The sequence below is a fragment of the Lissotriton helveticus genome, chromosome 6 (assembly GCF_964261635.1).
Source record: "Lissotriton helveticus chromosome 6, aLisHel1.1, whole genome shotgun sequence".
Lineage (NCBI taxonomy): Eukaryota > Metazoa > Chordata > Amphibia > Caudata > Salamandridae > Lissotriton > Lissotriton helveticus.
In genome coordinates, this window is record NC_136067.1 from 1,646,125,834 (window position 1) to 1,646,702,549 (window position 576,716).

A 576,716-nucleotide genomic window follows, 5' to 3' on the forward strand; every position below is an offset into this window, starting at 1 on the left:
ATGTGAATTCTGTTGCTGACCTCAGCGGGGGCAGTGGTAACTCAAAGCAGTTAACTCTCTCAGTGTGTACCTCGGGAGTGACGATTGAGACTCCGGTCCTGCTGCAGAAACAGGGCGTTATGGTGGATGGAGTCTCTCTCAGCCATAGTCAGTCAAAGGATATAACAGATGTGATTCTTAGAAACTGCCTGCCTGGAACCTACTTCTTTATCGTCTAAAGAAGAGGAGATTGCTGACTATTTTTTCTCACTATCAGACCATTCCAGCCTCTCCAGTGAAGACAGTAATGGCAAAGACTGGGTCGGGAAAGAGAACGACACTAGTAGCTTGCAATGGGAGGACGAAGGCAGTGATAAGGGTCAAATGAATACAAATACAGGAACAGTTTGCAAATTAAAAGAGCAAGGCACTTTCCCAGAGCAAGGGACAGCTGGGTCATTCACATGGGATTATTCTTTCTCAACCCAGCTGAATGGTAACGAGGCGGCTTCAGGGGATATATTGACAACTATTAGGAATGACAAACTTAATGGCCCTGAGGAAGTCACATTGTCAACGATATATTAGAGCATCATGGCTCATCGTGAGGAAACCAGAGCAGAGAGCTCGCAGACACAATGGGCGTGGCGTAATCTGCAGAATTTGATGGGGAAGACCTGCTCTGATTTCGCAATAAGAATCAGCGAGGCTGAGAATAAGATTTCACAACTGGAGGATGAGCTGGTTGTACTGAAAAATCTGACGGAATGTATTAAAGCTGTGAAAGATGATACAGTGTGGAAACTAACGGATTTGGAAAACAGGTCAAGGAGGAATAATTTGCAGGTCCTGGGCATCCCTGAAGGCAAAGAGACCGATGATGCCCAGCAGTTCGTGATTGAACTTTTTGAAGAGACATTCCCTGAACTTCAACAATGGGATTGGAAAGTGCAAATACAGAGGGCTCATCAATTCCCTTTTAACCAAAAAGACCGGTCAGGCGGATAACAGACCACGTGCCATTCTTATATGCCTTAATAATTTTCTTGCTAGGGAGGATCTGTACGACCTGGCTAGGCCGGATCGGAAACGAGTCGGAAAAGGCTGTGATTTTTTTGTAAGGCCGGACTTTTGTCAGGTGATTGTTGAAAAGAGGTGGTTATTGCGCCAATTAATACCAGCCTTTCAGGCAAAGGGGGCCCAGGCCTTCCTCCTTAATTATGCCAAATTGAAGGTGGTTCATCAGGGGCAGACCCATTTCTTCCAGTCTGAGATCCAAGCAAAAGAATTCTCGCTCTCATCATAATTCTGGGAGGATTTATATACATGTGATTTAAGTGGTTATCTCACAGCTTGTATTGTTTTGGGGTCTGTGGAAAATGACTAAAGTTAGGTATATATAAGCGGCGTTCATTATGTACACCCCAGCCACTGTTGAAAGTAAAGTGAAAATCGTGAAACAGTGGCCACGCCATCTTTTCCCTTTTAGGCCCCATCATGCACGTAAGTGGCAGCCATTTTGTGTGTCGTGGCCTCTCTGCCCACTGCCAATAGCCTGCGCGTCTCTCCCCCCCACTCCCCGGCCTCGCAAGCATTCCCCCGCGCCCGACAGCCCCCGGTCTCTCCTGCTTGGGCCATAAACACACCTCTAGCGCGACCCTGTCTCCGAGCCACATCCCGTGCTGAACCCCCCCGCTCTTTCATCTCATTCAAAGAACAGACCCTTTTGATAACCTCTTCCTCCCTGCCCGATTGTCCGGCCTGATCCCAGGCCATCACCTAGCCCCGCAGATGTAGTTTATTGCCCCCTACAGTAGGACCTCGCCTCACATCAAAGGAGCGGGGATTAATCAATGCCTTCACACCCCTAGATCCGACCGATCGCCCGCATTCCTGTTCCCAGCGGAATGTCCAGCTGCGCGATAGCCATCATGCTGAGATTTGGGTGGGGACCCCTACTGTAGATATGTGTGAGAACGGGCCTGAACCGGGGATTCCAAAGATGCCTTTTTTCGTACTTCAAAGCAATACCACGGATGTCATAAATGTAATAAAGAAAATGAGAATTGGATAGATGCACAGCAGTTTAGGAAAAGTTTCATCAAAGTATAGTACTTATTTGAAGAGATTTTAAGGTGCTCCGCCAGGTGGGGCCGAGGGCCCAATGGCGTCAATGAATATACGAAAGACGTGAAATTAGAGAGTCTCTAGTTTCATCCCTTCGCAGGCACACTTGTCAATGTCTTGTCTTGTGAAAGAAAGACTTCCAATCAAAGGATTTTTTTGAACATTGTTTTATATTTCATTTCATATTAAACTTGAGTTCCCAAATATATTGTATGGTAAATTCAAACTCATGATATGCAATTTTCGCTTCAGGCAATGTCTTTATAGACGTATCCAATGCATTTTGGGCATTGTTTTCATGCCCTTCGTCAGGGAGTAGACAGTGCCTGTCATGGAAAAGTATATCGGGTTCTGAAAATAGGTGTAACGTTGTTGTGGTACGATTGTTCTTCTTCATGAAACGCCGGTGCAGCCGTGACAGGCACTGTCTATTCCCTGACGAAGGGCATGAAAACAATGCCCGAAATGCATTGGATACGTCTATAAAGACATTGCCTGAAGGGAAAATTGCATATCATGAGTTTGAATTTACCATACAATATATTTGGGAACTCAAGTTTAATATGAAATGAAATATAAAACAATGTTCAAAAAAATCCTTTGATTGGAAGTCTTTCTTTCACAAGACAAGACATTGACAAGTGTGCCTGCGCAGGGATGAAACTAGAGACTCTCTAATTTCACGTCTTTCGTATAAATGTAATAAAGCCATAAACTTGTGTATAAGAGGCCAGGCCTCAGAGATGCGGTTAGAGCACCTCGAGAAGATACCCTGTTGTCTGATTTGACGTGTTCTGCTCCGTCGGAATAAACTCCTGTTTCCTGCCTTCCGTCTCCAGCGCCTGCCTCTTTGTTTGGTAATCTCGAATGGTATGAGAGGCGGCTAACGCCGGGCAAATACTGAAGGGTTCTTGGTCGAATTTGGCCCTACCTTTTCACAATTGGCGTCCCAAACGTGGGGCCCATCAGTGACACGTGGATCCAGTGGGAGAGGTCCCAACGACAGAGTGAACGACTGCAATGATCGGGAAATGAACCTGCCCGATAGACCCTCGCCTGGCAGCCGATCATCCGAACTTCACTGGTTCCGAGCAGACCTCTCTCGAGTGATCTACGGTCCTGACTGGGAACCATCAGGAGTGCCACAGCAATTACGCAGAATAGAGGACGATCAGGTGCTGGAAGCGGAAGACGAGAAACTGTCCATGCGGTCCGGGTAAGGTCGTGTAACACGACAAATTGCGAATTGATTGTTTGATTGTTTGAAAATACTGAGAGATTCTCTATTTGCAAACAAGCACAGAGTCGCAATACTCTGTTTAGTCTTTGCAGATAGTGAAGGATAGGTAACGCAGGCTTTTGCCCCCGTTGTAATCCGTCGTGCCTATTTTTATCCCTCATTTGATTGATTGTTTATCCGAACATTGATCGTTCGGAATTGGTTCTCTTTGGGTTATTCTCTATTCACAAATAAGCACAGAGTCGCAATACTCTGTTTAGTCTTTGCGGATAGTGAAGGATAGGTAGTGCAGACTTTGGTCCCCTTTGTAACCCATCATGCCTATCTTCTCCCCATTGTTCAGTAGTTAGTTCAGCCCGGACCGTTAATAGAGGTAGATCATCCGGCTCCACCGGAGGACACCCCTAATAAAAAGGACATATATATAAAAATACGGATTAGCCGCTGTATCATGCTAGCAAACTATAACATAAAAATCGTTAGGAAAAACAAAAGGAATCGAGCAAAATCAGTAGGCCACTGATGGGATCTTTTTGACCCCGCTAAAATAGAAACATTAGGAACAACCCCTCATGAGAAATATGAAACTAGTGAGAAGAGCCGAGCTCGACGCCATGATGGCCGCAAGACAGCTCGGCTCCGCCGCCCACCCCGCCCAAATAACGACAAACCCTATGCAAATATTATAAATATATACAACACTCCAGCAAAGTAACATGTTAAAACGTTTTATTATACAACTATTTACATGGCAGCCGGCTGCAACATCAATCCCAAATGCATTCGCCGTCTGCTTGACGCTGTTCCTGTTGGGCTACTTTGGGCTACTTTCTAGTTGGCTTTGGGCTATAGAAAGTCTACAAAAGCCATCAGCCGGCGAGGTAGCGTCGGTGGCGGCCCGTTGTGCGAATAGGCCGGAGGCAACCCAACGCGCCGAGGCCCGTCCCCGGATCATCCAGAGGTGATGTCCAGCAAATTGTGTGCGGGGGATGCCTTGCTGATGGCTCCCCCCTTTGTTGCCTGGTCCAGCCATTTTTTATACCTGCGCCAGGAGATGGCGTGGGGCGCCCGCAGATGGCGTGGGGCGCCCGCGGAGAGGTGGCGCGGACGGCCCCCTCTCCCCCGCCCCCCCCAGGCGGAGGTTCCTCTCCCGCACTAAGACTGCCATTAGCGTTCCACTCAACGAGCCCCCGCGGTTGACTGGCCGGGGGACCCGCTCCGGTGGCCATGGTGAAGGGCAGCTGCTGGGGGGCTCTCAAGATGGCGGCCGGCACCCTGGATTTGGGCCTGGTCCACTAGGATGGCTCTGGGCTACCATGGAACTCGGATGCTTGCCTGCTCGGGCATGAGCCCCACTCTTGAAGACGTCCTCTCAGGTTTGAAGATTCTACGAGAGTCGTTGGCCCTCGACTCCCGCGGGCTTCCGGTGGGGGCAACCGCCACTGTTGCTCGACTATCCCCCATGGATATGCCGCTGCCCCGGGCGACCGCCGCCTTATCCACATCTGGTGCCGTAGGAAAGACTGATTCAACGCATCTGTGGAGGGATACGCCTGCTGTCCCGCTCTCCGGAGTGGCCACAACGTTGTCACAAGATGGTGGTGCTCTCATGCTGACACTAGCCTTTGTCCGAATTACTAAGAGACACTGTAGACTGCCAACTCGATCAGTTCCGGTGGGACCTCAGCGTGACCCGGTAGGGAAGATTTTGCCTTCCTCGCCTTTAAGTCGCGGTTCATGCCGCCTGTCCCTTCTGCTGGCGTTAACGGAATTTTTGAACTGCCGAAAGGGATTCTGGTCCGGTCGCTAGTTTTTGGAGGCATTCGAACTATACTCTGGACCCGCCTGGCCCCGACCAAAATGGCGCCAGTATGGGCGGGACTTGCAACTCCTTATGACGATTCTAGTTACTTAGACTTGATGTTATGGGGGATGTATGCGGTCTTTGTGCACATGGCGGGCGGGGAAGTGTACTGACTGGGCATGCGGACAACCCTATTGATGTCGGGTTTTTTACTATTGATTATTGTATTATTAAAAGCTCCGAAGTAATGTTACTCATGATACTCGCCCATGGTATGCGTATGAACGATTTTATTGTAACTGATCCTGTTATACTTTCAATTATAAAATCAACCTTCACTGATCCTGCAACCGTTTGTCACGTTTAGTTTTTTTCCAACTAAATGGCTCGCTCGTTACGTACTCCTATACTACAGTGTAATCTCTCCTTACCTCATGCGTTTCCCGCCTGCCCCGTGGCCGGCCTGTATGGTTGGAGGCCCGTATTTGAATGCTGTCATTTTTACAATCAAGGTTTTAAAAGAAAATATATATGGAACTAGCATCATAACAGTCATTTAGATTGATAGGGTTGTTTTTTTAAATACCATGCTCTGCGAACAGGAACGACCCTATACGACCGTAAACCATTTCTTTTCCTCGAATGAAAACATGAATCCGTCACCCCCCACCTTATACTGAATACCCCTGGCCTTTGACCCTCTCCTACACGCGGTCTGTACTACCGCCCTCGGGCGATCTATGTAATGAACAGACTACCATTGGCTATCTTTGCCGCACTACCAGTTCCTCTGGGCTTCAATGCCGAGACATAAGGGACTGCATCCCAGAGAGATAAGTCAAGTACGTGGTAGGTAAAAACATTTTCGTGTTTATGCGCGCTGATGTGCTTTGAACGCTGCCCCCCCCCCTTTTTCTTTTTGCAGGTTACATCGGAATTTCAGCTGAAGTATGGAGAAGACCTAAAACCGCACCGTGTTCCACGCGAGGAAAATAGGCTAGCTCTGTGAGACGGTACATTATATGTAGGAGCTATCTCTGGGAGTGTGAAAAATTGTATGGTATGAATGTGCGCATGGGCCCTGATTTGTACGATATGAATGCGTATGTGTGGCACACGTCTGGGTCAATAAAAGAATGCTTTTTGTATGATTGAGGCGTTGATCGAACGGTTAATGGGATAGGAAAATTAAGCCTGAACATGGTACCTGCATGTGAAAAAAAAAACGAATAAAAATATAGCACTTTCCTTACTTAGGAACTACTCTCTCTGGAGCTAGCGAATGGGAGAGTGGCCTACACCAGAAACTTGAAGGCTTATTTCAGTACGACGAACCCAACCCCAACCGATATCCCAAAAGAACACCCAAAATAATACGCACCAGTGAGTCAATTTATGTGCTGACTAAATAAGAAAAGTTAAGAGTACCCCGGGTTGGGGTTCATCCAAAATCCCCCTCAGCCCAGATATTAAGGATATTGTTATTTTTTAGATTTACCCCTTCTCCTTCCACCCTCATAGAAAAGTCAGAATTGTACCATCGCACGTCCGACTGACACCCCTCCTTTACCTCAGCTTGGATCACCATTTGCTAGATGTTGGAAGACCCCACCGTGAGTATAAGCGCCACTGGGCTAGTGTCCGACCAATTAAAAAGGAGTAAGTATTTTTGAAGCGAGGTTACCAACAAAAAATTGTCTACTATTAGGAAGGAAGGAGAATAAAGAGCTCGACCCCCAAAATGAATTAAAGGGAATACTGAGAATACGCAACATGCATGACAAAGTCCTTTTGGCCAAAATAGCTCTGTGTTCTGTCTTAGGTTTCCGTACTTAGGGGTCGATCAGGATGGCGGACGGAAGAGCCACCGCGGCCCTGGAGTAGGCGGAAAAAGCCTTTTCCGTGTCCGCCTGCCGCGGATACTCCGTCCGCCATATCAGGATAGGAAAACGTGTCAAATTTCCGTCCGCGACGGAAAAACACGCTCCGCCGGCCAACTACACACGACCACGCGGCGGACGGAACACATCCAAACGCTCCGCCGTACGCACTGACGTCGAAGACCGTCCCCCAAATCAAGATGGCGGAAAACACACATAAAACCGCTGCGGAAAAACAACCTGTCTTAACACGGCGGAATCCCCACAGCGAACATAGGTGACACAGCCGAGATACCCACCGCAAGCTGACCACCACCATGGACCCGGCGCTACACGCTTTCCCGATGCTCTTCGCGATCCACCACGTCCTAGTCATGGCCTACTATGGACGACGACGCAGGTAAGGTACAAACCATTGGCTGTCTGGAGGGGAATACCAGCAAGGGACGTGACGTAGGGAGGGGGAGTGTCATGTTACCGAAACCACTGATGAGAAGCATATACGAATACACATTAGCAGTACGCAAGCAGGAATGACAACGACAGACCACGAGACTTGATAGACTACCTTTATTGTCAAATAATAGGGGTCAAATCACAGTGTATGCGTGAACATGGGCAAAGTGGGCACCAGAGCAGGTACAACATAGCAGGTAACGAGAGGGCAGCATGCAGTATCAGAGCATCAACAGGGCATTGTGCATTACAGAGCAGGTACATCAGAGGCAGGTAACGAGAGGCCAGTATGCAGTATCAGAGCATCAACAGGGCATTGTGCATTACAGAGCAGGTACATCAGAGGCAGGTAACGAGAGGCCAGTATGCAGTATCAGAGCATCAACAGGGCATTGTGCATTACAGAGCAGGTACATCAGAGGCAGGTAACGAGAGGCCAGTATCAGAGCATCAACAGGGCATTGTGCATTACAGAGCAGGTACATCAGAGGCAGGTAACGAGAGGCCAGTATCAGAGCATCAACAGGGCATTGTGCATTACAGAGCAGGTACATCAGAGGCAGGTAACGAGAGGGCAGCATGCAGTATCAGAGCATCAACAGGGCATTGTAGAGTACAGAGCAGGTACATCATAGGCAGCACGTGAGAGGGGCAAAGTGCATCAACAGTCCATTGCACAGAACAGGCCCATCAGAGGCAGCACGTGAGAGGGGCAAAGTGCATCAACAGTCCATTGCACAGAACAGGCCCATCAGAGGCAGCACGTGAGAGGGGCAAAGTGCATCAACAGTCCATTGCACAGAACAGGCCCATCAGAGGCAGCACGTGAGAGGGGCAGTATGCAGTATCAGAGCATCAACAGGGCATTGTGCATTACAGAGCAGGTACATCAGAGGCAGGTAACGAGAGGGCAGCATGCAGTATCAGAGCATCAACAGGGCATTGTGCATTACAGAGCAGGTACATCAGAGGCAGGTAACGAGAGGGCAGCATGCAGTATCAGAGCATCAACAGGGCATTGTAGAGTACAGAGCAGGTACATCATAGGCAGCACGTGAGAGGGGCAAAGTGCATCAACAGTCCATTGCACAGAACAGGCCCATCAGAGGCAGCACGTGAGAGGGGCAAAGTGCATCAACAGTCCATTGCACAGAACAGGCCCATCAGAGGCAGCACGTGAGAGGGGCAGTATGCAGTATCAGAGCATCAACAGGGCATTGTGCATTACAGAGCAGGTACATCAGAGGCAGGTAACGAGAGGCCAGTATGCAGTATCAGAGCATCAACAGGGCATTGTGCATTACAGAGCAGGTACATCAGAGGCAGGTAACGAGAGGGCAGGTTGCAGTATCAGAGCATCAACAGGGCATTGTAGAGTACAGAGCAGGTACATCAGAGGCAGCACAACTACGTATCCCTACCAACCCGTCACAGGGACCACAAGAGTGCCACGCAGTTCTCAATGGACACACCATGTGAATTAACATTTGAGTGAAGTGTACAGCACGTCACATCACAGAATCAGGGGGGACTGCGTGAACTACCTGCCTCGGACACACTGGCAGCACCAGCAACAGGAGTGTGAGACACAGCCACAGCCCGAGTGACACACACATGGGCCACGGACCCAGACACACTGGCAGCACCAGCAACAGGAGTGTGAGACACAGCCACAGCCCGAGTGACACACACATGTGCCACGGACCCAGACACACTGGCAGCACCAGCAACAGGAGTGTGAGACACAGCCACAGCCCGAGTGACACACACATGTGCCACGGACCCAGACACACTGGCAGCACCAGCAACAGGAGTGTGAGACACAGCCACAGCCCGAGTGACACACACATGGGCCACGGACCCAGACACACTGGCAGCACCAGCAACAGGAGTGTGAGACACAGCCACAGATGTAGTCACTGACACGTGAGCCACTGACCCAGACAGACTGCCAGCACCAGAAACAGGAGTGTGCAACACAGCCACAGATCTTCTAACTGACACGTGAGCCATAGACCCAGATACACTGCCAGGACCTGCAACAGGAGAGGGCACAACTGACACTGTGCCACCATCTGATACATGAGAGTCAACTGCACCGGCGCCACTGGGACAACTGAAATGATGAGCCACAGGGCTGTATGGGCCAGGAGGCAGGGTGGGCCTGGGAGCTGGGGATAGCTCACCTAGAGCCAAATCGGGGTTTGCAGGTGTCAATGGTGTGTGTCTGCGTTTCTTAGGGAGGTGTGAGTGCACCCTGGACAGGACAGGACTGCCAAGTGGTGGGGACTCCAAAGAATCACCACCCAGTATAGGTGGAGCAACTGCTGCCGGGGATCTGGTTTCGGGGGACGTGCTGGAGCCTGCTTGTCGTTTGCTCTGTGCCTGCCGCCTGGACTCGGAATGATGTGTAATGGGGGATGCAACAACAGGGGACACCCTCCTCTGCTTCTGACTGGCCTGGATGGGAGTGGAGGTATGGGGGGACTCCGCCGCGGAGACATCAGTTTGGCGTTTAGTAGAAAACATCAGCCTCAGTGCAGCCAGGGGTGAAGTATGCCTGTCCTTGATTGCGCCATTGTCCATGCTAGATGCCTTGTCCGTAGGATGTGCCTTATCCTTAGGTGGAGTGTTGTCTCTGGATGTAGCCTGTGCCCTGCTCGCCGCCCTGTTCCTGCCAGCAGACTTGTCGTCTGTGGTGCACCTGCCTCCAGCAGACACCTGCTCCCTGTGTGTGTCGCTGCCCTTGGGAGTGTTCCTATCCACTGCTGTGGGCCTGCTCTTGGGAGTCTCCCTGCTCTTAGTAGGTGCCTTAGTCTTCTCACTGTCCTTGGGAGTGTTCCTATCCACTGCTGTGGGCCTGCTCTTGGGGGTCTCCCTGCTCTCAGTAGGTGCCTTAGTCTTCTCACTGTCCTTGGGAGTGTTCCTATCCACTGATGTGGGCCTGCTCTTGGGAGTCTCCCTGCTCTTAGTAGGTGCCTTAGTCTTCTCACTGTCCTTGGGAGTGTTCCTATCCACTGCTGTGGGCCTGCTCTTGGGAGTCTCCCTGCTCTTAGTAGGTGCCTTAGTCTTCTCACTGTCCTTGGGAGTGTTCCTATCCACTGCTGTGGGCCTGCTCTTGGGGGTCTCCCTGCTCTCAGTAGGTGCCTTAGTCTTCTCACTGTCCTTGGGAGTGTTCCTATCCACTGATGTGGGCCTGCTCTTGGGAGTCTCCCTGCTCTCAGTAGGTGCCTTTGTCTTCTGACTGTCCTTGGGAGTGTTCCTATCCACTGATGTGGGCCTGCTCTTGGGAGTCTCCCTGCTCTCAGTAGGTGCCTTTGTCTTCTGACTGGCCTTGTCCAAGGAACAGTCCATGGACATGTGAGTATCCCTTGCCTTCGGAGTACCTTTCGTGTTGAATGCCTGTGTAGCTCCGGAAGGCATGTCCCCCAACAACACTTGTGGATCCTGTGTGTGTACTCCAGTGCATCTGACGTCGTCTACGTGAACAGATTTAGCTGATCTAGGGGATGGGGTCTGTGCCCTGCGTGCCCTGACGTGCTGTCTGACGCTGCTTCTAGTGCAATAACCTGTATTTGAGTCCTGCTCTGAATAATCACTACCCCCTGAGACATCCAGCGGTGTAGATGGGGAAACAGAAGTAGCACCCTGTTCATTCGACTGTACTATTGCAGACGACACACTGCTTGCCAATGACTGCACTGTCCTGTGTAGACCTGCAAGTTCACCATGCATCCCTTCCATGAATGCCACCACCTGCCCCAACTTCCTATCATGATCCTGGAAAGCATTTGTCATATTGGTCTGACCCACACACAGCTGTCGCAGCAGATCAACGGCCTCAGCACACAGTGCATTTTGGCTCACCGTGGCAGGGGCAGCGGTGCCTGCACCGAACGCCACTCTGCTCCCCCTACTCCTTCGGCCACGAACAATACATGGTGCAGTTGGCGGAAGTGTGGGCCCTGTGTGCTGTCTTCCGACAGAAGGTGATGAGTGCCCACTCCCAGTCTGTGACAACAGTGCAGGCTCACCAAGAGTGTCCGACGAGGAGGACGATGGTGTCTCCACATGCGAGTCCTCAGGGACGGTCCTGTCCCCCTCTCCGGCGCTGGCCTCCTCCGTGTCAGTCTGCGTGTGTGCGAAGTCTGAGCCGGACTCATTTCCTCGGCTACTCTCCACCGTCTGTGGCTGAGTGTCCTCTGTCAAAGCTGAAATGCACAGAAAAGATGTGTGAGTCATGGGCACACTCACGTACAGAAGGAACAGGATAGCCAAATCACATAGCAGACAAAGGTTCATGAGCCCTCAGCCTGCACATGGCCCACCCCTACCAGTCATCCTCACATTTTCTGCCATGGGGACATGGACCACTAGGGGATGTGCTTTAACACTCAACTACTAAGCAAGTGGCGTGTCAACATGGCGGACCTGGATGTCAAATGAGTACCACCCAATGGGACCAAAATGCCATCACAGGCATACATACGCAACACGGAACTCAATAGTGTGTCTGTGCACCAATACATGCATAGCACTCACAAGTTTCCTACACAGACAGTATGCTCACCGCTAGTTTGCTGTTGATCGGCACTCAGACGTTCGGCCAGTTCAGGATGCGTCACTGCAATGATACGGTGCATGAGAGGGGTCATGGAGCGTCGGGCCAGACGGGGCGTCCTTGGAATCAGGCCCAGTGTTACTTCCGCTACATTCTTGCTCAGCCTGGAAATGTCGTCCCAGCGTTTGTGGCAGTGTGTATGTCGTCTGTTGCACACCCCCAATGCCCGTACTTCCCGTGCTATGGTCCTCCACAGGTCCTTGCGAAGGTGCAGCTTGACCTACCATGATGGGAGACAAAAGGGTTTAAGTCAGTGGACAGGTGGCCTGTCACACACATAGGGGCAAGACGTTACTGTCAGCAGCCATGCACAATCAGGAACATATGTCTAGCCCACACTACACAGCTAAGATATAAATAGGCCTGATCATTTGGCCCCCTCATGCACACCAACATGTCCCACACTGCACTTACCACCCGTCCCGGTGCGCCGTAGAGGCGTCCATAGTTGCGGAGTACACCGTCCACGAGGACATCAAGCTCCGCGGCGGTGAAGGGTCGAGACCGGATCTCTTTGCCTCTCAACATGGCAAGATCACGGAGTATGGCACTAGAGCAGCAGTCGGTGGTCAGCTCAGCAGCAGCAGCAGCAGGTCGAGGTGATGGTCACAGGCAGCAGTCGGTGGTCAGCTCAGCAGCAGCAGCAGCAGGTCGAGGTGATGGTCACAGGCAGCAGTCGGTGGTCAGCTCAGCAGCAGCAGCAGCAGGTCGAGGTGATGGTCACAGGCAGCACTGGTCCCCAGGGTAGGAAGTTTCATGTTGGCCAAGACACATATATAGGGCCCTCAGCACGTGTCAGTGGCATACGTCGCCAGCAATTGGTCAGCCCTGGGAGCGTGATCGTGAAATGGGCCAATGACTGGCCCTGTTGTTGCGGTGCACAGCTTCCGCTACTTGCGATTGGCCGTATGCGGCCAGCGTCCCTCTTCCCATTGGCTGCATGTGCAGGGACCGTGACGGGCACACATCGGCAACCGCACGTGCAAGCTTCAGGCACGGATGCTTCAGTTGCAACAATGTACTATCACTGGCGCCTCCATGGCGGGGCACGTACACAGCGGGGGAGGTGCAGGCCTATACACCCTGCAGATGTACTCAATGGACATGCCAGTTCATGACCCCCCTTACAGTCACCTTGCATCATCCACCGTACACCGGCCGGAGCGGCCGGCCCATGAACATCCGCCGTGCCCGGCCATGAACACAACCGCCATGGCCGGGACCGGCGGTTGTTCATGGCCGGGCACGGCCATGGCGGTTGTGTTCATGGCCGGGCACGGCGGTTGTTCATGGCCGGGCACGGCCATGGCGGTTGTGTTCATGGCCGGGCACGGCGGTTGTTCATGGCCGGGCACGGCGGTTGTTCATGGCCGGGCACGGCGGTTGTTCATGGCCGGGCACGGCCATGGCGGTTGTGTTCATGGCCGGGACCGGCGGTTGTTCATGGCCGTGCCCGGCCATGGCGGTTGTGTTCATGGCCGGGCACGGCGGTTGTTCATGGCCGGGCACGGCCATGGCGGTTGTGTTCATGGCCGGGACCGGCGGTTGTTCATGGCCGTGCCCGGCCATGGCGGTTGTGTTCATGGCCGGGCACGGCGGTTGTTCATGGGCCGGCCGCTCCGGCCGGTGTACGGTGGATGATGCAAGGTGACTGTAAGGGGGGTCATGAACTGGCATGTCCATTGAGTACATCTGCAGGGTGTATAGGCCTGCACCTCCCCCGCTGTGTACGTGCCCCGCCATGGAGGCGCCAGTGATAGTACATTGTTGCAACTGAAGCATCCGTGCCTGAAGCTTGCACGTGCGGTTGCCGATGTGTGCCCGTCACGGTCCCTGCACATGCAGCCAATGGGAAGAGGGACGCAGGCCGCATTCTGCCTTTGGGAAGTAGCGGAAGTTGAGCACCGCCATGGCGGCGCCAAATATGTGATCTTGTCAGACGCTGCACCGTGATGTGTTGTGTGCAGTTGCGTCATGAGGGATGTGAGCGTGATTGTGAAAGGTCATATGTCATACAATATAGCATGTGTGTCCATACAATGGACATCGGTCGGCACACAATGGCCAACAGATGTGCATTCGTACGTGTTGACGTCGGGTTTGACCCTACAGACGTTGTTACATCTTCACAACTACACAGTACATCACGGCTGTGTGGCCAATTCATGCATCTGTTGTCGGTTTATTGTTGTGTCGAGGTGACTACAGTGGTGGTGGTACACATGCATTCCGTGTATGTGATTTATACGTTCTGTCACCATGCATGTCATTACCGTATGCACATCATCATTGGTGGTGGCATTTGTGCTTGATGACATGGCGTGTGTAAACTTATCGTTTGTGTGCATGCAGTTGCATGAGTGTCTGTGATGTGTCTACGATACATTAGGGTGACGACTGGAGTTATGTCAGTAAGGTACACATGTGATGGAGTTGTACACGTATGCGTCGTTTGTACGTTGACCTAAGTTACATCTCTCTCCCACACAGGAGGGCTCCAAATGTGCATCGCCCATACACTCAGCTGGAGGATATGGTAGACGAGGAGGTGATTCGGAAATTCAGGCTGGATCGACGTCGGTTGCTGGAGCTTGTGGCTCAATTGGCTCCTCATCTGCAGCCACGTAGAACGTATCCTGGCTCGTTTACACCCACTGCAAAGGTCATGGCGGTACTACATTTCTTCGCTACTGGCACATTTCAGTATACAGTTGGAGGTGCCGGGGGTATGTCACAGGCAATGTTCAGCACGGTTCTTCGGGATGTGTTAACAGCTATGATGCTGTACAAGGATGAGTACATACATTTCCCACGTCCGGAAGAGTTGCCAGCTGTCAAAGCTGGTTTCTATGCACTGGGCCACATACCTCACGTTGTGGGCTCAATTGATGGCACGCACATCGCGCTCATTCCACCACGGGCACGCGAACAAGTGTTCAGGAATCGCAAACACTTTCATTCGCTGAACGTGCAGGTGGTGTGCCTGGCGAGCAACATCATCTCCCATGTGTGTGCAAGATTTCCTGGATCCGCACATGACGCCCACATCATGCGAACCAGCAATGTCCCACGACTCATGGCAAATCTGCCACCCGGTCAAGCGTGGCTTGTTGGTGAGTGTGCAGTGGGGACTCTTGTGATCTCTGTGTTGCATGGGGTACCCACCATATCTTGTTCTGATGTTTGTCTCTGTCATCCCCCTACATAGGCGACTCGGCTTACCCAAACCGGCCCTGGCTCCTCAGTCCCCTACGTAATCCGAGGACGGCGGGTGAAATGCGGTACAATGAGGCACATGGAAGGACACGGAGAGTCATCGAACGTACCTTTGGACTGCTGAAGTCTAGGTTTCGGTGCCTCGATAAGACCGGAGGGGCACTGCCTTACTCACCAGGAAAAGTATGCAAGATCATGATTGCCTGCTGCATGCTCCACAACCTGGCAGTACGCAATGACATTGAACTGCTGTTGGACCCTGAAGACGAAGGAGTTCCTCGGCCTCCCATCCCACCCATGTCGACTGATGAGGATAGTGGTGAGGAGGAAGGTGTGGACCAGAGGCGCCAGCTCATTGATCGCTACTTCCCTTGAATGTGAGTATCTACCTCTAGTGGCGGTTGACAATGCCTCATGTATGTTTTCTGGTGTTGTGTGGATATGGGGTTATTCAGCTGGGTGTGGTTTGTGATGGTTGCACATGTGTGTATTCATGTCTTTGGACATAGGAGTGTCCATGATGTGTGTGCTCCCATCCCATGCTTGTGTGATGGTTGTCGTTTGTGTAATGTTGCTGTGCATTGTGTTGTGATGTGTGTGAATCTCTTTACTGACGTGTGTTTGCTGTCTCTGGTTTTCTCTAGGTCACTCCCGCAGCGCCATGATCATGTGCGACTATGATCCCTGTACCTGTTTACGTCTGTATCTGATGGCAATCATGTGAATAAACATGGAGGCAAAACATCATTGTGTGAGTAAATGCAATTTATTGACAGGTTGTGCTTTTGTGCTGGTGAATATTTACAAGTAAGTGGGAGGGAGGGAGTTGGAGTTGTAGGTAATGGCAGATGAAATGTCCGTGCTGACACCACATTGGGGGGTGTCAGGCTAGTCCAGCAGACCAGTGGCAATGATTGTCTATGTGGGACAGGATGGTTTGCAGGGTGAATGTCTGGCACAGGCAGTGGCATTGTCAAGGTCGTCCCCTCTTGGAGCGTGTGCCTGGCGCTCCAACACTGCTCTCAGCAACTTCCTGCCTCGGCCGCCCCCTCCGTCTCGGAGGTGGTACAGAGGCAGCTGGGAGGGCAGGTTGGTGATGGGCCACATCCGTCGCCAGGGGCTCAGGTGGTGGTGGCGGCGGTGGAGGCGGAGGCGGAGGCGACGGGGGAGGCGGAGGTGACGGTGGCGGTGGCGCTGACACACATGGTGGAGGGGGGGGGGGTTGTTCCGGGCAACCCATTCCCTCCACATCGTTGCCTGCTGGCCCATGATCACCAACATCTGGCCAAGGATGCCAGAGATCTCGCGCAGGCTGTTGGTGTTGTCCACTGAGTCCTCGTGAACACGATCAGCGTTTGCCTGGGACCGGTCGTATGAGGCCTGGCACCTGGCAAGAGCTTGTAGGGACTGTGCCACTGGCTCGGGTAGCTGTCCCTCCTCTGACCGGCGGTGTGTGGGTCGCCTGATTGGCAGTTGTCCCGTTGCCTGTGTTTGTGGCCCACTCACCCTGCTTGTGTGTGGGGCCGTTGGACCAGCGTTGCGCGCTGGGTCATGCTGGGTGGCACCGGCAGGAGTCGTGGTGCTCGTGGTAGTGGTGGTAGTGGTGGTAGTGGTGGTACTGGTGGTACTGGTGGTGGTGGGGACTGTGCAGATCACAGAGACGGGTGCCGCGGGAGTCACACATGCGACGTTGGTCGGTCCCGGGAGTCCCTGTGAGCCAGATGGCCCTGGCTGCGTGCTTGGTCCCGCTCCATCCTCCGCCCCGGAGCTGCCTGTGTCGTCGTCGGCAGAGAGTCCTGTAGGTGTGGGAGGCGAGGCTGGCGGCCGGGTACTGCTTTCCCCAGTCAGTTGACGATCACCTGAGGGACAAGATCGAGCAGGTCAGTAATGTGGACAGTACATGGTTACATTGATTTGTAGACATTTCTGTTTCCTGTCGCACACACCCCACCCTCCACCACCACCGCCACCCTCCCCGTGCACATGGGGGCCTGTTGGGAGTTGTAGTTTGGGCCTCTCACACACCCCACCCTCCACCACCGCCACCACCACCACCACCCTCCCCGTGAACATGGGGGCCTGTTGGGAGTTGTAGTTTGGGCCTCTCACACACCCCACCCTCCACCACCGCCACCCTCCCCGTGCACATGGGGGCCTGTTGGGAGTTGTAGTTTGGGCCTCTCACACACCCCACCCTCCACCACCGCCACCCTCCCCGTGCACATGGGGGCCTGTTGGGAGTTGTAGTTTGGGCCTCTCACACACCCCACCCTCCACCACCGCCACCACCACCACCACCCTCCCCGTGAACATGGGGGCCTGTTGGGAGTTGTAGTTTGGGCCTCTCACACACCCCACCCTCCACCACCGCCACCCTCCCCGTGCACATGGGGGCCTGTTGGGAGTTGTAGTTTGGGCCTCTCACACACCCCACCCTCCACCACCGCCACCCTCCCCGTGCACATGGGGGCCTGTTGGGAGTTGTAGTTTGGGCCTCTCACACACCCCACCCTCCACCACCGCCACCACCACCACCACCCTCCCCGTGAACATGGGGGCCTGTTGGGAGTTGTAGTTTGGGCCTCTCACACACCCCACCCTCCACCACCGCCACCCTCCCCGTGCACATGGGGGCCTGTTGGGAGTTGTAGTTTGGGCCTCTCACACACCCCACCCTCCACCACCGCCACCCTCCCCGTGCACATGGGGGCCTGTTGGGAGTTGTAGTTTGGGCCTCTCACACACCCCACCCTCCACCACCGCCACCCTCCCCGTGCACATGGGGGCCTGTTGGGAGTTGTAGTTTGGGCCTCTCACACACCCCACCCTCCACCACCGCCACCCTCCCCGTGCACATGGGGGCCTGTTGGGAGTTGTAGTTTGGGCCTCTCACACACCCCACCCTCCACCACCGCCACCCTCCCCGTGCACATGGGGGCCTGTTGGGAGTTGTAGTTTGGGCCTCTCACACACCCCACCCTCCACCACCGCCACCCTCCCCGTGCACATGGGGGCCTGTTGGGAGTTGTAGTTTGGGCCTCTCACACACCCCACCCTCCACCACTGCCACCACCGCCACCACCACCCTCCCCGTGAACATGGGGGCCTGTTGGGAGTTGTAGTTTGGGCCTCTCACACACCCCACCCTCCACCACCGCCACCCTCCCCGTGCACATGGGGGCCTGTTGGGAGTTGTAGTTTGGGCCTCTCACACACCCCACCCTCCACCACCGCCACCACCACCACCACCACCACCCTCCCCGTGAACATGGGGGCCTGTTGGGCGCCATGGACATGTTAGTGTGTTGGTGTCCGACGTGCATGGGTTGGGGCGTGGGGGATGTTTCTTCTCAGTTGTGTGAGCCTGACCATGTCGTGCTGATCGTGGTGCTTGGTTTGTACTCACCAGTCTCTTCTCCTTCGTCAAGGCCGTCTAGGCTCTCTGGGTGTAGTATCACCAGCACCTTCTCCTCCCAATCGGTGTAGGGTATGGGCTCCGGGGGTGTGCCACCGCCAGTAAGATTGGCTCTGGCGTGGTTTTTCGCTCGGATGCCCTTGACCCTGGTCTTAAGGTCATGCCACCGCCTCTGAATGTCGTGCTTGGTCCTCGGCACAGTCCCCGACGCATTCACACGAGTGACGATCCTGTCCCACATGTGGTTCTTTTGCGCCACGGTCGTCTGCTGGACTTGGGCCCCGAAGATGTTGGGCTCCACACGGATAATTTCATCTACCATTACCCGCAACTCTGTCTCCGTGAATTTGGTTTTTTTTTTGGGTGCCATGGTGTGTGGTGCTCAGTGTGTGAGTTGAGTGAGTTGGGAGGTGCAGGTGTGTGGTGTGTGATGTGTAGGATTTGTGTGGTGGGTGTTTGTGTGGTAGGGTGGTGGGTGGGTGTCTTCTATGTGATTTTATGTGAGTTAGCAGTGTCTCGAATGGCCCTCTTGCTGGCAGCAATGCTGTGGTGCAAGGGATTGTGGTTGTGTGGGGGTGTCTTTTTATAGTCGTGTCTCGATGGTTGTTGGCAGTCAGGTGGTAGGTGGGCGTGTTGACTTGTGTGCATTATTGGATAATTGGGACGTGTCATGGTGGCTTGTGCTGGGGGGGGGGGCCTTGTCAATGTTCGTATGTTTGCTTAGGACTTGCGGTGCACTTTCATACATTTGTTAGGCGCTAGGGATGTTGTGCGTGTTGGCCTTCCGCCCTGATGCTGTGGTTCTCGTTGCATTGTTTCCGCCGCGGACGTGGATGGCTGTGAGTTCCGTTGTACGGGCGGATTTATCCTAATTGCGGCCACGGAGTATTCTCAGGGATGGCGGTACATGTTTTATTTTCCGCGGTCATTTCCGTCCGCGGCAGTGGTTGTTCATTGGACTCCGTCCGCCGCGGACGGACTTGGTTGTGTTCCGTCCACCGCGGACGGTGTTGGTTGTGTTCCGTCCGCCGCGGTCGGAGTTTCGTGACATGAATATCCTAATCCCAACCGCGGTTTCTCCGCGGCGCAGCCGGGAGTAAAATTTCCCCCACCATGGCGGACAGTACCCATTTCCGTCCGCCATCCTAATCGGCCCCTTAATGTATGTACTGTCGCACCCTATCTGGTATTTGTGTGTACGTAAACTATGAATTTATGTTTTCCCTCAGCTTGTGTTTTATACGTGAAACCGACTTGTACTGTTCTATGTGTGTGTGCACTGAATAACCTATTATTATACACGTCTCTCTCTCTCTCTCTCTCTTTATGTTGTACGTGTACTAATAGCCTATTTGGTGCACACGACACTCTCTCCCTCTGAGGGCTCCCTTGCTCCCTTTTGAATAAATGACGACACTGTACCTCGCTGGGACAGGTATAATTGGCTTTAGACACGACAGTGTTTGAACAAATTGACAGAAACAAAGCGATCGTATTTTGCCATATTACTACCTCTCCTTTCTGTAAAATGATGGAACTTAATTGGCTGAGAAAGAAAGGACAGGTAAGACGACTAATGTCCCCTAATCTGACCCTTAAAAGGGAACTATATGTCAGTGGCTTTTGTTTTAGTGCTTTAGTAACACCACCCTCATCAATCGGATTACCACCGCCCATTGCACTAAAGTAGAATGTCCGAAACGTCCCCGTTTTTCCAGAATGGTCCCAGTTCTGTAACCAGCCGTCCCAGAAAATCTTAAAGACTGTAGCTGATGACCTTGTTTTTAAAGATAAATTGTCCAAAAACTGATAAAAGTTAACTGTTGCTGTCAGAAAAGAAAAAAATGCTTAACGTATGTCCTTCCCTGGAAAAAGTAGCTGTTAGCCCATGATAATATGCACTTCACACTTTTTTATGAATTAACAGACCTTGAAGAAAAATATAGCCCAACAGGATTTGTTTTAGAAAAACACGAGTCTCTACTGGAGGAGCCGGTTTGAATTCGATGAACCATGTAATTGTTGGATATCAGACTTCTTGCCACGCTCGCGAATATAACAGAAATAGACACCAGACAGACATGATGTTTGAAAATAGAAAGATACTTGCAGACCTGCACCATAGCCATGATGCATGAGTTAACAGCATACACCGATGTAAGGGTTACTAAGCATCCACCCTATCGTGACCAATAAACGTTTCCCCAACTACTTGGGGTTGGGAGAGAAATTAAAGTGTGTAAACATCTTCCCCTGCCAGTTCTCTAAGACTTGTTTTTTTGTACTCATTTAAAGATAACGTGCGGTCGTCGGAGGAGAGGGGCAGGACGTGACGCACAGCCTGGCTGCAGATCGGGGAATATCTATGACCTCGACCAAGGTGGAGCCACAGAGCAAAGAGTTGTGGGACAAGGCACCATTCTCAACGTGGAAAGTGAAGGAAAGAAGGGCTGTCCAGAAGCCCCTACATGTTGATGAGCTCATGCCGAAAGTCCCAGCTCATTGTGCCCGATTGATGGGCCCACTTGCTTGAAATTTCTGCCCTCCTTGGTCCGTTTCAGACCTGATCCCACTCCACCCTCTTTACCCTCGGCCTCCTAAAGCACGCCCCCATCCCCCCTTTTTCCATATGGAGTTTTTGAACTTGACTTAAAGAAGAAACACAGCACAAAAGATAGAATAGGGTTTGTCCCGAAAGAAGAACGGAATACGGGTACCCCGACTAAAGTACCTATGGTAGATTAGTTAGGTAACAGGACAAACAGGACTGTGGTCCGAGAGCAAAGAGTGGCCACACCCTGCAACGCGAAATCTGAATCCGAGCTGGACGCATAGCTCCACCGCCGGTGCTCAACAGTGCCAACAAAAGAAGAAAAACAATGAGAGCCTACCAGTGATGGCTCGCTGTAATAAGACACTGGAAAGACGAACCCTTTTTTGAACATTGCCACCCCTTGACTGTCCCTTGTATTAAGTTGAATTCCTCTCCCAACCGCTTTGTATTGACTACCACCCAATTGAGCTTTCGAAACCTTACATCGGTCACTTTCAACTGTACATGGATAACTAAGAAGGCGTTAACTCTGTATCTTGATGATTGTAGCACACCAGTTATGCACATGAACATGCTGTCTAGTTTTGACCCCCATGGGGTCCAGACCTCAAGTGATAATAGCCCTTATCCTGCCAGAACATTTTTTGTATGACATCATGTTTGTATTCGAACGAATCTCCTACATCGTCTAATGTAATGTCCCTGCCTCCAAGGTCTAACATATGACGCAGCTAATGTAATTTTGTATGCACTGTCTCCCCGCCCACCACATTGACTACATATGGTTATGTACGATTCTGTCTGCATTGATAGCGGAATTATTTCCATCTGCCTGTAATGCATATGGGCTACCAAAGCGAATTGTATAACTAATGTCAGCTTGTACATCCTCCCCTGTGACGTGAACAGGAATGAACTAACTTATGATAAAAACTGGGGACTGTGGAAAATGACTAAAGTTAGGTATATATAAGCGGCGTTCATTATGTTCACCCCAGCCACTGTTGAAAGTAAAGTGAAAATCGTGAAACAGTGGCCACGCCATCTTGTCCCTTTTAGGCCCCATCATGCACGTAAGTGGCAACCATTTTGTGTGTCTTGGCCTCTCTGCTCACTGCCAATAGCCTGCGCGTCTCTCCCCCTCACTCCCCGGCCTCGCAAGCATTCCCCCGCGCCCCGACAGCCCCCGGTCTCTCCTGCTTGGGCCATAAACACACCTCTAGCGCGACCCTGTCTCCGAGCCACATCCCGTGCTGAACCCCCTCGCTCTTTCATCTCATTCAAAGAACAGACCCTTTTGATAACCTCTTCCTCCCTGCCCGATTGTCCGGCCTGATCCCAGGCCATCACCTAGCCCCGCAGATGTAGTTTATTGCCCCCTACAGTAGGACCTCGCCTCACATCAAAGGAGCGGGATTAATCAATGCCTTCACACCCCTAGATCCGACCGATCGCCCTTCTTGGCCGCTGGGGTCTTGCCTCCAATCTTTCAAGTTCAAGCCATACACAGATGGAGCAACCTTGGGATCAGCAGCGTGAGGGATCTGGGTCATGAAGGCCAATTAGCCTCTTTTTCTTTTCTACAAGAGAAATATGGCCTGGACAAACAGGATTTCTTTAAATACAGATTCGTAGTTTTTTAGATAGTAAAACACAAGGTTCGGTTGGGGAATATGGGAAGGTATTAGTAATTGAATTAATTCAAAAGAAATCATGGATAGGGGGTATTTATCAGATTTTGTTGGAATCCCTTCCTGATAATTTAGTCAATCAGAATGATAATTGGGAGCGGAAACTTGGGAAGGAAGGTATTAATATTGAAGATTCACTTGAAGTAGCTAACCAGACTTTATTATCAGGTAGAATTCGGAACCAACATTTTATGTCCATTTTTGATCTTTATTATACGCTGGTAAAAATAGCCAAATGGGGAAGGAGTGCGGGCGGCTCCTGTAGTAGATGCGGGACGTTTTCAGCAGATACAGTGCATATGTTTTTTCTAGCCCTATACTAATGACATTCTTTCAGGATGTGGGACATTTTCTGACCAAGGTTTTAGGGCTTCCTATATCTATCTCTCCAGACATGGTCATTCTGGGTTTGGTGAGGAATGGGAGCTGGTCGCGCGCTGTTACTGGGCTTGTCTTTATGGCAATGGCCATAGCTCGATTATGTATTACTTCTAATTGGATCAGCCCTGACCCCCCTAATTTTTGTAACTGGCATTCTAGGCTCTTAGCTGTATATAATATAGACCATTCAGTTTATTGCCTTAAAGGACGAAGGAGATGGGAAAAGGGACAAAAACTGTGGGCCCCTAAAACAGACTGGCTTCAGTAACATGAGTACTGACGGATATCAATTGTTGGTAGTCCCCTTAGGTGTAAACTTGTAAATATGTAAATGTGCTAGAACTCTGAGTCTGGGGGTTAATGCTTTGTATGATTATGATTATGATTTGATTTTTAGATATTCAATCTGTTATCAACTATATCTATTTTTGGGATCAAATGCTGGTGTATTTAAGATGATTTAAGGGCAGAATCTCCCTTCTTGCACATATTAAGGAATTAGGCACAATGTGCTAATATGTAATGAAATGTGGATTTGCTTATCGTTTTTTTTTTGTATATAATCAGGAACCAGGCATAATGTGCCAACTTGAAATGTGTTTTTCTTCCTATGTTTCCCATGTTTCCTTTTACTCTTTTTCCCGGTATTTCTTATTTCCTATGTGTGTAAACAAAAAAAAAATAAAACAAAAAAAAAATTGTGCAAGGGTATGTAGCATCTAGGGGTCTCACTGCAGGAACCCCATGGTCCCGAGCGATGGTTAAATCTCCCCCTTCTGGCAGCTTATCAGGCAATACGTATTTAGAAATCAGTTCCAACACTCATTTCACTGTGGATTGTCCTTCCTCACGACCCTCTGGTATGCCTACAAGTCTTAGATTGGCGTGCCTGGCTCTGTTTTCGATATTGTATATCTTGAACCAAAGATCTTCTAGTTCTACTTGCATTCTTAAAAGGGCCTCGTCCTGTTTGACGTTGCTGTCCACCATCTCCAATACCTTTAATTCTACCTGTGATATCTGAGATGAAAGTTGTTGCATGTTTTCATTTATCTGCCCCAACTGCTCATTGGTAGTTGTATGGGCATCTTCCTGAGATAACTTCATCTCTTACAATTCTTGAAGTATTTGATTTAATGTCATCTCATACTGATTTATGAGAACTTTGGATCCGAGATCGAAGACTCTCAAGTAGGTCAGACATGCATAACTGATGTTTGTTCTATATTTACTTTCTCCACTGTCGGACCTGCCCCGTATTACTATTAGGTTACACCATTTTTATTAGGGCCATAATCGCCAATGTAGCGGTACTGTCTTGTGTTCCTCCCTTTACTCCTTCCAACGTAAAGAGGGGATATGACAGTTTGTCCGTTACCCACCGAACTTCTGAAGTGCTCGATCCTGTGGCTGTGGCAGTGACAGTATGGGGGAAGTGTCGGAACTGGAGGTAGACTCGTTTGTATCCCCTGTTTTATGTATTAAACCCCCAGGTAATATATCCTGTTGGACCCCCTTCGTTTGAGTTTTGATGCTTTGGCTCCTTATTTGTAGGTTTTGCCCCTTGTCCCCTTTAAGTTACTTATTGTGCGCACGTTTTTTCATCAAAGGATCCCTGGATAGGTGTTTTATTTACAGGGCCAGTGGCTAGTGGGGATGTACTCTGATATGCTGCTATCCGAAAGACCGCTATCGGGGGCAAGGGAGGAGAGACAGTTCCTGGGCCCTGGGGGGGGGGAGTCGGATGCCGCAAAGGTAGAGGGTTTGCAAGGAAGGAGTTTTTAATGTAAAAATGCCAGAGTAGGATGCAGATGTGCTGCATGCCACATCAGCACTACACTGACTGCTTCCGCCACACTTCCACTACCCCTCCGTCTGGACGAGACCACCTCAGGCTGCTTACACTCACAGTCGCCTTGGTGCTTGGACAAGATTTTAACCTGCTTCTTATTTCCACTTTTTCAGAGATCCTGAGGTCTGTTTGGCCCACACTGACCCCCACACGTCACAGTTTGGCACCTGGCCCTTACCTCTTGTTGATGGCCCCTCTCCTTTTTTCCCCCCTTTGCATATTTGCTTTTCTTCCTTCCTCATTTTTTCCTTATCTCCTCTCCTTTTTCCCCCTCTCCTCTTCCCCCTTCTCTCCTCAACCCCTCTTTCTTCACCTCTAAGTGACCTTGTTTCCAAAAAGCTGTAGGACCTCAGGGGTGGCGTAACACCACTCACTACTTAGTTACGGGGAGGTGAGACCCCAGAAGGCTTAACTTTGTTCGTCCTTCTCCCTTGAGCAGCCAGCAAACCTGTGTTATGCAAGGAGTGTCCTCCTCTGTGTCTAGTCTCAAGCAGGTGCCTCCAATACCCTCGAGAGATGGCTATGGAGTTGTTATGCTGGGTGCGTTGGCTGCATCTACTCGTTCACCACGCCTCGGCTCGCCTCGGCTCGCCTCACTCACCATACTCAGGCAGTCTCATTTGCCTTGCCTCCACTTCCTCAATCCGCCTCCACGTGGTAAACAGTATTCAGGTGCAAATCTACAGAAAGTGAAGAGAGACGCTTCTCATTTCCTCAATTCCACAGCTGATACAGTGTATTTCTTTCTTTGTGGTGGTCTTGTCTGCATCAGTGTTGGTTGGTTTCGCTACACCCACAGCGAATCCTAGCTGCTAGCACTGATCGCCGTCCATCCTGCAGCCTCTGTCCCTGGGACAGGCTTCAGCCATGGAGCAGGGTGGGAGCTCACATGACCTCAATGGCCTGACATTCTTGTCATGGTTCCTCTCCGGACGGGACCTCTTTAAAGTGTCAGTAATCATATGTGTACTTTGAGACACCTAGGCATAGTTTAATATGAAGTCTTTCACCTATACTGCAAGTTATGTACATATTTAGAAAAGCAGAGTTACTCACCTAACCTGTGAGAGAGAGACAGAGGCATGTAGATATTCAGTGACGTGCTAACGCAGTACTTATGAATGCTGCAGTAACAGAGGCAGTTGCATACACATTTGTAAATGCCAACACTCAGTGATAGAGGCAGTGAGTAATATATACAGTCAGTGACATAGACATAAATAGATTGTGACTTAGGGCCTGATTACGAGTTTCGTGGTAAGGGAGGGACAGGAAATGCCACCACCCCAAACCGCCAAACTCGACCATCGGATGCCCGCCAGATACAAGTTTCCTCGTTGTCTGGGGGGAGGTCCTTTGGCGTTCCCATGGCGGTGCTTTTAAAAAAATGTCTGCAATGGGATCATCAAAGCAAGTTCCTGCATGGCATAGACTGTTAAGTTCATGCCGTGCAGGAACTGGTTATGCATGCCAACAAGGGGGCACACAATGTGCACGCCTGCATGCATCTCCATTGCCTGAGGTACTGAGGGCCCTGGAGGGCCCCTTTGGTTTCTTCACCGTCAGCAGTTATATGGTGAGAACACCACCATGGGACCACTGGCAGTGAGGAAACTTGTAAGATGCTGTTCGGGGATGCAGCGGCCCGCCAAGCATATTGCGTCTTCACACAGCCATGCCACCACCCGGGATTGCAGATCCCTGGCAGTCAAAATGGTCCCGAGGCGGTCTGACGACCGAAGTTGTAACACGGCCGTCAGACCTCCGGTGCGGCAGTGACCGCCGCACCACAGCTGACTTGGTGGTCCTAAGGACTACAAAACTCATTATCTAGCCCTCAGTTAACTTCACATCCAGTGACACAGCAAGAAAGGGACCAATACACTTATTTAAATGTATACTGAAGGAATGATACTCCTAGTAACTCATCCAGACTAGTAAGCTTTTAATCATGTGGTGTGGCTGCTACTGCAGATGCTTTGTGTACAGTTTTACTGGCAGGTTGAGATGGCATGTAAAACTCCTTACCAAGGTTTAAATTCCCCTACTTCTATATATAAGTCATCCAGCAATAAACAGAGTCAGTTGCATGCACAATTATAAACCGGAACACTTAGTAATAGAGCTAGTAAGTGATATATACAGTCAGTTATGGACACTTATTGAGATCTATAGAGAAACTAAGACAGATATTCATATTACATTATAGTATAGAGACCCTTACCCAGCCAGTCAGAAAGAGACAGAGGCACTTACACATTCAGTCACATGCCCGTAGAGAAAGTTATGTATCCAGTAGTGATAGAGCCAGTTGCACACACAATTATAAACCCCAATACTCACGAAGGCAACCAGCAAGTAATCCATACAGCCAGTTCCATACATATCTAGAGCTCCAAAGAGATACTGAGACAGCGAGTCATATAGCGACACACTCAGAGAAAGACTGATACAGATATTTAGATATGTATTGAAGTACTGATACTCATATTCATGGATGCAGACAAAGTAACCCTTTAAAGTTTTTTGGGGCCTGGTACTGCACAGTCTATGTGTGCAATTTTACTGCTAGGTTGAGTAGACATTTAAAATCCCTTGCTAAGCAATTAAGTCCCGTTTATTTTATTTTTAACTTGAAATCTTTTTATTGAGAGGAGTTTCCCACAGAGCAAGAAAGCGGTCAAAACATAAGACTGTTCAGATGTAATGATAGCAATCTCGGTGTAAAGAGAGAAATAATAGAATATAGTGACTCTAAAATACTGAAGGAATACACAGCGATATATTCCACGTAGATAACAAGATGATTGTAAGATAGCCAAACAGTCTCAAAGTCTCTGCATGTATTTCATGTAGAACAATAAAACTCAAACAACAAAATACAGAAGGTCGAAAAGGATGAATGTGTGAAAGCCTGTTATCAGAGAAGTCCCATGTCACCAGGGAGAGGTAGAGGTGTGTAAAATAGAGTTGGCTGATGGGGAGGGGGTGCGCAGGGAGGGAGAGCAAAGAGCACACCTGACACACCAGAGTCATCCCTCAACCACCTGAGCACAGTTCAATCGAAGAGTTGGAGCAAGTGTACTCTAGGCGCATGAAGTAATCATGCAAAGGTTGCCACATGCGAGCAAATTTGGTATCGGAGCACGCAATTCTATGGGAAAGAAGAAGTTCCATGGCCAGAATGTGCCAAAACAGTGTGAACTATTAAGACAAAGGAGGAGGGTTGCTTCTAATGAAGAGAAATAAGTTTCTTAGCAGCACCCAGAATGTGTCTGGCGAGGCGACAATCTGCATGCTTCATAGCTTCGAGTTCTGTGGGGCATATGCTCAGAATAACTGTGACAAAAAATGCAAGTAGGGGGAAGCCCAGCACACCCTTAATGTAGCCTAGGAATATTTTCCAATAGATAGATATGACCGAGCATGGCCATCATATGGGTTGGAAATAACCAGGGGACGCATTACAGTGGCAACACAGATTAGATGTGGTGTGGTAAATAGTATGAAGGCTTCTCGGTGTGTAATACCACTGCGTCATCATTTTATATTCTGTCTCGCACTGTGGTATGCTGCTATAGATTATGGGGATGTTTAGCCAGAGCGTCTCCCACTGCTTCTGGGAGATACCCTCAGTGGTGTCAGCATGCTACTGTGATTGGTATGTGTGCAGACTTGCCGGGCTAAAGTGTTGTAGAACCTCATAGTTACGAGATATCAAATCTCTAGAGCCATCATAAATCCAAACCAATGTTTCAAATAGGGTTAACTGTCTTGTTGCTCCCTGACCGTTTCAGTGTTACAGCGCCCAATGGCACAACTGACAATATCAAAAACCAAATTTAAAGAGGATCAAGGGAATATATTTAACGACCTATCATTTCATTTCCCTAAATCATAGACATTATACAAAAATTGTAGAAATGACCGGACTTCTATGTGTTGCTGTACTAGTGACTGAAAAAACAGGACTCATGCGAATAGTGAAAGAGTTACAGCTGGCTGAGATATTCCCATCAGACCACCCTTCTGGCGGAGTCTCATCATATGGGATATTTGTTAATCCATCCAACCAGCCGCCCAAACCATCAGGTGATGGTGCGGATATGGATATGGAATAGAAAACTCTAGCCAGACTGTTACTCAAAGGATGGTGCTCAAGGTGTGTAGTGGTGTGCTGTAGTGAAAAATTTAAAATTAACGGCTCAGACAGGAAATATATTTAATAGAAAGTGTCTAAGTGTCAAAGTTAAAACCACGCCCGGTAGCCTGAATATATAACTACACTGTGGCGCTGTGCAGGACGGTCAACATGTTTCAGCCAAATTGGAATCTATCCGGCTTTCATCAGGACCTAGATTTTAAGCTACTGCAACATGATAAACGTGAGTGCGAAAAACAATTATTAATGTGAATTTTAGGAATACATATATCTACCAGGAACTTGGAGCCCCAATGTTCACAAGGAAGATGTACATTGTGTCTTAATCCTGTTGAAAAGAAGCACAAGAACAAACACATATTCACATGTATATCCATGTATTCACAAGAGACTGTACAGACAACACAAAAGCATAAGAAATTTGTACTGTGCTTATTAATGAGTATACTAGCTCTTACACAGAAAAAATATTAATAAATAATCTATCTGTGGGTACTCACCGCGCTATGCGTGGGAAATGACGTCACCTCGCCCGGCAACCGCTCGGGAATATGAGGCCCCGCTCTAAGGTGCAAAGGGAAAAAAAGGGGGAGGGGGGCATAAATCTCAAGGTTGTATGCCCTAGCTAGTGGCTACTGCATCCTATCTTTAACTTTCTAAATATGGACTGAGTCAATCTAAACCACAGTCATGAAAAAACAGGAGTATGGCAAAGAAAAAGCACATTAATGTCTCGCTGGAGGTGTACTATATCATCACGTGGAATGGAGGTGGGTAGTGTTTGGAATAGATAGAGGATCTTAGGTGGAATGGACATCTTAACCGCGATAAACCGTCCCAGCCTGGATACATGTAGTGGGACACCATCAACAAAGGTCATCTAAGATAGATTTTCAATATGATGCCCAATTAGCTCTCTTCCAGGTTGATAAGGTAGAGTTAAGGGCAAGACTCAAATAGCGGATTTCGTGTGGGGCCCACTGAAAGGGGGCAAGAGCCTGTATAGGGGGGAGATCCAGCTTGGATATGGTGAGATTTAGGGCTTGAGACTGAGACATGTTAAGCTTAAAGCTGGAGACTTGTTCAAAGGCCATTAGAGCATGAGCCATTACAGGGAAAATTGTTGCGAGTTGAGTGAGTGTAATCAAAAGATAAACTGTGGACATACTCAATTTGTGAGCACGGCCACCAAAGGGAATGCTAACAATGGACTCTGTCTGCCGAATAGTAATGGCAAAGGGAAAACAGTAGGGGTACCCTGTCAAGTGCCCCTCATTAAATGAATTGGCTGCATGTCTAGACTATTAAGCCAGATGGTAGCAGGAGGGGCTAGAAAAGAGGCCAAGATTCAGGATATCATTCCCTGCCCAAGGCCAATTTTCCCAAGGACCGCTTTGAGAAAAGGCCAGCTAACCGTATCAAATGCCTTGTCCGCATTAAGCGAGAGAAGACAGGCAGGAATATTATGGCAGTGGGATTTCTCCACCAGATGAGCAACACAGCAGATGTTATCCGCCCCTTGTTGTTTACAGATGGAGCCCACCTGGTTAGGGTCAATCAGACTAGAGAGATATGGTTTCAGGTGGTTCGCCAGTATCTTGGTGTAGATTTTGGCATTTGTGTTTTGAAGTGTAATGGGGCGATAGGAGGTGCACAGAGAGGGATGCTTGCCAGGTTTGGGGATAAGGGCGATCTCTAGAACTGCCATTGTCAGGGTGAGGCCAGTTTCTGAGAAGAATGAATTAAGGAGTCCTAGAAGGCAGTCTTGGATAAGAGGGAGAAAGTCTGGATAAAAAGAAACCAGCAGCCCATCAGGGACAGGTGTTTTACCTAAAGGTAGATCCTTTTGGGCCTGCTGCAGTCCAGCAAGAGTAATAGGGCCTCCAAAAGTTTAGTGTGGGTCCGGACAATAGGGTCCCATGCACAAGAGTTAATATAGGAATCTATAAGCATGGTGAGAGTGTTGTCCTCAGAATAGAGGGTTTGATAAAAGTCATAAAATTACCGCTGTTTCACGTGTTCAGTAGTGGCGCAGCTACTATTGTCGGTCTCAATCTTAGCTACATGTGTATAAGCATGCTGCTGGTGTAATTTATGGGAAAGGAGTGATCCCACCTAGACCCTCTCCATAATAACTCTGCTTTAAAGCAAGCTAAGACCTTTCTGCTTTATTCATTCTAAGGGTGCGTAACTGACCTCGTAACAAGGCCAGATATTGCTTATTGCAGTGGGAGGGTGGCAAACTGATCGAGGTGTTCAAGAGCTTTAATCTCTGTGGTTAACCTTGCCTCTACCAATGTGGCTTCCCGCTTGCGGGCAATTGCAATGGAAGAGATGACCCCCCTGATAGGGGCTTTAAAGCTATCCCAGAGGATTTGTCCCGAAATTTCCAGGAGATTGTTGAGTTTGAAATAATTGGTGTTCCCTTTTTGGAACTTAGCAATATCCACCGGGTCCCGGAAGAAGTGCGGAGGGAATCACCAATACAGGCGGTCCTGATATGAATGTCCACCCCAGTTTCATATATTTCAACATGAGCATGATCTGATATGGAGCTTTCTGAGATGGAGATAGTTTCCAGCAGGGAGTGAGTGAGAAAAAGGTGATCTATTCTGGAGTAGGATACATTGTAGTGTGAATAAAACAAATAGTCATGCGTGCCAGGGTGACGATACATCCAAGCATCCACCAAGCCCATGTCGATAAGATCTTTCTTGAGCGCTGCAGATATCACCCCTGCACCCAGGAAGGAGGTGGCAGTATGGCCTAATTGTGGGTTTCATCCCAAGTTCAAGCCCCCACCCATAACTATGTCACCACTCACGATCACCAGCTGTTCTCGCAGTAATTCTCTATGGAAAGAGTCTTGTGGCTGGTTATGGGCATAGACATTTAAAAGTATGATTAGGCAAGAACCACATCGCATGGTAAGTTTCACATAGTGACCATTGACGTCACACACTGCCTTCCCTCTTTTAGTACAAAAATTTGCCTTACAGAGCATAATCACTCCGGCTGTCTCAGTAGCGCTGTGTGCTCTCAAGTGGTGAGGATATTTCAGGTGGCACATGCAAGAAGCATCCTCCTTCAGGAGGTAGGTCTCCTGGAGGAAGATAACGTTGGGGTCTTGTAGAAGGAGATATCACCAAGTTTGCCTTCCTTTATTAGGGGAGTTTAAACCCCTCATGTTAAGTGAGAGTAATTTGGTGTGTCGTGTGGTGGTCATTAAATATAGGAGGGGGTTCAGTGGCGATAAAATTGGATACATGTACACAAGTGGGCTGAAAAATAATGTGAATATGAGTACAGCTCAATCGAGAATCAAAGGATGCCCCCTTGAGCATAGGTCCCAGGACAGAGTTAGGAACGGTGCCATATCCACAACTCGGGTGGATGGAGGGTCTGGGGGATAGTGGGACCATTAATAGTCAGGTACTTGTTGGGCATGTACAGGGACAGTGATGGTGTTTCTCCTGCAAGATAGTCAACCTAAAACAAAGAAAAACTACAATAAAACCATAAACATCCTGAGGCCAACGGGGCCCAACAGCTCCATTCGAGTCCTGTCATGGTCAGCATGTAAATACGCCAGGCACAACGGAGAAATCACTCTCCAAAAGTGTGAATTGAGGAGGGGTGTCCGTTGGTAATGTGCAACCATTGGACAGAAGGGAGCACATTAAACCGTGAAGTTAATAGGATAATGTGTCTGTGATGCCCCCCCCCCCCAAACCCCAGGTCTCAGCGGCCCACTGGAAAAAGGAGCAAGACCAAAGGTGAAACATGTGTGGGCTAGTTGACTATTTATGGTCCAACATAGCCAAAGAGGCACTCAGAGGAGAGCCCACAGAATATCTGAAAACAGGACGGTCCAGTGCACTAGAATTATTCCACCCCGTAGGCCGCAGAAAGAGAGCCCATATGTATGTTCCTCTAGTGCACGGCCCGGGGAGCCCCAAGGCATGTGCTTGAAGGGTAGGGCTCTCTAGCCTAGCAAGTTTCAGGGGGAGCTGCATTAACATGAGAGACAAAGTCCTAAAGAGCCTGTGGTCGAAGGACCTTGAGAAGGTGCCTTGTCCATATCACAGAGGTGTTGGAATAATGTCTCTTTTCGTTTCTTGACATGCTATGATCTTATGATTTTTTTCGGTGCAGCGGGGTGTTACAAGAGACGAGATAGGCTATAAGGATTCTCTGCAGGGTGTCTGAGAAGGTTAGGCTGTGTCCTCAGGTGGATCCGCCTGGAGCCTGGGAAGTTGTTTGGCTTCAGCCAGGGAGTGGATAACTCGTCTTTTTCCCTCCCAAGTGAACATGATGGCAAAGAGATGTTCTCCCATTTTGTCTGTGATTGGCTTGAAGTCCCTGCGGCAGCGAAGAGTGACAGGTGTTTAGAGATGTTGAAATAGCTGGATAGTGTGGCCTTGGAAGACCAGATCTGCCTTGCTCTGTGACTTTATCAGGATGGCCTCTTTCTCCACAAAGATGTGGACCTGAGTTAGAATGTCTGGATCCACCTCGGATTGACCCTGGGAAGGTGTCACTCTATTGTTGTCGCCACAAACAGTGTGGAGGAGCTCACCAGTAAAGGTCATGAAGTTGCTGCCCTCTGCCCCCTTTGGTACCCCCGATGCGCATGTTGTTGCTCCAGATTCTGTTTTCAAGGTCTTCCTGCTTCATTTGGAGGCCAATTTGTTGTTCCTCCAGTGTTGCCACCTTCCACCACAACATTTTGTGATCCTCAGCGCGGGCATCCACTGTGCATTCCAGATTGTCCACTCATCCTCCTATGTCCATGACCTCGCAATAAATATCCATTAAGAAAGATTTACAGTCCGTTTTGAGGGAGCGAATTTCCATATGGATTTCTTGCAGCAAGAGATCAATGTAGGCCTGAGTGATAGGTATTGACTTTGTGACTCCCTTCATACCAAAGAGTGGGGGAGCTATGGATTTTGTGGCTGGTGCGGGTGCTTTGTTCCAAAGTGAAGTGACTGGATTGTCCCTGGCAGACCTACTGGATGTATCTCTTGCTGTCTTGCCACTAGGCATGGTATCTGCCAGCAGAGGGGCCAGGGGTGTAATTTCTGGCAAAAGGTATCACAGGATTGAGGAAGGGATCGGAATCCAGCTAGTCCACAGCGATTGTATGGTGGGAGTTCTGGATGGCTTCACCGAGATTTTAGCAATCATATCAGACAGTCGAGAGCTCCCAGATGACACTCTTGTGCAAGGGCCATATAGACATGTAAAGAGTTGATGCTTAGAGTCTGGGGGTTATGTAGAAAAGCTCCAAGCTCAGGGCCGTCCCTGAGAAGTCTTGATCACACACTTGCATTGTAGAGAGATCCAAGAGTAGCTGAGCAAAAATGTAGGGGAAATCCCCAGAGCCACACTGGTTCTCCTAACTCTCACATTGAAGGATGCCCCCGCATAAAAACAGTACATAGAGACCCTCCTGGACCTCCTATATCAGGAAAGGATGCAAGAGTTTAAGTGAACACAGCAAATAGTTGGAAGGTGGATGACTCAGGCTGTGAGCATGGTCCCACCCCAGAGATTACCCCAGGTATAAGGCAACAGCCCAGGGGTGTAGTGGGGCTGTGAAGGTAAAAGAGTAAGAGTCACAAAAAGCCAATCACTGGGGCCCCACCCAGTCCCAAGGCCCCAATGTGCGTCTCTGCCCCTGTCACTCCAGGCAAAACAAACTCCAGGGATCTGCAAGATTCACATGTGGTGATTGCTGCGCCTCAATGCCAGTGAGACCAGGAAGTCACCAGGGAGACCCGATGAGGTGGTGCAAGTAGGCCGGCACCAGGCAGATGGGCGACCACCAATGCCAGTGGGTGTGAGGGAGGAGCAAGGGCCACAAGCAGGTGTTCATGTGCCCCAGTGCCAAGCACAGGCCAACAGCAAACACAGCCTTGGGGAGGGACACTCACAATGGGAAAGGCTGGCAGCCATAGAGAGCAGAGAGGCTACTGACCTGCGGTCCGATGCCCACTTTCCTCCAGGCCCGAGCAACCATGTCTGTAGGCTCCAGGCAGATCTCAGGCAGTCCACCGATCAGGGGCAGCAGGGTCCACGTCTAACCCACCCATGCAAACAGGCAACTCACCAGGGGAGGTACAGGCAATGAATCCACACGGGGAACATCCTTTACAACGCGGATGTTACACCGCAGTTCCCTTACGACGCAACTTTTACAACGCAAGTTGTAACAACGAATTGCGCTGGGGTGCGCTCCAGGATAGTAAATATTTTAATTTACTGTCCAACTCCTTCCCTACTATCCATGGGGACTGGAGTTGGAATAGTAAATTAAACTATTCATTATCCAGCCCCCAACAACGCAAGTCGTGGTAAAGACTTGCGTTGTAAAACATGCGTCGTAAAGTACTGCGATGTAAAACATCGCGTTGTAACGACGCACATCCAATCCACACTGTTCACAGCCCTCCACAGCGATGGGAAGCTATGGGCCACGGTCCCCCCTCACTGGTCACAAAGCAGGTAGGTGATATGAAGCAAGGGTCCCTCAGGCAGCAGCATGCCCCAGCTCACCTGATGGTATCAGGAGGTTCTTGGTTTTGGGGAAGCAGGTTAACACCCTTGGAGACGATAGCTGGATCAACAATCATAATATGTTGGCCACTCGAGATCCCCGCCTCCGGAGGAGAGAAAAACTGCTACACTTCCCGGGCACTGGAGGTGGTGGAGGTGCCAGTGCTGGTGGGCTATCTCCACTGCAGATAGATAGTTCATATGAGCCTGATCCGGTAGTGACACTTAGCAAGGTATTTAGCACCCCAGAGAAGACAAGATGGCACGATTGTCAGCTCAGTCAGGGCTGCTGCCTTCGACCCAGCGTACCACGGTCTAGGCATTATCCTAAGTGTCTGTTTATCCTCCCTCAGTGCCAGGAATGCTGGTGCCCCCACAGTTTCTGGGGCATGCAATCGAGGTTTTGGTGCAATTAAAAACTGTTGCAGGCCGCGGTGATCCAGAACTGCAGCTGAGCATATCTTACCACATGTCCTCCCACACCATGCACCTAAATCCCCTTTTTTTACCATATACGTCACCCCTAAGGTAGGCCATAGATAGACATACACTGATGCATACACTGGCACACCGAGATATACTATAATACATATAGTAGCTCTTCCAGGCACACACTGATGCAAGTGTGCAGTAAGAAATGTACGAATACACTTATACATACTCTGACACATCCAAGCACACACTGATGCATCCACTGAGACACACAGCCACAGACTCATGCATATGCTAACACACCCAGGTACAGACTTGAGAATACACTGTCACACCCTGGAACACACTTATGCATATACCGACACAATCAGGTAACTCTGATGCATATAGTGTCATGACCACACATACACTAATATATACACTGACGCACCCAGGCACAAACTGATACACACGATAACACACACAGTCACACACTGACCCATACAATAAGACCAGGCACACACTGATATGTACACTGACACGCCTAAACGGACACTCATGTATACACTAACACACTGAGGCACACACTTATGCACACACTGACACAACCAGACATACACTGACACATCACTGATACACCTAGGCACAAACATGCATGCACTAAGACACCCAGGTACACTCTGGTACATATAGTGACATAGCTAAACATACACTAATGGATACACTGACACATCTAGGCACACACTAACACACCCAGTCACATACTGACCCATACTCTAACACATTCGGGCACGCACTGCTGAATACACTGGCACACCCAGGCAGACAGTGATACATATGCTAACACACCCATGTACATTCCGATGGATAGAGTAGCACACCAATACAGCCACTCACACCCACATAACCTCTCACACCACTCACAGACCCATACAATCAAACACACACCTACTCACCAACTGATACAGCCATTCACACACACTCCCAAAGGTTACAGGTTACAATTCAGAAATACAATTAAAAGAAATCTTTAAAATTTACTAAATAAACTCAATGTTACAGGGACATTATTGTTAGGAAATAACATTAAAAAACCTTAGAAATTCACTTAAAAAAGCAAAGGTTTTAGGGATGTTAAAGTTAGAGAAAAAATAAAAACGCTTAGAAATTCACAAAAAAATCCAAAAGTTGCAGGGACATTATAGTTAGGAAATAGAATTTAAACAATTTTAGAAATGTACTGATAAAAAAATATTGCGGGAACGTAATAGTTAGGTTCACAAACATGCCACAAAATTGTCAACAGGCTCTGCTGTGCCATCTGCAATCTGCATATATGGCTCACTCACAAAACATTCCTTTGTTATTTTAACTTTTGTATAAAGATGTTAGCATAGTTGCATGTTTATCAATCACTACCGCTAAATCTCCCTCTTCACTAGCACAATTTACACTTACTGAACTGACAACGTTTTCAAAATATCCCTGTTTTGAGAGCTCAAATTTTCTTTTAATAAGGCCCATTTTGGCAGTGAATATGTTCCTATTTGTTGCATATAGTTACGTTTCAAATGCCTCATTCCACAGCTGCTATCTCAGAGGTGGCATACCTAGGACCGCCAGGAATGATGCAGATGAAAATACACCTCCCATACTTTTTATTGTGCCATACGGATTAAGGGGATACATGAGCTGTAATCTCTTGTCACAGGAATCACACATAGTCTTTTCTCCCTTTTTTCCTGTACACCTTCTTTCATTGTTGAACTAAAATATTCTTTTACAATTACCCTTTAGGCTGAAGTAATATTACACCTGCATGTAATGTGTGAGGTGCTGTTGCTTATACATGCAGAAGTTCCTTGTGCTGTTGTCCCAGGAAGAAATCTTCCCATATAACATTATCTTTTCTTTTAATTCCTTCAACATATGCACCCCAAGTAAAAGTAGTGAATAGCACATTACATATTCTCACATTCGCTTGGCTTAGAGATATTGCTGTGTGTAGCATGCAGACGAGACCACAGCCAACAAAAACCAAAAATGGAAATGCTGACTTGATGGAGTACTTGAGTAGACATCAGTGAAGTCGGTAGCTGACACCTCCAATATGGTCGCCGTGACATTATGACTTGAACGTGTTCAGGCGTCAGCACATCCATGAACTGCTCTCAGCACCAGATGACTGGTTGCAGGTCACAGCTCCAATATCATCACCTTAACTTTATAACATGGAGGTATTCAAGTGCCAGCACGTGTGTGGGTGGCTTACAGTGGCAAGTGCCTGGTTGTGTGATCTTGGAGGTTGAGGGCACCCTGGCAAGAACATTTAATAGGGGACTGTTGCCAGTCTGTGGGTCCTTCAACAAATGCATGAGGCACGGCCCAACTGCACTGCAGGGAATTCTCAGTTTCAGCTGCAGTAATGCGTTATCACTACAGGGGCAACAATGGCAGGTGGGGACAGGTTGGGGGATCAGCCAGAGTATAACAACCACTGGTAAAATTAAGACAACCTATCCAGTGCTAAAGATTTATTGGTATCAGAAAATGATACCACTATCTCTTCACCTCAAGCACCAACTGTCAGTGCACAGAATCTTGATGTGCAAACCAGAATACAGAATACAGTAATTGAATGGCATGATGTAATTAGAGAAGAACATCACACAAACTCATTGATAGCGCGTTCAAGGTTAATGAATGCTCTATTTAATAATAATCTCATCCACATATAGAGCTATCTTTCTGCTTCATTTATTAAAACTCAAGAGGAAGACTTATTGTTGTATACCCCGTACAGTTAGTTTAAAGTATAAATCCAAAAGGGCAGGGCATAAAGGGCAACTCTGTTGTGCAATTCTCTGCATTCTAAATGTGTTGCTGGCTTTCAGCCTCTAGATCAATACTGGAACCAATATTTAATTGATATGTCTGAGCGAGATTGGGCGTTTAGGCCTCCACTTTATGGCATGATTCTCAAGCATATTGAATGATCAGAAACCTTAGGTTTTTTTTGTATATTAGAAAGACAATAACAAAATATTGTCTGGCATAAATATTGTGGCGTAAATAATGTTTACAAAAATACTCATCCATTGGGTGTAGATTGTCTGTTAATAATTCCAATAGGAAGGTACCTGTGGGGAAGAGAAGGACTCCTTAATCCTGTCAGCCATATCTAGCCCATCTCACCTATCTGTGTGTCCACAAATTTGGTCCCCTGGGTAACACTTGCCTGCTGAGAATAGAAGGACTCAGCAATACTGATACAAAGCACACCCATATTTGAGGACTTAAAGAACTCCCTTCTATACTCTGTGAACTGTTAACTATTCGCTGCCAACCTGAGAAAAGCTGAAAGAACTCTCCTCTGCATGCTCCCATGAGACAACTTGGTTTTGTAGAAAAGTCAGGTATGTTTGATCCTCAACCACATCATAGCACATACATCCGACATTTCAATCCCTACTAACAGTAGCACAGTTGTAAAAACGTGCAGGAGGATAATTACACAATAATTATGTTAACTTAATACTTTCTAAATATCACCTCAGATTAATTGTTTTGGAATCCTGCTATGTTCCACCAGAGTATGGAACCTCCTTCTTCGTTTTTTGGGATTACGACACACTGTACTGCATCACCTTGAAATGTATGGTCCAGATAACTAAGCTATCCTCTACTTCTACATGTACCTCACCATGAGCAGTTATTATAGACTGTGTCCAACCCCTGGTCCCTCATTGGCCCAGAAAGATTTTGTATCACAGCTAGCATAATGCAAAGTGACAAAGTGTTGCAAAACAGCAGCTATGATTTACTATCCAGGGAGAAAGATATTTTTGTGCTGCAAAAGTGCAAAAACAGATTTGTGCCACTGTACACCAAGTGGACATTTTTGGGTGTGATTCAGTACCAACAACTAAAGATTAAGATATAACGCCCGATCAAATAAGGTAGCCAAAATGGGCTTTGTGTAAAACAAAAACACTAGGGAATGTATTGATTCTACCCAGAAAATCGATGCATTGCATATGTGATGCAGCAGATAGCACACTTCAAATACATCCAAACCTTCTGCATTTCTCAAGACATATACGTTTATGCTAGTGGTTTATGCTTCCAATACAAATAATATGCTGAACAGTGCACACTGCTATCTGCGCCACAATACAAGGTTGTGCATCCCTCCGGGTAACCTGTTTGTGTACCAGCGTAGTGGATGACACCAGTAGTGCTGCACTGTGATTTCCCTTTCACACGACACAGTAAAGCAAAGTTTGATGCTGAGCTATGTTGCATGAAATCTCAGTAAATCTGAGCACTTGTTTTAATCCTGGTAGAAAAGAACACATTTGTTCTCTTCATGCCAACCAGTCTTCACTATCAAATAATGCAAGATGGTTATATGATTCAGGGGCTGATTTAGTGTTTGGCGGACAGATAAAACGCAGTAAGGGTGGAAGAGGACTTTACATCTGCCACTCTGCCTTTACTTCACCCACCATATTTTAAGTTCACCACCAAGTCTGCAGAGGACTCAATGAGTTTGAATGAACAGTCATCACAGCTGTTCATACAAAGAAATTTGGAGTTTTGTGTACTTTAGTAATTGGTGACGGACACTTACGCCAAATATTTAAGATTTTTTCCTTTCCAAAAACAAATTCCTAAATGGCCTAAAACCATGGAACTCTTCACTCATGGTGTGTGAGTCATTTTTTTATTTGTACTGTCCCTCACCACCTGGACATTTCTGGCAGTAGCAAATAGTAAAAGAAAAAGCCACCCACTGGTGCCTCAGTGGACTAATGCATCCACTGCAGGGTCCTGTGTTTGACCTCATGCCACAGGTTAAAATCCTGGTGGGTCCACTTCAGTCTTTCGTGCATCTGAGGCCGATAAAATGAGTAACGTTGGGTAACAATAAAACATCTGTCATTCAGCGTCAAGATACCCCGTTAGGAGTGAACGTGCGCTTTACAAATACACATGTTATGTTATAAGGTTGGATTGCTCACTTCCAACGGCCTAAACACCCTTGGGTTGTCGGGGGTAGGGTTACACAAACAGAGTAAAATGCACTCTGTGGGAGTAAACATAGCAGTCCATATAGTTCAAAATAGGGCTGGTGGACCGAAACTTTGGTAAACTGCCTACAATATAGCCTATATGACCGAGTACCTTGTCCACCAAACTCTAAATTAGGTCCAAATTCGTATTGGCCATGCTCTAAATTCACCAACTCTCTGTCTAACAAAAAAACATGTGACTTCTTATCAGTTTCCTGATTTGCTTGCAGAAAGTTGAGAAATTATACACAATGGATCATTAAATTTAACTAATTGAATATTCCAGTTGGCAGCATGCCCATTTAAATGAGACTCAACAAAAGCGACTTTGGTTTGGGAATCAGGGAAAGTGGTGGGTTTGCATCGGAAGTGCAATTGATGTTGATTAAGGTATGATGCAGGAATCATCAGAAAATCTCTCTGGAGGTGCTAAAGATAGTAAGGATTTTACTACTAAGTATAAATGGACAATAAGACTAAGGTACTACTGCCCAGGGGTTGGTGGTCTTGGATTCTGAGGGCAAAGGAACTTGATGTGCAACTTAATTTTTTGTTTTCAACAATGAACCTAATTCTGTCTTGACCTGTGTGGAAAAGTAAATTTTGCCATGTTCTGTGTCCCTACGTGTTCCCCATCCTATGTTATATGTGCATGATCGATATGCATATGTATCCCTTATGATTGATTAAATACGCAATTCCAGTTGTGTCCAACTCTAGTATGCCAGTTTCCAGTTCTCGTGAAAGCTACGAGTGTTAGGCCTATGTAAAGCTACGTTGCCACGTTTCACAGTGTGCACGTTAATTCAGTAAAAGTCCCCGTTTCTAGGCCTCAAAAGGGCCCGGACACCAGATTCAGCTCCTGTCTCCTGAACCCTCGCTGAGGAGCGATACAGCCCCCACCTGTATCCCTGACCCTTCACTTACTTCCTGCCTCACAGTGCCCGGCTCGGCCTGGCTCTGCCTGCCAGTCTGCCAAGAGTATGTTATGATTCTAGTTATCAGTCCAGCCCTCCTTCTATGCATTCCTAAGCTACTGAATCGCATCAATAGTTTCAGTCATCGTCTAGCCTTTATGTCTCCATGTAGGAGAAATACTGTATTAATGGTCATCGAATATTCCTTGCCACGCACTACATGTAGAATAATGCATGCACCAGTCTTAGAGTCTGTTAGCCTTTGCCCTGATAACTTTTGGATTCTATCAACATGTCCTCTAAACATCAGATACTAGATAGTGTTTAGGTACATGTCGCTCTGACTCTCCAGACTTTAGTCTCCTCTTCTAGCGCAGAAGTCATAGCCCCCAGTTCTCCTAGTAACACGTCATTGCCAGTTTGCGCGCACCACTAGGTCAGAGGTCCCGGCTCCTTAGGTAGCCCCCTCCATGTTTCCGCCCCATTTATGACATATTCTGTTACGTTTACATCACATGTCTATGTATACGCCCTGTACACGCCTCTTGTTACACCTACTTTATGCCTTATCTTTCGCGACTGCTACAAACTCCGCCCACTGCTACGCCTACTGTACCGACTGTAATGCAATTGTTTTAGTATATATATGTTATGCACTGTTATTAAAGTTAGCGCGCTCATCCCAGATCCTGCCCCGGCAGCAGCCGGGCCCTGCCATCCTATTCCCGTGCAGGTTGTCCTGTTGCTGTCCTTTATGCTGTATTAAAACCTGCAAACTCAAGATACCTCGAATCTTGGCTCTTATTTATTGAGCTATCTGTTATTGTATATCTAGTCAAAAATAGAACAGGTATTTAATTATTTATTTACCACATAATGGCGCCCGAATAGGGACTTGCCCTTTCCCCACGCGCCGGAGAAGCCACGCAAGCCCCCTGACCCTCTGCAGTCGTGACGGAACCATCCTGCGCAGTGGCAGATATTTCTGCTTCAAGTATCCCTCAGGCCCACGGAGGAGACGGAGGTTGCGGTCCAGCATCCAGACGAGGCGGTGGAGGAATGCGGCGAGTCCCGACCAGAGCCCAAGCCGAGAGTCCAAGGTCCGAGGTATCCGGAGGCCCACCCGTAACTGAAGTCCGAAGTTCGTAGTCCGTCGTCGTAGCAGTCCAGTCCAGTCCGAGGCCTTCCGTTCTTGCTGCCCGGTGAGTACCGTTGCTGGGGTAGTATCTAGACAGGGTCAATTAATTTGTCTCTGGTCCGTGGGTTTGGGTACGCAAATCCAACACGAAGTGTCCACCTAGGTGGATGCGGGTCCTGACGTGTCTCTTTATGAGACCGGTATGTTTCGTACTGTTTCAGCAGTGCATCTAGTAATTCTAGTAAGTTCTGTTCTCGAGAAATTCATGTGTTTCTGTTCTCAGTGTTCCAGGTAATTTTTCTGTCCGAACTGTTATTTTAAATGTCATTTCAATGTGTTTTCAATGTTGTGGTATGAATGAGTTGTTTCCTCAGTCATTATTGTGTTCATTGTGTATTGTATTGTGTCCAGATCCCAGTTTACGTCATGCCTCTATTCTCCAAGTTACGTCAGTTAAGAACTAGAAAAGGTCTGCTCGAGGAAGCAGTTCCTGTCCCGCCTAGGGACAGTCCAGGTCATTTTATGTATCACAAGCATGGCATAAGTGCCATATTATATCTAGACTTATGGGTCGAGTATACTAAGGAATTAGAAGAGAAGTATAGATGGCCTGTATCAGGCACATGGGATGCCGAGTGCATCATGCGAGTAGAAGAAGTATTATGGAAAAAGAAAGCCAGACAGTCACAGAAAGATGCCATCGAGTTATGGCGCAAAGAATCTCATAAAAGAACCGAAAAAGAAATCAGAAAGTCAGAATTAAGTAGAGAATCCACAGAAAGAGCCCAAGAAAGGGAATTAATCGAAATAGGTGAACGAGTTAAAGCCGAACAGTCAGACAGACAGAGGAATGCCCTTATTAAGGGTATGTACCCTCTTCTTGCCGAGGGCTTGCCAAAAGCAACCCCGGAGGCATCCAGTAATTTTCCGCCACCATTAGTTCCGACCAAGCTACGTCATAAACCGACCGCAGCTGATATTTTTCTCTCGTCCTATTTGGACGACACAGTCCCGGAATATGCAAATCCTGTTCTGCCAGCTCCTGTAAATAATGTAATTCCTGCTCCTCCAGCCACCGGGGCACCTGTTACGGTACCCCCGGTTCAGCCTACAGTACAAGTACCCGCTGCATCGGTCACTCTGCCAGCATGAAGAGTATCAGTCGACGATTCCAGTTTAGGGGCCGCGGGGGGAGGTCCTCCTGGTACCCCGCCGCCACAGAAACGTGTAATGATAGTCGAGTTACATGAACGTGCGTTACAGCGTACGCCCTAACATCAGTCCGTTGCAGATATCAGGCGAGCTCTTACCGAATGCCGTTATGATCCAGTCCCAGGTGATGATAGTATGGTTATATATTCATTGCGTGTAAGACGGGTGACCGAGTATTTGGACACCCTACCAAATATGAAAGAAGATCTAGACAGAATATATCGTTTCATTCGTACAGGAACAGATCCAGAAAGTATTGGCGAAGCTATGTCTTTAAGGAAAGCTGAGATCCAGCTCATGCTATTAAAGTTTCTAATTAATTGTTTAATAAGGGAACAAGATTATCCGACTAAAGATCCGACCGAAATGAGAGTTCTGACAAAATGGAGTGATCATATAGCCGAGGGAAGACACAAGACACTCAGTAGTATAGAAAGTATGTACAAGAAAATTCGTAAGGAAATAATAAGGTTACACGAGAAACGTAAAGCAGCACAAGTAAGCGAGAAAGAAGACGACTCTCCTACCGAAGAGGTAGACGACGAGAATCCTTCCAGAATAGCGTATGTAGGTAGAACTAGACTTTCCGACCGACATTCACGTCTAGAACACAAGAAAGTTTTCTCTCTTCCAGCACCAGAACAAGGTTCTCTTGAGCAAGTATTTCAAGCTACCGATCACATTCTGAAATCACGAATCGGTTATAGTGAACTTAGTACCATGCATGAACAAGAACTAGCCCGATCAGCAGTCCGATGGGCTACTGATTCTACCACTTTTCCAGACGAAATAGTGGCACAAATGTTTCTGAAACTGCCCCCAGCCGAGCAGCGACTGGTGGGTATGTATATGATCCAGCACCTCATTACACTGTATGAGGGTCAGCATTCTGATCCAGGTCCGTTACATGATGTTCTGAACGAGTTACTCCAGTATAGATGGAAAGGTCTAGGTACCGATTTAATTAGTATCATTCTAGAACAGCGCCACAAATACCAAACGTTTCTCAATCCGCATTTTGTTCATGTCTCACCTCCAGAAAGTAAACCATTTTACATAGATAGACAGCATCCGTTACGAGAAGTACACCCAGTTAGGACAGCGGGTGGTGAAATGCAACGAGTATTTGTTTACACCCCGATTACAAAGATGGAACTCTTAGAGATGAAAAAGTTAATTCCCTGTCACGACAAAGATCCAGCAGGGTTCCACCGTGAATTAAAAGACATGCTCCGTATGGGAGAATACACGTATCCAGATATAATTAAAATGTTAAAGGTCCTGTTGCCTGCGGGCATATATGAAAAACTCAAAGAAAAAGAATGGGAGGTGGGAGAGAAAAAGATAGATTGGACAGCTCTAGAAGCTGAAGAAAATACACGTGTACCAGGTACCGGTCTAAGAGATAAATGTAAAGAATTGCCCGAACTGTTAATACAAGTCTTGCCAAGATTACTAGCCACGAAAAAGGAAGACTGGGATGCAATCTCAGCCTGTAAACAGAAACCAGACGAAGATACTAGTGATTTTTATTCTAGATTCGAGAAATGTTTCAGTATTAACAGTGGTTTGAAGACGAGTAGTGAGTCATACCCTCATCTTTTTGTTACTAAACTAGTCGAGAATTCAAGTCCACAAGTTAAAAATCGAGTTTTGAAAGTCGAAAGTACCTGGCAAGCTAATACTCCGTCCCAAATGCTTCAGATGCTTCAATATCACCAGAATAGAATCAGAGAAGAGCAAGATCATGAAAGGAAACGTATGAAAGACACGAAAATGAAAGTATTAGTTGCACAATCTGTTCCTCAAGACAGTCAGAAGAGGGGTCTGAATCAAGCAAGTCATCCTGCAGTTCCTGTTAAAGGAACCTGCAATTATTGTAAACAGCCAGGTCATTTTATAAACGAGTGTGCAGTTCTGAAACACAACATAGCTACCGGTAAGACTAAAGAGAGACCACGTCCGTCTAGACAAGAACAAGTTTCACAGACTTCTCAGTTACCACAGAATGCACCACAGACAGTTACAGTACCGCAGCCTATAGCTGCAACACAGCATGTTACACAGCAGATGTACCAGTATGCACAGTCCGAGTATCCAGAGTACCAGCAGTATTCATGAAACAGCCTAGAGAGGGAGGTAGGCTTGCCTCTCATCGAGATACCTGTAGATCAAGAGGGTCCCTATGTTCACAGTCAAGTATTAGGGAAAGACAGAAAGTTTCTGATTGATACAGGGGCAAGTAGGACTACTATCAGTCATGACGAGGTTCCAGGGGCTCCGCTCTCAGGCTCAAGAAATGTTTCCCTTGGATTTTCAGGAAAGCCAATAGTTAACGAGATTTCCAAACCAGTTACTCTAGAAGTAGGTCCATTGTCCCGAACTACTGATTTATTACTTACGAAATCATGTCCAGAAAATTTGTTAGGTATTAAGACATTAAAAGAATTAGGTGCAGTTATTTGTTGCTCCCCAGAAGGAATACGTTTGTTTTTACGCGACTTTAAGGGTCACTATGTATTACGTGATTTTGATCCAAGATTACTGAATGTCCCCCAGCATCTATGGGCACAAGGTCCAACTGATGTTGGCTGTATGCAAATCACACCCCATCGTGTGACTCTGAAACCAGGTGTAGTGTTACCACGAATCAGACAGTACAGATTGCCACCTGAGGCTGTAGCAGCCTTATCCAGAATTATTGACGAGCTTATTGCTCAAGGAGTGGTTGTAGAAACTGACTCCAATGTATGTAATTCTCCTATCATTCCAGTCATGAAACGTACTGATCCAAATGCACCTCCAGTATATCGATTAGTGATTGATCTTCGAGAGCTTAATAAATGTATCATTCCCCAGTACCCAGTTGTTCCAGATATTTCTTCCCTATTGACAGCCATTGATTCTGAAGCTACGTTTTTCACTGTCATAGACCTCAAAAACGCATTTTTCAGTGTCCCCATTCATCCAGACAGCCAGTTCCTTTTCGGATTCTGTTTAAATGGAAGGAGCTATAAATTTACACGAGCTCCTCAAGGTTTCACAGAAAGTCCTAGCATTTACAGTCAAGCACTTAAAAGACAACTAGACAATATTCACATGCCAACTGACACTGCCCTGCTCCAGTATGTCGATGATCTACTGATCACAGCCCGTTCTGAACGTGACTGCGAGCGAGCGTCACTTACAGTTTTGTATTTTCTAGCCGAGATGGGGCACAAGGTGTCCCCTTCGAAGCTTCAATTCTGTGTCCAGCAAGTGATCTATTTAGGCCACTTACTGTCCAAGAGGGGTAGGCAGTTGACACCTGACCGTATCCAGTTAATAGCGAGTCTCCCTCAGCCCAAGACCCAGAAAGAGGTACGAGCTTTTATCGGCCTCACTTCCTATTGCAGACAATGGATTCCTCAGTATGCATTTCTAGCCAAGCCACTGATACAGTTAACGACACAGGAGGCAGCCGTATCGACTGTCCTCCCTTGGACATCTGAACATACACTTGCTTTTAATGAATTAAAGAAAGCCTTATGCCAAGCACCTGTTCTAGCAACACCGAACTACAGTAAGCCTTTTACACTTTTTGTCACAGAACGTGAAGGTACAGCATTATCTGTTCTCACACAAGATCAAGCAGGACAATACAAGCCTTGTGCTTATTTTTCGAGCACACTAGATCCAGTAGCCCAGGCTCTGCCTGCGTGCCTCAAGTTAGTTGCAGCCACAGCACTAGCTATCAGACAAAGTGATTCCATAGTATTAGGACATTCCCTGACAGTACACGTTCCACACTCCGTGGAAGTTCTTTTAAACCGAACACAGACTCAGCACTTGACAATTGCACGTTTAACAGGTTATGAATTGACACTGTTCCAGCCACACATAGAAATCAGACGCTGCAACGTTTTAAATCCTGCTACACTGTTACCGTCAGTTACTTCAAATCCTGCCACACATGACTGTGTGGAAGTTGTTAACACCATGACAAAACCAAGACAAGACCTGACAGATATTCCGTTACCAGATCCCGACCTGACACTTTATGTGGATGGTTCATGTATGTGAACAAGTACAGGAGAACTAGTAGCCGCGTATGCAGTGACTACTGACACTGAAGTTATAGAGACACACCGTATTGACACCCTGTCCGCTCAAGCAGCAGAGCTAGTCGCTCTGACCCAAGCCTGCATACGTGCCAAGAACCTGAAAGTTAACATATACACAGATTCACGTTATGCATTCGGAGTCGTACACGACTTTGGAGTGCTCTGGCAAGAAAGAGGTTTTATGACTTCACATGGAACCAAGATTCAGCATGGTCTCCTCATTCAAGCTCTGTTAGATGCAATACATTTACCGACAGCTATCGCTATCATGAAGTGCAAAGCACATACGAAAGTCACTGACATCATTTCCCAAGGTAACGATCTAGCAGACCAAACAGCCAAGCTTACAGCCCAGACTCCAGTTAACATGACACTGACACACACTCCAGATCCGACTACATGTATGACAGTTAAGGACCCCACTCAAGATGTCATAGATATCCAGTCACATGCTACTCCCGATGAAATCAAGAAATGGTCCGAACAAGGAGGGGTCCAGACAGATCAGGGATGGTTGACGAAGGGAAAAGCCACATGGTTTCTCCCCGACTCAATGGTTCAAGTCATTATTAATACCGCACATAGTCCTGCACATTTAGGAGAAAAAGCCATGTTAGACAGTATCCAGAACATTTGGTTCAACAAGCATTTACGAGCTGCAGCCAAGCAGAAAGTCCGTACCTGTATGATATGTTGCCAGTTCAATCCAGGTAAAAGTGTCCCGGTGGAACAAGGGGGATTCCAGCCTCCTGACCACCCTTTTGAAGTCCTCCAGATGGATTATATCCAGATGGAGCGATGTCGAGGTTTCAAGTATGTCCTTGTAGTTGTATGTGCTTTGTCCAGGTGGACAGAGGCATATCCAGTTCCAGATTACACAGCCGCGACCACTGCCAAGCAGCTGGTTCGTGAATTTTTCCCTCGTTATGGACTCCCTAGGGTCGTGTATTCAGACAACGGCCAGCCATTCTCATCTGAACTCATGAAGCATGTGTCCCTTCTGTTAGGGTACCAGTGGAAGTTTAATTGTGTACGCCATCCTGAAGCAGCAGGTCTCGTAGAGAGACATAACCAGACATTGAAAATCCGCATTGCCAAAGTCTGTAAAGAGAAAGGTGTAGACTGGCTAGTAGCTCTGCCAGTCGCCCTATTTTATATGCGCATGGTCGCACATTCCAGATCAGGTCTGTCCCCCTATGAGGTCGTATTCGGCCGCCCCCCGAACATGTGGGGTACACCTAGACCCCGAAGTATTACAGATGTTTCCAGTAATATGCTGACAGATTACCTAGCTTCCTTGATGTCTGCCCTCCATTCTTGTCGTTCACAGGTTGCCGCCGCATTTCCAGACAATACCGAGGTGAAACCGCATGAAATCATTCCAGGAAGTCTTGTATTAATCCGGAACTTTGATCGTTCAAGTCCGCTGGAGCCCCGCTGGAAACAACCTCTACTTGTCCTTCTGACCACCCGCACGGCCGTGAAGCTAGAAGGCCGCAAGGGTTGGGTCCATCTGTCACACGTCAAGAAATGTCATGGAATCCGGAAAAAGACTTTTAATGACAATTCCAAAGACTGTTCCATTTCTAAAGACTGCCCTCTTCTCAAGGACTGTCCCGCTACAAACTTTGATTCCAAGCCTCCCCTGTTAGAGGAAACTCCGCAGCAGGAGTATAAAAGTAAGCTCCGGTCTAGTAAAATAAGTCAGCCAGTTTAATTGTCTAAGTCCCCCTCGGGTGAAGCGGTTAGACAGGTTTCTGACATGTATGAGATAGACCCCCATAGTGAGAGAGTTAGTCAAAACTCTATCAGATGTATCATTATTCTATGTTTTCTTATGTTTTTGAGTTTGATGGTTACCTGCACAAGTTATGCATTGCATTTATGTTTTCCAATTTCTCATGTAAATAAGTTTTCTAATGCTACAGTAGAGCACACATTTAGTGATTTGCCTCCTCACGAGCTATCCTATCGTCTTGCTATGCGAAACAATACATTTATCAGAATGTTGCACTATTCACACCAGACCAGCAATGCCACTAATTGTTGGGTGTGTGGTCGACTCCCCCCTTTCCAGACACCGAAGGGAGTTCTGCCACTCTTTCCTTATCCATTTTCACATAATGGTTCGTGTGGAGCATGGTCCACGTTAACGTCATCTTCAACTGATATGTCCCTTCTGAATAGTACATGTTTTCCAGACAAGCAAGGTCTCACCCATAGAACAGGGTTAGATCTAGAAAATGAAGTTTATAATTTAGGTAACTATTCTTCGAATTTTATGGTCCTGAATGTTCAGTCCGATACTACTCCAGATCTGCCTGCTATTTCAGTACTACCAGTCAAAGGCGAATTATGTGTCCGAAAGAATGGTTCCGCACATGTAGGACATAGTGATTGTACTACTATTGTCAAGTATAGTGACAGTGGGAAATTTATTTTCAAAGCCTCACGTCATTCTTATTTTGTTTGTGGTCAGACCGCATATGTTCGTCTGCCCCTCGATTGGGATGGAACATGTTACATTGCCTTCCTACTGCCACCAGTTTTTCTAGCCCCATCCGATTATCATAGAAACACACATCTAGTACACATTAGACATAGAAGGGAGATCGAGTCCCCAATTGTCGATCAAACTGAAACTACTCTAGAACAGTATCAAGATTTTAATAAAGGTTTCTTCTTCTTTATAGGCCCCGTCCAGAATAGTAAGTTAATTCGTAGATTAACCAGAACCCTTGAAGCAGTAGTGAATGAGACTACTTCTGCTCTAGGTAACTTAACCGAAGAGCAATCTGCTATGAGATTTGTTGTGCTCCAAAATCGTCTCGTTCTTGACGTCATACTGGCCGATAGAGGAGGAGCATGTAGAGTCATCGGATCTAGTTGCTGCATTTTCATTCCTAATAACGCGCCGTCTGTTTATTCAGCTATAACCAGACTTCATAAAATTGCCCATCAGTTACACCAGAATCCAGGCACCTGGACATGGTCTGGTTGGCTCTGGAGTATAATTTCTGCCTGGGGATGGAAAGTCTTGTCATTCCTAGGTATAGCAGTAATGATCATTTTCAGTTGCTGCCTCTGTTTACAATGTGGCCCTGCGATTTGCGGCATTTGTGCTACATCCTGTATTCCAAGTCCTAGCCCTAAGTCCCGTTCCAAGACAATTCGAGACGAGCAAATGATACTGTATGAAATGATAGATGGTATCATGAATATTAATGTTTCCTGATGGAAACGTAGTGACAAGGAGGGAATGTGGAAAAGTAAATTTTGCCATGTTCTGTGTCCCTACGTGTTCCCCATCCTATGTTATATGTGCATGATCGATATGCATATGTATCCCTTATGATTGATTAAAGACGCAATTCCAGTTGTGTCCAACTCTAGTATGCCAGTTTCCAGTTCTCGTGAAAGCTACGAGTGTTAGGCCTATGTAAAGCTACGTTGCCACGTTTCACAGTGTGCACGTTAATTCAGTAAAAGTCCCCGTTTCTAGGCCTCAAAAGGGCCCGGACACCAGATTCAGCTCCTGTCTCCTGAACCCTCGCTGAGGAGCGATACAGCCCCCACCTGTATCCCTGACCCTTCACTTACTTCCTGCCTCACAGTGCCCGGCTCGGCCTGGCTCTGCCTGCCAGTCTGCCAAGAGTATGTTATGATTCTAGTTATCAGTCCAGCCCTCCTTCTATGCATTCCTAAGCTACTGAATCGCATCAATAGTTTCAGTCATCGTCTAGCCTTTATGTCTCCATGTAGGAGAAATACTGTATTAATGGTCATCGAATATTCCTTGCCACGCACTACATGTAGAATAATGCATGCACCAGTCTTAGAGTCTGTTAGCCTTTGCCCTGATAACTTTTGGATTCTATCAACATGTCCTCTAAACATCAGATACTAGATAGTGTTTAGGTACATGTCGCTCTGACTCTCCAGACTTTAGTCTCCTCTTCTAGCGCAGAAGTCATAGCCCCCAGTTCTCCTAGTAACACGTCATTGCCAGTTTGCGCGCACCACTAGGTCAGAGGTCCCGGCTCCTTAGGTAGCCCCCTCCATGTTTCCGCCCCATTTATGACATATTCTGTTACGTTTACATCACATGTCTATGTATACGCCCTGTACACGCCTCTTGTTACACCTACTTTATGCCTTATCTTTCGCGACTGCTACAAACTCCGCCCACTGCTACGCCTACTGTACCGACTGTAATGCAATTGTTTTAGTATATATATGTTATGCACTGTTATTAAAGTTAGCGCGCTCATCCCAGATCCTGCCCCGGCAGCTGCCGGGCCCTGCCATCCTATTCCCGTGCAGGTTGTCCTGTTGCTGTCCTTTATGCTGTATTAAAACCTGCAAACTCAAGATACCTCGAATCTTGACTCTTATTTATTGAGCTATCTGTTATTGTATATCTAGTCAAAAATAGAACAGGTATTTAATTATTTATTTACCACACCTGAAACAAATCAGGTTGTACAGTCTTATTTTCTGATCTCATTAAACTTTCTGTTGTTATAATTTAGTCACCTCATATAGATTCTGAGACTCTGTAATTTCAGAATCCATCGCTTAATTCGGAGCGATACTATGGGAACAGCAGTCTGCTAGATTTGCACAAACCTGGCCATCAAATCCTACAAGAGTAATGGCAATCTCATCGTTTTCTCAAACAAACTGATTACCATACAACAGCAAATATGCTGGTTAGCCTGAGACCCAAGGAAAGGACAGTGTGATGAGAGGGAACAAGTCAATGGATACCTTCATTCTGCCTGTTCATACAACTGGGCTCACCCTGCTCTGCAACAGCATTGGTATCTACATCCAGGAATACCTCTTTAGGTAATGCACTCATTAAGTTATTATTCACTAATGCTAATATGACATAGCTTATACCTGATAACAATCAATGTATTTGTGACTCTGTAAGAACAGAGCTGTGAGACTTCCTAGAGCTGAAACGTAAATGGAATCTCTATTATTGATGCAAGAGAATACTTGAACTAGAATATTTCTATGTCGATAACAACCTCAGTCATTAGTAAAAATATATTGGGGCACGGAATGTAACAAGTTCATCAGCTGTAACATAAGGAACACACATTAGTTTGGACCCTTCCTTTTAGTAACAGCAAGCAATCACTTCTCCCCACTGGGCATACCATAATACCATACCATGACTAAAGAAAACATAAACAAGTTTATACAAATGAGGATCCTTCTTGCATATGTGGTAGAGCAACTGTGTATTTTAGAGTTAATCTCTTAGGAAAGGATAATTCATAAAAAATCAATGTTCTAAATATCAAAGTCTAAATCATTTAATACAGTGTTGTTTCAGGACACCTCCCTAAATGCAAAAGACTATGATAATGCATTGTATTGGTGTTCCACAACTGGCGAAATACAGCAACCGATTATCTAGACTGCCTAGCAAACAAAGCTCTGAAACAAGGGGAACTTATACTCCACGAATCCAAGTTGACTGCCACTAAACCTTGTGAGAGCCCTGTGGCACCCTGTGACTTGTAGACTGTTCTGACCCTATCCATATTTCTCAAGTGGTGCGCACATTGAAGATACAAAGCCTCACACCAAACAGCTCCCACACTTTGTGCCTATTGGTGAACTCTTCTGCTTTGGAAGAAAAGAACATCTATTCATTTAGTCAGAGTGCAAAACAATTGTCGTCCCCAGTCCTTTTATCACAGGTGAATGTAGTCCGTGGTTCACGACAAGACCAGCAAACGCCCTGAGTTTGGGGCATGCGCAAATGCTTACAGTACAGCAGAGGGCAGCCATGCTCCAATGAGAGCGACACCATGGCTGTGGTTGTGAATGCAAGGTCCAAACCCGTACCTGACGGGTACACCAGAGCAACTCTGGAAGGAAACCATAAAGTAATGCCTTTCTGGTAACTTACCCAGCTTCTTCTTTGTTGGATATACATTTGGTAGTTGTGCTTGAATACAACTGCTCTGTGCATCTTCATTACTATTTCTTGCACATATAGTTTTCCACTTGAATGGTTTGACACAGTCTCACAGTGAGCACTTCCTTTGTATCAGAGAAGGAAAGACAACATCCTACAAGAAAATGTATTAGAGGTGCAAAGATCTCTCAAAAAAGGTAAATCCACCTATAAGAAACCTATTGACTGAGACAACTATCTCCTTCTCAAGTGATTGACACATTTTTAGGTCGAGCATTCAAGACCTCTTGTATATACTTTAGTATATACTTATTATATACTTATATGTGTATGTACTATGTGGGGTCTGGAGATCAGCCCTAGGATTTGTCTTCTTCCGCTTAGGGACTTTTGTTTTCTGTTCAACTGCCTCTATTTAACTGTCTTGATAGAAAACGACCAGCAGAGGTCAGTAAAATACCAGAATTGCTTTCTGCTGAGAGACTTTCTTTTTTTTCTTTTTCTGGCAACTGCCTCTATTTAACTTTCTTGATAGAAAACGACCAGCAGAGGTCAGTAAAATACCAAATTCACTTTAGCATTCTCTATATTCAGGTCCATAGAAATGGTCTTCCAAGAGCACCCGTAGACAATAATATATTTTTCAAATCTTATATTTTTAGTGATATGACCACCGAAGACCCTGCTTTTATATTAAAAATAGAGCTTTGGACTATACCACTTCCCAATGAAAGGCACTATTTCTCTCCATGTGTTCCCATACCTGGCATGTCATGCAGTTTGGTGCTTACTTTCCCTCAATGTTAAAGAACAGTAGATGTTTCAAAACCCAGGCTAATGTGCTGCATAGCTAAATACATATAAGGTCCCAAAGGCAAGACCGATTGCATTGTAAATGCTTGTTTATACAAGCTCTCAGCTGTGCGCATCTGAGAGTTTTCCTGACATGTGGAAATAGTATTTTCTAAGAGAGTAACACCACTTTTCAAAATCATGAAAGTTGTTTTTGCAATGTAAGGAAGAATTACTCATACAAAGAGGTTTTTGGGAGTAAAACTACTACCAATGGTCATGGTGGTGGTGGGGAGGAGGAGGTGTTGAAGAACCGGGTTTTAGAACCCAGCGGCGCCAGGGGCACGCCCAAAGTCTTCGGGTTCTCCTGTCTTGGTATACAGAGACACGGAATACTTCTGGATGGCGTCAAAGATCAAATTTATTAGCTGCAGCTAGTAACAGTAATCCCAGCAATACAACACGGTGTACAACTCAGGAAACTGCTCAACTTTCGTAGAGCAAGACATCTCTTTTTATCTACATTTTGCTAATTATAAATGCACACCCACTGCGAAAAATACTGACAAATGAAATACATTTTCCCACGCATTATCACATCATAAAAGTTCGATTTACATTGTACCAACCCACAAGTTAATTATTAGGAATGTCCCAAATTCAGTTTCTACAAACCGGACAAACCCATAATTGAAAGCACTATCCATGTCATGAAAAGTCATAAGAAAAGGAAATAGTTCAGATGCTGAATAGGATAAGATATGTACAAGGGCACTAAAGTTAACGATATCCTGAACATTGATTCACAATCTCAGACAACGATCAGCCAGGAAAATTGGCTTCGCAAAGTGTCAGTTTCAGGTGACGGGGTCAGCGTCCTGCAGTTCACTCACGAGTCAGAAAAGCCCTAGTTAATACGTACATGAACAACGAAGCCCATGCAACTTGTTCGTTCGGTTACCTCCAAAGGCCTACGTGAGGGCAACACAAAAAGGCGTCACGAACAACTCAAACAAAATGGAGTCTAGTTCGAGAATCACAGAACCTCAGACCCTCCTTTTGCATTACGTAGGCAATAACCTAAACTCATGTCAATCTGAATCCAGGTCTATATCTATTCTCATCAGGTCATCAATGTGTTGCTGTAGCATCATCTTATTATCCTTCACTTCTCTCGGGACAGGTCTTCTCACACCGATCGTAGCACAAAGACTACAAATGGCGGGACCCCACTCGATGCACAAACATTACGAGAAAAGGATAGCTAAAGCCATACCAAGAAACATCAGAATCTTCCATCCCCATTTAGACAAAAGTCCCCAAATCCATCCAGTCAATGACCAGTTCCCTTTGTCTACATGTATAGACTCAGCGGACTTATATAACTTCATGATGGCTTGGTACACTTTCGGGGCATTATCTGGTATGAAAACGCAGCAACTAGACCCGATCAATTTACATACCCCACCCCTATCTGCTAATATGATATCTAAAAGCATACGGTTTTGTAACGTCATAAGACGATCCGCCTGAAGCTCAGCTGTAATATTGCTAAGAGCACCTGCAGTTTCATTTATAGTGGCCTCAACCACTCTCGTAAGCTGTCGAATATTCCCACTATTGGCCATAGGACCCCAAAAGGGCACGAAACCCTTGAAGAAGTCTCCAGCTTCTTGTGCGACAGTATCTTTCACATCGATAACACCTCTACCATATCTTGTCTTATGGTAATTGAAAACAGCAGTGTATGTAGGGGGAAGCAAAAATGCCACATAACATGTACCTGAAAAATCAGGTGGCAACCATGTATAGGCTCTGTCGTGACAAACAAAATATGTGCCTTTAGCTGGCACAAACGGTGGAGAACTCTGGGATGCATAGACATAGGTGTGAACACACACACTCTTACCAAGCTGAGCTCTCTGATTCTGACCATTACCTTGCAGACAAAAGTGACCTCGGTGGGGTACAATCCAAATAGGCGGAGACCTTTTTCGTCTCTCCTTCTCTGTCAGACTAATGCTATATCCAGTCTTGTTCCAACCAGTATATGCTCGTACTTCATCCTCAGGAATAGCATTATACGTATCGATATCTCTGATCATATCTACTATTCCCTGTATCAAGGCATTATTACTCGCATTATCATTGACAGAACGTAAAGGAGATGCTTCATTCGCATAAATAAACATTGCTTGGAGTGCCCACACTGATCCATTAGGCGAAAAAGGCAAAACCAAATATGGCATTCCCTTATCTGTCGTATGCTGCATAAGACCACATACCCAACAGTTAGTTGTATTTACTACTAGCTGATGCTGATGCAACAACTGTATAAATGAATTGTTAACAAATTCTGATCTTCGTGTCTGCTCATGTTCAGGCAAAGTGTGAAACTTATACGAAGAAACAGTAGGAAAAGAAAGAGTAGGTCGGGTCTTAGGTACAGGCGTCTGTTGTGCAATATAGACAATCCAACCCACACAAGCCAATGTAATATTCAAAAGCATCAAGAAACACAATATTAAAAAACATTTGTTATGAACCAATGTACACATTTTCATTTTAAAATCAATTCTCTCAACACTTTTCTCAGATACAAAAGACTCCATCCTCTAACGTGCTGCTCACGGCTATTACCTTCTTCACTTAAGTGTGCGTCAAGATCGTACTAACGACCAAGAACCACAGACCTTTCATCAATTCGCGGCTCACCCCTTAAGGCTGTACCGCGACCCTGCAGCTGAGTCCGGATGGTGACTCGAAAAAGAAAAAGAAAAATAGTCTCTTGTCTGAAAAGGTGTAACTCAGAACAAAAATTCTAATGTTATTTGTCCATTTATTTGTCCTTTCTCGGCCTTAGGTTGTAGCGCTCTCTACCAGGCACAGTTTGCTCTTGAAAGAGTGTGTCCGGATCCGTTGTGTCCAGTCTTAGATGTGGAGGCACAGAAGCTTGCAGAATATCATCGTCTGCACGTTCTGACTGAGTCCATTCCAAATGTGCGTCGCTAAAAGGTACAAATCTAGGAATTCTTTCACATTCAGAATCAGCTATACCTCCCCGCACCCACTTGTCATAAGGTAAGGGGAATGGAACCTTTTTACAATGGGTACCATGTACCCAATTCTTTTTACCAGCTACTCTAACTGTAGTCCGAGTTGACAATAGAACTAAATACGGTCCAGTCCACCTTGGCTCCAAGTTCTTAGTTCGTTGGAAGTTTTTCGTAAGAACAAAGTCACCTGGTTGAATTGTGTGGCCTGGATCCGCAGTCGCTGTCGGTAAGCTGTCATAGACCTGTTGGTGGAGAACACGTAATTTAGCAGTCAAGTCATGTAAGTAATCCACCAACATAGGGTACTCAATGTCGCTATACTTCTTAGGCCTTGGCACACCCCAAACATTGGCCGGACGACCAAAAACAATTTCATATGGGCTAAGTCCCACACTAGAATGTACTGTCGTCCCTGTTGACAAAAGGGCCAATGGCAAGGCATCTGGCCATGTAAGACCAGTGCTCGCTTGTATTTTAGCTAACTTGAATTTCAGAGTGCCATTATAGCATTCAACAAGTCCAGCGGACTGGGGGTGATTCGCAGCATGAAATTTCTGATTGATACCCAAACCCGCACACACTTTCTTCATGATCTGGCCCACAAATTCACTCCCATTGTCGCTCCATACAATTCTCGGCAAACCATACCTAGGGAAGTACTCTTTGAGCAAAACCTTGGCTGTAGACAAGGCAGTATTATCCTTTAGGGGGTAGGCCTCTATCCATCTAGAAAAGGCACAAACGACCACCAGGACATACTTTAAGTTATTGCATCGCTCCATGTGAATGTAATCTAGCTGTATCACTTCAAACGGATACGTTGGGGGAGCAAAATGACCAGCTGGAGTTGGGGTTCCCTTTCCAGGATTATGCATCAAGCAAATCATACAATGCTTCACCAAATTCTCAGCACATTTAGGAATTCCAGCATTCTGCCATACTGGAGCCAACAACTTGCATATCCCTTTTGAGCTAATGTGAGCCATTCCATGAGCCATAGTAACCACTGGGAGCACATACGCATCAGGCAACAACCATCGCTGGTGCTCCGACAACTCAACCCAACAACCTGTCGAATCCAACATACCCGTAGTTTCTCTCCACACACTCACTTCTTTTCCCGTAGCTTCAGCCTGAATCAAGTTCACACTTTCTATTGTGTCTTCACATATTCCACCAGCCATAACCCATCTAGCAGTGCCCGCAACATACATTCGACTCATCACATCCTTCGCTGTTTCTTTCGCAACTTCATTCGCAAACACATTACCTCGACCCACATCATCTGTAACTTTTCTATGCGCACTACACTTCACAATTGCAATCTGCTTCGGCAGAGTTAGTGATTCAAGAAGTTCATTCACCAATTGTCCATGCTGAATTTTCGTACCATGAGAAGTAAGAAATCCTCTCTCTCTCCACAAACGGCCAAAACTATGGGCCACACCAAACGAATACTGGCTATCAGTATAAACATTCACTCGCTTTCCTTCTGACAATGCACACGCTCTAGTCAATGCTATTAACTCTGCTGCTTGCGCTGAATTCTGTGCTATACGTGCTGTTTCAACAACTGTATGTAAAGTTGTGACAGCATATGCTGCAGTCGTCTCTCAATTCGAAAGCTTAAAACACGAACCATCTACCCATAAAGTACCATCAACATTCGAAAGAGGAGTATCTTTTAAATCAACTCTAGCCTTTGTTTCCTCCTCTGTCCGGAGAAGACAATCATGCTGTTCCTGAACATCTGTCTCTACAGAAATCGGTAACAACGTAGCTGGATTCAACACATTGCACCTTTTGATGTGCACATGGCTAGCCAAAAGCGTCAACTCATATCCTGACAGACGTGCACTAGTAAGGTGCTGAGTCTTTGTCCTATTCAGTAGAGTATCCACTGCATGTGGGACCATCACAATCAATGTATTATCCAATACCAAACCATCAGACTGTCGAATAGAAACAGCCTCTGCCGCTGTAGCTCTCAGGCAACTCGGCAACGCTCTAGCTACTGGATCTAACGTCGCTGAAAAATACGCACATGGGCGTTGCTTATCTCCAAATTGTTGTGTCAACACTTACAATGCACAACCTTCTCTCTCGTGTACATACAATGTAAAAGGTTTACTGTAGTCCGGAGTACCCAATACCGGAGCAGAACACAATGCATCACGTAATTCAGAAAAACTTTTCTGACAATCATCAGACCAAGGGAGAGGATACGGAGTATCTTTAAGAGTCAGTGCCAACAGAGGTTTTGCTAACGACGAAAAATTGGGGATCCATTGCCTATAATACGAGGTGATACCTAAGAAAGCACGCACTTCTCTCTGTGTGGATGGTACAGTCATTTGGGCAATCGCTTGAATTCGTTCTGGGGTCAATCGTCTTCCCTCCTTCGACAAGAGATGACCTAAATAGGTTACTTCTTGTCAGCAATACTGTAACTTTGAAGGTGACATTTTATGATGAAGGTCAGACAAATGTCGTAACAAAGAAAGAGTAGCTTCTTTACAAATCTCTTCATCATCAGCAGCAACCAGCAGATCATCAACATACTGGATAAGAGTAGCACCAGAAGGCAACACAAAACTATCAAGCTGAGTTTTCAACGCCTGACTATAGATGGAGGGACTTTCACAATAACCTTGAGGAGCTCTCTTGAACCGGAAGCTGCGGCCTCCTAAAGAGAAGCCAAAAATATCTCTACTTTCCTCAGCGATCGGAATGCTAAAGAAAGCATTCTTCAAATCGATAACTGAAAACCAAGCAGCTGAAGCAGGGATCAGAGTCAACAAAGCAGTGATATCCGGGACAACAGGAAACTGTGGCACCACAATCTTATTCACTTCTCGAAGATCGATCACAAACCGATACACAGGTGGCTGAGAAGCATCAGTACGCTTAAGGACAGGCAGAACAGGACTGTTACACACCAGTATCTAAAAGAAAAGGTTCTGCCACACCTAATGTAATCACTTCAACATAAGGTCCACTCAGGTCTACTGGAACTGACACTACTCCCTCTCTTTGCCCATGGCTGTCCTAACTATCAATTTAACCAGCACTCTCACTCTCGACATAATAATCATCAACGTAGTACTGTGCAGACTGAACAGTCGGAACATTCTGTCCATCAAAACAATTCGTAGAATTCTGAGGGGGAAAGGAACGCTCATTCCGGGAAAACACACCACATCCCCTACCCCTAGGAACTTGGTGGAAACCACCACGACCTCTCTGACCAGATACACCATTCGCACGCTGTAACAAAATCGGACAACTACTCTTGAAGTGACCTTCTTCTCTGCAATAAGCACACTGATTAGGTGCTAGCGGCAATCGCGGAGCGAAAAACTCAGGTTTCTGTAATAATCTCTGAAACTGTGGGGGTTGCTGAAACTGAGGCTGATTCGAACGAGGCGGATAAGCTTGCTGCAAAAGAACTTTCATCTTTAATTCTTTAGTCTTTTTCTCTACTTTATCCTTCTCATCTTTATCCCTATTCTCATAATATTGTGCAGTAGCCAATATCTGGGCTGACGAAGAAACAGCCCATGAACTCTCAGAGTCCTTTAACTTATTAGAAAGTTCGGGAAGTAAATTAAAGACAAATTTGTCCACGAACAACCGTTGACCACCTTCAGTGCTCATGTCCTGACCACTATGATCAATAAACGTTTCCTCAAACCTGGCGAAGAAATCACTCACACTCTCGTCTTTCTTTTGTTTGCATGCTGCTAACTTGTCCCAATTCACTCGCAAAGGAGGCATTATAGTTTTCATTAAATTAATAATTCTACCAGGTAATTCTGCAACCAAGGGCTCAGGTTTGGCAGCTCCTATCTGCCGACCATCTGCAGCATCAATATTAGTCCACGTATCTCCTTATTCTTGCGCATGATTCTCATGACGAATCTTCGCCCACAGAGGTTGAGGAACTACATTACCCATCAACATATCTATGTCAGCTAAATTCATAACACACGCATCAACTGTCTGGGACAACTCCTTGTAATAACCAGCAGGATTCTTACGGGGGTCAGGCAAGGTCTGCTTAAGAGACAAAACCTCTGCTCTTTTCCAAGGAACATGTACCCATACTCGCTGAAAATGAGCAGGCTCAGCCTGAATACCCTGATTACCATTAGCAACAACTGCTTCTCTCCATACAGGAGGAACGTCTCTCATAGGATACTGCTTCACTTTCCTCCTAACAGAAGAATCAGGTTCGTACAATGTCTGAGGCGATAGTCTAGACCTAAAAACAAGTATCGTCTCTACGGCTTCCTCAACATCAGACTCCACTATCGTCCCTTTAGCAAATTCGGACTGAAAATCAAGCACTTCCTGCGGAATCGGACCCAACTCATTATCTTACCATTGCTGACGGAGAAACGTACACATTACATCAAAAACATACCTTTGCTTAGGCGGCTCCCACTGTAAGAAAACATCCATAACCGCTTGTAAATTATACCTCGAAGCATTTAAAATCCATCTACGAGCCAGAAGATCCAACATTGCCCACTCTTCGGGACCAGGAAAACTGACTACGACTCTGCTTACGTTCCAAAACAGGGGTCATATTCAATGACCCAAAGAGTGGAGACAAAAGACCAGCAACAGTCTCAGTCATTCGTTGTCTAACAGAAGGAGAAGAATTTATCATAAGGACAGGAGAAAGAGTGTTTTGAGGTGACGAAAGCATAGGGACAGAAGTAGCAGGGATCGGAGATACAGGAATGTGAGGTACAAGAGCTTGAGGCAAAGCTGATAGCAAAGCTGGCGACCCTGGAGGGGGCTGCTCCGTAGGAGGGAGAACTATCTGTGCAAAGGGTGGCTGAACAACAGCAGGGAGCTGAACAACAAAGGGTGCAACAACTGGGGGAATGAGGGCGCAGTAGCACCTTGCACATAAGGGGGTGGTAATCTCAGTAAATGAGACATCGAAGGATCTTTTTCAGAGTCTTCAGTCACTTTTGAAAGGGAAGGTGGTAAGGCCGGATAACATTTATCAATGGCCATGCAACGTTGTCTATCTGAGACTTCACTCACTCGATCTTCTTCATCTACTTTAAACTTCCTAGCAGCTTGTAGTACTGACATATTCTTATCTTTCCTATCTCTCTTTGCTTGCTTAATTTCTCGCTGTTTGGCTACTTTACGCCAGAGGCGGAAAGAGTCAAACATTGCCTGCCGGGCTTTCTTCTTAAATAGCGCAACTTCCAAATTATCTAAAATATTTAATTTGAAACTACCATGTTGGGGCCATCGTAAAACACCATCTTTCTTCGTATAGAGAACCCATACTTCATTATAAGTAATAGGACCCACTCCGTGTTTTGAATAGAGCTCATAAGTCGGAGTTCCAACCGGAGGTATCGGACACGAATGCTGCAATCGGGAATCCCTATTGCAACCACAACTAAACCATTTCCCAAATCTGCTAAGACCAGGCATCTTATAGCTCACTAATCTAGCTTCAAACTTCAAGGGGTTATCAACTATCGATACACTCGTAAATATACGAGCCCCTCGGCTTCGACTATTGCAATAACCAAATCAAAACCAAGAAACAAAACAAAGTCATGGGAGCGACCCACTTATACTTAACCAAAATATCTGTCATGCCACCAGAAGACCGTCTATTGTCTCGCTCTACAAAGCATCAATCGAGGGTCCAAGACAGGGCGACAGTCAGGGCAGCAGTCCTTCGTAGCCGTCGGAAAGCGGGAGGACTCGTAGTAAAGACTTTCGGTCCACGTCGACATACAGGGGTCGATGAAGTGGTTGGCCTTCCACCAGAATTTCCTCACGGTGCTCCTCACGATCCTCGGGCTTGGACCGGTACCGCTGAAGTCGCCCCGACGTTGGGCGCCAACTGAAGAACCTGGTTTTAGAACCCAGCGGCGAAAGGGGCACGCCCAAAGTCTTCGGGTTCTCCTGTCTTCGTATACAGAGACACGGAATACTTCTGGATGGCGTCAAAGATCAAATTTATTAGCTGCAGCTAGTAACAGTAATCCCAGCAATACAACACGGTGTACAAATCAGGAAACTGCTCAACTTTCGTAGAGCAAGACATCTCTTTTTATCTACATTTTGCTCATTATAAATGCACACCCACTGCGACAAATACTGACGAATGAAATATATTTTCCCACGCATTATCACATCATAAAAGTTCGATTTACATTGTACCAACCCACAAGTTATTTATTAGGAATGTCCCAAATTCAGTTTCTACAAGCCGGACAAACCCATAATTGAAAGCACTATCCATGTAATGAAAAGTCATAAGAAAAGGAAATAGTTCAGATGCTGAATAGGATAAGATATGTACAAGGGCACTAAAGTTAACGATATCCTGAACATTGATTGGCAATCTCAGACAACGATCAGCCAGGAAAATTGGCTTCACAAAGGGTCAGTTTCAGGTGACGGGGTCAGCGTCCTGCAGTTCACTCACAAGTCAGAAAAGGCCTAGTTAATACGTACATGAACAACGAATTCCATGCAACTTGTTCGTTAAGTTACCTCCATAGGCCTACGTGAGGGCAACACAAAATGGCGTCACGAACAACTCAAACAAAATGGAGTCTAGTTCGAGAATCACAGAACCTCAGAGTGGAAGGAATTCAACTGCTGGAATGCTGTAACGCCAGGGTAATTCCTAGCCTATTCTTAGACTAATAGTGACTATAATCTACTACCATTTCAGTCTTAGTAACATTCTCATTTAGTTATAGGGCTTAACTATGTACTTTGACAGGGCCTAGTGCCTTTTTCCCATTAGTTAGGCCTGTAGGCCCGAAAACCATAGGGCAGCCATCTTGGATAGCTGCCTTGTTCATTTTAGAGAGCTGCCTCGTCTGTCCGAGGTGCTTGCAGAGCAAAGGTAATGTTTAGAATATAACTTATTATTCGCTAGTGGAGAACCGGTCAAGACCGGCCCTTATCGAAGGAATGTATTTTGCTCTTCGGCGGTGGACGCTACGCACAGGTGGCCACTGTGAGTGGTGTGAACGGCCGGAGACTGGTACAGGAATACGGTGGGAGTCGGCCTAAGGCTGGAAATTTCCATAGAGAAAGGGAGAGATATATTATCAAAGAGCACGTAGCAGACAGTGAGAGAGCAACGTGTGGAGCAGACAGATGAAGTTGGTCCAAGAGCTAGTGACCGACTGTTAACATCAATGAAGAGAGGAAGAGATCAAGAATCCTGTAAGGCTGAAACCCAGGAGTGGTAGAAACAGAGACGTAGTCCAGAAGAGGGTTTGAGTTCCGGAACCAAGGCAGCGTAGACGAGGTGTAGCGGTGCAGACGTGTACTTCTGAGCCATAGTGGGAGAGCAGAGTCCCGAGCGAGTGAAGACCCAAGAGAGAGGGATCAGCTCCGCTGCTGAGATGAAAAGACACACGTTTAAGGTGAGGCGTTCTGAGTTAGTGTAGGAAATAACTAATCATTCCTTCTCCTCCCTTTTTAGGTTGTAGACGGAGAATAATTTCAATCATGTCTAGATTGCTAATGCTATTATGTTTAAATGTAGAATAAAGATATAATGTCCAATACATATATTTGAGTGTTGTTTCCATGATAGGACTAACTTTTCTTTTCAGCCAGATGCTGTCGTATAGAAGGATGAGGAGTTCCCTTCTAACAGGTAACTGAGAAATGGAGGACTGGGTGGTTTTTACCAGGAGAGAACTCCCAAATAGGATAATTAGATAATTCTTCTAAATTAGGAATAGTACACATCGTCGGTGCACCCTAAGTGTACCGCCGACCCCTATAGAACGCCCTACTGGGAGACAACAGGTCCACCAGCGGGAAGTATAGATAATATCGATCCTAAGAGTTAGGGAATAAGTCGCCGGACGTTAACCGAGAAGTCGCCGGACGTTAACCGAGAAGTCGCCGGACGTTAACCGAGAAGTCGCCGGACGTTAACCAAGAAGTCGCCGGACGTTAATCGAGAAGTCGCCGGACGTTAACCGAGAAGTCGCCGGACATTAATCGAGAAGTCGCCGGACGTTAATCGAGAAGTCGCCGGACGTTAAGCGAGAAATAGTCGGGAGGCTCGAATCCAATAAGTCGCCGGACGTTAAGCGAGAAATAGTCGGGAGGCTCGAATCCAATAAGATGAGGTAAATATAGGACAAGATATGAGAGTATTGTTAATTGTATAGGCTTGTAAATAGCTAATAATCACCTTCTCAGGCAAGTCCTCCAAATATCTTGTAAATAGCAACCTGAGAAGAGTGTGTTTGCGTGACGACTGGGTTGGCCACCATTGGTGGGCATCCTGTTCTAAAAATCCGGTCGTTACAAATGCTCTTTAAGTTTGTTCATCAACAATCTTACATGTTTGTGGGTCCTCACAAATATCTCTCTGACCCATTGCTACTCTTTGCTAGGTCAGAAATGTACCACAGACAAGATGTGCCATGAATTCATTTCTAGGGGGTTTAATGGTAGGGATTTTTCTTTTTTTTAACAGCCTTAAAATACTTTTTTATAATTTATCTGCAGGTGAAGCGTGTCTACGAAAAACATTGTACACAGTAACAGCGGTATGGGTGACCTTCATATCTATTAGACTATAAGGTGTAGAATGTATACATAGATCAATAGTTGTGGAAATTCAATTTCATGTGCCCACAATCACAAAATGTTTGCTCATGTGCCAAGAAGCAAGGTCTCCATGATCCAAAGCAGGAAACCAAGGGCCACATGTATCAACTTTTGAAATGGCGAGTACCTAAATGCGATTTTCAGCAAATCACGATTAGGCAATCGCTATTTGTTTTTAGTACTTTTCCAACTTGTGAACATAAACACGGGCAATCTGCAGCTTTCAACAGTCATATTTGTGGACACATGCCATGTTGCCCACCTTGCACTGGCAAAGTGACACCAGTTATATTTAATGCAGCATGTGATGCAAGGAAAAAAGTGGTTTTGGTAACTTCCTCAACTGTTCCAGGTCTTCCAAGATCATGGGTCTCCTTGGCCCTCTCCAAAAACTTGGTGTACTGTTCTTCAGCTATGCCTGCACACCTGTGCATATCTGTAATGATCACTCTGGGCACACAGTGTTCATACGTACTTGCTTGGAGGCTAGTTCCAGAGCTGCACGACTTGTCAGTTAATGTATGGATGATTTTGACATGCAGTATGCCAACACTCCAGGAAACAATCTCTGGTCTTTAACACTGGAGACATTGACAATCTTTCCCTTAGTCTATATGATGTGGGGTACTACTAGATGGGTTAGATAAAAAATAGAACTAACATTTATGGTCATAACCTTATTGAAATCTCGAAGGGAAGTGGTTTCAATCGTTCCCATTGACAGGATAACTGCACTGTTTACCAGCACATCCAGCTAGCTGTATGGTAAGGGTTCCTCCAGGGAAAGAAATATTTCCATTGTTGAGGAAAACAAATGTTAGCAGTTCAGTTGCACATGCGTTTAAGATTTCCTCATTAACCCCTACATACCTCTATATCTGATCGTGCAAAAATGGAGTTCAAGAAGGATTTCCAGGAGAACGTCTGTAAAAGTTTGTGAATTGCTCATAACTCTACATCCATGTGTGGTCATAAACCTGCAGGTGCAGATTTACAACTTTCTTTAAGAATAAGGCCTACATTGTCCTAGAAATAGCATTTCTCTCTATACTGTGCTTTTGCCACATAACCAAGGTCCTTGATCATAAGACCTGACAGCTTTATGGTGGTTTTCCCCCAAATATTTTGCCTTCTTCCCTCCTGTTTGGCTGAAAATGATTTTTTGTTGGCTTTAGGACTCTGTGCACTTTATTACTGCCAACTAGTGCTAAGGTGCTTGGCTCACTCCTCTAAACATGGTAAAATTGGCATACACATTAATTTACTTATAAGTCCCTAGTAAAGTGGTACAACTTGTACCTAGGGCCTGTAAATGAAATGCTACCAGCGGGCCTGCAGCACTTACTGTGCCACCCACTTAAATAACCCTTTAATTTATGTCTCAGGACTGCCATTTCAGCCTGGGTACAGTTTTAAATTAACATTTTGACCTGGCAAACTAAAACTTTTGCTAGGCCTAAACCTTCCTTTTTAATACATCTCTCCAATTGGAAATCATCGGGTGACCTTATTCCATTTAATAAGCAATAACGTTTGATTGGGAGCAGGTAGGAATGACATTACAACACTCAAATGAACTGAAATTTAAAACCCTCTTTAATGGTAGAGTCAGATTCACAATTTTGAAAATGCCAATTTTAGAGAGTTAGCAAACAAAGAGGAGTTAGGTCCGTAGCGGGGCTGAGGGAGGGCTGGACCCTATATATTGTGAACCAACAAAATGTGCCCCCTCACTCAATCACTTAAATATTATTTCAGGACCAAATAAACATATACATTAAATCTGGTCTGGTATCTTTATTTATACCTTTTATGACTGATTTTTTCAAAAATTATTATTTCATATGGCAACAGTAGAATACAACATACATAATTATTTACCAAATAAAGCAAAACTACATTGACACAATACTACTAACCCACTCTGTGAACATTATTTAAATGTGACATTCCAATGACAATACAATACTTAAATCATAACCATCATCACAAAACAGTTTCATAAAGCCAAATCAAAAAATTCAGATTAATCAAAACACATATAAAGAGCCAATTCAGGGCTCTTGTGATTTTTCTGCACGTTAATGATCGGTTGGCCTCAGACCTCTCTGGTAGCTAGCTGAGAGTGAGAAGCGCCGGTTGCATGGTGAGCAGAGAGCAGAGAGGTCTGAGATCACGACGGGACGCGAGTGCGAGATAAGGAGTAGAATCGGGTCACTGTTCCCCGCGAGTGCCCCGGCTGGGGCCCTGACATTTAAAGCGGTGAACAGACAATAACGAGAAATAAAGATACAGGGTGGAATTTCCTGCCGCCTTTTTTCAGAAAATCGTGTAAGGATTAAAAGAAGAGATAATCCTCTGCTTCCCGAAAAAATCCCTACTTTTTGTGGCTACAAAGTTGAACCACTTAAGGTTGGTGCTGCCACTGAAGTCATCCTGGTTGTGTCCTGAATATAGGATTTGGTCCATCCACAGAAACCCATACACAGGCCAACCGATCATTAACGTGCAGAAAAATCACAAGAGCCCTGATGACAGTTTGGAAACTTCACGCCCAAACTTGAAACGCGTCGGCAATCCAGCAAGAGTTAATGATATACATTCATTGTGTATTACGAATTATACGTGCTTCACGCTATTTCTCTTGTTTTTGAATTGGCTCTTTATATGTGTTTTGATTAATCTGAATTTTTTGATTTGGCTTTATGAAACTGTTTTGTGATGATGGTTATGATTTAAGTATTGTATTGTCATTGGAATGTCACATTTAAATAATGTTCACAGAGTGGGTTAGTAGTATTGTGTCAATGTAGTTTTGCTTTATTTGGTAAATAATTATGTATGTTGTATTCTACTGTTGCCATATGAAATAATAATTTTTGAAAAAATCAGTCATAAAAGGTATAAATAAAGATACCAGACCAGATTTAATGTATATGTTTATTTGGTCCTGAAATAATATTTAAGTGATTGAGTGAGGGGGCACATTTTGTTGGTTCACAAATTTTAGAGAGTTGGCATTTTCTTGTCTTAACCATTTAGTGCCTGCAGACTGTGTCCTTACATGATTAGGTGTAGTTGACAGTTGGCCTTATCTGTACCTCCCAGACAGTGTCACAAAGTAGGACTGGGTGTTGGCAGGATGGGACATCCTGATAAGATTGGTGGGGTGGAACTGTCCCCTACCACACGTGCTTCAATAGGGGCTGCCTCCTACACTCACAAAGAACTTCAAACTAGCCTTTTGCCACCCCAGACATCATGGGACCAGGGCAGGGAGGAAAGGACATTCCAAAACAATCAGTGAGGGGAACTCTAGAAGATTCTCCCATTTCAAAGCTGCCACCAGGTATGACATAGGATCCTCAGACTCACTCTTCAGTATACTCCTGGACCTGCGGATACTACAGAAGAATGACTGCACTGTTGCCACAGAACTGCAATGCTGTTTACGGCCTTCCCTGCTCTCTGAGAAGGAAAACTGGACCTGCCCTCTTCATCCCTAGCAGGGTGCCTCCAAGGGTCAGATAGCTGAATTCCTGCCTGTGCTACAGGGACACAAGCTTCAGAAGCCTCTTTACAACTTCCCAGCTGACCTGTTGCACTAGACCTGACTGGACGGCCTCTGCTGGTGTGCATTTCTAATCCCCAAGAGGTGCCTCTACAGGAGGTCCTGGACCCTTGGCTGGGATCAGAATGATTTCCTGTTTGCCTAACTGAGGGTTCCATCAAATCCGACATGAAGCCCCGCTAAGGCTCATTACACAGCTGCACAGCTTTATCAGAACAGATGCTGGGCGTTGCAAAGCCCCACCAAGGTTTGCCGCACACCATCATCTGCACCGATGACCGATGCCAGTTGACAAAAAGCCTTGCAAAGCAACGCAATGCAGGCAGACCATGCATGAAGGACATAAGGTACAATCCTCAAAGCCTCACTTGGTCCTGTGCCCAGCCTCTGCTCCATCGCGTTTGGTCTCAACTTGTGACTTTGTCCTAGTCCAGCGCAACCAGATACCCTCAGTTGGCGCTTTGCCAATTGCATATCTCCAGCTCTACTGATTGGATTCTTTTACTTTGGTCTCAAATAATTTATGAAATCACAAACTATTCTTCTAAATTGGTTTGGGATTTTTCCTGTGTTGTGTTTTCACTTTATTACTGCTATTGGGCTGCATAAATACTTTTTTTATTTTTTTTATTTATTTATCATTTTCAAACATAAACACAGTGCAGTGGTTCTCTGTGTCCCCAACCCACTCCCCAAACAATACATCAGCGAAGTTACATGTCACCATACTTTGATCAGTTTCATACAAATAGATGGAGTACATTAATCAGTAGGTTAAGGCAATACATTCATAGTGGGGTCTACATTCAATATGTGGCTAGTCATCCACTGATTGTGCAAGCATATAGATAGTGTACGGCCCCCATATATCCCGGGGTCTAGACGCCCTCGGCAATTCCTCTGCATAGCAAGTAAGCTGGTCATGACAATATGCAATGTCTTGTAACCATTGTTTGAGAATGGGTGCCGGCCGTCCATCCCAACAGATAGCAATCCTGTGTTTTGCCAGCTGCAGAGATAAGACCACCAACTTACGAACACTAGTCGGAACCTTAGATGCAACTCCCAGTAAGCATAATCTAACGTCCCGTGGAATTTGCACACCTGCCATAGCCGTCAGCTGTTATCTGGGCCCAAAATGCAGATGTCCTCGGACAGCCCCACGCCAGGTGTATAAAGTCAGCCTCGTCCGCTCCACATCTCCTACAACAGTGAGACTCCCGCAGCCCATATTTATGTAATTGCGAAGAGGTATAATACAGCTGATTAATATATTTATAATGAATCAGTTTGAAATTATCATTGACTGCAAAGCTCCCAGTCATATGGCAGCTTCTTCCCACTCCTCGTCTGTTAGTGGCTGTGGTAAGCATTTATCCCATTTGGCCCTTGAGTTGTTATGAGCCACCCCCTCATCTAGTTGAGATGCATAGTAAAGCCATGAGATCAGTTTAGTCTTACTCTGGGTTGTATATAGCAGCTGCAAAGCCCCCAATATGGGAGGTTCTTCTGGGAAGACGGGATGCAGGCTGTGTAATGCAGACCGGAGCCTAGTGTATATAAACGTGGCCATAGTCTCATTTGTCCCCTCCTTCAAAAACTCCTGCAGCGAGAGGAACTTCCCATCTGCAAAAGCGTCACCCATGACAGACACCCCAGCGGTATGTAGAACCTTAAGAGCTCCAACCTCCCCTGTCACTGAGATCGCAAAGTGGTGCATCAGAGGCATTGCCGGTGCGTACAGGGGCAGACGCCGTGCCCGCCTTCCTAACTCCTCCCAAGCCAGCGTCATGCACCTCACCGTATCCACTTCACCGTGCTCAAACACTGAGTGCGTATTGACAATCATGGCCATCAGAGGTAGTGGATGTACAGCACCCGCCTCGACCGCGACATGCGGCGTGAATGGCGGTGCATGTTGCCAGTAATATGCAAATTGCGCCAGGGCACATAAATAATACAATTCCATGTCCGGTACCGAGAAGCCACCCAGCGCATATGTTTTTGTCAGAGTGTCCCAACAAAGTCGGGGTTTCTTGCCCCCCCACGTGAGCGTGATTAACAATGAGCGCAATGTGCTAAAAAAATGCTATTTTAGAGGAATCAGTACATTGACAAATAAATATAAACACTTTGGGAGCACCACCATTTTGAGCAGTGCAACCCTGTCTGCAAAAGACAACGGTAGACGAACCCACAGGCCACCTGATCCTCAAGCTTTGAGATCGCCACACCATAATTAGCCCTGATGACTTCTTGCGGGTCCTGATCTATCCATATTACAAGATACTGGACAGGATCAGTAGCCCACTCCAAGGGGTAATTCAACATGAAGGGCACAGTACACTGTAATACTATAGATTTACTCAAATTAATTGCTAACCCCGAATACCATTCAAAACAAATATATTCTCGGATAACCTGCTCTAAATATTGCACAGGTTCCCTTACATATAGGACCATGTCGCCAGCGTACATGGACACTGCCATCGGTCTTTAATAAAATCACAGCGCAGAGCTGGCGTGCCTTTGACGTAGTATACATGCAAGCAGCTCCAGCACAAGCGCAAATATCAAGGGGGACAGCGGACAACCCTGTCTGGTGCCGCGCCCGATCCCGAACGCCTCCGAGACATGCCCATTCACACGCACCCGAGCCACCGGGTCAGTGTACAGTAATTTTATCCAACTGGTGAAGAAAAACTGTACCCACATTCTATGTAAGACGGCAAACATGTAAGGCCATGCAATTGAATCGAACGCCTTTGCAGCATCGAGAAGAACCGCAACTGCTTGGGGGTTTGGTTTTAAAAGATGCATGACCGCAAATAATGCTCTTAGATTGTGGGCCGTGGACCGCGTGGGAATAAATCCCGATTGGTCTGGAAGTACCATGACATTGAGTAGCAAACGCAGCCTCGTTGCCAACACTTTCACAAGTATTTTGACATTGGTGTTCATGAGTGACAATGGTCTATACGAGTCACACCTATTAGGCGGCTTGCCCGGTTTCAGCAACAATCAATACCTGTCTGAGTGAGTCAGGCAGTAGCTGCTGTTCGAACGCCTCTGCATACATGGCCGTTAAGTGAGGTAGTAATTCATCGGCATACTCCTTATAAAATTCAGAAAGGAGACCATCCATGCCCGCTGCTTTCCCATTCGGCAAGGCAGATATAACGTCCCTGATTTCCTCGGCGGTCAAAGAGTGCATCAGAAAGTCTTGCTGACCTTTAGACAGCCACACCAGGGCCACATCATTCAGATAGTGTGCTATTTCTTCCTCATTGGCAGGTTCATCTACAGTCATTCATCTACTTTTAGTGATGGACAAATTGTTCCAATATACCAGCAGTGTCTGATACTAAGACTTCACCCTCTGTAATTCCCTGCACGTTGCAATACTTTGCCCATGATTCAGAAATTTTTCCGGCCAACGCACGCCCCGGCCTACCGCCCTCTCCATAATATCGTGCCTTACATCTTCGCGCCAAATGTCTTACTTCTTAGTCAGCCAGATCATTATATTCAGACTCATGCGATTTTATGGCCGCCAAAGTAGCCCCATCAGGAACTTCTTCATATTGCCTCTCCAACCTCTCCAATTCACGTTCCACCTTCCTCATTGAGGTGCGCAGAGACTTGAGCACCCCTGCCTGTGGTCCTATGCATGTCCCCCGGATAGTCACTTTAAACGCCTCCCAGACGGTGCCCATATTTTGCACCGACCCAATATTGTCAACAAAATAATTTTGGATTGCCTCTCGTATTCCTTCTTTAAATAGATTATCTAGCACGGCCTATGGTTGCAGTTTCCATTTAAACGGAGCCGAAGCGTAAGTAGGCAGTTGCATTTCAAGTAGAACAGGCGCATGATCCGACAGTGTGCGGGGTAGGTGCAACACTCGCAAGACCCAAGCGTTGATATCATATGTTGCCAGCCAAAAATCTAAGCGGGACCATGTGTTATGTGTGTATGAGTAGCATGTCCCCTCCCGCACCCCTGGATGTCGCAACCTCCATAGATCGGTAAGCCCCAGCTCGCACATACCATCCCGCACTGCTTGCGCAGCCTTCCTAACACCAGCACTAACTGTCGAATGCCGATCCATTGCGTGATCCAGCACTACATTAAAATCCCCCCCACAGATGATAGCAGATGCCGGCAGCTTGTACACTTTGTTCCATAGCATTTTATAAAACTCCGGGTCATCTATGTTAGGGCCACAGACATTTATCAATGTTATCAAGGTGCCACATAATCTCCCCTGTAGTATAATATACTGGCCTTCTTTATCAACCTCCTCGTGCGTGCTGATAAATGGAATATTCCGTTTAACTAACACCATCACACCCCTTACATACGTGGAATATGAAGATGCAAGACGGACATCCGCCCATTTTTTGGCCACTGAGGATGCAGTGTGGTCCGTAAGATGAGTCTCCTGCAGTAGTGCAATTTGGATATTGTGTCGGTCCAAATACACCAGCACCTGCCTAGCCTTTTTTGGGTTATTTAACCCCCTGACGTTCCAAGTTATCCAAGTTATCCAAGTAAATTTACCCGCCCTTCCTTCTGTCATCTGCCTGAAGCAAAACATCCTGCATTGATCAAAGTTCACCTTACCAAAGTTGGAAGACAGTAGATTGTTAACACATTTTACACAGCTGCACAAGAAAAACAACTGTAAAACAAGCCCCTTTCTCTTATCCCGAAACCAAGAATCCATCCAGAACATCCTCATTATCCCCACCACCACCCCACTCCTGCAGTCCCAATCCCCCCAACCCAAACTCCCCCTTCCCCCCTCCCACTTCAGCACCCCAACCATGCCAAAGCCATCCCAACACCCGACTACCCAACTCCCTCCACCCTTGTATAGCAAAACAAACTTGGGGTGCACCCATAAGTAGGGGGCGTAGAGCCAATACCCTCCCACATGGTGGGAGGTGACAGAGCGCTATGTACGTAGGAATGCATCACAAAATCAAAAATCACATATACATTTGTAACACAGGGCCTGATATGCCTTCAAAGTATACAGCCTAATCTATGGCATTGTTACATCACTGTTTACAGGCCCAACGTAGCTTTAGTAACCTTCACACCATACCCACAGGATGTGGAACTCTAAATGTGTCACCAATCCACCCGCCACGCAAGGCCCACGTAATTCAGTAGCTGTCCTCTTGTACCAACAGACATTGATCTTCAGCAGAGTAATCATCCATCACGTTAACACCGTAAGCATTGGAGCAGTAAGTGTCATTGCCAACAGCCCTCGCGAACGAAAATATAAAGTCTTCACAGTACAACATACATAATCCCTGCCAGGATGTCCCAGTCCCTGTTATATTAGGTTACTAGTTGCTCTTTTGCAAGTCAGTTTTCACTGAAAATAAACATTGACAGTCAAGAGTAATGTAACCCTGACAGATACTAGCTAGCCATAGCCCATGCTCCCATTATATCACGAACCATACACAGACGAGGAACCAAATACCATTACAAGAAGGCAGAAAACTGATACAGCATGGAGTTCATGTCTCCCAGCCCATGACTTCACTATTCTTCCTCATCTGGCAGAGCCGCGGAGTCTCTCTTCTTACGCTTCAGGTGCTTGGCATGCTCCATAGCGGCCTTCGGTGAGGACATTTGTTTACCATCATTAACCGTACCAACCCCAAGTCGGGCCGGGTATAACATTGCATATGGGACCCCTTCAGATCTCAAAAACTGTTTCACAGGGTTAAACTCTCTCCTGGCTGCCTGCACTGTGACCGTGAAGTCAGGGAAGAAGGCTATCGTGTTGCCCTGATGAACAATTGTACCCTTCTCTCTAGCCAGGCGCAAGATAGTGTCCCTGTCCCTATAATATAAAACCCTGGATATGATTGGCCAAGGGGGGGTCCCTGGAACTGTCCTGGCCGCCAGAGAGCGGTGAGCTCATTCTACAATGAACATGGTGGACAGTTGTTCGGTACCAAAAATGTCCGCGACCAAGCGCTCCACGTATGCCTCCATTTTGCCCACATTGGTTGATTCTGGCACGCCAGTAATTCGTAGATTATTGCGCCGAGAGCGCCCTCCAAATCCTCATTTTTGCTTGAATTACAGCGAGGACCTTTTCCATATTGAGGGTTTTATCTACGACTGTGCTTAGGCCATTCTCAGCAGCTGACACCCTCTGCTCCACCTCCCACACACGTGCCGTTCTCTAGCTGCGATGCCATATGGTCCAGTCTATTATTTACTGCAGCCATTGTGCCCTCAATGGACTGCAGCATGCGTTGCATGGCCAATAGCGTAGTTTCCAGTGTGGGGGGGCCATCTGCCTGCACATCTGCCTCAGAGTCAGACACCGCCCGCTGTGGGATCTTAAGGGTCTTGTGCGATTCAAAGGTGAGGCGCGGTTGTGATTTATCTGTCCTCCCCATGTTGTGCAGGGAATGCTAGCAGTGTAGTGTACTTGGGAGGGCGGAAACGAATGCTGTGGAACACCCAAACCAGTGTGTGCCCACTGTCGCAAACAAGTCTCGGTGGCAAAATAGGACAGTATCACTCTAGCAATAGCCCCAGTTACGTAGAACTTTTTCAAGCAGGCCCTCCCATTTGGTCATGCAACAGGAACAGGCTTACAATAGGCAGTGGTCACACTCCAGCCATCCAGCCCTAGACCAAGGACACTGGGCTAAAAGACGATAAACTGTCCAAATGATCTCAGTGCAGTCCTGCATTGACCCAGCCCCCGGACAGCCAGCAACACCGGGCTCCAAGGCGATTCAAATTTTCCCCGAGCCCAACAGGTTTCCACAGAGAGCAGTGTCTTGCCTCCTCAGAAATGCAATGTTTAAGGATGTCTTACACAACCTAAGCGATCCAGTTAGGGCTAGTACCAGGGCCACAGCGATATATTCCTAGGGGAGCCCAGCTTCTGCCACGTGGTAGACGAGACGCAAGGATCCCACCGCTTCAGCGGCAGCCACCGCTCTGTTCAGACTTGCTTCATTATGCCCCGAAATGTCTCATCATCCAGAGCGCCCCCTTGATAGGCCTTAGATAGCATAGGCTGTAGCGCCTCCAATGTGCGCACCCACGGGCCAAACCCCGCTCCGGCTGCAGCGTGCGGGACCCAGCCTACACCGAGGCCCGAACCCGCCTCCACGACCCGGGCCTCAGCCGCTCCGCCGCCCCACTCACCACAGCCAGCGCCGATGGGCGCCGGTCCAGCAGGTCAATCCAGCAACGGCGTTCTGCTAGAAGAGCGCTTCCCAGCCGCCGGTGCACTCCTCCAGCGCAGCACACCGTCTCCGCCTCTCCGCCAGGTAAGGCTGCCTGCCTCGCACTCCACCACCACCACCGGCCTTCCTTCTCTTCGTCACTTGGTCAGGATAGAGAATTTTCCTCCCGCAAGTGCCAGCCTCTGAAGCTGTAAGCGGGGGCACCCACTGCGAGACAGCGCGGGCAATACGGCGCCTCAGCTCCGGGGGGAGGGTCACAGCTCCACAGCAGCCGCCATTTGTCACGGCCCGGCGCGGAAACCACGCGACCTCCACAAACTAATGGCGATGGTTAGTAGAGACACCGTCACAGCCAACAGGGCCCCGGAGGGAGCAGAAGCCAGCGCAGGCTCCTAGAAAGCCCAGATATTGTGTGATGCAGCTGATTTTAGGCGGATCGTTGCTCGATCAGGCAGAGCCTAACCGGAATGCAGCCATCTTGCCGTGCGCCCTCTAGCGCCCCCCTAAATACTTCAAACTTTGTCTCTAAGTTAAGCCTGACTGCTTTTGTGCCAAGCTACAAGAGGGTTATGCACAGGTTAATTTAGTGACTTGTGGATCACTCTGCCAAGGATTGTGTTTGTTACTTGAGGACGGTTTTTCCCCACCTCAAACCAATAACCCAATTTCTCACATTGACCCTTTGGCATAATGTTTGCAAATTTCAATATAGCTTCAGGGTCATTCAGTAGTAAAGTTTTTTCGATCATGGTTGCCTTGAACCAGATTCATACCCTACAGGCTCCTACACTGGTGGATAGTGATCAGGAATACCATGTACAGATATTTTTTAGATTGATACCAAAAATATGGCAGATTTTTCAGCTTAATTTATGGCCATAATGAATGGTCAAATAACCAGCTTGAACTGTTCAGTCTCAGACATACTTTTACAGTTTCCATATATGTTTTACTCACCAACTAGATCCTGAGAGGGTATCTATTGTGGGTGGATACTAGGGTAGATATATGAAGGGCCTTTACAATAGCAATGTGTGTGTTGCACAAACCAGCAGGATTTTCAGTAGGGTAGGAAAAACACAAATTACAATTAACTAAAGTATAATTGTGAGTTGCAAATAATCAGTGGCAATGTCAATGTTTGCAGATTCAAATATCATCATTATGATTTATTTGTCAACCAAAAGTCAAAATGGGCAAAGGTTTTTATACACTATGGGCCTTATTTATGAAGCCCTGAGTCACAATTTTGCTGCCATTGCGTCACTTTTGTTGACTCTGCGGCAGCATAAATAATGCGCCACGTTGCGCCATACTTATGAAGTGTTGCATCTAGGCAGATTCTTCAGTTTGTAAACCTCTGTGCTACATTATATCTGCGTCAGGTATAATGTATGCAGGGTGGGTGTTCCCCCGCATCAAAGCCTCGTAGATGTGGCGCATTGAAATCTACAAGATTTCAGTGAGCCACTTCTAGGATGCCATTGCGTCAAAACCTTACTCCTGCCTCACCGAATGAGCTGTTAATATATACCTCGTTTACAACTCTATGCCCTGAAAAAGTCCTGTTGTCTATGTGACAGAACGTGTTGGCTGTGTTTTCATATCAAATGTCATAAGAATCAATAAAGATTTTCTTTGTATGATAAATTTTTTCTTTGACTGTTGGACTTTTCAAATACATTATTGCATGAAGCCTATGTGTACCTTCAAGTTAACAAATGGAAAATAATCTGTCTCTTGGGCCTCTCTCATAGTGTATAAAAAATGTTTAATTATCTGGGTTGTTGGAACGGTTTACCCAGGGAGGAGGGTACCTGGAAATTGGAACAACGTTGAAAGGAGCCGTGTATGTCACAACCGTTCTTCAAGTGGTTATAGGTAAAAAATTAGCTTAGGCAGCCTTAAAGTGTTCGTCCTTGTGACTAACAAGAAAATGCATCAATAATTTGACACAACACTTGCCAGGGCTGCTTTGACCTCACATAGTCTAGCTCTCCAGCTACTTTCGAGTGGTTCACCTGTGTGCAGCCCAGCTTATTACATTGGAAAGCTTTTGCTTGGTCGAAATATTATACATATATAAAAAATTGAAATTATACAATTCTAATGATATTAGTAGCTCTCAATGCATTTCATTGAACATAAGTAGCTCTCAGTACAAAAATGGTTGGAGACCCCAATACTGATTAAACCACCAGTGAGCCGTATAATAAGAAAGAGCCAAGAGTAGAGTATGTTTGCCAAAATAAATTAAAAAGGAAACTGATGAGATTGAATCACAGAGTACTGCATACTTTCAAAAGATGTGCTGGATGATACATGTGTGTGCACATTCACAGCGACGCCCATTCAAGTTCGTAAAGCTGGCATTTTGTAAGTCCGAAGGAAGGAGACTGGGCATAACTACAGCATTGATTAGAGATATATATGGCTAACATTGCTATTTCATTGTTGTGAGTTATTATATAGGTAACTCATGTAGATTTATTACATATAGCAGATAAAAAGTTGACATTTCTTGTGATGGTCTGGTTTGCTCAGCATTGTTCACATTCATAAATAAAGCGTGTTTCCATATTGAAAGCATCTGCATGTTTGGTCTAATCATTCCATTATATTCTTGGGACCTGATTTCAAGTAGGCCGGATAATTGTGACTAATGTGCAAGCAAGTGGTGGGTAGTTTACCACAGCCGGTAATACCCTCTGTGGCACCTGTAATCAGGCCCTACATGTACATTTCTTTTTTGATGCATTTGCATTCGCTAGTCTCTCTAGTTCAGAATGGGGTGGGGTATTTGCTGCTCCCAGTACAAACTATAACCTGGGGTGAAACATTTACTGGTTGTGATAAGTAACTCCTCTTTAGAGTATTCCCAGAAGAATGGGTAATCACATCTAAAATTGATGCTTCCTGCACCAAATTCCACGTGTATCGGAATATACTGTGGTATTTTACCCCAAGGAAATGGTGGCAGGGTTGACCTGCTGACATTTGCCTGTGAACACTATCTGGGGTTTTGCGGTTGCTGCACCACTTATGATTGTAATCCCTGTGCAAAAAATACTTTGCACAGGGAAGGAATTTTAGCTCTATACATCCTTCTCCTACATCCATGAATTAAGCAATACAACAAACTAGTTAACAGTATGACTGTAATCCCTGGGCAAAAAATACTTTGCACAGGGAAGGAATTTTAGCTCTATACATCCTTCTCCTACATCCATGAATTAAGCAATACAACAAACTAGTTAACAGTATGACTGTAATCCCAGTGCAAAAAAATACTTTGCACAGGGAAGGAATTTTAGCTCCATACTTCCTTCTCTCACATCCATGAATTGAGCAATACAACAAACTAGTTAACAGAAAAAGAGGAGAATTTGGGGGGAGGCCACTGTAATGCATTTCTGCTTTGCCATGTTCTCCAAAACATGTTAAAGCTGCATTACTCTATGCTTTCCTTTCTTTTGATAAAATAGCAAGTGTTAATATTTAGGATAATCTTAGACATATAATAAAATGAACAATGGCATACCAATATCTTAATCAAAAAATAGTAAAAGCTTTAAGCAAACTATGGCTAAGATTAAACAATCTATAAAACCATGTTATACACTTACGTCAGACAATTACAAAACATTATAGAAATGACAACGATAAAGAAAAACACATAGAATAAAAAATACCAGTCAGAAAAGGACAAACCAGAAAACAAACAGCGACTTAGCATTATATTTCAGTATTTTGCCTTCATCAGAAAACAGGTGTAAATTAAAAGTTATGTACATAACTAGGAATTCTTTCTACATAGAAAAGCTCGATCCCAGAGATTGATGTAAAGTTCATTCTGTTTTCAAGCCAATTTACAAACTTCAGGTATCCATGGTCTGATTAGCTGTTTGAACAGATTGTTCCCAATATCACAATGAGATTTGTAAATCTTCATGGTATTTGCCTAGGCATAACCAAATAGTAATATCATTAAGAACAATAAAACAAGTATTTAGTGAACATGTTATGCTGTTACTGTTTCATGGAGAGGGCAGGCCCTACAGAGCATTGATTAATTTTATTTTAGGATGGGCTATGGAGGGATTCATGCATCTATGTAAAATGTCCCCACACCTCCTAGGCTTGGCCTTCGTTGGGACTTCTGTTTACGTTTGAGTCTCATCACCTTGCTCAAAGGAGAGGGGTGACATATGGGCCTTAAAAACCCTTCAATCCCCCTACAACATTATTTGTGAATGGTGGAAAGTACATCGCAAGAATAAACTAAGAGCCAGATTTAGACCATGGCAGACAGAGTATCTTCCATCAGGGTGGTGGCAGACTTAATGCCCGCCACTGTGATGGACTGACATATATGCTATAAAGACATGACCGCCGGCCCAGCTGTCATCTCTGTATATTACGGAGGTTCCCTTCAACGTACGAAAAGTATTATGGATGGCTGCTGTTGGTTTTGACGCCAGTACACCACATTTTTTTTCATTTTTTTAAAAAAGCTCCTAAAAGTGGGCAGACAAGATACTTAGTCACATTTCCCAATGGAATACCCTGTCAGCTATACTCTAAATCATTCCCTTAGTGAGAATATCCAACAGTATAGTATGTTAGCACTTTCAAGGATTCACTTAAGTTAGTGCACTTACACAGAAATCTAATCGAGAATTGCACAATGGTATGGTTTTTTCTCGTGCACAATTGTCTATTTCTTCTCGGTATGTATTGCTATTCACTCAAAGTCTATTGCATCGACATAACCTGTGCGTTTCATCACGTGCTTATGACATGTTATCCTATATTGATGGTTACTTCTTGTATGACACTGGATGACTGCAGTTTGGGCATTGCATGCAATATTTTACGATTTTTATTTTCTATACACTTTACTGATATTATACATGAGGTAATGTAGCATTTCCTATGCATGTGAGGATATAAAGGTGGCATGGAACAATAGAAGCTAGGGATATGTTTCCTTAACTGTTACATTTCATGTCGTTTGAGTTTGTATTCTGCAGTCACTTTTCGAATGCCATCAACCGTACTATTGTTTCTTGCTCAAAATCATCTAAATAATACAACTAGAGAATGTGTTGCATAATGCTGTATGATTTGTCTTTTTTTGGCGCATAATCTGATCCTCTATTGCTGCAGAATCCGAAAGGCTCTGACAGTGCTAAAGCTCTGCAGAGTGGGTTGTCATGATGGTAAAGCCCCTTTAACACACGGAAATATGAAATATTTCCCATATTTCAAGGTCCGATTCAAATCACTCCCCGTTCAAAGTTCAGTGACTTCCTTGTCATGTCTTGAGATTTCAGAAGGTTTTAGGCCAGGAATCAAAGCCATTTTCATTGGAGTTCTATAATATCTAAGACACATTTTTATTATTTTCACAGCAAATCTGTTGATTTCTCATGTTCAAGCTGATATGCATTCTACCATGTTTATTTCTAAGTGCAGTCTAATGTTCAATGTTCAAAGTATAGCACACCTGACAAATTGTCCTGACTGAACACTGTATTATTTTTCAAATTCTAGTTGGATCAATAACGTATTTTGGGGAATTATTGCAACCATTTTAGCGATGTATATTTTGACAACATTGTCCATCCTGGACCTTTCATTGTTTAGGTCTTATTTCGTCATGTTAAATACTTCCTGTAGGCTCCTAAGTGCTTGAGTCTCAGTTATTGCAACCCATCCGTTTGGAAGATCTCCTGGCTTAGCATCATATTCTTTGACAAATTCTTCATAAAACGTCTTAAAAATGAATTTCCAGTAATCTGATGCTTCAATACTTGAGTCGGGTTGGATCCGCCAGTTAGGATAATATTTTTGGTAATCTCTGTAGGGGTGATATTCTTCACCTGTGTCTTTGTTGTGAAATGAGTCTTTGGAAATGACTAGGGAGGAGCATATCGCAGAAACAAGATGTCTTGTTGATGAATATTTGTATTGACATAATCCTTGAGGCCGGTGAATGGATGCAAAATGTTCCTTATGGTCCTGGCCTCCAGCTTCGCATGGAACCATGCAGAATGGGCACTGCTTTCCACACCCAAAAACTTTCCTAAATAGCTCCTCCTGAGGTTTAATAGGAAGATTTGTAAGTTTTGTCTCTACGCTTCTACTGTCCCATTCATCAAGGATTTGCTTTTCAATAACAGAAAGGAAGGACAGGACATCATCAGAAAACAGGGTCACATCTCCTTCATTTTTAAATAAGGCCACTTTTAACGTATCTTTTGAAATTACCAAATGTTTCTCAAGCATTTTACAGGTAGTTTCTAAAAAGGCAGGAATAGTATCTGCATCAGCTTCTTCGATCACAGCTCTCAGCGATGCATTCACCTCTTTGATTATTGCTCTGAGAATGCGTTCTTCCAAAATACGCATACGCCGAGATTTCTGAAATTGATCTGAAACATGGCTCTCAATCCACTTTTTGGTAAATTCTTCATAGTTAATTATGTATTCGAGATAGCTTTCAAAGTTCTTCTTTTCCAGCAGCTCTTTCAGCAAGTTAAACTGAAAAAAGGTTCGGCTGCTATAAGAAAGTGAGCCCTCACTGTGAAGAACATCTTCGACAATTTCCAACCCAAGCATCGTTTTCATGTGTTCATCAATTGCAGGTTTGAGGCATACCTGACAGAAATGTTCTGCCCAGGCTAGATGTTCATCTTTTTGCAGATAAATATTTTTAAATGTTGACAAGTACTGCGGTTTTAAATTCTGCAAACGGGTATAAAGATCATTTTCCATGATAAACCGCTCATGCATTGCCTGAAAGTAATGGACTGCTTTCTCCAAAATGTAACGTTTTAACTCGACCTCAAAGCAAGGGGCTGTATGAAGGCTTTTAACAGCCTCCATCTTTAGCCAATCATTGACCATGTGCAGCAACTCCTTGCTGTACGTTTCATCGTAGTCACGCCTGGATCTGGCTTTCTCTTTGGTGTAAGCAACACATTCCCTTGTCAAGGATCTGGCAAGGTGAGTTAATTCTTCAAAGTCTCTCTGCTGAAACTGCAGTTGGCTGAAGTGCCTCTTGTGTACTTTAAAAAAGCCAGTTCTTTCAGTTAAGTTGTCAGACTTATGTAGCGTGGTATTGACTGCACTACTCCGATTCGACAAGTCCAGCCTCAGGTGTTGAAACATTTCGTGCTTAATTTCACGTCTCTTCAGATGATGGAAGTGTAGATTTGACATTGTATTTTTCCACATCTCTGCAAATTCCTCTTCCAATTCTTCATCCTTCAGTTTCACATTCCTCTTCTTGCAGACTTCCAAAAGACTGGACACTTTTTGTTCCACTTTCTCTCTGTACATGGTCTGCATGGAGTTGATCTCTTGAGTGCCCTTCTGAATTTCAAAAGTGTCTTTAAGCTTGTTGATTGTATATCTTTTAACTTCATTCTTTAGGCACTGTACACTCCTGGTAAAATCCTCCCTGTATTTTTCAATCAAGTGAACATTAGTTCCTCCACCTTCATAATGTGTTCTTATTTGATTCAAAATCTTCTTTTCTTCATGATCCAGGGTATTTTCTAGCTCATCTTCTAATACATGAATGGCTTGGAGCTCAATGGGGAATTGGTTCTGAATGGAAGTTTCTGCTTTGCTCATCCAGAGATATAGCTCTTTACGGAAAGTCCATTCCCAATCAGAATATTTAATCGACAGTTGGTTGTAGGCTTCAGCCACAAGAATGTTCCTGAAACTGAAGATAAAATGTTCATGCTTCACACCATTCAACATGTTTTTCACCCACCTTGCAAATGTTGCAATGTTGCTGCTTGTCTGGCTGTGTGAATGCTGATCAATTGACTTAAGCAAGTGCATCTTGAACTGATAAATGTTTTCACTGTATCCCATATTGACAGGAGCCATTGGAGGCATGCCGTGCCACAGACCAGGCATGTACCAATTGTTCTTTTCTGGATCATAGACCATAATATCACAAAAGTTTATGTCCTGGCTCTGTCTCTCCATCCTCACTGCAGCTTTTGTCATTTCGTTCAACTGCTCCAAAAAGAGCTTTCTATCTCTCATATTATTTTGGTTCGCAGATATGTCACTAACGTTTTGATGAACAAATTGACAGTTGGTCTTTTGACGTATTTGTCCCATTCTAAGGAATGCATGAACGGCAATTTCCAAAACGTCCTTCATTTCAGTGGCATGCTCCATGGCCAGGTTGATAATAGTAATGTCACTTAAGCCAATGACTAGTGTGGCCAGCTCATTGTCATGTCTGTAACTATCCTCCTGCAAAGTCAGCTCTGGTGCTTTCAAGCCTTCGGTGTCAATGACCAGGACACAGTCACAGCCAAAGGACTGCCTGAAGTTTTCCTTCACTTTAAGAAGTAACATGAAAGCTCCCCGCGTGCATCTCCCACTGCTGACAGAAAACTGGAGCCCAAACAGGGTGTTCAGAAGGGTGGACTTCCCAGTGCTCTGCACTCCGAGCACTGATAGCACTATCATTCTGCAATTTTCTCCCAGTTTTATACTGAGAGCTTTCAAAACATCAGTCACCCACTGAAGAGGAATGTTGGAGACATTTCCATCAATAAGCTCTAAAGGAAATCCTTCGAGCAGGAGGTCTGCGCCAATTCTACGTAATCCACTGTACTTTTTATCTAAAGGCAGTATGTCAGAGATTGAGTGGTGTGCCTCATAAATCTGTCCCAATTCACGCATGAAATGTTCAATCCCCAAGGAACTTCTTGCTATTTTTTGATCCAACTGTGCAAGGTCTTCAGAAGGTTTAATGATATTAAACTGCTTATATTCCGCATGAAGCTTAAGGAGATTGTTTCTAGACCCGAGATCTAAGAAAAACGTCATCCATTTCAGGAAATAATGCTTTTCTACTTGCGATGACTGTCCTAGCCGTTCCAAAAATGTGTTCACTCCATCACTAAGCCCACTTCTTTGCGACAATCGATGTCTATTCAGCTGAAATTTTAGATCAGACTTGTAGTGCTCCACGGGTTTGTTTCCTATATTTTTCAAAGTGCAACACTCCTTTTCCACTTCTGTGATCTTTCTCCAAAATTCGTTCTGCAGCAGCATATTTTTTTCCTTGTATTCTGCCACATCTTGAATACCTTCTGTGATTTCTCTGGCGTATTTCTTTCCTTCCATACATTCTTTGCAGTCTTCGTCCACGTGGATTGCTAGTTCACGTGCAGTGGCTGCCAGGTCTTCAATGCTCACCTTTTTGCAGTCATTATCTACTATTGATGTTATAGCAGACTGCAATCTTTTGACAAACTCTGAGTCATTTATCCTGTTGGTCTTCAGTAAAATCTGAGATTTACTCAGACCTAGAACTGGCATTAATTTTTTACAGAATGCTTTCGTATCAGTGGGATTGGTACCTAAGCTAGGGAAGATAAAGAAATATTTAGTTTTCAAACCCTTGCAGGATGAGAGTAATTCAAATTCAGGCTCACTGATGTTCTCAACAAAGACGAATACAGCTGATGATGCTTGTGATAAAAAGCAAAACTGTGTACAATGATTCATTATATCACCACGTAGATTTAATATGGCAATGGGGTCTGGAAAAATATCAAAATTTCCTCTCCCACTAGGGAGATACCAGGAAATCTCAACTAAGCCTTCAGAGATTCTCCGGGGAATATTACCTGATTCCATGTCCCTGTGTATAAAGAAATCATGGTACTGCTGAAGGGGGCTCAGAATGTCATTCAGGGTTTTGGACTTGGAAGAGGTCACTCTCCCGATTCGTACAAAGGCAAAAGTTGGCATTTGAGTAAGGACCAGGCTCTCTTCCTTGTACCCACTGTCACCTATCATCGTTTGTGGTCTCCACCGCTTCACAATGTCTCTCATGGCCCACAGCATTAATGTGCACCTGTTCTTATCAGGAGGCTCCCATAGCAGGGGAAGAGCAAACTGGCACATAGAACCTTTTAGCATAATGTCTTGCTGTAGGAAAGGATCTGAGCAATGAAGGAGGATGCAGAAAACATCGAGCGGATTTATGGATTTTGTGGTGTCATCGTCATCAGAAAACACGTCTCTTTCATCGTTGCCTTGCTCTCCAGATCCCAGCTCATCATCATCATCACACACATTGGGTTTGAGTGTTGTATTCCTTGCAGTCGAATTGAGTGCCATGATTTTCCTTAAGACATGCCAAGGGACATCTTCCAATGCTTGTAAATGAAAGGGATTCAGATTTTCTGGACAGATTTCTAGGACGTCACTTCTGCTGAGCTTCTGGTTTCCATATCTCTCCATTTGTAACTGGGACAATAGTTCCTTGAAAGCTTCCTTTCTGTCTGTGAGAATGGAGAAATAAATAAAACCACATTACAACCAGAAGTCACACTTTTATAAGATGGTGTGTATTCTAAACATCAAAGTCAGAATATTGATGGTACTAAATATCAAGGACAAAATATCGACATAAAAGTAAATCTAGGGGCCATATTATCAAGATCGGGCAATACATTATCGCCACTTTTATCGGCAGGAAACTGCTGCTAAAGCGGCGATAATGGGCTTGATAGTGTGCCCTTGTGAATTCCCATAGAAGCCCAGGTTAACACCAGAACCTGGGCTTCTATGGAAATTCACAAGGGCATATTATCAAGCCCATTATCGCCGCTTTAGCGGCAGTTTCCTGCCGATAAAAGCGGTGATAATGTATCGCCCTTTCTTGATAATATGGCCCCAGATTTAATATACCTAACTCCCCGTATGTGTACCTACATGGCACATATATCTTCAAGGTACGTAGATGGGGAGCTACAAATAGTAATCTATACTTCCCTATATGCACTTACCTTTCACTATTTTGTCCCTCAATATTCTGTCCTCAATATTCTTGTATGGCGATATTATTCATCTCGATATTCGGTAGTTAAATCTATACCATATATGCAATTATGTATTCATTGATTTACTGTTGTGATATAATGCAAAAGAGGGCAGTCCATACGCCAAAGCACTGTAAATTAATTTGGTTAAAACATAGAGGTTCTAATTTTCTAAAGTTCTGAGGAGGTACTCACGCAACTGAAAAGATAGCATCAACCATTTCAAAGGGCCACATAACCAGGGCTAGCTTGCACTGTGGCACACAAGTGCATGTGCAAACTTTAGAAAATGAGGGCTTGACTGTTAAAGATACCCAGACACAAATCATCAGGGGCGGCTCTCCATTTGAGCAGATGTGCATCGCCCCACAAGCCCCAGAGCTGAAAATAAAATGGTAATAAAGTTTATCTATTACTATTTTATTTTTCAGCAACTGTCCGGCGCCGTCAGGATTGGGCAGGGCCAGTGCTACTGAATGGCAGCAGCAGGGAGCTGTGCGCTTTAAAGTGCGCATGTCTCTTTGCCGGGCCATCTTGGGACAACCAGCCAGACACTGGCATTTTAAAGTCCTCTAACCTAGCTGTCTTAGGTAGCTGGGTTAGAGAAAGTGCAGCTCTCCAGTGCTCTTAGGAGCATTGAGAGAGCCTGCTCTAGACAATGCTCGCACTGCTCTCATGCTGTGAGACCAGCACCAGGATCGGGTAGTGCAGTTTCCTGGTCCAGACCTTCCAGGAGGAGAGAAGATACCCGAGGGAGGACAACGTCGTACGGGAAGTTGGAAAGGTAAGTCAATTTATTTTATTTCTTGATTTATTGTGCCCCTCCTGCCCACCACCCTCGGTACAAGCCAGCCACCACTGCAAATCATATTGCAGCTGGGCTGTATCTTGACATAGCTATGAAAGTGCATTGTGGCTCAATTACAATGATAGCATTTATGTATTTAATGTATATGTGGTGTGTATATATAGTGGTCTCATAAGCCTAAACATAACTATTGTACTGGAGTGCTGTTCATTGAAGGGAATGATACATCTCAAATGGGAATGTAATATAATGAGAGGAGTAAAGGATGATTTTGAGTGTAGGACATTAGGAGTATAGCAAGATATATATCTCATACAGCAAATCGCATATATTTAGGCACAGGCAACTGGAGTGCAATAATCGGGTTTAAAATACACCAGCCTTGTCATATATCGGGGTATATCAGTTCTAACCTACTGCTAGTGATACCTTTAAATAAATTAGGCTGATCAACAATTTAATGCACGTCTTTAGGATGTTTATGGATGTTTATGTTTTATTTTTAAGATATGTTAAGAATTGATAAAGCGCAAATACCCCGAACTGTGCACCAGTGATGTGGATGAGGGAACGAGATATTAGGACTGAGGCAAGAAGTATTAAGAAGGCTGCAGGAAAATCTAGGTTTTAATTTTTTTCTTGAATATTTTCAACTCGGTGTTGATTTGCAGTTTGAAAGGTAAACGGTTCCAGAGTTTGGAGGATAGGTAAGAGAAAATGCGGCCACCGACCTCCATTTTTAGGTCTCGGCAACGAGAACTATTGTCGCCATGTAAGCTCGCAAGGGAGTACAGAGCGGTGCACGAGCCGACCAGGGTCTGTGGACGCGCACACACAAAGGCAGGCAGGCAGGCACACACCAGACAGACACACGCACGCACACATACACGCACACACACACACACACACACACACACACACACACACACACACACCCTCCCTCTCTGCCCACTCCCTCTCTGCCGCCCCCCACCCCCACTCACCGGGCTCTTTCCCTCTGCAGCGGGTCAGTCACGGCAGCAGGCAGGCTCGGTGTCTTCTCCGGCGATCTTCAGCTGACGTGCACGCTCACGCTGCGTCTCCTGCGCGCCCACCACGCTGTTTCGCGCCCGTTGATCCTCAGCTTGTGATTACTACTCCTTCTAACCCGGATTCTAAATTACTATTTCTTGGTTCTCTAACTCCACTCTGTTGATTCGTAACAAACTGATATTCAGCACATTTCACAGTCTCGCTTTTGCTTCTCATAAATACAATAAGATTATTTTAAGCAATGTCTACCCTTCTTTTGGTTCTGTGCCTATTATGCTTCGGACTATAGAGTTTTAGAAAGTGTGGTGGAAGATTCCATGATATCAGCGGCGTGCACAGTGCAGAGTGAGTGTGCAGAGTGCAGAGTAGTGAGTGCAGAGTAGTGAGTGCAGAGTAGTGAGTGCAGAGTAGTGAGTGCAGAGTGAGTGTGCAGAGTGAGTGTGCAGAGTGAGTGTGCAGAGTGAGTGTGCAGAGTGAGTGTGCAGAGAGTGTGCAGAGAGAGTGTGCAGAGAGAGTGCAGAGTAGTGAGTGCAGAGTAGTGAGTGCAGAGTGAGTGTGCAGAGTAGTGAGTGCAGATGAGTGAGTGCAGAGTAGTGAGTGCGCAGAGTAGTGAGTGCGCAGAGTAGTGAGTGCAGAGTAGTGAGTGCAGAGTAGTGAGTAGTCAGTGCAGAGTAGTGAGTGCAGAGTAGTGAGTGCAGAGTAGTGAGTGCAGAGTGAGTGTGCAGAGTGAGTGTGCAGAGTAGTGAGTGCAGAGGAGTGAGTGCAGAGGAGTGAGTGCGCAGAGTAGTGAGTGCAGAGTAGTGAGTGCAGAGTAGTGAGTGCAGAGTAGTGAGTAGTGAGTGCAGAGTAGTGAGTAGTGAGTGCAGAGTAGTGAGTGCAGAGTGCAGAGTAGTGAGTAGTGAGTGCAGAGTAGTGGGTAGTGAGTGCAGAGTAGTGAGTGCAGAGTAGTGAGTAGTGAGTGCAGAGTAGTGAGTAGTGAGTGCAGAGTAGTGAGTGCAGAGTGCAGAGTAGTGAGTGCAGAGTGCAGAGTGCAGAGTAGTGAGTGCAGAGTAGTGAGTGCAGAGTGCAGAGTAGTGAGTGCAGAGTGCAGAGTAGTGAGTGCAGAGTAGTGAGTGCAGAGTGCAGTGCAGGTATGTGCAGTGCAGTGCAGGTGAGTGCAGGTGAGTGCAGTGCAGTGCAGTGCAGGTGAGTGCAGTGCAGGTGAGTGCAGTACAGGTGAGTGCAGTGCAGTGCAGGTGAGTGAAGTGCAGTGCAGGTGAGTGCAGTGCAGGTGAGTGCAGTGCAGGTGAGTGCAGTGCAGGTGAGTGCAGTGCAGTGCAGGTGAGTGCAGTGCAGTGCAGGTGAGTGCAGTGGAGGTGAGTGCAGTGCAGGTGAGTGCAGTGCAGGTGAGTGCAGTGCAGTGGAGTGCAGTGCAGTGCAGGTGAGTGCAGGTGAGTGCAGTGCAGTGCAGGTGAGTGCAGTGCAGTGCAATGCAGGTGAGTGCAGTGCAGTGCATGTGAGTGCAGTGCAGGTGAGTGCAGTGCAGTGCAGTGCAGGTGAGTGCAGTGCGGTGCAGTGCAGGTGAGTGCAGTGGAGTGCAGTGCAGGTGAGTGCAGTGCAGGTGAGTGCAGTGCAGTGCAGGTGAGTGCAGTGCAGGTGAGTGCAGTGCAGGTGAGTGCAGTGCAGGTGAGTGCAGTGCAGTGCAGGTGAGTGCAGTGCAGGTGAGTGTAGTGCAGTGCAGGTGAGTGCAGTGCAGGTGAGTGCAGTGCAGTGCAGGTGAGTGCAGTGCAGGTAAGTGCAGTGCAGTGCAGGTGAGTGCAGTGCAGGTGAGTGCAGTGCAGGTGAGTGCAGTGCAGTGCAGGTGAGTGCAGTGCAGGTGAGTGCAGTGCAGTGCAGGTGAGTGCAGTGCAGGTGAGTGCAGTGCAGTGCAGGTGAGTGCAGTGCAGAGGAGTGCAGTGCAGTGCAGAGGAGTGCAGTGCAGTGCAGGTGAGTGCAGTGCAGTGTAGGTGAGTGCAGTGGAGTGCAGTGCAGTGCAGGTGAGTGCAGTGCAGGTGAGTGCAGTGCAGTGCAGGTGAGTGCAGTGCAGGTGAGTGCAGTGCAGTGCAGGTGAGTGCAGTGCAGGTGAGTGCAGTGCAGGTGAGTGCAGTGCAGGTGAGTGCAGTGCAGGTGAGTGCAGTGCAGTGGAGTGCAGTGCAGTGCAGGTGAGTGCAGTGCAGTGCAGGTGAGTGTAGTGCAGTGTAGGTGGGTGCAGTGCAGTGGAGTGCAGGTGAGTGCAGGTGAGTGCAGTGCAGGTGAGTGCAGTGCAGTGCAGGTGAGTACAGTGCAGGTGAGTGCAGTGCAGGTGAGTGCAGTGCGTGCAGTGCAGGTGAGTGCAGTGCAGGTGAGTGCAGTGCAGTGCAGGTGAGTGCAGTGCAGGTGAGTGCAGTACAGGTGAGTGCAGTGCAGGTCAGTGCAGTGCAGTGCAGGTGAGTGCAGTGCAGGTGAGTGCAGTGCAGTGCAGGTGAGTGCAGTGCAGGTGAGTGCAGTGCAGGTGAGTGCAGTGCAGGTGAGTGCAGTGCGTGCAGTGCAGATGAGTGCAGTGCAGGTGAGTGCAGTGCAGGTGAGTGCAGTGGAGTGCAGGTGAGTGCAGTGCAGTGGACTGCAGGTGAGTGCAGTGCAGTGCAGGTGAGTGCAGTGCAGTGGCATGCAGGTGAGTGCAGTGCAGGTGAGTGCAGTGGCGTGCAGGTGAGTGCAGTGCAGGTGAGTGCAGTGCAGGTGAGTGCAGTGCAGGTGAGTGCAGTGCAGGTGAGTGCAGTGCAGTGCAGTTGAGTGCAGTGCAGGTGAGTGCAGTGCAGGTGAGTGCAGTGCAGTGCAGGTGAGTGCAGTGCAGGTGAGTGCAGTGCAGTGCAGGTGAGTGCAGTGCAGGTGAGTGCAGTGCAGGTGAGTGCAGTGCAGTGCATGTGAATGCAGTGCAGTGCAGGTGAGTGCAGGTGAGTGCAGTGCAGTGCAGGTGAGTGCAGTGCAGGTGAGTGCAGGTGAGTGCAGAGCAGGTGAGTGCAGGTGAGTGCAGTGCAGGTGAGTGCAGTGCAGGTGAGTGCAGTACAGGTGAGTGCAGTGCAGTGCAGGTGAGTGCAGGTGAGTGCAGTGCAGGTGAGTGCAGTGCAGGTGAGTACAGTGCAGTGCAGGTGAGTGCAGTGCAGTGCAGGTGAGTGCAGTGCAGGTGAGTGCAGTGCAGGTGAGTGCAGTGCAGGTGAGTGCAGTTGAGTGCAGTGCAGTGCAGGTGAGTGCGGTGCAGGTGAGTGCAGTGCAGTGCAGGTGAGTGCAGTTGAGTGCAGAGTGGTGTGTATTGACAATGTAAATGACAATGCCATTTATTTATAATTTAAAGAAAAAAAAAGAAATGTCATGAGCAATGCCAATAGCTCTACCTTTAATGATGCCGAGACCATTGCATTGTAAATGCTTGTTCAATACAGGGAACTGTCAGTACTAGCGTGGAAGAAGAACCAAGAGGTGTGAAAGAAGTTAGCAAGTAAAACTCTTACTGAGCTATGTGGCGCCAGCATTATGCATGGCCTGTGTGCTCAGGTACAGTGTTTTAAATAGGCTACTCGTTTTCTCTGGAAACTAGTGAATGGTATACCGATGTGGGGGGTAGTTGGGTGGTTGCCAGAAGATTAAAGTTTAACATGGTGGTAAATTTGGACTATTTGCAACTGTTTAATGAGGTAGTCCGGAGGTTTTAGATAAGCCGCATTACCATAGTCCAGCTGTGAAGTTAGAACCAATTGTATGAATGTTTTTACTGGCAGAACTTGTAAGAAAAGAAGAGTTTAAATGAGCATCCTTGAAAGCTTAAAACATACAGCAGCAACCTGGATGATTTGATTATAAAAGGTACAATTTTAATCAAAGAGGATTAGTTTATTTCCATGAGCTGCAGGGGTTGGAGGGACTTCCAGTTCATAGGGCCACCAACATAGGGATCAAATATTGGACTGAGTGCCAAAGAAATGAGTTTCAGGGGCATATTCTCAAGAACGTGTGATAATTATCGCAAAATTAGCTTAACGTAACTTTGCACATCGCAGCCTATCGTGAAAAAATAATGCTGTGTTAACGTTGTATTCCCAACCCGGCGGCACCATGCGATAGTATCAGGATAACGGACCAAATGACCGCGCAAAAATCAATGGAACGCCGAAAAAATGCATAACACGAACGCGAAAAAGTTGCAATAACCCAAATCGCGATACAAAAATCAGCGACAACCAGCGACAGGCTTGCAATTCTCATGCGTCATGCGGGGAAAAGCAACAAAAAAAACACACCAAAACCAAATCAAACTGCATAGCACCATGGATGCACGCGGACCGAGTGCAGAGGACAAGCCGAATCCCACAAGTCCGATGGAGGACCAGCCAGGAATCCTGTGGTCAGGGAAGGGCAAGGAGAACAGGCGGATGAAGACTTGATTCAGTCCGCAGGAAGACCGAATCATCGTCACGGAGGTGACAGACACTACCAACAAATGTTCGACACCTCCACTGCGTCATTGGCCACACAAACGGAAATATGGCAGTCCATCGTGAACAACGTTAATGCAGTCGGAGTGTCGAGGAGGTCAATGAAGGAGGTCAAGAGGCACTGGCATGATGTGGAAAGCCAAACCAAACAGAAACTCGCTGCCAACAGGAAGGCAGCAAAGGCGACTGGAGGTGGGAGTCCTGCACCACAGGAGGAGCTGGATGAGCTGGATGAAATGGTGGCCACAGTCATCAGTGTGGAGACAGTGCAAGGAGTTGGAAGCCCTGACACAGCTTGATATGACCTGACCCAACAGCAACAGGGTGAGTAGCAACCTGGGACTGGGGGGACAGAGGGAGATGGGCACAAAGGCACACATGCACAATCATGTGTAGCACACTGCACACCCACAATGTTTGTGGATCATGTCCCTGATACCCTGATGCCCATGGCACACTGCAGCACACATAGAAACACCAAGTAGGCCCCCGTCCACTATTTGCACAAAGGGGCCCCCTTCGTATCACCAGTCCCACAACCTACCCATAGACATGTGCTGAGTCCAGCAAAGCAGCGGCTCTGTGAGCCACACTGACAATGCAAGTGACACTGCATGACCAATAGCATAGCTGCAACCAAAATACATGACATGGTGCACGACACGGCACTGAGGTGGCCCAGTGTGGATCACATCCTCAAAGTAGCAGGTCACACTCTGACACATCCACGTGCACATCCAACCCCTGACGTCAACAACACATCTGCAGACAAACAAGGCACAAGAGTACAAAAACCATCCAAGAGCACAAATGACCCAAGTCGCCAACATCTCAGCACACGAAAAGCACACAAGTCAAAGGCACATCGCCTTAAAGGGATAAGGGGCCGCTAAATCAGAGCTGCAGGGACGACTCTCCCACAATGCAGCACACACACATAGCAATCACAGCACATCAACATTGACGATAATGTGGTGCATAGTGCAACACTTACGCTACAGAACATAGGACACAACTGGTGCCGCTTGTGCGTAGAAACTGGCCAATCACATTTGGCATTGCAGGAAACTGTGAGATGATCATGTAGGAGTAAAATCTTACATCTGTCATGTAGTCAACATGTCAACTGTCTCCCATCAATAAGCCAGCTCCTCCAAAACAGTCACAATGCACATTGTCATGCTGTCTGTCTGGAACCATGTACAATGCACCAACTTACATGGACACTCAACACCTCCTGCAGAGCAGACCAGACATCTCTTCAGTGATGATGAAGAGGACCCCTGGCCATCTGCCCAGACGCTCCCCCAACAGGTCGTAGGCAGCCTCTGTACCCCACCTCCAGGAGCAGGTCCGCCCAGCTGCATCGAGGTGACCCCATCCCCTGCACAGACCACACAGCAGGAAGCATACACCTCCACGGCTGGCTCACAAGACCCCCGACCAACACATTGCATTCCAACGCCATGTGTTAGGATGCCAGGAGAAGATGGCTGATCAGTTGCGGGTGGGGTTCAACCTCATGGCAGCCAAACTAGATGCCATACGTGGGTGTCTAAGTCGCATCAGGGATCACTTACAGTTCCTAACGGACACCCACTGTCCTCTCCATGCTCTCCAACAATCCTTGGCTGACTTCGCTGGGGCCATTACTCGGATACAAGAACTGTCTAGTCAGACAGGCACCAGCGATGACAGCACAGAGTTGGCACAGATGCGGAGGACAATGGAGACCATGGAGCTGATGCAGGCTGGAAGTATGGCTGCCACGGCTGAACACCAGCAAGATGTAGCTGGGATCGTCATGCCCTGCAGATCCGCATCTTGCCATTGCTGCCACAGTGCCTGTCCCAGATGACTGCTGCTGGAACTTCGACACACACATCTCCGCCCCCTGATGTGTCATTGGCACACAGTCATGCAGCCCTACCACCTTCACCCCCTGATGTGTCAGTGGCACACTGATGCAGCCATAACACCACTATACACACCTGACACACTGGACACAGAGGACATATCAGAGGAATAAGATGCGGATGGTAATGACTGTGTGAGGAAGGAGGTAGGAGCATCCATCCCCGCCATATGGCCTGTCCCTGCCTGGTGCAGCCCTATGCATCATGCCCTGGAACAACACCTCCCACTGTCCCCCGAAACACTCTGCGACATTCACCTGGACCCCGATATGGACTGCCATATCTGTTCTGGTTACTAATGACACAGCAATCCGGCTGCAGACTAAACTCTTCCTCTTCCGATTGACTTTTCATTCCCCCAAGGACTCTGGTTGTCCCTACACTGGGCAACCATGTAATGTGGGGTTGGCTAGGCCATGTACTGCTCCAGCTCCGACACTCCACAGAATGTGAATAAAACATTCCAAACCACACAGATGTGTCATGTCTATGTTCAATCAAGTGTAAAAGTATGGATGAATGTAGGGACAGTGATTGCACTAAAAGGTACACTCTGGGAAATTACATCAATGCATATGTTTGACCCTGACCCACATGGCCAAGTAGATGACTGTGAAGGTGTGAACTAGCTGGGGCCTCATTGCACATAAACAACAATCTCACAACCCCCCAACGTAACCCCACATCCATGTATTAAATGGGGCTGTGTTTTAAAATGTCAAATTCAGTAGCAGCCCTAAAGTAGTGTCCCCCATCACATGTGACAACAGAACATCTCTTCGCATACCTACTCACACACATTTGTGTGGACACAGCCTGTTGTGATGGATCACATTGATCCACATGGCAAGAAGTTGGACACCATACTCACATTGCTGAAGACACTTCAGAGCACAGGTCTACCAGCAACTATCCCAACCACAATGTCTGGCTCACAGAGGTGGGGCTCTCAATAGGGAATCACCCCCAAGGGAAATGCGTCAGTCAGTCCCTCCCTGTGTACGGACAATGCTCATTGAGGCACACAATTTATTTGTCATTCTAATCAACACTCATCACAGTTGTACACTATTGAAGTTGCGTAGACTTTATTAGCATGTGCATGTCAGTACTGGCAAGACAAGGGCCACAACATGCAGACCAATGCTTCAGACACTAACAGGTAGCATAGGAACATGTAGAGGTGAAAGAAATGGGGAGGCAAAAATGAACACAAATCATTAAGGATGGCAACGGTCTCAACCCACCTTGCCTTGCTGGACGAGTCATGTGATGGTTGGCGTATTCATTGCCCCGTGTCATGGGACACGACTCACAGCCCATTGGATCTGTGTAGTGCTGTACCACCGGACTGTTATGACTGTCTGCTGACAGTGAGCAGGTGAAAGGGTCCAACAAGGTCACATGTAGTACTACATTTCCATGTGTGTACTATCCCTCCAGCAGTCTGTCAGATTTAGGAACATTGCCAAACTACGCTGTGCAGCTCCGCCCATGGGACTGACTCACCTTGCACAGGTGTGTGTGTCAACACGCGTAGGTGCACGCACATGCATTCTGAGGCCTTGCGAATGCAGACAAGTCCACTGTTGTGGTGGGATATGTGACCATTTTGTCAAGATGCAACAAGGTGTTGGGACCTGTGCTCTGGGTTACAATCAGTTGTGGTTGCAGGAACGTAGGTACTCATCCATGAATGCAAGCGAAGCTTCCTGGGCAATCAGTTCCAAGAGTACGTCATTGTCAACTTCAAGGAACACGAGGGCGAGCCAATCCATTAACTGTTCCGGACAGATGCGCTCCGTCCATGCCGGTTCACCAATCCGCAAAAACCACAGTTGATGGACAGAATGCAGAACAATGTCATACATTCACCCCAGTACAGAGATTTGGGTCTAAATCCATCGTTTTTTTGCACTCCACACCACCCCAGTTCAGACATGGCCATATGCAAATCAGCCTTGACCCTATGCCTCATGGGAACAGTCCAGCCCGAACTGCCAAGCCATGTCTTTCCTGGACCGGAATCAAGCATCCTAGGACCGGTTTCTGGCTATCAGCCGTCTTCAGCCAGGATAGCTTGACTCCAGTGGTGTGGAGAGCATGGGACTCACGTCTGAGCATACCCATCCCACTCGGGGTGACAAATGCAAAAACCACAGTTGATGGACAGAATGCAGAACAATGTCATACATTCACCCCAGTACAGAGATCTGGGCCTAAATCCATCGTTTTTTTGCACTCCACACCACCCCAGTTCAGACATGGCCATATGCAAATCAGCCTTGACTCTGTGCCTCATGGGAACAGTCCAGCCCGAACTGCCAAGCCATGTCTTTACTGGACCGGAATCCAGCATCCTAGGACCGGTTTCTGGCTATCAGCCGTCTTCAGCCAGGATAGCTTGACTCTAGTGGTGTGGAGAGCATGGGACTCACGTCTGAGCATACCCATCCCACTCGGGGTGGGTATGCACAGCACAGCCCAATAGTGGAGTGCTTCGATGTAGTCACTGCACATGAGGACTGCCAGCACATACGCCAAATATCCAGGCATCCCATGAACGGGTATCACTCCTGGTCGTGGGCCAACAAGGGGCGCACACACAAGTCATAATCCAGTTCAGCTACCGCTGTGTTGGATAGGCAGACATCCATGGGCCAATCGAATATGCAAGATCAACAGTGGAACCAAGGCTGGACGCAGGTGATGTACGCAAGACGGAAGCTCAGATGGTAACTGATGCGCAACACTGCCAGTGGCAGTGCCCCCAAAAAATGCAGCATACGTGCACGGTATAGTTCCACGTGACAGGGTTTGTTGTGCATGTGCCCGGAATGTTCTGCCAGTGCGTGGTGGCTCTGGTAGAACCGGCACTCTTCTGACCTGTAGCAGTTATATGGGTGATATGCCACAGCTCAGAGCAATGAGTCGTATGTGCGTGCAGCGCTGGACGTATGGGTTGTTGTATACCTAAGTGTCAAGGGCATTCCATGCAAGAGTACCTCGAGCAAGGACTTCTGTGTGTGGGGTGTGGATAAGTTGGTCTTTCATTAGTGCTGTGCATAGTGTGGGAGTCCTCATCATCTGCTATGGCATCTCTCTCAGGGGTTTTCAGCCACATGCAAGACCAAGGTCGGAGGTGCAGATGTCCTTCCGCCTTATGTATTGAAACAAAGGAGCTTTCATCCGTACTCAGGGCCGGCTTTAGCACTGCTGGCGCTCGGTGCGCGAATAATTTTTGGCACCACCCCACGTCATGACCGCCTCCTCAGATTCTCTCACTACCACCTGGCAAAAATGTGCCTCATCTCTCTAATCATAAGCTATTGCTAAATACAGTACCTCCCCTGAGCTCGGCGCCCCCTCCACAGGTCAGCGCACAGTGCGGCTGCACCAGTCGCACTGCCCTTGAGCCGGCCCTGTCCCTTATGTTAGTCTGACTACTGCTTGCACCCTGGAAATGTGATGTGGCTTTTGCACTGCAATTGAGGCTAGGCCTTAGGCTTATGGTGCACCAATAGCAATACACACACAACAGTTGGCATGTATGAGCCAGAAGCCCGAGATGCTTTGTGCTCCTTGTACAATCCCTTCGTGCGCAGCCGCCCTCGGGTGCATGCAACACTGCAACATTGTCGATTGCGGGCAGTGTGGCGCCGACACTGCACCAGAGACACACGCAACAGTTGGTTTCCTGTCCAGCCCAGAAATTAACCACGCCCATAGCCAAGGGATAATTATTCACAAACCTACGCTGGTCTGGGGTACACCGACCCAGCCCAATCGGCTGACGTATAAAGGGGGGATGACGCTATGTGTCTCAGTTCTTCCCCACTGCCGGAGGTGAAATGGCTGCATCCGCCTGGCATATCATGAGACTCAATCAGAAAGGGTCCATGACTTGTGTTGCACAAGAGTTGGTGGCAGCGGAGACACTGTGGCTGGCACGGACCTACCTCCACGGGATGATGTCTTTCGGTGCACTGAGGTAGGGGCACCTTAAGTGCTGAACGGGTGTGCAGTCTGCAATGATGTGCCCTCCTGGCAGTCCAAACTGGTAAGTATTTGGTGAGCCACGCTGGACCGCAGTGTAGGGCTGAGCCAGCGGGCAACATGGGTCGACCGCCAACTGGTGTTGCCTCACGGTTCACAGAGTTAGTGGCACATAAAGAGCTGATCGGGTTTGCAGCCTGCGATGATGCTGTGTGCACTGATATGATCTCTGCCATTGCTAAATCAAGACCTAGAATCACGTGTGTGACCTGTTGGCCCATTGTGCGGGGCTGCATGATGTGGAGGCTGCCAAGGTCACGGGCCCTGGGCTTGGAGCTTGAACCAGCGCATGGTGGGCCCTCTTGGAGACACGCCAGTGAGAAGGTGAGCAGTGAGGCCTGGGTGCGCAGGTGCAGGCTATCACCGCTGGGCGGCGGGAGGGGGTGGGGTGCAGCAGCCTGTCTGCGCAGGGGCGGGCAAGCGATGATGGCGTGTGCAATGATATAAACTCTGCCATTCATAAATCTGAACTCTGTTACAGATAAGGGACCTGGTGAACTGCAGTGTATACCTGCACATGGTTGGAGACACACCGGTGGCAGCAGGTGAGCAGTGAGGCCTGGGTCTGCAGTGTTGGCACTCTCTCTCTCCCTCTCCTCCTTTCACTGTCTCTCCCTCTACTCCTTTCACTGTCTCTTTCTCTCCCTCCTTCCCTCCCTCTCATTTGCTCTCTTTCTTTCTCTCTCTTTCTCTCTCTCTTTCTCTCTTTTTTTCTCGCTTTCTCCCTCTCTCTCTCTCTCTCCCTTTCTCCCTCTCTTTCTCTCTCCCTCTCTCGCTTTCTCTCTGTCTTTCTCTCTTTATCTCTCTCTCTCTCCCTCGTTTCCTTTCACTCTCTCTCTCTCTCTCTCCCTCTCTTTTTCTCTCTCTGTCTCTCTCTCTCTCTGTCCTTTGATGAGCGCATTACACACCTTCTTATCTTGAGTTGTGTCTTTCAGGCTGTGACTTACAGATTGTCCAGAGAAGACCCACTATGACTCTTCCAAATAGTTGTTTTGAGTTTAATTTGAATAAAATATTTTGTCTGGAAATTCAAAGATGAATGAATGACCACACATGAATGTTAATTGTTGTAATTGTGTGACATCAGGCAAATTGTTTTGTTCATGATTTCGTAAAGTTGATGTAATATATCTTTGTCCGGGGTCGGGGGCCCTAGGGGGGGCATTTGTTGTTCTTCTGGTGTGGCTGTGGGATGGGCTCCCTTTCATCCTACAGGTAGTCATCCTGATTAACACCAGTAAAAGGCAGGTGTTAAATCCCTGCTGTTAACGCGCCTTTTCTCATGTTTTGTGATCTTATCGCCGATCTGGCTGGTCGTTTAGATGTTGTGAACTGGTGTTGTTGCAGCTTTTTGCGCGGGAACGCCTACATTGCATCTCATTAGCGTTAGTTGTCGGTGTCATCTGTAGCAATGTTTTTGCGGCTGCTATCACAGGAAAAGTGGTGATATCGGCTGTTAACACCAGCTTGTGAATAGGATGATAAATTTAGTGCCACTTTGGCTGCAATAAAGTGCCGCTAACTCTGCGATAAGTCCTTGAGAGTATGCCCCCTATGTGCATGACTCCACGATGCCAGCATCCCCAACAAAGCCCTGGGATAAAACCGCTCCTTCCTCACTGGCCGAACACAGAGAATCAGACTACCACAGTTCCACTCTGAATCCATGCAGATCACCTGTGGAGTTCTTCAGTTCTCCTCGCTAAACCCACTCTCTTCAACATCTACATGGCCCCACTTGCAGCCATCGTCAGGAACCACTGACTCAACGTTGTCTCCTACGATGATGGTGCCCTGCTGATTCTCTCTCGGCAACGAACCCACAGTCGCCAACAACTAACATGGCGGGATGAAGGCTGTAGCCACCTGGATGAAGAACAGCTACCTCAGGCTCAACTCAAAGAAGACCGAAGTCTTCATCCTGGGCTCCACCCCTCCACTTGGGATGACACGTGGTAGCCCGTAGGACTTGGAACCCATCCACACCCACAGACCACGTACAAAACCTTGGCATAATCCTGGACTCCTCGCTCACCATGAATGGCCAGATCAATGCACTCATCGTCCTGCTTCCACACACTGCCTGCTCTGTAAGATCTTCAAGTGGATTCCCACGAGACTAAAAGCCAGTCACCCACACACTCATCAGCAGCAGGATCAGCTACGGCAATGCACTCTATGCCAGCATCACACAGAAAATCCTCAAGAAACTGCAGAACATTCAGAACGCCTCTTCCAGACTCATCCGAAACATTCCCCACCACAGCCACATCGCCGGCCACCTGAGAGATCTCCACTGGCTCCTAGTCAACAAAAGAATCACTTTCAAGCTCCTCACACACACCTAGAAAGCCCTATGAGACGCTGGACCTGCGTCCCTTCACCACCGCCTCGCAATCCATACACCCACCATAGACCTCCACTCGGCCAACTGGCCCTGGTCACCATCCCACGTATCCACAAGACCACTGCCGGAGGAAGATCCTTCTCCTACCTCGCAGCAAAGACCTGGAACACCCTGCCTCTCCACCTCAGGCAATCACTGTCACTGCCTCAATTCAGGAAGTCCCTCAAGAGCTGGCTCTTCAACTGAACCACAATGCCTTCGATGTACCAGCAGTCGCCCCCCAGTGCCTTGAGTCTCTTACGGGTGAGTAGTCGCACTCTACAAGACACTTCATTGATTGATTGATTAGAATGATAGTAAATATTTAAAATAATATATTAATTATTAATAGTGATAAAATTATTATTTCACATGTTAATGTTTATATATGAATATTTAAGTTTGTTATTGTGGTTAGTGTCTTTTTAAAGTAAATTTTAGTTTATTGTATAGATGAACAATTATGTTTGAGTATCGAGTAATGATTGTGTATATAATATTTATAGTCTGTAGCACTTTGCATAGAATGTTTTACATTAAAGTGGAAATAGTAATTTTCATCCCTTTCTGTCCAACACCTTCCCCAAATTGGCTTAGATTGAAGTTGAAATAGTAAATATCATTCCTTTACTGTCCAGCATCTTCTCCAAATCGGTATAGTTTTGAGTGTGAATAGTAAATGTCACCCCTTCAGTGTTCAATTAGTAGAACCGGAGATATTGATTTTAAAGTTTTAAGGTGAAATAGTGCAAAAAAGCACAAAGCGCCAACAAGTGATATCTGGTTGCGCCAATCAGGACAAAGTCTAAAGTTCAGGGCCAACCATGATGAAGCATAGGCCAGCTGCTAGGACCTAGTTAGGCCAGCTGAACCAACGTACCTTAAATCCCTGTTGCAGAGCAGTTGCATGGATCCGCATCGGAGATGCACTGCGCATCAGAGAAAATGCGTTGGTTCTGAGATGCAATGAGGCTGCGGTGCAAGGTCCTGATGTGTTGTAGTTGAGTAGCATGAAGAGTCAGTCCTGATGAGCGGTGAAGCTGTGATGCGGAGGTACGTCGTCGTCGAGGCTGCAACCGATGAGGGATTGAAGGAGCTTGCGCGGGGACGTGTGGAAAGTGCATGCACTTATAGGTAGCCAAAGTCCGCAGCAACAGCAATACCATACCGGCCACTGTGGGGTAGAGGAGGGGTTTGTGTGGGTCGGGGAAGAGGTACAGGCCTCCTGGGCACAGCTGTCACCTAGCTCCATGTCCAGTGCCTTCCTTGCAGAGCCACAGCAAGTCTTTCCTTGACCCAGAAGGAGCGAGGGTCCCACGGGGGCATTTCGGAAGCCACTACACCGCATTGTTGGTCCTCCCGCCGCAGCGCTCTACAGCGGCTGGTGAGGACTACACTACCCAGGCTCCCCGGCGCCCCAGCATCGGCGCATCGACGCCACGTCATCTTGGCGCCCGGAGGCGCTAGAAATTGCGGCACATCCCGGCAGAGCGGGTTGCCTTCCTTGCACAGCCACAGCAAGTCTTTCCTTGACCCAGAAGGAGCGAGGGTCCCACGGGGGCATTTCGGAAGCCACTACACCTACTGTTGGTCCTCCCGCCGCAGCGCTCTACAGCGGCTGGTGAGGACTACACTACCCAGGCTCCCCGGCGCCCCAGCATCGGCGCATCGACTCCACGTCATCTCGGCGCTAGAAATTGCGGCGCATCCACGTGACGCGGGAGCGAGCGAGAGCGAAGCCGGGCTAAGCCTGGGCAAAGGGCGGGCCCTCTACGGCCCTCAACGGCAGGAAGAGACAGGGACAGGGCACGGAACTCTGCTAAATTCATCTCTTCGTAAGTTATTCTATACCATCATTGTCGCTGCTATTGTTGGAAAGACATCCTGTGTACTGGTTCTGTACGGCATTACTTGAGGGTCATTATCTACATAGCCATTCAGTATGTCGAAGGCAAAATCTACTTTGGCGGTCAATACCATTGATAATTACATGGTCCAGGTGGTTGCAAAAATAAACAATGACAGGAGATCCTCACTGGGGTTGAGCCTTTCCCCAGTATTGCCACCAGATAACACTCCTCTAGTTACACCTGCTTTTGATATTAGTAATGAGGTCTTCCAGACACCTGAGAATACTCCACTAACCCAGCTATTAGTAGCAATAACAGATTCAGCCTCTGAGAGTATACCTGATGAAGAAATAATACTGTTAGAAGAGGAACCTCCAGCACCGGTACCAGCTCCAAGAACTGCTAAGGGGGGGGAGAAAAGTCTCTCAAAACGGGGCGGGCTCCGCTCTAGTAAAAAGCACCCTGATGTTTCCCCATCGAAAAACATTGGAGAAGACATAAGGGGAAACTCTGGAGGGAAGCTATTCTTGGACGAAGACCAATTTAAGAAATTGCTAAACGCCCTAGATAGCATAATTAAGATCATAACTAAACCTCTCCTAAGCAAAATAGACCACCTCACTGAAGAGGTGAACAGACTGGGGGGTCTTCTGCAAAAATCATTAGAAGGAGCAGCAAATATTTCTAAGCAGGAGACACTTAGAGTCGAATCAAAAAATACACAGACAGCCCCCAGACAAGAACTATTGGAAAATATCCCCTTTATCCCTGTGCTGACTAACGATACAGGGGGGGGGGGGGGCCACGGGATTAGGTATTAATAGCGGTGATCCTGAAGGGGCTAGTCAAAGGGACAGACTGGTAGATCCTAACATAGAGAAGGGTCCTGTAGAATGAATTGTGGAGTCATCCCCCCTGGTGCTAGTCCTGGCAAATGTTCCTCTCATAGAAACTGGGTAAGTAGAGAACACATCTTCACTAATAAATAAATCACTCTACTGGTTATCAAGGAACATGGCCTTCTCCCGGGGAGGTATGGACCAGCTGGCACAAGAAGTCGTGAAAGCTAGAAGAGTAGAATGGATCGGGGGTGGTATCAAAAAATTTAAAGGGGATTGTGTGGTGTTACACTTTTCTGACCCCGAAGTGCTGCCAAACATCTTAGCAAATATATATCCCCCCCAGCGTAGATCCACAGAAATAGTCCCGTTAACGCTAGATTTCTTCTATGCAAAGAAAGAGAACAACCTACACCCCACAGTACTTAGAACAAAGTGGAACCCTGTGTTAAGAAAATGCAAACCCCTCGGTATAAGTAGTAATTGGGTCTTACCGATGGAGAATGGATTCTCTGCCCTTTCTGGCCTTAACGAGTGCGATTGACTGAATGGGCGGATGAGTATAGCCAAGGGTAATACAGCAGGGATTCAAGAGAGGGGAACAGGTATTGCTACGAAGCTCACTGAAACCAACCCTAGTAATGGTAGGATACTCTGCTATAGTGGGGATTCTTCTTGTATTGTGGGGCACTTAGATCCCATTCCCCGCACTATTGAATACAGCGGGGCAACTAGCACTCCACCTATTTTTATTCAATCTTTGCATGTAACACCATTACATGGGAGGGCCAGTCGTTCGAAGATGGACCTTAAATTCCTTTCTTGGAATTTGGCTGGAATCCCCAACAAACTAGAGTCCCCTGAATGGTGTGAATTTGTTGACAGCCACGATATAATTATGTTCCAGGAAACCTGGGCAGTGACCCCTGTTCACCGACAGGGTTTCCTAAATTTTTTCGTCCCTGCGAAAAAGAACCCAAAAGGGCGGCCCCCAGGGGGATTAATCACATGGGTATGCCAATCACTACAATGTACTATTAGAGCGAGGCCCGTTAACAACTGTGATTTACTCCCAATTGTGATAACATGGGCTGATGGTCAAGATACGGCCCTTTACAATATATATGCTAGGGGAACCCAAGGGGGTAAAGCCGCTGAGGTGGTAGTAGCATTAGATAATGATCTAGAGAATCTTCCAACACACACTACCATCCTAGTGGGGGGAGACATGAACACTACATTCGAACCACTAGGTCAAGAGGACAATGAAATGTCCCTAGAGGAAGATACTAAATGGGAAATTCCTCAACTGGACTTACCTGTGGTAAAGAAATGGACTGAGGTGGCAATACAAGTAAAGAGTTTTTGCTTGGCCAGGGGGTTGAGGGCAGTAAATGGCCGCACCCCCTTAGATCTCCAGGGTGTTCACACCTTTGACAACACAAGGGCAAGTAGTCGGATAGACTACATCCTTGTAGATGTTAGAGATTGGTATAAGATAATAGATATGAAAGTGACACCTAGAATGGAGAGCGACCACAATCCGTTGTGCTTGCGCCTTAAGCTGGACCAGGGACTAATTTCGCCCAACCAGGAAGGGGGTGTTATCCCATTAGATATCATTTCAACTAACAACCTCCGCCATATTAAATGGGCAAATTTGATGGATAAGCCAGGGGATATGCAGGATTTACTGGAGACTGTCGCAAAAGAGGTTAGCAGATTGCAGGACCATTGTAATGAACTATATTTTAATAAATTAATTGAAGAGTCACATCCTATGTTTTTTGTTAATTTACAGGGGTTTTTCTTAAAAAAAGCTAATCAGAGAAAGGGCGTTTGCCCCCAGAGAAATCGAGGATGGTATGACCATTCTTGTAGAAAGGCACGGCAGAACCTCAGCATAGCGTTGAGGACTAAAGAAGGAGTGTTGAAGGCCAGGGATGATTATAGAAAAGCACAAGCTAGGGCAAAAAGGCTGTGGGTTGAAAACCAATGGCTAGATCTCAAAAAAGCCTGTGCAGCTAAACAGCAGAAAGAGTTCTGGGCCATCTTAAAATGGGGCAGGGGAGGAATTGCATAGTGTCCAAAAAATCATGTGGCAAAGGAAGCATGGGTGGATTTTTTTAAACCACAATACGCTGATAATTTGATTTTGACAACCCACCCGTGCCCCAAAATGGTATTTTTTAGCCATGATATATTCACACTGAAAGATGTAAATGTAGCATTGGACGGGGTGACTAGAGGTAGGGCTCCAGGAATAGATGGAATACCGGCAGACGTATTTCTAACTGACAGGACTAACTGGTGCCAATATTTTGTATGGCTCGCTAATTCCATCGCGCAAGGAGCCATGATACCAGCATCATGGAAGGGTGCGGAGATCATTCCAGTTTATAAAAAAGGGGATAAGGCTCTACCAAGTAATTATAGGCCCATCAGCCTTATCGATTCAGCGCAAAAACTGATGGGTAGAATGATACAAAGTAAAATACAAGCCTGGATAGATGATAAGGATATCCTCTCCCCGTACCAAGCTGGCTTCCGACCCCTAACTAGCTCCGTCGACCAGGTATTCCATTTTTTAACTCTTTACTGGAAAAATGTGACTTTGACAAATGGCCCATTATACGCTGTTTTTGTTGACCTAAAGTCAGCATTTGACTTAGTACCTCGTCAAAAACTTTGGATTGTTTTGAGCGACCTTGGAATTAGCCCTGAGTTACTGACTTTGCTCGTGCGTATGCACGAAAACAACTACGCAAGGATTAGGTGGGGTGCACAGGGGGATGTCACAGACTCTTTCCCCGTGGAGCGTGGGGTAAGACAGGGATGCGTCCTGGCCCCCGCCCTATTCTCCCTTTATATTAACGGCGTAGTAGACTTTTTAAAGAAATCTCCAACTGATGCCCCTACGCTAGATGGGGAGCGGGTCCCAGTATTAATGTTTGCTGATGACACCTTACTGGTCTCGCGGACCCCTAGCGGACGATAAAAGACAATTGATGCATTCGGAGATTTCTGTTGGATCCGGGGTTTGGAGTTAAATACTACAAAGACCAAGTTTATGAATTTGAATCCCGCTAAGCAATTCAAGGGAAAAATACATTTTAATGGATCTTTTCTGGGTGAAGTGAACGCTTTCACATACCTTGGTATCTCCTTACAGGGTAGTATGAATTGGAAATCTCATATGGACTCTGTGGTTTTAAAGTTCCATCAGTTGGCTGGGGCCATAGCACAAAAATATAAATCTTCATTAACAAAACCTATTCAGCCTATAATGGAGATTTATAGTATGAAAGTGCTGGGCGCCTGTCTTTATGGTTCAGAGCTATGGGGCTTCACCAATCTGAGTGTCTTGGCCGTTGCAGAGAACAAATTTTTTCGCCGGTTGGTTGGTGTCCCGCAGAGCACTCCATCGATCCCGCTCCTATATGATCTTGGGAGGAAAAAGATCGAGGATATGGCGCGATTGCGCCCACTTTTATATTGGAGGCGCATGAAGACTACTCCTGAATTGGGTCATTATGCCTCTGCTCTTATGGACATTATTAGCTCTGATCGGTTTCATAAAATAACCTGGCTTAAAGAAATCAGGAACTTGCTTCAAAAACTGCATCTAGACCACTTATGGACTACCACTGACCCCTCCGCCTTTACTTCCAAGGTGTTGTTGAAAAAAATGTATTGGGACATGGTATATCATTCTGTTTTAATTTCCAATCAACCCTCTAAGTTGACATCCCAGTATTTGGAGTCTAAACTAACTCCAAAATGTGAACAATACTGGGATTTGATCACAAAACCCTTGGATAGAAAGCTGTACTTCCAGTTCAGAGTTGGTTCTTTACCTCTAAATGCTTTTACTTCCAAATGGTCTTCAGACAATGTTAATACATGTTGTTACTGTAAGGCATACGTTGAGGACATCCCACACTTTTTGTTTGTTTGCCCATTATATGCTGCCCCAAGAAGTAGATGGCTAAAACCGGTTTGTAAGAATTTGGGTGTAAGAAAATATCTAGAAGCACTAAGAATATTAAGATCAAACTGTGCCCCCACTCTTGCAATCGCCTTAGCCAAATATTTGGGCTGGGCATGGATTATCCGCACTCGCACTTTAACTGCAATTGATCATGTATGACGGAAAATATTTAGTTTTTAAGATCAATCTCATTCTTTATGAATTAGGCACTGTGACTCTGATTTTTAAAATATGTAAACCTTTTTAAGCTGTAAGAATTCGCCAGCATTTCTGTATCTAATTGTATTTAATATGTATTTTAAGTTGATCTTAAATTTAGCATAGTATTTATATATGTTTAGAATAGGGAAAAAATGCTTTTATGACAATGCTGTCGAATAAAGTATTGAAACTTGCTTGGCTTGCGCTGGGAAAAGCATTTCGCAGTGGTGGTTCAGAAGGTGATGTGCATGTCCCAAGATGCAGGATACAGTGGTGATGCAAGTCTTTTGCGACGGGATTGGACAGTGTTGGGATGTGTCAGTTCTACTCGAAGATGCACCGCTCAGCTGAAGAGATGCATCAGTTCTACTCGGGATGTGCTTGGGTTAAGCTAGGGAAACACAATCAGCATACCTCCAAGGGTCCAAGGCTGTTGCTAATAAGAGCACAAAAAATTATAGCAGTTTTCAGTGACTGTTGAACACTGGATCTCTGAGTCTTCCAGGCAATCATCTACCTTTGGGTTTCCCTGGAAGTAGATCTATTTATCTACTTTCTCAATTGTCAGCATTCATATTTTGTGAGTAGGCGCCCATCCCCTGAAGCCTGAACAACAGCGCCTTTCACCATGACTAGAACTTTTTCTGACACTAACCTTTTCCTCATTTCTAGATGATTCACTGAGCCATGTGCCCTTTTCATCACTGTTTAACTTGCTTGTTCCTTTTGACCCTTTGTGCCACTCTCATTATTGCTAACCAGTAATCCTGGTGTGCATTTTGGTGTCTCAGCACCTTCTTCATCATACCACGGCCTTCTCATAGGCATCCTGATTTATAGTATAGTTGGAAGCCATCAACCCATCAGTGGTGTGAAGGTCTTTCTTTAACCACCCTGGCTGGACTGCCACCCACCTTAATTAAAGAGTTCAGTTTGCCCTGCGGAGATTTCTGTGCCACCAGAGGAGCAACTTTCACAGCGTTTGTAGTTTGAAACTTTAGCGAGCATCTACCATGTTTCAGGCAACCACTCATCAACCTTTTTATTTTCCAGGAAAACATAGTGGAAGTTTGTTTTTGAAAAAACAAACAAATAAATGCCCTCAAACACTCAGTTTACTGCCATGATGTGGGGTCATTGTTCTGTTTTTCAGGACCTGAACAGAAAAAACAGGACATTAGAATGCCCACTCAAAATAGGGAGGAAAGTCTCATGTGCTCTCTTCGTTGGGCCATTGGTGTGTGTTTCTGAAGGGAAAACCAGTGGAGGCACCACTGTCAGAAAAATGACGCCTGTCCAACTCTAAATAAGACAGGCATATGGCCTGTGCGGTAAACTGGTAGTCCGCCAGATTTGTGGTGAGTATACTGTCCGCCAAACTCTAAATCAGGCCCTTTGTCTGACAAGGTGACCTTCTTCTACTGTCCTGGCTTGTCTTGGGAGTCAGGACTGACACACAAATCTTCCTGTCCTGGCTTGTCTTGGGAGTCAGGACTGACACACAAATTATACGTCAGAAGTGTCTAGATTTTGTATCGTAGTGCTGGAACCTTGTAATAAATGAACCTATAAAGCAGCCGGGTCAATCAGTATGACTGGCTTTTAGAATGGCATATACTTTCTTTCTATAGTAAACTATTTTGCATTCTGTCATACAGAGGGGTAGATTTACAAGCCCCCTTCCCACCAGTACATCACTTTTTGTGTCGTATCGGTGGCGCATTTACTGCTCCATACTTACAAGGACAGGAAAAACCACCCTGCGTGGCTTTTCCTGTCCTTGTAAATATGGCCCCTTTACACGCAGCATTTTGCATGAAAGGGGCGTTCCATGGGCGTTGCTGTGCCTGTTCCCACGCAACACCCATGGAACCAGACACATTTCCAGATTTACGCGGAATCGTAAATCTGGAAATGCGTGTGAACGCTACGCCTCCCCTTGGGAGGCGTAGGGAGGCAAAACGAGGAGAAATGTTTTATTTTCTCCTAGTTTTTTCCTCTTTCAATGCGTGCTGCATTCTACAGCATGCACTGAAAGAGGTAAATGCCTGTAGTGATTGTTTTTGTGCAGGAAGGTGCCCTTTCCCGCACAAAAACAATCTCCCCACGATGCAGGCATCCATGCACCATGAAGGGTACCTGCGGCAGCGCACGGCAGCAGTTTGTGTGCCAGAGCAGGAGGAAGCACAGAGATGTGACATATTCTTGTAAATATGTCGCATCCCTGTGCTTTGAAAGTGACTCAGTGCTGCACAGCCAAATGGCTTGCATTCCGCACTGAGTTACTTTTTTGTAAATCTGCCCCCAAATTTTTGTTTCCTACCACACTAATGTCCCCTGTTCAGTCAAGTGCTAGCGCTACAGATGGGATAGAAATGTCTCCTGCATGGTAAATGGGTGTGTACTCCAGCCTTGAGTGACCAACAGCATGTGATACTGATATCCTGACTTTTATTTTCAGCCTTGTGTCATATAAAGCAGTGGTGGCAGGATACAATTTTTTGGGAATCTGTAATGTGATTAAACCTTTTTGTCTGCATTTATATGGTCTACTAATCCTTCTCTTGTAAAGTTACACTGTTATGTGAAACCCAGAAACTTATATTGACATTACGTGTGTTTGTCAACTATGTGGCTATGTCCTGTACACATGTAGGATGCACATGTATGGTAAAGGCCTTTGTGTGTTGTGTTATTCTGAGTACTGGGGCCAGTAACATCCATTGTGGGTGCTCCTGGTTTAGCAAGATGAAGGATGACGACAGCTTCCCTAGAATTGTATTGCCTGAATTTGTGTGGCTGGAAGCTGCAGACCAAGACACTGTAGTGAGGAGAATGGAGACAAGGTTACATTTCAAAATTTCACGAGGGACTTGTTAGTAAAGGACTTCTGATTAGTTCCTTCACAGTGCTGTCATTTGGGTGGTGGATGGTAGGGGTGAGGGATGACTGGTAGGCGTAGTTTCTGTTGTTCAAGATGAGGAACTTTCTATGCAGGCTGTGCTTTTTGTCTTTCCCCTGGTTAATGCTTCAGGAAGGCTGATGACAGCCTGGTGCAGAGAACTAACACTTAACTGTGCCCATGTTTTGGGTTTTCCTGCTATACATCATGTCTCGATCTATTGCACTTGAATCCTGCCCTGTTGCTAATAGGACTGGGCAAAATTTAATTAGGCTGGAGTAATCGGAGTAATTTCTGGAATTTTGCATTAATCTTTTTACGCAAAATTACCACAAATTATGCAATTACGCTTGTTTGTTAGTTAAGAGTAATTTGACATAAAAATCCAATTGCAGGAGCACAGGAACAACAAACTTAGCGAACCTGAGAGGCTGCTGGCTGCTGTTGTTCATGTTCTTTTGCTTTTCAATCAATCAATCAATCAGGGGTTTGTAAAATGCGCTACTCACCTGTGAGGGCCTCAAGGCACTGGGGGAGCAGTCGAAGAGCAGAGGTCTTGAGGTCCTTCCTGAACGTGTGCAGGGTCGGCGAGTGTCTGATGTTCAGAGGGAGATCATTCCAGGTCTTGGCCGCGATGCAGGAGAAGGCTCTTCCGCCAGTTCTGTTTCTGCGGATGCGTGGGACCTCTGCCAGGGCGAGTTCGGGGGAGCTTAGGTTACTCTTGGGTACGTGGAAGGATACTCTCTCATTGAGGTGTTTGGGCTGGATGTTGTTGAGGGATTTGTAAGCATGGGTGAGGAGTTTGAAGGTGACCTGCTTCTCCACAGGGAGCCAGTGGAGGTCTCGTGGGTGTTGGTTCATGTGTTTGTGGTATGGAGTCCCAAAGATGAGTCTGGCTGCGGTGTTCTGGATGGTTTGGAGTCTGTGTAGAAGGGTTCTGTTGACTCCGGCATATAGGGTGTTGCCATAGTCGAGTCTGCTGGTAATGAGTGCGTGGGTGACGGTCCTTTTGAAGTTGGGGGGGATCCATTTGAAGGTCTTGCAGAGGATGCTTAGGCAGTTGAAACTGGAGGAGGCAATGGCGTTGATCTGGCGGTTCATGGAGAGGGTGGAGACGAGGATGGTGCCAAGGTTTTGTGCGTGGCCTGTAGGGGTGGGTAGGTTGCCTAGGGCGGAGGGCCACCAGATGCTGTCCCAGGCGGAGGTGCAGGGTCCGAGGATGAGGACTTTCGTCTTTTCTGAGTTGAGCTTCAAACAGCTGTTTTTCACCCAGGCAGCAACGTTCTTCGTTCCTTCCTGGAAACAGAGTCTGGTGTCTTCGGGCTTCTTCATGAGTGAGAGGCTGAGCTGGTTGTCATCGGCGTAGGATACAATGCTGAGCCAATGCTGTCTGACGAAGGCGGCGAGGGGGGCCATGTAGATGGTGAAGAGCGTGGGGCTGAGCGATGATCCTTGGGGTACTCCGCATTTGAAATCAGTGGGTTCGGAGAGGAAGGGAGGGAGTCTGATCCTCTAGGTTCGGCAGGAGATAAAGGATTGGATACCTTTGAGGGCGGTTCCTTGTATCCCCACATTGTGAAGTCTGGCTGTGAGTGTGTGATGTGAGACGGTGTCGAAGGCTGCGGAGAGGTCCAGCAGGATGATGGCCGCAGTGTGTCCCTGGTTGAGTAGCATGCGGATGTCATCGGTGGCTGCAAGGAGGGCCGTCTCTGTGCAGTGGTTGCTGCGGAATCCAGACTAGGAGGTGTCAAGGATGGAATTATCTTCGATGAAAGCCTTCAGTTGGGCGTTTAAGAGTATCTCTGTGACTTTGGGCGTGAAGGGGAGGAGAAAGATGGGCCGGTAGTTTTTCAAGTCTGTTGGGTCGGCCTTTGGCTTCTTGAGAAGGGGTTTGACCTCCGCCCACTACCAGTTGTCTGGGAAGATGCCGGTCATGATGGAGGAGTTGATGGTCCGTCCTAGTTCAGGTGCGAAGGCGGTCACGGCTCTGTGGAATATGTGCAGAGGGCAGGGCTCTGTAAGGGCTCCTCAGTGGGTTTTCTTCATGGTCGCAGTGATGTGTTTTACGGTGGCAGGATTCCAGGTCTTGAAGGATGGCTTATCAGAGGCATAGGGGGGGTGGCGTCCAGCATCGGTTCGCCTAAGTTGTCGTAGAGGGCCTTGATCTTCAGATGGAAGTAGGAGCTGAGCTTGTCGCAGAGTTCCTGGGAAGGAATGACCTCTGTGGCTTTGCTAGGGGGTTTCGCGAACTGCTGCATGATGTTGAACAGTTCCTTGGCCGCATTGGTCTGGACTTTGTTTCTTATGAAGGTCCGTTTGGTGTCTCTTAGGGCTGGTGGTATTCCTTTATGGTGATCCTGTGGTTGTTCCGTGCCTCTGTGGTTTTCTGGTTTTGCCAGGTTTTCTCTAAGCGTCTGCAGGAGCGTCTGGATTCTTGTAGTTCTGTGGTGAACCAGGCAGCCTTCAGGAGGCGTCGTTTGGCAGGGTGGTGGAGGGGTGTGAGCTTGCCGGCGCAGCAGGAGATCCAGCGGTGAATTTCCAGGGCTGCGGAGTTGGTGTCGGTCGTGGCGCTGAGGGGGTCTTGGAGGAGGGTGGTGTTGAGGTGTTCCTCTGTTACCATCTTCCAGTTCCTTCATGGCGGGTGCAGAGGAATTGGGTGCGATGGTGGTGTTGAAAGTGAAATGGGCACAGTGATGCTCCATCCAGAGGGGCTGGGTGGTGTAGCTGAAACAGATGTTTTTCCCTTCCGTGAAGATGGGGTCGAGGGTGTGTCCAGCTTTGTTAGTGGGCATGTTGACCAGCTGCTTCAGTCCGAGGTTGGCAAGGTTGTCGAGGAGAGTGGTGGAATCTGGGTCATTTAGTTCTATTTCCTTATAGCAAAATGCATCTGCTGGTCTATTTTAGACGTGAGGGTGTATTTTGGGCTAAGAAAATAATGCTAAATGCTAGGTTACTCTCCTACCATCATTTCACTTAATTGTGGAGAACTTTGAGTAGTTACAATGCAGCAAATCACACGGCCTATGCCAACCCTTAGTGCTGCATGCTATGGAAGACATCACTCTGCAGAAAGGCTATAGCTTGAAAGCCTCAAAATTAAATTTGAAAGAGAATCAATCTAAACCAGCTGTGAAATCTAAGAAAGTGAATCCACATTCCCAGTATGGAAAATGTGTATAAAAGTGGGATACAAACCACCCCACTTTGTTCCATACCAGTTTCTTCATGATCATGGAACAAAGTGCTCCACAGAGCACTCAAAGACCTGGTGTACCACAAAGGCTGGTGTCTGCTTGACAACCAATCTCTCAGAGGTGAGGGGACATCACTTAAAGCTAACAATTTCTGATGTAGACAGTAAGTGTCTGCCTAGGAAGCCTAGAAATCTGCCTGTTGCGAGAGAGAGGGAGAGAAGGAGAAGATAAAATTGACAACCTAAGAGAGGTATCCAGGAGTGACCCGTGCTGTAAAATGGGTCACATGGACTTTGTAAGCAGTTTAGGAGTTGCTGATCAGCCCTGATCAGCCCATGGCCACAACTGCCTCCAAAGTCACCTCCACATGGAACGTGATCTGGAGACTGCAACTGCCACTGCCAACCCTGGACTACAGCTGACTAGAAACACCATGGTGCTGAAGGTGGGTGCTGCCACAGAGTCCACTTCCATGAGACTATGACAGTGAGGATAGTACTGTTGCTCCCTGGTAAAAGAAGAGTCAAGCCATAAGTGTTCAACCTGTGTCCTTTGCACCGTCTGGACTTCAGAGTAGAGCTGTGAGACTATGTGAGCAATATGTGGCCAGCTCATACTATCATAAAACAGAGCAGGTAAACACGAGCTTAGCTGCACCACAGTGACAAGAGACTAAAGCATTTGGAGAAGGAATGATGAAGACATTGAACCAAGTTGCTCATAAAGCCACGAGACACGTTCAGCTATCTGTGCCTAATCCTTGCCTGAACTTGAGTTGGGCAATGATAATAGCAGGATCTCAAACATAGTGGGAAAGAGAATAATTACACATAAGAGGGGTAGTGTGCCACTTAACTGTAATATAGGAGCTTAGTACAGCCCTTTATCTTGTACCCATTGGATTGTGTAGTATTTAGTAGTTCTGTTATGATACTTTTTTCCACAAAGAGAGGCACTGGACTAGACATTATGTTATTGTGTCTGTTGGTTGACTGTTGAGATATGAACTCAACCCCACACTACCTCCCTAAGAAGCCTGTGACTGTTTTATCTCGTTACCCTGAGAGTCAAGCGTAGAAAGGGTTTATGTGGCCCAGTTTGTACAGCCCTAGTAGGGGGGGGGGGGGAAATGCTCTGACACCTACCCTCTTCTAACTTCCATTCCCATCAATAAGGATCCCTTGACCTAAGAGTTACTGAGTGAACTTTGTGTCTCACTCACTTCTTGTGCATGTTTCTTATTAATAAGTGATTACAATGTAATGTTATACTCTTTGACCCACTAGCCTGCAGATTGTAACCTAGTACTGCCATGCTGGTACACTATAAAGTTAAATTTCTAAGAAATGAGTCTATGATGTCTTGGATATGTTTGTTAGAAACTGGTGTTACTCTCATGAGGATTTGGCCTTCTGAGAAATTGGATGTCCTTCAGTCTGGTATTCTTACTTCCCAGACCCTGTCAAATAAGGGGGGGGCCTTGTCAAGAAGCTTGAAAGGCAATCAGCTTCTCTTCATTTGTTCTTGAACTCTCAACTCCTTGGGCCTGATTTAGAGTGTCGTAGATGCAGAACAGGCAGTCAAAATCTGTCTGTTTACCCGCCCCCCTGCCATGATGGAGGTCCATCCATCTGACTTAGGGTATGGTGGTTTGACAGATTAAAATCTGACAACCATCTGCCACTACTGTCACATTTTTCTTTTTCCATTGAAGGTGTAATACCCTAAATATGACTTACAGAGCTACGAAAAGACACTACTCCATACTCCATATTTAGAGTATAATTTCTGTGGATGGAAACATGGTAGTCTATCCTCCTCACCTTTGTCAGAAGAAAAAGCGTATTAGTAGTCAAACCCTGCCAACAGCATCCACAAAACTTACTCAAACAACATGCCCATGCTACTCAAAGGTCTGGGCCTCTACCTGGCAGTACTGGATGAACAATAGCACAATTCAACAAAATAGAAGGTAAATAAAACTTTTTACATTCACTTTTTGAAGGCACTCTGTTAAATAGCAATGCCACTAAAGTTAAAATTATGAAACCCAAACCATGTCCAACAGCAGTTTACCCAGTCTCCCTGTCTGTCTACATGCCTTTCACTATATACCCCTATTAAATACTGACATAATACATGTTTACTACCCCCAAATCTGTAAGTGGTAGCATATTTGTTTTTTAAATTTACATGGTCATACAAACATAAAATGCTAACACTCTCTAACTAAGCTGGTTTACATGTTTTAAAAAATAAATGTATAATAATACTATTTCACATTTGGTAGTGTTAAACAGACAACTTAGAACTATTGAGAGTGTAAACCTCATCACACTTTACCAACTTACCAAACACCGAACATTCATATAAATTAACCAAATACCCCAGGTACAGATTTTGACGTCCTAGTAACTGTTATGTTACCTCTAAAACGCTGGCACATTATATCAAGAGCTGGACCCGCACTCACATGCAAGACTTTTCACTTGTGTCCTTAACCTAGGTTTAGGCATACATAATGTATGGCATGGAGTATATTTGAACCAAAATATCTCAAGTTATTCCTACATATATTCCTAAAAATATTGGAGTTAAATGTAGTCTTACCACTCTGAATGCCACTTACCCTAGGCACGCACAACAACACTAACGCTTATATTAACACACAGGAAATGGAATGAACAACATCTCCCTCATTGTGACCATTGTTAAATCGCAAGACCAGGAAATAGAAGTAAATGATTAAGCTATGCAACATATTAGCATGTGCAATCACATATGGCAATTAGTATTACATTTTTAAAACACTATGGGGCCGATTCCGATTCGGTAAAATCCCTTACAAATAGCCGTACTGAGCATATTTCCCGTACGAATCGTACCCTTAAACGTCCCCGTACTTGCGATGAAGTACGATTCGGACCCAAAGCAGATCTCCGTACAAATCGTACAAAAGACCATACGACCTAAAAATCTGTACGAATCGCGTTCGGAACACGCAGTACGCAACGTCCGTACGGATCGAAGCAGCATTTTCCGACACAGCAAGTACGATTCGTCTCGTCAACACTCCGTACAACTCTTTATCTACTGGAGCTCAAAACATCCGGAAAAGCAGATTTCAACTCGAACCGCGTACAAAACAGACCCCCCTGGGTAAGGTGCCTACACCCCAATGATTGCAGGGGTACGGTGCGTAGGGGTACGGTGCGTACACCCCATGATTGCAGGGGTACGGTGCGTATGTGAATGTGTGGCTCTCCATATGAATCGCTCATACGCGTTGTTTTCCGTACGAACCGCGTTCTCATTCCCCGGTCCAGATCGTACTTGTTGGGTCGTACAGCATGTTTACGATTCGTACGGTTCACTGTGAGGGTCTGGTCGTACGGATTTTCCCTTGCTTTTCGTACGTTCGCAACGATTCGGTCGTATATTTTTCAAACAAATCGTACTACGCGATTCGGACAGAATTGTACGAGTCGTACGGAAAGGGCTACGGATTCGATTCGGTCGTACGTTTGGTTTACCGAATCGAAATCAACCCCTATATAAGAAAAAAAACACACAAAAGGTTACACATGAATTATAAAAATGCATTCTTTATTAAGAATTTATATGGGAACACTATTGTATTATACAACTAATTAATACAAATAAAAGTCAGGGGTTGGGCTAGAAAGAAAACAGTGTGAAAATCACAGTCTAATTCAGTTTTATCTCCAGGCATTGGTTATGCCTTCTCATCATTTGCAGCAATGTCCTCCTCAGGGAGCTCTCCATCCTCCTGGAGCTGATGTGCTTCTGGGCACTTACTTCTTAGGATGGGGTGGAGTTTTAAGGACTTTTAGGTGGCAGGGCTTAGTATTTCTGGGGATTGAGGATTATGGGATTGGTGAGGTGTTGTGGTATGGGAGTGTTTCTGGGTAAGGGTACATTTTAGGGTACAGGAGGATTGTTGGAGGGAGATTGAAGTATTGCATCGGAAGGAGAAATTGGGGTGGGCTGTGGAAAACAGGTCAATGCTTTGAACATGTTCAGGTGGAATGTGATCATGGCGTTGGATGGGGAATAGGTTTAAATGGTATCAGGGACGAAGAGGGACCAAAGGGGGTATAGGGACAAGACTAACTGGAAGCACTGGGGTCCGATGAGGCACTAGGAGAGAGATAACCTTTCTGTAAGTCAGACAGGGCAGACCGAATGCGATTCAGGATGTCCATCACATGTGTGAGTTGCTGATTGACACCCTATGCTGCATTTAACAATGTCGTCTGCCTCACAGAGAGGTTCTAAGGATATGCCAATGACTCCTCTGACACCAGCATTTTTGGGACAGGGGTAGGGGGGAAGATGCCCAGAGAAAAGGAGACCTAGCCTATTTTTGGCTCTTTTCTAGGAGGACAGGAGTAAGGGTGCTAATAGTTGTAGCGGTTCTGGTGGACATAGAAACAGAATTTTTTTCTTAAATATAGCTTTTATGTCACATTGTATCGTAGTAGCCATTCTGCCTAAAAGTAATTCAAGACTATTGGTGTCACAACTTGCTTGGATTGCAACCACTCCTTGGGTGCCCGATCTCCTTCACACACCCCAAACCTCTTCCAGGCATGCCCCCTAGACTCTACCTGGCCTGAGGAACATCGCCACTGTGAGGCCAAACTTGTGAGAGCTGCTATAAACCTTTACCCCCTCAGGGCTTGGTTAGTGTTTATTTCCAAATCTGAAAATACCCCCTGTGTCAACTAGCCCGTAGCCCTCTACGTGTCCCTGGACACATGGTCTGGCAAAATCTTGCAGTACTTCAGCAAGATTTGGCTTGGTCATGTAATATGGCGGCCATCTTTCATGGGAGGCTATAAAATCCATGCCCAACACGCATACAGTGCTTTGCTTTCTTCATTTTGTGAAAGTCTCTCCTCGCACACACGCAATTACCTGCTCCTGCATCCAGAGGCTGACGTTGGCCTTCGGTGTGAGCTCCACTCTCCAACTCATCACCCACTCGTCGTGGTGCTGACACTGATCCTGGCCCTGAAAAAGAAAAGAAATTCAAATGTCAGTGACAATTTGGATAAGACCTTGATGCGCTAATCCAAAACAAACATTGATTTCCTCCAAGAACCTATGATATGTTGTAACTATCCTGTTGACTAGTATTGGCACACTGGAGAAGTAGTATCAAGCATAGGTTCATCAACAAAACGTATCAATCATCAGTTGTAGAGGTAGAACACTGAATCCTGGATTACAAATCAGTAAGCCAAGGGCCGTTAATGGTTACTCATGAGCACTATCAAAGGAATAATTTGGTGCAAACTCTTCCTGGGTTAAAGACTACTACTATAATTGCTCCTGAAAGTGAAAGATGAACAGAAAGAGTTTTGTATAGTGTAAGTTATTGAAGGGTGAAGTCATTATAAAACTGAATAAGGAATGTAACTGAATGTTTTGTTTGGTAGATAATGTAGTTTTGTATCATTGCTTAGTGGGGCTGCTGGAGAATAGTCATGAGGCTGAAGCTGGGTCCAACACTCAGAGCATTCAAGGAGAGTCAAAGAGTCACAGCATGTTCAATGTACAGACACCCCAGGTATCCTCCCAATCCCCTTTGCCCTGACCGGATACACAAGTGAGAGCGTATTAATGTGCTGTTGGCGTGTATTGTGGAGGGGATTGGTCTGATTCATGGCACTCTTGCAACTCTTGGCACGTTTTGAAAATCAGGTTAGTTCTTGACAATTGTTTTGTAGTAGCAGTAACTCATTTACATTCATGATCATTGGTAAAATCAAGTGCAGAGTTAATTTTTTATTTATAGATTGTGAAGTGTATTTAATGTATTGGCCTTAGCTGACTTCCTGCTGTCTCATATAGCTGGCTGTTGTTGGTCAGGCACACTTTAAAAAGGACTTCCGATTCCTGAGGATTGAAGTTGCAGACCCAGTCACCTGCTTCTTTAGACATGGTGGCACAGCAGCAGAAAATAAGCAGCAACTGGTGAGGATGTCTGCTATACTTGATGGCTAAGAAGTAAGTGACAAAGACACCTTACAACGTGTACACCAATGTGAGGAAATTACATTAAAGGATTCTTACATGACAGGTAACAGATCCTGTTACTCATGGACCTTTACAACCAATGCTGGATGCTGAATGCCGGGTAAGGTGTGTACATACTGTGGAGAAGTGTGGCTCACCGGTTAGAGCGGCAGACCCAGAAGCAGAGGTCGGCCCGGGACCAGGGTTCAATTCCTGACGCGGCAGGGTACGGAACCAATGTCAGCGGGCTCGATAAATCTCGCCTCGGTGCCTCTCTAACCATGGGTCCCACGCTGCAACTCTGGGCAATAGCTTGCTTAATCTCCACAACGGCCCCCTCGCTGCCGGGGATGCCTGGCTTCACCTTGGCGATGCCCAATAGGGACCATCTCACAGGGAAAGCCAGGACGGGTTCCCCAGCGGTACACAGTGCCAAGAAACCCCAGGGTGAACGTGCACTCTACAAATTCATACTAACATGACATAACATACTGTACCTTATAGTATGTCATCCTTGATGGACAGTCACACATTTGTTATGTTTGTTATGCCACTATGTAGCAATATTGTCAGCATAGGCTATGCTTGACAATATTGCAGATTGGTAGTGCATTACTAACGGAAGAATCTGTCAACCAGAATGTTCTTTCCATCAATAACAACTAAAACGTCTACACAACAAAATATAAATGTACATTCTCTGTGTGTAACAAAGGTTGAAAGTAACAGACTTTGCACCAAATAATGTAAAAAGATTTTTTTTACATGACATACATACACTAATGTGAAATAATGTAAATAATTAGGAAATTTTGGGAAATAGCACTATTTTTTGAGGCTATATGTGTTTGGAAATAAATTTGCTTTGGGATTTTAGAAAATAGTACTATTGCCAATACAACTTTATAAATGTGTGTAAAAAAATAACAAAAATGAATGGTATATTTTTGGGAAAATGTGAAAATAAATTATAGGTATGTCAGTTAACATGGGCTAAAATCAGAAAGGGGCCTATTCAGAAACTGCATTTTGTTATAGGTTTTGTAGTGCTGCACTTTTACAACAAATGTACTACAAAATGCTATTCACAAACCTACGTCCAGAGCTTACCCCTACATCTCTCATATCTTTTTCTCTTGGGAGATGTCTGCCCCAACTGTGAAGTCTCCAAAGTGTATGTTTTCATAGTAGCGGAGGGGCAAAAGAGAGTGGCTGGAAAATTAAATGGGGAAAACCTACAACTAAATCGAGGGGAATTAGGGAGGAGTAAAGAGTTTAGGGAGGATTAGGGGGAGATTTAGTGAGGGGTTTAGGGAGGGTCATGCACTCACCCACAAAAGAGTAAACCCATTGCCGTTCACAAACTGCACTTATAAAGTTACTACAGCAAAAACAGATTCAAAACAGAGGTAAATTACTTCAGCTCAGACCTGAAGAAGTTCCAGCAAAGCACATGGCCAACCACTGGTACTGCTTCTCCACCCTATAGAAAATAATGGCAGTAGGGACTTGAAATTATGCATGGGTGAAATTCGAATTATTCTGATGTAATTGACCTGATTTATGTTATTTTACATAATAAAATGTATGCGAAATAAGAGTTTATTCCAATATGCCAAGTTGCGTAGTGAGACTCAAACACGGAGAGTAATTTAGCACGACGTGTACCATTCAGTAATTTTTTATCTCAAGCAACAGTATTTTTGAATGTTATTGTCAGTTCCTTTAGTGCAAGCAGGCTACAAACATTTCAGGTAGATTTTGTGCTCTGGTGGACCATTTGGGTAATTTCTGTGTGTGAAAATACAAATGCGAGTGCAAATGTTTAGCATGCAAACAGCAGTTATTTTAGCGCGGGCAGTCAACAAACTTTGTAGGTGGATTTTTTTACTCAAGTGGACCATTCTTCTGTATTAAATCTAAAATAAATATGTGAACTAAATTTAAAAAACATACAACATAACATATTTCAGGAGTTCATCTGAGCATATGTGTGTAAAACATGAGGGTAGTTGAAAGAGTGGCTGGATGCTCCCATTTGTGTTGCTATTGTATTTGGAGGAGCAGTTGATAACAAAATGAAACACTGACTTTATATCTTCACAGTAGGTGGATTTGTTACATATATTGCATTTAAAAGCAACATTTAAATTTTTTATTATGCCTCATAATCCTTTTATTTTAATTGTGTACATCATAATGTGGTGCCTTCCGGCATGCTTTCCATGTAGACACGTGTTTGTATTTCTGTAGTATTCTTCTACCTTATTGGGCTGTTGTATTTATAAAACCTTTCAATTATTGTTATTGTTAACTTAGTTTTCTATAGCGCCAACTCACCTACAGGTCTCTAGGCGCTCAAGACCAGATAACAAACAACAGTGATTGAGGACATGAGAGAGGCAGAAAGGCCTATAATACAGCTTGTTTAGATGAGCCGAGTGCCTCCCTAAATAAGAGGGTTTTTAACAGCTTCCTGAAACGCAGGAGATTTGCTTCTTTCCGAAGTGATACTGGTAGATTGTTCCAAATCTGTGGAACCAGAACCGAAAAGGATCTCCCTCCTTTGGTTTTTAGCTTGTAACGAGGGCAGACCAGTAGCTGGGAATCAGCAGACCTCAAGACTCGCTTGGGGGTATACACCTCCAAGCGTTCTTTAATATAGGCAGGGGCTTGCCCATAGATAGCCTTATGGGCCGTGCACAGGCTCTTGAACTCCACCCTCTGCTCAATGGGAAGCCAATGTAACTTGAGCAATAGAGGAGAGGCATGGGATCTTCTAGGTAGCTAAAAGATCAGACGCGCCGCATCATTCAGGACCACCTGCAATCTGTTGGTCAGGATTTTAGGCAGACCTAAATAGAGGGCGTTCCCATAATCCAGCCTCGAGACGATGGTAGCAGAAACAACCATACGGAGTGCGGAAAAGGAGAGAAGAGGGGCCAACTTTCGCAGCTGTCTAATCAAACCAGTACACATCCCTACTACTGAGGAAATCTGACTGGCCATTGACAACTCATTGCCAATCTTGATACCAAGACTTTTTACTTTATCACACGGTATCGGTGAGGGACCTAATTCCTGGGGCCAATAAAGGTCACTCCAGGGTGAGGCTAAGGTGGAATCCACCAAAACCTCAGTTTTTTCTGGATTTATTTTCAGCAGGTTTGCCGTCATCCAGCCCACCGTATATCTAAGAATGTTCTGGGCATTAGTTTGCGCCGGGACCGTGTTGTCAATACTCAGTAGCAACTGGGTGTCGTCAGCGTAGTTAAACACACGGCAACCCATGTTCGCTAGAGAGTCAATCAGCGGTTGGAGGTAGAGGTTGAATAGTAGCGGGGATAATGCGGAGCCCTGAGGGACTCCGCACTCCAGAATACCCACCTCGGAGATAGCATCCCCTAATTGGATCCTCTGGGTCCTGCCTGTCAGAAAGGATTGAAGCCATTGATGGACCTGACCCCTTATCCCAAAAGTGGCCAATCTGTCCAGTAGCAGGGAATGGCTGACAGTATCGAACGCCGCCGATAGGTCTAGGAGTATCAGGGCGCTCGGTTTCTTACTGTCAGCCATACCTCTCAGCTCATCCAGCACCGAGAGCATCACCAACTCGGTGCTGTGGTGTGCACGAAACCCTGCCTGGCGCTCCTGGAGTAGATGGTGTGACTCCAGGAATAAGGAAAGGGACTTCAGCACATGTTGCTCTAGGACCTTGGACAGGAATGGCAGTTGGGATATCGGCCTATAATTATTTTAAATAGCCGGGTCGGCTCCTGACTTCTTTAACAGAGGCTTGACACGTGCCTCCTTGAGACTCGATGGTAAATGGCCGGTCTCCATTGAGCTGTTGAGAAGCTTTTAATTACACAAAAAAATGCAACAAATAACTGTAGATGCACTTCTAAATACTGAGATGATAGTCATTTAAGTTTTGAGTTTTGATTAAGGGTGTGTGAATTACAAACAAATTGAGCAAAATTAAGCATAACTAGGCAAAATTCAATCTGTCATTTCAATATATATTTTAGCAAACAAATTCTGTCTTGGGTAGGTTGTTGATGCAAGGATACATATTACACTAAAAAGAAGGGCAACAAATCAATAGCACTGGGAACTATAGCTGTTTGCGTTCTGTTCATGTGCGTTCATAGTAAATGTTTATTACAAATTGGATGTAATTATGTGAAATGGTGTATGGCATAATTTCTGGGATTTTGCATAAAAAGTGTAACACAAAATTCCAAAAATTAATTGAATTACGTCAGCGTAATATAAATTCGTCTAGGCCTAGTTTTGATTAAATGTGTATTGCATGAATTCAATAAATATGTGTTACATTTTTGTACTTCATTATGTAGAATGTTATCTGTTCATAACGCATCAATGCATCATTTCATTTATTTTATGTGAATCAGGACACAACTAACAATTTTCTTTCAGTTTTTATTAATTGCTAAAACATATTCAAATTTTAGATTCTCTGAAAATCCGTTACGCTCTATGTACGCCAAGAATTGCTTAGAGTCATCTTCCAGGCAACAGTCTATGAGTGGATTGGAAATGTGTGGACAGAAGGTATCTAAGGTGAATAGTCCAGAGGCTCACATTAGGGCATCACTTTTTGTGTCTCTTGGTTATGGCTCGTTTGGTGTTATCCTCATCCAGGCCAAAATAACGACCCCTCTGAAGCAGACTGAGTGCCAAAAGGGGAGATGATGACAGTTCCCTGCTTTCTGTTGAGCTGCCAGGTAGAGATGCTTCTGGGACTGAACTGACAGCAGATGGTGATTGACCACAGAATGCACCAACTAAATTAGACACTGCTACTGACAATACTCTGAAGCCATCCTCCACCATCCCAGAATGCAGAGTGGAAACTCAGGTGACGTTCCCAGAGATCAATTTGGGTGCTTTGGATCTATTTCATTCTCTACTCTCATGAGATCATTCTAGGCCCCTAGAAGTTCAATAGTCTGGCCCAGCTGTTACTCCTGCCTCATACCTGCATCCATCCATTTCTACCCATGTTAGTTACATTAGTGCTTGAACATTGACTCTCTATCCTGTAGAATGCCTCAACACAGCCTTCTCAAAACCGCCCTGTGACATTGACTGGTTGGCCAAAGGTGTAGTCTAACCTGACTGCAAAGCAGATGTTATGGCTATGGCTTTAACAGAAGTCAGGACAAGGGTTGCCAAAGCTGTTAGGGGAATGGGCCAAGCAGGGCTTGTAGTGTCACTGTTGTATATAGTGTGGCTAGGACTCTACTTGATGTAGCTATAGTGTATGTATAGTGTCCTACCAGAGAGGGAGAGGTGTAGAGCATTGGCCAGACAAACCTGATGGGCCAGGCTGCTCTTCAAGATTTTCCTCATTAACAGGAGTGCTGCTTCCACTGAAGACTTCTGATCTTTTTTCGGGCAAAGTGGACAAATCAGTTGTCGCCGATGACTCAGGTCTTGCTACTTGACCTTGGAAACCAGAAAAATAACAATATTTAGACAATTATAGAGAATATTCTTTTTGAGTAATATATTAACTCCAAATCATTTGGGGCCTAAATTATAGTTGGGGGATGGATTAGTCCATAACAAGCGTGGCATAGATCCATTCTGTCTGATTATAAGTGCAACCTATGTCACTTGTCATACGTCTGGCAGGATATACATCACATTTGTGACAGCATATTCTGCCTGCCAAACTCTAAATCAAATCCAAAGCCAATATTCATCTATAAAAAAATCAAACTGCCCTTTGGTGTACTTTTTCCACTATTGATCCAATGAGTCCCTAAAACAGTTGTATGTTAATATAACAAAGTCAGAACTATTGTGGCCTTGTCATGGAGTTTATTGAGGACATACGCAACAATATGACTGCAACATTTAAAATGTAGCCAATTTAAATTATGAACATTCACAATGAGTCATTTAGAATTGAAGGACAAATAACAGTACCATATTATTAAGATTGACAACATAATGTTACAATAATATCTGATAGGTGATATGCATGTGTGATTCAAAGACATCAGTAGCAGCTGATGCTCTGTCACTCTACCAACCACTTTAGTACAGTTGGCTCTAATCACTAGATATCCAGTGGAGTGAAGGTGCAGCCCTAACTCCAATTTATTACATGCTGTCTACAGGACAATATGGAATTACTGCTGGAATTATGCAGTAGGGGATTACCAAATTATGAGGCAGGGTTTACTAACTCGTGGCACGAAAAGGTAAATTATGTGGCATAATGTGGTACTGCTTGGGCAAAGGTCTCGCCTTTTAAGTACAAATTTAACATCCAAATACAGTAATAATCAACTGCACAATGAACAGTCAAACCTTGCATATAGCCTTCCATTGGGTGGCAAGACGGTTCAAGTGATTTTAGTAACTTTTGATCCATTTGAAGCTTATTTTGTTTAAATCTGCAGATTATGTAGCAGATGATGAATTATTTGGCAAAAGCAGCAAATAAATAAATAGGCAAAAATGCAATGGCTGCAAAATCACATAATTCCTGTGTTCCTGGCTATATGTAAGTGTAGTATCCCAAGAGAAAGTGAGACTTGAGTGAGACAGCCGAAACACTCTGGTGAGCAGACACAGTCAACTTTGCAGTGCTTTTGAAAGACTTATAAATACAAACTCTAGTGCAACGTCTATGTAGATGAGGCCACATATGCATGTTTGTTGCTTGAATCAAAATAAGCAGTCCCAACAATTTGAAGGCACTAGGTTATCATTGTTTTTTAGGATAGTAATGTGTGTAAAAGTTAAGTGCTACTAATTAGACAAAATGAGAAGCTGTCATTATGACTTCACTTTGCCAATTCCTTAGCTTTTAGGTATTAATAATATTCGTTTGAACAGTATGCTAAATAAGTAATCAAAATAATTTCCCACAATGCAGTGATATGCAATCTGTAAAACCAGAACTGGAACACTGTAGTCCTGGTAACATGTATTCATCTGTTCGATTTTCTACTATGACAAGTTATTTGTTTTATATTGATTTATATCAAGACAGATAGTATGTGGTATGTGAATGAGATCATAGTGGGTAGAGCTTACATTGCCATGAGTAAAATGGTAAATGTTGGGGTTACATAGTAGAAGGTGCGATGTGTGCTCAAAATGTGATGTTACATCTATTTGAATAGATTTCTACTATGATGTAGTTAAGGAAAATTTTGTAAGTGAGGTAATGTTACATTTTGATTAGGTCTAGGAGTAAAACTCCGCTTTGCTAGCAGAGTTTGCAGAATTCTGTAACTCTGCGTTCTGTGCACAACTCAGAGTTACTGATAAACTCCACACTCCGCAATGGAGCAGGTTATTTTTTTGCAAGTGGGCTCGAAAATTGAAATGTCCTTTCACGCATGCAGGAAAATAAAATTCTGGGGTTGGGCTAGAAAGAAAACAGTGTGAAAATCACAGTCTAATTCAGTTTTGCCTCCAGGCATTGGTTATGCCTTCTCATCATTTGCAGAAATGTCCTTCTCAGGGAGCTCTCCATCCTCCTGGAGCAGATGCGATTTTGGGCACCTACGTTTTAGGATGGGGTGGAGTTTTAAGGACTTTTAGGTGGCAGGGACTAGTATTTCTGGGAGTGAGGACAATGGGATAGGTGAGGTGTTGTGGTATGGGAGTGTTTCTGGGTAAGAGTACATTTTAGGGTACATTTTGGGAGTTGGGTGTAATTGGAACAGGTGGATTGTTGGAGGGAGATTGAAGTATTGGGTCTGAAGGAGAAATTGGTTTGGGCTTTGGAAAACAAGTCAGTGCTTTGAACAGGTTCTGGTGGAATGTGATCATGGCGTTGGATGGGGAATAGGTTTGAATGGTGTCAGGGACAAATAGGGACCAAAGGTGGTATAGGGACATGTCTAACTGGAAGCACTGGGGTTTGATGCGGCACTAGGAGAGAGATAAGCTTTCTGTAAGTCAGAGAGGACAGACCGAATGCCATTCAGGATGTCTATGACATGTGTGAGTTGCTGATTGACGCCCTATACTGCATTTAACACATCTGCCTGCCTCACAGAGAGGTTCGTAGGATATGCCAATGACTTTTCTGACACCAGCATTTTTGGGACAGGGATAGTGGGAGAGATGCCCAGAGAAAAGGAGACCCAGACCATTTCTGGCTCTTTTCTAGGAGGACAGCAGTAAGGGTGATAATAGTTGAAGTGGTTCTGGTGGACACAGGAACAGACGTTTCCTTTTAAGTAGAGCTTTTATGTCACATTGTATCGTGGTGGCCATTCTGCCTGAAAGTACTTCAAGACTATTGTTGTCACAACTTGCATGGATTGCAACCTTGTGCCCGATCTCCTTCACACACCCCAAACCTCTTCCAGGCATGGCCCCTAGACTCTACTTGGCCTGAGGAAGATCCCAACTGTGAGACCAAACTTGTGGGAGATGCTATAAACCTTTACCCCTCAGGGCTTGGTTAGTGTTTATTTTCATATCTGGAAATAACCACCTCCCTCCCCCCGGTATCAACTGGCCCGTTGCCCTCTACATGTCTCTGGACACATGCTCGGGCAAAATCCTGCAGTATTTCAGCAAGATTGTGCTTGGTCATGTAATATTGCGGCCATCTTTGTTGGGAGGCTATAAAAGCCGTGCCTAACACACATACAGTACTTTGCCTACTTTATTTTGTGAATGTCTTTCGCGCACACACACACTTACCTGCTCCTGCATCCTGAGGCTGAAGTTGGCCTTCTGTGTGACTTCCACTCTCCAACTCATCACCCACTCGTCGTGGTGCTGACACTGATCCTGGACCTGAAATAGAAAAGAAATTCAAATCTCAGAGACAAATTGGATTAGACCTTGATGCACTAAGCCAAAAGAAACATTGATTTCATCCAAGACCCTATGATAAGTTGTAACTTAATTATCCTGTTGACTAGTATTGGCACACTGGTAAAGTAGTATCTAGCATAGTTTCACCAACAAAACGTATCAATAATCAGTTGTAGAGGTAGAACCATGAAACCTGGATTACAAATCAGTAAGCCAAGGGTCGTTAATGGTTACTCATGAGCACTATCAAAGGAATACTTTGGTGCAAACCATTCCTGGGTTAAAGACTACTAATACCATTGCTCCAGAAAGCAAAAGATGAACAGAAAGAGTTTTGTATGGTGTAAGTTATTGAAGGGTGAAGTCCTTATATGTATGTTTTGTTTGGTAGATAATGTAGTTTTGTATCATTGCTTAGTGGGGCTGCTGGAGAATAGTCATGAGGCTGAAGCTGGGTCCAACACTCAGAGCATTCAAGGAGAGTCAAACAGTCACAGCATGTTCAATGGACAGAAACCCCAGGTATCCTCCCAATCCCCTTTGCCCTGGCCGGGTCCACAAGTGACAGCGTGTTAATGTGCTGTTGGCATGTATTGTGGAGGGGATTGGTCTGATTCACGGCACTCTTGCAACTCTTGGCACGTTTGGAAAATCAGGTTAGTCCTCAACATTTGTTTTGTAGTAGCAGTAACTCATTTACATTCATGATCATTGGTAAAGTCAAGTGCAGAGTAAAACATTTTCAGACACTTTCAGTATTGACTTAACATTTGGAAAGTGAACTTCCACACCCAAGGCCCCTCTTGACTCTGATAGTCCCATGTGTTAAAATTTATATGACAGTAAAACAACCTTCTCCATGAAACATGAACAGCTTAGTGATACCCTGGATGTTAATATTTGTGTCAATTTTTTAGATGTTGGGCAGGTTGACCAAACAGATTCCGCATGCCAAAGGGTGAGCCTGCATGCCCTTACCAATGCAATATTTTTGTTTTTAGTAAGACAACATACATTGCAGGTAAAGTATTTTGCCTCAACATTTAAATGTTGATAGTTCTAAGCAATCATTGTGCATTGGCTTGCACTGGTTGCCCATGACGCTATGTTTCTCATATCTAAGTTCAAGTTTTTCTCATAAAGTCAGCATATTTAGAACTTAGACACACAAGGCCAACATCAAATGTGGTTGCACATTATCTTGTGTTTAAATTACAAACGGCCACGTCATATACTTAAACAAGATTAATCATATGAGGGATGGGAATATTAGAATATTATTTATAGATTGTGAAGTGTATTTAATTTATTGGCCTTAGCTGACTTCCTTGTTTCTCATATAGCTGGCTGTTGTTGGTCAGAGTACACTTTAGAAGGACTTCCAATTCCTGAGGAGTAAAGTTGCAGAAGCAGTCACCTGCTAATTTAGGCATGGTGGCCCAGAAGCAGAAAATAAGCAGCAACAAGTGAGGATGTCTGCTATATTTGATGGCTAAGAGGTAAGTGACAGAAAGGCCTTACAACGTGTACACCAACGTGACGAAATTACATCGAAGGATTCTTACATGACAGGCAACAGATCCTGTTACTCATGGACCTTTACAACCAATGCTGGATGGTGAATGCCGGGAAAGGTATGTGCAGACTGTACTTTATAGTATGTCATCGTTGATGGATAGTCAGACATTTGTTATGTTTGTTATGCCACTATGTAGCAATATTGTCAGCGTAGGCTATGCTTGACAATATTGCAGATTGGTAGTGCATTATTAACGGAAGCATCTGTCAACCAGAATGTTCTTTCCATCAATAACAACTAGAATGACACGCGCACTTTGAGTGTTCGCAGCGCGACCTGAAATGTTTTAAGGCTTCCTATGTTTTGATTTTAAAAATGCACGGATGCACTTTCCTTATTTTAAAAATTGTAATAATTGTAACCTCACTGCCTCACTCTAATCTTGCTGCTCACTTTTCGCCTCTGCAGCCCCGTTCCACCGCAAGCGCTAGGCTTGATTGTGGTGGAGGGTGCAGGGCGGTACCTTCTTCCGGGTTCCCTCCCGGTGCTGGGCATTGATTGGGCGAGTGTGTGGAGGCGGAGCTGACTGCTAGCCCGTCCTCTACAAAAACCCATTGACAGGCTGTTTTCTCAGATGACACGCGCACTTTGAGTGTTCGCAGCGCGACCTGTAATGTTTTAAGGCTTCTTGTGTTTTGATTTAAAAAATTTACGGATGCACTTTCCTTCTTTTAAAAATTGTAATAATTGTAACCTCACTGCCTCACTCTAATCTTGCTGCTCACTTTTCGCCTTTGCAGCCCCGTTCCACCGCAAGCGCTAGGCTTGATTGTCGTGGAGGGTGCAGGGCGGTACCTTCTTCCGGGTTCCCTCCCGGTGCTGGGCATTGATTGGGCGAGTGTGTGGAGGCGGAGCTGACTGCTAGCCCGTCCTCTACAAAATCCCATTGACAGGCTGCTTTCTCAGTGACATGCGCACTTTGAGTGTTCGCAGCGCGACCTGTAATGTTTTAAGGCTTCTTGTGTTTTGATTTTAAAAATTCACGGATGCACTTTCCTTCTTTTAAAAATTGTAATAATTGTAACCTCACTGCCTCACTCTAATCTTGCTGCTCACTTTTCGCCTCTGCAGCCCCGTTCCACCGCAAGCGCTAGGCTTGATTGTCGTGGAGGGTGCAGGGCGGTACCTTCTTCCGGGTTCCCTCCCGGTGCTAGGCATTGATTGGGCGAGTGTGTGGAGGCGGAGCTGACTGCTAGCCCATCCTCTACAAAAACCCATTGCCAGGCTGCTTTCTCAGATGACACGTGCACTTTGAGTGTTCACAGCGCGACCTGTAATGTTTTAAGGCTTCTTGTGCTTTGATTTAAAAAATTCACGGATGCACTTTCCTTCTTTTAAAAATTGTAATAATTGTAACCTCACTGCCTCACTCTAATCTTGCTGCTCACTTTTCGCCTCTGCAGCCCCGTTCCACCGCAAGCGCTAGGCTTGATTGTCATGGAGGGTGCAGGGCGGTGCCTTCTTCCGGGTTCCCTCCCGGTGCTGGGCATTGATTGGGCGAGTGTGTGGAGGCGGAGCTGACTGCTAGCCCGTCCTCTACAAAAACCCATTGACAGGCTGCTTTCTCAGATGACACGCGCACTTTGAGTGTTCGCAGCGCGACCTGTAATGTTTTAAGGCTTCTTGTGTTTTGATTTTAAAAATTCCCGGATGCACTTTCCTTCTTCTTCGTGGAGGCGGAGCTGACTGCTAGCCCGTCCTCTACAAAAACCTGATGCCGCCAAATACGCGCAGCGGATGCGCGCAGCGTCCGCACCGTCCCTGCGCCGAAGACAAGCCAAAGACTAGCCCGTCTGTGCCCGTCCGGGCCAGGACGGGTCAAGGGGCAGAAATCCACGCTCAAACAGCACCAAGTAGACAGGTATTGTCCTCTTGCCAGCTAAAGGTGCTGCGTCCCCCCAAGCATGATGGCTGCACCACACTTGAGGTGCATCATGCAGGATATGCTACCTGCCCATTTTGCAATCTCTCACTCACAAATTTCCAACCATATCCCGAAAATAGGAAGGGACAAAGAATGCGGGAGCTGTCATCTGTTCCTACCGCACAAGACTTTCTGTTTTATAGTGTAAACTGCCGCTCGTTGCCCAAACACAAATTGGATATTTTTAACCTCGTATTAGAAGAGCAACCTAGTGCACTCTTCTTGACTGAAACCTGGCTACAAGATAGTGCTGGCCCTGATATAGCCACAGCTCTCCCCTCAAATTATGCCATTGTACGGAGAGATAGAGCAAAAATAACAGGAGGTGGCATTGCAATTATTTTCAAGAGGCAGCTAAAATGTAGCCTGGACTCTGTAGACATCCTAGAATGCGAAGCAGCTTTCTTTAAAATAACTATGAATTCCAACTTCACGTTATGTGGCATGTTGATCTATCGGCCCCCTGGAAACTCCACCCATTGGGCCTCTACACTGGCCAACTATATGACCCCTTTTCATCTAGGTTCAACATTTTTTTCCTTGATTGGAGATTTAAATTTGCATTTAGAGGACTTATCTAATACCTCATGTGCAAACTTGCTAGATGACCTAACAGCATTAAACATCAAGTTACTCAACTCAGGCCCCACACACAAGGCAGGACACCTACTGGATCCTATTTTTTCGAATCTCACTGAGTTAGTATGGCACAATGCGATCCCCATCTGTTGGTCGGACCATTATTTAATTAAGTTCAGCCTCAAACTACCAGCTGTGACATCTGCACAGCCCACTTTCCAAACTACGTCAAGGAAAAATTGGAAAAATCTAAATATCTTACACTTCAATAAGGCATTTGACGAACCCCCCCCCCCAAGGGGCCAGAACATGGAAAGCATAGCAAAAGCAACCCAAGAGTGGCTTAGCGACGCAGCCGACCTATGCCTACCAACCCCTCATATAAAGCGAAAAAGCCACCGTCCCCCAGCCCCATGGTACAACGACTCATTAAAAGCCGAGGAAACCAAATGTAAAGCATTGGAGAGACTATGGCAAAAAGATTATGCACCGGACAAAAAGGTGACATACAACAATGTAAGAAACAAATATCATGCTGCTTTGATGAAAGCTAAAGCCCTGTATGTGTCCAACACCATTATGAAAGCGACAAACCGATCAAAAACTCTGTTCAACACGGTCAAAGAACTGGCAGGTGCGCAAACTACAGCAACTGCCCGACCTTTAAATGAGCGTCAATGTCAGAATCTTGCACAGTTTTTCACTGAAAAAATTGACAACTTAATCACAGAAATAAAAAGAAACAAGACTGACACCACCACCCAAGTTGACACAGACAAGGTCCCTATCGTTAAGGCTACTCTGGAATACTGGCCTCCCATTACAATAGATAAGCTAAAGACCATTCTTAAGACCATTAAATCAGGATCGCATAGCGACCCAATCCCTATAAATGTACTAAACCAACTGAACGCTCCTTCTTTGGAGATAATAGCGGACACTTTAAACTCCTCCTTTGTACATTCTACGGTTCCTACATTGTGGAAACACGCAATGGTGAACCCTTTACTGAAGAAGCCAACGGCGGACCCAGAGACACTGTCGAATTATAGACCTATATCGCTTCTTCCTGTTTTCTAAAAAATCCTTGCAAGACATGTTCATTCAGTCCTAACTCCCTTTACTGAAGAAAACAATCTCCTTCACACATCACAATCAGGTTTTCGAACTGGCTTTTCCACGGAAACAGCACTGTTGGGAGTCACCGAAAAAATCCGGAAACTCCTTGACGATGGTCAAACGGCAGCCCTCATTTTATTAGACCTGAGCACGGCCTTTGACACCATATCACACGAAAGGCTGCTAAGCACATTGGAAAATATTGGGATCTGTGGAGAAGCACTTAAGTGGATTAGTTCTTTCTTGAAACACCGGACGTTCCAAATCTTATCATCCTCAGCATGCTCAGAAATTTTCAGCTCACCGCACGGAGTACCTCAGGGCTCAATCTTGAGCCTGCTGTTCTTTAATCTGTATGTCAAACCTCTGGCTGACCTAGCTGACAAAGTAGGACTTACCCTTATGACCTACGCGGATGACTCACAAATCATCTTCTCTCTCTCTCAGAATCTAGCCCACTATCTCCCTCTCATCTCAAACAAGGTCTCAGTGACATATTCAACTGGATGACTAGCAACCAGTTGAAATTAAATGGAGACAAGACGGAGGTCTTCATACTGGGAAAACAGAAAGACCTGTGGAATCCCTCCCACTGGCCTACACAAATGGGAAATCTCCCTGTACCGACCACCCAGGTTCGCAACCTAGGGGTCATTGTGGATAGTATTCTCTCCATGAAGCAACAGTCAGGCAAGGTGGTGGCTTTATGTTTCACCATTTTGAAATGGCTTAAAAAAATTCTCTGGATGCTGCCCACCTCCACCCAAAAGACCGTGGTCAATGCCCTCATCACATCTCGGCTTGACTACGGTAACATCTTGTACCTGGGTTCAAATAAAGCTGTAGTGCGGAGACTGCAACTAGTCCAGAACTCAGCTGCCAGGTTGCGGTGTAGAATCCCAAAAACCGCCAGTATCTCGGCTCATCTGCGTAACCTACATTGGCTCAGGGTGAAGAACCGTATCAAGTTCAAAGCCCTGAGCTGTATGTTCAGGATCAAAGCGGGCACAGCGCCTAAATATCTACAAGCATTAGTCCAGCCTCACAGACCCAAACGCAACCTACGGTCGCAATCCGCAGCCAACTTCTGCGTGCCTAGGTTCAAACTATCAAGAATGGGAGGCAGATCCTTTTCACACTTAGGTCCATCTCTCTGGAATGAACTACCTCCCCATATCTGCAAAGAGGAAAACTACTCAAGGTTCCGTAAAAACATCAAAACCTGGTTGTTTGATCAATAACAGTTCTGCTGGTTCCTTGCCATACTACTGTGCCATGTCATGGCGCCGGGAAACCCTTGTTGGGTAGCTGTGCGCCTTATAAGCTTAACAAATAAAATAAATAAATAAAATGTCTACACAACAAAGTATAAATGTTCATTGTCTGTGGTATAACAAAAGTCAAAAGTGACACACTGCACAAAATAATGTAAAAATATTTGTTTTACATGACATTCATACATTATTGTGAAATATTGTAAATAATTAGGACATTTTTTGAAATGGCATAATTTTTTGAAGCTATATGTGTTTAGAAAAAAAAATTCTTCGGGACTTTAGAAAATAGTACTATTGCCAATACAAGTTCATAAATGTATGTCAAAAACATACCAAATGAAAAAGAATGGTATATTTTTGGGAAAACGTGAAAATAAAATATAGGTATGTCAGTGATGGACTAAAATCAGAGAGAGGCCTATTCAGAAACTGCATTTTGTTGTAGGTTTTGTAGTACTGCACTTTTACAACAAATGTACTACAAAATGCTATTCACAAACCTACGTCCAGAGCTTACGCCTCCATCTCTCCTATCTTTTTCTCTTGGGAGAGGTCTGCCCCAACTGTGAAGTCTCCAAAGTGTATGTTTTCATAGTAGGGGAGGAGCAGAGGAGAGTGGCTGGAAAATTAAATGGGAAAAACCGACAACTAAATCGAAGGGGATTAGGAGGAGTAAAGAGGTGTTTAGGAAGAGTTAAGGGGAGATTTAGTGAAGGGTTTAGGGAGGGTCATGCACTCACCCACAAAAGAGTAAACCCATTGACGTTCACAATCTGCATTTATAAAGTTACTACAGCAAAAACAGATTCAAACAGAGGTAAATTACTTCAGCTCAGACCTGAAGTAATTCCATCAAAGCACATGGCCAACCACTGGTGCTGCTCCTCCACCCTATAGAAAATAATGGCAGTAGGGACTTGAAATTATGCATGGGTGAAATTCTAATTATTCTGATGTAATTGACGTGATTTATGTTATTTTACATAACAAAATGTATGCGAAAAAGAGTTTATTCCAATATACCAAGTTGCGTAGTGAGACTCAAACACGTAGAGAAATTTACAACGCCGTGTACCATTCATTCATTTTTTAGCTCAAGCAACAGTATTTTGAATGTTAGTGTCAGTTCCTTCAGTGCAAGCAGGCTACAAACATTTCAGGTAGATTTTGTGCTCTGGTGGACCATTTGGGTAATTTCTGTGTGTGAAAATACAAATGCGAGTGCAAGTGTTTAGCATGCAAACAGCAGTTATTTTAACGCGGGCAGTCAACAAACATTGCAGGTGGATTTTTTTACTCAAGTGGACCATTCTTCTGTTTTAAATTTAAAATAAATATGTGAGATACATTTAAAAAAACATACAACATAACATATTTCAGGAGTTCATCTGGGCATATGTGTGTAAAACATGAGGGTAGTTGAAAGAGTGGTTGGACGCTCCCATTTGTGTTGCTAATGTATTTGGAGGAGCAGTTGATAACCAAATGAAACACCGACTTTATATCTTCACAATTGGTGGATTTGTTACATATATTGTATTTTAAAAGCAATAATTACATGTTTTATTATACTTCATAATCCTTTTATTTTAATTGTGTACATCATAATGTTGTGCCTTCCTGGCACGCTTTCCATGTAGACAAGTGTTTGTATTTCTGTAGTATTCTACTACCTTACTGGGCTGTTGTATTTATAAAACCTTTGAATTACACCTAAAAATGCAACAAAAAACTTTAAATGAACTTCTACATACTGAGATAATAGTCATTACGTTTTGAGTTTTGAATATGGGTGTGTGAATTACAAACAAATTGAGCAAAATTAAGCATAACTAGGCAAAATTCAATCTGTCATTTCGATATATATTTTAGCAATCAAATTCGGCCTTTGATAGGTTGTTGATGCAACTAGGATGCATTTTACACAAAAAAGGGCAAAAAAACTCAAAAGCACAGTGGCTTTTTGCGTTCTGTTCATGTACATTCATAGTAAATGTTTATCACAAATTGGATGTAATTATGTGAAATAGTGTATGGCACAATTTCAGGGATTTTTGCATAAAAAGTGTAACACAAAATTCCAAAAATTAATTGAATTACATCAGCGTAATATAAATTTAGCCCAGGCCTAATTTTTATTAAATGTGTATTGTATGAATTCAATAAATATGTGTTACATTTTTGTTCTTCGTTATGTAGAATGTTATATGTTCATAAGGCATCAATGCATCATTATTATGTGAGTCAGGGGACAACTAACAATTTCAGTTTTTATAAAGATTCTCTGAAAATCCGTTAAGCTGTATGTACACCAAGAATTGCTTAGAGTCCTCTTCTAGGCAACAGTCTATGAGTGGATTGCATAGCAATTGCTATGACAGGCATATTAGAAACCATCATTGTGGATTCTCTGTACTCAGATAAAGCAGAAATCTTGATTTTTACACTCATGGTGCAGTCTTCTAAAATATGGTCAGGAGCCTTAGTTTATAGACTGCCTGGATACAAAGGCAATTTTTTAAACTAGCTAGTAGAATTTATTGCGTCCTGTGTCATGGGTGCAAATAATTTGATTCTCATTGAGGATTTTATTTATCATGCCGATTTAGCATGGGACCCCGACACTGACCAATTGATTACATCTCTGCAGACACTAGGGTTTGAGCAATTGGTAGTTGGGCCTACCTATCAGGCTGGCCACACCCTTGAACTCCTGTTTACAAACTCTACTAATATTGTTGTTGGACAACCTTTACAGCTTCTTTGGACGGATCATCACCTAATGAATTTCAGTTTTCTCACAAATGATCCCATAATCAGCCGTGATAAAGAAAGCGTCGTTATTAGACCATGGCACAAAGTTACATCTGTTTCTTTCTCTAACCGTTGCAGCATCAAAGCTGAATTGAATACTAACAACATTGAGGAAGCGATCATAGACTTTGAACAGGCTATAACAGTGACCCTGAACACAATAGCGCCTTTTTCAAGAGTCAGGGTCAAGAGCAAACCCTCTCTCTGGTTCACCACAGCACTTAAAATTGAGAAATTGTCCAACAGGGCGGCTGAACGTCTCTGGAGAAAAACAAAAACAGCCAGAGAGCAAGTTAAATATAGAGAAAGTCATCGCTCATATTTAAGTAACATCAAAAAGGCAAAAAAGCTGTATTTAGCAGGGAGGATCGAGAATGCAGCCAACTCGAACAAAGAGCTACACAAAATCTTGAAAGAGTTCACCACCCCTGAAACTATCCAATTCTCCGTGGTCCCTACACAAGATTGGGTCGACAAAATATCCTTTTTCTTCGATGAGAAAATAAAGGGTATTTACAGATCCTTCCCGCAAGATAAAGGGACTGATGTGCAGTTAGTCAGGAGCAGCCATCTATTGATACCTCCATTGACTAAATTTCAATCAGTAACTTGTAACCAGGTATCAGAAGTCATTGTCAAGATTAAATCCGGTTCTCCTATAGATCCCCTTCCTCCCCGGATCTTTAGGAAATTAGCACCCCAGCTGATACCGAGGTTAACAGAGATTTTTAATCTCTCCCTGGACGAAGCAGTTATACCCGGAAGATGGAAGAAAGCGTAAGTTAGTCCCCTTCTCAAGAAGCCCACCCTAAATGCCAGTTAACTAGCCAATTACCGCCCCATCTCGCTGCTGCCTTATTTCGGGAAAACCCTCGAAGCCCTGGTAAATAAACAACTCACTAGCCATCTAGAAAGTCATAGACTCCTTGACTCTTCTTAATCATGGTTCCGAGTGGCACATAGCAACGAAACAGCGGTAGTAGAAATGGTAGACAACATCAGGCGTGCCTTAGATTAAAAGAAATCCGCTATTCTGGTTCTTTTGGACCTGTCGGCCGCTTTTGACACCATCTCCCGTGACATTTTGTTACAGCGGCTCTGGGAGATGGGGGTCCAAGGGAAGGCCCTGGACTGGTTCAATAACTATCTAAAGGACCGTTTCATTACTGTGCATCTAGGCTCGATGGCTGCGTGCAGTAGGTCAGTATGTATTGGAGTACCGCATGGGTCTACCTTGAGCCCTATGCTCTTTAATCTTTATGTCAACCCCCTGGCTAAGATAATCAGGTCTTACGGTTTCGAGACAATATTGTATGCTGATGATACCCAGTTGCTGATTACCTTTGGCCCGGACCCTGCAGATACTATGATCCAGTTCAATAACTGCATGACCCACATTGACAACTGGATGGGTCAAAACAAATTACAGTTGAATAACAGCAAAACTGAGATAATTCTGTTCGGCAGGGCCGAAGATCACAGGTCTAGTGACTGGTGGCCCCAGACACTGGCCCCTGTCCTTCTCCAAAACAAACCATTCTGCAACTTGGTGATCACCATCGACAGCAAGCTCTCGATGAGAGCGTGTGTTAACCGTGTATTAGGCACCTGCTATGGCATTCTACGGAAATTACGGAAGATCTTTAAATGGTTACCAATTGAAACCCGGAAGCCACTTGTACAGGGCCTAATCGTTAGTCGAATGGACTACGGTAATGCCTTACTGGCCTCCATAAATGAAGACCTCTTCTCCAAACTACAGACTCTGCAGAACACTGCGGCCAGATTAATTCTGGACCTACCTTCAAGATTGCCGTCCTGTCCCAACTTAAAAACCCTCCATTGGCTGCCAATTAGGCTGAGAGGACACTACAAAATTCTTTGCCTCACACAAAAAAGCATCTATGACACAGGCTCTGGTTATCTAAGAAAAAAATGAAAAAATATCAGCCAGCCAGAACTCTGAGATCAAGTTCTAACGTTCTTTTAATTCCCTTATGGGCGCGCACTGTGTGTAACGGTGGCCGCTCCTTTTCCTATCTTGCCACCTATTTCTGGAATAAGCTTCCGTCATACATCTCGTCCATTCCAGATAACCTGCGCTTCTGCAGAGAATTAAAAACATGGCTGTTCCCCAATTGATGTGACATTAGAACCTAGGTGTGTTGATCTGTCTGCAAGCGCCCTGAGACCTAACTAACAGTGATTTGTTGCGCTATACAAGACTGTTTGACTTTGACTTTATTGGAAATGTGTGGACAGAAGGTATCTAAGGTGAATAGTCTAGAGGCTCAGATTAGGGCATTACTTTTGCGTCTCTTGGTTATAGCTCGTTTGGTGTTATCCTCATCCAGGCCAAATTAACAACCCCTCTGAAGCAGACTGGGTGCCAACACGGAGATGATGACAGTTGCCTGCTTTCCGTGGAGCTGCCAGGTAGAGATGCTTCTGGGACTGAACTGACAGCGGATGGTGATTGACCACAGAATGCACCAACTAAATTAGACACTGCTGCAGACATTACTCAGGAGCCGTCCTGCACCATCCCAGAATGCAGAGTGGAAACTCAGGTGACATTCCCAGGGATCAATTTGGGTGCTATGGATCTATTTTATTCTCTACTCTCATGAGATTATTCTAGGCCCCTAGAAGTTCAATAGTCTGGCCCAACTGTTACTCCTGACTCATACCTGCATCCATCCATTTTGACTGATGGTAGTTACATTAGTGCTTGAACATTGACAATCTATCCCGTAGAAGGTCTCAACACAGCCTTCTCAAAACTGCCCTGTGACATGGACTGGTTGGCCAAAGGTGTAGTGTAACCTGACTGCAAAGCAGATGTCTATGGTTTTAACAGATGTCAGGACAAGGGTGGATAAAGATGTTAGGGGTGTGGGCCAAGCAGGGCTTGTGGGGTCACCGGTTTATATAGTGTGAATAGGACTCTACTTGATGTAGCTATAGTGTATGTATAGTGTCCTAACAGAGAGGGAGAGGTGTGGAGCATTGGCCAGACATACCTGATCGGCCAGGCTGCTCTTCAAGATTTTCCTCATTAACAAGAGTGCTCTTTCCACTGAAGACTTCCGATCTTTTTTCGGGCAGAGTGGACAAATCAGTTGTCGCTGATGACTCAGATCTTGCTACTTGACCTTGGAAACCAGAAAAATAAAAATATTTAGACAATTATGGAAAATATTCTTTTTGAGTAATATATTAACTCCAAATCATTTGGGGTCTAAATTAGAGTTGGGGGATGGATTAGTCCATAACAAGCTGGCATAGATCCATTCTGTCTGATTATAAGGGCAACCTATGGCACTTGTCATAAGTCTGGCAGGATATACATCACATTTGTGACAGCATAATCTGTCCGCCAAACGCTAAATCAAATCCAAAGCCAATATTCATCTATATAAAATCAAACTGCCCTTCTGTGTACTTTTTCCACTACTGATCCAATGAGTCCCTAAAACAGTTGTATGTTAATATAATAAAGTTAGAACTAGTGTGGCCTTGTTATGGAGTTTATTGAGGACACACACAACAATATGACTGCAACATTTAAAATTTAGCCAATTTAAATTATGAACATTCACAATGAGTCATTTAGAATTCAAGGACAAATACAAGTACCATATTATTAAGATTGACAACATAATGTTAAAATAATATCTGATAGGTGATATGCATGTGTGATTCAAAGATATCAGTAGCATCTGATGCTCTGTCACTCTACAAACCACTTTAGTACAGTTGGCTCTAATCACTAGATATCCAGTGGAGTGGAGGTGCAGCCCTAACTCCAATTTATTACATGCTGTCGACAGGACATTATGGAATTACTGCTGGAATTATGCAGTAGGGAATGACCAAATTATGAGGCAGGGTTTACTAAATCATGTGGCATGAAAAGGTACATTTTGTGCCATAATGAGGTACTGCTTGGGCAAAGGTCTTGACTTTTAAGTACCAATTTAACATCTAAATACAGTAATAATCAACTGAACAATGAACAGTCAAACCTTGCATATAGCCTTCCATTGGGTGGCAAGACGGTTCACCGGGATTTTAGTAACTTTTGTTCCATTTGAACGTTATTTTGTTTAAATCTGCAGATTATGTAGCAGATGATGAATTATGTGGCAAATGCAGCGAATACATAATTAGGCAAAAATGCAGTGGCTGCAGAATCACATAATTCCAGTGTTACTGGCTATCTATAAGTGTAGTATCCCAAGAGAAAGTGAGACTTGAGTGAGACAGCCGAAACACTCAACTTTGCAGTGCTTTTGAAAGACTTATAAATGCAACACTCTAATGCAACGTCTATGTAGATGAGGCCACATATGCATGTTTGTTGCTTGAAACAAAATTAGCAGTCCCAACAATTTGAAGGAACAAAGGAATCATTGTTTTTTCAGGACAACGCAGAGTTACTGATAAACTCCACACTCGCAAAGGAGCGTTTTTTTTGTAAGTGCGCTCGAAAATTGAGATGTCCTTTCACGCATGCAGGAGTGACTTGTCGGGCACTCGAGATCGCCCACGAGATAATCAGAGCTGTTTGCAAGCGCCACGAGATTTGTTAGCCAGCTGCATGCCTCCGCGAGATTTTGCTGCTACCAACACATCATTTGAGTGTGCCAGCACATGTTTTCTGCCATACGCAATCCCGAACACACAGAATCTACCATTGTTACAACCTCCTCGAGAAGAATCTAAATCTTCCAGAAATGACAATTTGAAGCTAAAAACTTCCTCAAATGCAAATGTGTCATTTTTTTTTGTGCGAGGAGTCCTGTTTTTTAAAAACTTTTTTCCAACAGGAAGGAAGTGCCCCAGAGTCTCCAACTTCCTGTTCCTCCACTGCAGGCTCCTCCCTGTTATGTGGCCTTGTCTGCCAATGGGCCTTCCAGCCAGTAGGCCCAGTGCTAGCCATGGGTGCATGAAGCACCTGTTTCCGTGGTGTCTGTTGAATTGAAACATCATTTAGGCCATGGATGGATTTGGATTAAAACACGAAATGTGTTTATTTGGTCGTATTTCAAATTTTCTTTCTTCCTGCAAACAGTGTTTAGGTGGGGTAATGCCTTTGGAGGATGTGTGTTGCTGTAAACATGTTCTGCCCTGTTAATTTTTGTTGTTGGCATTGCTGAATTAATGCTGTGTTTCCTGAGTTACCAATGCCTCCTTTGTCTGGCTGGTGTGTGTGTGTTTGGCATAGGCCACCATTTGACTTTGCTCCCTATGTGGTGAGGGGCCATTTTGTATAGTCAGTGTCCATAGGCTTGCATGTGTTCTTTGTTTTCCAGGCCTCCTGCTTGTTGTTTTGGCCATGTGGCTGGCAGAAATTTTGTGTAGGCAGCCAGTGTGCTTTTGTCATAGGCTTGCATGTGTTGTTGTTGGGCCCACGCCTCCTTGCTTGCTGTTTGACCATGTGGTCAGTGGCAATTTTGCTTAGGCAGTCAATGTGCTTTTCCCATAGGCCTGCAGGTGTTTTCTGTTTTCTAGGCCTCCTGCTTGTTGTTGCTTATGTGACCATGTTCCTGGCGGCTATTTTGTACAGCCAAATAAGATGCTTTTGCCTTAGGCTTACATACCATCTATAATGTGGCCATGCCTTTTTGCTGTTTGTTGTTGTTCTGACCATGTGCCTGATGGCCATTTTGTGTTGGCAGTCAGTGTGCTTTTGCCATAGGCCTACATATGTTCTTTGTTTGTGACATGTAGAGACAAAATGTTGCACAGTTTAGTATATTTTGTCCATGTTTTTTAATAAATATCCTGAATTCTTTAAATGCACTATTTGGCTTAGTCTTCCAATGGAATGGGCCTTATAGTCAGTAGGCCCAGTGCTAGCCATGAGTGCATGCAAAACAACTGCTTCTGTGTTGTCTGTTAAATTGAAACATCATCTAGGCCATGGATGGTATTGGATTAATAAGTGTTTTTTGTGGTATTTCTCTTTTTTTCTGCAAACAGTGTATAAGTGGGGTAATGCCTTTGGAGGATGTGTGTTGTTGTAAAAATATTTAGCCCTGTTGATTTCCATTTTTGGCATTGCGGAATTAATCAATGCTGCGTTCTCTTTTTCTAACTATGCCTCCTGAGTGTGTTTGCCATAGTTCACCATTTGTCTTTCTTCCCCATGCCATGTGGCATGGGGCCATTGTGTATAGTCAGTATCCATAGGCCTGCATCTATTCATTCTTTTCCAGGCCTACGGCTTCTTTTGCCATGTTGATGTGTGTTCGTTGTTTGTGGCCATGCCTTCTTGCTGGTTGTTGTTGTGACCAATAACCATGTAGCTGGGGGCCATTTTGTGTAGCCAGCCAGTGAGCTTTCCACATAGGCCTGCATGTGTTCTTTTTAGTTTGTTCCCCATGCCTTCTTGCTTGTTGCTGCTGGTGACCTTGTGGCTGGCAGCCATTTTGTGTAGCCAGCCAGGGTGCTTTTGCCATAGGCCTGCAGGTCTTCTTTGCTCCAATGCCTTCTTGCTCAATGTTGTTGTTGTTGTTGACCATGTGGCAATGGCAGGCAGCCATATTCTGCATCCAGCCAGTGTAGCCCTTTGCCATATGCTTGCATGGATGGTTGAACAATGAGATAACAGTTTAATACATTATTATCATATCTTTAAGGATAACTTTACTTATGTATAATTTGTTAATGTTAACTCTTTTAAATTGTTGTTTGTTTTAATAAATTGTACATTTTATAACATTTTGAATATTTGTCAACATTTTTGTATTTTTTTTGTAACCATTTTCAGAACATCTGACATCAATGAATCAACCTGATGTCTGCTATAGGTGCACAACAGCATTCATTGTCTAAGGATTATTCCTTTTTTTCTAAAAAATCATTCATTATTGAATATTAAAGATTTTAACTCCTCTCCTACCCCCACCCCCAATCGAACCAGCCAAAAGTACAGAAAAGAAACAGGCAGGTGGAAACAGCAGACATATATAAGCAATTCCAGCGTACAAAAACCACAAATACTTAAGTTATAAAACAGAAGCCCCAACCCAAAAACTAAATACTAAGGGATACAATACAAAGCAGGCCAGTCACCCCTCAGCTTGTCGTTCCAACCATTCCCTCGAAGGCGTCCAAATTCGTAGTCCTCTTTTCCGAGATCAACTACCTTCCTGGGCATAAACAGCCCTTTCTATGTGATCAATTGAGATAAGCCGTACCAGCCATTGATTAAAAGATGGAGGACCCAGATCGAGCCAGGCTGTCGCCAAACACAACCAAAATACTGCCAAAGCAAGAAACAAAAAATATTGGGCAGAGGAGGGAATTTTCTCCTTTTGTACCCATAGTAAAATCAGCTGGGGTGTAACCTCGATCCGTAGGTCCAATTTACCTTAAAAGAAATTGAGTTATATCCCTCCTCAAGTTCCCAAGACACGGACATTTTGCAAACATATGGACTAGATCTGCCCCATGCACCTGACAGCGGCACTAGAAAAGAAAAAATCCAGGCTACTATTCCTGGCTTGTTTAGGCAGGAGGGGCAGTTTGAACACAACCACCCAATGGCACATTTGTACATTGCGAATCTAGCTAAAATGTTAGCACTGGATGTCCTTCCTTTTTCTTTTGTGAAAGGGGTAGGTTTTCTTGAATTTGTAGCTGTCATCTGTCCGAAATGGAAGGTTCCCAACCAGTCCTATTTTGCCAGAGTTGCTGTTCCAGCGTTACATCATGATGCACTGGAATTGCTTGGACAAGTTTTGCAGCAGAGTGCTATTCACACTTTCCACCTGACGACAGACATGTGGACCGGTTGCCGAGCCACTGTTTACATGTGCAACACTGCCCACTGGTTTTTTTTTGTGGGGGCTAGAGAAAAGATGTCTGCAGGTGTTGACACTGCAGAGATTTTTAATGCCGGTCTGAAGCATGCAACAGTAGCCATGTTTACCTTTGAGAAATCCCATATTGCTGCAAATACGACAGAAGGAAGATGAGGGAGACTGAGGTCATGAAAGTAGTGTGTTAGATTACATACTTTTGGGTGAACCACCAGAGTTTGAGAATGAGTTCTACTTCCCTGACTACTTGGCATGGGCCAACAACCATAGAACATTCTCTCTCAGTCTCTATCGCTGATCTGCTTTCTTTCTTTCCACCCGAAAAAAAAGCCAAAATAGCTAGGGGAACATTATTTAATTGTATTAGTTTGTGTCTGGTTAACTAATTCAGCCCCACTGTCTTACTCTTAGACACATTTTATCACCAGATTGGAGGTGCAACCGTGTGCTGTAAAAAGTTGCCACCACCCAACCCATTTCCCCCAAGGACATTGGATGGAGAGATACAAACAAATGTGTGCCTGCCTCCTGGGCCATGACTATCTATCCTTTCTAGGTTTATTATTACCCTAGCCAGACTACCCCACATTATTTGATTTACACTGGCCAATCTCTGCTTTGTGAGCAATGGATCTGCAATGTACTGTTGTCACACTGACCATGCCTGAATTAGAAGAACAGGTAAATGGCATGCACTGCACACTGAGTGATTGTGAGTGTGTTAAGGTGAGTCATGTGGTGGCTTGCAGTGACACAGCGTTTTTGTTTATCTGTAACTATTACGCTTAACTGTGTTTGTGATGATTTACAATGTTGGTGGCCTACCAACGTCTGATAATTTTTTCTCTGAAGATAATTTCTTCCTTCGCCTTTCAGAGATAGCAAGATTTTTTCACCTGGTCCACTCCACACTGCTTTGTTTATTTGTTTTCTGCTTTATCCTCCCCAAAGAGGCCAAACCAACCAGTCCCTTTAGAATTGATAACGCAAACATAAATCTAGTCGACACAAAAAATGACTCAATAGTTCTCTTGTTGTGCAACAACAAAATTGTACTACAGGTCGATCTATTGCATTTGAGTCAAGACACCGTAGGTACGGAGTTGGACACATTACTCTGAGTCAGGAGGATCAGGGATGATAGAATGACTGAGGGCATGGGCATGACTACTTCGAGAACTATCACCAGAAGAAGCAAGTTTTCAACTTCACTGAAACCAACCAATTTGGTGATGACTTTAAAGTGACTTAAACATGCATGCCCGACTCTGTGGAATGGTGGTGAGTGGTGACAGTGGTGTGTTGATTTCATTTGATTGGGAAAATGCAATGTTGCTGGGTATGTGTGCTCCATGCTGTCTGGCTCAATTTTAAAGCTAAGTGGTGGTAGGGTGGAGGGCCTGTTGTTAAAGGTAACTAGAGACAGACATTTAATCATGAATGATCATCACATTCTGCATGTGCTGTTTGTCTACATGTTATTGTTATGATTCATGATGAAGAATTGATGATCATGATGCCAGCTGCATGTTTGATCAGCCCGATACCATAGTTACATGCAGCCACTTTTATTTGATTTTTGTTTATTGTAAAATTGCCCACACCTAATTGTTCATGCACCATGCATAAATGAATGAGCGCAAAAAGGACTATTCTTCTCTTCTCTTCTCTCTTGCACAGCACACTTCTTTCTCCTTGATTCTACAATATTATTTTAGTTTTTTAATCTGCAGGTGATCTTACCCTTTGCCAAACTGAAAAACCAACATAACACTCACACTTACCATACCGAACTGCATCCGCCAGGCACCCAAGATTGACGGACAGTCCGAGAGGAATGCAGATGCAACTCCCAATTTGTCAATTCAGTATCATTTTTTATTTTAGTAATCATTAGAACTGTGGGGCATATTACCAACAACTAGCTATATTTATCGCTAAAGGGGCTTAGCGAGTTTTTTTTTATCGGCAAGCATCGCCAGATATTATCACAGAGATAATGTGCTATTAGCAACGTTTATCTCTAAAGCGATAAAATATCCGGCGATAGCAGTGAAATGCGTGAATATCGCTGAGAATACAGCGATATTCACGCATTAACGGCAACAGGGTCTTAGCTATAATATCCAAATCCCATTGGATATAATGGCTAAGAACTGGTCTGAGTAGGCGTTAGCTTTTGGAGATATTTGCGCTTAGCGCAAATATTTACATCGCTACGTCTGCGTTGATAATAGGCGATAGCGATGTTAGTGACTGTTTTTAGTTGCTAACAGGTTGGGTACGCCCACTTTGCATGTCATTAGTGATGAATATCGCTGACATGCAAAGCGGGTCCCAAACCACTCACTATCACCTAAAAGCTGTTGCTAACTGATGTTAGCGACAGCTTGCTAATAGGGCGATGAAATTATTGCCGCTTAGCGGCCGAAAACGGCCGCTAAAGCGGCTATAATTTCATTTCGCCTGCCTTGATAATATGCCCCGGTGTGTTTTGTTCATTTGACTCCTACAGATAATTTATTTCTAATATAATTGCTATCTTTCAGTGGTTTGTAACACAGAACATTTAGATATATAATGTAACTTGGGTCTCTCTGGGGGCAGATGGACAATTTGGTTTGGTTTACCTATACTCATCATTCCTTTGTTTCCTTTTCCTCCCATAACATTTATGATGATCACCTGCTCACTGACACGATGAATGTTCTCCTTGTGTAGGGTTTGTCTTTGTCAAACCTTTCCCCAAATCCCACTTCCCAGCAATTCATCAAACCCCTAACCTTCTTCCCCAAGGTTGTGTAATTTATTGAGGTGTGACTTAATAATTTACACCATTAATTGATCACACACTTGGTGGGTCAGATGTGGTGAAAGCAGCACAAACATAGTGCAGGATGAGGATCTTCAGCTCTAAGTATAGCCCACACTGGCCATATTTATTATTTACCCACCCACGCCCAAAAACATTGTTCAATATTTTCAGATGAACAACATTGCCAGCATCCTCATTCAGGCACTGTATTGCATCAAAGCTTACCCTTGCCAATTCGTAGTTTTAGTCAACTTCATTTTGCAATTTTTACTAGCTCAACATTGTTCTGAATAATTCAATTAACCCTGCTTATCATATTTTCTCTATTGTCTCTCTTCTTGTGCACTAGTAGTCTAGTCTAGTGACTGTCTCAATTTTTTTTAAAGCTTGCATATAATACCTGTATTAACTCAGTTTTTATTTCAATGTAGTTATGTTGAAAATTAGTACGTTTCGGTGAACATTATCTGCGCCATCTTGCCTCTCCCCCTGATGCCACACTTTTGTCGTGCGCGCCCGCCATTTTTGTTAGATGCCCCGATCAGAACGAACCCTTTTGCATGCCGCTGGCCCCTGACATAGCCTTTCGCCTTCACTAAGCCTGCACGCTGACCACCCCCTGCTTGCACCTGCCTTGAGTCATAAACCCCTCTTCGGCGCTGCTCTGCCCCAGGCCCTCATCCTGTTCCCAGCGCGACACCTCCCTGCTTCCCTTTCATGATCTCCGGCCCTTAGATGCAAACCCCCTTTTTTCCCCGTGTGCCCGTTTTGTCTTCCCCGTTCCCAGGCCGACACCCAGCTCTGCCGATACCATCCCTTGCCCCTCCCCGTACAATAGAAAGCTTCCCCCATCAAAGGATCCCCGGGTTGATCAAAGCCCCCACTCCATGAGATCCGATCAAACCCCCACATTCCGTGAATCGGCGGAATATCCAGCTGCGTGATACTCATCACCTGTTGTGACTAGGGTGGGGACTTCGACTGTAAATGTGTGTGGGAACGGGCTCAAAGGGAGTTCCGGGAATGTCTTTTTCATACATCAAAGCTTTAACATGGATGTGTAATGTACAATAAAGTCATAAACTTGTGTATAAGAGGCCAGGCCTCAGGGATGCAGTTAGAGCACCTCAGAACGATACCTTCTGTCCGTTTCGTTGTGTTCTCCTCCGGAGAGAATAAAAACCTTGTTTCCTGCTTTCCAGTCTCCAGCGCCTGCCTCTTCATTGATTAAATAACTAGAGGGTCACAGAGGCAATACCGCCGGGCAAATATCGATTGTCCCCGACCCGCCTCAGGTTTTACAATTGGCGTCCCAAGCGTGGGGCCCATCAGCGACTCGTGGATCCAGTGGGAGAGGTCCCGACGACAGAGTGAACGACTGCAACGATCGGGAGAGCTCTTGCCCAATAGACCCTCGTCTGGCAGCCGATCATCCGAACTTCACTAGTTCCGAACAGACCTCTCTCGAGTGATCTACGGTCCTGACTGGGAACCATCAGGAGTGCCGCGAGGATAACGAAGAAGAGAGGACGATCGGGCGCTGGATTCGGAAGACAGGAAACTGTCCATGCGGTCCGGGTAAGGTCGTGTAACCACGACAAGTCGCGAAATAATTGCTTGATTGCTTGTTTGTTTAAAAAATACTAGTATTGCTCTTTTTTATTTATTTGGAGATTCACTGTCTGCAAACGGAGAAACAACGGGCTCTCTCTTTGCAAACAGTGGAGGATAGGTAGGGCAGCAGCCGTGCTTATTTTTTCTCCCCCACTCAATAATCACTTGAAACTGAACTGTTGTTCGCAATCTATTATTTCCTGGAGATTCCCTGTCTGCAAACAGGGAAGAGACCACCCTTTTTGCAGATAGTGAAAAGGGTAGGTAACGCAGATCTTTGCGGACCTACTCATTCTCCCCATTGTTATTTATTGGTCTTTTGTTATTTTGATCCATGAGGTATTCACTGCCTGCAAACAACGTAGAATAGAAATATTCTGTCCAGTCTTTGCACCTAGTGATAAGATAGGCAGTGCTGACTTTTTAGTCCCTCGTTACGAGCCGTCATGCCTGTCTTCTCCCCACTGATTAATAGCCTGTTTAGCCCGGACCGTGTATTAGAGGTGGACCATATAGCTCCACTAGAAGGCACCCCTAATAAGGACATGTTCATAAACTATGGATTAGTCACCATAGCCTATAATAAATTGTGGCACAGGTATACCGAAGATAGTCAAGACAAACAGTGGCCACTGGCAGGATCCTTTGACCTTGATAAAATAGAAACGTTAGAAATAGCCCTTCGAAATAATAAAACAACGCCGATTATGCTCGACAGTCTCGGTATGTGGCGCAGAGAGGCTATGCAACGACAGAGAAAAGACGAGGACAAACCAAGTAGAGAAATATACCGACAGGACAACCCCAGGACACCGCTACCCACAACTTATCCCCCGACACTATGCAAAAGACGACCAGACTTAGGGCAAAACCAATGCGCTTTTTGTAGGTATGTCGGACACTGGAAAGCCCAATGCCCGACTCTACTGAGCGTGAGTAAAGGCAAAGGGCCGACAAGAACGACAGACCGGCAGTACGAGAAAAAGCGCGAGACAAAGAAGAACCCGACTTACATAGACAGACCAGACAGAACCACCACGTTTGATTATGCCCGATGGCACAGATTTCGCCAGGACAATTTCAGCGGCATGCTCAAGTTCTCCTAGGTCGGGCAACGTCAAGACGGGAACCCAGCCTCGTTTCAAATTCACAGACGGAAAGAGATAATTATGACCAATAACTGTTTTATATTCGTCTTGGGTCTTTGTATGTCGTATTTGTACTGTCCCCCGTCTGAGTTTGTGTGTATGTAATGTACAAATCTGCGTCATCCCTCTACACGTGTTTCCGTGTTACTCAACCTCTGTTAGCAGAAACCTAGCATAAAAGCAACCTGAAAAGAAAGAAATGGTAAAACAAAATCCGTAGACCATTAATGAACTTGAACTTTTAATTTAACACAACAAACAAGGAATAATAACGGTAAACTGTAGAAAATGAAAGTCAAACAGAACATTCGCCCCCCCATTCTGGAACCTTCCAAAGTAGGGCAGGGTTACGGCTACGCCCAACCAACGGCAACCCATATAAGGCGGGCCCGGCCGCCAACTCTTGGTCAGGAGATCTTAACGTATGGGGGAGCCGGAGGAGAGGCAGGAGCCAGCAGCCTGGGCAGTTGTAGGTAGTTCCGCCACATGTCTCCTCGGCCAGCCGCAACGGGCCTGGATAGACTTAAGCAGTCCCGCCACATGTCCAGAGAAGAACGAGGCACCTCTTCCTTTTCTCTTCCGTCACAGCCGCAGCAGCCCTGGACGGCGGGATGTCCTGCACGTACCTCCACAACAATTTGTCCAAGTTGGGCTGGGAGGGAGAGGCGACGCGGACGAGCCTCTCCCACCTCCACCGATAGGAGGTTTCCCAGCCCCCGGCCCGACGCCGAGCACCCCCAGTCAGGCGATGGTGCCAATACTTCCACAGCACCGAACACACCATGGTGGCACCCCAGTACTTGCGCAGCACCGAACGTGCAATGGTGGCCATACTCCCACAGCACCGAGCACAGGTCTTGGGGAACACCGGATGTGGAGAAACCTTCATGCGGGGCGATGAAAAGGAGCGGCCTGGAGTGCACCGGGAGAAGGAGACGATGCGAACCAGTCTCCCTCGCCCCCCAGGTGGGGGCATCACAGCTGCACCCCAGCCGAACGTCCCGCTTTCACAAAACAGAGACCTCTTCCTTTCACTCCGAAGGATCTCTCCCACTCTTGCAAACTCGACAAGAGTGGCCCCTGTAGGGCCTCAGAATGGCGTCTGGGTCCGCTGGAAGGCGGGCCCCGGCCACTAGAGTAACTTTGACCAGCAATATAACTCGAACATTTGCCCCCTGGAGCACGAGCCCCCATCTCCGACAGCATCTCCGCAGCCTTGAAGATCCTACAAAGGTCCCCGGCGGAACCTTCGGCCTTTGCAGGCTTCCGGTAAGGGACGGCTGCCTTGATCGCCAACGAAACAAACATGACATTGCCACTCCTTCTGTTAGCATGAATTCTAGAACTGCCGAAATGGACTCTGGTCCAAACTGCCAGTAATGGGAAACATTTCCCCCTGATGCAGCTTCCGGACTGAGCCGGCCCCGCCCAAAATGGCGCTGGTATCAATCGGAACTTACGAACACCTCGTGGTGTTCCTTCGCACTGATATAAACTTGATGTTCTGAGATTTTATATGATCCTTTGTACACTTGGCTAGAAAAGACAAGGAGAACTCACTCGACGAACAGTATGAAAGGATCCCCGTTACAAATGTTGATTACAAATGTACAAATGTATTATATTTTTTTTATAACTGATGTAAACCTCATTTACGACGTACACGTACGGTATGCATATAGGAAATCTGATTACAACCATTATGAGTATGCTTCTAAATTATGAAAATAAATGCCCCCGAACCCCCAGCCAATTAATAGACGTTTTAGTTTCTTACAAATGAATGAGTCAAACTTTCCGATGTTTTTATTGCCGCAAACGACACCCCCCACTGTACGCACTTTAGCCATTGCCACGACCGGCCAAATACGACCGCACCCTCATAATCCACATGCTGAAATGATTTTGCAAAATAAAGTTTTTGAAACTATGGACGGGTATTGCATGCTTTATTTTAAAAATGTGGGATCGGTGGGAAAGTTCTTTTCTGTGCACCCTACTCTGCTCTCTCTTTAAGGTTAAAAGAAGATGGTTGCCCAGCCCTGGAGGACGGATCGGATCGACAACACGACACTCCGCCTTCAAAGTACGCGACTGACCCATGAACTCTCGCGTAGGGGAAGACCTTGACTTCCAAGGATGGGTAAAACGAACGGTGTAAATGAAGGAATGTAAAGGGAGGGTGAAATGAAATAATGTAAATGTTATAAAGTACAACGTTCCAAAGTACCAGGGAACGGAGCTGACCCAAGAACCGAAGAACCTTAGAACGCCACAGCGTTGAAAGAGGTTTAAGGATCCCGATAGTGAGATACATCCTTTGACTAGATACCTCGCACTAAGCACCTCTGGTTTCCTTTTTACGTTTCCCCGCCCACGACCTATATGGACACACTAACCCCCCCCGACTCCAGAAACCATATCCCCGGGGACCCTGCCCCGAGGAGGAAAGACGAGTAAGAGGTAAGTAAAGGACTTATGAATCCATGTATTTGAATGTGCGCGAACGCTGTCTCCCCCACCCCCCTTTTTTTCCTCCCTCTGCAGGTTACATCAGAAATTACAGCCGAGGTGTGGCGAAGATCCGAAGCCTTGCCATGTCTAATACACGAAGCGGACTAGCGCCGCAAGGTGGTGTCTAAGCACGCCTGCAAACTACTCACGTATCGAACAAACCCGAAAAATTAGCACAACCTGATAAAAAGTGATCACCCTTAAACCAGACTGGACGAATGAACCCATGTCACGTATGATGCGAAACTATGAGGGAATGTGTGTGTGTGACTGAGGCGTCGACCCAACTGGTCGAAGGACCGAGAATGCGAGAAGTGCGACAACATGGTACCTCCTTTCTTCTTTCCTTTTTCTCAAAGCACGTCCCCTCTACCCTGTCTAACGCTCAAACTGCATGATTACAAGATCCTAACGCAGACCCGTGAATGCCCTTTACTGCGTAATGCACTAAATAGCCTTTCTTGAATACACTGCCACCCTCTCTGTTGCACGTGTACTATTTAGCCTGCCGTTACGCTCTCTCTCTCTCTCTCTCTCTCTCTCTCTCTCTCTCTCTCTCTCTCTCTCTCTCTCTCTCTCTCTCTCTCTCTCTCTCTCCCTCTATTTTTTTACTCCCACTCTTCCGAGTGATTAGCCCCGAAATTGGCAGACTGCCACCCCTAGCACACCACCTAATTGGCTTCAAATACCGTCAGTATTTGCACAAAAACTTGTCTTTAATACAATCACCCTGAGACCGCGTCATTACCTCTCCTTCTCCGCTAGAAGCCAATGAACCGAGGTTGGGCCGTAAGGGAAAGGACAGGTAAGGCGACAGAGGTTCCCTAATCTGGCCCGAAATAAGGGAACTACGGGTCAACGGCTCCTATGGTATAAAACAAGGACCTCAGAATACGCGACCCTCCCCTCCCCGAAATGTCGCAATACCCAAAACCGGAAAAATGATCACCCCTGTTACCTCCCCTGTATCAGCCGCCCAAAAACTGGAATTATGAAACTACCCCTCATTTCCGGTTGTGAGAGATGGGTCGATCTATGCCCTTACCACAAGTTTCCTATGTCCCTGGTTGTTTCCCATAAAACCCCTGTCCTTCCTAATTAAGTAATCGGGCTGTAAAAGGTTACGTAGGATCCAGAATGATGTTTTACAAGGTTAACAGACTAGTCCAAGGTAAAGAAATCATCAAAATGAACCCCGTAGTAGTTGAAAAGCAGGATGCATCAATAGAAAGGAAATGTTTAGCCATGTTCGTCTCCCGGCAAAATACCTGCGTAGTAAATAATTGTAAAGGAAAGTCATAGTAAATCCAACAAGCCCGTCTCCGGTCATTCATATGCCAGTTGTGAACACCAATATAACGGGCATTTTCATTCTTTGCCTGGAACTGGGAGAGAAATAGACTTTTTTGATTATCTTCATCTGCAAATTCTCTAAAGACTGTCTTTTCAAACTTGTTTAAGGGTACTGCTGTTGGAGGAGAGAAGGACCGGATGTGGGAGCACGAGGCCTGACTGCAGACTACGGAACACCTGCGACATTAGCCAAGGCGAGACCACGACAGAAAAGAGCTGCAGGACGAGGCACTGTTTTCGACAACATGAGAAGAAAGGGTCGACCTGATGCCCCTGCTCGATGTCCAGTGTCTGTCGACAAGTCCCCGCTCTCTGAATTCGGTCACACGCTCGCCTATTGGAAGTCTCTCGTTCCCCTAGTTTGTTCCTAATTTGGCCTTGCTCCATCCCCCTTTTTCCTCTGACCTACCCTATGGACTGTTTTGAACGCTCTTCTTCCATCTGAACTTTCTGACAATCGCCTCAAAGGACACAGGGCGAAAAGGACCTTTCCGACCAGGAACGCGAGGAAAGGTTCGTGCCCTGCAACGCAGAACTTAGAACCGAGCTGGACTCGTAGCTCCACCGCCGGTGCTCAACAGCGCCAACGAAAGGCAGCAAAGAACATTTGACATCCCCAATCGCCGTTTCTGCTAGACCTCATTTCTCTCCCGGCCGCCCTTGTATTGATCATGCTCCAATCCGAACCTGATATATATGTAATCACCTGCCAGTATGAAAGGTACTTGCTGCTCACGCTACAGAATCGTTTTTGTATTGCATTTCTATGACTTTCCTGCTAGACAAATTGATCAAAGTTTATCAAATAGGCCCACCTCCTAAAAACTAGAAATGTTAAAATGTATTGTTTACGACTCTTTTCATCTAGGGTTCCTACCGTTTTCTTTCTCATGCCCACCACAATAGAACCGAGTAGAAAATGAACCAGCAAGATGTCTTGAATATGTTAAAGGGAGGACTGTTGAAAATTAGTACGTTTCGGTGAACATTATCTGCGCCATCTTGCCTCTCCCCCTGATGCCACACTTTTGTCGTGCGCGCCCGCCATTTTTGTTAGATGCCCCGATCAGAACGAACCCTTTTGCATGCCGCTGGCCCCTGACATAGCCTTTCGCCTTCACTAAGCCTGCACGCTGACCACCCCCTGCTTGCACCTGCCTTGAGTCATAAACCCCTCTTCGGCGCTGCTCTGCCCCAGGCCCTCATCCTGTTCCCAGCGCGACACCTCCCTGCTTCCCTTTCATGATCTCCGGCCCTTAGATGCAAACCCCCTTTTTTCCCCGTGTGCCCGTTTTGTCTTCCCCGTTCCCAGGCCGACACCCAGCTCTGCCGATACCATCCCTTGCCCCTCCCCGTACAATAGAAAGCTTCCCCCATCAAAGGATCCCCGGGTTGATCAAAGCCCCCACTCCATGAGATCCGATCAAACCCCCACATTCCGTGAATCGGCGGAATATCCAGCTGCGTGATACTCATCACCTGTTGTGACTAGGGTGGGGACTTCGACTGTAAATGTGTGTGGGAACGGGCTCAAAGGGAGTTCCGGGAATGTCTTTTTCATACATCAAAGCTTTAACATGAATGTGTAATGTACAATAAAGTCATAAACTTGTGTATAAGAGGCCAGGCCTCAGGGATGCAGTTAGAGCACCTCAGAACGATACCTTCTGTCCGTTTCGTTGTGTTCTCCTCCGGAGAGAATAAAAACCTTGTTTCCTGCTTTCCAGTCTCCAGCGCCTGCCTCTTCATTGATTAAATAACTAGAGGGTCACAGAGGCAATACCGCCGGGCAAATATCGATTGTCCCCGACCCGCCTCAGGTTTTACAGTTATTTCCCTGAAATGAATAATCTTATTCTGTAGTTTGAGTTTGCCTAGGAGAGTATTGGACCTCGCTTCTGATGCTTTCACTGTTAGTGCGCTAGCATGCTACTACTACCACCACCATGGCACCTTGGTAAACCATGCAGCCCTTGCTTCATCTAATCAGGTAAGAGAACTGTGGTTGATTGTTGAACTGTAATCTATATACAATGGAAATTTACCCCCCACTCCAAATCCTTAGGGGTTAATATAGTTGCAGACTGTAGAGACTAGGAGGAAAGAGTAGTTTGACAAGGGAGGGTACCACATAACTATTTTGTTGTTACACTATCAGCAGATATTTAAAAAGGGATATACCAATCCCAAGTTGTGTCGAAAGTAAAGTCCAAAAATGAAATTGTCCCTAAAGAAAATCCCCAAATGCCTCAACTCCCACCTTCCCATCCTCTCCCCACAACAAGTCCCACTCACCAAATAAAGTATCAAAAAAGGGGCACAAGATGGCACTAAAGGAAGGCTAGAAACTGGTGTTCATTTTCCTCTCCATCTGCTCCTCCTGCCTGGCTTTCATGCACGCCAGCCTCTGCCTGATGGAGTGTTGAAATGTGCGGTGATGGAATGGCAGCGGGCTGCTATCGGACTGCTTACTGGAGGTACTTGGGTCTGGCTGGGGCCCAGGGCATCTGCAGCTAAAGCTGCTGCCTCTTCCTCCTCCAGGACCAACAACTGCTGGTATTCGGCCCTGATGGCCTCCAGTTTCCTCTGCCGGTTCTGAGATGCTATCTCCTGCCTGTTATGAGTTGGACAAGCAGGAGTAGCTATATCAAGAAAGGAAAATAGTCAAATTGTAAACAATTCTCTTAGCAAAACACATACAATTATATAGTGGCACAGTAATTGTACATTTATAGGTATCCTTTGGCCATTCAATTTTGACGTGATTAGAGTTTCAGACATTATGCACTATGGAGTACATAAGTATTCTTCTCTCTCTTGTCGAGCTAAATTAATGGAGGCATGCTAGCTCAGCTGGCACCCTAGATATACTCATGTTACTTTGCTACTGTCTGCTGGGGCATCTGCACAATTATCGTATTCCTATCATGGCCATGCTTTGCTAAATGCCTTTCAATTCCACCCTGACTACAAGGCAGATGAATAGTTACTATGAATGATATGCATCACATGAGGTACTATATAAAATCAATCATGCAGACAGACATCCTTCTGACTGCCTGTAAGTAGATGGTGGGAAACGCACTACAGTACAGGGAAAGGATTTATGAACAGGCTATAGTTTTTGTCACGTTTGTCACAGACTATCCCATCTGCAAAATGCAAAGGCACTTATTACTCCCTGGTCACACCCTCCGACCCCATACTTTGACATTACTTTTTTCCAACAAAATAGATCTGCTTGGCAGTAAGGAAAATAATTATTAACGTACTCGACTAAGTAGAGGGATTAGGACAGGTAGGTAGATGTTTCACTTATCATCATCATCAAGTGCCTAAGCTTTTGCTAATAGTGAGTCACTTTGGCAAATGTTGAAAGGGTAACATTTGAACAGACTTAATCCATTATGGAAGCCATAATAAAATATATCATTTGGCCAGAGGAATGTGGCGCATGTAAAGAATGTTTTTTTCAAATGTTATGGAAGGCTGGAACAGAAGGAACTTGATTAAGGAATTGTGTACTAGGAAGTGACTGAGTGGGCACTAGGAGAGAAGGGAAGCACAACAATTTTTTCGAATTGCCATGAAATTTGTAAATGGGCCTACACATTAACAGTGGCAGATGCATATTGCACAGCCAACAATGCAGTGCTGCCGATGTAACCATGCAGCTGTTAGGTCAACATGGGTTTCACTGGTGAAAGGCCATGGGTACGAGGGAGGGAGGTGATTGATAATGGGTGGGTAGGTAGAAATATACATAATATGAAAACTAATGTGAGTCAAGGGAGTAGTCTAAAAATACCACCTCAACCCTTTGAATAGAAACCTTGATAAAACCTTTTGGAACAAGTAAATGTGAGAAGAGCGCTACTTCAGAGGAGAACCCTAGTCCCTTGTTTCTTCTTCATTCCAAGGATGTTTCCATTCATCATTGCATTGTTCTTCTAGTATTATTATTCTTCACCCTTGGCTTTGATACTCACTGCTTAAGTTTTACATTCTCTCAATCCAGTCTTCACCATTAAAAACCATCCATCTATCCATATATTCGTCCATCCAAACATGGCTCTCAGGATCAACAAACCTTTCCCCAACATAAATTTACCCACCCATGCATCCTTTTGCCCATCAAACCTACCTGAGGAACGCATCCTTTCACCCATACACTTTCACCCACCCAGGCATGATTCCTTTAACCCGATTGGTTCCCAAAGTGTGCGGCGCGGCACCCTGGTGCACCGTGATGAGAAGCCAGGGGCGCCGCACTGCCGTGCAGGATGTGGGTCGTGGAAACTGCAGACACAAATCCTCCCCCTCTTTTGTGCTCCCAGGTCAATTGATCCCAGCCCTCACCCTCTGCATCTGAATGGCTCCATTAAGGGCTGCGCTCATCAGCCCCAGCGCCTTACTTGCTCCTGCTGCCCCAGTGACGAGATGCTCATTACATTGTCTGTGCAGATAAGGCCGCCCAAGGCCGGGGCTCTGTGATTACAGCTAATGGGCCATCACTCCCCAAACCAAGGGCGCCTCTTTAATCGGACCCCCAGGGGGGCTGGGCCAGATAGAAACATCTCTGGCCTCAGAGAAGAGTAGAGTTAAACGAGGCACACCTCGGAAATGCACAGAAGAGAGGTTTGTGCTGTGTGTCTGCTGTGAGACAGGGAGGCTTGTTTGTTGCGCACATACTGTATGGTTTTCGAGATAGCAAAGCGTGCACTGTCTGTCTAATTTCCATCTGTCTTTATGAGAGGATAGCTTGCACTACTGCTGTTCTGTTGTACTTGTTCTGTGGGGAAGGTTCATGCCTTCACCTGTTTCCCAATCTGTACCTTTTATGTGAGGGCAAGACACTTGCACTGTTGATGCTGCAGTTGTAACTATTCTGTGAGGAAGAGAAGCTTGCACTGTAGCTCCTGGTGTTGTACCTGTTCTCTGTGAGTGAGAGAAACCATAGTGCCATTCCTCCTGCTACTGCCCACTGTCCTTTACCTATTCCTTATTTTAGGGAAGCATATACTGCTTCCCCGCATGCTGTGCCTCTGTTGTGCATTAGAAAGATGTGGTATACATCTCTTCACTATACAAAGACCAAACAAGAGGTATTGTCGGTGCTTGGTTGAATGCATGATGTGAATGATGTGAATGAGAGAGTGAATCATCACAAAATGTGATTAGAGCCTAATTTTTGTTTTGCCCTTGGTTTTGCCCTTAACCAAGCACAGTTTTTGAAGTGGCCCAATAGTTGTGTGACATTTTATTATCTGCCATTTGCCTCTAGGTCATGTGTGATATCTTCAGCCAATTCTGGCTTTGTAGCCAATATCATTTTGCAAATTCCAGCTGCAGATCTGAAGCAGCGCCTCGACTTGCCCAGTGCATGCAACTCGAGTACACCCAAGAGCATGAATGTTGTATTTGGCACACCCAAGAAAAATGGTGGGGAGCCAAGGCCAACTGCCAATTAGGTCAAGGGAGCCAAGGGTCAAAAAAGTTTGGGAACCACTGCTTTAACCTATATACCCTTTCATTCATCCTTCACCCACCCATGCATCCTGTCAGAGACCTATATGCATCCTTTCTCCTTTCTCCTTCCATCCTTCTTTCCCTTTTCTATCAACCCATGATAGTCAAAGGTCTTTATGAAACTTTCTCTGCTGAGTTCTAGATAGAAGAGGCCATTACTCAACTCCCATTGTACCTGCTAAAGAGGGGTATGTTCAACTGTTCACAAGTCAACGGTACACCTTTGCAGTGAGTATATAATTATTTGCCAATAAGCAAACAATATGACTTACCACCGCCCACCACTGCCACTGGCTCACCTCCTTATGCCATTGGCACATCTGCTGATTGCTTGTGCCGTCACTGCTAGCCCCTGCAGTGGTGGTCAGTGCCGGTAGAAAAAAAATTACCTATATTTTAGATGCCAGATACGCATCCCCCTATTAATTTTCTTATAGCAACATGCAACCACACACATCACAACAATTTGTTTACAGTGTCTTCTATCAAAATATCAGGTTGGGCATTTTGTTGGTGGCAATTTTTGAAAAGCCGCAAGACAAACTGTAATGGAATGACAGAGCTATTGATGAGTCTGAGTTTTTGAAAAGAAATAAAAGAGTGCACAACTGGACATATGGTCTTGGTTGGCAAATGCAATGGAGTAGTACTCCTCATGCTGCCTTCAAATCATGGTGCACGGTTATCACCAACAGCTGCTAATACTATACCTAGCTAATAAATATAGAACTTTGGGGTGGCTAAGTGTCCATGGCCTGTCTGCCATTTTACTGATTAAGCATGAGCAAGTAAAAGAAAGTGTTCTTATCTCAACAAACATGAGTAGAATACCTTACTTGGGCATGCAATCTTCATGGTAGAATAGTAGTACGTGACCAATGAGTTCTCTGAGTCTTAGAGTACTACCACTAAGCAGTCCACAAAATATATAGGGGAGTTGGAAAGCTGACTGGCAAAACAGAAGAAAGGAAGCTACAGTCAGACTAGTATAGGGGCAGTTTGAAGTAAAGTACAAAAACTTGAAATACAGAAAATAAGTAAATAGGATCATGTAGTGATAACAAGAATTTAGAAATGGATAGATCGAAGAAGATTTGAAAAAATGAGGAGCAGTAAACGTTAGGGAATTAAGTTTTAATGTGAACAACCGAAGGACTTACTGGGGCCAGACAAGCCATCAGCAGAGGAAGTTTGCGAGCCACATCCAGCAGCTCCCTCTCCCGCCTCAGCCCTCGTATTGCCCCTGGATGCTGATGTTAGAGATAAAGCCCAAAAAAGATTGGTGGTAAATAAAATAATCTCTACAAAAAAATTTTGGGCAGGAAAAGGCAATTGCAATAACATTTAACTTTTCTAAATCAGATCGACTAATAGTATCGCAAAACTGCCTATCTTATTCCAAAATTCCTAAACCTACCTAGCCCTATTCCAAATTTAGTAAACTAGATTTGGAAATGACTAATAAATTGCAACAAATGATATTTGCTTCTCATCACATTTGCAATTTCATTCTCAACTCCCTTTGACGGGCCAATTCACTAAGTCTGCATTTTTTTTTAAATGTATTGATGGACGCATGTCTACCAAATTGGTTGCTTGATAATGTACGAGCTACAAAACAATAAAGGCTCTAAGAACTGAAGTGAGAGAATGCGCACAAATTACTAATACTAACTACCGCTATCTTAGTGACAGGACAAAGGAGTCGCTGCATTAATTCTTAAATCGGCAGCCCAAGCGAGCACCAAGTACAATTAGGTAGTGGTGAGTAACGGTCTAGAATAACGATCACATAATATTTGTAAACTTAACTTACCTGGGTGTGAGTATCATGCTTGCTATTTCAGAAAAAAAATATTAGCAATAGCATAGAACACTAATAATAGTACTAATATTAATTACTCACCAAGCCCCACAACCTCCACTCCTAGCAGGTCCAGCAGATCCTGGTCTTGATCCAGGACATCACACCACCGGTGCATCAGCTGCTGCTTGGTGTACCAAACTCAAAAGTGGCAGCACACTGCCCGGTGGATCATCACCCAATGCTGCCAGCACCCTGTGAGTCAGTACCCAGACCCTGCTGCCAGGGTGGGGGGGAGATGGTGCTAGATATAATTGAACTGAACTGCCACCTCTGCCTCTGAAAACAAGGCACAGGGCTGCACACCTTCCTGGCACTGTCTGCCACAAGATAGGTGACTGCTGCCCTATTTTTGAGCCCTGCTCTGCCATAGCGCTGGGGCAGGGTAGGGGGGGGGGAGAGAAGAAAGAAACAGGAAAAAACACACCGAAAAGTTGAAAAATAAAATAAAAAACACACTCACGAAGACAAAAGGGTAAGATAATAAATACAAATATGGGGGTAAAACGTTTTCATAAGACAAGGATTAAATTAATTGAGAAAGGATGATATGTAGGCCCCAGCACCATAAACAGAGTGAGAAACAAGATGGCCACGCCCACTGCAAACTGCGTGGTGCAGTTAGCACAAGATTTCCACCAGTGAACGCACTTCACGTTAATGTATGGTGTAAACGTCTTGTGAATGGGCGGGACTAGTGAGCTCCACCCGATCACAGAACTCCTCGCAGCGAGGCAGAGTTTTTTTACAACTTCACAGAGTTCCATGTAGCACGGCTATGCGAACTCCACCTGGGCCTAAATGTGATTAAGTAGGGGATGCAGCAAGTTGTGACGGACATCATTTAGCTATCTTATGTGACAAGGGTGTCATTAGTGAAGAGATTTGAGTTATTGAGTGGGAGAGTTGATTAGAGGTGGGCAGAGCTTGTGGAGTTGCCGTACGCCAAATTCAGGGGAGTTACATAAAAAGTCAGTGGTGTTCCCTGGAGTTCCGCTACGCCCTACGTCAAAGCTGTTGCATTGTGTGTGATAATAGTGACAGTCCCCATCACATATTCCTATAAATGAATGAGACTCCAAGTCATGCCAGGATTCAAGCATTGCACAAATCGTCGGGGACTGAGCTAGGGGAATGCAGTACTGCCAACAAAACACTTTCATAGAGCTTCACTAACCTATCTAGCTCCGAAAAATGCAATAAATATGTCAAGGCTGCACATCAGTGGATATTTAGTAATAAAGAAAAATATCCGGCTGCATAAAATTCTCTGCACAAATGCGACTTTGTGTGTACAATCACAAACAAGATGGAGTTTTGTGCCACAAAGTTTTTCATCCACCTATTCAAGTCTCCTTGCGCTCTGCGGGAAGAAGTGAACACACACTCTAACCTCTGCTACCACAACACCCAAATCCAAGTCACCTGCTAACATCCCTACAGTCACTCTGCCAGCCGCACAGCAGTTTACTGAGCCGTTACTCACCCTAAGCTTGAACTCTCTCTCTCTGTTATATGCAATGTGCTGCTAGGTCTCATCCTGCAGAGTGGGTGCCTCCTCCTACCCGAGCCAAGCCCATGCAGCTGGGCTCCAGGATTGACAGCTCCAGGCCTAGGACGCAGACTGTTTCCATTTCAGTGTCAAGGAGCAGCGTTCCTGGGTATGACCCTCACTGACTGGGAGCAATGCTTGTGGGAATACGTCTGCTTCTGCTACCCCGTGATCCGCTCTCTGAATTGACTTCATTAAGCTCCAGAAAATATCCCTGGGGGACTGTAACAGGCTGGTTCTTTATGAGGTGCAAAATCATGCCCATGAGGTACCAGAAAAGGTACCAGAAAAGGTAGACTGGCTACTATTCGTATTTGCATCAGAATGCCCAGCCAGTTCTCAAAAGATATGCTCTTTTCCACAAAGCCTTGAACCCACCCTTTCCTTATACCAGCCTAGTAGACCAACGTTAATATGTGGCTCATGCATGACCTCCAGTGAGTCCTGCAGTGTCCTGGGCTGGCACCCAGCTATCACCAGGCAATGTCCATGACTCACAGGTCAGGCTGTGTGAAACCAGAGGCTCCAGGCCACCAACCTCTTTTCTACACCTGCCCCTACAGCGGCTGGAGGCCATCAGCAACTTGTTTAACTTCTGCAGACTCATCAACTCTCTGAGATGAAGTTTCCTGGATTAAAAATAACTGTTCAGAAATTTCTCAGCTCTTGGGCAGCACCTCCGGTAAGCCCCATCAGTTGTCCGGCAGTAGTTTGCCCATGTGGCAGGAGATGGAGAAGACATGGGGCCCCCACTTTCCCCTGCCATAAGAGATACCTTGGGCTCTAACTGGTGTCTTCAAGGCTCTCCAAGACCCCCAAACACACTTCAAGGGCTTGAGTTTCCAAGACATGCAGCCTCAGAGCACATGCGCCGCTGCCTTTGGGAGATAGTGTTGCTTCTGTGCAAAAGAGGACTTCTAACGGCAGGGGTGCACTGTTCACAATCTGGTAACCTGCCATGAGCTGGAGTGACAGGAAATTAAGAGGCATGGCTTGAGATCACCATCTACTCAAGAAGAGAGTACGGGTGGTCCAGCGCCAGTAACCTCTGGTCAGCGGGAGGCAGAGTTTTTCCCCAAACGGGCGTTCCTATCAGAGCGCGGAGTAAAAAAACTTTGCAATCTCTGCCAGTGGAGCAGAGTTCACTGCCCACCCCTAGAGTTGATGTTTGTACATACAATTCTCTGCCTGGAATTCCCACAATGACTTTAGTGTGGAGTATGGATAACACCATCGCCTCCCAGGGCATAAGGTTGCGGGGACTGGTAGAACCACCACTAGTTGTCAGGGCATCTTGCTGGCCCCTGGAAGCAAGGGAATGGACTTTCCCAAGCAGGTAATTCTACCGGCATCAGATGTTCTCCTGTGAGCATCTTGTTTGGGAGACAGCATTCATGTTATCCACTATTCTGGCCCACCTTTCCCTTTTCTGGCTCATAGTTGTTGTAAGGGTAAGGGTTCCAAACAACGGTTGCCCAACCCGAATTATCTCATCCACCATAACGGTTAACTCATTTTCAGAGAAAATGGGGTCTCTTCTTCCAGCCAACTTTGTAAATTTCTAGCCAGGAACTGTGCTGCTGATGCTTTGTGTTGTGAATGGTAACCCAGGGCTACCAGAGTGTCTCCAAGTGCTATTTGGCTGGCCTCCTGATCAGAGCCTCTCAGACAGAAAAGGCTCCAACCTTCCTAAACCCTCACCTTGACCCAGCCTGAGTGAGTCCTAACCTCTCAAGTGGTGCCCCTACAGTCCTGATGCTAGATATGGCCAGATAGCCAAAAATCCGATATTTGTGACTTGGAAAATTGTGGGTGAAAAACTTTTCTGAGAACACAGGGACCAAACTGCTCAACTGGCTGCTGATGGTGCAGTGGTGGTCAACCTGACTTTTAAGCAGCTCCCACTACGTTCTTCTCCACAGTAGCAAATCCTGTTCAGTGGTCCTTCACCAAAAGGGTTTCAGGCCTAGTGAAACTCTCATCGGTTGCAGCCTTGTTCCTATTGGATATTTTTGACTTCCAAAAAAGTCCAAACGAAAACATCTTCACTGTGGCTTCATCCAGCAGCTCCGTGATGATGATGCCCCCTTCTCAGACACCGCCTGCAGCCTTGCCCAGCTGAATTTTACCTTCTCAGAACATTTTCTTAAAAATTTCTCCTAAGTCCGAAGGTGAGAGCCAATCAGGCCCAATCCACTTTTTGATCCAACCAGCACTCTGTCGTGGTCGGACACACTTCTCATCTTTGATCCAGTCTCTCGCGACTAGCTGCCCGTGGTTGGCTCTTTGATATTTTAGGTGCTAGTTTTTACCTTAAACTTAAAAAAATCCTAACTATGGTACTACTAAATGGATTTTTGTCATTTTGGTGTCAAAGTATTTATTGAAATGTACTCTATTTTTCTAAATTGGTGTTTTTTTTTGTTGTGTTGTGTTTTCACTTTATTACTGTCTGTGTGCTGCATAAGTACTTAACACATTCCCTCTAATTATGCCAGACTGTTTTTGTGCCAAGCTACCAGAGGTTAAGGACAGGTTAATTTAGTGCTTTTTGTGGTTCGCCCTGAAGGGGATACTGGCTGTTGCTTGAACAGGGGTCACATTCCATTTAACCAACAACTCAATTTCTTTTAACTACTGTCTAACTGGGGTGTGGTGAATGGAACAACTAGGGCCATTGGTTACACTGTCTTGAAAACAAGTTGCAAGAGCCAGATCAACCCAGCAGTTGTAAGAAGGCACCTGAAAATTAAAGAGACCACTCATAGTCTGGATGCTGGAGAGCAAACATTCTCCCTGACTTCTGTTTTCACTGGTGATAGGTCTATCATTCTTTCTCTCACCACACATGTGAACACTATATATTAGGAGTTATTGCAGGGGAGAGTAAGATTAGGGCCAAAGCCCTAATGAATGCCTCTGACTCGCAAAAGCAATTATTGAGGCAGAACCATATAACATATGAAGGGACAGATTTACTAAACTGTCACCCAAACTAGTACAGCAGTTAAAAATGGAGAGCGCCATGTAAACAGAGATATGGCAAACTCCTCCCCTCTTCCGAGTGCAGGCGGAGAATTTTGCCGCCATGCACCATGCACACAGCTTTGCCCCATTCTACAAGGTTTTGTGCAAGAGTCTAGCAGAGGTTTTGTACTGGAAGGGTTCCTTAGACAACATTTAAAACATTTTCTACTTTGTATGGGTGCTGTACAGTGCAGAACACATGAAAAGTTGTAAAAAAGTAGAAATTATAACATTTCTCCCTGTAGCGTCTGGTTTCAAAAGGTGTTATTATTTGACGCAAAACCCTGTCTCACATTTTTCGGTAGATACGTTTTTGCATCAAAAAGTGTGGGTAGTTGCATGGTAACATCCATAGAACGCCCTCTTTGCACTACTTTGTGTTGCTTTTAATTAAGGTCCAGCACAAAACAAGTTTTGCGCTGGAAACTAAATAATAAAAAAAGCAGTTGTACTGGTTTGTGTCAATTTAAAATGCAAAACCAGTGGAAAATTTTAGTATATCACTTCCCAAGAGTCTTAAAACTTGCTCTTGTATTCGGATTTTATATGGAGAGTTATAAGTAAAGTGGCCTAAACCTATAATAACACATTTTTAAATCTACTTTTTGGGTCTGTTTGAACCCAGAATGATGTGCATGAGGGTGTTTTTTTTGTGAAGTGGCACTCTGGAGAAGAAAAAAATTGATGTACCGGAATTTGTCCCAGAGTATTTATCATGGGCTGAGATTAATCCATGTTTCCATCTGTCACCTTTTTTTCCCCAATGTGATGTCCTAAATGCGACACGTATGCCCAGAATGTGTGTTGTACTCACTGCCATTGGGCTAAAGCTACACCTCACTGATGAGGCTCAAATAAGCCAACGCTACTCTGGGTGACTTGTTTCCAATGCAGAGTGGACCTAGCCTGGCATTTTGGACTAGACTGTTCCTATTGAAGCAGGACCAATTCTGATTGGCAATAGAGTGGTTTTTGCCTGAAGTGGAACAGTGGCAAAAATGATGAACTGAAGTGCCATCAACAGTATTTACCAGTTGCTGAGAGAAATTCGGACAATCCACTGTCACCTTTTTGTTTCCTTTTCCTAAGGTACTTGTCTGACACACCTTCATGAGAAATGAGGAGTACATTCAAATAATATATTTTAAAGTCCAAAGAACTCCCTTGGAGCCGAACAGGAATGAAACCATCCTTCTAAGGGGAGTAGTGGAGTCTATGATGAAGCATGCCGTCCTGGGTAGGTGACGACCTGTCATCCTCATAACTAAATGCTTTGAATATTTTCGTCACAAGTAATCTCTTGAGAGTACTTCCATTCATTGTGGCAGTGATTTTCTCAGGATAACCCAAAAGTACTTGACATTTTTAGTTCAGTACTCTCTATGCTCCATCATCTTTTCATTTATCCCTAGCCTGACTAGCCTTGGTCATTGGAATCTTGGTTTCTGGTGGTGCTCCTGCCTATGGATCAGGTCTACAAGACATCCATGTCCCTAGCCCTGGACAGTATGAGAATCAAGTTCAATGACCACTTCACATAGGATGTCTAGACAATGACCTGCTAGGACCAGAAAGCACTCATGTGATGAGGCTCAAGCAGGAGAAGCTTTAAGTGCATGACATGTGACCAGGTAGAATGCACTCTCACTAAGATGTGGACTTGAGGTCATATCAGTGAAGAAGACCAGGACCCCCTCCTGTCACCCACAAGGGGACACTCAGACGAAACACCTTTACAGAATATTACTTGATATACTGGGTACCCTTTTGTGTGCCAAAAATCCAGGTGGAGCCAGCATGTTGAATCTTCAATTAACACCTATATCTTCACTAGGAACACTAACACAGCGTTTGCTACCTTTTGACTTTTAATTAGGAGAAATGCAGATCTAACCATTGACATCTATTTTGACACCACACATGACTGCAGAGAACTAGAGCCATACATTAAATAAATAAAAGTCCTCAAAAAGCTACTTTAACACTCGCTGCACTTGGTGGCTTGACAGCCTGAGCCAGATTAGAATTTGCCTCTTTTGCACACTTGTGTTTAAACTTCACCTAATTTTGTTTTTAAAGTGTGTTTTCGTGCGTTCTGGTTTTAATTTCTGTTTTTAACTCTGTTGCTTGCATACTGAGTAGCTTATTGCATTGTCCCTGTTCCACCTCAGGATTTTGCCGTTTGTTAAGGAGAGATTTAGGCTACTTCCGGTCGCGAGGGAGAATGGCGTCCTAGCGGCCCCTACTTCCCTTGATAAAACGGGATGTCTTGCAGAACGCGCAGCGGGCGCACCAAGGGCAAGTCTTTCTGCGCCTGGACGGGACCAGGGGCCATAACTCCTGGCCAAAAATCATCAAAATCAGTTGTCTTAATTAGTTATTCTGATGCACAGTTGCTGAATTATCAGAGTATGCCTCAGTCTGAGTGCAATCAACTCGATCCACTGGATGGGGTTACCAAGTGCTCTTGTTGCAATTTTAAATGTTGTAAATTACTTCCAAGAGAGTTGAGTAGCTCATTTATTGCTGCCGCCTCTCCCCCACAGGACAACTGCTCCTCACAATGCAGCAAATCTTTCAACCTTTTGGAATATTAATGGTCGCTCCCTTCCTAAACACAAGATGGACATCTTTGACCTGCTAAGTAGCAAATAGCCTGATGCCATCTTTTTAACCGAACAATGGCTGCATACGAGCTCGGGCCCGGATGTGGCCTTTGCTTTACCTTCTAAATGCACCATAGCTAGGAAAGATAGAGAACTTAGGATAGAGGGTGGCATTGCCATAATTAAAAATAAAATCATATTCATGTAAATTAGAAGCACTCCCTTTCATGGGCTGTGAGGTAGGCTTATTTAAACTCATAATTACCCCCCACTTCACCTTATCTGGTATTCTTGTCTAACCCCACCCTGGACCGGCTGGCCTTTAAACTTCTTCTTTTCTGGAGTTAATCTCCCCTTATTTTCTTAAAACAGCCAACTTCACCATTTTAGATGACCTCAATATTCATCTTGATAACTCTGCATGCACCACCAGCAGCACACTGATCTCTGACCTTGCAGCAATTAATCTGCTGCTCTGTAATACGGGCCCCACTCACACAGCAGGTCATCTACTGGATCCCATGTTTTTCAATCTGTCTGATATTCACTGTTTGCCATCTCTCCCTATACACTGGTGAGATCACTATGCAATTAAATTCCACTTCACAGCTCCAGTGTATTTTACCACAGCTACTTCTGGTACACAGCAGAAAACTAGGAATTGGAGCGAATTGGATATGAAACTTTTCAACAAACTCCTCTCCGATAGTGCCCCCTCTATTCACCAAGTCTAGACCTCTTCCTTCGACACAATCCATAATTGGATTCTTAAAGCAATCAATGACTGCCTTCCTACTTCAATTAAAAAGACATACATTCATCGCACCCCTGCCCCTTGGTTTATGGAGTAATTAAAAATAGACAAAACTAAATGCAAAACCTTAGGAAGGCATTGGAGGAGAGACAATACAACGGATTCCAAATTAAAATAAAAAAAGGCCTTAAAAGAATATCAAGCCCTCTATAAATCAGCTTGTGCAAGTTATGTTGCATCCACCATTTCCAATGCACAGAACTGCTCCAGCACTCTGATCATAATTGTCAAAAAATTATCTGGCTCGGACACTCAGCCCACACCCCCCACCTTAGATGGACCACAATGAAATGACTTCACAAATTTTTGGGTGAACAAAGTAAAGCATATTCATTCCATGCTTAGTAGCTCTTAAACAATTATGCCTACGCAGCACAAACCCAGTCCTGAGTCTATTGTTATGGCAGAACCCATCAACAAACTGAAATTTTGGTCACTTCTAGATATTATTTTACTTAATAAATTCCTAGGTAGCATTAAATCAGGCTCCCCTTGAGACCTCCTACCTACCATGGTATTGCAGCAACCGGATTCATCCTCTCTTGAATTAATTATGGATCTTCTTAATGCCTCCTTACAGGAAGCAACTGTTCTGCCTGACTGGAAGCATGCCATGATTCTTCCTCTTTTGAAGAAGGCCAACGCTGATCCTGCCCAGCCATCCCACTTCAGGCCTATCTCCTTATTTCTGATATATTCCAAAATTTTGGAAAAGCATATAACTTCTCAACTTGTTGAATTCTCTGATTTCCTACATGGCTCCCAATCCGGATTCAGAGCCGGTTTTTCAACATAGACAACCCTATTAGGTGTTACGGAAATGCTGAGATATCATCTGGATATGGGTGAGACAACGGCCCTCATATTATTTGATTAAAGTGCCACGTTTGACATGGTGTCTCACACTGTACTAATAAAATCCCTTCAATCCCTCTGTATTTCTGGCTTAGCACTGGACTGGTTGATAACATTTCTTACCAATCGTACATTTCAAATCTTTTCCTCCTCGGCTACTTCCAAAACTCAGCTTTCCACCTATGGGGTTCCCCAGGGCTCTATTCTCAGCCCCCCGTTATTCGATATCTATGTCTAACCTCTGGTGATCTTTGCAGAGGAGGCTGGGGGGTCGCTCTTCTCTTACGCGGACGACACCCAAATTATCTTCTCGCTTTCCACAGAGAAGTTGTCTGGTCCATCAGTTCTCCAGGACAGCCTAAGAAAAATTGCAGCATGGATACAAATTAATCTGCTTAAACTTAATGGCGACAAGACAGAGGTCCTCATTCTGGGTAAAAATAAACATCTATGGTGCCCCCTGCACTGGCCAACCAAAATGGGAGCCCCACCCAACAAGTCCGTAATCTGGGCTTCATTATTGATGATCAGCTGTCCATGAGACAGCAAGCAGTAAAAGTGGCGGCTACTTGCTTCACTGTGCTGAAATGGTTAAAAAAATTGTTTGGATGCTCCCCTGCTTCACCCAAAGAACCATAGTCCAGGCGCTCATGAACTTATGACTGGACTACGGTAACATCCTCTATTTAGGGGCAAACAAGGATGTGCTACGGAGGCTGCAGGTGGTGCAGAATGCTACGGCTAGACTACTGTGTCAGATTCCCAAAACTACTTCCAGCTCCAGCTATTTACGTGATCTCCACTGGCTTAAGGTGGAAAGCTGTGTCAAGTTCACAGCCTGAGCTTTTTGTTTAAGATCAAGTCTGGTACTACTACCCAATACCTGCAAGCCTTAGCCCAACCTTACCAACCTACACGCCTGCTGCGTTCTACGACTCAGGGAAAATTCTTGTTTCCCAAGGTTAAACTCTCTCGGATGGGCGGACACTCTTTTGCTTGTCTTGGCCCTATTCTGTGGAACACTCTTCCTACATCCCTTCGCATTGAAACAAGTTTTGCAAAACTGCTTCTTTTTTCCATTCTTCAGGCTGGCGCTGGGGAAACCCTTTTTGGGTAGCTGTGCGCCCTATAAAACTAAATTATATTAACATAACATAACAATATGCCAACAACAGTTCTGGAAGAAACACAGTCTGGCATGACAAAAGGTTAAATAATAACATCTGCCATGAGATAGCATCCTGATTTGAGACTTCAATCACAAGTAGCTAGATTAAGAGGATTACAACCACTATCTTCTAGTTCATTAGCTTAAAGACAACCCAGTGTACAAGCTCCATATGTGATGTTCTCATGATTGGGTTTGTTCTCTGTAGGAATCATCTCTGGTCTGTGATATAGTTAATCCCGTTTCCCGTACAGAGATTCTGTAAACCACACACTGACCAGTTACTGTTAGTCAGAGATAGGACCTTCAGTAGGTTTCCACAAGGAATCAACAAAGCATTATCCACACTGCCCAAATCCTTGCATTCCAACTCTGAACAAGGCAATGCAATCTGAAGCACATTTAACGATGAGACAGAATCACCAGCAGCTCTGCTTTTAAAGTCTACAGTGGTAGACCTAAATCAAGAGACTGGAACAACTGTTGCTTTCATGAAATGAATGCAACAAATACTCATAACCCTGTGATACCTGGTCCACTAGAGCCTTTTTTTTGTCTTATGGCTCATTTATCCTTGTACTCCCGAAACACCTTCGAAAACACCAAATGTGGTCCTTAACTGTGATACACCTCTCACATCTGGGTATAAACCATTATAATCGGTACACAGAAATGTCTGACTGCATTCTGTCCTTTTTTAATGTCCACCCCCACACCTCTGATCCCCCTCCACCAAACGCTCCCCACCAACGGCGAGGCTGAGTCTCCCCTAAAAACCCTGTTCTCAGCTCGAACTAGCCCTTCACCGGCCCCCCATTCGGTTCAACCTAACCATGACAGCTCGCCTTCTAACTCCTCCAACAGAGTCACCCCCGGACTTCTGCTCACCTCCCCGCCAACCATCTTCCATAACCGCGAGCTGGTAACACCTCCAAAGACATTTGAATCGGCTCAAGCAAACCCTTCTCCACTGTCACTTTCATGTGCTACCGACTCTGCTCCTGAACCTACGCACCCCTCCACTCTAGCACCCCCAGCCTTTACGGATCTCGAAATTCAACACTCCAGAGCGACTAATCAAACCAGAGCATTCATAGCTCCATTCTGGATCTTATAAACCTTCTTCGCCTTGCCGAACTCACCCTTACTACCCTCAAACCACCCCAATTCTCCCCCCTAAGATCACTCTCATCAACCTCAAGCCACCTCAATCCTCCCCCCCAAGATCGCCGACCCTCCCATGCACCCACTTCCGCTACCTCTAAGACATCTTCGTCCGCGCAAACAACCCTGCCACCTATCTGAGGTGGAATCTCGAGCTATTGCACTCACTTACAACTCCACCACTGCCACCTCCACTCCTTCGGACCTCATGTGAGAGGAAATCCTAGCTATCCTCCAAGACCACAACCCTGCCCAAGACATCCCCTGCCCTCAAGATACGAGTCCTGAACAGCACATCTGCACGGTCTACATCAACCCCAACAGACCAGCTAGGCTTCACAACAGAAGTGTGGTTAAAAGCAACCTCACGCCTGTGCTCCTGTCCGCCCAGACACCTGACACTCCCCCAGACTCCCCCCTATTGGGCCTCTTAATTAATTGCCGATCGGAAGTTTAACATGCCTCGAATATTGCTGACCTCATCCTGAACAAAAACATAGACCTAACTATACTAACCGAATCCTGGCTCAATGAATACTCTTCCCCTTGCCTTGACTTATTAGTCCCTCCTAACTACAACATTGCTAGACTAGACAGGCTCTCCAACAAAAAAGGTGGAGGCATCGCCTGCATCTACCGATCCTCCCTCTTGGTCACGGAACTCCTAGCGGACTCCACTGACTCCTGCGAATACCTCGCCCTCTCCATTTCCAGCAACTCATTACATCTTTGCAACTTGCACATATTTTACCACCCCCCTGGCTCGAACAACTCTTTCACTGATCTCCTCTTGGATATCATCACAACCAAGATTCCTCCAATACCAAAGAGATCCTCCTTGGTGACTTTAACCTGCATTGGAATGACCTTAAAGACCCCTATGTCAATGCTATCAAAGACCTCCTTACTGATCAAGCCCTGTCCCAAGCCTGCTCTCTGCCTACTCACTCAAAAGGGGCCACCCTGGACTGGATCATCTCTAAAGAATCCGCAGTCAAACTTGTCTCCATAGACCCATATGACTGGTCCGACCACCACACCATCACCTTCGTTTTACCAGGGACCCACAAGTCGAAGACACCGCAATCAGTGATTCCCAAACGCTGGATCAGAGACACTAAAAACCTTGACCTTGGAAGCACGCTGCAATTCTGATCTCCCCCCTTGCATATAACTGCTGTCAGTGACCTCAATGATCATTACTCAGTGCCCATATCGAACATCCTATACGATCTGGCCCCTCTAAAGCTAAAAAGGTCACAAATCAAAGACAGAAACCCCTGGTTCTCTGATTCCCTCAACCTCGGGAGGAGATCCCTAAGACAAGCTGAAAGAATCTGGAGACAGCACACCTCTGCTGAGCACCTTAAACTTCTCCGCCAGGCAAGAAACTCTAACAATAAACACATCCTGAACTCAAAAAAAGAATATTTCAGATCGGAATTGGGGAATGCCAGGAACAGACCCCACAAGCTCTTTGATCAGGTCAAACACCAATCTAATAAACTGGCTAAAACTCAGAAAGAATCCCCTAAATCTCTAATATCCTCTGGGGAATACTCCTCTATCTTTACTGATAAAACCATGGCACTAGAAATTGAACTCAATACTGCCGATTACTCTCACCCCCTTCCTGAACCACCCCCTTTTCTGCACTACCCACACTGGCCGCACCTAAAAACCAAGCTCACTGGACTGACTTTGAATACTATGATGAAGACTCAATCTCCAAAATCCTCTCTACTTTGAACCCCAATAACCACTTCAATGACCCTCTACCATCTAACTGCCTCGCCGCTGTCACCCAAGACATTATTCCCTGCTGGACTACAATAATCAACACCTCATTTCAGCAGGGCTCGATTCTGGACCCCTTGAAAGCCGGCCAAGTCCTTCCTATCCTAAAAAAGCCATCGCTGGACCCCTCTTCCCCGACAATTTCAGACCTATCTCTCTGTTAGCTAAAGTGTTAGAAAAGTGTGTCCAACAGCAAATAAGTCAGCACATCAATAACTTCCACCTACTGGATAACTTTCAATCTGGTTTCAGACCGGAGCACAGCATGGAAACTACTATGCTCCACATCATGGATGATACCCCCCAAGCTCTTGACCAAGGCAAAACCTGCCTTCTAATCCTCCTAGATCTATCCTCCGCCTTCGATACGGTCAACCATGATAAACTACATGAATGTCTTAATCTCAGGATGGGGCTCGATGGCGTTGTCCTAGAATGGTTTAGGTCCTTCCTACATAACCGATCTCAGAGATTCCTCATTAACGACAACCTATCAGCTCCCACCCCAGTCACAGTTGGTGTTCCCCAAGGTTCAACCTTATCACCCACCCTCTTTAACCTTTACTTAGAGCCACTCACTGAAGTTCTTCGTACCGCCAACATCTCCTACCACATGTATGCGGACAACACCCAAATATACATCAATATTACATCACTTAAGGAGATCATTACCCTGAACGAGACCCTGAAACTAACTTCCTCCTGATCTCCCCCTCTAAAGCCAACCCGGAGATCGAGACATGGATCAAAGCCATCACAGCCTTAAACTGCCCGCCGACCATTGTGTGATTCCACCTGAGCTTCTTGTGGAAGCTAAAACCCTTCATCGATGCTCCAGACTTAAAAATGACAGTCCAAGCACTAGTCATATCGAGACTGGAATATGGGTGTTCCACCCTCCATGGATTACCCCAAATTACTCTGGCTCCTCTAAAAACCTGCCTCAATGCGGCCGCGAGATTACTCACAGGCACTAGGAAATTTGACCACATCTCTCCACATTTGAAAGCACTAAACTGGCTCCCTATGGAGGCTAGAATGCAGCTAAAAATTGCATGCATTACTCACAAGGCATTACTCACAAGGCCATCCACACAAACTCCCCTGCCTATCTGGTGCAAAAACGGTGATTTCTGGAGGAACTAGGAACTCCCGGTCTGCTAGAAACCTCCTGCTCCAACCGGCCGCTTTCAGGAAAAAAGAACCTACAATAGGGCATTGTCTGGAGCAGTACCAAGAATTTGGAACTCTCTCCCACCTTACATCTGAAAAATCCCTTCTCTATCACGCTTCAAGAAGGAGACCAAAACTTTCCTCATGGGTAAATTCCTAGGCTAATGGCATGCTCGCATCTACCACAGTGTGTCTGTCGAATCCATAACTATTGCCTCTTCCGCAGTTTATCAACTCGCCCTGATAAGTAATTGTGGGGCTTCAGTTCTGTTTTTACTGATCCCATTAAAGCTGTATCCATTTATTTGTGCCCCTTTTTCTCTATGCTCCTCAGCTACCCTACCCCTCCACAAACTTTGTATATTTCTGCACTTGAGACTATTTTCCTTTGTTTACCGTATAACTGTGTAAAGCGCTCTGATACCCTCACGGGTCAAGTTCGCAAACTATAAAACATTAAAATAAATAAAATACAATAAAATACTTGACCAATGTATCGGACCTTTCAAAATGCTGCATAGCATCACTGCAAATTCATAAATAATTTGCAGCATGTTGAAATGAGCTAATATATGATAAAAAAGTAACTACATTTAGTTGACATTCTTCAGATGACTTCAACATAGCGCTTTCTATGAATTGAATGTCTCAAAGGAACATGTTCATCTGGCAGAAAAATCATCTTTTTGTCAATCATAATAAGGTATTCACATACTTTATTAAGCCTTGTGTAGTTTTTGGAGAAAACCCTCCATATCTAGTTTCTTTTTAGATTTCTTTGTATGTTCTCAAGGACATAAGCTTATGTGATTGTGATTATGTGATTGTCTTTATGGCAATGATCCAAAATGCATTGGGGTATTATGAGCTACAAACACTAACGGGTGATTAAATGAAGAAAACCGAGTTTTCTGAAAACATAATAAGATATTTTCTATATAATATTTCTATAATAATTAAAAAACTATTTGCCATAAAAAATGCTGGGCCCGATTTATATGTTGGCGGAAAGCATACTCCGCTGCAATGGTGATGGAGTGTGCTTGCTGACAGCCTAATGGTCTGCCCACTAAATTTAGAAGCCGGTAGACCATAGGTTGGCCACGGTGGAGAATTGGCTAGGTGTACAGTAGGGTTGACATATAGCTGTTGTTGTACTGCTGACACCACCAGGAAACTCCTGGTGTTAAGAGGCAGTAAAATACAAAAAGGTCCCCTTGCCATGGGTGATGACTCCCATTGTGAGGAGGGCATTGATTTCGTTCTTTTTTAAACAAAAACCCACTATGGATGATGGTCATGATATGGACCTGCACTGTGAAGTTCCAATGCATTCACATGAACCACCTTAATGGTGGTTGGGTCCTCTGCCAGGGAGACATGGTAAGTTAATTATAAATTGGGCCCACGGTTAGCAAATAAAGACATGTTTTGTAAGAAAACATAATTCTTATAGTAAAGTGGATGGCTACTGTTTGACACTTTAAGAGGAAAAGCACAATCACTCAGTATTGGCTGTGTGTGACGAGCCACGCCTTTTCTACAATGGGCAGCTTTGACAGAGACCTAATATTAGAAGAACATTTTCCCTATTGAGTGGTAAGTAAAGTGTGACATATGTAATACTAGGTCAGATTTGTATTACTTAAATGTCATCCTCCTGGACAAGCCTGCTTACGCAAATAAAGGAATACTTTTGGAGAAAATCTTCAATAACTTGTTACCAGTGTAGATAATTGATTAACACTTTATTTCAATACCTATTTATAGCATACTGCTTTAAAAAAACAAATTTGCAGGACTAAGTAAATAGGGTATTGTTGGAAATCTGGTCTCCAGTTGGCAAAGGTATGTACCCTGTCCAAGTAGAGACCACAATCCTAGTCAGGGTAAGTCACAACACAATGCTAAATTATCTTGTGCTCACCCCCTGGTAGCTTGACACAGAGCAGGCAGGTTTAAGTTAGAAGGCAACATGTAAAGTATTTGTGCAATATCTCATACAACAACACAGAAAATACACCACAAAACGAGACTCCAAGCCATGTTAGAAAAATAAAGAATCTTTATCTGTGCAGGATAAAACCAAGATAACAGAAATCTAATCAGGATATCAAGAGTTACGCTTCTGTAACAGCAAGTGTCAAAAGTCAGTACTTGGCACCAATGAGCCTCTCATAGAGCTGTTACAGTAATCCTTTAAAACGACACCAAAGGGGATGATGGACGGAGCGTTTGAGCAAATCAAACACTCACCCCCAGTCAACTGATCTGGGTTTAATCCATCACCATTCTTTTAGCTCACTCCACCACCCCAGTTCAGACATGGCCATATGCAAATCAGTCTGACCCTGTGCCTCATGGAAACAGTCCAGCCCGAACTGCCAAGCCATGTCTTCCCCGGACCGGAAATAAGCATCCTGGGACCGGTTTCAGGTTCATAACCCTCATCAGCCAGGCTATCTTGAATCCAGTGGCAGAGTAATCATTTAAACATGCAGAAAAATAGAACAAATGTTGTCATGCAGTTTCCACTAATCAGTAGGAACTGCGCGTTTGTGGACAGCATAAACGTTGGGATGGTGCCAGACTGATTCTAGGAACTCCAACAGGCTATGTTGTTCCATTGACCAGCTAGCTCAAAATGCCACCATAAGACCCCCTAAACCAGACATCAAGCAAATAGTTCTGGCAGCCACTGAACAAGACAACTCTGAACCCTCAGGAATCATGGTAACAGATCTAGAACCCTTTTGCTCAGACACTTCTCAGACATTTCATGCTCACAGCATGTAACTGACGCGATTTGGAGAAGCAAAAAAAATACTTGCTCACCAGTGTTTGCGCTCCTGTATGCTCGCTTATTTTTATAGTTTTAAAATGTGCGCATTTGCACTCTCACTCCCTATTTTTTGCACACTTACCGGTTCTGGGACTTAAACCCACCAGCTCCTCCCCGGTCCACCACCAGCCATTAGCGGGCTGTTTGTGTGGAGAGAGTCGAGTCTGGTAGGGACCCACTTCTGGTGTGCCGTGCTCCCCGCCATTTTGGGTGAGGAGATGGTCTAGTCGTTTAATCCGTCGCACCTGCCCAGTGAAAACGGGCCGATGGCGCGGAAGCGCAGCGGACACGGAGGTTGCGCGCCAAAGGCGCGCCAAAGGTAAGCCCGTCTGCGGCTATCCATACTGGTCCGCCGCCAGATGCCAGTCATGCTGCCTCCCCCACTGGGGATAGGCATTCTTACACCCGCAATGTCCTCTTTATAATTAGAAGAACGGTGAGTAACTGCAGACAGTCTTTTGGGAATACGTTTGGGGGCCCGCTTTGCTGCTCTCAGTGCAGCTTTAGAACTGCACATGCCCCGCCTACTGGCCGCCACCTCCCCCACCCTAACAAGCATATCAGCATTTTAAACCTGAACTGTTGTTCCTTAGTTAAACATCATGCCGATGTCCATGACTTATTAGAGGACTCTGCCCCGACGTTCTCTTTCTCACAGGGACATGGCTCTCGGATGCCATGACGGCGGAGCCAGTTCTTGCCCTTCCCGCAGGCTATTGCATCCTTACTGTGAACAGGGAATCTAGAGGAGGGGGAATTGCAATGATTTTTAAATCTTGTTACCCCTGTACTTTTGCTAAACAAGCTATGACAGGTTGTGAATGCGCTCTTTTTAAGATTTCCCTGATCCCTAATTACACAATGTCTGGTCTCCTGGTATATCGGCCCCCTGGCCCTTCTAGGGACTTTCGGACCGCCCTTGCAGAGACAATCAGTGTACTTGCAGTTAATACGGCTAATTTTACCGTTACTAGAGATCTGAACCTGCATTTGGATAATTGTGAAGACACAGATATGGTCAACTTTATAGCAGATTTAGTGGCCTTCCAGCTTGTTCAACTGGTGTCAGGCCCTACCCACATTGCTGGCCACCTCCTGAACCCAGTCTTCATGACCATTTCCTCACTGCTAGTGCACACGCCCATCCCCATGGGATGGTCAGATCACTATATAGTCGCCATGTCACTCTAGAGTTTATCCCCTTCACATAGTGAGGTTCGGTCGGCCGCACTCAAACGCCCCTGGCATAAATTGAACTGGGAACATTTTGATGCTTGCCTCACGGCTACCTGCCCTAGTCTCCCGGCAGATACCAATAAGGCCTATTGAGTGTTCTCTGAGTGGATTCGTCAGCCATTAGATAGATTAAATCCAGAGAAATGGTCCTCCAGTCATAAAACCAAATTCAGTCCTTGGTATAAAGATGAGCTAGCAGTGATCCGTAAAAACTGTGAAAGGTTGGAGCGCGTCTGGGGGTGGGATTTTGATCCCGCCGCAAAAGTCATCTACTGGACGGCAATCAAGAAATATCACTGGGCCATTCAATCGGCCCGTGCAACTTATTTCGCCAAACAAATCCGTGAAAGCGCCAACCCCGCAAAAAAAGTGTTTTCACTACTGTCTAGCCTTCAAACCCAGCAGACCGCGGGTCCAACTATCAAATCTAATAAGCAGTGTGAGGACCTGGCCACCTTCTTTATCAGTAAGGTGGATACCATTTACAGGTCCTTCCCCTTGTCTCCCAGCAACACACACACGGTCCAAGGTTCTCCTATTGTCAACACCCTCGATACCTTCCCACCTATTCCCGCTGAACAACTGCGAATATTATGTAATAAAGTCAAGTCTGGCTCCCCTTTGGACCCGCTCAGACCGGACCAATTCAGGGTGCTGTCCCCTACCATTCTTCCAGTCATGGGTCAAGTGATAAACGGGTCGCTTGCCATGGGCACTGTGCCCAATACCTGGAAACAGGCCATGGTGGTACCCTTGTTAAAAAAAAACCTCTCTCGATCCGGCCAAGGCAGAGAATTATAGCCCTATTTCACTGCTGCCCTGGGTGGCAAAGATCACTGAGGCCTATGTCAACTCCCTCCTGTCGGATTTTCTGTTGAGGAATAATCTGCTTGACCCCTCCCAGAATGGCTTTCGACCAGGTCACAGCACAGAATCTGCCCTCCTGACTGTGACAGAACATCTCTGGTCCAGTCTGGAAGCCGGCCAAACGTTGGCGCTGATCCTTTTAGATCTAAGCGCCGCGTTTGACACGGTGTCCCATGCCCTTCTACTGCACCGTCTGGAGGTGGCCGGCATCACCGGACCATCTTTGGAGTGGCTTGCCTCCTTCGTCCGGGAAAGGTCATTTGTGGTGGAAGTTCCCCCTTTCGCCTCGGGCTCGCACCCTATCAAGCAAAGGGTGCCACAGGGTTCTTCCCTCAGTCCTCTGCTTTTTAATCTCTATGTGCAACCTCTAGCCACGGTAGCCAAGAGCAGAGGACTGACTATGGTCTCCTACACTGACGATACCCAGTTGGTAATAGCACTCTCCAATAACACCAAGCAGAACGCCCTTAAGTTTCAGGGCGACCTGCAGGCAGTCGCCGAGTGCATGACCCCCAACTGCCTCCAACTTAATGCCAGCAAGTCGGAGGTACTACTGGTGGGGAAGGACCATGGTCAGTGGAGTGACCAGTGGTGGCCAGGAAGCCTTGGCCGCGCCCCCCCCCTAAGGAAGCTGTAAAAAATCTGGGATTGTGGCTTGACTCATCTCTCAACTTCCGAGTCCAAACAAAAAAAGTGGCAGGCACCTGCTTTGGACTCTGACGGGGGCTTCGTCCTCTTCTGGGGTTTTTTGACGCCCCAACTCGTCAGATCATCATTCAAGCATCTGTTCTGTCTAGACTCGACTATGCTTCATCGCTATACTTAGGATCTAATAAGGCAGACATTTTGAGGCTTCAAAGGGTTCAGAACGTGGCTGCAAGAACCCTTTTGGCCCTGCGCAGGTCTTGCTCGACGTCTGGTGCCATCCCGCGCCTGTATTGGCCACCGGTGGCCAGGAGCATTGAATTCAAGGCTCTATGTATCACCTTTAAAGCCCTAAAATTGTCTTCTCTGGACATCCTGCACAGCTTATTCTGCCCTATGTTCCCTCACGCCATCTTCGTTCCCAGGGCCAACATCTGGTAGTTGTCCCCCGAATACAGAGAGCCCGTGTTGGCGGCCGCTCATTCTGCTGCAGAGCCGCCCTTGTAGTATTCTCTCTCAATAATACCACCAGAAGAATAGTTAAGTGTAGCTTTAATCCAAGAAGAAAAGCACATCCATGTACTTCAGTGTCAGATGGTAGAATGACATCTAGGTACTTCACAGAATTCTAACTGTGCTCTAAAGAACACAGAACACCAGCATTCAAAAGGATACACAAGGGATGAAGGCATGCAAGAACGACATTTAAAGGGAAATACAAGATACTACATATCCTCCCTTTTTCTGAAATACCAAATACCTACCATCCTCCCTTTTTCTAAAAAAAAATAAAAAAAAAAAACATAACAATTTTTAAAAAAAATATCCCCACAGAACAGATGGAAGATTTCACTATCTATAACAATACACCGTATTTAACAGTAGCTTTTAACGCTCTTGTCAGTACATTTCACCATATTGCATTGAAACTTTTCAGATGTAGACGGAGAATCGATGTCAGAATCATAATCAGAAGAATCAGTATCATTGACATTGAAAACTTTAGATGGCTGTGAAGAACTTCTATTGCAGACTTTAGCATAATGTCCCACAACCCCACAATTAGAACATTTAACAGATCTAGCAGGACATTTCTCAAAACCAGCATTGTGGTTCTTATCTCCACAACGATAACAAGCAAAGGAAGAAGAATCATTGTTATTATACGATTTCCTGGAGAAAGATTTTGAGTTATAAGACTTCCTCTGAGAATTTCTATCGGATTGAAACTTCCTATCACCTTTCTTGTCCGGTAACTCCTTATTAGTCTTTGCCAAAATTTTATTAACGGTAGAAGTAGTAGCTCCAGACTGATCAGCTAAAGCTTTAGAGCTTCTATCAGATAATTCAGCTTTTTTCAATAAAGTTATCACATCCTTCAGACTAGACTCTCCCTCAATCCATAGTCTATCTTGAATACTCTTATTCCTAGAACACACAACAACTTGATCACGAATAAGTTCATCGTGCAGAACTCCAAATTTGCAATGCATGGCTAGCAATTTTAATTGTGAAACGTATTCTTCCACTGACTCATTCTCCAGTTGTTTTCTTTTAAAGAATGCTCGTCTGGTAACACCAATACAAACAGTAGGAGAGTAGTGTTCAGTCAAGTCAGAAATTGCATTTTTGAAGATGTCAGTATCGCCTGCTCTATCCGGTTTCTGCATTTGATTATAAACTCTCAAGCCTTCCGGACCCTAGCTATGTAAAAGCATACGCATTTTCCGTTCAGGAGATAAGAATCCAACATTATCCTCCAGAGTAGCAATATAATTAAGAAAGTATTCTTTCCACTCAGACCATTTTATAATTGGTTCTCCAAGTGATGTCAAAAAGTCTCTAGGTGTGCTAATGTTTATATTAATACACGAAGCAGATGTAGGCGTAGAACTGTTAGAAGCATTACCAGTAGAAGCAGGAGTAGTGTTGCTCATAATGCCAGTGCAGACAAAAAATAATTGAATGAAGAGAAACAAAAAATGGAACAATATAAATAAAATAGAATAACTTACAAAGTTGCTTCACTTTCTTAACAACGCTGGAAAAACAATGAAGATGAAGAAGAAAACGAAGTACTGATGTGCTTGTGTGAAGGTGAGCGCACCGTGACCTTTCAGCAATTACCTTTCAATGTGTTTGCATCGCGCGTTGAAACGCCGATACTTGCATTAAACATGCGAAGTAGTCCGGAGAAGAAATGAAGCCAGAAGCACTTACTCGAAGAAATCCAATATGGCGGCACGTACACGTAGCGTTGATTGACCTCTGACGTGTCACGTTGATTGACTTCTGACGTGACACAAGTGCGTGGAGAACGTATTCTAGAGGTGTTGCTAAGCACTAGCGCAATGGAGCGCTGAAGCGCGAGGTAACATGCAGCAACGAAGGAAACGTTTGAAGGTAAACACCGTAACGCACAGTGTCACAGTGCGAGAAAAATCCAGTAAATGCTACAGTTCTCGAGAAATCTTGTAAAATTACTTACAGTTTACGAGTAGTTTAGCACAGATCCGCCAGTTGTTTTTCTTTCCTTTTTTTTTTTATAATCGTCAAATATTCCTAAAAAAAATATACTTCGATGGCTTACTGGAGTAGAAGAAGTAGAAGAATGCTTCGTTGGTTAGTTGAAGTAGAAGTACAACGATGAGAATATTCACAGCAATGTAGTTTACTCAAAAATGTTCTCATGAAGAAGAAAACGGATATAATAAATGAAAAGTTGGTATTATGAATCAATTCAAGGGTTGGTTCTATTTTTTTTTTAAATCCCGATCGTCGCCAATTTGTAGTATTCTCTCTCAATAATACCACCAGAAGAATAGTTAAGTGTAGCTTTAATCCAAGAAGAAAAGCACATCCATGTACTTCAGTGTCAGATGGTAGAATGACATCTAGGTACTTCACAGAATTCTAACTGTGCTCTAAAGAACACAGAACACCAGCATTCAAAAGGATACACAAGGGATGAAGGCATGCAAGAACGACATTTAAAGGGAAATACAAGATACTACAGCCCTCCTCTGGAATTCACCTCCAGTTCAGATCCGGGGCCTTAACAGCTACCTGGAGTTTAGGAAGGCCATTAAAACCTACCTGTTTCCTACACCATAGTCTCTCCCTCTCGCCTCTCCGTCTTGTCAGTTGTGTTGCTGCTAGCGCTGGGACGCCCCTTCGCTGGGGCACCTGTTTTGCGCTTTATAAGTAATGCTAACATAACATAACATAACATAACATAACTGGTTCTCTCTTTTGCTCAGAGAAATATACACAGAATATGCAAAGGGATGTTTTCAATATTTATTGAACCAACTTGATTCTTATATAGTATATATGAGATGAAATTATCAATAGACAGAAGCAGATGAAAATTATTAGAAGTATAATGACAGAGAACAAGATAAAAAGTTCCACCATCTTGCTGAAACAACATATATATGCGACAGTATAACAATTTGGCATACGCCTACTAAGCGTACCCTAACCTACTTGTCTAGGGTGTATGTGTATGTTCTGCCAAGAATCCCTGTGCTGGATGAGCCAACCCCATTACCTCTTGGGAAAGAGTGGAGGAACCTGTCTTGGTCACAAGCTGGATAGCCCTCAAGGAGATGTCAGTCAGCTGCTGAGCGAAAGCATCAGCTTGTAGAGATGAAAGCAGAAGTGCCTCTCTACCAACACCTGGAAACGAAAGGCATCCTTGGCTTTGGCCGAGAGTGTAATCAGATTGCCATTGTTTGTGTGCTACAGATAGCTATGTCAACATGTGTATGGAAATAACAAGTGCATTTGCACAACGTATGTGTAGGCCTTGTACACAGTGTCAAGGTAAAACAATAGTATTTTTGAGAAGTTGACTCTAGTAAGCAAGGTTGGTGTTTCCAGGAAATGAATCCAAACTGTCAGAAATGCAAATGTGTGTCAATAGTCAATGTGAAAAAGTAAAAGCAAATTTAGGAGGAACCTGTGTTCATATAAAATAGCAACATTTCCTTCTAGGCCTAACTGGGACACATGACAATGTGCTTTGGCAATCAGCACGCCCCTTCCTGTCAGTACCTTAGGGCTGGCCAGACAGATGGCAGGCAAGTTCAGGATGGTGCTGGGATTAGAAAAGCACTGCCGCCACTTCTCCGATTTGCCAACAGCAACAGTCATGCTCAGAATGAAGCGGGAGGAGATGAAGCATTGCGCTTACTTTTTCAATGTGACAGCAGCAACAGGCATGCTCAGGAGGGTGGGGGGATGAGGTGAAGCACTCCGCTCATGTCTCTGACTTGCCAGCGGCAACAGGCACACTCCGAATGGTAAGCGGAGGAGATAAAGCACTGCATTCACTTTTCTGACTTGCCAACAGCAACAGGCATGCGCAGAATGATGCAGGGATCAGGTGGCACACTGCGCTCACTCTCCGACTTGCTAACGGCAACACGTAGGAACAATGGTTCCAGAAAGCGACAGTACAATGTAAAAAATCTAATCAAACTTTCAAAACAAAACATAAGACACAAGTTATTTGTTGCACAAAGTGTTTAATTCACACTGGGCATTGATCTCTTAGTGAAGATATTTAGGCAGGAACATGGTGAGGGAGAGGAAAAAGGGAAGGGCGGGTATTGGTGCTTTAGTGAGGATAGGGAAGTGATTGAAGGATAGGCCACTGGGCCACCCCGGTTTTGCAAATACATCCTTTAGTACTTTGCTCACTCACACGGCGCGATCAGAGCTCTATCAAGTACAGTAATGTAACACTTTTGTTGCGCTTGATTCCACCATCTCTAATTCTTGACTCATCCATTTCCCTGATCAAACTGTCAACACCATGAGATGCTTAGATTTAAGCATCAGGATGGGAGTCTTTGTTCTCTGACTCCACTTGCCTTTATGTAAGCCGCCAAGCATTGAGCGCCTGCACGCTCGCTGGTGACACGCGTGATTGACAGCTTTATATAAACAGCTGTCCCCCAGCCTTTCGGTTCGCTCTACTCAAACGGAGACATTCACGCTGAGAAGAGGTGAGTTTACTGGAGCACCCAGCCTCCGCACATGATGTGTTTTACGCAACACTACAATCTAGTGTGTGCCCTTAATTTCTATTTTCAGACGTAAAGATATACAGGAGCTCTCAGTCCCGCTTTCAAAAGCACAGGTATTTAACCGTGCACTGTCATGCTCCTGCTGGTGTTGCACTTCTGTAACTAATATTTCACACGCTTGATTTACAGATACTTCTGGATACATTGTGTGTTTCCGATAACTCAGTTACATGCTCTTTACCAGCGCATCTTGTCCTTTATGTTTTGACTACAATGCCAATAGGTGGTTCATTCAACTACGCTCATTAGTGGTCCTATTTACTCTATTCTGCAGATCTTTTTCATTGTGTCAGCTACACCGACTCATCCGGAATGACATGGTTTAAGTTCATCAGTGTATGAAGTAAGAGACCATGCTTTGGTTGCCCTTTCTTAACTCTTTAAATCCAGTAAGAGACCATGTGTTGGTTGCCTTTTCTTAACTCTTTAAATCTAGTTTGTTCCCCACAGAATTTGCACCTTAATCCTTTCAGTTGCTTTGGTCGCTATCGAGATATAGGAGCCAATGCGCCCTTCTATGCCCCTAGCCTTTGTGCAGAGGCTTTTTGGTAATAATAGCATCTGGATTCAATCCCTGTTTTTAATAATTTAACTCTAGTTTACACATTTATGTTTCTAAGATTTTTTTCATGTCCTTCCCTAGATCACACCCTCCCTCATCCCCACACTTTTGTCCTGATGAAGACTCTGTCGTAAGGGATACAACTGCCTACAGTTTCATAGGGGTCGAAACATCAACATTTTATCACATAGCCAGCATAAACAACAGATATTTCATACCGTGTTACTGTTGAAAACATGGCAGTATACTGCTTCTGCTGAATTGTGATTTATAGGCTCGATGAATGAGCCATATGTGTTTTAAGTGATGCACTGTTTCTGATTGACACTCTATCCTTCAATCACTTCTCTATCCTCACTGAAGCACTAATACCTGACCTTCTGTTTTTCCTCCCCCTCACCATGTTCCCGCCTAGGGACATTATCACATGTAATAATACATAAATATCTTCACTGAGAAATCAATGCCCAGTGTGAATTAAACACAGCATGTAACAAATACCTTGTGTCTTATGTTTTGTTTTGAATGTTTCTTTGATTTTTTTACATTGTACTGTCGCTTTCAGGGACCATTGTTCCAATGTACTGTCATTTACCCAGGTACCAAAGACTAGTCTTGGGTTTACCCCTCTTAGGTAACTTGCCAGCGGCAACAGACATGCTCAGAACGGTGCAGAGAAGAGGTGGAGCCCTGCTAAAACTTCTACGACTTGCCACTGTAATGTAATCAATTTATTGTACAGTTAATTAAAACCTTTACAAACGTGCATCTAATATCGTATTTTTCAAAGCAACAATTTGTATAAAATGTGAGTCACCGTTAAAACTCATTAAAAGTGGAATGAAACTAAACCTCGGTACTCCTGGGGGAGTTGCTTAAAACCTTCAGGAGAAAAAGTACAAATAAACTATTTTTTATGATCGTGAGCTTAGCGGCTTATCAGAAAGAGCTGTTCTTGTTGATCCGACGTTTGACAACAGGATGGAAGAAGCGGCAAAAAACAAAATACTAGATCCCGGGGGCGTGGCTAGGCAAGCCAGCATGGCGGACATGTGTTAGCTGTGCTCCGTCTAGCCCGACAATTATCCTGCGTTTATCCTGACTCCCTCTGTTTGCCTGAAGCCCTGGGGGAGACGTATGAGCACCCACTGCTTGCAGCGACGATCCGCCGGTGTTTCCGTTGCCTGATGAGTACGGGGGGCTGGAGCTGGAATCCCCGTGAGGTGGGGCCTGTTGCTGGATGGTGGAGCCGGGGCGTAGAGTTTGGCGAGCCCCGTGAGTGTAGCGGGTCGCCTGCTCTGGGACCTGGGATCTGCCTCGTGCGTTTCCATAGCTGTGGCCCCGTGGGAAGGGATTAAGGGGCACATCGGTCCCCCTGGAGGTCCTGTGACGTGGCTGGTGAGGAGCTGTCTGAGGCGGACACGGCAGCTGGTTCTGCCGCACGGGTGAAGAGAGGACGGCCGGGGCGGTGACAGAGGCCCGAGGCTGCGAGCCCAGATAGCCGGCACATCCTCCCGCGACGTAGCTGCTGGGGGCTTGGGCTGTCGGAGGCCCGTGGGAAGGAGCCCTCCCCATCCTGAGACCTCCGTGCAGATCGGCGGTGCGATCGGGCCGCGCGGGGAGGCCTGCACAGATCTGGGTCATTGGGCCTGGCCCCTCCCTCAGCAGCGAGTATCGGAAATCAGACTGCGGGGCCCGTTCTGGACGGCTGCTGAGGGGATTGGGGCCCCACTTGTGGATTGGGCCTGAGGTGTGCCCTCAAGGCCTTTTGGACATAAAGGAGTGGGCCGTGGAGTCCGGTGGAGGCCACGTGGCGGCCTAACGGTTAGTGCTGGCCTGTAGGAAATCCTACGGTGGTCGGGTCGGGCCGCACAGGTGAAGAGAGTGGCGGAGGGGCTGGTGCGGTGTCCCAGGGCTGCATACTGGTGTCGACGGACCGTGGCTGAGAGCGGATCCTTCGGGGGTTAGCCCAGCAGGTGAAGCGTGGATTGCCTGCCGGGCCGCGGGGGTGCTGGCACAACACGACCGTTGGTGTCCCCCCTCTCTCCTGGGCGGTGCCTGTGTCAACAGCTGGTCGGACCGTGAGGGGGCTCTGGAGACAGTGTCTGCGGCTCTGCCCTGCGGGTGAGCGGGGGCAGTGGGAGTGAAGAGGCCCCCTGTTTGGAGGACCCAGATAAAGACATCTGGCCCTCCCTGAGTGGTTTGCAGGCCCTGGCTCGAGGGTCCCTTCCAGTGGGGAGCGGACCGGGTCGGTGCCGGCCATTGGTGTGGGTACGCTGCATGGGGTTTTGTGTGGACAGTGAGCCGGACCTGAGCCGCGTCTGCGGGGTACCTACTGCAGGTGGTCATGACGAGGGACAAGGGCAGTGGCGGCGCCACAAAACATGGGCCCATTGACAAATTCACTAGTCCAGGCGGGGGAGCAGGTGCGGCTGGTGGGCAGCAGGAGTCCGGGCCGGATAATGCGCCGTTGATGGCGGCAATCACTCAGTCCCGGGAAATGCTGGATGCCAAAATTGGCGTTGCGGGCTCGGATGTCATGCTACTGTTCCAGGATCTGCGGAATGCAGTGTCCCGCATTACCGTGGCAGAGACTCGGATTTCAGGAGTAGAGGATGACGTAGCGGCCCTGAAGCGCAAAGTGGCAAGCATGGAGAGCACTCAGAAGGGCCTGGCACTTCGGGCTGAGGACGCGGAGGGGCGGGCTAGGCGGAACAATCTGCGCTTTGTCGGTTTTCCGGAGGGCTGCGAGAAAGGCAGCATGGAGAGCTTTCTGATGCAGTGGCTAGAAAGCTGGCTCCCCCCGGACGCCATGTCTGGGTGTTTTGTGATACAGCGGGCCCACAGAGCTCTCATTCAAAAACCTCCGGCGGGGGCTTGCCCATGGCCCGTGATCGCAAAACTGTTGAACTATCATGACCGCAATGCTATATTGAAGCAGGCCAGGGCCAAGGAACCTCTGCTCTATGAAAATCAGCGCATCTTGATCTTCCCGGTCTATACACGTTTAGTACAGCAGCAGCCTCAGTCGTTCATGGCCGCCAAAGCCCGCCTGAGAGACTTCAAGCTTCCTTATACCTTGCTGTTTCCGGCCCGCCTGCGGGTGGTGTTTCAGTCGCGCACCCATTTCTTTGATACCCCGGAGGAGGTGTTCAAATGGACAGATGAAACGGTGTGGGTGGCACACCGGCAGGACTGGAATCGGACTCCTCTTTGAGCGAGGTGCAGTCGAAGGCTTCCTGAGGGTCGCGCCGGAGGGGGAGCAGACGGTCTCGATCCCAGTGGTGCTCCGAGTCTTGCGGGGCCTCCGCTCGGGGCCCCGGCTTCCGGACAACGGACAGTGGACCCTTGATTCTTGTTTCTTGCTATCAGGATGGTGCCAGGGTGCTCCCCCTATTAGGCGTATATGTATGCTTGACGGAGTTGGATAGAGGGAGTTGTATCATGGGCGGATTCCCCTTCAGTCTGGTACTAGTGGGGGTGGGCCCAGGAGTTATGAGCTGGCTGTAGGTTGGGGATCCATTGGCCTGGGCGGCCTTCGGTCCCTCGTTCGGGGCAGATCGCCAACCTTGCCGCAACAGGCACTTCAAGGTTATTGAGGTATGGGGTGGGGATTTGTTCCGGGGGGATTTGTTCTTGTTGGGTTTGAGTCGCACAACCATGAGGGGTCCACTACACCTGTTCTGTGCGCGTCTGCATGATCCTGCGCCGGTGCTGTGGTCCTGGCCATTCCCTGATGGTGGGTCGCACTGACAATGCTCCAGGGCCACAGGGTACCCTCCGTATTCTCAGCTGGAATGTGTGTGGGGTCTTAGATAAAATCAAGGGGGGCAGTCTTGCGCCAGGCGAAGAGGGCTAGGGCCGTCGTCCTTCTGTTACAAGAGACTCACCTACTGGGCACTAAGGCCCTGTGCTTGCAGTGTTATGGGTATCAACAAGTCTTCTCACGCGGGCTTTATAAGGGGTTCCAGGGGGGTGGCCATATTAGTGTATCGTAGAATTCCTTACGTTCATTCCAAGCAGTGGGCTGATACACAGGGACGATATTTGGTTATCCGGGCCATGGTCTGGGAGGACCTGCTGGTGCTGGGCAGCGTTTATGCCCTGCCCCCCCTGCAGTGGTCGCTAGTTGAGAAATTATTTACGGTTTGGGCGGATATCCCAGACGCACTATCGGTGGTGGGAGGAGATTGGAATGATGTCCTGGATGGGATCAGGGATAGGTATAGGCCTGGAGGAGGTCCGGGTGGAGGTCATTCCACAAAATTGCTTGATATGGTTGTGGGCTTGGACTGGGTGGACACGTAGTGGTGCTTGCATGGCGACAAACGGGAATACACGTTTCTTTCAGCAGTCCACAAATCCTTTTCCAGATTAGACTACATTTTCGTCCCTCGAGAAATGGCTGAAAGGGTGGAGTCGGCTGACATTCTTCCGCGCGGGCTCTCGGGTCATTCCCCTGTATCCGTTGACCTCCGGTTGGGCAGGGGACGGCAGCCATTCTGGTGGCGCCTCTCAGTGTGGCACCTGCAGCAGAAGGACTACGGGAGACACATGAGTGAGGCCATTGCTGATTATCTGGTCGGAAATGTGGAATCGGTTTCTAGGGCCGGGATGCTATGGGAAGCATTGAAACCTACCCTACGGGTGGTGAATATTGCCTGGTGTGCAGTGGCCCACAAGAGGCGTAGGGCGGAATTGGTGCGAGCCGAGGCAGAGATTGAGATGCTTGAATGTCAGGGTAGCGCGGCGGGTGAGGGTCATGCGGTGGGGCAGCTGCTCCTGGCGCAACAGACCTGTGCAGCCCTCTTATTGGATGAGGCACAGCAGATCTGGCTGGCAACGCGCAGCAGAATATGTCAGTGGGGGGACAAGTCTGGCAAAATGCTACATCGGCTCTGTCAAGGGGCCTTTCATGCTCAGACCCTACTGGAGATACTCGACGAGGCAGGTGCCCCGATCACGGACCCAGAGGAGTTGACGGAGAGCTTTGCAGCGTATTATGCAGATCTGTATTCCCCAAAGGAGCGCCTGCCGGGCTATGTGGTAGACAAGTTTATAGCAGACTTGCCGCCTAAGGCTGTGTCCGATGAGGTGCGCGATCGGTTGGTGCTCCCACTGACTGAGGAGGAACTGGGCATGGCCCTGGGCAAGCTTAACTCTGGGAAAGCTCCCAGACCGAATGGGTTCCCCAGTGAATTCTTCAAGAAATATCACTTGCAGGTAGCCCCTTATTATCGGACGGCATTGGAGGAGGCCAGGGAGCAGGGTAGACTCCCCCTGGACTGGAGGCACGCGGAGGTAGTGGTATTTCACAAGCTGGGCCGGCCCTCAGAACACCATGCCTCTTACCGCCAAATCTCTCTTCTGAACGTGGAGGCCAAAGTCCTGGTCAAAGGGTTGGCCAACCGGATCCTACGACATATTACAGCGCTTGTACACCCGGATCAGGCCGGCTTTATGCCCCAGAGGGTGACCAGGCACAATATTCTGCGAGCACATTTGACAGTGGCGGCGGTCCGACGGACTGGGGAGCAGGCCGCACTTCTCTTGGCCGTCATAGACAGAGCGCTCGACTCACTGAGCTGGGTTTATCTGTTCGCACTACTGCCCCGGCTTAACCTCAGGCCTCGCTTCATGTCCTATCTGCGACTTTTATACACTGATTTGACGGCTTCGGTCCGGGTGGTGGGTACGGTCTCTGCCAGATTTCCCATTGGGCGCAGCACCCGGCAGGGTTGCCCCCTCTCGCCATATTTATTCGCCTTGGCTATGGAGTCGTTGACAGCGTGGGTGCGCATCAATGCGCAGTTGAGAGGGTTTGAGTGGGAGCAGGGGTTGTCTCATAGAATCGCATTGTATGCGGATGATGTCCTTTTTTTTCTTACTGATCTCAATAGGTCTGGGCCACGCCTCCTACGGATTATGCACGTTTTCGGGGAATCATCGGGGCTTTACATGAACCCTCGCAATTCCATGCTATGGATGCTGGGGGAGCGGTCGAGAGTGGGTGATTGGGCATCTACACTTCAGGTGGGGGGGCCTAAAATATCTGAGGGTGTTTCTGTTGGAGGTGCCGACCATCTCCTGGGAACGGAATCTGGAGCCAGAGTGGGAGCGAGTTTGGGCAGACCTCAAGACCTGGTTGCGTATGCCGCTAACGATCTATGGTAGATCGGAAATTTTTAAAATGGTGGCGCCCCCCGGCTGCTATACCAACTGCAAAATCACCCGTATCCAGTCCCTCCCAAATGGTTCCGGTTGGTGAACTTTGTGTTGGGGCAGTCCTTATGGGAGGGTGGAGCGGTGTGTGTGGCGCTGCGCACATGCTTTTTATCCACCTATTGCGGAGGGTTGGCAACCTCGGACATCCTCTCCTACTATCAGGCATCTCATCTTCTGGTCCTGAATGAGTGGTGCTAGGGGGACAGGGGGGACCCGGCATACGCCTTGGAATGCTATCTCATGGTGTCCCACATGCTGCACACTATTCTTTACTCGGCTCCGCTACAAAGCGCAATGCCATCGGCCACGCAGGTAGTGTTTCGAATTTTGAGACAGGCTCTGTGCCGTAATGGGTGGTGGAATACCCTGACTGGGGAAACCCCCTTGTGGAACAATGGGCGAATGCCCAGTCTTGTGACACTGCAAGGATTTCAAGGATGGGACAACATTGGCATTTCGACCCTCGGGGATGTCCTACGGGGCACGATACTTAAGACCTTTCAGGACCCGTGTAAGGAATTTGGCATGCCTCGCTCCCAGTTCTTTAGATACCTCCAGTTCCGTCATGCACTGTCCCCCAGCCTGGAGGGCTTGGAGTCTCTCCCTGAGTTCAGTCTACTAGAAGCAAAGGTGTTTATGGGGAACCTGGAGACAAAGAAGATATCCCACATTTATCAGTCACTGATCATGCACTGCTCCCCTACGTTGCAGAAGCTTCGGGAGAAATGGGAAGAGGATGTGGGGGAGCTAGAAGAGGAGGATTGGAGGGAGGCAATGCGCCTCCGTCTCATCCAATTTAAATACTTACACAGAGTCTATTTCACCTGGGTGCGGCTTTGGCGGGCGGGTCTGACTGCCACACCGGAGTGCCTCCGCTGTGGCAGGAAGGAAGGCTCATTCTTGCATACAGTCTGGTGATGTGGCTCCCTGGATAGGTTCTGGAGGGGGGTCTTGGCCTGTTTATCGGAAGTATTGGGGTGGGAGCTCCCGCGTACGCCATGGTTTGCTTTGCTGCATGTAATGGACGGGGTGGGTGGCAATGTGTACAAAAGGCACCTGATGCAACTTGGCCTCACATTGGCCAAGAGGGACATAGCCAAGGCGTGGAAGGATCCATGGGCCCGTCGGTGGCCATATGGAAGAACGGGCTAGACATCTGTATGGGTTTGGAGCAGCCGATCTTTGTAGCCAGGGGGTGCCCACGAAAACATTATAAAATTTGGAAGCGCTGGGCAGATTATAGGGGCCTGTGGCTTGAGCCCCTCGTGGTGACAGAATATCTTCCGGGGGAGTGATGGATGGGTAACATGGCACTGGGGTAGTTGGGGGCCTGGCATGCGGGTGTGCTTCTACAGTTATTTCTCTGTGCATTTTAATTGGGGTGTAGATAGGGCTTGGTGGATCTTGGTGCAACTCTGGGGGGAGGGAGTTGGGGAGGGGTTAGTTGGGGGGTATGGGGCTGTTGGGAGGTGGGAGCAGTTGATTCCTTAAGTATTGTTCTGCCATATATTTGCTTGTTATTGTTCACAAAGAAAAGTCGATTGCCTTCCGACCGATGTAATGTTTAATACTGCAGATGTCTCTGGTGTGGAGAGCCCTGCAACATATGTGCAGTCTGACAATAAAGTATGTTTAAAAAAAAAAATACTATGGCATGCAAAGGAAAGCGGATTGTGATTAATTTCATACGTGTTTCACACCGCGTTCATTGTGAACAGGCAGGGCTGACCTCGTTAGTCAAGTACTTAGCAGCAGATTAAAGGAAGTAGCAGGAAACAAAGTGCCTGAATGTGCAGGGAAAGTGCGAAGTGCAAGAGCAAGAGCAAGAGCAAGAGCAGCAATTTTAACCTCTACCAGGTTCTTGGTAAATGTTGTAAGTTTTCCACCTAACTCACAGCAGAGAAAAGTGGTAAGTGCTAGGTGCAAAGCGGCAATTGCATAAAATATTGCAATAGCGCAAAGCAGTGCACTCTTTTAAAATTGTTAAATACAAAAAAGTGCATTCATTTAAAATCGTTAGGTACTTAGAGGAGGCTGATTAATCATTAAGGTGGCAGTGCAGTCAGCGTCTTATGAAGGATGAGTCAGGTTCCCATGTGCCGCTCTGCTGCTACTGTCCACGCTGGTTGGCTTGTCTTTTAATATTCACTTCAGCGGGGATAGGAATTTTACAAAGGAGCAGCTTAATTGGACATCCTCGTCAGAGAAGCTTGCTAGCACCGCTTGCGTGCAGGTACGACTTGCCAGCGGAAGCAGGAATGCTCAGGATAGTTCAGGGATAAGGTGAAGCACTGCGCTCACTTCTCTGTTTTGCGAGCAGCACAGACACACTTGAAGCGCTACATGCGCTGATATGAAGCATAAGGTCTTTGATGTCCCTGAGACCTCAAAGAAAACAGGGGGCACGTCGACAAGCCTGTGAAGATCGCATTTTGGGAGAAGGCAGAGTTCAGCTCTCCTTCCAGAGAGTCAGGGAGCAGCAGGACAACACACAGAAACGCAATCAAGATGAGTTCTTTGGGCAGCACCACAGTCTTTCTGACAGAGTTTCAGTGCAAGATCCAAAGGTGTCGGATTTTGGGGATCAGCAACCCAGTACTTATACCCAAATGTACCTTTGATGCGGGGGAACTCCCAAGAGTAGTTTTGAAGTGCATTAGCACCCCTTTAAAACCTGTCCTGTCTGCCAGGCAATCTGAGGGGGGTCAACAGTCCTTTTTGTGGGGTCAGGCCATTACCTTTTGATATGCCAGTGAGAACCCTTCACTCTTGTCTGCCCAAGCAGGGCCGTCCGAATGCTGATGTATGCATATGGAAGCTCATCCACACCTGACCTTCCTGTGTTTGTGGCTGTCTGAAGGGAATGCACAAGGGGGAGCTATCACCCATTCCAAATGTGTATTGGAGACAAGCTGCAGACCCACAGAGCAAAGTTAAGAGCAGAGAAATTGCTACTTTTTCAAAGGGGTATTTCTACCAGAAGGGTTATATTCTATTTGACCAGCAAGAAGGATATATCATTACTATTCCAACCATACCAAACATAATAAAGCTACTCTTCTGGGATCTGGAATTACCACATAAAAGTATATAATGGAATTCCCAGCACTAGTCTAATGTGAGGAATAGGCCTCACAGCAGTGACAAACAAAATAAGGTATTTGTCAATAAAAGGACATGTAAAACATGCAAGTACATGCCCTACCTTTTACTTACATAGTACCCTGCCCTATAGGTTACCAAGGGCCTTCCTTTGGGATGACTTAAATGTAATAAAAGGGGAGTTTAAGGCTTGGTAAGTAGCTTGCAATGCCAAATCACGTAGAATGGCCGGCCTGAGACATGGTTAAGATGCTACTTAGGTGGGGGGCACAATCAGTGCTGCAGGTCCACTAGTACTATTTTATTTACAGGCCCTGGTTATATGTAGTGCACTTTACTAGGGACATATACATAAATTAAATATGGCAATTGGGTTTGAGCCAATGTTGACATGTTTTAAGGGCACTTTGGCACTGGTTAGCAGTGGTAAAGGGCGCAGAGTCCTAAATCAAGCAAAAAAGAGGTACAGAAAAATGGAGGGAGGCACGCAAAATGTTGGGGGAAGACCACCCTCAGGCTGCCAGGTCTAACAGGTATGAACAGCTCTTTAACTTGATTAATTCTGGAAATATTCACTCTAGTTTTCTTAAGGTCAGCTGCAGTGCTTAACAAAAAGATATTCACTTTGCTGGGTGACCTCTATTGTGGTACTGAAAATTCTGGACCAGTGTCATGAAACATGTCGTATCATGACGAATTTGGTATCAGCAGACCGGAAATGACAAGTATACTATGCACAATCATTTTCGTCGCATTCGGGTGAAGAAAGCACCCTGAAATCAGAGTTTCTGTCTTGAACCCTCGGGTTCCATTTTGTGAACGGCAGCCATTTTGTGGATTGCCCTCACATAAGCTGATGACTACAGGATGACTATGGCCAAACAGGTCTCCAGGGACACATACACCTTAGCTGACTTTTGTGTGACCTGAGCAAGCTGACTCCCTTGCCCGAGGCTGACCTCGTTGAGCCAGTTCCTTGTTAGGCAGCTGGTCAGATAGAGATCAAAGAGCAGGACATTGCAATGTTTATTGTACACGCACACACCCCTTTATCTTGCTCCTATCTGTTTCTGTTCCTTCTTTATGGTCTATTTATGATGTGGGCTGCGGGCCTTTTAATTATGGGTCTTGTCTAACTTGTCTAAAGAAGAATGTTTATTATGGGTTTGTTTGATGATTAATTATGGCCTGGACTCATCTTGAAAGTGGGTTTGTACAGAGCTTTGTGTGCACGTCCTGGGAGTGACCAACAATAATACACTTCAAAGAGAATATGTGTGCCTAGGGCATAATAATTGGTATAAAAGGTCTGTGTGGAGACCGTTCAGCGGGCTACCTCATTCAGCTACTTTAGGTGTGACTGGGCGACGTAGCCTCACAATTAATTGTAATAAAGATGTCTTTTCATATTTCAGATTCTCTGTTGATTTCTTTGCTGCTTTTGAATGGATTACTTATTGGTAAGACCCCTGAGAAGGAGTTTGTGGATTTCTGGAACCACAAAAGGCGCGACCAACGCGGGCCTCATTAGGAAGTGACTATCTGGAGGAGTAATATTGTCAGAGGACAGAAATCTACTGGGGAAGGCAAGACAGAAATCTACTAAAAGAGGTACTCTGTGCACAGAGGTTCTGGGGGATTTTTTTGTTTCTGCGGCCCAGTATACTTTGGATTTTTCTGTCTTAAACTCTCCAAAAGATGTCACTCCTGACTGAGGAACCTTTTTGGCGTAAGTGTTTTTTTTTAAGAAAAAAGACTGTTAGTGCAGTTAGAACTTGGCAGTTAGCATTTGGACAACTATTTGTTTGGTATAGCTTTTGATAGGTTTGTATAGGTTTGTATATGCAAATTGCAATTTGTGTAGGCAGGTAATAAAGAGACTTTTTCTCCATCTTCTTTAGTTGAAGTATAAGTGGGTCGCTCCCAGTCCTCAGTTCTTAGTTCTTTGATATTTGGTCCTTAGTTTATTTGAACATTGCAATTTTCAATAACCAAGGGTCTTGTATATTTACAAGTGTATCGATAGAGATAGCCCCTTGAAGTTTGAAGCTAGATTAGTGAGCTATAAGATGCCTGATCTTAGCAAATTTGAAGATTTGTGTTGGCCAACTTTGTATACGTTTGGATTCGCCGGCTTCCCCTAAAGGGAATATCTAAATAGGTTTAGATTTAAAAACATATTTCTTCCTTGGTGATTTTGTATCCCCAGGGAATTAAAATATGACATAATGCAAAACAAGGATCCTTTGCTCTGTGCAGAACGATTTTTGGTGTTCTGCCAGCTAAAGCTAGTGTATTGAGTGTATTTTTGGTTTCCTGCACATACAGTGGTCTGTTGAGCTGTGTATGCAGTCTTTTGGAACACTATTGAGAAGTGTTTCTTGTAAATATGGTTACAGCTACTATTTACAAATGGTTTGTTTTGAGTACAGTCTGGCCTGTCCTGTTTTCGTCCTGAGTGTTGATTTGTGGGTTTGATGTATGTTTAAATGTTTATGTGGCTTTTTCTCATTAGTGTAACTTCGGTATGTGAGTGGCGTTTGCGCAATTCATGAAATAGATGCCTGACAGCGCTGTATTATGTGTCCTGAATGTTTCAACACTTTCTGTTTATGTCTGCAATGAGCTCAATGTGTGTGTATGTGGATCATGTACAATAGATATAAATAAGGCCCCAAAAAGAAAAAAACGAAATTATCTATTTTTGCAAAAATAAATAAATTTACAGCATTTTTCCTTAGATGCACTGTATTAGATGTTCACAGGCAAACCTTTCAGCTGCAGTATATTTGATAGGAATGTTCATTTAGCCAGCACTTTTTCCAGTTAAACACGGGTGGAATTTTGCATAACCGTCCTTTTAAATAAATGTGGCGCAAAAATGTGACGCAGGAATGTGACGCATTTTAAGTTAGGCATATGCGCTTAGGTTTGTAAGTTAATGCATCTAAATGATAGGGAAGGGATGCAGTGGGATCTTATATGTAGAACAATCACAAAAAAGGAATAATTGGTTTGATTAGAATTTTTTATATTAATTATGAAAAATAATTATTAAAAATAAGTGCTACAAAAATCGTTTTTTAATATTTATAAAGCTTAACACTCATACTATGACCTCCTAGCATTAAAATTTGATTTAAGTTATGTTGCATCACTAAAATGACAAGCATTCGTGTGTATAATTTCCCCTTGGCATAGGCGCAAGCAAGCTCATTTTTATAAAGTATAAGTTGTTATTTTCAAATGCCTGACTCATGGGTTATATGTAATAGACATTCTAGTAATGCATATTATGCAAGAAAATTATAGGATATTCATTTTTTAATGCCCAAAATATGAAAGTCGATTTTGAGTAAAAACACTGTTTAAACTGCATTTTGCTTTCATTCAGAGTACTTTTTAAAGTGTCTCAGGCTTAAGTAAATGCATACATTTAGGTTTTGATATATATATTTTAGCAGGTTGTGCCTTCTTATGATTCAGTGGGTTAATGTGCCAGTACAAAGGCTTGTTTTAAATATCAGGGTTGTAGGATCTAGCTTCAGCTAGACCTACGGAAAAGTTTGTTTATTTAAGACTGATGAAGTGTGTACCATAGGATTGCAACAACCATTTACTCTAAAAAAAAAAACGGTCTGTGTGTCGTTAGGTTTTGAGAAACATTGACAGTAAATGTAGTTTAATGATCTGGGAATAGAGATAATTTTAGCGCCTACAAAAAAAAGAGAATTTATTTTTCAAAATAGAGTGAATTAGGAATTAGTTAGGCCTTCTGGCTTTGACAGCGTCAGTGTGGCAGGAGCTGAGGGCTGAGAGATTGCAGAGGCTGCCTCAGCGCTGCTGAGATGTTATCTTTTAGTTTCACTGTAAACAATGGAGAGGGCTGTCATGTTGACATTTGTGACCCTTTAATTAGGACTTTGCCTCTGAGGAATGTAGAATGACCTTGCCGAACGAGCCTCTAAGGGTGGGGTTTCTGGTTTCTCCGGGAGAACATTAATAAAATGAAAGAACTTAATTTAATAGAGAAAATAAAATGAAAGTCGCAAATATCGTGTTAAATGCTCTACAGAACTGATACATTTGTGTCTCCACGCTAAGAAAATTAATGTTTGCCAGCTGCGTTTATTTGACAGAAAAAGAAGTGTTGCATTAAGTCTTAGATAGAAAATAAGATGCAGTCCTTTTCCAAAATTTTGAAGGCTACAGGCTACAGGCCTGAGTGAGAAAAAAAAAAGGATTTGCTAAAAAGGAATTATTTTTCACCATGGAAATTATAGGTGCCAAATTAATATGGAATGTCAGTGTAACAAGAGGGCTTGATGTTGCAAAGGTGAACTGACAAGAGAGTAACAGTTAAGTAATGACAATTTATTTTTTGTGTATGTTAAAATGTTTTTTGTGTGTTGTGCATTTTTCTGCCTCTGCCTACAGATTATTCATGGACGGTTCTAAGGCTGACAAGACACGTGAGTTTGGTTAAATTGAAAGGAAATGTGTTTTTGCGTGATTTCTTTTAAAAAAAAATGTTCATGTTTTCATTTGTGTATTTAGCCCTATCGTGAAATATTTTAGTTGGTCCTGTATGTTAGAAGAGAGACAGTACATTTGACAGTGGACTCCAACTGCGTTGTGTTCTACTGTCAAAAGGAGGGTACAGGCCTACAGGCCCAAATATTGGGTTTTTGGCTGCAGGTTTACAGTGCATAAAGTACATATGCCATGGTGCTGTGTGTCACCGCTAGCAAGTATATCTGATGGCTTGACATGTGCATTTTTATTTTGTGTATGTTTTGTTTTATGTTGTTACTATTACAAGTTCCCCGGTGTTGTGAAGGGACCCGTATGACGATACGTATCGTTGCTCAACAGTTGGACGAATTTGGTATAATGATACATTTCACAGATATGGGTTTTCATACTGTGAGGAAGACAGGCAGCATTTTTATCAGTGCATGCCTAAAATTGGCTATAATGATATTGAAGAAAACGAAAAGATATACAGGTTCAAAGTGTATCACCTGATGTTAGTCACTTACTGAACATTCCCTTAAAGGAATAGGCAGCCCTACATTTTTATGCATCCTTGATTGGACCTAGGGATACAATTATAGATCTGTGACTCAAGGTGGCCTAATTTCTATATTGCATTACTTAATCATGTTCTGTTTCCCAAATAGCATATGGCTTTGTCCCTTGAAAGGAAACCAGGTTTCATTTTTCTCTCCCTGAAGAGAGAACAGGAACATTAGTTAGGATTACCGTATATGGTGTAGTTGCCAGCGGTAGAATTAACATTTGTGTAACTTTGGTCTTTTGTGTATTCCCCGTACTCTTGGTGCTGTGTCACATGCCTGAGGCACCCAAGCAAACTCTTGTTTTTCCTATAGATTTTTCTTTTGTTGCCCCCCCCTGACCGATGTCGCATCATGCTTAGTTATTGAGGATTCTAGTTGTGTCCTAGTTCCATTTCACTTTCCCATATTCCTTTCACCAGTCAGCCCATTTATTATTATGGGTGTATTGTTTATGTTCACACTTTTTAGACTACAGTGATGTATCAGGGACCCCCCATGTTATGTATAATTCCCTTTTGTATGACCAGACTGGTTTTTAAGAATTTTCCTTAGGCCTACTTCAATGTTTTTTTCAGACTAACTGTCGGGGTAGTGATAGGCTGGTTAACTGACCCAATATTATAGTAAGACACGTTTTCCATCTCAATAGGAGATATCTTAAGTTTACCTTTTGAACACGACAAATTTTCAATGTCTATTTTAATTTTTCAGTTCTCTTCTGTTCCTGCTGCTTTAATTTTTGGTGGGATCAGATGTGTTCTAATCATGCAAATACCAGGACTTTCTAGTGCTAGTCCTTTGTCTGCACATTTGATCATTAGCCTTTGTATTGAATAGTGCACCTGATGCACAATTTTTTAAGGGACCTTTCTTCATGTCCTTGATAATCTGTTTTATGTCATTTCTCTATTTGAGATGTTCTAATATAAGGAATTTAGGAACACCTAGGTTTAAACATTGAGGAAAATATGTATTTACCCCATTAGACAATGCCACTGTGTGAGGACATCCATTTAGATTCCTATGGCGTATTGCCACTCCCTTGCAGATTGCAGGCCACCTGCTTGCAGTCCCCTTGTTAAAACCCATGAACTGTTTTTTGTGCTTGATTTGAAGGAAACTAACAATTGTGTTACATTTCCTATATCACTAGGTTCTGCGGGATCTTCCAGAGTCAAAGGAAGAGTGATACCCTGCAGACCTGTGATCGAGACTAAGCCCACTCCCCATCAGTGACCGCTACAGATGAATGACAGATTTCTTGGCTCTACAATATCTGCAACAAGAAAGTCGCGAGGCTGGACAACGATCATCAGCGTGCCGTCAATGGTACCTCCCAAGCAAGGCGTTTGCTTCATCGGAAAGCATTGCAGAGAAAAAAAGAGAGGAGCTGGTTCTTTGTTTGCCACAGAATCAGAGCTACTGTTTGTTTGAGCTTTGTACCTGTTATGTGCTGGAAACCTCTGTCAGTGTACAGTCCCTTGAGCTCTTGGCCCGAGTTTTGGCCACACACACACCTCTTTTGCTTTGCTCCAGCAGAAAGGCAGTGCACCCAAGGATCCACGTTTTGGAAAAAGGCACTACATTCTGGTGCCCATGAGAGAGCAGCTTGAGCGTCCTCTGACACTAAATAATGAGTGTTGGAGTCTGAAAGTGCTGCTGATCTTGAGAGGGTGTTCCTCAGTAGTGCTTGGATCTGCACGAGATGCTTTGTGCTCACGATCAATGAAGAGCACATCATTTGTAGTGTCTGCCACAAAGAAGAGACACTGGTGCATTGTTTTGAGACATTGAGACTTTCAAGTGAGCTGTGGGTGTCTGCCAGGAGGGCACTCCAACTAAGCAGTACTTTTACTCATGAAAAGGCCTGAAATCGAGAGGCCCAACGCGGAGAAGACACTGGAAGCAGATTTGATGGACAATAGAAGCCTTCCAAAGAGGCTTATAACGGACTTTGGTCACATTTGGTTTCACAAGCGGTTTCCGTGCGATTTCATATAATAGGTGTTAGGAAACTAATTTTTGCTGCTTTGCTGGCATTGTTTTAAAGTACTATTCTGTTAAAGTAAAAGCAGAATAAAGTCCACTCTCTGTGGAAGAGTATCCCTTTTCATCTGAAAGCATTGATAAGGAACACCACTGTTTCACTTGAACATATAATAACCTACTGAAATGCATAGGAAGCTATATAAAATGTTATTAGATAATTCTAGGATTTGCTTTCTGCTTAGGATTGTGAAAAAGTATGATTTCGTTTGTAATAGTGGTCACCACCTTCTCCTGTTGTCTACATGTTCTTAACAACGTGTTTTCTAGTGTTTTTTAAAAATGACATTGTCTTTTATGGGTGGGATTGTTTTCGTTGCTACCCAATTGACATCTGTACCCACCTCCCAACCTATGTCTCTTCCTACTATTACTCCTTTGCATTCTGTTCATATTTTACCTGAACATGAACTGGTTAGGTCAGAGTTTACTGATAATTCCTTTTGTACAGTTTCTACATCAACACCAGTTAGTAGTGAACATCACTAATTGTGGGGTGTGTGATCTTATACCACATACTACAGATAGAGGTATTCCCTATTTTGGTCCTGCCATATCTGGCCTTTGTGCCACTACGTGTAAGGAGACCTGTCCTGAGAGAGTTGCTAAGTAATAAGATGATACTACAGCAACACCTTGATGATCTGATGAGTATAGACCTAGATTCAGAATTACATGGGTTTAGGTCATTGCTTATGTAAGGGCAAAAGGAGCGTCTGTGGTACTGAAAATTCTGGACCAGTGTCATGAAACATGTCGTATCATGACGAATTTGGTATCAGCAGACCGGAAATGACAAGTATACTATGCACAATCATTTTCGTCGCATTCGGGTGAAGAAAGCACCCTGAAATCAGAGTTTCTGTCTTGAACCCTCGGGTTCCATTTTGTGAACGGAAGCCATTTTGTGGATTGCCCTCACATAAGCTGATGACTACAGGATGACTATGGCCAAACAGGTCTCCAGGGACACATACACCTTAGCTGACTTCTGTGTGACCTGAGCAAGCTGACTCCCTTGCCCGAGGCTGACCTCGTTGAGCCAGTTCCTTGTTAGGCAGCTGGTCAGATAGAGATCAAAGAGCAGGACATTGCAATGTTTTTTGTACACGCACACACCCCTTTATCTTGCTCCTATCTGTTTCTGTTCCTTCTTTATGGTCTATTTATGATGTGGGCTGCGGGCCTTTTCATTATGGGTCTTGTCCAGCTTGTCTAAAGAAGAATGTTTATTATGGGTTTGTTTGATGATTAATTATGGCCTGGACTCATCTTGAAAGTGGGTTTGTACAGAGCTTTGTGTGCACGTCCTGGGAGTGACCAACAATAATACACTTCAAAGAGAATATGTGTGCCTAGGGCATAATAATTGGTATAAAAGGTCTGTGCAGAGACCGTTCAGCAGGCTACCTCATTCAGCTACTTTAGGTGTGACTGGGCGACGTAGCCTCACAATTAATTGTAATAAAGATGTCTTTTCATATTTCAGATTCTCTGTTGATTTCTTTGCTGCTTTTGAATGGATTACTTATTGGTAAGACCCCTGAGAAGGAGTTTGTGGATTTCTGGAACCACACTATCATACCTGTTTTTCATGTGTGGGGTTTTGACAGCCAACTGCTTCTTAAAAAAAAATCCATAAAATAGCCAGGATGCAGAGACGATTAATCCCTAGGCCTTCGGCAGCACATCAACCTGTTAATTGTTTATGCAACTCTCTCTCAGCCCTGGAGTTTGGTGAACAGTAACACAAGGACTGATTCCAAAACCACATGCTGCTTTGATTTAGGAATTTAAATGTGATGGTATGTTCGAATAACTTTGCGGGTCTGAGGTAGATTTTGGAAATTTAGAGGATCAATGCAAGGGAGGAAATAATCTGTTATAACAGTTTATGTGGTGAATGATACAAAACTGGAAGGGGGAAGCCTTAGAAATGTAGTTCTATTCATGTATGGCTCAGCACCAACACCTCACTGATTTCTCTGTTTCAAATGACAGGCTGGACCCGGTCCCAATCCCAGCAGAAAGGTGGGCAGATGAAAAGAAGAAAAGAGGACTTTGTACTTGCTGCACTGAAGTCTACCTGTTGACAGGCTGCTGTATAACTGAAATGGAGTTGCGTGGAGGTCCCTGGAACCGGAAATTGTTGACTGAAATCTGAAAATCTGGTCTCTGAAGAATCAGGCCTGAAGATATAGACATTTTATTAACATACAGGAACATTTCCTCAGAAGTTGGGCATTTCTGATGCACGTGAGCAGAACTTGTTTTAAAACATATATTCTTATCAAAGGATTTTTGGCTGAAAAAAACAGAGGGTTTGTTGTTCCTTGACAGCGGAAAATAAACAAATGTGTTGCTAGCCCTCTTGTGGTTGATTTGAGAAAATATGTATGTGTTAAGACTGTTTTTACTCAGAGTGACCAAAATCCTGTTTTGTTTATACATTTATAACCCTAAATCAGACTTCTTTCATTTGTGGCATTTTTATTATGCTGTTGCCTTTCTAACTAACTTGTCTTGACCACTTCATTTTCCTTATTAAACTGTATTGGTGTTTTAGTTAGTTGTTACAGATGTACCACATAGCAATTCTTATATAAACACTTTGTTGCACGAGCTACATCTTTGAGAGAGAACTAAGGATTCTACACAGAAATCATTTCAACTTTTAGGAATCAGATTTTTTTGTCGCAGCTAACATGAAGATTGTGACCTTTCTTAGCATTAGCTTTACATTTTGACTTCCAACAAAGACTCTACTGCCAAGAGTTCACCCTCTCCTTCTGCTGTTACGTCTGTTACGTCTATAGGTGAGGCCAGGGCAGGTCTGGCCATAGCGGGCACCGGGCATTTGCACGGTGGGCCGGAAGGGTGGGGGTCGGTTTTGCCGCTGAGTACCTGTAACAAAAGCAGAAGCAGTGCTTCTAGCTAACAACCCCCCTCCCAGGGCCGGTCGAGCAGCAATCAGCCAGGGCCTGGTAGAAACCCAAAGAGTGTTTCTGCTGTGTCTCATCAAGTGCAGTGGACCAGATTACTGTTGCTCCTGGGAGGACCAGCCACTGGGGTGACACATTTCTCAAGGCACCTGAGCACCCTCAATGATGGGAACGTAGAAATCACTGATTCCACACAGCACTGCATGTGTTCCACACTTACTGACTCTGCACCATCTCAGCAGAGACCTACTAATGTCACCTACCGGACTATAAAGACTGTTTCAATTATTCCTCTGCCACCAGGAATTATTTATTTATCTAGAGTTTTATATAGCGCTGGCTAGACCCGGAGGTATCAGAGCGCTTTACAGAGGAACAACAGGGGTTGCGATGAGACAATAGTACAAATACAAATTACAAGTTACAATAAATTAAACAATTGTTGCACAGTCATTACAAAGAAAGAGGCAAATCGTAGGGGGGAGAAAAGGCAAAGGGGGACAAGAGAAGGATTGTGAGAGGAGAGAAAGGAACATGAGTTGAGGTTAGGGCAGTCCAGCAAGAAAAGAGAAAAACGTTCAGGGGTCATTGGAGGGAGTCAGGGGGGAAGGACTGAGGTCAAACAGATGGCGGGTCAGGGTCGCTGGAAAACGACGAAGACCAGCACCAAAATGGCGGGGTGCACAAAAGTCGAAAATCCCGAGAGAAACACCAGGGAGCAGGACTAAATTAGGTTGAGTCACAGGGAGAGGCGAAGCCAACAAATCCAAGTTGGACGGAAGTCTGCACAGGGCGCACACAGGCGCAGGACCACGGGGGCATCAGAGTCGACGATCCGCTAGGCGAAGATCCGGTGATTCAACCTGGGGGCTGGGGAGCAGTCCCGGGAAAAAAGGGAGGCATCAGCGAAGTCCAGGGCGGGCGCACCCAACAGGCACAGGCAGCAATGGCAAAACCCAGGAGCGCAACAACACTGCGCCGAGCAGAATACCCGCCGCTGTACCCCAGTACCTGGGAAGGCCTCACGGGTCCAGATGATAGATCCGAGGCGAAGCACACCCAAGCAGACGGCCAGGATGGAGAGAGGCAGACATGCAACAGCAGGAACTGGGAGAGCGAGCCCTCCCCTTCGTCGGAAGACAGCAGGCTGGAATTGGGTGTGTCGGAACGGCAGCACTAAGGCCCTCACTGCCGATATAACCCATCGCTGCCCGGATCAGGCATCGGTGCGGACCACAACTCCCAGCCCAAAGGGCAAGGGAATGGTCCCGAAGGATGGTCTAAGTGGGATCCTACAGCTGCGTAGCTCAGTGCACTCTCTTTTTACACCTTTGTGCATTCCCAGACTCTCCTTTAGGTAGGGACCTCCTTGCTTCGACCTCATATCAGGCTTTCCAGGCCCCTTGCCATCTGCACCTTGAACTATTCATCATTCCTTCATTGGGGATTACATGGGCTGTTGATTGCAACAGTTCTGACCTACCATATAATCAACGCTTTGTGTTCTTTCCTGGGCTGGGGCGTGAGCCCCCTTCTTACCCGTCACTGCATTCCATGCATTTTTCCACTACTGTGGGCCCTAAGCGACCTATCTCAGATCCACTCCATATCCAAGGGACACTATGGGCCTGATTCACAAACTGCACTTTTGAGTAACTTTACTCTTTGAATACGTTTAGTACTTTTTGGTATTCACAAACTGCACTTGATGATGTTAAATTAAATTAAATTATTGAACACTTAAAAAAATATAAATAGGTACAAATTAATGTTAAAAGTATCTAATAACCTATTTTGAATTTAAAAATAATGTAACAAAAATGTTATTAATATTTATTGCTAGATTATTTTTAAATTCAAAATAGATTATTTATTACATATTTTAGAATTAAATAATAAATAAGAAGTACATATTATTTTCAAATATTTATTAACATTAATTTATATTTAACTATTTTAAATTCATTTAACAGTATTTCTGATTGGACTGAATTTAAATTTCACGTTCCTATCCCATTATTTTCTGTAGGAGGATATTGGAGTTCCACTGGTTGGACATGTGTAGTGCTGGACTTACTACAAATGTGTACGTTTACTACAAAAGTGTAAGTTACCTAAAAACGGTAGTTTGTGAATACTGACAAGTAGTCAACTTACTCAAAAGTGTAAGTTACCTTTGTGAATCAGGCCCTAAATCTTTTACCAGGGGCCCAATTGTTTTTATCAATGTGCAGTGGGAAAGGAAACGTAGTTCTGGGGATGGAGCCAAGAATTGTGAGTCAGATTTGGAGCTTTTATATAGTTTTCAGAACTGCTGGACAAACCTTTGCCTTCCCACTAGGGGATTTACTTTTGTCTCTGTTACAATCTTGCTTTTCTTCACAGCCTTCCCTATATACTTGATCTCTGGACTTGTTCTACAGGTGTGTATTGGGACTGTTGTCTTCTCATTCAGCTGCTTGCTTATTCATTTCACTCCAGCTAGCATGTCTCTTTTTGTAAATCATTATCTTTGGTAATGAGATGCATTCTCAATATGCACTGGATACCATTATAGGGACCCTTGCACAAACTCTGATTGGAGACACTTTCTTTCTCTTCCTATCCCTCACAGGGCACATGTTTTTTCCAAGAGGATGGTGTGGTCGAGACGAGAGCCCTCTTTGTTACTTGGCATCAGCAAACCCACATACCCTAGCCAGACAGTGTTTGGAGTGTTAGCCAAAATTAGGGGTGGGCATAATTCATGCAATCCCATGTAGCTTAATGATGTGGAAAATTCTGCAAGATTATGTGGAATTACACAAGAAGAGTAATTGTGCATTTAGGTCGATCTTCTTAGCACACAAATGCTCCCTAGCATCCAAAATGGATGGGAGTATGCATTTTGAGCTAAGAAATAGTGCTAAATGCAACAGAACACAAATAGCAGTAGAAGCAGCCTCTCATGCTTGCTGAATGTGTGCTTGGGGTAGCAATTACCCCAAACTTACTCCCAGCATTTAGTGCTCATTTTTAGCACAAAAAGGACCCTCGCATCAAAAAGGGCATGAGGATGCATTTTGAGCTAAGAAAAAAAGCACTAAATGCAACAGAAAAAAACCTTGCACTCACTTAATTTGCACTCCCTGTAGGATTTTTCCTACAAATAACTTTCAATTGCACAAGCAGTCATAATCGTGCTTTTATTGGTACTTCCACATCAAAGAGGAATGTGTAATTAATTTTCCTGGCAGAATTCAAAATCCCTTCCTCTACAAAGAACTCTGATTGTGGACATAGGGACAAGGTCCTGCCTTCGAGAGCCTTTCACCGAGTCTCACCAACAATGATATTGAAGGAGCTTGAGTCACATCCTTGCAGGCTATCTGGCTCGCTGGATTCGGACCTCGACCTCCTACAGGGCTGGTTGACCCAACGCTTCTTAGACCTTGCCCCTCCTATACCCGCCAAGTCATCTTCAGTAAAATCTTCTGCCCCTTGGTTCTCTGCGGCCCTGGCAGACAAACGCCAGCAGTGCAAAATAGCCGAAAGGAAGTGGCGCCAACATTATGACGTCAGCTGCAAGGAAGCATATAGGTCTCAGATTAGAGACTACCATCGCAACATCATTGCCAATAAAAAATTATATCTGGCCAGCCGTATTGAGGAGGCTACAAACTCCTGCAAAGAAATCTTCAGGATTGTTAAGGACTTTATTTCCCCCTCCTGGACGAACCCCAAAATTATGCATTCCGAGTCCTGGATTACCGAGCTGGCTGCCTTCTTTGCGGACAAAATTAAAAAAATCCAGCTTTCTTTTGATGCCCCCAATATGATTCATACTTCCTTTTCTGATTTTCTGGTTCCGTCAACTCCCACGTCAGAACCTTCCCTCTGTAATTTCCCGGATATGTCTTTGCAGACCTCTCTGTACCTTCTAATTAAGTTGAAATCAGGCTCTCCCTGGGACCCTTGCCCCGCCAAAACCCTTGCACAACTAGGCCCCACCCTTAACCATCTCATCAACCCGATCCTCAACCTCTCACTGAGCACAGGGGAAGTCCCGCAGCCTTGGAAACATGCACTGATCTTACCACTACTAAAGAAATCCAATTTGAATCCGGACTCGCACGCTAATTACCGACCCATCTCCCTTTTGCCTGCCCTCGCGAAAGTGGTTGAAAAACATGTCCACACCTCTTTGTCCCACTTTCTTGAGGCCAATGATATTCTTCACACATCCCAGTCAGGCTTTCGCTCTAACCTGAGCACTGAAACCGCTCTTCTCGAGGTCACCGAAGTGATTAAGTCCACCTTGGACAAGGGAGGAAAAGTCATGTTGGTGATGCTCGATCTTTCGGCGGCCTTTGACACCGTCCCCCACAACCTCCTCCTTGCAAGACTCTTGGAGGTAGGTTTGAGGGGGACGGTGTTCAACTGGTTCCGTTCCTTCCTCTCTAACCGTCAACAAACTATCTGGGCCCCACCTTTTTCCACCGCGATGCCACCTCTGGAGGTCGGAGTTCCGCAGGGCTCAATCTTGAGCCCTTCACTCTTCAACATTTACATGACCCCTTTGGCGGCACTTGCGGAGGGTTTTGGGGCCCAGATTGTATCGTACGCTGATGATACACAGCTCCTGTTCACCTGTGACAAGGACCACGACTTTGACGGACCATCCATACGGGACTGCCTCGGGGCGGTGTTTGACTGGTTCAACCCACACTGCCTCAAGTGCAATTCCGAAAAGTCGGAGGTCCTCTTCTTCGGCTGCCCGGCCGATCCCAGGTGGAAGGAGTGGTGGCCGGCCGCTATGTTTCCACCTGACAGTGACTCTGGATCGGCAAAGAATCTGGGAATCCAGGTCGTCAACTGCCTCCCTCTTAGGGGACAAGTGTTGGGCCTGGCTGGTAGATGCTTCGCGATTTTAAAAATGCTGAGAAAGTTCCTGCAAAGTGAGCTGGCCGTCAATGTTCAATAACTCCTTTAATCTTTGCTTATAGGGGCTTAGTTCTTCTGTAACCCAGATGCTTGTCCAGTATAATAGGGGTCTCAAAACAGCAAGATGTTCCAGTCTCTTGATACCAGTGTCATAAAACAAAGGGATCAGAGGTGTATTTTGGAGGAGACACATTAACACCAGAATCATTTTATTTTCTCCTACTTCAAGTGAGTTTAAATTCTCTCCAACCCATATTTCCACCCCATAGAGGGCTGCGGTCTGAGCTCTGTGTCTGTAAACCTCTAAAGCTGGAGAGACCACCAAAATTAGAAACTTGAAGATTTGTATCAATTGGCATAGAGTTTTGGAGCAACCTTTGCCTTGTTAATATGGGGATTCTATGACAGTTTTGATTGTTACTCCAAGGTAGCTGAAATTTGATACATGCTCCAATGGTGTTGGATCAATAGCAATATCATTCTTAAAACTTTTGTGTGGGTTAATGGTCATGTATTTGGCTTTGCTGGAATGTATTTCAAGGCCCTTCTGTCTACAGTAGTTACTGAAGCCATCGAGTAGTCTTTGTAGCCCCCTGGAAGTCTGTGACAACAAAATTGTGTCCTCTGCAAACATTAGTGCACATACGGGGACCCCTCCTAGTTTCTGTGAATCATGCGTGCAATTTTATAAATGCTGGACAACGTCAATGACAAACAGTGAGAAGAGCGTGGGTGCCAAATCGCACCCCTGATGGAGCAAGGATTCAAGAAAACGAAAATTGCTCGGAGCAATCCTTCATTAACTTTTACTAACTGCTAAAACTGTAGATAAGACAAGACTAATAAGCACCAAGACACCAACACAATAGAGAAAAGCTTTACGCATACTTAATTAATGTGGAATAAAATACAACGCAACTAAAACCCGCTTTTAAATGGAAAACACTTTGCACATGTGCAAACTAGAATTACGTAGAGATAACGTGACTAACCCGCTTTGAGAGGAAAAAATCTCTCACGCATGTGCAAGAAGGACTAACATGTGGTCGTGAGGTACCACATGCCCGGCATATGCTTGCTTGAACTTAATGTTAATGTTATATGACTTTTATATAGCGCAAATCACCTAGAGGTCTCTAAGCGCTTAACGAGAATAGTGAGCGAGTCACTAAGCAAAGATCTAATAGTAGCCCTGATAGCAGAGATTATGCGGAGGTTAGCACCTCTCTAAACAGGAATGTTTTAAAAAGCTTTCTAAAGGTTAGCAGAGCTAGTTCCCTACGGGAGACACACAGAGAACGCTCTACCCCCTAAAGATTTAGAGGTGTACCTGGGGAAGGCAAACCTACAGGCCTCAGATGATTGCAGATTCTGGCCAGGGACATATTTCACCAGGTGATCTTTTATATACTTGGGTGCCCGACCAAAGATTGCCTTATGAGCAATACAAAGACACTTGAACTGCGCTCTCTGTTTAATGGGGAGCCAGTGAAGTCTGTGTAACAGTGGTGTAGCGTGTGTCTTTCAAGGAAGTCTAAAAATGAGCCTGGCAACCTCGTTCTGCACCACCTGCAATCTCCTAATGAGTTTCTGGGGGAGGCCAATGTAAAGGGCATTCCCATAATCTAACCTGGGGAAGACAGTGGCGGAAACAATTGACTGAAGTGCAGATGATGACAAAAGAGGAGCAAGCCTCCGCAGCTGCCTAAGCAAGCCAATACAAGTTCCCACAACAGTGGTGACCTGGGAAGACATAGATAGTTCAGAGTCAATTTTCAGCCCTAGGTTTTATACAACCGGGATTGGAACTGGAGCTACACCTAGTTCTGAAGGCCAGAAAGATCACACCATGGGCTATTCCTTGTTGGGATGACAAGCACTTCGGTCTTATCCGGATTTATTTTCAGTAAATTCGCTGTTATCCAGTTCAACGTGAGCCTGAAAAACTTTTTGTCCGACTCCTGGGCCTGGTGGGAGTTATTTACCGGATAAGAAGTTGAGTATCATCGGCGATATTAAACACCTGACAATCCACTTAAAAGAAAGCTCCTGTTGTTAATGCTTTTGCTCAGAGAAATAATACTAACATGGGAAAGAGTAGAAGTGGATGGTGAACTGTGAGAATTTTATGATTTAGAAATAACATTTGTTTATGATTCTTTTATTAATAGAGTGCATTTGGGCCTGTCTAAACCAATAACAAAAAGAAAGAAAAGATGGCGACGGGTGAAATGAGTCACCCATGCTCAGTGAATACGTGAGATGACCCAATGACCGGAGAGCTGAATGGCTGCCAAAGAACAAGGACAGAAGTTGTGAGAATGAGGAGATGTGTATCCCTCATCCATGGAGCCTGCATTGAATATTATTAAATATTGCAATAATAGATGTATGAGAATTGACCTCTTGGGCGCGGCTGGAATTCCGCCGCGGTGCGGCAAAATTCCACGCGTGCGCAGATGGGACGGCCCCCGGCCGTCCAACGCACATGCACACCGTGGCGTCAGATGGCCGGGGGCCATCCGACGCATGCATGGGGTTAAAAGGTATCAATGAGCCAAAGGCGAAGGGTTTGCAAACAATAGTACGTTATTAAAACTGAATATGTCAGCATGGTATGACGAAAACTCCCCTGGCCCCGTCCAATCGTATTCCGAATTCCATCAATATTTGCAACTTTTGAGGGTGGGACATGTAGAAATAAAGACTATAACTAGAGTGACTTAAGTTAATTAGACATCAAATCGATGCTGAGGGAGAAAGAGAGGCGAGAGCTAATAGAAGAAAAGAAGAGGGAGCAGACTGGGAAGATTCAGATCCGAATGACAGCCTGATTAGATTCGAAGATTCCAGAAGAACATTGAGGAGGGAGAGCGTGTAAGGGAGGGATGCGCCCTAGTGCGTCGGGTTTGTAGGGAAGTCCAGTAATTTTCTGCCCAGTCCTAATCCTTTCCTATACTTCTTTGTCTCGGGATCCTAATTCAGGAGACTGGATCACACCTGTCTCACCCCCCTCATAATAGGAATAACCTCTGAAAGTTTGCCCCCCCAGTCACCATTGCACTTTTCAGTAGTTGTCTTGGTGTAGATTAACAAATTACTTTGATTACACTGACATAATTAAAATTAGTCCCAGGCCTAGTCAAAACACCCCTGTGTGGTATATATATATATATATATATATATATGTATATATATATATATATATATATATATATATATATATATATATATATATATATATATATATATATATATATATATATATATATATATATTCATAAGTTTACCCAACTTGAGAACGTCCTCACTGAAACTGTATTTCTTCAAACGAGGTTAGCAGCTAGCACAGCATACCGCTTCATCATGTAAATCAGTGGCTTTACGCGTTTTGAATCTTCCATTCTTGTTCACAAGCCTAACACATGACTGACACCAGAAACTGTTTGAAACGACTGCATTTATTAATAACAAGTCCTGCCTCAGTGGGCATGTTCCTCCGCCACAGTGGGCGTATGCTGAAAGCATTCTGGTATTTGCAGTCCATATAATGACATCCCCAATGGGCTTATGAGTTGCTCAGTTCATGACGTGAAGTTTAAAATTAACATCCCTAGTGGGTTGATTCCGCTCTGAATGCTGAAGTGGCTGACAAATATCAAAAGCCTCACTTTCGAAAGTTTCATTCCCGATGTCAGCGCCAGGAACTTCTTGCCGCTGCGGGTCCGCTTCTCAGCGGCGGGTCGTCCTCGCGACCTGAGCAAGGCCGCTAAACATAAATTCATAAGTTTACCCAACTTGAGAACGTCCTCACTGAAACTGTATTTCTTCAAACGAGGTATGCAGATAGCACAGCATACTGCTTCATCATGTAAATCAGTGGCTTTACGCGTTTCGAATCTTCCTTTCTTGTTCACAAGCCTAACACATGACTGACACCAGCAACTGTTTGAAACGACTGCATTTATTAATAACAAGTCCTGCCTCAGTGGGCATGCTCTTCTGCCCCAGTGGGCGTATGCTGAAAGCATTCTGGTATTTGCAGTCCATATAATGACATCCTCAGTGGGCTTATGAGTAGCTCAGTTCATGACATAAAGTTTAAAATTAACATCCCTAGTGGGTTGATTCCGCTCTGAATGCTGCAGTGGCTGACAAATATCAAAGCCTCACTTTTGAAAGTTTCAGTCCCGATGTCAGCGCCAGGAACTTCTTGCCGCTGCGGGTCCGCTTCTCAGCGGCGGGTCGTCCTCGCGACCTGAGCAAGGCCGCTAAACATAAATTCATAAGTTTACCCAACTTGAGAACATCCTCACTGAAACTGTATTTCTTCAAACGAGGTTAGCAGCTAGCACAGCATACCGCTTCATCATGTAAATCAGTGGCTTTACGCGTTTCGAATCTTCCATTCTTGTTCACAATCCTAACACATGACTGACACCAGCAACTGTTTGAAACGACTGCATTTATTAATAACAATATATAAATATATATATATAAGATATTTATTTATGTATTTATATGATTGCGTATTTGCACAATTTATAAGATATAACCAATAACCAACACAATATACCCGTACGCCCTACATCCCATAATTGGAAGGTGACCTGGTATTTTACCATAATCAAGCCACACATTTCAATGTGTCCAGACCTATGAACTCTAGAACCAAACTACAAACCTAGCCGGGGGCTAACAAACATTACACCATTACTGCATATCAAACTAAACAAGCAGTAGATATAAACATGGACAGTCAATATTGGGCAACACATATTCACATAGTCTGACCCATTACCTATGCACTGACACTTTACAAAATTGTTTTTAACGACTCACTTTGAACACAATACACACCTATAGAGGTATTATGTGACACAGTGGACATATATACAACACATAAATGCCGCAATGAATTCATTAATTATGAAAAGTTATGCCTATTTGTGTATGCTGTATTGAACAAACTCACTTTTTAATTGTGAATCCAATATTTATATATGCAATAATACAAATGCGTAGGCAATTACAATGAAATGTAAGCACTTGTTCGCTGTATTAGGAGGCATTTAAAGAATTTGGTAGTCTATCCACTATGTCCATTGTTGGAAACCTTCACGTGAGCACCAATTAGTAAGCACTTGCACTTTAAAAACAAAAAAAGTCTGTCTAACCGTGTCATGTGATCAAGGTTCACCCCTAGCCGAAACGCGTCAGGACCGAGCAGGCGAATACAACTTTTTCTTTTTGGCACAATCTAAGTGGTCCGTTTCCGTCTAAGCGTGGATGCTGGTGAAAGACGGAGTGCTGCAATATATATATATGTATATATATATATATATATGTATGAACACAGGTTTCCACGAACAGCAAATGGACTCAACTCCAGCCGCAATACCGCCAAGAAACAGGAGACCCAGATTTCTGTGAGTGATTTTTATTCCGCAACAGACAGCATAATGTTTCGGCCTACAGGAGGCCTTGGTCACATGGCGCCTTGGAGGGCGGCGGCAGAATACTAAAGTGCAAGTGCTAGTGAATACAACATTTTCATTGGATGTCATTAGGATGCACAATAAACATAGTAAAAATACTGAACATTTTCACTGTGCAGCAGGCAAAAAGTATTGGGATAAATCCCCATAACGGTAATATTTCACATGAAGGACAAACTGTCATGAATCAAACTGCAACTTTTGTTGATTAGCACATGCCCAAACTAAATTCAGTTACATAACGTAACATAGATTAGTGCAAAAAATAGCAAAATAAATAATTTAGCTATAAATATATAATATATATAAAATATATAAAAAATACAAAAATACACGGCATGTCCTAAAAACCGGCCTAAAATCCCATTCTTTATATATAAAGGAATGAATTAAAATCAATACTGTTAAGATGTACACAATATATAGTTGAATATTAAATGTTAAAACAGTCAACCAACATCTCATCCAGTGGCAATCATGCAATGATTCAACCAAAAAAGATTTTTTTACATTATGTATATGCCCAGTTTTGCAGCTTTGCATCCTATATTATGACACCAGAATAAATAAGTAAGTGAAAAAATAAAGTGCAAATAGTGTCTCAATGATGTGTGAAGTAAAAGGTAGGGTATGTGATCAATGAATTGCATCATCTTTAAAAACACCTACCAAATACTAGTTACTTTTTTAGGGGTGACATTTCTTTTTATGTCAGATTAAAACTATGTTAAAACATAGATTTAAAAAATACATAGATTTGTGTTTGCGAATGGGATGTTAATCAGACTGATCCCAGTCTGCCATCCAAACACAGATAGTGGCGACTTTTTCAGTTATACAGATGGTTTGAACACAAAAAAAACAGATTCTTGCAGCAAAAATAGATGGTATTACATAATTTTCATTTGCTTGCAAGATAGTGTTAAAAGATGACGGTAACACCATAAACCTCACAACATTCAGATTACTCAATGGAAAGTTTGGGGAATTTTTACCCTAGAGACAGGTATAGAAATCTTCTGAGGCATTAAGTCCCTGAGGTGCTTTGCTGTCCAACTCCAAGATGTATCTTGTTTCTAAAGCTCTAAGTGCAGCATCCCTATCACCTCCTCTTCTAAGGGGACCCACTGAGTCAATGGCATAGTACTTCAGGAGAGCACTGTTGTTATTGTGGTGTTCCTTGAAGTGTCTAGCCACTGGATAAGAAGAATCATTGGTATTGATAGCCCTCAAGTGTTGGAGTACACGTTTGTGGACTTGCAGTTTTGAGCTGCCCACATATCTTAAGCCACACGGGCACTCCAACACATATACTGCAAATTCACTCTTGCAGGTTAGTTTTTTGTTGATTTTGCAAGGGACTGCTGAGAAAGGGGTAAGATATTCCGTTCTGTTTACCCCATGTGAACAAGCTTTACATGTAGAGCATTTCCTGAAACCTCTACTGCTTGCCAGCCAATCCTTAGGTGGTTCCAGTTCTGGGCTAGATTTAACCAAAGCATCCTGTAAGGAATATGCCCTTCTGTAAGTAATTGCTGGCTTTCTCTGCATTTGTTCACCAATCACGGGATCACATCTCACCAGATCCCAATGTTTATTCACTATCTTTCTTAGTGCCACATGTTGGCTATTGAATGACCATATTAGTTTGATAGGTTGCTGCGTGGACATAGGAGTTGGACACTGGGATTTTTTATGTAACAGTGCTGTTGCACGAGGAAGGGCATTAGCTTTACGTATGGCAGCCGCCAATGTGTTCTCGTTATACCCTCTAGCCAGAAACTTTGTTTACTGGCCTGTTGTGCTACATTGCACTGTGCCTCGGTACTGCAAACCCTTCTGATCCTGAGCATCTCCCCATAAGGGATGCTCCTTATCAGATGCGGAGGATGATGACTCTTGGCGTGCAATACCGTATTCCCTGCAGTAAGTTTTCTAAATAATGCTGTTTCCAGGCAGCCATTGGTAATCTCAATTGAGACATCCAGGAAAGTTGCTTGGCATGCACTTATGTTAGAAGTAAATGCCAAATTGTAGTTGTTAATGTTTAACTTCTCAATGAAACGTTCTGCCTGTGCTTGTGTACCATGCCAGATCAAAAATACATCGTCGATGTATCTATACCATCGTACGATATGATCTCTGCAAATTGCTGAGTGTTCACCAAAGAGGACCTGTCTCTCCCAGTATCCCATATGAATACAGGCATAACTGGGAGAGAAACAGGCCCCCATGGCTACTCCCCTGACCTGTTGATAGTGCTGTTTGTTAAACATAAATAAGTTGTTGTTCAGGCAGAAACTCATCATTGACAGTAGCATCTTATTATGTTCTACAAATTCAATCGAACGTTGTCCCAAATAGTATGCAGTAGCCCTCAACCCATCCACATGCACAATACTCGTGTATAACGATGTAATGTCAAGAGTAATTAGCAAAAATTCTGGATCCCACACTAATTCATTGATTTTCCTCAAAAAATCGCTGGAATCCTGGATCTAAGAGGGGAGCCCACACACAAATTCCTGCAAAAATGAATCCACATATACAGTAGTCTTTTCCAGAAGCCCCCCACATGCAGAGATGATAGGTCTGCCAGGGGGCTTGCTTGAGTTCTTGTGGACCTTTGGAATCAAATATAGGACGGGTGTGATGGGGTACTCATTTTTCAGAAATTTTAGTTCATCCATGCTGATGAGACCCGATGATCTCCACCCCATCAACAATGAATAAAAAGTTGTTTGAGACTTCTTGACAGAACCCACATCACAATGTCTATAGCACGTAGCATCATTAAGTTGTAATAATGCTTCCTCCAGATAGAGGTCTCTTGCCCATAAGACAATATTGCCACCTTTGTCCGATTGGCGAACAATAACATTACCACATTTCTGTATTTTGGCACTTAATCAGTATACCTGCGGTTATGCCTGTGTTTGTATTTATTGTTCTTGAGTGTTTGTTCATATAGACCCTTAATGTCCTTGACAGCTGCTTCATGAAAAATGTCTATGTTATCGTGCAGCATATGTGGTGTGTACGTGGAACGTTTTTTAAAATTTGTAAGACCACCAGTGTTCATTACAGGCTGGCTCTCACCACTCTGTGACAAAGAATGTTCTGACCTCAGTCCCTCCAAATCTTGTAGCAGTGGCATATCATTAGCTACCAGGGCTGGGCTGGTTGTAATTTTATCAGTTCTCACTGCCCCCTTGCGAGGCTTGTTATTCGCAAAATGTTTTCTTAGTTTTAACTTCCGCCTGAATTGAAACAAATTAATGCGTGTATCCGCGTAGTTAAAATTCCTGGGGGGGCAAAATGACAATCCTAGCGAAAGAGTTTTCAATTCCATAGGTGATAATGTCATAGGGGTGAGATTGATCACAGAGAGGTTCGTGTCCTCCTGCACTTTCACTGCTGTTTCTTTTTGTTCCACTGTTTGTTGTAGTTGTCCATGTTTGAGCTAAGGTCTGCATTCGAAGAACTGGCAGGAGATGCTGATCTTTGGGCACCACTCGCCGAAGAAGCATTGCGAGCAGTGGGGGGCTGAGCAACCTTCATAGCGTCGATTTGGGGGATTTTTTCATATATATAAAAAAAAAAAAAAATATATATATATATATATATACATATATATATATATATATATATATATATGAAAAAATCACCCAAATCCTTCGTCCACTCGCCGCGCCAATTTGCCACCGCTTCAGCTACGAAAGGAATCACGAACCACTGGGACTGGAGCGAAATTCAAGTCTTTATTCTTGCTTCCTAGTTACGCGTTTTGGGCACCACTTGCCCTTGGTCACACAATCAGAAAGCTGGAAACGCCATTTTTTATGTGCAATGCTGACACCCTGTGATTGGACACCATACATAGAAATAGAAAAAATACATATACATTTGTAAGTATGCATCCACATTGAACACAGAGTCTTTCTTTCTTATCCAGTAACTTCACTTCCTTTTTTACTTTCACACATTGATATCAATTTTCTTTTTTTGCACCCATGTCATTTCTATTTTAGTTGCTGCTGTGTCCATACCGGGATATATTTTGTGGTCCTCTTTTATTTCATAATTCATATGTATATTTTTCTCTCCCCCTATAAATACATCGGTGAGATTCATTTTTTACTCTTGAAAAATGCCAGCAGTTCTAATTGCAATATAAATAAGAGATTAAAACACATAAATATATAAATATATTAAGATTTCATATTCAATTCATTATAACCTGTGCAGAATATTGTTATTACACTATTGATTTAGATCATACCTTTCTATTCAGACTTCCTGCTTAAATGCATTTTAGCCATGATTTTTCTATAGGTTTCTACTCACCATACCTTATTACATAAATCTATGATACGACCCCACAACATCCTACTTTATACAATTAATATATTTGTAATAATACCTAAGTGCCCAATAAAGTGCAATAACTATTAAAGTGGTCACCAGACTGGTGGCCTCTGGAATTGGGACCTATTCCTTGTCCAAAACAATCAGTTAAGAACTTGGGAGTCAGACTAGACCAGAACCTGGTCCTAAATGAACATGTGAATCTGGTGACTGGATCCTGTTTCCGGACAATTGGCCTTTTGAGAAGGGTTTTTCCCTACCTATCTGATGTTTATAGAAAGACCTTAGTCCAGGCGCTTGTAATAAGTCGGTTGGATTACTGCAATGGCCTCCTTATTTCGGCAAATGAACATGTAATCACCCGACTCCAAGTGGCCCAAAACACTGCGGCCAGACTGGTTCTCAATGTTCCCTCAAGAACTCCATCTAGGCCCCTTTTGGAAGAGCTTCACTGGCTGCCTGTACACCAGCGAATCAAATTTAAAATTTGTTGTATCATTCACAAAAGTCTCTTTGGATCAGGTCCCCATTACCTGACTCAGAAATTTCAAATTCACAAATCGGAACGCCTTTTGCGTTCCAACAGCCAATTCTTACTAAAAATTCCATCTATTAAAAAGGCAAGGCAGGGTGGCCGTGCTCTCTCTTATGTAGGACCTTCCCTTTGGAATAAACTCCCTTTGGACATGTGTCATAATACCAATCTTCTCTCCTTTAGGAAGGCACTAAAAACCTACCTCTTTAGGGAAGCTTAGACACCCACCCGTTCAGCACCCAAGACACCATTTCTCTGATATCTACAGCGTGCGAAGCGCGGAGATACCCCTCAGGGGGTCGAGTCCGGCGCTATAGAAGCAAATAAATAAATAAATAAATAAATAAAGTGCTAGTGCTAAAGTGTTATACTTTTCCCTAATTAAAACCAAATTATATTGTTAAAAAGACGTTTACATTGTATAGGTCATCAATAATAGAGTGTATACGGGCATGAATAAAATCCACACCAGACTATACACCCTACTAAGAAGCCACTGCTCTACAAAATTTGTTATTTACATACAGGTACAAAAATACATAGCACCAAGAGGCCATCAGGTCTACCTTATCTTAACATCCAGAGAGATGGATCAACTATAAGAAATTATGTAAATCTTCGGTATTATTTAATCCATTAGGATTCTTAGTGTCAAGTTCTAAAATCATTCTAGATTCCATCGGCGTGAGAGCTTTTCCACGGTCTCCTCCACGTCTGAATTTGGGAACGGCAGCTGCCACAACATAACTTAAACGACTTACGTCATTGTTGTACGTATGTTTAAAATGGCGAGCTACCGGATAAGTAGGATCACTATTAACATTTGCACGCAGGTGCTGTAATATCCTGACATGCACCTGCAACTTGGTACTACCCACATATTGGAGTCCGCAGGTGCATGTCAGGATATACACTGCAAATTCTGTTCTACATGAGAAGTTGCCCCTGATGGCTAGTTCCTCTGGACAAAATGGTGACGTGTAATGTGTGGTATTTTTACCAAATTTGCAGGCCCTGCAAGTGCTACATTTCGTGAAACCAATCTTAGGTTGCAACCACATTTTAGCTGCTGCTAATTCTGGGCAAGCCTTCACTATTTTCGTGCGCATTGAGATACCCTTTCTGTAAGTGACCGTGGGTTGAGGTGGTAATCTAGTGTACAGGACACCGTCAGTCAGAACAATTGTCCAGTGACGTTTAATGATGGCTCGCACTTTTCTCTCTTGTTTACTGAAGGCAGTGATCAGTCTCGGGGCAGGCTTGCTCTCTCGGACCCTGGCGGGGCAACTGACAGGCCCTGTTCTTTTGGGGGGGACTTTAACTGTGTGACGGACGTGGACATGGACCGATCACACCCACCACTCCCCGACGCCCCTACACGTAGATTAGCAGCTGTCAGGCGGGCCTGGCAACAGAGTTGGGGGCTCACAGACACCTGGAGGGCTCAACATCCTAGGGATCGTGACTACTCTTACTTTTTGGCAGTCCATGAGTTACATGTCAGGTTGGACACTGTGCTGTGTTCCCCAAATGTCCACACCTTGATCACTGTGAGCGAATATTTGGCCAGGACAACCTCTGATCATAACCCCCTCTTGGTGGCCCTGAACTGGGTTAGACTCCGAACGGTAATTCCTAACTGGCGTCTCCTGCCGGAGGTCTTGGAGGACCAGGTCTTCTGTACCACCATAGGTACTGCTATAGAGGATTACTTCCAACATAACATGGGCACCTCTAGTCTGCATAACGAATGGGACGCATTTAAGGCAGTGATACGCAGCTGACGTATTAGGGAAACTGTGGGAGTTCGAAGGACTCTGTTGACTGAGGTACAGCAGGCAGAAAAGCGACTTTGAGAGAAAGAAAGGGAGAGGCCGGGACGGGAAGACACACAAGAAGGGCTCCTGAGGGCGAAGGAGGAGTTGGCAACGCAAGTAGAGAGGTTGAGATGCTTTGATTACAGGGCTTACATGGTGAGGGCACACGCGGAGCAAGATAAGTCTGGTGCGCTCTTAGCATGACTGGCGAATCCTGCGCGCAGGGGCACACTGATTCTCAAGCTGAGGGGGGAGGGGGGACAGTACACGACGGTCAGGAGGCCATTAACACGCAGTTCCTAGAATACTACTCCACCCTTTATTGTAGCAAACTGGACCCTGGGGAACTAGAAGGAGGGGATTTCTTTGAGGTAGAGCTCCCGCAAGTTGACGCTGAAGAGGCAGAGAGCCTGGGCCGACCGGTAGAACTGGGTGAGGTCCGGCGAGCACTCAAGCATATGGCCAAGAACAAAACCCCAGGTACTGATGGGTTCCCGTCGGAGTTCTACATCACCTATGTAGATGTGCTAGCTCCGCAGTTGGTCTCCCTCTACAATCGCTCGAAACAGGTGGGCTACTTACCTGCCTCGACAAGAGAGGCAGTGATTGTACCGCTCATTTAACCAGGTAACCCGGAGTGGGATCGAACAGCGTATCGCCCCCTGGCAATGTTAAACATTGACTACAAGATCCTGAGTGGTATCTTGGCAAATCGCCTGATGAAGCATATGACCACCCTGGTGCATGGGGACCAGTCTGGGTTCATCCCTACCCGGAACACGGCCATGAATATTCAGAGGTTATATCAACTGATGCATGAGGCGGCGGCAGGGGACGGTGAGGCGTGTGTGCTATCTATAGAAATTGAAAAAGCCTTTGATAGCCTAGAGTGGCCGTATCTATTTCGGGTGATCAGGGCCTTTGGTCTAGGAGAGGGGTTTGTGGCCTGGATGAGGCTCCTCTATTCTCGCTCGATGGCCAGAGTTCAGACGGGGGGCAATATCGTCTGCTTGTGACGTGGGCAGGGAGACAAGACAGGGTTGCCCGCTGTCTCCCCTCCTGTTCGCCCTGGCAATGGAGCCGTTAGCGGTTCATGCACGGACAGGGAGACATTACAGGGGTCTGGAGGGGATGGGACAAAGGCACTATATTGCCTTATATGCCGACGACCTGCTGATGTTCCTTGCCAGTGCCACTGCTGATTTACACGGAGCTCGGGTATTACTGGAGAACCTAGGGCGAATGGTAGGACTTAAGGTTAATTGGGCCAAGACCTGTCTGTTTCCAATGCACAGGGGCGAGGTAATCCTCCTGAGTGGATTGAGGTACGATGGGAAGGCAGTTGTTTGCCCTACCTGGGGGTCCGAATTTACCATGAGGCTACTGACTTATTTGAGGGTAACATAGGGCGGGCCATGCGGACCACCAAGAGTAACTTTGATTTCTGGGGGTCGCTGCCTCTGTCGGTTGCGGGCCGAGTGGCACTACTAAAAATGATAACCCTGCCCCGCTTGCTGTATTATTTTGTCACGTTGCTGCTCTGGGTGCCTGGGAAGTCCTTCGCCCAGCTCAATTCCATGGTCTCGAGTTACCTGTGGGGATCAGGGAGACTGAGAGTGGTGCTGCCTACTATGATGCTCCCATGACAAGAAGGGGGCCTTGCAGCACCTGATTTCGAGGCCTACTACCACGCGGCTCAGTTCCAATGGCTCACACAACGGTTGGCGGGTAAACTGGGGGTCGAGGTGGATCAGAGAGGCAGGGACCTGGGGCTTCGCCACTTGTTTAGGATTTTGTTGCAGCTCCTGATGCGTGAAAGTGAGGTACCCAGAGAGTTTTGGGTGTTGCGGCAATGCTGGTATAGGGCTCGAGACGCAATAAAGAAGGTCCGGCATATGCACCTGAGATCCCGTTGTCGTTTTGCGGAGAGCTGCCACACGGAGGGGACTGGCAACGTCTACATGAATGGGAGGAGCTGGGGATCTCATCCATTGGGGATCTCGACGAAGATGGTACCCTTCTGCCATTCCAAGACCTCATGGAACGACATGAACTGCCTGCCCAGGACTTTCTTCTGCATGCGGCGGTGATGACGGCTGTGCGCAAGCACTGGAAAAAAGGGCTAGAGGAGCCACAGGTCTTTCCTCCTTGCCAGTATGTGGTCACCTCCTTGGGTCGGATCAAGGCGGTTACGTGTTTGTATCGAGATTGACACAGGGCTTGAGGGCTCCTCTTGCGGGATTGCGCATTAAATGGGAGGCTGATTTGGGAGTGCCTATAGAAGAGAAGCCATGGGAGATGTTAATGGAACGGGCATGGAAGTGCTCCCACAACGCAAGATTTCAACTCATCCAATTCTATGTGTTTCATCGAGCGTACCTCATTCCTCACAAAATTAACAAGTTTTTTGGCTCCCGCACTGCCTGTCCGAGATGCAGACTGGAGGATGCGGCTTTCTTGCATATGCTCTGGGGATGCCCATTGCTCCAGGGGTATTGGGGAGAGGTCCTGGCTAAATTGACAGAGGTGACGGATCGGGAGCTGCAGCATACTCCAGGGGTGTGCTTTCTGCATTGGTTTCCCCACACTGCCCGCAACAAAACCACTAGTAAATTCCTAGATATGGGGTTAGTCCTGGCCAAACGCAAAATCACTAGTCATTTGAAGGCGGTCACAGCACCCAGTGTTGCACGCTGGTTACGGGACTTTATAAAGTGGGCAGACTGCAAGGGGGCCCTCCGACTCCAGCTAGCTCAGAGGACTGATAACGACAAAATGTGAGACACTGCGAGAGCTTGGGTCGCGATGGTGGACCTGCTTAAAAACCCAGCTGACGATGAGGACTGATCCGTTAGGCTTTGAGTGTCCTCCTTGCAACATGAGACCACAACCACAGATCACAGGATGAGTGGGTGATTGAGGGGGACCGCTGCCATGGGTGCATCATCCCGGGTGCGACATGGAACACTGGCATAAGGAATCTGTCGGAGAGTGCGACATGCATACTGTGCAACGGAGGTGCTGTTAGGGAAGCGACATGTCTGAGGGGAGGAGGGAGGTGGGGTTATGGGGGGTCAAGGGTGGGGGGATGGTTGAGGTGGGGGGGTTGAGTTCCTTGTTATCTGAATTGCTGCATAGCTGTTGGCAAGGCCCCATATGTAAGGGGGGCGCCTGACTCAGCTTCTTGGGACCACGTTGCTTGCATGAAAGAATATGATCTTTACATTAAGAGGGACTAATCTGCTGACAACGAAGGATAGGGTGTCACAGACAAACTAGCGGGTACGAGGCCTTGCCATACTGTGGTCACAAGATGTCTATTCAATTCTGTTGTTATAATGTCGTATCTAAGCCGATGTGTATGACGTGCTTAAGAGGGTTTTGAATCCGAAATAAAACTTGTTTAAAAAAAAAAAATCAGTCTCGGGCAGGCTCTTCACTACTGATTTTATCTGGGTTACTACAAAATAGTGATTCCCTCGATCTTTCATTGGTCTTGCTTAAAGCTGCCTTAAGGATCTTTTCGCTATAGCCCCTTTGTCTGAATCTATGGTATGCCTCCTCTGTGCATCTGTTCAGATCCTCATTGTTGTTACATATCCTTTTTAGACGGAAGAATTCTCCATATGGAATGTTGTCAATCATATGTTTGGGATGAGCACTGCTGGCATGCAAGGTTAGATTGCCAGCATTGTCCTTTCTATACAAGGCAGTATTCGATTTCCCTTCCTTTTTGTACACCATGCCGTCTAAAAAATCAATACTGCTTTCACTAATGTTAGAGGTAAATTTAAGATTGGCAGTGTTGATTATGATCTGTTTGATAAATTCAGTTGCACTAGACTGGTTGCCTTGCCATACAATAAAAACATCATCAATATATCTTAGCCAATATAAAATATGTTCATTAAAATCGGCAGCATGTATCACCTTGAAGACCTGCTCCTCCCACCAGCCAACATGCAAGCATGCATAGCTGGGGTAGAAGCGAGCCCCCATAGCAACACCGCGTTTTTGCAAATACATATCATTGAGGAATAAAAAATAATTGTTATGCAGACACCACGAGATTAAACTTAAAAGCATCTTATTGTGCTGATAAAATTCAATGGGCTAATATCTAAGAAGTACCGTATGGCCTTTAGGCCCATGGAATGTTCAATACTGGTGTATAAGGATTCAATGTCTAATGTAATGAAAAGTAAATTTTCCGACCATTCAATCCCTTCAATCTTCTTTAAAAAGTCACCAGTGTCCTTCACATAACTAGGCAATCCCTTGACAAAATCTTGAAGAAAGAAGTCCACATATTGTGTGATGGTTTCACCCACACTATTAATTGCCGATATAATGGGCCTGCCTGGAACCGGTGTAGTCTTTTTATGTACTTTAGGGATGAAATATAATTTGGCTACCACAGGATGTTCTATATTCATGAAATTGTAATCACCCCTTCTCTCTTCCAAGCCATCAGCTCCTTTTTTAGATTTTGTCTTGCCATATTTTATTCACTATGTGTGGACTTTTCATAGCATTCACTATCTTGCAAATGTCTATTAGCTTCCACAATGTAGTCCTTTTGGGGCAAAATGACCATGTTTCCTCCTTTATCAGAATTTGTTACAATAATCTCATGTTTGCTGCTCAACATTTTACTCAGCTTAGCATATTCGGTCTCTTTTTTGCTTTTATACCGCTTTTTATGCCTGGTACGGTGGTACAATTTTTTAATGTCTTCAGTGACAACCTCATGATAAATGTCTATTGCTTCCTTTGGCATAATGGGTATGAATTTGGATTTTGATTTAAAAGGACTAATACCAGCTCCCAGCTGAGTGATGTTTTTGGCCTGTAGCCCTTCCTGCGTGGAGAAAAGCTCTCCTGCCACATCAATACCCATGCCAATTTTATTACTCATATGTTGCAGATCACGCAATAGTGTATAGGATCTGAAGCGTCCAATTGAATAGTACTCCATTTTCCCTTGATTCTACTTTCCTCATTGGTAGTTTCCATCTCTTTTATCCCCTCTTTAACAGCAAAAAACTTTTTTAATTTTAGTTTTCTAATAAAACAGAAAACATCCACTCTGGTTTGAGAATAGTTAAAATCGCTTACCGGGCAAAATGAAAGTCCCGAGCTGAGTAGTTGTTCCTCCGCTTGTGATAGTGTAAAGTTGGAGAGGTTGATGATGGTATTATCTGTATTCTTTATTTTTTCCGCCAGCAATGTTTTTTCAATGGCGCTCTTTCGTTTTTTGCGCCACTCCCTTCTCCTTGCATTTTTTCTTGCTCTGCTTTGTTGTATTGATTCCGCAGCCTCGGGGTTTGTTGTCGGTCGAATGCTAAAAAATCGACCTCCTCTCCTAAACTCAAGGCTTTCTTTTTCTGACTGGTGATTTCCATGCTGGCTGTACTATCTCCATCAGGTGACATCTCACTCATTAGTGAGTCACTGTCTGCTGCCAGATTTCCTGTCATCGCTTCTCCTGGCTTTTGTGGTAGACTTGCGCCCTGAGTGCCCTGAGAACTCTTCTCAAATATAGCCTTTTTTGCAGTTCCATATTTGTGGGCGAATGTAAAATTGCGACCTTCTTCGTAGTCGCATTTATCCCTTAAGAATTTTTGCGCTTGTTGAAGCTTCATTTTTTCTTCTTGTTTAGCCAGTCTATCTTGGATATCTTGTTTGGTTTTGGTGATAAAATCACTTGGTTCCAGTTTACTTAAAGATTCATTGATATGCGCAATCTCTTCAAGCAGGGCTTGCCGATCTATTTCCGCATATTTCACCGGAATATGCACTAGATTCATCAACGTAGCCAAATTGCTCTCTCCCCATTCACGTAACATTTCCGGATAAGGCCTCTCAAAACTCGGGGCTAAAAGGATTCGTAAGCCCCTCGGAATGCGGCCCACTTCAATATATTTTGACAGCGATTTATGGTCTCACCATTTTGTGGTTTGACCCTTCATGCATTTCTCCAGCCTCTTTAGTAAGTTTTTTGCATCCATTTCTTTGTTGGTCTCTGTGCTCTTTGCACCTTCCCGTTCAGCTGTTTTTCCGGGCAAATCATTGAATAATTTATCTGCAGCAGCTTCTCTGTTACGGACAACTTCTGCTAACATTTTTGCAAGGAAGCAACCTTATTGTTGTTATAATCTTGCGGTACAGGCCAAATCTGCCCGCCGCTACTGCCTTTCACTCCTCCCCACCTGTGCAATCACTGACGAGCTCGTTGCCAGAACCAATCCAATTACGGGTATCTTTCCCGTGTTCCGTTCGGCAATTTCCGGCTTCTCCAGCTGCATAGGGGGTTGCCGCCAAACTTTCCTTTCCCGAAACCACACCACGCTGGTTGAGGGCATCAGCCGCTTAACAGGGAGTTGGTTCGTCGCGGAAGCAACCACCTTCCGCCAATTGATGAAAAAAATCAAGTAATACAGATATTCATACAGTTTAGTCATTATTCAATATATTTAGTAAGACACTATAAACTACTCAAGTCAACAATCAATTACACTGCTACTAAATCCTCTATCCAGATATTTATATATCCACTGATTCTTCAATACAGATTAATGTATATATAATACATCCAGTATCTCCCAATTGTGTACCGGGCAAGGTCGTGGCAAAGAGAGTATGGGGTCAGAGGTGGATACTGCCGGAACAACACAGCGACTCCCCTGAGAACTGGGCTATCTGCATGCAGCATTGTGGGACTGGTAGTCCCCGCAATCGGCGCAAGCAAAGTGAACCGGATGCAGGTGGGGCTACTTAACCACTCGGAGGAGGAGCCCTGAAAATAACATGAACTGGGGAGCACGCGTTGGGACATGAGCACCTGAGGAAGGCAAACGTCGAAACCGGTTGTGTTAAACCCATTAAAAAGCAGCCTCTGAAATCCCGCAGTGTCCTTTGATTTTTTTGTACCGCAAGGAGGGAGAAGCTGACAGGATATATAATACATATATAAATAACAAACCAAACCACATTCACTAGATGATGTCATCAGTGATGTCGTCAGTGATGTCATTTGAGATGTCATCAGTGATGTCATCAGTGATGTCACTGACCATGTCATGAATGATGTAATATGTGACATCATCACCAGTGGATTTCGGGCATGAGAGTTACAGTTAGTACAATTAACTATTCCAGAGGAATTTCAATGGTTTTGTATGAGTGAAATGTCTAGCTAACTATAACACCCCTGAAACCTATGTTTTTTTCAGTGAATTTCTAAGGTTTTGAAAATGATAGTTCCTAAATATAACCTGCTTGAAACCTATGTTTTTTTCAGTGAATTTCGAAGGTTTTTTAAAAGATAATTCCTTAGTATAACCTGCCTGAAACCTATGTGTTTTTTCAGTGATTCTGAAAGATTTTTTCAATGACAATTTTTAAATGTAATAATTGTTATATTTATTTCTTTGATACTGATTTACTACATTTTTTTAATCTATATATTTCAAGATATCTTATTTTTTAGGTTACCTTACACATTTTTAATATATATATATTTTTTAATGTAATATATATATATATTTTTTTAAATATTTTTATAATATTTTCTTTTTTCTTTTATTTTCAATTTTTTTGAGGAGTCGTGCATGCAAAACGCACCTTTCTCCACAACTGTGCGGAACGTAGCCACCATTTTAGAATTGCTCTGCAGGATCTGCGTAGGGTATTTTGATGGGTGCGTATTTTTATGCGCGATCGCTATGCGAGCCGTACGTGACTTCAAGCGCATACGCAACATATACGTATCACGCCACACCACGGGTGCGTGTTTCCGCGTGATGTCATATACATGTTCAACGCGGTAGGCGCGCGACTTCTGCGAAATGTTTCGATATACAAAAAGATATATTTATATATGTATTTAATATAAATGTTAAGGTAAAAAAATAATATTCTTTTAGTTTTAATAAACTTATATTACTTTTAAATGCAATTTCACGAAGTCGCGCTAGGTGCGTGCTGCGTGTACGCACCCAACGCGGATCCCATGTGACCAAAAAAAAGAGATTTGATTGGTTTTTAACACTTACTGTTCTAACTATTGAAGAACCCTACCCATTTCAAATACTCTTCTTAGACCTTCCTTAGGAGAAGGCCTGTCTTGAAAAGAATGTCACTTTTTCTTCATTGTAAACCTGAATTCTTTTTTTGGAGACAAAAATGGCTACACAACTGCAAGAATCTTCTGATTCGGATGATTTTGTTGCTGAACAATTTCTACCAGAACCTCCCCCTCCCGAAAGATACACATCCATGGTATGGACATTTTTTACTTTTCCGGAGGGGCAGAAGAAATGTAATGCCACCAAAGAAACATGCAAGATTTGCCAGACAGTACTGTCCAGAGGAGATCCAAACAAAAAATACTCCTGTGGCACTGCTAGTATGCGCAAGCACCTCCAATCCATGCATCCTGTGAACTATGCTCACGAAGAATGTAGAAGACTGCGCCAAAATGCACATCCACCACCGGCAATATCAAGTACCTCTAGGGCATCACCTTCAACATCACCACCAGACGCACGTCCCCAATTTGTGAAAATTAGAATGCACTGCGTGAAGTGTAATCGTTTAATTTGTTATGGGGAGCAATCAGTAGACCTAGTTTGCAGAGCAATTGATAAACATCGATGCTAGTTTTTTTTTATTCCCTCAAAGTTCATGGTTTTGTTCGTCCTGTTGACTTTTTTTTCTTTTTAAAAAAACCGAAAAAAAACGTTAAAAAAATCAAAAACCTAAAAAAAAGTTATTTTCAGAACTAACTACTCTGGTTAAAGAAAGAGCTAAATGTATATGCTAGTGTGTGAAAGTTTACATAAATGTATACGTACTGCATAATTGACTAAAGAATGCATTTGTGGTATATGGTGAATGTATAACTGCAGAACTATTAGGAAGTGCTGTAGCATGACACTGTAAGCCTTTAGCTATAGCGTGCTGAAGCAAAGGGATGCAACATATGTACATAAATATGTTGGAAGTCTGTGCTTACCTCTGCACTGCTGCTTAAACTGCAGGCATGTGGTGATACAGGCACCCTTGCACCCTGGTGCAACAATATCTGTTTCGTGTGGAGTTTGTTTTTGTGCAGGAAAACACACCTTCCTGCACAAAAACAATCAGTGAAGGCATTTTTCTCTTTCAATGTATGCTGTGCATTGTAGCATATATTGGAAGAAAAAAATGAGGAGAAATGAAAACAAATCTGGGGCAGATTTACAAGCTCTCTGCACCACCAGTATGTCACTTTTTGTGACGTGCTGGTGGCGCAGATGGCTCCTCCATATTTACAAAGAGAGAAAAAGTTACCCTGCGGGACTTTTCCTTTCCTTCTAAATACGGCCCCTTCATACGCAGCTCTTTGCGTATATATATATATATTACATCATTCATGACATGGTAAGTGACATCACACACAGAATCTCTGAGATTGGCTTGGTTTGGCTTCACCTTTGAGAGCTACTTTCAGGGTGCTGGTGAGCTACCAGTAGCTCCCGAACTACTGGCTGGAGACCCCTGGTATGCATAGTGAGTGGGGAATTGTAGTCCTGAAGCACAAATGTGAAGGTCATTACACCACTACATGCATAATGCATAGCACTTTAAAGCACTCCATTCCCTAAAGCCTGGTTCACTGCATGAGTATATGCTTACTGACTGAATGATTACAGTAATATAAGGAAAGACACTGTGTGAATTCTTAATTGGTTGACTTTTACTTTAGTGAATGAATTACTACATGGTACTGAAAGAGTCATTATGGGATTGCAACAGCAGTCACACTGTGTTTGCTGGAGTATATGGATAGTGACTGGAGAATTGTAAGCCTGAAGTACAAATGTGAAGATGGTTACACCACTACATGCATAATGCATTGGAGTTTGAAACACTGCATGCCCTAAAGCCTGGCCTACTGCAAGAGTACATGTACTTATGTAACTGCAAACACATCAACCAACCAAATCATTCTCTCTCAATTTTCCCAAATGAACACTGACTCACAGTGTGATTCTAGACAAAAAACAGTATCCCTTGGACTTCACTGAAAGGATTACTACATGCTACTGAAAGAGTCACTATGGGATTGTAAGAGCAGTCACAGAGTGTTTGCTGGGGTGTAAGGATACTAACTGGGGAATAGTAGGCCTGAAACACAAGTGTGAAGGTCGTTAGACTACTACATGCATAGTGCAAAGGAGTTTCAAGCACTACATGCCCTAAAGCCTAACTCACTGCAACAGTACATGTACTTATGTAAAATATTAGATAAAGAAATGTATTAAAAATCGGAGTAATTGAATTAAATAAATGAATACTCGTATATAAATTAGAATACTCAAAGTTTAATACAGAGTATCTCTGGCACGGGATGAAATGAAAATAGGGTTTTAGGGTAGAATAATAAAAAAAAGTTTAAAAAAAGGGAAGTTACTAGAATAATAAGTAAAAAAAAAAGGGTAATGAATGTTAATACTCGTATTAAAATAATGTAACCTATAGAAATGCTTTAATAAGAAAAACGAGTTTAAATAAAGCATTTTAGAAATGATACGAAAGTTAAAAAGTATGGAAAGATGCACGTTTACATAAAGACGTGATGTACTAAAACAGTAGAAATGAGAACACCTGTCAACTGAAAAATGTGAGCTAAAAGTGGGAGGACCAACAAATTGATCCCATAGAGTGTTAAGTAACCGAAAAGTATATAAACCACACCCGTGGGATGATTAGTTTCGTTTCAGAGAATCAATAAGGGCCTAGAAACTACAAGCAAGGTAATGATTTGGGGCTGCGGAAGCATCTTGAGAATATCTTTCATTTCCTCAGAGGGAACATATTGTTAATGTATATTTAAAAATACATAAAACATTATGTCCCCTCCAGAGGAGTTGGATGAATTTCGACGGAGGAAGGAAAGAATATCGAAGAGAGGTAAATTATGTTAATGGGTATATGTTTGATATTTTTAAAAAAGAAAACAAAAATATTTAAATGATTATAAAATGTAGTATGTTTAAGTTGAAATGGAATATAATAACGAGTTGACAAAAGAACCATTACAAGAAATATAGGTTAATTAAGGAATTACTACGCGCAAGGTAATGATTAGGAACAATGGTATCATCTTGAATTTATCTTTCATTTCCACAGAGGGATCATATTGTTAATGTATATTTTAATTTACATTCAACTTTATGATCCTTCAAAGTGGAGTTGGATGACTTTTAACAGAGAATTTGAAAGAATAATAAATAATATTTTTTTAGTATGCAAGTATTTCTTAATGATTGAAAAATGTAGTATAAATAAACTATCGACGAAAAAAGGAAATATTTTGCAATAAAGGAAATACTCTTTAGCTTCTACAGTGAAAATGGGATATAAGTATTTATATTGAGTAGTGCTTTTACCAATTTTCACTCGTGAAGAACAGGAGGATTATCATTGTAAGCACTTTTAAAACATATATATATAATTGTGTCTTCAAATATTAATTAATAATGCTTTTAATTTTTAAATATGATTGTAAAATGTAATAATGACATGAAGTGTACATAAAAAAAGAAAGATGAAATAGTGAGGGAGTGTTTGTCGTAGCACTTCTATTCTCCATTATCGGAAAGTAAAAAAAGACGAAACATTTAAATAAAGATGATGGGGCAACACTTATATAATGTAAACAGAAGGAATGAGTGCTTATGATAAAATAAAATAAATGAGGTCCAACGCGTGATACCAATGAATGAAAAAAAGGTTTTGCATTTCACCCATGTGATGAATATAAAAGACTCAATAAAAATATTTTGAAAACTTGTGCATTTTTCTCTCAAGGATGGTTTGAAGAATTATACATTTAATGAAAGGAAAAAGTACTCCACGCTAAAGGAGAACAGTCAACACAATTATGATAGAATAGAAAATAGAATAATATTTTTAAATACCTTTACGGTCAACAAACTCGTAAGCAGAGTACACAGTTTAAGTTAAAAACACCCTACCACAACTAGTTTTTGAAACGCATTGTAAAATAAAGTGAGTCACAAAATGGGCTACGTACATGGTGAGGGTATCGTAACGTCACATAGAAAAAACAAGCCAATCAACATTAGGATCAGGAAAGTAGAGTTAACCACACAACAGCCAATCAAATGTTTTTGAAAATCTGCGCAAGGAAAGGGATTCGTCGGTAATACGTCTTCTTACAATGCTTCACAACCTATGAAAAAGAGGTGTAGAAAGTTTCTGTTTTTAACATACGAGCAAATCAGATGACCTTGCAAGTACATGCAGGGGGAGGCAATTGTTGCTCACAATAAGCAATAACAATAAAAAAAGGGTAGTTTAAAAGAACGCTTTGGAATAAAACATACAGGTGTTTGATTAAATAAAGTTTACGAGGTGAAGTATAATCAACAATCTTTAAAAAATGAACGGGAAAATTATCAGTCACGGCGTTAACATTACCGCTGCATTAGCGATCAATCACATGACTTACGTTTCACCACTGTCTGACGCTCCTTACTTCACTTGCAAAGTTAAAAAGAACATGTGCGACATTTGCATAACAAGTGTAGTGCGATGCAAATGATTGAGTTTGACTTGCTTTCGCAAGACCCCGAAAGGCTTTTTTGCAGAATAAGTATGCACTTATCTGCCAGACCCCATTTAATGATTATCCAGGCTCTCAAGGCTAAACACGTTGTAAATCATCTCTCGTCACTTTCTGTTCGTCCAGGTTGACCGTGAAAGTGCACGTCTCCTTCTCCTTTAACTCCTTTCTTTTTCATAGCAATTCTAACTCATACAGTATCCAGAAAATACCCCACAGATGCAACCCCCTGGATTTGTTATAGTAATTGTTACTCATACACTATCCAGCACATACCCTACAGATGCACCACCTTGGGGTTGGAATATTTTTTTTTTACTGATACACTATCCAGCACATACCGTACAGATGCACCACCCTGGGGTTAGAATAGTATTTGTTACCCCTACACTAACATGCACTTACCCTACAGATGCACCCCCCTGGAGTTAGAATAATAATTGTTACCCCTACACTAACCCGCACTTACCCTACAGATGTACCTCCATGGAGTTAGAATACTAATTGTTACCCCTACACTAACCTGCACTTACCCTACATATGCACCCTGCAGTCTCTTTCAAAATCCAAACAAGATTTACAACACCCTTGCACCACTTTTGCGTCACTTTTCCCATCTTAAAATTGTTGCAATAGTAACGCAATGAACTTGTAAATCTGCCCCTATGCACATTACGAGCAAAACAAGTACACAACTCATTCAAATCTTTATCGATCACAATTAGACAGTGTTGCTTCACGATTCACAATGCGCTTCAATAAATACTTCGTGCCTATTTAATGGGCTATAAAATAAATGGTGCCTACCCCCGGGACACTGCTGTTTGCTATGAGAGGGTGGGAGTCTCGTGGCTCCCGCCCTCCCATAGCAAACTTGGGGGCATATTATCAAACCGGGCGTAAATATTATCGCCGTTTTAGTGGCAGGAAACTGCCGCTAAAGCTGTGATAATGGGCTTGATAATATGCCCTGGAGAATTCCAATAGAAGTCCATGTTCACACCAGAACATGGGTTTCTATTGGAATTCACATGGCCATATTATCAAGCCCATAATCGCGATAATTGTTATCGCCCTGCTTGATAATATGCCCCTTGGCATGGATTTTGAAAGACAGAGCAGGGAAATCTGTTCTCTCTTTCAAGATCCAAACCAGATAGCTTTTCCACATGCAACCTAGCATCTCCCTATGTGGAAAAGCAATACCGGCTCCCGAAGGACGCGGGGAGGCGGCGGGACCGTGAGGGCATTTTGGCTCCCCCCACGATCCCCAACATTTTTTATAAGACCCAGGGGATGGGGTCCCCGGGAATATTAGAAATTACTGATAGGGGCTATTTTTTTACGGTAAAATTAGAAGTCATGCACCCAGCGAGGTGTTCAGTGCGGCCCCCTAGTGTGCACGCGCTGGATGCACGACTCATAATCTGTAGGGTGCATGACTCCAGTGCCTTTCGTGCACAACTTCTACGCGTTTGGGAGCCAGCATTGCTTTTCCACATGGGGAGCTACTAACACGCGTAAAAGCAATCTGGTTTAGATTTTGAAAGAGAGAACAGATTTCCTTGCTATGGGAGGGTGGTCCCCAGATCTTTGAAGACCTTGCATCCCCCTCAACAATTTCTTTTTGTAGCCCGGAGGGGTAACGGGGCCCTCAAGTGCTCCAGGAGGGGGCTCACGCAGTCCCCCTCCCACAATACATAAAGCCCTGGGGGTGGTGGTCCCCGCGGGTTTGGGGACCTACGACCCCTCCCCCCACCATTTTTTTTTTTAGCCCCGGGCGGTGACAATCCCCGGGGCATACAATTTAATAATTTTGACCCCGGTATTTAGCCCTCCCTGGGGCTAATTATAAAAAAAGCTCTGTTTTATTTTATTAATATTTTTTATGGCAGAGTCCCCGCACCCTACACGCACCTGCCGGGTCTTTTTAAAAAAAAAAATAATAATTGTGGGCCCTGGGGGTCCTTCTGGGACCCCCTAAGCAGGTCTAGACTGTAAAAGTATTTCTACCCTGCCCCCTTTCTATGTTTTGCACACATATTCCACTGACTTCTTCAGCCTTGCTTCTACCGAGGCACAAAATGGCTGCCAACAGTTCCTGGTTTCGAATGTTGACAACCACTTGACAACCGATTAGCATTCAGCGCGTGATCGGAAGGGTGCACTTATGGTGTGCTCGTGGTGCGCTCATGGTGCGCTCAGGGTGCGCGGATCCACGGCGCCCATAGATATATAAATGCTTTTAACTGTAATATTCTCAGGAACTACTGAACAGATTGACACCATTTAAGCAAAAGGCACAAGTCTGAACTGAGGACTATATCTTTGCCTAATTTGGAGTAATTCCGTTCAGCAGTTCGGGCTATAGCTGTGGCTAAAGGTCCTATGGGAAATTGCATGGGGAAAACATGTTTTGGGACCCCCCTTTGTTCTCGCCCCCCGCTTGATGAATCATCCCAAAACTTTCAGGATAGGAGCAGACCAGAGCTGGCCAAAAGTTTGGAAAAGTTCGCAAAGATTCATCAATCGGCGCCAATGTTATTGGGAATAGAATGTTGCAGATTTCCTATGGATAATAGGTCCTAACTATAACTACCTACTGGCAACTGCCAGTAGGTAATATATATATATATATATATATATATATATATATTGCTGCTCCTCACGCACCGGTGTGCGCGGCACTCGCAGGCGGGTGCTGACACGCGAGGGTGCTCTCGCAAGTCTATTGCCGCTCTCTGCTCCCAAAGTGGATTCTCCTCCACAGGAATAAAGCACTCACGGGGGCCGTTTGAATCGTTTATTGAACCAAACCCAGCAACCTCAGCAAAACAGACGCGTTTCGGTCGTAACCTTTTTCTATGTTTACAAAAAGCGTCACTTCAAACCATTCATATACTCTATGAGCATGGAAACAAACAGGGGACATTCAAACTCTAGATAAGAGTCCACAACACAAGCGCCATATTGGCATGTCGTTCTGCAAATTGAAAACAGAAACCCTTATGGGTCAAACCAGTGAATGCAGCGCTTCAAAATAAATATCTTAAAGCGTCACAAGAATACCAAAGGTAACTCATAAGGCCCTCAAATGGGCATGACCTCTCAGGTCCGTTTCCTAGCACAATAGACAGCGGAGAAAAATCTACAATGTTGATATGTGCACAAAATAAAAAAAAATAAAAAATATCAACAATCAAAAGGGAAAGAACATAAGTTAGTATAGGACACAGATCACAAAAATCACATCAAAAAGATCAGTAAAATCAGAAAAATCACAGAATGCATTGATCCCAATAACATTCTAAGGGAAAAGGAAGGTCCCCCAATCCTGAGATATCTAACAGGAGAGACTCATTCCCCTAGATGGACTGCAAGTTCCTCATGCATATTTAAGCCCCCTGGTGTCTTGGTCTGTAAGTCAATGATGTATCTTGACTCTAGACGCCTCAATCTGATGAGTCTGTCCCCTCCTCTAGGATTGTTGGGAATGCAGTCCAAACCAAAATACCCAAGAAGGTCCCTGTTGCGATGGTGTACTTGGTCAAAATGACGTGCTACTGGGTAACCCTCATCAAAATTGGCAATGGCACGCATGTGCTCTAGTATCCTGATTTTCATGGGATGGACAGTACTCCCTATGTATCTAAGTCCGCAGGGACAGTAGAGACAATAGACACTATAGGGCGTGGTGCATGTCAGAAATTTGTTGATTCTTTTTTGTAGGCCCACCCCTGGGATGTCATAGGTCAGGACCCTTTTGCTTGCTTTACAGGCCTTACATTTCCCACAGGGGAAAAAACCCTTCATTGCCCCAAAGGGTGATTTGGGAATGTCCACTAGGTGACTTTGAACCAATTCATTTTTTATGGACCTTGCTTTCCTGAATGTTATTAGAGGGTTGATAGGGAGGTCAGCAGCCAAACTCTCATCTGTCTGAAGAATATGCCAACTTTTTCTTAGGGTTTTCTTTAGAAAAGAGGCATTCCGGGAATATGTAGTTATAAACCGGACTTGTTTTTGGAATTTCTGTCAGTTTTATCTTTTTCTTCTTTCTTTTTGAACAAATTCTCGCGCTTTGTTGCATTCACTCTCTTCAAAGCATTGGCGAGAATGTCATCACTATATCCCCTGACCTTAAAGCGTTCAACGCTTTGTTTAGCAGCCATTTGAAATTCCCCCTCATCCGTACAGTTACGCTTGATTCTCAGGAGCTCCCCATAGGGGATGCTCCGTACCAGGTTAGAGGGGTGACAGCTGGATGCTACCAGAACAGAATTACCCGCAGTGGCTTTGCGGAATAGCCTACTTTTGAGTTTGCCTGACTCAACATAAATGTTGACATCAAGATAGTTAACAGATGTCTCACTCACTTCTCCTGTGAATTCCAAATTAACATCATTTTGATTAAGTACATCAATATATGCTCTTGCAGATTCCGTGGTTCCATTCCAGATGATAAATAGGTCATCGATAAATCGATGCCAACCTATCACTTTCTCGGACCACTGGGCATTGATTGTCCCCCAGGCCACCTGCTCCTCCCACCAGCCAACGAAGAGATTCGCGTAGCTGGGGGCGAAGCAGGTGCCCATCACTGTGCCCGACATTTGCCTGTTCAATTGGGTCTGGAACAAAAAATTTTTATTGGTTAGGCAGAATTTAGCAAATTCAAGTACAAGAGTGCTGTGAGACATGAACTTCAAAGGTCGCCGGTCTAGGAAATATTTCATGGCTCTCAGACCGTCCTCATGGTCTATCGAGGTATATAGGCTTGTAATGTCTAATACCAACATGGTATACCCTGGTTGCCAATCCACAGAGGATATTTTGTCCAAAAAGTCTGTAGTGTCTCGTATATACGATTTCAATGTTTTCACAAAAGGTAAAAGAAAGGAATCAACATAAATGGATAAATGTTCTGTGAGGCAACCCTGTGATGCCACAATAGGTCTACCTGGTGGCATCTCCTTGTTTTTGTGCACCTTGGGGAGGTGATAAAAAGTTGGAATAGTTGGGTTCAAACGCCTCAGGAAAAGAAACTCATCCATTTCTAATAAGCCTTTGTTGTGCCATTTCGTTATCAACTGGTGATACTCCTCAATACTCAACGAGTATTCCTTGTTGGAGATGGGCAGATAGGTGTGCCTATTAGTTAATTGTCGAAGAGCTTCCTGATTGTAGTTTGACTTGCTCTGTAAGACGATGTTACCGCCCTTGTCCGCAGGCTTATAGATAATGTCTTTTTCTTGGCTCAATTTTCTCAGGGCTGAATGTTGTTCTTTCGAAAAGTTGTTAGTCTTAGCTTTGATACATTTTTGCTTTCTCCGGAAATATTTGAGATCCTTCAAAACAGCATCTGAAAAGACGTCTATAGCGTCATTTGCTAACTGTGGATTGAATTGTGAGACAGGTTTAAAGGACGTCTGTCCTCCGATTTGTTCAATGCCCATGATGGCTACTTGCTGGGATCTACTGACAGAGGTCAAAGGGATACCTTGGTCATCTCTTCCCAAATCTTCCAATACCATGATGGCACTAAGATCTGTCCCAGCTAAAGGATCAGTTTCCACACTTCTTACGATCTTTTTTCTTTGTGCACCTGTCTGCACTCTGGTTTTGAAGAATTTGTGAAGTTTCACCTTCCGGATGAATTTATATAGATCGATCCGGGTTTGTGTATATTCCAGATCACGATCCGGACAAAAATTGAGTCCCAATTTCAAAATGGATTCTTCCGTTTCAGTCAACTTCTTCTCTGTTAAGTTGATAATGGTGAGATTATCATCCATTACTGTCGTTTCCTGTTGTAATTTTTCTTCTTTCTTCTTGTGATAGGTGGTGAAGTGTTGGCCCCCGCGGCTCCTCTGTCCCCTCCTTGTCTTCCTCGTGTGGCTTTCTCTGGTGGTTTGCCCGCCCCACCACTCTGCCGAGACTGGAGGATCAGTTTGAACTCCTCGTGAAAAGGAGTAAGTACTCGACCTGATCTGAGACGACTTCTACTCTCGTCTTCCGATAGTTCGTTCTCAGTGACCTCTGACTCTGAGGTCACTGGTGTCTCCGCCACTTCTGCTTGTCCACCCGTCGTTTTCTTTTTTAGAAGTTCTTTACGGGGTGCATCGTATTTTTTAGCGAAGGTCAGAATTCTACCTTGGGCATAGTCCTCTTCGTCTCGGTCAAATTTACTTTGTTTACGAGCCTTTATTTTCTCTTCATATGATTTGAGACGTTTTTTCATAAGATCTTTGTACTCTGTGATCTTGGTCTGGTCCTCTTCCTTGGATAGCTCGTTTTCCAACACCTTTATGTCTTCTAGAGCCTTATCGCGATCACTCCATGCGAATTTCGTAAGGAGGCGCAAACTTCCTTGGCATGCAGATGCTGTGTGCTCTGCCCAGGCATCCAGTAACAAGGGATCTGGTGACTCGTACGCTGGTACAGTGTAAATTCGTAGTCCCCTCGGGACTCTATTTACCTCTATATAGTTTTGAAGTGAGGTACCTTCCCACCACTTCCTGATTTCGCGCTCGTACAGCCGTTCGAGTGCGTTACATTTGGTGGTTACACTGTTTTTTATAGCGCCTCCCGGTGGTTGTTGGCGTGTTGTCTCTCTTTTATCTTTCCCTTTGAAAATATTATTTGCCGCTTCGTGACGCTCTGTTTCGCAAAACATACTATGTTTCCAGGGTTGTGTGCTGTAAGTAGACAATAAATAATGTCCTGGCCCCCTCGCCTTGTCTTGACGCGTTCGTCAGTTCGAATGATAAGTAAACACGCCGGCCGGCGTCTTACCGGGACTCGCCGTAGTGTTGTATACTTCAGGTTCTCGGCGTCTTCCGACACCTGTAGTCCCTCGATCTGACAGCAGCGCATCACGGCGGTGCCCCGCCAAAGTCAATTGCTGCTCCTCACGCACCGGTGTGCGCGGCACTCGCAGGCGGGTGCTGACACGCGAGGGTGCTCTCACAAGTCTATTGCCGCTCTCTGCTCCCAAAGTGGATTCTCCTCCACAGGAATAAAGCACTCACGGGGGCCGTTTGAATCGTTTATTGAACCAAACCCAGCAACCTCAGCAAAACAGACGCGTTTCGGTCGTAACCTTTTTCTATGTTTACAAAAAGCGTCACTTCAAACCATTCATATACTCTATGAGCATGGAAACAAACAGGGGACATTCAAACTCTAGATAAGAGTCCACAACACAAGCGCCATATTGGCATGTCGTTCTGCAAATTGAAAACAGAAACCCTTATGGGTCAAACCAGTGAATGCAGCGCTTCAAAATAAATATCTTTGGTATTCTTGTGACGCTTTAAGATATTTATTTTGAAGCGCTGCATTCACTGGTTTGACCCATAAGGGTTTCTGTTTTCAATTTGCAGAACGACATGCCAATATGGCGCTTGTGTTGTGGACTCTTATCTAGAGTTTGAATGTCCCCTGTTTGTTTCCATGCTCATAGAGTATATGAATGGTTTGAAGTGACGCTTTTTGTAAACATAGAAAAAGGTTACGACCGAAACGCGTCTGTTTTGCTGAGGTTGCTGGGTTTGGTTCAATAAACGATTCAAACGGCCCCCGTGAGTGCTTTATTCCTGTGGAGGAGAATCCACTTTGGGAGCAGAGAGCGGCAATAGACTTGCGAGAGCACCCTCGCGTGTCAGCACCCGCCTGCGAGTGCCGCGCACACCGGTGCGTGAGGAGCAGCAATTGACTTTGGCGGGGCACCGCCGTGACGCGCTGCTGTCAGATCGAGGGACTACAGGTGTCGGAAGATGCCGAGAACCTGAAGTATACAACACTACGGCGAGTCCCGGTAAGACGCCGGCCGGCGTGTTTACTTATCATTCGAACTGACGAACGCGTCAAGACAAGGCGAGGGGGCCATGACATTATTTATTGTCTACTTACAGCACACAACCCTGGAAACATAGTATGTTTTGCGAAACAGAGCGTCACGAAGCGGCAAATAATATTTTCAAAGGGAAAGATAAAAGAGAGACAACACGCCAACAACCACCGGGAGGCGCTATAAAAAACAGTGTAACCACCAAATGTAACGCACTCGAACGGCTGTACGAGCGCGAAATCAGGAAGTGGTGGGAAGGTACCTCACTTCAAAACTATATAGAGGTAAATAGAGTCCCGAGGGGACTACGAATTTACACTGTACCAGCGTACGAGTCACCAGATCCCTTGTTACTGGATGCCTGGGCAGAGCACACAGCATCTGCATGCCAAGGAAGTTTGCGCCTCCTTACGAAATTCGCATGGAGTGATCGCGATAAGGCTCTAGAAGACATAAAGGTGTTGGAAAACGAGCTATCCAAGGAAGAGGACCAGACCAAGATCACAGAGTACAAAGATCTTATGAAAAAACGTCTCAAATCATATGAAGAGAAAATAAAGGCTCGTAAACAAAGTAAATTTGACCGAGACGAAGAGGACTATGCCCAAGGTAGAATTCTGACCTTCGCTAAAAAATACGATGCACCCCGTAAAGAACTTCTAAAAAAGAAAACGACGGGTGGACAAGCAGAAGTGGCGGAGACACCAGTGACCTCAGAGTCAGAGGTCACTGAGAACGAACTATCGGAAGACGAGAGTAGAAGTCCTCTCAGATCAGGTCGAGTACTTACTCCTTTTCACGAGGAGTTCAAACTGATCCGCCAGTCTCGGCAGAGTGGTGGGGCGGGCAAACCACCAGAGAAAGCCACACTAGGAAGACAAGGAGGGGACAGAGGAGCCGCGGGGGCCAACACTTCACCACCTATCACAAGAAGCAAGAAGAAAAATTACAACAGGAAACGACAGTAATGGATGATAATCTCACCATTATCAACTTAACAGAGAAGAAGTTGACTGAAACGGAAGAATCCATTTTGAAATTGGGACTCAATTTTTGTCCGGATCGTGATCTGGAATATACACAAACCCGGATCGATCTATATAAATTCATCCGGAAGGTGAAACTTCACAAATTCTTCAAAACCAGAGTGCAGACAGGTGCACAAAGAAAAAAGATCGTAAGAAGTGTGGAAACTGATCCTTTAGCTGGGACAGATCTTAGTGCCATCATGGTATTGGAAGATTTGGGAAGAGATGACCAAGGTATCCCTTTGACCTCTGTCAGTAGATCCCTGCAAGTAGCCATCACGGGCATTGAACAAATCGGAGGACAGACGTCCTTTAAACCTGTCTCACAATTCAATCCACAGTTAGCAAATGACGCTATAGACGTCTTTTCAGATGCTGTTTTGAAGGATCTCAAATATTTCCGGAGAAAGCAAAAATGTATCAAAGCTAAGACTAACAACTTTTCGAAAGAACAACATTCAGCCCTGAGAAAATTGAGCCAAGAAAAAGACATTATCTATAAGCCTGCGGACAAGGGCGGTAACATCGTCTTACAGAGCAAGTCAAACTACAATCAGGAAGCTCTTCGACAATTAACTAATAGGCACACCTATCTGCCCATCTCCAACAAGGAATACTCATTGAGTATTGAGGAGTATCACCAGTTGATAACGAAATGGCACAACAAAGGCTTATTAGAAATGGATGAGTTTCTTTTCCTGAGGCGTTTGAACCCAACTATTCCAACTTTTTATCACCTCCCCAAGGTGCACAAAAACAAGAAGATGCCACCAGGTAGACCTATTGTGGCATCACAGGGTTTCCTCACAGAACATTTATCCATTTATGTTGATTCCTTTCTTTTACCTTTTGTGAAAACATTGAAATCGTATATACGAGACACTACAGACTTTTTGGACAAAATATCCTCTGTGGATTGGCAACCAGGGTATACCATGTTGGTATTAGACATTACAAGCCTATATACCTCGATAGACCATGAGGACGGTCTGAGAGCCATGAAATATTTCCTAGACCGGCGACCTTTGAAGTTCATGTCTCACAGCACTCTTGTACTTGAATTTGCTAAATTCTGCCTAACCAATACATTTTTTTTGTTCCAGACCCAATTGTACAGGCAAATGTCGGGCACAGCGATGGGCACCTGCTTCGCCCCCAGCTACGCGAACCTCTTCGTTGGCTGGTGGGAGGAGCAGGTGGCCTGGGGGACAATCAATGCCCAGTGGTCCGAGAAAATGATAGGTTGGCATCGATTTATCGATGACCTATTTATCATCTGGAATGGAACCACGGAATCTGCAAGAGCATATATTGATGTACTTAATCAAAATGATGTTAATTTGGAATTCACAGGAGAAGTGAGTGAGACATCTGTTAACTATCTTGATGTCAACATTTATGTTGAGTCAGGCAAACTCAAAAGTAGGCTATTCCGCAAAGCCACTGCGGGTAATTCTGTTCTGGTAGCATCCAGCTGTCACCCCTCTAACCTGGTACGGAGCATCCCCTATGGGGAGCTCCTGAGAATCAAGCGTAACTGTACGGATGAGGGGGAATTTCAAATGGCTGCTAAACAAAGCGTTGAACGCTTTAAGGTCAGGGTATATAGTGATGACATTCTCGCCAATGCTTTGAAGAGAGTGAATGCAACAAAGCGCGAGAATTTGTTCAAAAAGAAAGAAGAAAAAGATAAAACTGACAGAAATTCCAAAAACAAGTTCCGGTTTATAACTACATATTCCCGGAATGCCTCTTTTCTAAAGAAAACCCTAAGAAAAAGTTGGCATATTCTTCAGACAGATGAGAGTTTGGCTGCTGACCTCCCTATCAACCCTCTAATAACATTCAGGAAAGCAAGGTCCATAAAAAATGAATTGGTTCAAAGTCACCTAGTGGACATTCCCAAATCACCCTTTGGGGCAATGAAGGGTTTTTTCCCCTGTGGGAAATGTAAGGCCTGTAAAGCAAGCAAAAGGGTCCTGACCTATGACATCCCAGGGGTGGGCCTACAAAAAAGAATCAACAAATTTCTGACATGCACCACGCCCTATAGTGTCTATTGTCTCTACTGTCCCTGCGGACTTAGATACATAGGGAGTACTGTCCATCCCATGAAAATCAGGATACTAGAGCACATGCGTGCCATTGCCAATTTTGATGAGGGTTACCCAGTAGCACGTCATTTTGACCAAGTACACCATCGCAACAGGGACCTTCTTGGGTATTTTGGTTTGGACTGCATTCCCAACAATCCTAGAGGAGGGGACAGACTCATCAGATTGAGGCGTCTAGAGTCAAGATACATCATTGACTTACAGACCAAGACACCAGGGGGCTTAAATATGCATGAGGAACTTGCAGTCCATCTAGGGGAATGAGTCTCTCCTGTTAGATATCTCAGGATTGGGGGACCTTCCTTTTCCCTTAGAATGTTATTGGGATCAATGCATTCTGTGATTTTTCTGATTTTACTGATCTTTTTGATGTGATTTTTGTGATCTGTGTCCTATACTAACTTATGTTCTTTCCCTTTTGATTGTTGATATTTTTGATATTTTTGTATTTTGTGCACATATCAACATTGTAGATTTTTCTCCGCTGTCTATTGTGCTAGGAAACGGACCTGAGAGGTCATGCCCATTTGAGGGCCTTATGAGTTACCTTTGGTATTCTTGTGACGCTTTAAGATATTTATTTTGAAGCGCTGCATTCACTGGTTTGACCCATAAGGGTTTCTGTTTTCAATTTGCAGAACGACATGCCAATATGGCGCTTGTGTTGTGGACTCTTATCTAGAGTTTGAATGTCCCCTGTTTGTTTCCATGCTCATAGAGTATATGAATGGTTTGAAGTGATGCTTTTTGTAAACATAGAAAAAGGTTACGACCGAAACGCGTCTGTTTTGCTGAGGTTGCTGGGTTTGGTTCAATAAACGATTCAAACGGCCCCCGTGAGTGCTTTATTCCTGTGGAGGAGAATCCACTTTGGGAGCAGAGAGCGGCAATATATATATATATATATATATATATATATATATATATATATATATATATATATATATATATATATATATATATATATATCAGCAGGAACTCCACAATACCACCTCCAATCCCTCAGTACCGGCGAAGCAGGAGACAGACCACAGCTTTTTTCCAGGTAAGTTTATTTTTCCATTTTTTTCATGAACCAACCAACCATGACGCGTTTCGGGCTTTGCAGCCCTTGTTCACATGCAGGGTATAGCTGAATTTTTGTGCTATTTAAAGTGCTTAAGTGCCCCGCCTGCCGCCCTCCTCCCTAAATGGTCATGTGACCAAACTGATAAGGAAAACAGACTATCACAATGGATATTTATCATTGAAACTAGAACATGCAATGTAATGCGTAAATGCATTATGCGTACACCAATATAATTGATAATTATACATAAAAACAAATCTCGGAATAAATTCCATACAAGGATGTAGTGACTGGTTAAATCCAGTAGATCGTGAAAACATAAATCACTGGACAATATCGTGCACTTTTAAGCTGATGATAATATGAGTCTGCTTCCTATCTTTATAGACATCAAACAATGGGGGAGTTGAATCGTATCAAAAAAAGAGGGCCACACAGTGCTATAGTACTAACAACCAAAAAAGCTAGGACAACCCTGCCTAGTGTGCAAAGAGGCTAGAAATAAAGTGCATACTGTATATTCTAAAAGACAATAACATTCATTATGTTATTAAATATGAGAGAATGCACTATGAAAAAATAATAATCAGTTACCCGTCATAAAATCAGGAACTATTATTCAATTTAAAAATGCAATTCTAAAAACAATCATTTCATAATAATGTTATTTTCCCTAAAAGAATATATCAGTAAGTGTATAAATAATTTAAATAGTGATAAAATTTGATTAAAGAGAGGGAGAAGTGAGCATACCATTGATCTAAAATGGTCGGAGGGGCGCAAATCAAAAAGTTGCACAAAATTATGTAACACATGGATAAATAAAAATTAATGTTATTGTACATATATAAAGTGCAAACAGTCATGAGTATCAAACCCTGATAGATAACAGGGAACCTGACTATCTATTAATTATCATAAATAGTGGTAATAGATACATTTCCATTTTTCGGTACAGGAATGAGCAACAGGGAACCTGACTACTCATTAAGTCAGACAGGTATGTGTAACTGAGACTGACAGCGAGATATTCCACAGGGTTAATACTAGAAGAGGGGCAACTGGAATCTTTGAGACATTAGAGAGAATTCGTAGTACCTTTACAAAAAATGGTAAAAATCTTCGGTGTTATTCAGGCCATTCGGCCATTTACTATCGAACTTTAGGATAAATCGTGTTTCGAGTTGTCGCAATAACAACTCTCTGTTGCCTCCTCTCCGTAAGGGCAGTACTGATCCTACCACAAAGTACCTGAGGCAGTTGAGATCTTTATTATGCCTAGCTGCAAAATGGCGGGCTACAGGGTAGGAAGGATCAGTGTGCAATATTGCCCTAAGGTGTTGCAGAATTCTGACGTGCACCTGAGCTTTAGTACTTCCGATGTAATGTAGCCCACAGGTGCACGTCAGAACATAGACTGCAAAATCAGTTTTGCAATCGTAGCAACCCTTTATTGGAATCTCTGTAGGGCTGAATGGTGTGCGGTAATGTGTCTTGTTTTCACCAAATTTGCATGCCCTACAGTGGGTACACTTACTAAAACCAGATTTGGCCTTTAACCAGGTGTCCTTTTGTTTTAATTCTGGGCTGCTGACATCTAATGATGCACCCATGTTTCTAGCCCTACAAAACGTTATAGTTGGTTTTACTGGTAAGGTAGGACTCAGGATGTTATCAGTTAGAATAATAGGTCAATTTTTTTGAATGATCCTTTTGATGGCATTCTCATCACTGCTGTAGGCAGTGATGAACCTGGGACAGGTGTTCGTAAGTGTATTGGAATGAATAGAAGACTCAGCATTGTCTGAGTCAGGATCAGACATCTGTAACAGACTCTCTCTGCTTCTCAACCTTGCTTTAGCCAAAGCTTGGTTGAAAATCCGATTGGAGTAACCACGTTCCTGAAAACGGGTTCTAAGGTCATTGACACATTTATCAAAATCGGATGTAGAGCTAAAAATACGCCTAATTCTTAAGATTTCACCAAGAGGGATACTATGTATGGTGTGTTTGGGATGGAGACTGGAGGCGTGCAATAGGGTATTGCCAGAAGTGGGTTTACGGTGTAGAGTAGATGTTAATCGATTGGCTTCCACATATATCAGTACATCTAAGAATTCTATCTGGCAAGGACTGATGTGTGAGGTGAAATGGAGATTGAGGGAATTTGCATTAATTTCATTTATAAACAAGTTAGCCTCCTCCTCACTGCCCTGCCAAAGAATAAAAATATCATCAATGTACCTTAGATATTTGACAATCTTTTCTCTGACCCATATTGCATGCGTAGCGCCAAGGACCTGCTCCTCCCACCAGCCCACGTGCAAGCACGCGTAGCCGGGGGAAAAGCAGGAACCCATGGCCACGCCATGCAATTGTCTCCATACTTCTTTGCCGAAGGCAAAGTAATTATTATTTAAACACCAGTTCATTAATTCCAAAATGACGTTGTTATGTTCATATAAGTCAGCAGATCTGGTGTCCAGAAAATGTTTGGTGGCCCTTAGTCCCTCTGTGTGTCCAATACTTGTATATAGGGACTCTACGTCCAATGTAATGAGCAACATATCTTCTTGCCATTCCAAATCTTTGATTTTTAACAGGAAGTCGCCAGTGTCACGCACATAACTAGGTAATTTGGTGACCAGTTCTTGTAAAAAATAGTCAATGTAGCGACCCACATTTTCTCCGGCACTATTAATAGCCGAAATGATCGGTCTTCCGGGAGTAGGCAAGGTGTTCTTATGAATTTTGGGAATTAGGTAGAAAACAGGGAGGACAGGGAATTCTTTATACATAAATTTGTATTCCTCTCCTGAGATCAAACCTTCTCGCCGATATTTGCTCAAAAGTTTTTCCAAAGAAATCTTAGCATTAAAATATTCTTTCTTGTTGGCTTTGCTGTAGCAGGATGTATCGTTGAGCTGACGCAAAGCTTCTACAACATAATCACTTTTCGCCCAAATTACAAAGTTTCCACCTTTGTCTGCCGTCTTCACAACTTTATTGGGGTTTGCGCTGAGCTTTTTCATTAGCTCTATATAGTTTGCTTGTTGATGGTCATAGTTAGTTTTATTCCGTTTGCGTGATTTAGTATGTAATTGCTTGATTTCGTTGGTTATACAATCGTGGAACGTGTCGATGGCATCTTTTACCATTAGAAGGACAAATTTAGACTTGTTCTTAAATGGTGTTATACCTGCCCCCTTTTGGGTAATGTTAATCTTTGACAGTCTGGTTTGAGTGTTACTTTCAATATCTGGACCCATAGGCTGGGAATCAGTAGCTTGGCAAAGGTCATTAAGTGTTAGATAAGTTGAAACATCAGCAACTCTTACCTCGGGCGCATTGATCATCAAGTGCGATAGTTTCAGTGGTTGATTTCAAACTTTGAGTGGCGAAATGTTTGCGCAGTTTCATTTTCCTGATAAAGCGGTAAACATCAATGCGGGTTGCCGCATAGTCAAAGGATTGGGACGGACAAAAATTGAGCCCCAAGGAGAGCAATTGTTCTTCAGCTTTGTCCAGAACAACACTTGTAAGGTTGATTACTGAATTCTTGTTGCTTACTTCCTTCGTTGCCATGGCGCTTTGGTTTTCTTTGTTTGCGCTTTTTTTCTGGCTTGTTTCCTTCGTTCTCGTCTTTTTTGGTTTTTGGTTTTACGATCTGACCTTGACTGTTGAGCCGTGGGTGCAATGTTCTCAGTCTCTCTGCCACTAAAAAATCAAGTTCCTCTGCCACATTCAAGATGGGTGCTGCTTGTGGATCTCTGTCAGAGTCGTCACTTGAGACACTGGATGTGGATGGCGTGTCTCTGCTTGTCTCTTCATCATTTAACCCACCGTCATATTCATGGTCATTTCGCGCGGCAGTGGGTGTCGTCTGCTTTTTGGTATTCCCACTATATTGCTGTCGTTTTGCTACACTGTATTTCCGGGCGAAGGTGAAAATTTGCCCGTGTGCATAGTCAGCCTGGTCGCGAGCAAATTTGCTGACCTTTCTCGCCTTTATTTTGTCTTCGTGTTTCTTTAGGCGGTCATTCATGGCTTCTCCAAGATTTTTTGTTGTTTCTGACTCCTTAATTTTGCTGATGTCTTCATTGTGCTTATCGATATTTAAAAGGATTTCAGCTCTATCGATAGCAGCATATTTTATAAGTATATGAACCAAGTTCATCGAAGCCGCCAAATTGCTTAGCCCCCATTCTTTAAGCATCATGGGGTTGGGGCGGTCAAAGCTTGGCGCCAGCATAATACGGAGTCCTCTAGGAACACGACCAGCGTCAGCATACTTAGTTAGTGAGTAATGCTCCCACCATTTAGTGATCTCCAAACGCCTTTGCCTTTCCAAGTTCTTGTATAGGGTCTTGATATCCCCATCGTTATTCTTATCTGTCCCAGCTGGGACCTTTTGTATTGAGTCGCTCGTGAGGGAAATATTATCAAACAATTGCGCCGCCTCCGCTTCCCTCGCACGGAAAGCCTCTGCAGACATGTTAGTTGGTCACGAATTCACAGATTTTGCTGAAATGCACTCTGCAAGCCGCTCGTGAAGCGTTACTGTGAGTTCATATACGGAGTGCTCGCGGTGTACTTGGATGACCTCTCCACCTATCCAATGCCGTGTGATAGAACGCGATGCAGCAGTACTCCTATCAAACAGCAGAATCGTCCGACCTTGCCGGTGACTGTTCCACGCTGTAACACCGTCTTGTATCGAAGGCTGTGATAGGGGGCACCTGCTTGGAATCCCGTTTACGGAGAAATTTGCAAGTCGGTTTGAGATTCAGGCGCCACTTTCGGAGAGGGGGTCTGTTGACAGAAGCAAGCCGAACTTCTGTATTAGTATCAGCAGGAACTCCGCAATACCACCTCCAATCCCTCAGGACCGGCGAAGCAGGAGACAGACCACAGCTTTTTTCCAGGTAAGTTTATTTTTCCAGTTTTTTCATGAACCAACCAACCATGACGCGTTTCGGGCTTTGCAGCCCTTGTTCACATGCAGGGTATAGCTGAATTTTTGTGCTATTTAAAGTGCTTAAGTGCCCCGCCTGCCACCCTCCTCCCTAAATGGTCATGTGACCAAACTGATAAGGAAAACAGACTATCACAATGGATATTTATCATTGAAATTAGAACATGCAATGTAATGCGTAAATGCATTATGCGTACACCAATATAATTGATAATTATACATAAAAACAAATCTCGGAATAAATTCCATACAATATATATATATATATATATATATATATATATATATATATATATATATATATATATATTTCCCCTGCTCCAAAACCCTCTCTTCCGTCCGGGAAAAATCAGTGGCACTCACGGGTTTAGGTTTGTGACTAGTTTATATCGTAGCGCTACGAAATAAACTGGTCACAAACCTAAACTCATGAGTGCCACTGCTTTTTCCTGGATGGGAGAGAGGGTTTTGGAGCAGGATACGAGGCACGGGGCACCACCGTGTGAGTGGCACCCGCCATCGAGTGATCTGTCTTAAAGGTGCAGGGGAGCGGTGATATATATATATATATGTATATATATATAAGATATTAAAATTTTAACATTCTGAAAATATCGATACCCAGTGGTGAAGGATAAACAATACATATTTTTTGCACTTTTTGCACATAGATTGAGCACGTTACACTTAGCGCTTTGCACAACAAAGCCAAATATACCTAGCAAAACAGGTGTCTATCTAATTGTTTACAGGTCGTTGAAATTGCACAGGCCCTGATACACATACATGATTACTCAAAATTACTAGATGTAAACTTATTCAATAACATTGTCAATATGGCCATAGTAGGACTTTTTGCCTTTTTGCACAAACAAAAATCAACTAAAAGATTATGATGCAACTGTATTTATGGTTTTAAGGGCGAATTAATTTCTAATTGATGTTAACATATACTATGTCATATCTAAATCCACAGCTATGTGTTTTTACATTTAATGTTTAATATTTAATGTCTAGAAGTACTGTATATCTAGGTGATATTTATAAGATATATTTATGTCAACCAACAGTAATTTACTCTGCATTTAAGCAGCCACAAGAATCATGTTCATGATTTGTACTAGTGAGCGCTATGTACCTACGATTTATAGCAGGGCACGCACAAACAAACAATTCTAATGTGAAACAAAGATAATGCAATGTTGCTCTGTTTTTAGTTTGTCTTCCATGTCTACCTTACACCACGTGACAAGGGATGACCATAGAGAAAGCACTTTTCACGAGCACTGTGGGCATAAAAACATCAAGCGGACTGCGTTTCCGTATGTGAGCAAGGGTATGTTGTTAACCGAAATGCGTCATATTAAGCTGTTGGATCAAATAAAAGACCTGGCATTCAACGCATCTCTTGGTGTCCGTAATCTGTTTCTTCTCGCATACACACCGGCAAGGCAGCGAATATGAGTGGAACCAATTTGCATATATATATATATTTATGTATATATATATATATTCACTGAAAAAAACATGGGTTATAGACCATATATAGTTAGGAATTAGCATTTACAAAACCTTATTTTACTCACACAAAACCATTGAAATTCCATATATAGTTAGTTGCACTAACTATATATCGCGCACCCGCAATCCACTGCTGATGATGTCACATATTACATCATTCATGACATGGTCAGTGACATCACTGATGACATCACTGATGACATCACTGATGACATCTCAAATGACATCACTGATGACATCACTGATGACATCTCAAATGACATCACTGATGACATCACTGATGACATCTCAAATGACATCACTGATAACATCTCAAATGACATCACTGATGACATCACCCAGTGACTGTGTGTTACTGTAAAGTTTAAATATGTTTTACATATTGAAGAATGAGTAGATGTAGAAGTGTCTGGATGAAGGATTTAGTAGGTGCGTGACTGACTGTATGAGTGAGTGATTAAATGTGTCTCACTGAGTGCATGGGTTAGTGACTAAACTGTCTTAATTTGTGCATCATTATGTCTGTTGTTCTGTAAACTGCTGCATGTGTTGATCAGTAGCTATATGAGTAACTATATGGGTTATTGATTGATTGTCCAAGTATTTGTATGGGAGACTGAGTGTGTGTGGCTGGCTGGGAGATGTGTGACTCTGTGCAGATCAATGTGTTCTTGTATCAATGATTGTATAAGAGAGTAAGTATGTGTTAGTATATGTTTGAAAATGTAAGATACTCCATGTTTAACTGTATAGATTAGAAAATGGAAGTGTGATTGATTATTTACAGGACTGACTAGGTGTGTGAGTAACTCCATGGATGAGTGGCAGAGTGTGAGTGTCTGTATAGGTGTATGAGTGCATATGATAGTGTTGTAAAGATGAGTGATTGTATGTATGAATGATTGTATGGGTGAATGAGTGAATGTGTGTGTAGACATAGGAATCAGTGAGTGCGTATGTAGTAACTAGTATTGGTGTGTCAATGGTTTAAAAAATTATATTCTGTATTTATCACTGGATGTAACAGAGGTTATATTAAAGTGTGAGGAGATGCATTGTATTGTCACATGAATGATATCATCAGTGATGTGACCATTGATGTCAAATGAGATGTCATCAGTGATGTCATCAGTGATGTCATTTGAGATGTCATCAGTGATGTCATCAGTGATGTCATTTGAGATGTTATCAGTGATGTCATTTGAGATGTCATCAGTGATGTAATCAGTGATGTCATTTGAGATGTCATCAGTGATGTCATCAGTGATGTCATTTGAGATGTCATCAGTGATGTCATCAGTGATGTCACTGACCATGTCATGAATGATGTAATATGTGACATCATCAGCAGTGGATTGCGGGTGCGCGATATATAGTTAGTGCAACTAACTATATATGGAATTTCAATGGTTTTGTGTGAGTAAAATAAGGTTTTGTAAATGCTAATTCCTAACTATATATGGTCTATAACCCATGGCTTTTTCAGTGAATTTTCAAGGTTTTGTAAATGCTAATTCCTAACTATATATGGTCTATAACCTATGGTTTTTTCAGTGAATTTCAATGGTTTTTTAATAGCAAATATCAAAAGCTTTAAAATGTCAAGTACGTGGTAGGTAAAAACATTTTCGTGTTTATGCACGCTGATGTGCTTTGAACGCTGCCCCCCCCCTCTTTTTTTTTAGGAGTATTCTCTCTTTGCAGATAGTGAAGGGTAGGTAACGCAGGCCTTTGCCCCCGTTGTAATCCGTCGTACCTGCTTCCCTCTCCATTTGATTGATTGTTATCCAAGCATTTACTGTTTTGGAATTGGTTCTCTTTGGTTCATTCTCTATTTACAAACAAGCACAGAGTCGCAATACTCTGTTTAGTCTTTGCAGATAGTGAAAAATCGTTAGAAAAAACAAAAGGAATCAAGCAAAATCAGTAGGCCACTAATGGGATCTCTTTTTGACCTCGCTAAAATAGAAACATTAGGAACAACCCCTCATGAGAAATATGAAACTAGTGAGAGGAACTGAGCTCGACGCCATGATGGCTGCAAAACAGCTCGGCTCCGCCGCCCACCCCGCCCAAAATAACGACAAACCCTATGCAAATATTATAAATATATACAACACACCAGCAAAGTAACAGGGTAAAACGTTTTATTAAATAACTATTTACATGGCAGCCTGCTGCAACATCGATCCAAATACATGCTGCCGTTCCCGAGATTTCTCCCCGACTACTCTGCGGCCTACGAGATGGAGAGGCCGGGGCGTTGACTAGGCGGGGCCTCCGGCCGCAACCACAGCGCCAACGATCGCTGCTGACGGAGGGGAGCCTTGCCGGTGAGAGCCACTGATCTGAAGAACCGCTGCCTGCGGTGCCTCCCTGAGCCGCTTGACGGAGGCCCCCGAGGGGCGGTGTGGTGGCGCGGACTCGAAGGGGGCGCTTGGCTCCTGCCCCCTCCCCAAGTCTTGTTGCCCTGGTGTGGCCTGAGATCGCCCCCGACATAGGCGGCCGGCTCCCGGGGTCCGGCGGAACTTTTAGCCTTTTGGTGACTCTTCCATTCTGGACCTTGTCCCACAATCCGTTTGACCTGAAGACACGTCCTGCGGTGCCCTGGACCATCACATATACCTCTGCCAGGAGACGGCGTGGGGTGCACTGGAAGGGAGAGGCGGCGCGAACGAGCCTCCCCCACCTCCCCAGGTGGAGGTTTCTCAGCTACACCCCAGCGCTTCACTCGGCCAGCTGAGTTCCGCCCGCTCTTGCGGCACAGTGTCTCGCTCGGCCAGCTGAATTGCGCCTGCTCTTGCTATTACAGCGTCTCACCCGCCATCCGGCTGAATTGCACCCACTCTTGCGGTACAGCGACAGGCGGCTGCCACTGAGCTCACGAAATGGCGGTCGGCTCCACAGACTTGGGCCTGGCCTGCAAGGATGGCTCTGGGCAACCCTGGAACTCAGACGCTTGACTGCTAGGGCATGGGACCCATTCCCAAAAGCGTCCCCTCAGCCTTGAAGATTCTACAAGAGTCACCGGAGCCCCCGACTCCCGCAGACTTCTGGTGGGGAGCGACTGCCATGATTGCTCGCGGAATGGCCACGACGTAGCCACGGGGTGCTCTCATGCTGATGCCAGCTTCAGTCTGAAACATCCAGAAACACTGTAGACTACCAATTCGATCAGTTCCGGTGGAGCCCCAACGTGACCCGGTAGAGAAGAACTTGCCCTCCCCTCTTTGACTGATGGTTCTTGTTGCCTGTCCCTTCTGTTGTAATTTAACGGAACTTTTTGGACTGCTGAAAGGAGTTCTGTTCCGACCGCTGGTTGGTGGAGACATTTTGACTATATTCTGGACCTGCCCGGCCTCGCCCAAAATGGCGTCGGTATAAATGAGACTCGCAACTCCTTGATGTGTACTGGTTGCTCAGCCTTGATATCACGAGATATGTATGCAGTTTTGGAGCACATGGCGGGCGGGGACGGGTACTGATTGAACATTTGGACATCCCTATTGATATTAAGTTCTGATGTATTATTCATTACTGTACTATTGAAAGTTCGAATTAACGTTACTCATGGTACTTGCCCGCAAATGTATATCTAGATAATTTCATTGTAACTGGTCCTGCCGTAGTTTGATTATAAAATTAACGTCCACCGATTCCGTAACTGTTAGACACCTTAATTCCTGCAACCTAATGGCCCGCCCGTTACGTTTTTCTACAGTGTAAAGGTTCCCTCATCATATACGATTCCAGTTTGCTCCGTGGCCGGCCCACGTGGTTGTAGGCCCGTATTTGTATACTGACATTTTTGCAAAAAAGAGTTTTCGAAGGAAGTATGGAATCAGCGTCATAACAATCGTCTAGGTTGGTAGGGTTTTAGAATAATGGCTGTTATTCCCAAACAATAGAAGACAGATAATGCAGACCCTTTGCCTGAATTTTGGATTGATTGAAATTTGTATCCGTCACACCTGCCCTTTTTCCAGAATTGTTAGAAAATGGTCGACCGTAGCTTAAGGCATCTGCCGAATGTAAGGTGTGGTATTTTGTCCCATAAAATAAGACTAATTGAGAAACAAATACACGAAGAGGGAACTCGAATTTAGAGACAAACAAAATGAAAAAAATTTTGGCATCATAAGAAGGGGAGGATATGTTACACAGAAAAATAATGCGAAAGGGATAGCCAAGATCTGTTGTATCACACGTTCCTGCAGCTAGTCTGATACATGGTAAGTAGAAGCTTTTTCGTGTTTGCGCGCGCTGACATCCTCTGAATGCTGTATCCCCCCCCTTTCTTTTCTCCTCTGTAGGTTACATCGGAGTTCCGACTGAAGAATGGAGTGGACATGGACCGCACCGTGCTCCATGTAGGGAAAGACATAGACAAGCGCTGTGAGATATTGCATGGAGTGCAGACCATCACTGGGAACGTAAAAAATTGTATGGTGAGACTGTGCGTACATGCCCTGATTGTATGGTATGAATGTGTATGTATTCCATATGCCCGGCCGATAAACGTTCTGTTTGCGCAACTGCCGCGTTAGAAAACAACATCGTGACGCGTCGCGTAACCGCGATGTATCGCGTTGTCGCGTAATGCGTCATATGACGCGCCTCGTTAGCGCACCCGGAAGTGCTCCGGTGCGCGAGGCGCGAAGCGCAGCTTCCCGGAAGCGATCCGGGGCGCGGCGCGGAGCGCGTAACGTAAGCATAACAGGTCATGTGACTTGTTAATAAAACTTTTCATTGGTTCATTTCACTTTTGGATTCCTAATGATGTAAGGCTAGGTCATGTGACCTAAAAATAACACTTTTCATTGGTTTAGAACTATTTTTTGTCCCAAATGATGAAAACCCCTCCTTGTTTCCTCACTCTGACTTTCATCTTTGTGAGAGGAAGACCTTTTTTCATCACTTAGCAATAGCAAGTGTTGTAGCTTCAGCTGGTGCATCCCCACCACCACCACCACCTCCTAGGAAGAGAGTACCACCTCCTCAGGTGGTGGTTGAGCAAGAGGTGCCCCCCCACACCTTCTTGTTGCCTGATTCGGCCAGCTCAATCGATCGAGCATGAGACTCTGTTGTGATCTGAAGAACCGCTGCCTGCGGTGCCTCCCTGAGCCGCTTGACGGAGGCCCCCGAGGGGCGGTGTGGTGGCACGGACTGGGAGGGGGCGCTTGGCTCCAACCCCCCTCCCCAAGTCTCGCTCGGCCAGCTGAGTTGCGCCCACTCTTGCGGCCTACGACATGGAGAGGCCGGGGCGTTGACTAGGTGGGGCCTCCGGCCGCAACCACAGCGCCAACGATCGCTGCTGACGGAGGGGAGCCTTGCCGGTGAGAGCCACTGATCTGAAGAACCGCTGCCTGTGGTGCCTCCCTGAACCGCTTGACGGAGGCCCCCGAGGGACGGTGTGGTGGCGTGGACTGGGAGGGGGCGCTTGGCTCCTGCCCCCTCCCCAAGTCTTGTTGCCCTGGTGTGGCCTAAGATCGCCCCCGACATAGGCGGCCGGCTCCCGGGGTCGGGCGGAACTTTTAGCCTTTTGGTGACTTCCTTTCTGGACCTTGTCCCACAATCCGTTTGACCTGAAGACACGTCCTGCGGTGCCCTCGCAATGCGGCCTGGTCCCTGAATGTGTGCAGGGGGACGGTATTCCTCGCTCGGCCAGCTGAGTTGCGCCCACTCTTGCGGCCTACGACATGGAGAGGCCGGGGCGTTGACTAGGCGGGGCCTCCGGCCGCAACCACAGCGCCAACGATCGCTGCTAACGGAGGGGAGCCTTGCCGGTGAGAGCCACTGATCTGAAGAACCGCTGCCTGCGGTGCCTCCATGAACCGCTTGACGGAGGCCCCCGAGGGGCGGTGTGGTAGCGTCGACTGGGAGGGGGCGCTTGGCTCCTACCCCCTCCCCAAGTTTTGTTGCCCTGTTGTGGCCTGAGATCGCCCCCGACATAGGCGGCCGGCTCCCGGGGTCCGGCGGAACTTTTTGCCTTTTGGTGACTCTTCCATTCTCGACCTTGTCCCACAATCCGTTTGACCTGAAGACACGTTCTGCGGCCTGGTCCCTGAATGTGTGCAGGGGGACGGTATTGATTGGATCAAGATGGCGGCTTCACACAAAGCTGACTCAAGTGTTGCTGCTGATGCTATGCAGACAAAAACTGGTTTTCAGTTTGTACATTCTTCAGGATTTTTCCATCCAAGGCTGGTTGAGAGTTTGTAGAACGATGGCTTCAGATTTTCAACATACTACTCTTCAACATTCTTTATGAATGTAACAATGTGAGACTCACTAGGAGAACGGCCATTTATCTTTCCTTTCAAAATGCTGCCAACAATATTTTCTGAATGGAAGACACCATCTTGTAGCATAAAGGGCTGCGTCAAGGGTGGTATTGCCCAGAATGTCTTGTTTTCTAGTGCTCGTAATGACGAAGCCAGAACTGCCGAAAGGGATTCTGGTCCTGCCGCTACTTATTGGAGACATTGAACTATACTCTGGACCTGCCTGGCCTCGACCAAAATGGCGCCAGTATGGGAGCGACTTGCAACTCCTTATGACGTTCTAGTTACTTAGCCTTGACGTTATGGGGGATGTATGCGGTCTTTGTGCACATGGCGGGCGGGGAAGGGTACTGACTGGGAATACGGACAACCCTATTGATGTCGATTTTTCATTATTGATTATTGTATTAATAAAGCTTCGAAGTAATCTTACCCATGATACTCGCCCATGGCGTGCGTATGGACGATTTTATTGTAACTGATCCTGTTATACTTTCAATTAAAAAATCAACCTTCACTGATCCTGCAACCGTTTGTCACGTTTAGTTTTTTCAATTAAATGGCTCGCTTGTTACATACTCCTATACCCCTGGCTTTTGAAAGACACCATCTTGAAGAATAAAGGGCTGCGTCAAGGGTGGTATTGCCCAGAATGTCTTGTTTTCTACTGCTCGTAATGACGAAGCCAGAACTGCCGAAAGGGATTCTGGTCCTGCCACTACTTATTGGAGACATTGAACTATACTCTGGACCTGCCTGGCCTCGACCAAAATGGCACCAGTATGGGAGCGACTTGCAACTCCTTATGACGTTCTATTGTAACTATCCTGTTATACTTTCAATTATAAAATCAACCTTCACTGATCCTGCAACCGTTTGTCACGTTTAGTTTTTTCAATTAAATGGCTCGCTTGTTACATACTCCTATACCCCTGGCTTTTGACCCTTTCCTACGCGCAGTCTGTACTACCGCCCTCGGGCGATCTATGTAATGAACAGACTACCATTGCCGAAACACAAGGGAATGCATCTCAGAGAGATAAGTCAAGTACGTGGTAGATAAAAACATTTTCGTGTTTATGCACGCTGATGTGCTTTGAACGCTGCCCCCCCCCTCATCATCATTTAGATTACCACCGCCCATTGCACAAAAGCGTACCGGGCGCTCCCCACGCAAAAAAAACGATATTTTTTTTTTTGCCCCGCGGGGCCCTTTTAAAGCCTCCACATCAAACCTAGGGGGTCAGGGAGGATCTACTATGCCCCCTTATGGTCATTTCCCCCTTTGTTTTGGCCTCCTCTTGTCTCTCGATCCTACCGAGAGACAAAATGGCGGCCTCTCCGGACTGTTTAGAATGTTGACAGACACCGGAGAGCCAATCAGCTTCGCTTCGCGAAGTTCCGTTACGCGTCAAGTATGCGAACCGGAGAGCTACCCGGAGCGCTGTTACAGATATATATATGGACGATTTTATTGTAACTGATCCTGTTATACTTTCAATTATAAAATCAACCTTCACTGATCCTGCAACCGTTTGTCACGTTTAGTTTTTTCAATTAAATGGCTCGCTTGTTACATACTCCTATACCCCTGGCTTTTGACCCTTTCCTACGCGCGGTCTGTACTACCGTCCTCGGGCGATCTATGTAATGAACAGACTACCATTGCCGAAACACAAGGGAATGCATCTCAGAGAGATAAGTCAAGTACGTGGTAGATAAAAACATTTTCGTGTTTATGCACGCTGATGTGCTTTGAACGCTGCCCCCCCCCCTCCTCATCATTTAGATTACCACCGCCCATTGCACAAAAGCGTACCGGGCGCTCCCCACGCAAAAAAATAGTTTTTTTGTTTTTTTTTTGCCCCGCGGAGCCCTTTTAAAGCCTCCACATCAAACCTAGGGGGTCAGGGAGGATCTACTATGCCCCCTTATGGTCATTTCCCCCTTTGTTTTGGCCTCCTCTTGTCTCTCGATCCTACCGAGAGACAAGATGGCGGCCGCTCCGGACTGTTCAGAATGTTGACAGACACCGGAGAGCCAATCAGCTTCGCTTTGCAAAGTTCCGTTACGCGTCAAGTACGCGAACCCGAGCGCTACCCGGAGCGCTGTCACAGATATATATATTTTTTTGAACGTTAATTTATCAAAATCTACTGGAGCACATATATTGAGACCTAGCAAAGGCACATCGGGCTAACAGTCCCTACAATTTTGCCAAGTTTCATGCAAATCCATTCAGCCGTTCGGGCTAAAAGTGAGGCCAACCGCCCTATGGAAATTAACATGGGAAAAACGCGTTTTGGGACCCCCCTTTTTTCTCGGCCCCCCCTTGACGAAACCCCCCCAAATTTTTAGGGGCTGCTCAAAAACAAAATGGTTCATTTTCCTGAAAATTTCAGCCAATTCCGTCCACAAACGCCAAAGTTATTAGACATAGAATTTCAAAAATCCCATAGAGAAAAAATCCTAACTATATATACCTACTGGCGACCGCCAGTAGGTAATATATATATATATATATATATATATATATATATATATATATATATATATATATATATATATATATATATATATATATATATATATATATATATATGTATTATTCACCATTTTCTCAGTTCGCGGTCCTGGCGCTGCTTTCCAGCCGTGCGTAACCCCACGGGCGAGCAACCCGCCACAAATATCCACAACACTTCCTTTCCAGAAAGAAATGGGTCGCACCTCAGCAATTTTGTTTGCAAAGTTCAAGGCTGCTTTATTCCATTGGATTTACCAAACAAACACACCAACGCATTTCGTTCTATCCTTAGAACTTGTTCACGGTGCCGACCCAGTGGCACTTCTTGGTTTTTAACCAACATTACTTCATGATCGGGGCACATAGGGTCTTTTCGAGACTCAATTATATATTCGTAGCGAGGCAATACCTAACAGTGGATGATGTGGTAGAATACAAGGCAAGGGGAATCTCGGACCACTCGCCCCTATATGCAAAGGTGAGAGGGGAGAGGAGAAGAAGAGGCGCGGAGTGCCGTTTGGCGGCTTGGGATCTCCAGACTCCGGAAATTGCACGTGGCATCAGGGCAGACATTAAGGTCTAAGTAGCTGAGAATGAAGGATCAGTCGCTTCGGGGACTACCTTCTGGGAGGCGATGAAGCCAGTTCTACGGGATAGAATACAGAGGAGGTTGGGGGAGGGTTCGCCGGAAGCAACAAGCAGAGGTAGCAGACCTGGAAGCCACAATTTTGAACTTGGAAAAGGAGTATCAATCACACAAGGACGCGGTGACTCTGCGAAAACTGCTTGACACTCAAAAGAAATATAGAGAGGTAGTATCAAATGAGGCGCGGACACAGTCCCTGGCAACCCTCCATCGTCTCTACGATGTAGGGGATAAATCTGGTAGGCTACTGCATGGTTGAGCAGGAAGGAAAGGGCGGCTAGGTGGGTGGAACACATCAAGTCAGCGGCAGGGGAACTGGTGAGCAATGACGAGGGGATAGCGGAGGCATTCGCGGCACACTACGAATGCTTCTATGCGGCAAGAGACCTGGGGGATACAGCAGTGCGCTGCAATATATGGAAACGACGGAGGTACCAGTACCGTCCTCCGAAACTCGCGCGGCTCTGGAGTCGGATATCACGTTAGACGAGATATCAGACGCTATCACCAAACTGAAAACGGGTAATACACCGGGTCCAAACGGGTTCCCTGCGGAATTCTTTAAACGGGCGACAGATCTCTTGACGCGACACCTTAAAGCCCTCTTCACCGAATCATACCAGGAAGGGTCCCTGCCACCAGACCTCGCTCTAGCCACCATTGTGCCGATCTATAAGGAGGGCAAACCAAAGGATGATTGCGCCTCATACCGCCCCATTTCACTCCTTAATATGGAGGTGAAGATCATAGCTACTATCTTAGCTAACCGCCTGAGAGCGGTAATCCCAGACCTTATACATATGGATCAATCGGGATTTCTGCAGACAGAGCAACCAAGCTAAACCTCAGGCGCACACACAATTGGCTGCAGGAAGTCAAGGGAAGGAGTGAACCCCACTGGTTCCTTTCCCTCGACGCAGAAAAAGCGTTGGACGCAGTGCACTGGCCCTTCCTCATGGCGGCGCTACAAAGATTTGGCCTTGGCCCAAAATTTCGGGGGTGGATACAGCTTCTATATACTGCACCGAGAGCGCGGGTGAGGGTGAATGGGAGATTATCTCGTGAATTCCGGGTTGAAAGGGGTACACGCCAGGGGTGCCCGTTGTCCCCTCTTCTATTCACGCTAACCATCGAATTCCTGGCCGCAAAGATAAGACAAAACCCGGATATTCATGGCTTCTCGCGTGACGCCTCAGTAACCGTGCAAGAAAAAATGTCTCTCTATGCCGATGACGTGCTAATGTACATCACTAAACCCGACATTACGGTGCTGGAGTTGTTTGGGGAATTGGACAGATTTGGAGCGAGAGCAGGCCACACTATAAATTGGCATAAGTCGGTTATATATGACCCACAAGGGAAGGAGACGTGGGGGAACCTGCCTGAACCTCTGGTTACCACCACGGTCGGATTTCAGTACCTGGGCATATACATTTCCCTAGATAAGGAACTCTCATTCAGTAAAAACATAGCGCGGATTATGGGGGAGGCGGTGGTGGACATGAATAGATGGAAGCAGTTGCCGCTCACTCTTTTGGGTCGGGCGGCAATGTATAAAATGATTACCCTCCCTAAGTTCCTACATGCGCTCCAGAATGAATACTACCCACTCCCTAACACTACTATACCGAGGATACATGCGGATCTTCGTATCTTTCTGTGGTTAGGGAAGCAACCGCGGATAGCCCTGCAGACGCTCCAACGACACCAATACAGTGGGGGGATCTCGCTACCCAACCTAGAGGCCTATTATTGGGCGGAACACCTGACTCCAATAAATGATTGGATTCACACACCGGCGGATCACCCGACATATGCGCTCGAAAGGTACAAGATGTCACCCAAAAATATACTATACTATCTGTATGGTGGTTCGACGAGGAAGTCGCTCCTACCGGCGACGGTAATCAGACTGAGAGCCTGGTCCAAGGCTACAAAACGTATGGGATGGGAGGGCAAGCCCACTAGACAGACGCCGTTATGGCATTGCCAATGGTTAAGTGAACTCTGTAAGCTGAGGGGCTTCCAAAGGTGGGATGACATAGGCATATCGAACGTAGGGGACGTGATCTCAAGGGGAGAACTGAAGTCGTTCCAGGTACTTCAGACTGAGTTTGGGCTCCACTACTCACAACTGTTTAAATACACACAGCTGAGACATGCTTGGAGGGCCCAAAATATCACACTCACAGAGATACCGGAATATGCGCCACTGGAGGGTAGACTCCTTCAGGAACAAATAATGGGTCAGGCGGTGTCCCTTACATATAAAACCCTGACTAATAACATGCTGGGGGACTTGACAAAGCTCAGGGGCATATGGGAGGCAGATGTGGGGGCAATGGAGGATCTGGATTGAGAGATCGTCCTCATGCATCCCCGGAAGTAGCGATCAAATCAAGGCTACGCCTCATTCAGCTAAATGTGCTCCATAGAACGTATTTTGGGAGAATACGACTCCTTAGAATGGGGAAAATAAATGACCCGGCATGCCTTCGGTGTCGCCAATACCAAGGGGACTTCTACCACACCATATGGGCCTGCGACAGAATACGAACCTACTGGTCGCACATCTTCACTGAACTGGGGGAAGTCCTAGGGGTGGAACTATCACAGGAGCCTAAGCTGGCCCTACTGGGCATGACTAATGAGGTGGACCTGCCACGCCCACTGCTTATTTTCCTGGTGCTAGCACTGGTAGTAGCAAAAAGGGACATCGCAAAATACTGGGGAGCCGCAGAGACACCAGACATTGAGGAATGGAGGCGGGGTCTAGACCTTTACATGGCCGCAGAAAGGGTTACCTATAAAGCAAGGGGCTGCCCCAAAAAGTTCCGCAGAGTATGGGCCAAATGGAGGCAATATCATGGGTTGGAGGGGGGGCAATGAGGGAGGTTACCAGGGGGATAGGGAGGGGCGAGGCAGCTACTGCAATCAAAAAGGGACCTGAATGGTCTATGAAGCCTTGAGTGCGGATCTTGGGGGACCGGAGTGCAGCGCGGGAAGATAAGGATATGAAAAGCATGGCTCCGTGTTGGGTGAGGATGGGGCGGGGGAGGGAAGGGCTGCACACTAATGTGCAAGTGTATTTAGAGTTATTACCACGAATGCAGCCAGAAGTGTATGATGTGGCTGCGACCGTGACTGTAACGCGGGGTTGAGTTAAAATGTATAGTTGGGGGGTGGGGTGGGGTTAAAAGAAAAAAGCTGAATATTGACATGTTATTGAAATGCCTAAACTGGTTATTGTAGGTATGCCTTCAGCATAGGGTCGATACTTGCCGCCCGACCTCCGGGATGTGGGCTGAATGGCCGTGTGAAACTACACCTATCATTACGACACTCCCTGATACGGCTTAGCTGAAGTGATACTTGTAGGCTGGTATTTTCTGTGTTTCTGCAATAAAAATTATTTGAAAAAAAAAAACATTACTTCATGATGTCATATCCTATAATTCTAAGACTGGGGCATTGTGGTTAATGTAGTGAATACAATATAAGTGAAAATTTCAGTGCAACATTTCATCGTGATCCCAATAAACAATATTTTTAACAAAGATTTAGATTAAATTAAACAAATTTAAACAAATTTAAACCAAACAAGAGGTTAAGAGTTAAACAAACTTCTTTTTCCAACACATTTCCACCTCCAGTGGCGTTAATCTTTCATTCTTAAGCCTCCGGTGGCACAGTTTGGAGTTTTCTATTATTATATTTAATTCTTAACCTCTCTAAACAAAAAAGATTCTCTAAATAAAAATAAAGAAATTGAAATGTGTGAAATTTTTATCTGGGATTTCAGTGCAATTTAAGATGTGATTAAAACCCTGGTTTTTAATCACATCTTAAATTGCACTGGGGCGGCACCGTGAACAAGTTCTAAGGATAGAACGAAACGCGTTGGTGTGTTTGTTTGGTAAATCCAATGGAATAAAACAGCCTTGAACTTTGCAAGCGAAATTGCTGAGGTGCAACCCATTTCTTTCTGGAACGGAAGTGTTGTGTATATATATATATATTTGTTTTCACCTCCTCTGAGTTTGCCGGGACACCATGACAGCGGTGCAAAGGGCAGGATCAGAGGTTATCCTGCATCCATAAAAGTTTTACAGCAGAAAACACGTTTCTGCAATTGCACTCCGCTCCGATAAAACATCACATCCAAGTAGAGTTGCAAATAAGAATTAATTTATTCCAGCATGTTCAATTGAGGGATGGAACAAACCCAACGCGTTTCAGCGATCACCTCGCCTTGATCACGGGTGATTAATGCATGGAACTCAATACCTAAATAAAGTTGCTACAAAAACAAAGTGCATGACATCACAGTGTGAGAAAAATAAACAAAGGACTAAAAGTCAACACATCAATATAGCGGCCATTTGTGAACATATATGTACAACTGCTGACTTAATGGAGAATTCTAGTATTTAGAACAGCTTACAATAAAGGCAAGTAATACATTGTCCATGGTCAGAAAAATAAGTAATAGCGCCCAAAAGACCACAATTTCTCTGTGGGGAATGAAACACTTTAGTAAATTAATAGGATGTATGATTAATGACCAATTGTATATAAGGCCAAACCTCATCATTCCAAAACGTAATAATGCAATCAATGATGGCAAATAAATTGTAAATATGCCCAATTAGACTGTAAAGCGCTGTCCCAAGTGGGAAATTGCACTAGACATGGCAAATGAAACAATAAATGTGAGCTCCTCGAAAATGCAGCCAAGTACATATTCCCAGTGGAAAGGTCAGTAAGGTCTGCAATGTAGCCAAAATCATAGGTAATATATATATGCACACAGTCCCAATGAAGAGATAGCAAAAAGACCACAGTGATTTCTTAGGTTAATGTAGCACCCTCTTGTTGCTTCAGCCCCAGTGGGTATGATCATTTGAAATTCTCCACATAGAAGCCTTCAAGCTTGTGTGACCTGGACATAAAGAGAAAAATAACGCCAGTAAGCACCGACCTAGATAACTCGAATTGTGGCCTTAATATGAATGTTGACATATACCAAATAGTGAGAAGTATATAAGTGCAGCAACTTGCTGGACACCACCTCGGTGCCATCCGGATCTTGGCGCGTTGTGCTGCCTTCGGCCTACTGTAGCCACAAGTGCGAACGCAACTCAGCTGGATAGCGAGTGAAACACCAAGGGGCGCCCCACTGCAGCCGAGGAGCCACCATCTTGGGGGCGACGCACAGCATCACATTGCTTTCCAATGCAGTCAGGTCCTTAAACAGCCTCCACTTACTTTGAGAATAGTGAAGCTGCAGCAGGTGCAAATGAGCTTCAGACAGTGTTACAAGCGCTGCTCGGAACTCTCAACTATGACACCACCTCGGTGCCATACGGATCTCGGCGCGTTGTGCTGCCTTCGGCATACTGTAGCCGCATGTGCGGACGCAACTCAGCTGGATAGCGAGTGAAACACCAAGGGGCGCCCCACTGCAGCCGAGGAGCCTCCATCTTGGGGGCGACGCACAGCATCACATTGCTTTCCAATGCAGTCAGGTCCTTAAACAGCCTCCACTTACTTTGAGAATAGTGAAGCTGCAGCAGGTGCAAATGAGCTTCAGACAGTGTTACAAGCGCTGCTCGGAACTCTCAACTATGACACCACCTCGGTGCCATACGGATCTCGGCGCGTTGTGCTGCCTTCGGCCTACTGTAGCCGCATGTGCGGACGCAACTCAGCTGGATAGCGAGTGAAACACCAAGGGGCGCCCCACTGCAGCCGAGGAGCCTCCATCTTGGGGGCGACGCACAGCATCACATTGCTTTCCAATGCAGTCAGATCCTCAAACAGCCCCCACTGACTGACGCGACCTCACAGGCCAACGGGGCACCCCACGCCGACTTTCGGCGCAGCATTGTAGGATGGCCACACCAGTGCGGCAACTTGCTGGACACCACCTCGGTGCCATCCGGATCTCGGCGCGTTGTGCTGCCTTCGGCCTATTCGCACATCGGTCCGCTACTGACGCCGCCTCACGTGCCAACAGATTTTCTACGCTTTTTATAGCCCTATGCCGCATAACAGGTCATGTGACTTGTTTATAAAACTTTTCATTGGTTCATTTTACTTTTGGTTTCCTAATGATGGAAGGCTTGATCATCTGACCTAAAAATAACACTTTTCATTGGATTAAAACATTTTTTTTCCCAAACGATGAAAGCCCCACCTTGTTTCTGGATGTTTCAGACTGAAGCTGGCGTCAGCATGAGAGCACCACCATCTCGTGGCTCCGTCGTGGTCATTCCGCAAGCAATCATGGCAGCCGCTCCCCACCGGAAGCCTGCAGGAGTCGGGGGCCCCCAAGACTTTTGTAGAATTTTCAAGGCTGAGGGGACGCTTTCGAGAATGGGGTCCAAGACCTAGCAGACAAGCGTCTGAGTTCCAAGGTGTCCCAGGGCCATTTTAGTGGACCAGGCCCAAAAAGGAAAGAGCCTGCCGCCATTTTGAGAGTCCTGTGGCAGCCGCCTATCGCTGCACCGCAAGAGTGGGCGCAACTCAGCTGAATGGCGGATTTTGGCACAGTGTACCAAAAGCGGGCGGAATGGCAACTGAAACGGTAAAGGGGCGCCCCACTACAGCAGACGAGCCTCCACCTGGGGAGGCCCGTTCACGCCGCCTCACCCCCCCCCCTCCCGGGGCGCCCCACGCCGTTATTCGGAGCAGCATTGTAGGATACCAAAACCAGTGCGGCAACTTACTGGACATCACCTGGGTGCCATCCACATCTCAGCGCGTTCTGCTGCCTTGGGACTATTCGCACAACAGACCACTACTGACGAGGGATCCCCCCGGGGCGCCCCTCGCCGTTATTCGGAGCAGCATTGTAGGATACCAAAACCAGTGCGGCAACTTACTGGACATCACCTGGGTGCCATCCACATCTCAGCGCGTTCTGCTGCCTTGGGACTATTCGCACAACAGACCGCTACTGACGAGGCCTCCCCCCGCACCCCCCGGGACGCCCCACGCCGTTTTTCGGAGCTGCATTGTAGGATACCAAAGACCAGTGCGGCACCCAGGTAACATCACCTGGGTGCCGTCCAGAACTCAGCACGTTGTGCTGCCTTGGGACTATTCGCACAAAACACAGCTACTGACCATTGTTGCTTCTTTTTTCAAAAAAATGTTTAAATGTATTTACTGTTTTTGTTGCGTTGTATATATTTATAAGTTATTAAAGTTTTATAATCCTACTACTTTGTTGGAGTGCTATATATTTTTAATGTGACACATAATTGTAAAAACTTTGATGTACAAAGAGGCATCCCTGGAATCTTCCGCTTCAGGCTCGGTCCCACACACCCTCACAGTGAGAATCCCCTCCCCAAGCACAATACAGGATGGTTATCAGATAGTAGGAACGCGTGTGGTGTGACGGATCTCATCGGGTGGGGGCCTTGATCTACTGTAACTCCTTTGAAGAGGGGTGATTCTTTACAGCTGGGGCCATAAACTACATCTGCAGGGCTAGGTGATAGCCTGGGACCGGCCTGGACAATCGGACACAGAGGAAGAGGAGTGTCAGAGGGTGCGGTAGTGAATAGGGTGAAAGGGAGGTGTCGGGCGGGCACAGGGTGTGATTCTCAGAGAAGAACAGAGCAGATGGGAGGAGGTTTCTGGCCCATGCATGAGAGAGAGAGCGGGGGTGACCAGTGCGTGGGGGAGATGCTTGCGAGGGTGGGGAGCCATGCTGAGGATCGGCGGCGTGCAGAGAGTGGGTCTGGTCAAGGCATCTAAAATGGCTGCCGTGCTCAACAAAAGTGTGGCATTGCAAAAAAGGCAAAATGGCACAGACAATGTTTATCAATAAGGATTAATTTATAACAATTATTTTTTACAAAATATTTACTCGCAGTGACAAAATGGCAGTCAACAGTTCCTGATTTCCATCGAATCGAACGTTAACAGACGTCACGCAGCAACAAAAAAAAAAACGCTCACGCGCAGCCGCTGGAAGACATGTATCAACATATATGAGCCTCCTCAGCCACCCTCAGAAAACATAAGGGGTCAGGATACGTCTCCCGTACCCCCTTATACCCTGTAATTTAATTAAACCGAAACACAAAATGGCGAATTCCCGTTTCGCTACTAGTTCGCGACCCGGTTCGCGAACCGGGAAGCCCTTCTACCGTGAAAAATTAATTTTTTTTTATTTTCCCCACGGGACCCTTTAATAACCCCAACATCATTCCTAGGGGGTCAAGAGGGGTCTACCTTGCCCCCTTTCATTAAATTCCCCGTTCGTTTTTCTCCTCCTCTTGTCTCTCGATCCTACCGAGAGACAAGATGGCGGCCGCTCCGGACTGTTTAGAATGTTGACAGACACCGGAGAGCCAATCAGCTTCGCTACGCAAAGTTCCGTAACGCGAAAAGTACGCGAACGGGTTCGCTACCCGGGACGCTGTCACAGATATATAAATTTTTTTAAACGTTAATTTCTCAAAATCCACTGGAGCACATATATTGAGACCCAGCAAAGGCACATCGGGCTAACAGTCCCTACAATTTTGCCAAGTTTCGTGCAAATCCATTCAGCCGTTCGAGCTAAAAGTGAGGCCAAACGCCCTATGGAAAACTCAATGTTAAAAACGTGTTTTGGGACCCCCCTTTTTTCTCGGCCCCTCCTTGACGAAACCCCCCCAAATTTTCAGGGGCTGCTCAGAAACAAAATGTGCCATTCTCCTGAAAATTTCAGCCGATTCTGTCCACAAACGCCAAAGTTATTAGACATAGAATTTTCAAAAGTCCCATAGAGAAAAAATCCTAACTATATATACCTACTGGCGACCGCCAGTAGGTAATATATATATATATTACCTACTGGCGGTCGCCAGTAGGTATATATAGTTAGGATTTTTTCCTATGGGATTTTTCAAAATTCTATGTTGAATAACTTTGGCGTTGATGGACGGAATTGGCTGACATTTTCCTGAAAATGGCACATTTACTCTCCGGTCCTTCCCTGAAAGTTTGGGGGGTATTCGTCAAGCAGGGGCCGAGATAAAAGGGGGGTCCCAAAACGTGTTTTCCCCATGCAATTTTCCATAGGGCGGTTGGACTCTTTTTTAGCCCGAACGGCTGAATGGATTTCCACCAAACTTGGCAAAATTGTAGGGACTGGTACCCCGATGTGCCTTTGCTATGTCTCAAGATATATGCTCCAGTGGTTTTTACGAAAATTAACTTTGAAAAAATATATATTGGGCTACATTGGGCTATATATATGTTAGAGCCCAAATGTAGCCCAATGTAGCCCAATGTAGCCCAATGTAGCCCAAAGATGGCCACCAGAGACTTAAAATATACTGTGCAACTTTTTTATGTTACATAGTAATTTTGCTCATAGTTACTTCCTAACACCCACTATATTATCTCCAATGTGTATTTAACATCTCTTTATCATCTCCTGCCTCCATGTTGTTTATGCTTTCCTGACAGACTATGGTATGAATTCCATATACCACAATAACTTCTGTAACAACATGCAAGATATCTACAAAGGAGACGGGTTTTAGTAGTGAAAATGAATGCTTGTAAATAGGATCTGTGCTCGGTTCATAAAATATTAATTAAAAAACGATTTTAGGGCAAATTAATGGCTTTCAGTAGTGAAAATGAATGCTTGTACATAGGACCTGTGTTCTGTTCCTAAAATGATAATTGAAAAACGATTTTAGTGCAAATCAATGGGTTTCAGTAGTGAAAATTGACAGATTCTTTAACATTCACATGACCCGACGCACTTACGCTACTACGCTAACAGTCTTACTTATGACAAAAGTATGGCACACCTGAAGTCATCTTGATTGGAATAAAGTGGTAACACTTAATACATTTAATTTGAAAAGGAACAAAATGAGGGGTTTCATTTTGCCATAGAAATTTTATATATATATATATATTACCTACTGGCGGTCGCCAGTAGGTATATATAGTTAGGATTTTTTCCTATGGGATTTTTCAAAATTCTATGTTGAATAACTTTGGCGTTGATGGACGGAATTGGCAGAAATTTTCCTGAAAATGGCACATTTACTCTCCGGTCCTTCCCTGAAAGTTTGGGGGGGATTCGTCAAGCGGGGGCCGAGATAAAAGGGGGGTCCCAAAACGTGTTTTCCCCATGCAATTTTCCATAGGGCGGTTGGACTCACTTTTAGCCCGAACGGCTGAATGGATTTCCACCAAACTTGGCAAAACTTGTAGGGACTGTTAGCTCGATGTGCCTTTGCTAGGTCTCAAGATGTGTGGTCCAGTGGATTTTGAGAAATTAAGGTTCAAAAATATATATCTGTGACAGCGCTCCGGTGCGCGCACCGGTGCGCGCACCGGTGCGTGCACCGGAGCGCGTTACGGAACTTCGCGAGGAGAAGCGGATTGGCTCTCCGGTGTCTGACAACATTCCAAACAGTTCGGAGCGGCCGCCATCTTGTGTCTCGGTAGGATAGAGACACAAGAGGTGGAAAAAACAAAGTGCAAAATGACCAAAAGGGGGCAGGGTAGATCCCCCCTGACCCCCTAGGTTTGATGTGGGGGCTATTAAAAGGCCCCGCGGGGCAAAAAAAAAGAAAAAAAATGTTTGCGTTTTTTCACGGGAGTTGCGCTTCCCGGTGCGCGCACCGGGAAGCTTACCGGCAGCGTAACGGGAGTCCACCATCTTGTGTTTCGGTCGAATTTAGACAGAAGATGGAGGATAAACAATGTTGGGAATGGGCTAAAGGGGGCCCGGTAGACATATCATGACCCCCTAGTTTATCTGAGGGTGTATTTTTTTAGGGAAGAAACAAAAAACTGTGAATTAACAGTGGCTCAACAGGAGCCAAAAAAAATTAAAAAAGCTACTCCTTTCTTTTCTTGCTGCAGTGGTGGTTGTCTACAGCATCATTAATAAGGGAAATACTTAGTTGCCCGTAGCAGATGGTCTTTCCACAATAAATGCAGACCATCTTTAATCCCCCAAATTTATTTTGTATGTTTGGCACCATTTGGCGCCCTTCTGGTGCTGCAACCGTAATTTCACCTGTGGAGGTGCTGGCCTGAGGATCTCTCTTTTTTTGAATCATGTCCCGTACCTCAGCCTGTGCCATATTGTTAGGATCCCACCTCTCCATGTGGCGGATCATTGTATAATTCCCGAAGGAATACTTTTTGTTGGGGTTGCCCCTGGAGAGGACTTTGTCGCAAATTAAACAGGTGACATGTGGGGCATTCACTTTTTTTTGCCCAGCAGGGATGGAGAAGTACTCCCATATAAAATGCACTTTTACATGCCTTTCCCTAGGTTCTTCCGGCAAGAATCTCCTACGCTGTTCCTCCTCATCATCTTCTTCCTCCACTTCTTCAACTCCTGGAAGGATCTGGGGTGGTGGACCTTCCTTTCTGGGTGGTGGTGGTGGTGGTGGGGGTACACCAGCTGCAGCTACTACTGAAGCCATTTCTCTGCTCACAAATAGCTCTTGCTCTCTCAAAGAAGAAAGTAAGAATGAGGAAAAAAGGAGGGGGCCTTCATCATTTGGAGAAAAAAAAAGTTGAGAACCAATGAAAAGTGTTATTTTCAGGTCACATGTCCCGACGCGCTTACGTTACGCGCTCCGGCGCGCTTACATTACGCGCTCCGGGTCGCGCCACGGAGCGCTTCCGGGTGCGTTTACTCAGCGCGCCGAAAGAACGCATCACGCGGTTACGCGATACGTCATGCTTACGCGGCGCGTCACGATGTTGTTTTCGTTCGCGGCAATTGCGCTGACGGGGCACTTACCGTAACGCGCACCGGGGCGCTGAACAGAGTTGCGCTTACCGGTGCACTGCCCGGTGCCGTAACGGGAGCGCTCCGGGGCAAAATTTAAAAAAATAAATAAATACATTTAAACATAAAAAAAATTGTATTAAATAAATATAAAATACATTATTCATTTTAATGAAGTATCTATTTTACAGCTATTGATATTTGCTATTAAAAAACCATTGAAATTCACAGAAAAAACCATAGGTTTGAGACCATATATAGTTAGGTATTTGCATTTACAAAACCTTGAAAATTCAATGAAAAAACCATAGGTTTGAGACCATATATAGTTAGGTGAATATTTTAATCATACAAAACCAATGAAATTCCATATATAGTTAGCTGCTCCATACACAAACATGAGTTGCCTCCAATGAGATTGCCACACCCGGTAAGTTCAAATCCTTTATTCAGAGAAGCACAGCAGCAGCGCAACCATGGCCGTGAGAAAGCCCCACTGCTGTAAAGAGCGGGTCTGCAGCGCCTACCATTGAGGTCGCTGTAAGAACGGTAAGCCGGTCGGAGAAGTTGTATTGACACGGCATGGAAGGGTATACTCAGATGTGAGTCCCTTGCTCATTGCACCATCAGGATTCAAGCAAGCCGAGCCGACGACGGCTGAAATGCCAGAAACCGGTCCCCGGAAGCTTGTTTCCTTCCCAGTATAAGAATTGGCTTGGTAGTTTGGTTTGCCCTGTTCCCATCATGCACTGGGACAGGAACAGACTAATTTGCATGTAGCCAGGTTCTGAGCTGGGATGGTGCAGTGAGCTAAAAAACGGTGATGGATCAAGCCCTGATCTTTGGACTGGGTAAGAGTGGTCTGCTTAATTCAGACACTCTGTTCATCACCACCCCCTTTTCTGAATCATTTTGTCCACCTTAAGCGTGGAAGGGTATACTCAGATGTGAGTCCCTTGCTCATTGCACCATCAGGATTCAAGCAAGCCGGGCCGACGATGGCTGAAATGCCAGAAACTGGTCCCCGGAAGCTTGTTTCCTTCCCAGTATAAGAATTGGCTCGGTAGTTTGGTTTGCCCTGTTCCCATCATGCACTGGGACAGGAATAGACTAATTTGCATGTAGCCAGGTTCTGAGCTGGGATGGTGCAGTGAGCTAAAAAACGGTGATGGATCAAGCCCTAATCTTTGGACTGTGTAAGAGTGGTGTGCTTAATTCAGACACTCTGTTCATCACCACCCCCTTTTCTGAATCATTTTGTCCACCATAAGGGTGGAAGGGTATACTCAGATGTGAGTCCCTTGCTCATTGCACCATCAGGATTCAAGCAAGCCGGGCCGACGACGGCTGAAATGCCAGAAACCGGTCCCCGGAAGCTTGTTTCCTTCCCAGTATAAGAATTGGCTTGGTAGTTTGGTTTGCCCTGTTCCCATCATGCACTGGGACAGGAACAGACTAATTTGCATGTAGCCAGGTTCTGAGCTGGGATGGTGCAGTGAGCTAAAAAACGGTGATGGATCAAGCCCTGATCTTTGGACTGGGTAAGAGTGGTCTGCTTAATTCAGACACTCTGTTCATCACCACCCCCTTTTCTAAAAGGTATATTGGCAGTACCATTAATCCGGTAAAACAACGTATACTGGAGCACATGCGTGCGATAACAAATCACGACAAAAGCTATCCAGTGGCTCGCCACTTTGAAACCCACCACAACAGCAATCGAGATTTACTCACATTCTTCTGCCACGATCAGGTGGACAGAAAGGAGAGGGGTGGAGACCGGATTAAAGATCGAAGGGTTCTAGAATCAAAATATATAATTGACCTGCAGAGCAAACAACCGACAGGGCTAAACAACGACTAGGAATTGTGGGTTCACCTAGAATAGATACAAAATATAGGTAATATCGGTACTGGGTTAGAATATAAGGACACAACAGATAAACATGACTGTTTAACTGTGCTTACAATAGGATTATTGTGCTAACCAGTTTTGATTAACTCACAACAAGATTTAACATCCATCAGTTAATGTTAATGTTAATGTTAATTGGAATTTGTTGAGCGCTCGTACGCCCGAAGGCTTCATGGCGCTATAGGAAGGAACCAGGCAAGGCAGTCAATAAGTGGAGCTGTACTGTCAGTAGTGAGCTTGAGAAAAAAGCCAAGTTTTCAGGGATTGTCTAAAGCTGAGGATGTTATCATTCAGCTTTATGTGGAGGGGGAAAGAGTTCCAAAGACCAGCAGCAAGGTGGTCGAAACAGCTACCTCCAAGGCGCTTCCTTTTGAATGGAGGTACAATCAAGAGTGATTTATAAGTGGATCGGAGATGACGGGAGGGGCAGTATTTTTTGAATAAATCTCTGATGAATAAAGGGCCAGAGTCATTCAGAGACCTAAACAAAATACACCCGGCCTTAAAGGCCACACGCTGCTCAACTGGCAACCAGTGTAGCTGTTTAAGGCCAGATCTAATAGATTGTCTCCTGGGTATATTCAAAAGAAGCCTGGCGGCTTGGTTCTGAACAAGCTGGAGACGTTTAAGCTCTCCTATTTGGAGGCCAAGATAGAGACTGTTAGAAAAGTCCAGCCTGGACAGAACCAAGGAGATGACAATCTGTGTGAGGGCTGCTGAGGAAAAAAAGCGAGCGATTTTTTTTATTTTCTTCAATTGGAAGATACTGGAGGATACCACCGCTCCAACCTGTCTTTTTAGCGAGAGATCCTCGCTGATGAGGATACCTAGGCTCTTGACCGCGGATGACTTAGATGGGGGGACTCCCATACTAGTAGGCCAGAAGCTGGAATTCCAACTAAGTGAGCTCTGTCCGGGCAGGACCAGCTCGGTCTTGCCCGGGTTGAGCTTCAGGTGATTGCAGCTCATCGAACTCAGTATGTGGGACATAGTTCTTTGAAATTCAACCACTGAGTCCTTGGTGTTAAGAGGAAAGATGAGCTGCAAATCATCCGCATAGTTAAAAATAGTTACATTTGCATTCCGAAGGGAGTGCAAAAGAGGGCGTAGGTATACATTAAAAAGCAGGGGAGATTACGAGGAACCTTGTGGTACCCCGCAGGTGGTAGATATAGTGGGAGCAGAGAAAGAGCCCAGTCGGACCGATTGAGTACGGCCCGTAATGAAAGAGCGGATCCAGCTCAATGCAGGGCCCCTGAGACCTGCCTGTTCGACACGGTCGACCAAGATGGTGTGGTCGACCGTGTCGAATGCAGCAGAAAGGTCCAGTAGCACAAGCGCCTGATGAATTCCTGCATCTGCATTCCGCCTCAAAGTATTTAGCACCGAGAGAATGACCGCCTCGGTGGAATGGCAAGGTCGGAACCCTGCTTGGTTTGGTGCCAAATACTCGGATTTTTCCAAAAAGTTGGAGATATTTTCACAGACATGTGACTCCAGCAGTTTGGCACAGTATGGCAGCAACGATATGGGTCTGTAGTTAATAGGATCTATCGGGTTTGCTCCTGCCTTTTTTATGAGGGGAACGAGAAGAGCTTTTTTCAGATTGCATGGAACTTTGCCCTGTACAAGTGACCCATTCAGTAAAGAAAGTAAACACCCAGGAAGATTGGTGCCCACTTCTTTCAGGATGTGAGGGGGACAGATGTCATCAGGGGAGCCAGTTTTGACTTTGGTTAAAAGTTTGAGTAAATTGACATTGTCTATGAGGGGATAGGAGTCTAAGGTGGCAGAGTTGTACAGAGTGTCTGCAAACAAAAGAGGGGGCTGAGTGATGGGGATACTTTGCTTGATAGTACGAATTTTATCAGAGAAAAAAGAGTTAAGTGTGTTACAAAACTCTTGGGTGGGGACCAACGGAAGAGAAGTTCTGTCACTAGAGCTAAGATTTTCTACAATATTAAACAGCTCTTTTGACTTATTTTGGGCCTTAAGAATTTTATCCGAAAAATAGTTAGTTTTGCATTTTAGAATGAGATTTTGATAATCCCTGCAAGCCTTACGAAAGTTGGCTCTATCGTGTTCTAAATAGGCTACGCGCCACTTGCGCTCCATTTGACGAACCTTAAGTTTGAGGGTTTTCAAGTGAGGTGTAAACCACCTGTGAGCGTCATTGGGGCGAGAGCGGGAGAAGTTAATACAGGGAGCATGAGCTTCAGCTGCCTGGAGTAGCCACTCTGAGAAAGCCTCTTCTGATTTTCCTATGTCCTGATCAAATGAGGGACAGGTGGAGGTTAACGATTCAAGAAAGGCCGGGATAACAACATTCTTCCACATTCTTGCCTTCCCACCTTGTTGAGACACAGGTTTACTGTTTTTTGCAATGGTCATGATGAAATTGATCAAAAAGTGATCCGACCAGATGCAAGGCAAGATGGAGTTAACTGCCAGAGAGATGTTTTGAGACCAAATTTGGTCAAGGCTGTGCCCTTTCTCATGGGTAGGAAGGTGAATGTGTTGAATGAGATTAAAGTCCAAAAAAGTTTCTTTCAGTGTGGCTGCCTGAGAGTCAGACTCCACCGAGTCCAACCAGAGATTAAAATCTCCCAGCAGTACAATTTTGTCATGGGTGATAATCAGGGGGGCAAGTTGTTCCGCTAGGGATGCAGCAAAAGTGGGCATGTTTTGAGGGGGGCGATATATGAGGATTACAAGAAGTGATCCAGTGTCCATATCCATTTTAAAAATTAAATTGTCTGATCCTGTCAGATCAAGAGATGGCAAGAGGGAGGCTTTAAGGTTTTTGCGAATAATCGCAGCAACCCCTCCGCCCCTTTTACCGGCTGGCCTATCGACATGCAGTATATAGTACTCAGCGGGAACTGCCGCCAGGATGTCAGGTAAGGATGCCTCATTGAGCCAAGTCTCAGATAAACATAGAAAATCTGGTTGTTCGGCCTGAAGCAGAAGGAAGATGTCCAAATGATGTTTTACCATGGACCTGGTGTTTAAATAAAAACATTTGAGAGTAGTCTGAGGCACATGTGGGGATAAGGGAGCAGACCATAGTGAGGGCTTACAGGCTTTTGCAAGCATAAAATCAGGCTTTAAAATACCATATGTGGCGGCGCGCTTTAGAATATGAGCAGGTGGGGAGAAGCTGGTGCTGTCAGAGGGTCTTAATGACAGCAGCGATGCAGCGGTGTATTTGTATTTTTGACCAGGGGTTTTGGCCCCGAGCCCCGGTCTGCCGCGGACGGGCGCAGACGGGCTTGACTTGTGCGCGACTTCGGCGCGCACTCGTCGCGCCCGCTGCGCTCCTGGATGCACATTGTTTATATGGCCTGCCTCCCGGGATAGCTAGACCGCTAAGTCTGGTCCGGCTACACCAAAGATGGCGGCACGTCTCACCCTCCACACAAACGGCACCAGCCGCGATGGAACGGGGCGGACGACAGAAAATACAACAGTGCAGGTAAGTGGTGACAGCACAATGCTTAAATGAATTTAAAATGACAAATAAAATATTCCGTCGCGCTAGCGCCTAAATCGCGCTAGAGCAAACAACCGCTTCTACTGAGTGACTGCGCTGCGAATAAATGGTCAACAGGGTTCACGAGGGCCAGGCTGCTGCCACCAGCCAAGCGTTCTAGATTGATGTTAGTACTTTCATTTCATAGAGCTTCGACGATGCCCTCTAGCCTGTCCCACTCTCCAACATCCAATAGCTGAAATATAATGGATCAGATAAGGCCCATACAGGGCACAACTAACAACATAGTAAAACTGAAGTCGAACATGCCCATACAGGGCTATATATGCAGACACATACCTTAAAAAAGCAAAGAGGGCAAACATAGACATTGAGGGATGATCACAGGGACAGTGCAATATGCTATGACTGCAAAACATAAGAGGAATAGTGTTATATAAATACTCAAATATATGTTTTGACAAAAGAGGATTCCCTGTACAATAACATGGGAACCTGTACTCTTAGGAATTTATCATAGCCATGAGCTTTGCAATTGGTAAATTTGTCCCTGTGTTTCATAACAAAATTGATTTTGCTGGAACAACATGTATGGTATGTGCAGAATTATTAGCCCGAATATGAACTGTGTAACAGAATCTGTTTTTAATATCACATTTGCACTTTAGAAACCATTATTTTTAACTAAAATGTATCTTAAAAGATCTACCCCACTAGTCCATTGAAAGATGGCCACCGCAAAAAAAAGGTTGGGACAGTCCACTTTCACTTTTTACTATTGTTGTGGACGATATAATGGTTTCCTTTCTACACACGCGCTGACACTGACGAAGCCGAAAGGTGAAACGCGTCTGTCGGAGGGGGCAGGGGGTCTGCCAATAAATCTTTTTTGAAACACGACCTTGGAGTGCTGTCTGATTTCGTTGAGGAACGGAGTTGTTGAAAGTATATATATATATATATATATATATATATACATATATATATATATATATATATATATATATATATATCCCCAAAAACAAGTTGCAGAGCCTCTCCTTCTGCTAAATCCTTGGAAAGAAAACGGCACAAACTCCTCTTGAAAGTACGCAAAAAGTCTTTATTTTAGCGTAAGTTGCAGCCAATACGCGTTTCGGTGATAGCCGTTGCCTTGATCATATATATATTTATATATATATATATATATATATATATATATATATATATATATATATATATATATATATATATATATATATATATATTTTATCAACAGAGTTACCCCATGGGTGGAGGTGTGGAAAAGTAAATTTTGCCATGTTCTGTGTCCCTACGTGTCATCCATCATATGTTATGTGTGCATGATAAATATGCATATGTTATTCCCCATGTCCGATTCAAGACGCAATTATAGTTGTGTCCTCCTCTAGTATGCCAGTTTCCAGTCCTCATGAGTAATATGAGTATCAGGCCTATGTAAAGTTACGTTGCCACGTTTCTCAGTATGTACGTTATTTCATTATAAAGTCCCCGTTTCCAGGCCTCAACAGGGCCCGGACATCAGATTCAGCTCCTGTCCCCTGAGCCCTCGCTGAGGAGCGATCCAGCCCCCACCTGTATCCTCGACCTTTCACTTACTTCCTGCCTCGCAGTGCCCGGTGCAGCTTGGCTCAGTCTCTGAGTCTGCCAAGACTATGTTATGATTCCCGTTATCAGTTTAGTCCTCCTTCTCTGCATTCCTAAGCTACTGAACTGCATCAATAGTTTCCGTCATTGTCTAGCCTATGCGGCTCCATATTAAGAGAAATACTGTATTTAATGGTCATTTAATATTCTTCATCACGCACTACATGTAGAATAATGCATGGTCCAGTCTTAGAGTCAGTTAGCCTTTCCCCTCATGACTTCTAGTTTATATCAACATGTTCCCTAAACATCAGATACTAGATAGGGTTTAGGTACATGTCGCTCCGACCCTCCAGACTTCAGTCTCTGCTCCTAGCACAGAGTTCATAGCCCCCAGCTTCTCCTCGTAACACGTCATTGCCAGTTTGCGCGCACCATCAGGTTAGAGGTCCCGGCTCCTTAGGTAGCCCCCTCCTATGTTTCCGCCCATTCATGACATATTCTGTTACGTTTGCATCACATGTCTGAGTTACACCTTCTTTTTACTCTTATCTTTCGCGACTGCTACGCGTCACGCCTTCTGCTCCACCCACTGCTACGCCTACTGCAATGTAATGCTATGTGTTTGCGCTATGTATATATGCTCATGTATTGTTATTAAAAGTTAGCGCGCTCATCCCAGACCCAGCCCCAGCAGCTGCTGGGCCCAGTCATCCTATTCCTATGCAGGTTGTCCTGTTCCTGTCCTTATGCTGTATTAAACCTGCAAAACTCCTACTACCTCGAATCTTGACTCTTATTTATTGAGCTATCTGTTATGATATATGTCTAGTCAAAAATAGGGTATTATTTATTTATTTACCACATAATGGCGCCCGAATAGGGACTTGCCCTTTCCCCACGCGTCGGTGAAGCCACGCCGACCCCCTGACCCTCTGCAGTCGTGACGGAACTCTTCTGCGCAGTGGCAGATATTTCTGATCAAGTATCCCTCAGGCCCACGGAGGAGACGGAGGAGGCGGTCCAGCATCCAGACGAGACGGTGGAGGAACGCGGCGAGTCCCGACCAGAGCCCAAGCCAAGAGTCCAAGGTCCGAGGTATCCGGAGGTCCACCCGTAACTGAAGTCCGAAGTTCGTCGTCGTAGCAGTCCAGTCCAGTCCGAGGCCTTCCGTTCTTGCTGCCCGGTGAGTACCGTTACTGGGGTGGTATCTAGACAGGGTCAATTTAATTGACTCTGGTCTGTGGGTTGGTGGTACACAGTCCCACAAACGAAGTGTCCACTTCGGTGGATGCGGGTCCTGATGTGTCTCTTTAAGAGACCGGTAAGTTTCGTACTGTTTCAGCAGTGCATCTAGTTTCTGTTCTAGTCAGTTCTGTTCTCGAGAAATTTCAAGTATTTTCAGGTGGTATTCTGTTCGAACTGTTATTCATAATGTTCTTCATGTATTTTAATGTTGTGGTATGAGTGCGACGTGATTTCGTGTTTTCATTGTGTATTGTATTATGTCCAGATTATAGTCCAGTCATGCCGCTCTTCTCAAAGTTACGTCAGTTAAAGACTAGAAAGGGTCTGCTGGAAGCAGCAGTTCCCGTCCCGCCCAGGGACAGTCCAGGTCACTTTATGTATCAGAAACATGGCATAAGTGCCATATTGTATCTAGATTTATGGGTAGAGTATACCAAACAGTTAGAAGAAAAGTATAGATGGCCCGTATCGGGTACATGGGATGCCGAATGCATCATGCGAGTAGAGGAGGCATTATGGAAAAAGAAAGCCAGACAATCACAGAAAGATGCCATCGAGTTATGGCTCAAAGAAGCTCATAAAAGAACCGAAAAAGAAATCAGAAAGTCAGAACTAAGTAGAGAATCCCAAGAACGAGCCCAAGAAAGAGAATTAATCGAGATAGGTGAACGAGTTAGAACTGAGCAATCAGACAGACAGAGGAATGCCCTCATTAAGGGTATGTATCCTCTTCTTGCTGAGGGCTTGCCAAAAGCGACCCCAGAGGCATCTAGTAATTTCCCGCCACCATTAGTTCCGACCAAGCTACGTCACAAACCGACCGCAGCTGATATTTTTATTTCGTCCTATCTGGACGACACAGTCCCCGAATATGCAAATCCTGTTCGCGCTCCGCCAGTCCCTGTAAATCAGGTAATTCCTGCTCCTCCAGACACCGGGGTGCCATTAACAGCCCCCCCAGGTCAGCCCGCCATACAAGTCCAGCCCACGTTACAATTACCGACCCTGCCAGGACGAAAAGCATCAGTTGATGATTCTAGTTTAGGGGCCGCAGGAGGAGGTCTTCCTCAAACCCCGCCGCCATACAAGCGTTTATCAGCACTCGAATTACATGCTCAAGCATCACAGCGTACTCCCAAGAGTAATAAGTCTGTTGCAGAGATCAGGCAAACCCTTGGCGAATGTGTCTATGACCCAGTTCCAGGCGAGTTTAATATGGTTTTATATTCCGTACGCGTAAGGAGAGTGACCGAGTATCTAGTCACCCTGCCGAATATGAAAGAAGATCTAGACAGGATATATCGTTTCATCCGTACAGGGGATGACCCACAAAGTATTAGTGATGCCATGTCTCAAAGGAAAGCCGAGATTCAGCGCATGATATTAAAGTTCCTAATTAACTGTCTAATAAGGGAACAGGATTATCCGTCTAAAGACCCGGAAGAAATGAAAACCCTGACAAAGTGGAGTGATAATATAGCCGAAGGAAAGCACAATACCATTAGTGCCATGGAAAGTATGTATAAGAAAATCCGTAGAGAGATAATAAAGATACACGAACAGCGTAAAGCAGCACAAGTAAGCGAGAAAGAAAGTATCTCTGATCCTGAAGAGGAAGAGGATGAGAATACTGCCAGAATAGCGTATGTAGGAAAATCTAGATTTCCAGATCGCCATTTACGTCTAGAACACAAGAAAGTTTTCCATCATCCAGCACCAGAACAAGGTTCCCTAGAACAAGTATTTCAAGCTACCGATCACATTCTGAAATCACGAATCGGTTATAGTAAATTAAGTACCATGCATGAACAAGAACTAGCCCGATCAGCAGTCCGATGGATTACTGATTCTACCACTTTTCCAGACGAAATAGTGGCACAAATGTTTCTGAAATTGCCCCCAGCCGAGCAGCGACTGGTGGGTATGTATATGATTCAGCACCTCATTACTTTGTATGAGGGTCAACACTCTGATCCAGGTCCGTTACATGATATCCTGAACGAGTTACTCCAGTACAAATGGAGAGGTCTAGGTACCGATTTAATTAGTGTCATTTTAGAACAACGCCACAAATATAGAACATTCTTAAACCCGCATTTTGTTCATGTCTCTCCCCCAGAAAGTAAATCATTCTACATAGACAGACAGAATCCGTTACGAGAAGTCCACCCAGTCAGAGGAGCGGGTGGCGAAATGCAGCGAGTGTTTGTATACACTCCGATCACAAAGATGGAACTCCTCGAAATGAAGAAATTAATTCCCTGTCATGACAAAGATCCAGCAGGGTTCCATAGAGAATTAAAAGATATGCTCCGTATGGGAGAATACACTTACCCAGATATCATTAAAATGTTAAAGGTTCTGTTGCCCGCAGGGGTGTATGAAAAGCTAAAGGAAAAAGAATGGGAGGTGGGAGAGAAAAAGATAGATTGGGCAGTCCTAGAAGCTGAAGATAAGATACGAGTACCAGGTACTGGTCTAGGAGAGAAATGTAAAGAATTACCAGAATTATTAATTCAAGTTTTACCCAGATTATTAACAACGAGAAAAGAAGACTGGGATGCAATCTCAGCCTGTAAACAGAAACAAGATGAAGATATTAGTGATTTTTATTCTAGGTTTGAAAAGTGCTTTAGTATCAACAGTGGTCTCAAGACAAGTAGTGAGTCATACCCTCACCTTTTTGTTACTAAATTGGTCGAGAATTCAAGCCCACAAGTTAAAAACCGAGTTTTGAAAGTCGAAAGTACCTGGCAAGCAAATACTCCGTCCCAGATGCTCCAGATGCTCCAGTACCACCAGAATAGAATCAGGGAAGAGCAAGAACACGAAAGAAAACGTATGAAAGACACGAAAATGAAAGTACTAGTTGCACAATCTGTTCCTCAAGACAGTCAGAAGAGGGGTCCGAATCAAGCCAGTCATCCTGCAGCTCCCGTTAAAGGGAACTGCAATTATTGTAAACAGCCAGGTCATTTTATAAATGAGTGTGCAGTTCTGAAACATAACATAGCTACTGGTAAGACTAAAGAAAGACCACGTCCGCCTAGACAAGAACAAGTTTCACAGACTCCTCCGTCACAGAATGCACCACAGACAGTTACAGCACCGCAGCCTATTGCTGCAACACAGCATGTTACATCACAGATGTACCAGTATGCACAGTCTGAGTATCCAGAGTACCAGCCATATTCATGAAACAGCCTAGAGAGGGAGGTAGGCTTGCCTCTCATCGAGATACCTGTAGATCAAGAAGGTCCCTATGTTCACAGTCAAGTATTAGGGAAAGACAGAAAGTTTTTGATTGATACAGGGGCAAGTAGGACCACAATTAGTCATGCCGAAGTTCCAGGGGCTCCGCTCTCAGGCTCAAGAAATGTTTCCCTTGGATTTTCAGGAAAGCCTATCGTTAATGAGATTTCAAAGCCAGTCACTCTAGAAGTAGGTCCATTGTCCCGCACTACTGATCTGTTACTTACTAAGTCATGTCCAGAAAATCTATTAGGCATTAAAACACTGAAAGAGTTGGGTGCAGTTATATGTTGTTCCCCAGAGGGAATACGTCTGTTCCTACGTGACTTTAAGGGTCACTATGTATTACGAGATTTTGATCCCAGACTGTCTAAGGTTCCGCAGCATTTATGGGCGCAAGGTCCAACTGATGTAGGTTACATGCAAATCACACCCCATCGTGTGACCCTGAAACCAGGTGTAGTGTTACCACGAATCAGACAGTACAGACTGCCACCTGAGGCTGTAGCAGCCTTATCCAAAATTATAGACGAGCTCATGGCTCAAGGAGTAGTTGTAGAAACTGACTCCAATGTATGTAACTCTCCGATCATTCCAGTCATGAAACGTACTGATCCAAATGCACCCCCAGTATATCGATTAGTGATTGATTTACGGGAACTTAATAAATGTATTATTCCGCAGTACCCAGTTGTCCCAGATATCTCTTCCCTATTGACAGCCATTGATTCCGAAGCCACGTTCTTCACTGTCATAGACCTCAAGAACGCATTTTTTAGTGTTCCTATTCATCCAGACAGCCAGTTTCTTTTCGGATTCTGTTTAAATGGAAGGAGCTATATGTTCACACGCGCTCCTCAAGGTTTCACAGAAAGTCCTAGTATTTACAGTCAAGCACTCAAGAGACAACTAGACAACATTCACATGCCAACTGACACTGCCCTGCTCCAGTATGTCGATGATCTACTGATCACAGCCCGTTCTGAACGTGACTGCGAGCGTGCGTCACTCACGGTTCTGTATTTCCTAGCCGAGATGGGGCACAAGGTATCCCCTTCGAAGCTTCAATTCTGTGTCCAGCAAGTGGTCTACTTAGGACACTTACTGTCCAAGAGGGGTAGGCAGTTGACACCAGACCGTATCCAGTTAATAGCGAGTCTTCCCCAGCCCAGAACCCAGAAGGAGGTACGTGCCTTTATTGGCCTTACTTCTTATTGCAGACAATGGATTCCTCAGTATGCATTTCTAGCCAAGCCACTGATACAGTTAACGACACAGGAGGCAGCCGTATCGACTGTTCTCCCTTGGACATCTGAACATACACTTAGTTTCAACGAGTTAAAGAAAGCTTTATGTCAAGCTCCAGTTCTAGCGACACCGAACTACAGTAAGCCTTTTACACTTTTCGTTACTGAACGTGAAGGTACAGCATTATCTGTTCTCACACAAGACCAAGCAGGACAAAACAAGCCTTGTGCTTATTTTTCGAGCACACTAGATCCAGTCGCCCAGGCTCTGCCTGCGTGCCTCAAGTCAGTTGCAGCCACAGCACTAGCTATCAGACAAAGTGATTCCATAGTCTTAGGACATACCTTGACAGTACAAGTCCCACACTCCGTGGAAGTTCTTTTAAACCGAACACAAACACAGCACTTGACAATTGCACGTTTAACAGGTTATGAATTGACACTGTTTCAGCCACACATAGAAATTAGACGCTGCAACGTTCTGAACCCTGCTACACTGTTACCATCAGTTAATTCAAATCCAGCCACACACGACTGTGTGGAAGTAGTCAACATTACGACAAAGCCAAGACAAGACCTGACAGACATTCCGTTACCAGATCCTGACCTGACACTTTATGTGGATGGTTCATGTATGAGAACTAGTACAGGAGAACTAGTCGCCGCGTATGCAGTGACTACTGACACCGAAGTTATTGAAACACACCGTATTGATACCCTGTCCGCTCAAGCAGCAGAGCTAGTTGCTCTGACACAAGCCTGTATACACGCCAAGAACCTGAAAGTTAATGTTTACACAGATTCACGTTACGCATTTGGAGTTGTACACGACTTTGGAGTGCTCTGGCAGGAGAGAGGTTTCATGACTTCTCATGGAACCAAGATTCAGCATGGTCTCCTTATTCAAGCTCTGTTAGATGCCATACACTTACCGACATCTATCGCTATCATGAAGTGCAAAGCACATACGAAAGTTACTGACATTATTTCTCAAGGTAACGATCTAGCAGATCGCACAGCCAAGCTTACAGCACAGACTCCAGACATTCCAGTTAATATGATACACACTCCAGATCCGACTACATGTATGACAGTTAAGGACCCTACTCAAGATGTCATAGATATCCAGTTACATGCTACTCCCGATGAAATCAAGAAGTGGTCTGAACAAGGAGGGGTCCAGACAGATCAAGGATGGTTAACAAAGGGTAGGACCGCATGGTTTCTCCCCGACTCTATGGTTCAAGTCATCATTAATACCGCACATAGTCCAGCACATTTAGGAGAAAAAGCAATGTTAGATAGTATCCAGAACATTTGGTTCAACAAGCATTTACGAGCTGCAGCTAAGCAGAAAGTCCGTACCTGTATGATATGTTGTCAGTTTAATCCAGGTAAAAGTGTCCCGGTGGAACAAGGGGGATTCCAGCCTCCTGACCACCCTTTTGAGGTCCTCCAGATGGATTATATTCAGATGGAGCGATGTCGAGGTTTCAAGTATGTCCTTGTAGTTGTATGCGCTTTGTCCAGATGGACAGAAGCATATCCAGTCCCAGATTACACAGCCGCGACCACTGCCAAGCAGTTGGTTCGTGAGTTTTTCCCTCGATATGGACTCCCTAGAGTCGTATATTCTGATAACGGTCAGCCATTCTCATCTGAGTTGATGAAGCACGTTTCCCTGTTGTTAGGGTACCAGTGGAAGTTTCATTGTGTACGCCATCCTGAAGCAGCCGGTCTAGTCGAGAGACATAATCAGACTCTGAAAATCCGAATTGCCAAAATATGTAAAGATAAGGGTGTGGACTGGCTAGTAGCTCTGCCAGTCGCTTTGTTTTATATGCGCATGGTCGCACATTCCAGATCAGGTCTGTCCCCGTATGAGGTCGTATTCGGCCGCCCCCCTAACATGTGGGGTACTCCTAGACCCCGAAGTATTACTGATGTTTCATGTAATATGCTGACAGATTACCTAGCTTCCTTGATGTCTGCCCTCAACTCATGTCGTTCACAGGTTGCCGCCGCATTTCCAGACAATACCGAGGTGGCACCGCATGAGATCGTTCCAGGTTCGATGGTGCTCGTCCGGAACTTTGACAGATTAAGTCCGCTGGAGCCACGTTGGAAGGAGCCCCGTCAGGTCCTCCTCACCACCCGTACAGCTGTGAAATTGGAAGGACGCCGCGGCTGGGTGCACCTTTCGCACGTCAAGAAATTCTACGGATTAAAGCCGGTCTCTAAAAACATTTCCCAGGATATCAAGACTTGTCAAAACATTGTTCCTAAGGACTGTCCCGCAAATGACATTGACACAACCCCTCCCCTGTTAGAGAAAACTCCGCAGCAGGAGTATAAGCAAAAACTACGGTCTAGTAAAATAAGTCAGTCAGTTTGATTGTCTAAGTCCTCCCCTAGGTGAAACGGTTAGACTGTTTCTGACATGTATAAAATAGACCCCCATAGTGAGAGAGTTAGTCAAAACTCAATTCGATGTATCGTTTTTCTAAGTTTCATATTATTCATCAGCATAATGATTTCCTGCACTAGTTACGCATTTTTCCTGTGTTTTCCAGTTCCTCATGTAAATAAGCCTTCTAATGTTACAGTAGAACACACGTTTAGTGATCTGCCCCCTCATGAACTGTCCTACCGCCTCGCTATGCGCAATAACTCATTTATCCGCATGTTGCATTACTCACACCAGACCAGCAATGCCACTAATTGTTGGGTGTGTGGTCGACTCCCCCCTTTCCAGACGTCAAAGGGAGTTCTGCCACTTTTTCCTTATCCTTTTTCACATAATGGTTCGTGTGGAGCATGGTCCACGTTAACGTCATCCTCAACAGATATGTCTTTTCTTAACAGTACATGTTTCCCAGACAAGCAAGGTTTCCCCCACAGAACAGGTTTAGATCTAGAAAATGAAGTGTATAATTTAGGTAACTATTCTTCGAATTTCATGGTCCTGAATGTTCAGTCTGATACTACTCCAGACTCACCTGCTATTTCAGTATTACCAGTCAAAGGCGAATTATGTGTCCGAAATAATGGTTCTGTACACGTAGGACATAGTGATTGTACTACTATTATCCAGTATGGTGACAGTGGGAAATCTATTTTTAAAGCTCACGTCATTCTTATTTTGTTTGTGGTCAAACTGCATATGTTCGTCTGCCCCTCGATTGGGAGGGAACCTGTTACATTGCCTTCCTACTGCCACCTGTTTTCCTAGCCCCACCTGACTACCATAGGAATTCCTACCTAGTACACACTAGACACAAGAGAAACCTCCCGATTGTCGATTATACTGAAACTGCTGCAGAGCAATTCATTGATATTGATAAAGGTGTGTTCCCTTATTTAGGCACAGTTGTAAATAGTAAGCTAATTCGTAGATTAACAAGAACCCTCGAAGCTGTAGTAAGTGAGACTGCCTCCGCTCTAGGTAATTTAACTGAAGAGCAATCTGCTATGAGATTTGTCGTTTTACAGAATCGTCTCGTCCTTGACGTCATACTGGCCGATAGGGGCGGGGCCTGTAGAGTCATCGGATCTAGTTGCTGCATTTTCATTCCAAATAACGCGCCGTCTGTTTATTCAGCTATAACCAGACTCCATAAAATTGCCCATCTATTACACCAAGATCCAGGCACCTGGACATGGTCCGGTTGGTTCTGGAATATAATTTCCGCCTGGGGATGGAAAGTCCTGTCCTTTCTAGGTATCGCAGTAGCGATCATATTCAGCTGCTGCCTCTGTATACAATGTGGCCCTGCGATTTGCGGCATGTGTGCTACCTCTTGTATTCCTAGTCCCAAGCCCCGTTCTAAATCTCGTTCCAAGACAATTCGAGATGAACAAATGGTACTGTATGAAATGATAGATGGTATCATGAGTATTGATGTTTCCTGATGGAAACGTAGTGACAAGGAGGGAATGTGGAAAAGTAAATTTTGCCATGTTCTGTGTCCCTACGTGTCATCCATCATATGTTATGTGTGCATGATAAATATGCATATGTTATTCCCCATGTCCGATTCAAGACGCAATTATAGTTGTGTCCTCCTCTAGTATGCCAGTTTCCAGTCCTCATGAGTAATATGAGTATCAGGCCTATGTAAAGTTACGTTGCCACGTTTCTCAGTATGTACGTTATTTCATTATAAAGTCCCCGTTTCCAGGCCTCAACAGGGCCCGGACATCAGATTCAGCTCCTGTCCCCTGAGCCCTCGCTGAGGAGCGATCCAGCCCCCACCTGTATCCTCGACCTTTCACTTACTTCCTGCCTCGCAGTGCCCGGTGCAGCTTGGCTCAGTCTCTGAGTCTGCCAAGACTATGTTATGATTCCCGTTATCAGTTTAGTCCTCCTTCTCTGCATTCCTAAGCTACTGAACTGCATCAATAGTTTACGTCATTGTCTAGCCTATGCGGCTCCATATTAAGAGAAATACTGTATTTAATGGTCATTTAATATTCTTCATCACGCACTACATGTAGAATAATGCATGGTCCAGTCTTAGAGTCAGTTAGCCTTTCCCCTCATGACTTCTAGTTTATATCAACATGTTCCCTAAACATCAGATACTAGATAGGGTTTAGGTACATGTCGCTCCGACCCTCCAGACTTCAGTCTCTGCTCCTAGCACAGAGTTCATAGCCCCCAGCTTCTCCTCGTAACACGTCATTGCCAGTTTGCGCGCACCATCAGGTTAGAGGTCCCGGCTCCTTAGGTAGCCCCCTCCTATGTTTCCGCCCATTCATGACATATTCTGTTACGTTTGCATCACATGTCTGAGTTACACCTTCTTTTTACTCTTATCTTTCGCGACTGCTACGCGTCACGCCTTCTGCTCCACCCACTGCTACGCCTACTGCAATGTAATGCTATGTGTTTGCGCTATGTATATATGCTCATGTATTGTTATTAAAAGTTAGCGCGCTCATCCCAGACCCAGCCCCAGCAGCTGCTGGGCCCTGTCATCCTATTCCTATGCAGGTTGTCCTGTTCCTGTCCTTATGCTGTATTAAACCTGCAAAACTCCTACTACCTCGAATCTTGACTCTTATTTATTGAGCTATCTGTTATGATATATGTCTAGTCAAAAATAGGGTATTATTTATTTATTTACCACAGAGGCACGGCCCAGGGTTGCTTGCATTTTCACTCATGTCCTCTTAACAATCTGTAGTTGCCGACGCGTTTTGGGCCATTTGCCCTTCTTCTTTGGCGGACTTAATTCAAATGGAGCCAGCCAACCACCAGCATTTTAATCTTTTATTGCATTTCCTGTCAAGTGATCAAATGAAATGAATTATGGGACTGGTAGTTGCATACAATCAAGCTCCAAATGGAGTGCTGCCAAACAATCCATTTCAAAGTTAAAACCAGTTCAGTAGATGATTCATCGTGAGTAAATGCATATCTGAGCATCCCCGTTCCGCACGCCGCACGTGATCTTTGGCGGCAGCGGACTCAAAACAATCAAAAAGGTGGTGCCATCCATGGCCGGGGTCGACCACAAGAATTATCAACAGAGTTACCCCATGGGTGGAGGCACAGCCCAGGGTTGCTTGCAGCGGGGACGCCGGACTGACGCCGGAGTTACGCCAGAGTTTAGCCCGTCTGTGCCCGTCCGGGCCCAGACGGGCTCAGGGCTGGTCTCTATGCCCGCCCCTCTGGAACCGCGTTACACTCGTATTGGGTATAGGAGGGAGGAACTTATGTCTTGACGGTCCTCGAAACCCTCCACATGTAGATATGCCCACGAGGGTGGACAACCGTTCCTGCCTTGCGGGACATGTACTGTGGGTCGGGGTTCGACCCATGATAAATTGGTGCTTTCTATAGCTTTGTTGAATTGTCGGTCTCTACCCAGTCACGCCACAGAAATTAACTCCCTTATTTTGGACCACAAGCTGGATGTGTTATTTTTAACAGAGACCTGGATTTCCTCCTGCTCGGGCCCCGACATGGTTAGAGCTCTTCCTTCTGGTTTTCTTATTACACATCTGGATAGGCCTGTGGGGAGGGGAGGAGGAATTGCCATCCTTTATAGGGACTCGCTAGTTTGTAAGGTTCAGGACGGAGGGATGAGCGACTGCAAGAGCTGTCAGTTCTCTCTTCGCCTGTCACCCACTGTGTCCTTGACGGGCCTTCTGATCTATCGTCCACCCGGGACCTTGGGAAATGTTCTTAACTCCTTCCTAGAATCAGCCGCGCTCCTTGCCTCTTCCACTGGTAACTTTGTAGCTTTGGGTGATCTTAACATCCACTTTGATGACCCCTCCAACTCCCTGGGAGTAGATCTGCAAGGCGATCTCAAAGCCTTTGGGATCAACTTGGCTAATTCGGGTGCTACACATGGGAAGGGCCACTTGTTGGATCCCATATTTTCAAACTCTGTTTGCCTTAAAGCACTTCCAGCGCTGGCTCTGCCTTGGACAGACCATTTTATGGTGCCTGCCCAGTGGCAGTTTGATGTCCCAGTTGCATCGGCCCCCAGGGTATACACCGTGGAAAGAGCCTGGTCCAGGCTCCCAGTGGATACCTGGGAGGTACATCTGGAGGCGTCCCGGCCTCCCCTTGGGTCCAATCCGTTAGTTGCCGATGAGAATTTAAACATCTGGCTCACCAACTCGCTTGATGCTCTCCTCCCCAAGAAGAAACAACTCACCAGGGGTAAGAGAGTGGGATCTGCGCCCTGGTACACATTGGAGCTGAGAACTTTGAGGAAGGGCTGCAAGAGGTTGGAACGGACCTGGAGGAAAGATTGGAGCGAAACGAGCCGGAGAGAATATCGGGCGGCTCTTAGTACCTACAAATCTGCTATTCGGGTAGCTAAATCTGTGTTCTTTGAGGAGAGAATAGGCTCTGCGGCCAACTCCTCAAAAGAATCGTTTAGGGTCATCAAAGAACTCCTTAAAACTCCCGAACCTCAGGTCATTCACGATGACCCCCGTGAGAAATGCTCAGAACTTGCCTCCTTCTTTAAAACCAAAATAGACAACATCTTGGCATCTCTCCCTCGGCTGGCCGAGGAGACCCCCTCTGGTGGTAACCCAGAGTCTCAGCCCAGGGTGCGGCCAGCGGGTTTGGTTTCTTTCGGCCCTGTTACTGTGGAAGAAGTTCTCACAGTCTTGATGACCATGAAAAGTGGTTCCCCTAAAGACCCTGCACCAATGAAATATCTTAAGCAGGTAGCCCCCACCATCGGTGGCCCAGTGACGGACTTGATAAATTTATCTTTTACCCAAGGAGTGGTGCCCCCTAGTTGGAAGGGAGCGGTTGTCAAGGCTCTCTTGAAGAAGCCTAACTTGGACCCCGCTGACCTTGCCAACTTCAGGCCTATTTCCCTGCTCCCCGGCCTTAGTAAGGTGGCGGAGAAGTTGGTGAATCGTCGCCTCTCGGGCTTCCTGGAGTCCAACTCCCTTCTGGGTGACTCCCAAACGGGCTTTCGCCCCGGTCAGGGGACTGATACTGCCCTGCTGGCAGTCGTGGAGAATGCCAGGAGCATTTTGGATTCAGGGGGATCGGTGGCAGTGATCCTCCTGGACCTCAGTGCGGCATTTGACACCGTAGACCATCAGGTGCTTCTCCAACAGCTGTCGGGGGTGGGGGTCTCTGGGATGGCCCTGAAGTGGTTTGCGTCCTTTTTGGAAGGCCGGACGTTTGAGGTGTGGGAAAGCCACGAGAAATCATCATCGGTCCCTCTCCAGTGTGGTGTGCCACAGGGCTCATCGTTGAGCCCTACTTTATTTAACATTTATATGGCCCCCCTGGAGAGTGTGATACTGCCCCTGGGTATCAAGATTATCAGCTATGCCGATGATACTCAGCTGGTGGTAGGGCTTCCCCAGTCGGCTTACCATCCCGACCGGCTGCACACGTGTTTGGATAAGATCTTCATGTGGATGTGTAGCTCAGCACTCAAGCTTAACGGCTCCAAAATGGAACTGATGATGCTGGGGAATTCCCCTCCCTCCTTATCTCCGAGGAAAACACTGGTGGTTGGTTGCCTCCATTTGAATGAAGTCCGCCCAGGAAGAAGGGCCAATGGCCCGAAACGCGTGGGCGACTACAGATTGTTCAGAGGACATGAGTGAAAATGTAAGCAACCCTGGGCCACAGGAGATCCACGCTAGGTAGTATATACCAATCAACAAAGCTACAAGTTAAGTAAATTGTAAATATTATCAAATTACTCTTGTTTTGAGCCAACCATTAGCACATGAGCAAAATAGTAAGCAATCTCTACATTTGTCTCTGAAAAGAAATAGATAAATCTTTCATACCAGCTGGTTGTGCTGTGGGGATTTTCACGTTGTCACTGTCATCTTCTGCTTGTCTGTCTGAAGTTTGCCTAGAATCATTCAGCACATGAGCATCAGCCTCCAGATTGTGAGTTGTTCCATCCATATCTGCATAGGACTTCTGGCAATGCAAAATAGAGTCAACAATGGATTCTGTGGTTAGTTGTGCAGAAAATAAATGCAAAGAAACACAAGTGCAGAAAAATATTATGAGTATCTGCTGTGTACAGGCTTGTTAGTTATATTTTAGTAGTAACACTATATAAGCCCAATATTAAACACTATACACTTTGCCCTGCAGCCTTTAATCAAGAACATTTATCTCCAGAATAAGACACAAGCAGAAGCTTGTGATGTCATCTGTGATATAATTTGTGAGGCTATGAACAGTGCAAGGAGCTGTTATGGGTTAATTGCTCACAATAGCTGTTTATTTGCCACATGGGGCCCAGAGAGGTGACGCAGTTCACTCTCAGCCAGCGCATTGTACTTTGCAATTTGTTCTCTAATGGTCATGAAGGTACCAGGCCTGCTATGCATTTTCATTCGTATGTCTTGCAGGACTCCAGCTTGTGCACCTATACAAATCCCTCTGATTGTGACCTTAAATGCCTCCCAGAGTGTGTCTGCCCTTTCCACTGATCCCACGTTTTTTTCAAAATATTCTGCAATGGCTGATCGCAAGCCTTCTGAATACAGTTGGTCTAGCAGCTTTGATGCCTGAAATTTCCATGTAAATTGTTTGGAGATAAGACTGGGTATTGAAACTGAGCAAACGAAAGAAGATGATGGGTATTGAAATTGCCAGTAGAACTGGTGCTCTGTCCGATAATGTTTTGACAAGAAATCACACATATTCTGTCAAGGAGTTCACCTCGTGTCACCAGTCAGTAATCCATGCCGGACCACGAGCCATGTACCGAGGAGGTGAACTTGCTTCTTGCTTGTCAAGGTTGCACAGTCTCCATACGGTATGCTAGTCTATATTCTTCCATGCTCTTGCTCAAGACCTTGATGAACTGTTTTTCATATCAACCCACACATGCCAATCTATCCTGTGATGGGTCTAGGTATGTATTTAGTTCACCACCCCATATGATAGCAGAGGGGTGCAGGGAGTGAAATCTGTTCCATAATTGTGAGTAGAAGTCGGGATCGTCTGTGTTGTTCCCATAAGTGTTCACCAGCGTCACTAATGTACCACATAGGTTCTCCTGTATTACTGCGTATCTGCCCTGGCCATCCATTTCAGTGTGATTAGCAGTGAATGGCACCAATCTCTTAATTAATATCATCACAACCCTAGAGTAGGAGTAGTAGGAAGAGGCCAGCCGGATTGCTACTCTGCGGATGCCCATCATGTTCTCCGTGTACTGTGTAAAGTACATCTCTTGGAGGAGGGCAATTTGAATGCTGTGCTTGTCCATGTAGGCTAGTAATTGACGTGCTTTTTATGTGGGTTATTGAGCGCTTGTACATTTCAAGTTAAACGAGATATATGTCTGGGTGGTTGGGCCATTGTAGTGTGATATGACTGCGCTTTGTGTCATACAGCATGTCGCGTGATGTTTGGTAGTGCAGATATTGATGATCGGTAACAGTGTATCTATGACAACAGAAATGTAGAACATTATCCCCACCCCCTCCCACTTCAGCATTCCATCATGCCAAAGGCTGTCCCAAAACCTGAAAGGAAATGCCTGTAACTGTAAATAAAAAACAGTCTCCAGTGTTCGCTGGCGTCACACAGTGTGAATACATGTAGGTTGTACTTTTGTAGGTATAGCCAGATGTCCAGTACTCTCCTGTTGGATGGGCGTGGCTGACAGACGCATCGGATACCAGCCATTTCAGGTCTGCCTTTTGGATCTTGGAGTCAGGCCGCATGAGGGGACATTTTGGGGTTCACAACCAGGGGCTTAGTTGGTAGCAAGCCAGGTAAGATGCAGCATAGAGTGTCTTGGTCACAATCAGTTTCCCCTTAATCACCTGCTCCATCTTAGGCCTTGTTTTGTGATAACTCATGTCACAGTGTTTTTATTTTGGTGCATCCGAAAGGCCGGGTCATAGGCGATATATCAGTCTATGGTCACAGGGTTATCTCGAATCATAGCAGGTCAATCATCCTCTCTTCATTTTTGGTGTCTGGTCGCTCCCGTCATCGGGGGGATAACTTTTTTAGGAACTCCATTGCTGCTTTAGGCGTTGTAAAAATCTTTGTGGCTCCATGTGGTACTGTGCGTAGATGGCTTTGGTACAGCATTGAGTAGGGTATTTCTGCCTTTTGTAGATTCTTTTTTTACCATAAGGAATTCTTTGTGGGCCGCCTGCACCAATGCTGTAAAGATGGGTAAGAATGCCTCACAGTTCCCCTGATAGTTAATGTCCTGCTTTTCATGTGGCAGTCAGAGTACTGTATGGCGATCTCTGTAATTGAGCAGCATGGCTATTATGGGGCATCAAGGAGCCCGTGGTGATGGTCTCAGTGAGAGAGACCTGTGTGCCTTCTCCACCACCAGCATGCGCAACAGGTTTTTCGAGACAAAGCTATTGGTAAGTTGTGTTTCTACATACAGTTCCATCTTGTCAACTCCGGGACCCCACTGATGTGGATAATATTATGTCTGTGCACTTTAAAAGTTAAAAAAACAGCGTCTGGTGGTCCAAATGGGGGTAAAAGTAGGGGAACAACTGCAAAAATCCTGCTTTCCTATACAAAACAAACATAATGAATTGTATTGGTTATTATGAAAGGAACTCAAAAACTAATAGAACCTTGCTCACTATAGACTGTAAAAACCACAATTTTTCTAATGATAAACAATGACAATCATGATGAAGTTCACGTTCTAGAATGCATCTCAATAAGGCGTAATCACACAGATGGACTTCAGCACTATATTTAGGAGAAATAGATAAAGGACTAATAAAGCGCTGTCATTGTTGGGCTCTTTCTTGTCAGAACTGTCCCAGAAGGTGGCCCTTTTACACTGCTGTGTTGAGGGCTCTTCTTTGAGCCCAACATTGTTTAATATTTATGTCACCCCTTTGTCCAGGATAGTAAGAAGCTATGGCTTCATCTTGGTGTCTTATGCAGACGACACGCAGACTGTCGTCTCAGTCAGTAATCCAGTTAGTCAGACAGCTACAAGGTTCCACAATTGTATGAGTCATATCGCCGGCTGGATGTCTGACAATTGTCTAAAGCTAAACTCAGCTAAGACTGAGGTTTTGCTGCTGGGGAATAATTCAACTTCCTGGACAGACAATTGGTGGCCAGTTCATCTTGGCACCCTGCCGAAACCAGTGCAAAAGGGGAAAAGCCTTGGAGTTACCTTCAATACTAAACTGTAATTTGAAGCACAAATCAATGTAATTACCTCAGTTTGCTTTTTCATTTTGAAAATACTGAGGAAAATACTGCCAGCTCTACCACCAGACCTGAGAAAGACGGTGGTAACTGTGCTTATTGCTTCAAGGTTGGACTATTGTAATGCCCTATTTTCCAGCGCCCCGAACCACAGCATTAATAAATTAAAGAAGCACAGAATGCGGCTGCCAGAATATTTGTGGGCATCCCTATATATGACTCAATCTCATCATCCTTGGCCCAACTCCATTGGCTACCTGTAGCCAAAAGGATTCAATTCAATGCATAGCATTTAAATCCCTCAACAACCGAGGGACAACCTATTTGGCAAACATTTTTACATCTTATACACCTGCCAGATCTCTCAGATCCACCAATCAGAGAAATCTAGTTGTACCCAGAACCATCAGAGTCAGGTGGGGAGGTAAGAGTTTCACAGCCACTACTGCAGGCCTCCGGAACTCCTTATCCATCTCATTAAAAAGAGAGACCAATGTATTCAAATTTAGGACGGGCTTTAAAACCTGGTTGTTTTCAGCCTAGCCGATTGTTTAGCGTTCACCTGAATAATACCTATCAAAGGCAGCGCCTAGACACCCCAGGGTAATAGTTGTGCTTTATAAATGTAATCATCATCATCATATTTGGTTCAGAGAAAGACCTTGCTGCTCACAATGGGTGCCTCACCTTGGTGTTTTTCAGTGGTTTATTAATTTATAAAAATTAAATATGCACTTAATTTCCTCTGAGTGCCATCATACTTGAAATTGAGGAGCACTGAAAAAACCAAAGGTTAAAGTAAAGCTATGGTTAGCTTTTGTTATAACCCCTTAATGTGTTTTAAGAAACTCAAAAATTCATGTAAAACACCACAGTTAAAAAGTAGATATTTTTGTAAATTAAAACCAGAAAAACACAGAAATTCACAAGTTGAGGTTAAGATCTCATTCCATAAATTACACAACAGCCATGTAAACCACAACATGCACAACAAATACAGTGTTTATGACCACACAATATTTATATAGGAAGGTAACAACACCTAACAGCATAACCTAATTGCATGGCAATACCTATTCAAACCAATAAATAGTACTACATTGAGTGTTATCTTTTTCAAAGTTTTAAGGGTAATATGAAGTGCTTATTAACCTGGACGAGGTTTTGAAATGCTTTGTAGTAAAAGTTACCTGGTGTCATCCGTGAAAGCAGGCCACATTCTGTACACAGATACACTGTGATACTTCAGCTGGAGGCATGCACACTGTACCTAATCAGCCTACTGTAAGGTGAGATTCAGTACTTGTGACTTAAAGGGCCAGATTAGTAAGAGCTGGGAGAAGGGCTTCACAAAGAAGGATGGAGCTACTAGTCACAGTGTAGGGAATGACATGTTCCCTTAGCATCAGCCTCTGCACACTGTGCACACAGTGCCTGCTGTCTGTGTCTCAGTGACCTAATGATCTGTCCTATGCCTAAGAGATTTTACACTTCTATATGCACTGCAATCAGTAATCAGTAGAAGGCACAGATTGATTGGTTTTATATATATATATATATATCTTCTCCACTCCTTGCCTCGGAAGAAAGTCACCGCCTCCAAACCAACGGGTGTCTCGCCTGGATAAAGACCTCCGATGCCGGGTCTTTTGAGATATCGCCAGCATACGCGTTGAAAAACCACACGTTTGGCGAGACCATGTACCAGACAAAAATGCTTTATTTGTCAGCCCTCGGACGCGTTTCGCCTGACCTGCAGGCTTGTTCACCACAGTTGCAATACAAACAGTAGCCATTTTAAAGTGCAAAAAAGTAAAGGGTCACATGATCGGAAACAAGGCACGCCCAAAGCAATGGAAAACAGACTAACGAGTATTTCCCTTGCAGACTCGGCAGAAGGACATCGCTTTACAATTCATTAATGTAAATAACAGTTTAAATAACATAATCTCACATTCACTGCTGTATACAATATATTTACATGTAATAAATAATAGCAGCAATACTTATACTTTTTAGCGTTTTTTTGCTATTGAATTTCATAGAGCTTTATTAACCCCATGATCAAAGACACAGAGATCTGCTTATTTTGTTAAGGCTCTCATAAATTACAGGCCTGCCAAATAACGCCCGAGTGGGCCGCAAATCTCTTTAACTGTGCAATCGGATGTCCAAAATATACAGCCCCAGTGGGCAAAAACATTGTAACTATATTCCGATGTTAACCCAAAATAATTGTGCCACACCAAAACCTCATTGTGATATTAAAACCAACAACTTCATTTGAGGAGCAGGAATCATCAGCCTAACACTTCCCACTTTTTTAGACTATTTACAGAATCCCTATAAACAATTCACATCAATATACATTAGTGACTAACACACCCCAGAGAGGTCCCTCTCTAAAGGTGCGTTTTCAAATCCTCTTCCACATTAAGACCCCCAGGGGCCTTGGCATTGAGTTCCAGGATATACCTGGACTCCAGGCGTCTCAATTTATGTAGGCGATCCCCTCCCCTCATACTGCTGGGGATGGAGTCGATCACATAGTAACAGAGCCCTGTTACATCCTTGTTATGCTGTGCCTCAAAATGTCGGGCTACCGGATAGGCTTGGTCTGCATGATTGATGGCTCTCATATGCTGCAAAATGCGCACATGAACTGGGTGGATTATGCTGCCCACGTACCTCAAACCACAAGGGCACTGAAGTACGTAGACAGCATAATCTATTTTACAATTAAAGAAACCTCGTATCTTCTTGGTTCTTTTAGAAATCCCAGTTTGATATGTGCGGGTATTAATTCCCGCTGAGCACGCCTTACACTTTGAGCATTTTAAGAACCCTGGTTTCTTCTTGAGCCAATTAACTCCACTTTTTTGTTGTTTCAGGGGAGCTGCCGGTAGAGTATTAGATACCAGCATTTGTTTCAAGGACTTAGCTTTCCTGAAGGTGATCTCAGGTCTTCTTTTCACCATTGTCTCAAGAACTGGATCGTTGGCTATGAGGTGCCAGTGCCTGCTAATTATCCCCCTCACTGCCTTATGTTGCTTGTTATAGGTAGTGATCATCCTAATTTGATTTGTGGGATACTCCTTCCCTATGTTTTTGGGGGGTTGTTTAAACAGGATGTCCTCCCTGCTTCTCGTTTTAGCCTTGTTAATCGCACTTGAGATGTTCGATTGTGAGTAGCCTCTGGCTTTAAACCTTTTCTCGAGTGTGTTAAGTTCTCTGTTCTGTCCTACAGGGTCACTGCAGTTACGAATCACACGCAGACTTTCCCCATAGGGGATACTTCTAATGAGGCTGTTGGGATGGAAACTGTCTGCGTGGAGCAGTGTGTTTCCTGCTGTAGGTTTTCTGAATAATTGTGAGTGCAGACGACCATCTTTTACAAAGATTGTTAGATCTAAAAAATTCAAAGATGTGCTGCTTATTTCACTAGTGAACTTGAGATTAAGATTATTGGCCTGTATTCGTTTGACAAAATCCTTGGCACTATCCTGCGTGCCCTTCCAGACTACAAATAGGTCGTCTATGTAACGACTCCACTGTAGTATATTGTCCCTCCATTCAATGTGGTACTCCGCTCGGATCACCTGCTCCTCCCCCCAGCCCATATGCAAATTAGCATAGCTGGGGGCGAAGCAGGTGCCCATCGCGGTCCCACATATTTGTCAAACGAATACAGGACAATAATCTTAATCTCAAGTTCACTAGTGAAATAAGCAGCACATCTTTGAATTTTTTAGATCTAACAATCTTTGTAAAAGATGGTCGTCTGCACTCACAATTATTCAGAAAACCTACAGCAGGAAACACACTGCTCCACGCAGACAGTTTCCATCCCAACAGCCTCATTAGAAGTATCCCCTATGGGGAAAGTCTGCGTGTGATTCGTAACTGCAGTGACCCTGTAGGACAGAACAGAGAACTTAACACACTCGAGAAAAGGTTTAAAGCCAGAGGCTACTCACAATCGAACATCTCAAGTGCGATTAACAAGGCTAAAACGAGAAGCAGGGAGGACATCCTGTTTAAACAACCCCCCAAAAACATAGGGAAGGAGTATCCCACAAATCAAATTAGGATGATCACTACCTATAACAAGCAACATAAGGCAGTGAGGGGGATAATTAGCAGGCACTGGCACCTCATAGCCAACGATCCAGTTCTTGAGACAATGGTGAAAAGAAGACCTGAGATCACCTTCAGGAAAGCTAAGTCCTTGAAACAAATGCTGGTATCTAATACTCTACCGGCAGCTCCCCTGAAACAACAAAAAAGTGGAGTTAATTGGCTCAAGAAGAAACCAGGGTTCTTAAAATGCTCAAAGTGTAAGGCGTGCTCGGCGGGAATTAATACCCGCACATATCAAACTGGGATTTCTAAAAGAACCAAGAAGATACGAGGTTTCTTTAATTGTAAAACGGATTATGCTGTCTACGTACTTCAGTGCCCTTGTGGTTTGAGGTACGTGGGCAGCACAATCCACCCAGTTCATGTGCGCATTTTGCAGCATATGAGAGCCATCAATCATGCAGACCAAGCCTATCCGGTAGCCCGACATTTTGAGGCACAGCATAACAAGGATGTAACAGGGCTCTGTTACTATGTGATCGACTCCATCCCCAGCAGTATGAGGGGAGGGGATCGCCTACATAAATTGAGACGCCTGGAGTCCAGGTATATCCTGGAACTCAATGCCAAGGCCCCTGGGGGTCTTAATGTGGAAGAGGATTTGAAAACACACCTTTAGAGAGGGACCTCTCTGGGGTGTGTTAGTCACTAATGTATATTGATGTGAATTGTTTATAGGGGTTCTGTAAATAGTCTAAAAAAGTGGGAAGTGTTAGGCTGATGATTCCTGCTCCTCAAATGAAGTTGTTGGTTTTAATATCACAATGAGGTTTTGGTGTGGCACAATTATTTTGGGTTAACATCGGAATATAGTTACAATGTTTTTGCCCACTGGGGCTGTATATTTTGGACATCCGATTGCACAGTTAAAGAGATTTGCGGCCCACTTGGGCGTTATTTGGCAGGCCTGTAATTTATGAGAGCCTTAACAAAATAAGCAGATCTCTGTGTCTTTGATCATGGGGTTAATAAAGCTCTATGAAATTCAATAGCAAAAAAACGCTAAAAAGTATAAGTATTGCTGCTATTATTTATTACATGTAAATATATTGTATACAGCAGTGAATGTGAGATTATATTATTTAAACTGTTATTTACATTAATGAATTGTAAAGCGATGTCCTTCTGCCGAGTCTGCAAGGGAAATACTCGTTAGTCTGTTTTCCATTGCTTTGGGCGTGCCTTGTTTCCGATCATGCGACCCTTTACTTTTTTGCACTTTAAAATGGCTACTGTTTGTATTGCAACTGTGGTGAACAAGCCTGCAGGTCAGGCGAAACGCGTCCGAGGGCTGACAAATAAAGCATTTTTGTCTGGTACATGGTCTCGCCAAACGTGTGGTTTTTCAACGCGTATGCTGGCGATAAATATATATATATATATATATATATATATATATATATATATATATATATATATATATATATATATACATCTATATATATTCACTAAAAAAACATAGGCTACAGGGCTGTTATAGCTAGGAAATAGGATTAAAAAAAAATTTGATATTCACTTAAACAACCAAAAGTTACAGAGACGTTACAGTTAGGCTGATATTGCACTCGTACAAAAACAGAGAAATTCTGCAGTTATAGTTAGCTGAGCTAACTATAACTCGCACCCCGCAATGCACTGGTTATTACCTGTCATATTACATCACTCATGACATGGTCAGTGACATCACTGATGACATCTCAAATGATATCACTGATGACATCATTCCATGACTGTGAGTGTTTCTAAAATGTTTATGAGTGCTAAATATATAAACCAAGGTATCTTGATGAATCAGTGGGTGTATGAGTGCCTGTATGGGTGACTTAGTGGGTGCGTGAGTGTATAAGTGAGTGACTATAGGTGTCTCTGTGAATGTATGGGTGAGTGTCTAATTTGTGTGAGTGTCTGTATCAGTCTGTCAGTTGATGTGTAAGTGGCTGCATGGGTTGTTGAGTAGGTACATGAGTGGCTATATTGGTCATTTATTGGTTGTCTGAGTATTTCTATAGGTGTATGAGTGTCTGTGTGGGTGGGTGAGGTTTTTGTTTACTCTCTGTATGGATTAGTGAATGGGTGAATCAGTGGTTGTATGGGTTCATGAGTGCATCTGAGAGGGGCTGTATGGGTGAGTGTGCATATGGCTGTGTCTGTGAGTGAATGGATGTATCAGTGGTATATGGGTGAGTAACTGCATATGTGAAAGGCAGTATACGTGAGTGTTGGAGTATATAAGTGGCTGCATGTGTGAGTGAGTGATTGTGAGAATGGCTGTATGGGTGAGCGTGTGCTTGTGTCAGTGACTGTATAGCTGAGTAAGTATGTGTTAGTATTTGTATGAATAAATGAGTTTGTGTGTGTATAGGTGAGTAAGTGGCTGTGTGATTGACTGTATGATTGAGTGAGTAGGTATGTGAGTAGCTCTATGAGTGTCTGACTGTGTGAGTGGCTGTATGGGTGTATGAGTGCATATGTCAGTTTCTGTATTAGTGAGTGAGTGGACGTATGAGTGGCTGTATGAGTGAGTGAGTGGATGTGTGAATCAGTATGTGGGTCTGTAAGTACTGGTATGGGTTTGTCAATGGTTTCGAGAAGGGTAGTGTAAAAGTTGGAGTGGGTGTATTAAAGGTTACATGGGGTGTGAGTGGCAGCATCAGAGATTCTGTAGATGATGTCATCATCAGTAGTGGGGGCACGAGTTACAGTTAGCTCAGCTAACTATAACTGCTGAATTTCTCTGGTTTTGCACGAGTGAAATATCAGTTTAACTATAAAGTTCCTTTTCAGTGAATATCTAAGGTTTTTACTGTAACATTTGATTTTTTCAGTGAATTTCTAAGGTTTTTTAAATGCTAATTCCTAACTATAACTTACCTGTAACCTTTGTTTTTTTCAGTAAATTTCCATGTTTTTTTAAGAAGCAATTGTCTTTGCAGAACGGTGTGTAAAGGGGGTGGAGCCTCTGACCAGCTCTCAGAAATCCCGTTGAGTAGGAATTATAGAAAGTACCAGCAGGGCGCCTTGGTCCCCAAAGTCCTTTAGCATCCAAAACATCTTTACTCTCCAACCAGTAGTGTGCCAGGAGATGTGTTTGCAGATTGGTGCAGAAAGGGTGTGTGGCTTCCAAAGACCTCTTAGCAAACGGACTGTGTGGAACTTGCTGGAGGTAACAAGAGAGGTATTTGGCACCCAAATACACTCAATAGCCAAGGAGACTTCATTTCCTAACTAGTACTATGCCAGGAGGCGCATTTGCAGAGTGTTGGATAAAAGACGTCCTTGATGATTGCACAGGTAGTGCCTGTATGATTCTATGAGTACCATTGCCAAGGACAGACTGCAAATACCGGGTGTTTTTAACATAGCGTGAAACACACATATATACATATTTTACATAAGGTTTCAGTGTCGCTATTTAATAAGATACTAATTTAACTTTCCCCTTTGTATTCATTTGTCAAAAGAATTGAATCAAAAATGCATTTTCCTTCTTCACAACAACACCGGAGGTCGCAATGACATTTGTAGTCATGAACACAAATGACAAAGTGAAAAACAGATATGTAGACATATTGTACACAAAGTTTGCATCTAGCTATTTAGTAACATATTGGTTTAACTTTATTTTAAAAACACATTTATAAAAAAGAACAGTTTCAAATAATAAAAACATCTGAACTCACAAATGGAACATAACTACCAAACACCCATCAAACTACCCATTGTTACCCAAATCCTAGGGAATTAAAAACTGTTGCAAAACTAGTGCAATGCACAATCTGAAAACATCACATGACCAGGAAAGTAAAGAATATAATTGGATAAAACACTGTTCAGTAAAATGAATAGAAAGTATACAACTACTTTTTCTTCTTGAATCTACTTTTCCAGGATTTTATTCTGAGCAAGGGGTAGATTGTGGCAGGAGACTTTTTTTGGACTCATGTGGGACGACGTTATATCATCGTAAAACTTATCCTAGAAAGCATCTCCAACTGCCGATCAAGCAGAAGGAAGCTTGAGTATCATCTACATCAGTGGCAGCAGCAACAATTCCCAGACAGAAAGTCCCTTTAGAGATACAGACTACTACAACAGATATGGCTCCAGAGTTTTCAAGAATGGCCACAATTTGCATGGACTGGTGTACTGTTATAAGAACTGCTTAGCAGTGTGTTACAGCTATTTGCAGTGCTGCCAAAAATCACTCATGGTCATTTTTCCCCCTTTTATATTTTTTGCACATTTTATAAGAGGAGTTTATAGTGAGCAGCATGAAGGCAACACAAAGCTGAAGGGCCTTCAACTTCAATAGCAGCATATCAGCACAAAAGAGTCCATTCAAAGTCCAATCTCTACTTCAAGATTTGGCTCCACAGTTTCCCCCGAAGACATCATACTGCATGGATTGTGAAGTTGTGGTGAGTGTTGGAGAGCTGTCCATAATGGCCCATCGCAATGATGCAAAGAATAATAAATGTTGATTTATTTTTTATTTTTGGTCCTTCATAGATTTTCTATATTAGCAGGCATTTTATTAACTTACAAAATGGGTCTTTAATATCTATCTGTCGTTCATTTTATTATCTTCTAATTTATTGTAACACCACTTACATATAACTTGCCGTATAGACAAGTCAAACCGTCCCTCTACAAATAAATACACAGGTAACTTTTGCCAGTTATTATGATTTGTTTAAATCTTCTAGTAAAGTGCATTGACAACATATACAAATAGACTATTTTAGGCAATACTGCGTTAAATGTTGTAATCGCTTCTTTAGAACTATCTACTGTAATATATGTGTCTTGTTCTGCAACTCCTCCTCTTAGCAACTCTTCATTTACCCTAGAATCCTGCTCAGGAGCAAATAAACAAAACTGTACATCACCACAAACCTTTTCTACGTCTGCCAAACAACCATGCAAAAGTGCTCTCTTCATTTCTCCTACACATAAAGCAGGAGTTTTCATATAATACAGCCTCCTATCTAAAGTTCACATTGTTGAATGGTATAGCTTATTTTGTGTTTTAAACTTCGCCTTGGAAAGGAACAAAGGAATTTTCTTAATATTGCAATGGATTGCTGTCTAATACTAGAAACACTACTACAATTCCGTTTGTACACAGTACCTTGACGACACCTTCCTTGTACCTCTTCTGCAATAACTTCTTCTACATATCTAGGTACTATCGCCTCTTTTGCTATAGGACTACCATTCTTCATTTTATAACACCATACTCTTTAATCAATATCATGAACTAATCTGTTATCCTGTAGATAGCTTTTTTCATTAAAGAAAGGTTCTGTAGAAGAAGTAAGTATCCATTTTCCACTAAAAACTGTACAACAGTTACTTATATTCACTACTCTTTTCTTCTGGTTTTGTTTCCTCAAGCACAATACTATTTTGTCAAGAATCTTCATTCTATTTAGAATCAAAATAGAAAGCTTCCCCTTCAAAGCAAAGGCCTTATCAACTACTCACTCACCTCGTTATTTCACTTTCACTGCATCTCTCCTTCTTCTACACTTTTTTAAATTTATCACTAAATTTACAAGGCTGTAACTATGCAATCATCATAAAATTTGCGCAGAACTTATGCAGTCATCTAAACATCTACTTACAACCCATGCGTTCATTGAAATACTGAGGCTCATGCATGGACTGATGAAACACTGAGGCTCTACACATGCACGCATGTAATTACGTAGAGAATAACAGCAAGAGTAATTGAATAACTCTATGGATAGTGAATCAATGATTTCATGACTGCCTGAGTAGTCACTGGGTGATTGCATAAGTGCCTGAATACTGCTTGACTGACTGTGAAAGTACCTTCATTGCTGTTAAATACAAAATAGTTGTTACTATATCTTTGACTCATTGGTTATCTCCTGACAGTAACAAACTACCTGTTTTACTGTATAAATGCTTTTCTTCTGACCTATGTGTGAGTGAAATCTAGGTATCACACTTGATATATAATTACATACATGGCTCTCTAGAAACATACATTGCTTTGTGACTGAGCGTGTAAATGCATCAGTATGTTACTAAAATGGAAAACAACATTTTGAAATTTTTCAAATGCACAAAATGTTTTGCGAATGGCATACCTTTCTCAAATACTTCTTCTGCTTCTAAAACATATATTCAGCATATCTCAAACAAAAGTTACACTCAAAATGAAGCAAGCACAAGAACTCTCGAGGCATTCTTCTCTATTAATCCTTCACAATTTTAAACATACCATGTTTAAAGAAAAACACTACCCTCACCATATACATGAAGTTTTCATCAGCCTTACTGAACATCTACCACCATGTAAACATATATGCGATTTCTTAATAGATGTACAACTTCAAGACATCTTTCCCAAAATGTATACCTCTCTGCATCTTTAAGTGAACTCAAAAGTCCCACTGTTGGACTTGGCCTTAAACTTTTTGCTTTTCCCCTAGACAGTTTTCCTGACAGAGAGCTGTGAAGTTAGATGCTGTAGGTAGGTACTCGCCACTGCTAATCAGTCTGCAAGTACAGATGTTCCCTGTATACATTGTAGTGTTGTTTGGTTGTCTCTGATTGGTATGTTTGCTGTACTAGCAAGATCCCTAAGTGATGTTCAATGTGTGCGCCAGAGCTAGTACTAAGGGAATGCGCAGAGAGGGAACACAGGTCTTCAGTGTAGGGCCTGGGGGCATTATGCTAAATTAGCATGTTGTCCTGACAAGTGCTACCAATTGTTAGGCTTACTTTCCCTTTTGCATACACATGGGGCACCCCTGTAGGACTTCCTGGGTAATCCCTAGGCAGGGTGCAGAGTTGGTAAAAGACAGGACCTGTGCCAGTGTGGGTGCTAGGCCCTGATAGTGGAAAATACTCCATTTAATTTTACCTGGTGACAGGCTATCCTGCCCATAGGACAGAATGGGGAGGCTGGGTGTAGTATTGTTAGCCTAGTTTCCCAAGAATTGGAGATGGATGTCACGACGTCAATGGCAAGAAACCACTAACCTCTGAGAGATGTCAGCAGGAGCGATGGAGAGACGAATATCCCCCCTCCTCTCCAGGACGCACCACACACAGTGTGAAGAAAAACACAGCTATGTACGTTGTGCCCCCCGGGGAAAAGGGAAGTGAATAAAATAACAAAAGGTTGTTCAGTGGGGCTTCCGAAAGGATGTAGAATGCCGTCTACCCACTCCCTCGCTGGTCTGGTAGCGCCCGCGATGGGATACTGCAGGTGAGGGAAGAACAAGAATGAACAATTAGACGCCCAGCCCTTTACAGTCAGAAAAGTCATACATATGAACACAAAAAGCGAGCACTAACTGTGGTGTTGGACAAGCGTGTCTTATCCCTTCAAGTGCAGCAACCCACGAACATCGGAATCCTGGATAAAGGTACCAGCCTCCTTGGCTGTTTTCAGATTGTCGGTGAAATACAAAAGAAACCAACAGGAGTCTCCAAAGGTAGGCAAAATCAGCAAGGAAGGTAAACAAGAAAAGGCAAAATCAGCAAGGAGTCTGGATGTGTGCGTACCGGTACCGGCACGCCAGGAGCACAAAAGATCCCAGGGAAAAGTACACAGTGACGGAGACGGCAACGCGCTCCTGCGCGGGTCTCACAAACGCCACTCAAACACAACGCGAGGCCACCCGTCTTACAACCTGCGGGGACTCGCGTTTCCAGAAACAAAACTTCAACGAAGCAGCTCCCGCTGCTTGGGGGAGACTAAGCACCAAATCCATATGCAGGGAAACAAACGAGGCTACGTCCGACCACTCTCACAGTCCTGATTGACAAGCCCCGAGCCGTTGACCGCGGAAGGCTTTTGTTGCCATACTTCCGCCTCCTCGGCTACGGGGCTTCTGGGGATTGTAGTTCCGCAACCGCCAGGCTCCCTCCAGCGGCGAGTTGCAGGTACTACATTGTCTGAACTTCACAGAGTGTACACTACCGGCTCCCACACCCCTGAGAACCGCTACAGAGCCCCCTCTCGAGGACCGACGTCCCGGCGGTCGACCAGGCTTACCAGGATTCGCAGCATGAAACCTATCTACCAACAAGGGACTGTGTACATTGGCGGAAGGCTCCCAAGTCCTGTCCTCCACTCCATACCCTTTCCATGCCACAAGGTACTGCAACCTCCCACGGGTCAAACGGGAATCAAGGATCTCCTCTACCTCGTACTCCTCCTCCCCATCCACCTCCACGGGACCCGGACGCGAGGGAAGACGCATACCCACCCGACAGGGACGAAGGAGGGATACATGAAATACTGGGTGAATGCGCCAAGAATGGGGGAGGGACAAACGGACAGCCACAGGGTTAACCACCCCCTCAATGCCATAGGGCCCTATGAACTTAGGTGCCAACTTCCCTCTCCCTTTCAGTCGCAGGTTCTTAGTCGACAACCACACCTTATCCCCGACCTTATACTCGTGTTCGGGAACCCGCCTCCGGTCCGCATAACGCTTTTGGGCCTCCTGTGACAGAGCCAGTTGGCTGCGGGCATCGATTAAGACCGCCCGGAGGTGAGCATGATGCTCCTGTATGGACGGGTGAGAGGAGGTGACTGGCCACTCGAAGGGGAGCATGTCAGGATGGAACCCATATAAACAAAAGAAGGGGGAGCACCCCAACGTGGAATGTTCTGCGTTATTATAGGCGAACTCCGCCATCCAAACCAAAGGGAACCAGTCATCTGAGTTCTGAAGGGTGAAGCAGCATAAATATTGTTCCAGGGACTGGTTAAGCCGCTCGGTTTTGCCATCAGTCTGGGGATGAAAGCTGGATGACAACCGAGCCTCGATATTCAATGCCTGACAAAGCGCCTTCCAGAAGCGAGAAGTGAATTGGGAGCCTCTATCGGTAATCAGGACTCTAGGTATACCATGAGCTCTTACTACATGTTGGAGAAACACCAAAGCCAATTCTGAAGAGGAAGGCAGTTTTTTCAGAGGAATGAAGTGACCCATTTTCGTCAGATGATCAACCAAGACTAAAATTGTGGTATAGTTCTCACAAGGGGGCAACTCCACTATGAAATCCATCGATACAGTATGCCAAGGAGAAGGAGGAATTGGGATAGGTCGTAGCAACCCCACAGGTTTGGAATGACTGGATTTGCTTTGAGCGCAAACAGCACATTTCTGTATATAATCCTTAACATCCTTCCGCAACGAAGGCCACGAAAAGGATCGTTCTATACTGGCGATGGTTTTATATTCACCCAGATGACCTCCCAAAGTAGAGTCATGGCACATTTGCATAATCAGTTCCTGGAGCGTGCTTGAGGGAATAAACAAAGCATGGAAATGGTACAACAGATCGTCCTTAGTGCTTCTGTGAACAGGGTCTTCCTGAATCCATGCAGCGTTATCAATCCCAGACACCGTTACTTTGAGGTCTTCCAGGAAGTCGTTGGAAATCACAAAAGCCAGCGTTGTGTCAGGAAAGGCCAAGGGAGAAAGAATGGTAGGGGGTGTTGTCTCATCAACGAGAGGGGGTCCTGGCTGGTCGACCTTTCGGGAGAGAGCGTCTGCCTTACCATTCTGGTGACCGGGTTTGTATTTAATGATGAAATCATAGTCCGAGAAAAAGAGTGACCATCGAAGTTGCCTTGGTGTCAGTGCTCTCGCTGTTTTCAGAAACAACAGATTCCGATGGTCCGTATACATCTCGATGGTATGCAGGGCCCCTAACAAGTAGTGCCTCCATTCCTCGCAGGCCCTCTTGATAGCCAGCAGTTCCTTGTCTGTGATTGAATAGTTTACTTCACAGGGTGTTAGTTTGCAGGAATAAAAGGCCACTGGATGTAGCTGCCCCGTATCTGGATGTCGTTGGGATAACACCCCACCCAAGGCATACTGTGAAGCGTCTGTTTCAACCACAAACGGCAGTGTAGGATCTGGATGCCGCAGGATCGGAGCTTGAGTAAAACGCTGTTTGAGTATTTCAAATGCCTGGTCTGCTTCAGGCGTCCACTCAAAAGGCACGTTCTTTCTCAGTAGTCTAGATATCGGAGTGATTATGCGAGAGAAGTCTTTGATGAATCTCCTGTAGTAGTTAGCAAACCCAAGGAAACTCTGTACAGACTTGACATGTTTTGGGGCTGCCCACTGTGTGATCGCTTCCACTTTGCTCATGTCCATTTGGAACCCCTGGGCGTTGATGACATATCCCAAAAAGGCCACCTCGTTAACATGAAAGAGGCACTTGTCCAACTTGGCGAACAGGGAATGGACCCGTAAACGATCCAATACTGTTTTAACATGGCAGACGTGTTCTGTGATGTTACGAGAATAGACCAGTATATCGTCGATATAAACGATGCAGATTGTTTCTAACAGTCCCCTCAGTACTTCATCCATGAAGTACTGGAAGGCAGCAGGAGCGTTGCATAATCCAAAAGGCATCACTTGGTACTCGTATAAACCGAACTTGGTGCGAAAGGCAGTCTTCCATTCATCGCCTGGCTTCACTCGTACCAAGTGATAGGCCCCACGGAGATCCAATTTGGTGAACACCTGTGCCCCCCGTAGCTGGTCCAACAGTACTGGTATGAGAGGCAACGGGTATCTGTTCTTGATGGTTACTTTATTGATAGACCTATAGTCTATACACGTGCGGAGTTCGTCACAGTCCTTCTTCGTTATGAAGAAGAGCGGAGAAGATGCCGGAGAGGTGGAATGTCGAATAAACCCTGAAGCAAGATTTTCCTCCAAATGGGTCTTCAAGTAGCGCGTTTCAGGCTCAGTAAGGGCATACACACGACTGCAGGGTATGTCCGCCCCTGGAACAAGATCAATCCGGCAATCATAGGGTCGGTGAGGTGGTAACTGAGTTGCTTTCCTTTTGTCAAAGACGTCTTGGTACTTCGCGTACTCTCCAGGAAGTGCGGTAGCGCAACAGTACCTTCCATCGCTGCATCCCTGGGCGAGAAGAGATGCCTGTGTTTCATGGGTTTCTTTGGACGCCCCGAGGGGACAGCAATGCTCTTGACAGTACTGGGATGTTAAAGATACAGAACGCGCAGCCCATTTCACCACTGGATCATGTAAGGTTAACCAGGGCATGCCGAGGATCAGGCGAAACTGGGGAGCATCAATGATATCAAACTGGATGAGTTCCTGATGATTTATACCGACACACATCGCTAGAGGCACCGTATGATGTCGGACTGGTCCGGAGGTCAGAGCCTTTCCATCCACAGCTTTTACCATTTCAGGAACTTTTTTCTTTTCATAGGGAATGCCCATACTCCTGGCATACTGCTGATCAATGAAATTCCCCGTGGCCCCTGAATCCAACAAGGCAGACACCGTAAATGACTCCTCCTCTGTGACCCGTAATGCAACTGTTATGTTCATATGAGCTACAGACGGTTGCAAGGTGTTAGCTAGATACAATGGGATCTTTTCCTCTTCTACCGAACCCAAGACGGAGACCCCGTCCATACTTGGGCTCTTCAGTTTTCCGACTCCTGTGTTACCGCGACTTGTTTTCGGGGACCCCCACCAGAGTTTGATGTTTTTCCGCGTGCGCGGCATTCTCTTATGAAATGGCCACTTTTCCCACAGAAGTGACACAGCTTTTGTAGGCGTCTTTTTTCTCTTTCCTCGGGAGTCAACGGACCCCTGACCCCTCCAATTTGCATGGGTTCCACTCCTGTTCCAGGTTTGGTGTAGTCCTCCGGAGGAGGGCGAGCTTTAGGAAAACAAGAACGCATTTCCCCTCTGTTTTTGTCGCCTTTTCGGTCTTGCACTCTATGGTCGAGTTGTACAGCAAGGTCTATCATTTCATCACAGGTCTTGGGTAGTTGCACCACTTGGGAGAGCACATCTTTCAATTCACCACGAAGACCTTGATAAAACAAAGAGGTACGTTTCTCAGGAGGCCATTCCGTTTCCACTATAAGCCGATTGAAGGTGGTGATATAAGTCAACAAGTCTTGTGACCCTTGACGAAGAGTCATTAATTCACGGTATAGGGACAGCATGTGCGTTTTTCTATCAAATAGTTTCCTCATCTCACTACAGAAGTCCTGGAAGTTGTGTAGCACTGGATCATTCCTTTCCATTAACGGAATGGTCCAACTGGCAGCGTTGCCCCCCATGTAAGACATCATGAATGAGGTTTTTGAGGCATCGTCCATGAAAACAGTTGGTTTACAGAGGAAATGGAGTCTACATTGATTCAGAAAAGTCTCAAACTTCTTGGTGTCCCCATAGAATCGCTCAGGAGGTGCTAAAGGTATACCGGGGTTCTGGATGACATGGACTGTAGGAACTGACCCAGAAAGAGAAGGAGTTGTGGGTGGTGTAGCAAAGAATCCACCCCCCGCCGAAGCCCCGTCTGGGTTTTGTGTCGGGGGTGGGAGTGTTCCCTCTCTAATGTAACTTCTCCCCTTCCGAGCAATGCCAGCCACCTCCCTTCTCAGGGACCCTACTTCGTTTCTAAGGTCATGGTTCTCCTGTCTTGTGGCATGGACCTCCTGCTGGAGAGTAGACAGACTCTCCAACAGGGAAGTTAACACAGTATTCGTATCCATCGCTCAGGCTGATTTACGTTCGTGGGCTTGTCAATCTGTCACGACGTCAATGGCAAGAAACCACTAACCTCTGAGAGATGTCAGCAGGAGCGATGGAGAGACGAATATCCCCCCTCCTCTCCAGGACGCACCACACACAGTGTGAAGAAAAACACAGCTATGTACGTTGTGCCCCCCGGGGAAAAGGGAAGTGAATAAAATAACAAAAGGTTGTTCAGTGGGGCTTCCGAAAGGATGTAGAATGCCGTCTACCCACTCCCTCGCTGGTCTGGTAGCGCCCGCGATGGGATACTGCAGGTGAGGGAAGAACAAGAATGAACAATTAGACGCCCAGCCCTTTACAGTCAGAAAAGTCATACATATGAACACAAAAAGCGAGCACTAACTGTGGTGTTGGACTAGCGTGTCTTATCCCTTCAAGTGCAGCAACCCACGAACATCGGAATCCTGGATAAAGGTACCAGCCTCCTTGGCTGTTTTCAGATTGTCGGTGAAATACAAAAGAAACCAACAGGAGTCTCCAAAGGTAGGCAAAATCAGCAAGGAAGGTAAACAAGAAAAGGCAAAATCAGCAAGGAGTCTGGATGTGTGCGTACCGGTACCGGCACGCCAGGAGCACAAAAGATCCCAGGGAAAAGTACACAGTGACGGAGACGGCAACGCGCTCCTGCGCGGGTCTCACAAACGCCACTCAAACACAACGCGAGGCCACCCGTCTTACAACCTGCGGGGACTCGCGTTTCCAGAAACAAAACTTCAACGAAGCAGCTCCCGCTGCTTGGGGGAGACTAAGCACCAAATCCATATGCAGGGAAACAAACGAGGCTACGTCCGACCACTCTCACAGTCCTGATTGACAAGCCCCGAGCCGTTGACCGCGGAAGGCTTTTGTTGCCATACTTCCGCCTCCTCGGCTACGGGGCTTCTGGGGATTGTAGTTCCGCAACCGCCAGGCTCCCTCCAGCGGCGAGTTGCAGGTACTACATTGTCTGAACTTCACAGAGTGTACACTACCGGCTCCCACACCCCTGAGAACCGCTACAATGGAACAATGAAGTTTGGTATGTATTAACTCACAGCATCATAACGCATCTTTTTGGGTAGATGGTTTTGTCGCTATGTGTCCAGAAAGCGCTGTTTGAGAAAATGGGTGAGTTTGTGCTTTAGACCTATTTGCGTGTCTCAGCAGAATGTGAATTGCCTGCCTGGATCTGGGAGAGGTGAGAAAGACTGAGGGAGGTCGTGCCCCAGGGGACGTGTGGAGACGTCGCCAGGCTGCCCTGCATCTGGATTGGGGTGAAGGAGAGGCTTTGCCAAGTGAAGAGGCCTGGTTCAGTGCCATAAAACAATAGACCCATCTCCCCAGTGATTAACCCCTTGTATGCTCGTGATGGCCGGGAGCCGTCTCGCATCACAGTGGGCGTGTGCCCCTGGCCATCCGAATCCCGCCCACTAATAAAAACTCCTGCACTGCGTGAAAAATTCTCACGCACGGAAGGGGTTAAAGATCCAGGCCCCTAGTATAAAAGAGAGAACGGTGACACTGGGGGGGAGATACGCAAGACTGATATAGGGAGGGGTCGGGGACCCCAGAGCACAAGGAAACTTCAAAGACAATGAGGGGTATAACTGGAAGAACTGGAACCCCAAGACATTGGTTATGTTTAGTCATTTTGACGATGGCGTCGAGAACGGTCTCAGTATCATTCAGAGAAGTGCTGGGAACAATTTGAAGACGCCGTGGACTGGTGGAGCCTCTGGCGGCTTTGACCTGTCCACGATCGGGAAGCAAACCTCTGCTTCAGGAAGAGTTGCTAAATAGGCCGTGGGAGACGCTTGACCCTTGCTTTGTGATCTGGGGCTATCGCACTGTACATAATTGCAGTGTGACGCATTTGCTGTATTCCCTCCTAGCGAATCGAGTTGCATTATCTTGTGTTGACTCAGTACATGATCTTGACGCTACGCTTTGCATTGTTTCACTATGGCACTGTACAGGAACCAATCGTTAAGTAGTGCAGTATTCCTTGTATTTTGCAAATCTAGTGATATGACGTACCTAACTTGTTGAGAATGGTTAAAAGTCAGCATAACAGTTGGTTAGAAGCAGTGGTTTGGGATTAGAACCTCCCAAACCACCAGAAACAATATTAACCATTGTATATGTGTGGAAGTTGTATAGTGTGGTCATTGCGTATATCTTTTTATATAAAGTATACTCGTTTTATACAAACTCGTGTGGAGTCCATTTGTGGTGACATCATTGGGGTTGCTGTGGACGTTGTTGCACATACTGAACACTTGTGCCTTGGAGATAAGCCTGGCTGCTCGTGTCAAGCTACTAAGGGGGTGAGCAGGGCTGTCTCGGACGGTGTCCTATCTTGGCCTAATGTGGGGCTCCGGGTCGCGCACTTGACAACAACGGTGCACGCGGGAATTCCGGCTTCTAACACCCACCGTATATATAGCTATGTGCAAGCACAAAAACATATCTCACCATCTAAGCATATACAAAGCGGCCACATAAGTTAAAAATCACATTAACAAACACTTCCCAATACATACCTAACAAGTATTACTCCTTTCTAATTCATATATAGGCAGACAACATGTTCTCATCTTTTATTTCTCAATACACTATTCCTGTTTAATAATATTACTAAAAATACTACGACTCCCAGAATGCAAATAACAGAAGTACCTATTCTGCACATGATGTTTAGACATTTAAAACATTCCTAGTTCCTCATTGCAACTTTACACAAGACTATACTGTTATTTTTCAATAAAATACACAGTGTAATAAAGAGGCACTAATTATTTTTTCTCTTACTTCCCAAAACATTCGCTATTAACCTCTTAAACTCATACAATAATAAATACAGTTCATCTCATATATTTTTTCTCATCACTGTGATACTCCTTTTAATCAAACTCCCATATACATCTTCATTTCTAATGTACATATTTAAAATAAATACAAAGAATTATACATACCAGTGAATTGAGTATGTAGATTATATTGTTGTTTTAGCTCTTTCTGGATAATTTTGACACTGTTAAGATTTGTAAAAACTAAACACAAGAATGGTACACAACTCTCATACAAAAGCATGTCTAAATTGGAAGCCTCTTCAACTTTCCACTCGATCACCATGAGAAAGGACCTGGACACCACCAAAGACACCACCACAACCATGAAGAACATCTACTCAGGAGTCCCCACGGAACCCTGCCTGCCAAAATGCTTCCACAGAGCTGCCGCTGACATAGTACCTGAGCTACAACTCACCATTAACGCCTCCTTCAAATCTGGCACATTCCCCGATGACTAGAAACGCGCAAAAGTCAAGCCCCGCCTCAAGAAGCCCTCCTTTGACCCCCATGGACCTAAAAAAAACAGACCCATCTCTCTCCTCCCTTTCGCGGCTAACATCACCGAGAAGATCATTAACATCCAGCTCACAAACTTCATTGAAGCCAACTCCATCCTCAAATCTTCCCATTCCGCAGCAACCACAGCACCAAGCCCGCCCTCCTCAATGCCCCAGATTACATCCACACTCTCCTCAACCAGGGCCACACAGCGGCCCTCATCTTACTAGACCTCTCTGCAGCCTTTTACATAGTCTCCCAATGCCCAGACTCCACGACAAGGCATACAGGGAACTGCCCTCGACTGGATCTGCTCCTTCCTCACTGGTTGGACCCAAAGAATCAGACTCCCGCCTTCCTCTCCGAACCCACTGAGATCAACTGTGGAGTACCCCAAGGATCATCGCTCAGCTCCACGCTCTTCAACATCTACATGGCCCCCCTTTGCGCCATTGTCAGACAGCATGGACTCCGCATTGTATCCTAAGCTAATGACACCCAGCTTATCATCTCCCTCACGAAGCAACCAGACGCCACCAGACTCAGCTTCCAGAAAGGAATAAAAAGATGTTGCATCCTGGATAAGCTGCAGCTGCCTAAAGCTCAACTCAGAGAAGACAGAAGTCCTCATCGTCGTACCCACCCCCTCAGCATGGGACAACACCTGGTGGCCAATCGCCCTTGGCATCCCCCTCCACTCCCACGGACCACCTCTGCATCATACTCGACTCCTCCCTCACCATGACTCGACTGATCAACGCCGTCTCCTCCATGTGCTTCAACACCCTCCGCATCCTTTGAAAGACCTGCAAGTGGATCCCCCCCAAATACAGAAAGACCGTCACCCATGCACTCATAACAAGCAGACTGGACTACAGAAACACCCTCTGTGCCAGAATCAACAAATCCCTGCTCCAAAAACTCCAGAACACCACTGCCAGACGCATCCTCTGCATCCCATGACATGAACACATCACCCAGCACCTATGAGACCTCCAATGGATCCCCGTTGAGAAGAGAGCAATCTTCAAGCTACTCACTCACGCCTACAAATCCCTCCACAACACCAGACGCCAATTCCTCAACGAAAGAGTCACCTTCCATGTACCCAAGAGAAACCTACACTCCGCCGACCTCACCCTCACAGAGCCAGAGCAGGTGGAAGAACTTACTCCTACCTAGCGGCAAATACCTGGAACGAGCTCCCGCTCTACATCAGACGCTCCCACACTCTGCACACCTTAAGAAAGAGCCTCAAGACCAGGCTGTTTGGCTGATACAGAACTGCACTCCCCCCCCCCCCCCCAGTGCCTTGTTTCCCCCAAGGGTGAGTAGCGCGCTTCACAAATCCCTCATTGATTGATCGAAAGGCAGCAAATGAAATCACGTCTTTCATATTAGACTACTACATCTCCACTTGTGAACGGTTAGCGTCTGTTGACCATTTCCCTGTCTTTCAAAACAAGGTTCCTGTTGGCATGTTTTCACTATGTTTTTGCGATCATCGCAGAATAATAGCGAAACAAAACCAGGGTTGAAACTTATATCTAGCTTCATTTTTCTGAAATTTAAAAACTACACAGCAGTTTATTACATAGCCTGAGTTGGAAATTAAAACTTGCCATTACTTACATTGTGTCGCCACAAAAAAATTCTGTCTCTTTAACATCCTCCCCCCCAAAACACTCTTAGCTCAGTGTACATAGCAAACCAGTAGAACCAGTAGGTCAAAAGATGACAGCATATTCTAGAAGGAACATGCTGCTTCCAAATAGGATACAAGGGCTATGAGGCACCTTCTCTTTTATCCAATTCTGGACAACCTACCGTAAATACATGAATAATAGTAATAATTATTTAAAGATTCTTACCCTTTGACTTAGGTAACTAATAGTAGGGCCCCCATTTCGGAGAGGCATACTTATGATTCCCACTGAATTTGAACCAGATGCCATTCACTTAAGGTGAGATGTTTAAATGACCACATTCTCACTCTACTTAGCACATTTATTTATTTATTTATATATCACCCATTGCATTGACACCTATTAATCTTTACCACACAGGCCATCTTTTCATATTCTTTTGTCCTGATGAAGACCAGTGGTGATGCTAGATATGAGCACATGACATAATTGATGGGGTCTCCAGGGATAATAAAAATTAGGGATAGGGGCTATTTTTTTTTTACGGTAAAATTAGGAGTCACGCACCCATCACGGTGCTCAGGGTGCCCCCTGGTGCGCACGTGTTGGATGCACGGCTTCGAACCCATAGGGTGCGCGACTCCAGCGCGTGTGGTGCACGACTTGTACGAGTTGGCTGCACAACGTTCGCACATTGGGTGCGTGACTCCAAGCCAAAAAACAAATAATATTTTTCAGATATAGATCAAGCTTATGTGTTTAGTTCTTAGGTGGCTCTAAAAAGAGCCCTTGTGTTTATTGAGAGATGTTGGTACCTACAAGTAAGTAATGATGCAGAGTCTAAAGTTCAAGAGGAAGCCTCTGTTCCCCTCATCTGTAAAATGTACACCATCTCTCCTATAGATGCCATGCATATTCAAACGCAGATGTTGTGGTAAATGGACCCCATTCTATAGTCTCGGTGAAAAGCAGAAACAGATTTATTCACATGTTTCCTAGCTTTCTCAATCAGTGGGCAAACTTGTTTGGAACCGTTCCATTTCTGCCTTTGGCATATGCTAGCATAGACAAAGGCAGTTTAGGGGAAAGGTGACATCAGTTCTACCAAGGTGTCCTTCATAAGCATTTCCAGACCTACCCCAGTCAAAGTGCCTAGGTCATTGCCACCACAGTGCACAATTATGAGGTCAGGGTGTTGGAGATGCAAAAAGGATTTAACCAATGGCATCAATTGGTGCCACTTTCACCCTCTCTGTCCAATCCATTTAATGTCTACATTTGGTAAACCTAGGTCTTTCTGAATTCCATTGTTTTCTGCATAACTTTGGCTCCAGAAAATATAGCTGTGTCCCACAATCCACACTCTAAGCATCTTGAAGGGAGGTCTGGATGCACTCAGATGGTTTCTGTAAATGAAATGGTAGTTTGAAAACTAAGATTTTTCTAAAATGGTGGATAAGATGCAGTTTTGAAATAAGAAAAGAAATGATTGGTTGTTTGACAACATTCTACACTGAAAACTAGGGTGCATGTTTCTGTTTTTTAAAAGCATGATTCTTATTGGTTATCAAAAACGGATTGAAAGGAATGTTACATAAGATAAGCTGATGTGTTGAAAAGTCAAGCACACCTCCTGTTTTGATTAGCAACATTGTGTGATGAACTGTTGACCTGTGTGCTCAGTTAAGTGTTCCATGAACTGTTTCTATGGTAACAGGCAGAAGGCCGATTGGGGGTAGGGTTCAAATGTATGTCATTTGGAAAGGATTGAAATGTGTAACTAATAGAAATGTGTGTTTGCTTTTGAATTAATGTGGGAAGCAATGAGATTTGATGTTTAGGTGTATATGTGTGCAAAATGAGAGGGGAACTCTGCCATGCTTTGGTTCTGGTGAGAGGTGTACAGATCAGACATTACGTATAAGAAAATCTGGTGTGTGATTGACATACTTAATATTCTACAAAACAATTTGAAAGGTGAGTTATTAATATGTGAGGGGATGTATGTGGTGCATTTTGATTTTAATCAGACTAATGGGTTTCTCTGGCTAAAGTGCAGGGCATACTTTTTTTTTCTAGAATTTTATTGTGAGTGTGTGTGCATTTAGAAACCCTTCTGAGATAAGCATTTGTGTATTACATGTGTTTGCAGACAGATAACTGTGCTGTTCTCCTGTTTTGGTAGTATTAGAAACCAGTTAAGTTTTTATGTATTTGCAAAATGACTCAAGTTTCTACATTAAAATGCAGTACTCTTCTAGATAATGAAATGTGTTTTGGTAAAATGGAACGGATAGTGTTGTTTGTCTAGAATCACACAGTGAGTCTTGTGTCCATTTAGGAATCATTCTGATAGAAGCACTCTATACTAATGTGTAGTAGAACATTTTGTGCAATGTGTAGAGTCACCTAAAGTCTTGTAGACTAGTAAATGTGTTTTCATAAAATGCAAGCGATAGAGTTGCTTGTGTAGAATCACACAGTGAGTCAGTGTTCATTTGGGAAAGTTGAGAGAGAATGATTTGGTTGGTTGATGTGTTTGCAGACATATAAGTACGTCTACTGTTGCAGTGAGCCAGGCTTTAGGGCAGGCAGCCCTTGAAACTCCAATGCACTATGCAAGTAGTAGTCTAAGCATCTTCACACTTGTTTTTCAGGCCTACATTTCCCCATTCAGTATCTATACTCTCCATTTATAAGAAATACTCTTATTTGTCTAGAATCACGCTGTGAGTCAGTGTCCATTTGGGAAAATTGAGAGAGATTGATCTGGTTGTTTGATGTGTTTGTAGATATATAAGTACATCTACTGTTGCAGTGAGCCAGGCTTTAGGGCAGGCAGTTCTTGAAAGTGTTATGCACTATGCAAGTAGTAGTATAATCACCATTACACATGTGTTTCAGGCCTACATTCCTCCAGTCAGTATCTATATATTCTATTTATACGAAATACTGTTATTTGTCTAGAATCACACTGTGAGTCAGTGTCTATTTGGGAAAATTGAGTGAGAATGATTTGGTTGGTTGATCTGTTTGCAGATATATAAGTACATGTACTGTTGCAGTGAGCCAGGCTTTAGGGTATGCAGTGCTTGAAACTCCTATGCACTATGCAAGTAGTAGTCTAATGATCTTCACACATGTGTTTTAGGCCTACTTTTTCCCAGTCAGTATCTATACACTCCGTTGATAAGAAATTCTGTTATTTGGCTAAAATCACACTGTGAGTCAGTGTCCATTTGGGAAAATTGAAAGAGAATGGTTTGGTTGGTTCATGTGTTTGCAGACATATAGGTACATGTAATGTTGCAGTGAGCCATGCTTTAGGGCATGCAGTGCTAGAAACTCTTATGTAGTATACAAGTAGTAGTGTAATCACTTTCACACTTGTATTTCAGGCCTACATTTACCCAGTCAGTATCTGTATACTCTTTATTTATAAGAAATACTGTTATTTGTGTAGAATCATACTGTGAGTCAGTGTCCATTTGGGAAAAGTGAGAGAGAATGATTTGGTAGGTTGATGTGTTTGCAGACATATATATACATGTACTCTTGCAGTGACACTACCCAGCACGATTCTCTACACTTCACAAACACCACTGCACTACCCTTAATATACCACAGCACAACCACGTAAACTACCCATCCACCACTGCACTACCGTAAACCCTAAAGCACTACCCCATCATGACCCCCTACACTACTCAAACACCATTGCACTACCTTAAACCCTAAAACACTATCCCTAGCATAACCCCGTACACTACATAAACACCACTGCACTCCCCTAGAACACTACCCCAGCACGACTCCATACACTACCCAAACACCATTGCACTGCCCTAAACCTTAAATCTACCGCAGCACGACCTCTTACACTACCCAAACCCCATTGTCCTACCTTAGAACACTATCCCAGCATGACCTCCTACACTACCCAAACACCATTGCACTACACTAAACCTTAAACCTATCCCAGCACGACCCCTTACACTACCCAAACACCACTGTACTACCCTAATACTCCATTTATAAAAAATATATTTATTTGTCTAGAATCACACTGTGAGTCAGTGTCCATTTGGGAAAATTGAGAGAGAATGATTTAGTTGGTTGATGTGTTTGCAGACATATAAGTACATGTACTGTTGCAGTGAGCCAGGCTTTAGGGCAGGCAGTGCTTGAAACTCCTATGCATTATGCTAGTAGTAGTGTAATCACCTTCACACTTGTGTTTCAGGCCTACCTTTCCCCAGTCAGTATCTATACACTACTTTTATAAGAAATACTGTTATTTCACTAGAATCGCACTGTGATTCAGTGTCCATTTGGGAAAATTGAGAGACAATGGTTTGGTTGGTTGATGTGTTTGCAGACATATAAGTACATGTAATCTTGCAGTGACACTACCTCTAGCACGACCCCCTACACTACCCAAACACTACTGCACTACCATAAAACACTATGACAGCACAACCACCTACACTGCACAAACACCACTGCACTACCCTAAAACACTAGCACAGCACGACCCCCTACACTACCCAAACACCATTGCACTTCCCTAAACCTTAAACCTACCACAGCACGACTTTCTACACTCCCCAAATACCACTACACTACCCTAGAACACTACTCCAGCACGACTCCCTACACTAGACAAAAAATACTGCACTACTCTAAATTCTAAATCTGTACTGTTGCAAAACCATAGTGACTGTTTATGTACCATGTAGTAATCTATTTACTAAAGTAAAAGTGAACCAATTATGAATTCACTTAGTGTCTTTCCTTATAGTATTGTGATCATTTAGTAAATATGCATGTACTCATAAAGTGCTTCAGATTTTAGCGTTATGGAGTGCTTCAAACTGCTATACACTATGTATGTAGTGCTCTTACCACCTTCACAATTGTGCTTCAGGCCTACAATTTTTTAGTCAGAATATATATGAAATGTGTTTGTATAGTAATAAAAATGTATACGTTTTTTAAAGTTATTAATAAATACTTATTTATGTTTATTTTTTACAGATACTGTTTATCATCAGTATAATAAAGTTATCATGCCGGAAAAAGAAAGAAGAAGAAAAGGTCAGAAAAAGGATACTTACTTGAAAAAAACTCAACCAAAAGTATTGGAAGAGCAACATAATGTGACTAAAAAGAGAAATACTTCTGGTAAGACCACAAATGACATCATAAAAAATATTACTAGATTCAGAAATAAAAATGCAAATGTGCAAAGCAGTGAAAATGTTCCAAGTACAAAACAAAGTGCAAACAATAGGAAAGGAAAAAAAGGCAATGTAAAAACAAAGGATACACCTTATAGTAAAAGAAGAGAAAATCAATATAAAGAAATCCGCAAAAAAATATTTTTCAACAGAGTAGTCCATAATTTATTGAAACAGACAAAGAAATATAGAAAGAGAACACAATTTTATAAAAAGAAGAAGCATATCGAATCGATTGTTGAAAAGGCTTTTGAAGTAAAGAGGAAACCCTTTATTTTAGAATTATATAGAATTCGATCACTAGATAAACCAATCCATTTAATGAAAGCCAAAAGTAAGAGGAAAAGAGTAATTAACAGAAGTAATTTTTGTGATTTCTTTTAGTGGAATGGAAACACTCTTCAAGTTCTGAGCCTTAATGAAGAGAGTTATTTAGAGAGCAATGATTTGTTGCATGCAGTTGACACCTGTGGTCGAGCTTATGATGTTAAAAATGGTTGTCCAATTGAGAAAGAGCAAATGGTTCATAGAAATGCAGAAGAAGTGATAGCTGATGAAGTTCTAGGCAGACGTCCTAAAGCCCAAGTGTACACGGGATTGTAGTAGTATTTGTAGTTTACGACAAGAATCTATTGATAAATTACGCAATTTCTTACAAGCATATTGTAAAAAAAGTGTTAAACAAAAGATGAAGGTGTTGCAAGAACTAGACCCTTGCAGAGTGAGAAAACATACTGGTTTGCATGGTCATTCTCTGGCTTGTCTTTCTAGGAAAGTATGTCAAAGTGTTTTTTACCATTTCAGGATGTTGGCAGTACATCATACTCAAATGCGGAAGTTAGTGAGAAGATTTATTATGCCAAAAATTCCAGCACTAAAGTTAAATGAGTTGAACAGTGCTCTTTTGCATGGGTCAGTATCAGATGTGAAAAAGGTTTGTGATGATATTGAGTTTTGTTACTTTGGTCCTGGAGAAGAGAGTGAAGAAACTCAGACAGTAATAGAAGAAAATGTTGTAGAAAATGTTGAACATAGTTGTACAAAAAAATTTAAAAATGAAATTACAAAATTTAAGGTGATATCAGGTGAAAGGCCACATTTTTCTTGTATTTGTTGTCGCCGAACTCACTACAAAAATCAGACTAGGAGTGTTGATCTGTATTTAAAAAGTGAAAAAAAAAATAATAATAAATGGAAAGAATTTGCTACTTATTTGTTGGTAGAGAATTGTTTTGATTTGGGTTCTGATCAGCGTATTTGTAAATATTGTTATAAAAAATTAGATGAGAATAAAATGCCCGCTAGAGCTGTGCATAATAATCTAGAGTTGGTTGCTATTCCTCCAGAACTGATATATTTAAACACCTATGAGTCTATTCTCATTCAATGTGTGCACCCGTTTCAGGCTATTGTTCGTATGGAGCCTAAAACAGGTAAATTGCCTCCTTCAGATTTACAAAGAGGATTAAAAGGAAGAGTTGTGTATTTACCCTTAGATTTAAAGAAAAATATTGAAACTATTGGTGTAGAGAGTGTAGAAAGTGAACCACTAGTTATTCTTGTTAATGGTGTGCCGACTAAGAATAAAAAAATCTGGCAAGAGTTAGTGGATGTTAGGAAAGTGCAAAAGGCAACATTGTATTTGATAAAAAATAATACATACTATAAGAATGTTTATATAGGAAAAGAAGAAATAGTTTTAGCAGAAGATACTGAAACGTCAAGTGGAAAAATTGAAAAAGTGGATATGTTAAGATGTGAAGAAATCTATGAACATTACAGTGTGCATCCACTTCATTCAAAAGAAGTGATGGGGAACACTATTGATTTGTTCCAAATGAAAAAAGCAAAAGGAACTCCCAAGAGTGTATGGGAAGAGAGTTTGGAAGCTCGTTGTTTTCCACAGTTGTTCCCAACTGGAAAAGGAGGATGATATGATGAACGTCCTGTGCAGATTCCTGCATCTGAATATCGGACAACAAGATTATATGCAGAAGAGCAAAGATTTCGACAATGTATCTCTTATATATTTCATCTTTTGTTTGAAAGTGACTTGTCTGGACTTTCATATGCAGTCAATCAAATTATAAAAACTGGAATACATCTACAAAATTTATCTGCAAAAGATTTTATGGATAAAGTGCACCAGAGAGATGATCATCTAGAATCTCAGCCCATTAATTTGATGGCATGTCAGCATGGGACTAATGAATATTTGTACCGTCATCATGGAGAACTGAAATGTATGCTACAGAACTTAGGAACTCCAACATGGTTCCTTACCCTAAGGTGTGCTGAGTACGCTTGGGATGATTTACTAGAATTTCTTCGAGAGGCAAATTCTAATATAAAAAATATTGAATACAAGACACCTGGAGAATTGTGTTCTCTAGATGCTGTTAATGTATACAGGTATTTCAAGCATAGATTTGAGGCTATGATGTCTTTTATCTGCAATAAAATAAATCCACCCCTTGGAGAAGTGGATTTCTTTTGGAGAAAGGAGTATCAAGCAAGAGGTGCTCCTCATATACATATGCTGTTATGGATTAAGGACTCTCCCAAATTTGGAACAGATGCGGATGATACTGTTTTGAGTTTTATTGAACAATATGCAACATGTGCTGTACCCAAAAGCACAGAAGAAAACAACCTAAGAGCACAAGTGTTATGATTCTAAAGCCACCGATGTGGAAAATACTGTCGACGAAAGTACAAATCTAAGGACAAGTTCTACACCAAATGCCGTTTTGGATTTCCACGTCCTGTAATATCCAAAGGAAGAGTGAACAGTTTTATGTCATCTTTGCGACATACTATCACAAGAAAGTCTCCAAAAAAATACCTACAACTTAAGAAGAAATGAAGAGTCAAAATACATAAATGACTACAACCCAGTTATTTTGTCCATGTGGAATGCTAACATGGATATTCAATATGTTGCGGACAATTCCATTGCTGTTGCTCGATATGTAACATCTTATATTACAAAATCAGAAAAGACGGAATGGAAAGAAATGTGGGAAGAGATTTCTCACGAGAAGACTCTAAGTAAGAAATTATACAGTTTCAGTTTGAAGATGTCATCGTATTGAGAAATTGGAGCATATGAATGCTCAGATCAGTTATCATCTGCAAGTCTATACTCCAAATCTAAAAGAATCATTTATATGAGTCTAGGTCTTGCAGCAATGAGAAATCCAGTACTGAAATCTGTACAAGAAATTGAATATTTAGCAGCAAAAGAACCAGAAAATACAGATATTTTGAAAACAAATATGTTGGACACATATTACCCAAACAGAAGTCATCATCTTGAGAACATGTGTCTATATGAAGTGATGCAAAACTACACTTTTAAACGGCATACTACGGAGAACATCAATGATGGAAAATATAGAGTCATTGGTTCCGAAGGATGTTTGGTGAAACAAACGAAAGTAAATTTGATAAATCACAGGAAGCTGAGTTGCGACACTGCTGATAAAAGGGAGTTTTACTATTTTGCCCTTTTACAACTATTCAAACCATGGCGTTCAGAACTGGAATTACTTGGAGATTTCCAGAGCTATGAAGATTCCTTTAATGTTTGTAAAGATAGCATACAATGCAGTGCTTTTGCAAATTATGTGAAAATGTTGAACGATGAAATTGATCAAGAAGCTACAATTGCAGCTGAGATTGCTAGAGACAGTTCTCAAGACAGTCAAAGTTCTGCTGCGCTGAGTCAAGATCCACTAGGACAACCAATTGTTCAAAATGAAGCAGAAATCGCCATGAATGAGGTGGAAACAGCAATGCATCAAGCTCAAGAAAATGTAACAAACTTAGCAAAGTTGGAAGAACAACTAAATGTTGAGCAAAAACAAATATATGAGCAAGTGAGAGAACAGATTGACCATGGATTATTGCTCATGCACGTCATTTCAACCTATCCGAATGTACGTGAGTGGAGAAGCTGGAACCGGAAAAAGATTTTTAATTAAAGTAATTACAAGTTATCTACAGAAAACAACTTAGTTGCATTTGTCTTGGGTTGTCACTGCTCCAACTGGGTTGGCAGCACACACCATTAAAGGAATTACTTTACATCGTTTACTAATGCTACCAGTGGAGCATGAAAACAAATTGGAATATCACAAGCCATCTGGAGAAGCTTGTTGTGAAGTTTCAAGAGTCTTGAAGACAATGAAACTTCTCATTATTGATGAGGTAAGCATGGTATCAAACTTAATGCTTGCCTTTGTGCATTTAAGAATGTAGCTAATTCTTAAAACAGAGTACGACGTGTTATTTGGAGGAAAACATGTTGTAGTTTTTTGAGATCTACTGCAACCGACTCCTGTAAAAGGACAACCAGTATTTAAAACCCTTGTGCATGAAGACACCAGAAAGTCTGTGGGTAGTGTTGGAAACGTGAACATTTGGTCATATTTTGAATACAAAGAACTCATTACAAATATGAGACAGGCAAATTATGTTGATTATGGAACTATTCTCCAGGTAACAAAAACAGTGGGGATCTGCACAGCCCTGCTACGTTCCCTGCGTAAAATTATGCCACTCCTCCCCGCACAAGCCCGGGCATCGATAGTCAGGTGTACAATACTCAGTCGCCTTGACTATTGCAATGCCCTGCTCCTTGAGTCCCCAGTCACGCTGCTGGACCGACTTCAAAGAATTCAATCTGCCGCCGCCAAGCTGGCTCTCGGTTGGACGAGAAGGTCCTCGGCCACAGCAGCCTTGGTCGAGCTACATTGGCTTCCTCTAAAGCAGCGGGTGGCATTCAAGTCCCTCTGCATTGTCTTCAAGGCTCTGCATGGACTCGGGCCTAGACCCCTGCAAGCCCTGTTTCTGTGGTACACTCCCACTAGAGACCTACGATCGTCCTCAGCCTGTTTGGTAAAGGTGCCCAGATTCAATAAAGCCAGAACCGGGGGCAGATCCTTCAGGGTCGCAGCGGCCAAGTTATGGAACAGCCTACCCATTGACATACGCCAGATCTCACAACTTCTTCCATTCAGGAAACGCATCAAGACCTGGCTCTTCCCCTAATCCCCCACCCGTCTGCTAGCTACTCCGGTCTATCCTCAGCAGTACATTCACCAGCGCCAGGAAGCCTGCAAGGTATCAGTTGCGCTTTATAAATATTTAAAATAAAAATAAAATAAATAAATTCTCCAAGATATAAGAATTGGAATACTGACTGAACATGGCAAACAAGCTTTGCAGAGTTGATTACTTTCCAATTTGTTTCCAAATGAAAACATAGTTCCTGAGAAAATATACATGGAAATTGCAGAAAACAAATCTGTAATCTGCTTAATGCCAACACTGCGTGAGTGTTCTATATTCAACAAACTACTTTTGAAACTGGAAAATTAAGAAATAATAAAAATGGAAGCCATCGATAAAATAGAGCATGAAGGAATCACTATTATTTTGACCGAAAAATTGAAGACAAAATTGGATTCTTTAGAAAAATCAATATCTAAAACTGCTGGTTTAGAAAAGAATCTATATGCATGTAGAAACAGTCGGATAATTTTAAGGCGTAATTTGGATGTAGAAAAAGGTTTGGTTAATGGAGCAATGGGCAAAGTTGTGGATTTTGTTAATAATTAAAATAAAGATGGTATTGAATTCTTACAAATTAAATTTGATCAGATGGAACAAGTTAAACAAATTGTACTGTGTTCAGTTCATTTTTTGCTTGTTAAAGATTTATATGTCCGTAAAAAACGTTTCCAGTTTCTCTGGGATATGCAGTGACTATTCATAAATCTCAAGGTTTAAGTGTTGACAGTGCTTTGGTGAACATTGGAAATACTGTGTTTAAAAAAGGGTATGGCATATGTTGCTTTGTCGCGAGTCAGACATTATCTGGTTTGTTTTTGTTTGATTTTGATGATACAAAGGTTACTGCAGATGCCAACTGTGTCAAAGAGTATAATAGGTTAAGAAGAACATATGCTCCTAATTTAGGTCAATCTCCTGTATTTGAAAAGCGTGTAGTTGGTCGAAAAAGAAGATATGAGAATATCTGTACTGAATGTGTAGAGAAGGGAAAAACAAGATAATGTTGTGATTGCAAGCAAAAAGAAAAAGTACACTGTTGAAGAGATTGTTGGTTCTCAGTTTGAAAATAGTTCTGGTGTCAACTGCTATGCTAATGTAGTGGTCAATGTTGGTTTTTTTCTTGAAGGTTTGCAACAGCAAATTATGGAGAATCAGGAAAAAAGATTTTGTTCCTTGTTGCATTCTGTTTATGAAAAACGGAGAACTGGTAAAAGTAAAATACAAAGCGTTTCTGATGTTCGTAATCTTTTGGATGTATATTCTGGTTCTACACAACTTGCACAAAAAAATCCAACAAGATGCTCAGGAATTTCTAATGTATATGCTTACTGTTTTGGAAAATGAAGGTCTAGACATAGAGAGTATTTTTGGCCTTTGTTATGAATGGGATCATTATTGTGAGAATTGTATGAATACATGTAGCACTAATGTAGACACTGAAAGATTTTTATATTTGACATTACCGGACTGTAAATCAGTGTCTATCAATAAATTAGTTAAAGCTGCAAATCAAAACATGGAGTCTTGCCAATGCAAATCAGAAATGTTATCAACATTATTTATACAAAGATATGGACAATATATCATTTTAATGATGCAATGTTGTACAGCTGGCGGAAGAAAATTGGACACTTTAATAAAACATTTTGTAGCTACATAACTATCAATATCAGGAAGGACTTTTGTAGCAGTAGCAATAATTTTCCATGATGGTCCTTCAACAACATCTGGACATTACACTGCCTATTTAAAAAGTGAGAAAGTCTGGAGCCTTTGTAATGATGCTGAGTTGGTTTTGAAACAACATTTGCCTTATGAATTACCAAATTCCTACCTAATATTTTTAAAGCCAAGGTTTTAGGAAGCTAATTCAGCCTCTGAGGAATTTAATATTATGATTTAATAGAATTACCATTGGATAATTTACATAAAAATGACTGCAAAAATACAATTTGGCCTCAAGGAAAGGTATTTCTTTGAATGATGGGCTTTTTGTTGCACATTGTCCTGGTGTATAATTTTAACTGACAGGTCAACAAAAAGAGAGGTAGGGAGAATGTGGAAACACTCTTAGTCCCCGGTTATACTTGTTCAAACAAAGGAAGAGTGTCCAAAAGTCAATCAGAAATAACAAAAGGAGCAACAGTATAAAGTAGATACACAACCCCACTCAGGTGGTAAATTGACACCGTTTCAAGGCAGAAACATGTTGACTGACTACTAATATAGTGGAAATAACCAATCAATTTATTTGGCCGAATTTCCCACACCTTAACTTTTAATATGTCCAAGTGATCAAACATTAAATCCTCTTTTTGATACACTGTAGACATTTTTAATATCACTATCACCTTAAAGCACTCACTTTCACGTCTATCCACAAAATACCTGCTCCGCAGTAGTTCTGGCGTTGAAGCACACTGGGCCCGATGATGAAGCATGTCACCTACCAGGTAGGTGAGTGAGGGCTTTTTATACACACCTGAGTGGGGTTGTGTATCTACTTTATACTGTTGCTCCTTATGTTATTTCTGATTGACTTTTGGACACTCTTCCTTTCTTTAAATAATTTTAACTGACATCATTTATAGTGTTTATACATTTAAGCATGGTATTAAATACTAAATGTATTTGTTTCAGTCAATTATGCACTACACATACATTCATCTAAACTTTCACACAGTAGCATACCCGTTTAGCTCTTTCTTTAACCAGAGTAGTTAGTTCTGAAAATAACTTTTTTTTTCTTTTTGTTGTTTTGTATTTTTTCTTGTTTTTTTTGAACGATTTTGTATTTTTTTTTTATAAGAGGGAAAAAAACTTGGAACTGGAGAAACAGAACTAAAAACTGGGAGGAAAGAAAAAAAGGAAACTAACAACGGTGGTTGTCAATGGCTCGACACACCTGATCCACCGACTGCTCCCCATACGCAATAAGACGGTTGCATTTTGTGCAATTCATCCGGACCTTCGCAAATTGGGGACAGATGTCTGGATACGATGATGAGGTTGAAGGGGTTGCTCCACTTGTACTTGCAACAGCAGATGGATCAGCTGGATTCTCCTTCAGTCTTCTTAATTCCACCCTAGCAAAGATCACGGGGTGTTTATTTTGCATGTGCTTACGCATATTCGCAGTACCACGCGAGTATTTCTTCGTGGGATCTCCCCTAGAAAGCACTGCCTTACAAGTCCTGCAAGTAACTTTGGTGGCATTTACTTTCTTCAAACCAGGAGGATATGTGAAAAATGTCCACACAATACTAGAGTATCTCCCTTTAGGGGGAGGTTCAGGAACAAATTCCTCTGTTGCTGAATGTTCTGAATCAGAGGAAGATGGTGGATTGGTAGCCATTGTAAAATCAGGACAATATCTTCTCCAATGAGGAAGAAAAAGCAGTTCTCCTTAGCAGGTCTTTCCCTAAGAAAAGGTCTAAGAAGAGTGATTGAAATGGGTGGGGTCCTTCAATAGTTTCAATAGGAAGTGTAATGAACCAATCAAATCTCTTTTTTTGAGGTCACATGGGATACGCGTAGGGTGCGCGCACCCAGCGTGCACCCTGCTCGCACCCAGCGCGACTTCGCAAAATTGCATTTAAAAGTGATGTACTCTTTTAGGAAATAAAAGAATATTATTTTTATAATGTTCTCAGATAATGTCTTGTCTTAATATTTATATTAAATATATATATAACTTTTGGAACATTAAAAAAAAAATTGCCGGAGTCGCGCACCCACCGCGTCCGATATGCATATGACATCACACGGTACCGCGTGTCCGTCACGTCATGTAATACGTATATCTTGCGTATGTGACAGGAATTGCGTACAAGTCTCAAAGCAACTGCGTTGGAAATGTCGTACCTGTTGCACACCCTACGCGGATCCTATGCAGCAATCCTAAAATGGCGGACACGTTTCGCGCAGTGAACGAGCAGGGTGCGCTTTGGGTGCGTGCCTCCCAGAAAAAAGGGAAAAAAATAATAAAAATAATTTAAGTATATTATAAACGATATAAAATAATAAATAAATAAATATATATATATATTATTTTAAAAAAAATAATAAAAAAATATGGGTAATGTAATTTAAAAAATAACATATCTAAAAATAAAAAGATTAAAAATGTAGTTAAAAAATATAAAACAAAAACAACAATAAATATATTTAAAAATTATCATTTAAAAAACCTTTAAAATTCACCAAAAAAAACATAGGTTTGAGATATGTTATAGTTAGAAATTAGCATTTAAAAAACCTTTGAAATTCACCGAAAAAAACATAGGTTTCAGACATGTTATAGTTAGTAATTAGCATTTAAAAAACCGTTGAAATTCACTGAAAAACCATAGGTTTCAGGGGTGTTATAGTTAGCTAGACATTTCACTTGTACAAAACCATTGAAATTCCCCCGTTATAGTTAGTTGTACTAACTATGACTCGTGCGCCCACAATCCACTGCTGATGATGTCACATATGACATCATTCATGACATGGTCATATGTCGCCAGTAGGTAGTTATAGTTAGCACCTAGTTTCCACAGTAAAAGCATTTTTAACTTGCCCATAACTTTGCTGTAGTTTGACTAATCATCACAAAATTTCTCCTCCAAAAACTGTCAAGGCTGGTTCTGGTTGTCCTGTAATGTTTGGGGGTGATCAGTGCAGTGGGGACTGAGAATTTGGGGTACAAAATAAGGGTGTGTTTGTAATGTTATTTGCCATAGGAACCTTTAGCCACACCTAGAGCCCGAACTGCAGAACAGACTTGCACCAAATTTGGCAGGGAGGTAGATGTTGGTTCCAGGGAGTGCCATTTGCCCATTTGGTATAAATCCATTCAGTAGTTTTTGCAGAATTTAAGCCAGGAATTATAGTGATGTCTCTGGTTCCGGACATTTCACTACGGTTTCGTGATTAATCGAGAATGCACGCGCCAACGGAAATGCTCTGATTGGCTGGATAGAACCAGAAAAGAAAGTTGCGGCCATTGTTTTGTTCAGGAATGGTTCCCGGGGCTGAAAAAGTCTGAAAAAGCTAACATAAGGGGTGATTGTAGAGGTACTCTGAACTCAGGTTTGAGGAATGGGGGTGTTAGAGACACATGTTATGAGTCCAAAATTGGCCCCATGTACCATCATCGGTATGTCACGACCATCACAAAGTTATCATGAAAATTGGTGGGAATATAAAAAATATATAATTGAATCTTTAATACGCATTGTTATAGAGATGTTCAGATTCTGATAAATGTTTTTAAAGAGTTATGTATATAGCGAGTTATATACTGTGATGGTCAGAATTAATTATATAGTTATAATTTTTGAATGTGGTGGTGGCTATTAAATTACTAATTTTGCTTTCCACTTTCATGACATAACCGCGGGGATCGCAATGACCAACTTTATAGTAATCCCTCGGCCTCACCATGAAAACAGAAAATAGGTTTTAGAGAAGGTTGTTCTAGAAAAACACTAGAAAAACATGAATTTGAAGTGTACATTAAGAAACCCCTAGTTGTAAAATACTGTAATATGTGTGCATATATGTGTTTTCACTTTATGAAACAGCGCAATAGTCCTGGTTAATGGTGACGTCGCTACATTAGGATGGCCCAAATAACCACGGAAATGGAAAATAGGTCTGAGAGATGTTTTTTAAAGAAACCTAGTACAAAAATATGAGTTTAAACATGCTTCGAAAAAAGGATGTATATGGTAACATGTGTAGTGGAATGTTCAGAATTGATACTTTTACATAATATTTTTGGATGTGTTGATGCTTATTGAATGTCTGCTTTTGTTTTCTGTTTTCGTGACATGTCCGCGGGGATCGCAACATCATCGGGAAGATTGTCAAAAACTAAACAAAAAAAAGACAATATTTGTACTAGGGTGGCTCTGACTAGAGCAATTGTGTTGGTTGTGTGTATATGGCTCCAACACGTAAGACCAGATGCAGAGTTTCATATTACTTAGAAACACACTGTTGCCTTCATCTGTAAAGTGCAATCCATCATTTTATAAATTCCATGCATATCATAAAAAAGATTGTTGTTATAGATACAGCCCATGCAATGGTATCTAAAGAATGCAGAAACAGTTTTACTAACATGTTGCCTTGCTTTGCCAGTCTGTGGACAGAATTGATTTGACCACTTTCATTTCTGTCTTTTGCATATATTAGAGTACACCTAAACAGTGTGAGGGAAAAGTGACATCAGTTTAACAAAAGTTGTTTACATTAGGATTTCCAGCCCTACCCCAGTCAATGTGCCTAGGTCATTGCTACCACAGTGCACAATCATCATGTGAGGAGCTTGGGAATCCACAATGAATTAAACCAAAGCCAGCACTGATAAAACTTTAACCCTCTCTCGCCAAACCAAGTAATCTGCACATTTGACAAACTCAAGTCTCTGTCAATACCTCTCTTTCTGCTCCTATTTAGCCCACTAGATGTAGCTGTGGCCCACAATCCATACTCATTTTGAAGTGAAGGAGCAATAGTAGTCAGGAGAAGGCTGGAGCTGCATGAGGTAGTTTTCCAAAGGAAAAGACGATAAAATGGAGGTGTTTTAAAAAAACTATATATATATATATATATATATATATATATATATATATATTTCAACCCAAAAGCCCTGAAGCAACGGGAGCGCACTCTACGGAGCTCTTTACCATCCGGTCTTCCACCTCATGCTGCTTGCCTTCACAATGCCATTAAAATTACAGCAAGCCGACACGTTTCGAGGCTCTCCGCCTCTTTTTCCTGGGCTGTGACAAGGACACACTGATAGCTCACCTCGCTTTTATTAGTTCTTTTATTGCTGGTATCCCAGTGGGCGTTCACTTAATTCATTCATCAAATGGCATATATATATTACCTACTGGCGACCGCCAGTAGGTAGTTATAGTTAGGATCTAGTTTCCATAGGAAATCCACAACATTCTATTTGGAATAACTTTGGCGCCGGTGGATGAATCTTCGCGAATTTCTCCAAGAAAATGGCCTGCTCGGTTCCGCTTCTTCCCTGAAAGTTTGGGGGTGATTCGTCAAGTGGGGGCCGAGAAAATAGGGGAATTCCAAAACATGTTTTCCCCATGCACTTTTCCATCGGGACGTTTAGCCAGGGCTACAGCCCGAACGGCTGAACCGAATTACACCAAATTTCGCAGAGAGGTAGAGTTTGGTTCCCAGATTGTGCTTTTGGTTAAATGGTGTAAATCCGTTCAGTAGTTTCTGAGAAAATTACAAGTAAAATCATAGCGATATCTAGAGACGAAGTACCGCACGCGTACGGAAATCCGTACAATTACGAGCACAAGCTTCATGCTGATTAGCTGTCAACTGTCTGTCAACACTCCAAACCAGGAAGTGTTGGCAGCCATCTTGTTCGTCGCTAGAACCGAGTCACAAGAAAACAGTAAAACAAAGTTGAGAAATAAGGAAAGGGGGCAGGGTAGAAACATCCTGACCCTCTAGGCTTGCTCAGGGGGTCGTACATGGATTTTTCGGCTCTAATTGGTATTTATTTTTTAAATAGAAAAATAACGGGGTACGCTTACAGAAATCTGTACAATTACGAGGTGCATGCTGATTGGCTGTCAACTGTCTGTCAACACTCCAAACCAGGAAGTGTTGGTAGCCATCTTGTTCATCGCTAGAACGAGTCACAAGAAAACAGTAAAACAAAGTTGAGAAATAAGGAAAGGGGGCAGGGTAGAAACATCCTGACCCTCTAGGCTTTCTCAGGGGGTTGTACATGGATTTTTAGGCTATATATATATTATTTTTTTTAAATAGAAAAATCGTGGGGTACGCGTACGGAAATCCGTACAATTACGAGCACGAGCTGCATGTTGATTGGTTGTCAACTGTCTGTCAACGCTCCAAACCAGGAAGTGTTGGTAGCCATCTTTTATTTTGAAGTATGCTGGGGGCTCACGGCCCTCCTACATGCCCCAGGGACAGCCACCTTCCTGGGGCAGTAATATTTAAAATAGGGGGGTCCGTGGCGGCGCAGACCTCCCAGCCCGGGGACTACCACTTCTCGGGGCTTTTTAATGTTGGGAGGGGGTCGCACGGCCTCCGTCCTGGAGCTCTTGATGGCTCTGGGGACCACCATCTCTCAGGGCCGACTCCTGCAGTGTACAGGGGTGCCTACCCCTGGGACACTGCTGTTTGCTATGGTAGGGCGGGAGGGCGGCTCCCACTTTAGCACAGCAAACCGGTTTCCTTTTTGAAAGAGAGAGCAAGTTAATCTGCTGTCTCTTTCAAGTAGGAAAGCAGATTGCTTTTCGTTAGAGAGAGCAGCATGTAAGCTGCTCTCTCTGAGAAAGCAATGCCGGCTCTCGAAGGACCCGGGGAGCGGGCTGGGACCATGGGGGCATTGGGATCCCCCCCACGGTCCCCAATGTTATTTTTTGAGTCCCGGGGGATGGGGTCCCTTTGCAGCTCCTTAAACATTCGTACGTATAATTTCTGCAAAATCCTTTTTTGTGTTGGGGAACAGAGTATTACTCCAGTGACTTTGTCATCCATGTATCTTTTTTACTTATTCTTTATTTGAATTCCGTTTTATTTACAGTATGTTTCTACCTCTCTTCAGAATGAGTTCCACAGCCTAGCGTCCGTTGCAGTGTTCTTAGCTTTTTTGTTCTTTTGCCTACTTACCAGTTTGTGTTCAAGATTCGGTGTCCTATTTGTGTAGCTGTCCTTTGTGTATCTTTTGTGCAGCCTTCTTTTGTGTATTTTTTTTTGTATCTGACTTTGTTTATTCAGTGCTTCATCCAGTGTTCTGAATATAGCAGTACAACCGTAGACATGTAGTTTACTCCTTTCTTTTGCCTCCCTCCACCCTAATTGACAATGTAATGGGGTAAGTCAAACTAAGGCAGTGCTGTCGTCACTGTTTTAAGTTCGCAACACAGTAGGTAGGATAAATAAATAAATAAAACACTTGACACAATGCAGAGTGACAATGTATTTATTGTATTTAATTTTCGAATGTTTTCAAAATAAAATACACTCCTGTACAAAATATTGTTGCTTTATTTGCAAGATAAATATTTTATATAATTCATATGAATCACCACATATGCTGATATTACAGTAAAGATTAAATGAAGTGTTTATGTTTTTGTACAAGGACCTACAACATAAGAAATTCAGTATGGAAAATAAACAAAACAATTTGGAAGACAGTTTTGAAATTAGTAACAGTGTCATAGAAGAGCTGGACATACTTTTTTACAAGTAGCAAGAATGAAGAGGAAGATATAAATGCTGCATTATTAGCTGTGATTTCCTAGACTAAACCTTAGAAGTTGATTTTCTGGAAGCATTAGATGACATTGAGTATGATCATATGACTTTTGAAATTGATAATCAGGAATATGAAATACATGATGAAATTATTTTAGAAGCTCTATTAAGTTATGAGATGTTATAAGAATACATTTATTAAAATGGTTTGAGACATTCTTCTTGCAGAATTATAATCATTCAGCTAGTACTTAAGTACTCATGTTGCAAAGTGGGCCTTAGGGCATGGACTGCTTCAAACCCCTATAGACTATGTATGCACTCTTCCATGCACCAGCAAATTTGTCTTTTATACTTTCAATTGCCCAGTCTGTTTCCTTGCACTTCCAGGAAACACTATCACACTTCTAGAAAGGCAGCAAGTGTGCAAATTTCTTACTGCCTTCGGCTGGGGTAGTTGTTACAACAAAAAGGGTCGATAAAGGGCCTGCACTTTGAATACGAATATGAAATAGAAGAATACTTAATAACCATAGCCAAGAAAGGCAGCAAGTAGATGTGTGTTTGTGTGGATGATGAATAATGTAAAAAATAAGAAAGGCTGCAAGTGTGCAAATTACACAGTGCCTTTAGCTGGGGAAGTAGTTAGAACAAAAAGGCTCGATAAAGGGCCTTGACTTTGAATCAGAATATGAAATAGAAGAATAGTTGATAACTACAGCCAGGAAAGGCAGCAAGTAGGTGTGTGTACGTGTGGATTGATATGTTCACCTACATTTTTAATTTGTCCAGATGTGGAATCTCTTCTTCTACAGTTATTTCTTCTTCTCCCAAATACAAATTTTTATAGTATTGAATATTTTTTACCAGATACAACGTTGCTTTTTTCACTTTCCTAACATCCAGTAATTCTTGCCAGATTTTCTTACTCTTAGTATGAACGCCATTAACTAAAATAACTAGAGGTTTATCTTCAACATTTTGTACACCAATTGTTTCAATATTTTTCACTGTTGTATCAATACAGATATTGTGATACATATTATCCAATTAGAAGAATAATTGATAATCCCAGTCAGGAATGGCTGCAAGTGTGAAAATTACCCAGTGCCTTCAGCCGGGGAAGTAGTTACAACAAAAAAGGCTCCATAAAGGGCAATGACTTTGAATCAGAATATGAAATTGAAGAATAATTGACAACCACTGCGAAGAAAGGCAGCAAGTGCGGAAATTTCCCACTGCCTTCTGCTAGGGTAGTATGTACATGAAAAAGGTTTGATAAAGGGCCTTGACTTTGAATCAGAATATGAAATTGAACAATAATTGATAACCCCTGCGAAGAAAGGCAGCAAGTGCGCACATTTTCCACTGTCTTCTGCCGGGTTAGTCTCTACATGAAAAAGGCTTGATAAAGGGTCTTGACTTTGAATCAGAATATGAAATTGAAGATTAATTGATAACCCCAGACAAGAAAGGCAGCAAGTAAAGCACTGCTTTCGGCTGGGGTAGTTGATACCAATTACAAGATAATGTCAAAAAAGTAATGTAAAGCATAGTGATGCTCCTGCTCCCTGCATTTTATTAGGTCGATAGACTGTTCCCAGTAAGACAAAAGTTCATCACAATAAATGCATAGAATGTTAATTTCACTGAAATCAGGATCAATTTGTGGGTGTGGATTGCTTGCTGAATATGCTGCTGCAGCAATCGATGTGCTTGGAGCAGCAGCAGGTGGGTTTTCCTGTAACGTCCGTGCTAGAGCTCGAGCAAAGTTATTGGGGTGCAAGTTCTTGATATGTCGCATCATACTTGGTGTGCCAAAGGAGTATTTTTTGGATGCATCACTCCTTTAAAGAGTTGTTTGGCAAATTTTACAGGTTACTAACGGAGCATTAACCTTTTTTGCCCTTCAGGGATAGCAAATAAGTTCCAAATTAGAGCTTTTTTCTTCTTCTTCAGGAATGAAATCTCTTTTTGAAGAAAAGCTGGAAGATGAGTCCATTGCTGTTATTATGGTGATCTTCTTTCTATTTGACAGGATTCTCAGAAGAGATGGTCCTTCTTAGGAACTCAAAGTAGAATGAATAAAAAGGGAGGGATCTTTAAACAGTTGGAACAGGAAGTGTTGTGAACTAATACACTACAATATGTATACTTTCTGGCTTTTTTTCAGTTAAATATTCAATTTCTTGTATAGATTTAGGAACTCAATTTCGTGTTGTATAAAGACTTAGACTCACCCAAATGATTCTTCTAGATTTGGAGTAAAGACTTGCAGATGATAAGCGATCTGAACATTCATAAGCTCCAATTTGTCGATGAGATAACATCTTTAAACTGTAACTATATAATTTTTTTGTTAGACTTTTCTTGTAGGAAATCTCTTCTCACATCTCCTTCAATTCTGTCTTTTCTGATTTTGTTATGTAGGGTGTTAGATATCGAGCAACAGCAACGGAATTGTCTGCAATACATTGAATATCTTTGTTAGCATTCCACATGGACAAAATGACTGGGTTGTAGTCATTTATATATTTTGACTTTTCATTTCTTTTTAAGTTGTATGTATTTTTTGGAGACTTTCGTGTGATAGTATGTAGCAAAGATGACATAAAACTGTTCACTCTTCCTTTCAATATTACAGGACGTGGAAATCCAAAACGACATTTGGTGTAGAACTTGTTCTTAAATTTGTAGTTTCGATGACAGTATTTCCCACAACGATGGCTTTGTAATCGTAAGACTTGTTGTTTTAAGTCCTTATCTTGTGTACTTTTGGGTATATTACATGTAGCATATTTTCTAATAAAAGACAGCACAGTATCATCTGACTCAGTTGTAAATTTGGTAGCATCTTTGATCCATATTAGCATATGTATGTGAGGAGCATCTTTCGGTTGATACTCTTTTCTCCAAAAGAAAACCAAAACCTTTCCAAGAGGAGAATTTTTTTTATTGGTGATGAAAGATATTATAGCTTTGAATCTATGATATAAATACCTGTATACGTTAACTGGATCCAAAGAGCACAATTCTCCAGGTGTCTTGTATTCAATATTTAGTATCTTTGGATTTGTGTCTCGAAGAAATTGAAGTAAATCATCCCAAGCGTACTCAGCACAGCTCACATACACATTTTTATAATATTGATTAGTTTTTTTACTAGATACGTTGCCTTTTTCACTTTCCTAACATTCACTAATTCTTGCCAGATTTTCTTACTCCTAGTAGGAACGCCATTAACAAGAATAACTAAAGTTTGATCTTCTACATTTTCTACACCAATTGTTTTAATTTTTTATAAAAAATCTACAGGCAAATACACAACTCTTCCCTTTAATCCTGTTTGTAAATCTGAAGGAGGCAATTGTCCTGTCTTAGGCTCCATACAAACAATAGCCTGAAATGAATTCACACATTGAATAAGAATAGACTCATAGGTATTTAAATCCATCAGTTCAGAAGGAATAATTACCAACTCAAGATTATTATGCACAGCTCTAGCAGGCATTTTGTTCTCATCTAATTTGTTATAACAATATTTACAAATACGCTGATCAGAACCCAAATCAAAAGAATTCTCTACCAACAAATACGTTGCAAAATGCTTCCATTCAATATTATTTTCCTTTTTACTTTTTAAATACAGATGAACAGTCCTGGTTTGATTTTTATAATAAGTTTGTTGAAAACAAATAGAAGAATAATTTTGCGTTTCAAGGGAAATCACCCTAAACTTTGTAATATCTTGCTCAAAATGTTCTACAGTACAACATTGTACATTCTCTTCCACATTTTCTTCTATTAATATTTCAGTTTCTGCACTGTCTTCCTGAGGACCAAAGTAACTAAGCTGAATTTCATCAGAGGCATTTGTTACATCTGATACAGATGCACGGAAAAGAGTACTTTTCAACTTTTTTTAACATTAGTGCTGGAATTTTTGCGTAATACAATGTTCTGACTAATTTCCTCATTTGAGTATGATGAACTGGTAACATTGTGAATTGGTGAAAAACACTTTGCCATACTTTTTTAGAAAGACAAGCCAGAGAACTACCTTGAAAACCAGTATTTTCTGTGACTCTGCAAGGGTCTTATTCTTGTAACATCTTAATCTTTTGTTTAACACTTTTCTTAATATAGTTATGTAAGAAATTGCATAAAAAAATCAATAGATTCTTGACTTACAGTATAAATAATACTACAATTGCAAGTGTTCACTGGAGCTTTAGGACATCTCCCTAAAACTTCCTCAGCTAACACCTCTTTTGCATTTCTAGGAACAATTTTCTCTTTCACAATAGCACAACCATTTCTAACCTCATAAGCACGACCACTAGTGTCAACTGCATGTAACAAATCATTACTCTGAGGATAACTCTCATCATTAAAAAAAGGCTCAGAACTTGAACTATGGTTCCAATCACCCAAAAAAAAACTGAAAAATTACTTCTGTTAGTTACTCTTTTCCACTTACTTTTGGCCTTCATTAAAGGGATTGGTTAATCGAGTGATCAAATTGTATTGATTAGTATAAAAAATTAAAAAACATTCGAAAGCCTTCTCAAGTAGATTTTCTATAGTGTTCTTTTTCTTATAAAATGCGGTTTTAAAAAAAAAATTCTTCACTTTCTTAATTAAATTCGTCACAACTGTATTATAAAATTCAAGAATAATTGATAACCCTAGTGAAGAGAGGCAGCAAGTGTACAAATTTCTTACTGCCTTCGGGTGGGGTAGTTGTTACAATAAAAAAGGCTTGATAAAGGGCCTGTACTTTGAATACGGATATGAAATAGAAGAATAGTTGATAACCGTAGCCAAGAAAGGTAGCAGGTGGGTGTGTGTACGTGTAGATGATGTGTTGATTGAGTGGAAGATGAATTATGTCAAATAGAAGAAAGGCTGCAAGTGTGCAAATTAATCACTACCTTTAGCCGAGGAAGTAGTTCCAAAAAAAAGGCTAGATAAAGGGCCTTGACTTTGAATCAGAATATCAAATTGAACAATAGTTCATAACCTCTGCAATGAAAGGAAGTAAATGCTCAAATTTCGCACTGCCTTCTACCGGGGTAGTATGTATATCAAAAAGGCTTGATAAAGGGCCTGGACTTTGAATCAGAATATCAAATTGAACAATAATTGATAACTCCAGCCAAGAAAGGCAGAAAGTGTGCAAATTTCCCACTGCCTTCGGACGGGGTAGTTCTTACAACAAAAAAGGTTGATAAATGTGTAGTGACTGATGTTGAGGACAGCGATGCTCCTTTATATTATTTTTGATAAGGTTGATAGACTATTTCACGTAACACAAAAGTTCATCGCAATAAATGCATAGAAATTTAAGTTTACCACAATCAAGATTAATATGCGAGTATGGACTGGTTGCCGAAGATGCTGTTGCAGCAGTTGATGTGCTTGGTGGAGCAGCAGGTGGGTTGCCCTTCAATCTTTGTGTTGCAGCTCAAGCAAAGTTGTTGGGGTGCAAGTTCTTCATATGTTGCCCTATATTTGCTGTGCTAAAGAAGTATTTTTTGTATGGATCACCCTTTGAAAGAGTTGTTTGGCAAATTTTACAGATTACTTTTGGAGTATTAACCTTCGGCTGGGGTAGTAGCAATGACAAAAAGGTTCGATAAAGGGCCTTGACGTTCAATCAGTATATGAAATTGAGGAATAATTGATAATCCTAGCCAAGAAAGGCAGCAAGTGTGCATCTAAAGCAAGGAAGTTCTGTGGAGTGTGCAATGATGCGTGGTCCAAGCAGGACGCATTGGTAGCAAAGTATTTAAAATTACGTTTTTTAATAAATATCGGTTGTCCATTCACAGAAGTAAGTTGAAGTATATCTTCAAAAAGTATGATATTTTTTTTCTAAATAAGTCATCTCATTCAATACGGTCACGTGGTGATGATTTGTGTTGCACTGAGTTAGTAATACCTTTGGCGCTGAGCTTGAACGTACCCAGTGATGATGTGTGGTCAGGGGGGAGGTACAGTAATTAAAGTAATGTCTTTTGTTGATTGAATGCTGCATCGATTCCATTTAAAGGGACAGTATGTCTCACTGTGACATAACACTGTTCACTCTTCTTTGTGATGATTTATGGTGCACTGAGTAAGTAGTATATTTGGCGTTGAGCTTGTACGTTTCCTGTGCAGTGTAGATTGAAGGCAGTTGTTAACAGACATAGACGAATGGTTTTTGTCAATTATTTAAACAAAATGTGAACACATATAGTAGAATTGTGTCTACATTAAATAAGTGAAGGCTGAATTTCCTAGTGTTCAAAGTTTAAGAAAATCTGAGGACATTGTGCAATTGTCTCTGTTTTAAGTAAATGAAGATTATATTGAATGTTTTCTGTAGTGCTGGTGCTCTTGGTATCTAGTTGTGAACTCTACTGAGCGCAGAATTGGTTGAAGGCACTTCTAAGCACACATAGTGAAGAGAAATTTACATGCAAAACTGAATTGAAGTTGTGAACCCTGCTGTCCGTCATGTACATCGAAGGTACTAATGGATACAAACATCGATGAATGCTATTTTGTACAGTTAACAGAATGTGAGGACACAGTACAAGTGTCTCTGCCTTAAGTAAAGCAAGGCTGGATTCAATGCTGTCCTCAATGTAGAAGGAAAGCTGAATTCAAGTTGTGAACCCTGCTGTCCGCAGTGTAGATTGAAGACTCTAGTGAGCACAGTTATAGATGAATGCTATTTGTGACATCCTTTTACAAAATCGGAAGACATAGAATCCATTAGTCTCTACCAAAAAATAAAGGAAGGCTGGATTGAATGTTTTCTGCAGTAGTAGAGCTCCTGCTATCAAGTTTTGAACTCTACTGACCGCAGATTTGATTGAAGGCAGTTGTCAGCACAGATATTGAAGACAAATTTTGTTCCAAACCTGAATTCAAGTTGTGAACCCTGCTGTCCGCAGTGTAGATTGAAGGCAGCTGTTGACACAAAGATCGATGAATGCTATTTCGTCACAGTTAACAGAATCTGAGAACACAGTACAATTGTCTGTCTTAAATAAAGCAAGGCTGGATTCAATGTTGTCCTTAGTGTAGATGGAAAGGTGAATTCAAGTTGTGAAACCTGCTGTCCGCAGTGTAGATTGAAGGGTTTAGTGAGCACAATTATAAATGAATGCTATTTGTCACATTCTTTTACAAAATCGGAAGATATAGAATCCATTAGTCTCTACCTTGAATAAAGGAAGGCTGGATTCAATGTTTTCTGTAGTACTGATGTGCTCGTGGTATGAAGAGGTAAACTCTGCTGTTCAAAGTGTACATTTGTAGGTAGTACTTAGTACAGACATTGAGGAATGATTCTTGTGCCATCCATTAATAAAATTGTGTCTGCCTTACTTAAATGAAGGCTAATTTGAATGCTGTGCATAGTGTAGATGGAAAGCTGAATTCAAGTTGTGAACCCTGCTGTCCGTAGTGTAGATCGAAGGCAGTAGTTGACACAGACATGGAGGAATGCTTTTTGTCACTCATTTAAACAAAATATGAAGACATACAGTAGAAATATCTCTAAATTAAAGAAATGAAGGCTGAATTTCCTACTGTTTAAACTTTAAGAAAATCTGAGTACATTGGGAAATTGTCTCTGTTTTAAATAAATCAAGATTGTATTGAATGTTTTCTGTAGTGCTGGCGCAGTTGTAAAAGGCAGGGCCGATTTCGACCAAGAACCCTTCAGTATTTGCCCGGCGTTAGCCGCCTCTCATACCATTCAATATTACCAAACAAAGAGGCAGGCCCTGGAGACTGGAAGGCAGGAAACAGGAGTTTATTCCGACGGAGCAGAACACGTCAAATCAGACAACAGGGTATCTTCTCGAGGTGCTCTAAACGCATCCTTGAGGCCTGGCCTCTTATACACAGGTTTATTGCTTTATTACATGAAACACATTCTTGTCAATACTTTGATGTACGGAAAGACATCCTCGGAATCCTCACTTCGGGCCTATTCCCACACACATTTACAGTAGAAGTCCCCACCCCGGTCACAGTAGGTGATGACTATCGCACAGCAGGACATTCCGTTGATTCCCGGAATGTGTGTCTGATCGGATCTCATGGGGTGGGGGGCTTTGATCAGTCAGAGATCCTTTGAATCGGGGCAGCTGCTTACTGTAAGGGGGCCAATAAATGGTATCCGCAGGGCCAGGTGGCACCCTGGGAACGGGCAGGACAATTGGGCACAGAGGCCGGGAGCGGAATGCGTTTCCGAGGCAGAGTCACGCTGGAGGGGAGTTTTATGGTTCAGGTATGAGAGAGCGGGGGCTATCAGCGTGCGGGGGATGCTTGCGAGGTCAGAGGGAGAGACGCGCTAGCTAGCGGCGCTGGGCAGGGAGACCATGGTTTTCAAAATGGCTGCCACTTACGCGCACGAAGGGGCCTAAAAAGGGACAAGATGGTGTGGCCAATGTTTCACGATTTTTGTTTTACACTCAACAGTGGCTATGGTAAACATAAATGAACGCCGCTTATGTATACCTAATTTAGTCATTTTCCACAGTCCCCAGTTTTTATCATAAGTTAGTTCATTTCTGTTCATGTCTGAGGTAAGGACGTACAAGCTGACATTTAATTATACTAATGAGGGAAGTATGTGGCTGGGCTGTCCATTGAGGTCTTTGGTAGCCCATATGCATTACGGGCAGATGGAAATAATCCTGCTATCAATGCTGACAGAATCGTACATAACCACATGTAGTCAATGTGATAGGCGAGGAGGCAGTGCATACAAAATTACATTAGCTGTGTCATACGTTAGACCTTGGAGACGGGGACATTATTTAGACGATGTAGGAAATTCGTTCGAATACAAACATGATGTCATACAAAAAAATGTTCTGGCAGAATAAGGGCTATCATCACTTGAGGTCTGGACTCCATGGGGATCAAAACTAGACAGCATGTTCATGTGCATAACTGGTGTTCTACAATCATCATGATACAGAGTTAACGCTTTCTTAGTTATCCATGTACAGTTGAAAGTGACCGATGTAAGGTTTCGAAAGCTCAATTGGGTGATAATCAATACAAAGTGGTTGGGAGAGGAATTCAACTTAATACAAGGGACAGTCAAGGGGGTGGCAATGTTCAAAAAGGGTTCGTCTTTCCAGTGTCTTATTGCAGCGAGCCATCACTGGTAGGCTCTCATTGTTCTTCTTCTTTCGTTGGCACTGTTGAGCACCGGCGGTGGAGCTATGCGTCCAGCTCTAATTCAGATTTCGCGTTGCAGGGTGTGGCCACTCCTTGCTCTCGGACCACAGTCCTGTTTTGTCCTGTTCCCTAACTAATCTATCATAGGTACCTTAGGCGGGGTACCCGCATTCCGTTCTTCTTTCGTGACAAACCCTATTCTATCTTTGTGCTGTGTTTCTTCTTCAAGTCCAGTTCAAAAAAACTCCGTATGGAAAAAGGGGGGTGAAGGGGACGTGCTTTGGGAGGCCAAGGGAAGAGAGGGTGGAGTGGGATCAGATCTGAAACGGACCAAGGAGGGCAGAAATTTCAAGCAAGTGGGCCCATCAATCGGGCACAATGGGCTGGGACTTTCGGCACGAGCTCATCAACATACAGGGGCTTCTGGACAGCCCTTCTTTCTTTCACTTTCCATGTTCAGAATGGTGCCTCGTCCCGCAACTCTTTGCTCTGTGGCTCCACCTTGGTCGAGGTCATAGATATTCCCCGATCTGCAGCCAGGCTGTGCGTCACGTCCAGCCCCTCTCCTCCGACGACTGCACGTAATCTTTAAATGAGTACAAAAAAAAACAAGTCTTAGAGAACTGGCAGGGGAAGACGTTTACACACTTTAATTTCTCTCCCAACCCCAAGTAGTTGGGGAAACGTTTATCGGTCATGATAGGGTGGAGGCTTATTTATCCTTATGACGGGGTATGCTGTTAATTCATAAATCATTGCTGTGGTGTAGGTTTGCAAGCAATTCTACGAATTTCCATCATCGTCTGTTAGGTGTTGATTCCTGTTACATTCGTAAACGTGGCAAGAAGTCTGGTATCTATCAATTACATGGTTTATCAAATTCAAACCGGTTCCTCTGGTAGAGAAACAAATCCTGTTGAGCTATATATTTTTTTTTTCTAATTTATAAAAAGTGCGAAGTGCTATTATCATGGGCTTACAGCTACTTTTTCCAGGGAAGGACATACGTTAAGCATTTTTCTTTTCTGAAAGCAACGGCTAACCTTTATCAGTTTTAGACGATTTATCTTTAAAAACAAGGTCATCACCTACAGTCTTTAAGATTTTCTGGGACGGCTGGTACAGAACTGGGACCATTCTGGAAAAACGGGGACGTTTCGGACATTCTACTTTTGTGCAATGGGCGGTGGAAATCTGAATGATGAAGGTGGTGTTACTAAAGCACTAAAACAAAAAGCCACTGACATATAGTTCCCTTTTAAGGGTCAGATTAGGGGACATCAGTCGTCTTACCTGTCCTTTCTTTCTCAGCCAATTAAGTTTCATCATTTTACAGAAAGGAGAGGCAGTAATATGGCAAAATACGATCGTTTTGTTTCTGTCAATTTGTTCAAACACTGTCGTGTCTAAAGCCAATTATACCTGTACCGGCGAGGCACAGTGTCGTCACTTATTCAAAAGGGAGCAAGAGAGCCCTCAGAGGGAGAGAGCGTCGTGCGCACCAAATAGGCTATTAGTACACGTACAACATAAAGAGAGAGAGAGATAGGAAAAACGTGTATAATAATGGGCTATTCAGTGCACACACACATAGAACAGTACGGGTCGGTTTTACGTATAAAAACACAAGCTGAGGGAAAACATAAATTCACAGTTTACGTCCGCACAGATACCAGATAGGGTGCGACAGTACATACATCAAGTACGAAAACCTAAGACAAAACACAGAGCTATTTTGGGCAAAAGGACTTTTTCATGCGCGTTGCGTATTCTCAGTATTCCAATTAATTCATTTGGGGGTCGAGCTCTTTATTCTCCTTCCTTCCTAATAGTAGACAATTTTTGTTGGCAACCTCGTTTTCGAAAATACTTACTTCCTTTTAGTTGGTCGGACACTAGTCCAGTCGTGCTTATACTCACGGTGGGGCCTTCCAACATCTAGCAAATGATGATCCAAGCTGAGGTAAAGGAGGGGTGTCAGTCGGACGTGCAATGGTACAATTCTGAATTTTCTATGAGGATGGAAGAAGAAGGGGTAAATCTAAAACATGACAATATCCCTAATTTCTGGGTTGAGGGGGGGTTTCGGATGAACCCCAACCCGGGGCACTCTTAACTTCTCTTATTTAGTCAGCACATAAATTGACTCACTGGTGCGCATTATTTTGGGTGTACATTTGGGATATCGGTTGGGGTCAAGTCCGAGGTACTGCAATAACCCTTCAAGTTTCTGGTGTAGGCCACTCTCCCATTCACTAGCTCCAGAGAGAGAGAGAGTCGTTTCTAAGTAAGGAAAGTGCTATATTCTTTTTCGTCCGTCACATGCAGGTACCATGTTCGGGCTTATTTTTCTTATTCCATTAACCGTTCGATCAACACCTCAGTCATACAAAAAGCATTCTTTTATCGACCCAGACGTGCGCCACACATACGCATTCATACCGTACAAATCAGGGCCCATGCTCACATTCATACCATACAATTTTTCACGCTCTCAGAGATAGCTCCTGCATATAATGTACCATCTCACAGAGCTGGCCTATTTTCCTCGCGTGGAGCATGGTGGGTTTTAGGTCTTCTCCATACTTCAGCTGAAATTCCGATGTAACCTGCAGAAAAAGAAAAAGAGGGGGAGGGTGCAGCGTTCAAAGCACATCAGCGCGCATAAACACGAAAAAATGTTTTTACCTACCACGTACCTGACTTATCTCTTTGGGATGCAGTCCCTTGCATCTCGGCATTGAAGCCCAGAGGAACTGGTAGTGCGGAAAAGATAACCAACGATAGGCTGTTCATTACATAGGTCGCCCGAGGGCGGTAGTACAGACCGCGTGTAGGGAAGGGTCAAAAGCCAGGGGTATTCGGTATAAGGTGAGGGGGGGTGACGGATTCACGTTTTTATTTGAGGAAAATAAATGGTCTACGGTGGTATAGGGTCGTTCCTATTCGCAGAGCGTGGTATTTAAAAAACCTACCAATCTAAGTGACTGTTATGATGCTAGTTCCATATATATTTTTCTTTTAAAACCTTTATTGTGAAAATGTCAGCATTCAAATACGGGCCTCCAACCGTATAGGCCGGCCACAGAGCAGACGGGAAACGCATGAGGTAAGGAGAGATTAAACTGTAGTATAGGAGTACGTAACGAGCGAGCCATTTAATTGAAAAAACTAAACGTGACAAACGGTTGCAGGATCAGTGAAGGTTGATTTTATAATTGAAAGTATAACAGGACCAGTTACAATAAAATCGTCCATACGCACACCAAGGGCGAGTATCATGAGTAACATTACTTCGAGGCTTTAATAATACAATAATCAATAATGAAAAAAAACAACATCAGTAGGGTTGTCCGCATGCCCAGTCAGTACCCTTCCCCGCCCGCCATGTGCAAAAAGACCGCATACATCCCCCATAACATCAAGGCTAAGTAACTAGAACGTCATAAGGAGTTGCAAGTCCCGCCCATACTGGCGCCATTTTGGTCGAGGCCAGGCAGGTCCAGAGTATAGTCCAAATGCCTCCAATAACTAGCGGCCGGACCAGAATCCCTTTCGGCAGTTCAAAAAAGTTTGTTAGCGCCAACAGAAAGAACAGGCAGCATGAACCGTGACTCAAAGGGGAGGAAGGCAAAATCTTCCCTACCGGGTCACGCTGAGGTTCCACCGGAACTGATCGAGTTGGTAGTCTACAGTGTCTCTTGGTAATTCAGACAAAAGCTGGCGCCATCATGAGAGCACCATCCTCTCGCGGCAACGTCGCGGCCACTCCGGAGAGCGGGACAGCAGGCGTATCCCTCCACCGATGCGCTGAATCAGCCTCTCTCACGGCACCAGATGGGGATAAGGCGGCGGTCACTCCCACCGGAAGCCCGCGGGAGTCGAGGGCCAACGACTTCTGTAGAATCTTTAAAACTGAGAGAACGTCTTCAAGAGTGGAGCTCATGCCCGAGCAGGCAAGCATCCGAGTTCCAAGGTAGCCCAGAGCCATCCTAGGGGACCAGGCCCAAATCCGGGGAGCCGGCCGCCATCTTTGAGAGTCTCACAGCAGCTGCCCTTCACCACGGCCACCGGAGCGGGCCTCCCCGGTCAGCCAGCCGTGGGGGGTCCGCGAGTGGAACACGAATGGCGATCTTGGTGCAGGAGAGGAACCTCCACCTGGGGGTGAGAGGGGGCCGTCCGCGCCGCCTCTCCGCGGGCGCCCCACGCCATCTCCTGGCGAAGGTATACAAAATGGCAGGACCCACGACCCTGAGTTTAAGAGTCTCATGCTCGATCGATTGAGTTAGCCCGGCCAGGCAACAAAAAGGGGGGGGGCCATCAGCAAGGCATCTCCCCTCCACACAACTTGCCGGACACCACCTGTGGACTATCCGGGGACGGGCCTCAGCGCGTGGTGTTGCCTCTGGCCTATTCGCACAACGGTCCTCCACCCCAGGCCGCCACCGATGCTACCTCGCCGGCTGATGGCTTTTGTAGACTTTCTATAGCCCAAAGCCAACTAAAAAGTAGCCCAACATTGCTACTTTAAGGAAGGAGGGACAGGAACAGCGTTAAGCAGACGGCGAATGCATTGGAATTGATGTTGCAGCAGGCTGCCAAGTAAATATTTGTAAATATTTGTCTAATAAAATCGTTTTAACATACTACTTTGCTGGAGTGTCGTATATATTCATAATATTTGTATAGGGTTTGTCGTTATTGGGCGGGGTGGGCGGCGGAGCCGAGCTGCCTTGCGGCCATCATGGCATCGAGCTCGGCTCCTCCCACTAGTTTCATATTCCTCATGAGGGGTTGTTCCTAATGTTTCTATTTTAGCGGGGTCAAAAAGATCCCATCAGTGGCCTACTGATTTTGCTCGATTCCTTTTGTTTTTCCTAACGATTTTTATATCATAGTTTGCTAGCAAGATACAGCGGCTAATCCGCATTTTTATATACATGTCCTTTTTATTAGGGGTGTCCTCCGGTGGAGCCGGATGATCTACCTCTAATAAACGGTCCGGGCTGAACCAACTACTGAACAATGGGGAGAAGATAGGCATGACGGGTTACAATGGGGACAAAAGTCTGCACTACCTATCCTTCACTACTTTGCGAAGACTAGACAGAATATTTCTATTCTACAGTATTCGCAAATAGGGAATACCCAAAGAGAGAACCAATTCCAAACAGTCAATGTTCGGACAAACAATCAATCAATCAAATGAGGAAAAATAGGCGCGACGGGTTACAACGGGGGCAAAAGCCTGCGCTACCTACCCTTCACTATCTGCAAAGAGAGAGGGAAATTCCTGTTCCTCCCCGTTTGTAGGCAGAGAAGATCCTTTCAGAGAACCAATTTCGAACAGTTAATGCTCGAACAAACAATCAATCAATGGAGAGGGAAGTAGGCGCGACGGGTTACAACGGGGGCAAAAGCCTGCGCTACCTACCCTTCACTATCTGCAAAGAGAGAGGGAAATTCCTGTTCCTCCCCGTTTGTAGGCAGAGAAGATCCTTTCAGAGAACCAATTTCGAACAGTTAATGCTCGAACAAACAATCAATCAATGGAGAGGGAAGTAGACGCGACGGGTTACAACGGGGGCAAAAGCCTGCGCTACCCACCCTTCACTATCTGCAAAGGGAGAATACTCCTATCCTTCCCCGTTTGTAGACAGAGAATCTCTCAGAACCAAACAATCAAATGCGTAATACTAGTATTTTCCAAGACAAGCAAACAATCAATTCGCAATTCGTCGTGTTTCACGACCTTACCCGGACCGCATGGACGGTTTCTCGTCTTCCGCTTCCAGCGCCTGATCGTCCTCTATTCTCCGTAATTGCTGTGGCACTCCTGATGGTTCCCAGTCAGGACCGTAGATCACTCGGGAGAGGTCTGCTCGGAACCAGTGAAGTTCGGATGATCGGCTGCCAGACGAGGGTCTATCGGGCAGGTGCACTTCCCGATCGTTGCAGTCGTTCACTCTGTCATTGGGACCTCTCCCACTGGATCCACGTGTCACTGATGGGCCCCACGTTTGGGACGCCAATTGCAAAAGGCAGGGCCGATTTCGACCAAGAACCCTTCAGTATTTGCCCGGCGTTAGCCGCCTCTCATACCATTGAATATTACCAAACAAAGAGGCAGGCGCTGGAGACTGGAAGGCAGGAAACAGGAGTTTATTCCGACGGAGCAGAACACGTCAAATCAGACAACAGGGTATCTTCTCGAGGTGCTCTAAACGCATCCTTGAGGCCTGGCCTCTTATACACAGGTTTATTGCTTTATTACATGAAACACATTCTTGTCAATACTTTGATGTACGGAAAGACATCCTCGGAATCCTCACTTCGGGCCTGTTCCCACACACATTTACAGTAGAAGTCCCCACCCCGGGCACAGTAGGTGATGACTATCGCACAGCAGGACATTCCGTCGATTCCCGGAATGTGTGTCTGATCGGATCTCATGGGGTGGGGGGCTTTGATCAGTCAGAGATCCTTTGAATCGGGGCAGCTGCTTACTGTAAGGGGGCCAATAAATGGTATCAGTAGGGCCAGGTGGCGCCCTGGGAACGGGCAGGACAATTGGGCACAGAGGAAAGGGGGTTCATCAAAGGATGGGGAGGTGTTGGCCGGGAGCGGAATGTGTTTCCGAGGCAGAGTCGCGCTGGAGGGGAGTTTTATGGTTCAGGTATGAGAGAGCGGGGGCTATCAGCGCGCGGGGGATGCTTGCGAGGTCAGAGGGAGAGACGCTCTAGCTAGCGGCGCTGGGCAGGGAGACCATGGTTTTCAAAATGGCTGCCACTTACGCGCACGAAGGGGCCTAAAAAGGGACAAGATGGTGTGGCCAATGTTTCACGATTTTCGTTTTACACTCAACAGTGGCTATGGTAAACATAAATGAACGCCGCTTATGTATACCTAATTTAGTCATTTTCCACACAGTAGGTATCTAGTTGTCAACTCTACTGAGCGCAGAATTGATTGAAGGTAGTTCTCAGTACACAAACTGAAGAGAAACTTACATGCAAAGCTGAATTGAACTTGTGAAGTCTGCTATTTGCAATGTATATCGAAGGTAGTACTCGACAGAAACATTGATGAATGCTATTTTGGTCAGTTAACAGAATCTGTGGACATCGTACAATTGTCTCTGCCTTAAATAAATTGAGACTAAGTTGTCATACTCTGTTTTAAGAATATGCTGCATTCTTAAATGCTCAAAGGCAAGCATTAAGTTTGATACCATGCTTACGTCATCAATAATGAGAGGTTTCATTTTCTTTAAGAGCCTTCACAACAAGCTTCTCCAGATAGCTTGTGGTATTGCAATTTGTTGTCATGCGACACAGGTAATATATGTAAAAGATGTAATGTAGCATTGGAAATGTTAACATTTGGTCATATTTTTTTGAATATATGGAATTTATTACAAATATGCGGCAAGGAAATGATGCTAATTATAGAACTATTCTATAAGATAAAAGAATTGGAAAAATGACTGAACATGGCAAAGAAGTTTTACAGATACGATTACTTTGCAATTTGTTTGCAAATTAAAATATTGTTCATGAGTTTGTAGCTACTTTTAGAATAATTGATAACCCCAGTCAAGAAAGGCAGCAAGTGTGCAAATTTCCCACTGCCTTCGGCTGAGGTAGTAGCTACATTAAAAAGGCTCGATAAAGGGCCTTGATTTTGAATCAGAATATGAAATTGAACAATACTGGATAAGCCCAGCGAAGAAAGGCAGCAAGTGCGCAAATTTCCCACTGCCTTCTGGCCGGGTAGTGCCTACGTGAAAAAGGCTCGATAAAGGGTCTTGTCTTTGAATCGGAATATGAAATTGAAGAATAATTGATAACCCCAGCCAAGAAAGGTAGCAAGTGTGTAAATTTCTTACTGCCTTCGGCTGGGGTAGTTGTTACAACAAAAAGGCTCGATAAAGGGCGTGCACTTTGAATATGAATATAAAATAGAAGAATAGTTGATAACCATAGCCAAGAAAGGAATCAAGTAGGTGTGTGTAGGTGTGGATGATGTGTTGATTGAGTGGAATATGAATAATGTAAAAAATAGGAAAGGCTGCAAAAGTGTGCAAATTACCCAGTGTGTTTAGTTAGGGAAGTAGGTACAAGAAAAAGGCTTGATAAAGGGCCATGAGTTTGAAATAGAATATGAAATTCAAGAATAATTGATAACCTCAGCCAAGAAAGGCAGCAAGTGTGCAAATTTCACACTGCGTTCAGCCGGCTTAGTTGATACAACAAAAGGCTCAATAAAGGGCCTGCACTTTGAATCAGAATATGAAATTGAACAATACTGGATAAGCCCAGCGAAGAAAGGCAGCAAGTGCGCAAATTTCCCACTGCCTTCTGGCCGGGTAGTGCCTACGTGAAAAAGGCTCGATAAAGGGTCTTGTCTTTGAATCGGAATATGAAATTGAAGAATAATTGATAACCCCAGCCAAAAAAGGCAGCAAGTAAGTGTGTGTACTTTTGGATGATGTCTTGATCGAGTAGAAGATGAATAAGGTGAAAAATAAGAAAGGCTGCAGATATGCAAACTACCCTCTGCCTTGTCAAGGAAGTGGATCTTTGGATATTCTTTTTATTATATAGACAGGGAGTTGGATTCCACAGTGGGAGGCTGAGAAAGGACTACCACATCTAAGGAAGCAAAGCAAGTGCACTAAGTTCCCACTCTGGGCCGTAGTGCTGAAAAATAACAACACCAGGCCCTTTCCAGGGCCTCTACTTTGAATTAGAATAATAGTTGGCAAAAAGACAGTCAAGAAAGGCAGCAGGTATGTGTGTTTCTGCTAGTGGATGCAGAATAAGGTGAAAATTAAGAAAGGCAGCAGACGTGCAAACTACCCATTGCTTTGTAAAGGAAGTGGATGTTTGGATTTCCAGTCCATTACACAGACTGTGCGTCGGATTCCGCAGTGGTAACCTGAGAAATGGGTAGCACATCTAAGCAACCAATGCAAGTGGACAAAGTACACACGCTGTGTGATAGAAATGACGCAACAAAGTACGCAAGTGTGCAAATTACCCACTGCTATTCATGCGTAGTAGTTACCAAGAAGACTCAATAAAGGGCCTGCATTTTGAATTTAAATTACTTAAAGAATAATTCATAATCCCAGCCAAGAAATGCAGCAAGTGTGCAAATTTCCCACTGCCTTCTGCCGGGGTAGTATCTACATGAAAAAGGCTTGATAGATGGCCCTGACTTTGAATCAGACTATCAAATTGAACAATAATTGATAACTGCAGCCAAGAAAGGCAGCAAGTGTGCAAATTTCCCACTGCCTTCGTACGGGGTAGTTCTTACAACAAAAAGGCTTAATAAATGTCTAATGACTAATGTTGAGGACAGCGATGCTCCTGTTTCTTGTTTTTGATGAGGTTGATAGACTGTTTCGCGTAACAGAAAAGTTCATCGCAATAAATGCATAAAAATATAGGTTTACCAAAATCAAGATTTATATGTGAGTATGAACTGCTTGCGGAAGAAGCTGTTGCAGCAGTTGATGTGCTTGGTGCAGCAGGAAGTGGGTTGCCCTTCAATCTTTATGTTGCAGCTCAAGCAAAGTTGTTGAGGTGCAAGTTCTTCACATGTCGCACTATATTTGCTGTGCTAAAGAAGTATTTTTTGGATGGATCACCCTTTGAAAGAGTTGTTTGGCAAATTTTAAAGATTACTTTTGCAGTATTAACCTTTGGCTGGGTAGTAGCTACAACACAAAGACTCGATAAAGGGTCATGACTTTGAATCAGAATATCAATTGAACAATAATTGATAACCCCAGCCAAGAAAGGTAGGAAGTGTGGAAATTTCCCACTGCCTTCGGCCGGGGTAGTAGCTATAACAAAAAGGCTTGATAAAGGGCTTGCACTTTTAATAGGAATATGAAATTGAACAATAGTTCATAACCTCTGCGAAGAAATTCTGCAAATGCGCAAATTTCCCACTGCCTTCGACCGGGGTAGTTGATACAACAACAAGGTTTGATAAACGGCCTGCACTTTGAATAGGAATATGAAATTGAACAATAGATGATAACTCCTGCAAAGAAAGGCAACAAGTGCGCAAATTTCCCACTGACTTCTACCGGGGTAGTATCTACATGAAAAAGGCTTGATAAAGAGCCTTGACTTTGAATCAGAATATGAAATTGAAGAGTAATTGATAATCGCAGTCAAAAAAGGCAGCAAGTAAGTGTGTGGATGATGTGTTCATTTAATGGAAGAATAATAAGGTAAAAAGTTAGAAAGGTTGCAGACGCGCAAAGTAACCACTGCCTTATCAGGGAAGCAGATCTTTGGATACCCAACTCATTACACAGACTCTGCGTCACAAGAAAGGATGGAAGTGTGGAAATTACCCTCTGCCATTCACGGGAAGTAGTTACCAAGAAAGCTGAATAAAGGGCCTGCATTTTGAATTTCAATTACGTGAAGAATAATTGATAACTCTAGCCAAGAAAGGCAGCACGTGTGCAAATTTCCCACTGCCTTCGGCCGGGGTGGTAACTACAGCAAAAAGGCTCGATAAAGGGCCATGACTTTGAATCAGAATATGAAATTGAACAATAGTTGATAATCCCTGCGAAAAAAGGCAGCAAGTGTGTAAATTTCCCACTGCCTTATGACAGGTTAGTAGCTACAAGAAAAAGGCTCGATACAGGGCCTGCACTTAGAATACAGATATGAAATAAAAGAATAGTTGATAACCATAGCCAAGAAAGGCAGTAAGTAGGTGTGTGTACGTGTAGATGATGTGTTGATTGAGTTTTAGATGAATAATGTAAAAAATAAGAAAGGCTGCAAGTGTGCAAATTATCCACTTCCATTCACGGGTAGTAGTTATCAAGAAGGCTCAATAAAGGGCCTGTACTTTGAATTATAATAACAAACAGAAGGTTTGATAACCATATACTATACTGGCTCTTTTTTAATATTGGTAGACTTTTGATAAGCTTTTTTTATATATGAACGGTAGGAAGTGAGCAAATTACCCACTGCCATTCACGAGTAATAGTTACCAAGAAGGCTCAATAAAGGGCCTGCACTTTTAATTTGTATTACAAGGAGGATAATTGATAACCCCAGCCATGAAAGGCAGCAAGTGTGCAAATTTCCCACTGCCTTCTGCCGGGGTAGTAGCTACAACACAAAGGCTCAATAAAGGGCCTTGACTTTTAATCAGAATATGAAATTCAAGAATAATTTATAACCCCAGCCAAGAAAGGTAGCAAGTGTGCAAATTTCTTACTGCCTTTGGCGGGGGTAGTTGTTACAACAAAAAAGATTGTTAAATGTCTAATGACTAATGTTGAGGACAGCGATGCTCCTGTTTCTTGTTTTTGATGAGGTTGATAAACTGTTTCACGTAACACAAAAGTTAATCGCAATAAATGCATAGAAATTTAAGTTTACCAAATTCAAGATCAATATGTGAGTATGGAATGTTTGCTGAAGATGCTGTTGCAGCAGTTGATGTGCTTGGTACAGCAGCAAGTGGGTTGTCCTGCAATCTCTGTGTTGCAGCTCAAGCAAAGTTGTTGGGGTGCAAGTTGTTTATGTGTTGCACTATATTTGCTGTGCAAAAGGAGTATTTTTTGGATTGATCACACCTTGAAAGAGTTGTTTGGCAAATGTTACAGGTTACTAATGGTTGGTGTGTTTCAGTTAGCATGTGTCTGGACTTCGCTGGAATCTTTAAGGGAAACATTAGGGCTTCCATAATACAGAAATACTTTGTACTTAGTGACATCCAATTCTATTTTATGTTGATCGGTTGAATTCTACATCCGCCTTTAGGACTAGTGGGAGGGTAGCATTTTAAAGTGTTTGACAGGTTACACTACATGTGTCCATGCAGCTAAAGAAAACTTAGCATGGTTATGCAAGGGCATCTTCTCACCGAAAACGTAGCACTCAGCATTCAGAATTGTAAAAGCTTGCACATAGGAGTGACTGATGAGTTTATATATGTCAGTGAGAAAAGAAAAGAAAAACAAGTACGCTTGTTTTACATTAGAGATATACAGACCTGAGAGACTATGCATGTAAATCCATTAAATCTTTTTTGAAGGTATGGAAGAAAGCAGTGAAAGGGTGTTTAGAAGCAATACTGTGCAGCATAAAAAGTGCATGATTGTTCTTTTTGTTGAGTCTAAACACACCTTTTGGATTATGACCATGGAATAGTGGGGTAACTATATCATAGATTCTATTGTCAGGTATCTACCTTAGTGATAGTGGAATTACCACTACTTTTTAGACTACCATTGAACAATCATGTGAAGAGGAGCGGTATTGCTTCTTGACCTTCAAAGAGAAGGAAGATTTACATATATATTTCAACACCTAAACAAAATAATTGCTGAATTTCAAAAAGAAAATTAAGTAGGAATGTTAGCGGAAGTCTGGTCCAACTATAAAAAGGATTGTGCAAATTGTGACAGCTGAAAGAAGTGTGTCTCAACATTAGTTTTTATGATAATTCAGACACAACACTAGATTGCAGGAGTGTGCAAATATCTAGTTAGTCCTAATGATGTGTGCACACAACTTGTGTGCACATCCCAGTGTATGGGCACACCCTCTGGTTCTACAGATATAAGTAGACTCCTTTGACTTTCACAGTTTTTTTATTGTTTCATGATTTGAAAATAAATTCTTTTCATCATTTGAAAATAGATTCTTTTCATCACATTTGATTTATATTCTCCATGATTAAATCAAATAAACATGGCTCCAATGCATTTCGGGCCAGGTGCCCTTTCTCAAGGAGCTCTAGGAACAAAGAACGAGCATCGTTGTATTAAAGACATAAACCATATGGTAATTAGCATGGTTGAGTACAATGGTTCATCAAATCACAATATACCAATTTAAATTAACAGTAACAGCGTGATGCAGGTACCAGTGAATGTATACATACGTGCATGTGTAAGAGTGATGAAAGCCCGAGCGTTTAAAAGAATGTCAAGTGTTTACAGAAACAGACGGGAGCACCCGGGTGAGACAACGCATTGCGGTCATGCAGTCATGCCAAATGTAAAAATAGCTGAAAGCTGAGCTCACGTTTATTGCCAGCGTTCGTTGAAACTAAACGGAGTAAAACAGGGATGTTAGAAACAAGACCCTTGAAATACGGGTCGCATTTGAGTTCAGGAGCTCGAAAGAGTCTCCGTCAGGCTTACCGGCATTTAGTTGGAAGTCGGGACTGAAGGGTCTCCGTACGTGTGGCTGGACGCGGCTAACCGCGGGAGGAGTGTGGTTTTGTTACGCATTGGCGTGATACTCACATAGTGATAGGACTAAGGTTCTAACAGGTAAAATAGCAATAAACGACGGACATCAAGTGGGAAAGAAAACGGGTCGGACATCTTGGAACGGAATGAAAGACGGGAAGGTGTGAAGAAAGGAAGTGTGGGATAATGTCAAATGGTGACAAATACTGGTGTACATAACGTATTCAAAAAGAAACATAAATAACATTGGAATCAAGTCACATGACAAATGTATATAACGTGGAACATGAATATTAATGACGTTTGAAATGGTGTCGCACAATGAGATGAGTGTCCTTATGTACCACAAAGGTATTTTATAGAAAGCAACTCAGTTCAATACGGTCGTTAAGACCAAATGGTTTATAAGACTGAAGACGATAAATCCAGGCTGTTTCTTTTTGTAAAAGAAGTTTATTATTGTCTCTTCCTTCTTTTTTTTCTATGGTTTCTAACACCATGAACTTTAACTGTGCCACGTTGTGGTTGTGTTCCATGAAGTGCGTAGCCACACTGGATTTTAACTGTTTCGTTCTTATGTTTGATTTGTGTTCGTTTAGTCGTACCTTGATCTTTCTCTCGGTTTTTCCTATATATAATTTCCCGCAGGGACATTTGAGAAGATATATAAGGTTGGATGAATCACATGTGGCGTTGGTGTTTACTTTTATTCCTGTTCCCTTCATTGGGTGGTTGATTTTGTTGCCTGGAATAATATTGTTACAACTGTTACAGTTGAAGCACGGCCTCGTGCCTTTGTAGATGGTTTGTCGGGGTGTTTCTCTCGATAAGATCTCTTTTATGTTGTTGGCTCTGGTGTATGCAAAGATCGGTGGATCCTTGAAAAGGTCTTTAAAATCCGGTTCTGATGTCAGGATTCTCCAGTGTCCCTGTATAATTTTTTTGTATCGTCCACTCAATGTGGAGTATCTAGATACGACAACCGTTCTGTTGTCTTCACATTTAGTTGATTTTTTTAGAGCCCTTTCACGTTGGATTAAGGATACTTTATTCATAGCCTCGCTTGTCATTTCGGGTGGATAACCTCTCTCGATAAATCGTGCGTTCATTTCATTAATGCGTTTAGTGCAAACTTCAGGGTCAGAGACTATGCGTTTGACTCGCAGCATTTGGCTAAACGGAAGGTGTCGTTTGAGAGAGTTCTGATGGAAGCTTGAAAAATGCAACGTATTGTTGCGATCCGTTGATTTTCTATAGAGATCTGTTACAAGGCCTGTGTTTGACCTAGTGATGGATACGTCCAAAAAGTTAATGTTTTGTTCATTCAGATTCCAGGTCAATTGGATACGATGGTCTTTAGTATTGAGGATGTTTAATTCATTTTCTAGCTCATTTTGTGTACCTTTCCATAGGAAAAAAAGATCATCGATGTATCGAACGTACATCAGTAGATTGTTGGTCCAATTAGGATTGTCGTAGATATGTGTTTGTTCAAAATCCGCCATGTATGTGTTGGCGTATGCCGGCGCGGCGCAATTGCCCATGGACATCCCAGAGAGCTGTTGAAACCATTTACCATCGTGGGTGAAGTAACTATGATAGAGTGTAAAAATCATTAGTTCCATGAGTAGGATTTGTAAAGGTTCAGAAATGTCGCTGTTCAACAAAGTTTTTTCGATAGCGTCGATTCCACCGTCATGAGGAATGGATGTGTATAAACTATTTACATCGGCTGTGCAGAATATCAATTTGTCATTTTCATGAATAGCAATTTCAGACAGTTTAAGTAAGAAGTCGGTGGTATCCTTAATGTAACTTTTAAGTAGTTTAACTGAAGGTTGGAGGTACCGGTCAAGGAATTTTCCCACCGGTTCATGCAGAGAACCTTTAGTTGATACGATCGGCCTCATTGGAGGATCCATTAGGCATTTGTGAATTTTTGGAAGTAGGGTAATAGTTGGACTTCTTGGAAATTCAATCAGTAGATACTTTTTGGTGCGTTCGTCAATGATACCTGAATCATACGCTTTGGTGACAATTGTTGTTAGAATGGCCTTGTATTGGCTGGTTGGGTTAGCTTCAATCATGGAGAATATAAATCAAATGTGATGAAAAGAATCTATTTTCAAATGATGAAAAGAATTTATTTTCAAATCATGAAACAATAAAAAAACTGTGAAAGTCAAAGGAGTCTACTTATATCTGTAGAACCAGAGGGTGTGCCCATACACTGGGATGTGCACACAAGTTGTGTGCACACATCATTAGGACTCATATACTTGGCGCTACACGGACGGTTACGCCACCAGTAGGAGCACCTCTAATTAATTTATCACTAAAATACGTTCTTACCAAACTTCATTTTTCTACAAAACGCTGTGCATTGCCTACACCATTTGTTTCCAAATATCTAGTTAGACATCTTGCATGCGATCATATGTCACTTAAAAACATACATTTTGTACATATCTAACCAGTAAAAGGTAAGTAAGATTTACATTTGGTTTTATAAAGTCAAGGTGGAGTCATCTGCTGCATTCAAAACATTGGGCCTGTTGGGAAGATAGTGAAAAGTAACTTGTTATTAACATTGCATTGTTTAAAGGTCAATAGCTTTTTGAAATGAAAACTTTATATGTATTTAAATGGTAAACATAGTTATCTCTCATCACTTAGCGGAAACGTGATAATGACTCCATACCTTGGAAGGGTGCATAGCCAGCGTTCCAACATGGTGGACGTAACTCTAAAAAGACCCTTGCAAATGCCTCAGTTATCTGAGTGAGAGTAACATAATTCCTGTATCAGAAAAATGTGAACTGGAGAGTTAATGCGTTCTAAAAACTCCAAGGACTTATATCACTTAATTTTGATATTCTGCATTTACACTCATTGAGGGTATTTACCATTAACTTTTGCACGTATGTTGTTGAAGTATCTTGGTTGCAGACAACACAATACTTTTCAACAGACTCTAATTGTAAAAAAAGATGTACATTAGGACATCATACAGCAATGCTAACAATTAAAAACTTAGGGGTCGATTAGGATCGCGGACGGACTTGAGTCCGTCCGCGACCCCAGAGTAGGAGGGAACGTCCGCATGGGCTGCGGCGTTCCCTCCGTGCAGATTAGGATGTGACATCCTCTATCATTAAGATTGAGGCGGGTGCAGCTTCAAGCTGCACCCGCCGCAATGTTAAAAATGCATGCACCGCATTTGCGTGCACAAAGAGGCAGGCACCGCATGGTGCCTGCTGCTTTGTTCACGCAAATGCAGGGGGTACCATAGGTACCCCCATGTGCACCCCCCACCCCCCTGAAGATGGTACAGGTGCTGGTGAATTATCACTGGGTATGCTTCCTGCAACTTAATTTTGAAAAAGTAACATTTCTTAAAGAAGAAATTAGTTTAACAACCTAACACAAACGTTTCTCAAACACAAAAAGTTCATCCAAAATAACTTTCTTATATTAATGTAGTTTGAAAAATATGTTGTGTGCAGAAAGTTTAAGCGAGTGATATAGAGTACAGTCTATGCAAATACAGATGTAAGGCCTGTCAAATGGATGCAGTTTGAAAACATGACAGTTTAACAAACGGCGCTCAGGCCCTGCAGTGATAGGCTTGATTTTTATATTTAGAGTTTCTTGTGTGGGTGGCATAATTACTGCTGTAGGCCCAGTAGTAGCATTTACATGAGCAGCCTTGGTATACATAGTATACATAACTATCAAGACTAACATTTTAATCATGGACAAACAATTACCATTACACTTTCATAAGTAAGCAATTGCACTTAACCCCTTCGATGCTCATGACGAGCTCAGCTCGTCATGCAGTACAGTGCTCCTGTGCTCATGACGAGCTGAGCTCGTCATGAACAATGGGAATAAATGAGACTCAGCACAGGAGGAAAATCTCCCAAGCAGCGATGTGGTTAAAGACTGATCATGAAGTGGTGAAGTGTCCAAAACATGTATTTTGGCCAAAGCATGTCATAAAAAGATGTACGATAGAGAGAAAAATGGTTAGGGAACCTAAGCCAAATAAAGGGCCAATACAACACTGTAGTGTCAAGGTTATAAATCCAACAATTATTATGAATTAAAACTATGCTAGTCTGAGGAGGCAAAACTTTTGTAGGCCAACTAGAGCACCAAAAAAAAACAACTATAGGTCACGTGAGGAAGCAAGAAATGTTAAGTCAGCGGAGGATTACAATGGAGCAAATATGATGATTAGGACAGAGTACGTATGTTGAAACACAAAGCACGTGGCGTAGCACAAAAATGCAACATATATATATTTATGAAAGCACAATATATAAGAAAACAGGCCTGGGAAGGCCATGTGAGGCACTAATAAATATTAAAATTCATGGGAGAAAAAAAAGCAAAACAGAGCTGGGAAGGCCACGTGACGCAGTAAAAAAATAGTACTAATATGAATGCACAAATAGTAACAATACAGGCTAAAGCACGGGGCACAGTTCAAAAATACGACACAGGAATTCATGCACGCACAATTTATTTAAAAAAGTCCTAGAACGGTCCTGTGACGTAGAAAGGTAATATTACGATCAACTATATACGATCAATAAAAGTAGAGGCCTGGGAAGGCCACATGAGGTAGCAATAAATATTAAAAGTCACAGGAGATTAAGAGGGAGCAAATACGATGAAGCACAGAGCATGTGCCGCAGAAAAGTAAAGCAAAACGGCTGAGAGGGGCACGTGAAGCATGGGCGAATTTTGCGAATCTGGCGTTCGCGAATTTTGCGAATTTGCGAACTCGCAATCCGCAAAATCCGCGAATTCTCGCGAATTTGCTGATTTTTTTTTTGTGTTCGCATGGATTTTTGCCAGTTCGCGAGGGTTTTGTACCAGTTCGCAATTGCGAACTTACATGTCGGCTCGCAACGGTCGCGATTATGTTGTTTCTACGTCTGGTTCATCAACACAGGTTCCCAGCACCCTCTGTTTCACCCCTGCCACCCTCTGTTTCACCCATGCCACCCTCTGGTACATCAATGCCACCCTCTGGTTCATCATCACTGTAGATTATGGGGGGAAAAAGCAAGCACACCTGCCCTGCTTCAACTGACATGAATTAATTTGGGGTTGATTTATTAATGTGTCACTGTTTTAAAATTCCAGTCTGGCACCTGCTTCCTTATCTGTAATTTGCTTTCTGTTGCAGTGCAATTTTTTTTTCCAGGACCTTTGTGGCCTACTTGTAGCTATTCTATGAGCCTGCTGTGAGGGTCAGAGCAGGGTCATACAATTGTTGCAACTAGCAACTGAACTCTGGAGGGGCCCCAGTCAGGAAGCACTACAGGGAATGGTTACTAATGATGAGTTTGAACTTTTGCACCTGCTGAATGCTTTCACTTTTGCAAAACTCGTTTTTCTACAGAACAGCATTACAGCAACTGTAATGCCCCAAACAAGCTTACTTGTGAAAGTGGATTTCTAATCCAAAAGTGATCCAAAGAAAGTCAAAAGGCCTCAAATCCAAAAAAGTGCAGGCAAATGTCAACCTGAGGAGTTATTCTGATAAAAATCATCATTTTCAGAAGGTCTATGCTGCTTGCTAGTGGATTTCTTGTGCAGAATTGCAATTTTTGTAATTTCGCGAGTGCAAGATTGTTGCTGCCCGCCACACCTACATGTTCGCAATTGCGAACTTACACCGCACGCCGCAAAATTGTATCACCAAGAAAAAAAAATCCGCTGCGTGCGAATTTGCGGATTTTCGGTAAATTCGCGAGCGTTCGCGGATTGCGAATTTACCGAAAATCCGCAAAATCCGCGAGCGTAACGGATTTTCCGCCCATGCTTAGGCACGTCACGCAGTAAAAAAAATAATACTAATATGAATGCAGAAATTGGACCAATACAGGCTAAAGCACGGGGCACAGTTCAAAAATACTACACAGAAATTCATGCACGCACAATTTATTTAGAAAAGGCCTAGTAGGGCCCTGTGACGCAGAAGGTAATATTACGATCAACCATATACGATCAATAAGATTAGAGGCCTGGGAAGGCCACGTGAGGTAGCAATAAATATTAAAAGTCACGGGAGGATTAGGAGGGAGCAAATACGATGAAGTACAAAGCATGTGGAGCACAAAGATAAAGCAAAACAGAGCTGGGTGGACCACGTGACGCAGTAAAAAAATAATACTAATATGAATACACAAATTGTACCAATACAGGCTAAAGCTCGGGCACAGTTCAAAAATACGACACAGAAATTCATGCACGCACAATTTATTTAAAAAAGGCCTAGACGGTCCTGTGACGCAGAAGGTAATATTACGATCAACCATATACGATCAATAAGAATAGAGGCCTGGGAAGGCCACGTGAGGTAGCAATAAATATTAAATGTCACAGGGGATTAGGAGGGAGCAAATACGATGAAGCACAGAGCATGTGCCGCAGAAAAGTAAAGCAAAACGGCTGGGAGGGGCACGTGACACAGTAAAAAAATAATACTAATATGAATGCAGAAATTGGACCAATACAGGCTAAAGCACGGGGCACAGTTCAAAAATACTACACAGAAATTCATGCAAGCACAATTTATTTAGAAAAGGCCTAGTAGGGCCCTGTGACGCAGAAGGTAATATTAGGATCAACCATATACGATCAATATGAATAGAGGCCTGGGAAGGCCACGTGAGGTAGCAAGAAATATTAAAAGTCACAGGGGATTAGGAGGGAGCAAATACGATGAAGCAAAGAGCATGTGCCGCAGAAAAGTAAAGCAAAACGGCTGGGAGGGGCACGTGACGCAGTAAAAAAATAATACTATTATGAAAGTACAATTTATAAGAATACAGGCTAAAGCATGTGACACTTCAAAAATACGACACAGAAATTCATGCACGTACAATTTATTTAGAAAAGGCCTAGGAGGACTTCGTGACGCAGAAGGAAATATTATGATCAATTATATATGATGAATAATAATAGAGGCCTGGGAAGGCCACGTGAGGTAGCAATAAATATTAAAAGTCGCGGGAGGATTAGGAGGGAGCAAATACGATGAAGTACAAAGCACGTGGAGCACAAAAAAAAAAAAAAACAGAGCTGGGAGGGCCACGTGACGCAGTAAACAAATAATACTAATATGAATAAACAAATTGGAACTATACAGGCTTAAGCATGGGGCACAGTTCAAAAATACGACACAGAAATTCATGCTCGTACAATTTATTTAGAAAAGGCCTAGGAGGGCTCCGTGACGCAGAAGGAAATATTATGATCAATTATATATGATGGGAAGGCCACGTGAGGTAGCAATAAATATTAAAAGTCACGGGAGGATTAGGAGGGAGCAAATACAATGAAATACAAAGTATGTGTTGCACAAAAATAAAGCAAACCAGAGCTTGGAGGGCTTGCATACTATGATGCAGGTACAATTTACAGCGGAGGCTGATGTTTTGACGGCTTCTCCTACCTTTGTTTCTGTCGTCTCTTGTCTTGTTTTCAAAGGCTGGGGCTTTGGCTGAGCCTGGGTGGGTGGGCACGGGCGACACCGCCACTGCGGCTATGGTGGCCTGGCTGGACGGCAGCAGCAGTGACACCACGTCGAGTGTCACGAGTCCTCCTCCACTCAAACAAACAGTTCGTAGTACAATCGACGACGATGAGAGTCTGTCTGTCACTGCAGCGCAGGCAAAAGAGAGCGTGCTTACGTCACTATCTGCTTTATATGGGAACCACGGGGGCTGACCAAACTAAGTCCAGGGCCGTCATTGGTAGCGTTTTCGTGGTCTAGGAGAATGACGGCCCTGGGGGACCTCGCATTGGCTAATGTATTGGCTTCCAGGCTTAGTAATAGCAAGAAAGCTATGTGGTGATGTATGGGAAAGTGTGGGCGGGCGTGCACTGCACAAGTGTGAGTGTGTGCACCAATAATTAACAACAGAGAGAGACGGGGCGGGGTTTTCATGTGTGCAGAGGCAGGCCCAGAATCGGATCGCCAATGAGTTACCACTTGTAACCATTCTCGTACCGCGCCCTGTGCTCTGATTTGACAGTGAGAGAGTGATCGCACCATAGTTTGTACTGCTAATCATTCTCAGCGCGTACACGCGCATACGCTACGAATATGCTTTGACTTTACGCGTCGCATCAAAACTTCCGTGTGATGTCATGTACAGTGCCCGTACGCAAAAGGTGCGAATGTTTTTAATTGTTTAAAAACATATATTTATGTATTTAATGAACATACTAATAGAATACATTATCTAGAGTAGTTATGAAAATTGTTTTCTTAAACTTTGAACAATCGTATATTACTTTTAAAAGCAATTATACAAATTGCGGTGGAACGTTATTCGTAGTCTCATCCTAAGAGCACAGTAAGCTCAGCGTAACCGTACCGAAAGCCATGTGACTTTAAAAGAAGAGATTTGATTGGTTCATAATAGTTCCTATTGCAACTGCTGAAAGTTCCGTCCCATTTTAATCATTGTACTTTGACTTTCTAAGAAGAAGCAACTCTTCTGAGAATCCTGTAATATAGAAGGCAGATCACCATAATATCAGGAATGGACTCATATTCTAGCCATTCTTCAGATGGAGATTTCATTCCTGAAGAACCTCCAAAGAAGAGGAAAGAAGCTGTAATTTGGAAGCTTTTTACTTTTCCAGAAGGGCAAAAAAGGTTAATGCTCCAAAAGTAACCTGTAAAATTTGCCAAACAACTCTTTGAAGGGGTGATCCATCTAAAAAATACTCCTTTGGCACAGCAAATATGGTGCGACACGTGAAGAACTTGCATCCGAACAATTTTGCTCGAGCTGCAAGACGGAGCTTGCAGGACAACCCACCTACTACTGCACCAAGCACATCAACTGCTGCAGGAGCATTTTGAGCAAGCAGTCCACACCCACGAGTTGATCCTGATTTTGGAGAAGTTAAAATTCTAAGCATTTATTGCGATAAACTTTTGTGTTATGGGGAACAGTCTATCGACCTGATAAAACGCAGGAAGCAGGAGCATCGCTGTCCCCGACCTTAGTTTTTTTTTTTCATTCTTTTCTTCCTGTTGGATACTTTTTGGGTTCCAGTTCCATTTTTTTGGTTTAAAAAAAACTTGTTGACAAAACACAAAAAAAATTGAAAACTAAAAACAGAAAAAAAAAACAATTCTTTTTAGAACTACCTTTACTGGTCAAAGAAAGAACTATATTTCTATGTTAGTGTATAAAAGTTTCTCAGAATGAATGTGTAGTTCATAAATGAATGAATGAATGCATTACTAGTGTATGGTGAATATGAAAGTGCAGAACTATAAGGAAGTGCTACAGCATACATTTATAAGCAGTTTACCTATAGTATACTATAGGACCTCCGAAGCACTTGAATGTAACATATGCACATGAATATGTTGCAAGTTTATGCTTCAATTTGCACTGCTGGTGAAACTGCCTGGATGAATTTGTATGTGTTAGGGGTGGATTTACAACCCCCTTGTGCCTCTTTTACACAGCTGCTGCGTCACTTTTGTGACGCACTGGTGGTTCAAAAGATGTGCCATGGTATGTGGCATTTACAATGTGACGCATCTGGAAGGTGCATCACATTATAAAGCCCTGCGCCACAAGGAGGTGATGTCACAGCACACAATAACTGGCATATCTCTGGGGATGTAGCAGTTATTGTACATCTGCTGATTAGTGTTTTAATGTAGTAAATGGATTCTTTTAGAACAGTGTATAGATAAACACATAGTGCTGTATGGTCACTACAATACTGAAACAGAAGTATGATAGTGTTTACTGGAAGTGTAAGAATACAGATTGGGGAATTGAAGGTATAAAAGACAAGTTTGTCGGTGCATAGAACACTGCATGCATAGTCTATAGGTGTTTGAAGCAGTCCATGCTCTAAGGCACACTTTTACCATGAGTACTTGGGTACTGGCTGAATGATTACAATTCTGCAAGGAGAGTGTAACGTCAAAGTGTATCCGTAACGTGTGCACGGGTACGCGCAGAGGATGATTTACTGTAAAATGGACAGTGTGATCACCGTAGGCGTACGGTACAAACACCGGAAAAAAAGAGGAATTATATAGAATTAAATTTTAATATATTGAAAAAAAAATGTAATTATTTTAAAAAAAAATGTTTTATTTAGTTTTGTTATTATTTTACATTAAGAATATGAAATATAATTTAAAAAATAAAATAAATATAAATATTTATAATAAAAATGTAAGAAATTAGTATAAAAAGAAAGAAATATAATAATTAATGCATATCATTTACAAAACCTTTGAAATTCACTGAAAAAACCATAGGTTTCACACACGTTATAGTTAGGAATTACCATTTAAAAAAGCTTGCAAATTCATTGAAAAAACCATAGGTTTCACACATGTTATAGTTAGCTGGACATTTCACTCCTACAAAACCTTTGAAATTCCCCCGTTATAGTTAGTTCAGCTAACTATAACTTGCGCGCCTGCAATGCACTGTTGATGACGTCACATATGATATCACTCATGACATGGTCAGTGACATCACTCATGACATCACTGATGACATCTCAAATGACATCACTGATGACATCATCCTTGTGAAAGAGTGGCAGACCTCCTCTCAGCGTAATATAACCTTTGATACACACATTCAAAAATAGAAACTAAAATTTTCAAAAAATGGAGATACCAATACCAGTTACAACAACCTATTCAGTAATTCCACCATCTACATACACATCCATTCATTCACCAACAGTTCTATATAGTCAGTCATACATGTACTCACTCATCATATGTACTCATACACCTATACATCCTGTTACACACCGACACTCATCCATAGAGTTACTCACACACATACTCACACATGCAAATAAACTATCAAACATTCATTTATTTGCATATACAGCTATACACACACCACTACACTTACTTTTACAGAAACATACACATACTTACTCTCTTAACCCCTCCGGTGCTGATGACGGCTCCCGGTCGTCATCAGTTACGGTGGGCATGTGCTGATGACGGCCGGGAGCTGTCATGACCATGCCCGCGATCGGAATGTGCCGCACAGGCGCAGAGTTCCAGCCGCGGTGGAGGGGTTAAACAATCACTTATAGAAACACATACTTATTTATACAGGAACTCTTCCAATCTCTCACTCTCACATATAATCAATTATATACATCAATACTCACAAATACTAGATTAAAACATATGTAGGAACTCATAAAGGTACTATTGAGACAGTCATTCACTCACTAACACACCCATACACACACTCATCCACCCATACAGTCCTGCACACATGCTGTCTTCAAAACACATACAAACAGTGAGTCACTCCTTCATGCATCTATGCGCTAAGTAATACTCCCCACCGAACCATACAGACACTCATACTGATACTCAAAACACCAACTAATAACCCATATAGACACTCATGTATCTACTCACCAACCCATGCAGCCACTTATAGACAAAGTGAGACACTGATACAGATAGTTACATATTTAAATATGACTCGCTAATACATGTATTCACTAAGATACACTTAATAAGTTAGTTATGCAATCATTTTTATAAAAAAACCATCCATTTAGACACTTATTTACCCATTTATTCATCCATCGACCTTTAGATATACATATATAAAAAATGTTTATTTTTCAGAAAGACACACATTCACTGGATGATGTCATTTGAGATGTCATCAGTGATGTCATGAGTGATGTCACTGACCATGTCATGAGTGATGTAATATGTGACGTCATCAACAGTGCATTGCGGGCGCGCGAGTTATAGTTAGCTGAACTAACTATAACGGGGGAATTTCAAAGATTTTGTATGAGTGAAATGTCCAGCTAACTATAACATGTGTGAAACCTATGGTGTTTTCAATGAATTTGCAAGGTTTTTTAAATGCTAATTCCTAACTATAACGTGTGTGAAACCTAAGGTTTTTTCAGTGAATATATATATATATATATATATATATATATATATATATATATATATATATATATATATATATATATATATATATCCATCAAAAGTTTGTCACGATACAGGAACGTCCACAGCAGCTGATGGTTGCAAAACCTTTATTTCTTGAAAACCGGCAATGCACACTAAGGAGAACATAAATATCCAACGCGTTTCGGAGCTGGCAATCGCTCCTTCTTCATGGGATAGCAGCTTCACATTGTGCTGGAAAGTTCGTAACAGTACCATATTTGCATGCTTCGTATTCAATCCCAGTGGACTTTTCAGGTGAGTCATAATGATAAGCATGCTGGTACTTGAAGTTTGGTCTCCTCGAGCAAGTATTTTCCCAGTGGAACCTGCACACTAGCAAAGTCAATTTGTGCATGAATAATTACCCAAGTGGGCCTCCAAGCGCAGTTTGCCGGTAATTTCTTATTCAGCCGCGCCCCAAGGTTGGGAAAGTTCGCAGCCTCTGGCCCCGCTGAAAGGCGGTGGTTCGTTCCCCACGGCCGGACAATCGTGTATAAATCCATCAAAAGTTTGCCACGATACAGGAATGCCCACAGCAGCTGATGGTAGCAAAACCTTTATTTCTTGAAAACCGGCAATGCACACTAAGGAGAACATAAATATCCGACACGTTTCAGAGCTGGCAATCGCTCCTTCTTCATGGGATAGCAGCTAACTATAACATGTGTGAAACCTATGGTTTTTTCAATGAATTTGCAAGGTTTTTTAAATGCTAATTCCTAACTATAACGTGTGTGAAACCTAAGGTTTTTTCAGTGAATATATATATATATATATATATATATATATATATATATATATATATATATATATTCAAACAAAACGGCGTTCCAAGCGCGCTACTCAGGTACCAAAAGATTCCACACCAACAAGCAGGTCTGTCAAGTAGGTAGGGTTTATTCACGCCATAAGCCCTACGTGACGCGTTTCGCACTCCATGAGTGCTTGTTCACATGTAACGTGTGAACAAGCACTCATGGAGTGCGAAACGCGTCACGTAGGGCTTATGGCGTGAATAAACCCTACCTACTTGACAGACCTGCTTGTTGGTGTGGAATCTTTTGGTACCTGAGTAGCGCGCTTGGAACGCCGTTTTGTTTGAATATTGATTACCGGTTTCCTCGCCGGTAGCGCGCCACCCCCACTTGACGAGGGATACTCCACTGAGGTTGCCGTTGGATGTTATATATATATATATATATATATATATATATCCTTGCAGATTCTGCCTTCAGCGTACTTCGTACCACAGAATAACGGACCACCACGCAGCAGGTAAATATTTCAGGAAGATTTATTTCCTCTTATCACGGTTCTTCTCTGACATGACGCGTTTTGGTTAACAAGTAACCTTGATCACATGGCGACCATGCAGTAACCTTCCACATTAAATATTTATTTTTTCAACCATTCTCACCACGTGGTGCTAAAAAGTGAAGACATACTACTTGAGACAATGTACTCTTCTACTTATGTATGCAGTATAACATTCACATCAAGATGTTTATACAATTTTATCGGTTCCACTATTCGGTAGTCATTGTTTAGACATACATTATTTTATGATTGTGCAAAAATTATGCCATAAATATTAAATAAATAATAAATATGTGCAAACCAATTTCATTTATAACATTTTGAAATGTTTAAAAACTCTAAAACTCATCACATTCTAGAATTTAAATATAGCAGCATGAATGCTTAAAAATCAGCCCACTGTTGTGCAACATTACGCATTGGTTTATGCTAAAACTCCTAAAGAAATAAAACCTTAGAGTTAAAACAAATAACGGCATAAATGCCTTATAAAACCAATTATGTGCAAAATTACGCAATCACAGTACATAAAAGGAAATCCTTCCTCCATATATGCAAATATTGCCTTAGATGCCTATCCTTAAAAAACGATAATATGATGTTTTATACAACATTTGCATACTGAGAGTTTTACAAATTTCTATGGTTAAGATTCCGAGCCCGGGCAAAAAAACAAATTTAGGGGCTCATTATGATGGCGGACGGAAGTGCGACCGCAGCCCTGGAGTATGCGGAAAAAGGCGTTTCTGTGTCCGCCTGACGCGGTCACTCCGTCCGCCATATCCGGATAGGGAAGAGTGTCAAAATTCCGTCCGCGACGGAAGAGCACGCACCGCCGCCCAACTACACCCGACCACGCGGCGGATGTAACCAATCCAGAGACTCCGCCGTACGGACTGACATCAACGACCGTCCCCCAAATCAAGATGGCGGAAATACACATAAAACCGCTGCGGAAAAACAACCTGCCTGAACACGGCGGACTCCCCACAGCGAAGATACCATAAATAGCAGAGATACCCACCACAAGCTGCTCGCCGTCATGGACCCAGCGCTACACGCTTTCCCGATACTCTTCGCGATCCACCACCTGCTAGTCATGGCCCACTATCAACGACGACGCAGGTACGCTACAAACCATTCGCTGTCTGAAGGGGAGTACCTGGCAGGGTCGTGACGTTGGGAGGGGGAGTGTCATGTCAGAGAAACCACTGATTTGTCGCAAATACAATTCCACAACTGGAGTACACAAGCAGGAATGACTACGACAAACCACGACACATGATTGACTTGCTTTATTACACATAATAGGGGTATAATGACCGAGTATGCTTGAGCATGTGCATTGTGGGCACCAGAACAGGTGCATCAGAGGCAGGACATGAGGGCAGAATGCAGTATCAGAGCAGCAACAGGGCATTGTGGCCAACAGAACAGGTACATCAGAGGCAGCACTTGAGAGGGGCAGAGAGCATCAACAGTCCATGGCATCGAACAGGTACATCAGAGGCAGCACATGAGAGGGGCACAGAGCATCAACAGTCCATGGCATCGAACAGGTACATCAGAGGCAGCACATGAGAGGGGCACAGAGCATCAACAGTCCATGGCATTGAAAAGGTACATCAGAGGCAGCACATGAGAGGGGCTAAGTGCATCAACAGTCCATGGCATCGAACAGGTACATCAGAGGCAGCACATGAGAGGGGCACAGAGCATCAACAGTCCATGGCATTGAACAGGTACATCAGAGGCAGCACATGAGGGCAGAATGCAGTATCAGAGCAGCAACAGGCCATTGTGGCCAACAGAGCAGGTACATCAGAGGCAGCACATGAGGGCAGAATGCAGTATCAGAGCAGCAACAGGGCATTGTGGCCAACAGAACAGGTACATCAGAGGCAGCACATGAGAGGGGCACAGAGCATCAACAGTCCATGGCATCGAACAGGTACATCAGAGGCAGCACATGAGAGGGGCACAGAGCATCAACAGTCCATGGCATCGAACAGGTACATCAGAGGCAGCACATGAGAGGGGCTAAGTGCATCAACAGTCCATGGCATCGAACAGGTACATCAGAGGCAGCACATGAGAGGGGCACAGAGCATCAACAGTCCATGGCATCGAACAGGTACATCAGAGGCAGCACATGAGAGGGGCACAGAGCATCAACAGTCCATGGCATCGAACAGGTACATCAGAGGCAGCACATGAGAGGGGCACAGAGCATCAACAGTCCATGGCATCGAACAGGTACATCAGAGGCAGCACATGAGAGGGGCACAGAGCATCAACAGTCCATGGCATCGAACAGGTACATCAGAGGCAGCACATGAGAGGGGCACAGAGCATCAGCAGTCCATGGCATCGAACAGGTACATCAGAGGCAGCACATGAGAGGGGCACAGAGCATCAACAGTCCATGGCATCGAACAGGTACATCAGAGGCAGCACATGAGAGGGGCTAAGTGCATCAACAGTCCATGGCATCGAACAGGTACATCAGAGGCAGCACATGAGAGGGGCACAGAGCATCAACAGTCCACGGCATCGAACAGGTACATCAGAGGCAGCACATGAGAGGGGCTAAGTGCATCAACAGTCCATGGCATCGAACAGGTACATCAGAGGCAGCACATGAGAGGGGCACAGAGCATCAACAGTCCATGGCATCGAACAGGTACATCAGAGGCAGCACATGAGGGCAGAATGCAGTATCAGAGCAGCAACAGGGCATTGTGGCCAACAGAACAGGTACATCAGAGGCAGTACATGAGGGCAGAATGCAGTACCAGAGCAGCAACAGGGCATTGTGGCCAACAGAACAGGTACATCAGAGGCAGCACATGAGAGGGGCACAGAGCATCAACAGTCCATGGCATCGAACAGGTACACCAGAGGCAGCACAAGTACGTGGTGCAAGGTACCCCACACAAGGACAAGAACAATGCTAATGTCTTTTACATGGACATTATACACACCAACTCCAAATAGATGTGAGTGAAGGAAAACACACCGCACATCACGGAGCACTTGGACTGCCTGAAGTACCTGCCCCTGACACACTGGTAGCACCAGAAACTGGAGTGTGAGACACAGCCACAGCCCTAGTGACTGACACATGAGCCATAGACCCAGACACACTGCCAGCACCAGAACCAGGAGTGTGACACACAGCCACAGCCCTAGTGACTGACACATGAGCCATAGACCCAGACACACTGCCAGCACCAGAACCAGGAGTGTGACACACAGCCACAGATGTAGTGACTGACACATGAGCCATAGACCCAGACACACTGCCAGCACCAGACATAGGAGTGTGCGACACAGCCACAGCTCTAGTGACTGACACATGAGCCATAGACCCAGGCACACTGCCAGCACCAGACATAGGAGTGTGACACACAGCCACAGCTCTAGTGACTGACACATGAGCCATAGACCCAGACACACTGCCAGCACCAGACATAGGAGTGTGCGACACAGCCACAGCTCTAGTGACTGACACATGATCCATAGACCCAGACACACTGCCAGCACCAGAAACAGGAGAGGGCACAACTGAGACTGTGCCACAACATGATGCATGACAGCAGACAACAGACACAGTGCCACCATCTGACAACTGAGAGTGAACCACTGTTGCGCCACTGAGAACACCGGATTGATGAGGCACAGGGCTGTATGGGCCAGGTGGCAGGGTGGCTCTGGGAGCTGGGGATAGCTGTACTTGAGCCACATCGGTGTGGTCAGGTGTCAATGGTGTGTGTCTACGTTTCTTTGGGATATGTGAGGGCACCCTGGACATGACAGGACTGGCAAGTGGTGCGGACTCCAATGAAACATCACCCACCAAAGGTGGAGCATCTGCTGCTGGGGCTCTGCTCTCTGGGGACGTGCTGGACCCTGCTTGTCGTTTGCTGTGTGCCTGCCGCCTGGACTCAGAATCATGTGTAATGGGGGATGCAACAACAGGGGACTCTTTCCTCTGCTTCTGACGGGCCTTGATGGAAGTGGAGGTATGGGGGTACTCTGCCGCGGAGACATCTGTTTTCCGTTCCTTCAACAACATCAGCCTCAGTGCAGCCAGGGGTTATGTATGCCTGTCCTTGATTGCGCCAGTGTCCATGGGAGAAGCCTTGTCCCTTGGATGTGCCTTGTCCATAGGAGGAGTGTTGTCTCTGGACTTTCCCTGTTCCTTGGACGGTGCCCTGTTCCTGGCAGCAGACTTGTCATCTGTGGTGTACCTGTCTCCAGAAGACACCTTCTCCCTGTGTGTGTCCCTGCCCTTGGGAGATGGCCCTTCCTCTATTGTGTGCCTGCCCTTGGGAGTGTCCCTGCTCTTCTGAGGTGCCTTTGTCCTTTGACTGTCCTTGTCCCTGCCCTTGGGAGTGGCCCCTTCCTTAGTAGTGTCCCTGTCCTTGGGAGTGTCCCTGCTCTTTTGAGGTACCTTAGTCTTTTGACTGTCCTTGTCCCTGCCCTTGGGAGTGGCCCCTTCCTCAGTAGTGTCCCTGTCCTTGGGAGTGTCCCTGCTCCTTAAAGGTGCCTTTGTCTTTGGACTGTCCTTGTCCCTGCCCTTGGGAGTGGCCCCTTCCTCTGTTGTGTCCCTGTCCTTGGGAGTGTCCCTGCTCTTTTGAGGTGCCTTAGTCTTTGGACTGTCCTTGTCCCTGCCCTTGGGAGTGGCCCCTTCCTCTGTTGTGTCCCTGTCCTTGGGAGTGTCCCTGCTCTTTTGAGGTGCCTTAGTCTTTGGACTGTCCTTGTCCCTGCCCTTGGGAGTGGCCCTTTCCTCTGTTGTGTCCCTGTCCTTGGGAGTGTCCCTGCTCTTAAGAGGTGCCTTTGTCTTTTGACTGTCCTTGTCCCTGCCCTTGGGAGTGGCCCCTTCCTTAGTAGTGTCCCTGTCCTTGGGAGTGTCCCTGCTCTTAAGAGGTGTCTTTGGACTGCCCTTGTCCAAGGGAGTGTCCATGGACTTGGGAGTATCCCTTGCCTTGGGAGTACCTTTTGTGTGGGATGCCTGTGTAGCATGTGAAGGCATTTCCCCCAACACCACTTGTGGAACCTGTGTGTGAACTCCAGTGTATCTGACGCTGTCTTTGTGAACAGATTTTGCTGACCTAGGGGATGGTGTCTGTGCCCTCCGTGCCCTGACGTGCTGTCTGACGCTGCTTCTAGTGCAATAACCTGTATTAGAGTCCTGGTCAGAATATTCACTCCCCCCTGAGACATCCAGTGGTGTAGATGGGGAAACTGAAGTAGCACCCTGTCCATGCGACTGTACAATGGCAGACGACACACTGCTTGCCAATGACTGAACTGTCCTGTGTAGACCAGCAAGATCGCCATGCATCCCTTCCATGAATGCCACCACCTGCCCCAACTTCCTATCGTGGTCTTGGAATGCATTTATCATATTGATCTGCCCCACACACAGCTGTCGCAGCAGATCAACAGCCTCAGCACAAAGTGCATTTTGGGTCACCGGGGCTGGGGCAGCGGTGCCTGCACCGAACGCCACTCTGCTCCCCCTACTCCTGCGTGCACGAACAGTACATGATGCAGTTGGCAGCAGTGTGGGCCCTGTGTGCTGTGTCCCGACCGAAGGTGTTGATTGCCCAATCCCAGTCTGTGACAACAGTGCTGACTCACCAACACTGTCGGAAGATGAGGACGATGGTGTTTCCACATGCGAGTCCTCAGGGACGGCCCTGTCCCCCTCTCCGGCGCTGCCCTCTTCTGTGTCAGTCTGCGTGTGCGCGAAGTCTGATCCGGATGCATTGCCTCCACTCATCTCCACCGTCTGTGGCTGAGTGCCCTCTGCCAAAGCTGAAATGCACAGAAAAGAGGTGTAAGTCATGGGCACACTCACGTACAGAAGGACAAGGAATCCCTAATTCCATTGCTGACAAAGTACATCTAGCCCCCATCCTGCACACGGCCCACCCTTACCAGTCATCCTCACATGAAATAACCGGTGGTGGCCGTGAAACATGTACAGCATGCGGACAGGGCAAGAGCATGTAGATCTGCACACATGTCATGCCATGGGGCCACAGACCTCTACGGCATGTGCATCAACACTCAACTACTGAGCAAGTGGCGTGTCAACATGCCGGACATGGATGTCAAATTACACTCCGCCAATGGCACCAACATGGCATTGCTGCAATACATACGCACCACTGAAGTCACTACTGTGTCTGAGCACCAATACATGCATTGCACTCCCAAGCAACATACACAGACAGTCTGCTTACCGCTAGTTAGCTGTTGATCCACACTCAGCCGGTCGGACAGGTCAGGATGCGTCACAGCAATGATACGGTGCATGAGAGGGGTCATGGAGCGTCGGGCCAGACGTGGCGTTCTTGGAATCATCCCCAGTGTCACTTCCGCTGCATTCTTGTTCAGCCTGGAAATGTCGTCCCAGCGTTTGTGGCAGTGTGTATGTCGTCTATTGCACACCCCCACTGCCCGTACATCACGTGCTATGGTCCTCCACACGGCCTTGCGAAGGTACAGCTTCACCTACCATGATGGGAGACAAGAGGATAACGTTAGTGGACTGTATGACACATGTTAAGGTCCCACAGCACACCGGCAGCCCTACAGAAGACAGGAGCCACAGACCACCTCAGGACCAACAACATGTATACCACTGCACTTACCACCTGTCCGGGTGCACCGTACAGCTGTTCGTAGTGGCTGAGCACACCGCCCACAAGAACATCTAGTTCCGCGGCGGTGAAGGGACGAGACCGGATCTCTCGCACTCTCTGCATGGCAAGGTCCTGGACTGTGGCAGTACAGCAGCAGTCGGTGGTCAGCTCAGCAGCAGGAGGTCGAGGTGATGGTCACAGGCAGCAGTCGGTGGACAGCTCAGCAGCAGGAGGTCGAGGTGATGGTCACAGGCAGCAGTCGGTGGTCAGCTCAGCAGCAGCAGGTCGAGGTGATGGTCACAGGCAGCAGTCGGTGGACAGCTCAGCAGCAGGAGGTCGAGGTGATGGTCACAGGCAGCACTGGTTCACAGCGTAGAATGTGTGCTTTGGAAATCACACATATATAGGGCCCTGGGCCCATGTCAGTGGCATACGTCGGCAGCAATTGGTCACCCCTGGAAGCGTGTCTGTAAAAGGGCCAATGACTGACCCTGGTGTTGCGGTGCACTGCTTCCGCTACCTTCGATTGGGCATACGCGGGCCGCGTTCCCTCTTCCCATTGACTGCATGTGCAAGGACCGTCACGGTCAGACATCGGCATCCGCATGTGTAAGCTTCCGGGACGGATGCTACTTTTGCAACAATGTTCCATCACTGGCGCCACCATGGCGGTGCACGTATTCCGCGGGGGAGGTGCAGGCCAACACAACCTTCTGATGATGTTAATGGACATGGCAGTTCATGACCCCCCTTACAGTCACATTGCATCATCCACCGTACACCGGCCGGCCCGGCCCAGGACCGCCGTGCCAGGTCTTGTCCACCACTGCCGTGCCAGGCATGTCACCCACGACTGTGCCAGCCCCGTCCACCACCGCCGTGCCAGGCCCCGTCCACCACCGCCGTGCCAGGCCCCGTCCACCACCGCCGTTCCAGGCCCCGTCCACCACCGCCGTGCCAGGACCCGGCCACAACCGCCGTGCCAGGCCCGGCCCAGGACCGCCGTGCCAGACGAGTGAACACCCGTCGGTGGGTGACATGCCTGGCACGGCGGTCCTGGGCCGGGCCTGGCACGGCAGTTGTGGACGGGGCCTGGCAAGGCGGTGGTGGACGGGGCCTGGCACGGCGGTGGTGGACGGTGCCTGGCATGGCGGTGGTGGACGGGGCTGGCACAGCCGTGGGTGACATGCCTGGCACAGCGATTGTGGACGGGGCCTGGAACGGCGGTGGTGGATGGGGCCTGGCATGGCGGTTGTGGACGGGGCCTGGCACGGCGGTTGTGGACGGGGCCTGGCGCGGCGGTGGAGGACGGGGCCTGGCACGGCGTTGGTGGACGGGGCTGGCACAGCCGTGGGTGACATGCCTGGCATGGCGGTGGTGGACGGGGCCTGGCACGGCGGTGGTGGACGGGGCCTGGCACGGCAGTTGTGGACGGGGCCTGGCACGGCGGTGGTGGATGGGGCCTGGCACGGCGGTGATGGACAGCACTGGCACAGCCGTGGGTGACATGCCTGGCACGGCGGTCCTGGGCCGGGCCTGGCACGGCGGTTGTGGACGGGGCCTGGCACGGCGGTTGTGGACGGGGCCTGGCACGGCGGTGGTGGACGGGGCCTGGCACGGTGGTCCTGAGCCGGGCTGGGCCGGCCGGTGTACGGTGGATGATGCAATGTGACTGTAAGGGGGGTCATGAACTGCCATGTCCATTGACATCATCAGAAGGTTGTGTTGGCCTGCACCTCCCCCGCGGAATACGTGCACCGCCATGGTGGCGCCAGTGATGAACATTGTTGCAAAAGTAGCATCCGTCCCGGAAGCTTGCACATGCGGTTGCAGATGTCTGACCGTGACGGTCCGTGCACATGCAGCCAATGGGAAGAGGGAACGCGGCCCGCGTATGCCCAATCGAAAATAGCGGAAGCAGTGCACCGCCATGGCGGCGCCAATGATTGTATATTTTCAGACGCTGCAACTTGGTGTATAGTCTGCACTTGCGTTATGAGGGTTGTGAGCGTGATTGCGAAACTTCATATGTCATGCTCTATTTCATGTGTGTTCATACTATGCCCATCGATGTGCACACAATGTGCTACACATGTGCATGTCGACGTGTTGACGTCTGGTATTTCCCTACAGTCGTATCAACTTCTTCACATCTACACAGTACATCACGGCTGTATCGCCACATTCTGATTCTGTTGTCATTGTGTGGTTAATGTGTGGTAATAACAATGGTGGGGGTACACATGCATTCAGTGTATGCGTATGTGTGTTTCCTGTTGTGTCACCATGCATGTAATCTCCGTATGCTCACCATTTTTGGTGTTGTCATTGGTGCATGATGACATGGAGTGTGTGTATCATTATCGTTTTGTGCATGCACGTGCATGTGTGTCTGTGATGAGGCTTCTACACATTTGGGTACTGACACATGTCTTGTTGGCAGTAATGTTGACATGAGACTAAGTAGCATTGCACATGTTGACACACATCATGTTGCTAGTGGTTGCACATTGTTCATACTGCACTCCGTGTTGTAGTGACATTCAGAGATGTCACACATATGACAATTGTCCACAACATTTTTCTTGTTGCTAGAGTTGGATGACATGTCATTGAGTTGCACAGCCATGCGTTGTTTGTGAATTGACTACTATTACATCTACTCCCACACAGGAGGGCTCCAAATGTCCATCGCCCATACACTGTGCTGGAGGATATGGTTGACGAGGAGGTGATCAGGAAATTCCGGCTGGATCAACATAGATTGATGGAGCTTGTAGACCAATTGTCTCCTCACCTGCAGCCACGAAGAACATATCCGGGTTCCATTACACCCACAGCAAAGGTGATGGCGGCACTACACTTTTTTGCAACTGGCACCTTTCAGTACACAGTTGGACATGCCAGGGGGATGTCACAGTCCATGTTCAGCATGGTACTTCGGGATGTTCTAAAAGCCATGATGCTGTACAAGGATGACTACATCCATTTCCCATGGCCGGAAGAGTTGGCAGCAGTCAAAGGAGACTTTTATGCCCTGGGCCAGATACCACACGTAGTGGGTTCCATTGATGGCACACATATCGGTCTAATTCCACCACGGGCACGTGAGCAGGTATATAGGAATCGGAAGCACTTCCATTCCCTCAACGTGCAGGTGGTGTGCCTGGCCGACAACATCATATCCCATGTGTGTGCAAGATTTCCAGGCTCTGCACATGACTCCCACATCATGCGGAGCAGCATTGTCCCCCAACTAATGGCAAATCTGCGTCCAGAACGTGCGTGGATTGTTGGTGAGTATGCTGTGGGGGCAGTTGTGTTTTCTGTGTGGCATGGGGTACCCACCAATTCTGGTTGTGATATTTCTATCTCTCATCCCCCTACATAGGCGACTCGGCGTACCCTAACAGGCCTTGGCTGCTGAGTCCCATACGTAATCCAACTACAGCGGGTGAAATGCGCTACAATGATGCCCATGGAAGGACACGTAGAGTGGTAGAACGTACTTTTGGACTGCTGAAGTCTAGGTTTCGGTGCCTGGATAAGACCGGAGGGGCCCTGCCTTACTCACCAGGCAAAGTATGCAGGATCGTGATTGCCTGCTGCATGCTCCACAACGTGGCCTTGCGCAATAACATTGAACTGCTCTTGGACCCTGAAGACCAACAAGTTCCTCGGCCTCCCATCCCACCCATGTCGACTGATGAGGATAGTGGTGAGGAGGAAGGTGTGGACCAGAGGCGGCAGCTCATTGATCGCTACTTCCCTTGATTGTGAGTGACTACCTCTTGTGCCGGTTGACAATGCGTTATGTATGTTTGCTGGTGGTGTGTGGATGTGGTGTGCATCAGCTGGGTGTTCTGCTATGTGATGTTTGCATGTGTGTGTGTCTATTACTTTGGACATGCAAGTCTCCATGATGTGTGTCCTCTCATCCAATGATTTTGTGATGAGTTTGGTTTGTGGAATGTTGCACTGCAGTGTGTTGTGATGGGTGTGATTCTGTTTCCTGACGTGTGTTTGCTGTCTCTGATTTTCCCTAGGTCACTCCCACAGCGGCATGATTATGTACGACTTGGATCCCTGCACCTGGTAACGTCTGTTTCTGAGACGATCATGTGATTAAACATGGAGGCAACACATCATTGAGTGTGTAAGTGAAATTTATTTACAGGTTGTGCATTGGTGCTGGTGGATATTTACAAGTGAGTGTGGGGTGGGGGAGTGTGAGTTGAAGGTCATGGCAGATGAAATGTCCGTGCTGACACCACATTGGGTGTTGTCCGGCTAGTCCAGCAGACCTGTGCCAATGCTTGGCTATGTGGGACAGGATAGTTTGCAGGCTGAATGGCAGGCTCAGCAGTGTCAGAGTTATTGTCGGCCCCTCTTTGAGCATGTGGATGGAGCATCCCCACTGCTCCCACCCAGTTCCAGCCTCGGACGGCCCCTCCGTCTTGGAGGCGGTACGGAGTCAGCTTGGGGGGCAGGTTGCTCAGGGGCCACATCCGTGTCCAGGGGCACAGGTGGCGGTGGCGGTGGTGTTGCTGACCGTTGCGGCTGGACACTTGGTTGAGGGGGGGGGGTGTTGCGGGCTAACCATTCCCTCCACAGTGATGTCTGCTGGCCCATGAGGTCCACTATTTGGCCAAGGCGGCTGTCAATGGACCTCAACATATTTGTGTTGTCAACCGAGCCCTGGTGGGCACGATCAGCCTGTTCCTGGCCACGCTCATAGGAAGCCTGGACTCTGACTAGGGCTTCCAGTGACTCAGCGACAGGATGGGGTGGGTGTCCTTCCCCAGCTCGCTGGTGTGTGGTACTCCTGCTTGGGTGATGTGGCCTCGGCTCTCTCCTTTCCCGTCCACTCTCCCTGCTTGGCTGGGATGTCGATGGCCCAGCGTCGTGCGGTGGGTTAGGCAGGGTGGCACAGGCAGGAGTGGTTGTACTGGTGGTGGTGGAGGTGGTGGTGGTGGCTCTACAGCTCACTGTGGCAGGTGTTGCAGGAGTGACACAGGCGACGGTTGTCGAGGCAGGGATTTCCAGTGAGCCAGATGGCCCTGGCAGTGTGCTTGGGCCTGCTCCATCCTCCACATCTGAGCTGGCTGTGGCATCGTCCCCAGAGAGTCCTGGATGTGAGTGAGGCGAGTCTTGCGGCTGGTTGCTGGTTTCACCAGTCAAATTACGATCACCTGAGGGACAAGATTATGCTGATCAGTACTGTGGACATTACATGTTTGTTTCTAATACATAACTTTTCAGTGTCCTGTCGCACACACCCCACCAACCTCTCGACACCCACCACCACCGCCCTCCCTGTGGACATGGGGGCCTGTTGGGAGTTGTAGTAGTGACCTCTCACACACCCCAACCACCACCACTGCCCTCCCTGTGGACATGGGGGCCTGTTGGGAGTTGTAGTAGTAACCTCTCACACACCCCAACCACCACCACCGCCCTCCCTGTGGACATGGGGGCCTGTTGGGAGTTGTAGTAGTGACCTCTCACACACCCCAACCACCTCTCGACACACACCACCACCACCCTCCCTGTGGACATGGGGGCCTGTTGGGAGTTGTAGTAGTGACCTCTCACACACCCCAACCACCTCTCGACACACACCACCACCGCCCTCCATGTGGACATGGGGGCCTATTGGGAGTTGTAGTAGTGACCTCTCACACACCCCAACCACCACCACCGCCCTCCCTGTGGACATGGGGGCCTGTTGAAAGTTGTAGTACTGACCTCTCACACACCCCAACCACCACCACCTCCCTCCCTGTGGACATGGGGGACTGTTGGGAGTTGCAGTACTGACCTCTCACACACCCCAACCACCACCACCGCCCTCCCTGTGGACATGGGGGCCTGTTGGGAGTTGTAGTAGTGACCTCTCACACACCCCAACCACCACCACCGCCCTCCCTGTGAACATGGGGGCCTGTTGGGAGTCGTTTACATTTTGGTGAGTATGTGGCCCACATGCATGGGTTGGGGCCTGGGAGATGTGTCTTCTCAGTTGTGTGAGGCAGACCATGTCGTTGTGCTCGTGGTGCTTGGTTTGTACTTACCGGCCTCTTCTCCTTCCTCAATTCCTTCCAGGCTCTCTGGGTGCAGTATGCCCAGCACCTTTTCCTCCCAATCGGTGTAGGGTCTGGGCTCCGGGGGTGTGCCGCCGCCAGTGTGATGTGCTCGTAGATGGTTTTTGGCACGGATGCCTTTGACCCTGGTTTTCAGGTCATGCCACCGCCTCTGAATCTCGTGCTTTGTCCTTGGCACGGTCCCTGACGCATTCACACGACTTAGGATCCTGTCCCACATGTGATTTTTGTGTGCCACGGTGGTCTGCTGGACTAGGGCCCCGAATATGTGGGGTTCAACACGGATGATTTCATCCACCATTACCTTCAACTCAGTCTCCGTGAATTTAGGGTTTTTCTTGGGTGCCATGGTGTGTGGTGCTCAAGGTGTGGGTTGAGTGAGTTGGGAGGTGCAGGTGTGTGGTGTGTAAGAATGGTGTGGTGGGTGTTTGTGTGGTGGGTGTGTTTGGGTGGTTGTTGTATGTGTTCAATTGGTGTGTGCTGTCGGTCGTCTTGGGCCTCTTGCTAGCAGCTATGCTGTGATGCAAAGGATTGTGCTAGTGGGTGGGAGTCATTAAATAGTCTGTGTCGTCGTTGTGTACCAATGGTTGTTGGCAGTCAGGTGCTAGGTGGGTGTGTTGACTACTGTGGATTGGTAGGTACTTGGGGGGGTGTCATTGTGGCTTGTGATTGGTGTTGGTGTTTCAGGTGGGTGGTAGTCCTGTTTCGTGTGTTTGCTATTTACTTCCGTCACACTTTTTGTCATAGGTTTGACGGTAGGGATGTTGTTCGTGTTGGCATTCCGCTGCGATGCACCATTTCTCGTTACATTGTTTCCGCTGCGGACGTGGATTGAGATGCGTACCGGGGTACAGGCGGCGTTATCCTAATCGCGGACACGGAGCCTCCGCTGGTATTGCGGGTGCTGTGGCTGTTCCCGCGGTCATGTTCATCCGCGGCGGTCAGTGTTTCTTCGGTTCCGACCGCTTGCGGCTGTCTCAGGTGTACTCCGTTCGCCGCGGACGGAGTTTGCAGTGGTCCGTCTGCGGCAGTCGTAGTTTCGTCCCATTTTTATCCTAATCGCACCGGCGGTTTATCCGCGGAGCGGTCGGGAGTATTTTGTCCGCGTCCTTGGCATACGGAACCCGTTTCCGTCCGCCATCCTAATCGACCCCATAATTTCTACATTGTCTAAAAAAGTGCTCAGTGCATATACAATATGAAAAAATGTAAATGTGTTTAAAATTTAGGAATAAGAGATTAGCTTGAGCATTTGCATAAATATCTGATTCATCTTTTACCGTATTCTACTTTAGATTTTGGACATTTATAAATTCATCCGTAAATTGAAATTACGAAAGTTTTTCATGATAAAAAATCAAGGTAGTATCACAAACAGGGATAATCCTGTGGTATCGAGAACACCATCCGTTTTTACAGCAGGAGCCATCCCAACGCTAGTTACTTTACACACGTTGATGGATGATATTACCGACACCCAGGATTCACATTTGGTGGCACATAACGAGAGTATTAATATTTCACTACCAGGAAATAGTCCATTTAAGCCACCATCTACGTTTGTGCCCATCATGCCGAGAGATGCCTTAGACATCTTTCATAAAAGGATAACTGACGAACTTAAAACTTTATACAGAAACGTATGCAGATCAAGACCCAAGTACAAAGGCAAGACTAAAGAATATTTTCAATTGATGAAAAAACTTAAAGATAACAAAAAGGTTGTCATCAATAATGCAGATAAGGGGGGCAATATTGTCCTGTGGGACAAGGAACTCTACAGAGCGGAAGCTTTCAGACAATTAGCCGATTCAGAATGTTATGAACGCAGTGATGGGACTTCAGTCCGTAAAATCAATAGTGACTATAAAAACGAATTATCCAAATGGCAAAGGGAAGGGTTAATCACAAAGGAAGAATATACATTTTTGTACAAAGAATATCCGGTTCTACCTTTGTTTTACCTTATCCCAAAGATACACAAGAGAATAAATCCATTACAAGGGAGAGCCATTATTTCCGCGATCAATAGCTGTTTTGAAAACACTTCTAAATATGTAGATTACTATCTGCAAGAGTTTGTAACAGCCCTACCAACATATCTTCAAGACTCCAGAGATTTTTTAAACAAACTAGACACTGTGCAATGGACTAGTGATTAGCCCCCACATGCATCAAGCATTTTTGGAGTCGCAAACGGTGCGATTCCTTAAAATCGGCCGTTTGCGATTCCAAAAGTGCTTTTTGGGATGCATCATGCAATTTTAGAAATCGCAACATTTTTGCGATTTCTAAAATTGCGATTGCTTTTAAGGAATCGCAAATTTGCGATTCCTGAAAAGCAATGCATCATTCCTAAAAAATTTGCGATTTTGTAAATTGGAAGTGCAAATTACCACGAAGTTCAACCTCGTGGTAATTTGCGAAATTGTTTAAAAATGCTTCAAAATGCATTTTTAAAACTGTCCAGTTACAGACACACATGTCCTTAGGACATGTGTGTATGTAACCTGTACTGAAAAGTACATTTCATGGGTGCAGGGGGGGGTCATTTGGACCCCCCTCTCCACCCTTGAAATGCATTGCTGAATTGCGATTAGCAAAGTGCGAATTCGCAATTCCCATTCATTCCTATGGGCATATACGAGCAGTGCATGCTCATATATTACAGCATCTGTGAGCTACAGTTAATTCAGATCAAACATATCCCGTTGCTAGACACGTCAAGGCAGAACATGGGAACAATTTGAATGTCTTATCTTTTGTCATTGACAGTGTCCCTGCAAACAGAAGAGGAGGGAATAGAGATAAAGCACTGCGACAACTGGAAACCAAGTATATTCTAGAACTAGACACCAAGAGCCCGCATGGTTTAAATATGTGTGATGACATGTATCACTATCTATAATTGAATATGCTAATAAGTGATATGAAGATTTGCAGTGGTCTTACACCAGTTTGGTATGGCACACAATGGATTGTATGAGATGTATATAATATTGTATTGATGTATGCGATGGTTCGCCGATGGATGTGTATATTATCATGAATTCGTTGATGGTTTTATGCTATTTATTGGCGCTCTTTTGCACAGATATAGAATGCATTAATTTCATTATATGAATATTCATTTGCTATGCACAAGATCACTTTATTCGTTTAGAATCTGCATACCTGCACATACATATGTTTCTGTATCAAGACATAATGAGATCAATGCTGATTTACCCGCGTGAATGGGATTCCCGGCTGGGATCCCCTAGAGACATTATAAATTGTTATGCACTTTATTCACTTTTTATGCACTTTCTTTTGCACAAAAGCACTTTCACGAACACAGACAAAAATGTCTGTTGTTGTATATATGACCGAATAGCTTGACGATAAAATATTTGAAATTGGGATTATAACCATATTGTATTATGCAGATATCAGAATATAGGATTTTATTGCGGGTATTGTTATGCTTTTAATAATGATTCTAATATTTATTGTTCTAAATATGAATTCAGCAATGAAATTCCGACATGACATTAGGTTGTTTTTCCCCACATTATATGATATATGCGATTTGTTTGTATTTATACAATTACAACTAGAATTGCGACACTTATCATTGTGATGCAGACGAATTGTGAGTCTGTTTTCTATTTTTACGAAGCTATGATGGACGGTCACGTGGTATTCAATAGACAGTGCTTTGATTGGTGGTTTTTAATTTAAATGGTATGTACTCACAAACGCTTGTATCTGGTGAGCAACGCGACAGGATCGCGGAAACGCGTCAGATCGCGGCACCCTCGACACGATGAAAAACAATAAATAAAAAACTCTGCTGCACTTCATTACCGAATTTTGTGTCCGTTCTTCTCCTGGAGAGTGCTGGTTTGTGCGGTGCGCTGTGGGAGCGTTAGACATATATATATATATATATATATATATATATATATATATATATATATATATATATATATATTCTTCAAAGGTTTCCCAATCTTTAGGACCGCACTCCACGACAGGTAAGCTTCCACTTTCTTTCTTCAGAAGGCTTGCAGCTTCCCATTCCTGCATATTGTCCCTGGCCTTACTCGTTTCGAATCCTTGTCATTCTCATCAGAGGCCCGTGCAGCAATCCTTTTAAATCAAACTACATTCTCCCACTTGAGTTTTTATATTATTTTTTTGGCCTCAGGTGTGCCTGATAGAAAGTCATTTGTTGAGCAATCTGGGAGATGTAGTGCTTTTCATTTTCATTTTACAACCCTCCGGTGGGTATGAATGCTGCACGTAAATTCCGAGACTAATTCATCGCCCCCCTTTGAGCTTTAGAATGAGACTCTGCATGCCTGTGATAATGAACCTGCAATGTCCGTTCAAGAAGCAAGGAATTTACTCTTGCGGGTCCGGTAGTTTTTTTCCCCGGCGGTGCGTCATACCACGCAGGCTGGAACTTCCTGCTTATGTATTCTCCAAAGGTTTCCCAAGCTTTAGGACCGCACTCCACGACAGGTAAGCTTCCACTTTCTTTATTTAGAAGGCCTTCAGCTTCCCCTTCCTGCATATTGTCCCTGACCTGTCGGAGGAATTTCAATGGTTCTGTACGAGTGAAATGTCCAGCTAACAATAACACCCCTAAAACCTATGGTTTTTGTCAGTGAATTTCTAAGGTTTTTTAAATGCTAATTCCTAACTATAACATGTCTGAAACCTATGGTTTTTCAGTGAATTTCAAAGGTTTTTAAATGCTAATTCCTAACTATAACATGTCTGAAACCTATGGTTTTTTCAGTGAATATATATATATATATATATATATATATATATATATATATATATATATATATATATATATATATATATATATATATATATATGTTATGTTATGTTATGTTAACATTTTGATTAAGCGCAACAGCTGCCCCAGCAAAGAGGCGTCCCGGCGCTGAGGAACCACAGGTGCCATATCAAAGGAGGAGAAGGAAGAGAGAACAGGAAATCCTAAGGGGAGGGGAACAGATGGGTCTTAATGGCTTTCCGGAAGGCAGACAGGTTTTCCAAAGAACGAATGTTCAGTGGCAAAGAGTTCCGGAACTTGGCTCCCAAAACCCTGAAAGAGCGACCGCCAATAGGGCAGAGCTTTGTGCGGGGTACAGTCACTAGGTGTTGACCTAATGAGCGCAGATTGCGCTGTGGCACATAAGGTGTTAGAAGCGGGCGCAGAAGTTCTGGACATCCGGATTTGAGGATTTTGAATGCCAGAGTGAGGGTTTTAAACTGAATACGAGACTCAATGGGCAGCCAATGCAACTTTCGAATGGTAGCTCTGACAGAACATCTGCGGGGAAGACCCACCAAGGTTCTTGCCGCAGAATTCTGAACGCGTTGCAGTCGCGCTATCTCCCCTTTGTTGGCGCCCAGAAATAAAACACTGGCATAGTCCAAACGTGGGAGAATTGTGGATTGAACAATGAGTTGGCGGACTTTAGAGTCAAAAAATCTGAGTATCGGGTTAAGACTCCTCAGCAGGCCCACACAAGTAGCTGCCACTTTTTTTGTGTGGGTCTGGAAACTAAGCGAGGAGTCTATCCAGACTCCCAGATTTTTGACCAAGGATTTAGGCGGTGGAATGGTGCCCAATGAAGAGGGCCACCAATGCTCATTCCAATAGTTGGTATTCCTCCCGAGGAGCAGCACCTCCGTCTTGCCTGCATTAAGCTGCAGGCAATTGTCCGTCATCCACTGGGCTACTGCAGCCAGCCCATCCCTAAATCTCGAGGCTGAAGCAGAGGGACCTTCGGTGAGAGTAATGACCAGCTGCGTGTCATCTGCATATGACACCAGCGTAAGGTCCCACTCCTTAGCCACTGCAGCAAGTGGCTGCACGTAGAGATTAAAAAGGGATGGGCTAAGTGGAGAGCCCTGAGGGACTCCCTGGCCGATGGAATGGGACTGGGAGAGGAACGGGGGAGCTGACACCCGGAAGGATCTGTCCTTCAAAAAGGAGCGGAACCATTCCAGGGCAAGCCGGTAATCCCTACTGTCGCCAGACGATGTAACAGAATGTTATGAGAAACCGTATCAAAGGCTGCGCTGAGATCTAACAGAATCAGCGCAGCACTCTGACCGGCATCGAGAATTGTCCGGAGATGTTCAGTCGTGGACAGAAGGGCAGACTCAGTACTGTGGCCCGGCCTGAACCCGTTTTGAGATGGGTCTAAGATGTTATTTTGATCCATATGTTGGGACAGGACATTGTTTACATGAGCCTCCGCAAGTTTACACACCCATGGGAGCAGCGAAATGGGCCTGAAGTTTTTCTAGTTTGGAAGGGTCTAAAGTGGGCTTCTTAATAATGGGGGAGACCCATGCTTGTTTCCAAACAATCGGGACACTGGCCGAAGAGAAGGAAAGATTGAGTATAGAGGCCAGGGAAGGTAGAAAATATTCTAAAGATTCAATAAATTGAGCCGGCCTCATAGGATCTGCTGGAGAGCCAGACTTGACTTTCCTGCAGAGTTTAGTTAGGTCATCGTACGAGATTTCAGGTATGAGCATCAAGGTGGTGCCACTAATATTAAAATTAGTGGAGTTAAGTGGGTCAGAAGAGTGCTGCGGGAATGATCTGTACATTTTTTGCACTTTTTCTACAAAGAAAATGGCAAGGTCTTCGCACTGCTGCGCGGAGGTTATGCTGGAGGCAGGGATTCTGCTACTCTGCAGTTCTTGCACCAATTTAAAAATAACTTTGGTGGGATTCGGGCTAGAGTTAATTTCTTCTGGATAAAAAGAGGCGCGCGCGGAGCAAATAGCTTTATGATAGAGTTTTTGTTTGGACAGATATAAAGCTTTATCCCTATCTTTGTAATCCCTTCTCCAGATTCGCTCGGCTTTTTTACATTCTTTCCGCATGGATTTCAGAGTGTCATTATACCATGGGTTGAAGGGGGAGCTGCGCCCATTTGTCCATTTGGCTGGAATGAGGGCATCTAGTCCTCTAGTAATCCAGTCATGGAAGGCAGCGTATGCTATGTTAATGTCCATATTTGCCTCATAGTGAAATGCTCCTAGAGTAGAATGGAGCTGATTAAAAGTTTATGCCAAGGCCTCTTGAGGCGCCGAGTTGGCTTGTCCTTGTTGAACATTTCCCTAACCATCATAGTAATTTTGATTAGATAATGGTCTGTCCATCCCATAGGTTTGGGCACATCTGTCCTAGCCTCCGGGATGTTAGTGAAGACAGGGTCTAATACATGCCCAGCCGAGTGAGTAGCAGTCTGAATTAGAGAGTTTAATTGTAAAGCCGCAAGGTCCGCCAGGAGGTTTTTGATGGTAGGGTCTTGGGTCAAGTCAAATGGAGGTTTAAATCTCCTAATATAGTGAAGTTAGCCGAACCCACAACCAAAGAGTTGGCCACCTCAAGGAGAGCTTCGATGAACTTAGAAGCAGGTCCAGGGGGTCGATAGATGTAAAGCCCTGACAAAACAAAGTGAGGGCCCAAAGTGATCTTGAAACGAGCACTTTCACAACCCCAGATATCTTCCTTAGTAAAAGAGCATATATTTATAAATACAGAACCTATCACACCAACAGAAATTATAAAGCAGAGATATGTTATGCAGTTGTTTCAAATTCAACAAAATTACACGAAGTGAAAGAAAATAGGGTTCATTTAATCTCAAAGGCTTTCCCTCAGTACAGCCAACACGTGTTTCGTCGATAGGGCGGATACCCACGACTTCATCAGGGCTGATATCGATTGCTAGTGGACCTGTGTGCCTTCTAGCTGGTTATATTTCCGGCCCAGCCTTATGCGGCGTGGGCAAAACTTCTTTATCAGGTCTTGGTCTGTATCACGTCAGATCACTTCAGATCGGTAACTCTTAATATTCCCCGTTCTCCGGTAATCTCTATATCTGATCCCTGGATATATCAAAAAAATCTTGATGTCCTTCCTCCCGTGGTATTTGTGGAGTGAAGTTAATTTCCCTCTCCCATTATTTTGGAGTCCTGGAGCGGCGAAGTCCCACTAGTCTTACCAAGCGGTCTTCCGTATTGTGCAAGCCTTGCCTCCGAGATTACCGGAGAACGGGGAATATTAAGAGTTACCGATCTGAAGTGATCTGACGTGATACAGACCAAGACCTGATAAAGAAGTTTTGCCCACGCCGCATAAGGCTGGGCCGGAAATATAACCAGCTAGAAGGCACACAGGTCCACTAGCAATCGATATCAGCCCTGATGAAGTCGTGGGTATCCGCCCTATCGACGAAACACGTGTTGGCTGGACTGAGGGAAAGCCTTTGAGATTAAATTAACCCTATTTTCTTTCACTTCGTGTAATTTTGTTGAATTTGAAACAACTGCATAACATATCTCTGCTTTATAATTTCTGTTGGTGTGATAGGTTCTGTATTTATAAATCTTGATCTGTGGATTATTGGTGGGTTAGGATGACAACCCATGCCTAGGCACCCAACAACTTATATACTTATCAGTGTAAATATTAACCCATATATCGTGAAGCGCCAATTCCGCCAAGATTAGTCATCCTTCAAAACTTGTATAAAAGAGCATATATATTGCTTTTTATAAATGACTGCTATGCCGCCACCTCTAGCGTCTCTATTTAGAGTTTTGATTAAATAACCCTCTGGCAACGTGAGGTTCGTTAGACTAGTCATATCATCACGAAGCCAAGTTTCACATAAAAAGAGAATGTCAGGATTATTGTCAAGTAGGAGTGTGTTTACCTCTAAGTGGTGTTTTGCGAGAGACCTAACATTCAGTTGGAGAACGGTAAGAGGGGTATGATTAGACGAGCCTGACCTGTGCCCAGGTAGGCAAGGGCTAGGTGTTGCGAAATCACAAGACTTACATTGTAAGCATGTCTGTCCAAGGTGGCCTAATATCTCATCACAGATCTGGCCAGGGTTCAGGGCAAAAAGAAGCTCCCTATCATAATGGCGAATTTCCCGTAGCGCTTGGCCAGGGGGACAGGCGAGAGGCGATATCTTGGCGATGACGGGCGTAGACGGGCTTGCCTTTGGCGCGCTGACGGCGCGCCCGCTGCGCGTCCGGGGGAGACACATTGTTTATAGGGAAAAGAGGCGGGGGCGTGGCCTGTAGGTAGTGGGCGTGGCCAGTGGCCTCTGGGGAATGGCGGTCAAAAATGTTATGACCCGCGGCAGCGATACGATCCGCTGCGCGGGGAAGCCTCGAACGTGAATGCCAAAATCACAGGTGCCCAGAGAGAAGAAAGTGAGTGACTAAAAACACAATATACAGTCAATATTTCAAAATAAAGTGCTAGCGATCTCCCGGCTTCCGCCTCAGGAGATGGGTGTTCCTCTAGTTCGCGCTAGCAGTCGGCGTGTTTAAATGTCTTCGGCGGGGGGGGCCTGGCCTGTAGGTAGTGGGCGTGGCCAGTGGCCTCTGGGGAATGGCGGTCAAGAATGTTATGACCCGCGGCAGCGATACGATCCGCTGCGCGGGGAAGCCTCGAACGTGAATGCCAAAATCACAGGTGCCCAGAGAGAAGAAAGTGAGTGACTAAAAACAGAATATACAGTCAATATTTCAAAATAAAGTGCTAGCGATCTCCCGGCTTCCACCTCAGGAGATGGGTGTTCCTCTAGTTCGCGCTAGCAGTCAGCGCGTTTAAATGTCTTCGGCGGGGGGCGTGGCCTGTAGGTAGTGGGCGTGGCCAGTGGCCTCTGGGGAATGGCGGTCAAGAATGTTATGACCCGTGGCAGCGATACGATCCGCTGCGCGGGGAAGCCTCGAACGTGAATGCCAAAATCACAGGTGCCCAGAGAGAAGAAAGTGAGTGACTAAAAACACAATATACAGTCAATATTTAAAAATAAAGTGCTAGCGATCTCCCGGCTTCCGCCTCAGGAGATGGGTGTTCCTCTAGTTCTCGCTAGCAGTCAGCGCGTTTAAATGTCTTCGGCGGGGGGGGGGCATGGCCTGTAGGTAGTGGGCGTGGCCAGTGGCCTCTGGGGAATGGCGGTCAAGAATGTTATGACCCGCGGCAGCGATACGATCCGCTGCGCGGGGAAGCCTCGAACGTGAATGCCAAAATCACAGGTGCCCAGAGAGAAGAAAGTGAGTGACTAAAAACACAATAAACAGTCAATATTTAAAAATAAATTGCTAGCGATCTCCCGGCTTCCGCCTCAGGAGATGGGTGTTCCTCTATATATATATCCATCACAACAGGAACCCCATTGATAGGAAGCCACAGGAAATTCAATCAGCTCTTTTTATTTAATCGGCAACTTGCTGGCAGCCCCCCTGGCCCAGGAAACACTTCATAAAAGTTCAGACGCCAAACACGTTTCGGAAAATAAAATCCCTTCCTCAGTGGTGAAGGTTTTCAAAAGAAATGAAAGCGCAGTTCATCGTGCACTTTATCTCATTCATACCTGCCATGGTGGGCGTGGCCCACGCACTGGCCTCTTGGAACATGTAGTGCCATATTATACTCCCCAGTGGGTGCGCTGTCATTTCATGCAATTAAAACATAATGAATCCCCAGTGGGTTGAAGCGAAGTCTGAGCAGGCACATGTCTTGCTTTTTAGATGTCGATTTGAGTTTCAAGCAGGCCACTCCCTTCAAAGTACCAGCTTGCAATCCTTCCAATGCCCCAACACCACCGTGGTGTCAGAGCGGTCTGCTACAGCAGTGGGCTTCCTCACACGACCGGGTAGGCCGTTTACATCCATCGCAACAGGAACCCCATTGATAGGAAGCCAAAGGAAGTTCAATCAGCTATTTTTATTTAATCGGCAACTTGCTGGCAGGCCCCCTGGCCCAGGAAACACTTCATAAAAGTTCAGACGCCAAAAACGTTTCGGGAAATAAAATCCCTTCCTCAGTGGCGAAGGTTTTCAAAAGAAATAAAAAAGTGCAGTTCATCGCGCACTTTATCTCGTTCATACCTGCCATGGTGGGCGTGGCCCAGGCACCGCCTCCTGGAACATGTAGTGCCATATTATACTCCCCAGTGGATGCGCTGCCCTGTGGCACGTTTTAAGTTGGGAATTCATTCCTCTTCAATCCTGAGGGTCCCTGGGGGCCAACTAGCCCATCAGGTACCTCCAGTAAGCGCCACTGCACTGTATTGCAGAGAGGTGGCCCAGGTCACACCCCTTTTTACACCACTCTGCAACGCAGCTCTGTGGCGCTTACTGGAGGTAAGTGGTGAACTATTTGGACCCCAGGGACCCTAAGGATTGAAGAGGAATTAATTCCCCAACATAAAACGCTCCACAGGGCATGTTTGCACACATGTCACCTCAGGCCCCGCCCCCTCCCTTCACCACAACGGCCCCATCAACGCCGGGGATGCCTGGCTCCACCTTGGGGACTCCCAGCAGGGACCATCCCACAGGGAAAGCCAGGACAGGTTCCCCAGCGTTATACAGCGCCAGGAAACCTACGGGTAGCAGTGCGCTTTACAAGCTCAAATACATACATACATACATACATACATACACTGTGCAAACGCACCCTGTGGCATGTTTTAAGTTGGCGGATTAAGTCTCCTTGAATCCTGAGGGTCCCTTGGGTCCAACTAGCCCACCAGGTACCTCCAGTAAGCGTCACAGAGCTGTGTTGCAGAGAGGTGAAAAAACGGGCGTGGACTCTGAGCACCTCTCTGCAACGCAGCTCCCTGGCGCATACTGGAGGTACCTGGTGGGCTAGTTACCCCCCAGGGATCCTCAGTTTTCAAGGGGAATTATTTGCCCAACTTTAAACACGCCAGGGGGGTGTGTTTGCTGAGTGTTGCAGGGAGGGGGCGGGTCCTAGCCGGGATGCCGGCTTTTAAAAAAAAAAAGAATATAAGAAGGAGGGCTGTGTGGCCCCCCTTCGGGCCCTGGGGACCCCATCACCCAGGGCCTGACCCCTTTTGTGTAAAAAAAAAAATGAACGGGAATGGGGCCGCAAGGGCCCACTTCCCCAGGCTAATTCCGGCCCCGGGGACCCCATCCCCCGGGGCATGGCCACATTATTATTATTATTTTTATGGAGGGGGCTGTGTGGCCCCCCTCCTGAGGCCTCTATTGGCCCGAGTACCCCATCTCCCGGGCCAGCCTTGATTTATTTATATTTTGGAATGGGGTGCCGTGTGGCCCCCCTCCTGGGCCACCTCTAGCCCCCGGGACCCCATCCCCAGGGGCTGGCCCTCTCCATTGGGGACCGAGGGGGGAGCCCCAATTCCCCCATGGTCCCGGCAGCTCCGCTCGTCCTGCGGGAGCCGGCATTGCTTTTACACATAGAGAGCGGCTAACATGCAGCTCCCCATGTGGAAAAGCAATCTGCTTTGCTTTATTGAAGCGAGAGCAGGTTTCCCTGCTCTCGCTTCAATGAAGCAAAGCAGTTTGCAATGACAGGGCGGGAGCCGCTAGGCTCCCGCACTGTCATTGCAAACAGCAGTGTCCCACTGCAGGAGCCGGCCCTGGGGGTGGTGGTCCCCAGGGCTATCACTGCCTCCAGGAGGGGGGCAGCATGGCCCCCTCCCAAACAATGCACAGCCCCGGGGGGTGGTGGTCCCCTGGGGTGTGTGGGGGTGATTGAGCAAGGTTTCATACTTACAGAAACTTGCTTGTATTCAGTCCTCTCGAAATAACATGTAATTAATTAATCAACATGTTTTGTTTATTAATATTTGCATTACATGACATTTCTAGTAAGATGGGGATGATTGTCTATGTGCTTTTACTAACAGTGGAAGAGGTGTGGCGCCGCGGCTAGGGCGACTGACTCCGGAATCTGGGGATCACGGTTCGATCCCTGGCACCGGCGGCAGATTAGCCCAGCACCATGTGACTCTGGGCAATAGCTTGCTTAATCTTCCCGACGGCCCCCAGCGCCTAGAGACCCTTACGGGTGAGTGTGCGCTTTACAAATGTGGATTATTATTATTATTATTATTAACAGTAACCCAAATGACTTAAAATGGCCGCCAAAAATGCGGGAACTCCTTTGTGCCTGAGACTGCCACATCTACGTGGTATGACGTCTTTTGATTTTGGTGGGAACTTCTTGCTTCTGCGCACTAGTGCCAAGATGGACGCTTCATGCTTATTCATACTAAAGCATATGCTCATGCTTACTAAAACTTGTGTGTCTTGCTTAACTATTAATGCTATAGTATAAATAAAGTAATGGGGTTAGAGTAGAAATAAGTGGTATACAGGGCATTCATTTTATTTTTGTATTCTAATGTGTTTTTTCTTTGACTTTATTAATAGCTCGTATTTGGGCCTGAGGGTGACATGATCAGCCATATTGAATCCGCTCTGCGCATGTGCCAAGAACTCTGAGAGACCTCGAGCAATGGCATTGAACTGCTGCCAGGGACTGTCTTTCCGGCAACGCGCCTTAGAACCACAAATTCATAACCTTGGAAAGGAAAAGAGCTCGAAACTTTGTATATTAAAATGAAATAATACTGATGGGCGGAATAAAACTCATGGGAAAGTAAATTATGGGCGGGAACTTAATCAATATAAGTCATTGAAAATTACCTCATCTTAGTATGGTGTGATGACCTCTCCTCATCTTTCTGACCAATCACTGAAGGGGAACACATAGATTTGCAACATTTAGGGGTGGTACATTGCCCTGGAAATGGTATAACTAAGGTAGGCTTAGTTAGAGAAATTGTCCGACTTGTCTGATTATCTGACCTGTCACTGACCCAAAGTATGCTGTGGGATATTGAAAGCAGAGGTGCTGGCGGAGCACTCTGTCAGAAGAATCAGGGTGTTGCTGAGGGAGAATTATCAATTACCCAGTCGGGCACCTATCTTCCGTAGAGAGGGGTGTGATGCTGGTGTTGCACTAGTGGAGGTTACCTGCCCTGTTCTGCACCGGTCCCATCCTGTTGGCACCTGATTAGTGAAGAGCCCTATCTTTGCCCCAGCCCGTGGCCAGGGTTGGTCCTCAGACTATTCTAGGTAAATATAATCCATGTGGTATGTTCTTGTGATATTTCCCTTTCTCACCCTTCTCAGGTACCAATGTCTAAAGGTGTTACTGTGATTTCTTGCAAACTTTATGTCTTATTAATTATTTTCTTACATGTAAAATTTATGGTCACCGTATTGTGGCCGCTGACTCAACAAAACTGGCATAGATAATGTGTTTAAAACTTCTCCCGAGTCTGTGGCTATTTCAGGAAAGCTAAATTATTAAATGCTATCTATTATGCTAACTCCCTTTTCGATCCCTAGGACTTATAGCATAGGTGACAAGAATTGGTAAGTCATGGTATAAAGGTATAGGTCCTAAAAGGAAATACAATTCTGATAGGCAGTAAGTAGAAGCAGGATTACTGGTTCAAAGTGTGAATGTTAATGGGCCCAGGTGAGTATGATTAATTGAGCTGGTAATCCTGTGCGCTATCAGTATTTATTCTGGTAGCAGAGCTATGGTTAGGGTTTAGTTAAAGATAGGTAGTTAGTTAGTTGCGTATTGATTATTGATTTTAATTGATTTTTATGTACTAACCAAAATCCGTTTGTATTTTTATTTGTTGTTTGGAATATCCCAGTGTACTGAATAGCGGGTGGTAAATGGAAGCCACACTGCAGTGAGGTTACTCGCCTTGATGGAGTAAGTTAGGAAAGTTAGGTACAGCTTGAACCACTAGTTAGGGATTATTTTCTAATATAAAAGTGAGAGTGATTGATAGTAAAGGAGTTCGCTGGTGAAACTTTGGTCTTATATCACCTAGAAAGGGTAATTCTTAAGAATTAACAGGTCTTTTTGCTTAAGTAAAAAGTAAACAGAAGGTTGTTTTACTCGCAGTGTATGAAGAGTAGACGGAAACAGGTTTACTCATTGTGAAAGAAATGATCTGTTCTTTTGAATTTAGTCAATCAGGCACAGTAGCGAATATTTTCATGTTGTTAATTAATGAAACGTGTAATAAAGAATTGAAAAAAAAATGGAGTTGTCGTATTACCTTGCAAAGGAGGAGTAGTCTTGGGTGCTGCACTGATGTCATAGAGAGCTGCACTGGGATTGGTAGAAACAGAGGGTGTGTAGCCGTGAGAAAATTGTAAAGGAGGGGTGAGTGCAGAGAGTGAGACTCACGTCATAGGAAAAGTTGCGCAAGCATTGGTCAACGCTGTTTGCAAGTCAAATAATCATTGGTCGTTGAAAATAAGAGACGCGCAGGTATTAGAGAAAATATTTCTGCAAAGTAAACAAAATAATTTAATCGTATTCATTGAAATTTTGTAGAAAATTAGACAGTGGTATATGTGGCATTTAGATCCACCCATCATAGGAAATCGTCCACATAGAAGATATTTAGGTTTTGCCAGAGAGCAGAGTATTAGAGGAAGACCATATAACAGGTACCTATAGAGAAGAAAAATGTCCCTTATGCAGAAAATCAAGAATTACTTTAAAAGGATATGCCAGTGAATACTAGAGTGGGAATTATTATTCCACCACAAAAACGCCCGCATCATACATGATGATAGAAAGAGGCTACCACACTTGTGTATGGTTAGAAAATTGGATAGAATACACCAAGGATGATGGTATATTAGCATTTCCAGAACATGGTACATTTAATGGTAGAATACTGCACAGCTTACGTACTCACATGAATAAATTAGACCCCATACCAAGATTAACGCAGTGTGAAGCTTTAGAAGAGTGGGCGACAGAGGCTTTTGAGCAAGATAGATCTCGAAGTGACAGAAGTTTTAACAGCTTTTATCCCAGATTTCTCTAAGAGACTAGAGAGAAGCAAATGAAACAATGGAGACAGTCTATGCTAGTGGAAGGATTATATCCTGTTTTTACCACAGAAGAACCGACTGGAAGTAAAAGCACAGAAAAAACAAAACGTTTAATGACTAGTGGTGGTGATTCGGATGATGATTATTTAGATGATTTATTAATGAAAAATCCGCCGCCTTACCAGGAAGAAACTAGTAGAGTTATTCCTAGTGCTACATTTTTTCAACCACCTTTGGTTTTGCAGATTATACATGATACCTCACTGGAAAAGGAACTCCAAGAAAGAGAGAAAGACGCATTAAATAAACAGCATAATGAGTTAATACAGAAAATCACTCAAATAAATACGAGTCCTGAAGCCTTGACAATACCAGTAACTATAGGTCCCGTAGTTCCTTTCTATGGAGATAAGCAAAGCGGGTCTAAAATTCCTGTTTTGACTACACCCATAGTACAACCTAGGAAAGAAACTCTAATAGTTGAGGATCAACCAAGTGAATGCGAGTCAGTGATTTCCTTGATGGATTTACCTATACGAGAACCCGTGAGTGACTCGATCAGGAAAATTACTATCCGTTGTTCAAAGGAAGTACAGATTGAAACATCCTGAATTGGAAGAAATGGTAGCTGGAAATGTAGGATTGGAAAGGGAAAATTATTGTGATGAAAGTGAATTGTTGTTTATATGCAGAAGTATTACTCGAAATACGAAAATATACCATGAAAAGTTAATGAATTTGGCTTCTGAAATGGGAATTGACATTGGCAAATCTAAGGTATTACAGAAACCGTATAGAGCTGAATTTTCTGACAAAGTTTTAGAAAGTGTCAGGACGAAAATTGCAGATAAAAGAATTGTTGTTGTTGTTGCAAAAATGGGGAGATTTAGACAAATGCTAAGCCAGATATACAAAGAAAAAGGAAGAAGAACAGGCAAATAAGACTACATCTGAGTATTTACTGAGGAAACAGAAAAGGTTGAAAGATTTAGTCCAATGAGAGAAGTGCCAGGAGGAGGTTATGTACATGTCCCATGGTCTCAACAGGATATTTTACCGTTTACTAATGACTTCCCAAAGCTTAGAGAAAAACCTGTGGAATGGTACCGGCAAGTTGAAAGATTTGTGAAAGTTTCTAAGGTACTGTTAAAAAAATTAGATGGTTTATTTGACATTGTTGTTCCAGCTGATTTGTGGACCGAGTGTAAAATGACTGTAGATTGGTCAAATGATGAATACCCTAGAGATCCATAGACAGGAGCCCCGTCAGAAGAGGTAATGAAAAAGTATAATCAGGTAATAACCTATTTAAAGGGAAAGATTCCCCCAAAAGAAACAGATTGGACTAAAATAGACAGAACCACCCAAAATAAAGATGAATCTGTACATGCATATTATGAATGCCCATTACAGGTATTTAAACAGTATAGTGGTTTAGAAAACATTGATAATATGGACATGATACATTTTATATAATTCGTTTTGTGTCCAGATTAAAACCAGAAATCTCCCCAACGATTAAAGAACATGAATTATGTTGGCAAGCGAAGCCTGTCGACGAGATTCTCAAGTATGCAAAATACTGCGAGGATTAAATTGATAACAAGCGAAATAAATTAGAAGAAAAAGTAATGTGGGCTCAAGTAAAAATGGCAGAATAACAGGAACTTCAGTTAAGACAGCAAGTAAATATTCATAAAAGAGGGGAAGGCCAAGGTGAAGGGAGTGGAGGAAAACCGAGAGGAAAAAAGGAGTAAAGAAGAGGCAAAGAAAAAGTTTCCTTGTCATGCGTGCGGAAAATTGGGGCATTGGAGAAACAAATGTAACTTAATACAGAATAATAATGTCCATAATAAAAATTTTAATCCACAGACGCAGAATGAAGTGTCAATGAGACAACCGCAACAGGTAATACAGAATCAGTTACCTCAAGCCCCTATGCCAGATTTTGTGGGTCAAGCCAAATACAGTGTGGACACCGGATTTCGGGAGGGAAGTGGTAAGAAAAATACGGTAACACCACAGTTTCTTTTGCAGGACACATTTTTTGAATCAGAGAACTACTGACAGTGCCTGAGGGGGGGGAGAGGAATGTATACTTGGCCATCCTTACCGGTAGATCAGTCAGGTCGTTACATTTAGGGAAAAGTGGAGGGCAATGATGTTACCTTTTTGTTGGACACTGGTGCTACCTGTTCTACTGTGAGAACAGCAGACATCCAAAACCTACCCCTCTCGGGACAAGCAATCCAAGTAGTGGGTGTTTCTAATAAACAAATTAGGACCCCTGTCACAGAACCAATGGAAGTCTGTATCAGTAATTTTAGAGAGACGCACAAGTTCGTAGTGTGCGACTCTAACCCTGTAAACTTGCTAGGAAGGGATTTACTATGTAAGCTGAATTGCACAATCTTTTGCACACCAAATGGTGTGGAAATTCAAACTCCAGAAAAAGACGGAGTGTATAAAATCATGTTAGCAAAACAAGAAACAGAAGTTAAAAAGATGTCCCTAGGAGATTTACCAGAAGAGCTTCAAACTTTCAGAAATCCCAATGTGTGGGATTTTACCGGAAAAGAAGTAGGTTTAATGGCAAAGGTTGATCCCATAAAAGTGACAGTGAAGGAAGGTGCAGTTTACCCAAATATTCGACAGTACAAAATGAGTCCCGAAATAAAGGCAGGTGTTGCAAAAGAAATAGAGCGTTTGGTTGAACAAGGCATTCTAGAAGAAATAATGAGCAGTCCATGTAATTCACCTATAATTGGCAGAAAGAAACCAAACGGAAAATATAGGGTGGTCCAAAACCTTCGAAAAATTAATAAAATTGTAGTCCCATGTTACCCAGTAGTACCGAATCCAGCAATAATTCTGTATCAAATACCATGGAGGGCAGGATGGTTCACTGTAATTGATTTATGCCATGCCTTATTTTCCATTCCATTGCATCCAGATAGCAAGTTTTTATTTTCGTTCAAATTTGATGAGCCTGTTTACGTTTGGAATCGTGTTCCACAAGGGTACATGGAAAGCCCATCCATCTTTAATCAGATTTTGAAAAAGTGTCTTGAATCATTGGTGCTGCCCGGACAATCTGTTCTGGTGCAGTATATCGATGATCTACTGATAGCATCGAGAACCAGAAATGACTGCATGATTGATTCTATTGCATTGTTGAACCATTTGGCAAAGGATAGACATAAAGTGTCCCCTGAGAAATTGCAAAACTGTACAACCTAGGTCAAGTATCTGGGACAGATAGAAAGAGGGGTCAGAAGAGTGACATCTGAAAGAATCAAAATAATTCAGAACATGAAATTACCCCAAACTCAGAAAGAAATGTGAATGTTTCTCGGAGTGGTAGGATACTGCAGGCAGTGGATTATGGGATTTACAGTGCTAGCTAAACCATTGATTCAGCTGACAAAAACATCAGCAAAAGATCCATTCGAATGGGATGATGAAAGCATGACTGCTTTCTTAAAACTGTGTAATTGTCTGTGTGAAGCTGCAGCATTAGGGATGCCTGACTACTCGAAAGAATTTGCACTGTTTTGTGACACAAGAGACAATTGTGCTCTTTCAGTCCTAACCCAGACCCATGGGTTAATGCGACGTCCTGTTGCATATTTTTCTGCCACACTGGCCCCAGTAGCGTCAGCACTGCCAGGATGCCTACAATCGGTAGTTGCAACTTGCATGAGTCTTGAGCAAAGTGAATCTATTGTCATGGGATACCCTGTAACAGTGTATGTCCCACATGCAGTTGTGATTCTGTTAACCAGGACAGGTACTTAACTCCTAGTCGGATGACTAAATATGAAAGTTATTCTTGGTTCATAAAACGTGATAATAGTCAGGTGTACTATTTTAAATCCAGCAACGTTGTTACCCAATTCCCATTTTGAAGAAGTAAGGGAGGAAGTCGAACATGATTGTGTCGACTTCACTGAATTCAGTACTAAACCACGCCTAGATATACAAGAAGAACCTTTAAAAGATCCAGAACATGAGTTAAATGTAGATGGCTCATGTATACGACATTATCTGGTATAGTCGAAGCATCCAATTTACTAGGAGTCAAGTCTGCACAAGTAGCTGAATTGATTGCTTTAATTAAAGAGTGCAAAATTGGGAACAATTGGAGGGTAACCATTTACACTGATAGCCAGTATGGTTACGAGGTTGTGCAAGACTTTGGCCAACTTTGGATGCAAAGGGAGTTCATGACTTCTTCAGGAACCCCTATTAAAAATGGACAGTTTGTAAGAGAATTACTTGAAGCAATTCAATTGCCAAAAGAATTGGCTGTGGTCAAGTGTGCTGCTCACCAATCTGGAAATGACAAAGTGACAGCTGGTAATCGTTATGCTGACCAAGTGGGCCAACATTGTGCCAGATTTAAAATGGCAGTAAACAAGAAAATTGAAGCATGTGGACTCAGCTGCCAAGTTATGCTGTTGAGAGGAGTAAATACATGGGAGGAAGTGAGAGATTTGCAACACGAAGCAGAACCCAAAGAAAAGGAAGAATTGGAGAAAATAGGGTGTCAGATAAGACCTGAAGATGGTGTGATAGTTTATATAGATGGGAGACCAGTGCTACCTGATTGTATGCTTGCACCAATGGCCAGAATGTACCACAGGGAAACACACATAGGCAGAGACGCAATGATAAGGTTGTTCAGACAGGATTGATTCAATGCAAGGCTCAGGAGCGTAGCAGAGAGTCTTTGCCAGAGATGCCTGGTTTGCCAACGAATTAACCCTGGTCGAAAAACTGTGGTTTGCCCTGGGAAAATTGGAAAGGGAGAAGGCCCATTTATCAGACTACAACTTGATTTCATTCAGTTGCCTGCTTGTCAAGGATTAAAATATGTTCTTGTCATCATTTGTTTATTTTCCAACCCAAAGGAATGACTGCTTAACTGTAGCCAAACTCTTTTTAAGAGAGCTCATTCCTAGTTTTGGTTACCAGTAATGATTGAATCAGACCGAGGGTCTCATTTTAATAATGAAATAATTCGACTGATTTGTGAAGCATTCAAAATTGAACAAAGGCTGCACTGTGCATACCGCCCAGAGGCTTCTGGAGTGGTAGAACAACTGAATGGCAAAATCAAAGCAAGATTGGGAAAGATGTGTGAATCTACCCAATTGGAATGGCCTGATGCTTTACCTCTCGTCCTGATGGGACTCAGAAGCAAACCAGACAAGAAAACAGGCTTGAGTCCCCATGAAATACTCATGGGAAGGGAAATGAGGCAAGAATGTGTGCTAGGACACAAGCTGTTAACTATATCTGATGATTTAGTGTTGGAGTACTGCAAAGAGTTGGCTGACCAAGTGCGTTCTATCTCTCACCAGGTTGGGGAAGACGCTGTAGCCAGACAATCAACTCCAACATATGACTTGAACACTGGAGATTGGGTAGTGATAAAAGTTCACACCCGGGAATCTTGCCTAGCACCAAGGTGGGGAGAACCACACCTAGTGATATTGGTTACCACCACAGCTGTAAACTGCAAGGGAATTCCAAACTGGATCCATGCCAGCCATACCAAAAGGTAACAGAACCTGACGAAGTTGAGGCTGAATGTTGCGCAGCTGAAGGTTCTCAAGAAGTTGATCCTGAAGTAGTTGACGAAGAACAACCGAGCACCAGTCAGGATGAATGGATTCCAGTGGTTGACATACCTGAAATAAGAATAAGAACAAGAAGCCAAACATATCTACATAGTCATCAGAGTGATAGTGAGGATGAGACAGGAATAGAAGAACACACTCAGATTACAGAATTCAAAGCTAATGGTAATCTTGAGGAGGACCAGATAAGGAAAGAGCAATATACTCAGACTAACGAAACCCCCACCAGAATACCTGTGTTCTGAGGAGGGACAGATAGGTACTAGAGAAAACGCACAGGCAGAAGACAATCAAGAAATTGCAAGACCTGAGCAGGACCAGACAGGATTAGCAAAACGTATTCAGAAAGAAGAAAAAATTCTAGGGCCAACTAAGCAATATCCTGAACAAGGTCAGACTAGTGTAGAAGAACCCTTCCAGGCAGAAACTTCAACGGAAATAAGCCCTGGACAAGGTTAGATAGAGAGGATACCTGAAGACAACAAAAATCAAATTGTGCCACAACCCAAAGAAAATAAAAGGAAATCTGAAGAATCAGAAAGCACAGTGCCAGCTAAAAGACTCAGAAAAGGTGATACTTGGCCTGGTTTTGTAAAAAGACTGAAATATTGCCTAGTCACAATAGATGAAGAACCTGAACAAGTAGATGAAATAACAAGCCAAACTGAACCATCTACAAGTAAGCCAAGAAGAAGTCCACGTTTGAAAAAGCTGAACAATAAATTCTAAGGTCCCGAAAGGACTTATGTGATTCTTGAAGAATTTGAGAATCTGGAAATTAGTGATGAAAGTGATGAAGAATTGATTGCTGATCATTTTGTCGAACAAGTGAGACCAACTTGAGATAAATTCACAGTTATATTCTGTGTATATTTTTCAAAGAGGGGCTAAGTCTCCTTAGTCAAAAATGGCTGATACTAGAGTTACTGGAAACTTGAAAAGAAATTGTATAAAGACATGCCGTAGAATATGCATATGTAGTATATTGATCGTGCTTATAGTATGGCTAGGACTGACAATAGCAATACCTTACTTGATGGCTGCTAAACAGAATGACACTAGTATACACTGTAAGGTAGCACACCATAAACAAGATAGAGTAGACTTAGAAGCACCAGATGAGATAGAATTACAACATAGTAGAAACAAAAATGAAAATATAAAAAATGCTTTTCTGGGCCCTGGGGGTCCTTGTGGGACCCCTGAGCAGTCCTAGGGGGTCAGGGTGTTTCTACCCTGCCCCATTTTCTTGTTTTTCGTGTTTGTTTTTTGCTTTTCTTGTGCCTCGATTACTGAGGCACAAGATGGCTGCCAACACTTCCTGGTTTGGAGTGTTGATAGCCAATTAGCATAAAACTCGTGGTCAGGAGGGCGCGGATCCTCCGTGAAACTTTTATTTTTTGATTTTCTCAGCAACTACTGAATCCGGGTGTGAGGAGGGAACCCTATGATGAAGCATGTCACCTTCGGATGAGTGAGAGTTCTTGTCCTAAAAAAAATTTATTTCCCAGAAGATCCATGACATATGCAATTGTTAATACAGAGGACATTTGTTTTTTGGCATTGCATTACCAGTTTGTCCTTTTTTTCTGCAATACCAGGCGTACATTTTTGTGAGTTGTACGATATAGAGGGATAAGTACGTTCCTGGTTGGGCACATCCCTTTAGATCCTTTGTGTGGATATAATACACTGGGAGTATGTTACAGCACAAGGAGGTCAATATTCATATTTCCTGCTCCTGACCACCAGGCTGTCTCTGGAAGTCCCAAAAAGGAAGAGAATTATATTGAAATGTCCACTCTCAATATTCCTGACATCCATTGACCGACTGCCCAATTCCAGTCAGATCATCACTCATAGGTTTTCACAGGCAGAGCCTGTGTAGGTTCCCACATTTGAACTAGGGTGGTTCCCCTAACTCTAAAGAGAGCAGGGGAATCACAAGTCTGGCCGAAAGGGCACTCTGACACTTTTGCGGTGGAGTTACCTTTCTGTTAAATTCTAAATAAGCTCCAAAGATGCCTTTAACCTGATATAATTTGCAAAATTGTAATGCCTATAATGAAAGGGCAAAATGCAAACCTTTTTAATGAGGCTGCCTTATAGTTATTTCCTTAAATCCATATATCTAGAGAACATATAGAAAACTTTTGTAAAATGTGAGTAACAGCAGGCAGCCATCACAAGACAGGCAACCTCAGCCTATTTTTAGAAAAAAAAAGTGCGGACCGGGGCAAAGACAGGACCACAAGCCCCAAGCTGCCACGTGGCCTCAGCGTCGCCACCAGCGCCCAGGGGCGCATTTAACGCTGAAGAGGCTCCCGCAGCGCGGGAGCGTGATTTGGAATTTTACCTGCCGGTTGTTTGTTTCCCGCAGAGCGGACCAGGGCAAACACAGGACCACAAGCTCCAAGCTGCCACACGGCCTCAGCGTCACCACCAGCGCCCAGGGGCGCATTTAATGCCAAAGAGGCTCCCGCAGCGCGGGACGCGCGTGGGCAAAGCCCGGGCCAAGGGCGGGCCCGTCTGAGCCCGTCGGAGACTGGCGTAGGCTGGGCTGGGCCACCCCTCGAACATTGGTGCATTCGTAAGACTATCTACATCTTGGATTTCTTATTTTTGTACCTGCATTTTGATATCTGATATTTGCCTTGTTTTGTGAACATCATAGTTGGGCAAAGCTATATACTGCAGTATTTAAGATTAATGGCGCAACGTGTAGGGAAAGGGAGGAAGGCAGCAATAGGTGCTATAGGTGGGTGTGTTACCGGGACACTGGACCAATTTATAACCAGTGCCACATCAGTTCAGGAGCATGAAATCGCTCTGACAGAACAACGCCTCTCATTAGAACCCTTGTATACTAAACGATCGTCTTTGGGAGCAATTAAGCTAGCTACTACTCCAGAACAATTAGGAACACAAATACACAATTATGATGTTAACGCGGGAGATAGTAACGATCATCAGTCACAGGTGCTGATTAATCTACCAACGACAATAGAGGCTAGTTTTACTATTTCGACCAATGACTCTCTTTCGGTTAACACATCTAAAGAAACTACCCCACGTTTTCCCATAAGGTCTACAGCCAAAAATATTCCCAATCCTCAGGCTAAAAAACTATTTTTAGGATTGGGACCGACTATTAAGATGAAACGTGGTGGGGGTTCTCAGAAGGGAAGGTGCCCAAAAATAATTAAAACGTCCAAAAAAGCTGAGAATCCTGTAACGTCGATGCACCCTTTACCAACTAGCATATCCTCACCGACACCAATCCCTTCCCTAAAGGCATTGTCTGTAAAGTCCCCCGAGCCTCTGTTATCTCTGCCCCAAATTGTTGATGGCTTTATGGAGAAAGTTGAGCACTTAATGAAGTCTCTAATGTTACCTTTGCTAGAGAGGATCAAACTGATTAGTGAAAGATTAGCAATACTCGAACATGTAACCACAGCCAGTTCTGACATATTGAAAAAACTTGCTGATAGCACACATAATCGAAGTGTAGTAGGACACAATGCAACAAGAGAACCTATTAGTATTATCACCCCACTACCAACCCCGATAATATCTAACACACCCTCCTGTTTACCAAATGGAATTAGCCAAGATGATAAAACCACGGGAAAAAGGATATCGATTCCCAAAGGGGTGGGACGAAAAGGGGGGGGGAGGACGTAAAGGACTCCGGGGCTGTGGGTCAGGATAAAAAAGCCATACATACAGATAAGGAAACCTCAAGTGTTGCAAAACAAAAGAGTATTCATCCACGTAGTGATTTACCACCAGATTCTTCTCCCTATACTGTTGTGTTATCTGGGGTCCGTGAGTTTGGCAATGATAAAATAGAAACTTACCCTGAACTAAAAAACAAGGTAACCTTTTGGTTGAACAAAAATAGGCCCCTCCCGGCTAACATACGTGGTGAAATTCTGTATGTGCGAAGAGTAAGCTGGGTGGGACATAGACCAAAGGACCTAGTTGGTGACTGTATTATTGTTAATTTTAGACAGGTGGTTAGTCATATTTGCGATTGATACCACCAAAGAGGAGATGACGGTATACAAACTCTTGATTTGAGCTATTTTTATTCCTCTTCCTTTCCTGCTCCACTAAATATGCATGCTTTTGAGATACAGTGCGGAGGATTTACGGCTGTACATAGAAATATATTTAATATTCCTACATTTAATCGCTTTGATATGCTCTCTGGGCTTGAGGGGGTAGACTGACTTGGATCTGGATACTCTATTGTTAAACCGCTGCCTAATTTTGTAAATGTAAGATCTTTGACTGGGAATGCCCATGAAGGAGTAAACTGCCCATGGGTGGACCCTAGGGCAAGATCAGGGAAAATTAATTCTGAAGAGACTGGCGTATTGAAGGAAAGTGGCATAGCTGTGAATATACCGTCATAAAATAATAATGACACCTCTGGCTCAATTGGTACAGTGGATATTTTAGCTAATACGGGTAGGTGGTCGATAATGTACTGGAATGTAGCATGCTTAAAAACAAAAATGTCCAATCAAATCTGGGTCAATCTTGTGAATGAGCATGATATAGTGAGTTTACAAGAAACCTGGGTCAGATGAGGCACACCATTTGTGTGGTTTTAAAACTTTATTTTCACCAGCAATAAGCTCAGCACATGGTAGGGCCAAAGGGGGGTTGTGTACTTATGTATCGAACCTGTTTAAATGTAAGAAAATCGAGATTGTTTTTAATAATAGATATTATCATATGGTTAGGAGTCATGTTGATATATTGTTTTGCTTGATTATTGTTAATTTTTATAATAATGTTCCTGCGGAGGCTATGGAAGAAATGCTGAAAGCTTTGGGCACAGATGTCAAATGTTTGTTGGGAGGGAGATCTAAAGAAGTTTGTGTTATTTGGGGAGGGGTTTTTAATTGCTCTCTATGTAAAAGAGGAGAACAAGGGACATGTGGTATAATGCTGAACAATGAGAGCAGTTTAAGTCATTTCGAACATACTACATGTGGGGACCTTTTGAACGAAATTATCTTTTCCTGTGATATGGGTTTAGCTAATAGAATTTGTCAAACGGAGGTCCCTTTCTGCCCCACCTTTAATGGCAGAGGTGCCTTCTCAACAATTGATTTTATACTAATTTCAGCTACATATGGAGGACAGGTCCAAACGTTTAATACTCTAGACATTGCATTAAGTGACCATTTCCCTTTAAGTGGGGAAATTTTAAATCTGTACAATGATCATGTTAGAGATAGTACGCCAAGGCAACATATAGACAACATTGCCTTGAATAGACAAAATGGTTACTCCCTAAAGTGGACTAAAGTGGTCCCCGAGGATTTTCTGTACAATTGAATTAAGAAATGCGAATCCAGTATTGATGCCTGCCTGGATGAAAATTCAGGTAATTTTGTAATTATAAAAAAAAATGTGATTATTGCCTCAAACATTAAAAATAGCCTTTGGGTAGAAACGAAAAACCCTAAGGAGAAAAAAGCGAGTGGGTTTGATACAGCTTGCACCAAGGCTCATTCTAATCTCAAGCATGCCTTAAATGCCCCCGTCAAAGATCAGATCTCAATCAGGGAGTTGCGAAAGGTCTATAAGAAGACCTTGAAAAAGAGAAAGGACACTCTGAAAAAGGAAGCCTGGGATTCTCTGTGTGAGGCATCTTCGAACAGAGACACCGCAGCTTTTAGGCAAGCAGTTAATGCCCCTTTTTTAAATGATAAAACTAAGGCAAGGGTAGAAATAGCTATTTCTGAGAACGAATGGGTTAAGCATTATGCAGATTTATGTAGTGCCCCGATCCCACCGGAGCAAATAACAACTGAGAATGTAGTGGTTGAGGAGACCCCACATACTAATATGAAACTGGATCTGGGTATTACCCTGAATGGAGTAATTTTAAGCATAAAAGCTAGTCTGGGAGGAAAGGCCCCGGACCCCGACGGGGTTCCGGTTGACCTGCATAAAAATAACATGGATATATGGGGTCCACTTCTTACGCAATTGGTTAATGCATCCTGTTCCAATGGTTTGCTACCATCATGGTTGAGTCTATTATCGTACCTATATTTAAAAAGGGAGATAGAACAAGTTGCTCGTGCTATCGCCCTATATCATTATTAGACTCATCCATTAAGATTTTAGGTCGTGTGATTTTAAACAGACTACAAATAATGGCTGAGGAACACTCAATAATTAGTGACCTACAATATGGATTTAGGAAAGGCCTTGGCACTATTGACCAGGGCCTTAATTTGCACATTCTTTTAGAAAAATACACCAAAGCCAAGGGAAGTCGCATATTTTTAACCTTTGTTGACTTAACGTCAGCTTTCGATTGCGTCACTCACAGTAAGCTTTGGTTCATTCTGGAGACACTTGGGGTAGAGAAAAACATAATCCTTTTTCTCAGGGAAGCTTTATTCGGGGGCTTTAGCCAGAGTTAGGTATGGTAAGAACTGAGAGTGTACCAAGTCATTCATCATCGCAAGAGGAGTGCGACAAGGCTGCGTTCTTGCCCCTTTTCTATTTACAATTTATATCAATGATCTGGAAAGAATATTGTTGCGGGAGTGCAGGGACATGCCTACGATAGCTAATAGATCTGTCCCTGCACTCTTACACGCCGATGATGCGGTCCTGATGGCCAGGACGCCCTTGGCCATGCAAAGGATGGTTACATCTTTCTCACAATCCATGACTAACCTGGATTTGAGAATGAATTGTACTAAAACATTCTGCATGAACTGTGGATCTGGGGCAGATAAAAAGAAAAAAGTGATGTACATTCATTCGAAAACATTGGATTTTACCCTACCTTTCCCATATTTGGGTGTATTGTTCAATCAATCTGGCCTATGGAATAGTGCAATAAAGACAAGGAGGCTGTTGTTTTTTAAATCTATAATGGCCTTGAAAATTTTTAGTAAAAAGATGGGCAAAAAAACGATTGGGGAACTTTTAACTGTTTATAGAGCGACTTGTGTAGCAACCGCCATATATGGTGCAGGAATATGGGGATATGCAAATGTGAAATCATTGCAGGTGGTGGAACATATTTTTATGAGATACCTCTTAGCAGTCCCGGATAGTGTCTCTACGTACGTTTGTCACGCTGAACTTGGCCAACCATATATAGAAGACATCATTAAGGTAGCACCGGTTCTTCTGTGGCATAGGGTATGGACCACCGAGGAGTGCGTCTTTAACCGTTCTATTCTGAGGGACGTGATGAGCCTTGATAACGGCGGCAAGATGGGATGGTTAAACTATGTAATGATGTTCCTTACAAATATAGGCCACCATGATTATTATGACGATCCCTCACTGTTGTGTCACGTATCTAGAAAAGACCTTAGAAATTTTTGTATGATGCACTTGGGAGAGCGCAGATCCAATGTTGAAATGACAAAAAACAAAAAGTTTGTAGAAGGATCCCCTGGTAGCTTTCACGGGGGGGGAGTAGATAGTACGGAAAATCAGACCCTGTAGTTTTCTAAGAATAAATTCCAATTGCTCACTTTTAGACAAGTTTATGGGGGAAAGGACCTACAGAGGGTCCCAAAGGTCAGCAAGTCTCTCTAGATATAATGATATTGTGGAGTTGTGTCACTGTATACTGAACAATAAGTATTAGACATATGCAACAAAGATTTAAAACGGTTTTCTGCAATTTATTAGATACCTCCCTTTAGGGTTACATTCTAAAATTAATAAAAAGCATCATTTTATGATGTACATAATCAGATTTAAAAAAAACAGTCAAAAAAACAGTCGACGCGGCGTTTCGGTGTTGTTAAAAATGGTGTCACCTTCATCAGGACATTAACATTATTAACTTGCGATCTTAAACAGAGGATTTGTTACGGCGGACTTTGTAGTTCAATTTTTTAAGAAGTACCGCTCAGGTTTCACTGCTGCAATTTCGTCTTTTGATATGACGGGCCTTGATGAAAATATGGGTGCTTAAAATGGGCACGAAGAAGCCACCATATTAAATTGTCAGGTGCTTGTCTATGGAAATAGTAGATTCCTTCTTTAATTTGGAATCACGGCTCTAAATCCCGTTTATACTCGAGTGGTGATTATAATTCTTGTGCATCTGGTCCACAGGGGGTTTATAGCTCCTATTGTCGTGAGCCTGTCTTAATAGATTCGGCCTCCCTGCTTCAGCGTGCCCGTGCCCGTGTCCAAAAAAGACAGTGGTTGTGCATCAATGAATAATGACCACTAGCAATATGCAACCATAGGTCAAGCTACACATGAGTGACTTTGAAAGGTTCCTATTAACGCGTTTTAGGTTAAACCTTTTATTTAGGCTCTTTAGTTTCCCCGATATGAACAACTGGTCAAAGCAACTTAGTAAATGCCCATGTGATGATTTGTCCGAACAATCAGACATTCATATTTTGTTATTTTGTAAGTTTTATACAATTCCTAGGAAAAGATGGATCGTGCCCATATTGAAGATCATGGAAGTTAATCAGTGTCGTCCTGCTTTTTTAGCTATTCAAAAATTAGATAACATACTAACTGTTGCATCTGTTTCTGCGTTTTTTAAAAATGTTTTAGATCACGAAAATCAATTTATTAATGAAATGTAATAAGCTTATTTTTATTGTGCTATGACTGTTTTTATATATTTTAAATGTGACTTATTAATTGTACTTTTATGGTTGTTTTTTGCATAATAACCGAATAAAGTTACTAATGAATGATTGAGTAACAGGAGGCATTTGCAATTGTGATCAAGGTTTGTACTAATAAGAGATTCATTTGTGCCATTTGAGAAAATACCTACAAAATGGGCTTGGATGTGTTTGCGCTTGAACATTTTATTACATGAAGTTTAGGCACAAACTATAAAAAAAGAAACATATTACCAACAGGCTGGACGGACGCGCACACACATACGCATACACATGCGCACACACCGTGTCCTTAGCGTGTCAGCTTGGGCCAATGGTTCACGGCCATCGAGTTCTTATGCAAATGTCAATAGAGCATTATCAGAGCCTTTAAGTTCCTGTGATGTATATTCAGTCCATGAGACAGGCACACTCACCTTCTGAGATGCAGTACAGCTTCGCATAACAATAGCATTGTTGCTTTTTGTTGTCAGATGAGACTCAGTTATGCAAAGTTCACTGGCCCTTGCTTAAGACCAGCAGTGAGGCGTGGTTGTGAGGGAGAGCCCAATATGGCATACGACACAGAGGTACTAAGTTGCTGAGAAGTCCTGGCCAAGCAACGCTAACAAGTAAGTATTGCATGGTGACATACGTTATGAAGTCGAGGGTCAGAGGTCATTGAACAGCGTCCCCTGGTGGACCCTCCTCTGGGTGTTCATCAAAGTGGCGGCAGATGAAGATTAATGAAAGGCTTTGTTCTTCACATCCAGTCTATGTGTATTTGAATGACATAGGAGGAATTTGACCCTTTTTAAACTCAAACCAAACGTGAAGCATTTTTATTGACTGCGTCTAATTATGTAAAATCTGCAGTTCTTAAAGACAATTTAAAAAATATGGGTCAGATTTACAAGCCCCTTGCGCCACGTTTGTGTCATTTTTAACATGGGAAAAATGACGCAAAAGTGGCGCAAGGGGCTTGTAAATAAGTGTTTATCAGCATGGCAACGATTGTTCCTTCTCTCCCTCAAACGCTGGAAACGTTATCAGACTAAGGGGCCGATTAGGATGGCGGACGGACTTGCGTCCGTCCGCCACCCCTGAGTTGGAGGGACCGTCCGCATGGGCAGCGGCGGTCCCTCCATAGCAATTAGGATGTGACCGCCACCCTGGCGGTCACATCCTGTATGTTTTACATTGCGGCGGATGCTGCTTGAAGCAGCACCCGCCGCAATGCAAAAAACGAAAGGTGTGCATTTGCGTGCACAAAGCGGCAGGCACCGCGCGGTGCCTGCCGCTTCGTGCACGCAAGGGCAGGGGGGTACCATAGGTACCCCCCATGTGCACCCCCCACGCAACATTCACCCAGGGGGCCCGCAACGGGCCCCAAAGTGACTGTCCGTATGCTTTTCCACGGCGGAAAAGCCGCCGCGGAAAAGCATGACTCACCCTGCATCCTAATATGGCTGGCGGTGTCTGATAGACACCACCAGCCATGTTATTGCTTTTCCGCCGTGGTCGCCTTCCGACCGCGGCGGAAAAGCGGCGGACGGATTGGGAGACCCACCAGCCATCCTGATTTGGCGGTGGGTCTTTCAGGTCTCCTCGGCGGATTTCCCGCATACTCCGGGCCGGCGGTAGCTTCCGCCGGCCCGGAGTATGCGGGAAATCCGCCATCCTAATGACCCCCTAAATTTGGCAATTCCAAAGGGTAAGGTGCAAAACCAACTAAATTCCTGTGCTGAATCCGTTATATCATCAACCTATTAGTGCAGTCAATTATGGATGTATTTCTAGGTTTTCCAAAATATGAGGCACGTACCTTGCGCTGTGAAATCTGCAGGGATCGCAGCGAAGAGTCCGATCGGGTCCGAACGAGTTTGATGGAGCTGGTATCATCCGTTGTACACCGAGTGGAGCAAATCGCTGCTTCCCTGAACCTTGTATATGCGAAACTGATCTGGGGGTTAATAGTACTTTCACCTAACACGAATGACGTCTAGTGAATGCTTCTGCACAGCATTTATAGGCGTAGCTTATGTTTTTATTTTCAGAAGACTGGAGTCATGGTTCCAAGAAAAGGGCACTAATATTGCGTGATAACAACACGGAAGTCTCATTTCACCACGCAGGGTTTTCACCTCATCATTCCTATCAGCGTGCAGTCAGTGAGGGTCAAAGGTCGCTGGTTCCCGAACAGCGCTTTATGACATGGCAGGCTGGGGGCTTTTCCAATATCTTCTTTCAATCAAAAGTACGCCAGGCAGGGATTGCTGCAATTGCCAAACTGTATTGATCAACAGTCTAGTTATGTTAGTTGGTCTTTATTTTAATTAACGGAGGGCTTAGTGTGGTTCAATGCTTAAATTGTAAAACTCTGCCCAGGGGCCTCAAGCAGGTGCAATCTAATGTTGGTGTGTCTAGATTTTATGGCACTTTAATCCACTATCAGACACTCCCTGCCCCTTTATCTAACTCTTGCAGGTTCCTGCTTTCTCCCTTTGTTACGGTTTTTCTGTTTATATCTTCACCTGTCTTACTGTTTTATGCATTTTTCCCTGTCTTACTCTCGGTAAATGTTTGATGCAGAAAAATCACTTCTGGTCCCTGAAATTTAGTGCCAGTGTCTCCCCTCAGGCAACCACCAGCTTAAATTAAGCACCGGTGCCGTTCAGCATGCAATCACCTCCGTAATCGGTCCTTGTCCAAGTACTTACTTGTTGAGTTGTGCATCCTCCTCACAGACACCACGTAACCCAGCCAAAGAGAAAAAGCACCTCTTACCATCATACATGCAACATTTTAGAAGAAGAATGTCAGAGACTTTAAAAAGCCATTGAAGCAGAGGAAATTTCAGACGGGAGAAAGCCAAAAATAAGCAATTTTTAGCTTAAAAAATCAGGAGTCTCCCTCCTGATTTGGGTCTATTGGCATGTATGCAGCATTCTCTTTCCCCCTTCTCTACCAGCCCCATCACTCATGAGGACCATTATAAAGAAGAAAAGAAGAGGGAGGCCCCCAGGAGGTCTACCTGTTTTCTGTATCTCCTGCCACATACTTGGCAAGAATGGGCCAGGTTTAATAACTTGGCTTTTAGTCTAGAACTGAGCGAGGCCTATGCATGAACCAATCCTAGCAGATATTACAATGTTTGTCAGGGAAACGATTCAAATAAACAGTGTGTTAACTTATAATAAAGTCTCTTCCAAACTCAAAACAATATATTCCTTTAACATGCAGACCCTTTTGGTCTTGGTCAACTATATCACGGCATTGAGTGGCATTTGATGGAAGTAATAGTTTCGAACACTGACTTAGAAACAGTAATGATCCCTCCCATCTGTGACGACAACGCCAATTGCCTATGATTACACAGTTTGGTCAAGCGGAGAAGCTGGGACTGATTACAGGTTTGTGGTTGCATATTGTGCAATCCAGCCACTAGATAGGTATCTCTCTATCTCTCTTGTTTTACCACAAAAGTAAATACTTTGCTTTTAATTCTTGATGAATGAGGTTAGAGTATGGGTGGCAGATAAAAACCACATTAAGCCTGGGCTGGTTTGGTGTTCGAGGGTCCAGGAGAATGTTCTCGAGCTGAGCCAGAGACAGGTATCCAGACCTTCCTTTGCTTGAGCCTCCAGTGGCTTATGTACATCTATTCAAGTTCTGGTGTCACCAGGGTGATATGCCTGTTTGGAGGTTATTTCATTGCAATCAGTCCCAATTCATGCTGTAATAAATAAAATGTAGACAATTGCAAATAACATTTCAAAAGAAAGTTGGCAGTTTTTAAAATGAGGTCTAGATGGTCCTTCTGTTTAACAAAAACAATTGTCAAGTGGTACTCATGTAGAACAAATACATCCTTTGTATCTCAGAGGTTAGGAAATCAATTTTTGTTTCACTAGTACTTTCATATGGGCATGGAAGTTAAGTGGCTGGCCTTTATCTAGATTTATAGGTTACCCTTGTTCCTTCATACATGCCTTGATGAGTTTGGGGCTTGAGGTTTTAGAACCTGGTCGCTTTGACTTCCAGAAGCAGTTCCTGTTGAGAGTGGGAGGTGTATGGTCAGCCAGTATTTGTTTTGGTGGCCTAACTCGGTTCTCTCTTATGCCCCTTGCTGGGTTGAGGCTGTAGGTTGGAAACAGCTCTCATGGAGATTCCTGTATGGGGTATGTAAGGGTTTTACTGAACAAAATTATAGCAACCAATGTTGCGTTTGGTTCAGTCATCTCTTTGATAGGTTATGGGATGTTTAACTGGTTATTTGTGCATCTCTAGTTCATCTTGCAGGGAATAATTCACTGTTTGACAGTGGGATAATTCCCTTGGTGGGAAATGTGCTCCTTGACCAATGGTCACTGGTCCTTTGACTATTGTTTTGCTCCAACTTTCAGTTAAGTCATAAGCTGGTTGTTCCCAGCTTTCTCTTTCCATTTAAGACTGGTGGTTTTATCTGGTTTTGGCTCAGACAGAATAAAAGGCTTGTCCTCTTATGACTATTGGTTTCTTTGGGCCAGATGTAGGTGTCCAAATACCGGTAGGCAACGGCCGAAAATACCGTTTTTCGTCCGTTTCCGATCGGTATTTGGACATTGGTATGTAGGGGTAGCAAAAATATACAGATTCGGTAAATTTACCGAATCTGTAATTTTACCGAATTGGTAAAATTACTGAATCTGTAAATTTACTGATTCAGTAAATTTTACAGATTCGGTAAAATTACCGATCGGTAAAATTACTGAATCTGTGATTTCTTATGTAGGTATCACTTTAAACAGTGCTACAGGGCCTTTAGAATTCGTTATTTACCACCTAATACCATTGGGTGGTAAATAAAGAATTCCTGTGTACATGCACATCTGTGCATGTACACCTGTGCCATGTGACATACATACATGCCCTTAGGGCATGTATGTGTGTCACATGGCACACAAGCCAGATACAGGGGTGTAACAGGGTGTCAAAGTGACACCCTGTCCCCCTTGGCAACTCGGTATTTTTACCGATTCGGTAATTACCGAATCGGTATTTGCTATTGATTCCTATGGGCTTCAAGACCCATAGGAATCAATGGCAAATACCGATTCGGTAATTACCGAATCAGTAAATAACGAATCCTACCGATTCGGTAAAAATTACCACATTTTTACCTACATCTTATTTACCGATTCAGAAATACTGAATCAGTAAAATTCGGTATTTATGAATCGGTAAATAAGATTTACCTACATCTAGCTCCTAATGTTTTAAAGTGTGCAGTGTTTTTTCAGTCTTTTCAAATGCTGCAACTGACATTGCCCAATTGTCATTACCTTTGCAGAAGGAAATAGGTATGGGTTAGTGAACAGGTCCCGAGATTACTGCTCTGGCATATCCTCAATAAGTAAGTACTAGAATGGGGCGTGGCTTGGCCTGCCCAACATTGATACTGTGTTTCCCTGACAGACTGTGTCCATTACTATTGGTCACGTAAGCCCCTGTCCCGAAGGGAGCCAACAGTGTTGAGCGAGAACTCTGGGGAGCAGCAGGAGCACTGGAACATCAACAGATGAAGGACCTCAATGAAGGGGGAGCAATTGTGGTACAAAATACGCAAGATTATGTCTGTGAAATTAACCAACAACTTCAAGTACAGGACAGTTACAGCAAGATAAGAGGAGACCCGACCCCTGAAATAAGAGCCCTAATTGAAACCACAACCAAAAATGGATTGGATAAGGGTTTTCTAAGTCAACATGAACATGACTTTCTCAACCAGCGGGAACCCAGAATCCCAACAATATATGCATTGCCCAAGGTGCATAAGAGACTGGAGAAACCACCCGGTAGGCCCATAGTATCGGGCTGTGGCTCAATTCTGGAGCCCCTCAACAAATTTATTGATCATTTTTTACAACCATGGGTCTCACATACCAAATCATACGTACGTAACAGCATGCACATTATACAACTCCTAGAGGGCCAACCTTTTGATGACAAGAAACAGATGCCGGTGACACTTGATGTGTCATCCTTGTACACATCAATCCCACAGACAACTGCAATTGAAGTCATCAGAACCACGCTTGACAGAAGAGAAAGACCGCACTGGATACCGACCGATTTCCTGATTGATATCTTGGAAATAGCGATGAAGAAAAATGTCTTCTTATTCAAAAATCAATTCTATTACCAGTGCAAAGGGGTGGCTATGGGTGCTACTTATGCCCCAAGTCTGGCTAATATCTTCATGGAACAATACGAAGAACAACATCTGTATGATCTAAACAACCCCTAAATACCAGAGATAATGACATCCAATTTACCATGGTCTATATTTCAGAATCCATTGACTTCCTAGATCTGACATTCAAGGTGGAAGATGGACAATTGTATACCGATCTATTCCGTAAGCCGATGGAAAGAAATACACTGCTGATGTATGGATCCCACCATCCCAGGAATCTAAGGGACAACTTGCCCTATGGGCAATATTTAAGAATAAGAAGAAATTGTTACAGGAGAAATGATTTTTTCCTTGCAGCAGAAGATTTGACATCAAGACTAAGGAAACGGGGATATCCTTCGAGTTTACTCAGAAAAGCAAAAAAACGTGCCTGGTACCAACCACGGGAGCAACTACTGGAACCAAAAGACAAAACTGATGGCACTAGAAACTTAGTTTGTGTAACTACATATAATACTAAGAGTGCGGATATTAAAAAAACTATAAAAAAGTACTGGAACTTAGTTGCAACTTACCTACAAACCAATGAGCCACCACTATTTGCATTCAAACGAGGAAGGAATATCAAGGATGTAGTGATTAAGGCATTTCTGGACCCCCCAAAACAACAGGACTTAAGAAGTATGTTGAGTCTGCCTCCAGTGACTGGTCACCATAAATGTGGGAATTGTAAGGTCTGTGATCTCTGTCAAGAAGGATCAAGCTTTACTCATAACTCTAAAACATACAAATTGACACACTTCACTAACTGCAACAGTACCCATGTGATATACACCATCAGTTGTCCATGTGGTTTAATATATGTGGGTCAAACAACACAAAGAGTCAAAATAAGAATCTTACAACACATGAGCAGACTCAGATGCAATACTATTGGGGCCCCACTAGTCGAGCATTATAATACCCACAAACATAAACCAGAGGAGATGACGTGGAGAGCTCTGGAAAAAGTGACTATAGGAGCAAGGGGTGGATCCTTAGCCAGGATGATGAACTACAAAGAATGCAGGTGGATACACTCTCTAAAAAGTGTACAGCAGGGCTTGAATGAGAGAGAGGAGACAGCTAGACAAATGGGACAGCTTTGACTGAATCTAGGGAATGTATATAGCATTACTCTGCTTTGTCCTTATGCCTGTGTATAATGTATCCCCGAATCTCTAACATAGGACAAGTATAGACGTCACGGTCAATGGTGCAGTATTGTACTAATCATTAATGACAATAACTGTTGCTCTGTCTGATACTTATATTCATGTATAATGTAACTACCCTGAACATAACACAAGTGTAGACGCTTTGTCCAGTTTTGTGGTTTCTGCACTAATGGTGGATTGCCTTATGATAATTGTTGATACGATGATGGTTAACTGCCCAATGTCATTTGTTAACAGAGAAATGTACTCTTCTCAAACCACTTTTCTCTAATCTTCTGCCCGTATACATATCTGATGAACACAGTATGTAGAATAGGACCTTTCAGTAAACATACGGACATATAATTCAAGTGATTTGCACAACATCTTATAAATCCCACTGGACATCAGTATGTTTGGTTACTGTATAATAATGATGCTTTGCCACATTGGCTTCGGGTTGCTTGGCAACATTCTTTTCCTCGGCACCGAATTACTCGTGTTCTCTTGAACAAGAGGCATTAATATGCACATGGGACGCAATATGATTAAAGAGAAAGATGCGCTGCTTAAACTTAAAGATCTAAGGCGAAGAGTCACTGTGTTACTCTCACTATGACCACAAAGAATGTTACTGCCGCATTGCTTAGCAACACCACACGCCGTGATGTCATCCCGCATCAGCGTAGGGTTGCCTGGCAACCGTAACGTCCACGAGACGAAATGCGGAAGTGAAATACAAGCGGTATTTCGCTCGCGTTCAATGACTGAAGCCGCATAGCTGAGCGGACGCGCATTGGGAATCCGATTCGAGACAGTTAACTCCTTCGTGATGGTGAGTGGAAACGATACCATTCAGACTTGTCGTTTTTCTATTAGAATAATATTCATCTAAACCCACGAGGTATTTGGCACTGATCGTCCCCTCATTTAATTTTTAGATCGCATAAAACACCAAGAATATGCACGGATAGCCACATAAGAGGAAACGAGGCATCGGTGCTCAACCTAAACTAACGGAGACATCACTAGAGCCTCATATTAATGGTGAGTGAAAAGCTGATGAGGTCGTCAGGAATAAATTATAGAACTCCAATATAAACTAAATACAATATATTGATGACATATATGTACTGTTTAATTACAGAATATTGGAAAACATTACAAGGGATCCTGATATTTTAAAACATTCGCCAGTGAATAGGAATATACATGGACAAATGCCAAAAGTTATTTTCAAATAGGTGAGTGTTTAACATCAGGAGGGTAGAAATAGAGCTCCTCTTGATTCCAAATTGGCATAAAATTTGACAACTATGTTTGGTCACAGATATTCATCCAATTGAAAAGAAGACCCCTGACCGAATAGAACATCAGGATGTCTGATTCTTGAAGATCTGGTAAAAATTTGTTTATCCCCCCTACCAGTTTTCTGATAAATGTAAATTTAGTGCAAAAATCCAAACCTGATGGTTTTTAATTTAATTTTTAATTGAACCAACAGGCGCAATTATCCTCACCTGTCCCCGTCCTGAAGAAGACCCGCTAGAGACCCACAAATAAGGTGTCCAAGGGTCGAAACGTCGACAGACTCTCACAAAGGACCAGCTAACCATGTCCAACATACCACATCTATTCAATATAGTTTGTTGGTTTTGAGTGTCAGCAAAATAAGAATCGGCCTTTCTAATTCTTTCTCTTCCCTCTAATATTTCCTCTCGCACGTGTATATAGATCATTTGTTACCATGTCACTGTGTCACATTTATTTCACACTATGTCACTTCGTTCACAAAATTGAATTGTTGCGCCGTATTTTGTAAATTTTAATGCATATTCAAAGGTGTCAGTTGATAAGAACAAACAAAACAATGAATGAAAAATAATTCAATAATTAAAATATCGTACTGACCCTTTACAGTGTTTGGTTTTTGCACTTCTATGGTCTAACAGAGGCAGCATAATAAGTAGGAATGTTATGCTTACATTTCAGTTAAAGATAAATACATGATTTAAAGTAATTGTGTTCATACCCGATGGAGCCATTGTTGAAACTATTGTTGTAATGCCCAGGTTCTGAGGGATACTGGGTTACCCCATAAGAATTTTTCTTCTCAATCCGGATCAGGGCTGCATTAAGATTGTGGCTGCGGCCTTCTGAGCTGCGGGGCTGTGATGGTTCCGGAAATGGAGGATGACTGGACCCACTTGTTGCTGCGTGAGTGATTTGCCTGGCAACCTTGAGCTGGTGGTCTCCGCGGTTGGTACAGCGCATCGCCGATGTACCACGGATGTGAGACCCTGCCATTGTAAGTGTTTGCTCAGAGGGGCCTGGTCGCTGACCTGCTGAGGCCGGGGAGATGCATTCCACACCCTCGCCAATCTGGATGGGAGACAGATGCGGCCCAAGAAGTGTGGTGAGTGGGGGCGATCTGCGCTGCGGAAATACCTGGGGCCTAATTTGAGGCCCAGCGAGAGTTGCAACATGGTGGCCTGACAGTGGAAGGCCCAGGAGCGGATGATTGTCCAGGCTCTAGTGGGCCTAAAGACTGACCTGGGGCGATCTGAGGGAGGTGCCCCACACCCATGTGTGCTTAGCTTGAGAGACCCTGTGGTGAGAAAAGTGCCCAGAGTTCAGAAGGCCTGTAAAGCAGGACATACTCGAGGACTAGCTCGGGCCTGGTGAGAAAAGGGGAGATGGTTTTCCCTCTTGGAGTAACCTGGCATGACCGCCTCTGGCATCCCCTTCATATATATATATATTTATAGGCATGCACCTGGAACCACACGATAAAGGGTGAGGTCCCCCACAGCAATAGATCCTGGTGGAGGGCTGGTTTACTTGGGACAGGAATATTGTCAGTTCCAGCCTAGACTGCTGCTGTGTTGTCTGGAGAGATAAACTTGCTCTGCGCAGTGGCCCTGTAGAGTCCCACCTGGGATTGCCGCTCTCCGGGGCAACACCTGTGGGGACCAGAAGCTGGTGGGCGACTAGAGGATTAAACGGTCCACCATATTATTGAGAACAAGGTGTGCAGAAGTGACCCTAGCACTGCCTACTCCTAACTCTTAGTCCTGGAGTCGCCTCTTTCCAAGGCAGTAACCGGGAGATATAACTCAACGGCTCTACCCAGTCTATCACCGAGGCGAAGATGGGCAAGGTTAAAGCAAAAACAACAGGGGCGACACTGGATCAAGACAACGACACAGCAGACCCAAAACAGTGGACAATTGAGCAATTGACAGGGCAGACCCAGTACAGTTGCAGTTGACCAAAATACTGGAAGCTATCGCTGTCACTAAAGCGACACTACATCATGATCCTAATACTGTTTCGGTAGGGCTGAGGCTCCTAAGGGCGGAACACCAGTAGTTGGCAGAGAGAGTTAAAACAGCGGAGTCCTCAATTCCAGATCTGCACCCTACTCAACAAGCTCTATCCCTCCAGGTTGGTGAGCTTTCTGACAGGGTCCGCACATTGGAACATAGGGCTGGAGTCACAGAAAGCCGCAATTGGAGAAACAACATCAGAGTGGTGGGCTTACCTGAAGGGATGGAAGGCGGAGACATGGTGGCCTTCCTTGAACCCTGGCTGCGCTCTGTCGTTGCACAGGAGGATTTGTCATCATTTTACACCCTTGAGAGGGCACATTGGGTTCCGACACGGCCGCCATACCCGGGCGCCCCCCGTGGCCGGTCGTAGTCCATCTCCTACATTACAGGGATAGGGACATACTCATGGATAAGGCTAGGACCGAAGGTCCATTTGTCGTGGACAATTGTAATGTCTCCATATTCCCAGACTACACCATTGAAACTCAACGGCGGTGAGACTCCTTTCTTGAGGTCAAGAAAGCCCTGCGGGAGGAAGGCTTGCAATACTCCTTGATGTTCCCTGCCTGTGTTCGTATTGTGTTGGATGGGACGACACATTTTTGCAATGACCCCAAGATGGCATGGGAGTGGCTGAAGGCCTATAAGTCTGGGGTCGGCACTCTGGAGTATAACCTACAGGGGAGCCCCAAGAACACAAAAGAGATACAGTAGGAGACCCAAAATGGGCCCGCCTCTGAAGCCAAGTCTGCCACAAACCGAGAAGGAGAGGGCGACAATGTTTAAGACCGTGGCAGAGATGACGCAGACTAAGGGAGCTGTTTCGGAGGTCCGCTCCAACTCAGGTAAAGGGACTGGGGGCTCGGACTCGGACTCCTTCTGTGAAGACACTGTCATCCTCCCAATAGTGATCTCAGGGGTGGCAGATGACATCATCTGAAGGAACAAAATTCACAAACACTGCATTGGTCTCTTCCCGGGCTGGGTTGTGCTTCAATAAACTGCTCTACGGTCTGTCAGTGCTTTGGATCGGGTTGGGCCAGCACAATCTGAGTGAGAATCTGTTTCTTTAGAGCCCGGCTTCCCCCTCTAGTAGAACTAACCCTTGGCATGGCGTGGTTCCTTTCAGGGAGACTGATGCTTTACCCACAATTTGGGCGGATGGCCGTTGCTCTGGGATCAGTAAGTTGTAGATTTCAAGTGTTTTATTCATGGTTTATCACATTTGCAGGGGTAACAATGTATTCACTGCTTGGGAACGGGTTGGTGGGCTTTGGGAGGTGGCATTGCCTGAATTAATATGTCTCACGATGACATCCACACATAATGTATTGACATTTCTGACATGGAAAATAAGGGGGATGGGCTCAGCAGTGAAGAGGCACAATGTGCACAGGTTTTGAGACAGTGGGGTATACAGATAGCTCTACTGCAAGAGACACATCTCGTGCGGGGGGAAGGGGAGAGACTCCACAGAAGATGGAGAGGGCAGATTTGTGCGACCTCTTACTCTGCATATGCCTGGGGGGTGCTAATCTGGGTGTGGGTGGTGTTCCCTTTCGAGCCAGTCCACACTCTGATAGTGCAGGAAGTTAGGTATTGCTGATCAGTGGGAAACCGTCTGGCAGAGACATAACACTCAGTAGTGTATATGCCCCCAACCAAGATCAGGTGACCTTTTCCATGACCTCTCGACCTGCATGGCTACCTTGACGACAGAGTCTATGATATTGGGGGGATTTTTACTGTGTATCAGACACTGCACTGCACCACTCACACCCACCCTTTCTTGGGGCCCAGGACCACTGCATAGCAGTGGGATTTCAGGACTGATGGGATCATTGGGTTTAACCAATATTTGGAGGATGCAACATGTGGAAGATAGGGATTACTCCTTCTACTCCCCCATACGCCAACTATATACATGACTCAATGTCTTTTTATGCTTTACTAATCTTATTGGCTCGATCACACACACTGAATATCTGGGACGCACAATGTCTGATCATAGCACACTAATGATGACTCACCAACCATTGGGGAGGCGCCTTGTGATTCCCTTGTGGAGACTCAACCCTTTAATGCTAGAGGACACCCCCTTCTGGGAAACCCGCAGCACTTGAATTGTCTCTTACTTTTTGACTCACATGAATACAGCCTCTACAGTGCTGGTGGAATGGGAAGCATTTAAGGTGGTAGTTCAGGGACACTGCTTGGGGCAATCGATAGGAGTGCAGAGAGAATTGCATAGGGAACTGGAAGACTCAGAGAGTAGACTGCACAAACTAGACAACACCCTAGGGGTGGATGCCTCTTCCCTGGTAAATTTACAAGAAGTGCATGCCCTATATAACGAAACATTGGAGCAGTTAAGATTCTATGACTATAGGACATACCTCACCAAAGTGCAGGAGGAGGGGAAACCCGGCCGCTTGCTGGCTTAGCTGATTAGACCCTAAATTCGTGGGGCCCTGGTTACCTACGTACAGTCTGGAACTGTTACGTTTGTTCATGACCCAGAGGAGATTAATTCATTATTCTGGGTGTACTACGAAGTCCTGTATACTGCCCCGTCACCAGCTACATCTGGGGAAGTCAGAGAAATGTTGTCCCCTTACAACTCCAGGTACTAGATAGACAAGCATGGGAAACATTGGGAGGCCCGGTGACACTACAGGAGTTTCGGGAAGTAATCACTAGTATGGCCACGGGCAAGACACTGGGACCGGATGGACTCCCTGCAGAATTCTACTGTCTATGCCTCCAAATTGGCACCCTCCTTGGTGACTCCATATGGCAAATTTCTGAAAGTTGGGCGACTTCCTTCGTCCACGCAAGACGCATTTGTGATTATGCTCCCTAAGACCTCATCCTCATGTGCCCAAATCATAGACTAAAGACCTCTCTCCATGCTCAAAATGGATTTTAAGATTCTTAGCAAGGTTCTAGCACTGTGTCTGCTTCCTTATATGTCTGGCGCTATCCATCCAGACCAAAACAGAATTATACCGCCCCGGAACGTTTCATTTAATCTGCACAGACTGTACTCAGTATTACACCATCTTGAGGCACGATCCCTCCCACGAGCTGCTATTCTGTCCATCGACCTGGAAAAAGCTTTGATTCTATAGGATTGGATTACCTATTCGCTGTGATGGTGCGCATGGGTCTTGCGAAGGGCTGGGTAAAATGGGTTAAAATGTTATATGACTGCCCCACCCCTCGGGTTAGGACAGGAAAAATGGTATCTGCCCAGTATGCGATCTTTCGGGTTACCAAGCAGGGTTGCCCTCTATCTCCCCTCTTATTTGCCCTTGCGATTGAACCACTGGCTGCATTATTTAGACAAGGAGGCGAAGGGCTAGGCTGAATGGTAGAGAAGCAAAACCACGTATTACCTCCATATGCGGATGAATTCCTGATTTACTTGGAGGATGCAGTAGTGGGGTCGGATACAGTGCTAGCCCTCCTGGAACAATTTGAGCACTTGTCGTGCCTATGGGTCAACAAATACAAGACTTACCTATACCTTGTGGCTGGAGCCCTGCCACGCCCTCAGGACCTCCCAGTAGCGTTAATTGGGCACCCAATACTTTTAAATATTTAGGTATCCATATCTCTCATTCCCTGGAAAATCTAAGGGAAGGAAACGTAGACAGGACTCTCCGGTTAAGACATATTTTCCCTTTTGGTGCTCGCTATGTTAACCCCTCATGGCTATGATTTCCCTGACCAAAATGGTCATGTTACCACGCTTATTATACTTTTTCATTAACCTCTCAATTTCATTGCAGTCGAGATGGGTCAGACAGAGGGGCTCTCTGCTGCAGGATTTAATTTTGGGGGAGGGATGACGGAGGGTCTTGTCAAAGACATTACAACACCCCATGATGGAGGGCGGACTGGGAGTGCTAAACTTTGAACTCTACTTCCTGGCCGTCCAGATGCAATAGCTAGCACAATGGCTAGAGGCGGTGAACCCGGAAGGGACTTAAATGATGGAGGCTGAAACATGCCCCACCCTACTACTGGCTAAAATACTAGACCCAACCATGCCTGTCCCCTATAGGTCAATATTGCAAACCACAGCCCTACAGTGTTGGAAACACTGCATGATTAGAATAGCAGGAACTCCCCGGTGCACACCGGTGCTTCCCTTGGTTGGCCTACCCCTTGGCAACCCCCAGATGATATTAAATGCTGATCAACTAGCGACATGGTTGGAGGCAGGGGTTGAGACAGTAGGAGACTGCTTTCAGGAAAAAGTCTTATGGCCATGCGAGGACCAGGTTGAAGGATACAGGCTTCCACCTGGGGCAGTTGCTTCAGTATGAAGCTCTGGCCCATATCTTTGGAGAGCTATGGGGAAAGGGCTGGGAGGAACTCGAGACGCTTGTGGTGCTAAACGTATTAATTACACTAGGTAAGGCCAGCAACCAGGTAAAGTGGTTCTACACCTCACTGCTTGGAGCATCCCTTAACCCCCTACATAATCTACATAGACTCTGGGAGACAGTCCTGAGCAGGGAATTGACTGACCCGGAATGGCGCAGAATTCCGTCCTCCCACAAGGGGACCTCCTGTAACACTAGGCTAAAATATTTTCAGTTCAACTACATGCACATGGCGAACAGTACCCCCCACTGACTTTGGGTTACATATGGAAGGGAACCAGGTAGATGCCCAAGATGCAATTATAATGACACAGATTTATACATATGATCTGGGTATGTGCCGGACTGCGCCACCACTGGGACAAGGTCTTATTAATGATAAACAGTTCAGCGGGGCGCACACTCGACTCTACGATTGAGTTATGTCTGTTGGGACTCTTTCTCAGACCACCTAAACGAAAGGTGGGAAATAGATTTATAAACTCGGCCATGGCATTAGCTAAAAGAAGGATACCCATGTCCTGGAAGTTCCCTAATGGGTCATTGGTGAGACTCTGGAAACAAGATGTCCCTTACTGGGCGGGGGCAGAGGGTAGATACCTGGCCCGGGAAGAGTCTAGAGCCCTGAGGCGCCGCCCCATGGCTGAGCAATGGAGGAAAGTGTTGTCCGACTGAGCTTACATGATGCAGGCCCAGGAAGACTAGGATGAGAATATAGACAGGGGGCGAATCAAGGAGAAGAGACGCTGACGAGACCTAAAGAAAACATGGGGGCCAATTACGATCTCGTCCGGAAAATATTTCGCCCGATTTAGTTCCGTAATGTTTTCCGAACGGCTCGGATCGGGGGAGTCCCACCGAGAGATTTTGATGCATCCGGATGCTTAAGGATAGGATTTGGTCGAACTCTCATTGACTTCAATGGGAGACTGTGTTCTGAACAAGAACACAGGCTCCAATTAAAGAAAGGGGTGGCTGGGGAAAATCGTGCACCCTGTGACAAGTACCCCATGGTGCCTGCCACACTGTGCATGGTTGAAAAGGGCAGTCCCTTGGGTACCCCCACGGGCCCGATTTGGAAGTCCCTGGGTGAAGGGGGGCCTGCTACGGGCCCCCAAAGACAGATTCCAACAGCTGTTTTATTTCGGGCAGACTAAATAGGAATGGTCGTCCGAATCGGTCATCGAAGTGGCTTTTTTCATTGCTTCCTGATTAATGTTTTAAGTGCAAGATGAACAAAGAGGGTGGATGGGTTCATACATTTTTTTGCTTGGAGCTAGTTTACAGAAATTCTGGAAAGACATTTTTGAGGTAATCAGTTGCTTCATGACCACTATCATTCCCCTGTCACTCATGTTGGTATTATTTGGTTCCATGGAAGACAAATAGGATTTTCCCTCAGCGGCCATGCAGTTATACATCACATTTCTATCATTACTCAATTATATAATGTTGGTGACCAAAAAAGCAAATAGTCTATTATGATCCATTCAATAATTTCATTTTTATTTCATTTGGATTATCCTCATTATTTTCTTCTTTTTTGTAACTTTTTTCCTAGTGCGGGGTCTTAGGCTTAGTTCTGAGACCTAATAGGGTTTGGCAGATAATCTCTGCCTTCCATGATTCAGGCTCTCCTTCTCAGATAGTGTGTTTATGTATGCTGTAGGGTGTGTATGAGTTAGAGTGATGTGTGAAATTGTTTATTGACCAGGGGAATATAGATTATTTTGTATTGTATATAATTGTTCCTTTTTGTTAGAAATTTATGAAGAATATTTTTGTATATAAAAAAACTGTTTTTTTTAAAAAAAGTGATGAACTATGTTGTTGTTGTAAAGAAATAAGACAACACCACCGAAAAAAAGTTACAAAAAAGAAGAAAATAATGAGGATAATCCAAATGAAATAAAAATGAAATTATTGAATGGATCATAAATCTATTATTTGGTTCCTCATACAATGTATATCAGCTAAGGAAATACCAGCAGTACTTCATTTTAATATCGGTAGCAGTAGCCAGGTCATTGATTTTACAGAGTTGGAAAACAACAACGGTACCAACTATAGGGCAATGGCTTAGTAAGATGTCTAGGACTCATGCTTTTGAGGAGGACTCTGCCAAATGGGTGGGAGCTCTTTGTAAATTACAGTTAAGTCAACTTGTGAATGTTTTACCTCATCGTTTATGAGTATTGAATGATTTATTTAGGATCTAAGATGTATGTGAAATACGGAGGTGAGAAGGATCCATATGGGTAAGATGGTAGAATGCTGCTGGTTAGAATTTATTTTGATGGGTTTCAGAAGGATATCCAAATTGTGAATTGTATTATTTGCAATTAAGTATAATTTAGGAATGGATACCATGGAAAAAATTTCACCAGGTACTATATAAGGGTTTCTTAATATGTTTAGATATTGTTAACAGCGAGGTTATTCTGCCCTGTGGAAATACTGCATATGTTATTTATATCTTGCACTTTATGACTAACACTGTCATTTGTAAAATTGTAAAATTTTGAAGATAGAGATTAACATGTCTAAAATGAGTGCCCGTGTATATCTCAATATAATTGCATGTATGCACTTTAATAGTATCAAGGGTGTTATATAGAAACTAAGACTGCATTTAATGTGGATTGTTTGTGATATCTCTAGAAGTGACTAGTACTATATTTCAATACAACTGCAATTATGCTGTTACGGGTAAAAAACGAAGGGCCTAATTATGACAATGGCAGTCCATTGGACCACCATAGTTGCAGTGGTGGTCCGTGGACTTGTTGTATTATGACTTTGGCAGTTGGGCCGTCACTGGACCGCTGCTACCGCCAGGGATCAGTTCCCCCACGGCTGTGGTGCAGCGGTCAGAGGAAGTAATATGCAGGCAGTGCCACTGCAGCACTGTTGAGCATATTATGAGTTTCCTAACCGCCTTCCTTTTTATAGCAGTGAGCCCACCATGAAAAGAGTGGCAGTGAGGAAACTAAGGGGGTGCTTACAGAGACCCCTGTTGCCTCTGCACAAGGGGGTGCATGCAGGGGGTTGTAAACCTGCCCCTTAAACTCTACAGTAGTAACATTCTAAGTTGTTACTCAGTCTTTTTTTTTATTCTTTTTTTTAATTGTAACAATTGACAATTACACAGCACGTCATTTTAAGCTCAGTCCATCTTAACAGAGTATAGTTAGCTCACTCTCTGATTAATTATACACAGCCATTTAGCCAACATCCTGAGTTGGGCAGGCGGCGGGAAACAACGAATCCTAGAACACATTACATCTGAAATGACAATTACCAGTACCCAGGTTTATTAGCGATAGTGTGGAATCCTAGGTCGTAGTGCAAAGGCCTGCTCATTAGCGACCAGCCCAAGAAGGTCTTCGTCCCCAGATACCCTGCTGCTATAGTCTCCATAGTAGAGGTCCTAGCCTATTCCAGCAGTCTCATCCACACTCCGGTCCCTCCCGACACTCACACCATCTGCTTCTTCCTCTGCAGTCCCTTCTTCACGCTGCATATATGATATATATAAACCCCAAAAGTTTTTTGGTCTGCTTCTGGGGGGCAACAGCTCGCTATAAATTTCAGACTGCGTAGAACAGTATATCATATCTCACGACCATTGTCTCATCGTCGGGACTGGTCCCCTCATCCAGCACAAAGCCACTTGTCTCTTGGCTATAAGCAGTCCCATATCAACCAATTTACGCACTGCCCTAGGTAGCGCCTTAGTGTACCCCAAAAGGGCGACCAATGGGTCCAGTGCAAGGTTAGTTTCAACCACTCTGCTCAACTCCACAAATACACTTTTCCAAAAGGCATAAACTCCCGGACACAGCCATGCCAGGTGCATAAAATCGGCAACTGGCGCACAACATCTCTCACACCTAGCATCGTCACGCAAGCCATACCTGCATAGCCGTTCTGGGGTGTAGTATATCCGATTAAGATATAGTGTCCGTGCAGCAATAGTCCCATTTATCATCCTCCCGTTGCACATTCAAATCTCGCTGCCATGCAAGTCTGGCCTTAGTGTACTTATGCGCCCTCTGCGACATTGCTATCTTGTAAATAGCTGCCACCATCTTGGTGGAGAAGCGCTTTTGATAACATGCGTTAGTTCCAGGACCTCCGATGGCTCCTCCATGCTGTCCCCCAATTGTGCCCTGAGAGCCCTCCTTACTCTATGAAATTGGAATCTAGTCAGGAGTGAAACTTCCTCTAGCCTACCCGTTGCTTGCTCCAGAGTGCAAACCACCCTGTCATGAAATAGATCCCCTGCTACCTCCATATTTAAGGCAGGCAATGCCAAGATAACAGCATGTTCAGTACAAGGTCCCACATATAACAAAAGTGGGGGGAGAGAGAGACAAGTGGATTCGGTCTCCCTAAGTAATATGTTTAAACAGATTAGAATCCACTCAGAACGTGGTAGTGATCCCTAAAGTGATGGGGAGCACACAGTGTTGTTTAAATGCCCCTCACACACCAACAGGCCCCTTGGTGTCATGCTTCTTCATCGGGGCCTTCGCACCCCTCTACGGGATGCAGCGTGCTACGACTTACGAATACGTAGGAGCACTTGATAGTGAACTATGTGTAGGTGTGTGATTAGGGAAGAAGTGTGAGTGGTGAGGTGAGGTGAAAAAAGTGAAGATTTTAATAAAAAAATACCTGGCTCATAGGAAAAAATTATTTATTATGTCCTTGGCTGGTAGTATTAAAAAGTGCAAAGTGAGGTTGATAATATACGTATTAGGGTATATCAACCTTTGAAAGCGTCTACATGTTTCGGAGTACAACAACTCCTTCTTCAGGACGAGGATATGCACGTTATCCTCACCTTACTCACATGGGATGTAGAATGTCAAAGTGTATTCTACCAGAAACAAAAACTAGGTGAAATGTACCTATTAATGTTAATTATGGGTAAGCTCCGTTGCGCCCAATTGGCGTTAGAGGAACTTATAGTTCAAGGTTTGATGACCTCATGAGCCTAAGCGTGGTTTTGGGGGATTCCTTCCTCACTGCTCAGTAAAGCAACGGTTACTGCATGGTCTAATGGCCTGCCTTCCCCTCAACGCTGCTCCGACGAAGTCGCTTTACTCAACATTAACATTAACATTAACATTAATAGGTACATTTCACCTAGTTTTTGTTTTTGGTAGAGTACACTTTGACATTCTACATCCCATGTGAGTAAGGTGAGGATAACGTGCATATCCTCGTCCTGAAGAAGGAGTCGTTGTACTCTGAAACATGTCGACGCTTTCAAAGGTTGATATACCCTAATACGTATATTATCAACCTCACTTTGCACTTTTTAATAATACCAGTCAAGGACATAATAAATAATTTTTTCCTATGAGCCAGGTATTTTTTAATTAAAAACTTCACTTTTTTCACCTCACCACTCACACTTCTTCCCTAATCACACACCTACACATAGTTCACTATCAAGTGCTCCTACGTATTCGTAAGTCGTAGCACGCCGCATCCCGTAGAGGGGTGCGAAGGCCCCGATGATGAAGCATGACACCAAGGGGCCTGTTGGTGTGTGAGGGGCATTTAAACAACACTGTGTGCTCCCCATCACTTTAGGGATCACAACCACGTTCTGAGTGGATTCTAATCTGTTTAAACAGTACAAGGTCCCAGCCATCTCATCCACTCTATAGGCATAGCTGGGGAGTACAATAAGGCACCCGCCTGTTTCTGCAAAAGCCAATTCCACGCATGCCTAGTAGTGTTCAGGTAGTCTACAACACCCGTCTTGCGGTCAACAGGTTTCATAATTTTGGCCGGCAGAGGAAGAGGCTCGGCAAAAAGTCTCTCCATCCGCAAGTATGGGATGTCCGCCCCACCATGTATCCAAGCATGTAAGTGTGCTCCTTGGGCTGCTCTTTAATAGAGTTTGAAGTCCGGCGCTTCCAGACCCCTAGATGATATGGAAATGTAAGCATTCCCCACTGGACTCTAGCTTGCCTACCTCCCCAAGCTAATTTTAACATTAATTGCCTCAATCTGTGAAAGAAGACGCGCGGAAGCACCAAAGGTATATTTGTGAAAAGGAATAGGAGTTTGGGCAGAACTATCATTTTCATAATAGAAATACGCCCCATCAAGGACAGCGGCAGGCGACACCACAGGGCAACATCATCTTCCAGCCGAGAGATGGCCGTGCCATAGTTTTCTCTGAAAACAATGTCCGCGTCTGTGTGCAGTCTGATGCCTAAGTATCGCACCGAGCCATTGGTCCATTGTAACGGATATTCCATGTCAAATTCAGAAGTAGCTGGCGTGAGCGGGAACACAAGAGATTTGTCCCAATTGACCCGGAGACCAGACAATGCTCCGAAGTGGACCACCTCTCTAATAACTGTGTCTAAGTTATTTTCAGGGTCCCTCACATACAGAAGCGTGTCGTCTGCATACGTGGATACTACTATTCTATACGTCGGGAATCTAATACCTTCATTCCCGTGATACTCCCTCATAGCGCAAGCCAGAGGCTCCGCTACCAGTGCATATAGCAACGGGGACAGCGGGCAGCCCTGTCTTGTGCCCCTAGTAATATTAAATGGAGCCGTAACCAGATCACCAATCCGCACACGTGCCGCGGGCTTATAATTAGGGCTCCCGGTTTTATGGTATTTATTTTTTTGCCATTTCCGTCTGTATTTATCCATATTTATTTTTGGGGCATTTTTTCTGTATTTATCCACATTTATTTTTGCCGCAAACAAAAGACGACGCTACAGCTAGTATTTTTCCACATTTATTTAAATTGACAATGCACACATGCGCTCAGTTGTTATTGGTCAACACTGTACATTCATCTTAAGACTTTGCCATTTTCAGAATGTCCCAAATATGCTTAAAAGTGCCATGACAAACCATTTGTCTCAGAGCCTTGCAGTTTCTGTCATCCGCAGGGTGCCACATCCTCTTCCCCACTGAACACCATACTGCCCCATTGAGAGAACCTCACACTGCCTTCAGCTACAACACAACTGTGCCCCGCTATAAACACCTAGAAGCAACTCAATTGAAACTATGCACTAGACAAGAGTAAATTGCTGTCTGAAAAAAGTAACAATATTCTGGCAAAATTAAACATTCATAGGGAATACAACTTAAAGCTTTTACACTCATTATTCAGAAAGCTAAGGACATGAAAAGAAAAGTAGCGCTTGACTGGCAAACTCTGTAAGGTGGCGCTAATGTGTTTGGGTGTGAATAAAACCAATCTAGCAACTTTGCAACTTCTCGGTCTTGTTTTATTTAGTTATGTATTTATTGCTCGTATTTTTAAACCTTTTTTCTCTCCCCTGAAGCGGCGTTTTGGAATAAAAAAATGGCAGAAAAAGAGTTTTGTAAGACAAGTGTCCTTTTTTGGATCCATTTCACTGGGGAATGAATGACAGAAAGGAAAGGAAAGAACAGTCAGGGTTTTCTGCAAGTGAGGAAGAGCGCGACAAAGAGAGGGAGTACGAGGAAGAAAGAGGAGGGGCAGCAGAATTGGACACTGTCCTTGTCTTGTCCTGTCCGGGCAAGAAGGAAGAGACAGCAATGGTTATGGACTCTACAAGTACTCTGTTTCTGAGTCTCACTTACACCATCTTCCCAGTGCTTAATTTGTGCCACTTACTACTGGAAAACTGGGGGACACTTACTTATCAGGGCCGGGTCTGCGCGTCTGCTGCTTGCACGTCACATTATTTGCATGATGTTGTTGACTTGCCTTAAATGATATTAAATACCATTTCCTCTTCCTCACTGACTCGGCACACATGCGTGTGCGGAGCGCACCCCGCAAGTCCTCATCAGCCTGCATTAAGGGAGGCAGCCCCATGACGTTGAGGGCGGCAGGCAGAACCAGGCCCAGTTTTTACTAGGTCTAAGGCATTGTGCCCTAGCCCAGCCCACCACATAACTAGCATTACTAGCAGTATTATCGAGTAAATTATAGCAGTAGCCATAAATGCGGAGTCATTACAGCCTGCGGCATAACTTGGGCCGCGGCCGCCAAACATGCCTCATGGTGTGACACTGACCCCGCCATATAAAATCTGACAATCCTGTATCAAAGCGACAGAATATACGAACAGCTGTGAAGAACGGAGTACAGTACACGCACAGTGTGGGAGGGGAGGTTTGGGAGGGCTCAGAAAGAAGTTATCAAAGCAGTCGCACTCAGTGCACTCAGTGCATAAAAAGTATAAACATGTGTGAGGGCTTCTGCAGAGGGTAGAACTGTGAATATTCTCTATTTTGTCAGCAAGACTTTCCAGTCGCTTCTTGTGTCTCCACTTACAGTTTGATAAGACAGTGTTCATCAACAGTCTTCTCTCTATGTCCATTTCTTCAGATGTTCATACTGTGGCTTAATCTGCTTCTAAGAGCTGGCGTGGTAAGAGAACAGAGCTGAGGCACTTTAAGTTAAGACTGGTTGCCCAGGATCACACAATCTGGACATAACGGGCAAGCAGGTTTACAACTCCAGAGGAGCGTTTTGCCAGCAAGGCACTTTACCCTTAGAACCTGCTGGATTTAGTGCTTAGTTTGAGCCAGGCGGAATAAAAAAATATAGAGAAAAGCATCAACATAGGAAAGAAGGAGGAAGAGAGGGAGAAACGGGGCCAGGGGAGGAAAACAAGGATGAAAATGAACGTGCCAAAGTGAATTAAAACGGCAAGGAGAGTATGCCAGTGAGTGAGCGAGGCAAGGAACTGAATCAATACGAGATCGAGGGCAGCAGGCTGCCAAAGAACACTTTGGGCACCGGTACTCATCACTTTACAAATTAAGCACTGCTTCCCTCTGTGTGTCTGACTGAGCCCTGCCTTCCTGCGCAGCCCGGGCGGAAAACACAAGGATTGGGTTTCTTCTCTCTGTTGCGCACTCCCCCCGTCCACCCCAGGCGTGTCTTGAGAGTGAGATCGCAGCCCGAGCCAAGTGAAGGGAGGGGGGCTGAAGGCGGTGTGTGTGAGAGTGATTAATCTTGAGGTGGAGCACTGAGAACAATGTGGGCCTCTTGGCGCTTGCAGCCTTGGATCATCTGGGAGCTCAGGGCACAGTGCCTCCTGCCAAGACCCCCATAGTAGTGAAGTGAAGTAGTGTGGCTCACTGGTTAGAGGCGGCAGACCCGAGAGCAGAGGACGGCCCGGGACCAGGGTTCGATTCCCGGCGCGGCAGGTTTCTGGACCAGGGTCAGCGGACTCGATAATTCTCTCGCCTCGGTGCCCACTCTGATCAGCGTTCACACTCGGCAACTCTGGGCATTAGCTTGCCTCATCTTCACTAACGGCCCCACCAGACCGCCGGGGATGCCTGGTCTCACCCTGGAGATACCCATTAAGGGACCATCTCTCAGGGAAGCCAGGAAGGGTTTCGCATCGGTCGAAGCGCCTTGGGACCCTACGGGTAAGTAGTGCGCTATATAAATGCCTATACATTTACATTTACATAGTGCAGGCACTTACTGAAGGCAAAAACAATTAACAGGATTAGCACGTACTTGCCTTTCTTTTGAAATGGCTGGCCAGGCTCACTCGAGGGGCGGAGCTGAGTCCCAGACATGGCTGGGGCAGGTAACAAAAGGTCGACAGGAGCGCAAAAAAGACCCCACAACCCTAGAATCTGCAAGAGGGCGTGGCGAGTCAACTGCTGGAGCACAGCAGCCCGCAAAATGTGCTAGTATTATCCTGTTTTTACATATAAATACAGACGAAGGAAAACATGTTTTCCGTCTGTATTTATATGTAAAAATCCATTTAAATGAAAAACCGGGAGCCCTACTTATAATATAGAATCCCCAGCAGCTGCAAAAACACCTCCCCAAGCCCCATTCGCGTTAGTACTTGCTTTAAGAACGACCATTCCACAGAGTCGAATGCTTTTTCCATCTCAAGGAAAACCGCCACCGCTTTGTTTTCCGGACGAACATGCTGCATTGTACCAAATACCGTACAAATATTATACGTTAAGTTCCTGGACGGGATGAATCCCGCCTGCTCCGGAGCCACCAGTATATGTGACATCAAGGCAAGCCTGGTGGCCAAGATTTTCGCAAATATTTTTATGTCCACATTGAGGAGTGACAAAGGACGGAACGAACTACATTCGTCCAGCGGCTTACCCGGTTTAGGAATAGCTACCAGAATGGCCTCCCTCATGGATGGAGGTGCAATGCCCGCTGAACACATATCTTCAAACAGGGCTACGAGGTGCGGGAGCAATTGTTCTAAAAAAGTTTTATAGAATGTAACTATCAATCCATCCGTCCCTGGAGCACTACCAGTTCTCATACTACCTACAGCCTCAATTATCTCATCTCTCTCAATCGGGTGCATTATAAGTTCCCTATGTGAGTTTGGGAGAAAGGGGAGTCGGAGATGCTCCAGCTATTCAGCTATCTGGTCATCTGTCCCTGCCGATCTCGAGCTGTATAGCTCTGCATAATACTGTCGGAAGCGCTCTGCTACCTCCGCCTCATCAGTTAAAAGTTCCCCACTCTCTGTCTTATTTCGGTGACTTGGGTTTTGCCCCGCAGCGCTTTCATTAACCGAGCCAAAACAGACCCTGGTCTTTCCCCCTCACCATACACACGCGCCGTGGCGTATTTGCCCTGATGTTTCACTTCTCTATCAGCTACAGCATGATACTCCTCCAGCACCCATTTTATTTCCCCTTCCAGAGCCTCATTTCCCCTGGTGAGCCACCTCTGCTCCAGGCTTTTTAATTTCCCTTCTAGGTCAGCCAGCATCCCGAGTGTTTAGCCATCACAACCCCCCTGATGAACACTTTGAACGTCTCCCATATAGTTTGGAAACTATCCACTGAGCCAGTATTAGTGGCAAAGAAGGTATCAATGGCTTCAGCCATCTCCTCCCTAAACACTTGATCTAATAAGGAATAAGGAGGAAATCTCCAGGTAAATGGCGGCAAGCGTTAGTTTGGGGCATCTAATACTAACAACAGCAGGGAGTGATCCGAGAGTGTGAGCGGAAGCGTCGAACAGCGTCGTACCCTGCTAATCAATGCAGTAGAAATCATCCAATAATCAATACATGTGTGTATATCGTGATATGCCGAGTAGTGTGTATAACCCCCTTTCTCACAATTCCTCGTTCGCCACACATCACATACATCCAAACATACAATGACTTCCTCCAACTTTCTTGCAGCCGCCGTCGTGTTCCTAACAGGCCCCGCAGATCTATCCTTGTCCGGGTCTCTTACCAAGTTAAAGTCCCCCCCTCACAGGATCTTAGCGTCCCCCCATTGAGTAACTATCCTAGCAATATCACCGAAAAACTAAGGACAGTCAAAGTTGGGATCATAAATATTAACTACCAGGAGGTCCAGGCCCGACCCGTGCACCTAGACACTACATATGGGCAGTCTGGATCCGCTCTAAGCAGCGTAAGTTTAAGAGAAGACCGGGGATTGACCCAATTCAGTACCCCTCTAGCATGCGTGGTGAAACCCAAGGAGTTAATGTTAGCCCCCAGTCCTCTATTCTTCAACATAGTGCTCATTTGCTGTAGGTGTGTCTCCTGCAGGAGAGCAAGATCCACATTTTGCCTGTTGAGGTAGGATAGAACCTTCCTGAGCTTACGGTAATCGTTGAGTCCTCTAACATTCAATTTCATAGTTCGTATCTTTCCCCCTGTTCCCGCGACTCTTGTCGTTCACGTGTCATTGATTACATAATCAGAACATACATTGTAGCAAGCAAATATGTACATTGACGTGTCGTGTAACATCCTCTTAAGAAAAACCCAACACCAGGACCCACCCCCCTCGGCAACTCCCCCCTCCCTATCCGCTACCCCCCTCCCACAGCAAACTTCCCCCAACATGGCCGCATGTAGAACAAATCCCTGTCCCCACCCTCCCCACATCCCCTCTATCTTGAATCCCTCACAATGTGAAGCAACTACAGTGCTAGGCACACGTGAGCGGTGGTAGCCCCACGTGCCCAACTTCAGTTATCAAAGTTTATTTATTATGTTTTTGGCTCTCGTTGAGGGCCACATAAAGTTATATACACAGTTATACATACAAATGACCCATAGATAACAACATAAAGCAAGAGAGAAACACTACTTATCTGCGAGTAAAGCAATCATCAACATCTCCCTGTACTTCATTAATAAATATCTAAAATCCCTTTAAAAAATTTAAAAATTCTGGAACAAAACATTTCATTTGGGGGACAATAAAGTGCATGGAAGAACATTTTTACATTTACAATTCCCAATTGTAAACAAGTTGGTTTTAACCATTTGTGGCGCAATGGGCGCAATGCAGGACAAACAAACAAGACGTGATTGGAATCCTGTACAGCAGTATTACAAAAATTGCATAGGGGAGATACCCCATACCATTTTGCTAAAAGTGTATTAAGTGGAAGCAAATTATGTCTTAAAAGGTACCATAATCTACGGACACTATGGGGAATATTCCAAATGAGATATTGTTGGGTTAATTTTGGGATATATGTTTTTACCAGGGCTTCCCTTTCTTTTTGTCTAGGTTGGGCAAGTATATCTGACTTATAACTGAGTTCCCAAGATGTACTTTTTAGTTTAAGCTTTAGTTCAGATGGTGAAAGTAAGAATAACGTACTTTCATCCAATTCAAGCAAGAAAACCGCTTTTCTAAAGTTTTTTACTTCAGTTAGTATCAACAACTATTGGAACTGGCCCTTGCCCCTGCGTGTCATCCCGATCATGGTTTCAGCTTAGGCCATTAAGCGTCAAACCCCCACTATTGGGTTTACAGACCCCTACTGCGTACTGCAATGATCTAATCACATCTTGCTCTCCTAGTAACTTCCCCAAGATCCCGGACCATTTATTGTTTCATGAAATTCGTAGGTATGAGGCAATATTGCATATGGTCAACATCCAATACGCGTGCTCATGGCCACCCCAACCCACCAGCTTACAATTCCGTGTGTGCCCCCCACAAGCATGAGTCTCAAAGATATACACCCCCATTCTTCATATCTGAATGAGTTAACTTGTAGTCTCTTGTACCTCACCACACTTCAACAGAGACCACTGCAGTCATCAGTCCTGTTCATCCAACGTAGCCTCCTCCGACACTTCTTGCTGCAGTCGCTCCGGGTTGATCTTGCGCTCTTTCGTCCTTTTCTTGATGGCTTGCTGCAAAACCTTTGGGTCCGTGAAGATATGTGACTTCCCCTGTCTATTCACCTGCAGTTTTGCAGGGTACAGCATGGCATAATCCACACCCATCTCCCGTAGTTGTCTCCTAAGGGGCCCAAAGTGTCTGCGGGCCTCCTGTACTCTAGCTGTAAAATCAGGGTACAATGAGAGTTCGGACCCCTCACACTTCAAGATCTTCTTTTCCCTTGCAACGCGAAGGGCCGCATCCCTATTGCGGTATTTGAGTTGTTTCGCTATTATTGGGCGCGGTGCGGCTCCCGGCGGCGGGCGAGGTCCTAGAGCTCTATGCGCTCTCTCCACCACAAACATTGCCGATAATGCATCGTCACCCAGCAGTTGGACAAGTAATTTCTCAATGAACTGCTCCATATTGCCTGTTGCCGTCGATTCCGGAAGGCCTACAAGTCGTAGATTGCAGCGCCGTTACTCAGTCTTGGGGTGTGCCCTCATTGAAATTTCTGCACCCCCTGTTCCCACATGGGTAGAAATGCACAACATGGTACATTTTTTCCCGTGCAGAAACATGCTGTGGTGCTCCCATGGCGGTGCCTTTTAAGGCTCTCCTTTGAGCCTTAGAAAGAAACAGCTGTGGGACCGCAGCAGCACAGACCACCTGCTAGAATTAAACTCGTAATCCAGAGGGCAGTCTGACTACGAGTTTGGCGGACTTCCTGAGGGGCTCTGGCATGGTGGTCCGCAGGAAGACCACCAAACTCGTAATCAGGCCCTAAATCTGCATGTAAAATGAACTGTGTTTAAAGAAAATATTACTGTATATATTATTATAGTTGCACTTATGCACTTTATATGGTATTGAGGATTCTATTTTTCTAAAAACTGAGATTATATTTTGGTGGTGCATTACAGAACACTGTGGTAGGATGGATGAATTGACTTTGAGATTATTGCACTTTATATGCATTAGATATTGTTAGAAATGAGGGTCTCTAGTTGGCAGAGGTAGATACCTTTGCCCAAATAAGGACCCTTGCTTCTAGTCAGGGTAAGGGGGACATGCACTTTAGATAACCCTGCTCACCCTCTTGGTAGCTTGACACGAGCAGACAGCCCTATCCCAAAGGCAATGTGTAAAGAATTTGTACTCAAAACACACAGTAATACAGTGATAACACCACAAATGGACCCCACACCAGTTTAGAAAAATAAGGTACCTTTATCTAAACTCAACAAGACCAAAATGACAACGATCCAACATACAAGTATTGACAAAATGACTTTAAAATGGTTTTAAGCAACCAGGTCCATAAAAACTGTGGATGTGTGATTTCTCTCAAAGTACAAGGAGTTGCGACAAAATTCACAAGGCCAAACAGCCGCAGAGATGGGAAGCGTTGAGTACACAAAGAGATGTGTTGGTTCCTGATACCATGGGGAGGCGATGCAATAGTTCTGCTGCACACAGGAGAAGCAATGCGTCATGAACGGTCTGTAGGGGGAAGCGATGCATTGACTCCAAGACGATTCTGGTCTGCGAGCGATGCATCGGGAAAACTTGCCACACAGGTTCGATGCATGGAAATCTGGGATGCTTTGGCGATCAGTGCAGCACTGCGTCGGTTTCTTCAGCCGCGATCCCTCGATGTGTTGGTTCTAGCAGTGGCAACAAGCGCTGAGTCGGTGTTGGCAGCGGCGCAGCGATGCGTGGAGATTCTTTTCGCACAGCGGTGCTTCATCGGGAAAACAGCTGCAAGAAGAGCGATGCATTGATTTTCATGTAGTTGCGTTGCTTTTCAAGCCCCCAACAGCAGGAACAACCTCCAGAGGCCCAAGACAGTCACCGGCACGTCTTTACAGGTCAGGACTCCTAGCAAGGAGGTTCAGGGGAGCTGGGGGTGAAATCTTTGTGTCCCTGAGACTTCAAAACAGGAGGCGAGCTCTACTCAAGCCCGTGGAGATCTTCTTCAAGCAGGGGTACACAGCACACAGCAAAGTCCTTCTTCTTTCCTTGACAGAAACAGCTACTGCAGGCCAACCCCAGACGGGGAACATCCATTACCACGTGGTTTTTACACCGCACTACCATTACAACGTGAGCTTTACAACTCAAGTCGTTACCACGACTTGCACTGGAGGGCGCTCTAGGCTAGATTTACTATTCCAACACCTTCCCTACTGTAGGTAGGCTGGTGTTGGAATAGTAAATCTTACTATTCCTAAGTCCAGCACCCTACAGCGCAAGTCGTGGTAACGACTTGCGTTGTAAAGCCCGCGTTGTAATGACACGCGGGGTAAAACCCCACGTTGTATTGACATACAACCACCCCAGACAGCACACAGCAATGGGGCAGTCATTCTCCTCAGTTTCTCCAGCTCTCCTCCTTGGCAAAGGTTCCTCTTGATTCCAGAAGTAGTCTAAAGTTAGGGGATTTTAGGTCAAATACTTATAGCCCAAAATGTCTTTGTTCTCTTTGTGAAAGGGTCTCTGAGCCCCTTCCAAACCAGTCCTGTCTTCTCTGGTGCAGTATGACCACAGGGGGTGGAAACAACATTGTGCAAGGGAGACAGGCCCTATTCAGGTGCAATGAAATCTCCTCCCACCACTCTAAATTCAGCCAAGCCCCATTCAGCTTAGCTCTGAGTCATCCAGGAAGGGCCAGGCACACCTCAATCCGCCCCAGTGCCTGTCTACAGTGAATGTACCTCCCCAGCCCCTGTCACTCCAAAACCAGACAGTCAATACACAAACAGGCAGTGGCCCTCAGATTGGCTAAACAAGAAAATGCCTACTTTTTTAAAAGTGGCATTTTCAAACACATAATTTAAAAACTATCTTTACTAAATTATGTGTTATTAAACTCTGAGTTCTGAGAGCCTAAACTTTATTTCTCTATCTTGTACCAATGGGAGGTTATGCTTGTAAGATGTTACAAAGCATTTCCCATTCTATCCTATGGGCACGATAGCCTTTCAATAGTCAAACATTAAATTGGCAGTATTTCACTATCAGCACATGTCACACACCACTAAATGTCCTACCTTTCACATACACTGTACCCTGCCATGGGGGTACCTTGGGCCCACCATGTAGGAAACGGGAAGGTTAGGGCCTGGCAAGTGGGTGCACTTGCCAAATCAACATGGCAGTTAACAGCTGTACACAGACACTGCAGTGGCAGGTCTGAGAGACATTTACAGGCTACTCATGTGGGTGGCACAGTCAGTGCTGCAGGCCCACTATTAGCATTTGATTTACAGGCCCTGACACACTCTGTGCACTTTACTAGGGGCTTACCAGTAAATCAAATATGCCAATCATGGATAACCAATCAGGTTTACAATTTACACAGAGAGCATAGGCACTTTAGCACTGATCAGGAGTGGTAAAGTGCCCAGAGTCCTATGGCCAACTACAATAGGTCAGGAAAAAATAGAAGGAAGAAACAAAAGGTTTGGGAATATACCTGCAAAAGGGCCAAGCCCAACAGGTATACAAATTATATTTTCTGTAATGCAACAGTCACTACTTAACCTGCTCAAATAAAAATAAAATTATAAAAAAGGAAAAAAAAGAGTGGAAGGGCCTTTAAAGAAGTGCCGAAATGGAGTGTTGTAAGGCTATTATTTCAGTTCTTTAGGTCACTTGGTGTCTGTGGGGAGATGGAACCACCTCAATAAGTAAGTCCTGGGACAAGGAAGGAGAATTACTGATAAGGAGTGCTTAATTTTAAACAGTGGTTGCAGGTGGGGCCCACCAACACTCAGTTTTGGGACCAGCATTTATTTTTGCTCATTAGACTTTTACTAAGACCAGGAGACAGTAAAGGGGGAAAGAAGGAGAAAGAAGGAGAAAGAAAAAGACAAAGAGCCCTAGACAAATGGAGAAAGCAGAAAACCTCAAGAGTGCGATAAAGAGGAAGGGTGTGCGTGGTGGTTGATTGAAAATGCATAATGTGGAATGAAGACAAAGCAGCCTTAGTGTTTGGCATGTAGACATTCAATAGTGTTGTCTGTGGGCTTCCGAGAAAAACTTTGAGCCCATCACTTATTCAATTACCAATTAGGCACTTCTGGTAAGTAATCAGGGCATTTACTATCTGCATAGTATTGAATTTTCTAGTTGCTCACTCACCTGTTTAAAAATTTTTAAATCCTACAAATTTTGTTTAAGACATTCTTAGCACAGATACATCCCATTGGGAAATCAGGCTCTTTATACAAGTTACAGGTAACAAATTAGACAATAGTCATTAAGAAAGGGATATAATACAATTTGTAATTAGTGGTAGAGCTGGGAGGACGGAACCCAGGTAACTCATTTACCTCCTCTGGAGGCAGCACTTTCCTATTGCTCAAGCACATTAAACATTACAGTTGGTGTCCATGTCGACAATATACTGTCCCTTTAGTAGGCGGTGGATCAGAGCTAGTTTATGTAGTTTGTAGCTGCCATGGGTGGCTGAGTGCCTCCCAATAAAAAGCATATGGGGATGCTGATCACGGGCCCAAATGCTGGGGGCCTTCCAGCAGGGGCCTGAGAAAGAGAAGAGACGTAACCCGTCTTCTTGCCAAAGCAAATTATTTAGTGGGAGGGTGCCCCTCCACTAATGTCATTGGATGCTGCAATGGCAAAGTCTTAAAGACTGAGTAACAACTTAGAAGGTTTCTATTGTAGAGTTTGAGGGTCAGATTTACAAGCCCCTGCGCCACCACTACGTCACTTTTTGTGATGTGCTGGTGGCGAAGGAGTCTCCTTCATATTTACAAGGAAAGAAAAAGCCACCCTGCTGACTTTTCCTCTCCTCTCAGCAGTTTGCGTTGAAGGGGCGTTCCATGGGTGTTGCTGTGGGTGTTCCCACGCAACACCCAGGGAACAAGACACATCTCCAGATTTACGAGAAATCGTAAATCTGGAGATGCGTCTGAATGCTACGCCACCCTAGAGGTGGCGTAGGGAGGCGCAACAGGGAGAAATGTTTTCATTTCTCCTCGTTTTTTCCTCTTTCAATGTGTGCTGCATTCTACAGCACGCAATGAAAGAGGAAAAAGCCTTTAGTGATTGTTTTTGTGCAGGAAGGTGCCCCTTCCCACAGAAAACCAATCTGCCCATGGCACAGGCATCCTTGCACCAAGGAGCAAGGGTGCCTGCGCTGGCGCTTGGCAGCTGTTTGTGCACAGGAATGCGACACATTCTTGTAAATATGTTGCATTCCTGTCCTCTGAAAGTGCTGCATCGTGGCGCAGCCAAAGCGGTGCCACGCTGCGGCACTTTCTTGTAGATCCGCCCATGAGTGTTTCTGGAGAGCATCACTAGGATGGATGGCCAATCACTTAGTTCTGAAGTATGCAATTGTAAGATTTCTCTGGACTGTCTCTAGAAACACAGGAAAATCAGAACAATTTGGTGTTGTGTCCGCAAGTGCGGATGCAATATGATATGGTGGGGAATGAGTGGTTTCAAAGTACTCAGCACAGATACACCACAAATATATGTGTGCTTAAAGACAACAGGATGTGGGAGCACACCGCTGACCTCTCAGGCAAGGTTCACCCCTGGCATTCTGGGAAATGCAGTCTCTTGTAGCTCGCTCCAATATTTTTGAGTATTTCGTCAAGGTTGGCGCAGATAGTGCTGATCTCTAGACACGTGTTTCTGGTTTATTAACCGTCATCAGTAGAGAATACAGTCTTGTATTTTGGGGTTTGCTGAGTAGGCTGCCAAACATTATGGGGTCGATTAGGATCGCGGACGGACTTGAGTCCGTCCGCGACCCCAGGGTATGAGGGAACGTCCGCATGGGCTGCGGCGTTCCCTCATGTGCGATTAGGATGTGACCACCACCCTGGCGGTCACATCCTGGATATTTAACATTGCGGCGGGTGCTGCTTCAAGCAGCACCCGCCGCAATGTTAAAAGTGCATGTGTAACATTTACATGCACAAAGCGGCAGGCACCGCGCGGTGCCTGCCGCATTGTGCATGTAAATGCTGGGGGGTACCATAGGTACCCCCCATGTGCACCCCCCAACCGCCAACACCCTCGGGGCCCGCAACGGGCCCCCAAAATCAAAAGTACACATGCTTTTCCACGGCGGAAAAACCGCCGCGGAAAAGCATGTTTTCAAATGCTTCCTAATTTGGCCGGCGGTGTCTGATAGACACTGCCAGCCAAATGAGAGCGTTTCCGCCGCGGTTGTAATCCGACCGCGGCGGAAAAGCAGCGGACAGAAACCAAGACCCACCAGCCATCGTAATGCGGCGGTGGGTCTTTGGTGAGTCCGCAGAGGATTTTCCGCCTCCTCCGGGCCGGAGGTGGCTTCCGCCGGCCCGGAGGAGGCGGAAAATCCTCCATCCTAATCGGCCCCTATATCAGGTCCGGTACCTCTCACTAGCGTGCAGGTGTTTGGCAGCCTACTCAGCAAACCCCAAAATACAAGACTGTATTCTCCACTGATGAATTATGTGAAAACTTGCTGCCTGATTCATCTATCAAAAGATTCATTAAATGGCACTCTTCTTATGTCCAGACAGTGATTACCAGCACTATGTAAACAAACATGACCCATGGCATGTCAATTCAGTGTCTCCAAACATTCTCCATCCTCAATGCCATTTCCTCATGGGGATTATGCTGCTATGCCAATAAACCTTTGACTGAGCCGGCACATATCATTACAGAAAAGGCCTGGATTACATTTTAACCACCTCTAAGCACCCCCAAATATTATGATCCAGATTAGTGAGAATAGCCACAGCACAGGGAAGTAAGGCAACTGAATGGGCTGGGTCTGACACCTTAGTCATACCAAATGTATTTCGCAGGTTTACAGTAAATCCAGTTAATGCTATCAGCAACAACAGGTCTTCTAGAAAAGGAGATAGCAAGTCCCACCAGAGGAGGTGGGGTCATAATATATATATTTTTTTAAAGTATATCATTTTTATATTTTAAAACACACAGATAATCATCAATGGACTGAATACACAATTTTGATCAATATTGATTTATAAACATTATTAAAACTATTTTAAATCAACAACTTGAAAACAAAGCTAAATGTAACAAAATGTGCAATACTGAATTATTCATAATGTTAATAAAAAATTGAATTAATGAAAAAAATCCCTATAACCAATATAGGAGTCAAATTTCAAATTTCAAATTTATTTTATTTGTTTGATTAATTAAAATCTTACAAAGCAGGTAAAACATTTACAAAATTTAAAATACTAAAACAATCCATATGTTCAAATAATTTTCATCAGTCTAATATAATATTCAATCGTTTAAAATTATTTTTTTAGTTGATTCGGTCGGTTCGTATTGACACAGCTCATAATTTAATCAAACGCAGGCTTCCAACTTTTTTTTAACCATTTGAAGGAATTTGACGAAAGCTAAATTATTTGGTAGGTCTTCTGGATTTAAGCTTGCCATTAATGCCTGCCTACAAGTCCTTACACCACGTTCATCAAACAGTTTCTTAAGTGTACTTTTTCTTTCAGCTTCCAGATCCGGACAAAGGCACAATAAGTGTAAGATGGCTTCTTGTCCTGATTTACATAGACTACACAGGGAGTTATCTTCTGATCTTTTCCATGGTGCTAAGTGGCATAAACCTGGAAAATTGCCAAACCTAGCATTCATAAAAATCGTTTGTTTTTTTTCGACCATGAAGTTTCCAGGTAGGTTTGAATCTTTTTTTTCTTGAAACCATTCACGATTGGCCACGCATGCTTTCTTTTAACAAAGTTATCTTTGTCCTTTATCAAGGAGAGATGATCAGTAAGTTTGTTTACTGTTTTATTGAAACTCTCCTGCACAACCGTGGTGTTCCAAATAGGTGTTATACCAAACTAATCAATTGCTAGATTTAAATAGGAGCTGGCAGTTAGGTTCCTGTTATTTCTTATTTCCAGCCACAGTAGATGAGACATTTCGTTGTCCTGGTCGTTTTTTATTCTGTACCACACTTTCATTGTGTGCCCTTTTCTTGCATAACATTGGTCGTTTAGCCCAAATTCCAATCTCACTTGGGCTTGTGAGGCATTCTTTGGGAGAGAAAATAAAGTTCTATAGGTTTTAGCGACAGAGGTGTTGATGATCTCTGCGTCTTTCTGGTTGAGCACCTCACTGCCATATGTTAGAGTAGGCAATATTTTGTTAAAATTGTTTTTAATAAGGGGCGATAAGACAAGTCTCCAATGGTTTTCTGGAGTGATCTAAATGCACCAAGGGAGTTCGCTTTCCTTGTAATGTCGAGTTTGTGAGTCTCGAACTTGCCGTTATCGCTGAAAGTTACTCCCAAGTACTTATAGTCAGGTACTTGCTCCAGTTTTTTTCCTTGCAGGATCCATTTGTGTGCGTGTTTTAGTAGTATATTTTTTGTAATTACCATCACCTTGGTCTTGGCTTCGTTTATATGCATACCATTTTCCTCAGAGTACTTGGAGATGCCATTAATCAGTCGTTGCATCACTACCTTTGTATAACTCAGGAGTATGACATCATCCGCATATAGTAAGCTGGATATCTGAGTTTGAGCTAACCTTGGGGGGTGGGCATTAATGGCGTTTAATTCAGTGGTAAGATCAGCTATAAATAAGTTAAAAAGTAAGGGAGCCAACACACAACCCTGTTTAAGACCACTCAATGTTGGAATTATTTTGGTTAATGTTGAGCCGTTACCCGTCCTCACCCTAACCCAAGTTTCAGAGTGCAAGAGCTTAATCATCTTTAGCAGCTTTTCTGGTATTCCTTGTTTGGCCAGTTTGGCCCATAAAAGTTCTCTATCGACACAGTCAAAGGCTGATTTAAAATCTACAAAACACAAATATAAAGGTAACTTAGCTAGTATTGCTTTTTCTATTAATATTGCTAAAATTAAAAGATTTGTTGTCGTACCAAGGCCTTTGACGAAGCCTGTTTGATTTGGGGGTAATACCTGATTCTCTTTTGCCCAGTCAGTTAGATTCGTCAGGAGAATTCCAGCATACAGCTTAGCATCCGTGTCCTGTAAAGTGATTAAGCAATAGTTTTCTGGCTGTTGCCAGTTTCCTTTCTTGAATATGGGTGTTATAAGTGATCCTTTCCATGATTTCGGGATTTGTCCACTCTGGACCACTTCGTTAAAAACATCTGTAAGGTAGACTGACCAGAAGTCGGGTGCTTCTTTGAAAAGTGAAAAAGGGATGCCATTCGGACCAGGGGCACCATCTTTTTGCTTTTTTATCAAACTTGCCACTTGACTATTGGTTATGAAAATCTCACTATCTCCTTCTTTGTCGATCTTTGTTGAACTAGCGTCGACAGTAAGTTGTGTCAGAGACGGTTGATTTGGATTTAGATGTGTTTTGAGAAATGTCACCCATTCTTCTTCGGATAGACTGGTTCCAATTCCAAGTTTGTTTGGTCTAGCTAGGCCATTGATTATTCTCCAGAACTCCCTTGAGTTTGCCAATGTACTTGCATGGAATATTTTTGTCCACAGGTCTTGTCTGGCTTTGCTCTTTTCATTCCAAATTAATTTCTTTAAGGTACGGTTTGTATTTCTCAGTGAAGCAGCTATTTCTTTGTTGAGCGGAGACTTCGTTAGGTGTCTCCTCAGCCTGTTTCGTGTACATCTGAATGTCCTTACAGCATATGGAAGAAAGATGTAATTTTCTCTGCCTTCCCCTTTTTCGCTATGTGCCACTTCCCTTCTTTGTACTCCTGTTGTTTTGGTATTATCACTGACTACTTTGTGGGTAACATTTTCCCATCGTTCTATGGGATTTATGCTTGTTGTTTCATCCATAGATTCTGTCGCTAGCTTTTTTGCCCTTGCCATGGTCTCATCCGTATTTTCTGGTTTCCATATAAGTTTCATATAATTGATGGTACAGATCTCACCTGCGATAGTCTGGAAGGTCTCAGATTTTGGACACAATGTATTTATCTCAATAATTTGCTGACTGTGATCGCTGTCCCTAACTTTATTCAAGGTATAAGATATCACCTTGTTGAAAATAGATAAAGACGTCAACGTGTAGTCAATTCGTGAGGTACCATTTTTTGAATGAAATGAGCAAGCCGGTGGAGAGTCCCTTGGAAATCTGCCGTTCAATATTCCAAGGCCCAGCGCTTCCATGTCCTTCACCAAGTTTATCCCTATTTTATTTTGTTGACTGAGATTTTTAGGTTCCATTATTGGGTCAGGGATCGCCCATTGTTGATTTTGCGATTGGACAAAGTCGCTCCGTACCAAGGGCATTAACAAATTTGCATTGAAGTCCCCTGTTACAATATAATCAGCCAGTGGCTCTTCCAAAATTTGCTCTAGTAATGATTTAATTAGGGCAATAGTCAGCACTTTCTTTAAGGTCCTTTTCGGCGGTATGTAGACGTTTACTAGAGTCAAAGTTTTGTATGGCATATTTACAGGCTTTATAATGAATTTTTAATGCGAGAAGGTTAGAGTTGTTCGTATGTATTGGCTCATGTTTCGCATCTAAGTCATTTGATACGAAAATTGCTAAACCTCCACTGGGACGTCCAAATTTCTGATATTTATCGGCTAGTTCAAAGTATCCCGTATGATGTTTTAACATAAATGCGTCTATTGCCCATGTTTCCTGCAGTAAAATCATATGAGTTTGAGTTGAAAATCCTTGAATTTGAGCTTCCTTCCATTGTCCAGAAATCCCATTAATGTTCCATGAGCATATCTTCAATTTTGAAAAGACCCTAGGCTTTTCTTGCAGTAGCTCTTGCGGTAGGGTTTGTCAGTGGTCCTTTGTACCGTGGAGGGATGCCATAATCCAATGTTCGTTTGCCTCTTTTCTGTCCTCTTTCTCTAATGGGATAGAACAGGCTTTGGCTTCATGGTTTATTTTTCCCAAAGGATTTTTTAATACGGAGAAAACGGTGTTACTTTCAATAGACTTAGATTTTTTTGTATTGCTCCCAGTATTTAAAAGGGGTGTTGGATAGACCTTTGGCGGGAGTTGACTTATTAATATACCCCAATCACGAAAACATCCATGCTCTTTCAGGATAGAGTCCGCTAATGGGCCTGTGGGTACTGTTATCAGTGTTAGTGGCAGTGTGCCTTCCGGATTTGACTGAAAGCCTACTGTTTCAATGTCTTCTGTTGATATACTTTCAAGAGTTGGTAAGTTTTTCATTAACCGGAGGATATTTCCTCTATTTAGGATGTCGTGGGATCCTCTTGATTCATATACAGGCTTAAGGACTATTTGCATGGACCTTTTTTTATTTGGCGTTGTCTCGCTTATTTTTTCCATTGGTCTTTTATTTTCTGTGCAGGTGATCTCTGACCTCTTTTTACAATGACTAAATTATCTTGCGTTTTTTCGTAGTTCAGATCGTCAGTTGTTTCTTCTGTTTTGGGACAATTTCTCATTACTCCGATATTGCCCATTTCTTTCCGTTCTGGAAGAACATCTTGTTTTTTACAAGTTCTGAGTTGACTGGACGGATTTTTTTCATACTGGTCGTTCAGAATTTGGTTAGATGGACGCATGTGACTTTGTGCATCGTTCTCATTATACAATATGGTTCAGAACTCCCGTGTTGGCCTTGCACTATTTTCCTTAGTCCTACTCTGGGTTTGATCGTTTTGGATTCCGGAAAGAGTGAGATCATTTATTATACAGCCGTTTACATTAATTTTGTTTATTGTTTGCGCTTCCTGCACAGTTTTTTGTTTGACCTCACAAGAACCGGAGGTTTGGTCGGAAGTTTCAGTTAAACTAATGATATTACTTTCAGAGAAGATATCGTAATATTTGTTCTCTCCTTCAGCGTTTTTTTGCCACTTTAATTAGAGGCGTCCCATTTAGTCCTTTGTTTGGTAATTTTTTCTTTTTGCTCTTTTGGTCTAGAGTATTTGTGGTTGTGGAGTATTTGGGTTCCGGAGTTCTTGCTCTTTCTTTGTAGGGTTTAGCTATTTCTATTTCAGTATGAGTAAAGCTTTCCTTGTTTACCCTATTTCTTGCTTTCCTTAGTTTCTTTTTCTGTCTTTTTGTTAGTTCAAAAGCCACTGAGTCCTCGTCTTCTTTGTTCTGTTTATTGGACGAGTCTCCTGGTTTATTGTTTGCTTTATTTTCGCTTATGTCATGGATTGTATTCGCTTGATTAATCAGATTTGGCTTTTTAATATGTTCAATAGACAACTCTGTCGGTTGCTCCTGTTTGCTTTCTGAGGTTGAGTTTTCACTAATTTGGTTTCCATCCTCCTTACTATTTTTCAATTTCTTTTTGTGAATAGCTTCTTTGGCATCCTCCAATATTGTGTTTACAACTTCCGGTATAAGTACTAGTTTGTTTATTATTGGAGCACATGTGCATTCTATGCAGGTTGGCGCTTTTTCCTTTTGTACTTTTAATATTAATTTGTTTAGGTCGGCTAGTTTATTCTCAATTCCTGCAACTTCATTGGCCATAAGACCCAAAATGTCTATTTGGATGTCCATTTTGTTTGACTGAGCAGCTAAAGCTTCCAGAGTTAGTACTGAGGTTCGATAATGTATGTCCCATATTGTTCTGGCAATCATTTTTCCTGTTTGTTTTGAGTTATGCTTGAGATTTAGTTCATTGATATTTGAGGTACTGTTGTTATCTACATCATTTCTTTTGGTATCGGGAATACCTTTGTGTGTAGTTGTCAATGCGTGATTTGGCGATATAACACTCCATTTGCTAGGAGCGCTTTCCTTTGTAGTTGCAGATCCATTTGTTAATGTTGATTGTTTTTTGGTTGCAAGACCATTTACAGACGATGGTTGTTTCTTGCTTCCTATTTCAATATTTGTATTTTCTAAGGTCTGTAGATGAATAATATTTTCCTGCTCAATTGGTTCTTGTGAGTTGTGATTTTGCACTTTGAGTCGTCCATTTACGTCTGTATGTTGGTTTCCTAATATGTGGACAACCTTTGTTCCTTCCAGGGCATTTCGGCACCCTGGTTTTGGTGTTAGTAGCAATTCTTTAGGTGTATAAGCTTGATTATTTTTTATGACCACATAACGGTAGCGGAGCGGATTCATTAAAAGCTGCCTGTGTAATGTTAGAGTGATTAAAGACCTCTAAGCTTTCTGCACTTTCCACTGTTCTATTTTTCGTGTCTTGCACAAATATTTTATGCAGTAGATGTTCTAGTCGTAGGTCTGTTCGTAAGTCTGTTCCTTCTGAATTATCGTTAGACTTGGCAAGTGTGTTAACTCCCACTTCAGTGTTTAGGTCCAAACCCCATTTCGTTCCGTTCATTGGTTTGAGTGGGGACTGTAAAGATTTTAAATCTTGCTCCGATTGCATAGTCATAAGTGCAGTTGTTGGATCTTTCATGAAGTCAAATTTCTGTGGGATTTTTGTTGATCTTTCAAACATCCTTGCTATAGGTGAAATTAGCGACTGGGTAGGCCCCTTAATTTGTGCTTTTACACAGGTTTTTTTTGTGAGTTGGATGCTTGATTTCTTCGGGTTCGTTTCTTAGGGGAGCCCACAGTTCTTTCTTTACCAGACCGCATTTTTCTAGTAGCAACTTTTCTTAATTAGGTTGTTTGGTGTTATAGGCGTTGGTGTTGCTGCTTTGCTGCTGGTTTAGTTATATTTACAATACACGCTCGCGTAATAGGTATAGATTTGAGGGGAGGCAAGCCAAAAACTGTCGCAACAGCCACCAGAGGAAAAAGTAGGATGCAGAAGTTGGAGACAGGGGGGCAGGGGGGCAGGGTCGTCAGGTTAAAGCTCACCACATCAACGCACAAACCCCTCTTCACAAAAAGAGCGCGCCAACCTCGCCGGCTCCGGCCAAGTCCTGGCACCAATAATCCCTTCATCCAATTTTTAAAACGATAGGTGTATGAATGCCTTCATAGGAGATGGGGATTTGCTGTGTAGTGGTTAGTGGTTATTTAACAGATGTTTACTTAAAAGGCTGCTTGATCACTCTTTATCTTATCTATACTGAACTTTCTCAGCTCTCAGCTCACAGTTCTCAGCTCTAAGAGAAGAAATCAGAAAAAAGTCTCAGGGCTCGGGATTCGGGTTACCACGGCATAGCAACACTCATGGCACCCGCGGTACTTACAGCACCCACGGCACTCGCGGCCCTCTCGCAGCCGCTCCTGTGATTCTTCCGTGGTATTTGCAGTGCCGACACCGCCCGAGGCACTCACGGCACTCTCTCACTCACGTCTCCCGCCTTCACCTTCGCCTTCGCACACCCGCGGTACCTGCGGCACCCGCGGCTCAATGGCGCGAGAGCTCACACTCTCCGCCGCAATTGGGGCTCGCCCTCACCGCTCGGTGCGGGTGCTGGGTGCTGGGTACTGGGTGATGCTGGGTGGAGCAAGGTCACGCTTAGACCTGCCGCGGAGCCTCTGCCGGTGCAGCCGCTGCCTCCACTCCTCGTGAATCGCTGGATCTCGTTTGGAGCTCACTGCTCACTGCTGCGCTCTAGCGACCGAAAGCCAAAGTCGATCAGATGGTTGCAATGGTGCCGAGGTGCTGAGGTGCTTGTTCTTGCCCAAATGGAGCGGCTCCTATGGTCATGGTGAGCCGTGTGCCTTGGGGGGCTTTCTGAGCGTGCTCTGTACATGATTTAATTTAGAGCAGATCCAAGGACACTCGAGCAGGCCTGGTGTACTGGGTCTAAGTCTGGGTCTGGGTCTGGCCTGGACTGGATTGGATCGAGGGACTTTTGGGAGTAGTTGCTGTTGGTATCACTTTTTCAAGGGGGTTGGTACTCACGGCTCCTGCCACTATTGTGCTGCTCCCGTCACTCTAGCTGCTGCTGTTATGGCTGTTTCAGTCCCTGTCATGTACCTTGCAGCCGCTGCACAGAGGCCCTCCCAAACACTTCTGCCTCTCACTCAGCAGCCTCTGAAAGCCTCTAACACCCTCTAGCAGCCCCACGCTGGAACTCGCGGTGGAACTCGCGGCTGCTGCGGGGGGAAGGAACAACCCCCACACTACTGCCGCCTCTCACCTATGTGGGTAACTCCTGCCGCTGCGGGGATGGCTTCTCGCGGCTTTACGCGGCTGCTACGAGGAGTCAGCAGGGAGTCTGACATGGCTCCTGTAGCTGCCGAGCTGCCAGCCGGGCTGCTCCCGCAGCTTCTCGGCACTGCCGAAGTGCCCAGAGCCTGGAGTCTGTAGCCGGTGCCGAGGTGGCTGAGGTGACTGTGATGATTCTCACCACCGTGGCTGAGAAGCCCTGGCGACCACAGCGGCATCTGGTAACCACGCGAGCAGGAAAAACTGAATGCAGCACAAGGGTCTCAGCTCTGACTCCAGACAATGCCTGCAAAAGTCAGGGCACACCCGGGTGAAATCCGACGGTCACGGCAGTGTCTGGGTCAGAGTCCGAGTCTGAGTTCGTGATTGTTCTTTCTTTGGTGGCATGTGTCAGGTGAGGCAGGTGGCGGGCGGTGGTGGCAGGCAACGGGTGTCTTACCCCGTGCTCTCTTCCTTCCTCCCTTCCTCCGCAGCCTCACCTCTCCGAGCGGTGTGGTGAGCTGAACGAAAACCAGGAACGGAACGGCAGGCAAAAGCCAATAATGTGTTCAGTCGGAGTCATTAAATAATAAAGTAACCAAGAACAGAAAATACATGTCATGAATATCAATAAAAATGAACATTTCTTACTCAATCATATCAATATAGAAATTAAAATTACACTTACTATTCCACTGCTGTAGTCCTTATAAAGAAAACAAAAAGAATTAAAAAAAAAAACCAGAAAAAAAGCAAGCATAAGCCATGTAAAGAAAAAAAACATACAGTACGACTTCATTAATGCAGGGAATCCACCCAAAACCCGGAAAGTAATTACAAAGTAATTAAAAAACACTCCTAGAAACCCAAATATTTATGAAAAAGAATTGGGTTTAAAAATTACCACCAGTTTTTTCTTGGGGAAAAAAACAAAAGAATCTAAGTAAAAAAGACCTCACCTATCCGAAATAAGAGTCTGTAAACCAAAAACATATAAACTCAGCCAAACAGCATTTATAACATGCATATAAAATACAGCACAATCAAAATCCATTAGAAACAGTAATACATTCATACAAAAACATAAAAGCATTACAAAGTACAATAAAGCCTGCCATGCTAACCTAAAACATCTAATTAAAATTACACTAACAATAACATCCTAAAATGACGTTAACTGGCAAATACTACCCTAACTGACTCTTAACATGAGCCCCCAAACAGTAAACCCTACAAATTACTCTAATCTGAACCAGGGAGCTAAAACATCTCATTAAAATTACACTAACAATAACATCCTAAAATGACGTTAACTAGCAAATACTACCCTAACTGACTCTTAACATGAGCCCCCAAACAGTAAACCCTACAATTACTCTAATCTGAACCAGGGAGCAGGAACAGAAAACTGTGAAATAACAAAGAGTACAAAATCAAATGGTAAAACAATTGGCAGAAAAATGGACATAAAAAAGATTTGCATCCCATAGGGAAAAATGCAGTGAATTAAAGTATTTTTCTCTATAATGTTTAAAAATTACCATAAAGTATGGAAAAGGCTACAATGTACATGTTAAAAATATATTTTAAAATGCTATGTCGCAGGGATTCTGCTCCTACACAGAAATGTGCACAGAGACCCAGGACCTCAGTGAATTGTGGTGCACCAAAAAACTCACCTTAGTACCTAGAAACCCTAACCAGCTAGCATCAGTGTCACATTAGCTCTTCGTCCTATAGCAAAGGAACCAATGATTAGACAACCCAGAACATGTGCCTCAGGAATGGTGGGAAGCAAGGTCACTCTTTTGTTATACTCTCATACCAGTCCACAACAGGAGTAAAAAAGAGACACAGGAAGGGTTCAAATATTTATTTTAACGACGTGCTCTCAGATGCAGTATCTTTGCTAACATAAGCAGACATATGATTAGAAATAATATGATCAGCATGGTTACAATTCCATAAAACACAAAAGGAGAAATCATATTATAATGATGGTGAAAATAGGTACTATAGCGCCTAGTATATCACCCTCCCTATCTAGGAACTATGGGCCATATGTAGGAGGCCCAATACCGGTCGGTAACGGCCGAAATTACAGAATTTCGGCCGTTACCGACCGATATTTAGGGTCCTGAGATGTAGGAGGCAGTTTCAAGGATTCGGTAATGTGTGCCACATGTGCACACATGCACGATTCAGGGGTGCAACAGGGTGTCAATGTGACACCCTGGCACCCTTGAATATGTGCCCCCTATTACCGATTCGGTATTTACCGAATCGGTAATAGTGAATGGCTTCCCATTCATTCCTATGGGCCTCTAGGCCCATAGGAATGAATGGGAATTACCGAATCAGTAAATACTGATTCTCAAATACCGAATCTTACCGATTCGGTAAAATTTACCGAATAATTATCTACATCCCATTTACCGATTCTGAAATACTGAATCGGTAAAATACGGTATTTTAGAATCTGTAAAAATGGATTACCTACATATGGCCCTATGTTTTAAAATATAGAAGGTCTCTTAGGCTTGTGTGGGGGACCCCCATACCTCTAAGATCAGCAGGGATGAATCACATAAGCATCTACAAAAGCTCTTTCTCTCTGGAAACGGAAATTCTTCCAAGTGCCTGAAATCATGCCTACAGTGTGATATTAAGGGCGCCAGGATCGCGTTGGCTTGCAGCTGCATGTGTGTTATGTCTAAAGACGTGAACCGGTCAAATCGAACAACAGACACCCTGTTAAGATAACCTTGAAGGCTCGGGCACTCACTGTGCAGACAAGGGACGCAATGTAAGTCTGGGGAAGCTGAAAAACAAGCCTTTCTCATGTAAAGCATTTCACGCAGCCTAACTTACAATAACAGCTATATGCAGTGTTGTGTGCAAAAAGCAGCAAAAGGTAAAACGGCGTTTAAACTTCTAATAAACTCATGCTAACATAACAGTGTACATAAACCAGGCTCAGGCCATACCACACCCTCCCTTGATCGGAGAACGCACAGGACGTGAGGGGCAAGTATTTAGAACGCAGAGTTCAAGTTCGAATGAGACAGAACCAAGTTTGAAAAATTGCCAAACCAGTTAATTAGGAGTAAAATCCGAATTAGTTCAATATAACAACCAAGTAACCCAATAGGGGAGCATTGTGGTAAAAACACATGTGACACAAGAAAAAAAATTTGAAAAATAAAAGTTCAGTGCAGTACGTGTCTATGAAGTAATGTGCGAAGAAAAAAATCCCAGCAAGGGTCAGACTACGAGGGTGGACAGCACTGTCCCTGAAATTGGGGCAATAGTGGACTCTGAATACATCTGGGCCATCGCTTACCTGACCACTTTGACTTCTGTATGGCCAGTATATTTTTTTACTTTTATTTATCACATTATAGACAGAGTGACAAAGAAATTCAGTCCTGATGAATGCCCCGGAACCCCTGTTGGGGACCATAAACAGGCTGAAACATGTTGACCAATGAGAGGGGTATATATATGTTTACATAACCCCAGTCCTCTTTTTAACACTATTCCAGTAGTCCATGGAATACATTTTATTTTGTCTTCAGGAACTAGTTTTATCTGTCACTATATACTTCTAATTTTTCCACTTATTTACACTCTGTCCCTCACTGACCTTGCTTCTTCAGAAATACACCTCTCCTCCTCTCCATTTGGAGAGTCGTAGCCCATGCCAGGGATCTCGCAGTCCGGGTGTGAGGAGGGAACCCTATGATGAAGCATTTCACCTTCGGGTGAGTGAGAGTTCTTGTCCTAAAAAGGATTTCTTACCCAGCAGATCCATGACATATGCAATTGTTAACACAAAGGACAACATTTGTTTTTGGCTTTGCATTACCAGTTTGTCCTTTTTTTCTGCAATACCAGGAGTACATTTTTGTGAGTTGTACAATAAAGAGGGATTAGTACGTTCCTGGTTGGGCCCATCCCTTTGGATCCCCTGTGTGGATATAATATACTGGGAGTATGTCACGGCACAAGGAGGTCATTATTCATATTTCCTGCTCATGACCACCAGGCTGTCTCTGGAAGTCCCAAAAAGGAAGAAAATTATATTGAAATGTCCACTCTCAATATGGTGGACAGTCTGACATTCATTGACCGACTGCCCAATTTCCGTCAGATCATCACTCATAGGTTTTCACAGGCAGAGCCTCTGTAGGTTCCCCTGACTCTAAAGAGAGTAGGGGAATCACAAGTCTGGCCGAAAGGACATTCTGCCACTTTTGTGGTGGAGTTACCTTTCTGTTAAATTGTACATAAGCTCCAAAGATGCCTTTAACCGGATATAATTTGCAAAATTGTACTGCCTATAATGAAAAGGCAAAATTCAAACCTTTTTAATGAGGATGCCTTATAGTTATTTCCTTAAATCCCTATATTTAGAGAACATATAGAAAACGTTTATAAAATGTAACAGGAGGCATTTGCAATTGTGACCAAGGTTTCTACTAAAAAGAGATGCATTTGTGCCATTTCAGAAAATACTTACAAATTGTGCTTGGATTTGTTTGCGCTTGAACATTTGTTACATGAAGTTTAGGCACAAACGATAAAAAAGAAAAATATTACCAACAGGGCTGGACGGACACTCACACACATACACACGCGCACACACCGTGTCCTTAGCGTGTCAGCTTGGCCAATGGTTCACGGCCATCGAGTTCTTATGCAAATGTCAATAGAGCATTATCAGAGCCTTTAAGTTCCTGTGATGTATATTCAGTCCATGAGACAGGCACACTCACCTTCTGAGATGCAGTACAGCTTCGCATAACAATAGCATTGTTGCTTTTTGTTGTCAGATGAGACTCAGTTATGCAAAGTTCACTGGCCCTTGCTTAAGACCAGCAGTGAGGCGTGGTTGTGAGGGAGAGCCCAATATGGCATACGACACAGAGGTACTAAGTTGCTGAGAAGTCCTGGCGAAGCAACGCTAACAAGTAAGTATTGCGTGGTGACATACGTTATGAAGTTGAGGGTCAGAGGTCATTGAACAGCGTCCCCTGGTGGACCCTCCTCTGGGTGTTCATCAAAGTGGCAGTAGATGAAGATTAATGAAAGGCTTTGTTCTTCACATCCAGTCTATGTGTATTTGAATGACATAGGACGAATTTGACCCTTTTTAAACTCAAAGCAAACCTGAAGCATTTTTATTTACTGCGTCTACTTATGTAAAATCTGCAGTTCTTAAAGACAATTTAAAAAATATGGATCAGATTTACAAGCCCCTTGCGCCACGTTTGCGTCATTTTTAACATGGGAAAAATGACGCAAAAGTGCCGCAAGGGGCTTGTAAATAAGTGTTTATCAGCATGGCAACGATTGTGCCTTCCCTCCCTCAACCGCTGGAAACGTTATCAGACTAAATTTGGCAATTCCAAAGAGTAAGGTGCAAAACCAACTAAATTCCTGTGCTGAATCCGTTATACCATCAACCTATTAGTGCAGTCAATTATGGATGTATTTCTAGGTTTTCCAAAATATGAGGCACGTACCTTGCGCTGTGAAATCTGCAGGGATCGCAGCGAAGAGTCCGATCGGGTCCGAACGAGTTTGATGGAGCTGGTATCATCCGTTGTACACCGAGTGGAGCAAATCGCTGCTTCCCTGAACCTTGTATATGCGAAACTGATCTGGGGGTTAATAGTACTTTCACCTAACACGAATGACGTCTAGTGAATGCTTCTGCACAGCATTTATAGGCGTCGCTTATGTTTTTATTTTCAGAAGACTGGAGTCATGGTTCCAAGCAAAGGGCACTAATATTGCGTGATAACAACACGGAAGTCTCATTTCACCACGCAGGGTTTTCACCTCATCACTCCTATCAGCGTGCAGTCAGTGAGGGTCAAAGGTCGCTGGTTCCCGAACAGCGCTTTATGACATGGCAGGCTGGGGGCTTTTCCAATATCTTCTTTCAATCAAAAGTACGCCAGGCAGGGATTGCTGCAATTGCCAAACTGTCTATTCACCAATCAAACTATATTGATCAACAGTCTAGTTATGTTAGTTGGTCTTTATTTTAATTAACGAAGGGCTTAGTGTGGTTCAATGCTTAATTTGTAAAACTCTGCCCAGGGGCCTCAAGCAGGTGCAATCTAATGTTGGTGTGTCTAGATTTTATGGCACTTTAATCCACTATCAGACACTCCCTGCCCCTTTTTCTAACTCTTGCAGGTTCCTGCTTTCTCCCTTTGTGACGGTTTATATGTTTATCATGGTCTGGGAATCGGCCACCCCCCGCCCTATCATGAGAACTGCAGTAAACATTCAACAATCCAACAACAGAATTCTTTGGAAGGCAGTGGGTCTCGCGACCCCCCCCGCCGTATTTATTAAAATATAAAAACAAACAAAAATTGAAATAATAGAACATTATTTACACAATTATTAAATGCAAAATTAAGACATTAGATTTACAGCGAGTTAGACAGGTATGATGGGCTAACCTTAACAAATGTCTAATACAGCGTGTTTTCTAACCAAATCTAACATCCTACATATCAATTTTGCATTTTAATAATTTCTGGTCCTACGGCAAGGTCGTTAACAGGTGTCAGATCCTTTTACCCAGCTACGCCCTCACGTCTGAGTGCACATGCGCACAAGGGCCCGGTTACCGGGAGAGTTCGTGCCTCTCCTCGTTGCCCTCGTACGCTCCCTGAACTCCATTTAACCAAAGAGGAGGGCCCTTACACTCGCGCCATTTGCTGACGTCATAGTGTATGTGCGGGGTGGCTACCAGCCCGAGGAAAGTGTGACCTCCCTCCCCCGCACCCTTCCAAGCAAGCGGATATCCTGCCCCTGAAGTTCTAGGAGAGACCATAGGGCCCTCCCCCTGGACAGCCCCATTCGTTAATGGTGCCGCCCCCTAAGGACCTTAAATTGCTGCTCACCGATTATGACCTTACCGCCTGACCCACTTAATAAATACGACGATTATGCTAATAAAGGGAAAGAAGGCCTAAAGAAAACGATTATGCATATTAAAACCAACCATTTAAGCAAATTAACTTTATCTTTTGCCTGTGAACGGGAAAAAGGCCTAAGGAAGAAAACACCTTATGCACCAACAGCATTGCAAAGCGTTACCGAGGATACCTGCCAATGTCCTCAACCTGAATTCTCTAACAAGAGATGGTGGGTGGGGAAAATTAAAAGCCCCACGGCGGGGCGGGGCTGGGCGCAAGCGAGCCTGGGGAGCGCGGGACACAAAGAGGGCGCCTCCCCGCTCCCCAGGCTCTTAAACCCACCGGTCCAGCCCCCTTGACCCGGAAGCGCAAAAACTGCTTCCGGGCCAAACGGCGGGACCAATCAGGACGGGCAACAAGGGGGGGGGGGCGAACCCAGCCATGTGTCCGTGGGGGCCGGACGGCCCCCTCTTTTCTCATGGTCTGGGACCCGGCCACCCCCCGCCCTATCATGAGAACTGCAGTAAACATTCAACAATCCAACAACAGAATTCTTTGGAAGGCAGGGCGTCTCGCGACCCCCCGGCCGTATTTATTAAAATATAAAAACAACCAAAAATTGAAATAATAGAACATTATTTACACAATTATTAAATGCAAAATTAAGACATTAGATTCACAGCGAGTTAGACAGGTATGATGGGCTAACCTTAACAAATGTCTAATACAGCGTGTTTCCTAACCGAATCTAACATCCTACATATCAATTTTGCATTTTAATAATTTCTGGTCCTACGGCAAGGTCGTTAACCGGTGTCAGATCCTTTTACCCAGCTACGCCCTCACGTCTGAGTGCGCATGCGCACAAGGGCCCGGTTACCGGGAGAGTTCGTGCCTCTCCTCGTTGCCCTCGTACGTTCCATGAACTCCATTTAACCAAAGAGGAGGGCCCTTACACTCGCGCCATTTGCTGACGTCATAGTGTATGTGCGGGGTGGCTACCAGCCCGAGGAAAGCGTGACCTCCCTCCCCCGCACCCTTCCAAGCAAGCGGATATCCTGCCCCTGAAGTTCTAGGAGAGACCATAGGCCCCTCCCCCTGGACAGCCCCATTCGTTAATGGTGCCGCCCCCTAAGGACCTTAAATTGCTGCTCACCGATTATGACCTTACCGCCACAGGCCAGCATAGTTGACCGACTATCTGCCCCCCCCCCCCCAACATCCTACACTGAAAGGTCATATCTTCCTAGTAAAAATCCTCTACCCCTGCTAGTATGTTCCCTATCAATAGGGCATTCCCTGACTCCTGCAAGTAGAAACAACCCCTCCAACCATGGCCAACTATTCTTTGTCAGCAGCTCACTGCCTGTCCCCTTCAAGTGAACCCCACCCTGCTAATCAAAATTGTCCCTCTCTGATGCACCCATGTGGAATATACTGCAATTGAGATGTTTGAAATAATTTCTCAATCCAAGTGTTGATCCTCTTTACCGAGTGATTCTTTACCGAGTGATTCCGCGCACTAACAGAGTCCGCCCCCCACGTGGGTACTCTGTAGGTGAAGAGTTCGAAACAGCTTGTCTATTTTATTGTTGACCCTCTTTAACGAGTGATTCAACGCCCTGACTGATTCACCCCCCCCTCCACTGAAGCCTAGGTATCACCTGGGACCAAACAATAGTGCAATCCGGTAACAGATTCGCCAGCTAACATGCCGCTGAAATGATTCCTTACCACAGGACCCTTCTGCCTAACTCGACTAAATCATTCCCCCCAGGTGCAGAATGACCACTGAGGGCGGTGGGGTGTGTCTTTCGAGTAAAGCTGAGATGTAGCCCCTAAGCCGCCTGAGGCGAAGCCCCCATCTGCCATGCAAGGAAACATTGAAACCCCCGCATTCCCACCTCCGTCTACCCTCTCCTGCAATTTGACTGATCCATGGAAATAAAACGTGCCGCCATAGGCCACCAGAGGGGCTTAATTGAATGGCATTACGCTGCAGCCGGTAATACACGGCGCTCCTGACGCTGCCACCCACTGTCAGTGCAACTGAAAAGGCTACCCATCAGTGTATGTCTACCTCCTTACTATGGAAGTCCCCAAAGTCGCTGTGTCCACTAAAATTGGCAACTGGCTGCTCGGGCCCCCGTAAAGGCAGAGTCTAGCTTCCCGACAAGGGGTGCTGAGGTGTTGCATAGGCCCATTACTCCTGGGTTTGGCAAGGCTGGCCAGGCCTGTCCCCTTTTGTAACCCACGACCCTGAGATTTAGAGTCTCATGCTCTACCAACTGAGCTAGCCAGGCTCCCTTCTCACTTCCGTGGACCCTACCAATTGGTAACCTATGAATATACCATGACGACCATGGTGGCCCTGCGAGCACAGGCACCGTTACTGTAGAAATACAGTTTCTACTAAGGAACCTACTGCCATCTTATGTGAAGCAACATCCCCATGCATTACTGCTGCCAGCCAAACATAGGGTTAACACAGCAATAAACAATCAACCGAGTGTTTGCACCTCCTGAGTCCTTGATTGATTGCCCATCATCCTTGACGTTGTTGCTTGCCATTCCTGTACCTGACGTACACATCCCTTTGGCTGTCCACCTTGTTGCAGTTGTTGCGGTGTGGAGCACTTCCCAGATATCCGCCATGGACCCGGCCATACATAAATGGAAAAGACAAACACAAACGATTAGTGTTTCTGGCTTCCTGACGATCAATGCAGTACATGTGCCTGTATTACATTGCCCTCACATGCTACGTCTTTAGCTAAGATTAGCGCCATATGCATTCCCATTAACACCTCCAACTGTAATTGTTTAGCAGAGCATCAGTCTGTGTTCCACGTGGAGTGTTTGAATTAGCGTTACGGAGAGGGTGCCCGGTAGTATGACCTTCATTAAAGAATAGTACACTATGTGAAGTGCAGTGATACAGTGCATTCATGGTTATCAAACAATTATGCCGCAGCCAAGTACATTCCTAGCCAGGCCAAAGCTAACGGTATTCCTAAAGTCAGACAACACATACCTGGTAGTGTACGAGCACATGGTGCCAATGGCTTTCGACACAGCCCCCAAAATCTTGATGTAGCTTACTGGCCACGACGTGTGCAGTTTCGTCCAGTAAGAACATTGATGGGAAGTCTTGTCCAGTAAGAACAATGTTCGGTGACTGCATGGTGTTGTCAATTAATTAGCAATCTACTGATGAACCCATGTCCCTGTTTCTCTTCCCAACATCGTCCCTGGATTAGTAATCCAAGCACCACAGTGAGAGAACTAATCCTATCACTGTGAAAAACACTCATGGCCCCTACAAACTTCCACTGTACCATCAGTTCTGCCCTGCATGGGATACAGATGGGGGTTTTCTAGTGGCATAGCCCCACTTGCCTACCCCTAACCTCACTTACCATGTCTGTTTTACTATCAAAGTCTTTGTCAGTTCAGAAGCAAAGTCATTGAGCATAGGATTAGCGCATTGCTATCCGTGCCAAGCTGTAAAATGACCTAAAAGCCCTTTATCAATCCAGGCACAACATTACCACGTCAGCTTTTGGTAAACTACCATCCAAACCAACCGGACATGATCCACAGCAACCCCTGACATGTGTGTCACTCTCGTTCGAGCCCTCAGAGAGGTATAGCTCAGTCCCTACCCAAAGGAGCACCCAGTTTAAGTCTAACAAAACCAGATCAGAAATAAAGTGCTGCCTAAAACTATGAAAAAGAGAAGCAGAGAACTCTGGGTGGTTCTCAATTTTAGGTGAAAAGCCGCTCCCGTATAACTCACTCTCATCAGCAGCCCTCTACATTTTTGCTCACCTCAGGTGCCTTGATGAGCTTAGTGATTAGGTCTCCCCATAATAATAAATGAGATAAGAGTCTTTTACCCGCTACCGGTTTTTCAAGCCCATAATAAATAACAAATCTTTACTGTTCAGTGTAGTATTCCCATTTGATTGAGTACCCAGGTCATGGTCTATACAGACTGCAAAGTGGATAGACATGCAAATATTGGAGGAACTGTGCACTCGTTAGTGCCCTCAGAGAAGTATTGCTCCATCCCTACCCGAGGGAGCACCCAGTTCGGGTGCACACAAAACTTATCCAGAGGTAAAGTGCTGCATAGATCCTCGCACTTTCACACCTGGCTCTCTCTCCCATGGTCAAATGTTTATATTTGGCTGGTTGGAAGAGTGCAGTCCTAGCCGCCCGGGGTGGCGGCACTGTACAGAGTACATTTGTATTCCAACGGGAGCATAGCAGACTGCAGCACACACACTCGAATAGTGTACCAGGGCTTTCCACTGGGTAACGCTAGTTAGACCCACAGTGCTTACTTTGTAAAATAGAAAAAAATGGGCCTGGGTCCTAGTCAGGCGGCCACAACAGTTAGCCCGACCCATTGCCCCTGCCAGCGCTGGGCTTGACATTACTAACACATCTACTAACCGAAGGGCTTGTCAAATTGTGCAAGGGTGACATCATCAAGTGAGTACACTGCAGTATTACAACGTACATCCACCTTTATGTGTAGAGTAACTAAACGAAAGAAACACTACTTGGTACCTCGTCATATTTTGTAAGTAGTTCGAAATGCACCGCTCCCTCCTTGCTCTGGACTCTGGGGCCCTGCGCGGAGAAGGGGGGGTGGCGGTATTCCTTAAAAACCCCTATCTGTTCACATAAATAAAGTAACATCCTACAGACAGCGTGGAGCGCGCCAAGCATTGCACATAAAATGTGTATGAAAAACTGGGAGTGTGTCTCTCAACGGGGCGTGACCAATGTAATTACGGGCCTGGTTTAAAATAACGTAAGCTAACATCTGTTCGTAGCATAGTGTGCTGCCCTAAATTGTGTTTTGCTGTTTCGGTCATTGCATCCAGAAATATGATACAACAACGAGTAACATAATACCTACAAGGTTTTCAATGGTTGTTAGTTGATAAGATAAATAAGCAGCAACTATGGCTCATATATAACATTGCAAAATGTATTCCATTTACAGCCCTGGTGACACCACGACGATGTTTCCAAAAGAGAAGGGAAATCCATAGAGAAAATGACTCTCTTTACAGGAGTTCCCTCCCCCTACAACGCTCTCCGGGCATGATGTCATGCCATAACATCTCCACTAGTGAGCAGTGGGAGCACACATACACTGAAGTGCCTGCCGTCCCCGCAATCCGGAAAAACAGAGCACCTGTGCCAGGGCTCAAAACAGAGCCCGATAGAGACCCGTTTAGTTTTCTTCAATATTTCATCGCCTGCCGATCTGTCTCATCATGAATGAGTAGATGCAACTGGTTTGTGCAAAGATGTGATATAGTAACCACCTACCCATGCGCATCTTCTATGCCTGCTGAGTCTTGGGATAGGTCAAAGAGGATTTTGATGAACAAATTAAAACATTTGATGGTTGCATTGCTTTGTCGATGCAAGGATATTGAAGTGTAGAATTATAAATTGAATTAAAATTGGGTACTGTTTTGTTAGATATCTATGTAATTATGCCGGTCATATTTAGCCGAGCTCAGTTTAAACAGCATTGTCACTGATCTGTGAGAAGTCGCAGATCAAAAGGCAGGCTATGTCCTCTTCTCTTCTTACAGTTAGTCATGCTAAATGTTAAATAGTTGTATAGGTGCAACGAGGCGAAATTGGATTGCGCAGGGAGCAAGTGTTTCAAAAGGCAGTTAAACGCGGCCTTCCTCGAATAATTCTTTCTAATTGCTGTGATTGCCACCTCATTCTAATCAGCGCACTGCAATTACAACTGCACTTTAAATCGCCCATTTAGTAGTTAAACATAGCAATACTTAGTGTTCAGATGCATTCTGACCACTTTTGGACCTGGCGCCGCTGTGTCTGCTACACCATTCAAATAATGACCCTATTGCTACAGTTGACCAAGTCATTCGAACTGCTTACTTCTATAGCGCGAGCTCGACTTGAAGGCCAGACACATTCAGGCACCGGGTGAATCCCTGCCCCTACCGCTACTAAAGGAAAACATAAGTGAGGTCCTCGAGGGCCTATAATGACACTCTCCCCCTGCCCCGAGGTAGACACCAGCAGTGAAAAACATTACACCTCAGGCCACGAGAGCGTGGATTTAAAATAACATTTCCTTATCGCTGCACGGAACTCGAGATAAACACCATAGCAGCATTCCACAAATACCCGACTCTACCCTCCTGGCTCCAATCCCGCACCACGCCTGATTAGTTTTAGTAGTTCGAGGGATTTGTAATTACGCTCCCTTTGCATGAAAACAACCAGCAAAGAAAAGATTAACTCCTATGCGACCTTTGTAGGGTCATTAAGCACTGCGGGCCGTAGTCAATTCCCCACACACATTGGTATTAACACCACACACACGGGAAAAGCCACACACACGGGTAAACTTTAGCGATGCCTTCTCTGCACGACAAGGGCACCAGCATTGTAACTAGCCTCACGTTTTATGCCCCGGAAACAAACGCGTGCCATGGCATAACATTCCACCAACAGCACATATCAGCGCACTGCACCCAAACTGCAAGATACATTGTGCCCGTGCCAAGCAACTTAACTTTAAATTGCCCAAGTTGTTCCTTTATCTCCGAGCCCAGCTCCCCGACGACGACGCTGCTCGTTCTCCTTGAGACCGGAGGCTTGAAATACGACATTCGCCAGCAGCTCCAGGCAATTCCACCCTTGCAGCCCGGTTCCACCGATCCCTTGCTCCACGAGAAATGCCTCGAAAACCTGCTGCTCCAAGTTGCTCTTGACGCCAAGTCACAGCTGCGCAACCTGAAAGAAAAGGACAGAAAATTAAAAGCCCCACGGCGGGGCTGGGCGCAAGCGAGTCTGGGGAGCGCGGGACACAAAGAGGGCGCCTCCCGCGCTCCCCAGGCTCTTAAACCCACCAGTCCCGCCCCCTTGACCCAGAAGTGCAAAAACTGCTTCCGGGCCAAACGGCGGGACCAATCAGGACGGGCAACAAGGGGGGGGGCCCGAGCCCAGCCATGTGTGCGTGGGGGCCGAGCGGCCCCCTCTTTCCTATGTTCACCTGTCTTACTGTTTTGTGTATTTTTCCCTGTCTTGCTCTCGGTAAATGTTTGATGAAGCAAAATAAGTTCTGGTCCCTGAATATTAGTGCCAGAGGCCCCCTCAGGCAACCACCAGCTTAAATTAAGCACCAATGCCGTTCAGCATGCAATCGCCTCTGTAATCGGTCCTTGTCCAAGTACTTACTTGTTGAGGTGTGCATCCTCCTCACAGACACCACGTAACCCAGCCAAAGAGAAAAAGCACCTCTTACCATCATACATGCAACATTTTAGAAGAAGAATGTCAGAGACTTTAAAAAGCCATTGAAGCAGAGGAAATTTCAGACGGGAGACAGCCAAAAATAAGCCATTTTTAGCTTAAAAAATCAGGAGTCTCCCTCCTGAATTGGGTCTATTGGCATGTATGCAGCATTCTCTTCCCCCTTCTCTACCTGCCCCATCACTCATGAGGACCATTATAAAGAAGAAAAGAAGAGGGAGGCCCCCAGGAGGTCTACCTGTTTTCTGTATCTCCTGCCACATACTTGGCAAGAATGAGCCAGGTTTAATAACTTGGCTCTTTGTCTAGAACTGAGCGAGGCCTATGCATGAACCAATCCTAGCAGCTAATAAAATGTTTGTCAGGGAAACGATTCAAATAAACAGTGTGTTAACTTATATTAGAACATTGGAATGTTGGGAGCTCCATTGAAAACAATGGAGTGCTCTGGGCTTATAATGGCTGGTATAAGCCTGGAGCTCTAACATTCCAATTTTTCTTTGTTCACAGCTCTGGTTGTGAACAAAGGCTTCAGGGAGCCTGAGGGGATTCCAATCCCCTCACGCTTCCAAAAGGCTTTGTTTTTTTTGTTAGAACATTCTGTCCTCTAGTGGCAGAATGTTCTAATAGCCTTATAGCCCTTCGTAGATGGGCTATACCGCTATTAAAGTCCCTCTCCCTTGTTAAAGGCCCTCGCCTTCGGCTCGGGGCCTTTAACGCTGGAGAGGGCCTTTAATAGCTGGTATAGCCCTCTACGGCGGGCTATAAGGCTATAATAAAGTCTCTTCCAAACTCAAAACAATATATTCCTTTAACATGCAGAACCTTTTGGTCTTGGTCAACTATATCACGGCATTGAGTGGCATTTGATGGAAGTGATAGTTTCAAACACTACCTTAGAAATGTTCATGCCCCCCCACGCCATCTGTGACGACAATGCCAATTGCTTATGATCACTCAGTTTGGTCAAGCAGGGAAGCTTGGACTGATTCCAGGTTTGTGTCTGCACATTGTTCAATTCAGCCACTAGATAGGTATCTCTCTATCTCTCTTGGTTATTCTCTATCTCTCTTGTTTTACCTCAAAAGTAAATAATTTGCTTTTAATTCTTGATGAATGAGGTTAGAGTATGGGTGGCAGATTAAAACCACATTAAGCCTGGGCTGGTTTGGCGTTCCAGGGTCCAGGCGAATGTTCTTGAGCTGAGCCAGAGACAGGTATCCAGACCTTGCCTTGCTTGAGCCTTCAGTGGCTCATGTACATCTATTCAAGTTCTGGTGTCACCAGGGTGATATGTCTGTTTGGAGGTTTATTTCATTGCAATCAGTCCCAATTAATGATGTAATAAATACAATGTAGACAATAGCAAGTAACATTTCAAAAGAAAGGTGGCAGTTTTTAAAATGAGGTCTAGATGGTCCTTCTGTATAACAAAAACAATTGTCAAGTGAGATTCATTTAGACCAAATCCCTCTTTTGTAGCTCAGAGGTTATCAAATCAATTTTTGAGTGTGTATTTGTCATGTCAGATCCATACCACATAAAAAATGGCATGCATAGGACAAAATAGTGCAGTCTGTGGCTTAATTTATGTTATGTTATGTTATGAAATATTTGTAGCCCGCACTAATACTCTAGAGTGTCCTGGCGCGTAGGCAGACTGTGGCTTCGGGAAATAAAGATTAATTAGGAGAGCTGGTAGAATAGATGCGTTTTAAGCAATTTCTTAAAAAGGCGGAAGTCCTGTGTATTTACTCAACATAGACGGTATACAGTAGGACATCCAATGTGATATCCAGTGTGGAAGGCAGATACCTTGATATAATTGGACCCTGTTATGTACCAGAAGGATTTGGTACTCCAGATGGTGACCGATCTTGATGTACTCCTACTAACAAATAATTGTTGTGCATTAGACAGATGACTAAAATCCTGATGACTCCTGGAAAATAAATTCCGGATTGAAATGTCCACACCCTTCCCCTTGGTTGTTTCATGATTCAATTAATGTGGAAGGAAGAAACAACGTTTGGTACATTCTCCTGAAGATACTTGTTCAAATACATTACCAATCTTGGGTTCTGATCAGTGTCTACTCACACCGTTGTATATATATTCACTTTTTATTAGCACTGTATCATCTGCACTCTTGTTCACAGCACATATTGAACCTTGTTTGGATCAATGAACAATTAAATCTGAAACAAAGAGCAAAGTGTTGTTGATTGCTTCTTTCAGTTTAAGAACTATATGGTATGGATCAGACATGACACATGCACCTTTGATTTGCTTACCTCTGAAGAGTTATTATGTCTTTATGAGTCCCACTGGACAATTGTGTTTGTTGTATATAATTATCTTGGTCATCGTGGACATAGAGGGTTATCCTTGTTAGAATGACATAGATGGTTCTTCTTGGCATCCCTTGGGCCCAAGTGGTCCTGCCAAACTGTTATTTCTATTGAGAGTATTTTAATATTGTTACTCATCATTCAGCCCTTCGCTGATCTCCCTTTTGATAGTACATGGTTTACAATGTGGTTTAGTGGTTTCATTTGGGCTAATCCCTGATTCATGGACTGGGTAGGGCAATATCCGCATGTCCATGATATATGACTTATTTATGAGCTTTTTGTAACTACTGGTTTGGGGTTACAGGATGTAGGGTTGATTCTTCTCTATTAATATTCCTGGATGTTAGGGCAATTTCAGTAGATTTCATATCCACTTTATTTTTCACTTATAGGCTAAGGGATGGCCCAATAAAATGAATGTGTATCTGTAGGAGTCATACTCCTCTACCTATATCACTTGTTTTGTTGAGAGCAGGAAAACTATCAGTTTCCCTCTTGCTGTCCATGACAGCCTTAGAGTTTAAGGTCTTTGAATCTCATTGCTTTAGTTTCCATTAGTACTTCCTGCTGAACAGGGAAAATGTAGTATGGGGCTCTAGTTATTTCTGTCAATTGGTATTCCCTGTGGTCTCATGCAGTGTTGATGTGTAGCCAATTTGTTTCATGGGATGCTGGTCTCAGTGAAGGAATGGACTGAAATAATGTTTAGGAGGTTTACCTGATTTGAAAATGATGACTTTAATAACACAACCCAATAGATAGTAAAGCAAATTTGAAGGAAAAAAAATCCTAAGTATTGTCTCTTGGGTGTGTACCTCAGGATATAGCTGCTGAACTAGGTTCTCTGTTAATATCTTCTTTTGTTTTCTTTTTTTCTAGGTATGGTGAGATCATGCCACCATCACCCCTTGAGAAAAGAGAAGAATGCCCAGATAAGTATTTTGATACAGTTTTTGTATTACTACTTCATTTTGGTTTATACTAGGTTCTCTTTTGCCTATAGTTATCATGTTTATATACAATAGTCCCTTTGTCTCAAAGTGTTTGTGCTCTTTGCCAGTGGTTTAATTCTCTTGATTGGTGACTAGGTTCCTATGGGTCCTCTGAATGCCCCCACTTATCATTCTACAAATCCCAGAGTGATTACGTCTTTTAACTGACATTCAGGCAATTACCCCCTGTGTACCCGCCCTCCCATGAACCGATTCTCACCTCTCCCAGTGTGGTTTTCAGTGTTTAGAGGAGATAATCACAACCGAAGAGTGCAAACAAGAGTGTAAACAAACAAAAAAAGATGTTTTTACAACCCCTGGCTGTCAGTTACTAATACTCACCCAGGCAGTCAGAACTCTCTTGAGTTGTGCCGGGTGATTTCACAATGGTTAATGCTTCCACCACTCCTCTGTCCAGGCATTGACCTCCCCCTCGGTCTCAAGATCTGCCTTGGGATCCCTGTCCTCCTTCTAAGGCTTCCTCCCCCATTGGTTTACGGCTTCCTCGCTTCTCCAGTGGGACTTGACTTTTCCTCTTCTTCAGTTAGCGTACTCTTGTATGTCCTTTCTTTGCATTCTCTGGCCTTCTTACTCTCTTACCCTCCTCTTGCCTCTTCCCGTGTTTTTATTTCCATTTCTCTGCCTCCCTCTTGTGAGATTGAGTCTGTAAGAAACTGGGTTAGTGTTTAAGGGGATGAAACCCTACTCAAGCAGCAATCATGATCCTTGTCAGGGTGGAGCCACAAGCAAACCCCAAATTAACCCATGCTCAGCCCTCTGGTTGCTAGGCACAAAACAGTCAGGCTTATCTTAGAGGAGTAATGTAAAGTATTTGTTCAACTCTTCAAACAGTAATAACATGAAGACACATCACTAGAAAATTCCCATGCCAAGTTAGAAAAATAGAGCAAATTCTAATAAATAAAACAAGACCAATCAGTAGAACCCGGAGATATGCAATTTTAAAGGTTTTAGTGAATATAGCTCCAAAAAGTACAAAGCACCAACTGTGGTTGCCTGGTCACACCGGACCAGGTCAAAGTCACAAGTTGAGGCCAACTGTGATGGAGCACAGGCCGGCTACAGGGACCCAGTTAAGCACACTGAAGAGTGCCCTAAATCCTGGTTGTAGAGCGATGCGAAGTTCCCGTGTTGAGTTGCCCTGGCCGGCATTGACAAACCATCGATGTGAATCTTGCAATGTGTGGGCCTGTGTCAAGATGTGTTCCGCAGCAAAGTTAGTGATTGGCAACAGGAGCTTGCGATGTGAGGTCCAGCACCATCATTGAGGAAGCTGCTGTGGCTTGCAAAGACTTGCTTAGCATTGTGTCAGCACTGAGTTTGAGGTGCGGCGCCCTAGGATTGTGCTGGTGAAACTGCTGGGGCTTGTGAGTACTTGCATAGAGATGCGTCGTGCTAGGACAGTTGTCAGCGTTGAGATGTGTTGTGTTGGGTTAGGCTAGCGGAGCCGTGGAAGCGACGCTTGGTCATACATTGAAGCTGCAAGGAGCCTGGTGGGCCAGTGGTCGCAGTCAAGATATATCATGCTGGATCAGGCTTGCGGAGCTGTTGAGGTGGTGCTCGATCCTGTTTTGAAGATGTGTTACACAGCGGAGCTTTGTTCCCTTGTGGCTTGAGAACAGAATGTCAGCCTACTGACCCTTGGAGATCCTAGAGTCCTGGGACACACAGGCAGCCTAATTTCAGCAGGGCAGGTCATAGAAGAAGAGCCCTGGTGCAGTAACATCAGTGCTTAGCCAGCAGAGCAGCCACAGGGCAGCAAAGCAAGCCAGTGGGGTAGACTTCACAGCTGAGCTGTCCTTTTTCTTGGCATAGTCCATAGGTATAGAAGTGATCTGAACAATTGGTGTCTGAGGCTCAATATTTATCCTTGGTGCCTTCTTTGAAATGGGAGAAGCTTCTACAGAATTCCCCTCGAAGTGCTAAGGTTTACTGCCTCCCCTGGCTCCAGACTAACTACAGCTGTATGCAATCCTTTGAGTAAAGACAGTACACAGCCTATTCAGGTGTAAGTGGGGCTGTGCCCAGCACTGCCCCATCCTGCCAGTGATGGCCCATCCAGTCAATCCTAAGCTCTCTATTGTGTGTGGTTGTCTGGGAGTAATACACAAAGCCCAACTGTCAACTACATCCAGCCATGTGACCCGCCAGGAGCAGGCTGCAGCTCCAAATGGCCAAGGCAGAAAAATGCCAAATTTCTGAAAGTTGCATTTTCAAAACTGTAATTCAAAATCCGTTTTCACCACTAGAGGATTTTTCCTTACAATTCCAAAGACATCAAACATGAACTGTGTACCTGCTCCCAATTGGAAGTGATATCTGATTAAGTGTGAAACGGTAACCCTAATGTTATCCTAATGGAGAGGAAGGCCTTGCAGTGGTGAAAAATGAATTGGAGAGTTTTTCACTATTAGGACGTGTAAAACTTAAAAGTACATGTCCTACACTTTAAATACAAAAGCCTGCCCTCTGCACTATCTAGGGCCTGCCATAGTGGTGACTTACGTGTATTAAAAAAGAAGATTTAGGCCTGGCAACAGCAGCTTAATCTGCATGCACAGTCTACAATGGATGGCAGGTTGGTGAGGTTACCTAAGTGGGTGACACAATAAGTGCTGTAGGCCCATTAGTAGTACTTAATTTACAGGCCCTGGGTACATAAAGTACCACTTTACCAGGGGATTGCCAATAAATTAAATATGCCAATTGGGTATAAGACAATTTTACCATGTTTTTAGGGAGTGAGCACATACACTTTAGCAATGGTTAGCAGTGGGCAAGTGAATAGATTTCTAAGGCCAACAAAATTAGATCAGAAAAATATAGAGGAGTAAGCCAAAAGGTATGGGGGAAGACCACCCTTAGGCTGTCAGGTCTAACATAATCTTTCTTTAATTTCCACTTTTCACTCCTTCTCTGCCCTATTCCCTCCTGTGAATGTGAGTCTTTCCTTCCTTTCCACCTTTCCTTCCACTCTAACCCCTCCTCCCTGCTAGCTCTGTGTCCTTTCTCTCTCTTTAAACACTTTAGCTATTTGGGACACAGCTCTGTGGACCCTCCTCAGGTAAGTGAACAGAGATTTCTCCTGCCCCTTCACAGTGTCCTCTTGTGCTTATGATAGAGTTTGAAACATATAATTCAGGCAAATTCACTTCTTTTTGTAATGGGCACGTGGAATAATAAATTCATCCATAACATTTCTGGCTGCTGTGAATATTCCAAAGGAAGTTGGGAGCTTGAGTATTAGGATCTGAATTTGGTAGTTCTCTTTTACGCTCCATGATTGGTTTGGAAAATCACTGTTTGGAAAGGTTTAGTCCTGAGCACCCTGGTTCCTTCTGTACTTTATGGACTAGTCTTTTTTTCCTATACACTATATATTATCCTTGATCCTGAGTTAGGATATTGGTTCTAGGATCATACTCCAATCTTTGACTTTCAGGTTTTTTGTGGACCTTGCCCAAATAGATGAATTAGGTTTCCAACAATTTTGAGGCTTTTCCCCTAATTTTATTTACCAGTACTTGCTTTTCTGCACAATAGGGCTCATGAGTTAATTGTTTTCAATGGTACTTTTCTCTCGCTTGAAAACATCTTTTTTTGTTATTTTTACTTAAATTCTGGCTGCAATCACTTAGTTTTTTTGGTCTTGTATGAGTGAACCTTTTGTGTTATTGTGATTACTTTGGCTTCCTTTTGACTTTGTTGTGTTTAAAGTCAGCTGCATAGATGGTTGTTAGAATTCTTTTCAGATTGAAGAATTTGTGTTTTAATCCATGGTTAACCCTGTTTCCTTTTATGTTTCTTGCTCCTTTGGAACTGAAGATATTAAACCATTTTTCAAATGACTGTTTCAGTCCCTGCTGAACAAAGAATTTGGAGTGTTAGTTAGCAGTCATTCTGGTCTCTGTGAGTATTCTCTGGTGAGTTTATACTTGGTAATATTCGTTGACAGCTCATATTCCCTCTTTTTTCCATTGCTGGGCTTGGAGGTTGAGATAAATAGATCCAGGTCCATTTATGTTTCTCAGTATAATTTTTGCTATGCATGGATAAGGGAGAACTAATTCATAGCCTTTCTAATTCATGAGTATTCCAAGTAACATGGCATCTGTAGGTTAATCTCTGGTTCCCTTTGTATGCCCCTGTTGAGTTTGGGCATGAGGTTCTAAGACCCAGGTGTGTCACCTAAATATTTATGTTTTGGATGATGAAGCCCTCTGTCTTGTGCGAGGGACTATAGTAAGCATGAACATTTTGGATACATTTTTGGCCTACCTGGTTCCATCTTTTGTCCCCTGCTGGGATTGGTTCTTGAGGGGCAGGAAATGTGGTTAATTTTTGTTTTGGCAGTTATACTGACCCTGGCTTTATGCTCCTTGTTTAGGGATTAGGACCTGATCACCAGGGGTATGTGAAATGTGTATAACTTGCTTTCAGGTAATCGCACAAGTTTATAATGAAATTATGCATAGTTACAGCAAATGCAATTTTGCACTGTATTTTGTGGAAAATATGTCCTCACATCAATTTTTGGCATAATGATGCCTTTAAACAAAAGCATTGAGGATCAGACACCTACGTTCTGTTATTCCCTTGCAATAAATCTCCTATTCTCTGTAAAGTTGTACTGCGAATGGTATGAAATTGCATGAAGTGATGTAAGGACATAAGAACAGGAATTTCTTGTAACAAGTGTAACGTGAGCGTCTTGAAATTACATGAATTACACTGGAGTAATTTAAAGTTTGTTCAGGCTTACTGGTTACTTAACTCCCACTAGTGCTTTTAACTCATCTTTTAAGGTGGAGAGTTGGATGATATTTTTGGGGGGTTTATCATGGTTCACTTTAAGGGTCCTGGTTGGGCCTGGGGTGTGAGGTGCTAGGATCACTTTGACTTCCACTAGTATTTCTAGATAAGCTTGGAAGGTGTAAGGTTGGTTTATAATTGTTTTATGGGTTTACTATAGTTTCCTCTTTTGCTTTTTGCTGGGGTTGGGGCTTGAGGTGTTAGAATACGACCCCTTTGGCTTTCACTAATACCTCCAGTTAGGCATGGATAGTGAAAAGATGGTCATTGTTTGTTTTGGTGAGTCATCCTGATTTCTTTTATGCTGCTTGCTGGGCTTGGGGATTGAAGTGTTAGAACCTGGTTGCTTCAGGTTTCACTAGTACTTTCATATGGGCCTATATCTAGATTTATAGGTTACCCTTGTTCCTTCATAAATGCCTTGATGAGTTTGGGGCTTGAGGTTTTAGAACCTGTTTGCTTTGACTTCCACAATTACTTCCTGTTGAGAGTGGGAGGTGTTTGGTCAGCCAGTATTTGTTTTGGTGGCCTAACTCGGTTCTCTCTTCTGCCCCTTGCTGGGTTGAGGCTGTAGGTTGGAAACAGCTCTCATGGAGATTCCAGTGTATGGAGTATTTATGGGTTTTACCTAACAAAATGATAGCAACCAATGCTGCGTTTGGTTCAGTCATCTCTTTGATAGGCTATGGGATGTTTCACTGGTTATTTGTGCATCTCTAGTTCATCTTGCAGGGAATAATTCACTGCTTGACGGTGGGATAATTCCCTTGGTTGGAAATGTGCTCCTTGACCAATGGTCTATTGTTTTGCTCCAACTTTCGGTTAAGGCATGAGCTGGTTGTTCCCAGCTTTCTCTTTCCATTTAAGACTGGTGGTTTTCACTGGTTTTGGCTCAGACAGAATAATAGGTTCTGTCCTTTTATGACTATTGGTTTCTTTATGTTTTAAAGTATGCAGTGTTTTTTCAGTTTTTTCAAGTGCTGCAACTCACATTGGCCAATTGACATTACCTTTGCAGAAAAGAAATAGGTATGGATTAGTGAACGGGTCCTGAGATCACTGCTCTGGCATATCCTCAATAAGTAGGTACTAGGATGGGGCATGGCTTGGCCGGCCCGACTTTGATCCTGCATATCCCCGACAGACCGTGTCCATTACTATCGGTCACATAAGTCCCTGTCCCGGGGGGAGCCAACAGTGCTGAGGGAGACCTCTGGGGAGCTGCAGGAGCACTGAAACCTCAACAGATGAAGGACCACGATCCGGATCGGGGCTGTTTTAAGATGGTGGTTGCAGCCTTCTGAGCTGCGGGGCTGCGGCGGTTCTGGGAGGCGGAGGATGACTGGACCTGCTTGTGCTGCATGAGTGATTTGCCTGGCAACCTTGAACTGGTGGTCACCGCGGTTGGTACAGCGCATCACTGATGTGCCACGGATGCGGGACCCTGCCATTGTGAGTGTTTCCTCAGAGGGGCCTGGTCGCTCATCTGCTGAGGCCAGGGTAGACATTCCACACCCTTGCCAATCTGGGTGGGAGGCAGCTGCGGCCCCAGAAGTGTGGTGAGTGGGGGCTGCCCGCGCTGCGGAAATACCTGGGGCCTAATTTGAGGCCCAGCGAGAGGTGCAACATCGTGGCCTGACAGTGGAAGGCCCAGGAGCGGATGATTGTCCAGGCTCCAGTGGGCCTAAAGACTGACCTGGGGCAATCTGAGGGAGGTGCCCCACACCCATGGGTTCCTAGCTTGAGAGACCCAGTGGTGAGGAGAAGTGCCCAGAGTTCAGAAGGCCTGTAAAGCAGGGCATACTCGAGGCCTAGCTCGGGCCTGGTGAGAAGAGGGGTGGTGGTTTTCCCTCTTGGAGTAACCTGGCCTGAGCGCCTCTGGCACCCCCTTCATATATATATATATATATATGTATATATATACGTATATATATATGTATATATATATATATATATATGTATATAAATATATATATATATATATATATATATATATATATATATATATATATATATATATATATATATATATATATATATATATATATATATATATATATATATATATATATATATTACCTACTGGCGGTATATAGTTAGGATTTTTTCTCTATGGGATTTTTGAAAATTCTATGTCTAATAACTTTCGCGTTTGTTAACGGAATTGGCTGAAATTTTCAGGAAAATGGAACATTTTGTTCCTGAGCAGCCCCTGAAAATTGGGGGGGGGGTTTCGTCAAGGGGGGGCCGAGAAAAAAGGGGGGTCCCAAAACGCGTTTTTCCCATGTTAATTTCCATAGGGAGGTTGGCCTCACTTTTAGCTCGAACGGCTGAATGGATTTGCACGAAACTTGGCAAAATTGTAGGGACCGGTAGCCCGATGTGCCTTTGCTAGGTCTCAATATATGTGCTCCAGTGGATTTTGATAAATGAACATAAAAAAAAAAATATATATCTGTAACAGCGCTCCGGGTAGCGCTCCGGTTCGCGTACTTGACGTGTAACGGAACTTCGCGAAGCGAAGCTGATTGGCTCTTTGGTGTCTGTCAACATTCTAAACAGTCCGGAGCGGCCGCCATCTTGTCTCTCGGTAGGATCGAGAGACAAGAGGAGGCCAAAACAAAGGGGGAAATGACCATAAGGGGGCATAGTAGATCCTCCCTGACCCCCTAGGTTTGATGTGGAGGCTTTAAAAGGGCCCCGCGGGGCAAAAAAAAAAAAAAATGTTTTTTTTGCGTGGGGAGCGCCCGGTACGCTTTTGTGCAATGGGCGGTGGTAATCTAAATGATATGGGGGGGGGGGCAGCGTTCAAAGCACATCAGCGTGCATAAACACGAAAATGTTTTTATCTACCACGTACTTGACTTATCTCTCTGAGATGCATTCCCTTGTGTTTCGGCAATGGTAGTCTGTTCATTACATAGATCGCCCGAGGGCGGTAGTACAGACCGCGCGTAGGAAAGGGTCAAAAGCCAGGGGTATAGGAGTATGTAACAAGCGAGCCATTTAATTGAAAAAACTAAACGTGACAAACGGTTGCAGGATCAGTGAAGGTTGATTTTATAATTGAAAGTATAACAGGATCAGTTACAATAAAATCGTCCATACGCACACCATGGGCGAGTATCATGAGTAACATTATTTCAAAGCTTTATTAATACAATAATCAATAATGAAAAATCGACATCAATAGGGTTGTCCGTATTCCTAGTCAGTACCCTTCCCCGACCGCCATGTGCACAAAGACCGCATACATCCCCCATAACATCAAGGCTAAGTAACTAGAACGTCATAAGGAGTTGCAAGTCGCTCCCATACTGGCGCCATTTTGGTCGAGGCCAGGCAGGTCCAGAGTATAGTTCAATGTCTCCAATAAGTAGCAGCAGGACCAGAATCCCTTTTGGCAGTTCTGGCTTCGTCATTACGAGCACTAGAAAACAAGACATTCTGGGCAATACCACCCTTGACGCAGCCCTTTATTCTACAAGATGGTGTCTTTCAAAAGCCAGGGGTATAGGAGTATGTAACAAGCAAGCCATTTAATTGAAAAAACTAAACGTGACAAACGGTTGCAGAATCAGTGAAGGTTGATTTTTTAATTGAAAGTATAACAGGATCAGTTACAATAAAATCGTCCATACACACACCATGGGCGAGTATCATGGGTAACATTACTTCGAAGCTTTATTAATACAATAATCAATAATGAAAAATCGACATCAATAGGGTTGTCCGTATTCCCAGTCAGTACCCTTCCCCGCCCGCCATGTGCACAAAGACCGCATACATCCCCCATAACGTCAAGGCTAAGTAACTAGAACGTCATAAGGAGTTGCAATTCGCTCCCATACTGGCGCCATTTTGGTCGTATCCAGGCAGGTCCAGAGTATAGTTCAATGTCTCCAATAAGTAGCAGCAGGACCAGAATCCCTTTCGGCAGTTCTGGCTTCGTCATTACGAGCACTAGAAAACAAGACATTCTGGGCAATACCACCCTTGACGCAGCCCTTTATTCTACAAGATGGTGTCTTTCAAAAGCCAGGGGTATAGGAGTATGCAACAAGCGAGCCATTTAATTGAAAAAACTAAACGTGACAAACGGTTGCAGGATCAGTGAAGGTTGATTTTATAATTGAAAGTATAACAGGATCAGTTACAATAAAATCGTCCATACGCACACCATGGGTGAGTATCATGGGTAACATTACTTTGAAGCTTTATTAATACAATAATCAATAATCAATAATGAAAAATCGACATCAATAGGGTTGTCCGTATTCCCAGTCAGTACCCTTCCCCGCCCGCCATGTGCACAAAGACCGCATATTTCCCCCATAACGTCAAGGCTAAGTAACTAGAACGTCATAAGGAGTTGCAAGTCGCTCCCATACTGGCGCCATTTTGGTCGAGGCCAGGGAGGTCCAGAGTATAGTTCAATGTCTCCAATAGGTAGCGGCAGGACCAGAATCCCTTTCGGCAGTTCTGGCTTCGTCATTACGAGCACTAGAAAACAAGACATTCTGGGCAATACCACCCTTGACGCAGCCCTTTATGCTACAAGATGGTGTCTTCCATTCAGAAAATATTGTTGGCAGCATTTTGAAAGGAAAGATAAACGGCCGTTCTCCTAGTGAGTCTCACATTGTTACATTTATGAAGAATGTTTAAGAGTAGTATGTTGGAAATCTGAAGCCATCGTTCTACAAACTCTCAACCAGCCTTGGATGGAAAAATCCTGAAGAATGTACAAACTGAAAACCAGTTTTTGTCTGCATAGCATCAGCAGCAACACTTGAGTCAGCTTTGTGTGAAGCCGCCATCTTGATCCAATCAATACCGTCCCCCTGCACACATTCAGGGACCAGGCCGCATTGCGAGGGCACCGCAGGATGTGTCTTCAGGTCAAACGGATTGTGGGACAAGGTCCAGAATGAAGAGTCACCAAAAGGCAAAAAGTTCCGCCGGACCCCGGGAGCCGGCCTCCTATGTCGGGGGCGATCTCAGGCCACACCAGGGCAACAAGACTTGGGGAGGGGGCAGGAGCCAAGCGCCCCCTCCCAGTCCGCGCCACCACACCGCCCCTCGGGAGCCTCCGTCAAGCGGTTCAGGGAGGCACCGCAGGCAGCGGTTCTTCAGATCAGTGGCTCTCACCGGCAAGGCTCCCCTCCGTCAGCAGCGATCGTTGGCGCTGTGGTTGCGGCCGGAGGCCCCGCCTAGTCAATGCCCCGGCCTCTCCATGTCGTAGGCCGCAAGAGTGGGTGCAATTCAGCTGGATGGCGGGTGAGACGCTGTAGCCGCAAGAGCAGGCGAAACTCAACCGGCCGAGTGAGGCACTGTGCCGCAAGAGCAGGCGCAACTCAGCTGGCCGAGCGAGACTTGGGGAGGGGGCAGGAGCCAAGCGCCCCCTCCCAGTCCGTGCCACCACACCACCCCTCGGGGGCCTCCGTCAAGCGGTTCAGGGAGGCACCGCAGGCAGCGGTTCTTCAGATCAGTGGCTCTCACCGGCAAGGCTCCCCTCCGTCAGCAGCGATCGTTGGCGCTGTGGTTGCGGCCGGAGGCCCCGCCTAGTCAACGCCCCGCCCTCTCCATGTCGGAGGCCGCAAGAGTGGCCGCAACTCAGGTGGCCGAGCGAGACTTGGGGAGGGGGCAGGATCCAAGCGCCCCCTCCCAGTCCGCGCAACCACACCGCCCCTCGGGGGCCTCCGTCAAGCGGTTCAGGGAGGCACCGCAGGCAGCGGTTCTTCAGATCAGTGGCTCTCACCGGCAAGGCTCCCCTCCGTCAGCAGCGATCGTTGGCGCTGTGGTTGCGGCCAGAGGCCCCGCCTAGTCAACGCCCCGGCCTCTCCATGTCGTAGGCCGCAAGAGTGGGCGCAACTCAGCTGGCCGAGCGAGACTTGGGGAGGGGGCAGGAGCCAAGCGCCCCCTCCCAGTCCGCGCCACCACACCGCCCCTCGGGGGCCTCCGTCAAGCGGTTCTGGGAGGCACCACAGGCAGCGGTTCTTCAGATCACAACAGAGTCTCATGCTCGATCAATTGAGCTGGCCGAATCAGGCAACAAGAAGGTGGGGGGGGCACCTCTTGCTCAACCACCACCTGAGGAGGTGGTACTCTCTTCCTAGGAGGTGGTGGTGGTGGTGGTGGTGGGGATGCACCAGCTGAAGCTACAACACTTGCCATTGCTAAGTGATGAAAAAAGGTCTTCCTCTCACAAAGATGAAAGTCAGAGTGAGGAAACAAGGAGGGGTTTTCATCATTGGGACAAAAAATAGTTCTAAAGCAATGAAAAGTGTTATTTTTAGGTCACATGACCTAGCCTTACATCATTAGGAACCCAAAAGTGAAATGAACCAATGAAAAGTTTTATTAACAAGTCACATGACCTGTTATGCTTACGTTACGCGCTCCGCGCCGCGCCCCGGATCGCTTCCGGGAAGCTGCGCTTCGCGCCTCGCGCACCAGAGCACTTCCGGGTGCGCTAACGCGGCTCGTCATATGACACATTACGCGACAACGCGATATGTCGCGGTTACGCGACGCGTCACGATGTTGTTTTCTAACGCGGCAGTTGCGCAAACAGAACGTTTTATCGGCCGGGCATATGGAATACATACACATTCATACCATACAATCAGGGCATGTACGCTCAGTCACACCATACAATTTTTCACGTTCACAGTGATGGTCTGCACTCCATGCAATATCTCAAAGCGCTTGTCTATGTCTTTCCCTACATGGAGCACGGTGCGGTCCATGTCCAATCCATTCTTCAGTCGGAACTCCGATGTAACCTACAGAGGAGAAAAGAAAGGGGGGGGATACAGCATTCAGAGGATGTCAGCGCGCGCGAACACGAAAAAGCTTCTACTTACCATGTATCAGACTAGCTGCAGGAACGTGTGATACAACAGATCTTGGCTATCCCTTTCGCATTATTTTTCTGTGTAACATATCCTACCCTTCTTATGATGCCAAAAAATGTTTCATTTTGTTTGTCTCTAAATTCGAGTTCCCTTTTCGTGTATTTGTTTCTCAATTAGTCTTATTTTATGGGACAAAATACCACACCTTACATTCGGCAGATACCTTAAGCTACGGTCGACCATTTTCTAACAATTCTGGAAAAAGGGCAGGTGTGACGGATACAAATTTCAATCAATCCAAAATTCAGGCAAAGGGTCTGCATTATCTGTCTTCTATTGTTTGGGAATAACAGCCATTATTCTAAAATCCTACCAACCTAGACGATTGTTATGACGCTGATTCCATACTTTCTTCGAAAACTTTTTTTTTGGCAAAAATGTCAGTATACAAATACGGGCCTACAACCACGTGGGCCGGCCACGGAGCAAACTGGAATCGTATATGATGAGGGGACCTTTACAGTGTAGAAAAACGTAACGGGCGGGCCATTAGGTTGCAGGAATTAAGGTGTCTAACAGTTGCGGAATCGGTGGACGTTAATTTTATAATGAAAGTACGACAGGACCAGTTACAATGAAATTATCTAGATATACATTTGCGGGCAAGTACCATGAGTAACGTTAATTCGAACTTTCAATAGTACAGTAATGAATAATACATCAGAACTTAATATCAATAGGGATGTGCAAATGTTCAATCAGTACCCGTCCCCACCCGCCATGTGCTCCAAATCTGCATACCTATCTCGTGATATCAAGGCTGAGCAACCAGTACACATCAAGGAGTTGCGAGTCTCATTTATACCGACGCCATTTTGGGCGAGGCCGGGCAGGTCCAGAATATAGTCAAAATGTCTCCACCAACCAGCGGTCGGAACAGAACCCCTTTCAGCAGTCGAAAAAGTTCCGTTAAATGACAACAGAAGGGACAGGCAACAAGAACCATCAGTCAAAGAGGGGAGGGCAAGTTCTTCTCTACCGGGTCACCTTGGGGCTCCACCGGAACTGATCGAATTGGTAGTCTACAGTGTTTCTGGATGTTTCAGACTGAAGCTGGCGTCAGCATGAGAGCACCCCGTGGCTACGTCGTGGCCATTCCGCGAGCAATCATGGCAGTCGCTCCCCACCGGAAGTCTGCGGGAGTCGGGGGCCCCGGTGACTCTTGTAGAATCTTCAAGGCTGAGGGGACGCTTTTGGGAATGGGGCCCATGCCCTAGCAGTCAAGCGTCCGAGTTCCAGGGTTGCCCAGAGCCATCCTTGCCGGCCAGGCCCAAGTCTGTGGAGCCGACCGCCATTTCGTGAGCTCCGTGGCAGCCGCCTGTCGCTGTACCACAAGAGTGGGTGCAATTCAGCCGGATGGCGGGTGAGACGCTGTAATAGCAAGAGCAGGCGCAACTCAGGTGGCCGAGCGAGGCACTGTGCCGCAGGAGCGGGCGCAATTCAGCTGGCCGAGTGAAGCGCTGGGGTGCAGCTGAGAAACCTCCACCTGGGGAGGTGGGGGAGGCTCGTTCGCGCCACCTCTCCCTTCCAGTGCACCCCACGCCGTCTCCTGGCGCAGGTATATGTGATGGTCGGACCAGGGCACCGCAGGACGTGTCTTCAGGTCAAACGGATTGTGGGACAAGGTCCAGAATGGAAGAGTCACCAAAAGGCAAAAAGTTCCGCCGGACCCCGGGAGCCGGCCGCCTATGTCGGGGGCGATCTCTGGCCACACCAGGGCAACAAGACTTGGGGAGGGGGCAGGAGCCAAGCGCCCCCTCCGAGTCCGCGCCACCACACCGCCCCTCGGGGGCCTCCGTCAAGCGGCTCAGGGAGGCACCGCAGGCAGCGGTTCTTCAGATCAGTGGTCTCACCGGCAAGGCTCCCCTCCGTCAGCAGCGATCGTTGGCGCTGTGGTTGCGGCCGGAGGCCCCGCCTAGTCAACGCCCCGGCCTCTCCATCTCGTAGGCCGCAGAGTAGTCGGGGAGAAATCCCTGGAACGGCGGCATGCATTTGGATCGATGTTGCAGCAGGCTGCCATGTAAATAGTTATTTAATAAAACGTTTTACCCTGTTACTTTGCTGGTGTGTTGTATATATTTATAATATTTGCATAGGGTTTGTCGTTATTTTGGGCGGGGTGGGCGGCGGAGCCGAGCTGTCTTGCAGCCATCATGGCGTCGAGCTCGGTTCCTCTCACTAGTTTCATATTTCTCATGAGGGGTTGTTCCTAATGTTTCTATTTTAGCGAGGTCAAAAAGAAATCCCATTAGTGGCCTACTGATTTTGCTTGATTCCTTTTGTTTTTTCTAACGATTTTTCACTATCTGCAAAGACTAAACAGAGTATTGCGACTCTGTGCTTGTTTGTAAATAGAGAATGAACCAAAGAGAAGCAATTCCAAAACAGTAAATGCTTGGATAACAATCAATCAAATGGAGAGGGAAGCAGGCACGACGGATTACAACGGGGGCAAAGGCCTGCGTTACCTACCCTTCACTATCTGCAAAGAGAGAATACTCCTAAAAGAAAAGAGGGGGGGGCAGCGTTCAAAGCACATCAGCGTGCATAAACACGAAAATGTTTTTACCTACCACGTACTTGACATTTTAAAGCTTTTGATATTTGCTAATAAAAAAACATTGAAATTCACTGAAAAAACCATAGGTTATAGACCATATATAGTTAGGAATTAGCATTTACAAAACCTTGAAAATTCACTGAAAAAACCATGGGTTATAGACCATATATAGTTAGGAATTAGCATTTACAAAACCTTATTTTACTCACACAAAACCATTGAAATTCCATATATAGTTAGTTGCACTAACTATATATCGCGCACCCGCAATCCACTGCTGATGATGTCACATATTACATCATTCATGACATGGTCAGTGACATCACTGATGACATCACTGATGTCATGTCAAATGACATCACTGATGACATCACTGATGACATCTCAAATGACATCACTGATGACATCACTGATGACATCTCAAATGACATCACTGATAACATCTCAAATGACATCACTGATGACATCACTGATGACATCTCAAATGACATCACTGATGACATCACTGATGACATCTCATTTGACATCAATGGTCACATCACTGATGATATCATTCATGTGACAATACAATGCATCTCCTCACACTTTAATATAACCTCTGTTACACCCAGTGTTAAATACAGAATAATAATTTTTTAAACCATTGACACACCAATACTAGTTACTACATACGCACTCACTGATTCCTACGTCTACACACACATTCACTCATTCACCCATACAATCATTCATACATACAATCACTCATCTTTACAACACTATCATATGCACTCATACACCTATACAGACACTCACACTCTGCCACTCATCCATGGAGTTACTCACACACCTAGTCAGTCCTGTAAAGAATCAATCACACTTCCATTTTCTAATCTATACAGTTAAACATAGAGTACCTTACATTTTCAAACATATACTAACACATTCTTACTCTCGTATACAATCATTGATACAAGAACACATTGATCTGCACAGAGTCACACATCTCCCAGCCAGCCACACACACACTCAGTCTCCCATACAAATACTTGGACAATCAATCAATAACCCATATAGTTACTCATATAGCTACTGATCAACACATGCAGCAGTTTACAGAACAACAGACATAATGATGCACAAATTAAGACAGTTTAGTCACTAACCCATGCACTCAGTGAGACACATTTAATCACTCACTCATACAGTCAGTCACGCACCTACTAAATCCTTCATCCAGACACTTCTACATCTACTCATTCTTCAATATGTAAAACATATTTAAACTTTACAGAAACACACAGTCACTGGATGATGTCACCAGTGATGTCATCAGTGATGTCATTTGAGATGTCATCAGTGATGTCACTGACCATGTCATGAATGATGTAATATGTGACATCATCAGCAGTGGATTGCGGGTGCGCGATATATAGTTAGTGCAACTAACTATATATGGAATTTCAATGGTTTTGTGTGAGTAAAATAAGGTTTTGTAAATGCTAATTCCTAACTATATATGGTCTATAACCCATGTTTTTTTCAGTGTATATATATATATATATATATATATATATATTACCTACTGGCGGTCGCCAGTAGGTATATATAGTTAGGATTTTTTCTCTATGGGATTTTTGAAAATACTATGTCTAATAACTTTGGCGTTTGTGGACAGAATTGGCTGAAAGTTTCAGGAAAATGGAACATTTTGTTTCTGAGCAGCCCCTAAAAATTTGGGGGGGGGTTCGTCAAGGGGGGGCCGAGAAAAAAGGGGGGTCCCAAAACGTGTTTTTAACATTGAGTTTTCCATAGGGCGGTTGGCCTCACTTTTAGCCCGAACGGCTGAATGGATTTGCACGAAACTTGGCAAAATTGTAGGGACTGGTAGCCCGATGTGCCTTTGCTAGGTCTCAATATATGTGCTCCAGTGGATTTTGAGAAATTAACGTTCAAAAAAAGATATATATCTGTAACAGCGGACCGGGCAGCGCTCCAGTTCGCGTACTTTTCGCGTTACGGAGCTTTGTGAAGCGAAGCTGATTGGTTCTCCTGTGGTAAATAAATAATTTATTACCGGATCTATTTTTCAGAATAATCAATAAACAGGTAGCTCAATAAATAAGAGTCAAGATTCGAGGTAGCTGGAGTTTACAGGCTTTAATCAGGCATAAAGGACAGGAACAGGACAGCCTGTACGGGAATAGGATGGCAGCTGCCGGGGGCAGGATCTGGGAGCATAAGGGTAACTTTTAATAACCGTGCACAATATATATATAGTTAAACAGAATACATTACATTCAATACAGTAGGCGTAGCAGTAGGCGTGGTTCGTAACAGTCGCGAAAGGATAAAGGTAAAATGATGTAACAAGAAGGCGTGTACAGGGCGTATACATAGACATGTGATGTAAACGTAACAGAATATGTCATAAACGGGGCGGAAACATGGAGGGGGCTACCTGAGCAGCTGGGACCTCTAACCTAGTGGTGCGCGCAAATGGGCAATGACGTGTTACCAGGGAGAACTGGGGGCTATGACTTCTGCGCTAGAAGAGGAGACTAAAGTCTGGAGTGTCAGAGCGACATGTACCCAGGCATATCTAGTAGCTGGTGTTTAGAGTACATGTTGATAGAATCCAAAAGTTTATCAGGGCAAAGGCTAACAGACACTAAGACTGGTGCATGCATTATTCTACATGTACTGCGTGTGTGAGGAATATTCTATGAATATTAATACAGTATTTCTCTTACATGGAGACTTAAAGGCTAGACTATGACGGAAACTATTGATGCGATTCAGTAGCTTAGGAATGCAGAGAAGGAGGGCTGAACTGATAACTAGAAACATAACATATTCTTGGCAGACTGGGAGGCAGAGCCAGGCCGGGCCAGGCACTGCATGGCAAGAAGTAAGCTAAGGGTCAGGGATACAGGTGGGGGCTGTATCGCTCCTCGGAGAGGGTTCAGGAGACAGGAGCTGAATCTGAGTCCGGGCCCTTTTGAGGCCTAGAAACGGGGACAATTCAATGAATTAACGTGCACACTGAAAAATGTGGCAACGTAGGTTTACATAGGCCTAATATTCGTTGCTTTCACGAAGACTGGAAACTGGCATACTAGAGATGGACACAACTGTAATTGCGTCTTTAATCGATCAGAAGGGAATACATGCATATCGATCATGCACATATAACATAACATGGGGAACACGTAGGCACATATAACATGGCAAAATTTACTTTTCCACATTCCCTCCTTGTGCCCTACGTTTCCATCAGGAAACATCAATATTCATGATACCATCTATCATTTCATATAGCATCATTTGCTTGTCTCGAATTGTCTTGGAACGGGATTTAGGACTAGGAATACAAGAGGTAGCACACATGCCGCAAATCGCAGGGCCACATTGTATACAGAGGCAGCAACTGAATATGATCATTACTGCAATACCTAGGAATGACAATACTTTCCATCCCCAGGCAGATATAATACTCCATAGCCAACCGGACCATGTCCAGGTGCCTGGATTCTGGTGTAACTGATGGGCAATTTTATGAAGTCTAGTTATAGCTGAATAAACAGACGGCGCGTTATTAGGAATGAAAATGCAACAACTAGATCCGATGACTCTACATGCTCCTCCTCTATCGGCCAGTATGACGTCAAGAACGAGACGATTTTGGAGCACGACAAATCTCATAGCAGATTGCTCTTCGGTTAAGTTACCTAGAGCAGAAGTAGTCTCATTCACTACTGCTTCAAGGGTTCTGGTTAACCTACGGATTAACTTACTATTCTGGACAGGGCCTATAAAGAAGAAGAAACCTTTATTAAAGTCTTGATACTGTTCTAGAGTAGTTTCAGTTTGATCGACAATTGGGGACTCGATCTCCCTTCTAGGTCTGACGTGTACTAGATGTGTGTTTTTCTGTGATAATCAGATGGGGCTAGAAAAACTGGTGGCAGTAGGAAAGCAATGTAACATGTTCCATCCCAATCAAGGGGCAGACGAACATATGCGGTCTGACCACAAACAAAATAAGAATGACGTGAGGCTTTGAAAATAGATTTCCCACTGTCACTATACTCGACAATAGTAGTACAATCACTATGTCCTACATGTGCGGAACCATTCTTTCTGACACATAATTCGCCTTTGACTGGTAGTACTGAAATAGCAGGCAAATCTGGAGTAGTATCAGACTGAACATTCAGGACCATAAAATTCGAAGAATAATTACCCAAATCATATACTTCATTTTCTAGATCTAACCCTGTTCTATGGGAGAGACCTTGCTTGTCTGGAAAACATGTTCTATTCAGAAGGGACATATCATTTGAGGATGACGTTAAAGTGGACCATGCTCCACACGAACCATTATGTGAAAACGGATAAGGAAAGAGTGGCAGAACTCCCTTCGGTGTCTGGAAAGGGGGGAGTCGACTACACACCCAACAATTAGTAGCATTGCTGGTCTGGTGTGAATAGTGTAACATTCTAATAAATGTATTATTGCGCATAGCAAGACGATAGGATAGCTCGTGAGGAGGCAGATCACTAAATGTGTGCTCTACTGTAGCATTAGAAAACTTGTTTACATGAGAAATTGGAAAACATAAATGTAATGCATAACTTGTGCAAGTAACCATTAGACTTAGAAACAATATAAAACTTAGAAAAACAATACATCTTATAGAGTTTTGACTAACTCTCTCACTATGGGGGTCTATCTCATACATGTCAGAAACCTGTCTAACCGTTTCACCCGAGAGGGACTTAGACAATTAAACTGGCTGACTTATTTTACTAGACCGGAGTTTTAATTTATACTCCTGTTGCGGAGTTTTCTCTAACAGAGGAACTTTAAGTTCGGAATCAAGTTCAGAGTCTCTTTTTAGGCAGTCTTTAGTAATGGAACAGTCCTTAGCAAAATATTTTTCACGAAGTCCATTGAATTTTTTGACGTGGGACAGGTGGACCCATCCCTTCCTGCCCTCCAATTTCACTGCTGTCCTTGTAGTTAACAGGACTAGACGTGGCTCCTTCCAACGGGGTTCCAGCGGACTTGAACGATCAAAGTTCCGCACCAACACGAGGCTTCCTGGAATGACTTCATGCGGTTTCACCTCGGTGTTGTCTGGAAATGCGGCGGCAACCTGTGAACGACAAGAGTGTAGGGCAGACATCAAGGAAGCTAGGTAATCTGTCAACATATTACTGGAAACATCTGTAATACTGCGGGGTCTAGGTGTACCCCACATGTTTGGGGGGCGGCCGAATACGACCTCATACGGGGACAGACCTGATCTGGAATGTGCAACCATCCGCATATAAAATAGAGCAACTGGCAGGGCAACTAGCCAGTCTACACCTTTCTCTTTGCATACTTTGGCAATGCGAATTTTCAGGGTCTGATTATGTCTCTCTACGAGACCGGCTGCTTCAGGATGGCGCACACAATGGAACTTCCACTGGTACCCTAACAAAAGGGAAACATGTTTCATGAGTTCAGATGAGAATGGCTGGCCGTTATCAGAATACACGACCCTAGGGAGTCCATAGCGGGGAAAGAATTCACGAACCAACTGCCTAGCAGTGGTCGCTGCTGTGTAATCTGGAACTGGATATGCTTCTGTCCACCTGGACAAAGCGCATACAACTACGAGGACATACTTGAAACCTCAACATCGCTCCATCTGAATATAATCCATCTGGAGGACTTCAAAAGGGTGGTCAGGAGGTTGGAATCCACCTTGTTCCACCGGGACACTTTTACCTGGATTGAACTGGCAACATATCATACAAGTACGGACTTTCTGCTTGGCTGCAGCTCGTAAGTGCTTGTTGAACCAAAGGTTCTGAATACTGTCTAACATAGCTTTTTCTCCTAGATGTGCTGGACTATGTGCGGTATTAATAATGACTTGAACCATAGAGTCGGGGAGAAACCATGTGGCCTTTCCCTTCGTCAACCATCCCTGATCTGTCTGGACCCCTCCTTGTTCGGACCATTTCTTGATTTCTTCGGGAGTAGCATGTAACTGTATGTCTATGACATCTTGTGTAGGGTCCTTAACTGTCATACATGTAGTCGGATCTAGAGTGAGTGTCGGTGTCGGAATGTCTGGGGTCTGAGCTGTAAGCTTGGCTGTTCGATCTGCTAGATCGTTACCTTGGGAAATAATATCAGTAACTTTCGTATGTGCCTTGCACTTCATGATAGCAATAGCTGTCGGTAAATGTATTGCATCTAACAGAGCTTGAATGAGGAAACCATGCTGAATCTTGGTTCCATGAGAATTCATGAAACCTCTCTCCTGCCAGAGTACTCCAAAGTCGTGTACGACTCCGAATGCGTAACGTGAATCTGTGTATATGTTTACTTTCAGGTTCTTGGCATGTATGCAGGCTTGGGTCAGAGCAACTAGCTCTGCTGCTTGAGCAGACAGGGTGTCAATACGGTGTGTTTCAATAACTTCAGTTTCAGTAGTTACTGCATACGCGGCTACTAGTTCTCCTGTACTAGTTCTCATACATGAACCATCCACATAAAGTGTCAGGTCGGGATCAGGTAATGCAATGTCTGTCAGGTCTTGTCTTGGCTTAGTCATAGTGTTAACAACTTCCACACAGTCATGTGTGGCAGGATTTGAAGTAACTGACGGTAACATTGTAGCAGGATTTAGAACGTTGCAGCGTCTGATTTCTATGTGTGGCTGGAACAGTGTCAGTTCATAACCTGTTAAACGTGCAATTGTCAAGTGTTGAGTCTGTGTTCGGTTTAAAAGAACTTCCACGGAGTGTGGAACTTGTACTGTCAGGGAGTGTCCTAATACTATGGAATCACTTTGTCTGATTGCTAGAGCTGTGGCTGCAACTGACTTGAGGCACGCAGGCAGAGCCTGGGCTACTGGATCTAATGTGCTCGAGAAATAAGCACAAGGCTTGTACTGTCCTGCTTAATCTTGTGTGAGAACGGATAATGCAGTACCATCACGTTCTGTGACAAAAAGTGTAAAAGGCTTACTGTAGTTCGGTGTAGCTAGAACAGGTGCTTGGCATAAGGCTTTCTTTAATTCATTAAAAACAAGTGTATGTTCAGATGTCCAAGGGAGGACAGTCGATACGGCTGCCTCCTGTGTCGTTAACCGTATCAGTGGCTTGGCTAGAAATGTATACTGAGGAATCCATTGTCTGCAATAAGAAGTGAGGCCAATAAAAGCTCGTACCTCCTTCTGTGTCTTGGGCTGTGGAAGACTCGCTATCAACTGGATACGGTCTGGTGTCAACTGCCTACCCCACTTGGACAGTAAGTGGCCTAAGTAGATCACTTGCTGGACACAGAATTGTAATTTGGAAGGGGACACCTTGTGCCCCTGCTCGGCCAGGAAATACAGAACCGTAAGTGACGCACGCTCGCAGTCACGTTCAGAACGGGCTGTGATCAGTAGATCATCGACATACTGGAGCAGGGCAGTGTCAGTTGGCATGTGAATATTGTCTAGTTGTCTTTTAAGTGCTTGACTGTAAATACTAGGACTTTCTGTGAAACCTTGAGGAGCTCGCGTGAATTTATAGCTCCTTCCATTTAAACAAAAACCGAAAAGGTACTGGCTGTCTGGATGAATGGGGACACTGAAAAATGCGTTCTTGAGGTCGATAACAGTGAAAAATGTAGCTTCAGAAATCAATAGCTGTCAACAGGGATGAAATATCTGGGACTACTGGATACTGGGGTATGATACATTTATTAAGTTTTTGAAGGTCAATCACTAATCGATATACTGGAGGTGCATTTGGATCAGTACGTTTCAAGACTGGAATGATAGGAGAATTACATACATTGGAGTCAGTTTCTACAACCACTCCTTGAGCAATGAGCTCGTCAATAATTTTGGATAAGGCTGCTACAGCCTCAGGTGGCAATCTGTACTGTCTGATTCGTGGCAAAACTATACCTTGTTTGAGAGTCACACGATGGGGTGTGATGTGCATACATCCTACATCAGTTGGACCTTGCGTCCATAAATGTTGCGGGACATTCAGTAATCTTGGATCAAAATCACGTAATACATAGTGACCTTTAAAGTCACGCAAGAACAATCGGATTCCTTCTGGGGAGCAGCAAATTACTGCACCTAATTCTTTCAGTGTTTTAATGCCTAACAAATTTTCTGGACATGACTTCGTAAGTAACAAATCAGTAGTTCGGGACAATGGACCAACTTCTAGAGAAACTGGTTTTGAAATTTCATTAACAATTGGCTTTCCTGAAAATCCAAGGGAAACATTTTTAGAGCCTGAGAGCGGAGCCCCTGGAACCTCGTCATGACTGATAGTAGTCCTACTTGCCCCTGTATCAATCAAAAACTTCCTATCTTTCCCTAATACTTGACTGTGTACATAGGGACCCTCTTGATCTACAGGTATCTCGATGAGAGGCAAGCCTACCTCCCTCTCTAGGCTGTTTCATGAATACTGTTGATACTCTGGATACTCTGACTGGGCATACTGGTACATTTGCTGTGTAACATGCTGTGTTGCAGCGATAGGCTGCAGTGCTGGAACTGTCTGTTGTGCATTCTGTGGTGACTGAGAAGTCTGTGAAACTTGTTCTTGTCTAGGCGGACGTGGTCTTTCTTTAGTTTTACCAGTAGCTATGTTGTGTTTCAGAACTGCACACTCGTTTATAAAATGACCTGGCTGTTTACAGTAATTGCAAGTCCCTTTAACGGGAGCTGCAGGATGACTGGCTTGATTCGGACCCCTCTTCTGACTGTCTTGTGGAACAGATTGTGCAACTAATACTTTCATTTTCGTATCTTTCATACGTCTCCTTTCGTGTTCTTGCTCTTCCCTGATTCTATTCTGGTGATACTGGAGCATCTGGAGCATTTGCGACGGGGTATTAGCTTGCCAACTACTTTCGACTTTCAATACTCGATTTTTAACTTGTGGACTTGAATTCTCGACTAGTTTAGTAACAAAAAGATGAGGGTACGATTCGCTACCTGTCTTCAAACCACTGTTAATTATAAAACATTTTTCAAATCTAGAATAAAAATCACTAGTGTCTTTATCCTGTTTCTGTTTGCATGCTGAGATTGCATCCCAATCTTCCTTTTTCGTGGCTAGTAACCTTGGCAAAACCTGAATCAATAACTCGGGCAATTCTTTAACTTTAGCCCCTAGACCGGTACCTGGTACTCGTGAAGTATCTTCAGCTTCTAGAGCTGTCCAATCTATCTTTTTCTCTCCCACCTCCCATTCTTTTTCCTTGAGTTTTTCATATACCCCTGCGGGCAACAGAACCTTTAGCATTTTAATAATATCTGGATACGTGTATTCTCCCATTCGGAGCATGTCTTTTAATTCTCGATGGAACCCTGCTGGATCTTTGTCGTGACAGGGAATTAACTTTTTCATCTCTAAGAGTTCCATCTTCGTGATAGGGGTGTAAACAAATACTCGTTGCATTTCACCACCCGCTGTCCTAACTGGGTGTACTTCTCGTAACGGATGCTGTCTATCTATGTAAAACGGTTTACTTTCTGGAGGTGAGACGTGAACAAAATGCGGATTCAAAAACGCTCTATATTTGTGGCGCTGTTCTAGAATGACACTAATTAAATCAGTACCTAAACCTTTCCATCTATACTAGAGTAACTCGTTCAGAACATCATGTAACGGACCTGGATCAGAATGTTGTCCCTCATACAGTGTAATGAGGTGCTGGATCATATACATACCCACCAGTCGCTGCTCGGCTGGGGGCAGTTTCAGAAACATTTGTGCCACTATTTCGTCTGGAAAAGTGGTAGAATCAGTAGCCCATCGGACTGCTGATTGGGCTAGTTCTTGTTCATGCATGGTACTAAGTTCACTATAACCGATTCGTGATTTCAGGATGTGATCGGTAGCTTGAAATACTTGTTCAAGAGAACCTTGTTCTGGTGCTGGAAGAGGAAAAACTTTCTTGTGTTCTGGACGTGAATGTCGGTCGAGAAGTCTAGTTTTACCTACATACGCTATTCTGGTAGGACTCTCGTTGTCTACCTCTTCGGTAGCAGAGTCGTCTTCTTTCTCGCTTACTTGTGCTGCTTTGCGTTTCTCATGTAACCTTATCATTTCCTTACGAATTTTCTTGTACATACTCTCTATACTACCTAGTGTCTTGTGTCTTCCCTCGGCTATATGATCACTCCACCTGGTCAGAACTTTCATTTCGGTCGGATCTTTAGTTGGATAATCTTGTTCCCTTATTAAACAATTAATTAGAAACTTTAATAGCATGAGCTGAGTCTCAGCTTTCCTTTGAGACATGGCTTCGCCAATACTTTCTGGATCTACTCCGGTACGGACGAAACGATATATTCTGTCTAGATCTTCTTTCATATTCGGTTGGGTGTCCAAATACTCGGTCACCCGTCTTACACGCAATGAATATATAACCATATCATTATCGCCTGGGACTGGATCATAACGGCATTCAGTAAGAGCTCGCTTGATATCTGCAACGGACTGAGGTCTGGGCGTACGCTGTAACGCACGTTCATGTAACTCGAGAAATGACGGACGTTTGTGTTGCGGCGGGGTACAAGGAGGACTTCCCCCCCCGCGGCTCCTAAACTAGAATCGTCGACGGGTACTGTACGGGCTGGCAGAGTGACTGATGTAGCGGGTACTTGTACTGTGGGCTGGACCGGGGGTACCGTAACAGGTGCTGTAACAGGTGCCCCGGTGGCTGGAGGAACTGGAATTACATTATTTACAGGAGCTGGCGGAGCAGGATTTGCATATTCTGGGACTGTGTCGTCCAAGTAGGACGAGAGAAAAATATCAGCTGCGGTCGGTTTGTGACGTAGCTTAATCGGAACTAATGGCGGCGGAAAATTACATGGTGCTTCTGGGGTTGCTTTTGGCAAGCCCTCGGCAAGAAGAGGATACATACCCTTAATGAGGGCATTCCTCTGTCTGTCTGACTGTTCGGCTTTAACTCGTTCACCTACTTCGATTAATTCCCTTTCTTGGGCTCTTTCTGTGGATTCTCTACTTAATTCTGATTTTCTGATTTCTTTTTCAGTTCTTTTATGAGATTCTTTGCGCCATAACTCGATGGCATCTTTCTGGGACTGTCTGGATTTCTTTTTCCATAATGCTTCTTCTACTCGCATGATACACTCGGCATCCCATGTACCTGACATGGGCCATCTATATTTCTCTTCTAATTCCTTGGTGTACTCCACCCATAAGTCTAGATATAATATGGCACTTATGCCATGCTTATGATACATAAAATGACCTGGACTGTCCCTAGGCGGGACAGGAACTGCTTCCTCTAGCAGACCTTTTCTAGTTCTTAACTGACGTAATTTCGAGAACAAAGGCATAATTTAGGCTGGAGTCTGGACACAATACAATACACGATAAACACAGTAATAACTGAAAAAAACAAATCATTCATACCACGACATTGAAAACACATGAAATAACATTTATAATAACAGTTCGGACAGAATACTACCTGGAATACTGAGAACAGGACACATGAATTTCTCGAGAACAGAACTTACTGGAATGACTAGATGTACTGCTAAAACAGTACGAAACTTACCGGTCCCATAAAGAGACACGTCAGGACCCGCGTCCACCTAGGTGAACACTTCGTGTTGGATCTGCGTACCCAAACCCACGGACCAGAGACAAATTACTTGACCCTGTCTAGATACTACCCCAGCAACGGTACTCACCGGGCAGCAAGAACGGAAGGCCTCGGACTGGACTGGACTGCTACGACGACGGACTGACGAACTTCGGACTTCAGTTACAGGTGGGCCTCCGGATACCTCGGACCTTGGACTCTCGGCTTGGGCTCTGGTCGGGACTCGCCGCGTTCCTCACCGCCTCGTCTGGACGCTGGACCGCAACCTCCGTCTCCTCCGTGGGCCTGAGGGATACTTGAAGCAGAAATATCTGCACGTGCACGGTATGGTTCCGTCACGGCTGCAGAGGATCAGGGGGCCTGCGTGGCTTCTCCGGCGCGTGGGGAAAGGGCAAGTCCCTGTTCGGGCGCCATTATGTGGTAAATAAATAATTTATTACCGGATCTATTTTTCAGAATAATCAATAAACAGGAAGCTCAATAAATAAGAGTCAAGATTCGAGGTAGCTGGAGTTTACAGGCTTTAATCAGGCATAAAGGACAGGAACAGGACAGCCTGTACGGGAATTGGATGGCAGCTGCCGGGGGCAGGATCTGGGAGCATAAGGGTAACTTTTAATAACCGTGCACAATATATATATAGTTAAACAGAATACATTACATTCAATACAGTAGGCGTAGCAGTAGGCGTGGTTCGTAACAGTCGCGAAAGGATAAGGGTAAAATGATGTAACAAGAAGGCGTGTACAGGGCGTATACATAGACATGTGATGTAAACGTAACAGAATATGTCATAAACGGGACGGAAACATGGAGGGGGCTACCTGAGCAGCTGGGACCTCTAACCTAGTGGTGCGCGCAAACGGGCAATGACGTGTTACCAGGGAGAACTGGGGGCTATGACTTCTGCGCTAGAAGAGGAGACTAAAGTCTGGAGTGTCAGAGCGACATGTACCCAGGCATATCTAGTATCTGGTGTTTAGAGTACATGTTGATAGAATCCAAAAGTTTATCAGGGCAAAGGCTAACAGACACTAAGACTGGTGCATGCATTATTCTACATGTACTGCGTGTGTGAGGAATATTCTATGAATATTAATACAGTATTTCTCTTACATGGAGACTTAAAGGCTAGACTATGACGGAAACTATTGATGCGATTCAGTAGCTTAGGAATGCAGAGAAGGAGGGCTGAACTGATAACTAGAAACATAACATATTCTTGGCAGACTGGGAGGCAGAGCCAGGCCGGGCCGGGCACTGCATGGCAAGAAGTAAGCTAAGGGTCAGGGATACAGGTGGGGGCTGTATCGCTCCTCGGAGAGGGTTCAGGAGACAGGAGCTGAATCTGAGTCCGGGCCCTTTTGAGGCCTAGAAACGGGGACAATTCAATGAATTAACGTGCACACTGAAAAATGTGGCAACGTAGGTTTACATAGGCCTAATATTCGTTGCTTTCACGAAGACTGGAAACTGGCATACTAGAGATGGACACAACTGTAATTGCGTCTTTAATCGATCAGAAGGGAATACATGCATATCGATCATGCACATATAACATAACATGGGGAACACGTAGGCACATATAACATGGCAAAATTTACTTTTCCACACTCCGGCGTCTGTAAACATTCCAAACAGTCCGTAGCGGCCGCCATCTTGTTTCTCGGTAGGATCGAGAGACAAGAGGAGGCCAAAGCGAAGGGGCAAATGACCATAAGGGGGCATAGTAGATCCTCGCTGACCCCCTAGGTTTGATGTGGAGGTTTTAAAAGGGCCCCGCGGGGCAAAAAAAAAAAATAATAATAATAATCGAACGGCTGAATGGATTTGCACGAAACTTGGCAAAATATTAGGGACTGGTAGCCCGATGTGCCTTTGCTAGGTCTCAATATATGTGCTCCAGTGGATTTTGAGAAATTAACGTTCCAAAAAAGATATATATCTGTAACAGCGCTCCGCTTCGCGTACTTTTCGCGTTACGGAGCTTTGCGAAGCTGATTGGTTCTCCGGCGTCTGTAAACATTCCAAACAGTCCGTAGCGGCCGCCATCTTGTCTCTCGGTAGGATCGAGAGACAAGAGGAGGCCAAAGCGAAGGGGCAAATGACCATAAGGGGGCATAGTAGATCCTCCCTGACCTCTTAGGTTTGATGTACCATTTTGCCAAGTTTGGTGTAATTCCGTTTAGCCATTCAGGCTGTAGACGTATCTAAATGTCCTATGGAAAATTGCATGGGGAAAACACATTTGAAAGTGTTGAAATTTAGAACCAATTAAAATGTTACTTTGGTTTTGTATTTGTGTGTGATGAAAGTTAATTGGTTATGTATATATCTAAAATGAGAGGAAACCACAGCCATTTTGTGATACTACTGTCTGAGGTACATTTGTGAGGAATTTTTGGTGGTCAATTTCTGGTGTTTGATTTACACAGTACTAACACTTCTCCTACTTTTAAAAAGGTGAGTTGTTAATTTGTAAGGGGAACTATGTTGTACACTTGAAGATAATTTGAAAAATGTTTTCTGTTATTTATTTACAGTCCTTCTGTTATACTAAATACTTGATAAAGTTAGTTTTATATTATGTATTACTAAAAACGATAAATGAAAGTGATTATTTTTTTCTGCAATTTACAGCAAGCAATTTCAAAATAAAATGGGTCACAATGAAGAGACCGTGGCAATTTCTTTTGAATTATCCACTACATTTATTGAAATTGACAGCACCAATAATGAAATATTCTCACAAGGAGGAGATGACTTGAATGATTTTTTTGATCAATCTCTTGATGGCGAATTTATCGAATGTTTGGAGACCATAGAGTTAGAAGAATCATCATTGCAGACTTTTCATGAGGAGATTCCAGATGAGATGATTGAAGAGGAAATTCCTGATGAGGACATGTTACTAGTTCTTTCAAATTTTGAAAATTCAGAAGAATAAATTTATATTTAGAAATCAAAAATTGTTTGAGACATTATTCATTTTTATTTTTAATTTATGAGGTTGTAGCGAAGTGATTGTAGTATAAAATGAGACTTATAGTATAGAGTGCAACATTTTTATGTTACATGGTAAGTTTACTCATATTTACTTCCCTTCTCCCACTATATTATCTCCAATGTGTATTTGACATCTCTTCTTCATCTCCGGCCTCCTTTCTCTCACTGTCTGTCTCTGATGCATCTTATCGCTGCCATTTTGTGTAATTACAGAAGAGAGTAAAATAAAATAGTTCGGAACGTGAAAAGGGGGCAAAGTAGAGTACCCCTCACCCCCTAGGCCTTCTCAGGCGGTCCCAAAAGGATCAGTTTCTGCTTTCCTGAGAGATTATGGTATGAGTTCCATATACCACAATAACTTGCATTACAACATGCAAGATATCTATCTCCTATTACCAACTTTTGGAGATATTCGCGCTAAGTGCGAATATCTCCAAAAACTAACACCTGCCCTGAGCAGTTCTTAGCCATGTTATCCAATGGGAGGTGGATAACATGGCTAAGAGCATTAGCTCGGTAATGCATGAATACCGCTGACTTTTTAGCGATATTCATGCATTGCGGCCGTTTTTCATCGCATTTGCGATAAACCTTGATAATAGCAAGGTTTATCTTCGATAATTTCTGACGATGCTTAGCGGTAAAAAATTCGTTGCTAAGCATCGTTAGCGATAAATATCGCTTAACTTTGGCAATATGCACCAACGTCTGTTAACATTCGATTCGAAGGAAATGAGGAAGTGTTGAAAAACATTGTCTGCGCCATCTTGCCTTTTTTGAAATGCCACACTTTTGTCGTGCACGGCAGCCATTTTAGATGCCTTGACCAGACCCACTCTCTGCACGCTGTTGATTCATAGCATGGCTCCCCACCCTCGCAAGCATCTTCCCCAGGCACTGGTCACCCCCGCTCTCTGTCTTATGCATGGGCAATAAACCTCCCCCCATCTGCGCTGCTCTTCCCTGAGAATCACACCCTGTGCCCGCCCGACACCTCCCTTTCGCCCTATTCACTACCGCACCCTCTGACACTCCTCTTCCTCTGTGTCCGATTGTCCAGGCTATCAGCTAGCCCTGCAGATGTAGTTTATGGCCCCAGCTGTAAAGAATCACCCCTCTTCAAAGGAGGTATAGTAGATCAAGGCCCACACCCGATGAGATCCGTCACACCACACGTGTTCCTACTATCTGAAAACCATCCTGTATTGTGATTGGGGAGGGGACCGAGCCTGAAGCGGAAGATTCCAGGGATGACTCTTTGTACATCAAAGTTTTTACAATTATGTGTCACATTAAAAATATATAGCACTCCAACAAAGTAGTAGGAATATAAAACTTTAATAACTTATAAATATATACAACAAAACAAAAACAGTAAATACATTTAAACAACGAAGAGACCGTGGCAATTTCTTTTGAATTATCCACTACATTTATTGAAATTGACAGCACCAATAATGAAATATTTTCACAAGGAGGAGATGACTTGAATGATTTTTTTGATCAATCTCTTGATGGCGAATTTATCGAATGTTTGGAGACCATAGAGTTACAAGAATCATCATTGCAGACTTTTCATGAGGAAATTCCTGATGAGATGATTGAAGAGGAAATTCCTGATGAGGACATGTTATTAGTTCTTTCAAATTATGAAAATTCAGAAGATGTTGCCTGGGTGCCGCACTGATTTGGGTATCCGGCGTGGGGCGTCCCGGGGGGTGGGTTGTCAGTAGCGGTCTGTTGTGCGAATAGTTCCAAGGCAGCAGAACGCGCTGAAATCTGGATGTCACGAAGGTGATGTCTAGTAAGTTGCCGCCCAGCAAATAACGGCGTGGGGCGCCGCGGGAGGCAGTCCAAAGTTCCGTTAAAAGGGCAAAGGAAAGGATCGGTGGTTTGAACCATCAGTCAAAAAGGGGAGGGGGTGCAACCATTTTTCCTACCGGGTCACACTGTGCTTTCACTGGAACTGAGGTCTGCAGGATTCTAGTCATTCAAACTGAGGCTGGCGCCAGCATGGGAGCGCCGACGTCCCGCGGCTACAGTTTCGTCACTCCACGGGCGATCATGGCAGTCATTCCCCATCCGGGGTGTCTGCGGGGGTCGGGGACTCCCGCGGCTCCTCTAGAATCTTCAAGGTCGTGGAGGACTACGGTGGTGGAGTCAACCAGTGACCGGGCCATTTCTTTATGCTGGGCCCGCTCTTGCCAGGTCGACCGCCATTTTGAGAGTTCGGTAGCTACTGGCGATCACGGGGTCAAATGAGCGGACGGGCTCCACCCTGCCGGGCGAGACGTTGCAGCATCGCCACAGTGGAAGAACCCTTTTCCGGGCGCCTGGAGCGCTGAGGGTGCAGCTGGGAAGCCTCCACCTGGGGAGGCGGGAGAGGCCTGTTCGCACCGTCTCTCCCTCCCAGTGCACCCCACGGCGTCTCGCTTGACATTTGTTATGGCCGGACCAGGCGATGAGGACGAGGATGGGGGTCGGAGGCATGTGCAAGACATCCCCCCCAGTGTTGTCACAGCCATTATTGAAGAAAGAAGAAATGTCCCGTCCGTCTTTGGGCCGGACCTCCGGTGGATGGCGGCCGGACGCCCTTTGCTCTGGCCCCATGAACGGGTTCCTTGGCTCATCGGCTGCAGCCGGATCCTTTTCCGGGCGCCTGGAGCGCTGAGGGTGCAGCTGGGAAGCCTCCACCTGGGGAGGCGGGAGAGGCCTGTTCGCACCGTCTCTCCCTCCCAGTGCACCCACGGCGTCTCGCTTGACATTTGTTATGGCTGGACCAGGCGATGAGGACGAGGGGGGGGGTCGGAGGCATGTGCAAGACATCCCCCCCCAGTGTTGTCGCAGCCATTATAAAAGAAAGAAGAAATGTCCCGTCCGTCTTTGGGCCGGACCTCCGGTGGATGGCGGCCGGACGCCCTTTGCTCTGGCCCCATGAACGGGTTCCTTGGCTCATCGGCTGCAGCCGGATCCCGTCGGCCCCAGCCCCCGGCCGTTGGTGGCCGGACCGGGAGAGAGTGTGGGGGGACAACCTGCAACTCTCAAGGGCCACCGCGGCCGGACTGGGAGAGAGAGGGGAGGGTCGAGGACACGGACATTCCCCCCCCCTGAAACTCTCCAGTGTTGTCAATCCCCCTGGCCGGGTCCCGCTGGCCTCAGCCTCTCCTCCGGCTACACCCTACATGATGATCTCCTGGCCGAGGCGTGGCAGCAGGACCCGCCTTATATGTGTTGCTTCCGGCTGGGCGTAGCCGAAAACCTGTTGCACTTTGGAAGTTTCTAGAATGGGGCGGATGTCTGCTGACTTGTATCTTTCCCAGTTTGCCGTTATTTGGCCGTGGCAGGCGGTGGGACAGACACATTTTGGGGCAGTGAGGGGCGATGTTTTCAGGTTTCTTATTACGGGCTTACTTCTAACGTTTCTTGTTTCTAGGACAATAATAGGTTTTATCATTACGTATTGTTATCGTTTCTTTGTTTGTTATTTAATAAAAAGTTCATCAGTGGCCTACTGATTTTCGTTTTCCTATTCTTTTCTTTCCAGGTTGTTTCATGCTAAAGTTTCTGTTAACAGGATACAGTGATCACTTCGTTATTATTGCATATGTCCTTTTCACTAGGGGTGCTCTCTGGTCGGGCCAGATGACGTATCTCTAGTAAATGGTCCGGGTGAAACAGGTGCATCAATCAGTGGGGAGTAGATAGGCATGACAGATTACAACGGGGGAGAAAGGTCCGCATTACGTACCCTTTCACTACTTGCAAAGATTTTCCTACGTATATTTGCAAACAGGGAATACCTCCAAAAAGAACCAATTCCCAAACAGTCAATGTTTGGGCAAACAATCAATCAATGAGGAACGAAATAGGCACGACGTGTTAAAGGTTTGCGTTACCTACCCTTCACTATCTGCAAAGGGAGAGAGAATATTCCTATTCTTCCTCGTTTGCAGGCAGAGAAGATCCTTAAGAGAACCAACTTCGAACAATTCAATGCTCGATTCAAACAATAAACAAGGGGTACTGTGAACACAAATGAACGCCGCTTATGTACATACACATTGCTATTTTCAACAGGTTGTTCCTAATGTTTCTATTTTAGCGAGGTCAAAAAGAGATCCCATTAGTGGCCTACTGATTTTGCTCGATTCCTTTTGTTTTTATACACGATTTTTCGCTATCTGCAAAGACTAAACAGAGTATTGCGACTCTGTGCTTGTTTGTAAACAGAGAATGAACCAAAGAGAACAATCAATCAAATGGAGAGAGAAGCAGGCACGACGGATTACAACGGGGGCAAAGGCCTTCGTAAACTACCCTTCACTATCTGCAAAGAGAGAGTACTCCTAATAGAAATGAGGGGTGGGGGGCAGCATTCAAAGCAGATTAGTGTGCATAAACACGAAAATGTTTTTACTTACCACGTACTTGACATTCGACAGCTTATGATATTTGCTATTAAAAAACCATTGAAATTCACTGAAAAAACCATAGGTTATAGACCATATATAGTTAGGAATTAGCATTTACAAAACCTTGAAAATTCACTGAAAAAACCATAGGTTATAGACCATATATAGTTAGGAATTAGCATTTACAAAACCTTGAAAATTCACTGAAAAAACCATAGGTTATAGACCATATATCGTTAGGAATTAGCATTTAAAAAACTTATTTTACTCACACAAAACCATTGAAATTCCATATATAGTTAGTTGCACTAACTATATATCGCGCACCCGCAATCCACTGCTGATGATGTCACATATTACATCATTCATGACATGGTCAGTGACATCACTGATGACATCACTGATGACATCTCAAATGACATCACTGATGACATCACTGATGACATCTCATTTGACATCAATGACCACATCACTGATGATATCATTCATGTGACAATACAATGCATCTCCTCACATTTTAATATAACCTCTGTTTCACCCAGTGTTAAATACAGAGTATAATTTTTGAAACCAGTGACACACCAATACTAGTTACTACATACGCACTCACTGATTCCTACGTCTACACACACCTTCACTCATTCACCCATACAATCATTCATACATACAATCACTCATCTTTACAACACTATCATATGCACTCATACACCTATACAGACACTCACAGTCTGCCACTCATCCATGGAGTTACTCACACACCTAGTCAGTCCTGTAAAGAATCAATGACACTTCCATTTTCTTGTCTATACAGTTAAACATAGAGCACCTTACATTTTCAAACATATACTAACACATACTTACCTTGTTATACAATCATTGATACAAGTACACATTGATCTGCACAGAGTCACACACCTCCCAGCCAGCCACACACACACTCAGTCTCCCATACAAATACTTGGACAATCAATCAGTAACCCATATAGTTAATCATATAGCTACTGATCAACACATGCAGCAGTTTACAGAACAACAGACATAATGATGCACAAATTAAGACAGTTTAGTCACTAACCCATGCACTCAGTGAGACACATTTAATCACTCACTCATACATTCAGTCATGCACCTACTAAATCCTTTGTCCAGACACTTATACTTCCACTCATTCTTCAATAGGTAAGACACATTTTAACTTTACAGAAACATACAGTTACTGGATGTTGTCATCAGTGATGTCATCAGTGATGTCATTTGAGATGTCATCAGTGATGTCATCAGTGATGTCACTGACCATGTCATGAATGATGTAATATGTGACATCATCAGCAGTGGATTGCGGGTGCGCGATATATAGTTAGTGCAACTAACTATATATGGAATTTCAATGGTTTTGTGTGAGTAAAATAAGTTTTTTAAATGCTAATTCCTAACGATATATGGTCTATAACCTATGGTTTTTTCAGTGAATTTTCAAGGTTTTGTAAATGCTAATTCCTAACTATATATGGTCTATAACCTATGGTTTTTTCAGTGAATATATATATATATATATATATATATATATATATATATATATATATATATATATATATATATATATATATATATGCATGTATGTATGTATGTATGTATGTATGTATGTTATGTATGTATGTATATATATATATATATATATATATATATATATATATATATATATATATATATATATATATATATATATATATATATACATGCACCCGGTACCACACGATAAAGGGTGAGGGCCCCCACAGTATTAGATCCTGGTGGAGAGCTTGTGCACTTGGGATAGGAATATTGTCAGTTCCAGCCTAGACTGCTGCTGGGTTGCCTGGAGAGATAAACTTGCTCTGCGAAGTGGCCCTGTGGAGTCACCTCCTAGGACTGCCGCTCTCCGGGGTGACACCTGTGGGGACCCGGAACCTGGTGGACGACTAGAGGATTAAATGGTCCACCATATTATTGTGAACAAGGTGTGCAGAAGTGACCCTAGCACTGCCTACATTCTCCTAACCCTTAGCCCTGGAGTCGCATCTCCCAAAGGCAGTACCCAGGAGAGATAACTCAACGGCTCTTCCCAGTTTATGCCCAAGGCGAAGATGGGCAAGGTTAAAGCAAAGACAATGACACAGCTGACCCAAAACAGTGGAAAATTGAGTAATTGACCGGGGCAGACCCAGTACAGTTGCAGTTGACCAAAATATTGGAGGCCATCGCCGACACTAAAGAGACACTACATCATGACATTAATACTGTGTTGGTAGGGCTGGGGCTCCTAAGAGCGGAACCCCAGTAGTTGGCAGAGAGAGTTAAAACAGCGGAGTCCTCAATTGCAGATATCCACCCTACTCAACAAGCTCTATCGCTCCAGATCGTGGAGCTTTCTGACAGGGTCCGCACATTGGAACATAAGGCTGAAGACACAGAAGGCTGAAATTGGAGAAACAACATCAGAGTGGTGGGCTTACCTGAAGGGATGGAAGGCGGAGACATGGTGGCCTTCCTTGAACCCTGGCTGCACGGAGAAGTGTGGCTCACTGGTTAGAGGAGGCAGAACTGGAAGCAGAGGTCAGCCTGGGACCAGGGTTCAATTCCCGACTCGGCGGGGTCTTGAGTCCTAAAATGTCCATGGACTCGACAATTCTCGCTCCGGTGCCTACTCGCATGGGTTCACACTCTGCGACTCTGGGCAATAGCTTGCTTAATCTCCACAACGGCCCCTCGCGGTGGGATGCCTGGCTTTCACCTTGCGGATACCCTGCCGGGGTTATCTCACAGGGGAATACCAGGACGGGTTCCCTATGCAAGCGCTTAGAAACCGTTCGGTGATTTGCGCTATATAAATTCCTGTACATTTACATTTACATTTACCAGAGGAGTTGTCATAATTTTACATCCTTGAGAGGGCACATTGAGTACTGACATGGCCGCCCATACCATGGCGCCCCCCGTGGCCGATCGTAGCTCGTCTCCTACTTTGCAGGGATAGGGACATACTCCTGGAAAAGGCTAGGACCGAAGGCACGTTTGTCATGGACAATTGTATTGTTTCCATATTCCTTGACTACACCATTAAAACTCAACGGCGGTGAGCCTCCTTTCTTGAGGTCAAGAAAGCCCTGCGGGAGGAAGGCCTGCAATACTCCTTGATGTTCCCTGCCTGTGTACGTATTGTGTTGGATGGGAAGACACATTTTTGCAATGACTCCAAGATGGCATGTGAGTGGCTAGAGGCTTATAAGTCTGGGGTCGGCACCTTGGGGTAGAACCTACAGGGGAGCCCCAAGAACATAGAAGAGATCCAGTAGGGGACCTAAAAGGGGCCCACCTCTGAAGCCAAGTCTGTCACAAACCAAGTAGGAGATGGCGGCGGTGCTTCAGGCTGGGGCAGAGATTACGCAGACTAAGGGAGCTGCTTCAGAGGTCAGCTCCAACTCAGGGAAAGGGACTGGGGCCTCGGACTCGGACTCCTCCTGTAAAGACAGTGTCATCCTCCCAATAGTGACCCCAGGGACGGCAGATGACATCATCTTAAGGAACAAAATGCACAAACGCTGTATTGGTCTCTTTCTGGGCTGGGTTGTGCTTCAAGAAACTGCCCTATGGTCTGTCAGTGCTTTGGATCGGGTTGGGTCAGCACAACCTGAGTGAGAATCTGTTTCTATAGAGCCCAGCTTCCCCCTCTAGTAGGACCAACCCTTGGCAGGGATTGGTTCCTTTCACGGAGACTGATGCTTTACCCACAGTTTGGGTGGATGGCTGTTGCTCTGGGATCAGTAAGTTGTTGATTGCAAGTGTTTTATTCATGGTTTATCACATTTGCAGGGGTGGTGCTGTATTCGCTGCTTGGGAACAGGGTGGTGGGGGTTTGGAAGGGGGCATTGCCTGAATGAATATGTCTCATCATGACATCCACACATAATGTATTGACATTTCTGACATGAAACATAAGGGGGATGGACTCAGCAGTGAAGAAGCACAATGTGCACAGGTTTTTGAGACAGTGGGGTATACAGATATCTCTACTGCAAGAGACACCACCTGTGGGGGAAGGGGAGAGACTCCACAGAAGATGGAGAGGGCAGAATTTTGCGACCTCTTACTCTGCATATGCCCGGGGGGGTGCTAATCTGGGTGTGGGTGGGGGTCCCTTTCGAGCCAGTACACACTCTGATAGATCAGGAGGGTAGGTATGTGCTGATCAGTGGTAAACAGTCTGGCAGAGACATAACAGTAGTGTATATGCCCCCAAGCAAGATCAGGTGACCTTTTCCATGACCTCTCGGCCCGCATGGCTACCTTGACAACAGAGTCTGTGATATTGGGGGGATTTTTAATGTGTATCAGATACTGCACTGTACCGCTCACACCCACGCTTGCTTGGGGCCCAAGCCTACCGCACAGCGGTGGAATTTCAAGACTAGTGAAATCATTGGGTTTAACCAATATTTGGAGGACGCAACATGCAGAAGATAGAAATTACTTCTTCTATTCCCCCATACACCAACTACATACATGACTCAATGTTTTATGCTCTACTAATCTTAGTGGCTAAATCACACAAACTGAATATCTGAGACGCACACTCTCGGATCATAGCCCATTAATGATGACCCACCAACCATTGGGGAGATGCCCTGTGATTCCCTTGTGGAGACTCAGCCCTTTAATGCTAGAGGACACCCCCTTCTGGGAAACCAACAGCACTTGAATTGTCTCTTACTTTTTGAAGGGCTAGGCTTAATGGTAGATAAGCGAAACCAGGTAATACCTCCATATGCGGATGAATTCCTGATTTACTTGGAGGATGCAGTAGTGGGCTCTGATACAGTGCTGGCCCTCCTGGAACAATTTGAGCACTTGTCGGGCCTATAGGTCAACAAATATAAGACTTACCTGTTCCTTGTGGCTGGAGCCCTGCCACTCCCTCAGGACCTCCCAGTAGACCTTAATTGGGCACCCAATATTTTTTAATATTTAGGTATCCATATCTTTCATTCCCTGGAAGATCTAAGGGAAGTAAACTTAGACAGGACTCTCCGGTCCCTTAAGACATGTGTTTCCTTTTGGTGCTCGCTATGTTTACCCCTCATGGCTTGATTTCCCTGACCAAAATGGTCTTGTTACCACGCTTATTATACTTTTTCATTAACCTCCCAATTTCATTGCAGACGGGATGGGTCAGACAGATGGGCTCTCTGCTGCAGGATTTAATTTGGGGGGAGGGACGACGGAGCATCTTGTAAAAGATATTACAATGCCCCATGATGGAGGGTGGACTGGGAGTGCCCAATTTTGAACTCTACTTCCTGGCTGCCCAGATGCAATGGCTAGCACAGTGGCTAGAGGGGGTGAACCCAGAAGGGACTTTCATGATGGAGGCTGAAACATGCCCCACCCTACTACTGGCTAAAATACTAGACCCAACCATGCCTGTCCCCTATAGGTCGGTATTGAAAACCGCAGCTCTACAGTGTTGGAAACACTGCATTATTAGAATAGCAGGAACTCCCCGTTACACACCAGTGCTTCCCTTGGTTGGCCTACCCCTTGGCAACCCCTGAATGATATTAAATGCTGATCAAATAGCGGCATGGTTGGAGGCGGGAGTGGAGACTGTAGGGACTGCTTTCAGGAAAAAGTCTTATGACCATGCGAGAAGCGGGTTGAAGGATACGGCCTTCCATCTGGGGCAGTTCCTTCAGTATGAGGCTCTGGCCCATATCTTTGGAGCGCTATGGGGTAAGGTCTGAGACGAACTCGAGACGCTTGTGGTGCTACACCCATTACTTACACTAGGTATGGCCAGCAACCATGTAAAGTGGTTCTACATTTCACTGCTTGGAACACCCCTTACCCATCTACATAATCTACAGAAACTTGTATTATTGTATATAAATTTTTTCGGAAATCGTTATTTTTGGTTTTGTTACCTCATAAATGTCCTTCCAGGATTGCTGTGAACTAGCTCCAAGCAAAGCTTTTAATGATCTACAGCCTATCTCAGTAAGTAACTACCATTTGTTAATATTGAATCTACATCCTGTGTCTTCAAAAAACTTTGAAAGCAGCCCAACTAGTAATTTCTCAATAACGCTCTGGGGTAGCAAGCCATATAAATTCCCCACTTCAACTACCTTATTTTCTTTAATCCGACAGGCTATCAGCCATGCAGATTCACTCATCAAAACATAGTTATTTTAAAGAAAATTAGTCACCTGGTTGAGATCTACCTGTAATATCCAAGCAGCAAGGTTTGAGTTTGTCATCATGGTAGAGTGCAATAAACTGTAAGTTATGGGATGGATGAATGAATAGAAGACTTTGTATAGCACTATCTTCCCAGAGGTATCCTGGCACTGCAAGTCCATAGCAATGATCCAGTCAGTGCAACTAGAGAGTACCATCAGAGAGTAAAAAGAAATGTCTTCATGCATTTCCTAAAAATGGTATGACTTTCTACAGATTTAATATCTAGAGGTAGTGAGTTCCAGACCCTTGCTTAAGGTAGGAGAAGGGTTTGTCTCCCCACCTATAAAGATTAACTCTGGGCACCACCACCTCTCTCTAACTATTAGATCCAAAATGGTGTGCAGGGACATACCACTGAAACCTTCTAGCAATTAATCTAGGACCGGAGTTGTTAAGAGCTTTGTGAGCCAAACACTTGTGTCTTGAACATGCAGTATCACAGAATGCCAGTCAATGAAGCTCATACAGCTTCTTTGTCACAGACTGATGTTGAGGCAAGCTGGCACATTCCATGCTATTTGAAGTTAAGGACTGGGTAACTGTCTTGTTTAAAACGATGGAGATAAAAGGAAAGATTTTCATTAACATGTGTAAGATGGCAAAATATGTGGCTGTGACTTGATTACTATAAGCAGTGAAAGATAGGGACTTGTCAAAGGAAGGCTATTTGTAGTAATACAGATTACTGGCAGGTAATTAGTGTATTAACTCCTCAATTACTCCTTGTCCTAGTACTTACTTTCATTCAAACATATTTGTATTGGCATTTAAGTTATTGACAGTGTTACATCTTCATTTTTCCATTGCTTTTGGCGTATCACAAGAAATGGTTATGCACAGGGATAAACGAGTACTTCATACTTATCTTGTACCCACACCTCTCTCAATCATATCTTGTGTAATACAGCGATATTTCCCAGTGTCATCTTTTCATATCTCCAGGGTTATGACAGTATGGTCTATAATTTATGTCTTGCTTATAATTGCCCTCTCATAATTATTCAACCCACCTCTTAGGGGTGTCCACAGGAGTACCATCTGTTTGATGTTTAATGAAACTATAATTAACCAAACAAACATGAAAATAGGGGAACATGTAGGGGGGCAGTCACTATCATAGTACAAGCATGCAGTTGTGGGGATTAGGTACAGGAGTATGGGGGTCTGGGGTTTCCTTTATGGTTTCTTGTTGGGTCTATACTTAACTCACCATGTCATACCTATACCTTTTAATGCATGAGGGAGGGAAGCGAGGTTACAGGTATGAATGTGTAATAGTTATTTCCTTTTAGCTATCGACTCATCTTCCTCTCACAAGTCTAGAGGCTGTTGTCTTCCCGACCTATAGAAATCTTTGCAGTTGCTCATACATACTATGGAGTCGATTACGATGCTGTTCGGAAGGGCTCCGTTTCAGATTCAGATTTGCCGAATCCGATTCGGTACCCTTGTTTCTGACTGAATCATACACAGTTCCCAACGAGTGATTATGATGCCTGGAAACTGTTAAAGCTGTCCAAATCAGTTCAGAAAGGCATTCGGACAGGTTGAGTCTTTCGGAGCCGAATCGTACGGCTCTATGGACTCGGTTTCCGGATTCAATATTAACGAATGGCAGTTACTTACTGAGATAGGCTGTAGATCATTAAAAGCTTTGCTTGGAGCTAGTTTACAGCAATCCTGGAAGGACATTTTTGAAGTAACAAAACCAAAAATAACGATTTCCGAAAAAATTGATATAAAATAATACAAGTTCTCTAAAGGACTTAAGAGATGCATACTTTTCTCTGTGTTTGAATGAAACTCACAAAACAAGATAACTAAAATTAAACTCAAAAAGTAAGTTTAAAAAATAATGTTACCTTATAATAACCGAAAAATTATAATTAAAAAATAAAAACAAATAACCAAAAGTACATATATGTGGTCTGTTTTTTGCCAGTAGAGACAGTCAAATAGTATGTGCAGAGACTTACATATTGCATGCAGAGACAGGCATGGTAGATTACATGTAACATCCTGGTCATGTGCCTAAGATCACACTGTGAGTCAAGCATGATTTTAAATGGAGCTGGGTGAATAATTTGCTTAGTTGATGTGTTTAAAAATATGGAAATACATGTATTCTTAAAGTCAGTTAGACTTTAGCATATATACTAGTAGGGAATCTTAGGCAGCATGTCTGTTAGGCCTCTTACTTCACAAATAGGCTCTAAGCTGTGCAATCAAGATCCAGGGTGTGCCGTTGAAATGAAAAAGGAATGTTATGTCTTGCTTATATATATGTGGTCTGTTTTTTGCCAGTAGAGACAGTGAAATAGTATGAGCAGAGACACACATATTGCATGCAGACACAGGCATGGTAGATTACATTTAACATCCTGGTCATGTGCCTAAGATCACACTGTGAGTCTAGCATGATTTTAAATAGATCTGGGTGAATAATTTGCTTAGTTGATGTGTTTAAAAATATGGAAATACATGTATTTTTAAAGTCAGTTAGGCTTTAGCATATGTACTAGTAGGGAACCTTAGGCAGCATGTCTGTTAGGCCTCTTACTTCACAAATAGGCTCTAAGCTGTGCAATCAAGATCCAGGGTGTGCCGTTAAAATGAAAAAGGAATGTTATGTCTTGCTTATATATATGTGGTCTGTTTTTTGCCAGTACAATAGACTTATGCCTCCAAAACACAGTAACCTCCAGAACTAAAAGAAAAAATCTTCAAGTCATTGAAAGTTGCAAGTTCAAGTAAGACAAACTCAAATGTAAGTATTGCAACAAAAAGTAAAAATGAAGTTAAAAAATAAAAATAATATATAGACTTTATTTAAAACTAAACTAACAAAATCAAAGCAAAAAATGATTATACCAAATAAACTGACACAATAAATACATTTTTCTTTCAACAGACTGCACCAAATATCAACAATCAACAAAATCAGAAGCAAACAACCCTTTGAAATAGAAAGCAACAGACAAACCGAAGTAGAGAAAACATCCAGTAAAGTTTAATATGTACAGCTATAAAGTAAAAATGTATAAACAAACATTAACATACACAATGTATTTTTGAAAAAATAGTATATCATTTTTATATTCTAACACACGCAGATAAAATGTCAGAAACAGAAACATACATCAAAAATGAAGTACACACAATAGTCAATTTTAACTGGCATTTTCCATTGCATTCTGCAACTACAGGAAATGCCCACATCTACCAGTGAAAATCAACAAAAGCTCCATTACAGAAACAAACTAGAACAGCTGCACTAACAGGAGGTGAGCTGACCCATGTCCCAGCAGTCATTTATTCACATCAGTATAGTAGGGAAAATGCTGGCACACAGCCCAAGGCATAAATGCATTTATGCAAAAATTTTGCTGCCTGATTCATCTATCAAACGGAAAATTAAATAGTGCTCTTTTAATGTCCAGACAGTGATTACCAGAAATATGTATACAAACATAACCCATGGCATGTCAAGTCAGTGTCTCCAAGCATTCCCCATCCTCAATACCATTTCCTCATAGGGATTATGTTGCTATACCAGAATAAGCCTTTGACTGGTCCGGCACATATCATAGCAGAAAAGACCCGGATTACATTTTAACAACACCACCTCTAAGCACCCCCAAATATTATGATCCAGATTAGTGAGAATAGCCACAGCACAGAAAAGTGAGGCAACTGAATGGGCTGGGTATGACACCTGAGTCGTACCAAATGTATGTTGCGGGTTTAGAGTAACTCGAGATAATGCTATCAGAAACAGCAGGTCTTCTAGAAAAAGAGATAGCAAGTCCCACCAGAGGAGGTGGGGTCATAATATATTTTCGGAAAAAAAGTATATCATTTTTATATTATAAAACACACAGATAATCATCAATGAACTGAAAACACAATTTTGATCAATATTGATTTATAAACATTATTACAACAATTTTTAATTATCAATCTGAAAACAAAGCTAAATGTAACAAAATGGGCAATACTGAATTATCCATAATGTTAATAAAAAATTACAATAATAAAACAATTCCCTATAACCAATATAGGAGTCATTAAATAATAAAGTAACCAAGAATAGAAAATACATGTCATGAATATCAATAAAAATAAACATTTCTTACTCAATCATATCAATATAGAAATTAAAATTACACCTATGATTCCACTGCTGTAGTCCTTATAAAGGAAACACGACACAAAAACGCTATTCCAAAAAAGAATCCATGAAAAACATCCCAGAAAAAAACAAGCATAAGCCATGTAAAGAAAAGAAAACATACAGTATGGCTTCATTAACCACATGAATGCTACAGCAATTCATGCTCTGTGCTGCAGATGCATATTTACCATTGTTCATGACGAGCTCAACTCGTCATCAGCACACAAGCAGTGTACTGCATGACGAGCTGAGCTCGTCATGAGCATGGAAGGGGTTAATGGAGGGAATCCATACAAAACCTGGAAAGTAATTAAAAAGTAATTAAAAAACACTCAGAAATCCAAAAATTACTGAAAAAACAATTGGGTTTAAAAATTACCACCAGTTTTTTCTTGGGAAAAAAACCAAAAGAATCTAGGTAAAAAAGATCTCTGCTATCCAAAATAACAGTCTGCAAACCAAAAACATATAAACCCAGCCAAACAGCATTTATAACATGCATATAAAACACAGCACAATCAAAATCCACTAGAAACAGTAATGCATTCATAAAAAACACATAAAAGCATTACAAATTACAATAAAGCCTGCCATGCTAACCTACAACTTCAAATTAAAATTACACTAACAATAGCATCCTAAAATGACGTTAACTAGCAAATACTACCATAACTGACTCTTAACATGAGTCCACAAACAGTAAACCCTACAAATTATTTTAATGTGAACCAGGGAGCAGGAACAGGAAACTGGGAAATAACAAAGAGTACAGAATCAAATGGTAAAACAATTGGCGGAAAAATGGACATAAAAAAGATTTGCATCCCATAGGAAAATATGTAGTGAATTAAAATATTTTTCTCAATAATGTTTGAAAATTACCATAAAATATGGAAAGGGGCTACAATGTATTTTCTAGTTTTAAAAAGTACAGGTTAAAAATATATGTTAAAATGCTAAAAATAAATGTAAATCATTTTTACATTACTTTTTAATATATAAAAATGTATTGTCATAAAAAGTTACTATTAACTATGCTGCAATAAATTGTATAATTTAATGTAAAAGTGTATGTATGATAAATGCCTATTACAAATAAAATGTTAAGTATTTTGTACAAAAAACAAACTATTTAGTAGTCATCAAAATATGTTGCAAGCATTGTGTTGTGATTCTTAAACACATTTTTTCATGAAAAAATTGTTTAGGGTCAAATTTGGAAAGGTCATATATACTATCCTCATACCAAGTAGAGCGACAGTGGGGAAAGTGTTGGACTTTGGGACAAGCATATTTACTATTCCCATTCCATATGTAGCCACTCTGGAAAAGTGTGGAACTTTGGGGAGACTAGATATACTATTCTCACTTTAAAGTAAGCCACAAAAGGGAATCTGTTGGACTTTGGGGAGGGCAAATTAACTTTTCCAACTCTAAGTTTAGCCACATTGGGGAAAGTCAAATTCACCTAAAATTACTGAAGAAAGAAAAACAATTTAACATTTTGGCCCTCATTATGATGTCGGATGGACTGCCATCGACAGGCCATCAGTGGCGGTCCACCCAACTTCCAGGGCAATGGTCTGACCACCAGATTAAGGGGCCTCTTACGATTGCGTTTTTTCCGCATCCTCCGGGCCGGCGGAAGCCACCGCCGGCCCAGAGGATGCGGAAAAACCGCAGCGGACCCACCAAAGACCCACCGCCACATTCGGATGGCTGGTGGGTCCTGGTTTCCATCCGCAGCTTTTCCGCCGTGGTTGGCTTACAGCAGCGGCAGAAAAGCTCTCTCAGGCACCGCCAGCCATATTAGGATGGGCTTTAAAAAATGCTTTTCCGCAGCGGGTTTTCCGCCATGGAAAAGCATGTGGAACTTCACTGCGGGGGCCCGTTGCGGGCCCCCTGGGTGAAGGGGGGGTGGGGGGTGCACATGGCGGGTACCTATGGTACCCCCTGCATTTGTATGCAGAAATCGGCAGGCACCGCACGGTGCCTGCCGCTTTCTGCATACAAATTCAATGTATGCATTTTTAAAAATAGAGGATGTGACCGACAGGGTGGCGGTCACATCCTAATTGGACAGGAGGGAACTCCGCAGGCCATGCGGAGTTTCCCTCCTCCACTATGGTCGCGGACGGACTCAAGTCCGTCCGCGATCATAATGGGCCCCTAAGATATTGGCAGTCAGAGTGCAGCGGACAGTGGGAAATACCACCACCTCCGTCTAGGAGGCGGTTGGACAGTAATTCCTACAATGAAGGCAGTGCCTTCGCAGACACCAAGTGGGGATTATAATGCCTCTTTCCCACAGCCTTTTCATGGTGGTCTCACCACCTTGGAAAGGCTGTCAGAAAGAGAATTTGGAGGCCCTTGGCAGGCCCTTTGCTATGTGGCCAGGGGGGCACATGTGGTGCCCCTCAAACATCCATGCACCGTGTTCCAGGCAGCAGCACAAGCCTCAATAGTAAAAGGCATATTTTCGGGCGCCTACATGGCGGTATCATCATAATATGGTGGGTGGAACTGCCAAATACTCCATCCCACTATGATGGCGGTTTGACGTTCGTCGACCGCCATCATAATTAATGAGGCCCTTATATAACTAACATTTACAGTAAAATAAACAAAAATACAACTATAACCCTAAAATAGATAATATTATGAACCACTTATAGAAGTTAGAGTGCAAAATAAAAAATTATTAAGTATACCTAAAAACTATATTTATTTAAAAAAAAAAAAAAACTAAACTATAAACTAATTTGCACCTAAACTGGTAAATACATATGTAATATAAAAAATCTAAATCCCTTTGCCTGAATATAAATCCAATTTTTTCCCCAATTTTCTTTTAAAAATTAAAAACACATAAAATACATTAAATAAATATTAAAAACAAATAAAATACATTACATATAAATTTGATTTGCAGTTTTTTATATGCTAAAACAATTTTTTTTAATTAAACCGATTAGAAATATTTCACATTATTGAAAAAGTAAGCAACATTTGTTCAAAGATATGAATTATATAACATTATTTAAAACATAATCTGAATTAATTAACTGCATAAAATAATATTTTCACTCATTTACCTAAAAAGAAATAAAAGATAAGACATAATATAAAAACTATACCTACATTTTTTTAAGTATCATAAAATTAGCCACAAATACTTTTTCTAAAATCGTAAGCAATTTAAAATATTTATTACATTTTTAAAAATATGACAAAAGCTTTAGTTTCTCACCAAAGTATAAAAAAAACAACACACCCAACATCCAGCTCCTAAAATTATATAACACCATAAAATATAATCAAACATTACAAAAATATTTTTGATACATTACAATATAAAACACAGCAATATTTTAACAGCAGTTTAAAAAAAGCTTAAAAAAAGATATCCTTACCTGCGTATTCTGACGCAATATATTGTTGACATCAAGATGTATGTGCCCCACCATATTTCAATTAATTTTAGGGTGGAATATCGACTGTAACAGGGAATCCTGTGTTCTTAACCACAGCATGTCAACAAGCTACATCTATGCTATCTTCAAATAAGTACAATTTAACCTTTTCTGGTACTACCAGGATCTCTGGAATTAACCATAATATATGAGCCTCACATTAAAATAATATTGTTTCCACCTCATCACAAGTACTATTTCCTCACAAGGGATCATCCACAATCTCCAGAATTTTTTATTCTAGCTCTTTATTATGTATTCTTCCTTTTTAACCAATTTACATTTTAAACTGCATTGCTAAAGTTCATGGACGAAATTGACTGCAGTGAAATACTTTTCTTCTAATTTTCCTGACATCATCTGTTTATTGTCAGGAAATGGTAATTGAGACACATCAAATTAAATAAAGAAGAATATATTTTCAAATCAAAAACAGTCAGCTACTGATTCCTGACTCCGTGGAGGAGAGTAACTGACATCTCCTCTAGATCCTCATTTAAACCACAAAAGAGGCTATGTATGTTTTTCTGCTGTGGTCAATGGAGCTTGAATACTAAGTGTGGGCGTAAAATCGGTTCCGCTCGCGGATTTTGCGGATTTTCGGTAAATTCGCAATCCGCGAACTCTCGCGAACATGCCGAAAATTCGTAAAATCCGTGCGAAGCGGATTTTTTGCTTGGTCGCACTTGCCAACTAGAATACTATACAATTTCGCGGGAGTAAACACTTGCGAACACGTAGATGCGGCGTGCAGCGACAATCTCGCAATTGCGAGATTGCAAAATTTGCAATTTCACACAAGAAATCCACCAGCAGGCAGCATAAACCTTGAAAATTATGATTTTTATCAGAATAACTCCTCAGGTTGACATTTGCCTGCACTTTTTCTTTGCAAGGAGTCCATTTTGGGGGGGGGGGGGAAGGAAGTGCCCCACAGTCTCCAACTTCCTTTTCCTGTCCAGCAGGCTCCTGCCAGTGCTTTCTTCATGTGCTGGTCACTTTGATTTGGATCTTGACCTGGAAGGATTACTTTTTGTGGATGCTGCTGGATATTTGGATTTTTGCAAAACTGAAAGCACTCAGCAGGTGCAAAAGTTCAATCTTATCATTAGTAACCATTCCCTGTAGTGCTTCCTGAGGGGCCCCTTCAGAGTTCATTTGCCTACTTGCAACTATTCTATGACCCTGCTCTGACCCTCACAGCAGGCTCAGAGAATAGCTACAAGTATACAACAAAGGTCCTGTTAAAAATACTTACACTGCAACAGAAAGCAATTACAGACAAAACTGAAAGCACTCAGCAGGTGCAAAAGTTCAATCTTATCATTAGTAACCATTCCCTGTAGTGCTTCCTGAGGGGCCCCTTCAGAGTTCAGTTGCCTACTTGCAACTATTCTATGACCCTGCTCTGACCCTCACAGCAGGCTCAGAGAATAGCTACAAGTAGGCCACAAAGGTCCTGTGAAAAAAAATTGCACTGCAACAGAAAGCAAATTACAGATAAGGAAGCAGGTGCCAGCCAGACTGGAAGTTTAAATTCAGTGACACATTAATCAACCCCAAATTAATTCATGTCAGTTGAAGCAGGGCAGGTGTGCTTGCTTTTTTTCACCCCCATAATCTACAGTGATAAACCAACCAGAGGGTGGCAGTGATGTACCAGAGGGTGGCATGGGTGTACCAGAGGGTGGCAGTGGTGAAACAGAGGGTGCTGTGAACCTGTGATGATGAACCAGACGTAGAAACAACATAGTCGCGGCCGTTGCGAGCCGACAAGTAAGTTCGCAATTGCCAACTGGTACACAACCCTCGCGAACTGTCAGAAACCCTTGCGAACACAAAAAAATTATAAATTCGCGAGAGTTCGCGGATTTTGCGGATTGCGAATCCGTAAATACGCAAGTTTGCGGATTGCCAATTCGCAAAATCCGCCCATGCTTATTGAATACATGGTTCACTATTTTCTTCCATTCAGGTATGGCTGCCCTCTTCTGATCCTCTTCCTCTGCTCCCTCTTCCCAGTGTTTCAATCTCCACTCTACCGCACAACAGAAAGCAGGAGAGCAGTAATTATTGCTGCTGTCACCTGCTGCTCTTTCTGACTACCTGTCAGGAATCAGGTGAACCAAGAGGGAACACAGGCCCCACGGCCGACCCCTTTCCTTCCAGTTATCCTCTAGTCTGGGATTGATTTAAATAAAACCAGGTTCAATAACTCCACAAAAACAGGGTACAAGCAAGGGAAGAATTAGAGTGACCAGATGCTGGCCACCGAAGTAGGAGAATTCTCCTGTTCTGTCAAGAGGCAAGGAAGTAGGCCGACAATGTCTCCAACTCCGTTAAGAGCAGCAGAAAGGCACTGGAAGGAAGCAAATGCAGAAAAACAAAACAAAACGTACACAAACACAAATAATGGAGGAAAACAAGGAGGAAAGGTAAAAACAATAAAGGTGCACAGTGGAGGATGGCTGGGCACAACCTTGAACAACATGGCGTAAACCCATCAATAAGCAAAGTTGCTTCCCCACACTGAACGGAGCCCTCGTCTCCTATACTGCTATAACCACATGGGCCTCAGAAAAGAATGCAAATAGCAGCCATATTGGATAGGGAAGCTATCTATAAAATAGGATGGTTTTGACAGTATCCAATATGTGCAGAGATAAGATATATTTTCTGTGCGAGAACTTCCCTTTTTTCCTTTACTGCCAGAGTCTTTAATATTCAGTGCACTTCAATCCACAATCATGTAGGTAAATGTCTATGCCAATCTGCAATCCTGCAGGTACTATGTGTGTTCCCACAATATCCGCAGTGTAATACAGCGAAACTGCACCTGCTCTTAACCTTCTCAGTCCATATCCTGACTGCCTGACTGAACCACACACGGGAAGCAAGGCCAAATGCCTCTGTGAAGGGTGCTGCACCTTCTCCATTCCTTAAACATAAGTTGAAGCTAACAGAGGGTAACAATAATGGTTACTACTGCTATCTTGACTGTAGCTCATAACCTCTGTAGACAGTAGGAAAGTGGAGAGAAGAAGTGGCAGGAACATACCGTTTGACTCAGGTGGTTGGGAATGTAAGAGGCTGCAAATGAATAAAATGGAAGCGCCTCAGAAAGGCATGCAACACCAAGAGACATGCGGACACCGGCAATCAGGGACACAAAACAGACAAAAGGTGTGCTAAAAGGCCCGGAGAACTTATTGCATGGTATCATTTCATTTAACTGTAGGTAAACGTTTACATTTACCATGCTGGCATGTGATCCTGCGACATCTTAGTAGTGAGCCATTAAATCACTGAGCTCCTTTAAAATACCTACATAGGTCTTCAATGTTTAATTCAGTTAATCATATAATGGTAAGAAATAAACAGTGTATGGGGTCATCTATATAACATGTCTCTGTTTGGTAACCATAGAGTCTTCTTATGTAGGGTGAATGCATTGAAAATTATACTAAAGTAGATAGAAATAAACCAATTTCTATTAAACATAATGGGATATGGTTTGATGGTTGAACATAGTAATAGGTGGGGAAATATACCTTTTTCCAACAGTCTTTCGTCTCTTTCCTTACTAACTACAGTTGCCAAATGCTGTCATGTTTTCAATAGGGAGGCTGCGCTGGCAAGTACCATAAGTTTACAATAAACACTATGGGGCCCATTAGCATGTCGGGCGTATTGTCACCGCGCGCATGGCGGTGGCGACCTGCCCGACATTTGTGCCCGCCCTCATGCCAATTCCCCCGGCGCATTACTATGGCAGGGGGGACCCCGGCAGACAGAAAGACCGTCCGCCGGTTTTCTGCTGGTAGGCAATCCTTCTAATTGCCTACCGGGTGGAAAAGCTGTTAATATGGTGATGGTGTCTGGTAGACACCGCCATCCATGTTAGTATGCATGTGGGGACATGCCTTTCTGTGGTGGCAACCCTGCCACAGAAAGCCATGTGGTCTTCTACACTGGGGGCCCGTAGCAAGCCACCAGGAATTCTGGGGGTTAGGGGTGTACATGGGGCATTACAATGTACAACGTGGCAGGCACCGCGTGGTGCCTGTCACGTTGTGCACTGAAATGCACAACTTGCTTTTGTGGCATTGCGGCGGGCGGTGCTTGCAGCACCACCTGCCACAATGTTACAGATGCGGGAGGCGCCTGCCGGTGTGGCGGGCGCATCCTAATTGTAGGTGCGGGACCGCCGCATGCATTGCTGGCAGTCCCGTTTCCCGGGGCTATGGCCATACTAATGAGTCCCTATGGGTTTCAGCCAGTGTAGTTGGCCATTGATACATTGGTGGCAGGCAACTTTAAATTGACAAATGTATTCTCCCTGACAGAAGGACCGTGAACCTGGTACCTGCTATTGGCCTGGAAAATACACCTAGGCTATTTCTCAGAATCTCATAATTCTGGTTGTGTCCTACTTAGTATTGCTGAGCTTTGTGGTCTAATGTAAGATGGACACATTTGTTTTCATGAAGGAACATCACCAAATCTAAAGGTGCCTATGTGACAATGACAATGTGACAGCAGAGGTGAGCCATAAAACCCCAGTGAGCCTTCCACTCCATCCCGCACCTGCTTTTTACTGGAAGATGAGAAAAAATGTGTACAGATTTGCTGTCCTAAAGTGGACAGAATTGACTTAACGGAGACAAGAGCTAAAAGTATTGGAAGGGACACAAAGGGAGACGGACCAAAGTTATTCCAGACAAACAGGATAGCCATACCCTTAGCAGAGAGAGAGTACAGTACGTCTACAAAGGTAGGGAAAAGGTGTGAAAAATAAGGAGGGCACTGATTGGCTCTCTGCAAGATTCCAATCAGGATTTTGGAGAAGGACCATCATATGTCAAAATGTAGGAACACCTTACCCATGCAAACAAAAATGCTAAAAACAACCATGTGTTTGCTCTTGTTTGGGCTAATTTCATCAGCCCAGTGTTGTGAAATTACAATGTTATGTCCCCTTTTTAGTCTATTGCAAGAATTTTACCTTAACCTTTGAGTGAAGCCTTCTCAGATAAAAGTGAGGCCAGCCCATACATGGACATCCTTTTCTTATTAAGTAAAGTCTACCAGTGGGTTTGGAAGTTTTTGCGTAACCTAAATGTAGCAGTGGATTAAGCACAATAAAAGTCTCCTATATCCTAATATTGCCCGTTTGGCTTCTGTTTTATGAACCTGTAAGAATGGAATCCATTCAATTCCACTACAGGTAATAAACTGGTAATCACTAGGTAAAAGTAATCCCCAAGTCAACACTCCAAGATCAGGTTTGCTCTCATACCAATGTACTCCAAATACTGAAATTAATGCACATATCCATTCATTCTCATTCATTACCTGAACCCAAGTGCCAAGCTGAACCCCTTTTTAAACAGATCAATATATCTCAGAGCCAAAAGGAAAAACATATATGCTCACCTGTCGCTGACAATTGATGAGCGCCTAACCAAACCTGGAACCATTGAGGGCCTGAATTGCATAGATACTGAGAGAAATACTAAGAGACACATAAAAACACACCACTAAACTGCACCAAATGTATTCACCCTGTCCATCCCTGAGAAAGTCAGCACATCTGGCTGTTTCTGGAAAATGTTGCAAATGTTGTTGCTTTTTCGGAACTTGGAAATTAAGACATGGGAAATGTAGAAGCTAGTTAAACGTGGGCTCCTACAGAGGGCATGACTAGCCCGGAATCATCACTCTTCAGTGCCTTCTGCTACTGACTCTGATCCTCAATCAGTGTGGGGACCAACATAGCCAGGAATACCTGCTAACCCAAATCTGAGCTACCTGAAATTGGAAGGCATTTCTCTGGCAGGGGATTACTGAAAGGTGTGCTCTTGGGAGCAGCTAGTGAGCGTCCCACATACAGGGACCAAGCAGATGGTGCCATTTGACTTCTTGTGAGGCAGGCCCCAGCATGAGGGAGATGTCGGGCTTGGAGCTCTTTACAGGTTGACAAATGGTTGCCTGTTCCTCAGGGAGTGGCGTGCATGCACTGCCAGATGGGTAACAATGGAGAATTCCCTATTCCCTTGCTGGGGCCAAAGGTGATACCGCCCTGCTGGGTGAAAGCTGCAAGGCCTAGATCAGTCTGAGGTACAGAACTGGATACCTGGGGGAAGGGGACCACCAGAACCTCACCTACCAGGGATGGAACATGAGGGACTGGCTGGAGATGGTGGTGGTATGAAATGGGGCCTTCGTCGAAAAGACATACTCAGGCTACTGTGGAATGGCACCATGGCTGCACTGTGCCATTGCCCCCCCCCCCCCAAAAAAAAATTATGAGACACCCGCCAGCACTTATAGAGGATTTTTCATTGCATGACTGGTGTGTGACCTTGGAAGGACTTTGGGACCTTAAACACCACACAAAGACTTTTGATCTGGCTAGTGCTGCTGTTACGGGGCCTAGTGATATGAAACAAATACTCATTTGCCGTATCTGGGAACTGGGTGACATAAATGCACTGCATTGGCCACTTGACTTGTAGGAGGCCCAAGAACCATCTGAGCACTCGAAACACTAAGCTCCACGCTTTGTGACAACAGTTGCAAGAAGAGAAAAGCTGGTAACTGTGACAGGAATTCACCCTACCTCTTAATGTTAAATTATACCCCCCCCAAGATGAGCTGACATTTGTACCCATTAGATTTACGATCATATGTGTGCAGGTATGGGCTGCTCTAGCTTCACAAAAGTCCCTCCCACTTACTGCAGGAGTATTCAGGCATGGACTGCTCCTGCTGCATCAGGAGGGTCACTTCGACTGGGCGGTGTCATCTAACTTTATGAAACAAGATGTGTACCCTTCCAGACATACTAGGCCTGATCCTTAGTGCAATTCACAAATCTCACAAAGTCTTGAGAATAAGATTTATGAGGTGTTCATTGACCTGGCATTGTCTGTGATGGTCCTTGGAAGGTTGTGGATTACATCAAACACAATGAGGATGTTATTGGGAGGTGCCTCCATAGTAGACAGACTACAAGTTTACATGTCAGAACTTGTCAGGCAGGTGGAATTGTTGAACCATAGGCTAGAGGAGCCAGAGGAGCATAGTTGCCAAAACAATATCAGGGTTCAAGGCTTGCCTGAAAAAGTGGAAGGTAAAGACGTGGGGGCTGATCACGATGGCGGGCGGGTGGACGCAGCTGCTAAAGGGACCACCCGCAATAGTTGCAGCGGTCCCACCATAACAATTATGATGCGCCCGCCAGTGTGGCACGCGCATCCTGTATATTTTACATTGCGGCGGGCGGTGCTGCAATGGAAAATATACATGTTGTGCTTTTACATGCACAATGTGACATGCACCGCTCGGTGCCTGCCACATTGTACATGTAAAATCCCATGTGCACCCCAACAGCAGGAACCGCCAGCCTTTCCATGGCACCATGGAAAGGCTGCTCTAAGCCTGCATTGTAATATGGACGGCGGTGTCTTCCAGACACTGCCACCATATTAAGCCTGTTTTCTGCCGGTCGATGAGTCTACCGGCGGAAAAGTGGCGGAAGGTCTTTCCGTCCGCCGCGGACCCCCCAGCCATCAAAATGTGGCGGGGGGGTCTTTGCAGTCACAATGGTGGGCGAATTGCCCCCGCCGGGCCGGCTGTGACCACCGCCGGCCCGGCGGGGCGTTCCGCCCGCCATCGTAATGAGCCCCTAGGTCTCTTTTCTGGATGAACCGCTATCCAAGAAGTGGCCCCAAAGGGATTGGAAAACGTTTTAGCATTGGAAAGACAAAACAGAGTACCAGCAATATCTCCTGGTGCGCTGCAGCATCTGGTGGTGTCACACTTTCTGCAATACTAAGTGCTCACAAGGTGGGCCATTCTTAGGTTGAAAATGCTTTGGCTACTATATTTCCATATCATACAACAGCAGAGAGCCTCCTTTAGTAACATTAGACAACTGTATGGAACTCTTGACAAAGCACCACAATCTTGTTAACCAAATGCTATAGTATTGTCCATAGATATACAGAAAGTATTCAGCACCCTGTACCTGAGAGCAGTTATGCACAGGAGGAATCTGGAGAGGGATGGAATGCATGGGTCACCTTGTTGAATATGAATACACAAGCAAGGGTGCACACAATGCACACAGTTCAATTTATATCAGATACATTCCCAATTTTTCGAGGAACTAGGAGGGCTGTTCTGGCTCAGCAATGCTATTTGCATTTACAGTTGAGCTAATTGCCAGTATTCTCCGAACTGAAAGTCAGGGTTAAGGTTTTCTATTAAGAGATAGAGAACACATTATTTCGCTGTATGTTGATAATAATCTTTTATATCTAAGAGAGGCTCCTATGTGAGTTCCATAGAGAGAAGAACCCCTAGGCAACCTGGGAAGTGTATCTGAGCTGTGCACCCATTGGAGAAAAACATGTGCATTCCCTGTGTCTCCTGAGCTGTGGAGTCAAGCAGGGGTTGTTAAGTCACTTGAGAATTCAATGGGAACCTAGGGTATTCAAGTACCTGCCAGGTAAACTGTATTACTCTTATTTGGACACAAGGGAGGGAAGCCTGGGAAGTGCTCTGCATGCGCCGAAGAGTAACTTGATTTTTTGGCATACTCTGAAACTCCCCATTATAGCTAGGATAACCTTATCAAAAATGGGTCTTTTGCCTCATGTTTTATATTACTTTGCAAACTTACTTTTTTAGATTCCATAGAGCTGGTTTTGAACTATTGAACGTACAACTTAGGGAGTTCCTTTGGGATGGGAGCTACAATTGTGTTTCTCAGTATATAATCCAGCAGCAGACATGAAGTCGAGGTTTTGGAGATCATTATACTGAGATAATATTTGGCCGTGCAGTTGCACCGACCTACTTGATCGCTCACTAGGGTCAACCTAACAGAAATAGGAGAATTTGGAGGGCCGCTTAGGGGGGGAAACCCGGTTGCAAAATTATTGGGGGTGAAATAAAACCCTGCTCAGAAACTGAAGCTTCCCACTCTAGCTCTTTGGTGCTGGTAAGGGGCTTTTAAGAGGACAGGGTGCAACCTCTGATATGCTCTGGTGCTGCCATTGATAGAAGTGCATACTTCAGTGGGGGGAGAGTCACTGCTCATCGATTAAGAGAATGGACGGCAGCAGAGATTGAAACTTTGCAGGACTCTCACATGGAGGGATCCTGCAGTAGCCTGGAGAGTATGACTGATGGAAATGGCTTCCTGGGCATTCAATTCAATTAAATGACCTGCTGCAAGTTATGATGACCTTTGGCAGCAGTCACAGATTAATTTATTGGCTTTACAAGACAATGATAACTATGGTCTCAGATAGTTTGCCAACTCTGCGTGCCAGTTAGGAGACCATAATAAGCATGCAATTTCATGCAAAGGAATGGGAGCAGACTTTTGAATACACTTACAACATGTTGAAAAACTCTCACTTTATATTTATTCAGTAGTAAGTATCTACAAACCTATTTTACACCCCGTAGGTTGAACACAATGCTACATACCACCAACTTGAGCTGCCTCAGATGTGCTCTTGTTGATGCGGATTTTGCTCACATGACTTGTAGCTGCCCTGTGAATTCTTGATTCTGGCTTGGGGTTACATCTGAACAGACAGTCACGCAATACTTTTGAAATTTGCCTGCTCGTCCTGTGTGCCAAAAAGGAATTGAGGAAGACTGGCAAGAGATTCTTGGATTTGGCACTGGATATTGCTTGTAGGACATTGTGTTTCTCTAGGAGTCCCCAGACGGTCTGCCACATAGTAGGTGGAAGATAAACATGGAGAATTGGCTGCAGGGGCAGCTCTGCGAACAGAAGAGTTTGGGGTCCATGCCTGAAACCTTTACCAGACCAATGGAATGAGGTGGTGGCAAGTTTTGCTGAGATTGCACTGTAGTGACCCTTGGGGATGACCAATTTTTGTAAAGGAGGGGGGCCTTTGGACAGACCCCGGATGTATACCATGGTTGGATATAACTACTCCTCAGCTACCATTTACCGATTATATTTATTCATGGGACATTTGTCCCGGTACAACTGTTACTCCGAACTTCAGGTACGTGTTGAACTGGGAATTTTGCTTTATTGCGCAGTTTGTTTTATTTCTCTTTGTTGTTCATCTGTTTACACATATGTGTGATCTGTTCCTTAGACAATTTATAATGCAATGGCTTGTTCTAATTGCAAAAAGATGATATATGCATATATCTTATTTCACTGTGTTGAACTATTGAGAAGATTGCTCACAAAAAATGTACAACACTTACGATACACATGAAGTGTACTGTTATGTATATAACTCAATAAAATGCATTACAAATAAATAAAAGGTGGCAATATAACCTGATCTGGGAATTTCATTACATTCTTGATGTGTCACTTAATCTTAACCTTTCTATTTCTGCTTGCAATCAATGCTCTAATTATTTAAGCCAAGCTAATGAACTGCTTTCATGACAGATTCCAGTCTGGCAATCGACCAACTTGCTGTGTTTACCTGACAGAGCCATCCCAGACTGAGGGATTGTGGTCTGTCTACATCACAAAGTTCATTGCCCTGTTTCACTACCTGCTTTATGCAGTACCTTTTGGGGAAACATTCCCAAGTGGTTCTTCCACTTTTGCAGTGATTTCTCTCAGTGGGGCCTAAATCTTTGCTTGCACATGTTCCATGTTGGCCTAGAACACTGCATATTCTCTCAAAGAAAGTAAATTGACACTTCCATATCTAGATAGTTAGGCCTTCATGTCTAAGTATGTTTTAGTCCACTGTGAGATACTCAATGTGCAGTTGATGGAGCGAGATAGAAAACAGAATTCTGTTTAAACTCGTGAAGTCACATTTCCATAACATAAATAATAATATTAACGTTTTGTGGTGTGTTTTGCTAACACAACCTAGATTAAATATTACACATGGGGTTGGTAACACGTGTGCTCATAAACGTGCATAAATGTTGCATCTTTTGTTCGTGCAACAATAATAAATTAATTTGTCGTTTTCGTTTTTGTCATTACTAAATTGCAGCAGAATTTAAAGAGCATGTGCTTATTTTGCTTTCCTTGTCTATGTGATGTCATTTCTACTATTCTAGATGCACATAAGGTTTCATGGATTCATGAAGACTGGTAGATATAAAATGCTGCTTATATGTTGCTTGATGTTAGGTAACGTTAGACTAATTGGGTGGGTTAATCAATTAGTAAATGAAGGGTGGATACAGAATAAATGACAATTCTTACATTAATACTTTCCTTGTGTTTGTTTTATACTAGAAAAATAAGTTGTCTGCTTTTGGGCCTAGTTTGCTCGAGTTTGCTAAGCGATGAATTTAATTCTGCAAGGAGCACGAGATGTCTCTGTGAATGAAAAAGCTTTCCATCAAAGTTGCATTCATTCAGCAAAGATGATGTGCTGTCATTATTCTGGCGGACGTGGCCAAGGTCAGAAACCGGTAGAAAAGAACTTTGCTAACTTGGCATCCACGGAAGTGCAATGGAGTCAGTATGAACTCTTGGTCAAATTGTTGCAAACCAAGGAAGCTTGGGAACACGTACAAGAAAGACAATGGTCCCAAAGAATATGACCGAATGGAAGTTTTGAAATGTAGGTGACATGTCACTTGTCACCCTTCGTCCAATGAGACCTCGTTATTTGCAGAAAATGTTCCTTTACTTAGATTAGCTAGCATAGAAAGGTATAAAAAGTCCATGCCCTGGGGATGGGCTGGCTGCTGCTTTCTGACTTTCCGATGAGGGTGTCGTGCTGATGAACTTTGCGTGGAGCACGTAAGAATCCTCAAAGACTTTTACTTTATTTCCATTTTATTTAGCTCAGTTAGGGACATAGGTTTTAGAAATGCTAAACTTATATATTCTTGCTTAAACTATATTTTCTCATGATACTTTGCAAACATGCTTACTATATTGCTAATAAAATTGCATTTATAAAACTATATTTTGAATTATCTACAATTAGTTAATAAAATCTTACTTTTGAAACAAGCTGGTCTTGGTTATTCAGAAGCGTAGGTTACTATTAGCTAGATGCCATCGCCATGGTGGTCATTTAAATAGTTAGGTTTTGTTCGAATGACGTCAACATTTATCGCGGTTGTATATAATATGTATATAAGTTGTGAATAAGGTGTATATAGAATTAGTTTGATCACCTGATTCAGTGGGTCAAATATGTCATGTTTGATTAATGGGTCCATGAGTTAGAGTAGTATTTTAGGTAATAGGTTATAGAGTTGGGTAGCGTTGGTTATGGCATATTTCCTATAGGCCGCTGGATCAATTCTTCTGGTAGCAGAAATTGATGGTTGCTAAGGGTAACCAAGGCGTTACTAGGGGTAACTAAGGTGTTATTGATATGTTATGGTATAGAGATAGGATCGATGTTTAACATATGTTGAGTTAGTTTTCGTGCTATATGTGAATTGTACTGGTACAGATTGTGTGATGAGAAGGTAGTCACGCAAGACATCTGATCTGTTTGTGATATCGTCGTGTATCACGTGTTGTGGTCGTGCAACACAGTGTTGTGGTCGTGCAACACAGTTTTAGGGCTAGGCGTAAATCTTGTATAGTGAGGATTTTCTAAGAAATTAGAGCAGCATGAGAATAGGGACAAAGCGCCTGTTGTAAAACTCACTGTGATAAGAGTATTAGTAATATTCGAACTTGGGTGAAGGGTAGAGTAACGTCGGTATATGATTACTTATAAACAGGTGAAAGTCCTGTAGGGGTACATGTTTTATATCTAGAAACAGGTGAGAGTCCTGTACGGATAACGGCATTATTTTACTAACGGTGCATGATTTCTATAAACAGGTGAGAGTCCTGTACGGATTTCATGTGTGTTTGAAGTTAGGGATTTTTCCGTGTGAAAGTGCGTGATTGTTTTGTAAGGTATGTTCAAGTGGAACTTTTGGACAGTCACTTAGTTGTGCGTTCAGAGGGAAATGAGTTCATATTTTACTCGATAGAAGGGTAGAGTAAAAGTTGCTCTACTGGCGAGTGAAAATTATTCTATGAGAATAGCGTCGACTATTCCAAGTTGTGAATACTTGAATGCATGCAAACTATCCTAATTAGAAAAACAGTCAGATGAGTCCTTATTGTCATTGTTAAAAAACTTAATTTTAACAAGAGAAAGCGTTCTCAAAATGGCGCTGTGAAAAGATTTTGTGAAGGAGGGGTAAGCGCAAGGAGTGAGAAGTGAGAAACCGCAGCTGCTGTGTGCGTCACAGAGCCGCGCTGGGATTGGGTGACATACGTCACAAGCTGTGCTCTGATTGGTTCTTGAGTCTCTGACGAACTGTAAGCCGATTGGTTCTTCAGAAAAACTTCATTTTTATTGGTTGAGTAGAAAAGTGACGTAGCTCAATCCTCATTGGCCTGTTGGTGTGTTTCGCGCACGGATTGGTTGTTTTAGCGGAACATCCCGGAAATATTTTACGAACAATTTTGTTAATTGGAAATAACTCGTAAAGATGAGTTATCATTTTAAACACGTTGAGAAAAAGCCAACGTTGTTTCAGAAACTTAAACATTTTATATCGCCTGACAAGAAAATTGAAACGCAAGGTGGTAAATTACTTCATAAGTATAAAACACCTGCAGCGTATATGGAAGGTGAATATGGTTATCATACTGTTTTGTGGTTTGACGCTTGGAAACAATATACAAAGGATGACGGTGTTTTAGCATGGCCTGATGATGGTTCATTTAATGTAAAGGTTTTGAGAAATTTGCGAGAGAAAATGAATGCTCTTAAACCTAAGCCGAGACCAACTCAATTTGAGGCTTTAGTTGAGTGGGAAGATGAAATGTACCAATTACAAAGGGAAGCAAGTGGAATGAAAAGATCTTCTAAACCTCCAAGTTGGAAGAGAGAGACACATGAAGACAGGATGCGAATGTGGAGACAGGGAAACATGAGTGAGGGACTTTTTGTAATTAGAGAAATGGTTTCATGTTCTCCAGATGGAAAAGAAACTGAAAAAAGAAATAGTGCTCCTTTGGAAAGTGAATCGGAAGATGCAGTCTTAGAAGAAATATACACTACAGATAAAAGGAATCAGCCTTTTAGACCTCCTAGGTCATGGTCTACTCCGGTGGTTTCTACAGAAACTTCACCGAGTGCACCTCCAATGAATGAAGCTCCGAGACTTTATCCAAATAATTGTGAAATTGTTGAAACTCCAAAAAGACCAGAATTTGAAAATGTCCGTAATGAGGGTAGATATTTTTCAGCGACTCCAAGAGCAAGGGAAGCTCCAAAAAATTATGTAAGAGAAACAAGAAATGTTGAGGCTGTTGAATCTTCTGAGTATTTAAGATCAAAAGAAGAATTAATTCGACAAATAACAAAAAGCATGGAAGCTGTGACAGTTCCAGTAACTATTGGTCCTGTTCAGCCTGTTTTTGAACAAAGAGAAGCTAATAAGACAGGGTTAACTATTCCTTTAAATGCAGAAATCCAGAAGGTTGCTGAAAAATTTTATTCAGATTTATCTGAAATAAACTCTTCAAGATCGAGAATGCCTGATTTAACTTTTAATGAGGATTTATCTCCAAAAACACCGATGGGTGCAGAATCTGATGCTGAGAGTCCTGAAGTTAGGGTGACCAAACCTAAACTTGATGTTGCAAAATTAAAAGCAAATATTGAGGAATTAATAATTGGTACCATTGGTCCTGACAGTCTAAATTATTATCGAGATGATGAACTACTGTTCATTTGCAAGAGTATGCAATGGAAAACGAAAAACAAATATGACCAGTTGGAAGAACTGGCAGCTGAACTAGAAATTGATGTGAGCAGACAGAAGAATTTTACAAAACATTACAGATTAGACTTTTCAGAAAGCGATATTGAAAGTTTGAATTCTATGGGAAGAATAATGCACATAAAAGATCTGATTGTGTACATTAAAAAATTAGGAGAACTGAATAAGTGGAGAGTAAAATGGACTAAAAAGAAGGAAGATGAGAAATTGGAAAAATTGTCAAAACAATTTCCAATGAGAGAGATTGCAGGTGGAGGATATGTTCATGTCCCATGGTCAAGACAAGACATACTACTGTTCACAAATGATTTTCCGAAACTGAGGGAAAAGCCAGTGAAGTGGTATAGGCAGGTGGATAGGTTTATCAAAGTCTCAAAAGTTCTGTGGATTGATCTGGATGGATTTTTTGACATAGTTGTCCCATCAGATCTTTGGACAGAATGTAAAATATCCATAAGTTGGCCAAAAGCTGAACCTGATAGGGTTAAGGAAACAGGTGCTCCAAATCCTCTTGTAATGGATTTCTATGAAAAAGTGATTTACTGGTTGAAGAACAAAATTCCACCAAAAGAGGTTGATTGGGTTAAAATAGAAAGAACAAACCAGGAAACAAAAGAATCAGTTCATTCGTTTTATGAAAGGTTACTGTTGATTTTTAAACAATACAGTGGCTATGAAAAATTAGACGAGAAGGATATGAGTCATTTCGTCTACAGATTTGTTTATGGTTTAAAACCAGAAATAGCAGATATGATCAGAAATAGTATTGTCGGATGGCAAGCACTATCTGTTGATGATATTTTGAGAAAGGCAAAATACTGCAGTGATGAGTTGGAAGTCAGACAAAAGAAGCTCAAGGAAAAAGCCATGTGGGCTCAGGTAAAGGTGGCTGAGCAACAGATTGCCAGTCTTGGTAATAAAAACACAAATTTTGTGCAAACTACAAATCCGAACCAAGGGCAGGGAAAGTTTAAAAATAATACTTTTGTGAGAAAATTTAATCCAAAAATTGAAGAGTTGAAACAAAGATTACCTTGTTTTAATTGTGGCGAAATTGGACACTGGAAAGACGAGTGTAAGAAACCGCCTAGAAATTTAAAAAGCCCATTATTAAATCCACAGATGCAGAATGATGTTGACCTGCAGCAACAGCTACAGTTGCAACAAAGTTTAAACGAATTGAGTCTTCAACGACAGTTGCAGCAACAGGTAAATCAGCAACAGGTGAATCAGGTGAATAACCGTCAGAGTCAATTGCCTCAGGCACCATTTCCAAATTGTGGGGGAACACAGAAATATAATGTAGGTGTGGGATTTCAAGGAGAAGATCAGGTAATAAAACCGAAAAGACAGAGAGTGCAAAATTCTGCACAACAGTTTTTGTTAACAGAAGGGCAGGAGAGTGATTCTGATGATTGTTACTGACGGTGCCCGAGAGAGGAGGAAGAGTGTGTTGTTGGAGCCACTCTTGAGGTTGACCAGTCTGGTCCATTTGTAAATGGGAAAGTTAATGATGTAGACATCACTTTTCTAGTGGAAATTGGTGCTACCCGTTCTACTGTTAGATCAGTGGACATTGAAAACCTACCTCTCTCTGGGGATACCATCCAAGTAGTAGGAGTAAGTAATCAACAAATCAGGACTGATTTGACTGATCCAGTACCAGTTGAAATTGTAAATTTGAAAGACAAACACAGATTTGTGGTTTGTAACAGTAGTCCGGTGAATTTGTTGGGCAGAGATATACTTTGTAAAATGAATTGCAGAATATATTGTTCTCCTGAAGGAGTTGAATTAAAAACAATGGAAGAAGATGGTTTGTATAGATTGACAATGATGTTGATGGAAACGGAGGAAACAAAATTGTTTCCTGCATTTGAAAAAGAAAATCTGCCAGAAGAACTCAAAGAAATAGTAAATTCTGAAATTTGGGATTTGACTGGGAATGAGATGGGTCTGATGAAACATGTCGATCCAGTCAAAATTACACTGAAGCAGGGAATAGAATTTCCTAATATACCTCAATACAAAATGAAAGCAGAGACAATTGAGGGAGTGATACCTGTGATTGACAAATTCATTAAACAAGGTGTCTTAAAAGAAATCGAGAGTAGCTCTTGTAACTCACCGATTATGGGAATTAAAAAATCGAATGGAACGTATCGGATAGTTCAGGATTTAAGAAAAGTTAACCAAATCGTGGTTCCATGTTGTCCTGTGGTTCCAAATCCAGCAGTGATCTTGTATCAGATTCCACATGATGCTGAATGGTATACTGTCATTGATCTTTGCAATGCATTCTTTACTGTTCCTCTACATCCAGAGAGTCAGGAAATTTTCGCTTTCAGATTCCAGAGTAGGACCCTCGCATGGTGTAGAATCCCACAGGGGTATACAGAGAGTCCTTCTATCTTTAATGAGCTGTTGAAAAGATCTTTGGAAAATTTGGACTTACCTGGTAGGTCTACGTTGGTGCAGTATATTGACGATCTGTTGATAGCTGCTAAAACGAGAGAAAATTGTGTGACAGACACAATAACACTTTTGAATCATCTTGCAGATGAGGGACATAAAGTGTCTCCAGCAAAATTACAGTTTTGCAAGCAAGAGGTGAAATATCTTGGTCACAGAATTGCAAAGGGAAAAAGGCAGGTGACAGTTGAGAGAATTAAAATGATTCAAGCAATGCAACCACCCAGAACACAGAGACAGGTTCGAATGTTTTTGGGAATGGTTGGCTACTGTCGACAATGGATAAGTGGATTTTCGGTAATTGCGAAACCACTACAGAGACTGACAAGATCTGATGTGAAAGATCCAATTATTCTCAATGAGGCTGAGATGGAATCTTTTGAGAACCTGAAAAAGAGCTTATGTCAAGCTCCTGCTTTGGGCATGCCAAATTATGAGAAAGATTTTGAACTGTATTGCAGGGAGAGAGAAGGATGTGCATTGTCTGTGTTAATCCAGAGACATGGGAATCTAAAGAAGCCCATTGCATATTTTTCTGCAGTTCTCGATCCAATTGCAAAAGCATTACCAGGTTGTTTAAAAGCAGTTGCAGCTACAAGTGTCAGTCTTGAGCAGAGTGAAGGAATCATAATGGGATTTCCTGTGAAAGTTTTTGTGCCTCATTCAGTTGAAATATTACTGACAAGGGGTAAAACTCAACATTTAACAAGCAGCAGATTGACAAAGTATGAGAAAATCATACTGGGAGCAGATAATGTTTCCATTTCAAGATGTTTGAATCTGAATCCTTCTACATTACTGCCTGATTCTGAAATCGTTGATGAAAATGAAGTGGAACATGAGTGTTTGGATGTTATGGAATTTTGCACCAAACCAAGGCAGGACATTAAAGATGTACCTTTGCCTGAATCAGATGTTGTCTACTTTGTGGATGGCTCTTGTCTGAGGACAGAGGGAGGTGTTTTGAAAGCATCATATTCTGTCTGTACAGTGGCAGATGTTGAAGAAGCATCATGTCTTGAAGGAATTCGTTCAGCACAAGTGGCTGAATTGATTGCTTTGATTCGTGCATGTGAAATATCAAAAGATATAAGAGTTACCATCGTTACTGATAGTCAGTATGGGTACGGAGTTGTACATGATTATGGGCAGCTCTGGTCTCAGAGAGGTTATTTGACCTCAGCAGGCTCATCAATTAAAAATGCAGTCTTTATCAAAAGATTAATTGAAGCCATACAGTTGCCGAAAGAAATCGCAATTGTAAAGTGTGCTGCGCACACAAAAGGAGTGGATTATATCTCAAAAGGCAATGCCTATGCAGATGAGACAGCAAAATACTGCGCAAGAAAGGGTTGTGCATATAATCGCGAAAAGAGTAAAGAAACTGATTCAAATTCATTAATGCTAACAACAATGGTAGAAACATGGAATGAAATCAGAGACTTACAAAATGAAGCAGATGATGAGGAAAAAGATCTGTGGTTGCGATCAGATTGTAGACCACGTGATGAGGATGGAGTGTGGGTCTATAAAGATGGCAGAGTAGTTTTACCAAATTGTTTGATTGCTGATATGGCCAGATTGTATCATGGTCCAGCTCACCTTGGAAGAGATTCTCTGATCAGACTTTTCCGAGAGACTTGGTTTAATACCAAATTCAGAACAATTGCAGAGTCTTTTTGTCAAAGGTGTTTATCATGCCAACAAATGAACCCAAATAGAAAATCAGTTGTGGGTACAGGGATAATTGGTCGAGAAGGTGGTCCCTTTACCAGATTACAGATGGATTTCATTGAAATGCCCCTACACAATTGTTTGAAATATGTTCTTGTGATTGTTTGTTTGTTTTCAAGGTGGGTAGAAGCATTTCCTACAAGACATTGTGATTCAATCACAGTGGCAAAACTGCTGCTGAGAGAGATCATCCCAAGATATGGTTTTCCAGTCACTATTGAGAGTGATGGAGGAAGCCATTTTGATAACAAACTGATGAAGCTGATATGTGAGGCATTAAGCATTGAGCAGAAAATACACTGTGCATACAGACCAGAGGCATCCGGGGTGGTTGAGCAGATTAATGGAACAATTAAAAACAGAATTGGAAAAATGTGTCTGGAGACAGGTGTAAAGTGGACTGATGCACTTCCACTTTTTTTAATGTCATTAAGAAGTACACCTGATAAAAAGACAGGTTTGAGTCCTCATGAAGTACTGATGGGAAGAGTCATGAGGCAGGCTTTTGTACCTGTAGGCAAATTGTTGAGTATAAATGACAGTGCTATTTTGGATTACTGTAAAAGGTTATCTGATATAGTGACTTCTGTGTCTAATCAGGTGGGAACTGAAGCACAATCAAATGAGAAAGTTCTAACTCATGATTTAAGACCTGGTGATTGGGTCAGAACAAAAGTACATCGGAGAAGAAATTGTTTGGCTCCTAGATGGCAGAAGCCTAGACAAGTAATTCTGGTTACTACAAACGCAGTGAAATGCAGAGGATTGAAAAGGTGGATACATCCTAGTCATACCATTCCAGTGCCTACTCCTGAGAGTTCTGATGTAGAAAGTGATACTACAGATGATTCTGATTCAGAAGTAGAAGGTGAAACAAATCCAGAGACTGAAGATCGACAGGGAAGTCGACATCTGGAACCTGTGCCTGTGAATGAAGTAACAAGAAAAAGTTCTGAAATAATTGAAATAGATTCTGGAGAAGAAGAGAATCTATCAGAAGGAAAAACGACTGAGGAGTCAGTCAAGAAAATTAATGGAGTGATTTCCATTGAAGACAGTGAGGCTGAACCGAAAGAAATTTCTGACCAGGAGAGTATCGAAAAGCAGAAGTTAAGCTCTGAAGTAAGGAACAGAAGTCCAGAATCTGGGAAGTTGGAGGTAATTGAAGAGGAGGAGGAAGACGAATTGCCGAGTACCAGTGATGGAAGACAAAGTGTTCCTGAAGGAGTGAAACTGCCGAATAGAGAAGTTCCTGAGTCAATACTTGAAGTTTCAGACAGTGATACTGGAGAAAGTGATGTGGATGGTGAAAACAGAAGTCCAAAGAAAAGATCTTGGAAGTCTGAGTTGAAAACTTCAGAACCAAAAAGAAAGTTCGTGAAAAAAGCAGATTACTGGCCTGGTGGAAGATTGAGAGTTAGGTTGATAAAGAAACCGAAAGACCAGGTGGAAGAAATCAGTAGTCAAAAGGATTCTGAAAAGGAAGTTGGAGTTGGAAGAAAAATTGAAGTTGTGACAAGGAAAGGAAAGAGGATTGTAAGGCCAAATCAAAAGTATAAGTCACCTGAGTGGACTTATCTAGTAATTCCACCTGTTATTGACATTTACGATAGTAGTCAAGAAGAAGAAGAAATCGAAGAAATCAGTGACAATGATTGAAGTATAGAAATTTTTAGGGTTTTAGTTTTTGGCAAAAGGCCGAAGAAATCTTGTTAGGTGACACAAGGTCGAAGAAAAGTTGTTTAGTTGAAGAAAATTCATTTGTGACATAAGGTCGAAGAAATACTGTTAGGGTTTTAAAAAAAAAAACAAAAAAAAAAAATTATTTTAAAAGGGGGGTGTGAATAATTCGTAAATAATTCTTTTAGTTAAAGTTTTAAAATAGTTTTAATTTTTCTTTTTAAAGATGCCTTACGTTATGGAACAAAGTACTTCAAGGTGTTCCATTTTTAAGAGATGCTGTAAGATGACTCTGGTGTGTTTGCTCATTTTAATTCTGCTCTGGGTAGTTTTAGCTGTTATTATTCCATTTGAATATAACAAAGATTTTCACAAAGTCAATATGACAAGCAAAGCTTCAGTTAGTCAAAACAAAATTAGTGCAACTGGCAAAGTTATTGATCATCAACCTAACATTCATCAGGATAATTCAATTAGTGATTTTTCAAGCAATACATTCACAAAGCTTTTGAGTGAATATGTCAAGGTAATGGATGCAAAAGACTGCTATGTCTGTGTCAAGTTACCTGCTTCTGTTTCTGAGGGAGTGACATACAATATGCTTCCTCTTACATATGGTGTGACATGTAGTGTGTTAGCTAGTCTGTTCTATCAGACTGGACGTTCAGAATACTATTATTCAGATTTTGACGAGATTTTTGCTAATTTAAAAATTGAGGGTGCTTTGAATAAGCATAAGAGAGCTAAACAGATGAGGGAATTTTTCCTTGTTACTAATGAACTTACCTATGAGTATGCTTACAAGAATAATTTAACTTGCAAACTAAGTGCTGAGGGAAAGAAAGTTTTGAACCTGGTAGAAGAAAGGAGAGCAATTTACAAGAGAAATGAGATAGTCAAACAGACTAAATCCAGGTTCTGGCAGAAAGAAGACGAGAAGCTTAATGGCAAAATGCTTGATAATGTTGCAATTCACATAGACAAACCAGTTAGTGGTAAGCTTTGCATTAGAAGAGACAATACACTTTTTGATAACTACTTTGTGGGTGCAAGTAATTGTGAAGATACTTATCAGATCATGGGAGGTTGGGGATTCAAAGGTGGAAAAGATCCAATTTTCCCTGGGATTTATTTTGTGTGTGGTGACAAGGCTTATTATAACCTTCCGGACCATTGGTACGGAACCTGTTATGTTGGGATTGTGTTTCCTAAGATTTTCCATGTTGACAGAGATTCAGAGGGTTTGTTCAAAATTCATAATCATGTAAATAGAGTGAAAAGAGAATCCTTTACAGAAGTAATGGGAGATATTTTCTAAGCAGTAATACCTATTGTAGGTATAACCCTGAACTCAGGTAGAATCAGAAAATTGTCCACAATTGTTGATAGACTGTCAACAGATACAGCTGATGGTTTCCAATTAGTAAACGTTGAGGTCATTGCAATTAGATCCATGGTGATTCAAGATCGACTTGCTTTAGACATACTCCTGGCAAAGGAGGGAGGAGTCTGTGGCATATTACATGTGCAACATTGTTGCACCTATATCCCTGATGAGAGTAAGAATCTTGAGATGTACATTAAAAACATCACAGAAATGCATTCAGAAATAATTCCGTTAGAAGAAGATTTTTCAGAAAGACTTTCAAAGAGATTCCAATCAATCAAAAATTGGTTTCATGACATTGGAAGTTCAATTCTTGGCAAGATTTTGGCACCTTTGATTGTGATAATATTCATTTTCATTTTGACAAAAATTGGTTGTTTGTTGCATAAGAGAAAGAGACAAATGAAAGAAAAGAAAAGAATTTATAAACTCAAAAAAGAAGAGGAGAGGGAGATTGAGTTGCAAGAATTACACAGAGCTCGTTATGATAATTGCAAGGATTTTGCAGAAACAGATTTTTAGAAATACTGACACAGATGAATTTGAATCATTTTCCAGACAAGTTTAAATTTCCAAATTTTGGGTGGTGGTGTGGTGATTTGTTAATCACCAGATGAGGGAGTTGATGGAGCGAGATAGAAAACAGAATTCTGTTTAAACTCGTGAAGTCACATTTCCATAACATAAATAATAATATTAACGTTTTGTGGTGTGTTTTGCTAACACAACCTAGATTAAATATTACACATGGGGTTGGTAACACGTGTGCTCATAAACGTGCATAAATGTTGCATTTTTTGTTCGTGCAAGAATAATAAATTAATTTGTCGTTTTCGTTTTTGTCATTACTAAATTGCAGCAGAATTTAAAGAGCATGTGCTTATTTTGCTTTCCTTGTCTATGTGATGTCATTTCTACTATTCTAGATGCACATAAGGTTTCATGGATTCATGAAGACTGGTAGATATAAAATGCTGCTTATATGTTGCTTGATGCTAGGTAACGTTAGACTAATTGGGTGGGTTAATCAATTAGTAAATGAAGGGTGGATACAGAATAAATGACAATTCTTACATTAATACTTTCCTTGTGTTTGTTTTATACTAGAAAAATAAGTTGTCTGCTTTTGGGCCTAGTTTGCTCGAGTTTGCTAAGCGATGAATTTAATTCTGCAAGGAGCACGAGATGTCTCTGTGAAAGAAAAAGCTTTCCATCAAAGTTGCATTCATTCAGCAAAGATGATGTGCTGTCATTATTCTGGCGGACGTGGCCAAGGTCAGAAACCGGTAGAAAAGAACTTTGCTAACTTGGCATCCGCGGAAGTGCAATGGAGTCAGTATGAACTCTTGGTCAAATTGTTGCAAACCAAGGAAGCTTGGGAACACGTACAAGAAAGACAATGGTCCCAAAGAATATGACCGAATGGAAGTTTTGAAATGTAGGTGACATGTCACTTGTCACCCTTCGTCCAATGAGACCTCGTTATTTGCAGAAAATTTTCCTTTACTTAGATTAGCTAGCATAGAAAGGTATAAAAAGTCCATGCCCTGGGGATGGGCTGGATGCTGCTTTCTGACTTTCCGATGAGGGTGTCGTGCTGATGAACTTTGCGTGGAGCACGTAAGAATCCTCAAAGACTTTTACTTTATTTCCATTTTATTTAGCTCAGTTAGGGACTTAGGTTTTAGAAATGCTAAACTTATATATTCTTGCTTAAACTATATTTTCTCATGATACTTTGCAAACATGCTTACTATATTGCTAATAAAATTGCATTTATAAAACTATATTTTGAATTATCTACAATTAGTTAATAAAATCTTACTTTTGAAACAAGCTGGTCTTGGTTATTCAGAAGCGTAGGTTACTATTAGCTAGATACCATCGCCATGGTGGTCATTTAAATAGTTAGGTTTTGTTCGAATGACGTCAACATTTATCGCGGTTGTATATAATATGTATATAAGTTGTGAATAAGGTGTATATAGAATTAATTTGATCACCTGATTCAGTGGGTCAAATATGTCATGTTTGATTAATGGGTCCATGAGTTAGAGTAGTATTTTAGGTAATAGGTTATAGAGTTGGGTAGCGTTGGTTATGGCATATTTCCTATAGGCCGCTGGATCACAGTTCCATACTGATTAGGTATACTCTGGTGCCACCAGAGGCCCATGAACATTTGCCAAGAGATCCAGAGGTTCCTGTGGGCACTTAACGGTTGATATTACAATACACAATCGCAGTTAAATGAGGGTATATCGATGTCAGAAAAAAGGACATGTAACACAGAGTGGGTAGAGAATCACAATTGTTATAGATTTTCAGTGCAGAATGTCCCAAGGGAAAAAAGGTGAAACCTATGAGTATCGATTGTGACTTTTGTGACATAAAAACAAGGTTTCAATATTGTTACAGAAATGACCATTCAATAGATACACAATAAATGTAAGCAGCCTCCTAGTATAATAGTAGGGACTAGGGATTCGTTCAATGGTGTCAATCTGGGGTCTCATCAGGACCCATCTATGTAGGGACATCGATGGATGACTGACAGTTAATGTGGTGAGCACCTGTGGGAGTGAGGGGTAGTAAAGGATACTCACATAGGGCCCAGCCGGGCACCTATGGAGGTATGGGTACTGGAAATCAATGGTATTCGATGTAGTCAGTTTTAAAATCCTACATCCAGAAGGCGGTGTCAAATTTTTTGACCAAGCCAAGGATAATTGGGGAATCTTGAATTACTGTGGAAAACGTCAATTTGTTTCCGTTGTACATCCTGTGTGGAAGAATTCAATATAAGTTGCAGATTCAATCTGCTGCAGAAAAATTCACGCCTCTGATTCTCAGGAGAACTGCTCTCTTCTGTCTCTGCTTGAATAATGGCAAGCTTGCGATTTGTCTGGTTAATTTCGATAATGAACAAGACTCCTCCATGCTAACAAGCTATGCAACCTCCAGCCCCGGGCCGCTCCCGCCCCGTGGTTTATCCATGCTGCTCCTTTCTGAGGAGCAGCATGGTACCCAGGCATGCTATTGTAAATGTCCCAAATAGAAAGCCCGCCAGTAGGGCGGCTTACTCTCAGTATCATTGTAACAGGCGAAACCCTCCACGAATGAATCACTGGTAGACCAGGTTTCCTGGAACATAAGAATATCATATTTTTGGACTATGTTGACCCAGTCTGTGGAACTTATCTTTGAAGCCAGACCTGCAACATTCCAGCTCAGCAACTGCAGGTTTTGGTCATGCTGTTCAGGGATAAAAATGTCCAAAGAATCGCGCAGGGATCTTGTGGGGGCGGGCTCGGCTGGTGTTGGATTGGGCGACAACCAATCGTGGTTGTCTAAACCAGACAGGGCAGAGAACCTATTAAGCATTTTGTTTGGGGGGATGGTAAGAGTATTTGACACCGGGGTGGCTTATAGGAAAAACCTAGGAAGAGTGACCAAATGAGAGTTGGGAAGCTGTTGTTGAATTCCTGTGTCATCAAGATTGATTTTACCAGCAGCGGTCGTCTAAAGTTAATGACAACACAGTCTCCCTCGATGTTCTATTGTGAGGGTCCAACCCATCCTACCCTTCGCATCATTATAATGTCACCAATGTTTGCCACCCTAAACCCTTTATGTTTAGCAAGCCAATCAGCGCTTTTCTTCCGCAGTTGGTCCCAGGTCTCAGTCTGATTTTTCTTACGGGGGGGACACACCCGCTAGGACTAAGACATAGGGACATGCTGCAGGTGGTATGTTAAGAACATCTCTGCTGGTTTCAAGTGGCACCCCGATGTCATGGGTTTCAATGGTAGGGGTAGCACTCTAAGCATTACACCCTAAGGGGGCAAAATTTGTGTAGTTAGTGGTGGGAACATGGTTAGCTGAATATGTGTTAGGATTTGAGCTATTAGTACTATTAGCATGTCCTAAGCTTGATGAAATATTCTGGGTAAAGATGGATTTCGACATGACATGTTTCTTAAGATTACTGCTTGTTGCGCAGGGACCTTTAAAGGGGGAGGGGGGGCGTAGGGTTCAAGATTTGCTGTTGTTGGTAAGAGTTCACTACGTTAGAGGATTTTGAGCTCTGGTTCCCCCCTGGCTTGGTTATAGGTTTAAGTGTGCTAATGTGTGTGACTGATTTATTTTTCAATGATTACAAGCGATCTAAATGTTTCCAAAGTGCAGTAAAGTTCCTATGGGCCAAAAGGCCCATAGGAATGAATGGGGAGTATTCCTTATTTGCGATTAGCAGATTTAAAGGGTGCCAGGGGTGTCCAAAGGACGCCCTGTAGCACCCCTTAAATGCAAATTGAAACAGGTGTTGCGCACACACATGTCCAAAGGACATGTGTGTGTGCAACATGCAACTTAGAAAAATGCTTTTAAAAGCATTTTTCTAAGTTTTCGCTATTTACCACGAGGTTTGACCTCGCGGTAAATAGCGGGCCGAAATTGCGAATTCGCAATTTTTAAATGGATGATGAATTGCATTTAAGGAATCTCAAATAGAGATTCCTTAAATGTAATTCCTCGCTAAATAGCGAAATCGCTATTACCGATTTTTGCATTTGGGATGATGAATCCCAAATGCAAAAATAGCGCTCGCAAAGGGCCAGATTCTCAGAATCTGGCCCTTTGCGAGCCGATTTCGGCTTGATGAATCAGGCTGTATATCCTTAGTGTGAGCCACAGCTAGATCATCCACAGAAACTTTGTTATCCTTGTTGCCCTGGTTGCTGTCCATATCCCACCTACCTCCCTGCTTTGGTGAGTGACCAGTGGTGTAATAATTTATATTTGGCGAAAGAGGAGGGCCAATACGATCCACGTACCCTTCCCCTGCCGATGGAGTGGTTCGAGGTGGTGCCAGTCCCAGAGACAATCACCTCTCAGTTAGCTCTATCGCCGTTGATGCAATGTTGACGGCTCTTTCTAGCATGCTGTCTATCGAGGTGGTGGAACAAGGGCATCTTGTGGTGGTACGTTTCCCCATAACATGATGATTTTAGCAATCACATCACCACAGCTTGTTGGGTGACGCTTCTCAGAGGGGGGGCCCAGCCCAGTCTCGTCCGGTCTCACTGCGGGAGGCCGCGCCGATATTTAAAGAACCTCAGGACGCAGAATGACGTGATGCGTGACGGGGGCCACAGGGGAGGCTGGGGCTGGTGGTCCTTGTCCCCCCTTCTCCTCCTGTGGCAATCAGGCAAGTGGCAGCGTCCAAGCGGGCTTCCCTGTTTTAGTTGCAGGAAAAAAGCTGAAAAACCCACCCACCTTTTTTTATCTCTAAGTGTACAGTTTCTCAGACAGAGCTATTTTCCTATCTAGGGGTGACTTTTGACCATTGAGTATCCTGGACGAATATGGTGGCAAATCGCAGGATAATGCTAGAAAAGAGTACAAATGCCATTCGGTCCTTCTAAAAAAACTGGGAACTAGAAACCGAAACATTTTAAAAAACGTTTTCGGGCCAAGTCGAGTGCAGTAGCTGCATAAACTGCGCGAGTGTGGGGTCATGTTAATGTAGAGGGGCTACAAATAATAGGGGATAGTTTCTGGAAATCAATGATGAGCCTCCCTAGTAGCTGCTCCAATAATTTTAAATTACACCATGAGCCTATATCCCCTTTATAGCTGACCAGATTAAAGCAACTCTTCTTCTTGTTTGGCACTGTTAGACACAGGTAGCGTGGTGCAGAGCGGGCGGGCCAAACTCCAAAGGAAATGTGTAAAGCATCCACGCAGCACACACAAGGGACACACAAGGCACACTACAAAAAGAGACTACACCAGTTTAGGTGAAAAAAAACTTGTGTATTTTCCTTTAATTTTTTTTTTCAAAATCCTCATTTGCCAACTCGCCACCCAGTTTACTAACTGTTCCACCTGCTGGCTTTTTGTATCTCATGCGCTAGTATATCGAGGAAGAGACATCAGGCATATCTCTACCGAGTCTGGCCAGCGTATTATCCAAGCCCTTAATGCCATTTGACCCGTCCGGTGTGCCCATCTAATCCTCATTCCTGGAGCCTGAGTGTCAACCCAAATACTAGCGAGATAGGCGTGGGGCTTAATCATAGGATTGATGTTGCTTTGTTCAATAAACACTTCAAATTCAAATTCTAAATTTCCCCACATGCCAATCACCCAAAATGTAGAAGAAACGGTACCCAAAATGCTAGTTTCTTTTTGCTGGTGTGATTCAACATATCTAATTTAGCTGTATATCTCATTGACTTTATCCAGTCCAAAACATTTGGAGAGAGGGGAGAGACCCACAACTTACAAAGTTCTCTGCGTGCCAGTAGTATAGCATAAAAAATCAATTTCACATTGTCATTGATTCTATCTTCCTCTAGGTCATTCCTCCCAGTAATTATAAGTTCGGGGCTTAGCTCTATTTGTAGATTCAGAGCTTGAGATAGACAATTACTCACATATTGCCAGAAGCTTCTTATTTCCGAGCAAAAGACAAACATGTGGAGGTCATCGGCGTTGGGGGTCTTACATTTTGCGCACTCCACCACTCCAAAATAACTTGTGTATTGTGTAAACATGTAAACACAGGATAATCATAGAATTCTCTACACTGCGCCAACTGGCGCCAAGTCAATATTTATAGGGCATTATATACAGGGCATGGCCAATCGGGCCGCTGCCAGAACCATCACTAGATACCAAGAATAGGGTAAAGAATAAATGCAAGTCCATCAGCTTTAGAACACATCGGCATCAGACGTGAAAGGAAAACATGCTTGCAGGCCAGGAGGCCTCACCTCAGGCATAAAGACGTTGTCAGGCCTTGGGGGAAAAGCAGTATTAATATTGAATACAAAACCCTCAGCAGTCAGCCTTAGGGGTAAACAATATCATTAACCTAGAGCATCAGGCCGGAACATCTGCAGGAGGCATAGACCTGTGAACATCTCATTAACCATGCACATTAGCACATTAACATTGATATAATCATAAGCATTGATGCAACATTAAGCAGAGCTCCAATGATGTAATCCTGCGGGGGAAAAACATTATCATTAGCTTTAGGTAGGACCATAAAGCACACTTGCCTGACACTAGGCATAACATAGGGCATAAGACCTCCTTAGCATCACATCAACAGAAAAATACATTATGCACGACAGGGGGCATAACCATAGTAGCACTGGGTATAACCCAGGAGCCTAAATCACATTTGCATAGACCTAAACAGGTGCACGTGGCATCTCATTAGCATGAAGACATTAGGCAGAAAAACATGATGCCTCCCACTAGCCCTCTTAGGTCGGGTGTGAGCCCATTACGCAAGCCACCAACAAGGCAGGCATTAGTGGAAAACATTAGGCGCACCTCACTACCCTAAACAGCATTAGCATAAACCGGAGTGGGCATAAATCACATCCTACATTAGGCCTAATGACATTAGCATAGGGCATACACATAGTAGCATTTGGCATCTTGCCTAAGATCATTAGCTCAGGCATGGAATGAAAGCCTCATAACATGACATTATATCAGACCTAAACCAATCATGCATGCATCCTGTCATCAAATCAGGAGCTTGGGGCATCAATCTTAATTAGCATTAGGCATAGACCTGTCCATTAGGGTAAAAGCTTGAGTAACACCAGTTCAGGTCACGTTGGAGTCCCCTCTCCCGGGGCTCTCAAGTTCAGTAATGCCCAATCTGTTGAAATAATGAAGGAACCCTGGGGCCCCACTCTGGGACTCGATCCAAATATGCCCTACGTTGCGGTGTTGCCACCACCGTTGCAGCTGCCTCCTGTCCAGTGGGGGCAGCTGGAGGAACAGGCTCGCACTGGCACTCTCTGTGTCTCCTGGGTAGGACCAATGGGGGAGGGCACCGACACTGTGCCCCGTTACTCCCCCTCCACCAACAGTCCCTCACTGAGGCCCTCACTCACCGGGACTTTTCTCCAACCTTGCTCTGGACATGCGGGGCTCTCCTCTCCAGCACGCCAGCAGCAGCACCTTCTGGGCGGCTTCTCCTGCTGCAGGCAGCAACTCCTCTTCACCCGGGTCTCGCTTCTAGGGGCCCAGGACTTCTCAGACGGCACGCAGAGCTCTCCCTTCCACCTGGGAGCCCCGCAAATCACTTGCGGTACTTCTCCGCTGGCAGAGGCATGGTAGGCTCCCATCCACCTAGGCCCGGACAGCTCCGGGCTCCCTGTCACTCCTTTTCCTGGGAGCCAATCCGAGCGTGGCTTCCTGGGGGCGCGGCCGATGACGTGGCCGGCACCCCGGTTGCCTGGAAATGCTCCTCTTCTTTGCCACCGGCACAGCGCGGCTTCTGCTGCTACTGCATGGCCCTCCCTAGCCTAGGCCTTGGGGGCAGCAGCGGGGATCTTCGTTGGCGCCCCCTCCTTCCTTGACGCAGCGATGCCCGCGCAACTCCCCTCACGTCTCCTGGGCTGCAGCGGTGATCAGGGAATCCTCTGTGCGGCGGCCTGACGCCGGGGACAATACGGGGTAGGCTCCTGCTGTAATTTTAAGACAGCATAGTGACCTCATGCGGGGTAGGCTCCCACTATATTTTTAAATATACAGCTCTCCCTGGCAACACACTCCTCACCTCCTTTGGGATCATGAAGTATAGCGCTTAACAGACTCTAGGCAGCCCCACCAGCTTCAGGGGCAAAAGACAGTGCTCCTCTTCTCCTGGGCAATCAGTACATAGTGCCGCCCTCGCCAAGCGCTAGATAGCAGGCAGGATACAGTCAATTAAAGTGTAGCGCCCACCAAATATAGTGCTCACCTTACGCAGGGCATGCAGTCGGGGTCCCACGAGGCGATAGGGTGCAGACAGGGAATACAGGCCAGTCCAATACAGCGTTCTTCTTCCTCAGGGATTAGTCAGCAGGCACAGCACAGTTGTAGCGCTCACGAGGGGCTAGGTAGGAGAGCAGCAGGCACAACTGGGCAAAATCAGCGGTCAGTGGCACCCATCAGAACAGGGCTGTAGGTCCTAGGAACCATCACCCTCTGTAACGTGGCACTCCTCCTGATACAGCAGCCTTTACTCCAGCAGCGCGGCTCTCACTAGCCCTGTGGACAGCAGAGGGGTACAGTTGGGCACAGGGGCCAGCACACAGGCCCATGTGGCGGTACCTCCTGGTGGTATGTCCCCTCTCATTCAAGTCCACGCTCAGTCTGAGCACATGGTGGCACAGCCCCCCTATTTATACGCCCCTCACCCCACCTTCCAGACAGTGCCAGAAGCTTCTAGAAGCATCAGGGGAAACCGGTCTTGACTGGCTCAGGGGGAGGAGTAGACCACCCTGGGTGCCAGGTTTCCCTCCAAAAGCTGGAGTGGCTGGGAAACGAACAACTAGGCTGGTAACCCACCTCAGTCTGGCGGCACAACACACAGCCATGGCATCCATTTTAAAAGTAGCATTCCTTCACTCCAGCACAAATAAATCTGCGCATGCCATTGCGCAGCATGTATTATGGCATCTCACACCACACATGGCCTCTACGTTCCTCTACCATGGGGGAGATATCCTCTAATGGGGAGGAAAAAGCAAAAAAATTCAGGAAAAAGGGCCAAGTCCAACAAGCACTCAATATGGTGTAGAGATACTGTGTCCCTTACCCAACAAATAATAACGGACTGTCTAGACCTAGATCACATAGAAAACATTAACTGGTTGATGTATGTGAAAAAGACCCTACATACTCTAGATCTAAGGAATTTATTCGAATTACCTGGAAATTGTCTATCTGTCCTGAAAAAAGTTTTTAAAACTCGTTTTTTATCCTTTGCCAATGATATGAGAATGAGTGTAAACGTTAACAAATCATCTATAAGGGAATACCTGGAGGGTCCATTGCAGGATGAGGGGCTATCTTCTGTTAAGATTTTGCCTTAAATATATCCCATGCATGTTGGGCTACCCTGCAGGTATTTATTCCGCCAATAATCTCCCTTGTTGCCCTTGTGATGATCTTTCATGTCAAACTGATTTGCACATTTTATTATTTTGTGAATTTTTATTCAAATCACCGGAAAATGTTTTTAATTCCTTTTTTACGTAAGCTTAATTTTAGACAGTGTCACCCGTCCTTATGTTTTTTACGAACGCTGCCTGATTCTCTAACCTGTTTTTGTGTTGCTTCCTTTTTACCTGTGTCCCTGAGAACTAGGAAAATTATTACTTGCTGATATGAGTTGTTTTTATTGTTTTTTACTTGTGATTTATGAACTTTTATGATTAATTTTGTATTAATCAAATAAAGTAATTTTGAATTGAATTGACTAATGCAAAAAGCTAAATGAAATCACCACCTTGTGTCTACTGGTTGGGATAAAATACTGAATGTTTGTTGAGGGATTTTGTGTACAGCCACAAAAGATACCCATATAGTGGAAATGTTCAATATTTATTTGGAATCTCTTATCTGAGCCAACATCCCATTGGCGACTAGGCAGTGGTTCACTGTAAGGCACCACATTCACTCCGAAGAATTGGAATAATAAGGGCGTAATCAAATCATAGCGGGACTATTGTTTGTGCCAGAGTTAGACAGAGATCCCAAACTAGCTCTCTGAGGAAATTCTATTGTTGTAGACACCCAGAGCCCCACCGCCCACAACGTCAGTGGACCTTTACTTGTAATATCATCATCAATCAGGATATTTTCTCTCTGTCTTGTAGTAGATTTTTTAAATTTTTAAATGGGTCCCAAAAGATTCTGCTTTATCCTCAGATTTTCGTTTTATCTTTTGAGCAATGGTTCAGCCAAAAGCAATCAGCAGAAGATGTAATTTCTGTCTACTGCAATCATGAGTCATTTGGAAAGGGTACAGATCCAGCCAATTCTGATTGGCCCGCTATACCTTCATTTACAGTTAACAAGCGGGCGAATACTAGGGGAAAATGCGCCTGGTTGCGCCACATGTAGGTCTGCTTAGAGCAGATGGAAATGCTAAGTTCCCCAGAATTGGAAAGTACATGCATGAAGGGGCCCACAAATTTGACGTGTTTTAATCATAATGCCTGAGTTCATGGGGGCAGATACCAGCTTAAATTTTTCTTTTGGCCTGATATCCATCAATCCCCGCCCCTCCAGCCCCCAAATTTCGGAGAAAATTTAAAAGAAGCGCTTCATTTTTAGAATTGTTTAACTCAACCATGACAGCATTTCAGGTATTTGTGAAGAGCAAGCAGGAAATAGTACAAACCTGACTTATTGACATGAACCTTTATGACTTCAAACACCAGCTTTCACAGAATCCCGAGTCGCTTGGATTACTCTTGGACACTAACCTCCCACTTAAGGAACACATTGCCAAATTTATAAAGAGGATCTGGTGTTGGCTCTCTCGTCTAAAGAATGTGAAGCCATTTCTTCCAGAAAGTGACATCAGAACTGCTATTCTAACCCCTCTTATTCTTGCATCTAAATGGTGGTAACACCCAGCTCCGTGGCCTCCCAGACTCCATATTGTTACCCTTAAGGGCATCCTACATCCCACAGCACTTCTCATTCAGGACTGGAAGAAACTTGATCACATCACCCCATCCTGATGAAACTCCATCGGAAAAACCTTCATGATCAGCACACCCCTTATCTTGCAGGCAAGCTCACCATCTCTGGCAGCCCTTAGTTCACCTGAAGTCTAGGCACCATCAGACTGGAGACTAAGAAGTGTGAGAAAAAGAAAACAAGGTAGTAGGTCTTTTCTATCAATGCACCCAGAACCTGAAACCCATCCCAATATTCATCAGGACCATCCCACGCTGCCAGAATTTGAAAAATAACTGAAGACACTTTTCTTTAAGCAACACTACACCACAATGCAGTCATATTTCAATAGGTAGCTACCTATCTAGCACTTGTTGACTGTATACTTGTCTTTGATCCTGTGTACTGCTCCTCTGCCTCTTTGTCAAAGTTTACTTCATACAAATATCACATACATACATACATACATACATCCCTACATAAATATAATTGTTTGTTATGTCCCTGAAAGGAGAAAAACATGGCAGCCTGAAAGCAGTTTCTAGCAGCTGAGTTGACAAACATGTTTTATTATTTCCTCTACATGATGAACCACTTTAATGTTTTCTATTGACACAATAATAACAGTGGCAAAAGGTGACCAAGCATTTTTTTCTTCACCTAATCTTTAATTATAATTGGGGTTTTTATGAATGTGTCTGAAAGCACAAATTTGACTTTTGAGATTGTTTCTTTCATTCATCCAATGTTTAGGATTGTTTAATATCCTGAAGGTTTTCTAAAAGGAGTTGTGAGTAGCTGTCAAAATGGGGACCATTCATTGGCAAACAGGGGAGGCTGCTATTAGTGCTTAGTGGAGGGGTGGGGGAATACAACAAAAACTAAACGCACAAAAAGAATTATTTAAATCACACTTATCTGCCACTCCGACTACCACCGCCTTCCTTCTCTCATCCGGTCCTGGACTCCAACTGCGCAGGCTCCTAAATGCAAAATCCCATTACATCTGTCATGCTGGGAATACCATTCCCAGCATGAGAGAAGCATTGGCGTTGGTCTGAGTGACTTTGTTTGCCGCTCAGACAGTGCATTAGAGCCTTGGGTGTTTTTCCAGTCTGGCTGTGCAATACAGCCGGGTTTGAGAAACTTAAGTGCACATGCCATCCTGATCCTATTGGATCTGTCAGCGGCCTTCGACACCATTTCCCATAGCGTCTTGTTGAGACGGCTGGCGGAGATCGGTGTCGGAGGCCGCGCACACAGTTGGATCCAGAGCTATCTTGCCGGAAGACAATCTCAGATTAAGATCGGTCCATTCTCGTCCCCCTTTGTGGAAAATGATAAAGGAGTACCGCAGGGCTCCATATTGAGCCCCACTCTATTTAATGTTTATCTATCCCCACTAGCAAAGGTAATCAAAGCACACGGCTTTGATACGATATCCTATGCTGATGACACTCAGATTCTGATAACCTTAGGCCCCAATCCGGCAGATGCCAAAATCAGATTCCATCAGTGCATGATCGACATTCAAAAATGGATGAACAACAATTATTTAATGCTGAATGCTGCAAAAACAGAGATCATGCTATTTGGCATGGCCAATAAAATCTGGTCCGACGAATGGTGGCCTACGGCCTTAGGCCCCTGCCCTGTCCCTAAAAACACAGTCAGAAACCTGGGAGTCATCATTGATGATAAACTATCCCTGACCCCACACATAAACAAATTTGTCCATTCAAGTATCGGATTAATGAGAAGTCTTAGAAAAAATTTTAAGTGGCTCCCACTTGCTTCTCGAAAACCCCTCATTCAAGGCCTCATAATCAGTCGTCTTGATTATGGAAATGCGCTATTGGCCGATGTGAACGACAGTGCCCTCATCAAACTCCAGACTCTGCAGAATTCAGCGGCAAGGCTGACTCTAGACCTCCCACCCCGCACACCTTCAGCCCCATGTCTGAAGGCGCTCCATTGGCTCCCCATAAGAAAACGTATTTCATTTAAAATCTGCTGCTTGGTGCATAAATCCATCAACGGACACGGACCAAAATACCTGCAGCGGAAACTCCAAGGTTACTGTCCCGGGAGAACCCTGCGCTCTTCTACTAAACATCTTTTAAAGGTCCCCAAGGTCAGGACCGTAAGAAACGGAGACAGGAGCTTCTCCAAAATAGGCCCCACCATCTGGAACACACTACCACTAACCATCAGACTGGACCCCAACCTTAAAACTTTCCGCAAAAACCTTAAAACATGGCTTTTTAGTCGGTAATTAATCCCCTTTGGGTTCTCTTCTCTCCAGTTGTCTCACAAGCGCTCTGAGACCTATTGGTGAATTATGCGCTATATAAAAATAAATACAAAGACATAGACATGTGTGTTTGGCCGGCCTAGGACCGCCAGCCGGCCAAACACACATGCGTACTTAAAAGTGCTCACCACTCCTTCCCCTGCCATGCCTCTACAACAGGATAGCCTGGCCCAGTCCTGCCCCACTGAAGACTTGCTCGTTAGCTGTTAGGCAAAAATAAAATGATCATAAAATGGTTCATTATCATTTTATTTTTCTTCTTTCAGCAGGGGGGCGGCGCTTCTCCACCATTACGGCAAATATTTATGCCCCAAGAGATTACCAGCTTTACTTTGTCTTTGAAGATATGGGGTTGTCTTGTATAAAGTGATGTCTGAAAGTGCTAATTAAGGACAGGTCTTTGCCACCATTTTGGACAGACTGCTATGTTAAATAGTTGAAGAGCTGAATATTTCACAATCTTAGAACAGTGGTAAATGGTTGCTTGCCACAAAATGTATGTGTTGCTTTTTGGTGCAAATGTAGCATCATTTTTTAAATATCTAAAGTAAACAACCAGAACATAACAATATTAAATACAGAAAGCTACATAACAACAGACTTAGGTGCACATGCATCAAAATAGGCAATTGTGATTCTATAATGGTGATTTTTAAGGAATCGCAATTATGGAGTCATAATTGTCTATGCATGTAGGAATCGCAAAGAAATCTGTGATTCCTACACATTCCTTAATTGCGACTCGCAAATTGCGAGTCGCAATTAAGGAATGGCTTCCCATTTATTCCTATGGGCCTAAAGGCGCAACATGTGGTAAAATGGAAATTTCAGGGGTGCAACAGGGTGTCCTTTTGGCACCCTTGAAATTGCATGCACAATTTGCGAGTACCTATTGGGTACTAGCAAATTGCGCATGCAATTCCCATTCATTCCTATGGGCCTAAATGGCCTAATGCATCCAAATGCAAAAATACTGGTCGCAAAGGGGCAGATTCCGTGAATCTGCCAGTTTGCGACCGTTTTTTTGGTTGCTACATGTGGACCTATAACAAGGACAACACAATAAAACAATCAAAACATAATGCAACACAAAAACATGGTACAAAACAGCAAAATCACATTGCAATAATGCAACACAAATTCATAGCAACAGAAAAACAAGCATTGAAAATGCAATAGGTCTCGCAATAGAAGAGTTTAACATTTTTCGTTTTGCAAATGGATGAGTGGCGTTGCGTGGATGAGTGGCGTTGCGTGGATGAGTGGCGTTGCGTGGATGAGTGGCGTTGTTTGTGTGAGTGGCGTTGTTTGTGTGAGTGGCGTTGCGTGTGTGAGTGGCGTTGCGTGTGTGAGTGGCGTTGCGTTGTTGAGTGGCGTTGCGTTGTTGAGTGGCGTTGCATGTGTGAGTGGTGTTGCGTGGATGAGTGGCGTTGCCTGTGTGAGTGGTGTTGCGTGTGTGAGTGGCGTTGCGTGTGTGAGTGGCGTTGCGTGTGTGAGTGGCATTGCGTGGCTGAGTGGCGTTGCGTGGGTGAGTGGCATTGCGTGGGTGAGTGGCGTTGCGTGGTTGAGTGGCGTTGCGTGTGTGAGTGGCGTTGTGTGTGTGAGTGGCGTTGCGTGTGTGAGTGGCGTTGCATGGTTGAATGGCGTTGCGTGGTTGAGTGGCGTTGCGTGGCGTTGCGTGGTTGAGTGGCGTTGCGTGTGTGTGGCGTTGCGTGTGTGAGTGGCGTTGCGTGTGTGAGTGGCGTTGCGTGGCTGAGTGGCGTTGCGTGGCTGAGTGGCGTTGCGTGGGTGAGTGGCATTGCGTGGGTGAGTGGCATTGCGTGGGTGAGTGGCGTTGCGTGTGTGAGTGGCGTTGTGTGTGTGAGTGGCATTGCGTGGTTGAGTCTCTCGTCTTCATAAACGTTGGACAGAGTAGCGGATTGCCTCGTTGACAAAGGCCACATAAATTAGACAAACGGAAATCCAGGTAAGCACACACTGACACGGGAACTGAACAGAAAAAGACAAGCATGCACATGCATTAAAGGACATACACACAAGCCTATGAAAACACATACAATGCTAAACTAAAGCACTAGTTAGTCAGATGAGACGTTATGCAAACCTTCTTTACACAGTAATCCCGCACCAAAATTAAATAGCAGGGCTAGATTTTCCTAGAGGTTAGAGAAGCTATGTGGCCTTTAATTGAGATAGATGGCCGCGTATGACAACTCCATGTTTGTTCTGGAGTGGTTTATTGTCCCAGGAGAGCCGCAGAGTCTCATGTGAAGCAGAGGGTTGAGGAGTGTCCGCATTTTGGCAGCCCCTTTATAACAAGCATGAGATGGGACCCGAAAACACTGGAATGAGAAGGGGCTGAAAGGAGCTAGTGACAGAGTTCAACTGGAGGAGAGGTGGGCAAAAACAATGAAAAGGTGGACAAGGGAGGAGAGAAGGAAAGGTGACAGAACTGCTGGAGGAGCAAAGAGGAGAAAAGAAATGCGACACGGCGGGCAGGGGAGGGGGCGGAGCGGGTAAAAAAACAAGTGGGAGGGAATAGCTCTCGGCATTGCTGGGTGGGCGGGGGAGCAGGAGTCTGTGGTGTGAGAGACAAATGTTGGTGTGTGAGGCTGCCTTTCAAGTCGGGTGGGGGAGAAGGTAGTCTAAATGCGACAAATGGTAGTCTGGTGCGAGGCGGGGGAGGGGGAGCAGGGTAGCAAGCGGGAGTGGGAGAAAAAAGTAGGGTCGGGGAGTTTGTTCGCATATTTGCAAAGGAAACTGCAATAATATATTTTCAGTAGTTTAATGTGAAAACAAAAATGGAGAAGAGAGAACAGAAATCATAGTTAGCTGCCCTATGGAAACAGATGAGCTTTCAGGTTGCATCAGAACACTGATAAACTACTTTCCTCGTGAAGAACAGAAGGGAGTTCATTCCATAATTTGGGGGTCCAAGAAGAATAAGTCACGACCTCTTACTCTAGTCCTGAGAATTTCAAGGAATAGATGAAAATTCTGAGCAGGTAAGCGTAATAATGCACACAGAAGAGTAGATCTGAAGTTTGTCTGGAATGTAATTCGGTCTAGTGCCATAGAAAGCTCGATGAGAGAATCAGAGGCCTTTAAATACAAACAGCAGCTAAAGCGGAAGCCAATGTAAGCAAGAAAAGACGTGCAGATGCTGGAGAATAACAAGGAAGTTTAAGCAGAAAGGCTGTTGTGCTCTGCGCAATTTGAAACTGTTTTACAACATAAGGAAGAGCACCCAAGTAAAGAGTTGCCATAGTCCAGGCCACGTGATAAACTAAGTGCGTTGACCACTGTTTTCTGACAGCTGAGAGGAAGGAGATGAGGGTTTTCGGAGGACCTGAACACAATAACAAGAATGGCAAAGAACAAATAAAGCAAAAAATAAAACGGGCCCGACCAAGCTAAGATTTATGGAGGTAAATCTTTCGCGTCGTCAGTGATGAGGGAGGGAGGCGAGGGAGGGAGGAGAAATACGAGACGGCCTGCTGGCCGTGAGACGTGTGAAGCAGGGGGCGGGAGGAGCGGCGTTGGCTCAACAAGCTGTGATTATGGGCAAATCACTCAATCTCCGGAGAGAGAAAAAAAATAAACTTGTCTTTCTGTCATGTAACTGGTGCTCAGGTAAAGCGCCCCAATACCTTCGAGTCAGTTTCACGCTATATAAAATGTCCCCAAAAAAGTCACATATTCTTATAATTCTTCAATGTCTTCTTTTCATCAAGTAACCTAAAGTCAAAAACTGCTTTTACGCCGAGATCAATACAGCATTTCCACTACACTTCGAGTGCTGTTTACGGCGCTATTCCAGGTGTCGTTAAATCAAGCGGCAGCTATGGGAATATAAAACTACAGGCGATTAGAGCAGTCTCAAGCATTTGAAGCAGGATGCTTTAAAGTCAGCGGAGTTCACTTTTGCGTCTCTATGTACTTGCTCTAAAAAGACCAGGGGCTGAGCAAAAGTAAAATTACGCCGGTGTAATTTGGAAAAAATTGTAAAACTATACCATGTTGAGTAATTATGCAGCAGTTCGCTACAAAATTATATCACAGGAACAACATGAACAAACAGAACGCAAGCAGCTGTTCGCACCAAATTTATTTTTTCATCTTTTTTGTGCAAAATGTGTTCTTTCGCCAGAATTGACACCGGGATGCATTATGCAATAAAATAAAGCACAAAATAAAAGATCTGCATTTTGTGTAATCACGTATGGCTTTCTCAAAGTTTAGATTTCGAAACAAATATTCGGAATTGAATTAGTCCACTGACTACCATTAAAGTGGTTGATTTTGTAACAAGTGAAAGCACTGCCATTGCTAGAGTGAAGGCTAGCATACGAAGTGGGGAGCGGAAGGGCTCCTAATGGGAAGTGGAGACGGGGAGAAATTAAGAAGAAAGCTGAGCAGGGAGGGTGTTATTGCGGCTATCTGCTTGCCCGAGGGGAGGAGAAATGCTGTCCTGAGGCAGAGCACACGCTGAGAAATAATGTGATGGGGACCGAAAATAATGAACGTAACCTTGCGATGAGGACAAGTACCCTTTACGACGAAGGAAGTCGGCAAAGCAATTCACCGGCCACAGTGTGTGACATGTGCCTTCATCCCGACATACACTGAGAGTGCAAGCGCTCGTGTATAGAGTAGCGGATGGTGTATGAATGCGATAAAAGCGGATATGGAAGAACGCTACATTAAACAAGACGGAGGGATTAAACAAGACGGAGGGAGAGAAGGGGAGGGGGGAGGAGAAATGAGACACGGCGGGCAGGGGAGGGGGCGGAGCGGGGAGAGGGTGTTAAAGCAGCCGGCTGAGGGAACTGATGTGCACGAGCTTTTAAGCTCAATGCACATGCGCATTGAGCTTAAAAGTCACGGGCACTGCAAGGAATCGCCACGATTCCTTGCAAGTTAGTTAAAGAGTGGTTAAGCCCCAATAGTCTCGCAAGCTCGATGCGCATGCGCATCGACAGGCGAGACCTAACAACCAACACAACATACCATGGAACCAATAAGCCCAAACATTCTTGTAACAGAAAAGCCCTTCTAAAGCTATGCTTTCCTAATACAGTGGTCAAAGGTGATTGCACTAAGCGCTGTCTTAAAGTGCCACCAAGGGCATGAAATAGTGCCAGGCAAACAGGTTTTGTTATACGACCTCTAGTAACTATCTCTATCAGTGTTTTTCTGCTGTGGTTATCCTGCGACAGAGTGGAAGAAGAATGATCGAAGCAGTTACAGTTGAGACCATGTTTCGTTTTGGATAAATGAAAAGACAACAACGTGTGTCAGAAGCCTGGAGTGGATAGTGAGAATGCTAGAAAATGCAGTAAGTGAATGTAGAGCAGAATCAAAGTGTGACTGAGTTCATTGCACATTATGTTAATTTTGACTTGGAAACATCTTGATATGATGATGCTTTATACTCTGTGTTCAACTCGCAATTTATGGCACATCCTTTTTCTTGTTTACAAGTACAGAGGAAGACAAGAAAACACCATTTCTCAATGAGCTGGGGCAGAATTCTGTTTTAATGGTTGGTAAGTTGACACTTTTTTGTATTTGGTAATGTAGGCTAGGCCTTGCTGTAAAGTAAAATCCCCCAATATGCCTGCATTTAATAGTGGGCTAAAATCTGTCAATTAGTGCATAATGTAACCTTTCGATATTGTTTGCATGTTTCATGTAGATCTTGCTGGTCTGATTTTAATTTGGTTTTATACTGCAAGGCCATATCTGATTAGAGCACCATGACCTGACTAGTGTTTACCAAGAACCCCTTTAACAGTCCCGGCTGGTGTAGGTAAGCATGGTGTGGTGGTGGAGCGGAGGGGAGTCGACAGATGACAGAATAGGTTATATTTATTTATTTAATTTTACCTATTCTGTCGTCTGTCGATTTTCCCCCCTCCAATGCCGCCCCCACCCAACCCCACTGTGCTTACCTGCGCCTACGGCCACTGCCTTTTAACCTTTATACTTTAACCTTTGTAAGCCCTATTCAGGGATTTATCTCAGCCAGATGAATCCATGGATAAGGTTGATGATCTTTACAGGATATTGCAGGATATCCTTTGACCAAATCAGCTCCAACATTTTGCCCTAAATTTGCAGCATTGTTGGAAACTTGACAGTCCGTCCATTGGACCCCTTTACCAGTGGTGAGAAGAAGAGCATGTCACATGTGTGATGCACGAGACCCCCAAATTGAGAGAATATGATAATCTCAGAAAGTCCAAGGTGTAAACCCTTGTTAGTACATCCGTTAGAAAAGTAGCAAGAAAAAAAAATGAAAATGCATATCAGTCATCATTGCACTGCCCAGGGCATGGGCTGATTATATTGTGCAGTGTCAAAAAAAGAATTTGCTTTTTGAAGTTCACCTTCTGAGCTCACAATTTGTAGCCTTGTGGCTTATGTGACTTATATTTTTTGTATGACTGCTATCTTTGACCTTTCAACAGGAGTTGTGTGTGGGATGCCGTGCAGATATTGTCCTCTGTTAGACTGTCTGTGCCTGTCAGGACCACCAGTTGTCTCACTACAGAAGGGCACCTAGTCCCACATCCACTAAGACAAATGAGTGGGTGCCGTCCACCACTCTTAGAACCCACCTGTCCCCATAGAGGTTTTCTGGATCTCTCCATGCCCTCTCCTAAAGAACTATGAAGGTTATTCACTTACAATTCATGCAACGCAGTGCAGCAAGGCAAGTTGCTGCTCTGCATTGTGTGAATGAAGAGAGCTAAAAAGAGCTACATCTACTTAGATATGGCTCTATCCCTGTGCTGGCACCCGGGAGGCTATCTAGCGACAATACACGCAGCCTTGCACCACTGTGCAAGGGTCCCTGAGTTAAAGGCAGGATTGTTTGTGTGCAGGAAGGGAATACCTTCCTTCACAAAAACAATCCTTAAATGCATTTTTCTCTTTTTATGCGTACTGCAGAATGCAGCATACACACAAATCCCTGGATGGATGCATGGGAACACCCATGCTCCACCCGTATAATGCCTCCCCATTGCAAAGTAATGCAAGGCAGCATTTAAAGCTGCCCCCATTACTTTGTATTTACTAAACCAGGCAAAACCAGGCAAGGTGGTGTTGCCTGGCTTTGTAAATGCCAAAAGGGATTTTGCAATGGGGCTGCACCATAAAAGTGACACAAGCAAACCAGATGCAAAAGCTTCATAAATGTGGTCCCAAACAACCTCTTCTGTGTGAAATGCACACAGGACATCTTCCCAAGATCTGCTTTGCTGAAGCACCTGCTTCAAGAATACGGGTCAGGATAAATTGGATTTCCCTACTTACATATTGCCACAACCCCACACAAATGATGGGACACCCTTTTATTTAAAGCACACCTGCTGAAAGATCAGGCTTTTATTTCTTGTTGCAGAAGAACCTGTGTGGTTGACTCTCTAACACCACCCTATGACCTCTGCCCGGCAATCGTGCCACAGGATCATTTGTATAAAGGATTCGGATTCCACAGTTTAGCCCCGGGTAGAACCTCCACTGTGTCCTATCTAAGAAATGGAGCCGGGATCCTTAAAAATGACAGCTGTATCCAGTTCGAACTCATGTCTTTGTTTTAGCAAGCAATAATAATAATAAATGGAATGAGTTGCGAAATATATACAGAAGCACGTTGATATCAAAGGTAAACTAAATTGTCACACCAAGTTTTTAAAGACCCACACATTTATTACAGCTCTCCTTGTAGTATTTTGCCTAAACCTCAAGTGGCCACTGGGACAATCATTCAAATACCTACAGTAGCAAAGTGGCATCATGAACTCTTTGACTCCAATGACCTCAAAGGTTTCACATTTTGTCCGATCCTTACCCTCTCAACAGCCTTCTATTGATTCCCCAGTGATGGGCCAGGAAACAGACATCACATGCAAGGTACTGGGGGCCCGGTTCACAGAACTAACTTAAGACAAAATCCTAAACGTACTACTTTTGGTATTCACAGAATGCACTTACTACTTTTGATATTCACAGAATGCACTTACTACTTTTGGTATTCACAGAATGGATTTATGACTACTAACTTTGGGCCGGAGCTTCCAGCCCGGAGGTGGAGATTTCGGCCATGGCAAAATCTCTGCCACCGGACAGAATCCTCACCTCCAAGCTGGAAGCTCCGCCTCCGGGCCGAAAGCTCCAACCCGAGTGCGGATGTAAAGTTAGTAGTCGTAAATCCATTCTGTGAATACCAAAAGTAGTAAGTGCATTCTGTGAATACCAAAAGTAGTAAGTGCATTCTGTGAATACCAAAAGTAGTAAGTTTAAGATTTTGTCTTAAGCTAATTCTGTGAATCGGGCCCAGACAGTTTAGAGGTTCTGCCAAAATGTTCACTTTGTGTTCCAACATCCTCTTCCTGAAGCCTGACACGAAAGGACAGTTCCCACGGATGCCACAGAGAAGCCAGGACCCCCAACTACTATCCCTAGCTACTCATAATCAACAGTTATGTGGGTCCCCATTGCATTTACCTCAT

At 44.3% G+C, this 576,716-nt stretch overlaps 1 protein-coding gene and 1 pseudogene across 1 annotated transcript; both read right to left on the reverse strand.

Annotated features, from left to right (window-relative positions):
- Window positions 1–67,454: 67,454 nt before the first annotated feature.
- On the reverse strand, window positions 67,455–74,105 carry LOC144762813 (meso-2,3-butanediol dehydrogenase-like; annotated as a pseudogene).
- A 7,656-nt stretch (window positions 74,106–81,761) lies between these two features.
- LOC144763672 (interferon-induced very large GTPase 1-like) lies at window positions 81,762–426,128 on the reverse strand. Its single transcript, XM_078649497.1, has 7 exons — window positions 425,960–426,128; window positions 300,828–300,966; window positions 143,757–143,888; window positions 131,325–131,420; window positions 127,959–128,090; window positions 121,512–121,607; window positions 81,762–88,371 (listed from the first exon to the last, which is right to left on the reverse strand). Exons 2-7 carry the CDS (start codon window positions 300,949–300,951, stop codon window positions 83,690–83,692), a joined length of 5,262 nt encoding a protein of 1,753 aa, XP_078505623.1. The 5' UTR covers window positions 300,952–300,966; window positions 425,960–426,128; the 3' UTR covers window positions 81,762–83,689.
- Between the last annotated feature and the right edge of the window lie 150,588 nt (window positions 426,129–576,716).

Excerpts from the sequence above, each read along its gene's own strand:
- LOC144763672 (XM_078649497.1), bottom strand. The coding sequence starts at position 300,951 with ATGGATGGAACAACTCACAATCTGGAGGCTGATGCTCATGTGCTGAAT. Across the intron at positions 121,608-127,958 it reads AGAGCAGCCTGGCCCATCAG|GGCCAGGATCAGTGTCAGCA; the intron begins GTTTGTCTGGCC and ends TTTCTTTTTCAG. Across the intron at positions 88,372-121,511 it reads GCCTCTGGATGCAGGAGCAG|ACAGAAAGGAAGCTTTCAAG; the intron begins GTAATTGCGTGT and ends CCATTCTCACAG.